The sequence below is a fragment of the Antechinus flavipes genome, chromosome 1 (assembly GCF_016432865.1).
Source record: "Antechinus flavipes isolate AdamAnt ecotype Samford, QLD, Australia chromosome 1, AdamAnt_v2, whole genome shotgun sequence".
NCBI lineage: Eukaryota > Metazoa > Chordata > Mammalia > Dasyuromorphia > Dasyuridae > Antechinus > Antechinus flavipes.
In genome coordinates, this window is record NC_067398.1 from 26,380,836 (window position 1) to 26,957,551 (window position 576,716).

General features: G+C 39.0%; 2 protein-coding genes and 1 long non-coding RNA gene across 6 annotated transcripts; 2 read left to right on the forward strand and 1 right to left on the reverse strand.

The window, feature by feature from the left end:
- Positions 1-69,564: 69,564 nt before the first annotated feature.
- Positions 69,565-209,720, forward strand: SLC25A26 (solute carrier family 25 member 26). 4 transcript variants are annotated; one of them, XM_051980437.1, is made up of 10 exons: positions 69,566-69,738; positions 79,007-79,163; positions 82,186-82,295; positions 97,174-97,278; positions 98,728-98,775; positions 171,680-171,724; positions 194,579-194,648; positions 200,473-200,537; positions 201,996-202,069; positions 208,579-209,720. In XM_051980437.1, exons 1-10 carry the CDS (start codon positions 69,694-69,696, stop codon positions 208,673-208,675), a joined length of 816 nt encoding a protein of 271 aa, XP_051836397.1. In that variant the 5' UTR covers positions 69,566-69,693; the 3' UTR covers positions 208,676-209,720. The 4 variants fall into 4 exon arrangements, with proteins under 4 accessions (XP_051836407.1, XP_051836397.1, XP_051836416.1 ...); XM_051980447.1 differs by lacking the exon at positions 98,728-98,775 and having other exon boundaries at positions 69,565-69,738; XM_051980465.1 differs by lacking the exon at positions 79,007-79,163 and having other exon boundaries at positions 69,570-69,738.
- Positions 209,589-340,061, reverse strand: LRIG1 (leucine rich repeats and immunoglobulin like domains 1). Its single transcript, XM_051980425.1, has 19 exons — positions 338,819-340,061; positions 288,955-289,026; positions 280,308-280,382; positions 243,903-244,040; positions 240,640-240,783; positions 238,760-238,903; positions 237,735-237,878; positions 232,221-232,364; positions 229,805-229,885; positions 224,083-224,154; positions 223,175-223,246; positions 218,893-219,056; positions 216,837-217,157; positions 216,005-216,286; positions 215,366-215,785; positions 214,559-214,684; positions 213,263-213,400; positions 212,003-212,272; positions 209,589-211,835 (listed from the first exon to the last, which is right to left on the reverse strand). The coding sequence occupies exons 1-19, from the start codon at positions 339,031-339,033 to the stop codon at positions 211,564-211,566; spliced, it is 3,294 nt and encodes a 1,097-aa protein (XP_051836385.1). The 5' UTR covers positions 339,034-340,061; the 3' UTR covers positions 209,589-211,563.
- Positions 340,062-529,468: 189,407 nt separating this feature from the next.
- On the forward strand, positions 529,469-544,854 carry LOC127547868 (uncharacterized). Its single transcript, XR_007950286.1, has 3 exons — positions 529,469-529,630; positions 530,952-531,042; positions 542,197-544,854. It is a non-coding gene; the product is annotated as an uncharacterized LOC127547868 (long non-coding RNA).
- Positions 544,855-576,716: the final 31,862 nt, after the last annotated feature.

The window sequence follows — 576,716 nt, forward strand, 5'->3', positions numbered from 1 at the left end:
AGAATTGAATTCAGAAGGTATAAATAATCCGGGAAGAAAAACAAAAATGCAAGCAGTTTATATTCATCTCCCAGTGTTCTTTCTTTGAGTGTAGCTGCTTCTGCCCATCTTTGATCAATTGAAACTGAATTAGCTCTCTTTATTGAAGAGATCCACTTCCATCAGAATACATCCTCAAACAGTATCATTGTTGAGGTATATAATGATCTCCTGGTTCTGCTCATTTCACTTAGCATCAGTTCATGTAAGTCTCTCCAGTCCTCTCTGTATTCATCCCGCTGGTCATTCCTTACAGAATGTAATATTCTATAACGTTCATATACCACAATATACTCAACCATTCTCCAATTGATGGGCATCCATTCACTTTCCAGCTTTTAGCCACTACAAACAGGGCTGCCACAAACATTTTGGCACATACAGGTCCCTTTCCCTTCTTTAGTATCTCTTTGGGGTATAAGCCCAGTAGAAACACTGCTGGATCAAAGGGTATGCACAGTTTGATAACTTTTTGAGCATAGTTCCAAATTGCTCTCCAGAATGGCTGGATGTGTTCACAATTCCACCAACAATGTATCAGTGTCCCTGTTTTCCCACATTCCCTCCAACATTCCGCATTATCTTTCCCTGTCACTCTAGCCAATCTGACAGGTATGTAGTGGTATCTCAGAGTTGTCTTAATTTGCATTTCTCTGATTAATAATGATTTGGAGCATATTTTCATATGTCTATAAATAGTTTCAATTTCTTCATCTGAGAATTGTCTGTTCATATCCTTTGACCATTTATCAACTGGAGAATGGTTTGATTTCTTATAAATTAGAGTCAATTCTCTATATATTTTGGAAATGAGGCCTTTATCAGAACCTTTGATTGTAAAAATGTTTTCCCAGTTTATTGTTTCCCTTCTAATCTTGTCTGCATTTGTTTTGTTTGTACAAAAACTTTTCAATTTGATATAATCAAAATTTTCTATTTTGTGGTCAATAGTGATCTCTAGTTCTTCTTTGGTCATAAATTCCTCCCTCTTCCACAGGTCCGAGAGGTAAACTATCCTATGCTCTTCTAATTTATTTATAATCTCATTCTTTATACCTAGGTCATGAACCCATTTTGACCTTATCTTGGTGTACGGTGTTAAGTGTGGGTCAATGTCTAGTTTCTGCCATATTAATTATGAATTCTTTTTTGAACAAATGACCATTTAATGTTACTGTTTGGAAGTAGGAGAGACTTTTTAAATATTTTTCTCTGAAGATGGACCCTGGTATTCCCTATTCCCATGATAACTTTCTACAGTTGAGTTCTTTCTCCTTTGCTTGATCATTTATTTTTTTATTTATAAGAGATGGTTGATTTAATCTAGTCCTGGGGTTTGGGAGATGGTAGCTCCAACCTGAGGTCCTGCTCCAGTTGTTCTCTCTGGTTCAGAACCCAAAACCAAGAACTCTATCCTCCTGTGCCCTCCTGTAAGTGCCTGCAACTGGTAGCATCCTGCCCCACTGCTTCTGCACTAACCAGCTGGGTTTTAGTTCCTTCTTACCCAGGAACACATCTCAGCAACCAATATAAGCCTGGTGTTCCTTATCAACAGAGGTTCCTTTAATCTTCCTGGACTCAGACTGGAAGGTGAAAATTTCTGTGGTTTGGGGCCCAGGCTACTTCCCAACCCAGATAGCGCTAGGGCTTGCAATGGAACTAGTCTGGAGTTATTTACACTTCAACCTACATCTTACTATCTTTCTTTGGATCTTCTCAGGTTGTCCTAGGATAGCACTGTTCTGACTCAACTCTTGTTTTTACCACTCTTCATTTGCCCTGAAATGCAAATTTATCTTGTTTGTGGGGAAAATCTGGAGAACTTGGAAGGGCTTACTCTGCCATCTTTCCAGAATTTTCTACCTGCCTGTCACTTTCAACAAAACTCCATTTTAATTCCTGTTCTGCTCACTTCACTCAGCATCAGTTCATCATTCTACTGATTATTTCTTATAAAACAATAATATTTCATTACATTCATATTTCATAACTCATTCAGCCATTCCCAACTGATAGGTATCCACTCACTTTCCAGTTCCTTGCCACTACAGGGCTGCTACAAACATTTTTGCACATGTGGGTCCTTTCCCCTTTTTTGTGATGTTTTTGAGATACAGACCAAGTAGAGACACTGCTGGATCAAAGAGTGTGCACAGTTTGATAGCCCTTTGGCTGTAGTTCCAAATTGTTCTTCAGAATGGTTGAATCAATTCACAACTCCACTAACAATGTATTAATGTCCCAGTTTATCCACATCCCCTCCAATATTTACATTCTCCTGTCATCTTAGCCAATCTGACAGATATGCAATGGATATATCAGAGTTTTCTTAATTTGCATTACTCTAATCAACTGTGAATTAGAGCCTCTTTTCATATGACTAAAAATGGTTTTAATTTCTTCATCTGAAAATTCTGTACAATCTTTAAAAGAAGATGTCTTAATGAGATGATTCAGGCCAGTTCCAATGGTCTTGTAATGAAGAGAAACATCTGCACCCAGGGAAAGGACTGTGGGAACTTTGTGTGCATCCCAACATCGTATTTTGGTCATTGTTTGCTTGCATTTTATTTTCTTTCTCATTTTTCTGTTTTGATCTGATTTTTCTCGTGCGGTATGACATTTGTGCGAATATGTATAGAAGAAATGCACGTGTTTAACATGTATTGGATTACTTGCTGTCTAGGGGAGGGAATGAAAGGAAGGGAAGGAAAAAAATTGGAACACAAGGTTGCAAGAGTGAATGTTGAAAATTATCTTTGCATGAATTTTGAAAATAAAAAGCTTTAATTAAAAAAAGGTGTCTGGTTTCAGGTTGTCAGGATAGATGAACAGATAGGACAGATAGATAGACAGATGATAAATATGATAGATAAATGATAGACAAATGGATGAATGGATAGACAGATAGATATATATGCATGTGTGTGTACTGAAACAGCCCATTGACCTGTGTCTTATAGTAAACATAATCAGCCAACTTCTCAGTTAAGTAATTGATTTTGATGAACCTTCTACCACTATTTGGTAAGTCTACTACAGCAGGGAATTCTTTTGGGGGGATGGGTTCATATTAAGCAGCCTCCCTTACAACCCTCCAATTCTGGAATTCTCTGATTCTGATCAGCTGAATCCACATTCATGGCTGATTCAGAGAGCAAAGGAATGGTTTGTGATGGGTATGTGCTCACCATTATAATTTTTCTTTATTTGTGAATGCCTTTGGACTGTTCTTCGGATTGTCAGGATCCCAGGGAACATTTTGAGAAATATTCTTTTAAATAATGAGGTCCCAAATGGATTAGCAGTAAGATTCAATAGCTAAGCAACCTTTTGGACAAAGCCCAAGATGTGTAGGAGTCACGTCTTAAACCAAGGGACTAATTAATGGTGGGTACTGTAGAACAGAGGTGTCAAACTCAGATAGAAGCAGGATTCCTGCAGGCTACATATTGATCTAGAAAACAAAAATTAATATCATCTGTGACATATTATATTTTTGTTTATTTTGTTAAACTTTCTTAAATTACATTTTAAGCTGTTTGGGGAGTTCTTGGGCTTTGAGTTTAATACTTTTTCTGTACTCTACTTAGTCTATACCTAATGTGCAATGTTTAGATCAGAGGAGCCTTTCCAATCCTACATATAGAAATGTTTAGCCATGTGTCCAACAACGGGTAGGGAATGTAAGAATCATAGATTCGGATTTTAAAGTTTTCTTAGAAATCACGTCATCCATTCCCTTCATTTTAAAAATAAGCTATTCTTTGCTGAAGGGCCCGGAATTGCAATTTGTCTCATTCGGGCACATAGAGACAGTGCTATATAATAGCTAGAGGACAATCCTTGGAATCAGGATGGCCTGGGTCCCACAATAAGCATTTGAGTCACCCCTTTGGCTTAACCTCCTGGTACCTGAAGTATTTCTAAACCTCCAAGTTGCATCAGTAGAAAAAATTCTCATTTAAAAGTTCTCTCTACCATTGAAATCACAGGTCACCTCCCTATCCCTCATTTATGCCTTGAATTGTTAACCTCTGAAGGCAAAGTTCACAGAATTTCTATCTTGAAAATCTCCTTGGTTCCTCAAAAAATGCTGGGCACACTTACTGTGCTCACTACGATCTATTGAAATGCTATTGACTCATAGTCTGGATCCAGAAAAGAAGGATCCAAACACTCCAGTCATTCTTTCCCATAAGAGTGTGTTATGGAAAACAAAGTGGGACTGTATACAAGTCACTTATTTTTAAGCTTGTTGATGGATTGGACTTCTGGGAAGCAGTGAATAGCTTGGACATCCACTGGTTGTCATAGGAACCAAATCCAATCTACTTTACTCTAAGGAGATTTTTCTGAGTTTCCATCTAGACACCATTTAAAAGCAAGTTTTTTATTGGTACAAATGCCTTTAAATACAAAAGCTAGGAAGCTCCAAGGAACATTATGGATCTTCAGGAGTTTAATGTTACCTCCATTGCTGACCTGAGGGGTTTCATTCTGTCTGAAACATGATGATGACTTTGTTTCTGATTTTTAAAATAAGGTTTTAATAAACTATCAAGTTGACATTCATGAAAGTTAATTGTTTTATTTTGATTTTTTTTCCAGTGTACCATTTAGGAAGGTGAGGCTCTAGAAATGTCTATGAGTCTCTAGGATCCATTGCTAAATGATGCTAGGGGCTGGTATATAAAGACATTCATAGATTAAAGGGAGGAAAGGAACCCCTAGATCCAGCTTGAGCAACCATAACTAAGCCCTATATTCTGTGAAGGTTATAATGAATGGAGGAGGCCCGGTGCAGTAGATAGACTGCTGTTTAAAAGAGGTCTGGGATCCAATCTATCCTCTGACACACATGTGACCCTGAGAAAGTCATTTAAACTCAAAGTACCATTCCCACAACTCCCTACAACACAGCAACTGAGCAACAGGTGGATTGTTATCTGTATATTGGTAGGGGGAGTTTCTATATTGGGAATGGAAAATGTTGACAAAATCTCAAATCCTTTTTGCATCCTATGCATTTAGACTTTAAAAAATCACGATTTAAAAAATCATTTTGAGGACAGATTTACCTAGATTTGACATTTACCTTGGACAAATTAAATACAGATTCCTGAAACATGGCTCAAGGTAAAGGGAGGGGAAATCTGTCTACAGTGAACTCATGAAGTAGCACTTTGGTTATTGCTTTTATCACTTTTCCTCCTCTCCCCCAACTCTGAAAATACATTCCAAGACAAAAGTCCTCTAATCCTGAGTTCTGCTCAAGAGAGTGGAATAATATCAGGAAATTCCAAAGTCACTGCTAAATCTTCCTTTGACCCTATGCCATAGAGAGCTAGAGAGGGAAGAAGTAAAATAAATCCAGACCATTTGAGAAAGAAAAACATTTTTTACCTAAATTATCTGGTGTTATGGATTAACTCTTCACCCAGAAAAATGAAATGGTTGAAGAATGTCTTATTACTTGGATAAGATATTCAGTAAAAATTACTGTCTCTGTCCTATGTTTCTCTCTGTCTCTGTTTGTCTCTCTCCTTCTCTGTCCATTTGTATATCTAGCTATCGTGGAGTTATATTTCTATTTTTGACAAATACTGCACATAGACAGTGAATTGGCCCCAGAAATGAATGACCTTTGAGAATATGTAGAGTTCTTTCAGTGATCTCCAATTATAAATTCCCTCTGTAACAAAGTTCTATTTGTTAAATTCTACTCTTCTCAGTAATAATGAGATGAGGGAAGACTCAAACATGTTTGATGAACTTCCTATGTTGTGCCTTGTGTTGTACACGGTAATCATCCCCAGAGTTCTCCGTCTCCCTATAAGGGCAGTAGATTCAGCCAGGCTCCTGAGCTTCAAATGTTCTCTCTCCGGAGTTGGGAAATGGGATTGCTTTGATTCAGAAAAACATTGTTGGGTTTTTCCTTCAGAAGCAAATATGTTGTGGTATTTCGATTATTAATGGCTCAAAACAACTTTGTGTTTCCATTCATCTCTTTGAAGGCCATCATGTTTTAGGAAACTAGTTTCTGAAAAAGGAGGGAGGGAACCTTTTATTAAAAACAAGCTCAGTCACTGATGCCTGCTGGCCTCCCTGATGCAAAATGAGGCAATTATGTTGATAAATTTAGAGGTAGCTTCAGAGCTCAGCTCCACACCATGAATCTCTGTTTCTATTTCCTTCCCACTTGTATGTGTAGAATCTTTTCTGATGTATGTGGGACTGGTGTGATGGATTATGCTCATTGGAAGAAGAATTAGTGTCAAAATGTTACTGATGTTGCAAGGTGGATACAGCGCTAGGACTGGAATCTAGAAGACCTGAGTTCAAATCCAAGCTCCGACACTTGACACTTATTAGTTGTGTGATCCAGGGCAAAAAAATTACTGAAACTTAAAAAAATTACTTATGGCTTAAAAAATTACTGAGACTATTTCTTCTAGGTCGGGCATAGGATGGATACAACTCCTCATATAGGTCTGAGGACATGGACTAGGAGTCAATAAATATAATAGCAGGAATTTAGATAGCACTCTAAGGCTGAGAAAGTACTTTGTGTAGATTATCTCATTTATTTCTCATGATCATCTTGGGAGATAAGTGCTCTTACTGTTGATGTTTTTCAGGCATTTTTACTCATGTCCAATTCTGTATGGTCCCATTTGGGTTTTGTTGGGGTGGGGGGTTGGTTGGGTGGGAGGTTTTTTGACAAAGATATTGAAGTGATTTTCCATTTCCTTCTCCAGTTCATTTTATAGATGAGGAAACTGAAGTAAACAATGTAGAGTGATTTGTCCTGAAGTGTCTGAGGCTGGAACTAAACTCAGTACTTCCTTACTCCAGACCCAACATGCTATCTACTGCACCACTTAGCTGCCTTATTACACCATTTCAGTAAAACCTGAAAAGACTTGTATATACTGATGTAGTGTGAAATGATCAGGACCAGGAGAATATTTTCTATAATATCAACCACAATGAAAAGATTTCAGAATTCTGACCAATGCAATGACCATCCATGTCTCCAGAGGAATAAGGATAAAGCATGTCACCTACCTCCTAAAAGAAGGGAGAGGGGCCCAAGGTGCAGAATGAGGCAAACATTTTTGGAATGGAAAATGTATGAGAGGGATGAGCCAAGATGGCAAAGTGATAGGAAGCAGGGAGGTGACTTTCTCTCCACCAACTCCTCCAACCAGATCTAGAAAATTAACCAGATCGAATTCTGGTGGGAAATCTGGAAGAAATCAGAAGCACATGAAGAGGGAAACACAAACAGGACATCTTTGCAAATAACATGTTGAATATATTACATTTGAAAAAAATCAAACTCTAGATAAGAGAATCACATTTTCATCAATCTCCTTTTTTCTGTTCTACTTCCCTCTCCCCCTCTGCCTTTTTCTCTGTCTCTGTCTGCATTCATCTATCTTTATCTCTCTGTCTGTCTTTCTCTCATTTGTTACGTTCAGAATCAAAAGAATAATTTCTTGAATCCATTGGGACTGCTGTTCATTACTATCTTTGGTGACCCCCTGGCCCTATGAGAGAGGGAGGTGGTCTCTGCCATCTCTTCTCCCATCCACTCTTTGAACATTTTCTTTCCCTGACTTTCGTCATTTCTGCACAGTAAAAGAGTTTCTAAATATGTGTTCAATTTGAGATGCTTAATGGCCTCTTACACACACACACACACACACACACACACACACACACACACACCTACCTATAGGGGAAAAAAGTCTTCATTTAATGAAATAATCAAATAACTCTTGCAATAGTGTTTGTAGAGATGAGGAATGTTGATTCTTGAAAATACTGACTCTTCTCCAGCCTATGAAATAGAAGACAGTATTAACAAAGTGAGAAACACCTTACATTTGTATAACTTTCTCTCAGTGATCCCCAGAGGATAGAAATAGGAGCAAGGGATGGAAGCTACAAAGTGGTGAACTTAGGCTTAATGTGAGGAAAACTTCCTAGCAATTAGCACTTTCTCAAAATTCTAGTTGGGATTCCTATGCGGTTTAGCTTCAGCTCAAAGGCTGCTGAGTCCTTTCTGACTTTCAAATTCTGCTATTCCCTGAAAATAGATTGTGTGGGAGGTCACTGGATGCTCCACACTGGGAGTCTTTGAGACTCTTTTGAGAGGTTGTATGACCAGTTAGTTATCAAGTATGTTGTAAAGTATGTTCTCTCTCTCTCCCTCCCTTTCTCTCCCTCTCCCTTCTCTCCTCCCTCTCTCTGTCTGTCTTTCTCTGTCTCTCCCTTTCTCCCCCTTTTCCCTCTCCCTCCCTCTTTCCCTCTCCCTCCTTCCTTCCCATCCTTTTCCTCTCTTTCCCTCTTTTTCTCCCTCTCCCTCTATCTTTCTCTATCTCTCTCTTCTCCTTCCCCCTTTGTCTCTCTTCTTCTTCATTCTTCTCCTCCTTCTCTCTCTATGTTATGATATATATATATGTTCACACACACACATACACACACACACACACACACACCTGAATGACCTCTGAAAACTCTTTCAAAGCTGATATTCTGTGATTCTATGAAAAGTGTGATATGACCTCCAAATAAGTCAATGTGACTTGGGGCTTAATTAAGAGAGTTATTGTAAGAAAGTAATGGCCCTCTGTATTCTGACCATTACCCATTTTCCTATTATTCTTCATGTGAAGATGGGGTTTCCTTGAAGGCAAAAACAATTTCATTTTTTTCTTCGTACTAGCATCTGACACATGGTAAGATCATAAAATCATAGATCATAAATTTTAAAACTGGAAGGGACTTTAGAATCCATTGAATCCAATCCCCTTATTATACAGATGAGGAAACTGAGGCATGTAGAGATTAAGTGACTTGGCTAGTAGACTCTTAATAAATCTTTCTTTACTTGACTAATGATGAAGAAACTGAGTTTAGAAATACTTATTAGAACTAATCATTCTAATAACAGCTACTATTCAAAACAGCCCTGATTTCTTACCTCCCATTATTAGTACCCTCTCCCATGAAATTATACGTATTTTCCATTTACTAATGTACCCCCTTGCTGCTTGTTCTTCCTATAAATAAAACATAAGCTCATTGAAAACAAAGAATTTTTCTTAGTATTCCTAGAACCTAGCACAGAATCTTGTACATAGTAGGTGCTTAATAAATGCTTATTTAATGAATAAGTGAATGGTTTTCTGTTACAGTATTTTGATCCTATCTTCTCCATACTCTCAGCAAACTCTGGGAGGTAGATATTAATATCTGTCTTTTACAGAAGAGGAGACAAAGCCTTGAGCAACGAAGTGGCTGCCCCGGGTTCCCCCAGCAGATTCAGTTGCTCTAAGCCTCCAACCTCATTGTTTTTCTCACCATACCTGTACGCAAGTGGAGAAGGCTGGGCTCTTCCACCTCCTGCCCCACCATCTCTTCAAGTTCCTTCCCTCCTGCAGTCACTTGGGGTAGAGCATGCATTAGACCCCAGGTCCAGTCCCATTTTCTTGCCCACAGACCACAGCGCAAAGAGTATGAGCAAGACTTCTTCTTGCCACAAGTTGCTATCCCGAGCATCTGCAACATCAATAAATGTCAGGGGGAAATGACCACCTGTGGGAAGAAAACCCAGATGAATCTCATTAGCTGGTTTAGAGAAACCTTGCAAGGGCAGGCTAGAAGCGACTTTCATTCTCATCCCATAGCTCACTGCATGTTGTTTCATGCCGCTTGTTTGAAGATTAAGCAAGAGAAAGGAAAAGGATGAAAACTGCATTCAGGCCTCCAGTGGAATGTCATCTGCTTTGATGTAATTCATAGACACCGTGGCAGACAGATGGTTGTCATGTACACATGCACATACAAACACAAGCACATAAATTCACCCACCCAGATATGTTATATTTCTGGCGCTTTGCACAGTGCCTGGCACACAGTAGGTGCTTCTTTTTGCTCAGTTTGCTCAATTGTACCCAACCCCATTTGGGATTTTCTTGGAAAAGATGCTAGAGTGTTTTGTCATTTCCTTTTCCAGTTCATTTTACAGAGGAGGAAACTGAGGCAAACAGGATTAAGTGATTTGTCCAGTGTTTGAGACTACATTTGAACTCAGATCTTCCTGATTCCAGGACCAACTCTCTATCCGCTGTGCTACCTAGCTCCCCATAATAGGGGAGAGCTAAATTATTGACTGATGTGTTCATTTATAGATATAGAAAACACTCTCCATATATGTGTATATTTGAATATATATATATATTCTATACACATATATTATTTGTTACACACAGTATATATGTGTACATACATATATATATGGTGTGTGTGTGTGTGTTTGTGTGTAGGGGAAAAAACAGTAAAGCAATATTGAGAACATTGCAAAGCTGCCATTAGATATTTCAAGATGAGGTGGCAGGGGGGAAAGTGTGGAAACTCCCAGCATGCAGGAAGAATGTGGTAAGCTCACCATCTAGTGGCGAAAAGCAATATCAGGGAGACGGTTTTACCTGCTGTGAGACCTAGAATTAGAAAGTAACCCCAGAGATTCTAACCCAATCTTACAATTAAGGAAGCTGGCCTTTGGGCATGCAAAGGGACCATGGCCCAAAGTCACTGGGATAGGAAGCACCAGGATTTGAACCCAGGACTCTTAGCTCTAGTTCAACACACTTTTTTCAGCTACACAAACTGTGCCATATTACTTTGTTTTAGATTTTTTTTTCCATTTGAAGTAATATTGAGTAGGTAGCATAATGGATAGAGCACCAGGTCTGAGTCAGAAAGACCTGATAAAGATGCTTATTAGCTGCGTGACCTCAAACAAATCACTTGATCATGTTTGCCTCAGTTTCCTCCCCTGTAAAATGACTTAGAGAAGGAAATGGCAAACCCAAGAAAACTCCAAATAGGATCACAGTCAGATATGACTGAACAATAGCAAAAATAAATTTGCTACTCTTAGAAGCAGTTCCCTAGAGTATATTTGCTAACTTATACATGGATTATTGGTGGAAGAACAACAGACGTTTCTTTTCTTTGGTCTTTCACTTATTGGGATATAGAATAAGTCTTAATTTCTCAAGACCTCTGCCCTTTGGTTTGTAAAGAACATGGGTAGAAATTCCTAGAATCGAAGAAGGATGCATGGATCACCGAGGAAATGATGATGATGATGATAATGACAAATACTATTCCAGAATCTACATCTGAAAAAGACCTCATTCTGCTCTCCCCACTTTATTATCCAGACATGGAAGCTGAGATCCAGAGATAAAATAACCAGGATCATATAACAAATGAACACCTGACACATGATTGGAAGTCAGTGTTCGAGACCATGATACCCCTCAAGATCCAGTGTGTCAACAATAGGATATTCTCTGTTTCCAAAACCTGAACTCTTTTCATCATATACACAGCTTTCTTGAGCTCCCGAGGTCCCTGGAATGAGCATGGTGGGCATTTGAGCTAAGTGGGCATTTGAGCTAAGCGACCATTGTTCTTCTCCTCTTTAGTCAACAAGCATTTATTAAGCAGATCATTGAAGGAAATATGCATTCTCTTCTTCCTATCCAATTTTCTTGTGTCTTTGTAGACTTTCTGTGACCCCATTTGGGATTCTCTTGGCACAGATACTGGAGTGGCTTGCATTTTCTTTCTCCAGCTCATTTTACAGATAAGGAAATTGAGGCAAACAGGATTAAGGGACTTGCCCAGGATCACAGAACTAATAAATGCCTGAGGCAAGATTTGAACTCAGCGTCCTGATTTTAAGCTACCCATGCAATTCTAAGTCTAGCTCATTATCCATTTGTAGCACCTAAGATATAATAATATTCAGTTTATCTTTTTCTTATCTTAGTCTTTTAATTTGATATAAAATTAGACCTTTGAGCTAAACAGTGCCTAACCTGGTGACCAGCATAGTAGCTGCTTAATAAATGTTTCTTGATTGACTAATAGGTTCATATAAAAACTGGCACAATGGAATTATCCATCCAATTGTATGTTGCAGATTGAGTATTAGATGGTTTTCATCCATTTCAGTTTTCCAGTATAGACAATTACACCTATATAATTGTTTGTGAAAATTTATATATAGATAGATATAAAATAGCATTTGTATAATAGCATTTGGAGAATTTAAGCAACCACTAGTTTTTGCTTTGTCTTCCCATCACCAGGACAAGTACAATGCCTCCTTGCATGTAGTAGGAGTTTAATAAATGCTTGTTGCATTGCTAACTCATGACCATATCTATTATAGAATTTCATATGATTTTAGTATATATTTAGCCTTAAGAGGTTCCTTGACCTCATCAATGACTTGTTCTGTACCCATGCATGTGACTTGCCCCAATTAAGTGCAGAGAAAATTTTACTCTTAATGAGAAGGGTTAAGCTCTAATATTCCAGTGCATTACATTTCCAATTTCTTTTTCTTTGGAAATGATTTTTATTTACTGGCTCAATAAGTTGTGGTTCAAACCTAGAGTTTTTTCCAAAAGATATGGGGAGAAATCACAATGAAAGTATTTGTGTTCTCCCCCAACCCCTACCCACCAAGACAACCAAGAAGAAAACAAGTTGGTCTATGTATCTTATTTCTAATCTCCATAAACAAGTACTCAATCTACAATTGAAGCAGGTATTGCACAGGTAATTTATTCCTATATATTTAACACAAGTTATGCTATCCGTTAAAATAAAAGTTTCCAGTAATAGATTGGAATTCAGTAACTTAATGTATAACTACCATTACATTCTGCCAAGGGGCTGATACTTTAGACTTTTCAGAATATAAATCATTGTTCAAGATTGCTCTTTGAGGCATTTTACATTTCACCTCAGAACTACCTTATCCAAAACACCACCATTACATGCTGCTGGCAAAATGTTGGAGCTTGGACCTGTTCTCCTATGGGCAATTGTTCTCTCTAATGTTGAAGTTTCCCCTGATACTACTAGCTGCAACCAGAAAGGACCAGGAGCTCCAGACCTCTAAAGCACAAAAGCCACTTTCAATCCTGGACACATCCATCTCAGGAAGGGTTCTCCTAGGCCTCAGATCTGGAAAGAATACATACAAATTAAGACTTAGTCTTGCAAAGGCAGGATTTATGCTCTAATTGCCATATGCCAGTAGTAGTAGGGAATAGGACCTCCTGCTCCTTCTCTCCCCAGCTCTATGGAAACAGAATAGAGTTTTGCATGATTTTTAGCCAGAAAGGAAGAGAGAACTAAGAGGGTAAGTCACTCCTTTCCACCGTCCACTAAGCCATCAACTTCCCCAGTTCCACAGGCAATAAGAGCACTTTTCATCATCTTATAATAGGAGCACCTCAGTTATAAGTGATAGAGCCTTCTCCCCTACTAAGGTTTCCTCATGTTCTCCCAGACCCCCACTGGTGACTGAGTATATTCCATGTAGAAACATGGACCCAATCTATAAATGTATGGAAGACATAATTTTGATTAAGCCTTAATGGCTTAATATTGTTTTAAACTATCCAATTTTTTTTAAATCAACAAAAAATAAACTAGGCAAAATCTTATATTTTCTGTACCTCCTAGCCAATTTTATTGACTTTGAAAGAGACTGCTAAATAAAATCAGCTGTGAAACCCTCTATCATTCTCCTTGATGATATTTATAAATAACATTTAAGGCAGTGTAACCTTTGACTTCCATAGATCTTCACCTGGGAAAGAGAATACATTTTCATTAGATAGGTAGATTCTAAGCTATCTCAATGTGGTAACTGTTTGGGATCAAATCACTTTTTTCTAAGAAATCCTGATGGTTTGTATTTTATCCATTTCTCACTTTTCAAAGTCAATTGCTAGTTTAAATAGATTGACTAAAACTATTATAGCATCACATGCATTAATTATCTTTATTCTTCTAACTGGATTTTTTTTAGCACTTTACACTGACAAATAAGTACTTCTGATTTCACAGAGAGAAAACAAATTCTGAAACATTTTCTTATTGTAACGAATCATATCCTATATCATTGAATTTCTTTTTCTTTTTCTGCACTAAATTTCTGATTTCCTTGGCATAGAAAATACTCAATGAGGAAAATGTCTCTACCAGGGCAGATAATCACTTAGAGGCTAAAGGATATATGACCATATGTATCCGAGACAGAACTTGAACACAGAACGTTTTGCTCTAAAGCTGGTTTTCTATCTCCTATGCCATTACTACTTCTTTTCTGTCTGTTAAGATAGATAGATAGATAGAAAAAATATAGAGTAATATAACTACAGATAATGTATTTTGATTTTATATATTTATAAAATACATTATATATTTTATATCCACATCAATCTCTATATCTATATGTATATACACCAGCATTATCTATGTAAACAAAATATATATATATACTTATGTGCTATGTATATTATTAAACCAAATCTATTCAAATTCTCTTCTTTTTCATATCACTTACCTTTCCCAGTGTACCCATTCCAGAGAATAATACCTTTTAACAAAAAAGTGGGAAAAAATTTTGCAAAATGGATGAACCTATCAAAAAGTCTGTCACTATATGTTTTTTTGTCACTATATGAAAGTTCCCTGTTTCTGCAAAGAATCAAAGAGAAATGCCTTTGAATATCATTTCTTTGGGGATAAGTTTTGTCATGACAATTTTACAACATTCATTTTCTAATATATTGTTTTTCTTGTTGTTGACATTATTGTGGTCATCAAGTATGTTATTTTCTTATTTTTGCTTTCTTCCTTTTGCATCAGTTCATTTAAGTTTTTCCATGATTCTATGGGTTCATCATATTTATCATTTCTTACTACACAGTTATATGCCATTACATCATGTGTCATAATTTATTAACCATTCCCAATAAGTTGGCATCTACTTTGTTTCTAGTTCTTTATTGCTACAAAAAGTGCTGCTATAAATATTGTGGTATACGTGGGGTCAATTTCCCTTCTTGATGACATTATTTGTCATGTGCACATGTAAGATTTCTGATCAAGGAACAAACCTTTTTAGCATCTTTTATTTCTTGATCCCAAAATACTTTTACTGTTTACTAAAAACTCTGGTGTGAGATTAAACATCTGAGGTTCTTAGGCACAATTTACATTTAAATCTGCTAATTTCCATGCATAATACTATTTCTCTTTCTAAGGTCCCATTAGAATTCATTGTCCCTTTGTTCTCATGTATTTTTTCCTCATATGACTAAAGTAACTATATATTCCATTCTTAGGGTTTTGTTTTTATCATGTCCATTGTTTTATAAAGATCATTCCAGATTTTTTTTATTTCTCATATGATATTAATTGCATTATAGAATTTTATTACATTAAATCACTGCAATGTATTGATCTACTTCATTATTTTTGAACATTTATATTGTTTCCAGGGTTGGGGTTTTTTGTTTTGCTTTGCTTTAAAAATTGCCTAAAATTCTGCTATAAAGATCTTTGAACAAATGGCTCTTTTTCTTGTTTTTTTTTCTTGTTACCAGTTTTAGGGTATATTCCCAAAATGGAATTATTCTGCTGAACTTTATTTTCAGCAAGAAAAAAAACTGAAAAAGAAACTAACATGCAAAGAAATACTAAATTTGGGCATTGACAATTCTGACTATGAAGTGAAGAACTGCTCCTCCCAATCATTGGCCACCCAACCAGAACAAGTCATAATATGACCCTAGATGCTCCAAGGCGCTTCTTTTCCATGGCATCACAATTCTTTCTGAAACAATTTTCTGTTTTCTCCATGTGGAGTAATTGTATCAGCTGAGCAGGTTGGTAGTATGAGTACATGTACCAGATGCTGATTATACATTTATTTTATACTAATTTATACACAGTTTGTTCTCCACTACCCCCAACTTCCCCAAATGGAAGCCTCTTGAAGGCAAAGACTAATTGATTTCTATCTTTCTACCCCAATACCTAGAATATAGTAGGCACTTAATAAATACATGTTAAATTAAATCCATAAAATGATCAAATTGGATTAGAAGATATATAAGATTCCTTCCATCTCCAATTCTATGATCCTCTGACCTCTAATCTTTGAATGGGCTCTCTCTCCTTGGATCTCCCTATATACCGAAACTACCTATTCTTCAGGGCCAAATATAAGTGTGAGCTCATCTCTGAAGTTCTCATCCACTACTCTCGTCCATATTGATATCTTGCTCTGTTCAGATCTCCTATAATTCCTGTGCTCAGTCCTAGAGGCAATGTGCTATCATGGATGTTCACTGTCATTATTCAGTCATGTCTGATATTTTGGGGCACCACATACCATTCTGTCCATGGAGTTTTCTCAGTAAAGATACTGGAGTGGTTTCCATTTCCTTCTCCAACTCATTTTACAGATGTAGAAACTGAGGCAAACAAAATTAAGTGACTTGTCCAGGATTGCACAGTTGGTATCTGAAGTTAGACTTGAACTCAGGTCCAGATCCAACACTATTCATTGAGCCACTATGTGTCACCGATGCTAGAAGAAGAAGTTCATATACTACCTCTGATTCTTCCTAATTTTGGACAAACCACTAAACCTCTGTCAGCCTCACTTTTCTGAAATGTAAAATGAGGATAGAGGTGTAGTCCAGATCAAATGAGATAATATATTTAAACCATATAATAGGTGCTTAATAGATGCTTACATTCCTATTCCCTTTAGCAAGTCTTTTTATTTCCCTTAGTTTCAATTTTTTCATATGTAAAATGTTGGAGTTAGATGGCCCCTAAGGTCCCTTCTATATGTACATCTATGGTCTATGTCTTATATTATTTCAAAGTTTCATATATTTGGATTGTAGAATTCTAGAGGGTAGGACCATATATTATTCTTCCTTAGTGTCACTCACAGGGCCAGGAACATAGTAGGGGCTTAATAATTCCTTCTTGAATTGATTATTCAATCTGTTACTGAACATGGTATCGACTAAAGGCATTAAATAGAGAAAATGAAATAGCTCACAATAAGATTAAAATTGAAGCGAAGGGGGAAGGAGGGAAGATGGAAAGGATAATAGAAATGGCTTCTTGAAAACAAGTTATAATTGAAGATAGTAAGTGCCTCTGAAAGAAAACTCTTTCCCAAAGGGCAAATAATGAAAAGCAGGAATGCATAAAAATGAAAATGAAAGAGAACATTTCTTAAGACTACTGAAAAGTGAACTGAGTTTTTTTTTAAAAACCTCAATCTATTAATGCTTTTATATCTTACAGGATGGGGGCAGAAGGGAAGGGGGGGAGCAAGTGGGGAAAATTGCAAAAATTAAAGGAGAAATAGAAAAACTTGAAACCAGAAAACCAAAAATAATGAAACTCGAGTGCTGATATTTAAAGACTAATGAATAAAATTCATATACTTTCATTCTAATTAAAAAGAAGGCAAAAATTCAGATCAACAAAATAACAAATGAGCAAGTTGAAATCAAAACTAGAAAAACTAAAGAATAATCAGAACCTATTCTGTATGCTGCTAAATGCTAACAAAACAGAGAAAACAAAAGATAAAGAGGAATATTTTCAAAGATATAAAATGCCCAGATTTACAGATTATATAGAGAATTTAAAACGTCAGAAAAGGAAGTAGAATTATATAAAATTTGGAAAAACAATTGGTATTTGTGCTGTACAAATTATTCTAAAAAATTGAGAATGAAAGCATTCTATTAGATTCCTTTTATGAGACAAACATAATTGTAATACCTAAACCAGGGAAGGATAAAGCACAGGGGAAGAACTATAGGCTAATAAGTGTAGATGAACATTTTTTCAATAAAATCTTGTCAAACTAAATGCAGGGATGATTCAGTATTAGAAAAACAATGGAAAACAAAACCATAGAGCCTCATAATTTTCTCACTGGATAAAGAAAGTCTTAGTAAAAGTACAATACTTATTCTTGCTTAAAACCCCATCAATTACAGACATAGATGGGCCTTTTTTTATTTTTGCAATTTCCCCTTTTGTACATAGTTTAGGTTTATTTGTTGGCTAATTTGAAAATGCACATTCAATTCATTAATCTTCATTTTTTTCCAATTTGTTGACGTATGCCTGTATGATATGATCCTTCCAAAGGACTACTTTAGTTGCATCCCAGCTATTTTAGTATTATTTTTCACTTAACAAAACTCTTTTTGTTGTTTCTATGATCAGTTCTTTGGCCCACTCATAATTAAGTATTTTATGGTTAAGTCTCAATTTAGATGTCTTTTTTGTTTGTACTCCCTAAATTGATTATTTTCATTCTATTATAATTTATAAATGATTCTTTGTCTTCCTATATAATTTTTTGCAATATTTATGTGCCCTAAAACATGGCAATTTTTTGAAAAATTCCATGTATTGTTGAGAATACATACAGTCTTGGGCAGTCTTTTTAAAAGCCACAAGTCTTTTGGCTATAGCTTCTCCAACAATTTATTTAGTGCTATATTTTCCTTTTTTATTTATTTTCCTGTTAGACTTATCCATCACTGAGAAGTACAAATTATTGGTTACTATTTATTATGTCTTTGTATGCCAGTAGTTCAGTTAGATGGCTTCATTAAGGATTTAGATGCTACGGCATTTGAACACGTGGTGTTTTGGGGTTTTTTGTTGTTGTTTTTATATTTATGGAGTAAAATAGCATTTCTTCTTATTTTTAGTTTTTCACTAGAATTTGTTTGCAGCCTCCCATTCAAAGCAAAAAATGATTCATCTGGGGGTGTTGTAAGGTTTAGTCAATGCTGGTTCAGGCCTATCTATTTATCTCCCATCACTTCCATGAGAGATATGTTTTCATCCTTTTCTCCTCAAACATTTCTTGATGGTTTGTTGTTGTGGTTATTGTCCTTGCTTGTTTATCCATCTTGTATTTCTCTTCTCCAGGATGCTGAGATGCAAAAAATTTCATCATGCCTGATTTTCTTTTTTAGAAATGTTTTGAATGTCTTTTTTCAACCGAACATCCATTTTTCATTTCTGATCAAGCTCAGATTTTCAGAGTGTGACATACAGAGCTACATCTTGAGATCCTCCGAGCTTTAGAATGTTTTGTTTCTTCCCACAGCATCAGGCGAGTTCAAAATTGTCTTTATATTATTTGAATTTTCTTTTCTTTATATCCGATGGTCTTTCTCTGATTGCTTGAAGGACATAGAGTTGCTCAGTAGAAATATTAAATTTAAACATTATGTCTCTTGATGTGGAGCGTGTAATTTCACAAGTGGTTTGTGCATTCTTTCAACTGGCACTTTCTTTGGATCTGGCTGTTTTCTTGAATTATGGTGTTCAGGGTTTCTGACTTACTTTGTTCTGGTTGATATCAAAGATCTTTAAGTTGTCTCTATATAGCATGTCTTTCAAGATCAATATGGCTTGCTTATATGGAGATTAAGCTTTCTTTTAAATCAGTGCTTTTTGCTTCTTTTCTTCCAGATCGTGCATGTAAATATACAGAAATGAAGGGCAATCAATTATCCCCCTATTTTGTTTATCACTTCTAATGTGAAGGCTAGAAATTATGCTTTATAATTCTTATTCTTTTAAGCAATTCAGGAACATCTTCCTATGATTTCCTGAATCCTCTGTCACACCACAGGTTGATTCATTGTACTTTTTCTTATAATCCACATTCACAGATGTGTGAAATTTTTGCTTTATTTAGAAACCATATTTCCTTCTGCCATTCAATCTTGTCTATTGGTTTACTTGCATATGCTAAAGATTGTATAATTAAATTGTCTTCTTCCTAAAATTTTTGGTCAATTTAAAACTTTTTTTTTATCACTTCCCCCTGTGGTTCACTTTTCTGATAGTTTCCATGGGAGGCTAGATCTCACAAGTAATAACTTAAGGTTTACCAGCTTTATAATCTGCCTCAAGTGAGTTCTGTGGAGACAGAATTAGCCCCAAATGGATGCTGGGTCTTTCCCATTAGTTTAATGAAATGACATATAGCCATACATGTGCCTTGCCTTCTTTCCTCTAGTCATGCTTCTATCACTATCTGGGCACATTTCTGTAGTTTGGATATCTGCAGCATGAGGATGCAGAGTTGAAATCTTTTACAAACTGTGCATTGTCTTGTCTAGCTCTATGATAGTGGGTGGTAAGAGAGTGGCCATTGAAAAAGCATTGTAGGAGGTTAAGAAGTCTTTTATTATTAGCTATCAATTTTCTACCTATGAGTTCTTGGTAGCCCGGAGAAAGTGGAAACTGCTTTATCTCTTGCACTTAATTCTTATTTTGGAGAGGTCGAGAAAAGCAAAGAAAATGCCTAGTTTTCCATTTTGTTGGATATGTGATTTGGGGCATGATTTACATTTTAGAAAGCCATCTCTTACCCTTCTTTAAATACTCCTTTGACTTCTCCTTTCCGGGAATTCCATGAAAACTAGCAATGTATACCCCTTCGATGACATTTAATCATATACTGCTTTGTATTATATTGTTCAACTTTTCATGAATTATGCATTAGGTAGCCAAAAATCTAAATGAACGAAAAAGCCAGAGCATGTTAAATCAAAACTATCTACCTAGCTGTAATCAGTACTATATCATGCCTGCCCCCCCATCCAATACCCTAATCCCTAAACTAAATATATCAGCAACCAGTCTTTTCATCCCAACAACTCAATTTCAGACATTTGTACTAAATGCTAGGTACTAAAAGTATAAAGAGAAAAATGACAATTATCCATGATTGCAAGAGACTTGCATTCTCTATAGGGAGTTGGGTGATTAGAAAGTAGAAGAAAATACCCATTATAAAGAGGTGTGTGTGTGTGTGTGTGTGTGTGTGTGTGTGTGTGTGTGTGTGTGAGAGAGAGAGAGAGAGAGAGAGAGAAACAGACAAAGAGAGAGAGACAGAGACAGAGGACGGAAGAGAGGGAGGGAGGGAGTGGGGGGGAGAGGGGGAGCAAGCGGGAGGGAGGGAAGAGCAGGAGAGGGAGGGAGAGAGAGGGGGAGAGGGAGGGAGAGATAGACGGAGGGAGGGACAGAGGGAGAGAGGGAGAGAAGGAGGAAGGGAGGGAGGAACAGAGAGAGAGGAAGGGAGAGAAAGAAGGGGAGAAGGAGGGACAAAGAGAGGGAGAGAGGGGGAGAAAAAGAGAGGAAGAGAGGAAGGGAGGGAGAGAGAGACGGAGGGAGAGAGAGAGGGAGACGGAGGGAGAGAGAGAGGGAGACAGGAAGAGAGAGAGGGAAGGAGGGAGGAAGCAAGAAAGGGAGCGTGCGGAGGAGCGAGCGGGAGCGTGCGGAGGAGCGAGCGGGAGCACGAAGGGAAGTGAGCAGGAGCTACGCAAGAGAGAGGCGGGGAGTGAGGGAGGGCACACTCCCTTCCCTGCTCCCTCCCTCACTCTCTCCCTCATTCCCTTCCTTGATAACCCCCCTCTCTCCGTCATTCCATCCCTTGATCCCTCTTTCTCTCCCTCCCTCGCTCTCTTCCTTGCTCTTTCCCTTGCTCTCTCCCTCCCTCTCTCGCTCACTCCCTCCCTCGCTCTCTCCCTTATTCTCTTGTTCCCTCCCTTGTTCCCTCTCTCCCTTCCTCCCTCTCTTGCTCGGTCCCTCACTCTCTCCATCGCTCCCTCCCTTGCTCTTTCCCTTGTTCTCACTCTCTCTCCCTCGTTCCCTCCTGGCCTCCCTCCCTCATTTGCTCGATCCCTTGCTCTTTGCCTTGCTCTCTCCCTCCCTTCCTCTCTCCTCAGCGTGCTCTGGTTTGCTCCCCTCACACTTCTGCTCACTTCCCCACACGCTTCTGCTTGCTTCCTTGTGCGCTCCTGCTCACTCCCCTGCACGCTCCCTTCCCTGCCTTTTCCCTCCTTCTCTCCCTCTCTCCCTTCCTCCATCACTCTCTCCCTTGCTCCCTCCCCAGCTCCCTCCCTTGTTCTCTCCTTCGCTCCCTCTTGCTTTCTCTCTTGCTCCCCGTTTCTCCTTCCCTCCCTCCCTCCCTCTTGCTTGCTCCCTTGCTCTCCCCCTCGCTCTTTCTCTTGCTCTCTCCCTCGCTCTCTATGTCACTCGCTCGCTCCATCCCTTCCTCTCTCCCCAGCACACTCTTGTTTGCTCCCCGTGTGCTGCCACTCGCTTACCTGTGCACTTCTGCTTGCTTCCCCACACGCTTCTGCTCGCTTCCCCGCATGCTCCCCTGCACACTCTTTTCCCTGTTCTTTCCCTCCTTCTCTCCCTCTCTCCCTCCCTCAAACTCTCCCTGGCTCTTTCCCTTGTTCTCTCCCTTGCTCCCTTCCCTTGTTCTCTCCTTCACTCCCTCTCTTGCTTTCTCTCTTGCTCCCTGTTTCTCCCTCCATCCCTCCTTCTTGCTTGTTCCCTTGCTCTCTCCCTCACTCTTTCCCTTGCTCTCTCCCTCACTCACTCCCTTGCTCCTTCCCTTGTTCTCTCCCTTGCTCTCTCCCTCACTCTTTCCTTTGCTTTCTCCCTCGCTTCCTCCCTTGCTCCCTCCCTTGTTCTCTCCATCACTCTCACCCTGGTTCCCCTCCCTTACTCCCTCTCTTGCTTTCTCCTTGCTCCTCCTTTCTCCTTCCCTCTCTCTTTCCCTCCCTCCACCTTTTCCTCACTTCCTTGCTCTCTCCCTCACTTTTTGTTGTTCTCTTCCTCACTCTCTACCTCGCTCCCTCCATTGCTCCCTCGCTTGTTCTCTCCCTCCCTCCCTCCCTCTCTTGCTCTGTCCTTTGCTCTCTCCTTCTCTCTTTCCTTTGTTCTTTCCATCGCTCCCTCCCTCGTTCCCTCCCTCACTCCCTCTCGCTTTCTCCCTCGCTCCCTTTCTCTCCCTCCCTTCCTCCTCTCTCTTCTCTCTCCCTCTCTCCTTCTCTCCCTCTCTCCCACACTCCATCTCTCTTTCTTCCTCCCTTCCTCCATCTCTCCCTCCCTCCCTACCTCTTTTGCTCACTCCCCAACTCTTTTGCTCACTCCCTTGCTCTCTCCTTCCCTCTCTCACTTGCTCTCTTCCTCGCTCTCTCCATCCCTCCCTCCCTCACTCTCTCTGTCCCTTCCTCTATCCCCAGTGCACTCTTACTCACTCCCCCACACATTTCTGCTTGCTTCCCCATGCACTCCCGCTTGCTCCCCTGCACGCTCCTTTCCCTGCTCCCTCCTTCCTTCTCTCCCTCTCACCTTCTCTTCCTCTCTCTCTCCCTCAGTCTCTCTCTCACTCCCTTTTTCCATCTCTCCTTCGCTTGCTCCCTTGATCTCTCCCTTGTTCTCTCCCTCATTCCCTCCCTCGCTCCCTCCCTCCTCTTTTTCCCTCACTCCACCTCTTTCCCTCCTTCCCTCTTTTGCTTGGTCCCTTGCTATCTCCCTCGCTCTTTCCCTTGCTCTCTCCCTTGCTCTCTCCCTCGCTTCCTCCCCCGTTCCCTCCCTTGCTCCCTCCCTCGCTTTCTCCCTGGCTCCCCCCTTTTCCCTCCCTCCCTTCCTCTCTGTCTTCTTCTCTTCTCTCCCTCTTTCCCTCAGTCCTTCTCTCTCTCTCACTCCCTCATTCCCTCTCACTCTCCCTCCCTTTTTCTCCCTCCCTTCCTCCATCTCTCGCTTTCTCCCTCGTGTCCTCCCTTGCTCGCTCCTTCCCTCGCTGCCTCTTTCGTTCCCTCCCTTCCTCACCCCTCTCTCTGTCTCCCTCTTCCCCTCCCTCCCTCCCTCTTTTGCTCACTCTCTTGCTCTCTCTCTCCCTCTTTCCCTTGCTCTCTCCCTCACTCCCTCCCTTGTTCTCTCCCTTGCTCTCTCCCTCATTCCTCCTTCACTCCCTCTCTCACTCCCTCTTTTGCTCCCTCCATCACTTTCTCCCTGTCTCTCCCTCCCTCCGTCTCTCTCTCTCTCTCTCCATAGTTCCCTCCCTCCCTCCGTCTTTCTCTCCCTCCCTCACTCTCTCCCTCGCTCTTTCCCTTACTCCCTTCCTCTTTCTTTCTCTCCCCCCTCACTCTCTCCCTCACTCTTTCTCTTGCTCTCTCCCTCGCTCCCTCCCTTGCTTCCTCCTTCTCTCCCTCTCTCGCTCCCTCCCTTGTTCCCTCCCTTGCTCCCTCCATCACTTTCTCCCTCTCTCTCCCTCCCTCCCTCCCTCCTTCTTTCGCTCGCTCCCTTGCTCTCTCCCTTGCTCTTTCCTTTGCTCTCTCCCTTGCTTTCTCCCTTGCTCTCTCTCCCTCGCTCCCTCCCTCCTTCCTGTCTTCTCAGTGTGCTCCCCTGCACACTTCCGCTTGCTTCCCTACGTGCTCCCACTCGCTTCCCTGTGTGCTCCCTTGCACTCGTGCACTCCCACTTGCTCCCTTGCACACTCCTTTCCCTGCTCCCTCCCTCTTTCTCTCCCTCTCTCCTCTCTCTCCCTTCCTCCCTCGCTCCCTCCCTCCCTTCTCTCCCTCCCTTGTTCCCTCCTTCACTCCCTCCCTCAATCCCTCTTTCACTCCCTCCATCACTTTCTCCCTGTCTCTCCCTCCCTACGTCTCTCTCTCTCCTCCTCCCTCCATCTCTCTCTCTCCCTTGCTCCCTCACTCCCTCCCTTCCTCTCTCCCTCTCTCCCTCACTCTGTCTCTCTCTCTCTACTTCCCGCTCTCCCTCTCTCCCTTCCTCTGTCTCTCTCTCTCTCTCTCTCCCTCCCTCCATTCTTCCCTCTCTCTCCTCTCTCTCCCTCTTTCTCTCTCTCTCTCTCTCTCTCTCTCCCTCCCTCCCTGTCCTTCTCTATCCCTCTCTTCCTCCATCTTTCTCCTCTCTCTCCCTCTTCTCCTCCATCTCTCTCTCCCTCCCTCCCTCCCTGTCCTTCTCTGTCCCTCTCTTCCTCCTTCCATCTCTCTCTTCCTCCCTCTGTCCCTGTCTCCCTTCCTCCGTCTCTCCCTCCCTCCCTCCGTCTATCTCTCCCTCCCTCTCTCCTCTCTCTCTCCCTCCCTCCATCTCTCCCTCCCTCCCTCCATCTCTCCTTCCCTCCCTCCATCTCTCTCTCCCTCCCTTCCTCCATCTCTCTTGCTCCCTCCCTCATGCCCTCCCTTGCTCCCTCCCTCTCTTCCTCTCTCCCTCCCTCCCTCCTTTTCTCTCCCCCTCCTTCCCTTCCTCTGTCTCTCTCTTCCTCCATTCCTCCATCTCTCCCTCACTCCCTCCCTTGCTCCCTCCCTCACTCTTTCCCTTGTTCCCTCCCTCGGTCCCCGCCCCCTCTTCTCCCCCTCCCCCCATCTCTCTCCCTCTCCCGCAGGGGAATGATCAGGAGTGGGCGGGGGAGTGAGCGGGAGAGAGGGTGGGAGGGAGAGAGGGACAAAGAGAGGGAGAGGGAGAGAGGGTGGGAGGAAGAGAGGGACAGAGAGAGGGAGAGGGAGAAAGGGAGACAGGGAGAGAAGGAGATGGGGGAGAGGGGGAGAGGGGAAGATAAGGAGGTTGCGAGGGAGGGAGTGAGGGAGGGAATGAGGGAGAGTGCAAGGGAGGGAGAGAAAGAGGGAGGAAGGGAGGCAGTGAGGGAGGGAGTAAGTGAGGGAGGGAGAGAGAGAGAGAGGGAGGAAGAGAAAGAGGGAGGGAGGGAGGAAGGGAGAGAGATAGAGGGAGGCAGAGAGGGAGAGAGAAGGAGAGCAAGAGAGGAGGAGAGGGGGAAAGGGGGCGAGGGGAAAGAGGGAGGGAGCAAGGAGGGAGCAAATGAGCAAGGAGGGAGCAAATGAGCGAGGGAGAGAATTATGGCCACAAAAAAAAGATAACTTCCAACCTCAAAGAGTTTATATACTTATGAAGGAAGACAATATTTAAGAAGTAGATGAAAGAAGGAATAAAAAGGAGGGTTAAGCTTCTGGGCAGGAGATAGAAAAGTTCAAAGAGTGCTAGTAAAACTACATAAATATATACATACATCAATGGATACCTAGGTAGATAGATACATGCATAGATAAATGGATACATAAATACATAGGTAGTTATATGGATGAAAGGATAGACAGATACATATATAGATACAGAGGTAGACAGATAGATACTTAGATAGATGGATACATATGTAGGTAGATACATCTATATGTACATAGATGGATAGTTAGAGATATGTGGGTAGATAGATATAAATGCAGAGATACAGAAATTGGTAGGTAGGTATGTAGGTAGGTAGATGGATGGATAGATAGATTAGATACATAGATAGATGGATATGTAGATACAGATATCGAGGTGTATCGAGATAAATACACAGATAGCTGGATATAGAGTTCCATAGATAGATAGTTGTTAAGGACCATGCCTAAGTGAAGAGACAGGTCAATTCTCCAAGGACCTTCACATCTGTGAATCATTACACTTGAAGGAGCTGCAAAGCAGCCTTTGATGCAGCTGTTCCTTGTGGATTGAGAATGAAATAAATTGGAGGGGAAGGGAAGAGGAGAGAGGTCAGAGAACACAAGTCTCCTTGTATCATCATCATCCTCTCACATGAAGAGATCCATTCTACAGGTCTGAGTTAGACTTCCAACAGCCACTGGCAGGTGGCTCCTGTATCACAACAGATAGTTACGTAGATTAGATAGACACAGACAGAGAGATGGATAGATACACAGATACGCAGATACATAGTTGGATACATAGATGGATGGATAGATAGATAAATGAATACATACATACATACATACATACAATATTTCTTAAGCAATTAATATGTACCAGGCACCATGCTGAGCTCTGGGGATACAAATAAAAGAAAACATTTACAGATGAGAAAACTGAGGCAGTAGAGGTTAAGTGACTTACCCAGAGTCACAAAGATAATAAGCATTCCAGACAGGTGTTGATATGGCTCCTAGTTTCCTATTGAATATTGAATTCATGAGTGACACAGTCAGATCTGAGTTTATAGGAAATCATTTTGGAAACCATGAGGAAGGTGGGTTAAAGTGGGGAGAGATTTGATCCAGAGAGAGACACATTAAGAGGCCTTTCCAATAGTCCAGGGCACAAATGATGAAGGCTTGAACCTTTGTAAAATTGGATCAATCAAAAGATAGGCTCAAACATGGAAAATGTTGTGAAGCTTGCTGCCCTCAATGAGCTTACAATCAAATAGCTGTTGTTGTTCAGTTGTTCAACCACGTCTGACCACCTGACTCCATGGACATTGTCCATAAGGCTTTCTTGACAAAGATAGTAATGCCGTTTGCCATATCCTTCTCCAGCGTTCCATTTTACAAATGGGGAACTGAGGTGAGCAGGGTTAATTGCTCAGTCACACAGCTAGTAAATATCTGGATCCAATTGGAACTCAGATCTTTCTAGCTCCAGGCCTGATACTCTATCCACTGAACTACCTAGCTTTCTCTTACAATCAAATGGAGGAAGACGAACATAAAAGAGGATCCAGAGAATAGGGGATAAAGGTACTCAAAATGAAGGTAAAGCTGTTGGTGAGGAAACATCAGTCCAGAGAATGAGTTGAGCTTGAGCGTGAGTGGGGACCCAGGTGAAATGACCTCTTAGCAACTCAAACCTAAATCTGCCTGGTCCACTTCAAACCACTGCTAGCTCCACCCTTCAATTATAAGAAGAGCCAATGGGAACTTTCTTCTGTGGAACATCCCTTCAGATGCTTGAAGACAGTTGGGCTTGCTTTTACCACTAAATATTTTCTTCGTTGGCATAAGTATTCTGAATTCCTTCTTTCCAATGGCTCTAGTTCCCATCGCTGATTCCCTATTGGATATTTCAAGCTGAATTCCCTAGAGACTTCTTAGACTCACTATATCAAAAACAGAAAAGCCTCCCCACTGAACTTTGCCATTTCATTAAAAGCACCACCATCCTTCCAATCTTCTGGATTCACAATCTTAGCATCATCTTCGACTCCTCACCTTCACAACATTTCTCATGTCTTCCCCTATCTTTTGACTAATTCAGCAACCATTTGGGTTCAGGCCTTCATCATCTGTCCCCCAGTTTATTGCAAAGGCCTTCTAATGGGTCTCCCTGGATCAAATCTCTCCCCACTTTAACCCAACCTCCTCACAGTTCCCAAAATGATTTCCCATAAGCCCAGATCTGACTGTGTTACTTCCCAACTCAACAGGCAGCTAGAAGTCATAGCAGACACAGACTGGGAGTTAGCAAGATGAGTCTGGAACACTTATTAGCTATGTGACTCTGGTTAAATCAGTTAACTCCTTAAAGCCTCAGTTTCCTCATCTGTAAAAAGAGATAATAATACTACCTATCATTGGTTACTGTGAAGATCAATAGTCAACCAAGGTTAACCAAGCGCCTGCTATGTGCCGAACATTGTGTAAGTGTAGAGTACAAGATGAGATAGCTCCCACTTCAAAGAGCTTACAGTTTAATGGGGAAATCAATATCCCAAAGGAAAAAAGGAGTGAGGGCACCCCAGAGGGTCCCAGTATGAGAACATGATGTCAATGGAGATGAAGCTTAGCAGAGCAGCTGATGGTAAAGGAAGTTATCTGGGAAAGTCGGTGACTCCTATAGAGGGAAGCCTTGGGATGAGTTCACTCCTCTCCTCCCCAACTTTCAAATCAAAGAGAAGCAACCAAGTGTCTGAGGAGATGTGAATATTAAAGCTGAATTTGTCTCCAAGATGATGAGAGTTCACAAGATAAGCTTATCCTGCAGGAGATAGGATATTGTGGAGCCCTGCAGCTGATGGGACATGAAGGTGATCCAAAGAGATAATATATGTAAAATGCTTTGCTATCTTAAAGCCCTCCATAAATGTTAACTACTATTAGGAGTATTATACAACTATAATATTACATTGGCATATTACAATATGAGCCACATGGCTTCTGTTGACTCCAGGATGAAATATAACTCCTCTATTTGACTTTTAAAGCCCTTCACAACTTGGATCCAATCTAGCTTTCCAAATTAATTACTTTCCAATCTATCATCTTCCCAAGCTAATCTTTCCCTGCTTCCCATACTCTATGGTCTAGCCATCTGGACTTCTCTCTGTCTCTCACAAACTCCCACCTCAGTGTCTCTCCATTGGCCATCCCTATGCGTTCAGTACCCAGACTATGACTGCTTCTAGACCTTCTACTACCCTTCAAGATCACAGATTAATATAAGAAGCCCTTCTTGGTCCTTACTCTTGGATCCTTTTTGTACTCTCTCATCAACATGCAAATATTTGTCTTGTCTTATGTGTGTGTATAAGAATATGTTATTATATATATGTTGTATATTATGTTGTATAATATATGTTGTTATATGTTCTAATATATATTACACACACACACACACACACACACACACACACACACACACTCATTCTTATATAAGTCCCTGTGGTCTGCTACTCCAAGAGAATGCAAACTCCACTCAAGCAGGACTGTTCCAATGTTTTCTTTGTACCTGTGTCCTAGCACCTGGCACCATGTTGGAATATGGAAGGCACAAAGTCAAATTGTATGTGATCAATTGGCAGAGTATGAGAAAAGAACTGAATTTCTGAATTGAAGAAGCTTCTTTAGAACAGGGACAGGTGTTTTTACCCTTATGTCTTCCGCTGCTGGTAGGAGAGCCTAAGACATCCTGAGGCAGGGGAAGGTAGAATAGACATATAATACAAAGTAAACACAAGGTAATTTTGAGGGATGGAAAGCATTCTCGGATGGAGTGGGAAGGGAAGCTGGGAAAGGCATCATGTAGGAGATGATAACTGAGTGAGCCTTGAATGAAATTAGAAATTCCCAGAGGGGGGGAGGGAAGTGGCAGGAAGTATCTGTCCTAAAGTACCCAGTAGGAAGGAGATACATCATGTAAAAGTGATAGTAAGTATAATAATTTGAAAGGAACATCAAGAGTATGAGAGAAGCTGAAGGGATGCTGAATAGAGTGAACTAGAAGTTCAGAGTTTGAGAGCTATTGCAGACTTTACCAGGTATAACCTGGAGAGGAGGAGGAGGTGGGTTGGACTAGATGACTTACAAATTAATTACAAAATTAATGTAATATATATTAGTCCATCCCAACTCTAAATTTATGATCCTGAAAGTGAAATAAATCCAGATGGGTAACATAGGATCAAATTGGAAAGGATTTGCAATGCCAAACACTGGGGTTTGTGCATTATCCTACAGACAATAGGGAGCCATTACTTAACTTCTTGAGCAGGAGACTGACAAGGTCAGATGTGTTGGAGAAAGATTATTTGAGCATTTATATGGAGGGTGCATTAGAGAATCTGGGCAGAGAAAATAAGAGAAGGCAACAGTGGCTGTATAAGTGGAGAGACAGATAGATTTAAATGATATTGTAGAGACAAAATCAACAAATTTCAGACATAAAATGGCATAAAGTTGGCAATAAGCCCTTATTCTGAGCCAAGTTTTTCCCTGCTAAGGACTAACATCACTTAGAATCGCAAATCAACATGATCACCCCTCTATGATTCCATTTGTGCCCCACGTATCACTCCAAATTGGATAATGAGAAGCATAATGAGAGGAAAATTCAGCAGACATCATGGTAGATATCACTATTATAATTTTCATGATTTTCATTTTAACAGAGCTGCAGTATTTGTTGAGATCACTAGATGGCAGTCTAATTCCAGAAAAATAAATGCCAGTGGCCTTGGGCTAAGAGAGCTTTGGTCAATTTACAATTCTACTTAGAAGGTCTAACTATAAAATACTTTAAAGTTGACAAAATTAATCCATTTTTATAGACATGCCATTCCAAATAGAAAAAGTTGGGGAAATTTAATAAATGGTTGGTATTTTTATTATTTTTAATGGCAAAGGAAATTTATGATATTTTCCATTCTGAAGACTTTAAACAAAAGGAAAGGTGAAAGTTTGGGGTTGGAAGTGTACAATACTTTCCAGAAGACAATGGGATGGACTAAGTCAAAGGTTCTACTTTGGGGGAGAAAAGAGATGGCTGTAGCCAAAATTTTCTGACCATCAACCTTCACTTCACTTTAACTTTCCAAGCTTCAGTTTCCTTATCTTTAAAATGAAATTGGGCTAAATAACTTAATCCCCTCCCCCCCTCACCATTTCTAAAATTCTCTGTTCCTTTGAAATCAGATAATAAATGCACCACAAGCTCATATCCAGATATATATATCTAGAGTCTAGTCCTTTAAGTGTCATATTCTTAAACTATAATGAAAATTCTATATTGTTATACTTATTCAACACATTTGTTAAGCAATATATTGGGTTAGGTTCCAGAGATAGAAAGAAAAATTGGGAAATAGCCATGAGAAGACAGAAGAAAAAGAAAAAAAATAAGATGAGAACGAGAGGACAAAATATGAACGAGGGAAACAAAAGAGAAGAGAAAAGAACTGACTTTTCCTGCCTGTGCATTTGAATGGAAATTAACCAAATCGGTTCAATGCGATTGAACAAATACAGATGTGCCTAAAGCACTGGGTCAGGTCCCAAATGTACAAAGATGAGCTCTGACACACCAGTGAGAAGGCAGAAGAAAAAGGGAAAAATGAAAAGAAAGAGAAAATTTTGCTTTCTGAAGCAGAGGAGCCTCAGCATGATACTAGATTCAGGAAGACATGGCTTCGGTACCTGCTCAAACATCACTTAGGGGCAGCAGAAAATCCTGTTCATCCCTCCCAACCTTTGTTTCTTCATCTATAAAGTCAGGATAATAATATTTCTATTATGTCCCATTTAAGTACTTTGTGAGACTTAAAAAGCAATTTGTCAATGTCACTTAGTATTATTTTCTTACCCACTCATTCAACCACACACCTTTGCTAATTGCCTACTCTATGCCAGACACTACTCTATCCACTGACATGGAAACTAATTAAATTCTCTTAATCCTTCCCTTGGTTTTGTCATAGAATCGTTGACTTAAAGCTGGTGGTGAAACTTAGAAAAGACATAAATTCAATGCTTTTCAAAGCTTAAAGTATTGTATAAATGCTAGTGATAATAAAGATAAACAGTGATATCCAGTACCCTCTTTTACACTTTAGGAAACTCACTCCTTTCCTTCCTTCTTCCCTCCATCCCTCCTTCTCTCCTTCCTTCCTTCCTTCCTTCCTTCCTTCTTCCTTCCTTCCTTCCTTCCTTCCTTCCTTCCTTCCTTCCTTCCTTCCTTCCTTCCTTCCTTCCTTCCGTCCTTTCTTCATTCCTTCCTCCCTCCCTTCCTTCCCTCCCTCCTAGAGAAAATTACAGATATCCTCCGTAATCTCAAAAGTTTATGATTTCACAGAGAACTTCTTAATCTAATTATGGATACAGAACTGAAAGAGTCCAAAGAGGTCAACCTGGAGGTTGAATGGATACTGTATAGTGAATGGGGGAACAGCTTGAGAGTGAGGAAGATGCAATTTTAAGTCCTGCCTCTGGCCCATGTTAGCTGTCAATCATGGATAAATCACCCAACTCTCAGGTATCCTGGGCAACTTTCTAAGCCCATAAGTTAATCATAGTTTCCAATCTGAAAGGTATTTCTACACTAGAAATTCCCTAAACCAATGAAATTGTAGATCTGGACCAAAAAAAATAAAACTTTAACATGTGTAGACTTAATCTGAGATTTTTAATAACTCACTGAAGAAGCACATCAACATCACAGGTTCCATTGGCCTGCAGCAAAGCATCTTGGGAACCCCATGCAAAAGGAAGCTGGGAATATATTAGCAGCAACCTGCCTATTTCACAGTTTCAACAAATTGCAAACTAGTATTGATTTCTATACATAAGCTGAGAAAAAAGAATTACTAAACTTTTCAGAAGACTGAGGAGCCGATATCGACCAAACTGGAATGACATTTAGGAGAGCGATGCTTAGCTGATGAAAATAAATAGCAGTAAAATAGCCTCTCACTTGTAATTTTTATCTAATATTGTATCAGCTCTGTAACCCTTTGCGAGTGTCATCCAATGCATCACTGCTGCCTGCAGAAACATGTGTAGAATTAATAGGGGATGGAGGAATGTGGACGGGACACCTGAGCAGCAGGCGCGCAAAAGAAAGCCATCAGTTTGATATATGATTTCATTTGGCTGAGTGCTGATGAAAGTGTAAAAAGTTATGGTGGTTTCAAGAAATGAATCTTATTTCAGAGTCTTAAAGCCACATTCCTGCTTTCATCCTTGTTTCTGGCTTCTGGCTTTCCTGAAAATATAAAATTTCCAATTTCCTAAATTTTGACACATTGATATAATATGAATCCCCTCCTCCCCCAATAGCCCTGGAGACCTTCTGATTATTGCCACTGGTCACAGTCCAGTGGGACATCTTTTAGGTTCCAGCAACAGGGAGTCCAGGTCCAATAGGAAGAATACTCAGGCTCTTTTCCAATAAATGATTCTCACCTCCATCCCTGTCTTATCTGAGCTATGATTGGGCTACTTTTCTAGGAAGCCAAGATTTTTCTGATGCAGGGACCAGTTGAGAGCAAAAATATCAGCTTGGAGGGAGAGACAAAGGAGGGAACTCAATTGTCACTGACGATATTAAGAGGAAAAGAGAATTTTCAGTATTTTTAAAGCATACAGGTATTAATCAAGGAATATTTTTTTTTTAAAAAGAGTTGTCATAGGGAAAATTACAGATATCCTCCATAATCTCAAAAATTTATGATTTCACAGAGAGCTTCTTAATCTAATCATATTTACAGAGCTGAAAGAGTCCACAGAGGTCATCAATTCCAACCCCCTCAATTCATCAATATAAGAACCACAAAGGCGAGAGGGGAAGTAATTTATCTAAAGTCATATGGAGGTAAGGGATAAAGTCAGGATCTGAATTTCAGTTCTTTGATGCCAAGGCCCCTCTCTCTTCTTTTTCTTCCTTCCTCCCTCCCTCCCTTCCTTCTTTCCTTCCTTCCTTCCTTCCTTCGTTCCTCCCTCACACTCTCTTTCTTTCTTTTTCTTTCTTTCTTCCTTCCTTCCTTCCTTCCTTCCTTCCTTCCTTCCTTCCTTCCTTCCTTCCTTCCTTCCTTCCTTCCTTCCTTCCTTCCCTCCTTTCTCCCTCCCTTTCTCTTTCTTTTTCTTTCTTTCTATATTTCTTTCTTTCTTTCTTTCCTTCTTTCCTGCCTTCTTTTTCTTCTCTTTTTCCCTTTCTTTCTTTTCTTTCCTTCAATTAATTAATTTTATTTTTATACATTACTTCACAGATTAACCCCACTCTCCGTGAAGTCTCTTATAACAAGTAAAACAATTAGCAAAACTAACAACACAATAACCTAATGTGAACTTCCATGGGATATACAATAACTGTTGCATCTTCAACCCTTTATTAATAATAATGATTAACAGAAATTTATTTTCTCTCCCTCCTGTCCCTCACATCGTTGACAAGAGAAGAAAAAATGGGGCAGGACCAAAATGGGGGAGAGTAGACATGTCTTTGTCTGAGTTCTTTCTGGCTTCCCTTTAATCAATACTAGATCAAGCCTCTGAACTGGTTTTGAAGTGACAGAACACACAAGTATTTGGAATGAATAAATTTCCTGAAGAAGATATTTTGGAAGAACTTCAGAAAAGACCTGTCTCAATGAGAGAGGATGGCCTAGCACAAAAGCACAGGCATTTGGGGCTGTATGGCATCTATGCTTCAAGGGAATCTACTGGGAGGCTCTTAGCCAAAATACAGCAGTGTTGGCTACTCTGTCCTGGTCCAGAAGCCACTGGATCAGCAAACTAGCTATGAGACATCCAATACAACTACAAAAGCCAAATAGTGATCCCCTGAACCCCAGAATAACTCAGGATTTGGCCATGATTACCCAATAGAGGAAGGAAGCATCGGCCCAAGGGCAGCGTGAAGCTGCTGTCACCTGTAGAGGAAGCTTGAGAAGATCTTCCCTTCACCTCAACCTTTAAAAATGAGCACAAAAAAAAAAAAAAAAACAAAAAACAAAAAACAACTCTGACCATAAATAACTTTTATGGAGACAGAGAAGAACAGATTTCAAACCCTGAGGATATTAAAGGCAAAACATTTCTAGATAAAGCTTTAAAGGATGATGTAAGTTTGATCTCCATCTCATGGAAGAATTCAAAAAGGATCTTTAAAGAGAGTTAAAAGAAAAATGAAGAAAAGAAATGAGAACTTTGCAGGAGAGTTTGGGAAAAGGAATCACATAAATTTTCTGAAGAAAACTCCTTTCCTGGAAAAGGCATGTAAGTCCTTACAAAATAGATTTGATGAAATGGAAAAAGAAAACAACTCCTTGAAAAAACAGAATTAATGAAATGGGAAAAAACCCATTGAACAGAACAACTCATTTAAAAGTTGAATTGGCCAAATGCAAAAGGAAATTTAAAAAGCTAACTGAAGAAAATAATTCACTAAAAATTAGAATTGAACAAATGGAAATGAATGACTCAATGAGACATCAAGAATCAAACAAAATCAAAAAATGAAAAAATAGAAGACAAAAAGAAAACCATTTTAAAAAATTATTTATAACAAATAATAGTCAAGCAAAACAATTTCCCTCATTCTTAAAAATATATATGTACATATATGCATTTATATATATACATATGTATATGTAACATATGCATATATATATGTATAAACACATTTTAATTTTATACTCTGATTCTATCACCTCTCTGTCAAAAGGAGGACAACATGTTTCATCATCAGTCCACTGAAATCACATGTAGTCATGGTATTAATCCTAGCAATCCTGCAGCTTTCAAAACTATTTATCTTTACAAATATCATTGTTCCTTATAGAAATTGTTCTCCTGGTTCCATTCCCTTCATTCTCCATCAGTTCATATAAGTCGTTCATGTCTCTGAAATCACCTGCAGCCTCTTTTCTAATGGCACAGTTCATTCACATACCACAACTTATTCAGCCATTCTTGCCTCTGTTTGGGGCTGTTGTAGAATATTGATTAGGTGCTAAGCTTTTGATGTAAAGGTACCATAGCACAATGGAGAGAGGGCAGATCTTAGAGTCAGGAATTAAACTGAATTAAATTCAACAAGCATTTAATAAATGCCTACTGTGGTGCCAGGAACTATGCTAGGGCTGAGGATACAAGGCAAAAAACAATAATTCCTGCCCTCAACATGTTTATTTTCTGCTGGGAGGAAACAATACACATAAAGATCTGAGTTCTGTATCACATAAGCAAATTACTTAACTTATCAATGTCCTAGAGAACTGGCTTAGAAAGTGATTCTTACTTTGTTTTATGGGGTCTTTTAGCAATCTGATGAAGCCTAAGGACTTGTAGCAGAAGCAATATCCTAATCCCTTCCCTGTGCAAGTTAGGCTAGTTTTTTCTTAAAAGATACTGAGACATTATTTGTGACTTGGTTGGCTCAGGGGGCTGTTGACATCACTCATTATCTCAGTACAAAGCAGCCAGATCAGCTCAAGGGATACTCTGATGCTTGGTTGGTGGACCCTGAAGGGCAAAACAGCTTTACTCAGCTCAATCAGCTTGAAGTGTTCTCAGTGCCTCCTCTTACTAAGAGTATTCTGCTACGGTTAAGTAAATCTTTTTGTGGACTGTTGAATGGCCTACACAAGTCTCATTTTGTTCAGAACTATCCAGGAATTAGCCTGAGTCAGGCCCGGCTCAGAATAGAACTCTTCCTCCAAATCATATTTTTAAATGTGTATAAAACACATCAAGTTATGAAGTAAACCAATTATTTTGAAACACACAGCTATAATTTTTTTTTTAAAAGCAAGGTTAACCCTAGGTTCAGAACCCCTCACTTTAAGATCATAAGTTACAAGCACATTTCTGCTCAACATTATTAAAAGAGTTTACACAATTGGAGTCCCCGATGCTGACAGAATTGCTGGAGCAAAAAATATTCTAAAACTCACTTGGTTGCCCATGGTAGCAGAGCTTAACAAATCAGTAATGGGTATTAGTTAAGTGCCCACGAGAGTGAACATTCACTTCATGGACTAGCACATTAAGGCTAAACTCTTACCCCAATCTCCTTCAGCCCCAAATGACAATTTTGATTTTGGAACGAAATATTTTGCTTAATTATTTGCTTCAGATTCATGATGTAAACCTGGATGCAATCACTAAGACAACTTGTGAAATATTTACTGTGTGCTAGGTACTGTGTTAAGTGTTTGGGGGATACAAAGAAAGGCAAAAACAGTACATGTCTTCAAGGTGCTCACCTTTGAATCATATTTGTGGACATGATACTCCAGTAGCATACGATTAAGTACAAAGATCATTCTGTTTGGAGCAAGGGTTGAGTTCAAATCCCATTTTTACCTATATCATATTGGACAAACCTCTAAATAACTTTAGATCTCTTTTTCCTCATCTGTAAACTAGAGGTTGGACAATCTGTACAATCTTTTAAATCTATGATGTTAGATTTCACCTCAGATATCTGGCTGAAGTATAATGCTTAGAAAAAATTTTGCTTCAGTTTCTCCAAATTTTGATTTCTTTAGACATCTAATATCTTTCAACTTTTCCCTTGTTTTCCTTCCTTATTTTTTCCCTCCCTCCCTCTTTCTTTCCTTCCTCTCCTCCCTACTTTTTTCCATTACTCCTTCCAAGATGCTCAAACACTTAAAATGACAAAATCTTTCAAAGAAGGTCTCCAAAGACCAAATGCCTATTTGTAGATGAGTGGTACAGAGGGAATTCTTGTATGGATGGGACTATGTGGTCCCTGAAGTCTCTTCCAACTCTGAAATTCTGTGTTTCTTTCTTTAAAGCAATTCAAGACTTCATTTCCTCAGAGTTGACTGTGTTTGACCTCATAGTCCTTCCACTGATTAGCATCTGTCTTCCCCTCTGCTGCTAATAGAGTTTGATGCATCTGGTTCATTTGTATAACTGGCAATTACCCATTGCTCTCCTCCTTGCTCATTAGCAAATGGCATGGTGAGAAAGTGGCCAAGAGGGACGGCCATACTTGGTAACCAGACACAGGGAAAACTGGATCACTCCCCTTCTTCCTTTGCAGGTGTTAGAGAGTAGAATTTGTCTTTCTCATCAACTGCTCTGGCCCAGGCCCACCTAGTAGGATTTAATGACCTCAATGGAAGCAGGGAAGAGACCCAAAAGGCCTTGTGTTTGCCAGGCACCAGCTGTGATTGTGAATCAGGCTCTCTTCCCAGGACTGGCATTTGGTGCACCTCATTGCAGTGGCAAGAGGGCCATCTACTTTGAGCATATCACATCAGTGGAATCAAAATTCACTTACTATTCTCATTCGAGTGGAAAGTTTAAAGTTGTGTGTAGATGGGCAAAGGGAAGTAAAGAATTTAAGTAGATTATTTAAACTTGGAAAAAACTAAAGCACTTTTGCCTCAGTGATGTGGTTACATTAGGGAAAAGTGGATATGAGGCTTGATTGATCTGAATATTAATCTCAAAGCTTGATGTTTCACTTTATTTTTATATCACAATAATTTCATCTTAAGTTTGAATGTATTCCCCTCCCCCGTACATACATAGCAATTAAATTCTTTTTTGTGTAGAGAAGATGTTTCAACTTTTCTCTGATTTCCCAATTTTCTTCCCTAGAAACTTAGGGGAATTTCCTTTCTCACTTGAGATGAGCCATCACACTCCCAGTAGGAGAGCTCATTCATTCTGTGTATTATCTGCTATGTTCTAATTTGTGTAACTTCTCTAATTCCTTTTTAGTATCTGTTTGCCTAAATGAGTTTGCTCACAATTCACTCTTTCTGATGTTGTTTGTAAAAACTAGCATTTAATGGGAAGGAGGTCAAATCTTCAAATATATGTTATACCCTTTCCTCTTTAAAGAATAGTAATTGGGAAAGCAGTTTGAAACTAAAAATCACTCCCACTAGACTAATAATCTTGGGGAGGGGTGGCTCAGAGAGATAGAATTCTAGTCTAGTAGCCCACTCTAAAGGAGACATTGATTTTTGTCTGAGGAGAGGAGGGCAACTCCTTTATGTGTAGGGATTTCTCCGATGACTTCCCCTAAGAATTCTGGGAGTGCCCCCTGGGAATGAGCATCAGGAATGCTCTTCCCAGATTTCTCCCTGATCAATATATATGTTCTCTCAAAGCCAAAAGCAAAAAGGTCTCTCTTCTCCAAAGCTCTTGTTCCATCTGCTATTCACACAGACATTCATCCTCAAAATAATCATTCTTTCCACCATTGAGAAGACTCCTATGTAAATGTATTGGACTTGAACTCCAGGTTATACTTATAATGATGAAAAACATTTGGCCAAAGCAATCTACATGGCAATTGCTTCTGACAGGATAAATATGGGCATTCCGTATCCTAACCCCTCATCTCTCCATTTGGAATATGGAAGCATGTTTCAGTAGCAATTCTCTAGGAATGAAACAATAAAAATTTAAACCTGGGCAAGTGTAATTCAAGCCCCTCCTTCTGATGGTACCTTTCTCTCAAAAGTCATCTGTTTAATGTATATTCTGCTTATGCTCTCATATGTCTTTTGAATCTCCACTATTTGCACGTACCATCCATTCCATCAGATGGTAAGCTCCCTCAGAGAGCAGAGACTATTTCACCTTTGTCCTTGTGTCCTCAGCACTTAAATAATTTTTTGATTAATAGAGAGCATGAGAGAAGAATGGAATTTTTTCGGATAGAAAATGTAAACTTTCTTTGAAGAAGGGATTCATTTTGCTTATATCTCTGTGTCTCTAGCAGGTAGAACAGTGATACGCCTCCTCTCCCTGACTTTTTTTTCTTTGCAAAATTTATGAGATTTGGAAAGAAAAAAGAAGACATTTATCTACCAAAACATACCAGTATTTCCTCTGTGACTTATAGACTTAAGAGAGTTACAGAAGTGTCCAAGTTCACCCAGACAGTATGAGTCAGAGGTGGAATTTAAATCCAGATCTTCCAGACTCTAGGTCAGCTTTCTAATAGCACAATCAAAAAAAAAAAAGCATTTATTAAATGCTTACTATGTATCAGGCACTATAATAAGTGTTAGAGATGCAAAAAAAAAAAGGCTAAAATCTTTGATTTCAAGAAGTTTGCATTCTCATTGGGGATATCTCATGTAAATAACTAACATATAAGATATCCACAGAGCAGATAGGAGGAACATTGGAATATTATAGCAGCTGCTACTTTTTGTAGTAGGTAAGAATTGAGTTAAATGTTGAGGGAAGTCATCACGTATACCGTATACATTGTTTATTTATTTTTTGTTTTTGTTTTTGCTGAGGTAATTGGGATCGAGTGACTTGCCCAGGATCACACAGCTAGGAAGCATAAAGTGTCTAAGGCCAGATTTGAACTCAGGTCCTCCTAACTTCAGGGCTGGTGCTCTATCCACTGTGCCATCTATCTGTCCCTATACCATATACATTCTTGTAGTAAGTAAGCACATAGTAAATACTTAATATTTAAATGCAAGTTGAATTGAATTGAAAGATAATAATTAGGTAGGATCACAGGATCTTAGAGGTCAAATTAGTCCAAACTTCTTTTGTTTTATAAATGAGGAAAGAGAAACCCTTTGAGAGAAAATATCTTACTGAAGGTTACTCAGTATGTGGCAGATATGAGCCCTCTGACGTGATACCCAGCATGCTTTCTGCTGCAGAAAGCTGTCTGCCACTTTGAACTCTATCCTTCAAAAGCAAGTCAAACTGTGGTGCATTAACTCTTTCCTATCTGGTGGTCACCACCATAAATTCTAATCTGAGTTCTGTTTCTTTAACATAAATTATATGTTAGTGGAAGGTTGTGATTTGATTGGGAGCTTCCACATGGCTTTGCTTTCATTCTGACAAATTAGCATCGCCCTAGAGTGATACAAGTGCCCCTTGTGAGATTTTTGGGTAAACACTGTACAATTTGGAAAGTGTTTATCATTTCTTTTTACAATAAAACTTAAACTGTGCACTGTTCAATATCAGCGAGTAATTTGAGCAGCTACTGAGGCATGTAATTGAGTTTGTCAGCATAATTGTATTTTGGAATTGAGGGCTCTTTCTGTGAAGCCACGAGTGACTCCTGTATTTAGGGTGCTGATTAATTCCATTAGAGCAGCTAATTAGATAGGCTGAGAAAGGGGAGAGATTAGATGGGGCTTCCTTCAAGGCCTTCTATCTAACTCCTACCAGGGCATCTTCTAAACACAGAAAGGAACCAAAGACAGTCATGGTAGAAAGCCTCAAGGACCCAAGGAGTTTCTTTTAAGAGTCTCTGAGATGCCATAACAATGATAATGGATGGAAAACTTAAAATTGAAAATGATGTTCATATGGAGATTTTAGAAAGATAAAATCTCAGAGGAAGAAAGGCGCTCAGGTACCAACTAGTCCATTAGTGCTTACCATAGGGTTACAGTACTACAACATACCCAGCAAGTCATTTTCCAAGCATTGCCTGACATTTTTAGCAAGATGGAATCTATTCTACTGGTGGCAATTCTCTGACAATAGTGGTAGGGCAGTATGGTGTATGGAACTGTTCAGCCACTGCTATTCACCATCCTCCATACTACTGATTCATTGCCTTCCTGGTTTAAATATCTTTTCTCTGCTCTGGAAAGGTGAAGCAAAAGGAATTTATAATTATGTCTTTTTTTGTTCTGAGCTCCCAGGCAGAGACAGCGCTCTGGCAAAAACTTCTTTTTTCTCTATTTTTCTCCTGGGATGTTCCCCATAAACCTCAGCACTGTTTATCAAGACAGAATAAACATTTAAGCCAAAGAATCACAGATTCCCTGTGCCCAGAAAAAATAATAACTAATAATAACAGGTTATATTTATATAGCTCTTAGTAGGTACTGAGTACTGTGCTAAGTATTTCTACAGATATTATGTCTTTTGATTCTCATAAAAATCTGGGAGATAAGTGCTATGATTATTGCCATTTTACAGCTGAGGAAACTGATACTGACTTACCTAGGATAGTACAATTAGAGTGTCTGAAGCTGGATCTGAATTTAGATCTTCCTGATTCCCTGTTCAAAGCTCTATCAGCATCACCTGGCTGCCTCAAAATGTTTCAGGGCTTATGAAGAAAAGCCTAGGGGGGTAAAGCAAACTAGAGGGAAGACATTTCAGAAACACAGAGTCTCCTAACAGTCCTCAAGCCTAATGGGGCCGCAAGCCAATATCCTGGTAGATTCACAAGAACTGACCTCTCCAACTGTTCCACTCTATTCTAAGGGTCTTTTGGGGAAAATGACCCATGATTTCTCATCCCATGTAGTTAAGACATTTGTGTTACCCCTTGATAATTCACTAAAGAAACTTGGAAAATGGGATCTCTCCTCCAATGTTACCTTGATTTAATGAGAATTTCTAATTCACTGACTCTGAATATTAGGCAGAATAAAGTGAGCCTATCACCAAGGGTGAAAATGGATCTGCAAGCATTTACACTTATCCTTCCACATTGTGGGTGGTAGAGATACGATGCCCCTTCCCCTCCACAACATGGAAAATTAACATAAAACTCTCTGTGTACCAAAGAAGAAGTCTGATTTTTTTTCTTTTTCTTTTATTTACTTTATTGTAAAATTTGGGTTAAATATTTAGCCTAAATTCTATGGCATATCTATCTGCAGCTTCTGCAAAACTCCCCCAAAAATCCCACTCAAAAAAAACATGCATGATTATGCATTTATTTCATATAATTTGTTACAGACTTTTGTCACATTTGTCTGTGTTGTCTCGCCCATTAATGTAAACTCTTTCCGGATTTGGAATCAGAAATTTTTGTTGTTGTTCACTTGCTTCAATTTCACTCTTCATGACCCCATTTAGGGTTTTCTTGGCAAAGATATTGGAGCATCTTGTCACTTTATTCTCCAAAATCATTTTACAGAAACTCGGGCAAATACAAATAAGTGACTTGCCCAGGGTCACACAACTAAGAAGTGTCTGAGGCCATATATGTACTTAGGAGAATGAGGCCATTTATGAACTTAGGAGGATGAATCTAAGAATCTAAGAGCCCTGGTTCTCTTTCCACTATACCACCTACCTACCCAGAATCAGGAATATCTTAATTCAAATCCCACTTTGTACCCCATTGGCTGTGTGACCCCTGGAAAGTTAACATAATTGGATCTCAGTTTTCCTAATTGGTCAAAATGAGAGTTTAGACCAATATCTTTTCTAGTTCTAAATCTATGATCTTATGAGTGCTAAAAGCAAGAATTATATGAGTTTTATCCCTTTTTTTTTTTTTTACCAGTGGCTATCTCAGTATCCAGCACATAGTAAGTGCTTCACAAGTGTTCATCAATGGATTCTTTGACATGTAATATAGTTTAAGAATATAATATTAAAGAAACTGAACAAGATAATTATGTGGAGAACTAACTTCAAGGATCTGGTGCCAGCATCCACAGATGCTGTTGGATGCCCTTGTCCCACACTCATATCTGAGTAGATATGTTGTTATGTAGGAAATAGATTCTCATAGCTAGAAGAAATTTCAAAGATCTAGTTCAATCTCCCCATTTTTAGGCCTGTCTGAAGTTGGCTAGAATAGTCTTCCTATGCCAGGAAGAAACAGCAGAGCGGGGATCAAGGGGATCCCAGAAGTCACACAGTGCACTCATACTTATTTTGTGAGAGAAAAAAAAAAAACAACTCAAGTCTAAGAAAGCTAAGTAGTTTGTTCAAAGTCCAGAAATAAACGTCAGAGGTAGAATATGATTGACCCTTGGCCAGAGCTTTTTCCTCTGTACCACACAAATCAAGAGATACCTAGATAGTGAGCTAGAAAGAAGAATGAACTTGGAGTCAGGAAAATTTGGATTCAAATTCAACCTCTGCTCCTAGGCAAGTCATTTAGCCTGTCTACCTCGGTTTCCTCAACTGTATAATGGAAATAATAGCTCCTGCTTCACAAGGAAGATCCAATGAGATAAGAGAAGTTTGCTCAGGTACAAAAGAAGCCTCAGAGGTAGAATCTGAACACTGGCAAGTTTTTAAGTGCTATATATCAATGCTAGTATTAATATCATTATTATTACTTTGTGGAGAACAGATTAAAAGAAAGAAATATTTTGGTTCTGTGCTTGGTTTCTTTTTTCATCAGCAAAGGGAAGGTTAAGTCCCACGGTAGGAACGTATTTTAAAATTTCACTCCCTGAGTGGAGTTAGTGATGTGGAGCTGAAGGGTATTCATGTTGATTTGTTGGGATTGTGCATCCACTGTGTTAATTTCACACTCATTGGTCATGTATCCCTTCTTGAATTTGAGAGAAAAGAGACAGCAGCTCTTAGGGCTCCGAGATAAAGGAATGATTTTTGAAGAACAAAGAATGGATTTGAGGATCTCTTTCACTTGAGATGTATATCTTTCTCTGCTTAAGAAATAGATTCACTTGTAAGCATAGCCATTGTTCAGAAGGGACATTGTTCTCTTTGTCAAACATTGTCGTTGGCTTTATCTGTGAGCTGGCAAAGACAGCAGAAAGACAAGAGTTTGGAAGAGAAGAGAAAAGAGATTTTATAGTATTGACACCGAGGGATGGGGGTTCACTCTTTAAATTGAGAGGTAAATCCATCTCAATTACTATGCAGGACAAATGTTCTCTTATATTTTGAACCTGAACCACAGCCTCTCAGACTCATAAAATTGGAAAGGTGCTTGAAGGCCATTTGTACTGTCCCATCCTTGAGGAATCCTTTCTGCATCCCCGTACTTGACAAAAGTGAGCATCCAGCCTCGGCTCCATGATCTGTTCTTCCCCATGCAGCCCTTCCTCCTGAGGAGAGTTCTACTTGCTTGGAAGTATGTCCTTACCTTAAGGTTAAACATGCCTTTCTGGCATTTTCACCTAGTTCTGCTACTTATCACAACAAGATACTACATGGTCAGGACAGAGTTATCACTAATTCTGAGCTCACATCATCACCCATTCTGTTTGTGGAAGAATAACTCACATATTTTCTCTGCAAATCACCCTGCTTATTATATAGAATATTGCCTAGAGTTGGGGGTGGGATTAAAGAATAATCCCATAAAATCATGGGGAAATCATGAAAACAGACTTCTCCTGGCCCTTGAGGTAGATTTGTCCTTGGATCTTCCACACATATGTATCTTCTTAATACTTTCAGAACAAAGAAGGACAGCCTTTCTACTGTCTCAAAGCCACTCTAATTTGAGTCTTCTAGAATCAGAAAATGCTCATGAGCAGGATGTTAGGAGAAAACCATCATGCCTTGGATATCCCAACATTAAAGTCATGCTAGCTGTGTAGTAAGGAAAGCATCTGGGAATTTCCAGATGCCAATTAAACTCGGAACTACAAACTCTTTGTTGCCCCAAAGACAAAGAAAATGCAAGACCTTCTTCAACATGGAGCTTATCTCCCTGTCTCTCACTCTGGTCAATCACCTAGTCCTTTCCCTTCATATATTGTGTTTGTTTGTTTTCCTGAGGCAATTGGGGCTCAGTGACTTGCCTAGGTCCACACAGCTAAGAAGTGTTGAGATCAGATTTGAACTCAGATCCTCCTGACTGCAGGGCTGATATTCTATCCACTGCTCCACCTGGCTGCCCCTCCCTTCAGACATTGTAAAAAGTTCTCTGATCTGTTCCTTGCTTTTTATTCCCTCTCAACTCTGCCATCCTAAAATATTGCCAAAGCCCTAGATCATTATAATAGGTCTTCATGGAGATCTTCCTTCGTCCAATCTTTCTTAACAATCACATGTATCCATAATCAGATTATTCCTCTGTTCAGAAGTAGTCAGTGGCTCTCCACACCTAGCAAACCCCTCCTCCTGCCATCCAAAGCCCTTTACAGGGTGGCACAAACCCACCTCTTTCTTATCTTATTCCTCTTTATCTAAACTAGACTTTTCACCTGCCCCCAAATGGAGCCTATACTTCCCCACCTCCATGGATTTGATCAGTTTCTTTTGGGTTACCTTGTATTTTAAATCTCATTCATGTTCAATGAATCTCATTTATTCCATGAAGATTTCTATGATCCTACAGATATCAATAATGAAGCTTCTCTTTTGAATATCTCACATTGTTCCTTATTTATACTTCTCCTGTATGCTTTTCAGAAATCATGTTGTAATATGGTAATCTATAGATTTATCATATCATTCTTCTAAATGGCAAGTTCCATGTGAGCAGAGATTAGATCTTATTTAATTTGTAGTATTCACTGGGGCAATGAGGTGGTACAGATAGTCAGCCCAGCCTAGTCAGGAATATCTGATTTCAACTCCAGCCTTGGACTACTTACTTACTAGCTGTGTGACCCTGGATACTTCACTTTACTTCTGTCTTCCTGAGTATCCTCTTCTGCAAAATGGGGATAATAATAGCATCTACCTCCCAGGATAAGGACCAAATGGGATAATAATTGTAAATTATTTAGCACAATGGCATTAGTTGGTATTAGTAGGCACTGTATAAATGTTAACTATTTCATTTCTCCAGCATGTAGTCATAATATATGTTGATTTGCTCAAGCTCCTTAGTGTTGGAATACACAGGAACCACCTGCCAGTGGCTGCTGGAGATCCAACCCAGACCTACAGAATGGATCTCCTCTTGTGAGAGGATGATACAAGGAGACTGAGAGGCAGTTGCTGTTCTCTGACTTCTCTAACTGAGAAACCGTTGCATCATCTGACCTCCCTCCTCTTCCCTCTGTCTCCAATTTATCTCATTCCCAGTCCACAACACCTGTGTCAGCAAAGGCTGCCTACAACTGCCTCAGTATTTATGATCCACAGCTGTGGAGGCTCTCGGAGAACTGACCTGTCCCTTAACACCTTAGCATGCTTGGAATTCACTCCCCACTCATCCAAGCCTCTTGGAATCCCCAGCCTCCTTCAAGGCTCCATAGCGGTCACCATTCCAGAAGCCCTTTCTGGTCCCCTTAGCAGTTAGTGTCCTCTCTCCTCAAATTATCTTCTATTCATCTATCAACAACAACAACCTTCAGAGACAATGCTCAGTCAACATTGTTATCACTTGTGTTTCTGGGATATAGCAGATACTTACAACACACTTCTAATATTAATCAATATTCTGAGGAATGAACAATATTGAGAGATATAATGGCGTACTTACTGGATCGGCTGTCAAATCATGAATCTGCCACTTTCTACTTGGGTGATCTTAGGTAAATCATTTACATTTCTGGTTCTCATTTTCCTCCTCTGTAAAAAGAGGGGTGGAGACTCCTCCATTTCTAAACTTATAATCCTATGATTTAAAAAAAAGAATTTTAACACCATTAGACTTAATTTATTAAATACATAGTATATCTGAATGCACCTAGACTTATAAACTCCTTGAAAGCAAGAAGTAACCTTAACATGCTTGGAATTCACTCCCCACTCATCCAAGCCTCTTGGATCTTTTACTTTTCTTTGCTTCCCCAGCACTTAGCCTGACAGAGCCTGACACATAGGAAGTGTTTAATAAATATTTGACTGACTATTGGAATTTTTTTTTTAAAACACCTTGTTGAGAACACTCAAATATATGGGGCTTGTATATTTGGTGAAAGGATACAAGATTGTGAAGGCTCTCTGAATTTTTGTCTTGAGCAGAAATTAGACCTCATTGTCAATCTATTTTGAATGTCTATTGGAGATTGAGAAGCATGAGTGGAGGCAAATCTATGATGACTAAGTTGTTTGTACAATTTCTAAATGAAGGGAAGAACCCTTATTTCTACCACAATGGAGGCTTCTTTTTTGGAAATTTCATCTCCTAGTTGCTTCAGCTTCTAACAAGAAACTCCCTACCCTAAGAAAGCTCGCATTGCAAAGTTAATTTGAATGGCCGAGATTGGCAGAACTTGAATTTTTTTTTTAATCAGCAAACAGAAATTATATCTTCATTAATCATTTTTCCATAATAAATATTGAGACAGGTGTTTCTACTGTTAAGTACTCTGAGGAGTTATTAAATATTTGGCTCACTGTTTTCTCCATCTGTTCCAGTGAAATTTACTGCAATTAGCATTTCAGCCAAATTTTTCAAAACTTGCCAAATCCCTTTTAAGGGAGGAAGTTATTGTAAACAGTATGGTGAAACTTATGGAGCTTGACTGTCATCACGCATTCCGATGTTCTGGGAATGGACGGAGGGAAAAGGCTCATGTTTAACAGAAGATTATTAGGAATTATTCAATCCAAGATGAAGATATGTGAGTGACAGGGCTTGAGACCCAGAATCAGACAAGAGAAAGCAGCTAGTTTTTGTAGTCTATATTTCTAGTACATATATTTCTTTTCAGTTAGGGAACTTTGTTGTTATTGTTGGTAGCAGTGGTGGTGTGTGTATTTAATTTAGTCTTTGATTTTTGAAATAATAATAGCTATTTTAACATATTTAACATGTATTGGACTACCTGCCAGCTAGGGGAAGAGGTGGGAAGAAGGAGGGGATAATTTGGAACAGAAGTCTTTGCAAAGGTCAATGTTGAAAAATTACCCATCCATCTGTTTTGTAAATAAAAAAAAACTTTAATTAAAAAAAAGAAGGAATAATAGCCAACATTTATACTTTATATACATTTATTCCTTTGGGATTCCCAACTGAAAGTATAGGTATTGGCATTCTTATATGAGGAACCTGGGGCTCTCTTAATAGTTATTTGACAAACACGTATTATGTGCTGGGCACTGCATGCTAAGGATACAAATAAAATTTAATTGTCTTGTTTTGCAGAAACAGAATTATTAACTGTCATAGGTGGAATTTGAATCTTTACAAAGAATATCTTTACAAAAATTAGAACTCAATCCTTCAGTTCAGGATGGAGACAGGAACTAGGCCCATCTTCTCATAATCTCGGCAGCACGAATAGCAAGATATTGCTCTTTTTAGTATGGTAGGCTAGAGAGATTTAGGAAGCTAGCATTCCATCAATAAATATTTATGAAAATGGTGCATTTGGATGACTTGTTTGAGTACAAAAACAAGCCTAGTTAACTACAGAAAGATACATGAGTGGAAGCTTGCAGGGCAACTCAAGAAAACAAGTTCAGGGGGTGCCTCCACAGCCACTAGTTATGGGGGGGATTTGACCACAGAACCCATGGAATAGATATTGGTACAAATGAACCTAGTTCTGTGATGGTAAGCAGTGTCAAGAAAAGGAGAGAAAGATTTTAGGATGTAGATTCAGTAGTACCACTACAAAAAATAATTTCAACTTAATTTTAATCAACCATTTAATTTATTTAATTTTAAAAACTGTTGATTTTCCAAATGACAAATGATTGAAAAAGCATTTATTAAGCACTTAGTATGTATAAAATACTGTGCTAAGTGCTGAGAATGCAAAGTAAAGCAAAGAAAATCTCTAGAAGAAAAAAATAAGTATCTATCAAAAGTGCCTACTATGTGTCAGGCACTATACTAATCGCATTTGATCATCACATCAATCCTGGGAAGTAAGTACTATCATTATCCCCTTTTTATAGTTGAAGAAACTGAAACAGAAAGTGATTAAGTGACTTACACAGAGTATTTGAAGCTATATTTGAATCCCAGTTTTCCTGGTTCCTCACCTAGTTTCTCCTCTTGAGGAGCCCACATTCTAATGGAGGAGATAATACATTTTGAAGTCCTCAGTTGTGAGTTAAATGGAAAGGTTCCATGATCCTCAGATTATATAATTATAGATTTCTTTATAATGATGTTTCAATTGATTAAATTATATCTGTTGTTACAAATTAAGCAAAACCAGGAAAATCATGCACAGAATGATTGTAAACCTGAAAACAAAAAAATAGCAACAACCAACCAATGTTCTGATGTGGAGCCATTTGAAAATGCCAAGGAGTTTGGTCTTAAGAACATTCTTTCTTGTCTCCTCAGTAGCTATGACTCTGCTGAAGAAGTTGTGGCTCCATCACTTGGTAGCAGCCATTGTATTTCCAAGATAATAGATAGCTTCAAGGAGTTGACTAGATACAGGACTATGGTCTAGATTTAACAGGGATCCTCAAACTATGGCCGTGGGCCAGATGCAGCAGCTGAAGATGTTTATCCCCCTCACCCAGGGCTTTGAAGTGTCTTTATTTAAGGGCCCACAAAACAAACTTTTTGTTTCTACTGTGGTCCGGCTCTCCCACAGTCTCAGGGACAGTGAACTGGCCCCCTTTTTAAAAAAGTTTGAGTACCCCTGGAAAAGATAAAGCCCAGATCTCTTGGCTTTATCTTGGAAAGTCAATCAGTGGTTGGTGTTTGTAATAGGAAGGATGGTGGCTCCTTCTTCACAAGGATTTTTTTCCTCAGTGATAATGGTATAGATCAAGGGGTCAGGCTGGAAGTAAGGCTGGTGATCTTAAATATACTTCTATTCCCAGAACTTTTGTTTTCAGAGTGCTAAGCTGTCTCTATCAAGATAAGAGAGAAGGCGATGGCCAAGATGAACAATCTTTATCGAGTAACCAATGAGATGAAATAATAATGTAGGAAGTAAATTAATTTCATACTGAAATCTTTTACAAATTCAACCAGAAGATGTAAAAAACTTGAAGCTAAATAGAAGGATGACTTTAAAGGTTCTCCTCCAAGAATTTAATAAATAGAGAATTATTGTTATTGCACACTGAAAGGCTTTAATATTTCATGGAAATTGAGTCTCTCATCTCTCTTTCTAATGCCCATAGTGAGAAGAAACTGATCACAGTGAAAATAAATACAGCTTGTGTGACAACATTCATTGCAAAGAATGAAATAGAGAAACCCCAAAGGAAAAAAGAATATTGAAGCTTTTTATTTTGAAAATATATGCAAGGATAATTTTTCACCATTGACCCTTGCAAAACCTTGTGTTCCAATTTCCCCCCTTCACCCACACCCTCTTCTAGATGGCAAGTAGTCCAATATATAGTAAAAATATATGTAAATCCAATATAGGCATATCTATTTATACAATTATCTTGCTGCACAAGAAGAATCAGATCAAAAAGAAAAAAATGAGAAAGAAAATAAAATTAAAGCAAACAACAAAAGATGTGAAAATGTTATGTTGCGATTCACACTCAGTTCCCACAGTGTCTCTCTGGATGTAGATGATTCTCATCATCACAAGATCATTGGAACCGGCCCCAAACCTTCTCATTATTGAGAAAAGTCACATCTATCAGAATTGATCATCGTATAATCTTGCCATTGCCATTTACAATGAAATCCTGGTTCCGCTCATTTCACTCAGCATCAGTTCATGTAATTCTCTCCAGGCCTCTTTAAAATAATCCTGCCCCCAAAGAAAAACTTGACAAGATCTTCCAGATTAAGTCAATATTTACTTTGATAATTGATAATTTTGATAGAAATGTGAACATAAGATTGGATAAAGAAAATTAGAAAAAGTTATCTGTCATTAAGAAATAAAAGACAAATTAAATTGACTACATTTTAACACAAAAAATAGCTTTGTGAGTGTGAGACTCATCTTGAAATCTGTGAACTGCATGTAGTCAGAGCAATAACTGATTAAAGATCAGAACTGATAAATGCTTTAAAAAGAAAGAAAAACAGATAAAAAGACATTGCCTACAATTACTCCCCTTTAACCCATCACATTTAAATTAATCATTCAATTCTAAAAATTAAAAAAATGGGAAACGAACAAAATTAAAAACATTGACTCTATCATCATTTCCTGGAAGTTTAAAAGATAAAAAAGTGTGACTACATCACAAAGGCAAAAGAGCTCAAGGAAAAAATACATTTGGAAATGAAGGTAATATAAAAATGAAAGATATTGATTTTAAAAAATTTAAATGATAGGGAGAATGGGAAACAAAGTAAATGTCCATTAATTGGTAGTTTCAAAAAGTTGTAGTAATAAAATATTATTAAAAAAAACAATGAATATGATGACCAGCAAGCAGCAAAAGATAGAAATTCCATATAAAATAACTGTAGATAAAATATTTGGGTATCTATCATCTGCCCAAATAAATCCAGGAACTATATGAACACAATTACAAAACACTTTTCACATGCAAGTCAGATCTAAATAACTGGAAAACTATCAATTGCTCATGGGTAGACTGAGCTAACATAATAAAATTGACAATTCTACCTAAATTGATCTACTTGTTCAGGGCTATGACATTCTAACTGCCAAACTTTTATATAATAGAGCTAGAAAAAAGTAACAAAATTCATCTGGAAGAACAAAAGATCAAGGACATCAAGAAAATTAATAGAAAAAAATACAAAGGACAGCAGTAACAGACCTAAAACTCTATTATAAAGCAGCACTCATCAAAAACATATGGTACTAGTAAGAAACAGTGGTGGGTTAGTGGAATAGGTCAGATGCACAGGGTACAATAATCAATGACTCTCATCGAGTATTTGATAAAGCACAGAACTAAAGCTTCTGGGATAAGAACTCACTGTCTCACAGAAATTGCTGAAAAAAACTTGATGATAACATCAGAAACTAGGTATAGACCTATATCTCAAAGCCCATATCAAAATAAGGTCAAAATTTGTACATGATTTTGGTGTAAAGGGTGATATTATAAGCACATTAGGGGAGCAAGGAATAATTTAGCTGATCAGATCTTTGGAGAATAGAGACATGTATGGCCAAAGAAGAACTAGAGATCATTATGAAATACAAAATTGATAATGATGATGACATTAAATTAAGAAGATTTTGTACAAACAAACCCAAAACAGCCAAGATTAGAAGGGAATCACAAAGCTGGATAAGAAATCAGTATTTCTGATAAAAGCTCATTTTAAAAATATATAAAGCGCTATATCAAATTCATAAGAAAACAAGTCATTCCCCAATTGATAAATGATCATATGAACAGACAATTTTCAGATGAAGAAATTAAAGTTATCTATAGTCATATGAAAAAATTCTCTAAAGCACTATTGATCAGAGAAATGCAAATTAAGACAACTTGGAGGTACTACTACACATCTCTCAGATTGGCTAAGAAGACAAGAAAACATTATAAATGTTGGAGGGGATGTGGAAAAGTGGAACACTAATACATTACTGACAGAATTGTGAACTGATTCAACCATTCTGGAGAGCAATATAGTACTATGCCCAAAGGGCTATCAAACTGTGCCCTTTGATCCATTTGTGTTACTACTGGGTTTGTCACCCAATGACATTATAACAGAAAAAATTCAGATTATACACATACACACACACACACACACACACACACACATACATTCACTCTTCTTTATAGTATATCCTACCACAGTCACATAGCACAATTTTCCAGTCATTTTCCATTCAATGGACACTAAGTTCATTTTCAACTTTTTGCCATTGCACATAGTGAAGAAGTCATTTGAATGGCGAATAGTCTGTTAAACTTGTAGTCAAGCAGACTTGGATTTGATTCCCACCTCGAATACTTCTGAGCTGTTTTCTCATCTGGGAATAACATTAGTGCTCATCTAACATGTAAGAAAGAAAGACAATGTATGTAAAGTACTTTGTGAACCTTAAAATGAGCTGTTATTATTTCAGGGATCATTGAATAAAGTTGAGTCAAGGACATGTACATTTGCAGTGTTATTTCCACACTGAGGGGACCACAGATTCTCTATGAAAAGAACCATATGGGCTGAAGGAACTGATTGCTAATCTACAGCGAAAATTGAACAGATATCTACTTGGTATTCATGTATGTATAATAGTTTCTTGTTATTCTCCTCCTCCTCCCCCCAAAAAAGAAACTTCATGGTCTTCAAGAAATATTAAAGGGCCAGCATCAGGTTCCAGAACACTGGGGGCTTTACCTATTGAGTATTGCTGAAAGACACAGACAAGAATCATGAATATTGAAAGGGCATTGATGGGTCACAATTTCTCCTGGTTGAGGGAACATCACTGATGAAATCACAGATCCATTGCAGGCCTAAAGTAGAGATTCAAATCAATATAGTCATTTAGTCAAAATAAGGATGTGTCTGGAAGGAAAAAATGTAAGAGGTAACCAAGCAAAACTCAAATTGAGTGCTGAGATTTGGGATGATTAATGTAGATTGCAATTGGGGTACACCTGTGCTCCAAACCAGTGTCTTGGAAAGCTTTTAAATGCAATCTCTTTGAGGATGCCTCAGTGGATAGCATTGGTATGATTGGTTACAAAGACTCCACTTTAACATGTTCACTTTGAGAGTTATGTTTTTTGTTACTGTCTGCATTTGGTAAGAAGCTATTTTGGACCATTTTTTATATCACCTTAAAAAAAAAAAAAAAAAAAAAAAAGAACAGGCAGTCTCCTTCCATTGTCTATCCAGGAAGTTGGCGCCAATTTCCCATTTGCAAGTCGAGGTAGCAGCACTTGTGGGAAGTGACCTTGCCTTGGAGATAGAGCAAATAAGATCATTCTGACTCTGCTCCTTATGTGACTCACTGAGCCTCAGTCTCCTTATCTTGCAAAAAGAGAGTAGGTGACCTCCCAGTTCTAGATCCTATTATCCGAAATATATTACATTAATGTAGGGGTTCTTTACCAATATGTGTGTGTGTGTGTGTGAGTGATGGAGCCCTCAGGCAATCTGCTGAAGCTTCTTTACCCCTTCTCAGAAGAATCTTTTTAAATAATTGAAGGCAATGTCAAAGTTTAGTTAGAGCTTAATGAAAATAAAGATATTTCCCGCATCTATCCACAGGCTGCCTCCCCTCCAAGAAAACCTATCCTAATGTATCAAGAAAAAAAAAGCAAATGGAATATATTTTGAAGCAAGTATAAAAAGTATACACACACACACACACAGAGAGAGAGAGAGAGAGAGAGAGAGAGAGAGAGAGAGAGAGAGAGAGAGAGAGAGAGAGAGAGAGAGAGACAGAGAGAGAGATTCAGATATTTCCCAAACATCTTCTTTTCTGTGGTTGCTGAGCCCATTATGCAGAATCCCCTCATGTTACTGTGATGTTGCACTAGCCCCCTACCACTGCACTTATTCCCTGCTGCTGTTGAATCTCCATGGAGTTTTCGTGGCCTCTTCTCTCAGCTGATTTTCTCTTGGAGATCTTTAGGAGTTTCCTTATTCTTTATAGTTCAATTTCATTCCATTCCATTCAGTTCAACAGGCATGTGTGAATTATTGACTATATGCTAGAGACTCAAAGACAAATAGTTCCCATCCTCCACCAATTTACTTCCCACTGGTAGGAGAATATGATTATGAATACAGGCAAATAGAAAGTTTATACTAAGCAATTTCAAATGGGAGGCAATACTTAATACTGAAAGACGAGGAAAAGTCTTGTGTTGGAAGGACATGGCATCTGAGTGGTACTTTGAAGGGTAGCACCTGGGAGCGTGTTCCAAATCACATCTCAGTATCTTTAGACAAGACGATCCTAGATTGAGGATTACCATGGATTTTCATCAACCCAAACCATAGCTAATGAGCTTCTATCAATGTGTTAACATAACTAAGCAACACTTATTTCAAATTAAAAGCATTAAAAGCATTTAATGAGACAGAAATAGCATAGTAAGTACGAATAATTTCCCCCATAACCCTAGTCATGCTTTCCCACAAATACACACATCATCGGGGGGAGGAAGAAACATAGGGAACAAATTTGGAGGAACACACGTGGGCAGAGACTATGAATGGGCAATACGTACCTCTGACCCTGCAGGTCTGTGGATGTCACTATGTTTCACTAGTCTCATACAATGTGCAGTCTTTGCCAAGGTACAGTTTCACCAGCCATGTGAATTGCTATTGTTTGCTGTTGGTCTCACAGGGTACTGCTCAGCATTGCTCTAACGGTCAAATGGTTGCTGCTGATTACCAGGTATGGGTCCATTGGGCATGAGGAGATCAGATCTGCTTCTAGCTCCCTTAGTCATGTGGGAGAATGATGGATGGCTGTTAGAAAGCCCATGTCTTCCATTGGCTTCTTTTTGAGACTAAGAAAAAAGGAGAAAAGCTTCAGAATATGTTGGTTGTTCTCTCTATGGATTCCATGAAGGAGTGCTAGATAGGATGGAAGGGTTGCTATGTGCATCATCAGAAACCTTACCAATGCCACATGGTTAGGCTTGGAGTTAGAAATACCTGAGTTCAAATCCACCATTAGAAATTTACTATCTGGGTGACCCATAACAAGTCATTGAAGCTCTATCTGCCTTACTTTCCCAATGTAAAACATGTTGGTGAGGCACATTGCCTGGCTCTTAGTGTTTCATAAATGCTTGTGCCCTTACCTCATCAATGAGATTAAAAATCCTCTAAGGGCATTGATTAATATTTGCAGCATGCTAGCACTTACAAAGCACTTTCATCATAACAACCCTGCAAAATAGGTCAAGTAAATTTCATTATCCTCATTTACAAATGAGGAAACAGAGGATCATGGCAATTAAATGACTGTTCAAGGTCATACAACTAGTAAATGCCAAAAGTGGCATTGAAAGTTCTAGTTCTCTAATACCTCTCTGGGAGCCTAGAAGTTTATCTCACAGGCTCATAGAAACTTATAGTAGTAGACATTTTATTTAACTCATCCCTGAATAGGAATCTGTTCTACAAGATCTATGACAAGTGGCTTTCTAGCTTCCACGGGAAAAGCTCTCATGACTACCATTGCCTGGAGAGTCAGTATAGCTTATTTATAAGAATTTCCAGTTCTTTTAAAAATCTTGTTTATTTGCTATCTATACTCTTATGAGTATTTTGTCTCCAGGTAGAGATTAGCTGATTTTTTTTTTTTTTACATTCTGAATAAATATTTTCTAGAAAGGATGTACACATAGAAAGGAAAAGGATAAGAGGTAATTTGTAAGACCAACTGCTTTAGCCCGTAAAGTCCCTCTCATATCAAATGAGATGTTTATAAAGTGCTTAGCATAAGATACCATACAAATGCTTATTCCCTTTCCTTCCCTTTCCTGTTCCACACAAAGAGAGGATTTGGCTACATATGATTTAAAAGTAATGACCTTTCCAAATCCATTTTTAATAGCATGCCCTTGACTGACTTTCTCTGAGATAAGTAGGGATTTGAACTTATTTTAGAAATGGTTGGTAATAGTGCTTAAATGTGTCACCCCAGAAATATTAAATAGAATAATGAAAATATTTTATAAATTTGGTTTGATAGCCTGAAACAGAGATGAAAGTCCAGGATATGATCACTTTCTTCAAGAAGGAAAGAAAAATATTTTATATGAAATATGATAATCCAAATCATATAGAGGTCATGTATCTAATACCTGTGGAGGCAATGTGCTTCAGTATAACACCTGATCCTCAGGCCCTTTCATAGTTATGGGATTTGAATCAATATATTCTTGATCCCTACATAAAGAATAAGGATTTGGTGGGAAACACAATTACATGCAGAAAGAACTCATTGTTACAATCAATGAAGGCTGGCTCACCTATGTGAAATAAGTAAGGAGCTATCCAGAGCTCTCTTCTGTACAGGGGACATATCTCTATTGAGCATGGTCTGCAGAAGGATCAGGATGTTGCCAGCATGAACTACTTCAGCCAGGTTTTTCTGGATGTGAGTTGCACAGCAGACTTCAATGACAAGAACTGCTGAGAATTTGGTTTAGGATTATGTTCTCTGCAGATCTAATAAAACCAAATATGGCTGTGGGATTGAACTTGACATTTCCAAGGTGTTGTCAGTTTCTCCCTGTAATGTGGAAAAATACAGTTGAAATGAAGGTTTAAGAAGTAAAAAAAAAAAAAAGAGGGGGGGGGAATGGAAATGATGATTACTTCATTAATGAAGAGGATGAAGAAGATACTGAGTCTTAGATCATATTATTTCTCCAAATAGTCAAACTAAGGTTTCTCTTTATTGCTCATTAAGTTAACTCTAAACTCCTTTTGCTGACATAGAGTCCTTCAGTGAAACATCACTTGACCTTTGCAGTAGAAATAATAATCTACCATGTAGACTAGTTTTTTATTTTTTTCTTTAAAAGAGGAGTAAAACTATCCTGAAGATTTAATTTGTCCAGAGGACCAAAGCTCTGGTCATTGATAGAATTTGCTGGTAATAGTACAAAGCCAACCCATATGGAAACATTGATGGATTTTCCTCAGGCTTAGGTAATGACCAGCAAGGTCAACTCAGAGGGAGTGAAATTAAATTAAATGGAATCCATGCAGTATCTCTTGCTAAATAGACTTTCCACACTATAACTAAGCAAGCCTATTTTTGCTGACTCTTATAGTCAGGGAGGTTCTCATTTAGTTCTGCTTCTGAACCCAAAGCACCAGTTTGGCCTGAATCATATGGAGATATTAATACTTGATATTTTAAAATGTATAATAAGAAGAATGAATCACACCATGGAATAAAGCCTGAGAATATAATAAAAGATTCAACAACTATGACTCTAATAATTTAGTGGTCATTATTCACTTATAATTTATTTCCATCCAATGTATTACCTGGTTTCTGTGAAGGAAATTAAAAGATAGCAATTGGTAATCAGAATAAAATTTATTTTACCTTTCATATACATTAAATCAAAGGAAATTTATCAAATTGACAAAATAATTTCAGAAATTCAGAAGCCCAGCAAAAATAAAATTTATATTTTCTAAATAATAGAGTCAGAGGAAGATAGATGGCATAACGGAAATAGTGCTATTTGAGTATCAAGTAGATCTGAATTCAAATCCTACTGTAGACATATAATTATCATATATTTCTAGGCAAATCATTTAATATCTTTTACTCTATATCAAATGGACATAATATTAGCACTTATATTATAGTCTTTTTTGATAGCCATATGAAAAAACATAAGAAAAGTAGTCTATACTGGTATCTAGTTTTAATCACTGAATGGATGCAGCCTTAGTCAAACTGAGAGCTATTGAAGATTTTAGTTTAAAAAGGCCAATATCCCATTTCATCCTGGGCCATCTCCAGTCGTCATGATATATATCTTGCCACTGCACCCATGGGAAAGTGAGGCAGGTGACTTTGCACAGCCTCCCTCACTTAAATCCAACTCACTAGCATGTCATGGAATTATTTCCCTGATGGCATGGTGCTCTTTGAGAACAAATGGCAAACAACAAAAACAACAGCTATTGTTATTAGATAATTTGACTTCCAGCAAGTTGGAGAAGTGAGTCATCATGCTTATTATCAGTCCCCTTTCCTCTCTTCAGAATGATAAGAAATGAAACAAAAAGGTAAAAAGAACAACATCCTCAGGAAGGAAAAGGAAAGAAATCCTCATAAGATCACCCTCATAGAAAAATATAGAGATTGAATGAAATGAGTAAACAAAAAAAGAAGTCTTCAGATAATGAATAAGTATCCCAGGAGAGGAAAAGGAAAAGGAATAAAGAGGAGGAAGAGAAGGAGGAAAACATCCAGAAGAATGGAATACTACTGATATTACTATTACTAATACATCCCCATCATCCTCTACAGTGAGAACAGAACAACTATAAAATGGGATGGAAGCTTAATAAAACAATTAAAGAAGAATCCAAGAAGGGAAATTAGGCTATTTACAAAAGAATTCAAAAAGGCAAACAGTATAACTAATCTTTGAGAATAGAAAGTGGAAAAATGTAATAAGTAGCACACTCTCTGGAATGATGACAACAGAACACAAAAACCCAGAGACGAGATGACAAATATTGAAGCAAAATTATGTCATTTGAATTAGTTTCCAATTTATATTCCAATCTAATGACCAAATAAAACTAAGCTTTTTAAAACTTTGAATATTCAGACTTCTTCAATTTAACTTTTACTAAGACAACATATTTTAAAGAAGAAAATTTACCAGAAAATCAGACATTTCCATATCAACAAAATAATTCTGTTAAAATAACAATGTATTCAATGCCAATTTGTTATCCTGTGAGACTTTCTTGATAGATATGGAGTTAAATCCCACTTCTTATCACTTCACCCATATGGCCTAAGATAAGTTTTTCTCTATCTCAGTTTTCTCATCTATAAAATGTGAGGATAGGACTAGGTGACATATGAGATCCTTTCCAGCTCAAAATCTATGATCTTATGATCATATAATATCCTCAACTAGGATTCCAGAGTTCTCATGCTGAAACATGCTACCCACCTCCTGAGAGGTGATAGGCTCAGAATACAGATTAAAACACATATGGGGAGTGGGATATGGTCTGTATGGGAATTTGTTCTACTTGCCTGAATATTTGTTGCAAAGATTTTGTTTTTCTTTGTTTTGATGAAGAGCTTATAGAAAGTGATGAAAAAGAAAGAAAATGGATTTTCCATCATTAAAAAGTAAAATAAAATTTCAAAATAAAAAGAAACAAAATTATATGAGGATAATAAAATTATTAATGAATATATATATATATATATTAGCTAGAATATTCTGGAAGGATTAGACAAAATAACTTTTCATATTTCTTCAGACTTTTACATCTTCTTTCTCCCCTCTCTTCAATCCTTCCTTCATTTTCTCTTTTCTTTCCTTCTTCCTCCTCTTTCCTTCCATACTTTCACCTTTTCTCCTATCCCTTCTTTTTATCCTTCCTTCATTTTAATTTCTTTTTCTTTTTTTCTTTTAATCTAAAAATATCTATTCCCTTTGACTTCTGAGTTATTTCTGTGAGTAACTCTGAATTCTCACTAATTACACTTTTGGAGAACAAGGCACCAGCCTATTGTAACATACCGAAAGTATTCTAACCAATTATTATTAGCCACATCCTATGCTTGCTTGACTAGAGCAGAACCAATTTCTCACTTGCCCTCCATATGGTGTAGCTATGTCTCCCAGAGAAGAATTCCTTTCTTTGGATAGAGCTTTTGGCAATTTCGAGGTAACAGACATTGGGAGAACAAGGGAATGGACCAATCCACGAATGAGATTTGACTGTTGATTGCTCTGCAAATTTTATATAATCCCTTGGCAGGAGTAGATATTACAAAGAGCCATTTTCTGTTCAAAGTTGAGAAAGTATATCTTCCTGAGAAAGAAAAGTGGTTAGATTCCAATGACTCTAATAAATATGGGCTGCATTATCAGTAGGCTCTGAAGTTCATTCTAGCCTTGGCTATATGTATACAATGGCACTAAAACTTTGTTGAAGATTTTGGGCACAGCATAGAAATAGAGAGATATTAGTCTGAGGATGATCTAAGAGAAATGGAGAAATAGCCTGGAGACAAGGATCTGAGGATCTGAGTAGTTATTAAAACAAGGGAACTTGGTCTTTGTTTCCTCCCTACCACCTGAAGGTGGTACATCCTCTGCATCATTTCCATTGCCCCTTTCCCCTTCTGGTTGAAATTGTTTCTCTACCACATTCCCCACCTACATGCCATGAAGGAAATGGAGGACCAGAAAGTGAGAAGGGCTTAAAATGCAACTGGAGTAAAAGATGCCAAGTGGACTCCTTGGTTTCAACGGAATGTTAAATTACTTAAAGGCAGGCCTTGAGATCATCAGGCGAATTCCCTATAGAGAAATGAAGAAAGGATCCAGATAAAAAGAATATAGGATTAAAAGGTATAAAGGGGTTTTGCTCTGTCCCAGTATGAATGCTTATATTGATGAAATGATGGCTCCCCTGAAGCATCACTGAAAGGATCGTGTTATTGTGCAAAATCCTCTGAAATTCCTCATGATTACAATTTTGCTTTCATTTTTCAGATGGGAAAATCCAAATACTAAGAAGTAAATTGATGTGCCCCCTCCCTGAAAAAAGTAAATTATTGAATGAAAAATGAGTTTCTGGTGGTTCAGTACGTGAGGATTGATAGCTAACTCTGCTTAGCATGATGGTGGACAGGTTCTCTAGTTAGCAAAGACATCATTGACTCTTCTCCATTTAAATGACAACTGTGTTATTCAGAGTCGAGAGGCTCTTTTTTTTTCCTAGTTGGCATGGATTCTCTAGAGATAAACTTGAAATAAATAATCAAACTAATAAATAAATAAGACAGGATTGTCATTTTAAAAGATATCACTCATTTTAATAATGATCCATACTGTAAAAACAGCTCCCTTTTCTTTTTCTGAAACTCAAAAATATCAAATAACATTTAATTAATAACAAATAACATTGTTAAATGTGTTTTTATCCCCACCAAGCTTGATTTGTGAAAGCAAGGGCAATCAATTGATGGGGGAGGAAGGTTGCCAATAATCTTGATAAGGTCAGCAGCTTCTCTTTTCCTCTGAGGCTTCCTGCAATGGTCTATGAAAGCAGAGCTAAACCAGGATTCTGAGCCTGCCTTCTTAAACTGGCCCTTACATCTCACTTGACTGTATTAATGGGAGGAAAAACAATATAATCAAAAGAAATCTGTGTGACAACAAATGGTGGCTCTGGGGATCCTAGTTGACAGAGTGACTTTCCGTATGCTTACACAGGCCCGTTCCATTACCTTGGTGCTTTTCATCCCATTTGTTATTTCAGGTGACAAAAGCTTAAACAGCCAACAGTCATGCTTTGATAGAGTTTGTCCTTTCTTTCAGTATGCTTAATACCCAGCAGATTCGGAGTCTGAATGGATGAACAGGTAATGGCCAGAGTTTTGAAAGTAGCAAGAGTAGAGGAAAAGGGACAGAGGGACTACTATGAGCTGTCCCTATCCACTGGAGAAGATGGGTTGTAATCTTGCTTATATATACAAAATGCCAGAGAAAAGTGGAGAGTGGGGGAGGTTGATGGGAAGTTTTATCCTCAATCTTTAAGCCATGGAAATCAGTACAGCAAAAAGTAACAACACATGGCTGGAAAACTGAAGGGCCCTATATGGTGGATAGAATCCTGGACCTGGAATCAGGAAGACCCAAAGTTAATTCTAGTGTCAGAGACTAGTTATATGATTTTATCTTTGTTTGCATCAGTTTTATCACCTGTAAAATGGGAATAATAATACCTCCCTCCTGAGATTCTTGTGAGGACCAAATGAGATCATACTTGTAAAGTGTTTAGCATAGTGCTTGGCACATAGTAAGCACTATAAAAACATTAGCAGCAACAATGATAATAATACCTTTTTGTTATTAATATTATTATTATATCACAATTCTATCCACTTCACCAGTTAGCTACCCCCTCACTGTAACTACATACATATATGTATATCTATGGGTAAGATATAAATAGTTATATACACCAAACCTATACATATTTACACATATATATATGTGATATATATAGATAAGTACCAAAAACATGTAGATATATATGTATGTAGATGTATGTGTCGGTGCATGTACATGCCAAACCAGATATAATGGAAAGTAGCTACAATGACTATATAACTATAGAGAATTATCTATATCCATATACACATTTATCTATTTATTTGCATGCAATTTTCTGTCTCCTCCTGACATTTTTAGTATGAGGTCATTTTGATTATATGTAAAAGATTATATTTAAAAATATAAATTTAAAAATCAATGATTATATTTTAAAGATCGCAGGAAAACACATTTATACCTGCCTATGTTATGGTCATTCAATTGTGTCCAAGGAGCTTTCATATCTCTTTTTAAAAATGTCTTTTAGGTCCCCTTCTCAGGAACCTTCCTTTTCATTAGGAGTTCATTTCCCAAATTAATTCTTTCTTTTCTGCATCAGTGGGATTGCAATATACACCTTCAATGGGCAATAAGGAGAAAAACACTACTTATAGTCCTGTCTCTTTCTTAATCATTGGTGAAGCCTTTTTTTTCCTTTTGAAAGAAGAGATTTAGAGGAGGGCTGATCTTGAAGACAGAGATCTGGATTCAAGTCCCAACTTCCACAGCCTCCTAGCTGTGTTACCCCAAGCAAGTCCCCTCACCAAAATGACCAAGGTAATTAACTCTAAAACTCTAAGTTCAAGCTAGATTGCTGACTTACATCAGTGAAGGAAGTTTCCATATCACTAGTTTTCCACATTGATGAAAATCTGTAACATACCTGTAGCTATAGCTACATTTGTAACTAGATCTATGTTTGTATCTATGTAGAGAATTCCTAGTGAGGAAAGCTATTCTATTAACATGTTTTTATATATCTATATGTGGATTTATATGTAAATCTGTCTTTCTGTTGATAGATAGATAGAGGGATAGATATAGCTAACTAGCTAACTATTAAAAAATAAAGATATATTTATATAGATATAGTATCTACAGCAATGTATAGATTGATATAGATATAGATATGGATATGAATTGGATATGAACAGAAACTTAGATAGACATCTTTGCCATAATTGTTCTCTGCCATCATAGTGTCTGACAATGGACAATTGTAGGTCACCTCTTGCTTGACATAAAAAATTGGAGCAAATAATTGTTCTTAGCCTCAGACTATTGTTCCATCCAAGGGCAATGAATGAAAGTTTTTGTTTGTTTTCCTCACAACATAAGAAATGATAGAAATGTGGATGTGGTTAGTGATATTACTATTATAGAAAATAAAAAAAACAGAAATGCATATCTATCCATAGATGTATCTATATTTATCTGAGATAGAAACATTTATAGCTATAGACCAAAGTATAGATATACATATACATACGTATTTGTATATGTATTCCAATTTTCTGTAGTAGTAAGATCACTGTGTCCCTGGGAAGAATAGAAACATGGAAATATTTAGTTATTTTACCATTACAGAAAATTGAAACTCGTACGAATATCTATGTATCTGTCTGTCTGTCTATCCATTCCTCTATTTCTCTCTCTTTGTACGTATCTAGATATATCCCTCTATTTTTATATGTAAACATCCATTTATATCTACAGCTAGATCAATAAATGTACATGCAGATTTATTTTGTCTGTTTCATTTTTCTGTAATAGTACAATCACTAACCATATCCACGTTTTCTTCCATCTCCTCCATGTTACAAGAAAACAAACCTACAAAAACCTTCCGTCATTGCCCTTGGATATAACAATGGTCTACGGCTAAGAACAATCATTTGCCACAGTCATTTATGTTGAGTAAGTGTCACAGAGGTGACCTATAATTATCCTTTGCCAGTCACTCTGACCAAGGGGAGCAATTATAGCAAGGCTACCTTTAGGTCGTACTTCAATGTGACAGTTCTGTTGACTTGTCTGACTGGTAAGACAAAGGTATAGAGCTCTTACTTTGGAATAATTTTCAGATCCCTCAAAAGGAAAATTTTCTTCAGAGTAATTGAGCACTGAATGACTGAATGCCCTTCCATTTCTTTTTTATTCAAATTTAGTTCTAAGTCCTAGCCAGGTGTCATATTTAGATCAAAATAGAAATCATGTATCTCTCTAAAGATTTAACTTAATTTGTTATTTACTTAAAAAAAAAAAAAAGAAAGAAACCAAGTGAGTCTGATTGGATAGCGGAGAGACAGTTTTAGAGTTCCATGATATTTTTTCAACTTGGGGAAATCCTCGATTCAGTCTTTAAGAATAGGATCATCAAAAGGACCTAGTTTTGTTCAGCCTTCTGATTTACAGATGAAGAATTTGTGCCTGGGCCTAGGGAAGGGACCTGCTCTGAATCACACTTGTAGATTCCTGCCAAAGTCAGGACTCAAGCTCTGCCTCCAAATCTAATGGCCTTCCAACCATATGATACTGATTTGCTTGATATATAATTTAATAGAGGGTTCTTTGGCATCTGGAGAATAAATGCCTTCATAAGGGTTGCATGGCTATTAAATTCGAGAAAGGATTTGAATACAGATCTTCTTGATTCCAAGCCTAGTATTCTATTCATTATACCTCTTAGAATTTTATGAAGCTTATTGTAAAAGATTTAAGTGATTATTAATATTATTGTAGTAATAGTAATAACTTCTCACATTTGTACAGTATTTTATACTTTTAATAATTTTTTATTCTTAGTTATCTCTCATTTTCTCATCAGTTAATTTCTAAGTATCTCCCTTTCCCTTTTTATATCTAAAAATTCATTCCTTGTAACCGAAAAAAGAGGAGGAGGGAAAGCGCTTTAACAAAAATAATCAATATATTGACTGTGGCTCCAATGAGATAATGTGTATGAAAGCAGTTCCATACACAGAATGTGACACACAATAAGGAAGGAAAATGGATCAGCATCAAACCTATGGATGAATGAATAAACAATGAATGAAAAAATTTATTAAGAACTTCCCATGTGCAAAGTACTCTGCTGAGTTCAGAGGATAGAAATACGAAGACAAAGAAGTAGAATGAGTGTTAGTGTCATATTTAAAGTAACTGAGGAAGAAAGAATATTAATAATAATATTGTTTGCAAACTATTAACAAGTAAGTCAAGACATACAATTCCACACATTTGGCTGTGAATTCTTGGGGAGTTTATGAAAATGTATATTGAACACTGGAGTACGAATTTAGGAGTTTGGGGAGTTTAGAAAGAGTTGAATGGGTGGAAGCTGGCAAGAGCCTTGAGACTGAACACATCTTTAGTACTAATGGCCAATCCCTTCAGAGTTATTCTAGCCTTTAGGAGCTGGGCTGACTAGGTCCTACCATGTATAGTTATTGAATGGTGCAGTTATAAATTCCTAGTGCATGGGAAAAGAGAATCTAGAGAAAAATTCTCAATCCAGAGCTGATGAAGGACAAAATTCTTCTAAGAATATAGAAGTGCATTTATTTTCATTGTGGTCCAGAGAAATGAGATTTTATTATTATTATTTTTAATCTGGGAACTCAGGAGGTGGGAGAAAGGAAAATAAAGATCCCTAGTTAAATAACTGGCAAAGGGACAGAAGCAACCCAAGAGGTAGAAGAAAGGTGATAGCAGAGAGACACTGCCCTCATTCTCTGCCACCCCCATACCCACTGTTTGGTAAAAGTAAACCTGACCTCAGGCTAGAGAACCTTGGAAAGGAAACGGCTCCTCTGGCAGGATGGTTTTAATGAGGAAACTGTGGCAAAGGGAAGAATTGCTTGCCAAAGACCACACAACAAATCACTAATGCTACCTTAAATTGAACCCAGATTACCTAAATCTTGTTTGTGAACATGTTTCTATTTAAATATAATATTGCTTGAGAGGAGATGAGGGAAGAAAGAGTGGGATGCAGGAAAGAGAAATTGAGAGAAAGAAAAAGAGGAGGTACTTTAATCCAGTCCAATACAGTATTTATGAAGTGTCTGTGTGCCAGGTACTGTGCTTGCTGAATACTGGGATACAGAAGTGAAAATTAAAGTGATCCTGCACTCAAGAATCTTAATTCTGGGAAGGGGAATGGGTGGGAAATCCAACATATTAGCAAATTAGAATTAGCATGCTATTGGAGGAGGAAGGGAACATTAACAATTAGAATTCCTGTAATTTTAAGGATTCCCATATACATGGTAATTTACAAAAAAAAAGTCGCTCTGGTTGTGTTTCTCCACAGGAGTGTTCTCTAGATTTCACCTTTTAAAGCACCTCTAGTGTTTTGTTTTAAATTATATGATAGGGATTTGGATTAATGAAAGAAAGTCACAGGTAAACAGTCACCTTGATAAGTGCCTCTGGCCAAACTCATTTTGGAGATGTCTTGACACTGAACAACTGCAGGAAAAAGCAGCGCCTGAGTCTGAGGCCCATGGGAAACAAGACAACCATTGCTCTTTCTTTTTCCTTTTTTTTTTTTTTTTTTTTTGCAAGGAAGTTTCCCTTGAAGACTAAAAATGTTTTTGTAAGGCTCAGCTTCTCTCATGAGCTAGTTAGGGGTGAGAAATAGGAGTTTGGAGGCACTTTTTTTTTTTTTTTTAAGGACAAAATTCTCTTTTAACTGTGTTTTTTTTTCCCTCCCTCCCTTCCTTCCTTCCTTCCTTCCTTCCTTCCTTCCTTCCTTCCTTCCTTCCTTCCTTCCTTCCTTCCTTCCTTCCTTCCTTCCTTTTTTCCTTCCCTCCTTCCTTCCTTTCTTCCTTACCCCCCCCCCTTTTTACAGATATGGTAACTCAGAGCATCCAAAGAGGTTAGGTGATTTACCCCCAACTCATAGACTCCTTAATTGATAGTTTAGATCTGCAAGGGAGCTTAGGTTCATCTTATTCAAACTCATTTTACAGAAAAGGGAAATTGAGGCCCATGATCTCACAAAATCACACAGGTAGAAATGGCAACTAGGCTCAGACTACTCTGCTTGTTAATCATAAAGCATTTTGATGTACATCTGTAGAAAAAGAAAAACAAAAAAAACCCAAAATATTTTATTCTCCAACCGATTTATTCCCTGACTGAGCATGAAAGAGAATCTAATCACAATGTCTTTGCAGTATGGTACAAATCAGCATCTTTCCTATTACTAAATCTTTTCAACTTAAATCAAGGCACAGCAAGCTGCTCTCTATGCACATGGCATGGTGCTTCATCAGATGGCTCCATCTGAAAAGGTCCCACAAGTAATCCCATCCCCTGTTACAGCAATTCACACATGTAGAACCTAGGCCAGGGCTGCAACATTTGTATTTCCCAAGAGGCTTTTGGAGGTGGTTAGAAATGAGTGGGAATGCTTTTTTTTCCCCTTTGGAATTAAAGAGATTGGGATTTTTCTGCTTGCTTCTGACACGAATTAGGGAGAAGCACCTTGCACCTGAGAAATCAAAGTTATAATCTTGGTTATTCAGAAAAAATAAAATACAATTCTTTTTTTTAACCAAATAAGAGCAGAATGTTCAAGTTTGGAAAACAGGGTGTGGATGCTTAACATTGTTCAGGTAATTTAATTCAAAGGAATATTTCAAGTTAGCTTTTCACATATTTCTAAAAATCAGGGTGCAATCATGCTTCAGATAATGGGGTGCTAGTATTACTGCTTCTCAGGACATTTGTAAATTAAATGCTAGACCCAGACAATGATTCCTGTGTGTGTCTAGGTCTCTAGATTACTTATTTGTAGTAGAAAGAATACTGGATGTAGAGCTAGGAAGACCTGGATAGACATACTGCCTTAGAAGCTTACTAGCTATGTGACCACGGACAGGTAATTTTTCTCATTCTCAATTTCCTCATCTGTAAAAATGAGAAAAATAATACTAACCTCATAGTCTATTATGATGCATTGGATGATATTTCATATATAAATATATATGTAATTTTGAAATTTGTAAAATTTGTTTCAGAGCTTTTAAAAGACAGAATTAAAAAAAAAGTTTAGCAAAAATAACCAATGAGTCAATTCTGTTTGACAACAGATGCATTATTTTATGCCCATAGTCTTCCACCTCTGCAGACATTTTCTCAAGTCTTTTTTGGGTCCAAGCTTGATGTTCATAATTACGAAGTATTCTGTTTCATTATTTTTATTTTTTCCATTTATATTGTTGTAGTCACAGCACAACAATTTATAAGAGAAGTAATATCATATTCTAAACCACCTTTTTTCAGGATAGTTTGGGCAAAGACCAGTGAAATGGATATTTTTAGCCTTTAGTAGGACAATAATTTCCCCCAACTCCTTTTCACTTAGTACGGTGATAAAATAGAAAACAGCGTTTAGCGAGTGCAGTTTGGGGGTGATTGTGACTCCGCCCCCAGATTCATCGGACGCAGGAGTTAGAACGGAGAGAGGAGCTCCCCAGCCTCCTCGGGTGCTACTGAGGGAGGGGATGCGAAGTAAAAAGGAGGCGGGAGGGGGCGGCCTACCTAAATCTCGCGACAATTGTCAGGATCACTCCGAGCTTCAGCCCTCCCTTCTAGGCTTTCGCACGTGGAATTGTTATGACAGTGACGTCAGACGGCCCGGAAGTATTGTGTGCCGGTAGGAAAGGTCATTAAAATGGCGGCGCCCAGGTGGCCAGTGAAAGGCGTGGCGTCACGTTGATCTTGGACTCGCACTCTCTCGGGTGTGACTGAGGCGTCTCGGGCTGAAGCGATGGCCTTTCCCGCGGACCAGCCGGGCTTCGGCGCGTCCCTCCTGGTGAGTTCAAGCCCACAGCCCTTTTCTTCCGAGCCCGCCTCCTTCTCTCTTCAGCCTCTAGCTTCCGGCGCTTAGCGCTCCTCCTCCTCCGAGCTTCTTGGACAGACCCTCCACTCTCCTTGCTCTCTCTCCCCAACACCCCAATGCCAGAGCCGAGCCGCAAGTGACCACTAGCCAGACTTCCCATTTTACATATGGGGAAACTGAGGCACGGACCGGGTAAATGGACTTCCCCACGCGAGGTTTAAGCGATTCACCCCTGAAGAAGCTCGGAGCCTGCCCAGTATGGGGGCGGTTCTGGCATTTTCAGCCCCATCTGAACTCCGAGATCCCAAGCGGGGTTTTCTTAGTGGAGGTACTGGAATGGTTTTTGTCGTTCCCTTCTTCAGCTCCTTTTACAGAGGAGGAAACTGAGGCAGGCAGCTAGGAAGCCACTGAGGCCCTCGGGTCCCCAGCGTGCAGGTCATTTAGTCTAAAACTCAGCTAGAATAGATGAGGAAATTGAGGAAGAGAAGGGGCTCGTCAAGGTCACTCGCGCCCTTTAACTAGGACCCTGAGCTTTTCCGGTGGTGTAAGGGAGGAGGAAGAGGGTCCTAGCAAAGTACGTGGGGGGAGGGGAGGCTTGGGCCCGCAGCCCCCTGCCCAAAGACGACTGAGTCTTGGGGGGGAAATGGGCTGGGAGGGGAGAATGATGTCAGCGGCACCAGCTGGGGGAACCGGCTCAGGCCTGGAGACATATCCCCCCACCCCACAGCCCCGTCCTGGCAGCTGCCCCCTGTGCCTTCCCCGGGGGGTCACCCAGAGAGATCGTCATGGTCTGCGGCTGTCCCGATGCCGCCCTGCGTTATTGGTCACGGAGCAGTCACGGAGAAGGGCCGCGCTGCTCCCGTGTCCAGGCCCCTGGACCCCAGAGCCGGGTGAGGGTGGCAAGCATGGGCATGGAGAGCACTTGGCGGTCAGCCTTTCTTGGGTCATCAGGCCAGGGAGGAGGAAAAGGGAGGAAGTACCCTACGCTCTCTCTCCTGTAAAAAACACTCAGGACTAATTACCCTGGGCAGAGGCGGAAAGCCCCAGAGCACGCTGCCCTTGCAGGTGTAGACAGCGGGCACCAGGGCTGCACTGTAATACAGAAGGCCCCCAGGCGGGACCCCCTGCTGTCCCGTTCCCATGGAAAGCCCTCCAAGGCCTATCCTAGGTGGTTTCCCTTCAAGCCCTGAGTGGTCCAGCCAAGTGAGCGGTAGGCGGGGCCTTCTATCAATCACCTCCTTTTAGGGGTCCTCAAACTACGACCCCCAGGCCAGATGCAGCAGCTGAAGATGATTATCCCCCTCACCCAGGGCTATGAAGTTTTTGTTTTTACTATAGTCCAGCTCTCCAACAGTCTGAGGGACGGGGAACTGGCCCCCTATTTTAAAAGTTTGAGGACCCCTGGCCCCTTCTTCCATACTAGGAAAGTCTTCACCTTAGAGCAAGGATTGAGCTGAGGAAGACCTGCGTTTAAATCAGAGCAGACTCTCTTGCCACTGAACAAAGCCACATAATCACAGCGTGCCTCAGTTTTCTTGGTTGAAAAATGGGGATAATAGTAACTATTTCCCAGTTTTCTTGTCAAGATCAAACAAGATGATATTTGTAAAGCACTTAGACCAGCGCCCAACACATAGTAGACACTTAATAAATCCTTCCTTTCTTTCCCTTCCTTCCTTCTCTCCCTTCTTTTCTTCCTTTTCTCTCCCTTTTCTCTCTCCTATCTTATCTCTCCCTCTTCTTCTTCTCTCTCCCTCTACGTCATAGAAACCCTCACTTCCTAGATGAGATTCAAGTCTGTCTTCTTTGTAAAAAGCTCTTAAAGTCCTAGTTTCTTCTGAAGCTCATCTCATATGCCATCTCTTAAATGAGGCCTCTCTTAATCCCTTGAAACTCTCCTCTCAAACGGCCTTCTCTTTTGCCTATACTTTTGTGTGTTTGTTCCTTTTCTCTCCTAATGGCTCTAAGCTGCTTAAGGATAGGGACGGTTTCATTCTGGCCTTTGTCATCTCCGTGCCTGGCACATAATGGCTAATAAATGCATTTTGTTTGATTAAAGATTTATCCCTAAGCATGAGGGAGGTCTGAGGAGGAAAGTTTGAGGAGCATTTCCTCTTGGAGGTGGCTTTGGAAGTGAAAGGTTGGAGAGGGGCATTCCAGGCACAGAATCCTAACATGTTGGCCATGTTAGGGAAACAGACTGGAGCAGTTTGGTCAGAGGGTATGAAGTATGGAGGCTAGTAATATGAGATGAGGCTGCAGAGCGGGAGGGTGGCGCATAGTCGAGGCCTTGAATGGCAAGCAAAGTAATCTGAACTTTGCTCAGTAGACATTAGAGAGCCATGGAGAAGTTTTAGGCTGAGTCATGAGTGACTTTTCTACGTGTAAGAGAGATTTTGGAGGAAGCCGTGGTAGCAGAGCTGGCTGATGAAGAGGGCGGCCTGAGGTGGTGGCTGGGGGCAAAAAGCCAAAGGGATGGACAGCAGAGCCTTGGTGAGCTCTTGGGAAGAACTGAATACTGAGAGGGTGAAGGCTAGAGACTGGGCAGGAGAGAAGCCCGAGGAGGAGCCAATCAGGGGGACATGATCAGCCGGGCTTCAGGACTTTTCCCTCCTCACTCCTTTTCTGGCTGGACCTCTCTACACAAGGTCTGTCCTGATCCGCCTGAGTTTTTAGCACTTCTCACACCTTACCCCCAAAACTTTATTTACTTTTCTAATTTTTGCTTTTACTTTTATGAAGAGGAGGGGAAAAAGAATAAGTACTATCTGATCTGTGCAGTACCCCAAAGAGGCACATTCTATAATTATCTCCTGCAAGGAAACTGAGGCAGGCAAAAGTGACTTGGCCAGACATCTAATAAGTGTCTGGAGCCATATTTGTATTTGAGTCCCCCTGACTCTAGGAGCAGCTCTTCCCTGCCTTGTGAAATGAAAGCCCTCTTAGAGGAAGAGCTATTTTCATCTTTATATGTACAGCACCTAGTATAGTGCCTAGCACATAGTGGGTACTCAATAAACTTTTGTTGAATTAGATTATTGCAGTCTAAATGATTGATCAGTAATTTAATTTTCAGCTGTCACATGTGGTGGAAAAAAGAGTGGTATTTTATGCTTTCCCCTGATATCTAAATTTCCATTTCTTAACATGATAATTTATGTTCTCTTGCTTGGCATTCAGTAGCTGTACTAACTTAAAATTACAGTAAAACTTTTGGAACATCCTATATGCTAATATACTCTAGAGGGATACCCACTCTTAGTTGTTCTTTTTAAAATTTAAAATTATTCATAATAAATTACTATTAATATTTGTCATTCTTCATATAGTAAGATATGACTGAAGATAATTGGATTAAAGGTAGAAAGATTTATAATAAGCGTGTGTTTAAATCTAAAGCCAAAGATGAATGATTTTTAAATGATTTCTTTCTTATTTCTCCTTCTTCCCTTTCGTAGTACTGATAACTGGTTTATTTATTAAGATTGTTATTTGTGCTGCTGTGTCTGTGGCCTCATCCCTGTGATGCAGCTGCCAGTGTAAGCATACCTCTCTTTTACACTTTCATATGTCTGACGCCCATGATTTCCCAAGAAGCACCTCTTTGGAGCTCTTTTCCTTGTGCTGAAATCCTTCCTCTTACCTCACAGAATCACTGACTTTTAGAGTTGGAAGCCATCTAAATAGCCCTTGGGCCCAATCCATGTCAGGAAGTAGTTCCTTCTCTAATATATTTGACATCATCCAGGTTATCCAGTTCTTCTTGAAGACCCCAAGGAGGGGAACCATCCAGCTTCCGAGGCAGCCCATTGCAGTTTGACTAATCTTTTAGCTTTTTAACATTGTGTGGGTAACAGTGCAGGTGCTCCGCTACCCTTGTTCTTCTACTAGGCCGTTAATAAAGACTTTTTGATTCATTGACTGCTCTATATTTTTTCCCTGATTGTACCTTTCCTGGGTCCTATCTTTTATATGACTTTTTGTTCTATTTATTCAGAAAATGGTACATCCTGTTGATGACCTTCATATCACAGGTCCATTAATCTTCCATTAATCTCTGCAATTTGAAGCCACATAGCATTCCTAAAATAATACTGAGATTTAAAAAATATCCTTTATGGGTATTTTTAAAATACTCCTCACTTTCCAAATCCAATCCAGTTTCCTTTCTCTGTCATCTTCAGTTTGGGGCCCAACTTATCAACTATCTGCAGTTCCAAACCTAAGTGTTTGCATTGATAGACTGACTCCTTGAATTGCCAGCTACTTGTTATAGTTTGAACCAAAGACACTTTTCATCCATTTCATTGTTCCTATATAGAACATTAGACTTTAGAAGCATGATATAATGTGTGGGGAAATCATTGGAGGGAGAAGAGGCTGGCCCACCAGCAGAGAAGCCATTATACCGACTGGTCTGAGGAGAAGGTGATGAAGACTTGAAGAATGTGGTAGCCAGTGAGATGGAGAGAAAGGAAAGGATGTTTTGAAGACTGAATCAAGAATCAAGATTGGATAGGGATGGGGGAGGGGAGAAGAATTGAGGATAATTCTGAGGTTGCAGAGCTGGAGAATCATTAGGAGGATGGTCCCCTAGGCAGAAGTGAGGAATTTGGGAGGGAAGGGGAAAGACATTGACTGTGAGTCGCCCATGGAACATCCATTTGGTGACTTGGGAAAGATGAGGGTTGGACCTCTGATGCTGGGAGTCACCTGTGTGGAAATGATCTTGGAAGTGGTGGATGTGCTTGCCAGAAAGAGGATAGAGAAAAAGAGCCCGTGTGGTAAAGAAGCTGTGTCTGAGGGTCAGCCAGTCAGTAGGAAAAGAATCTAGGAGCAGCTTCCCGACAGACAGGGAGGAGAGCATCCAGAGGAAGGAGGTGTCAGACATTGCAAACGGAGAAAGAGGATGGAATCCACCAATGAAGTCTGAGGTTTTATGTTGTGTAAATGAAGCAATTGACCTTGGGCAGCCTGCAGATCCCAGGTGCCCATCACTAGCTTCAGGATAAAAGCAGGGGGTGGCAGATTCTTGGGGTGGCTGCAGGAGCCTTCGGAAGATGAGTTCTGTGCTCCTGGGAAAAGGAGCATCACCCCCAGACACCTTCCCCAGCCTGTCCAGGCTTGGGCCACTCGTGAGCATTTTCTGTCCTAGCAAAGTGACCAGTCTTTCTGAATTAGCATGAAAGAGGGCCTGGATTAGCTGGTGCCAGCTCTGACCAGGAGGTCAGAGAGAGAAAACCACAGGAAAAGGACTGAATCAGGTCGTGGAGAGGAGAGCTCGGAGATGTGTTCATCTGCCCGCTTGATTTAGGCACTGCCATGTTATTTTTTCCTCATTATAAAGCAAGCATTCAGCCTTCCCCTTTCTTACTTTTTCTGGATATTATTGTGCCAGCTTTTCCTCTCAAGAAAAAGAAAAGATTTTATGGGTACAATCCTATCCTATGTTAGCTTTTTAATGTAAAAAAGGTGCTAATTAGACACATAAGAATGTCACGACTGTTCTAATTTGAGAATTTAAGTCTACACGGAGTTCTGTCTGTGAAGGCCGAGTTGTCATCAAGCTGTTCCCATGTCTAGTTGCTGTCCCTACACAGTTAATCTGGTGCTTAGCAACTTCACTTATCGTCAATGGGTGCTATAAATCCTGAAAGTAATGATTTGCCTGAGAGCCCCTATGCTAATTAATTGTCCATGAACAAAGCAAACTCTTTAGAGGAAATATGATTTTCTGTGATTTGACAGTTTATATAAATGTTTGACATGATTTTTAAAATTCATTTTATATAAACATCAGTTAACATTTTGGCTTGCTATTTTAAATGAAAAATTTATGTATTTCACCCAACTATTTGAGCCATTTTAAAGAAAAGTATGAGATATTGATTTCTTGGTTGTAGATATAAATTCCACGAGTACATTACTGCATGTGAATTTTCCCAAACCCCTCCTGCAGCACCACTGATGGGGTAAGAACTCCCCAGAGATTTCTTATCTCCAATTCAGAGCTAGGGGGAGGGGAAGGGGAAGGGGAATGATGTGGTAGATAGAGAGGTATTCTTGCTGTCCTGCAGCATCTGAGCTAGCTGATTTCTCTAGCTTCATGAATTTAAATGACATTTATATTATAGAAGTTTGAAATCCACAGAAGCAATTAGTAACTTTTGATTCATGTTTTACCAGATAGCTAGATTAAATCTGATCAATTTTATGCTGAGAAGATAAGAATTCTGATGAAAGGAGAGTTAGAAAAATCAATGCATGCAAAGTAGCCAAATAGATTAAAAGAGTAATTAACTTATTGATTAAAACTTTAGGAATAGATAGCGAACACCTCTCTGAACCCTCTTCTAAGATTAAAGAGAAAATTAGAATTAAGTGCTGCATTTTTTTTAAAGGCTCCCAGCCTTGCGAGCTTGCTTTTGTTTGTTTGGTTTTTTTTCCCCCTCTCCTTGCTAGTTTATTGATATTAAAAGCAGATATCTTTATTTTGTGGGAAAATTAAGAAACAGAAAGAATAGGTTTGATTTTTTTTTTTAATTCTATACAGTCAATAATAGTCGTTTCAGAAGAGAAGAATTAGGAAATACTTTTACTACTTTCAGACATTTTCGTCAAGTTTTTTGGTGATCAAAAAAGGCTGGTCTAGTACAGAAATTATACATTTGACATACTCAATGGCTCCTCCTTGTTGGCTACCGTGATTCACACTGTAGGTAGTTAATGGTGGTCTCTTCTCTGACATGATGGTGGTTTGGGGAGTTTTGTCTGAGGACAAGGGATCTTTGCCTTGGTTTCTTGTTGTTTCCAGTCCATCAATGGACTCTCCTGGTGTGACTTGAGCATTCACTTAGGCTGGCACTCCAGTGATTTCTCATCAGAGAAGTATCCTTTGCCCAGTGGTCCCCTGGGTAATCTATCACACTAGAATGATTCCCAAAGTAGGAGAAGGATGAGGACCACTGAGGGACCCATCTTTGCTCAGATGATGGCCCTGCTGTTTCTCTAGGATGGGCAAATCTATTGAGTGCTCACCGGGTTACTGCATCTTCACCACAACCTCATGAAAGGTATTCCAGTTAGGAACTCCAGATGTTCCTAATTTCCTAATTCCCTTTTACTGATGAGGAAACGGAATCTCTGAGAAGTCAAGTGGTTAACTCCAGAGCTCTGAGTTGGTGTGTGATAGATAGTGACCTGATTCCAGCCATCTTCCTAGTACCAAACTCAGCCCTCTTTCCCTTCCACCCCTCTGGTCTTGGCTGTAATTCTTATTCACGTTTGACAAATCTGATTTGGGAGCTTCCTGTCTAGAAACTGTCTTAGTCACCAGATCCATTGTTTGAAATGCCATCACCTGATATAATTTGATTTTTTGTATTTCTTCAAAATGACGCCTGGAATTTTTATACTGGCATGTCTTGGACACCCACCATTTGTTCATCTAACTTTTAAGTTATTTCTAGTTTGACTGTATGATGATGTAGTCTGAAGATCTGAGATTTTTCTATTTAGTCTAAGTGTGATTATACACTTTGATTTAATTGTATGTGCATTAGGAAATAGCAAAAGTTGTAAGGTTTGTATCAGTATTTTTCAAAGCATGGTCTGTACTCTGAAATGGAGTGTTTCCAACCATACCTTCAAATTAAGAAAGATTGCTATCTCTGGTGAAATATATTAAAACATATATGTTTTAATTATTATTATTAATGTTATTCATCAGGGCCAAACTCCTCATCATGTATTTAGTGTTGTTTGCCATTTTCTTCTGCTCTCGCTGCCATTGGAGTGCCAGGAGTACCAGAGGTATGCTATCCACTTCTTCTTGGCTAAGGGCTCTAGTAAGGGTCAGAGTCACCAAGAACTTGAAGCCTTGGCAGTGTCAGCTGCTGCAATTATCTAAGCATATCCATGTTGGGAAAGCTATGAGGTGTGAGAATTTGCCTCCCATAATTCTTGAGCCTTTTAAGTAGACCCTGAAATTCAGTTTTAGAAAGGGTAGGAACTTCCTGGCTGCTGGGAGGGAGGTTGCTGCTAAAAAGTATCGAATACTTACATACCCTTCCTTTCCCAAAAGTACTGGCAGATAGGGCTGGGGTTGTGACTGACTCCAGCTGTTTCACCTCTGCAATCTACTCATCCTCATCCATTCTGATATTGAACCCTCATTTGATGCTTAGTCTGTAAAGTGGTTCTTGAATTTGTGGTCTCCAGACTTTTTCTTAAAAGTTATTGAGGTCTCCAAAGAGCTTTTATTTATGAGACTTATATTGATCAACAACTTATTATATTAGAAATGAAAATAGATTTTAAAAAGTTATTTAAAAACAACAATAATAAGCCTTTTGCATATTGAATTAATTAACATTTTTACAAAATATAACATTTTGCCAAAACAAAGCAAACAATTAGAAGAGTGAGAGAGAAGGGATAAGCATTTATATAGTTCTTACTTATTTCCAGGCACTGGGTTAAGTGCTTTACAAATTTTTTATTTGATTTGAAGAGCAGCATTGTTTTATATATTTTTGCAAATCTCTTTAATGTCTGACTTAATAGAAGACAGCTGGATTTTCATATCTGCTTCCATATTCAGTCTCTTGCAATATATTGCCTTGATTAGAGTATATTAAGAAAATCCAGCTTCACAGATATATAATTGGAAAAGAGAGGAGCATTTTAAAAGGCAAATAATATTTTAGAATTATGCTGAATATAGTTTTGCCCTCCTAGATCTCCTAAAAGGGCCTTGGCAATGCCAGCTGCTTCAAGTGTCCAAACACACCCACATTTGGGAAAGCTATGAGGTATGAGGATTTGCCTCCAGGGCACACTTTGGAGTATCAGTGGATTAGAGATTGGTGAATATGGAACATAGACTCAGCTTCCCATATTTATTTATGACATAGAGGAAGAAATAGTTCTTCAGGTTGTTCTGCCTTTTGTGAGGGGAACTTCTATAGGAAATGGAGACTATAAGGAGAAATGATGTCCTTTAGCATCTTTAGATAAATTGATTATATGTAGATTATATGTTGTCAGGGAAGAATGCCTAAACATTTGTCCTGGAAATGGTTTTTCAAGCATAAAAAGAAAGTATTAAAAACAAACAAAACAAAAGTGTTAACCACTGCAAAGTTTAGACTGATCTAGCATCTTCTCCTCTACCCTTGCAACCTCAAATCTACTTGTAGCTTATTTTTTTTTTACCATTTTTTTTTCTTTTGTCTTTAAGGCTGGAGGGGTAGCAGGTGTCTCTGTTGACTTGATATTATTTCCTTTGGATACCATAAAAACTAGACTCCAGAGTCCCCAAGGATTTACTAAGGCTGGTGGTTTCCGTGGAATCTACGCTGGTGTTCCTTCTGCGGCTATTGGATCCTTTCCTAATGGTAAAAGTTAAATTGGCATTCAAGCTGCTTTAAGCCTGAGATAATGGAATTTGTTTTCAGAGTGGCGGGTGGTCTGGCCCCACATAAGATAACCTATCAGAGTAATTTGTTGTATGGGTTGGCTCTTTACTCACCACCTCATTATTTTTGAATCAGTCAGTGCCATAGAAGCATTATTTTTATAATGCAAGAAATATGGATGATATTTTGTGTGTGTGTGTGTGTGTGTGTGTGTGTTTATTTATTTGATTTCCACAGAGAACTTCAGAATTTATTATGTCCTAGGATTGTTCTGAGAATCAAATGATATATGAATTAGAACTTATTTAGCGTAGTGCCTGGTACGTAGTGGATGCTATGTTAGTGTTAGCTATTATTATTGTTATATCATTATTATTATTATTATTATATTGACCACCATTTTTTATTCCTTAATGTATCCAAGAGACATTAAAGCCTTCAATGTTAAATTCAGTAATCACAATTAAATTGGCCTGAGGTGCTACAACCACTTTCCTGCAAACTTTCTCCCGGATCATCTTTATAGTCTCTTGATTTCATCTTGGGTAGAAAATCTCTATTGTGTTATTTTGTGTAGTCTTTAAACTCTGATCAATATCACCTATTTCATTCCAGCCACTTGTTAATAATACCACTTTTCCAACTTTTAATTGCTTAGTGATCTTTCCAGGGATACCAAAATCTTAGGCCAGATTCTCAAGTGCTATTTGATGCTCCCCCCTTTTGCTTTAATAAGTTCAGATTAATTTCATGTTTCTAATATCTACAGCTAGATTTTATAGCTGTATAAAAGTTTTATAGCTGACTATTTAAAGATACACATTAAAGAGGGATTTCTTTTGTGATTCACCATATAATTTTCTGTATTAGTCATGATTTAGGTAGTGTTGTCAAAAGACCTATTCTCTTCCCACTGTGGTCGTACAAACTGAGATATTTGAAAAGATCAAATAAATGCATGTGTATGTGTGTATAAATATATATACACAAATATATAAAGAGATATTTTATTAATTTTAATTTGTAATATGATAAATATCAATAGAAATAACCTACTTAAACTTGTTTGGGGCCTTTAATTTGTGTGTGTGTGTGTGTGTGTGTGTGTGTGTGTGTGTGTGTGTGTGTGCATGGTAGTCTTAATGATATAGCTTTATATAAGGCTTCCCCAATAAAGGAGGGGAAAACTAAACATGGGTATCCTCTGCTCAGCATAACTTTTGAATACTATAAGCAGTTTCCCTGGGACTCACATCATGAAACATTTATCTGGTGCTTGTTCTGCAGGTGTATTGGATGAATCCCTGCCTTCCAAAAGGCTTTGATTTAGTAGGAGGAGCTCTTGTGAAATTTTAGAGCTATGGACCTTGGAGTCATCCTTTTATTTTTCTGATTAGGAAACTGTGACTCCCAGAGATAGGTGCCTTGCCCACAGTCATTCAGGCTCCTATTTCCCATAGCTTGAAATACCTTCATAAATCCTTGTTCCACTCCATTCACTGGCTTTATTATTTGAAGTTCTGAAAGGACATTTAGGGAGTCCCTAGAAGATACTCCTTAAATTGCCCTCAAAATAAGTCTCTTGGATATGTGGAGAGTTGTTTTAAACAAGTAAAGAATACTTAAGAGCCTGTCAGTGTTTTGTCATCTCCCTCTGTTTTACCAAAGAAAAATGGGTCAGTGGTGCCACATTTCACCCAGAGAGAGTTAAAAGCTAGACTGTGTATGGTCTGTAAACTTCGCTTGGTTCAGTGAGTGAAGAAAGTAGAATGGGAGCATTAACATCTGGGAAACCATTTGAATTTGGATTTGTGTAGTATTTGTCACTGGGGTTAACGTCTTAGCAGCAGGTTTGGGTCTTCCTTGCAGTATGTGGCCTCTAGAAAAGCATCATTGACTAGTTCCAGGCTCAGGTACCATTTAGAAATGAGAACTCTGTGATTCTTTTTTTGTGATTGAAATTGATCAGCATCTCATGTTGACTTCTATCTCCCAGAACCCTCCTAGGCCAGAATTGTAAGAGGGATTTTCAGTTTCAAGATCAGATAGATAATTTTTTTCCACAGTTTAAACTCAACTTTTAACTATAGTTATAATTAATTTGAAAAATCAGCACTCTAACACTTGACAATAGATTTTATTCTTAATTAATACAGAAAATTTCTTTTTTGGGATTCTTGCATTATCAGCAAATCTTTTTTTTTTTTAAATACTGACAGTAATAGGTCACATCTGTCAAATTATTGAAGGAAAGAGGCCTTATGGTTGTCTCAATTCCTTCAAGGTCCACTTGGATGTTCAGAGCAGGTTGGGCTCAGCTCCCAGCTGAGTTTACTTGAAAAGTCCTAGATTTGGGCAGATCACTTAATTTTCTTGCCTTGGATTCTCTATCCCAAAAATAAGGGTGCTGGACGAAAGAATACTTGACGTCCTACTATCTCTAACACCTTATACCATCACTCTTTTAATTAGCTACATTTTTATCCTTAGTCATTGAGTTTTCACATGGCTCATAGTGCACTGGGAAAGAGAATGAAAAAAGAATAAGCATTTCTGTAATATTGTCTACTTTATTTCAGACATTGTGCTAAGTACTTTTTTTTACAAAGCTTCTGAGGTATTATTTGAACTCATGTTTTCCTAATAATAATAATACTTCTCATAATAGTTAATATTTATGTAACTCCTACTGTGCGCCACACACTGTCCTAAATGCTTTATAGATATTTTGTCTGATCTTCAAAACAGTTCCAGGAGGTGTGTGATATTATTTTACAGTTGAAGAAACCGAGGCAAACAGAGATGAAATGGCTAGCCCAAGTCACACAGCTAGTAAGTGAGGTGGAATTTGAACTCAGGTCTTTGACTCCAGATTCAGGGCTCTGTATACAGTATTTGGGCTGCTAATGGCAGTGCACATTGTTTTATTTCTTGATGATGGGAATAAATGCAGAACTTGGCATCAAGACAAGTGTGGTCACTGGGCTGTTTTGTCTTTCAGCTGCTGCGTTTTTTATCACCTACGAGTATACCAAATTTTTATTGAGAACCGATTCCTCATCATACTTGGTCCCAGTTACTCATATGTTGGCTGCCTCTGCTGGAGAAGTAGTAAGTATCCCATCCCCCTGGGTCAGGGCTCCCTGGGCAGGGGAGGCTTGAGAAGCATCTCCACTCAGCAGAAGTCACTACTGAGTGCTTAGTGCACCACCGAGAATAAGGGAGAGGCAGGAGTATCCTGGACACAAAACTCACCCAGAAGTGCTCAGAGCCTTTTCTACCTGATAAGAATTATGCATTCTTTTTTTTTTTTTTTTTTTTTTTTTTACCTTAGACTTTGAGGTATAAAATGGCAGATTACTCACAGTGCAAGAGTGTTAAAGGTTGTTATGGAAATGGTCAGTGGAGATGACAGTATCAGAGGAATGAGGTGCCATAAATGAGAGATAGATGGAAAGACAGCTCTAGGAGAGTGCATTGGGAATCAGAGGATCTGGGTTCAGATCCTGACCCTTATATTGTTGTTGTGTGACCTTGGCAAGTCTGCTCTCTTCAGTTTCCTTACTTATAAAGTTGAAAGTTTAGATTGAATAATTTCTAGGTTCCATGATCTCTTTAGAAAATTAGTGGGGAATTAATAAGGAGAAAAGCCTGCCTGAAAAGAATGGTGAAAATAGATATAAAATTTGGTATAACAGTTTTCTTAGTTTTAAGATAAGAAAGGTCACCCAGGAGGGCAGGGAATATCTGAGAAGAAGTTTTGAGGGGTTCTCATTTTTATTTTTATTTTTTTTAATTATTTAAAAAATTAAATTATTTTTTAATTGTTTTTAAAAATTATCTTATTTTTATAACTAAATTATTGTGTAAATTTATTTTTTTTCCTTTTTTCATTTTTCCCTTGGCCCTAGAGATGGCCACCATTAGATAGAAATATATGTATGTGTATACATATATATACATACATACATACATATATATATACAATTTATCAGTTTTTTCCCTATGCAAATAGCTTCTTCCTTCATTCTTCCTTTATAGTTATTTGGATATTTGTAATATTCAAAGTAACTGCTCAAAGTTGTTTTTGAAACAATATTGCTGTTACTGAATACAATGTTCTCTTGGTTTTGCTTACTTCCCTCTTCATCATTTTGTGCAAATCTTTCCATGTTTTTCTCAGATCATTGAACTCATCATTTCTTATAGCCCAGTAGTATTCCGTCACAATCATATACCAAGTGATGAGCATCTCTGAAAATGTCCAGTTCTTTGCCACCACAAAGAGAGCTGCCATACACTTTTTGGAACATATAGGTTACTTATTTAAACAAAACATATGGCTAGAAATATAGGGCAAAGCTGTTGATGTTAGGTGATGTTTTAGATGAAAAGATGCCAGAACATGAAACCATTCGAAGGGAGGAAGAGAGAAGCTGGCCAGAGAAACATCTTGATGCCTCCCATCCCCTTCATTTTCGTTTCCACTGTGGTGGTCCCAATGATACAAGGCACAAGTGGAACTTTCCCCACTCTGGGGAATCATACATTTTGCTGGGGTTGCAGCTGGTGTACAAAGCAAGCAACAAATGAGTAATTAAGAGAGGAAGAGCATACTAAGGACCGCAGGGCAAAGGGATGCTCACATCTTCCACCAGGCCTCTCACCCAGGAGGCACCAGGTGCTCGCCGAGCTGGCTTGAGCTCCACCTCAAAGGAAGATAATGCTTCCCACAGGGAGAAGCAGGTGCCTGTGTTTTTCAGTTACAGGATTCATGGCCCTGGGGGAGACAAAAAGGTGGCAGATGGAAAGCCTGCAGAGATGCAAGGAGAGGAGTTGTGTGATGGCGAGCAGTAAGAATTAAGGCTGGAAATGTAGGTTGGAACTGAATTGTGGGCTTTAAAAGATCAGGCAGAAGAAATTATTTGCTCATGGACATAGTATGGAGTCTCTAAAGGCTTTGGAGTAGAGTCTGGTGACATAGTAAATCTGTGCTAAATGAAAGTGGCTGCCTGCCTTGGTTGGGTACACAGGTGAGATTAGACTAGCTGATAAAGAAGGAGGCTGAGATCTGGCAGAAAGTCTTTGTGACATTTCAGCATTTTGTCTGTTTTTCACATTTCTTGGAAATATAAAATTTTATAGATTCATTACCATAAAATAGAATTTTTGATTGAAGAAATCACCTCTAGAGTTACTTGAGAGAAATGTCTGAACAAATTTACCTCAGAGACATTAAATATAAAGGTCTTTTGCCATGGTGTTTGGGAGAAAACTTCTTCCTCTTGACATCAGTTATAAGATGACTTTGCAAAAGCCCAAGTTGGCTTGTCACAGAACTGTGGAATTTCTAAAATAAATTGTCTTCATAGTGACTTCAGGAGTAAAAGTGAAAAAAAAAAATTGTTTTTTAGAGTAGCAAACAACAAAACACATCATTGGCAAAGAGATGTTTTTCTATGAGAAGCTGCCAAAATAATTACATGCTTGAATATGAAATTCTGCTAAATTATAATTTGCAGATCTGGCAGAATCTGCCTAAATTATAATTTGCAAACTCATTCAAATTCAATTTAAAAGCAATTTTTGCTTTACCTTTTCCCTGATTATCTTAGGTTTATGTTCTGTTTATGTTTTTCTTTTAATTAGTCGTTCACTGAACTTTTTTGGGGGGGAGAGGATATGGGGTACATATTAAAATAGTGTACATCTTGTGTTTTTAACATGTTATGGTCTTAATGGTTCAGTTTTTGAAATTTCTGTCCTAACAGACTTTTTTCTATTTCTTGAAAGTTCATGTTGCATTGCCTCCTTTTATGTGAACTGTCATAATAAACTGACTATTTTTTGAATGTTTGGTTGAAGCTCATCTCAGTGTTGTGGCAAAAAGCAAGTGAAGTATTTTTTTTTTCCATTTCCCCCCTCTATTTACTACAGTGATCATCCTCCCTGAAAGCTAGTTTGTCACATTGAAGGAAAGGCTTTCTTGCATTCATAAACCTCTGTCTCTGAGGACTTGCCAGGAAATTCAGAGTGACATGCCGAGGGAGGGCATGTGGCAGCTCTTTAACATCTCATGTCAAATGAGGTGTGCGTGCATTTTGGTTAAAGGAGAAATGCTACCTCTTTCTTCTCTAACTGATGTATTTCCTATGAACCTTTATAACATAATCTTGAGGGAGTTTGTGTATATGCTAAATATATGGAGACTGGGGCGAGTGGTGGGGAAAGAGTCAAAGCCTGGGATTATTTAGCTTTAGGAAAAACTTATTCCCCCCTCTGCTACCTGGGCTGCCATAGGGCCCGAGTTAAGATTAAAGGAGGGGAACAGATATTCCCTTGTACCTGCTATTCAATATTTCTTAGGTATCAAGAAAAATTAAAGCAGGCCAGGTTAGTGATGACAGTAATTTTAGATTCTATTTATTCGACCTCTGGTACATCCTATTTCATTTAAAATGAGCTGAAACATTTTATAAATTCAAGAAATTGGATTGATTTCAGTTCTGAAATCCTTGAACCACCACGGTTTTTCCTCCCAAATCTCCTTGCAAGTACGTTAGGTCAAATGCTATGAAAAAAACTCATTACCATGTAGCTGGAAATCTGTACAAAGAAATGGATTGGTTTTTGCCCAGTAACTATCATTATTTGCTTTTGTGTTTTCTTCCTACATGTGTTGCTTCTATGTGTGCACAAGTTGAGTAAATAAGTTCAGGAAGCATTAGTTACTACATTGTTTTAATTCTGGCTTTGGGACCATCAATTTTGTGTTCTAGTTTTATAAGAATATGAATGAAGAAAAGCAGAAAAGGCTTAATTTTTTTATAAGATAACTTAAGAATTTTCATGGGGAAAATATAATAAAATAAAAGCAAATATATTCATAATTCTTGACTGTACCAGTAACACAAAAGGCAGGTAAATGACAGAAAAAATAACTCATACAAAATGCTGTCAAAAACATGACTTGTGATGGAATGACAATGCTGTTAAGGTGCTGCCTTAGAACTGTGATTTGTGGTGGTTGTTATTATTGACTCTACCTATAGTTACTTTGTGGCACAAGCTCAAGCCTATGAAGGAAAAGTCCTAGAAAGAGAAAAGAATAGGGACAAAATAATAACTATTCCCTATGGCAATTGCTTGATTAAAACTTAATGAGTAATCAATAAAACTATAATTACAGAAGTCTACCTTATGTTTGTAATTTGGAATACAGTAAAATCGATCAAGTAAGATTTAATATGTGACAACAGCCAAAAAAAAAAAAAAAAAAAAAAAAGGGAAAAAAAAGATCTAGTTTGTGCCATTTTTATGAGGAGGTTTACTATACCAAATCTCTAAATCCCCACCTCAATTATTTTACAGCTCAGTTTTCATCACGCGTGCACACACACACACACACACACACTCATACACACACACAAAACTTGTGGAAAGTGTAATTAGATCAGAAGTGTTGGGGCATGCCTGCTGTGACTCTGTAAATGGCTGATGCATCCAGGGCTTTTGGTGGGATTTCTTTTTTTTAAGGTACAAAGACATATCTTACATCTTTACTGTAGACTACTTTCAGTGAAAGATACAGAGAGTCCACACTAGTTTTGGTACTAGAGTGTTGCCAAATACCTCAAAATGATTGACTCTCACTCTCTCCACATGGGGTAGCATTGGATTTTGGGTAATTGTGATTTGTTGTTATCTTTATCTTGAGCCCAAGAAGGTGAGTGCGTTGCATACTATGTCAATAACAGAAATTAAAAAAAAAATTAGCAGAAAATTCTCACATTAGAAATGGTTAATTCAACAAGATCATCGTAACAAACAAAAACATTTTTTTATTATAAATGGTGCTGAATTTGTGAAAGAGTAAAGTTAATTGTTTTAAAGCAATTCATACAATCAAATATAGTCTTTCTTGTATACAAACTTCTTTTTTCTTCTTTTCTGGATACCTTGATTCCAAGGACTTTGAGTGATTCTGAAACTATTGTACAACATGGAATAGAAAGTCATGAATATTATATTTATCTCTTGTTAACATTTCCTCTGCCATTGGCATTACTCTCTTCAGACATTCCTTGGGAATTTCCAAAAAGCATGCAGTACCATAAGGTTTCAGCTAATTGAGCCCAATTTCTAAAAGATAGCTATCTGTAACACTTTTTTCCCCCTGATATTCAGTTTTATTTATAAATAACTAGTAGCTATATCTTATATTTTATATCATTTTTAGACAGCTGTAAAATTAAGCTGCATACTGTTTTGCAAATAGATTCTACTTTTTCCTCCTAAAAAATAATGGCTTAAATTTGGGGCATTAAATCACATTATAATCTGCTGATATTCACATACAAGCTCCAAGCCATGAGAAACTTGATGGTGAGGAGGAAGAGAAGAGAGGGAAAATGGTAGTAAGTAATGATGAAGATGATGATGATGATGATGATGATAGTGGTAATGGTGGTGGTGGTAGTGGTGGTGGTGAGTGTAAGAGAAGATGCTAATTCTGATGCTGGCTGACATTTTATACTTTCCTTTCAGATTTGTGAAAAACCCCAGATTTGTAAAAATCCCCAACATCATGTCATTTGGTTTTTATGTAAATCTACATGTTATAAAACATACATACGTGTGTATGTGTGTGTGTATGTATGTGTGTACATACACATAACTGCAATCAATTTATGAGGCTTTGGGTAGGGTTCAAAGTGAACTCATCTTATACCAAGTTCCTCTTTATGGCCCAGTCTTAATTGGGAAATGCTTATTCCCTTATTCCTGAGTACATTTACCAAAGTGAGCATTAGAAGTATCATAGTATTAATATCACTATTTGCATCTTAAAATACCAAGTTTTCTTTTGCTTATCATTGGCCTTAATAAGAAGAATCAGTGACCCAAGTAATTTGGGGAAGACTGACCAATATAGACATGTTTTAAAATTAATCATGCTAAGCTTTGAAATATTCATAAATTAATCCAGGTTAGCTCTGATCTGCAGAGTGTTAGTATTTTGCCAAGTCCTTATTCGGAAATATAATTGAGCTGTGGGCAAAAGGTTGTTGAGAAAATGAGATTGCTGCCATTAGGACCTACTGGAGAACGCAGAGCAGTGTAGTTAGATCAGACGGAAATTCAAATTAAAACTGCAGCTGGAAATTGCTTGTAAATAAAGATGAATGAAGGCAGAAGTCTACAGACACTGCCAAGAAATTCATCATACAATTAGAAGCTGAAACAGTAAATTAAGAACTGTCAAGCACCTAACCACCCACATGCAAGCACTTTTTATACAACCTGAATACCCATATATTGGAAGTTGGAGTTGTACCTTATTCTCATCTCTTGCTTATTTTCTCATCTCTTATTGACCTGGTTTTCCTTCAGGCAATGACTTGGTAGTTATTTTTTTCTTAGAAATCCTCCAGTATAAAAGCATCTACCAAAAATGGCCACAGAACCTGAGAAATGTCTTGTCTTTTGTTTCCTTTTACTCTTCCTCATCTCTACTTTCCCAGACCATTCCCTTAATTCCGTCCTGTGGCCCATACCCATTTACTGCATTTATCTTGGCTCTTCTTGGAGTTCCTTACTATGTAATGCCAGAATTAGGTTGTCCTTCAACTGACTGGAAAGATTGGGAGCTTGATTTGTCAGGATGTAAAGAGCCTCCTCCTTTGGACTGTGTTAAATGGTGGCCCTTCTCTGCTTGGCAGAGGGACGCTGTAAGTCCGGGCATGTGTGAAATGTCCCATGTTGGAAGTCCACTATACTGTTTATGGATTTCTCAGCCACAGAATCATAGGGAAGAGTAAGGAAGGAAACAGGTTGATTGGAGAAGGACAGAGGAAAGTCTGGAAGCAGCAGGAAGCCAAGGACAATACAATGGCTGGTCAGACCAGCAGAAATCCTGAGCTGCTTTGACTTGCATGGAACTCTGGCTTTGAGGCCTTGTCTTGATGTGGGCCCATTGTGACAGTCAAAGGAGTATAGTTTGAGAAGGCGCCATAAATGCCCATTAGTCCAACATGCTCCTCTTACACAGGAGGAAACACCGACAGACCAAGAGAAGGGGTTTCCCTAATGTCACACAAATCACTCACTCATCTGAGCTGGAATTGGGATCCATGGCTTCTGATTCCACTGCCCCACATTAGCACTTAAAACAGAATTTTCTTCTTTGAATGAGGAGTGTCATGAAGGGAAATACTATTTTCCTAAAAGAGGAGAAAAATTTGAAATTAAAATTCATACATCTTCCCAGAAAACTCAGTTTTTTTCTTTACATACACTTTTGAAGAGGCAAGGAGATCCCTAACTTATTCCTGAATTAATTTTCCATTTTATGACAGTTGTTTTTGTTTTTGGTCACAGCATGTGCTATTAGTTTAGATTATAGGAATTAAATCAGTTAACTGAAGTAGTACATTTCAGCACTTTATATTATTTAGTCTATAAACAAGGGAAAAAAATCTGTTTTTTAGGAGCAAAAGGAATGAAGTTATTTTTAAATTATAAATTAATATCCATAAATAAGACAGAAATAGCATATATATGTGCCTATGTGTATATATTACATATACACACATCTACTGGACCATAATTTTGACCAAACAGGTTCAAACCAGTTAATAGACCACAAGCCGCCCTATGTCTGAAGTTCTGTTGCCTTGGGCATTGTTCTGTTTCTTCCTGTCTGTGTAATGAGTATGCTCCTCATTTGGGATCTTCTGATCGCAGTTTGAGGCCCTTCCTGTAAAACAGGGGTCAGTTTGTTGATTGGATTTAATGTAGTCTCACAGAAACAGAAGATGTCCATCTCTCTGTGGGAAGGTAAAGCTAAGTCATGTGCTGTATGACATTAGGGTATCCCTTGATAAACTGTTGCCAGAAAATATTAAATGGAAAAGGTCAGTGTTATTCTCAAAGCCCCAGAGTAATGGTCAGGATCTTGGGGATGATATGAAGCTGCTGGCACTTTGGATCTTGTAGCCATGGTCTGTAATGAAGCCCTGGGAAAGATTTCACTGGGATCCTCATACTTTTTAAGCCCTTATGGAGCTGTGACAGGGGCTTGACACTGGTCTCTACTTAGTTGGTATCAGAGAAGTGGAAGAGATTGGTAAGGCATCTTTCACCTCAAGGGGATTCCCCAATGAGAGAATTGCTGCCTGTCTACAGGAGAAAAAACATGGAGAACAACTACAAGGCAGTATAGAAGGAAGTATGAATAGCTCTTCAGCTACCCCGGTAACCCTCCGGTGCTGTGCGTCTCTGATCCAGTGCTCAGAGATGGAATTCCCCGTAACAGTGAAATCCCAGTACGCATTACAATGTGGGGACAATGACACTCGCATTCTCCTGAGATAGGGGTGAAGAATCAGTGGATCAGTTGAGCCTCCATAGGTATTGATTATTAAGTGTGGTTGGTGCTGGACATGGGAAGACATTGGTGAGCTGACTCCTGCTCTTGAGTTGCTCAGATTGGGGGTATAAGAGGTGAGATGAAGACTTGGGATTATGGGTGACCTCTGTCATCATCAGATCATGAGCAAAGAAAGAACCTTTAGCCATCTTAGGTCCTATAAATGTGGAGGCTCTTCACTTCTCTTACTGCAAGGGTGGAAATTAGGGGTTTTGTGGAATTCATTGAGTTAATATAGTGTCATGCTCTGAAACTAGAGGACCTGGATTCAGATCCTCTTTCTGACCCTTACTATCTGTGTGGCAAATTATACTGGGCCTCAGTTTTCTTATCTGTATCTAAAATGAAGGGAGTGTACTGGCCTTTGAGATCTCTTCCACTCTCAAGTCTGACATCCTACAATCTTGCTATCCAGTACAGGGCTTCCCAAATGTGCACATTATTGGTTTTATTCATCAGGTGACTGTATATATATCTGTTTTGTTTTAGTTTAGTTTATATTTTACTTTAAAAAATTTTTATATTCCTCAATTACATGTAGCAACTTTTTTTATACATGTACATTCTTTTTCACATATTTCCTTATGAATCATATTGAGAGAAAAAAACAGAACAAAGGGGGAAAACCACAAGAGAGAAAAAAAGGAAGAAAAAGGGAGCATAGCATGTATTGATTTACATTCAATCTCCATAGTTCTCTCTCTGGATGCAGATGGTGTTTTCCAACTAAAGTTTATTGGGATTGCCTTGGATCACTGAACTGATGACAAGTCTATCAGTTGATCATCAAATAATGTTGCTGTTACTGTGTACAATGTTTTCTTGGTTCGACTTGTTTTCACTCAGCATCAGTTCATGTAAATCTCTGCAAGCCTTTCTAAAATTGGCCTGTTCATTATTTTTTATAGAACAATAATATTCTATTATTTCATATCCCATAACTTATTCATTCTCCAGTTGGGCTTCTGCTTGTTTTCCACTTCTTTGCTCCCACAAAAAGAGGGATCACATGTATCTGCAGAAGGTGAGTTTGGGTTAGTCAAAACAGTCATTCCACCACAATTCAATTGGTTTCTTTCTAATCTCCTGAAATAAGGGAACCAAAAGCTTGATTGTCTACAGATAGAGACATGAATAACAGTATGAATAACATGAATAACATGAGGTTTACCTGATATTCCAACATTGATTATCAGGAATATAGCACATATGCCTCCATGAATTGTATGGCTTAGGTAGATTTAAATGTGTTACATTTTTAGATAAGATTGCTTTGGGAAAAAAAAATACGGATAGTACATGTGAGAATAGAATGAAACACTGAATCTTTTTTGCCACAAGATGGCAATCTTGCCACACATCTATACCATGTAACTACTGCACACAGGTTTTGGTTTACTTTAAACATTGATTGAAAAAGTGAGAGTTTTTTTTTTTTTTTTTTTTTAACTATTATTAATTTGGAAATCTGCCCTCAAAATCAATTACATGAGGACGAATGTTGCGGAAACTTCAGAAGCAGTATACAAAGAATAATTGATACAGAATACTAAATGACTGAAATAGAATACAAAACTACCTTTTCTAACATCTATTTATAGCCTGCTGTTAAGACAGTTGTCTATTCCTTGAGGCTTATTCTACAAAAGATAAAGCATTTTATACTCCTAATCAGATTACTTTTTTATTGAATGTACAAAATATAATTACTAAAAATGATCCTGTTGAAATCTTGGATTCTTTTTTTTTTTTTTTTTTTTTTTTTTTTTTAGCCTGGATCTGTAATTAAATTGTTATAGAAGACTCCTACCTAGTAAATCTCCTGCCCTGCAACTTTGTTTTAGAGAGTTGTTTGGTACATTGAAAATCTTAAGTGTCCTCCCCAGTGTCACACTGCTGGTATGGGATTTGGAGCCAGGTCTTCTAGACCTCAGAGTCAGCTCTCTATTCGCTGTACCATGCTTCCAGGGAAGAAACTTTTATCCTAATGTTATATGTATATACAATAATATTATATATACTATACATATTACATAATACATAATAATATATGTTATTACATATATATACACACACATACCCATACACATACACATATATATCTGGATAGTTATCCTATATAGTGAGAAAGGATAGGTGTCTTTGTATAGAATATGCCCGTAATGAAAAAAACCCCAGAAGGAATCTAATTTCTTTTTATTTTGGGTTCTTACATAAGAGCAAGAGTGATCTTGGGCAAGTCATTGAATCTCTTGGTGTTCCAGATCATTGTGACAGGATCAGCTCTCCAGAGGGATAGTTTAGAGGCAAATCATACTTGAGTTATCACAGTGGTAGTTGCAAGGAATCCATGGCAGATATAATTAATCTAGAGTTTAATCAACCTTTTGCCATAAGCATTCCTCCCATATTCCTATCCAAAAAAATGGGAGCTAGACAGTTGTAGAGGCAGGTGGATTGGGAATTAGTTGAATGTTTGGATGCAAAAAGTAGTCATTAATAGTGTGATACTAATTTAGTAAGAGGTTCTGGAGTTGAGGTTTCCAGGGTTCTGTGCTTGGCCCTGTGATCTTCATCATTTTGATGATTGGTTTAGATAAAGGCATAAATGACATACTTATTTTATTTGCAGATGAAACAAAATTAGGATGGCAGATTGAGCAGTAAAATCAGGGTCAAGAAGGATTGACTGGCTAGAATATTGCTCCAAATCTAATTCAATAAATTTGAATAGGGTTGGGTTTTTAAAAATCATCTTCCTGAGTAAATTTAAAAATTGAGAGAATTTTGCCTGCAAAAGATTTGGAGGCTTTAGGAAACTGAAACTTAAAGTGAGTGAACTGTGCTAGATGGGGGCTCCAATGTCAATGCCATTTTAAGCTCCTGGTTAAGTCTAGAGAGCCCTTAGATGCTCAGTGCTCTAGTTGGATCCCATGGGTAACACTAGGATTATCTCAGTCTTTTAGAGAGGATGTTGATAAACTGGGAGGATGGCCAACAGAAAGTGACCAGGACAGTGAAGGACCTCAAGATCATGCTATCTCACTAATGGTTGAAGAAAGGATGTTTGGAGCCCAGAGAAAAGAAGTTCAGAGAATCTCAGTGGAGATTGTGGATAGACTCAATGTCTTCTGGCATTTCCAGTGTCTGAAGGATTGTCCTGGGGGAGAGGGATTAGAACTGGGGGCCGTGGGTGGAAGTTGACCTTGGAAAAACTTCCCACCAGTTAAATGCCATGCAAAGCTACCATGAACTGCTATTGTGAATGCCCCCAGCCTTTGGTGCACCTTCTAGAGGGCCTTGAGTCAAGGTTGGATCACTTGTCTGCTACCTTGTAGAATGGATGCATTTTCTTTCAGAGACAAGTTGCCAGATGTCTTTTTATTCTCCCTTTCAACCTTGGGATCCAATTGTGATTCTGATTCTTTAGGGAAATGTCATCAAAAGTATGGGATATTTTTGCAAATTACTCTAAATTCTTTGGAAAAAAAGATAAAGCATTCATTTACCATTTGAAATTCCCTGGAGATAAGCACATTTCATAGCAATGGGAAACTTTGTTGGCAGTGCACCTCTAAACTTGATGGTGAAGAAGTTGACAATTTCAGTTCTGTTCTTTAATTCATTTGTTCTCATCTGAGAAAGTTTGCTTTCCAGGATTTTTCCCTGTTTTTGTAATCCTTAGTTTCTTGTGAATTATTATCTGATTAGCAGTTTATTTTATTATTTACCTTATCTTAAATTTGCAAAGAAAAACTTGGCACATTCAATAAATCACAGTGAATTCTCCTAGTTTTTGAAAATGTTTATACCAAAATACATAAAATTCTTTGTATCATTTTTGTTATTTACCAATATTTCAAATCTAAAATTGCATCATTGTATAACTAGTAAGAGTAATCCTGACAAAAGAAAATAAAGATTGATTCCATGATAAGCAGCTAAGGATGCTTGTTTTTCTCTTTAGAAAATTGTAAGTTTCTTTTATTTTTATAGAATTTAACATAGAATAAGGTCTCTGTATAGTGGTATTTTCATCAGCCCCATATGGATGCTTCCCACAGTGGAGCCCAGATCTTTTGAGGGAAGAGTGCTCTGAAGAATGCATTTACAGATAGACCTGCAGATGACATTACCATTACTCCCTTTCATAGAACTATAGTGCTATAACATGTTTTTGTTCTTGTGCAGTGAAATATTCTTTTGTAGCTCAAATTCAAATCTAAGAAAGATCAGAGTTAATAGAAAACAAAATGGAAGGCGCTGAAGGTATCTGGAGAAAATAGATAGATGTATTACTTTGTAGCTTCTCTCTTAGGCCAGAATTGCAGCACCATAGAAGTCAGGAAGCCATGCTGGGTGCTTTATACCCCTTTGCTTGGTTATATTGTTTTTCATCTGAGAACCTTTTTAAAGTTTTCCTTCCGCCTCTGTATTTTTAAAGAATAAAAACCTAATGTAAGGACGTGGAAGGTTATGAAGCATGAAGTTCTATAAATATTTATGCCAGACCACTAACATCGACAATTCCTATTTTCTTGACATATTGGGGTCATTCGTCACTTTTGACCCTTAGAATTGAAAAGTACGTGGTGGTGTAGCTTTTTGAGAATGGATTTTAGTTATCAGGAGCTGCCTTGTTAGGTTCAAAGGAATTTCAGCAGACTTGATTTCCTATTGCAGTTATAAATAGGAGCCTTAAAGTTTATAGGATGTTATCCAAAGTAAGGTCGTCATGAGCTTGTCTGGTCATTCCTACTCACTTCAGGCCCTCTTGTGATGAGCTAGTTCATCTAATTCTGTCATCTTTCTTTGCTTCTCCAAATATTTTCACTGAAAATTTCTTTTTTGAATCTGTTCTTTAGCACTAACCCCATCCTCTTGTTCCATCTCAATTAAGATGGCTTGTTCTTAAGTGGTTGCTACCATTCTTTAAATACTGTTTGATTATATCACTTTTAAGAATTTTGGATGACCACTTAAATCATTTTTGTAGATTCTCTAAACACCAGTACATTTAGGCCTTTCTTTTTTTTTTCTTTTCTAAGATAAAAAGGAACCATTTTGTTGTATTTTAATCAGACTTTTGTCAGTTCATCACTGTGATTTGTTACATATATGAGTGCTTGTTGTTTGTCCTTGTTTTGAATTTTATTTCAGTGAGGCAGAGCTCTTCAGTGACATCAAAGTCTGCTATTTACATAGGATCATAAGATGATAGTTTTAGATCCGAAAGAGACTTTGGAGGCCATCTGGTCTCAGCTCCTTGTTTTACAGATGAGCAGAGGAAATGCTTAATCACTTTTTGAATGAATGAATGAAATTCAGATTATAATGCTTTAAAATAAAGTGGGGATAAAGAAGGCAAATGGTAAAATAGCATCATTTTATTATAAGTAATGGTATTGTTCCCCTTAACTAGTGTAACTCTCTATAACATTCTAGTTGTACAGTAAGCATCAATCTATTAAAATGCTGTACTCTGCTACTCCCAACAACATTCATGTATCATGGAACAAATAAGACTTGGAATATCATTTTTTTAAAAAGTTGATCTTGAAGGTTAGAAAGAGAAGTGCTGTTGGAATTATGTGTTTGGAGAGAGAACTCCAAAATATGGAGTACTTTGAGTTTGCATTTTAAAATATAATTTTGTGTGTGTGTGTATGGAGGTGCTATGCTAACATGTCCCTGTACCGTTTCAATTTAGTAATAAATGATCAAAGTTATGTGAGGTATTTATTATGTGTCAGTTACGATGATAAGTGTTACACACTCAAAGAAAAAGCAAAAATTTGTACTGTCCTCAGGGAGCTTCTAATGGAAGAGATAGCATGTACATAAACGGATATACATAAACAGAAATAAAGGGAAGATAAGTTTCTGTTTCCAACATGAAGCTGTTTTATTTTATAGAGCTTCTGTCCATTTTCCCTAACAAATTGCTGTGGTCTAACTCCTAAAAACAATAATATGCCTTTGTGATCTTCAAAGTCCAATATTATAGATTTAGCCTTTGTTTTATTCATGGGCATAGGGAATGAAACTGATATCATTGATATAGGGGGATAGTGGTTGAGGAGTCTCTCAACAATACATGTTGGCACTTACTCCAGAACATACCAACTTAGAGAGTTCCTCAGAGCAGAGGTATCAAGCTGGTACTTTGTGGTGGCCCAACTTCCGGGCGGGAATGCAGTTGGGAAATGTTTAACGAAATAAATTTAAAAATAGTACAACATAATGTTAATTTGTGGTTTTCTAAATCAGTGACTTCAGTTAATATCTGAGTTTAACCCCATTGGTCTTAGAGGAGTGAAAGGTTAAATTCCTTGCCCATGGTCACCATCAGTCTGTCAGAGATGGGACTGGAATCTCACCCCTTAGCTGACTCAGAGACCAGCCCTCTTTCCATTGTGACATGTGAAGCATTCAGTAAATACTTGTTGAATGAATGAATTTTTATTGAAATGTTATCTTTTTGTGGTAGCTTCATTTTTTAATGGTTAAAAGAAGTTTCTTAAGATAAGATTTACACAAGTGCATAATTTATTTTAGGTGGCCTGTTTGATCCGTGTTCCTTCAGAAGTCGTGAAACAGAGGGCCCAGGTCTCTGCTGCTTCTGGGACATTTCACATTTTTTCCAACATCTTGTATCAAGAGGTAAGATCTGCTTTATGATTTTTTTTTTTTTTTTTTTTTGCGAGGGGGGAGTGTGAGGTAATCGTGGTTAAATGACTTTTCCAATGTCACATAGCTAGTAAGGACCAGTGTCTGAGGATGGCTTTGAACCCAGCTCCTCATGACTGAGGTTGGTGCTCCTTTTCCTGAACTACTTTGCTGCCCCTGTGATCTTTTCTAAATGCAGTGTATCCTTGGGGTTTGACGAATCTTGATGACCCACACATTCCCTGCAGAGCATTTCTCTACACCTTTAGTAGGTTCTACCATCATGAAATCTTAAGCCTCCTGGTTAGTGGCTGGTTAGTCCCATGACAGCCTGGGAAAGGGCAAGATCCCCAGAGAACTGGTCTCAGTATGCACACGAGGAAGGTGTTTGTGCAGCACACCTCTGCTTCCAGGTAGTGCCCAGCCTTAAGTTAGACGTTCTTTTTTTAAAAAAATGTCAGTGCCTTTGGTTTTTACCCCCAAATCAGTTCTTAATCTGTGGCCACCCCACCACTGAGTTTCTTCTTTTAATAAAAGGAAATTGTTAAGTGGAATAAACTAGCAAAATGGCCTCGTCTGATAGGATATGCAGGATTCTGTTCCTGTACCATTCCACCCCTGTTGTGAGGAGAGGAAATACTGACTGGGGGATATTTAGTAAATGGAATTACATTTAAAAGCACCTGCATATGTATAACAAGTATAACAATCTTGCCATGCTGGGATGATCCTCTGCAGTTTTTCTGGAAATTTACAAAAATAGCTCTTAAAAGACAATTGAAGTGGAAGTTTCTAGGAGTCCCCAAAATGCTATTTTTTAATTGAACTTCTATGGGAATTACTTAGAAAAAAAGTGATCCTTAGCATATCTTCTCACCTAAAAAAGGGATTGTGAAGTTTTTAATCACCGAAATAAAAGATATCTGTTGGAGAGTTTGTGCTAATTCCCTTAGATGACTGACGAGGAAAATCAGGAGTCCTCCGGGAAGGCCTATAGTTAATCATGACATTAAAGGGAGATTATTAAGTCATGCATTCGTGTGCCATCTTCTGTTTCAAACTGTGCCAGGGTATAATTTCATTTTTATATGAATGAAAAATTGCAATTCTGTGAGTTTACATTTGGAAATGTTTCCATTTTAAATTTCTCAAGTGCTCCTTCCAGCAGTTATCCACAGAGAAGAGGAAATGTAAAATGTCAGAAAGGAGAGGGTTTATGTGTCCACAATATTACCAGAAAAACTCCCTCTTTCATGGGAGTTCACTCAGTCTCTGGAAGGAGGAGTCACCCATGCACTTACCTTCTAGGATGCCTCACTTTTATAGGTTCTAGAGCTTACCTCTTGGCTTGGGTAAAACTACAGGACATGGAACATCATTTGAAAATTGCCTTTGCTGATAGAATTTTCTTTTAGTGAAAGACTCTCAATGTCTTTGTTACAGGGCATCCAGGGATTATATCGCGGTTATAAAAGCACTGTTTTAAGAGAGGTAAACTACTTATTTTTTTTCTATTTTAAAGTACAATTAGAGGCCATAATCATTTTAAAGACAAAAATCTGATGAGACTTTGTTTAGTCAAACTACAAATCACAACAGAAATATGGATTTTTTGATAGTTGAAAACTAATCTTTCTGCCAACGTGTAGTCTTGTTCCTGGAACAATTTTGTCTTCTATGACTATGATGATGATGATGATGATAACCTTTACTATAACTTTCTCATTTGTTCTTTAGAACAACCTATAAGATAGGCAAGTTAGATGTTATGATTATTCTTCATTTGATAGACAAGCTTGAGGGTCAAGAAAGTTGTGATTTTCCCAGAGTTGGACAACTATTTAATTAGTGATAGATAGATCTGTTCTTGGAATTTAGATCTTTTGGTTTCTGACTCTTTGTCAGTTTTCAGTTATTCTTTCTCATTTGGTGCTCACATCAATCCCATTAGGAAGGTATTAGAAGAAAATAGTTTTTAGAGAAAATTAACCTGTCCAAAGTCACGTAGAGAATGATAAAATTTGGACTTGAATGGAAGACTTTTGAGTCAACCCCCTGAAGTTTTTCCAGAAGTCTAGGTTAGAGATGAAAGATCATCTGATAATTAATTAGGGGCAAGATGTCAGGTAATAGAAATAGTAGAATCTAGTGTATATACTCAGCTTTGAATCAAAGGAGAACAAAATCTGGATCTCATCCATGTGACTTGCTGGGGACAAATCACTGGATTTCTATGGACTAGATAGGATAATGTGAGTGCGTCTTTCCATCTCTAAATTTAATTTATTACCACAGTTACCATCAAAAACAAGTTTTACACCTAATTAACAATTTAAAGTAACGTACCAATGTCTTTCTGCATGACAGTTTATACATACTTTTCCTTTTAAATGAAAGAAAGGTAAAGCATTACAACTTATCAATAAATATAGCAGCAATTTTCATGTCACAGACGAGCCCATTTTAAAGATTAAGAATTCAGTTTCAAGTCATGGCAATAGGCAGATGCCTTCTAGGTGCCACAGTCTAGGGACTGTGCTTGAGTCTCTGTCTTTGTGGTGCTTACATTCTGATAGCAGAAACAACATGTACACAGAAAAGTAACTACAACAGGTAATGGAGGAAACACAAAATAATTGGAGGGGCAGGAGAGGAACACTTAACAGCTGAGTAGATCAAGGAAGGCTTCTTGGATGAGTAATATCTTGCTTTGAAGGTCATGCTTTGAAGGATGGCTAGGGATTCTGGGAGGGTGGGAGAAGACGGATAGGATTCCAGAATTGATGAGCAGGTTTTGCCAAAGTTCAGGGCTTTGGAAAGATGGAAGGTTGTGCATGAGGATCAGCAAGAAGGCCTAGATGCCTGGGACAGATTGTCCGTTAGTGTGAAGTCAGTCAGGAAAGAAAGAGCAGAGCTGAATCACAAGGTACTTTAAATGCCAAAGCCAGGCCTTTGAATTGGAGCCGAGGAGCTAGAGTTTGGCGAGCAGGGCCCTGACTCTGTCGGAACTGCTCCAGGGATGTCATTTGGGCGATAGCATGAGGGGCAGATGTGTAAGGGAAAGCCTAGGGGCAGGGAGGCAAGGGATAAGGAGGCCAGTGCAGGGCCAACTGACTGAGCAGGTCAGAGAAGAGGAGGTGTCTAGAGCCAAGGCCTCTGGGAGCGTGAAGGCCAGCAGAGGGGCTCTCAATCCCAGAACCCTCTGGGTTCTGCCCTCTGCATCTTGTTATTGAGAAGTGTCTGTCTTAAAGCACAGGAAGTTCTCTTTGTCAGTGAGTAGTTGGGGCTCTTTCTAAGGAAACTAGAAAATCTGAAGAGCTGAGATTGTCAGATCACTGAATTTGAGATGCCTCTGGCAGATACGCGATTGCCCCTCAAGAAACGGGGGGCTCGAGGCATCTGCGCAGAGATGATCATTGAACCCACGGGAGCTGAGAAGGCCCAGGAGAGAGACAGGCTCAGTGAAGGAGTGATCCCAGAGAAGGGGACTGAGCAGAAATGGTCAGATGAGCGGTAAGAATACCTGGAGGAGCAGTGCTCACAGGGAAGGGAAACTGAGCACAAGTTTGGGTGTCACAGTCTGGTGATGAAGAAGCCCAGCAGTGAACGGGGCATGAGGCAATGAGGCAGAGGCCGTTGGCTGAGAAAGGGAGACCAGACACAAAAAAGAAGTAGGAGGGCTGAGGGAAGAATAGTGGAGGAAAAAATGACTGGGGAAGTAGGGGCAGGAATAAGAAATTATTTGAATATGAGCTTGTTCTACTTGTTAGTTCAACTACTTTAATATTTTAATTTTAACAGTTTTGAGGCTATTCAATTTCTTTCCTGTTTAGCTTTCATTTAGCACATGTGGCTAGTTATTATATATCACTTCTTGAATACATAATTTGCCAGTGGCTACTATTTTAAGGACTCCTCCCCCACATAAGAATGTAAGCTTTCATTTTAGAAAGATCTGCTCTGTAACCCTGGTTATTTTTTATTTAGGATTGCTTTGAGATAGAAACATTTTTATTTCTAGATTATATCTATCATTGATCTAAATGAAAACTATTTTTATGTATTTACAGAAGAAAATTTACTTGTATAAAAGCAGAACACTTAGATTCTGGGAGGGCTTTTGTTTTGTTTGGTCACAAAGCGTTGTCTTCTTCATAATATGTAAAAATATTTTGCCTGTCATTTTAAAAGAGTTTTTGAGAGCATTGCGTTAGAAACAATATTCAATTAACTAGTGAAGGCAAAGGCCTTTGAAGAACTGAAAGGAAAATGAATGCCTCAAAACTAGTTATTTAGGGGGGAAATGACACCTGCCTTTTAGAAACATAACTCCCACCATAGCTTCATTCTATACTCGTTTTCTGGCTCACTAAACATGTGTTATTTACTCAGATTTCATCTTGATGCAGGGAAAAGAGGGCAACGAGTCTTTTTTTTATTTCTTTGAGAGGTTCTGAATAAATGAATACATTTACATGCCACCAAATGCTGATTTTGCATACAAACAAATAGACAAAACACATGGTTACAACTGAATGCTATTCTCTTTAAAATTTGTTGTGACATATGTCAAACTAGTAATTAATTTCTAGGCTGCTATCCTAGCACACTCTCTGACCCTATTGAGATAACTTTGTTTACTCAAAATGGCAGGGCTTTGTTGGGAATTTAATTGGGGTCTTCTGCGTTATGTGTATTCATAAAAGAACCTTCAGAACTGATTTCTGTTGAAATATTGCCTTCCTAGAGGCGCTTTCTGATAGAGTCAGAAGCGAATTATTGCTGAATGAAATGTAGTTTCTTTTTCCAAATGAAGAAAATCAGAAGTGATGTGTCTGTTTTAAACAAATATCTTTGCATTGCAACTGGTTTCACTTTTGACATTTTATTGACACCAGCAACCCCCTTTCCCCCCTTATAGAAAAGTTTGGAAACTGTTGGAAAATTTGCACATTTGTTTAGATATGTTTTTCCCCTTTAAAATGTCGACTTTACCTCCCAGGAAGCCTTTAGCTTGAGACTTGTATTAGTGAATGTATTCTAGATGTTCAGGAACCTTTGAAATGATTGTTCCCCAGAGTATGCTTAGAACCACCTTCTTTATTTGGCTTTGGTGGAAATCATTCGGTTTATTAACTGAATTTGAGAAAAGTTCAAGTATAGCTGGCACATCATGCTGTTCTTGCTAAATTTTAAGCCCATCATTCTTATTTACATTGCTGCAGATCTTTAGTATAATTGACATAAAGAGATGGGGGAAGGCCTCCAGCTGGAATTGAGGGTGAGGGAAGCCACTGTTGTGCAGATGCTTTTGCCTTTATGGGCAGTGATGAGTGAGATAGGATGCCCTCTAGTGAGCTTCAAGTCAGCATCTTTAAAATGATAGAAGAGAAATCTGAAGTTTGTTTTAGTATAATGGCAGTATCTAGAAACATTTGGAAAGCAGGGAAATTTTAGTTTATATAGGCCCAGGGATGAGATATTTCAGGCCCCCAGATTCATATTTCTCTGGATTTCTATTGCATCCCAGAGTGTATTTCTAACCTGGTGGGCTTCTGCAGATGTCTCATTCAATCAACTTCTGGGGGTTTTTTGAAAAGAACAATTGAAGAGCTATAGAACAGGTAATTAGCATTTCAAAGGGCAGTGATAAGGGGTTGCTGACCCTCTGAAGGCCTTTAGTTGGGAAATCTGGGTTGGACGAGAATACATTAACTAATGTAATCGGTTTTTAGTACCCTGCTCCCCTCCTTCTAGCCTACTTTCCCTGCCCAACTCTCATCCTTTTAGTTCTCATCACTTTCTTTTCTTCATAATTGTCTGTAATGTATGAATTTGAAGCATATTTAAAAAAAACTTAGGTCTGTTAAATATTAGTTTATCTGATTGTGATTTAAAAATCAGAAAAGCATAGTAGTTTATTTGTCTCAACAAAAAAGAAAGCTACATTAATTCCTTTTTATATTTTGTGTGGTCCACTCTCATTCAGGCCCTCATGCCTTTTTGCCCTTGCTATTGCAGTAAGCTCCTAATTGGATTTCATCTTCTTTTCCCATCCATTCTAGTCACAACTGCCCTACAAAATCTTCTTGTCATAAATCTGACCATGATACTCCCTGTCCCTAAGCTTTAGTTGTATATTTTTAACTCTAGAAGAAAAGGCAAGCTTCTCAGCCTGCTGTCTGAGGCCCTCCAATCTTGGTCCCAGTCTGGCTTTCCAGATTGATTTCCCTGGCTTCTATTTGGGCTCTTCATGTTCCAGCCAATTGTTCAAGTGAATTTAGAGCTGACTGAAAGCTCAGTATCTAGACTGTGCAATCTAGAGGGAAGTACTAGATCATGGTTCTCTATGATCCAGTAGGCTTAGCCTTTGTCTTCTGCTTCTTTATATTCTGGGATGAAACCATACATAACTGTTCTTGACAGATGTGCATGTGACAAGGAGCTGGGGAGAGATGCTAACAAACTGATCGACAGTCACGATCCAGAACTTCAGTAAACTAGGAAATGGGCCAAATTCAGTAGGATGAATGATATTTATGGGGCTGTTTAATCCTGTACCTGTGTTAAAAAAGAAAAAAAAATCAACTGCACAAGTACAGATCAGGAAGATCTGACCAGATGTGAAAAGATCGTCAGTTTTAGTGGACTTCAGGGTTACCATCAATTGGTGTGTTATGGCTGCCACAAAAATCCATTGGGAGCTGAGACTGCGTTTGGGGACAAGCAGCGTCCGGAACGAGGGCGGTGACATTACTGGGAGACTCTCTGAGGCCAAGCGTGCCTTCACCTCCAGGAACTGTGTTTGAACAAACAGAAAGATGAGTGGAGAGCAACCCGAGCAGGCTGACTGTGCCCGTTGGCGGAAGGAATGGAGGCCCCCAAATGCAAGAGTCCTTAGAAAAGACTAAGCTTTCTCCATGGCTCCCACAGAGGGAGAGAGGTCACATTTAAAGTGAGAAGGGCCAAAGGAGAAAAAGGCTGAGGGAAGGAGCTCCTCTCTGGTAGGGAAGGAAAAATAATACACCCCTCTCTTAGCAAATTTGTAAAGATTTTATGGTTTGTTGGTTTTTTTAACTGAAGTATAGAATTTTACCTTTATCCTTAAGTGCTTAGAGCCATGTCTGAACTCACACAGCAGTTTTATCTGTTTAACACTGATCATTGCACACATGCTAAGGCTCTGGATCTCTTAAGTTCTTGCCTGTCCTGGATATCATCTCCAAACCACCCTGTATTGACTAAGAGTCTCTTGGGTGCCAGGCCTTGTGCAGAGTCCCAGCACATAAGCAGTTCCTCTTTGAGGGGAGCTAAGATCCTGGGCTTTGCATGCAGAGAGTAGCACTTGAAAGATTTTGTGCTGTACTGAGATGCCGAGATACAAGAGACTTAATTCCTAGTTAATAGATAGAGCCAACAGTAACCATAATAATTAAGGGTCACATTTGTATGCCGCTCAGGTTTATGACCTCACTCTGTGAGGTCAGCCATGACTTTATGGTCCTTAGGGAAGGAGGCCGGAGGTCTCCAGCTCTTCTGGCAGTCAGGCTCCCAGGATAAGATTTGTCTGGAACAGTTAGGGTTAACCCCATGGGGAAAGCAATTCGAAGGGATTTTTTCACTTGGAGAGTGATCTGAAATTGCTGAAACCAAGGAGTTTGGAAACAGATCTATGAGCCCAAGGGCTGCTCTGGTCACCTGGCCTCAGCCCGCTCCAGGAAAAGGCTAACATTGTGTGGGGCCGAGGAACCCCCTGCTAGGGCAGGGGCTGAAAGGTTAGTAGTAGCCTTGCTCGAGCAGAAAGTACCTCAGGTCACCTGAGAAACTGCTGGCTACCGAGGGACGTTACCAGAGGACACTGCAGGGAAGCAATGAGCAGCGCTGGGCACAAAGCTTTGTAGGCCTCTCCCTTGTGACTAAGCTGCCGTGTCTATATGGGCTTCTTGATCATGCCTGTTGCTTGGTTCCATGTGTGCCTATTCTATAGGGGACTCTGCCTACAGGGATCCCTGTGTGTCTTCTTGGCCCCCATGGGGCACTACTGTGTGGGAAATTGTACCTCCCAGGATATGGGGATGGAGAGCTTTGTTTTTTAATAATTTTTCCTCCAATTTTATGTAAAAACAATTTTTAAGATTTGTTATTTAAAATTTTTGAATTCCAATTTTCTTCCTTTCTCCCATTCCTAGTTTTATATAGATTATACATGTAGAGCCATGTGAAACATATTTCTGTATTAGGAATGGGAGAGAACACAGACCTTAAAAAAAAAAAAACCTGGGAAAAATTGTATATTTCAGTCTGTATTCATACTCTACCCATTCTTGCTTTGGAGATGGAGAGCATTTTTCATTAGGCGTCCTTTGGAATTATCTTGGATCACTGTATTGCCAAGAATAGCTAAGTTCTTCACAGTTCTTCAGTGTACAATATTACTGTGATTGTGTATAGTCTTCTGGTTCCAATAATTTCCCTTTGCATCAGTTCATATAAGTTTTTCTAGGTTTTTCTGAAGTCACCCTGTTGGTCATCTTTTATAGCAGCTCATATTCTGTTTCTTCTGTGCCAAAGGTAGTGTTGTTTAGTGGATAGAGCACTGAACCTAGAATCCAGCAGCTCCATACTTTCTTGATATCTCTTGCATCCCTCGTCTTCTGCTCACACAGTTAGGGTGAGTGCTCACACTAGTTTGTGTTCATCACTCCCCTCCTGGACTGTGACCGACTTCCTAATTAATTTCCCAGCCTCCAGCCTCTCCTCCAATCCCCACACTGGAGCCCCCTCTGCTTCCTTTAGTCTTTTGTTCTCCCTCATTAGAATGTAAGCTTTTGAGGCAAAGTGCCTGGCTCAGAGTGAGCATTTAATAAATAATTATCACCTGGCTTTGCCTGATTGTTCTCCACACATCTGGCCATTGATCTTATTAAAGCACAGATTTGTTTATGTTCCTTTCTTGCTAAAGAAACTCATTTGTGGGGCCCCTCATCCATACCTAGGATAAAATATCCTGATTTGACAGGTAAGTTCTTTCTAATCCAATTTGTCTGCCTATCCAGTTCATCCCACATTATTTCTCATCATGCATTATAATTTTTGAAAGACAAACAAGTTACAGGCTGTATGCTGCTCCTCGTACATCCAATTCCATTTTACCATCTCATCTCATTTGTATAGACCATCCCTGGTGTTAGAATGCCCTTTCTCTCTATATCTCTCACAATCCTGAGCTTCCTTAATAACCTGTGTGAAGGCTAGTGACCTCCTGTCTCATCACAATTCCCCCCATATTCATTTTATGTAAGTTTGTATTTTCTTACTTGATAAATGTAAATTCAGCTCAAACCCTGGATTACCCCCCTGTTACCCTCCACTTTCTCCATTCTGATCAGACGCTTGTGAGTGGAGCTGGGAGAAGTCCCACATCTTCTCTGGGATAACTGAATTTGCTCAGAATCTGTATCATCTGCTCTCAAATGAGCCCTTGTTAAAGCATGGTGGCAGTTATTCTTCCTTGATTCCTCTCTATCCCGGTCTATTTCACCAACTGCTCCAAACCTCTTCCCTCCCTCTCCATCTCCATGACTGAGAACTCCCTCTGGTACTTTTCCAAGAAAACAGAAGCCATCAGCCATGAGCTTCCTCTTCCCCACCTTCACTATATCTCCCAACTGTCCAACATTCTTCCCTCCTCCATTTTCATCAGAGGATCAAGGAGTGGCCCATTTCCTTGCCAAGGCTGACACCTCTACAGATGTTCTTGATCCCATCTCTCCTTTTCCCAGCAAAGTGCCCATATAGTCTTACTTTTTACTTTTCTTTAATCTTTTCCCATCTTTTTTCTTTTTTTCTTTTTTTCTTTTTTTTTACAGATACATTCTAGTCTCCTCCCTCCTTACAAGATATTCTCCAATGAGATCCTTCCATCTAGGAACCAAACTCCTAGAAAAAAACTATCTTCCCTATTTTTCTTCTTTCTCAGGTCTTTGGGTTCTGACTTCTGACCTCATGCTCAACCAAAACTGCTCTCCAGAGTTAGAAGTGATTTTTTAATTGCCATATGTAATGGCCTCTTCTTCATCCTCTTCCCTCTTGACCCTCCATGCAGCATTTGCTGCCACCGGTTACCCTCCCATGGATCCTCTCTAGGTCTTCGTGACACTGACTTGCTTTCCCTCCATTCTCTTCTTTGCTATATCCACCACTTCTTTTTAGTCCTTTCTGCTTGTTCAATATCTATCTCCTGTCCCCTACCTGCTGGGCTACCTTAAGGCTCTGCCCTTTCTATTTTTGTCATAATGACCTCATAGGTTTAATTAATATTTCCAGGCTAAAGACTGAGGTGATGTGTATGTGTACATATGGTCATATTTAGCATGTCATTCTTCCTCCTGAGTTCTAACCCTGCCTCATGCACTGACTTGCCCATAGGACCCATAACCTGTATATCTCCTAGACACTCTGCACGCCCCATGTCCAAAACTAACTTCATTTTCTTTTGCCCACATCTGCTTTTCTCCCAAACTCACCTGTGTCTGTCCAGGACATACCATTATGCTCCTGACCGCTCAGCCCACCCCCATGTCATTCTCACACATCCAATCACCTGCTTGTCTCATCCCTTCTGCCTCTACTCCCCTGAGTCACAACGTTACCGCTTCTGGATGAGCCACTGTGGCAACCTCCTAAATGCTCTTCTTGCCCCATGTTGCTCCCCACCCCAATCCATCTTGTACAGTGATTTTCCTAAAGTGTGGGTCAGACAATGTCACCCTCCTACTCACTAAACTCAGCTTCTTTTTGGCATTTAAAGCCCGGGTTATGGCCCCTTCACACAGGTGACCATGTTTATCTGTTCTTTCTATATAGCACTCCGTCTCCCATCCCCCTCTTCCTCCTCTCTGCCACTTAGAAGCTCTGCTTTCCTCCCAAGCTCAGCCTGAATATCTTGTCCGTGAAGCCTCATCTCCAGAATGATGATATCTCCCGTGTTTACCTTCTGGCTCCCAACAGGAAGAAGCTTCTATAGGACAGAGGAACAGTTTTACTTCTTTCTATTTCCAGGGTCATGGTTCTTTGTAATGACCGCGTATTTAAAATCAGCCGGAGTCAGGAATTCAGGTTAAGGGGAAAATCTTCAATATTTATTGAAGTGAAGAGGTGAATAAAGATTGCAATAGCAAATATAGGCAAGAAAGATTGCGATAGCAAATATAGACAGTTGCAACAGGAAGCCAGCTAAGAGAGAGAGCAACGCGAGCCAACCGTGGCAATGACAAAAGTCTCTCCTCCCCTTCCTTTTCCACTCCCCTGCCTCCACCCACCAAAATCGTCATTTCCTATACAACACATCAGGACTTGCACAAAGAGCGGTTGGGGGCCATTCTTTCTCCAAGCTTATATATTAATAGAGTATGGCCTCATGTGCTTGGGACCTCAGTGCATCAACTCAAGCCTCAGCCCATTACAGTTCTTAGTCCCTAGCAAGCACTTAATAAATGCTTATTTAGTAGATGAATAGAAGTGTGATCCAGGCAAGTCATTGGGCCTCAGTTTCCCTATCTGTAAGATAAAGGTAAAAATAATATCTGCTGACACAGCATTGTTGTGAATGAATGAGGTTGCATGTATAAAGTGTCCTGCAAACCTTCTAGTGATAGATACAATGCATACCATCTCACACTTCCATTCTACCTCTTTCCACCTGTACAAACTCCCCTCCTGATAATTCTGGAGTGGGGATGAAGACGGAGTGGGCAGGATTTACACAGCTGAGGAAACACTAAGGAGAAGGGGACTATAGTCATTTCTGCAAACTCTTGGTGTGAGTGACTGTCGGGGAAAAAAAGACTTTTTTGTCACTACTACATTCCTTTATAAGCTTCAAAAATTGTTTTTTTCACATTAGAAAAGTGGCAAAGCACCATATGGTCTTTTTTACAACTCATTAATTCTACTGGTGGGGTGGGAGGGTCATTGTAAATCTCCATATTTTTTAATGTGAAGTTGATTTTACGTTAAAATCTAACACAAATATGTTGAGCTTCATTTAATTCGTATATAATTCATTTTATTAACTATGACCAAATAGAACATCTGTTAGAATTCCATAATGTTAACTTCATGGGAAAAAAAAAAGTTTGGTTTTGGAATTTTTCCATTGTTTTAATGTTTCAGACTTTGAACAGATGTCTTCAGGGGACATTTTAATTAATGGAAATATTATACAAATGAAAATAAAATTTCTTTTAATCGCAAAAGCTTATCACAAAATAAATTACTTAATAACCTCTGCATATATTATATTCACCCAAGTGATATTGCTATATAAGATTAAAATATCATTTAAATGCAAAAGTTCTAAAATCATCACTGTTCCAAATGTGAATTTTGGCCCTCAATTGCACATTTTTATATAATCTAAAAGAAACTCTTTTTTTGAAAGTATGATACAGTTAAAATAATTTGTTATGAACAAAAACAACTTTTTAGTTTTTTGTTTTTTTTTTTTTTGGTGCATTTTTTCTTGTTTGATTTACTTGAAGCCAGCCTTCATTTATTTTTCTTAATTTTTGCAAAAGTTTTTTTTTTTCTTTTTTGAAGCATTAAATGTCACATTTTCCTGATTGCCTTCCTGATGACCACATGATGCTCAGAATACATTAACACTCCTACCCAGAATAACTTGGACTACAGGGTATTGACTTACTCTAATTATCTCTTTTTTTCCTGTTTTTTTGAGTGTCGATCTTCTTGGGGAAAAAAAGTAATAAAATTGGGGCAGAGTTCATATGCTCATTTCAGTTAGAATAGGCTGGCCGTTGGATGACAAACATAGTGCGTTTTCAGGTCCATGTTTGACATCTTGATGTAGGACCTCTCAGAGCTTGGGTGGTCCCCACCTTGATGAATCACTATAGGCTTCCAAGTGTTGGAACCTCATCATGAACTTGGTGAGGTCATTCTGACTCCTTGACTACAAAACATGTTTGGTTCTATTATCAGGGAAGTAGAGGTGGGTAAAGGGCTACAATTCCATTCCATTTTTCCTCTTTGCTTTCTAAGAAACAGGTTGAAACATGGAATCAAGCTTTTTTGAAGATGTGTCATTTTCTCTATTCAGTCTGACCTTTATTTTGTTTTTCCTTCTCAGTTAAATGAACAATTACAATATTTACATGTAACTATCCGGCAATGCACATTGTCTGATGAAATACTAATACTGCAGTGTTTACTACATAAAGATGTTTTCATTTTTAATGAAATAATGAATAATTCATTTTATTTTAATAGTTAAAAAGAGGAAAGTTGAACACTCTTGGTCTTTAATATAAAAATAGATTTGAAGGAAGAGAATATTTTATTCAGATGTTTGTTCAATTTTCATGTAATATTGATAATTTTTATACATGTATTTTTGTTTTTATTAAAGCTAGCCTTTTGGGAAGTGTAAGTTTTCTCAAGGAAGAATTCTGCTTATATGTATTGGAACATGGAAATTTAATTTTTCAGAAGATGTGAACCAAAAGTGATGTTTTTGGAGTATCTGAATATTATAATAATCATAACAGTGATAATAGCTACTATTTTCATAGTATATACTATGTGCCATGCATTGAACTAAGCACTGTTCTCTCATGTAATCTTCACAGCAACCCTGGGAAGTAGGTACCATCTGAATCTCTGAATTTCTGCTTTGATATTTCTCTCAAAGCATCCGAAATGCTATCTTAGCACCCTAAATCCCAATCTAGAGAGGACCATGGACTCTATTAAGTCCAACCACCACATTTTGCAAGTTAAGAACCTCAGGCTTGTGGAGGCTGAGGCATAGTAAGAAGTGTCAGAAGGAGAATTGAAGCCTGTTCTCTGGCTCCTGCCTCCTTTCTGGTATTGCTTAAACATTCCAAAGGATTGCCAAAACTAAAGAGGAAAAAAAAAAAAGTTGACTAAGTATCATTAATAAATGTATGCCTTTATTTTTGCGCTTATATTTCTGTATTTTTGTGACTTTTTAGTGACATATTGATTATAAGCATTCCAGAGGACCCTCTTGACTCTTGAGATGTAAAGCAGAGAACTAAAAGAGAAAGTTTCAAAAATAGACATTTTATTTAGCACAATAAATATTTGTTTATTTGAAGAAAAGCTAAAAGTAAATATGAGTATTCCTTCTTTTTGTAGCAGTATAACAGATGGAGATATGGTTGTACCTGACCAAAATTCAGAGTATGAAAGTTGAAAATAGATATAGACTAGAGATTATATAATTTTTATAATGGAAATACTATTTTCTCCCCACAATTTTCCTATTCCTCTGTCCCAGAACTTAGATTCCTTCTTGGATGTGCCAGGCAGAGGACTCTTGCCTCACATCCTGTCTGTGGCGCATGACGAAAGGGGGTGCTGATGGTATCAGGTCCACAAACACCCTGGCTCTCCACTTCTGCCTTCTCAGCTGTTTTGTAGGTACCTCCCAGACCCACTCCTGCTCTGCCTCAGGGGCAGGAGATGCTTTTGTCCTCGACTTTCTGCCATTTTGCTGTTGACCCTGTTCTAACAATCCAAGTCTTCTCTAGCATCCTCATTGCCATCAGAGCAGGGATTCAAGCAACTCACTGTGGCGTTCTGTTGGAATGTGTTTTAAAATGTATTGTGAAGCATCCGGTTGGCATTTTGTACTTAGTGGGCTTACTTTTTGTTGGAGATGTTATCATGGGTGTCCATGTTTCTTGTCATGACCATCGCCATATCCCCCATGGGTTTATCATTCAGACAGTCTTGATTCCGCTACCTTGCTTGTGGCAGCCCATGACTATCAGATGTTTGTGTCCCTCCTCCTTACCAGTCAGCCCTTGCTGGATACTAATCAGGTGGTACCTTTACCTTTATGACTTTGTTTCTCAAAACAAAGTATAAAACTTCTTAAATCTAAGTATATCCATAATGGAGACCACAGACAAAGAAGCTGTCTGCTTCTAATTGTTTTCTCAGGTATTGGAGGGTTGTTATTCAATTCTCTTGTGGCATATGACATTGTCAGCCAAATTTACATCTCTTATCCCATTGAAATAGAATTTCCTTCATTCTATTTGTTATATGTTTCCTGATATTCAGGTGCTCTCCAAGAACAAATGCTATATTAATTAAACGGATCTTGACTAAAATTATTCCTATATATTTTTTTCCAATGCAAAAAAGAATTTTAAATGTACTAAAGACTAATAGTTGTCAGAAGAAAAAGTTTCTCCCAAGGTGAGCCCAAGTTGTGACTCACATCTCCATTCTAGATTAAGAAAGAATTCAAAGACTCCACTTTGGATACCAGAAGAGCCAGATTTTAGGAGGACATCTAGGCTCATTTCTGAAATAAAGAAACCAGAAAGCCTTTGGTACTTGGCCAAAAATTACTTAAGGATTGCATTCTACAGAAAAATTGTGATTGCCCTCTCAAGAATTAGTTCCATAAGACAGAAGGAAAATAAGTTTTTTCTTGACTTTTAGAAGATTGAAGGTACTCTCTAAGCACAACGGAAAAACAAAAATTCTGACTTGGAGAGGAGAGGGTACCAGTGGTCAGAAAAGGCGTTGCAGCAAAAGCCTAGCGGCCTCAGGTAGAAGATCTCCCCTCCTCGTGAAATCTTCCCTTGATAAAAAAGTGGGGTGCAATGTCTGTGCCTTAGGTTACAGGCACCTTTCCTATAAGCAGGAGGGCGGCCTGGAAGAAAGCTTGAAATAGAAGGAGGGCCAGCCAGGAGCAGGTGCACTGTCCCTTGTGTTCCCCACCAACTGCTCCACTGGCTGCTTTGGCAGAAGTGCTGGAAAATGGAAATAATCAAGGCAGTGATGGCACAAATTAGGTCATCTAGCCTTAGTGCCATCATGACAAGGAAGACAGGAGATTTAGTAAAAATGCAAGAGGGATGTTAAATATATTTGTCACTGTAAGAAGGGGCCTGTTTTTTTTTTTTTTCCTAACGTTTTTACACTCAGTTGAGCAGCTGTCTTAAGACAGGACGCTAGAGAGCGCTCCAAGCCTGTGCCTTTTTAGTGTTTTTGAAGCGAGCCATGATCCTGAGCATCTTCAGCAATTTTGAGTTTCAGCCTCCTATGCCCAATATTGTTTGATTGTGTCATATATTTTAGAAACGTTTCTTAGGATCATTGAGGTAATCATTTAATACTCTCTGTGCAGAGCACATGCTTAATCAAAAAAGAGAGCAAGGTTTGAGGTTGGATTATTGAACAAATGAGTTGCGTGCCTCTGAGATTTTTGGAATATTCTTGGGGATAAAACTATTCTCAACTGAAACAGCAAATCTGGATTGTTTCATTTAAAAGTTGCATCTTTAAATGAATGAACTTTTATGAGATCTTCTCATATAGTGACTTAAATTGCACCAATATCAAGTCTCATCCTTGAATGTGTATACTCAGTCCTTTTTCTCTATAAATAATATTTATATTTGATGATTACAAAATATGCAAATTGTTTTTATCTTTTTCTTTCTAACTTTGACTAGATATGTTTGAGTTTGTTGAGAGCATTATTATTGTTGTTATTGGTATTTTTAAAATTATAGGGCAGCTACTTTTTTCCCTTAACTCTGTTAACTTCTCTTTTGATCTTTGGAACTGTTAATCAAAACACCACACCCAGTGATTTTTAAAGGTTTTGCCACAAATTTCACTAGATGTGCCATGTAATTTTGGGTTTTAAGTTATTGCAAATAAAAGAAACTTTGTGATTTATTTTGTTGAGTATAGATTGTACTTACCTAACCTCTCTGTAAGGAAAGTATAGAGTTTTTAAAGTCAACCGACCTCCCAATAATATGAAGATTGATCTCAGAATAAGACAACTATTGTAAGGATTTTAATAAAAAATGAATCATCATAATTGAAGGGAAACTGCACATGTATCAATCTTCTAACTTGTTCATAATGTTTCCAATTTAAAAGTTTGCTGTTGTGCAATTCTTTGTGGCAAAGAGTATTGTGCCAGAAGCAAAAAAAAAAAATAAATAAATAAAAATAAAAATTTAGAGCTGCATTATTCCTAGAGACATTTATTTCCATATACAGAAATTATTATGATAATTTGTCTATTTGGATAGAGTCTGCTATTCATCTTTCTCCATATCTAGACTCTTTAAAGTGCTTCTGTTATTTTCTAAATATTGATATTATTTTAAAATGCATTTCTCCTTACCCTAACTTAAATCTTTTTTGAAAAACATGTCATTTTGAAAATATTCCAGTGCTTTACTATTTGCCTTCTTTTTGTCCCCTGACTATTGACTACATCATCACCAAATTTATCTTTACATTCTTTGCAGTCCTCCTCCCCAAAGTATATGTTAAAATAAATGTTAATCTCTCAAGGAAAATTCTATGTGTCTGTTCGGATTTCTGACTCATTTCTTTGCACTTCAAGTTATCTTTGTCAATCTGCCCTTGATTTTGGTTTGGTTTTGTTTTTATCCAACCTGGTTTTATTTTGGACCAGAATTATCTTTATAAATTTCCTATAGAAAATGTCAGGGCAACTAGGTGGCGCAGTGGATAGAGCATCAGCCCTGAAGTCAGGAGTTCAAATCTGGTCTCAGACATTTAATCCTTCCTAACTGTGTGACCCCAGGCAAGTCACTTAACCCCAATTGCCTCAGCAAAAAAAGAAAACTAAAATAACATGTTTTATTTTGCCTCCTCTACAAGACTTCTGCTACTTCCTAGAGTGATTCCTAGAGTGACTTCCTAGAGTGGTTTGAAAAAACCAATTATTAAAACTTTTCTTTCCATCATTCTCAAAGCTTCCTCTCTCTCCTCCTTTTATTCTTTGTTTCTAACTGTGACCCCTGGGCTAAAAGGAACATTAGCCTCTTCTGTAGGACAGTACTTGGCACATAGTAGGCATCTTATCAAATGCTTACTGAATTGCATCCCTGTCTTTCAGGTACTTGAAAACAGCACTTTGGGTCTTCCTCGCCTTTTCTTCTGGCAGAAGAAGGGATCTTTGTAAATCCATTTATGATCTGCATATATATATATATAAACTTTTGGATATTTTTCACATGATAAGTTGTTCATCTTTCTTCTTATAATTGACACATTTGGTGGGTTTTTTTTGGAACATATAAGACTTTAGAACTTCTTACTATTATTAAATTTAGCCTTTTGTTCCATTCTTTTGTAAAATTTTTTAATCCTGACTCTATTAGTTAGTATTTTAGCCATACTTTCTATCTTTGGGTCATCTAAAAATCTGGTAAGCAAGTCCATCTCTTCCTTCATACTAACTGGAAAAATTGAATTACTAGTTAATAGACAAAAAGAATTGAATAAAAATATTAAACCGTGTAGGGCCAAAAGCAAATTCCTAGTGATTCCACTGGATGCTACTTTTCAATTTAGCAGTGATTGATAAATCATTATATTTTAAGCCTGATCATTCAGCCATATCTGAATTCAAGTTCAGTTCAGTAAATATTTAAGAAGCCCTTGCTGTGTTTTAGGCACTGTACTGAACACTGGGTTTATAGAAAGAGGGAAAGACATACCTTATAGAATGACTTATCCATGATGAAACTGCTTTTAGTTGTCACTGCTTCCTCTTCTGAATGCTCACATACTATCTATTTAATAAAATCCTCTAAGATTATGCTGGTGATTTAAGGCCAACTCATAAGCTCATATGATTAAAAAAATTCATCTTTTGTCTTTTCAAGTGTGGATATTGGTTTTTCTCCAGTCCCTCAATATTTCTCTCATTCTCTATGATCTTTTAAAAACCAGTGACAAGGTCTCTAAATCTTCTAGACCAAGCAAGTAGGATTAACCTAGAGTAGCTAGATGTCTTCTCACTGTCTCTTTGGGTTTCAGCCATCTGTTAACCATTTTTGTTTTATTGTCACCAGTTTGAAAATTATTCTTTTTGATAGGAAAAATAGAAGGAAGTATAGAACCACTCGCTTTGCCTTTATTCTTTCATTATTTTTATTATTACTATGATTTTTTGGTCAGTAGTCCATTCCATCCATATTTCTATCACTTGATGATCTTTCTGTTGTACTCCCATATAACTTTAAAAAACAAATATTTTTTAGTTTCCCTTGGTATTTATTACTACTTTCGGCTCATTCTGAATATTATTGCTCTTAACTGTTTTTATTACGACTATGCCAAACACTTGTAGTGATAATGAATTACCAGTCCTAATTTCTAATTACTTTATGTGACTTAAAATTCCAAATTGGTCAGTGAATACCCTATGCACCTAAATTTTTCTCTATAGACAGCTTTCCTTTTTTTTTTTAATTTGTTTTTAGAATTGCTTAAGTTTATATCATCCAGATTTAATTCTTAAGAGCATCCTTTACTTCTTAGTGTAATGTCCTTTGTGAATTTTAGAATTTTGGGAAAAGATAAAGATGGAGAATGGGGGCGGGGGTATAGGTAGGGAATTTAGTCTTATCCCATTATTTTATGACCATGAGGGCTTTTTCCCTGTAGGAGCATGGTTAATAGTTTAGGATTATTACCATTAGCATACCTAGATTTTATATCCAAATGATTTTATTCAACATTTAACAACCTAAATGTGGATTATAAAAGCGCAACACAATGGGAAGGGCATTCTACAGGGCTAAAGAGTGGAAATTCTATCATGTTGGAAGCTTTACATTGTCCAGTAGAATCACCTTCCTCTTCTTCAGAGCTGTAGAACCTTCCCCCTCTTGGTCTAATAGGATCTCTTATTTTTCTTGGTCTGATAAAATGCCATCTCTTCTCCTTTTATCTTCTTTTCTTCTTGTTGTCCTTTCATGCTTCCCACCAATTAAAGGATAAAGTGGTTCCCCAAGAATAAAAGGAGAACACAATTATTATTGGGAATAATGTTATTGGAGTGGGGCATGACATTAAATTAAAGTTTCATATTAAGTGGATTGTTGTAAAGTGACTATTTGGTGCAGGTCTCTATTCTGTACTGTCTGTAGTAATATTCAATTTAAATAGATGTTTGTGAACTGTCCAAGAACCCTACTACAATGTGTAATAGAATCTTTCCCAAGTGTAAGATGGGCTCCATGACTCTATATAAAAAGGATAGTCAGCATGAAAAATTGTGGTGACTCTTAAGCAGAGCTTGGGACATCCTCCAAGTTTGAGGGAACTCAGAGTCAAAAGGGTAAGTTTTCACATTGCATTAAGTAGATAGGAAGCTGGGTTAGTATGACCTGAAGCTTCTAGAGAGTTGTAGCAGCAACACCTTTGGGACAACTTCCTTGGCTTTTTGGGAAATAATTAGACCATCCTGCATGAGGTGGGATGTAAGTGGTAAAAAAGAAATCTGGTCTATCACAACCTGTTTAAAGACAGCTATAAAGTTAGAATTTCTATGCTTATTAGGCTACCAAAGTGCCAAAAGATTTCTTCATAGAACTGGATAAAAATTGTAATGAAATTTATATGAAAAAAATGAACGAGAATATCAAGAAACCTGTTGAGGGGATACTCATGAAGGTGATCTTGTGTTAGATTTTAATGCAGATTGTAAATTGATTATCATCAAAACTAGGATAAATATTGATAACTAGAACATTTGTTAGAAGTACTCAATTTCCATCAAATATAATATCTAAAATTTTAATTTACTAATTACTTAGCAAATATATATGGAGGAAATTGGATTTATACTCATGTTTCATGTCTTATACTTCTTAGTGTTAAATATAAACATAAAAATTCACTACAGAAAGTTAAAAGAAAACGGGCTAATGTATTTATCTTCATTGTGGAGGATAGATGCCTTTTTCTATTAAACAAATGGAAGAATTATTAGAAACAAACTGGTTGGTTGTTTATATTAAATTATTTTTGTACATCAATTTTTTCCTTAAGTATTATTGGCATATGTTTGTTTTTACATTATAAACATTTAGATATTGTCCCCTCTTCATGACAGATCTCTTGTAACAAAGTAAAACAATTAAGCAAAACTAACAATACAGTTTATTTAAGAACTCCTTGTTTGACTGAAACTTTTGGAAAAATTGGATGACTATGGAAGAAATTAGATTCACCTCAAATATTTTAAGATAAGCTACAATAAAAGTTAATAAAAATATTTATGACACATGACAGATAAAACTTGACATTCAAAATACTGTATATAAAGAACTATAAAAACTTTACAAAACTCTATTATGTCCCTAATAGATAAAAGGTTGGGAAGTAACAACAGTGTACAAAAAAGGAAACAGATTGTTCATAAATGTTTAAAAAGCGCTTAAATTCTCTTACATTAAAAAAGGGACAAATTGAAACAATTTTGAATTGCCACACACACACACACACACATCAAAGTGGCAAAAATAATTAAGAGCTACAGAATTCACTGCTGGCAAGGGCTTGTGGAGGAAGTAAGTAACTGATGTCCACTTGTTCCATGGTTCCCACTGGTTTTGTTCTGCAGAACTCTTTCAACACAACAACCCTTTAAATGTGCTGTGATTTTCCTAGTATAGTTTAATGAACTATTCATAATATTCTTTGAGGTTTATTCATTGATTGCATATAATATTAGTGATAACCTTTGCTTCCAAAATAAAATTTATATTATGCAATTATAAAATATAAAATTTTATTCTACCTATGATTATAAAAAACTACAAATGTAAAGTTATAAAGGTCTAATTGTAAGATAATTATGAATATTTTGTGACATTCTACAAGAATGAAAAGAAATAATCCAGCAAGACCTTATATTTATTACTTTCTGTAAAAATTAACCTTAAAATTTTTATTTTACAAATTTTATTAAATACAAATAGCATTTTAAATGAAATACATTACAACTTAGATGTTTAATATAACATAGTCACATACATAATTTCATTGTTGGACTTTTTTACTTGAACAAATTTTGTAATATTTGACTCTATAAATATGATCTTTAATCTCTTTCCACATCAAGTGGCAAATTCTGTCTTAAACGATAAATATATTAAGGTGTTATATTTTTAATTTTGATAGTGTTTATATATAAAGTCACCTTTACAAAGAAACAATCTCTTCAAATGTGATTATTAAACTCTCACAGAAACTACTAAAGAACTCACCAGTGTTGTGTACCAGTCCATTTGAAAAACTCTCAAAGAATAAGTGGATAATAATCTTCTTAAGTGGAAGATAAGTTTAAATTGGAATAGGACCTTAATTTTGTAGGGAGAGGCAACAATATAGAAAACTTAGGTTGATCTGTTGTGGTTTCAAGTTGTAATATAATGTAACTTATATACAAGGACCATGTTTTCAGATATCATGGCATTTGCCTTGCAAGAACAAATGTGTATAACATCTTGAGCGCAGGATTGTACAAATGATAAGGCACAAGGAAGGTGTTACTCTGGTACACTACTCAGAGATTGCTCGTGAAGCTGACTATCTATTAGGGACTCTTTTGCATCAAAATGTCAAACCCTTTTTAGCATTTTGGAAACAATTTGATGATGAGAAACTGCAAGAACACGGTATGCTTCATCAGAAGTGGTCAGAGTTTAATGCCATCATCTCTGCATGAGCAACAATAATGAACACCAATAATCAATGTGCACAGGATCATGCAGTTTCCCTGCAGAAACAAATCTACAATACTTTGAAATGAGCACATGCCTGTTGTTACAGAAGAAAGATGTAACATAACTGGGCAGTTATTTACGTCTTTAGAAGTAAATAAAAAAATTTTGGGATATCATTTGGATCATGAACCCTCAAGAGTTTGATGTGAATCACTAGAGGATCATTATTCTAATGAAACTGCAAACCTGAAAAGTCTTTGTAAGAACAATCTGACAATTTTCAGGAAAAATTATAAAAATTATCACACATAGTAACACAGTAATGCTTTTATTGTAAATATTCACTGAGAGGAACTATTATACACTTTTTTCTTTAAAAAAAAAAAGCAATCTATTCAAAGTATTCAAAGACTTTTATGGCAACGTTTCTGTAATTGTGAAAATCAAAGAGCAATCATAATGCCCAACAATTAGGGTCTTAAAATTAAGGCTGGAAGGGACTTTTGACTCATCTAATTCAACCTCTTTATTTTATGGACAAGAAAAATGAGAGTCACTCTAAGAGGATAAGTGATTTCACACCATCACCATAGAACCGGAAGATACCTCTGAGTTCAGCTAGTTGTTCAATATTAATTTTTTAATACACATTGCACTAATAATACTATGTGGTAGATAATATCCAACTATTGTTTACAAAAATGGGAATGATAAATTGTGCATTATTTTAAATGCTTACAGTGTATGAGCACTGACTGCAAATACAATTACAAGCAAAAGAAAGACAGTACTGTCCTTTAACAAGCTTAAATTCTAAAGAGGAAAGACAAAATATAAAAGGAATTTGAAAAAGGAGGTGAGAGAAATAGAGGTACCAACCTTATGGGACAAAGTTCATATTTGATCCTGGAAAAGAATAAATACAAGGTTGGCCTGAATAGCCTTTTTAAAGTGAGGTTCTGGGAAAAACCGTGCAGTCAAAAAGAGACCACAGGGATGCAGTATTTTCAGTGGATGAATTCCAGGGCTGTGTGACTCCTGAAATATTGAGATTCCTAAAGCATGGTAGAGAAATTGAGTGGAGAATGGCTTTATAAAAAGAAAAATAAATGGTGCTGAGTGAACAGAAAGAACCTATGGTTGGTTCATCATGGGTAAAAATGGAAAATAGCTCAATCAAGGATTGTTTGAAAGAAAAAAACTAGAAGAATTAGTTACCCTAAAGTGGAAAGGATGGCCTTAGGAAAAAAGTTGTTTCCTTTAAGACTTCAAGTAAAGACTGTATGACCACTTTGGCATTTTGTAGGGAATTCTGGTTCAGGTATGTGTTGGTCAAAATCATTTCCATGGTCCTTTGAATTCCAAGATTCAGTGAATGATGATGGAGGATTAGCTGATGGACTGAAGTTTTAGCATCTTATGCATTCAAACTCACCTATTTTAAAATATAGTTGCAAAGCAATATAATTGGTTGCATTTGTTAGTATTATACTAACTTTATTATTAATACTAACATTAATTAGTATTAAATTTATAATTAGGGATAGAAGTTGTCCCTGTGATTTCATTGGTTTGAAAATTCTCGAATGAGGAAGTTCTTTCTAATGCTGTTAAGTGGCTTACCTAAGGTTATTTAGTTGCTGTGTATTAGAACCTGGGTCTTCCTTAATAAGTTAGAAATATTCCGAATGATACTTGCTTCTATTAAAAACTATTTGCCTTTCTATAAAGAACATTGTACAATTCCCTGTACTTTAGAGGGTAGGATCTTCGTAATTTTTAATTGTAAAATTTCATATGGAACCAGTAGGATCTAGGATTGTTGTTATTGATGATTTGTCTTTTTTTTTTTTTTTAACAGATAATTTAACATTTTGACAAGTTTTACTCATGTTATGGGATTTTCTGAAGGATAAACATTTGTGACTGTTTTTTTTTTTTAAACATAATTCTGTTTCTTGCAATAAAGAATTGCAGCCATCAAAATTGGCAAGCGTTAAGAATGATAATTAGTTCACCATACTGACCAATTCTGTGAATTACAAGTTCAAAGAAGCCTGTGGACAGGGATGAAATCAGATTTGGGCATTTTTCACTCCACTTGTTTTAGGATGCTCAGCATTCCTTTGATCTGTAAATAACTGATGGCTTTTCTTGCCTAGGTCCAGATACATCAAAAGTCTTCATGACTTTTGTCTTTAGATTTAGAACTGTCTTGTAAGACCTGAATTGAATGAATAAAATTGTGACTCTGGAGCTACTTATGGAAAAATAGACATGTCCTTTTCAATTCTAGCAATTTTATTTTTCACAACTTCTCTTCTTTTGTACTCTTCTGCCCCCTGAAAGCAAAGGGACATTTTTGCTATTTTTTTTTTTTTAATAAAGAGATGTATAAGACCTTAGCAAAATGAAATCACAAGGGTAGACTTCATAAGCAACTATGCCATGTTTTAGCTTAGTGATGGTGATTCTAAAAGGCCTAGGCAGCCAACAAGGTGAAAGTAGTCCTTAAGGAAAATTCAAACTTAGATCTATATTTGCAGTTTTGCTTTACTTTTATAAGTTCTGTTTATCATGTAATGAATTAAATTTCAAATCGGCATAATAAAAATATCTTGAACTAAGAATGCTGGCAGAAACATGTCTAGAACAGTTTTGGAAATCTGTTGCCTCCTCTGGGCTTCACTGGAAAGATCTACAGTATCCTCTGAGCAAAAGAATCTAGAGATTCCAAAAGGCAGGGATGGTGGGGGGAAAGGCCAGAGAGAAACAGAAGACAGTGAAAGGGAGCCCTCATCTCTCCCATTTGTATGCCAGTGAAAAAAGAAAATAGGCAAAGACCTCTAATCTCTCTTTTTTCAATTTAATTTACTTTATTTTTTAGCTTTTTATTTCCAAGACACATGCATAGTTTTCAACATACACCTTTGCAAAATCTTGCGTTACAAATTTTTTCTCCCTCCCTTCTCTCACCCACTCCCTTAGATGGCAAATAATCCAATATATGTTAAACATGTGCAATTCTTGTATACATATTTCCACAATTGCCATGCTGCACGAGAAAAATCAGATTAAAAAAGAAAAAATGAGAAAGAAAACAAAAACCAAGCAAACAACAAAAAAGGTGAAAACATGTTATGATCCACACTCAGTCCCCCAGAGCCCTCTTTCCGGATGCAGATGGCTCTCTCCATCACAAGTCTATTGGAATTGGCCTGAATCACCTCACTGTTGAAAAGAGCCATGAAAGACCCTTAATCTTCACCAGCTCAGCACTGTGATAGGCAAACTTGATAAAGGCCGGAATACTTCAGCCTTTCTTGAAATCCAGCGCTGTTTGTATGGAAAAAGAGACTCCTGTCCTACATGTCGCTCACAAGTGAAAATTTGTATTTTGACAATTTAAAATCAAATAAATCACTTCTAACTTGTATCATTAGTAACAGTTACTCCAGCTATTCAGTTATATGAAGTGTGGAAATCCCCTAAAGCTCTGCCCTTGGCTCTCTTCTCTTTAAATAGTTTTACATGAAACCTTTCTGACCTATCTAGTATTAGCAGTTCTTCCCTCTTGTAATTATTTTGTATGTAGTTTTAAAGAAATTTCTCATGTGTGTAGTAGTCTTCCAGTAGAAAATAAACTTGAAGACGATGTTTACCTTTGTTTCTTATGAACCCTACACAGTTTCTTGTACATAGGCAGATACTTTATGAATGTTAATTGAATTGAATATAGCATCTTTATTCTCTGTACTAGATTTCCTATGGGATTGCCAGAACTAAATTTCTCATTTTGCCTAATGGGCAGGCACTTTAGCATTAAAATCACCAACTCCTAGCAAATAGTAGACATTGAATAAATGCTTGTTCATTGATTGATTGAAGATATATTCAAGTCAGTAAATCACCAAGAATCAGAGGTTATTTGGTCCAAATACTATCTAACTAAGGTTCTTTTAACCTTTTTATTGAAGATCTCCATCGATGGGGAAGTCTACCTCTCCAAGGTTCGTGAAATTTTATTTTTTAGATCTAATTGTTAAAAAATTTTATATTATCGAAAGCCAAAATTTACAATTTCCATCTATTCATTGCTTGTTAGCCAACCTGATCAAATCGAATCCCTTGCCAGCTTTGAAACACTACAGTCATACATTGATACTCAAAGGGACATCTGTGCTCTTCTAGTTTCAGCTCCTTCATTTTATAGTTGGAAAAAAACTGAGATTTATAAGTGCTAAGTGACTTGTCCAAGGTCCTGTAGGTGACAGCTGGGGTTTGAACCCATGTCTTTACCCCTGAATCCAAGGCTCTCTTCCATGGTACCATATTACTATAATAATTAGAATTTCTAGAGCACTTTACCAAAAGTGATTTGCATTATTTTTATCATCTTCTATCCTCATAACTTTGGGAAGTAACTACTATTATAAGCTCCATTTTGCAGAGAAAGAAACTGAATTATGCCTCAGGTCTAAAAGGAAATGCAAACTTGCCCTTTAGACTTAATGTCCTATATTTTAATGAATTTAACATATATTGGACTACCTGCCATCTAAGGGAGAGGGTGGGGGGAAGAAAGGAAAAATTAGGAACAGAAAGTTTTGCAAGGATCAGTGTTGAAAAATTACCCATGTATGTGTTTTGTAAATAAAAAGCTTTAATTAAAAAAAAAAATAGACTTCATGTCCTACACTCGCTCCATTGTCAGAATTGCTGGCATACTGTATCTCACCCATTCCTCCAGCCTCCTCGCTTTCCTTTTCTTTCCATTTCTTTCCATTTCTTGTCTGACATGTACTGAAGATCCCCCTATCCACCTTGGCAGACCTCCTCTAGATCTTCTCCAGTCCATCACTGCCCTTCCTGAAATGTGGCGCACAGAACTAGACAAATACAGGAGATCATTTCCAAACTCTAACTTTACCTACTTTTGGGGAAGGCAATTTGTTGTTTTTTGTTGTTCTAAAACTACTTTAATTATCCTTGGCTTCTCTATCCCATTTGTCTCATAGAGACAGTATTTTGGTTTTCATTGCCTTGCTTTTTGAGCTTATAATTTACGAAAATCTTGCTGCCTTTTTTTTGGTCAGAAGTGTTATAATTGATGAAAAATACCAAATCATCTATGAGACATCATACTTCCAATTAAGTGAGGAAAATATTTTTAATTTATCTGTGCTACCATTCACTGTGCTCCATAGAATATTTTTGTAACTGGAAAATTGTGATAGAACTTCTTAATCAATATAGAATTTATCATCAATCATGATTAAAAATGTTTTGGATTCTGAGAGATGTCTGAAAGATTTAATACTGTTTTAGCTCTAGCATGATATTTTAAATTATAAAAGAAGTGGGAAAATATATAAAGAGTTTTTGGGGGAAATACTCATCTTTTAGGATTCTTCTAGAAGTTGCAATTTGAAATGCAGTTCTACTCAAGAAGCATTTCCTAAGTATCGTCTGTGTACAAAAGGGAAGGGGAGAGCCTCAGAGATACAAAACCCAACAAATTATACATTGTTTAAATGTTAAGAATTTACTTCTGTAAGAGTAAAAAGATATTAGAAACTTAAGTATTGTTTTAGGAATAGATTTTTTTTTAATTTTTCTAAATAAGTGACTATAGTAACAGGAAACAACAGATTGCCTGTAGAAATTGTTGAGGAGTTAAGAGAGTGGGAAAAGATGAGTTATCTTGTATCCTTTTGTTAGTTCTGTATGATAAGTTCATATTTTTCTCAATATTCACAGAACATAGAATTAAGAATTTCATGATTACATCATTTCTTTATTACAAGGAACTTAAGCAGTGCTTTCTTTAAATCTAATAGAAAAAGAGTTAAGTGTGCTAAGAAAGCAATTTGAATGAGTTTTTACTTGATGATTATTTCATATTTGAAATGCCTCACACCTACTTCATTAGACAACAGAATCATGAAATTTAGTCTTCTTCATTTAAAAACAATCAAGATATATGTAGACACTACATGGAACAAAGAAAAATCTCTTTGTAGTTAAAAACATCTGATGTGTCATAAAATTCAGAAAATAAAGAGAAATAAGTTCAGTTTGCTGTGGAATGGGCACTGAATTTTGATTGAATTAAATATTGCATCTTTATTCTTTGTACTAGATTTCCTTTGGGACTGCCAACTTAGAATTTGTAATAAATTGGGATTAAAAATATCTTGGATTCGAGGAAATTGAGATATTTACTCTTTTGCAGAACAATATTATGAAAGTCTGTGAAGGTTACCTTTTTTTTTTTTTTTCAGAGAAATGGATTTGGTTGTTTTTTTTTTCCTTCTTTCAGGGGGACATTTCAGTTATAATTTAATTCTTTTTCCCAGGCATATTGCTTGAGAGTTTTTTGCTGTTTGTGTTCCATAGAGGAATGCCCACTTGTTTCACTGTTCATGAGAAATGGAAGCTATTTCTCAAGTTCTACACATGATGTGTTCGCCTGTCCCTGGGCAACTGCCAGTTTTAAAATAAGAGTGTTTAATATTTTTAAAATTACAAGACTCTCTTAGCCATCTGGATCTTTATTTCCTTTACACGCAGTATTTGGATTTCAGCTGTTAGCATTTCTTCTTTGCTCTGGGAAGGGTCAATTACTTTTAAAGTCTTTGATGCTCCCTGGGTCAGCTTTTTTCATATTTTCAATACATCCATGTAAAAAGGCTTTTCATCCATTCATGCTGATAATTCTTTTGAACTTGAGAGTTGAATCAAGCTAACCAAATTTAATTATAGCTCGAATCCTGTTAGAATGGACTCCAAGTGGCCAGTCCAAATTCTTTGTTATATCGGAATTAATCTGCGTCTAATGGTACTCTTAAGTAAGAGCTCAATCATCTTTGTTTGGTGCTCAGATTTTTGTCTTAATGATTTTGATAATGCTGGGGGCCTCAGTTTCCTCATCCATGAAATAAGAAGGGATAATGAGCTGAGGGGTCTCCCATCTCTAGGTCTGTGAGTCTATAAAAGTATATTATTTTCCTAAAGGAAAATCTAAATTGTCTTCTTTTCCAACATTTCACTCCTTGTCCGTAGTGAGATGATCTTTTTCAGGATAATTTTCTATGAATTTCAGTAGAGTTCAGGTTTTATACTTACCTTCTCTTACTATAATTCTAGGGGGAAATGATATCTAAAATGCAGTACTCAGTGGAGTTTTAAAATAAGTGCTCATGTGGAGAACTGGAGACAGGTGTGAATTATGGCTATTTAAATGTTGATTGAAGAGAAAATCTGAGTTTTGTTTCTTTTTTATCCCATTGAAGGGAAAATAAATTTTAAAATGTGCTTCTCATTGTGTATTCTTTTTGATTGCAGAACGTATGAATGAAAATGAAGTAATGTATATTTTACTAAATTAGGAAATTGACATCAGGGGAAGGGCTTGTCAAAAAATTCTATAGTACATTGAAATTCTTTTGCCATTTTAAATATGTTTAATATGTTTTTGAATCTTGATCTTAATGTGTTTTTATTTGAATTTGTTTCTTAAGCCCAATTGAGAATTCTTCCTTTGAAAAGATTTGATTCTAAGCAAATGAGAAGTAAATATATTTTGAATGCCTGGCAATAGATTGTTTTTTTTTTTAAATCCATAACTAAAATCTCTAAATTGTTATATGAATGAACCATCTTTAAACATTTGCAGAGGTTTAAAAATCATATAGAAATCATTTTTTCCTGAGCTTTTATATTTGAGATAGAAAAAATATATATTTTGGGGAAATTATTTATGTAGCTCATTAGGTTACAATGTCAATTTATTGAAAGTTTGAGTTTCTCTATAAAAAGTTATAAATTGAATTTTATAACTAAAACTCGCTTATTTCCCTGAATTTTTTGTAGCAAGAATTTTTTTTTCAGAAAGTTGCATCTGAGTTTAATTTGAAAGTATAATTGTAATTCTTCTTCCTTGAATTTATGGCATTCACAAATTCAGAACTCAGAGATATTTATGTGATAGTATTAGACATGTTCTTCTTTGGGCTTTTAACTTATATTTTTTAATGAACCAGCTTTGTGACAAACATGAAGTCAAGCAAAATCTATTCCTGTCATGGCCAAAAAATGCATGTCTCATTCTGCATCTTGAGTCTATCACCTTTCTTTTAAAAAGCAAATTGAATGGTTTTCCAGAGAAATGATTGGTCACTTCATTAATCAGAGTTCTTCAAGATTTCAAAATTGTTTGTCTTTACAATATGATTACCATATAAATTGTTTTTTCTTGTTTTTTTTTTTTGTTTGTTATGAATTATACAGGTCTTCCCTTCTTTCTCTGAAACTGTCCATTTCATAATTTCTTGTGGCACAAATTTGTTTAGATGTTCCACAAGTGATGGGCAGCCTGTAGTTTCCAATTTTTACTTCTACAAAAAGAGCCGCTATAAACATTTTTGAAATGTATGTATATTTTTGTGCATAGGTAGGTCCTTTTCCTCCTTCTTTTATCTTTTTGGGGTAGTGACATAGTAGTGATATCAGATTAAAGAGCATGTACAGTTTTGTGAACTTTGAAGTATAGTTCTAATTTGCTTTCCAGAAATGCTGAAACAGTTTACAACTCCAATAATAGTACATTAATGAGCCATTTTTTCTTGCAGCTCCACAGCAGTTGCTATTCTTTTCTTGTCATTTTTGCTAATCTATGGGTATGAGGTCAAACACCAATGTTAGTTTAATTTGCATTTCTTTTTAAATTTTTTCATAGCATTTAAGTTTTCCAAATACATGTAAAATATTTTTAGCATACATTTTTGTGATATTTTGTATTCTTCCTCCCTCCCTTACTTTTCTCTTCCCCAAAACAGCAGACAATATAATAAAGATTTAATATATGTAGACTTTTAAAACATGTTTCCATATTTGTCATGTTGTACAAGAAAAATCAGATAAAAAGAAAAAGCCCACAAAAAAGAAAACAGTCAAAAAGGTGAAAATATTGTTTCAATTCACATTCAGTCTCCATAATACTTTCTTTGGATGTGATGAGCATTTTCTATTTTGACTCTGTTGGAACTGCCTTGAATCACTGCATTGTTGACAAGAACCAAGTCCCATCACAGTAGATCATCACATGATCTTGTTACTGTGTACAGTGTTCTCCTGGTTCTGCTCACTTCAGTGAGCATCAGTTCATGTAGGTCTTTCCAGGTTTTTCTGAAATCAGCCTGCTCATCCTTTCTTATAGAACAATAATAGTTCCATTACCTTCATATACCATAACTTATTCAGCCATTCCCTATCTGATGAGCATCCACTTAATCTCCAAATCCTTGCCACTACAGAAAGGGCTGCTACAAACATTTTTGTACGTATTAGTCTTTTTTCCTCTTTTATGATTTCTTTTGGAGATAGACTCAGTAGTGATACTGCTGGATCAAAGAATATGCAATTTTGTAGCCCGTTGGGCACAGTTCCAGATTGCTTTCCATCACTTGGATCATTTCACAACTTCACCAACAATGTATTAGTATTCCAGTTTTTCCACATTCCTTCCAACATTTATCATTATCTTTTCATGTCATCTTAGCCACTCCAAGAGGTATGAGGTGGTACCTCAGAGTTATCTTAATTTGCACCTCCTCTAATCAATAATGATTTAGAGCATTTTTTATATGATTAGAAGTGGCTTTAATTTCTTCAGCTGAAAATTGTCTTTTCATATCTTTTGATCATTGTTTCAACTGAGGAATGGCTTGTATTCTTTTTTTTTATGAGTTCAATTTCATTTTTTAAACTTTAGATTTTTTTAAAGATCATGCCCCTTATCTACATGGCATTAGGAAGAAGAGATGATTTTGCAGATCTCTACTATTGTGATGTTCAATCCTAATCCACTTCCTTATTCAAATATAGTTTTTTCACATGAATGTAGAAGTAAGAAAGTCAGATTCAAAATGCAAAAGCTGAGTTACCCCATTCCTTTTCTATCCTATGATTTATTTTTTATAAAGCTCTTTATTTTCAAAACATATGCACAGATAACTTGACAACATTGTCTGTTGCATAAACTTATTTTTCAGATTTTTTCCTTCCCCCAACCTCCTCCCCTAGATGGCAAGCAATCCAATATATGTTAAACGTGTTAAAAATATATGTTAAATCCAATATGTATAAACATATTTATAAATTTCTTTTGCTGCGCACGCACGCGCGCACACACACACACACACACACACACACATTACATAAAAAAAGAAAGTAAATGAGTAAGAAAACAAAATGCAAGCGAGCAACAACAAAAAGAGTGAGAATGTTATGTATGCTCAGTTCCCACAGCCCTCTCTCTGGGTGTAGATGGCTGTCTTTATCACAAGATCATTGGAACTGGCATCAATCATCTTATTGTTGGAAAGAGTCACGTACATCAGAATTGATTCTTGTATATTATTGATGTTGCCATGTACAATGATCTCCTGCTCCTGCTCATTTCACTTAGCATCGGTTTATCTAAGTCTTCCAAGCCTTTCTGAAATCATCCTCCTAATCATTTCTATAGAACAATAATATTCCATAACATTCATGTACCGTAAGTTATTCAGCCATTCTCCAATTGATGGTCATCCATTCAGTTTCCAATTTCTTGACACTACAAAGAGGGCTGCCACAAACATTCTTGCACATATGGGTCCCTTTCCCTCCTTTAAGACCTCTTTGGTATATAAGCCCAGTAGAAACACTGCCGAATTAAAGAATATGCACAGTTTGATAACTTTTTGAACATAGTTCCAAATTGCTCTCCAGAATGGCTGGATCTGTTCACAGTTCCACCAACAATGTATTAGATGACTTGTATTCTTATAAATTTGAATCAGTTCTCTATATATTTTAGAAATGAGGCCTTAATATGTATTAGTCTACCTGCCATCTGGGGAGGGGGTGGGAGGAAGGAGGGGGAAAGTTGGAACAGAAGGTTTTGCTAGGGTCAGTTCTGAAAAATTACCCATGTATATATCTTGTAAATAAAAAGCTTTAATAATAATAATAATAATAATAATAAAAATGAAGCCTTTATCAGAAATACTGGCTATAAAATTTCCCCTATCCTCCCCCCAGCTTTTTGTTTTCCTTTTAATCTTGGCTGCATTGGCTTTGTTTGTGCAAAACCTTTTTAATTTAATGTGATCAAAATTATCCATTTTGCATTTCATGTATTTTTCCTTGTCCATAAGTTCCTCCCTTTTCCAGGTCTGACAGATAAACTATCCCTTGCTTTCCTAATTAGCTTATAGTATCACCCTTTATAAAATCTAAATCATGAACCCATTTCAACATTTATCTTGGTATAGGATGTTAGATATTGGTCAATGTCTAGTTTCTGTCATAGTATTTTCCAATTTTCCCAGCAATTTTTTGTCAAATAATGAGTTCTTATCAGACACATTTACTATAGTCTGACTTGTGTCTTATATACCTAATCTATTCCACTGATGCACTACTCTATTTCTTAGCCAATACCAAATGGTTTTGATGACTGCTGCTTTATAATATAGTTTTAGTTCTGGTACGATTACCCCCATTTTCTCTTAATTTGCATTTCTTTAGGATTTGCAACATTTTTCTCTCATGTGGCAGTTAATACCTGGATTTCTTCCTTTGAAAACTGCCTGTTCATATCTTTTTTAAAAGTTTTTGATGAGAAATGGATCTTATTTGCATACATTTGAATCAATTCCTGATCTTTCATCAATGAAAGAGTTTAAGATCTAACTTTTTCACTAAGCATTGCTTTGTACTTATTTCAAAATTTAGCTTTGTTGGTGGTGGTTAGGAGAGCTGGGAAATTTTTTAATTAAAGGTCCAATAATTTTGCCAAGTAAGTCATTCTTGATTGTGATCCTATATTTTTTGTCTTTTTGATATTATATTCCAAGTGTTTCTCCCATTTATATAAGTACCAAATTTTGTGTGATTCTTATTGTTTCCTTGATATTTGAATTTTTTTTCATGCTTTAGAGTATTTCTGTTTAGCCTGGAAGTTCTAAATTTTGACCACAGCATTTCTGAGAGTCTATATTTTAGGATTTATTTTAAGATATGACCAGTGAATTCTATTTATTCTATTTTGGTTCTAATAAGTTTGGACAATTTTTATTTGTGATTGCTTAAAATGTGATTTCTGGTTCTAATAAGTCTGTACAGTTTTCATTCATGATTGCTTAAAATATAATTTCTGGGTTTGTTTGTTAATCATCTCTTTCAAGTAGGTCTTAGGGTTTATTTATTTGTTTTAAGCCCTTCACCTGTTTTCCAGGATGGTTATGAAGTTATTTGTTTGTTTTGCTTTTGGAAACTACCAGTATTTTCTCTTTGAGACTCTTTCCAATTTATTCCAGATATATCTGTTAGAATATATGCTTGTTGAGGGCAGGAATTTTTTTGTCTTTCTTTTTGTCCCCAGCACTGAACATAATGCTTGGAACATAGTAAGTAATAAGTGTTTGCTGTTCTTGATATGAATTATCTTATTTTTTGATTTATTGTTTTTATTCTTTTTGACTTTGTTTTTATATTATTGTTTTTTTCACAAGAGAATTAATTTCTATGACAGCCATTCTAATTTTGGGGGAGTTTGTTACTTGAGTAGGATTTTGTACATCTTATATTAAGCTATTAATTCTCCTTTCAAGTCTTTCCTCTAGTGCTCTTATTTTCTTTCCAATTCTTTTCTCAAAATTTCTTGTTCCATTTATATAATTTAAACACAAAATAAAACAAACAAACAAAAATCACCTTTCACTTCGTTTCTTACAGAATACTGGTTAAACTTCTCATATTATTTTGATTTGAGACTTTGCTTGTTGATGTGATCATTTTGTCCAAGCTTGTTACCCAAACCCAGATCTGGGATCTTTGTATTGTTGGTGTCTTTTTTCTAAAGTTTACCATCTACTTTCCTACTTTCTTGATCAGTGTACAATATATCTGATTTTTTTTTTTTTTTTTTTTGCCCTGCTATCAGTTACTGGAGAGGGGCTCTCCATGCAAATGTGGAAGACATAGGGTATAGCATTGAGGAAATGCTGCTTTAGCCTCAGTCTTAGAACCTGCTTTCTTGACAACCAGCTTTCCTCCTTGGCCCTTTGCCTTTTTCACATAAAGTAAGAGTCCAGCAAATGCAGCTGCATAGTCTCGTGGGATGCCTTTCAGCAAAACTAACAAGCACATCAAAAACTTCTCTCAAGTGGTTTTTGCTCTCCAAAAATCACTGTCATCTGCACCGTCATTTTGACTGTTTTTTGACTTGTCAGCATTATCAAAACAGGATCTGTGATTTCTAGATCACTAGAGTCCCGAACCACATCTGCCTTCCTGAGAACAACTTTGACCTCACATTTGCATTATTTGTCGACAAGTTATGAGGGAGGGTTGTGCTAGACTCTTTTAGGAATTTAGATATAAAAAGGTATATTCCCAAATCTGGAATGTCTTCATACCCAGAATTTAGGTGACTATTTCCATAGTTCTCAAAACTTCTGAGCATTATCACTCTTTCTTCTTTCTGTCTCAACTTAGGAAACATCCTATTTTTCACTAAGGTTATTTCCTTTGTGTTGGTTCCTTCTGTCTCTTCTAGGACCTTGTTTCGGCATTCACGCTTTCTCTTTTTCATGCATCTTCTTCACCTTTGATTTCTCCATTAATTCTTTTCCATCTCTCTACAATGAAATTTGGCCCTCCGTGCTAACAAAAAGTCTTACTTGGACTTTTATTCCATCCAGTCAGCCAGCTAGGTTTTATTAAACATCTAAGCCAGACATTGTGTTTAAAAGATAGGTAAATGGGGATAAAGAGAAAGTAAAAAAGGACTGAGTCTAATGAATGAGACAAGATGCAGACACCATGGGCAGACAAGCTACAGACAGGCTCTGAGGGAAGACACTAAGACTGGGGAGGCCTCTTGCCAAAGATTTCAGCGGAGACTTGAAGGAAGTCTAGAAGCCAAGATGAGACACCTGGCATGGCGGAGAGGTGGTGAAAGTGCCTGGAGTCAGAGATGGAGGGTGGGCTGCAAGGAGCTGTAGAGAGGCTCAGTTAGGCCCCGGCTGCAGGGCCACTGAGCACAGCTAAGCAGAGAAGCTGTAAGACTGCAGTGGTGGCAGGAGCCAGATGAAGGGAACAGGGAGTCACTAGAAGTGATTGAAAAGGGAGGTGAGGCAGTCATCTTTGTGGTGTGGGATGGTCAGGGAGATCAACCCCCAAGCTCATCAGGAGCCCTGGACTGAGGGGAGGAGGACTGCCAACCTGGGGGCGTTTCGAGAGATGTTTCAGAGAGAGAAATGATAAGGTTACGGCTGATTGTACGAGATGTGAGAGATGGTGACAGCAAGTTTGCCAAGCCAGGTTAACTGGGAGTTAACAGTAGTGGGGAAATGTAGCCGAGGGGCAGATTTGGGGAAATAGATAACGAGTTCAGTTTTGGACATTTGAGTTTAAAATATCTATGGGACACCTGGTTTGAGATATCCAAAAGCTAGTTGGAGATGTAAGCCTGGAGGTCAGCAGAGAGCTTAGGGCTCTATGAGTAAATTGAGAATCATCAGCATAGAGATAATTGAATCCTTGTGAGCTGATGTACTTTTAGATGAAAAAGTCCCATAAGGAACAGGTGGAAGAGGGACAATAGAGGAGGGGAGGAGGTTAGAGAAGGACGTCCTCAGCTGTGACAAATTGCTAATTCAGCTAAGCCTTGAAAGAAACTGGTGATTTTCAGAGGAAGAAGTAAGGAGAGAAAGCCTGCTGTCTGCAAGGGAATAGTCACAGAAGACTGAGGAGGGAGCGCGGGAATCGAGAAAAGTTTAGAATATGTAAAGGGAGAAATCAAAGATTTCTGGAAGGGTCAGTGGGAGCCAGATTTGAAGGGTCAGAATTAGAAGTTTCTGTTTTATCCTGGAGGAATCTTTCTCAGCTGATAACGTGTCATTTGAGTTTAATATGTGTAAAGTTTTCAATGGCTATCAAGGAAAGATAGAGAATGAAGGCTTTGAGCTTGAATTGGAAAGTAACATTGAATCAGTGGCTGAAGGCATTCCCTGTAAATGTCTTGGTTTCCCCAAGACAAGATTCATTGAGAATAACCATGTCAAAGAGAAGGCAGTGGCTCTGTATCTTATGGAACTTAATAGCATCCTGAAATCATCACTGAATGGGAAGAATATGTTTAAAACAGTTGTCCCCTCTGCAGTGCCAGCTTCAGGAGACACTTCCAGAATCAGAATGGATCATAAGAGATTTGGAAAGCAGCTCCACAAAATCCCAAGTAATGGGAACAGAACACAGGCAGCTGTGGAAAGAGTCGTGCTTCCTCCCAGAAGAGGGAAGAAATCTATGTCTTCCCATGAGGTTTTGGTTCCTTTGTCCCACCGCCGCACGCTTTGCGCAGCTTGGACTTGATTCACTTCCAGCATTTCCACCTTCGCTCCTGCCCAATGCAGAGTGATGATGGGAAAACACCATCCTGATGGGTCCTTCCCTGCCCCCTTCTCTCAGCTGAGGGCCTTGCCTCATTGCAGGGCAAAAGCCCAAACTATGCCCTGGATGGTCCTGTGCTCTCCCTCCCTTGCTGCCGGCCTTCCTCTGCCATTGTCACCCCTTCCCCATGGTAAAGCCCCTTCTCACCCCCTCAACAGGGGGTCCCCTTGCATTTGCAGGAACCTTGGCCCTCTGGAAGGCCACTTAGTGGGTCTTTGCCCCTTCCGGTTCAGCTTCTGACTTTGTTATTGTACTGAAAGGGTGCATGCCGCTGAATCCCGTGATCTCTCTCCCGGAGCCCTCTGGGGCCTGTGGACATGTGGATCCTCCTTTCTCTCTGAGGCCCTTCTGTCCAGGAGACTGCTGTCTCCTGGTTCCCTTCCTGTTTCTCCGACTTTTGCCGTATCCTCCTCCAGATTATCACAGGTTCTGGCCTGGGCTCTCTTCCCCTCTTTTTCTAGTCTATTTCATCAGCACTGTTGCATTTAATTATCATCTTTGTGTTAGAGATTCTTAGCTTTACCCATTCTGCTTATCTCCAGTATTCTGTCTCTAACTGCCCTTCAGACTTCTCAAACTGGAATCCATTTAACATCTTAAACTCAGTGTCCAAAACTGAACTCATTATTTCTCCTCCTACCTTCCCTATGACAAAAGAGGGACATAGTAGCAACAAGAAGATTATACGATGATCGATTCTGACGGACATGGCTCTTTTCAACAGCAAGGTGATTCAGACCAGTTCCAATGGCCTTATGATAGAGAGAGTCATCAGCACCCAGAGAGAAGCTGTGGGGACTGACTGTGGATCACAATATAGTGTTTTCACTTTCGTTGTTGTGGTTTGCTTGCTTGTTTTTTTCTTTCTCATTTTTCTTTTTTTTTGATCCAATTTTTCTCGTGTAGCATAATTGTGGAAATATGCATAGAAAAATTGCCTATATTTAACATATATTGGATTATTGGCCATCTCGGGGAAAAGTTGGAGAAAAGGGAAGGAGAAAAAAATAATTTGGCACACAAAGTTTTGCAAGGATGAATGTTGAAAACTATGCATGTGTTTTGGAAATAAAAAGCTTTATTTTAAAAAAAAAAAAGAGGGTCAGAGTGTATGGGACTAGTACCTCTGTTGTGAGGGCTTGCTGAGCCTTTTTCAGGGCTCACCCCCCACTAGTGTCTACTTGGCACTCAGCTCTCACCAGTAGTTCCAAGAAACTGTACCTGTGCAGTGCCCACACCTGGCAAACCACCCCAGTAAACAGACTAAGCCAGATGGAGGGGAGCCCATCAATGAAATGGGGGGTGCTTGTGAAGACTTCCCCAGTGAAATGGGTGAGTGAGAGCAGTTTGTTTCAGCTTCCACGCAGGGGGCTGAAGCAGGGGCCCTAAGGTCCCCCATCGTCAGTCACCCTGACTTGTCCTGTCACTGAGTTTCCATGACTGGCAGAGAAAGGGAAGCTGATGACTTTGTGCAGCTCTGCCTTGCTTAAGGCCCGTTCCCCACGAGTCAGGGCATTGCACCTAGCATCATGAGCCTCCTCAAAAAACAGGACAAACAGCAGAGAGTAGAACCTTTTTCTTGGGCTCCTAGCCCAGAAGTCACTCTGGCCTCCCTTCTGTCCAAGCTCTCCTTAAGATCTCTTGAGGCCTTTATCATTGGCTCTGGAGCCATCTCCCAGAGACCCCGCTTTGTATAAGCCCTCATCATCTTCCCAGACTATAACATTAGCCTGCTGGGAGATCTTCTCTCCTCAAGTCCCCTCTCTAAGCCAATAGTATCTGAAGTTGGATTTGAATTCAGATCTCCCAGACCCCAGGCTCTTTGTAATTGTGTCTTCCTAGCCTGGCCACTTCCTTCCTTTCCAGTGCCCTTATATTTTAGTCCTGGACCCCATTTTTTTCTCTGCAGCAGATTCTCTGGGCTATGTGGCCATCCATGTCCCTTAGGAATAGCTCTCTCTTCTCACTCCTGCCACTTGGAACCCTGGCTACCACCAGGCTCAGCACCTGCTCCCCTTCTGAAGGAGGCTCCCTGCTGAGATTGTGCCCTTTGTGCCATGTCTCTGCCCACTGCAGACTGTGAGTTCCTAGTGGGCAGGAGAGGTTGTGGGGCTTTTTGTTTGCTTTTTGTCTGCTTTGCCTTCCTTTCAGCATTTGGTACATGGCATGCTCTTGTTTAAAGCTCTTGGACTTGTTGACTCACTAAAAAATATTATCTTCATAAAAACTCTTCTCAGACTGTTTCTCATTCCTCATGGACGAAAAGGAGTGGGGGGAAGGGATAAAGTAATTATTTCGGAATAAGATGACAACAATTTTCAATGACCAAAAAAAGAAAAGAAAGCCAGTCATCTGATCCTGCACCATAGGCTGCCAAGCCCTAAACAAAAAACAATAAGTTATTCTAGGACTTTTAAAATCTGAATTCCATGGAATAAATCAATGAATCCAAACAAGTATTTATTAAATGCTTCCTTTGCTCCAGATCCTGTGATTTGACCCTAGAGGTGAAAGGGATGTCTCAGAAATTATGAAATAGGGGGCTAACATGGTCATACTTGCACTTGAGGAAAATCCTTTTAGCACTTGCATGGGTGATGCAATTAGGAGCCTGCAGAAGTAATCAAAGTGAAAGGTGATGAGAACCTGAGGGTGGCCATCTGCTTCAAGAGAAAGGAGTCTCAGTTTTTGGGAAGATAGACGTGACAAGATTTGGCTCCTAATTCGGTGTATGAGGTGAATAAGAATGAGGTTTTGAGTTTGTGTACCTGGGTTCCTGGAAGGAGGGTTCTGCCCTTGGCAGGAATAAATATAAATGAGAAGGATCAAAAAACAAAAAAACCAAGTCATCTTAATAATAACTTCCCCAAGAGCTACCTGGGAAAAGACTGCTCAGGGACAACTTTGAAGTACAACCAAAGTGCCATCATGTCAGGTGTATGGTTACTCTTTCCATTGAGAGCTGTTGCAAACACAACACGTCTTGGTAGAGAAATTTTAGCTATTACTGTTGCCAAAATAAAAAGTGGAGGGATAGAAAGACCAATTTAATTTTTAAAGCATATTAAATGTTAGTGTGCATGAGCCAGACAAGAATTCTCTGCTTCACTTGGCTTTTAATAACATCTTTTGATCCTTTCCACCTTTAAAAGAATATAGAAAAATGGGAGAAAGTTCAGGGATGAATGATAATAAAGATGATTGAAGGGGTGGAAATTGGTCCTTATACAAATGTATTAAGATAATTGGGACTGTTGCCCAGGTTCTTCCTCTTTTTTAGTGTGTATGGAGATGTATGTGAAGGGGATGCTAATCATTTGTTCTGACCATCTAGAAGTCACCGAAGAAGAGGAAATGGGCTTAAATTAAAGTCATAAAAAATTGTAGTGAATTTAAAGAATATGATTAGGTAACAACACACCAAAACAGACTTTGCTTCAAGAGAGTTTTTAGGAGCTTATTAAAAAGGAAAAAGGAACTTTGAACTTGGTTGATCTGAAGGTTAGTTTTGCTGAGCTAGGGGATTTTTGTTTCTTTTTTTTATTCTTTTAAAACAAGATAGCCCTCTGAGAAGGAGGAAGGCTTTGTTGGGGAATGTTAATGAGAAAAGGAGAAAATAATTTTGATTTTAATGGGATTATAAGAAACTGATTTGAGTAACTGTAAATTACAATGGGAATTATCAGAGAAATGATTTCTAACTTATACTATAATTTTTGTCTGATTTGCTGTAAATATACTAAATTTTAGCCCCATAATGTTTAGAAACATGAAGGATATTACCATAAAAAGAACATATCTTATGGTTTTCATAACATAGAAGTATCGGTTGTTAGAATCCTGGGATTCTTTAGGCTGCTAACAATTTTTTTAGAAGCTAAAATTTCACACTTGCAGCTGCCAGAAGCCACAGCTGTTCTGAACTGCTCTCCACCCCCAATACGAAGGCACAGTTGGAGGAGGGGGGAAAGGGGAGTCAGATACTTGATGGTTTCATTTTGTTAGAGCTTCTAACCATCCATTTTCTTTGGTGAAAACAGAGTAGAGAACAGAGTAAGGGATTCATCTGTTTAATTGATCGTTTGATTCCTACTGCTTCTATATTAAGTCTGACAGAAAACAAGGATTTTTTTTTTTCTAGTTTGGGTGTGTATATTTTACTTTATATCCAAATAACTTGGAAATTTTCAGGGCCCTACCATCTTTCCTCCCAGAGCCACATGACTAGAACTGGATAATTAAATCAAGCACCATGAGGAAATGGAGCACAGTACATTTCACTGATCTAAAAGCAGCAATTCTTGGCCTGGTTATGATTTAGTAAAATAATGTCAACTAAAACGTTTTGATTTTTGGAAAAAAAAATAGAATCTTAAATTTCATACTTTTTTTTGAAATGTTATTTATAAGCTTTGTTTGTTACTGTTTTAAATTTTCAAAAGGACCAGAATGACTAATAGAAAGGAAAAATAAAGTAAGTGATTGGGATAAAAATTATAAAAGTGGAAGCTCAGTGGCACAGTGAATAGAGTGCTGGGTCTAGAGTCAGGAAGATTCTTCTTCTCGAGTGCAGATGTGGCCTCTGGCACATATTAACTGTGTGATCTTGGGCAAGTCATTTAACCCTGGTTGCCCCAGTTTCCTCATCTGTAAAATGAGCTGGAGTAGGAAGTGACACACCATTCCTTCTCTGCCGAGAAAACTTCAAATGGGTCACAAAAAGTTGGAAGTGACTGAAACCACCAAACAAAAAAGGAAGCTCTATATTTAGGCAAAGTTTATTAAGAATTTTATTTACACTCTGGACTAAAAAAAGGAATCTAAAATATTTTAGAAAATTTCGATGGTTATAGAGTTGTGAAAAGTTTTGGCTGGGGGGGCAGAAATGAAGAAGGCCTGAGTGTATTTGCTACTTTTGTAACATAAGCATTAAAACTTTCATTGTGATTAGAGTTGATAATGTACATAATACTATTTTCTCCTAATCCCCAAAATTAATAGAGATTTTCAGAAGTTAATTTTCTCTCTTCTTTGGAGAAGAGAAAATTAGATATTTCTTTCTGAAATCAAGAGATTGATGGGGATTTGCATTCACATTCTTTCTTTCTAGTTCTTATGGTTTGTGACAATTATGTCTGTATTACAGCAATATCTTTTAAATCTACTCAACAAACAATATTATCTTGCCTGAATTCAGTCGAAATTATTACCTTAGAGATGTATTTCCTGTGTTCTTTTATATACACAGTTTATACTGACTTTTCTTTAGAAATAAATGCATTTTATGAATAGGTGAGTATTTTAAATAAAATAAAATAAAATCTTTGTAACTTGAATACCTAACCATATCAAAATTGGAGGAGTAAGGACAGTTTTTTATATTTGTGGTGGATTCTTAGAATAAATGGTTAGGGCTTAAATCATTTGAATGGCTTTTAAGATGAATGTAAGAGCATTTGTTTAGAAAACATTTGATATCTGTTATAAAAATGTACCAGATCTTTGAAAATGCATATCTTATTATGGATAGTTTTATTATGTTTTATATGCCTATTATTATCAAATTAGAATGTCTTCATATAATCATTTTATATACATATATATAGTGTATATATTTCTAGAAGAAAATAAAACATGAACTGTATGCATAAAATACCTTAAGCTTAATTTTCAAATGCTATTCCAATGGTTTTCTAGTTGTTTTGGAACCATTGACTATTTTTAACATGACGAATGAATTTTTTACAGAGTGTAGAGCAAAGAAATTAGTGCTATTGGGTTTGAATTATAAATTAAGTATACCAAAACTCTATTATTAAGTTTCTAGGAGACATGAAATAACACCTGTGTTTTTTGTGCTGTAGTGAGAAATACTGACTGTGTAAACAAGAAGTATCATCGGATCTTCCACGTAACTGAATCTTTGGCGATGTGAGATGTTTTATATCAGCATTTTTTATTTTTGATCATACTGAGTACTTTGTATTCCAGCTTGAAGTTCTTGCAATAACACCATTTGCTATGGAGTAGAATTCATTGCACCATGTTTCTGACCAAAGTACCAAGAGACATATTGGTTTTAAGTATGGTTCTTTTCCCCACAAGATTGCTTCTATGGACCATGAGAAGGGTAGTGATATAGTGAGATTTAACTGTTTTATTGTAAGTTTTGTGCATAATCTAAAAAAGCCCCTAGAGTCCACTCCCATCCTTCCCCACCACAAACAAGTCAGAAACAAAAACAAACATGCACATGATTTTATAAACAAAAATTTCATTTTAAAGTACATTGGCAAAATGTACATTTTAAAATTCTAGATCTGTGAAAATTGGGAAAAAATACTTTAAATTTTTGACATTGCATCAGTTGATTCAGATTGCTTGTTTGCTACATCCTTTTGACTGTATTTTAAGCAAGAATCCCAGCAAATAACTTTTATGTCTATTATTCATTGAACATTTCATTTAAAAGTTATGAGTACTCATTTTCTCATTAAATTCATAATAGAGTACACATTTTCTTATGTCTAGGATAAGAATCATCCTTTGGACAATGGTTGGTCAACTCTTGTACTAATGGCTGTGTTGTGGTGGTTTTCTTATTAAGGCAAACCTCTTTTTAACCGCAAATAGAATTTTCTAGCTTAGGCTTCATAAAACCTCATAACTGAGGTTGGTTTGCTATGGAGCGTCTTGCCTTTTATAGACTTTTCAGCCTGTATTTGTTTCCCACAATTTTCTGCATGTTTGTCTCAAATGAACCATAAAATGATTCAGTGCCAACATGTGGTTTTAATAGCAAATGAACATGGGCGAATGAATGTTGAATATTAGAATTTGGAGTTTCCAGAATATACCAGGAGTTCAACTTCTTAGTCAATTTGTGGCTCAACACTTGGTCATACTTATCAGTTACTACATGAAGTATTTCATTCAATCCATGAATAATTTTGAGTGACAGTGATTGAGAATTACATTCAATTCATTGGTAAAGAGCACAGGAAACTTTCTCCAAGTTTTCATAGTGCCTTTCTAGCTAAGTTTTGTGGTAACTTTTAAAAAAAAAAAAAAAGACCAGTTTTTACCAGATTACTTGTGTGTGTGTGTGTGTGTGTGTGTGTGTGCATTTCATATTGGGGGGGAAAATTTACATTTCAGGATACCAACATGCTAGAAACTGCCTTAAAACTATAACTTTCCATTGAAAATTTCCTTTAATACTATGAGGTCCTAAAGTACAAACTAAAATGCTACATCTGATGCTGAAATAGTCAGAAATAGAGAGCTTGCCAAGCTGAGTTCAGAGGTTGTTGGCTGTATTAATAAACACATTTTCTTTTCTTTTTTTCCTTTCTTTTTTTCTTTCTTTCTTTTTTTCTTTTGGTTTTTATTTTTAAGAGTTTTGAAAAAACGTTAAATAAATATTAATTTTCTACTCCAAAAAATAAAACGTGTTTTAAAGTTCTATAAGATTGGGAGTGTATATAACATGTTTCAAGTGAGTGTATGTAACATGTTTCAAGTAACTAGTGGGTCCATGTAGCTTTTTCAGTTCATCAAAACATCACTTCTGAATAGACATTACCACGAACTGGGTAATGACAGAAATGTAGCTGAGGCTCCAGTGATGATGGTCGTGTCTTAATTCTGTTGCCAAATTTCAAAAACTAAACTTCAGCTTCACTTCAGACACTCCATGGTATTGTGCTCTAGTTATTTGAACAGAATGTTAAACAATTGAGTTAAGGAATAAAGATGCTAATATGAAGAGAAGTGGTAACTGATAAAGCAACATTTATATATTTATACAATATAGCAAATAAGAAACTTAAGAATAAAGAAACAAATGTTGTTTGGGTATGATGTGATACTTTTCATATTACTTCATTGGCATCTGACTCACCATCTTATTTTGGTTCTTGATCTCTCACAATCTCTTGATCTTTAGGAATTTTAATATTTCTGTTAGTGAAAATCTTGACATACAATGAAATTCCTCAACCTCTTTAATAAATTGACATTTATTGGTATTATCATAACTAATTAGCAGGTATTTTTATGCCTCCTACTATGTGCTGAATAAGGGCAGCCAAAATCACAAGGAAACAGTTACGTTCTTTCAGATAAGAAAATATTTACAAATAAGTATATACAGAAACATGATACATGCAAATAATCAATACATGTAATTAAGATGCTGAGAGTGTCTAAAAAGGCTTCCTTTAAATGTGGTCCTTCAATTGAATATTGAAGAAAGCAAGCGAGTATCATAAGGGCTCATTGCAACTCATGCATCTGAGGTCCCATGCTAGTATAGTACGAAGCAAGTCAGAGCCTTCCCTGTATCACCTTGCCCAGTTTCTTCTCTCAGATCCTGAGGGAGACAGCCTAGGACCCTGAGCTCCAAAGCCTTGGTAATAGCAAAGCACCAGAAATACTTTCAGGACAATTCCTTTAGCCATCTTGGAGAGGAGAATTTATTGTGGAGAGGGGGTCACCTTCTTTCTCATCACTGATAACAACTGTTGACTTTACTGCCATCTACGGCCAGGTAGTTACAAGAACTCTGCAGGTAGCCACGTCCCCTGCCTCTTCCCAGACCAGCCCTTTTAGCCTCCACCCAGGCAATACTTCCCATGGAGAAGGTCCCCTACCAATTAGGCAAGGGAGACAAGGTGGTGGAATAGCAGGAAGCAATACAGGGAGCTCCTCTGCAAAACTTCTCCTGACAGTTCCAGAAAACATATTAGACCAAATTTTGATGGAAGAATCCAAGAAAAAGTCCTACTAGCCTAGGTTTTAGACATCAAAGGGCCTGCGGTTATCTCTTTGAAGCCTCCCAGGTGTCTGATAATGGCAGAAACCAGCAGAAGTACTGTTGCTCAGACTCAACCCCAGGTGAGGGATGTGCAGACTTTAGACCAGGGGACTTTGCCTTGGATTAGTCTGCTTTAAGAGCATTGAAAGCTTTCAGTCCCCAGCCTGAGCTGACCCTGAGAGCTTGGCAGAGAATAAGCCTCAACCCTTGACAAGAAAGAAGTAACAAGACCAGCCCAGACCTTCCCTCCAAAAATACACGGAGCCTGGCCCTGACATAGAGCCCAGAGTTTAAAAAAAAAAAAATTGGTTGGAAGGATGACCAGACAAAAAAAAGAAACCTACCATAAAAAACTATTATGGTGACAGGGATAATCAGGACACAGACCTAGAAGAGAATGATTCTAAAACATCTACAAGCAAAACTGCAAAGGAAAACACAAGTTAGGCACAAATTCAACAGTATTCCTGGAAGAGATGAAGCAAGAGTTTAAAAAAGAGTTTTTAAAAATATTTTTACAAATGAAATGAGAATTCTAGAGAAAAGCATTGGAAAATAAATGAGAGCTATGAAGGAAGAATTGGAAAGGGGATTAACAGCTTGGCAAAAGAGATACAAAACATTGCCCGAGAAACAAACTTCCTGAAGCCAGTGGCTCCATAAGACAAAAGGAAATATCAAAAGACTAGCAATATCAAAAAAGATTTTTTAAAAGAAAATACATTTTAAGGTATTTCATAGCAAAAACAATCTGGCAAACAGATCAAAGAGAAAAAAGTTTAATATCATCGAACTACCTAAACATTCTGCCAAAACAAAAATCTAAACATATTTTTAAACTTTTAAAAGAAAATCACCTAGCTCTCTTAGAACCAGAGGACAATGTGGAAATAGAAGGAATCTTCTAGTCACCTTCCAGAAACATAGCTACAATCCAAAATCTCTAGATCAAAGAAAAAATACTCCATACAGGCTTAAAGAAAAGTAGTAGTTGTTGTTTATCCTTCATTCTTGAAGAGGACCATGACATCAGGGAAGTAACACTAAGACATGTAAGTGAGAGAATTCAAATATCAAGAAGTTTCAGGATCCAGGATCACTGAAGACCAGATGCAGTGGATAGAGGGCTAGGTCTGGAATCAAGAAGATTCATCTTTTCTGAGTTCAGTCTGGCCTCTGATACTTGCTAGCTGTGTGACCTTAGGCAAGTCACTTAACTGTTTGCCTCAGTTTCCTCATCTGTGAAATGAACTAGAGAAAGAAATAGCAAACCAGTTCAGTGTCTTTGCCAAGAAAACTCCAAATGGGATCACGAAGAATTAGACATGACTGAAACAATTCAACAAATTAAAACTGTTAAAATAATGTTTCATTTTTTCCTCGTTTACTTGTTAAAATAAATTTCAAGCATTTTTTAAAAGTTTGAAGTTTCAAATTATTCCTCCTTCCCTAAAACTGAAGCAGTCTTACATATTATAAATATGCAATTGTGTAAAACATTTCCATATTAGTCAAATAAGAAGATGTAAATAAAAAGGAAGGAGGGAGGAAGGGAAGGAAGGAAGGAAAAAGAAAGAAAGAGGGAGAGTGTAAGGAAGAAAGGAAAAAGAAAAGAAGGAAGAAAGAAAGAAAAAAAGGAAGGAAAGGAGGGAAGGAGAAAGAGAGGGAGGAGGGCATCCTCTTAAACCATAACAACTTTAAAGTAGCAGAGAACTTGAAATATGATATTCCAGGAGGCAAAGGATACAGACTTGACAGCCAGGATTAAGTTAGCCAGCAAGATTGAGTATAGTCCTACAGGGAAGCAATGGATCTTTAATGAAATTGAGGACTGCTAAGCTTTTCTAATAAAAAACTGGAGCTGTTTAGAAATTTTAAACTTCAGATATAGGAGTAGAGAAACAGATATAACTCCAGATATAACTCGATACAAACATGGGAAGAGAGAAAATTGTCTCATTGTCAGGGTGCACAAGTAGACAGCTATACAAATAAGGAGGAAGGAGTAGCAGTTAAACCTCCCATTTTGGTAAACTTGTAAAAGTGGGGAAGAACCACCTCTGCCCATAGACACAAAGATACAGCTAACCATTGGATAACACTTCTGACAAAGAGACATGGTTAAGCAAAGCAAATTCCTCCATTGACCATGTCCAGCAAGGATTGCCTTCTTCAGGTTAAGAACGTTCTCTCACCTTCAGGCCTCTGGACTCAAGATGTTTTCTTCACTGGCCATAACCTTAAACTTTTCCAGTTATTTTTTCTTTATCTTTAGTGTTGTTGCCATATTATAAATTGTCATCCTGGTTCTGGTCACTTCACTGTTCATTCTGTCCTTCCAGTTTCCTCAAAAACTTCATCTCGCCATACATTTACATTCCATCATTTATTCAGCCTCCCCAGTAGTGGGCACCCTCCTATCTTTAGTTTTGGGCTCCTTTGAAAGAAGCTGCTGTAAATTTCTTATTTTGTTTCTGTGGACACTGATGCTCTTCCTTTTCTTTGAACTCAGTGGGGAATGTGCCTAGTGGTGGTAGAGCTGGACCCACAGGTGTGTGGCTTAGTGGCTGCTCATCATTTCAGAATGCTTTCCAGAAAGACAAGGCCAGTTCTCAGCTTCCGTCGCTTTGTTGCATCTCAACTTCACAGACTTCATTGTGTCCACAAACAAGGCAGAATATGAGCAGAGTGATCAACAACAAATCTCAACAAAAGTAGGATTTCAGGGAGACCAGAAGGACCTCTGGTTCCCGGAGATACATTTAAATTGGATGGTCAGAGTTCAGCTTGCCTGCCATGTGACTGAAATTTTTCCCGTCAGAGTCAGTCATAGCATTTTGGAGTTTGAATGACCCTTGAAAACCACCTAGTCTGATCTGATCTCCTTTTATAGAGGAACACACTCTGTCCAGAGAGAATTGGATGGAGCAGAACTAAACAGCAAATCAATAACTGCTATGACTCAATTACCTCATCTATAAAGTCTGGGTTTGTTACTAGGCCTGAAGAAAACCTTTGTAAAACTTAACAGTGTTATTGCTATAAATATAGAAAGTGATATGTTATATATGACATATATATGCTCTCTCTATATGTGATATTTATGATCATATTCCATATATGATATATATATGCACTCAAATGACAATAGAGAATATATATATATACACACTCTAATTTACAATGTATTTTTATAGGATTATGTCTTACCCTCTCACAATTAAGTCAATACTTTGGCTACAAATAAATTAGTTGTTTATTTAAAGGTTTGGTTAATGATCATTCTGGGAAATCTGTATGGATCCACAATTTATAAGAACTAATAGATGGTAGGTAATTTAATGAAGAAGGGATTGATTTGAAAACTCCATTCTTTTAGACTTTGGACAGCTTTTTTAAAAGAAGTAAAAGCTTAATGTTGTTTGGTGCTTCTTTGCTACAGAAGAATATTAAAAAAGTATGAAAAAATATTTTAGAGTGAATAAAGTGACAAAATTAAGCTCTGTGGAATGCAGCTGGAGGCCAAGGCCAAGTTCCTTAATTGAGCATGCCCTAGTTTGCTTGAAATATTGTTATCCATAACAGGTATCCATTTTTCTCTCCAGGACAATCTTAGCAAACTGGGACAGAAGTGACTAACTTATGACATACACTGAAATACTGCTAATTCAGCCTATGTAAATTCTACATGTGAGATCAGGTGGCATTTTATTGAGGTTTTATTTTAATGATTTGACATGGTCAGGGCCCCTTTAATATATTTTATTGGGTTATGGTGTTTACAAAGCTAAAAATATGTTTCCTTTATATGCCTTTCAGGAAATAAAAACTAAAATATTATTCTATTGTCTTCTCAACTTTACAAGACATGTCCATTTTTATTCATAATCTTGATTCCCATAGTGCCACAGAAACTATATGGTCATCAGAGTGAAAAGGTCATGAATTAATTATAGGTTGTGTTTGAATTCATAGAAAGTCCTGACACAGCTGGATGTAATTGTTTAGAAAATCACACTGCTAAATAAGGAGTTTGGAGTTACTGTTCTTAAAAACAAAACAACATCCAAATTGTAGTAAGGAATGCCCCTAAAGCATTGTAATTTGTTGGGAGCAGATGAAGGACCTGGGGGATGTTGAGCCTGGGGTTAGGGAGGGTCCGAGTTATCGATTTCCACATCTTAGAAAGGCCAGAGTGACAGGGTTTGCCTTGTTCTGCCCAGCCCCGATGGCTGACTTAAGTAAGAGCAGTTGGAGGAAGTTTCAGAGAGGCAGTTGCAGGGGGAAATCCAATACTCATAGATGTGAGAAAGTGGAACAGGATTTTGGAAAGACAACAGCCCCTTGATGCCTTCTTTGTGTCTTTAAGCAAAGGCTGAAGGACCACTTGTTAGTTAGAAGGGACGCTGATTCTGGTATGAAGATCTCTTCTTGAGGTCCCTTCCCATACTTGAGTCCTGTCATTCTCCTTTATTTATTAAAGTGAAAGCCAGCAAGCCCAGGACTTAGACCTTTTAGAGCTTTTATCTACATGGAAACTCAAGCTCAGAATCAGAAGCCGTTTAGACAACATGACCTCAGCTGGTGACCCCAGCTAGCTTACATTTGGCTAGGGAGTTGTATTTGATCAAGGGTCTTAACCTGAGGTCTCTGAGCCCCTTTTCTAAATATTTTGTAAGTTTATTTCAATATAATTGGTTTCTTTTGTGATCAGGTGTATTTTAATTTATGCATTTAAAAACATGAAAAGGAACTCGTAGTACCTTAGTAGGTTACCAAAGGGGCCCACCACACAAAAAGAGTTAAGAACCATTCCAGTTTAATTTTAAAGTCCCTTCCCATCCCTAAATCCCTTTTAGTTTGGGGATCAATTTAAGATGTAAAATGTGTTTTTAAAATGGTAGAATTTCACTCTGGTATTATCATTTTATTTAATTTATAAATAAATTTATAAGCTGTCCTTAAGTTCAGTAGGCTTTTCACTCCTTAATTTAACTTAATTTACTTAATTGAGACCTGTGTGTCCAAAATCTAAACAAAGGTCTAAAAATGATCCATAGAAGATATAGGAGGTCCAGTTATGGAAATCAAACTAACAAGTCTTGACAAACAGAAAATTTCATTTTAAAACAAAAACCAAAGGAAAGCACTGATATTGATTCAGATTCACCTATTTAACTCCTCCCCTGTTTCATACATGGAACTGTAAGAAGTTGGTTCCACAGATTTATATTGTGGAGAATAGTATTGTATGTTTTGACTCTAAGAATCATACAGGGCCAGAGCAAAAGTTGGAATGAAAATTCTGCAAGAAAAATAAAAGCAATCAATAAAAACTTTAATAAAGGAGAGGAATGAGCCCTTTCTTTACCTGATAATCAGGCCACTTTGAGTAATAGTGGTTTGACCAAAAGATCAAATGTTCCTTCTTGTTTCCAACCCCTCATAAATCCACATGTTCCCCCAAACTTTGCCCCAAAGTTCCAGGATTTCTTGCGATTGCTTTTAGAAATTCTAAAAATGTTCATAGTAATTTTCAAATACCAGTTTCAATTAACTGTACCCTTCTCTGCTTTTACTGTTAATTAAATTTTTACATAATAGCAGGTAAGGGAAAAGTGGGTAGAGTAAATTTTAAACCACTTTAGTATATTGAACTATCCATAAATAAGTTAAAATTAAAGTATTTTGAGACACCTGTGACCCAAGAGATATATAGTGTGATTAATATATAGTATATGCCCTTTTGACAAATTTGGTTTTGCTTTAAACTTGCTTATAAATATTTTGAATTATATATAGTACTATAAATCTGTTTAAGATTTCTGATAACTATGGAGACATTTGCATGTGTATTTATTTTACTAAGCAGTATATGGCATCTTGTTCCCTCCTACAATTTTGACATTGTGGCTGAATCCTAAGGGGCAAGAGCAAGAGATGAAAAGTGGTTTGAGTCAGGAGCAACCTGGAGACCCTGGGAGAAGAAGTGGAACTTAGCCCTGGCCACTGGGGATTGATTTTTTTTTTTGAGGCTGTTCCATTTATGTGTCTCTCCCACAGTTGTGGTGCAGCCAATATTGACTCAGGTTTGCTATACTCAATGCTTCGGGCCGCACCTCTTGGTAGTAGCATGGCTCATTGTAACTCCCATTGAGATGACTTTTTAAAAAATCATATTTGTGGCAATCCAGTTTCCTAATTCAGTAGACAGAGAGGATGTTGGACCAGAACTGAGACTCTGAGGTGAAGCTTATGGACTCTCTGCCATCTCCAAAAAGCCAAACCAAAACACTCCTGTCCCCCAATGCTGGGCATCTTCTCTGACTTTTTCCCTATGCCTGGAATGTTCACCCTCCTTATCTCTGACTGGCTTCTTCAAGTTCCACTTAAAATCCTTCCTTCTCCTGGAGGCCCTTCCTGACCACTCATAGTTCTAGTACCTTACCTCAGTCAGTTATGCTGGTATATTCTCTGTATAATCTGTTTGAATATAGCCATTTGCATGTTGGTTCCCTGTTAGACGTGAGCTTTAAGAACAGAGACTGTCTTTTGTCTTTTTTTGTAAATCTAATACTTAGCACAGTACCTGGCTCAAAGCAATTGCTTAATAAATGTTCATTTACTTTACTGAGTTCTTATATCTAATTTATCAGTACAATATTTTCCTAGTTCTGCTCGTATTGCTTAGGATCAGTTCATGTAAATCTTTCCAGGCCTTTTTAAATTCAGCTTGTTCATCATTCTTTATAGAACAATAATATACCACAACTTGTTCACCCATTCCCCAATTGATGGGCATCTACTAATTTTCCAATTCTTTGCCACCACAAAAAGAACTGTTACAAACATTTTGCATGTGGGTCCTTTTTCCTCCTTTAAGATTTCGTTGGGATACAAATCCAGAGATGGCACTTCTGGGTCAAAGGGTATGCACAGTTTTATAGCTTTTGGGGCATAGTTCCAAATTGTTCTCTAGAATGGTTGGATCATTTCACAATTCCACTAACAATGCATTAATGTCCCAGTTTTCCCACATCCTCTCCAATATTTCTCATTATCTTTTCCTGTCATGTTAGCCAATCTGAAAGGTATGAGATGGTACCTTAGAGTTGTTTTAATTTGTATTTCTCTAATCAATAGTGATTTAGAACATTTTTTTCATATGACTATAGATGCTTTTAATTTGAAAATCTGAGAATACCCTTTACCATTTATCAACTGGGTAGTGACTTGTATTGACACAATTCTTTATATATTTTAGTAATGAGGACTTGAGAAACACTAGCTGTAAAAAAAAAAATTCTGCAGATTTGTACTTCCCTTTTAATCTTGTTTGCAATGGTTTTGTTTGTACAAAAAAAATAATTTAATGTAATCAAAGTTCTCCATTTTGTATTTCATTATGTTCTCTAATTTTTTTTTTTTTTTAATCACAATTCCTCTCTTCTCCAAAAATCTGATAGGTAAACTATCCCTTGCTCTCCTAACTTGCTTATGGTATCACCTTTTACAAATCATGTGTCCATTTTGACCTTTTCTTCATGTGGGATGGGAAATGCAGGTCTATGCCAAGTTTTTCCCAGCAATTTTTTGTGAAACATTGAATTCTTAGACCAGAAACTAGAGTTTGGGGGGGTTATCAAATACTATTATTATAGACATTGATTATTGTGTCATGTCCAACCTATTCCACTGATCCACCACTGTATTTCTTAGCCAGTATCAAGTGTTTTTGATGACTGCTGCTTTGTAATAAAATTCATCACTATCCTTGATGAAGAGACAGTGCGTTAAAATTTTTCCCAAAAAACTTTTCCATTTTTCTTTGGTAATCCTGTCATTTTCATCCTCTGCTACCCTTGGGATGATTTTGCTTAGATAGATATCTTGCTGAGCATTGTTTAAACTACTTTTGCCATCTGTTGCTTCTCTTTCGTAATTCCACTGACAAATTTAGATTCTAGGTTATTGCTGCTTTGGGCAGCTATTTCCATTTATCAGACAAATCTTTTGGTTTAAAAATCAAAAGATTTGTTTGTCAGATCTGCCACCAACTAGCCTTGTGATCTGGAATAAACCACATAATTAACTTTGGGTCTATTTCCTCACTGATAAAATAAGGCAAAATAAATAATAAAATTAAATAACTTGAATTTTATTTAATTTAACAAATTAATTTGATTAATTTCAATAAATTAAGCCAATTAATAAATTTAAAAATCAAATTAAACAAATACATGAATTTAATAAAGTGAATTAATAAAATTAAATGACTTTTAAAATTAAAACTATATGATCCCTCTCTCTTTCAATTATATTAGACTATTATGCTTTAGTTTTATAATAGGACTTGGAGAGGCTATGAATTTTATAAATATATTTTTAAAGATTATAGAAGTTATAAATTATATTTCAAATATATAGAATTTCAGATGATGGGATAGTTCATTATAGAGGTTTTTTTCCCTGAAATTTTGTTCTGTACTTGAAGCTTTTGCTTAGGAGGATTTTTTTCATATGAACCAAGAATAGACCTTCATGTTCTAAATTCAATGCATGTGTATGTCTTAAAGGCATTACCCACCAATAAATAGGAGATTAGCTTTGGCTTATATGTTTCCCAATCAGTTCACATTTTTCAGATGGTTCATTGTTACCCTGTTTTCTTTGACTATGGGATACTCTAATGAGTTTGCCATCTGACACATCTGTTTCCTGTTAAATAATACCATCATTCTTCTTGGGTTGCTAAACTCATCTATTGTCCAACAGTATTACCATTTGAAAAATTCATTGTTCTTGAAATATTAATATAGGTAACTTTATTAGAATTTTGAAAATTCAATTTGAAGGACTCATTTTATCTTGGGATGTAAATGTTATAAAACTGTCTTTCCTCATTTTCTCTAAGAATATGTGCATTCTTTAGCCAGTACATTCTATCTATTTTCTAGCTAGCACTGAAATACTTTTTAAGAGCTCTAAGTTATGGTTCATTATGTGACTATTTGAGTTTACTTTATATACTTATTATATAATTTCACATTTTTATCCTAAGTAAATTTATTATATATCTTAAGATTTGATATATTTTTAAAAATACTATCTCTTCATTTGTTTTTATAAATTTTTGTTCTTTCTCCTTTGCACTCAGATCAAAACTGTCTTTTGAAGTCGATTTTCTTTATGATGTTGTCATTGTATAAATTGTTTTCCTTCTGTTCACTTCACTCTATAAGAGTTCAAAGATGTATTCCCAGTTTCCTCTGAAACTGGCAATCCCATCATTTCTTGTGGCAGAATAATAGTTCCTTATATTACTATATAATAATTTACTTAGCCATTCCTCAATAGCTCCATGCACCTTTAACTTGCAGTTTGGGATTCTGAAAAGTACTTTTCCTTTTTTTTTTTTTTTTTTTTTTGATTTCTGTAGTTTATAGGCTACTAGTAGTATCATTGAGTCAAAAGATATGTGTAAATTAGTAACTTTGGGGACATGATTCCAAATTGTCTTCCAGAGTGGCTGTATCAATTATCAGCTACACCAACAATTAATAGCAATATTAGCTATTATTAGCTACACCAATTGACTAGTGTATCTGTTGTTCCACAGCCCTCCCGTATTTGTCATTTTTCTCTTTATCATCTTTGCCAATATGAAGTAGAAACTTAGAGTTCTTTAATTCATATTTTTCTAATATCTGGAGCATTTCTTCATGTGGTTGTTAGTAACTTGAGTTTCTTCCTTTCCTAGGAAAAGTCTTCCTTTTCCTAGTTAAACAGTTTGTCTACTGGGGAATGGCTCCTACTTTTATAAATTTGAATCAAAGTCTTATCCATCTTGAATATGAAACCTTTATCAGATTAACTTGATGAAAAGATTTTTTGTCCTCAGTTACACATTTCCCTTCTCATTTTAATTACATTTGACTTGTTTGTATATAACATTTTGTTTTTATATCATTAAGGTTGTTCAGTTTACCTTCTGGGATATCCTCTTTTATCTTTTGTTTAGTCATGAACTCTTCCCATTCTTAGGATTGGGAAAGTAATTTCCTCCTAATTCTTTTAATTTGATCATGATATTACCTTTTATGTATAAGCCATCTATTCATTACTTTATCTTGGCATATGGTATAAGATATTAGCCTATACCAAATTAATGCAAAATTGAATTTATTTTTAAAAGATGATGAAATAATGTATTTATAATTTTTAAAAATATCCTGTACAAGAGTGATTTTAGATTACTTTTTCCTTTTGTATAAAAGTATTAATCATTTTAGATGTTGAAATATGAAGTTGCTTATTCAGCTATTATGGCATTACTAATTTTGTGGGAGTGACAGAAGGCAAAGACTCGTATTTATATTTGAGTACAAATCATAAATCTTTTAGCTACCAATTTCATTGACGACTCTTGAGTTGTTCAATTTGATGAAATTGTGATTTCCTATAAAGCTCCCTCAAAGCTATTTTCTTATATTTAAACTGCCCTCCCCATTGGAATTTTCTGTAGGTTTTCTGGATAAAGCAGCCATCTTCCTGGTAAACAGATTCTTAGCCTACACCTTCAAAAGCCATACTTCCTTTCTACAATTCAGTAGTACCTAAGTTGAAAACAAGTCCCACCCCATAAATCCCACCTGTCATCACTCCTCTCCCCATAGCGCAAATGCTCACATGCATTTCTTTTAACCTGTAATCTGTTGCAACAATGAAGTTCTAATATTCTTTTTATCTCGAGGCAAAAGAAGATGCCAAAAATGAATACTTGCCATCAGATTTTAACACTTTTTAGACAAATAAAAAATCAACTTCAGGATTCAGGCCCCTAGTGTGGTACTTAGTAAACACACAGATCCATGTTAAACAAATAGTAGGCAAATTCCTCTTTTTATTGTTAATATAAAATGACTTCAGATACTTTAAAAATTGATTTTAATTACTTTATTTTGCGTTAAATTTTATTTACAGTTAAATAGCAGATACTTAGTTTAAAAAAAAAAAAACTTCTCAAATATAAGATCATCAAAATTTGCTAAAGAACCAGTTTCTCTGAAGAAGAACTGGGAGTAGATCACAAATTCAGCATCAGCATTAGATACAAGTTCAATATCCGACAATAGTATAAAGAGCCAATTCTATTTTTAGACCATATTAAGAAAAACATAGTATTCAATATAAAGGAGATGGTAATCTCACTTATCTCTGGCCACTCCATCTGAAACACTGGGTCCCGTTCTAGGCACTGAATTTTGGACAGATTAAGGTAGAAGTGTTCCAGAAGAGGGTGATGGAATAGTAAAGGACCTGGATATCATGCAATATGAGGAGAAAGTGTGAACATTGAGGCTGGAGAGATCATTGTCTTAATTTATTTGAGAAACTTAAGCCAGAAGAGCGATGAGACTTATTTTCCTTGGTTGTTAGAGCCCTGGAGACAAGCTCCCCCGTGAAGGCTGTGGGGGTCCCAAGGAGGAGTGGGTGGCTCTCCGAGGGCATGGGCCCTCTTCCCGGAGGTTTTCACCCAAAGGTTGGGCGACTGCTTGTGAGGCGTGTCCTATGGCAGAGCAGATTCTTGTCCAAGTACAGGTCCTGGGAATGGTCTCTTCTGATTCTGGGATTCATTCACAGGCTCAGGGAAAAACCTGCTTGGTCATGGAAACCCCTCCTAGGTAATCATGTGAATGTTTGTTGGATTTGGTGTTTGCTTCTAAATATCTTCAAGGAAAGGCTAAAACGAAAATTTGGCCTTCTATTTAAAAGGAAAAAATTAGGAATTTCTACAGAATTTAGACAAAAGTTTCCAGTAAATAAATCCTCTGCTTTATGTAGTCATGAGTATTAGTTTGGTTAGATAATTTTCCTTATAAGCCTGTGGTTATTTATTTATTTTTGATTTTTTTTTTTAAGGCAAAAGCTGATACGCTCCTTTCATCACTAATGCAGGTGTGTGTGTGTGTGTGTGTGTGTGTGTGTGTGTGTGTGTGTGTGTGTGTGTATACAGTATGCATTCACTTTGAATTTTAGTACATATTGCCCAGCTGATGACCTGAATACATAAAACACTGACTACAACTGATTGCTTGCTCACAAATAGGTTATTCTGTTACTTGGAACATTCTTCTTTAGTACTTGTTCCCATCTATTAAAAGGGGCAGGGGGGATGTTTTTCCTAATAATCACCCAGAGGGCAGTTTTAGATCAGAAATTGCCTTTTGAATTATAGAAAGATTTGTTAAATGTGTATCACACTCTAACTATTAAAAATGGCTAATCTGATCACGCGGATCGTTTTCCAGGCCAACTTTGTATTCCTGAGTTTAGTATTTCATGCCACACTGTAAATCTTCGCTAGAGAGGCTTCTCATCTGAGTTCTCCCCCATTTCCCCTGCCCTACCAAAATTACTGCCCTCACGCAGGTTTCTTTGTAGTTTCACTGTGTTCAGCAGGGCAGTGTGGTCTAATAGGTAGAGAGTATCAGGTCCTTCTCAGACACAAGCTATGGCTGAGTCTCAAACTCTCGGCGTCCTGGGACCCACAGGTAATGGTGGGATTGTCTCCTTTCGAAACCACAAGTTCAGTGTTCAGCAAGCATTTATTATTCTATGCAAGATAATAGGCTAAAATGTTGGGAATACATGATGTAAAAAAAAAAAAGAAAGAAAGAAAGCTATATTATCTCTGGCCTAAACAGCTTACATTCTATTCTAGCCTCACAATTTTATATAGGTGAGGAAAAACAAAAGCATTTCAGTAAGTGTCCCAGCTAACATATAAGTATCATATAAAGTGTCATAGAAGAGGCAGGAGGACAGAGTTAGGAGTGAGTGCATTCCGGGCCCAGGGAAGGGGAGCCAGACACTTGGGACTCTTGTGGAGCCATGCTGAGAAATTTGATTAGAATCCCATCCTTTGGAGTCTGAAGCTGGGGACCATCTGACCTGGTGCTGGCCTCCTTCCCCACAGAACCACCAGCCCATCGTCTAAAATAGGGAGATGGTGGGGCTCAAGTGCGTATATTTTTTTGCTGGCTCTCAAACAAGATCTCCTTGACTAATGTTTATTTTGAGTAGGATCTGTGTGAGACTGTTTGAATATGAAAACATCCTAGAATTATGATATTTTGTTCTAGAAATGGTGTGACTTTACAGGCTCTTTAGAAACACTTCAATTTTATTTTCAGCTGAGAGAACCATTTTGCTTTAAGTTGCTTTGACCGAATCTGCTAGAAAAACAAAATTTCCATCCCATTTAGTAGACCTTTCCCTTTGAACATTGCTGTTTTTTAGTTTTTTTCTAGTGACTTTGTTAATTACTTTTGGTGACATCCAGGATTTCCCACTTGTTTATCATTTTTCTGGTTCTGATACTTAACAGCCATATTCAGGATGAGGGGAAAAGTGAAATTACTTAATATGATTGTTACTACATTCACAGAATAAAATGGAATCATTGCCTAATGTAAAGGCTTACTTAGGGAAGTAGAGAATGGGGACAAGGGCAAATTGTGCAAGAAAGGGATGGATTCCAAAATTCTGAAGTTTTTCACTTATTTGGGAGATTTATTTGGGGAGATAGTAGATTGTACTTTATAAGTGCAGTAAAAGTTATTTTCATTATCTGATTTTGAGTTTTAAAGGTCTGCTTTGAGGAACTCAGACTTCATTAGGGGATGTGAATGTGAGAAAACTATCTTATGAGTATATCCACATCCTTTAAATAATAAAGATTGTATACTTTGCTCATTTTCTAAGCAGTGGTTTAAAAAAAATAATATCTGTAAGAAGTTCCTTTTTAGAACATTTTCTAATATAAGCATTTATATTTTAAAATGCAATATACATATTTATAATTGCTCATTTCAGTCCTAAATAGTCACTAGTTTTTAATTTAGATAGTTTTAAAGTTTAAAATTTTTATGGTTAATCTACGTTTTATGATTAGCAGAAAACAAAAGTAAATTATGGCATTTTTCTATGTAGGCCTTTTGAGAATTTTAGTTCAAAGGTTTTTCCACATGCAAATAATTGCTTTTAAAAATCCATTTTAATTAATAATAGTCCTTCCCACTTCATTAATTTGCCATTTCCGGCATCCAAAGGGCATTTTGAAGTTACTATCAAATTGCCATTTAAGAAAAATGATAACAGAAATAATAATAATAATCCCCCTTGAAAAGTTGTTGATCTTGCTGAGACTAAATTTTCTGCACTATAGAGAGACTGTAATCTTTTCATATTATACATTCTTTAACTATATTTTCCTCAAAGAATACAAGGAACTTATATCATGTCAAAAAAAAACCATCATATTTTGAACCTTGTTATGTCTTTTAGATATTTGACTGAAAATTTAGGAATTTTGTTCATTAAAAAGCTTTTCTCTCTTCCAGTGGGTATCACTTCCATTTTTCTAAAACACAGGGCTGCTGTGCTGTAATGATAATTATAATTACTGTCACTTAATATTTTAAGGGTTAAGTGGTAGAGGCACATTCTCTCATTGGACCCTCATCACAGTCTACGGGAGGCTAAATTACTGTGGAGTTTAGAAGTGTTTGAGGGCTCTAGGACACACACCCAGAGTTGGAGAACTCTGCCATGGACCACTTCATACTAGATAGGAAAGCGTGCTCAGTAAGTGGTCAGCTAGTCTTTGCTAAAAGATTTCATAGGGAACCTCTTGCCTGCTGGGGCACCACTTTGAACTTTTTGGTAATTAATAATTAGCAAGTTTTTCCTTGTAGTTTGCGTCTTCCTACTTCTACCTCTTTTTCTGGTCTCCTTCTCTAGGACCAGGAAGAATACATCGAACCCCTGTTTGCTATCAGTCCTCCAAATACTTACAGATGGCTCTGTGGTCCAGCCGACGTCTCATCTTCTCCGAGTCCCTTCGGGAAATAAGAACATTAACTTGAGATCCTTTATCCTTCCGGTTGACAGCCTCAGGCCCCTCTCAGTATCCCCCCCAAATATGGCATAAGAACTGAGCTCCCACCCCATATGTAGAAAGGTAAGGCAGGTGACAGCTGAGATAGCACTTTTCACAATCCCGCCAGGACCTGAGGCATCGTGGGACGTAGTCTGAGACTGGACGCGCTATTCGGACTGCGAGGTCCCTCAGAATTCCCCAGCTCCTTTCTGGGCAGATTGTGGAGGACTTGCTGCACGTTCTCCACGTGTTTTTGTCCTAGACGAAAGAGCTCCTTTGCTGCCTGCTAACTTTCAACGTCATTTATTTTGTCTCCTCTTTTCATGCTCTTTGGTGCTCTGAATCTCTGGATCAGGAATCTAAGACTTCAGGATAATTTCAGGCCATCCAGTGGCTTCTCTGTACATTTAAGTCGTCTGGGCGATAGAGCTGGCTTAGTTAACCCTCTGGCCAGAGCTGTGCAGTCTGAAGTGAAGATGCATCAGGAGTGCCCTCCAGTCCAGCCTCAGACGCTCCCATGGCACTGGATCTCAATCTTCTCCATTGTAAAATGGGGATGATAATAGTACTTATCTCACAGGGCTCTTGTGAGGATCAAATAAGATAATATTTATGAAGCATTTAGTTTAGCATCTGGCATATGGTAAGACCTATATAAATGTTCAATCTCCTCCTGTGCAAACATCCTATAGCCTGATCAAGATGTTTTTCTTCCTCTTCCTCCTGTTTCCCTAGGTCACCTTGTCTAGCCCATCCAAATGCTTTCATCACATCATACTTGCCCCCTATTTACTTATGTATATCATTTCACCATCTGTGAAGACTGTAATCTCTTTGCAGACAGGGACCATCATTTTTTCAGTAATATCCTCAATACTTTTAATGAAGATTTGTGTTTATTAAATCTTGTTGAATTATTTAAAAATGAATCTACTTTTCTATAAGAAATAAATACACACCAATAGGCATATATATATATATATATTTTTTTTTTAGAAATTCACAGATCTTTATTTTTTTCTTTTGGTACCACATAAATGGTTTTCTTAGTTTAAGGTTGTAGACTTATAGGTTTATTACCTAGAAATGCCCATCATATTTAACCTTAAAATTAGAGACCTGATTTTTCTCATTAATCTTCTTTTATTAAAGACCATAGTCTTTATTAAAGGTTCAATTCTCACTTGGCTGCATGATATGAGTTGGCTAATTAACCAAACCAAAATAATAAATTGAATAAGGCCCTGATTATTTTTAGAAAAATGCTTTTGGCTCTTGAGATCTGTGAATTTTGAGGAAATGTCACTGGACCATAGTAGGAAGAGTTACTTCTCAGGGAACTGGCAGGAGCTTTTCATGGCTGTTTGTGGCCCCCAAGCCAGTGCCAGTTGGCCACAGCTCAGATGCCTGCTAACAAGTTTTCTTGCTGTGGTTAATTGGGCCGCCTCTCTGACTCCTGAGCTGCTGATTCACAGATTCAGAGGCTCTATACTCAACCATTTTCTATTTGTCCAAAGGTCTTCAGATGGTTCTTGCTGATGGTATGTATGGCATATGGCTTTCTGACCTTTGGGCTTCAGAGATCTTTGGTCTCTGTGATCAAGCTTGAGAGTAGAATACATTTGCATTTTATTCACATAATTATTTCTGTTTATTCATTTTTATTTAATTTAATAGTTTAATAATTTAATTTTTCCAAATACTTGTGAAGAAGTATTCACCTTTGCAAAACCTCGTGTTCCAAATTTTTCTCCCTTTCCTCCATCCTTTCCCCTCTCTTGCTATATTGAATAGCAAGCAACCCAATATAGATTAAACATGTACAATTCTTCCAAACATATTTCCATATTTGTCATGCTGTGAAAAAAAAATTAGCTCAAAAGGGGGGGAAAAAACAAAAAAACAAGTGAACAACAACAGAAGGTGAAAATACTGTGCTCTGCTCCACATTCTGTCTTCAAAGTTTTCTCTCTGGATGTGGATGGCACTTTGTATCACAAGTCCATTTGAACTGCCCTGACCTATCTCATTGTTGAAAAGAGCCACGTTCCTCAGTTAGTCATTACATGTACAATGTTCTCCCGGTTCTATTCACTTCTCTCAGCATCAATTCATCTTAGTCTTTCCAGGCCTTTCTGAAATCAATCTGCTCATCATTTCCTGCAAAAGAAGAATATTTCATTACTTTTGTACACCACAACTTATTTTGTCATTTTCCAACCAAGGGGCATCCATTCATTTCCCAGTTCATTACCATTACAAAATAGACTGCCAGAAACATTTTTATTCACATACTTATCACTTTTAATCTTGTAATTTAGTGACACAAAATGTCTATTAGTGATTGTTTCCTCGGGTAAGTCCGAAGCAACTATCCAGAATCAGTGTGACTCTGTCCTGGGCTCCCCGTGTTAGTCCCGATTGGTCTTTGAGGCTGTGCCTTGGAAAGTGTGTGCTTACTCTAGAGTAAGGAAATCTCTAGTTCTAGCTTTAGCACAAATGACCTCAGAGGCACATCTCTCCTGCTCTGGGTCTTAGTTTCCTTCATCTGTAAAATTAGGGTAGGAGCCTGAATCATCTCTCATTTTGGGTCTGGGGCTACAATTCAGTGCTTTCTGCTCTGGAAGCCCTGCCACCCACAGCCACACTTGTTTTTTCTGTTTCCATCCTTGTCTCATCTGACAGTGTCTTCATCTGTTTTTCTCTCTTTTTTCCCTCTTCTATTCTTTAATCGTTCATCATCCTGTCCCTTCCCTCATGTAGAGTTGCTGCTGTTCCCCCGGGTGATGCTTCTAGTAACAAGATCACTGACTCCTTGTCACAACCTTGAGTGATGTTCTGTAAATAGCATGACTCCTCATTTCACATACCTTTGCAGTGGAATAATCTTTACAAATGTTGTGAGAATTGGATGAGAAGGGCTTTTTATTCCTGGTCAGTCATTTATACTTTTTTTTTTTTTTCTGTTCATTCAGGGAATTATTACTAGAAAAAGAGATTGCTTAAGAAACTGAAAAATCAAGAAAAATAAGCCTGTCTCAGAGGCTATTCATATTAGCTGGGTCAAAAGTAGAATATTTTAGCATATATTTGGGGGCTCAAGGAAGATAAACTTTTTCTGGCCTTTTTTTCTGTTAAATGAAAACTTTAGAAGGTAATGTATAGAAGAGGAAGATTTGGGGAACATGGACTAAGGCAAGAAATACTTGGCTCTCCAGATTTCTCCCACCAAGATAGAACATCACTTCAAAATGAACTTTGAGTGGCAGAAATAATTAGAAGTCAAGGTAAAAAAAAAAATGCCCTCATAAGACAATTTAGAAGTTTGTATTTATCTCCATAATATAGTTTTCATAGTCATGTTTTAAAGACAGTTTTACATTTTCAGGTAATATTTATCTAGGTGCTAGAGTTCAATAATTCAGTAATTCTTATAAAGCAGCAATTATCAGAGCTATCTGGTATGGGCTAAGAAATAGAAAGGTAGATCAGTGGAACAGAGTTAGACATGCAATGCACAGTCACTCTTGATTATAATAATTTTGTGTTTGATAAATGTAAAAATTGAGATTTGGGGATAAAAATCATTAATTGGTATGAAATTGTTGGGAAAGCTAGAAAGTAGTCTGGAGGAAATTGGGCAGAGACTAATCTTACATCATTTACCGAGATAAGATCAAAATAGACATGACTGAGATATAAAGGGAAATATCATGAGAAAATTGCATATTATCTATAAGACTTAAGGATAGGAGAACAATTTATAAATAAAGATAGATTGTGAGGTATAAAATATTTCAGTTGTATTAAATTAAAAGGAGTCCCTACAAATGAAGCCAATATAGCCAAAATTAAAAGGAAAATAGAAAATTGGGAGAAAACTTTTGTACATGGATAAATGTCATATATCTCATATACATATAAAGAACTGTCAAATTTATGAGAATATGAGCCATTCTTCAATTGATAGTCAAAGGATATAAGCAGGCAGTTTTTCAATAAAGAAATCAAAATCACACATTATGAAAAAATGCTTTAAATCACTATTGATTAGAGAATTTCACATTAAAACAATTTTGAGATATCATCTTATATCTATCATATTGACTGAAATGATTGAAGGGGAAAGTGACAGATGTTGGAAGTGATGTGGAAAAATTGGGACACTCATTCACTGTTGGTGGAACTATGAACTGATTCAACCATTTTGGAGAGCAATCTGGAATTATGCCTAGAGAGTTATAAAATTGTATGCCCTTTGACACAGTAATACCATGATTAGGTCTGTTTCCTAAGATATTTAGAGAAAAAAAAAGGAAAAGAACTTATATTTTCTATTATATGTAGAGCAACTCTTTGTGGTGGCAAAGAACTAGATATTTAAGGGATGCCTGTCAATTGAGGAATGGCTAAACTACTTGTGTTATGTGATTGTGATGTGATATTATTGCACTATAATAAATGAATAGATGATTGATTTTAGAAAAACATGAAAAGACTTAACATGAAATAATAATGAGGAGTAAAATTAGGAGAACCAAGAAAATGTTTATTTTAATTTTAATCAACTCAGTCACTTTGAGTATTGTTAATACATCAAATCAACTACAAAGGACCCATGCAGGAAGATCCTATCTGTTTTTTTCTTTTAATAACTTTTTATTGATAGAACCCATGCCAGGATAATTTTTTACAGCATTATCCCTTGCATTCACTTCTGTTCCGATTTTTCCTCTCCCTCCCTCCACCCCCTCCCCCAGATGGCAAGCAGTCCTTTATATGTTGAATAGGTTACAGTACATCCTAGATACAATATATGTGTGCAGAACCGAACAGTTCTCTCATTGCACAGGGAGAATTGGATTCAGAAGGTATAAATAACCCGGGAAGAAAAACAAAAATGCAAGCAGCTTATATTCATTTCCCAGTGTTCTTTCTTTGGGTGTAGCTGCTTCTGTCCATCCTTGATCAATTGAAACTGAATTAGCTCTCTTTATCGAAGAGATCCACTTCCATCAGAATACTCCTCAAACAGTATCATTGTTGAAGTATATAATGATCTCCTGGTTCTGCTCATTTCACTTAGCATCAGTTCATGTAAGTCTTTGCCAGTCCTCTCTGTATTCAATCTGCTGGTCATTCCTTACAGAACAATAATATTCCATAACGTTCATATACCACAATTTACTCAACCGTTCTCCAACTGATGAGCATCCATTCATTTTCCAGCTTCTAGCCACTACAAACAGGGCTGCCACAAACATTTTGGCACATACAGGTCCCTTTCCCTTCTTTAGTATCTCTTTGGGGTATTAGCCCAGTAGAAACACTGCTAGATCAAAGGGTATGCACAGTTTGATAACTTTTTGAGCATAGAGGAAGATCCTATCTGCATCCAGAGGAAGAACTGATAAATAGAAATATGTATAGTATGGTTTTATATATATGCACACATTTGTGTCGGGAGGGAAAGAGGGGAAAAAAAGTTCATAGGAGGGAGCATAAAAACCCAACAACTAGGGTAGCACAGAAAAGCAAGGTAATTTTGAAAAAGATGCATAATATTGTTACATAATTGTTGTTTTTTTTTAAAGTAAACAGTATGAAATGGAAATTCATGATTTTGTATTGAATCCTCTTTTTATGTTATACATGGAAATGTCCTTTGTTTTTTCTCTTTGTAGTCAAGAGAGAAATGAATAAAAAGTTAAGGTACTGAATAAGAAGGAAAAAGGAAATTGTGAGTAGAAAAGAATGCTGTTAATGTCTTAACTCCTAATCAGGTGTAAGAGGGACAGAAGTCCCGTACAAACTCCATGCTGGATCATCTTTTGCATTTATGAATGAGGAAATTATAGTTTGTTGTTAATTAAAATTTCCAGGAAGCAGCTTCTTTGCAGTTGTTTCATGACTATCTTGATTTGACAACTGTATTTGAATAGAGCTTTCTATGCTCTGTTTTCCTTGTATATAAGATAACATGGTCTCTTGGACAGAGACTAGATTAGAATCAGTGGACCTGGATTTTAATCCTGATGTAACCCATGACCAGTCACTTACTGGCCTCTCTGGATCTCTAGCCACTTTGATCTTGAAATCTCCAGATCTGTAATAACCAGATCCTCAGGCAGAGTAGTGGAGAGTGAGGAGCAAATGGGCAGCCTTAGCCTGCCATGGATTGCAGAGATGGCTGATCATGAGCATTTGGCTCAGAAGGGGGATCTTGCAGCAGAGCTAGAGTGCTGTGGATCTTTAGCCCAATCTCAGAAGCAGACAGAACTGGAGTGGAGGACTGGCTTCGTGTCCTTGGAGGACCTTTTTCCCACCATGCCAGCAACCACCGGGAGTATTTCCCAGGATTTTGTCCACCTCTCCCTTCACATTCTCTTTGCCTCCCATAGCTGCACCTCTAGCAGTCTTTCTCCAAATCTCCATTCCCACTGTAACCCCTCCCCAGAGCTGTGGATCCTTATCAGACTGACTCACTGGAATACCATTGGCGTCCAGAACTCGGTGCTGCTTCCTCCGAGCTCCATGATTTTGGAGAGCTGTCTCACTTTTCTTGCCCCTCATCTTTCACACTTGCTGCCAGCGGGACCTCTTGTTTCTGCCTCTACAGCATCCGTCTCATCTGCCCTTCTCTCCAGCCTCTTGCTAGCTAAAGCCCTCACCTCTCTCCTATGATCTGTGAGTCAGTTAGCAAGCACTTACTAAGTACTGACTGCCTTCCAGATTCTAGAGATTGGCAGGGAGTGGAATAATCAGAAAAACTCTTTAAGAGCTGGCTGGATTTCAGCTGAGCCTTGATGCTGTAGAATCAAAGAGACAAAGCTTCTTTGAAGGACAATGCTAGGAAATGAGACTAGAAGGTAGATTGTAAAGGGCTTTACAAACCAGTCAGGGGCTTCTCATTTCATCTTGGAGCAATAGAGAGCTACCGACAAACCATAAGGAGGGAGGGAGAGGACTCAATCAGATGTTTGTTTTATGGATTACAGAGAGAGGAAAGGGGAGCAGGCAGGGAGAGTTAACTTTAGAAGGAGCTGCCAGTTATTGTAGCCTTTAAAGTGTGTGAATGTTGACAGAGCCTTCTGGTCTGCACATAAAGCACTTCATGACCTGGGTCCTTCTGTCCCTCTGTGATCCAGCCAGCCTGGTACTTTATGTCCATCTTCCAGATCGGAGTCTCCCCTGCCTAGAAGCTTCATCTGCCTCTTAAGTTTTTTCTCCAACTATTAGTAAATTCTTCTTTGACATTTTCTCCCATCTACTCTGTACAATAACATTTCAGTCACAGAATGTTATTTACATTAGAATTAAAATGTAAGCCTCTTGAAGGCAAGGATTGTTTTTACCTTTTCTTGTATGATACAGTACCTGGCACAGAATATGTGCTTAATAAATGTTTTTTGACTGCTTAATTCCACGGAAGATTCTAATAAAATGAGTAAAATATTTTATATTGAGCTTTTTCTGTAAAATGTAATATGAAGTCATTGTCTTATTATCATATGTTCAGCACAATTACTTTGTACCTGATCAGACTTAACTGTTGGCAGCTACATCGATCGGAAAGCAGTCTTGCACCAGAAGAATATGTCTCTTTATAAATAGATTCTGTGCAAATTGTAGCAGAGGAATTTTTTTTTTCAGGTAGCTTTGAGATACTTGGGCTGCTGAGCTCAATGTTCCTTCACTTATTATTTGTGCTCTGGGTTTTAACAACTTCATTTAAACAAACCACCTTAAATCATGGCAGGAAAGAGGTTGGAAAACAGAGAGGTTATTTGGAGCATCTGTCGCAGTAAAACGGGTATGTCGTGCTTCAGAATGTAAGACCTCAGGCCAACGATTTGATATCTCCATCTATAAAACATCTTAGAGTAACTACTTACATGTGCTTGGGGGGCATAAAATCTGGCACTTGGGAGAAGCAGGACTGTTATATAACCTTGAAGCCGACATGGGAAGAGAACTATCCAACTGGTCTCTGGTCTTGGAGAGCGAGATGAAGGATTTGTTTTAGCTGTAGGACTCTCTTTGCTGGCAGAACATTTTCTCCATATGCCTGACACATTTCCATTGTTGTCTCTTCATCCTGCAAGCACGGCCAAACAAACCTAGGATCCTGTGCTGATGGGAATTCGATTTCAGGAATTGTTAGAGATCAGAAATTTCTCTTGGCTTCAGAAAAAGAATGTCTTTTCATCCTAGAAATTAAAATGTTAGATTTTTTTTGGACCATCAATTAATTTGCTATTGGAGAAAGGAGCTTATTTTGTGTGCAGTCCTCTCAATTCTCGTGTGTGATTGAAAACTGTCCTTAAACTGAGGGTGGGAAAAGGAGAATAGAAGAGTTGATATCTGCATCCTCCAAGACATGCTGAAAGGAAATTGGAGGATGGAGAGAAGGTAATTACTCTTCTCACCATTTCTCACCATCTTGCCTAAAATGAAAATACAACTGACTTTATAGTCTCCAGATCCAGCTTGAAATCCTATTCCTGCCATTTACTTCTTGTGCAAACTTGTGTGGCTCTCGTGTTTCCTCATCTTTAAATTGAAGGAGCTAGGCTAAATGACATGGGAGATCCTGGCTGTAAGTCTTCTGAGTTTGGTCGCCAAATTTTCTTAAAAGGGACTGTATGAAATAATATCATCCCTCTGAATTCCATGAAAATGTTTCTTTTTTGGGTACTGGAAGAAGAGGAATTTACAAGAGCCTTTTCTACAGGTTAGAAATCTAGTTTTATTTATTCTTATGCCCCACCCTAATGTAGAGGCGACCCTGACTTCTTAAAGGCCACCCAGAAGAACACAAGTCCTTAGAGGTTTCACCAAGTTGGAAATACTTTAAGTACACACTCAGCAACAGGTGTCTGTTATTTCAGGTAGAGCCTAACTAAAATCAGAGAGCTTTATCAATCAGAAGGTTGATTACCAGGAAACTAATGTTTGATAACAACTCAAAAATATTCTGATGATGTACAAAGCACATCATTGATCTTTGGAAGGATGGGTTAGTGGGTGGGGAATGACAAACCTAGTTCATAACTGCTTAGAAAAGGTTTGGCAGGTCTGTGAAATATTTTAAATAATATCTTCTGAACTTTTTTGATCAAGAAAACAGGAGATTATGTGATTTATTTTATGGTTTGTATAATTTTGATTTAAAAAGTATGCTAGCATGAATTTATTATTTAAATATAATTTTAACATATATTTTCTTGGTATTGATGATTATTATATCATCTACATTTCTCAGTTTATCTGTCGTTTTTCCCCTTCCCAGAAAACAACCCTTATGTCAAATAGAGGAGAAGAAAAACACATCAGCAAAAGTAGCAAAATATTGAAAAAGTCTGACATTAAATACAGTATTCCGTACATAACATCCCTCTTTGCAAAGACTTAGGAGAAAGTAACCTTCTAAAGTGTCTCTTTTGGAGACAAGCTTAGTCATTACCATTCTGCATCATCCAGTTCGATTGTTTTGTTGACCTTTACATTTTTATTATGATAGTCTTGAGTGTTTTTATCATTTCTTTATGTCTCTCTATGTCTGTTCACAGAAGTCTTACTATGCTTTTCTATATTACATCATATTCATCATTTCTTATAGCACAGTAATATTTGGTGCATTAGATACCACAATTTGTTGTTAAACCATTCTTCACAGTGGGAATTCTAAATGTTTTTGTGTATAAGGTGCTTTTTTGGTCATTAACTTCCTTGGAATTTTTAAATCAAAATGTATGGATATTTGTTACTTCATTTACATAATTCTAATTTGCTTTCCAGAGTGGTTGACCAATATTGATAGGTTTTCTAATTATATTATAGTGTACCATATTTCCATAGTCCTTCCAACATTGACTATTTCCATATTCTGTCATTCTGTCAGTTTGTTGACTGAGATAATTTTCATTTCAGTTTTATAGCAATAGTTTATGTAGGTAATCTCTGAATGCAAAGTAATAGAGTTCTAAGAAATTTTGTGGGAAAATCTGTTTTTGAATGAGTAATGATTTTTATATTTTCTGTTGTTCTCCCTTAGAATGAAAATTGGTATATTTTTCATTTGGCATTTCACACAAGGTCCTTTTGAGCTATGCAGATTCTCTACACCCATTAGCTAAGACTAAAATTGGAGTGACAATTTGTTGATGGTGGTGATCTCTATTTTATTCATTCAGTTGATTAAATATTTGTTGGTACCGCAAAGGGCAGCTGCTATAGATATTCTTACAGAATTTTATTTCATTTGTCAATGAAATAGCTTTTCGTTACCCCAAATTGGAAAAGAAATATGATCACTGCTCTTTAGTTACAAGGGCCTGATAACAAAGGAGTGTGTTTGACCTTTTTTATGGGGCTCAGAGATGCCTCATGGGATGCAGTATATTGTTCCAGATGACAAATGTCCTCTGGGATTTCAGTTTGTCAGTTTAGTATAAGGGGAATTGATTTCTTCTCACTCCCACTTCCTATCCTACCAGGATTGGTGACACAGTTTCTGTGGCAGGTGCCTGTCAAGCTCAGTTTTGTTTGTCAGGCTAATTGAGAGATTCATATATTAGTCATTACTCACAGCAAAGTAGGCAAATAATACCCAAAGCTTTGGATTTAGAGAAAATATGAATATTAGAGTAACTCCCAAATGTTTTAAAGTGATTCATCTACCAAAAATTACTAGTATGCATTCATATGCGTATTAGTCACTTCCAGAATATTCCCAGTTCAGTTTTCCACAGTGATTTCTCTTCATCAGAATCCTTTGAACAAATCCTGTCATTGAATTTAAGGTAGAAATTTATTGCCTGTATTTTAGAAATATCAGCTCTAGTATTTACTTCTGCAGGAGAAATTTTCTGCTCTTCCCAACAGCTAATGTCTGCCCTCCAGAGATAATTTCTAACTCTTGGTATATATTGTATATGTACTGATTTATGTATGTATTCTCTCTGTATGTAAGCTTTTTGAAAGTAAGGATTGTCTGTATATCCATCTGTCTGACTTATATTTATATTTCATTTTAAATTTTGTGAAGCACTTGGTTCACGATATTGTAAAGTAAGTAGTTCAGGCAGTATTATCTCCATTTTTCAGATGAAGAAGCTAAGATCTGCAGCTTGCAGTGGCTAACCTCTGTCATTTAGATAAGTGAAGGAGCCAGAATTCAAATCCAGGTCTCCTGATTCATAAATCATTCCCCCTATGCCACACTGCCTATCTAGTGATGTTATTCCATTTTCCATAATTTATAAGATTTTCACTTTTTTTTTTAAACCAAGGATGGGAATAATGCACAAAAATCATGGGAAAGAAAGTTTAATTTAGAGGAGAGTAATTTGACCTGACAAAGAAATAATTTTACTTGCAGCAAAATAGAGACTAAAGCATTAAGGTCATGGGATCATAATTTTCTAGCTGGAAGGGGCATTAGTCCACTCCTTTCATTTTGTAGTTGAGGAAACTGAGCTCTAGGTAACAGAAGTAGCTCACCAAAATTAATGGAAGTGTACCAGCTGGCATAGCTGGATCAAACCTAGTATTTTTTCTACTGGACCATAAATAAATGTTTTTTTCTTCCACTTAAAGTTGAGTTTCTCCAGCCTTTAACCTAGTCAGCTGCCCTTTTATAAATATATCCCATACAACAGCTTCCTTTCACTATCCAAAACCTATTCTGGCTCAGGCTCACAAAGTAGTATGGGTGCTGTGGGAGATACACAGGTGAATAAATCATTATTTCTGTCCTCAAGGAGTTTCCTGTCTAACAGAGAAGCTAAACCTGTTTCACTAAATATAATCTGAGGTAAAATGTGACACATTCTCTGGGGTAAGGAATTCAGCTTCCTTTGACTGAGGGAGACAGATTCAGAGTGGGATGAATCATCAGATTTCAAATTTAAGACTCAAAAAAATTGTAGAGACCTTTAAAAATAATCTCTTTTGTATCTTCGTGAACTTCGTCTATATGTAAACCAACATAGAGATTTTTGTTGTTCAGTCATTTCACTCATTTCACACTCTTCTTGACCCCATTTGGGATTTTTTTAGCAAAGATGTTGAATTTGCCACTCATTTTACAGATAAGGAACTGAGGCAAACAGAGTGAATTGACTTGCCCAGAGTCACATAGTTAATAAGTGTCTGAGACCAGATTTGAACACAGGAAGATGAAGCTTCTTGACTTCAGGCTTGATGTTCTATCCACTGGGTCACTTTGATGCCACAACATAATTATAAATATGTTTAAGTTAAATTTAATAGTGGTAATAAACTGCAGGATAATCCTCTCTATCCTTCCATTTTCCCCCATCCTATAGAACTGGCACAAAGTAGATAGTTCTTTTCATTTCCCTGCCTCAAGTTATTATCTATTTAGAAAATGAGCTTAATGGAATTTGCTTTGCAGCATATATTCGTATTTGTTTATAAGTGATAATTTACAGTTTACTTGCTAAACCATAATGCTTCTTCATTTATGCACTCTATTAGTTCTGCCAGCCTAATTTGTTTGTTTCATATGTTTTTGTCTCTTCATAGATTCCTTTTTCTCTCGTGCAGTTTCCACTGTGGGAGGCCTTAAAAGTAAGTTGTTAGATAATCCATTCTTAAGTTGTTTTATTATTATAAAAAGTGATTCTTGTTATTATGAATGTATTGGATTCCTATGAGAAATGCTCTTGAATTATCACAAACATTCCTGATTTCATATAACTTGTGCATTTGTGCATGTTAAAATATTTCTATACCAAACTATGAAGAGAGAGTTGAGTTCTTATTCATTAAAAATGTCTTCCTAAGCATGGTATGTACATTATAATACTCAGCCTCTTGCAAACTCTCTCTCTGTGGCACTAGGAAATAAGACTAGTATGCAAAACCAATTCATAAGTGTTCCCCAAATCACATGATGGGTAATGATTTTAAGTACTTTTTAAAAATCCATAATTTCTCCCTTTTTTTTTTCCATACTCAGAGTTACATAGAAAACAGAGAGGGAAAAGGAAACACAGCAAGCCCCCCAAAATTGCCAGTTGACACTACTTATACAATTTTCCTTTGTGTCTGAAGGGATGGCCAAGGTCTAGTTGTTAAGGCAAGACTGTTGGGTTCCTTTCTCTTCAGTTCACCAAGGTCAGTGATAGAAACAGCCAGTAGGATGGAAGTGGCAGGGTATATTGGAGAATAAGACATCTTACCACAGTAAGGGTCATCCCTTGTCACAAGACTTGTAGTTTCTTCTCAACTAAGGAAATGACTTCTTGTGACCATGTAGAATCTAGTATGTTTTACATAATCTGCTAAGAATTAAATAGATACTCATCTCTAAGTGATTCGATACAATTGAAAGCGATAGAATATAACTCAAAAAAAAAAAAAAGATTACCAAAAGATTTTTTAAATTGAGATTATGTTAGGAGAATAAGTAGAAAATTATTTAGTTTTTCAATTTTTCTCATTGAATATTCAGAAATATTTCCCTTACGTTATATGTAGAATTTGAGTGTGTCATTTGTTCAATGGGGTTGGCAGTTTTTGGCCATTTTTCTAGGTGATGCATTGTGAAAACAGCTTTCCAAAACAGTGTCTTTAGGCATGATGTAATTACTAGCCAGTGAAGTCACATTCCATTAGCATAACGGCAACAATTTTTTTTTTTTTCCCTGAAAAAAGAACAATGGAACCAACAGCTGTTCAGCAAAGAAGACTCATTTTGTTTGTGTCTCAATAACCAGCAGTCACAGAGACTGAAAACAACCTAGTATTCTCACACATCATCTTGTGTGAGATATTGAAGAGAAAAACCATAAGGTTTGTGACTTTTTCCACATTATTGATGTTTATGAGATTCTGGTTACTTATAAAATGTTACACATTGCCTAGAATAATGAGAATATTCCATAATTTCCATTTATTTTCCTTGAGAAGAAATCATTTGATGTCTTCACCAGTTTTTTAATCTCCTGAAAGCTGATTACTTAACACAATTTGATTAATTACATTGTTTTTTATCTTTTTATTGTTATGTGTTTATAGCCTAGCACTTTTAAACAAAACTTTTCTCAAGCCAAGAAGGAGTAAATGATGTCAGAGGAGGATTTTTCCATTATTTTCATATGGTTGTAGTCCTCAGAAAATGGCTTTCTTAACCTTACTCTTTTTTATTCTCGTATCTTCATATTGTCATATTGTCATAAAATGGTGTTGACATTATCGCTTTATAGTTTATTGAACATAAAGCAAAATAATCAACGCCCTCCTTCCCTGACAGTCTTCCATTTCTTGACTTTTCTTGTCTCATGTTAAGGTGTTCATTCACCACCATTTTCTCTATCTTAAAGCCTCCTGTTCCTTTCTGACTTCTGGTAAATCCACTCATCCACTTCCTCAATCTTTCATTCTTTCATAAGACTGTTCTCATTTCTTTATTCATTCACATTCAGCCAACATTAAGTATTTGCTCAGTGTTTGCTATTGTAGCTACTAACAGAAATACCAAGTGGAGCTAAGGTACAATTCCTATGCTCATTTACTCTCTAGTAAAAGAATTCTTTGCTTGGTACATGAATTTGGTTGTTTGGGTTTTTTAAGCATTTCAATAACTATTTTAGTCTATTGTTTCATTAGATCATTCTATATATTATAGTTGTGATTTTAAAAACACTGTTCAGAAAAGGGATCCATTAGTTTCATTGAATTGCATAGGGGTCATGATACAGAAAATAATGTCAAAAACCCTTTTTCTAGTAGGAGGGTGACAGAACATGTTAGAAAATTACAAAATCAAGTGTTCTGAAATTAGAGTGTGGTCATTTGATACTGTCAGAGGAATTAGGCATTAGGGAAGAGGTAGTGTTTGGGTTGAACTTTTAACATGAGGAGTTCAGAAGGCAAGAAGAAGGAGGACATTCCAGGAACAAAGGACAGAGCATTTAGGAAGGACAAAGAATTGTTCAGTTTACTGTGCCTTAAAGAAAAGCATTCTGGTGGCATTATGACAAACGAATTGGCAATGAGACAGAGTCAGTACAGAAAGACCTTTTCTTTTAAGTGGACTATTGCAGTAGCTATCCATGTGAGGTAATGAGGACAATCACAATGAAAATAGGGTACAGATTGAGAGAAAACAGATATGATAATCAATTCAGAGATAGAATTCACATCGATTTGATTACTGGTTGAACAAGAGTCAAAGGTAACACCAAGGGGGAAGTTGAGTGAAGACAGCAAAGAAAAGCCAGGAACTTGCCTGAACATCCCCAGTTTTCCTTAAAGCGTTAAATTAAATCTCTAAATGGATTTTGGAGTGACAGAATCTACAAAATTGAGAGGAAAACAATTGTCCAGTTCATGTATAATATAAGCTTAGAATCTCTTGAGGAAAAGTGTCTCACTTGGGTAAAAGAAGAAGCACAGTTCTGTGCAGACAGTGTTCACACAAGTCAGCAGGAAATTTTTAGCCACAGCAGAGATCAGCAGCAAGGCCCCTTGGTCCTGGCTCATCAGGCTAGTAGTAAGCTAGCTGTGAAGGCTCCAGTTCCATCATGGAAGGCCAACTGCCACCCTGGAAACCCCAACATAGCTGGGACACTCCGATGCTGTGCATAATCCACTAGCACTCAAGATCCTGGCACAGAAAGCCAGTGACAGTCCCCAGCCCCTGTCCAGAAAACTTAAGACAGTACTCCCTGGGCTCTAAAAGCAAAGTTCAAATTTAAAAGTCATTAAATAGGCCAAAAATATATTAAAAAATAGAAAAGTGACAACAGGGAAGATCAAAACACAAACTCAGAAGACAACAGTGTCAGAATGCCTACATGCAAAGCCTTAAAGTGAAAAATGACTATCTGTCTCAAGGCCAAATAGTCTTCTTTAAAAGAGGTCAAAAAGTATTTTAAAAATCAAATAAGAGAAATACAAGAAAAATTGGGGAAAGAAATAAGTGTACAAGGGAGAGCCAAGACCATGGAAAAGGATGGATAAAAATCAACTGAAAAAAGCAGTTCCTTAAAAATACAATTGGCCAAATGTTTTTTTTAAAAAAGATACACTGAAGAAAACAACTCCTTAAAAAGTAGAATTGCCAAATGGAAGAGGTAAGAAAGCTAAGTGAAAGAAGCAATTCCTTAAAAAGTAGAATTGGGCAAGTAGAAGCTAATCAATCTGTGAGACATTATGAATTGGTCAAATAAAATCAAAAAAGTGAAAAAGTAGAAGAAAATGTAAAATAACCTTATTGGAAAAACAACTCACCTAGAAAATAAATCCAGAAGAGACAATTTAAGAATTATTGGAGTATATGAAGGCCATTATCCAAAAAAGAAACCTGAAAAGCATCTTTCAAGAAATTATTAAGGAAAAGAGCCCTGCTACCCTAGAACTAGAGGATAAAATAGCTGTTGAAAGAATATACTGATCACCTCGTGAAAGAGAGTCCCAAATAAAAACTCTAAGGAATATTGTAATCAAAATCCAGAATTTTCAGGTCAAGAAGCAAATACTGCAAGCAGCCAGAAAAAAACAATTCAAATATTAAGGAACATAGTCCAGATTACACAGGATTTAGTCACTTTAACATTAAAGGATCAGAGAGCCTTTCAGAGTAGAAGAAAAATTGGGAAAAGACACAAGAAGTATGCAAGAAAGAATCAACAGCTTGTAAAAAGAAGGACAAAAATTGACCAAAGAAAATAATTGACTAGAAAAATACAATTTGTCAAATGAAAGGGGGGAAAAAATCCACTGAATAAAACAACTATTTAAAGGTAGATTGGAAAAAATCGTTAAAAACTAGAACCAGATAAATGGAAACTACTGACTCTATAAGACATCAAAAATCAGTCAAAAAAATTTTTTTAAATGAAAAACTGGAAGAAAATGTTAATACCTCATTGGAAAAACAGCTGACCTATAAAATAGATCCAAGAGAGACAATTTTAATCTTATTGGAGTACCTGAAGTCCACAATCCCAAAAAACCCCAACAAATAACAACCACCATCACAAAAAAAAAAAAAAAAAAAAACCTGGATAGAATTCTTCAAGAGGTCACCAAAGAAAACTGCTCTTTATGAACCAGAAGGCAAAATAGTCATTGAAAGACTCCATCATCACCTCTGGAAAGAGATCCTACAAGGAAAACCCAAAAAAAATTGCAAAACTCCCAAACTATAATCTCAAGGAAAAAAATACTGCAGGTTGCCAGGAAAAAAGAAAACAATTTACATATTGAGGAGCCACGGTCAGGATTATCCAGGATTTGGCAGCATCTACAATAAAGGATCAGAGGCCCTGGATTACCTTATTCCAGAAGGCAAAGGACCTTGGATTACAACCAAAAATCAACTACTCAGTGAGACTAAGCATTACCTTTCAGAGGAGCAGATGGATCTTTAATGAAGTAGGGGACTTTTAATCACTTCTATTGAAAAAACTATAAACAGAAAATTTGATCTACAAACACAGAACTCAAAGAAGCATAAAAAATAAACAAGAAAGAAGAAAAAAGCATTATTTCAAGGTTAAATTGTTTATGCTTCTACATGGGAAAATAATACTTGTAACTCTTGAGAACTGTATCTTTTATTAGGGCAGTTAGAGGGAGTATACACAGACATAGAGGTTGAAAATATTAAGGAAAAAAAGACATTAAGGAATGGAAAAATGATTGTACTAGGAGAAGAGGAAAGAGAAGGTAAATAGAGTAAATTAGATCACATGAAGAGACAATTATAGTACAAGGAAAGAAGAGAGGATGGTGAGCATTGCCTGAAGCTTAATCTCATCATTTTTGGCTCAAAGAAGGAATAACATTCACTCATTTGGGTATAGAAATTTACATTACTCTATAGGGAAGTAAGAGGAGAAAGGGGAAAGAAAACGGAGTGCTGGATAGAGAGGAGGAAAAACACAAAGAGATAGGGATAAGAGAAGGGAGGAGGGAATGATAAAAAGAAGAGCAGACTTGAGGGAGAACTTGGTCAGAAACAAAACACACACACAAAAAAAGGACGGGGTGGAAAGAGAGAACAAACTTATAAATTGAAGAAAATAGGATGGATGGAAATACATAGCTGGTAAATCATAACTGTGAATGGGAACGGGACGAACTCTCCCATAAAACGGAAGTAGATAGCATACTAAATTAAAAACCAGAATCCTACACTGTTGTATACAAGAAACATGTTTGAAACAGAAATACATTCAGAGTAAGAGTAAAAGGCTGGAGCAGAATTTATTTGTCACTGGACCAAAAAAAGTAGGAGTAGCAATTCTGATCTCAGACAAAGAAAAAGCAAAAACAGATTTAATTAAAAGAGATAAAGAAGGAAGCTATACTGTTTTCAGATCAAGAAGCAAATACTCCAAACAGCCAGAAAGAAACAATTCAAATATTAAGGAACCATAGTCCAGATTACACAGGATTTAGTCACTTCAATATTAAGGAATCAGAGAGCCTTTAAGAGTAGAAGAAATGAGAGGTATTCAAGAGACAGTCAACAGCTTGGAAAAGGAAGGACAAAAACTGACCAAAGAAAAGAATTGACTAGAAAAATACAATTGGTCAAATGAAAAAAAAAATTCACTGAATAAAACAATTACTTGAAGAATACCATAGACAATGAAGTGTTATCAATACAAAACATCGTTAGTTAGAAGTTAAGCCAGTTACAGAAAGAAATAAATAGCAAAATTATATTAATGGGGGATCTCAACCTCCCCCTCAAAATTAAATAAATCTAACCACAGAATAAACAAGAAATAAATTAAGGAAGTTGATAGGATCTTAGAAAACTTAGATATGATAGACCACTGTAGAAAACTAAACGTAAATAGAAAGGAATATACCATTTTTTCAGCAGTACATAGTATCCACACAAAAATTGACCATGTATTAGGGCATTAAAACATCATAATCAAATGCAGAAAGGCAGAAATAGTAAGTGCATACTTTTCATATCATGGTGCAATAAAAATTACATTCAATAAAGGGCAAGGAAATGATAGATTAAAAATCAATGAGAAATTAAATAATCTAATCCTAAGGAATGAGTGGGCCAAACAACAATTCATAGAAACAATAATTTCATCCAAGAGAATGACAATAATGAGACAACATTGCAAAATTTATGGGTTGCAACCGAAGCAGTAGAGTAAATTTTATGTCTCTAAATACTTACATAAATGAAATTGAAAAAGAGGAGATTAATAAATTGGGCATTCAATTTAAAAAGCTAGAAGAACAACAAATTTTAAATCCCCAATTAAATACCAAATTAGAAAGTCTGAAAATCAGAAGAGAGATTAGTAAAATTGAAAGTAAGAAAAATATTGAACTAATAAATAAAATTAAGAGCTAGTTTTATTGAGTAGAAAAGGGAGACAATGGAATAGACAAACCTTTGGTTAATTTGATTTTTAAAAAGAAAGAAGAAAATCAAATGACTAGTATCTAAAATGGAAGGGGTGAATTCACCACCAGTGAAGAGGAAATTAATGCAATAATTAGGATCTATTTTGCCCACCTGTATGTCAATAAATCTGACAAGCTAAGTGTAATAGGTGAATATTTACAAAAATAAAAATTACTCAGATCAACAGAAGAGGAAATAAAATACTTAACCCTATTTCAGAAAAAAGAAATTGAACAAGCCATCAATGAACTTCCTAAGAAAAAATCTCCTGGGCACGATGGATTTACAAGTGAATTCTACCAAATATCTAAAAAAAAGTTAATTTCAATTAGACAAAGAGTCATAACAAATTCCTTTTATGACACAGATATGGTACTAACACCTAAACCAGAAAGAGCCAAAATAGGGAAAGCAAATTACAGATAAATTTTTCTAATGCATGTTGATACAAAAAAAATTTATTTTTTTATTGAAGCTTTTTATTTTCAAGACATATGCTTAGATAATTTTCAGTATTCACCCTTACAAAACCTTGTGTTCCAAATTATTTTTTTCTCCATCCCTCCCCCTAGATGGCAAATGATTCAATATATGTTAAACATGTATAATTCTTCTATACGTATTTCTACAATTATCATGCTGTACAAGAAAAATCAGATCAAAAAGGAAAAAATGAGAAAATAAAATGTAAGCAAACAACAAAAAATGTGAAAATACTATGCTATGATCCACACTCAGTCCCCACAGTCCTCTCTCTGGGTACAGATGACTCTCTCCATCAAAAGATCATTGGAATTGGCCTGAATTACTTCGCTATTAAAAAGATCCATATCCATCAGAATTGATCGTCACATTATTTTTGTTGCTGGGTAATTCTTCTACTTCTCTTGTTACACAAGCAACACTTGTTTCTGTGTAAATGGTTCTGCTTACTTCATTTAACATCAGTTCATGTAAGTCTCTCCTGGTCTCTCTGAAATCATCCTGCAGGTTATTTCTTATAGAACAAAAATATTTCATAACATTCATATTCCATAACTTATTCAGCCATTTTCCAACTGGTGGTCATCCATTCAGTTTCCAGTTTCTTGCCAGTACAAAAAGGGCTGCTACAAATATTTTTGCACATATAGGTCCTTTTCCTTTTTGGATGATCTCTTTGGGATACAGGTCCAGTAGAGACACTTGTGGATTAAAGAGTATGCACAATTTGATAACTTTAAGCGTAGTTCCAAATTGTTCTCCAGAATGGTTGGATCCATTCACAACTCCACCAACTATGTGTTAGTGCCCAGTTTTCCCACATCCCTTCCAGCATTCATCATTATCTTTTTCTGTCATCTTAGCTAGTTAGAGAGGTATGTAGTAGTACCTCAGAGGTTGCAAAAATTTTAAATAAAATATTAGCAAAGAGATCACAGCAATTTATCATGAAAATAATATGCAATAATTAAGTGAAATTTTTGGCAAGAATTCAGGATTTATTCAGTATTAGGAAAACTATCAGCATGATTGATCAAATCAATAACAAAGCTAAAAGAAATCATATGATTATATCAAAAGATGTAGAAAAAGCTTTTAACAAAATACAGAACCCATTCCTTTAAAAAAAAAAAACCCACTAGACATTTCTTAAACATGTCTTAAAATGACAAGTAGTATCTATCTAAAATCATCAGCTTGTATTAAATGTAATGAAAATAAGATATAAGCTTTCCCAGTGAGAACAGAGGTAAAACAAGGATGCCCATTATCACCACTATTATTTAATATTTTACTTGAAATGTTAGCTTTATCAATAAGAGAAGAAAAAGAAATTGAAGGAATTAGAATAAGCAGTGAGGAAATGTACCTTACTCTTGGCAAACTATATGCTGGTGTGCTTAGAAAATCCTAAAGAATCAGTTAAAAAATTACTTGAAATAATTAGTCATTTCAACCAAGTCGCAGAATATAAAATAAATCCACATTATTCATTAGCATTTCTATATATTACCAAAAAAGCCCACCAGCAAGAGATAAAGAAATTCTATTCAAAACAACTGGAAATGATATAAAATATTTGGAAGTCTACCTATTTATACAAACCCAGGAACTATATAGACACAATTACAAAATAGTCTTCACAGAAAATCAGATCTAAATAACTAAAAAAAAATATCAATTGCTTATTAGTAGGCTGAGATAATATAATAAAAATGAAAATTCTACCTAAATTAATTTACTTATCCAGTGTCATACCAGTCAGACTAAAAACAAAACAAAAACAGACTAGAAACTAAAAAAAAAAAAAAACAAAAAGTCAAGAATATCAAGTGAATTGATGGCAAAAAAAAAAAAATGCAAAGGAAAGTGGTCGAGCCATGTCATATCTAAAATTATATTATAAAGCAGCAATCATCAAAACTGTTTGGTCCTGGCTAAGAAATGGAGTGTTGGCTATATATGTTGGAGGTAAGGGAAAAATGGAACACTGATGTATCGTGAGTGGAGTTGGGAACTGATCCAACCATTCTGGAGTAATCTAGAATTATGTCCAAAGGACTATAAAATTGTGTATAGTTTTTAATTTAGCTATACCACTATTAGATCTGTATCCCAAAAAGATCTTAAAATTGGGAAAAAAAAAACACCCACATGTACAAAAATATTTATAGCAGCTCTTTTTGTGGTGGCAAAGCATTGGAAATTGAGGGGATACTCCTCAATTAGGGAATGGCTGAACAATTGTGGTTTATGAATGTAATTGAATACTATTCTATAAGGAATGTTGAGCAGGCGAATTTCAGAAAAACCTGAAAGGACTTAAACAAATTGATGCTTAGTGAAGTGAGCAGAACCAAGGGAACATTGCACACAATAATAGCAATATTGTACAGATGATCAACTTTGATGAACTTTGCTCTGCTCAACAATACAGTGATCCAAGACAGTTCCAAAAGACTCATGATGGAAAATGTTTACCACACTCAGAGAAAGAACTATGATGTCTGAATGCAGATTGAAGCATGATGTTTTCCCAATTTTTTTGTTTTTTCTTCTTATTTTTCCCTTTTGTTCTGATCCTTCTTTCACAACATGATTAATGTGGAAATATGTTTAACATGATTCTACATGTATAACCTATATCAGATTGCTTGCAGTTTTAGAAAGAGGAGAGGAGAGGAAAAAAAATTTGGAATTCAAAATCTTATAAAAATGAATGTTGAAAAATAAAATACTATTAAATGAGGAAAGAAAAATAATATCATGGTTTCAAAAATGGAAGACCTATGTTATAAGGAGGCAGAGGTTTGGGGGGAAAATGATAAACTCAGGTTTATACTGATGCTGAGTTGGAAGTAGCAATAGGATCTCCAAGGAAAGATGTCTTGAAGGCAGCTGGTAGAATTGTAGAAGTCATCTTTGGAGTGGTAATAGTTAATTGAAGTAATGAGGGTGAGTTTCTTTGACAGGACATATTTGAATCCAAGGGAGAAGATTGCAGCCCCTTGAATGAGATGATCAACAATATCTTCTATGCCAAAAAGATCCTGAGGTGGTAGGGGGTGTGGTGTGGTGTGAGTAGTAACAAAAAGGACCATTGAATTTTATGTTGAGGAATTATTTTATGTGTGAAAGAGCAGTTTCAAGAGAATAGTAATAGTGGTTAATAGCCAGATTACAAGAGTTTGTGGAAAGATGAATATAGAAAAAGATATCTGTGGAATTCTTTTTTAAATATAATTCCTTTTTTTATTATGATCCTAACACTCATCAACATTCATGAATATTTCATTATACAAAGAACATCAACAAAAAAGAATTGCCCATGAAACTGGTTTTTCTTTTGTGTGCTGTTTATTTTAAAACGAAATATATATTAAACTCAATATGGTAGTAATAAATGACTATATTTGTGTACCTTTTTACAGTAAACAAAAGTCAAACTTCTTTTTCCAACTGCTCTAGCATAGCTTTAATTTCTATTGCCTTTGATCATCCAGAAATCAGTCCATTTTATCTGAAGTGGGATCAACTTGGTTTAAAGCAGTTACTTGGGGAAATATTTTTTAAATATCTGGATCACACACATTTTCTAGCTGTAAACTCTCACAAGCTTAAATACCTTGCAAGTATTTGTGGGTAAATATGAATTGAACTCACAAGATCAAACTTTAAGTGCCTTCTCTAAGCAAAGTACTCTGCTAGGTCCTAGGAGAGATCCAGAATTTAGAAAAAGCATGTAACTGATAGTCTCATTGGAAGACATGATTTTATATAATTATAATACAAAATAATACTTGGTAAATGCAAAAGGAGTTGACATCTCAGGAAAGTAAAAAGCATCAAAGTCCCCAGGTGATGGAAGTTTGAGTGATACAGGATGGGTAGGAATTCTGCTTAGGGAAGGAAGGACAGAGAATATTCTAAAGGCAAAAAAAAATGCAGTACCTCTATGAGCACAAGGAATCCTCTTGTGTGGCCAGAATGTCATGAACATGAAGAAGAGAATGGTACCTGGTCCACCCAGGAGGGTGGCAAGCTGGTTAAGGAGGCTGACACTTGGAGTGATGAATTTGAGCCCCAGGAGGGAAGGACTCAGTTCTGGCACTTGTCAAGGGTCTGCTCTATGGGGCAGTGGCATCTCTAGGGGTTCAGGAAGCATCAAATCCTATTGGGGGGGGTGTGTATAGTTCTGGGTCACTCGTGCCTCCTCCTTCCTCATCAGATTGTTGGCTCGCTGCTTTCATTCTTGTGATAGTTGAGCCTCCCCCATCTTCAGGATTGATGAATGTAATAGAAAGTTGTCAAAAACAAGCCTTCTTAACATTTTCTTTTGTTCTGGGTCCCTATAGCAGTCTGATGTAAGTCTATGGACCCTTTCCCACTCTTACATTTTGAAATGCAGAAAATGAAATATAAACAACTTAAAGGAAACCAATTATGCTGAAATGGAATTATCAAAACTTTTTTTTGAATACTCACAAGTTCACAGATCCTCAAATTAATATTTCCCTGATCAAAAGTAAGATCAATTCTGTTTTGTGTGAAGGCCCTAATGGCTGGATAAATTTTGTTTCATGACCTTCGAAGCTGATTTTAGTCTGCCCCCTCCAACAGACCCAAAGATTGGCTCAGTAAATTTTATCCTTTGGTTTTGTTTTCTAGATGAGAATCACTAGATCACAGAAATTCAGATTTAGAAGGGTTATCAATAGTCTGCTTAATTTTATCTACTTTAAACTATCAAACATTTGGTCTTCCAGCCTGTGCTTGAATAGTCTTGCCATGTGCCCTATTTTACAAGAGCAGAAAAGAATCTAGAGCTGGTATAGATCTAGCTCAACATTCCCACCCACTCCCCACCATTTTGCATCCAATTAGTAAATGGTCTCTAAAGCCTTAATATAACAGAAGTGATGACTAGATCATGTTTTTTACTTGTATTCATGGCATTTTAAAGCACCAGTTCTGATCTGACCATCCTTTTGTCACTTAATATCACTTACACACTTGTTAACCTGGCAGAGGTAAGTGATTCTTTGCCATTTTCATTATATGACTCAGGTATTCCTTCCACTAGTACTGATAAAAAATGTTGAAAACTGAATGTTGATAGAGTTATGGGAAACCATAAGGAAAGAAATGAGCACCTATTATATACCAGGCACTGTGCTAAGTACTTTTTCAAATATCTCATTTGATCCTCACAAAAACTCTTCAAAGTTGGTGCTATTATTATTCCTATTTTATAATTAGAGAAACAAAACTGGAGTCACACTAGTGTGGATTTCAACTCAAGTCTCCTGTCATCCAGATCCAGGGTTCTATCCACAGCAGCCCCTAGCCTAACCTAGAATGTTTCTGCATTATTAGCAGCACAGTTCTTGGAAGAGTTCATTGCTTGCCTATAATGGTTATGAAAGTGTTCATGACTTTTTGCTGAGTGTTTTCTTTGTGGAGGGTAACTCACAGAGGTGTCCTAAGATGTGCATAGCAGTATATTTATGATAAGTCATTGTAAACAACCCAAGGCATAATTATAAAAAAATGATTAATTAAATTGTAAACTTGATAGGGTTCTGTATCACTTTTTTAAACAATGCATTTACGCATCTGTTATATTGATGTAGAGGAAAGTTTTACATGAAATATTGACTGAAATAGAACTACACACAAACTATGCCTGCAAAAAGATTTAAAAGTATTTGGAGTTTAATACCTATTAGGGATGGGGGGGGGGCGGTTTTCTACAGTTGCTTAGATTGATAATTTTTTAAAAAGAAAACTTCTTATAATTTTTAGTAGTTTAAAGTTTTTAGAAACTTTTAAGCTCACTTAAGTAAGTTACAGGTAGCAGTTGGTTTTCAAAATAAAACTATATATTTTTGCAACATAAGGAATATTGAACAATAATAATCAATCTGGATGTTGGAGAGATGCATGCAGTAGAACAGTTTTATTAATTTAATGCCTTCTCTGGGTCATGAAATTTCTGGAATAAACATAGACTGCACTAAGACTAAACATAGATGATGTCATCAATAGCAAGGTTAGTTTGTTATGATTTGAAAATTACATTTACTACCATCAAAATTATAGATTATCTGATGTTATGGATTTCTGAATCAGATACTGTATATGGTTTTCCACACATGTATGTTTTTATATACAAGTATTATATGTACATAATATGCTGTTTTCATATCATATATTTAAAGGATAACATATTTGCGATGGGGACAATTGAAGACAGCCCAGATTGTTTAAGTTTTCATGCACTTGAGCCAAAAAAACTTATTTCCAGTTTGTTATAAGGCAAGAGTGAGTGGGGCTGTGTCTTTTGAAGTAGAAAACAAAGTCTTCTATTCAGTCTTCATTTTAATAGACTACACATGACTAAGAGTTGGTATCTTTGAGTGTTCTGTAATATTGGGTTTGGCATTGTTTTCTTTTCCAATCATGTGAACATTGGTGGGAAATGATGTTACCCTTTAAAAAAAAAAGTAAGCTAATTATTTCATGCTGCCTTTCATATGGCAATCAGTGGAGAATCACTTGGTGTAAAATAGGATGACCAGATTGTTATTTACAGAATAAAACCACCAAATATTCAGAACACACTGTAATATTATGATAAACAATAAAAAAATCATTCCAAAGGAAAATTAGGTAATCTTAGAAAAGAAGATACAATTTAAAATGTTTTTAATGGGGGGAGGATAAAGAGAGAAAGGAGGGGTAGGTGTAAATGTGTGTGTGTATGTTTACCTTTTCTCTCCTATACAGCTATAAAAGAAGTATTAAAAATGTTTATCTGGCTACTAATCTAACTATTTAAAAAACTTGAAGTAAAATAGATTATTATTTTTAAAAACCCATTAACTAGTCTATTCATCGAATTAATAACCATTTGAAAATTTACCCTTTGCTATTATTGGAGAAGGAAAAGTATTCAAATAAACAATTATAATTGAAAGCCACCATCTACCCTTTTCCATTCTTACCAAGTTTGCTTGCAGACCCCATTTCTCTGGTCTTGGCTTCTCTCCTCCACTTATTTTTATATTTGTATTTGGAAGCCAATTTATGGATATGCCTCGAAATGGATTATTATCTTTATCTTTATCATACTTCTGAAATCAGATTGAGGTTTTCCACAGGACATTTTAAAATTTCTTTCTTGTTTTGAATTATTTAAATGACATAAGTTGTAATATTCTTCTCTAAAATATAATGTTCTCTAGGAGCAGGTTTCTTGGGGAGCTTCTGGAGGCAAACCTTAGTGTTTCAGTTCAGTAGAGAGCTTAAGCTGCCTTCTCTGGCTTGTGAATCTCCTCGACTGACTCCTGGCTTCTGAATCTCTCAGAGTCCAAAGGTTTCTGCTTCAGTCTCCAGCCCACACAAAGGTGGACAGTGGAATGAATCTGTCTCCTCCTCTGAGACCTTCTAGTGGGCTTCTGTTCTAGTGAGCTTGTCCTCTAGTGGGCTTTTCCTTTAGTGGGCTTCTCCCTCCTAGCCCTGAGACCTCATCCTTATATATCCCACACTGAGTATACACCAATCACTCAGAAACCGTTATTTGTTGTAGGATTAAATCAATTCTAAAGCAAATTTAACCATTGTCTCCTCAATTCCACTTAGTACCTTGTTTCAAGTTCTGGCCCATAACATCTCCTTATAGGATTAGATCAATCATACTGAACCATGCTAAATTAGATAATTATTGTCTATCAATTCCACTGTCTTAGCACCTTGTAAGAATCCTAACAATAAGTAATAGAATTTCCACTTCCTCTGAGCAACTATTCCTCCATCTGTCCTATTGCAGTCAAGCGTTGCTGTTTATCCCAAAAGACCAGTGAATATTCTCCTTCATGGCTATTTACAGCTTGTATGCCGGCTGTTAGCTTCTTCAATATACCTGTGTTGGCCAGCTTTAAATCACTGGGCAAAAAGCACACATCTCTTTAGGTTTAAGGGAGCCATTACCATCCCATTGTCTCATTATATATAGCATCAGTCTTACTATATTTGTTAAATCAATGTTTTACTGTTTAAATATCTCCAAGGGAGAAGAAAAAGGAACTTGTCTATTCTCTGCACCACCAAATGCCCCAATTAGACTATCAGAACGTGTCAATGCTAATGACCCTGTGGATATGGTCCAAGTCACTAACACCTGAGTTCAAGTCCTTCCTCAGACACTTCCTGGCTGTGACCTTGGACAAGGCACTTCACCTCTGTTTGCCTTAGTTTCCTCATCGGTACAATAAAGATAATTTTTATTACAACAGCTTCCCAGGGTAGTTGTGAGGATCCAATGAAATATTTGTAAAGTGCTATGCAGACCTTAAAAAGCTGTGTAAATACTGACCATTATTAAACAGTTTGGTCCCTTGGATTTATTTTTTATCTCCAGCAAAAATTAAGAGCTATGTATGGATAACAAAGTGATTACAATAATTTTCTTTTCTTTTAAAAAAAAAAGATTGATTATTTTTGTTTGTAACATCACATTAATTACCAAATATACCCCTTTCCCTCCTTCACAAGCTGTTCTTTGTCTTAAGGAAACAAATGGAAAAAAAAAAAAAAACAACCCAACAAAGAATTCAGCAGTCAATCAGCCCTTTACCAGTGTCCGACCACCTAACATACACAGTGTTGCACACCCAGAGTCTCCTACTTATCCAGTAAAAGGAGGGAAGTGCCTTTTCTCATCTCTTCTTTGCATCAAAGAGTTGGTCATGTAGTTATACAGAATTGTCTTTTTTATGTGTTACTGTTTGCATTATTATTGTTGTTATATGTGTGTGTGTGTGTATTCTTAGGTTCTCCTTACTTCAGTATGAATCAGGTCTGATTCTTCCTTTTCTTTATGTCTTTCAGGCACAGTAACATCCCATTATATTCATGTTCTTCTCTCTATTAACCACATCCCAAACAAGAGGCACATAATTTGTTTTAATTGTTTTCTGCCAACAAAAAATGATGCTGTGGATATTTTAGCATCAAAAAGGGCCTTTCCTTCTGTCTTTAACCTCTTTGCTGTATGTGTCAGATCCCCAGAGGGATCTCTGATTCAGAGAAAGTGATCATTTGTCACTTTTTTAGCCTAACTCCAAATTGCTTCCCATAACAGAACTCCTGCTCCACAAACAGTCCCTCCTAAAGGAACTTTTTCTTACTTTTTTCCCTTCTTGAGGTGTGAGGTGAAACCTCAGAATTCTCTTGGTTTACATTTCTATTAGTAGTGAGTTAGAGCTATTTTTCCCATATTAGCGCTATGTGTGGATACTATTCCATTTATAAATAAAGTCCTAATGTAAGCAGTAGTTCAGGTCAATTCAGATCTCCTGGCTGTGTGATATTTTCTTGGAATAGGAGGGTGCTGTTGTCATTATGGCTGGAGCAAGACACCTAATCTGTCTAAACTTCAGACAATTCTCTGTGATTCATCTGATAAATCATGGAGAGCTTCCAGCCTGAATTAGTGGAGGGAATTACCTAATTGATGAAATCACAGGTGTTTGACATATATGTATATTTTCTCTTGAAGCATCAATGGAATTAAATTTTAGCTTATCCAAATCAGAGTACTTGAAATACACACACACACACACACACACACACACACACACACACACACACACACACAAGACCTGGGTTCAAGTTCTCTTTCTGAACTATACTAACAGTATAATTCTACACAAATCACTTAACTTCTCAACATTCTATACAGTGATGATGATGATGACTATTACTTATTATCACTTTAAGGTTTCTTTATCACAATAGATCTATGATGGTTAAAATCCCCATTTTAACAGTGAGAAAATTAAGGCTGGGGGAAGTTCTATGACTTGTCCAACATCACATAGGTAGGCCATGTAAGGCAAGCTCTAAACTTGGGTCCAGAGCTCTGTCCTCCACACCACCTAGCTGCCTCTAAGGTTGTTGGAGAATAATGTCAGACCTGCATGGGAAGGGAGAATCTTCTCAGGAACAGTCGGGAGTCAGAACTGCAAGAGGCCTTGGAGCCAAATTAGCCCAGCCTACATCTCAGTGGGAATTCTCCCTGTAACGTAACTAGTAGGATATGATAGGGTAAATAATTTTACTCTGTGCGTGAAGACTCCCAGTTAGGAGGCCCCTAGGAATCGCTGAAGCTCTTGAGAATAGTTTTGTTAGGAAAGTTCTCATTCTGTTAAGCTGAATTCGTGTCTCTGTATGGCTTCCATGGGGTGCTCTAGTTCTGGTTTTGACCACTAGAAAATAAAATTGAACAAATCAGCATTGACTGGCTGGAGAACTTACCTGAGGGAGGAGGGTGAGTACCAGGGATCAGGACACAGACAGCCTTAAGACTTTGCATTACTAGGAACAGGAGGGTGAGTACCAGGGATCAGGACACAGACAGCCTTAAGACTTTGCATTACTAGGAACAGTTGAACTAACTTGGGATGTTTAGTCTAAAGAAGAGAAGATTCGGAGGGAGGGCCTGTCTTAGCAATAATTATAGTCAAAACTGCCATTTATTTAGTGCTTTTAGGTTTGCAAAGGGCTCACATATGTTATCTCATTTGATCCCACTGTGGTCAGATATTTCAAAGTCTGTCAAAAGGAGAAAAGATTAGACTTAACTCTGGAACTAGAAGGCAGAAGCAGGAATATTAGAGTACAAAAATGCAGATTTTGCCTGAATGTAAGGAAAAGCTCCTTACCAATTGAGTTGTTCAGAAGTAGAATGGGCTGCCTTGGGAGGTATTGGATCACCCTGACTAGAGGCTTGTTCGGGATGTGAAATTGATTTTCTGTTCATGGATCCCTATTGAATTTCACCTTATTAGGTTCAGCATGGTGCTCTCACTTATCAAGGTCTTTTTGGATGCTAATTGATAAAATTCCCGGTTAGGTGTGGTGTGAACTGAAAAGCTCTGAGGTTCTTCCAGCTCTGAGATCTAAAACCCCTCTTGCACACGGCAGTCTGTTGCCCACATACCTGAAGACAATCCTCCTGTCCACCTTTCTTCAGGTCAGAAGCACTGTATTCCATCTCCAGATGCCCAGTCTGGTTTCCAGACTCCCTCATGCCATCCTGGGTATTCTCTGCTCATGCACCAGCTTTTCTTTCTCCTTCCTGAAGGGCAGCTCCCAGGACTGAACCCATGGCCCACCTGGTCCAGGACTCGGCGCTGTGATTGCCACCTTCTCTCCGGACACTCTCTTCCTCCTGGGGCCTCACCATACACTTTTTAGAGAACTCTTTTGTTGCCTGCTCTATCAGAGCCCGAAGTTCACAGAGAGCTGAGGTCAATAAGGAAAGAGATGGATTGAAGTCTATTGGAAGAAGATAATCCCAGAAAGGGCCATGGCTTGTCCAGGACTAGCAGGGATGGTAACAGCTGGGGATGGAGAGAAGGCAGAGCTGCTTCTGCTTCTGTTTTCTCTGCCAAGGAGAAGGCCTTCTGCTTTGGAAATGGCTGGTGGGGAGTGCTTCCCAAGATAAGTAGGATGAAAGAGAGAAAGCACTAGTTAACCATGGCAGGTCTAAGTCCCCTCCTACAAATGGACTGTCCTCAGGCAGGGAGCGATCTGGCGGCTCCCAGAGTCTGGGGTCCAAGATCCCAGCAGGGCTCAAACACGGGTCCTCTGGCCCCAGATCTGATGCTTTTTCTTTCTCCTTCTGCTTTCCCACAAAGGTTATGAGATTATCCATTTAACAAACAGCACAACACTGTGTGGTGGCATTTTGTTGATTCTGAGTCCAAGCTGATGTCTTGACTTGCAAGTGAATTGGATATGTAAGTGGGGCTGAGCTGCGTAAATTCATCAGCCCTGGTCTTTCCTCCAGAATCATCAGAGTCCAGTGAAGAAATGGGTCAAGACCACTGGTGATGGCCCTGCATGCAGCGGGAGCCCTTAGCCTTTTTCCTGAATGTTGTATTTAAAAATGTCACTGCTTAAAACGTCAGGTTCCTCAGCGATGCTGGGTAAATTAGATTCTTCCTTTCTATGATGACCGCACTAGCACCCAGGACACCCCAGAATCAGCCGGAGTCAGGATAAGCAAAAGTCCTTAGTCTTTATTCTTGGTCTTTAGACTCAGGATTGAACAGGATGGAGGCAGAATCTCCACTACTGCCTTCTCCGTCCACCGCCAAAGAATGACCCTGGCTCATCTTACTCCACCCCCTAGTCCCTCCTACAATCCTCTGTATATCCAATCATTGAGCCAGCACAGGATAGTGGAAAGGACCATTTTCCAAGTATATGCTTATAGAGTATTGTCCAATCAGTAATTAGCCTCAAGTGCTCGGCAGTCCTGACCTCAGTGCATCAACTCAATAGTTTCAGCCCTCTACACCTTTCGGCCTGGCCCTCTTTTTTGTTCCGTCACACTATAGATCTTTTAAGCCTGTGAACCTTGGGAAGTGATAGCATGGTTTCACTCTTCATAGATAGCATCTTTTAAAAATGGACTCCAAATAGGCATTTTGAGAGACCTAGAGGCTCATTCTGAAGGTGTTTTTGTAACTACATAGCCATCATAAGTCTTCGTTTGCCACATTGGAGCCATATCTGTAACTGCTCAGGAAACGTTTTTATAACAACAGAGAATATGGTATCAGTCCCACCTTTGCTGTCCCCTTTTCTGTATTAGAATTTTTCATTCTTTAAAGTGGCATGGGGCACATTTCTTTTATTGACATAGCCACTAAGACCCTTTTTTTTTTTTTTTAAAGCTTGTGGTTTACTTTTCTCTTTCATGTGTACTTGTAAATGAATATTAATTTCAGTGAATAAAAAAAGACATACACCAGTTTTTGTCCAGCTGTCTTAGAAGAGACTTGTGTGTTCTCCATTTGGCCTGAATTGAATGAAAAGCTTTGTGCTGACTTTGCATAAATTATTCATGAAGAGCATCTTAAGATTTTGCAGAGGATGAATGCCTCATGTTGAAGAGAAGTGAAAGAGTCTCCTTGTCTGAATAATGGCAGTTTCCTCCGGATACTAAAAATCTAATGTATAATGATTTTTAAAAATTAGGTTCAGCAAACATTTATTGTATACCTACTATGTATAAGGAAAGCATTATGCTAGACACTGAGATAAAAAAATAAGACATTATTCTCCATTCTATACCCTTTCTTTAATTACTCTAGCTCTGTATTGCCCCTATCAAAACCATACTTCTTTTTGCCTCCATGTCATTTGGTCCATGTCAGTCCCCTCACCTAGAACATTGTTGTCTTTTCTTTTAATTAAGCTTTGATTGCCTGAAAAATGCAGTCCAAATTGAAATTCTTTAGCCTGCTCTTCAAGAGTTCTTCATACTTAAAATCCCAATCTGCCTTTTTCAGTCAAAACTCTCATTACCCTTCAGTGTATCATCTTAGGGCTTAAAGGAACTTCACAGGTCTCAGTTGACCATGACCAATACAAACTGTGGACATCCCACAACATCCTTTGATGTGATCATCTAGCTTCTCTCTATCTAAAGCTTGAGACCACACTGCACTGTGTTCTGACTGGGGCCAAGGAGAGCAGGTATATTCCCTCCCTTACTCTGGGCCCTGTGTTTTCATTAATGAGATCTAGGTCACTTTAGTTCTTTTAGCTGCTAATCACTGCTAACTCACTTGAGCCACTTTCTGCCCATATCATCTATACTCTATACTTGTGTAGGTAATTTTTTTTTTCAACTCAGCTGCCAGAAGATGAGATGAGATGAGGAGGGAGAGAAACCCAAGCCTGAAGCACAGCCAGTAAAAATGCCAAGGGTCATGAGAGAGCATCATATAGGGAACAGCAGAGAGGCCAGTTGTCACTGAATAGCAGAGGCTGTGGATTGAGGTAGAAGGCCTGGTGAGGAGGCCAGAAGAACTTTGAATACCAAACAGTTGATTTTGTATTTGATCTTAAAGGTGATAGGGAGGCACTGGAATTTTTTAAATGTGTGTGGAAGGGAGGAAGGACAGAGCTTGGAGGGTGTCATGGTTAGATTTGTGTTTTTAGAGGTTGTATTTGACAGTTGAGTTGAGAGTGAATTGGATCAGGGAGAGACCAAGTTGCAAGAATTGCAATAATCCCAGCATGAGGTGATAAGAGCCTATATTCTGAGATTGTGCTGTGGTGGAGCAGAGAAGGGGACATAAAGGGGAGACATTTGAAGGCATAATGGACAGGATTTGGCTATAGACTGGATATTGTTGTGTGCTTTCTGGAATCTCCATGCTGGGGTGTCCAATATACCATCCGGACCAGCTCTCTGGAGGATCTCGGGTCCAGCCTGAGTACTTGGTCTTAGTGGAGGAGTAATGAGGCAAGACTCCCGTGGATGGCCAAACATGGAGTCCATTTATTCCAAATTCTCTCACGCTTATGTATCCTAATATCTTTATGTAGCTATAGCAACACTGCACATGAGCTAACTATATATTGTGCATGCAGGACCACATGAACAACTTGCTATTGTGTATAGATGACTCTTTGCCATCTGGTATCCCTCTGCTTCACTCACAGCACAGGTTGTCACTCCCCCTGACTTCTCAGGAAGGCCGAGAGCCCTTAGGGATTATGGGGAGCCGAACCAGACATTGTCAGCAGGTTCCCTTTGGGCTGAAGGGTCTTGTCCCTCACCCAGAGTTCCCCCACTGTCTGTGGCCCTCTACAGAATGTGGTAGAGTGAGAGTGAGGAAGCAAGGATGATACTAAGTAGGAACCTTGAAAAACTGGCAGGATGCTGTGCCCTGGATAATAATAGGAGATATAAGAATAAAGGAGTTCTAGAGGAAAGGTAGGTAAGTTCAGTTCTGGACATGTTGAATTTAAGATATATATGAGACATTCAGTTTGAGCTAATCTATCTAATTGATTGATTTGATCTTTCTAATAGGCAGTTGGACATATGAGTGGGGAGGTTAGGAAAGATATTAGGGCTTGATAGGTAGATCGGAAAGTCATCAACATAGAGATGATAATTGAATCTGGGAGCTGATGAGATCATAGAGCGAAATAACCTTGGAAAAGTGAAGGGTGTTCAGGACTCTGTCCTGGGTCACCTATGATGAGTGAGGTAGGAGTGATGGAAATTGTTTTGTCATCATTAACAACCCTGTCATCCAGTTAGGTCGATGAGAAAGGACTTCCACGTGATCTAATAAAAGAATCCCAAGAGACTTTTCCCAGTCCCTGTCTCAGTGCATATGTGGTTTCATTTATTTTTATTAGGGTCATTTGGACCATATCTAGAAAATAGTTTTAAATGTTTCCCTGTATTGAGGTTAACAAATATAATTTTTAAAAATCTAGTTTCTGAAATTGGTTTGTTTCATGTACAGTAGAGACATATTTCCCACTCCTTATTGTTTTGGTAAATGGTTAAGTCCTTGGGAAAAGCACTTATGACATCACTAAAGAATGCTACAAAAATAGCTTCTCACTTAAGTTCCCATCCTCAGAGTTAACCCACAGGAGGTGGCTCAGCTCGAGTCGTCGACATAATGACTGGTGTTTTCCTTTCTCTTTCAATCTAGGCTCTCTGGTCACGGAAGCAGGACCATGTGGTCGACTCTTGGCAGTCAGCAGTTTGTGGAGCTTTTGCAGGTGCAAAGGATTATATTATACTGGGAAGGGCTGAAGAGGGGGAAAAATGTGAATTCATAAGATTAACTGTGCAAAAACATTCTTTAGAATTTCCAGTTTGTTTAGAAGAAGACCATTCCAGTGGTTTGGTTTTTTTTTTTTTTTTTTTGTTTTTTGTTTTTTGTTTTTTTTTTTGAGAGGAGAAATTTCCTGAGGAAAGGGGGGGGGTGAAAACCATTGGAAAAGTGTCTGTTCGAAAGACAGCCAATTTGTTTTCGACAAATTTCTGTGGGTTTTTTGGTTTTGGTTTTGGTTTGTGTATATAAGTGTGGATTTTTTACTAAATTGGAGGTTGGGGGAGGAAAGGTCTGTCGCTTGGGATCTTGCAGTTATCAAAAAAATAATTTGTCAAATCTTCTGTGAGGACAGACTTCCAATGAATACAAGGCTGTGCAGCTGCCTGCCTGCCCAAAGCATTCACTGGGGCTTTAGCAATGTCTGTAGTGCAGAAGGCCATGATTCACGGTTCGGGTGACGACTTGACAGGCAGCAAGAAAGCAGAGGATCGATCTCTCCACCGGAAGGCAAAAAACATTCTCCAGAGGAGAAACGAGGAGCCAGACATCTGGGCCGTCTCTAGGCCTGTACCCACACTAAAGTGACTCCAAGGAATATGTACTGTGATACTTGCTACTCACTGTATCAGCACACAGATTGGGAGGGCAAAGAGACAGTTTTAATGGGAATGCAGATGCTTAAAAGATCACACTATTATAGTGGGGATTTATTAAGTGACAGATTTGGCCACACATTTTAAATTATGCCAAAGAAAGTCAAATTAGAATCAAAGCAGAAATTAAATTGGACTGAAATTTACCACTCTATCCCTGCAGGGGAAAAAAATTATAAACTGCCAGGATAGATGGAAAAATCAATATTCTGTTATGCATGCAGACTCAGCCTATCCATCTCGTTTGTTCTAATGTGTCTTTCGGGGTGTTGTTGGGGGGAGTCAGAGAATTACCTGGAATTGATAACAAAATCCTAAGGCTTTTGCCTCAAGGTTTGAATCCAGTCTGACTTGCTTATAAGGGATAATTGTTTCCACATGACACTTAGTTGCTGAGCTAAATGAGTTGGTGGTCTTGCTTCAGTTCCCAAGTCCTCCAAACCACTAGTGGAATTCTCATCTTCGTTGGAGGCCTCTTCATAGGCTCCAGGGACAGAGTTGACCTCAAGTACCTTTATTCTTTAGATTCCTCCCAGAACCAAAACTGCCCTGAGAAGCATCCACCTGCTTGAGATTTAAATCTCTTTGCAATGTCTTTAGAAGTTAAAGGCAATAACTCTCCACCCTGAACAAAACCTGCATTTGAAAAATACCTTCTGGCTATTGCTTTATGATTGTTACAACCAGAAAGAAATAGCTAACCAGTGACACAGTTTGTACATATATTTCACATCATTATATTGCCTTTTTAAAAAAAAAAAAAGAAGAAGAAGAAGAATTTTGCCCAGGAGAGTGCACATTTTGGTGAAATGGCCTTAGTTTGGAAAACCCGAGTTCCCATTCTGCCTCTGACAATTCTTGGTAGTATGATCTTGGACATGTCACTTACACTTTCAGCACGCTCAGGGAACCCTCTGAAGAGTGCGTTGAAAGGATTTTGAGTTGTATTTGTGGTGGGAGTCTCCTTCCCCGGCATTGCCTGAACCAAAGCCTAAGTGTGGATTTTGACAAGTCTCCAGGTAATCTTTTTCTGTTTAACTTTCTGGAGAGAACTACACTTAGACAAATCACTCTCGCTGAGTTTTCTGCAAAAAGGCAGTAGATTTAGAAGGTCTTCTCTGGCTTTGGAAGTCTTTGGGCTTGTGATCACAGCTGGATCCCTTTAACTCTGGTTTGATGTTAGACACCAAAGAGCAAATACTTGAAATGAGTGCCCTTCTTGGTCAGCCCATCCATTGGGCTAAAAGTCAAAGAGTGCACTGAGGAGGGAAATCTTACCCTAGCAAGATACGGAGTAACCTGGGACCATTTTGAAGTTCCCTTTAATCTGAAAATGTTCCGTATTATGAATAACTGCTATTCTAGAGCACTGTAGGAATTACAAAGGCTAGGGAAATGAACAATGACTAGCCATCTTTGGAGAACCCCTTTGAGATCTGACATGTTTATACACTCTGCCTTCAGCCACTACCCATAAATGGTCAGAAAGACAGTGGAGAAACCTGCCTTTGGATCAGAATCCCGACTTTTCCTGTCTATGTGTGTGCTTCCAAATTTAAATTGGCTTAAATCATTGCAGATGAATTGCTCTCTCAATGCTCAATGCACTCTTTCTTCACCATGCTTCCACTATGAAATGTTTGACCACAGATCTAAAAGTCTCTTTTTGAGATTTAGAGACGTTAAAGACAAAGTATTATCTTCCAGATTGACCAACAACTAAGAGCTAATGCTCCAACTTAGCATTAAAAACATAAAATTGTAATATGGTTTTACAAAACTTTTGCCCTTCTCAGGTTTTTGCCCTAAACTGGTAAAGATAACACCAGCTTAGATTCCCTGGTTATCTGAGAGACAGCGTCAACGTAAGTGCTTCTGTACTTTGAAATTCTAGAAGCAGGTAAATGTCCAACTTGTTTGAATAAACAAATACCAATTTAAATAGAAGATATTCCAGGCCTGAACATCTGTTGAATGGCCATGTAAAGAAGATGGATGAAGATGTTCTTTTATCATTTATTTATTTTTGACATTCCTTTCTTTTCAAAATTTAAGTTCCTGATTTTCTATTCAGTCTTTAAAATTGGAATTGGTAGTGAGAGGAGGAGACTGAAAGTAGCGGGCATACTTAAGAAAAGATGGGAAGAGATCTCTCTATGATTGAGATTTCAGAAGATCTTCCTCCACTACTGTAAAATTTTGTTTTATCTGGAAACCAAGTGGATGCCCATCAGTTGGAGAATGGCTGAATAAATTATGGTATATGAATGTTATAGAAGATTATTGTTGTATCAGAAACGATCAGCAGGATGATTTCAGAGAGGCCTGGAAAGACTTGCGTGAACTGATGCTGAGTAAAGTGAGTAGAACCAAGAGAACACCGTACATGGCAACAACAAGATTATACAATGATCAATTCTGATGGACGTGGCTCTTCTCAACAATGAGACGATTCAGGCCGGTCCCAATGGTTTTGTGATGAAGAGAGCCATCTACACCCAAAGAGAGGACTGAGTATAGATCACAATATAGTATTTTCACTTCTTTTGTTGCTGTTTGCTTGAATTTTATTTTCTTTCTCGTTTTTTTTTCCTTTTTGCTCTGATTTTTCTTGTGCAGCAAGATAAATGCCTATATTGGATTTACATATATATTTATCATGTTTAACATATGTTGGATTACTTGCCATGTAGGGGAGGAGGTGGGGGATGGGGGGGATGGGAATTGGAACACAAGGTTTTGCATGGGTCAGTAGTGGAAAATTATCCTTGCATATGTTTTGAAAATAAAAAGCTTCAATAAAATAAAATAAAATTTTGTTTTATGGATAGGAAATTCCAGCTTTGGTGGAAAAGGGAGAAAGGTTGCTTTTTGTAGGGCAGTACTTCTCAAACATTTTGATTTCATGACCTCATTACATTCCTAAGAATTATTAAGGATTCCAGAAAACTTTTGTTTATGTGAGTTATATCTATTGATATTTGCCATGTTTAAAATTAAATTTTCATAATAATACTAAAATTAAAATACATTTGTATTATTATGAAAAGAGTTTTAACCTTGCAGACCATCTGAAAGGGATGGATAACACTAATGCTAGCTCTTGAGCCATACTTTGACAGTTATTGGTGTGTGGAGCAATCAAGCATCTGTGCTTCCATGACTACTAAGAATCAGTGGGGGACAAAGTTACATTTTAACATCTCACTTCTCCAGACTTGGCCTTTTTAAGTAGTCTTCTTAATATTTACTTAAATTTGACTTTAGCAAATGAATGAAGAAAATATGTTTTTTGTGTGATTTGAAAATTCTAGTGAGATTTGTAATTTCTAACCCAAATTTTTAAGAATTCCCTGTTTTAAACAGTAACCAAAATGTTAACATGTGACTTTTCATTTTAGTATAGTATACTTGATTAATAGAATACAGACTATTATAACTAATATAAAACTCCTGCAAAAATTCTATGTAGAAGTTTTGTTATGGTTTGGATATATTCCTTGAGGACTTGGAGGAGAGCTTGATTCTACCAAGCTAGAAGAATTCATATGGGAGCCCAGCAATAGTGTTATCCAGTCAAGCATTTGCTCTTGAGACATTCTTCATTTCTCTCTTATCCTTCAAGACTTTTGTTGTTGTTGTTGGGGTTTTTTGGTTTGTTTGTTTTTTGGCAAAGGTACTGGAATGGTTTGCCATTTCCTTGTCCAGTTCATTTTACAGATGAGGAAATAGGGTGAAGTGGCTTACCCGGAGTCACACAGCAAGGAAGGATCTAAGGACAGATTTGAACTTGGGAAAATGTGTTTTCCTGACTTTAAGCCCTGCATTTCATACGCTGTAGTGCCATCTAGTTGCCCTTCCAGTCAGGCATATTGAAAGTTAATCACCAGGAAAGGCTGAGGTTATTTTGGCTTTAATAAGAAAAGGGTGGTTAGATGGATGGATGGAGAGAAAGACAGAGAAACAGACAGGATAGATGGATAGAATGAATGGATAGATAGAAAGAAAGAATAGATAAACAGGATAGATAGATAAGAAACAGATAAGGGGTGTATGGATGGAGAGAGAAAGGGGGGGGTGGAGAGAGAGCACAGAGAGAAAGAGAGAGCTCATGTACCACCATTTGTTGTAGAAGGTAAATGTTCATTGAAGAAATTAGCCAAATAACAGGGTCATAGAGACTTGGATCTAGCAGAGACCTTCTGAGCCCAATCCTCTCACTTTTGTAATGACTTGCCTGAGGTCATACAGTAGCATCCCAGGCTCTTGAACTTCAGGATCAGTGCTTTTTCCTCTGGACTACATTCCTCAGTATCAGATTTCCCAAAGAATTTCAGTTTGGATCACAAGACTTGACATTTCTGTGTAAAAATAGGTATAGAAGATGTCCAAAAATGCACCATAAAATATGGTTGAAGATAAAGAAATAGAGACCAGAAGTTTCTAGATTAATTAGAAGCATCACACATAGACATCATGATGGATTTAAAAGTACAGGATATAGGAGCTTCTAAAATAACATCATTAAAAATAAAATTCACAGTATTTTTTATACTATCAATAGTAGCTGATATTAACATTATAATTTTGTTTGCAAAGCATTTTATAGATCTTATTTAATCCTCAAAAATGGTAATAGGTACTAGCACCAATTTGTAGATGAGGAAACTGGGAGGTGAAGTGATTTGCCTCGTGTGCCAGAACTAGTAAATATCTGTGATGAAATTTAAACCCCATTTCTACAAATAAAAAGTCACCATATCTAGAAGACTGTCCTCACGTACCCATATGGTATTTTATAGTTTTTCATACATATTACTTTAGAGTCCCCATCATAGCCTTGTAAACGGGTCAGGTGTCCTTATCTTACAGAGGAGAAAATGGACCCAGTCACCTGATAAAGGAGTTCTGGAGCTGGGCCTCATCTTCTGACTTTGGTCCAGTTCTCTGTCCAGTACCTATAAGCAAGATCTCTGATATGATTCCAGATAATCAAATTATTTTGGTTGGAAAAAAAAAAAGAAAATTTAAAAATAAATAAATGAAACTATGTATTTTGGGGAATCAGGAAGTAGGGGAAGGGAATGTAATCAGTAAACCATCTCTCTCTTTCAGGTGGATTTGCAGCAGCCGTCACCACACCCCTTGATGTGGCAAAGACAAGGATTATGTTGGCAAAGGTAAGAAGTGGAAGAATGTAATTTTGAAATGACACGTGCATAGACTCTGATGATTAATGACTTAAAAGCATTTTTTTCATATGGTAGTTGATAACTTGGAATTCTTCCTTTGAAACTTTCCTGTTCACATCTTCTGACCATTTATTTATCTCTTAAAGAATGACTTTTACCAATTTGAATCTGGTTCCCACCATACAGCTTGGATATGAGACTTTTATCAGAGAAACTTGCTACTAAGTGTTTTTTTTCCCCTCAGTTATCTGTTTCCCTTATAATTTTTACTACATTAGATTTGTTTGAATAATTTTTTTTCATTTTAGATAATCAAAATTATGCATTTTATCCTGATTCTTTCTCTCTTGTTTTGTCACAAACTCTTCGTCTCCATAGAAGCAAAAGGAAATGTCTTCTGTGTCCCTTACATTTGTTTATGATGTCCCCTTTTATAGTTGTCGTATATTCATTAGGAACCCAAACACTGCCACCAGGAACTACATGCCACTTTTCCTGAGCCCCCAACTGTAGGTGCCCACCTTTGTTTGTATTTATTCCATGTTTCCTTATTATTCACATATGTGTTGTCTTCCTCATTAGCCTGTAAGCTCCTTAAGAGTGGATTAAGAGGATTATTTCTTTTCATGTGTGTATTGTATCTCTAATACATGATCCCATATTTGGCACATGGTAAAAAACCATTAAATGTTTGTCAATTGACTCACTGGGCCCTCATCCTGTGTCTTTTCCTTATTGAAGGAGAAGTGAAACCAACCTGTGCTTTTTGCCAGGGGAAGCCCTCACCTGCGAGGGGGCCAGGGTCAGTTGTGTGACCTGGAAAAAATCGGCTAAACTCTCTCAGCCTCAGGCACCTCTTCTTTAAATTAAGAAAGCTTACAGCTTATGATTAGTCCATGTATAAGAATCCTTTATTGAAAATTCCTTAAAATTTTTAAAAATTTGTTACTCATTAAAAATTGAATGTAATATCATTGTGTGCCATTCCCCTTAATTACAGCATTTCAAAACTCATAAATAAAAGTAATTATTTAAAGTTAGCAAGTTGTTTTTTTGAACCGAGTATGTTGTGTTTGTCAGTGAAATCGATTTCAACCTATTTAATACATTATGTTTCTTCATTTTTGAAAAAATTTTATGTTCCAAATAACCTGGGATTTCCTTAAGATGTTTGCTTACTATTTAATATTTCCCTATCAAGGCTCTTCCAACCTGTAGAGTCCTTTTCGTAACTTCCTGTTCTAAAAACCAAATAGAGACAAATAAGTTGGTGTATGTCTGTGTGGTATGTATAGGCTCATGACTCTAACCTGGTGTCTTCTTGGACCACCACACTGTTTGAGGAAGCATTCTCCTTAATCCGGTCTGACTTTGTTTGCAGGAGTTCTGTAGTGAGGAAGATATATAAAGCATTGAACTTGGGGGGTTTGTGTTTTTGAAATGCAGGTGGGTTCTCATACTGCCAGTGGAAATGTTCTGTCTGCCCTGCTCGAGGTCTGGAAGACACAAGGGATCTCTGGGTAAGGATGCCGCTGCGAACATTGCTCTTGTCCACACTGGAGATATTCCTTTCCTCCTGCCTGCTGTAATTTCCCATCTCTCCCTCGATAGTGTTCTCCTCCTTTCCCACATTTGGATTCTGTTTATTTGGCAAGGCTTAAATTGACATTGGCCTGCCCTAGAAGGATTATGGTGTGCCATGTGGATAATTTTTAGGGCTAACTGGTTCTCTTTTTCTCCCTCTGTTCCTGCCTTTCTCCTTTCCATTCCATTCTTCCCCGTTTCTTTCCTTCCCTCTCTTTCCCCCACACTCCCTACTTTCTGTAGAGAGCACGATCATCCTTCCAGACATCCTGCTTCTCAGCTGTAGAATAATCCTTGGATATGAGACTTTTATCAGAGAAACTTGCTATATATACTCCCTCTCTTCTTCAGCCCCAAGATCCAGACCATTGCCAAGTTTTGTTGATTCTACCCCAATATCTCCTTAATCTGCTGTTGTCTTCTTTACTCACCTGCCTCCCTGTCACCTGGACTATCCTGTAAACGCATCCTTTTCAAGTCCCTTCTCTCTTCCCATTCCTGCCGTGGCTCATACCTAATTGTTCTCAAAGGGACTTTCTCACTTTATTTCATAGATTCTGCACTAGAGCCCAACTGTTCTGTGAATGGTTCCCCAAACACAACCCAACTTGGTCTTCCTCTCCTGCTCTGTTTTTCCTTCACTAACCCTTCCTTGGGGTTGCTTTTAATGATCTTTACCTTCCTTCCAGGGGAGGGGCTTCCTGGGAAAGCTTCCTTGATCCCTCCATGCAGGTTTTAGTCCTACAGTGGAACATGGGCTCGCTGAGAGCAGGGAACGTGGTGTTTTTGTCTTTGTAACCATGGCCCTTCCTAGTTCTAACTTATGGAGGCTCAGTCAGTGTGTGCTGAAGTGAAGAGACTTCCAAATCTCTGTTTTCAGCATTGAGTTCTAGATGCACACACACCTCCAACAATAGCCCCCACAGCCTGCAACTGAGCCAGTGTCTGTTCCTTCTTGTGACTCCGCATTCTTCCATTCTCCCATTTTGAAGGCTTGAGCATTCTCTTTGGCCCTTCTTCCCATTCTCTGACCTCTCACATCCAAGTATTTCCCATGTTTATTGACTCCAGTTTCTATTATGTGTCTTAACTTTCTCTTAATTCCCATTTCCTTTTCCTACCACAGTCCTTGCTTTCCACCAGTTGGGCCTGTTAGAACAGACTTCTAACAGATCTTTCAGGGTGGGTAGAGCCAATTGTCCCACACCTTGGTCTAAAACCCTCGGCAGTTTTGGGAGAGATCTGGCTCTTCTCCGTGTGTTATATGCCAGCTGCGCGCTAATTCTGGGAATATACCTAAAGGCAAAGAGCGCCTGCCCTCAAGGAGCTCGCCATGTCAGGGAGGAGCTGACAAACAAGCAGGTATAAAGCCGGCTCTGTGGAGTGATTCAAAAAGGAATGTGGCCAGGGAGGGCTTCCTGGAGCAGAAGGAACTCTTCTTAGGACGTTTAGGCCCTCCGCAATCCCCTCCTTTCCAGTCTCACCAAACCCTGCTCCCTTCCTCGTATTGTCTCTTCCTTTTGTGTGTGTCCTTCCTGTCCTGCTTCTGTGCAGCTGTTACATCAGAATCTTCCTCCCTTTCTCTCTCCCAGCCATTCTTTAATATTCAACCTGGTCCTTAGAGCCATTCCAAATCTGCCTCAGTGGTAATCATCTTTCTCTTTGGACCTCATGATTTTGCCTTTTTAATGAATTTTCCCTCTTTTACTTGATATTATAGTGATTTGTCAATAATATTATAGTGATTATAGTGCATCATCCCATATTTAACTGGACTTTGATCCAGTGACACCGGCCTCCTTGTTTTTCCCCCAACCAGACCCTCCATCCCTTGACTCTGAGCATTCTTTGTGGTTGTCCCCCAAGTCTGGCGTGCTCTTCCCTCCTCTGCCATAATTGCCGACTTCTCTGGCTTCCTTTAAGTCCCAGCTAAGACCCTTCCTTCTAAGGGAGTCGTTCCCAATCTCTCTTGATTCCAGTGCCTTCTCTCTCTTCATCATTTCTTATTTGTAGCTTGTTTGTATTTGTTCGGCTAGCTTGTTGTTTCCCCCATCAGATTGCATTCTGTTTGAGGGCCTTTCTGTATTCCCCACACTTAGCACGGTGCCTGGCACATAGAGGTGCCGAATAAACACTTGACGGAAACTCAAGGGTTCTGTCCTAAATGAACTTTGAATCTCCCCAAGCCCCTCACTCATTGTTCTGCCTACAGAACACGCTTAATGAATGTTTGGTGAATTAAGCTGGACAACCCAGCACGTTGTCTGAATACATATGTCGGTCCGTGTCTCTGGATTATAACCAATCACAAACAGATGAATTTTATTGCCCCATTTGCTTGTGTGGTAAAACTATGCATGACAATGGTCAAATCCTAAGCAGTCTTTTTGCTTATTGAGTCCATGTTTCCTGAAAAAAACTGAGCTGTCAAGTATTTCTATTCAGCCAAGCGGGGCTGATCTCTGAGCCTCTGAGGAGAGGAGATATGTGGGGGCAATGCGATCATCCGAGGCCCAGCTCTCAGAAGTCTGAGGAAGAGAAAGGGGGACTCTCCAATTCATAACCAGAAGTGCTGTAAATTGGGATGGCCAGAGAGGGACAGAAAAAGCCCTTTCCAACAGAAGAGCTCTTTTCTACATTGGCACTTTGCGTATCAGCCTTCTCGATCAGGAGGACGAATAGCCAGCTAGCTGGTCAGCTCCTGCCCATCAGTCCTGGACCCCTCCTCACGGTGGCCGGCCTTTGGTCCCAGTCTGCTGGGCAGGAAGCGCAGGTTCTCCAGCAGTCAGAGTCCAGAAGGGAGAAGGCCTGAGAGCAGCATCCTCTCCTGAGCCCAGACCCAGAAACGTAACTTCTTGGTCTCTTCTGCATCCACCAGAGAGGGACAACAGATTGGCCAGAATCGGCAGCAGAAAACAGACCATAACAATGGTCTGAGACAAGAGTTGGGAAGAGTAAAGCTAAAACAGATGTTGGGGAAGGAAACTGGGGTAGCGAAAAGTGCCTGGGAGCCTGCCGTGTGACGGTGGGATTCAGGAGGCCTCCAAGACCAAGCTTAGCCCCGACTTGCTGTGAGAACCTCAGGCCTCAATGTCCTTCTCTCTACAATTAGGGGGGGGAGGCCTCAAGGAGTTCTCAGATCTCTCCTGGCCTTGGGTGAATTAATTTGCTCGGCCATGTTTCCAATTATCATTCAGATACTCCGAGCCAGATAAAGTTTCAGGCCGCTCCAGGAGAGGGACCTTGGAGATCAGCTCCATGTGACGCGCTCGGTGAGTGCTGGTACCAGTCTTCAGTTCCAGACTGTTCACAAGTATGGTCCAAGTATGAGCAGCCCCCGGCACTCCAGCTGGACAAGTGTTTCTGCCCATTCCCAGTGGAAGACGTGGTCCTTGGCACGCCTGCTTAATGGCGAGCGGAAGGAGTTCTGGTGTTGGAGTCTGGAGGGGCGTGAAACCCCTAGCCCCGCGCATCCCTCACTCCGTGACCCGGCCTCTCTGGGCCTCTGAGAGCACAGCAGTTAGGGCGGGAGGAGCTGCCCGTCTTCACCGGGATCACCTTCTGTTTGTCCTGAGAAGCAAAGAGCCCATGGTTGCTTTCTTGTTGAGGGGCTGTTGGAGGGTGTGGTGGATAGACCCCCACCCTGAGTCAGGAGGACTTGAGCTCAAATCCAGCCTCAGACACTTGCACTTCCTAGCTGGGTGAGCCTGGGCAAGGGCTCTGAAAAAAAATAAAAAGAGACCGTGTGGCAAAGCAGATTGGTCAGGGTTCCAGTCTCTTCCTCTTCCTCTCCAGATGACCTCAGACCAGTCATGAAACCTCTCTGAGGCTCCTCAGTGTTCTCATCTCTAAAATGGAGATAATGGTAATGGTGATGGAGATCTAGGGGGAGGTGGGCCTTACCATGGTGGTCTACTCTCTGGTTCCTTAGGTTCTTTAAGCACCATAAATTGGTAGAAAGGTCATTGGCCTAGGGGCCCAGGACCGGCCCTGCCCCCTCCCCACATTAGGGCTTTGGACAGCTCCCGGAGCCTTGCTGCATCGGTCAGACCGACACAAATACCTGCTGGCCCTCCCCAGGTGTGGTTCCCTACAGGTAAAAGCCCTTCCCAAACTGACACATCCTCTTCAGATGGTGGGTCCCAGCCCTGAGGGCACACCTGGGTCTGTAGCTGGAAGTGTGGCATCACGTGACCTGGGATGGCTCCTGTGAAGTCCAGTCTGCCACAGGAACTCCCCCATAGTTTGTCTTCTTCACCTGGACAGAGCAGGACCCAGGACGGGCCCAGTGTGAGCCTGGCTCATCTTCAGCAGAGTCTAGTCCAGAGCTCTGCCAGGATTCTGGAGACCAGGACTTCAGCCGTTCTTCCCTCCCCGCCTCCTGGCCCAATTGTCATCACTTAAAGTCTGTTCCCCGATCTCTGACACCGATCCGCCTCCATGTGACAGGACACCGTGCCGTAAAGACGGGGAGAGGGATCTGCCCTCAATGAGTATTTGTGCTGGCGCCCTTCAGCCAGATGTTAAACTTCAGCTTCTTCTTGGAGGGAGCAGGTTATTACAGCAATTTTTTCAGCCTCTTGACACCTTTTTTGTGAGTTGTTAACAAGCATTTATTAAGCGCTTGCTGTGTGTCAGGCACTGTGCTAAACCCCAGGGATACAAAGAAAGGCAAAAGCTGGGGCCTTAGCTCAAGGGGCTCTCCTTCCTGGGGTGGGTGGGGAGGGGGACAGCAGGCAGAGCGCCATGTCCCTAGGAGATGACTGGGGTGGGGGAGGCACCTCGGAGGGAAGGCCCTGATGCTGCAGGCCTGCCCCGGCAGCTCCACCAGGCTGCGGCACGGGGCCCCCTTGGAGAGCTGGCCTGGGACATGCCGCGTACAAATTATTCCAACTTTAAGGCTGTAATTATGATAATAGACCCAATTGTCATCTAGCGAAGCCATAAAACGTTTCCATCTGTGGGTCTGCCAGGCAGGGCCCAGAGCAGCAGACGTCCTTACCACCAGCCCCAAAAGAGGCCGCGGAGAGCCTGCCGACCTCCCCACGGACTTGCCCACAGGCCGCAGGAGAGAGCCCAGCAACCCTTATAGAAAGCAACAGCCCGGGCGGCCGGCTCAGAGCCGGGCCTTCCATCGGATCCCAGAAAAGGGAGCAGCACCTGATGCAGGGCTCCCCTGCCTCCCTGTGAGGAGGCTGCTTCGGCCTCTAGAGTAGGGCCTTCCCCGCTGCTCCCCCCCACCGCAGAGCTGTACTCCTTCAGCAGACCTGAGGGATAACTGTTCCTTGAACCTCCTCCTCTCAGGCTTCCCTGGTGCGGGTCTGTTGCTTCCCCTGCCATTCTTTGGGTGACTTCAGGACCTATGAGATCAGGTGCAGTTTTGTTCTGCTCACCGGCTTCCACTTTTTCCCATTCAGTCTCTATACTCATTGCCAAGTCTATTTTATATTTGGCCCCTAAGACCTAAACTTACCTGGCGAGCCACCAGGAGTGCCGTGTATTTATTTAAAATATAGAGGCACCATGCCCCAGAATTTAGTGGGGAATGAGAGGGTGGGGAGAAGGGTAAGGGTCTTAGAATGGCCTGGAGGAATGGAGCCAGGAGTCAGAAGGGCACAGACAGGAGGCACTGGGGAAGCGGGACTGACCCAGAGCCCTCCCTGGCCATTTTAAGGAAAACCAAATGTTCTGTTTAAGCCGGGCTTGGTTCTCAGCCACATCCCTGCACCTAAGAGCTGAACCAGGAGCAGAGTAAGGATGTGCCGTCCAACACTGTCTCCAGTTATTTCTAGCGAGGATGGTGAGTGTTGGGCAGCCCGGTACATCTGCATCTGTTAATTAGCTAAAAAAACAGCTGACTTGCAGAACAGGATTAGACCTTCAGATGGGAGGGCAGCATGTGAGCAGTTCAGTTTGAGGGAGCTATAGGAACCAGACCCAGTGCTTGGGGTCAAGAGGTTGGAAGGAGGGAAAAATAGCAAAAACAAAAAAACAAAAAAACCCTGTTTGCCATCAGAGGAGTGGCAGAATACGGCTGGAAAAAAGATGGCAGCGTCCCGATCCTGACTGTGCGGGCTCCCAGTTCGGCCCGGTCTAGGCCTCTGGGCTGGTCTTGGACCCTGTTGTCTCTTCAGCCTACGAGCAGCTGCCATGGGGAGCTTGGCTGATCAGCCAAAAAATGAGTATCTAAGGACCCTTATGCACACAGGGAGGCTCCTGAGTCAGTTGGCTGGGCTGAGGCTTCACCCCCAGGGCCAGGATCCAGCTGAAGTAACTCCTGGTGCCATCCAACCCTCAAGTGGACCAAGGGTCTGGCCTCTAACATCCCTGCTCCGGGGTCCTCAGTAGGCTGGGCCTAGGAGATTTAGGAAGTCTGGTGGGTGCCATCTGTCCCACAAGTGCCACTTACCACCCCTTTTTGTCTCTCCCCCACCCCATTTTTCAGATTATTTGCCGGCGTTATCCCACGAATGGCAGCAATCAGCTTGGGGGGTTTCATCTTTCTTGGCGCTTACGACCAGACACGCAGTTTGCTGTTTTAACTTGGCGAAGCAAGCCCGTGAATCATCTCCAAAGGCCGAGCCACCCTTCTTTCCAGAAGACACGTGTCTCCCACATCCCCTCTGCTCCCCTGCACCTCCCCTCCTTTGTGTGAAGCTGAGGCTGGAGCCTTGCAGCAAATTTTCTAGGATCTGGAAATCCAGTCTTGATAAAATTACATTGAAATGTCCTGTCCATGGAGTAGGCTGAACCAAAGCTTTCTGAGGGGATCCTCAGCCTTATCCTCCACCCCGCTACTAGTGAACAAATCATGACCCGGAAGATTTTTCACTTCCTGCCACCTGAGTCTCCAGACACAAAGAAAGTCCATTTGTTTGGGGTTTGATTCATTTTGTGAAAGTTTATAGCTTTGTTTAGACTCACAGGTGCAGAACAGACATTCTTGCTCGGCAATCAGGTCCGTGGCTTTAATTGCCTTCAGTTTTCACTTATAAACATGCAGTTGCTCTCTCACCTCCAGGTTGAATGGCCAGCCAAGCCAGCCAGCCTTTAGGGTGCGGGATCAGCTCTGACTATGGGGGGGAGGAAGTCTGCTCAACTGGAGTTCAGAAGTGTCGGGTCGGTCTAGGGGGTCTGCGTCTAACCACCGCCGCAAACCAGTGAAGACGAAAGTGCTAGAATCATCCAACTGAACAAATCTCATGGTACCATAGAGCGACGAACACACTCACTTGGGTCAGTCACAGAAATGAGACCCTCTAAGCGGGAAAGGCCTGTGCCAGGTATGGAACTTCTCGTTCTGTCTGGCAACTGCGGCTGCAGCTCAGATCTTAGCCTCTTCTGCGCCATCACCACTGCATGGAAAATCCTGCTTCCTCCACCGAGAGGGAGAAAAGGCCTTCCCACCTGTTCCCACTCTTCTCCCCAAGAAAAGTTCAAATCAGTCCAGGAAAATTAATATTTATAAATGAACCTTTATTAAAAGACACTTCAATGCCATTTGTTAGACACGTCAATATTTTACATGTTTTTCAACGTACAACATTGTACCAAATTTTCTATAAATAAATAACTTTGTACACAAAAGCCATACTTCCTCTTTCACATTGCCTCTCAGAAGCAGCAAATTCACATATTTTGTGGAAGTAACATGAGACAGTTAACTGTCAGAAGATAAAAAAGAAAAGATTCTTAATGTGACACATGTGCTGACATTTTGCAACTGTGATCAGGCATTCAAAAGCACAATGAAAAGTGTTCTATTCGTAACATTGATGCCCTGCTTTGACCTAACGTTTATTCCAGGGTTTTTCATTGTTAGTGGAGTTTTGATGAAATTCGACATATTACATGTTGGCACTCAACATAGGGAGCCACCTGTCTCAAAAGTGCAAAGAGAACCTAGAAGCCAGTAGACAGGCAGCTGGCAAGGTTACGGCCCACACCCCGGCCTGGTGTTGGTCCAACTGAGGCCGTGTACACACGTGGGTGTGCACTCGCTAGGAAGCAACTAAGTTCTTTTTGTTAAGACCCTGAGGAGAAATGAATTCTCCTTCCTTCCTATTTCCCCCCTAGTCCTATCCCTCCTATTCCTATCTCCCCCTACCCCCCTCAAAAAACAAAAAAAAACAAAAAAACGTTTTTCACCAGGGCCAATATTTTGCAGTTTGTATTGTTCAGTCTTTCAGTTGTGTCCAACTCTTTGTGACCCCCCCCCCCGCTTTTGGGGGTTTTCCTGGCAGAGATACTGGAGTGGTTTGCCATTTCCTTCTCCAGCTCATTTGACAGACGAGGAAACTGAGGCAGACAGGGGTAAAGTGACTTGCCCAGGGTCACACTGCTAGGAAGTGTCTGAGGCCAGATCTGAAGTCAGGAAGATGAATCTTCCTGACTCCAGGCCCAGCACTCTATCCACTGTGCCACCTAGCTGCCCGATCTTATATTAGCAAAACTAAAAATAGTGAAAAATCATCCACAGGTACCAACACCAATCGAAGCAGCTTTTATATAAATTAAAAAAAAAAAAAAAAGAAAAGGATTCATATCGAAATTATAAGATACTGATCTATTACACCACATTTGTTTTATTTAGAGTGAATTTGGAGACCAAACTGCCCACTTACTCAGGGGGATCTATTTGCCAGTGGCAGATTTGGGGCACGTGGGATTAAAATGAAGGGCAGGGCCAGTTTACTGAAGGACTTGGGATTTTAGTGTGTGTAAGCAGAAAAGTGATTCCCTTCATTATTTTACACCCCGTGCCACGTTTACCCATTTATGTTTAAGGTGGATTTTAAGATGGGCTACAGCATTTAAAGACAGTCATAAAATGGCCTCTACCCCCAAAAATGCCATTTCTGAACAGAATGAAATCGGTCTTGTGCGGTGAGTCCCGGGGCAGCTCCCGGCCCCACTGGCTCATTTACTCAAGACTTGTCATTTCCGTTGACCCTCTGACGTGCAATACAAGATAAGGGAGGTTGGCGCTCAATGATCCAATCAATACTTTGAAACAAATGTGGTTTTCATTGATGCACATTTCATTCATGCATTAAGGCACCAGGATCATTTTCCTCAAAAATTTGAACAGCAACCTGGTATGGAAAACAGTATCGCCCAAACTGTAAGATTTCACTCCTTTAACCATCATGCACTAAAGATTAAAATAGCCTCTGGAAAAGATAGATTTATATATATAATATATAATATATATATATTTATATATATGAAAACTCTTATGTACACTTGTATCAAATACTTTGTCTTCCTTTTGTACATAATAGTCTTTTGCATGTGTGCTTCAGACACAAGTCTGCTTTCCAACTCCCGACTGCCCGTGGAAAGTACAATTCCGTACAATTTCAGGGATGTGGGTCTCTCTTTTCCTGTGCAAGACTGATGAGGGTTCCCGAGTTGAGGTAGCCAGAACCTAGATATTTGGTACAAAAAGTAATGGCACATTTCTCTGTACATGGAAGTTTCCTTGTGGTGCTGCAGGCTCACGACTAGAGTCACAGGACTTGGACAGGTGTCCGTTGGGAAGAGAAGTCTTGGCTTGGGCTTCATTGCCAGGGAGTTCTGGGAAGCTGGAGGAGGCGCTGGAAACTCCCGCGAGGGCCGCCCCTCTCGTCCTCAAAGGCAAAGGGTTTAAGACTACAGACTCAGACTCAGAAGATTTTCCTAAATCGTTTAAAGAGCCTCCTATGGAGAAAAAAAAAGAGATCACATCAAGTTATGTTCCCGTCCATCCCAGTTATGAAAACACCTCCAAATTCCTGGCACATCGTCATGATTTACAGGGAATGGAGTATGATCAATCCTTTCTTCAGGGAGACGGATGAATAGGAGAGAAAAAGCGAAACGCCTACCATTGTGGTCAAGAGGCTTCTGGACACCAGAGCCCGGCATTCTGTCGTGGTTACTGGGGTAGAGAGAGTTTCCACTGCCCTCTGGGTGCGAGCCAGCAAGAGCGCCGTTGCTCTGGGGCGAGACCGCCTCATGCAACAGGGGGTGTTCTTCTTCACTCTTACTGGGTTCTTGGCTACCCCGGGTAGTATGCAGAGGATAGGAGTCTCTGTTCTTGGAATAACTGGGGGCGTTATCCCCCAAGTCACTGCATACAACCGGCGTGCCGTACTCTGAGGAGGAGAAGGAAAAACGTCAAGTTACTACAGGGGAAAAGGATCATTTTGTTTAACATCCTCATTAAGAAACCATTTGGCACTGCCCCACTAAATGCAACCTAAAATGGTGGAGAGCAAATCCATTGGAGTCTACAGAGATGAAGAAAAAGAGGAGCTTTATTCTAATTCCCAGGATTCAATCTTCAGTAACTACAAATTCCTCATCCACATCAAAGGAAGTTTGATATTGAAACAATAACCAAAAGCATAGAGAAGTCGGACACATCAAAAAAAATCCTGAATTTGGACCCTTGATCTTTACACAAGAAGAGAGTGGGCTATATACTAGATTAAAGGCAACTCCTGAATGAGACAACACTAAAAGCAAGTGAAGAGCCTTGGAGGGCTGTTTGGGGCCCTGGATCACACAGCCAGGGTGGCAGAGGTGAGATCTGAATTCAGGTCTTGGCTTGGAGGCTGGCTGGCTACCTACCCTGCCCTGCCTTAGAAACTGTATCCTAGTCATTTAGGAACGCTGCTATAGAATCACAAAAGCAGAATGCACCATGTGCGTTATTTCAAAAAACATAAGCAGAAAACCTGCCATTACATTAATCTGAAGAACTCCCCCCATCAATGTCAGTGACCACAGCTGAAAGTTATTTTTTAATATAGTTGATAGCTAATTTGTTACTAAGCCTCAAGGAGCTAAATGGAGAATTAAGTGACTTGCCCAGGAGCATATGTGTCAAAGGCAGGACAACGCAAGATAATCAGCATCCATTAAGTGCCTATTCTGTGCCGGCTGTGGCTAAGGATCAGGGCTCCAAAAAGAAGGAAAGCACAGACCCTGCCCTCGAGGAACAATTCCCGGCTCAGCGCCATCCACTATCCCACTGTGGACTCTCGCCTTTGTAGTCTATAGAGACCTACACTTGTCATGAAAAAGAAATGGTCACCATATGCCTTCACCTGATTTATTTCTGTATTAGAAATGTAATCTACCTGTTTTATCCGGATTAAACGCGCCATCAGCTGTTTTCCACGCCTCTTTGTTATGTCCTATACATAGCTTTGGCTGCCTGTAAGCAGGCCCATGGAGGTCAACATCTGGATTCAGTCCTGCATCACGCTGACAGACACCTGCAACAACAACCACCGACAGTATCAACAGCACGGTCCTTTATGTGCTACGTCGAAAACCTCTATTTTAAGAGTTTAATGGAGACATCAAAGCAGGTAAAATGACTGCAAATGGAAGTTAATAACAGAAGAGAACAAAAAAATAAGAAAGGCTTTAGAATGGGCGAGGAAAAGGAAACGTGGGAGGTTTAAGTAAGAAAGCCATTTGTTTTCATTATTAAGCTCAAAAGATCACGAAAAACAAGTATTCAAAGTCCTGGTGGCTTTTGAAAATGAATGGAAAAAAATGGAATGGGGAACTATGAGTATATAACATTGAAGTATTTCCTATTATTAATTTTTATCAAAGAGATGGTTCTCTGTGTGGAAGAGAGCAACCCAAAGTAAAGGAACGAGGATACCAAGGATACGGACACTCATCTCAGTAATGAGCACTATGGGAATAAATGGTAGACCCACAATCAAGAGATTTGAGTTCTGAATTCACAGGGCTGTGTGGTTCTGGTGAAGTCACTGTATTACTGGACCTCTCTCTCCCACTCTCAATTCTATGTTTAGATACAGATTTACTTTTCAGATACTACCTTCCTAAGTCCACAGTGCAGACACATTGCACATCAGGCCCTGCATATATGAAATGGTTTGGGCTTTGTAAGGGACTTTGTAAGCACTAATCTCTCCATCTCCGGGAGCCTCTAGATAGACACATTTAAGTTATCACCTTCCATAAACTGACTCCTCCAGTTTATAGAGTATGTATTAATAATTTATGGCATCTCGAATTGTACAGGAGAATGTAACCTCCTTGATAGAAGAAACCCTTTCACTTTTGTATCTTCTATGTTGGTATCCAGCAGGTGTTCAATAAGTGCCTGTTGCATTTGTCCACCAAAGTAGGGTTTTGTGTGGGAGTCAGACTGCCAAGCCAATAGGAAAGCTCATGGCCCTGATGGACTCTAGAACCCGAAGATTCCCTTGAGATAAAAGGTGCTGAGTAGATGCCTATCTGGTTCCCTCCTAAGGCCACGTTTTAAGATGGACATCATCACTGACACTCCTTGGGAACGGCTGCCAGAAGGCGTGAGATGGCTCTCCCCCTCAGAGAACCCCTAGGGGGACTCGTAGCCCGGAGTACCAGATCCCAGACAAGGGCCGTACCGTTACTTTCTAGGTGTCCGTTGGCCTGATGGCCCCCCTCGGTTCTGACCGCTGCTTCTTGTCTGTCTGAGAGCGTCCCCTGAGAAGACAGGTAACTTGGTACGTCAGGGGGAACGATGGTTTCATCTGGAGAGAGAACAGAAAATTACAAACTAAAACTCCCCAATACTACCGTAAACAGCTCCTGTAGCCAACTCGGGCTTCACTCTGAAAAAAGGGCTACCCCAAAGGGAAGGGGAATGACCGAGCGGAGGAATCATAGTGATCTTAAGCACCGTATTCTGAGTCCTCCATTCTTGCTCAGTCATGTTTGAATTATGTCATTCCCCAACCCACAACAGCAGCAGCAGCAGAGGCTGCAAGACCATCATGGCAGTCGGGATGGACTGAAGGCAGCCACGAGGCTGAAAAAGAGCTCTCCAGGCGAGCAGTCACAAAGCAGAAGGAAGTCCAGCACAAAAGGCTTGTCCTCCCATCGAAAGGACAGACCTCGTCCTGGGAATCCCAAGGCTCCACTAAGCTTAACCCGGAGCCTGGCGCTGAATACAAAAGGGGAATAAGACTCATCCAACCGAAGTACGGGTCTCCTGCTATTCCAAAACCCAGAAACTGTCTAAAATTGAAACTTCCCGGCTGGCCAAAAACTACATTTGGGCCCTTTTGGAGATTTGAGAATTGGCAAGAGTCCGGACCTGCTCACGTTTGTAAACATATGTGAGAAGAGGCGTTTACGAAGCCTCCAGCCTCAGTGCCCAGAGTTAGGTCCACCCCCGCGTGCCGCCAACCTGAAAGCCCAGGACCACTGACCTGTGTTGGTGACGCTGTATTCCTCGCTCTTCTTCCTGGTCTGGTAGATGATGCAGACCCAGACCAGCGAGGTCAGCACGATGCTGCACACCACGGCAATGGTGAAGATGCCCACGGTGGTGCCGTCCTTCCTGCAGCCCGGCGTGGGCAAGACGCTCAGCTGGCTGTGGGCCCGCTCCGTGCCCAGGGCGTTGGACATCTCGCACGTGTACCTGTCGGCGTCCTCTGGCACCACGCTCTGGATTATCAACAGCTGGTTTCCGGGAGTGAAGTGGTGGCGGTCCGAGACGCTCACTTGCTGATCCCCCTTCAGCCAGGTGATCCGGGGCGGGGGGCTCCCACCGGCCTTGCACTGAAGAGCCACCGTTTCTCCGACAGCTGCCACACGGTCTTCTAAGGGGATCACTAAGGACGGGGTTTCTAAAAAAGAGATTTTGTGCAGTCAGCTCAAAGTCATAACTGATTCACCCTCATAACTCCAGAACCACAAAGTATCAGAGAAGCTAATAAATACAGCCCCCTCATTGTACAGAAGAGGACCTGGGGGGGGGGGGAGCGTGAGCGTCTGGAGCGAGCACCCCCAGGGACCGTACCATGCTGCCCACCTCCCCCAGAGCCTGCTCGCGCGGGCAGCCTCACCTAACACTGTGAGCGTGGCGTTGGCCGAGATGGAGCCGGCGGAATTCTGGGCCGTGCAGCTGTAAACGCCCATGTCGTCGATCTTCACGTCGGTGATGAAGAAGACCACGTCGTCCGGCATGACGAGCATGCGCCGCTCACGGGCGGCGGGGAAGTCGGTGCCCCCGTCCTTCTGCCAGGCGATCTGGGGGTTGGGGTGGCCATTGGCGGCGCACTCCAGGCGGGCGGTGGTGCCCGTGCGGATGGCGATGTCGTGGGGCATCTTGGTGAACGAGGGGAGCACTGCCAAGCAGACACAGAGGGTCAGTCTCCCAGAGACGCCGGCAGAGGCCCCGGGAAAGCCTTCACAACTAACACTTACATTGCACTGTTCACATAGTTAAAAAAAAAACCCTGGTGCATCACCCAAGCTTAGCTACCTAATCTGCAAGATATTCTACTCCGAAAGCCCTGAGACCCCTGCCCACCTTCTTCCTTCAGGTGTGCCCCCAATCAGGGGCACACACCATCTTTCCTCATCATCCCTCTAGGACTATCAATGGTCCCTGGCACAGGGAAGGGGAAGCTTTCCAGCTGTTTCCTTTAACCCTCACACAAGTCCCCATTTCACAGATGGAGAAAAATGAGGCAGGTAGAGATTGAGTGATCCAAAATTGGGAGATTCTCAGAAGGGATCCCCTTTCACTAACAGGGACACGGAGAGCTGGACGATCACATGTGTGTTATCAAGTGGCAGATCCAAGGTTTAGACCTGGGCTCTCTGACCCCAATCTCCCCAGCCCACCGTGGGCCCCAAGAGCTGGGAGGATGTGAAGGCAGGGTCCCCCCTCACCGTTCACCGTGAGCCGGGCCTTGTGAGAATAAGTGGAGCCGAAGTGGTTGGTGATCACGCACTGGTAGCGGCCCTCGTGGCGGAAGGAGACCTGGCGGAGGTGCAGGATGGTCGTGTACTCCATGAGCTCCCCGACCTGGGCCCGGACGTGGGCGAAGTTCTCGATGTCGGCGTTGGGGAGGACCTCGTTGTCCTTCTTCCAGGCAAAAGTCATGGGCGAGCTGCTGCTGCTGGCGGCGGAGCACGTGAAGCGGATGTCCTTGCCCGCCACCGCCATGGTCGTCTCCGGCTGGGTGATGATCTGGGGCTTTGGAAAATCATCTGCCAAGAGACAGCGACCAGCTCAGCCCCGTGAGCAAGCGAGGGCGATAAAAAAAAAAGCCAAATGACGCGGACTTGGACAGGAGACAGTCCTTCCCCAAAGCCCCCTCAGAATCCTTCCCCAAACCCGCCCCCGAGTCCTTCCCCAAACCCCTCAAACAGCTTTTGCTCAAGGAAGGAGAAAATCCTCCACCTCCCACGCCATCCTTCTGCCCACTTCTGCAGGTTTTACTCCGTATCAGGGCTCAATTTCCACTTTTACCCAATACTTCTGATATAGCCCTAGGGGGAAACAACAAATGGAATGTAATGAAGTAATGAGTCCAGGACTTAGTCTTGTATCCAATGTCTTTAATGACCTCCCCTTTATGAAGCTCAGTATCCTCATTTGTCAAATGATGCACCATGTTCCTTTCAGGGACTACATTTAGCCCTCTGTGAGCCTCTGAAATTAGGGATCATGTTCCTCCAAGACTCTGCTCCTTCCAACGCTATCAAAGGGCACAGACTCGAGATCCTCCACCATCCGGTAGCCCTTCACCCCAGCTCATCACCATCCCTACTAAAAGTGTGGGAACCAGAACAGAACCCGAAACGTGGATGTGAAGGAAAGCTCCGTGGAGCCTGAAGGGAAGGGAAGTTTGATGGGGAGCAGAACTGTGACTACAACCCAACTCTTGGATTCCAACCCAGAGCACTATCCACTGCACCACACCGTCTCCCCTACCCGATTTCAAACTGGTCAAAATTATGAAGGACAAATTCTGTTGATAAAGTACTAAGAAGCACCACTCTGGGCAGGAGGGGCAGCCTTTGCTGTGGGCCCCAAGGGGGCCAAGACTCATCTCTTTTTGTGCTACAAGACTTGCACCTTCTGGACTGGAGCATTTGAGTCAGAATTGTCCCCTAGCAAAAACAAAGAGGCTCAAGCCATGGCCGCCAGGAAGGGCCTGGGGGCACCGATTCAGCCTGGGATCACCCAACGGCAGAAGCTCTGGAAGGGGTGGCCCCATCCCACCCCAAAAAGGACTCCAGCTCTGTTGGGAACTGGCTCTGGTCAAAGAGGGGCACCCGAGCCAAGTGTCCCCTCTGGGGGCTGCCAACCACGAAAATTCGGCTCCTCCTTTCCTAAATTTCCTAACCGCGAGGCTTTATTATCTGCGCTTAAAAGCAGACGCGTGTTCGGCTGTTTCGGATTCTCTACGCTCCTCTGCAACCCTACGTGGCCACAGCCACCCCGAGACAAAAGGGGGGCAAGAAATACACGCCAAAAACGAGAAGAAACCAGGGAAAAACCGTAAAGCTGCAAATGCAAAGCTCAGTCTGCAACAGTTCTGGGAACAGTGAGGGCTTGGGAATACAGAAAGAGGAGGTTTCTCTTTTTCTACACATTTTGAGACGCGTTCTCTGGAGATTTCATCTTCCTGTATTTAACCTTTGGTCCTCCAGGGTCAGCAAAGCCTCCCCTAAGCACCCCGTACCCCATGAGGCAGATTCCACCAAGACCGTGCACACAATAACCCAGATCTCCTTAAAGAGCCCGTCGGAAGGACACCGTGTGCAGCAAACACTGCATGTGGTTTCAGTGGGAAACAGATCACATCCAGCAACCAGCTTCCGACCACGGCCCGGGGTCTGCTGCCATCCCCCAAGGCTCTCCGGGAAGGGAGGACCTTCTCCCCGGCACCTCGGACCGAAAGAACTCAGGCGGAGCGAGCCCCCAGGATGTTCTTACCGCACACAAAACTCTCCGGCGGCACGGAGAAAATGCTCTGGCCCTTGAGGGACTCGGGGTGGGCACACGTGGCCACGACCATGGCTTGCAGGCCTCTCCCCATTAACCACTGCGGCACCCACTTCAACTGGCAGTCGCACAGGAAACTGTCACTGTTGATGTGGCTGAAAGAAAAAATCACACCATGGTTAGGCGGCAGCTCTGGGGGAGAGAATCAACTCATGTAAACGTTTCCAACCATCTGCCCACAATCCTTCCCAAAACATGAACAGCCCCCGGAGAGCAGGTGGGGGAGTTTCACACTGTTTAGAAAAGGGTAGCAAGGAGCTTCTGGATGGCATAATGGAGAGCACCGGCCCTGAAGTCAGGGGGACCCGAGTTCAAATCTGGTCTCAAATGCTTAGCATTCCAGCTGTGTGACCCTGGGCAAGTCACTTTAACCCCAATTGCTTCAGCAAAAACAGAAAGAAAGAAAGAAAATCGAAAGATTAAAAACTAGGAAATGGTAATGACCCGAATTCTAATTTAAAGACACTCTCCACCCTGGTCCGTTGCAGTGCCCGCATGGAATCTGTGCTCTGCCATTTCCTAACTTTATGACCTCTGACAAGAAACCTTCTCTTCCCTCTGTCTCAGTTTCCTCCAAAAAGACAGGGCAGAACGAAGTGATTCCTGGAGTGCCTCTTTAAATGATCCTTGGATGGCAACTATAATACAGTATATGTGTTCCACTCCCTACATTTTCAAAGGATGCATGGAATCCTGAAGTCATGGGTGCTCCAAATGAAGCAGAGGAGAAATGACCCCCCCCAAAAAAAATTGGGGAGAACTAATCTCAAACTTGGCCAACAGAAGGAGGAAAGCAGTTCCTGGAAGGTCTATTTTCTGTCTCTGCCTCCAGCTGTTATTCTCTAGTTGGCAAAGACGAATGTTTTAGTATTTCGAAATGGAGCCGTGGCCAGTGTGCCCCCCTCCCCGTACCCCCGCATCATTCTGGAGGTCCGTGGGATTCGGGCTCAGCTCTTTGTAAACAGCGCCCGTCAGTTGCCACTGCGATGGGAGCATGAGAATGCAAAGCCTCGGTTTCGTATGGATCCAATCAAAACAGTGACTGTTTTCTTTCTTCATTTCTCAGCAACCGAGAAGGGGATTTTTCAGCCGAAATCAGAATGGCCATCTAAGCGGACATTCCTTCGCACAGAGTCACTTGACCAGAAGTCAGCCTGAGGGCCCGGGTGAATCGGCTTGCCGTGGGCCCCGGAAGCCCTCGGTGCTGCTCGTGGGCAGTGGGGTGGGGAGGCCACCAGATGGGCCCTGGGAAAACCTCCACCCTGGCCTGTGGGCAGTGGACAGGGAGGACACTGATGTCAGGCCTTAAGAAGCCCTCCATGCTGGCCCACGGGCACTAGTGAGGACACAGGAGATGGGCCCTCGAAGTCCTACAAGCACTAGTGAGGACATTGGAGAACGGACCCAGGAAAGCCCTCTGTGCTGCAAACGGGCAGTGGACAGGGAGGACACTGGAGATGGGCCCTCAGAAGCCCTCTGCTGCTCGTGAGCAGTGGGACGGGGAGGATGCCGGATGGGCGCCGGGAAGCCCTCACGCTCGATTGTGGGCAGTAGGAAGCTACCAGTGAGGACACTGGAGATGGGCTGGGCTGAGAAAGAGCGAACTGGTTTTCCAACTCTAGTCCCAGCTCACCTTCCCACAGCCCATGAGAAACAAAGGCGCGAATAACTGAGATCCACGTTAACTAAACTCATGTCAAGCAAACCACGTTTTACCTTATCTGGCCCCCATTAAAAGTGACTCAGCCAGGGTGGGAGACCTACACTGTCAAACTGGGCAGCAAGAAGCCTTAAAAGTCCCTTCCACCTGGCTGAGCTCTCCTGCTCTACTCCCTTGTCATCAGATTAAATGCCTTTACAAGTTGGTTCATTTGGTGACTGAGATCAAAATTTACAATTTGATTTTAAAAACAAATGTTACGGGCAGCTAGGTAGTGCAGTGGATAGAACACCAGCCCTGAAGTCAGGAAGAACTGAGTTCAAATCTGGTCTTAGACACTTAAGATTTCCTGGCTGTGTGACCCCAATGACCTCAGCAAAATAAAATAAAATCAGTTAAGAGAATATTATAAAGGCTAATGTGTTCTAGGACTGGCTTGTATTAAATCTAATGGATCACAACTTGTAAAGAGCTTTTAAAGGATTATTCTGAGGGGACTGACTCTCCTCGGCCAGACTGGACAGCCAAGAGTGGGACTCGGTTCTCCAGAAAGCATCTTTGTGGATTCAAACAACAGAACTGGAGACTGACCAGCCCCACCTCCCCTGTCCCCCACACTATAAGGGGTATAGTTTAACTGCCTTTCCCAAGTGGTCAAGGAGATCCCAGGCACAGCCAAAATAATTTATGCTACCATCCTGAGGAGTCTTAAGCTCCTCATCTGAGGAGGAAACTATTTTTAATTCTAGGACTTACAGGAACAGGCTTCTCAGTCTGGGAAAAATAAACAAAATGAGTATGAAGAGAGACAAGATGAAGCCCTTGCCGCCAGTGCAATGTTAGCTTGGTTCATTGGTACACGATTACCCCTCCACCCCGATGTGGATTCCTCCCTGCCTCAGGAAGAAATGGCGATCTGGAAAGAGGCTACAGTCAGGTTGGGGAATTAAGAACTTCAGATAAGAGATGCTCTGGTAGGAGGGGAAACGTGACCGAGCGGGAAGGCACCAGTCACCAAGTTAGGACCGAAACGTCCCTTACCGAGCGATGAGAGGGACCGATGGAGACTGAAAACCCATGGGGAGAAGGAAGAGACTGTGTGCCCCAAAACCAGCCCCGACTCCTTCCCTCCTATCACCGAAAGTGAAAAGGCAGCCCCACCAGCCAGGGCAAAGAGAGGCTGCCTGGAAATGTCTGCCCTCCAGCTATTCCAATACTGCACTGGCTGGAGTCGTACATTTTCCTGATTCCAACTCGAAGTGTGTTTCCAATCATCGTTTGTGGAAATTTACCCAGAGGATGACTAAGCGGGCAGAACAACCTGCCTGCAACGAGAAGGGGGGGAAAAGCAAGCAAGGAGAATTTGTGGCTAAATCCCCACCAGAAGGCTGGTTCCAGGCCAGTCAGCACAAGCTGGGGATGCGCAGGGGCTGAGTGGAATCACAGACTAAGAACTCAAGGGTCCAGAATAAGGTCAAAACATGGCTGGTGGTTCCTCCTGCTGGAGAGGTCCAAGTTGAGAAGAACGTGAAACGGACCAAAAATACCAAATCACAGGAACTTGAGCGGCCTCTGCTCTGACCCCACCCCCCCCTTCCACTTTACAAACTTGAGAACAGAGGTCCAGAGAGGTTCGATGGCCCTCAAGTCCTCCTAGAGCAAATCCAACACTCAACTCTGCTGACACAGCTGTCTTTGCCCGTTTCGGCAAGGAAAGGAGGAAGGAAGAGTCTTGGGGAACCACCACGACTAGCTAGGGGATCAATTTTCCCTCCCAAGTTCTTGTGGCAGGGTTCAGATGCATTTAGAAGATCTAATAGGCAAAAGGCAAGCTAACTCTACTCTACTCAGGCTACATTGGCAAGAACCCGAGTCACTCCTTCACTAAACAGAACTGGTTTTGCTCTGTGGAATTTGGATGGTCCTGCCATATATGTGGTGAATTCACTCAGAGACCGGCCACAGGATGAATCTGTTTTAAGTAGCTGCGACTCCATTGGTAACATACTGAGAAAATCAGGGCTGTTTGCAAGTATCTAAAAAGAAGGCCGAAAGGAGAAATAAAAGTTGGAGCAAGTGCCAAAGAAGGCTGCTCTGTCCACAAATGGGACGGCAGCCACATCTGGACCCTGCTTACTCTTGTACTAAGAAACAGAAAAGCAGAATTAGGATCTTGGGGTCTTCACTGTGTAGGGAAGCAAACTTTTCAATCTATGACGAAAGATAAATATGAGACTGATTACTGGAACCGGGTGATTCCAAATGGGAATCACTTAAATAAACTACTTGATTGGTAAAAACACAGAAGAAGAAACCAGAGGTTATTAATGGGGAGGGAGACCCGCCCTTGGCTATCTGGAAAAACCTAGAACCCCTCGTAGAATCAAATGCATAGGAATTCGAAGGAAATTTGACTATTGAATTGAAATACGATTAATTTTAACTTATGTGATTACTATCTCTCCCTATATCTGTCTTTGTCCTTCTGCCCAACCCCAACAAGGGGACATTCCCCTCGTTCCCCATTCACATACACTATTCCAAATCACTTACAGCTCTTTAAGGTTCTTCATCTTAGCAAAAGCATCAAACTGGATGGATCTTATTGCATTTTCTCCAAGGTTCCTGAAAAAGACAAGAAAAAACAGGTGATATTGGCTTAAAGAAAGACCAGCTCTTTTCAGCTATTTTCCTTGGCCAGACTAACATCATCTTAAATTAGGGGGAAGTATGATCCAATGGAGGTGCTTACTAAACTCTCATGGGGTCTGTAAAAATAGCCTCGGGTCACCCACAGGTCTTTTCCAGAGCTGGATCATTTCTCTGCAAAATACCTCCTGTGGTACAAGGCACTGAATGTACAGAGCCTGAAACCAAAACCCAGTCCCTGCCCTCAGGGGGCTTGTATTCTACTGGAAAAGAAAGGCTTCCTGGTGGAATCATTAGCTAAGCCTTCCCAGAACAACTCTAGTTGTTCTTAGTTACAAAAAGGAAATAGGTGGCCAAAAGGCCCTAGCAACTAGGATAACGTCTCTGCTTTGTTTTAATTTCTTGAGGGCAGAAGGAAGACGGGTGGACCAAGAGAGAAGCTTTGGGGTTTTTTTTTATTGTAAGGCTCTCAGTTCTAGGACCGGATTATCAGGGAGAGCCAGCAGTGCAGCCCGGGCCTGGGGAGGAGCCCCGTGTGACCCTGGGGCTAGGAAGGGAGAAGATTATGTATTCCAATACCCATCCCATTAATTGAGAACACCCTAATTGGCCATATGTTCTCAAGCTCCTTTGCTGGCACCCACGGAATAAAGGGCAAAGTTGAAGCTGCCTTCTAATGAGAAGGAAGCAGCTGGCCTCTCCCCACAGCCTGGCTTCTCAGTTTACAAAGACACTATTAAATTGCTAGCAGACTTCTCAGGCAGCCCTGCTTGGCAGGCCCCTGGCCCCAGCAAGGCATGGCGGGTACTCACAGGTGCTCCAGGCCCTCCAGTCCCGAGAACGCTCTCTTGGCCACGGATTTGATCTTGTTTCCAAACAGAGTCCTGCAGTTTCCAAACAGACAGTAGGAAGATGAACAAAGGGAAAACTACCCTCCAAAAACAAAAACAACCCTAGCGGAGGAGCGTGGAAAGAGAAAAAGACAAAACTCCGTCAGGGGCAAGCTCGGAGCCTGCACTGAGACAAGGAGCTGACAGCACAGAGCTCCTCCAGCAGCCTCCAGTGTCTGGAAATGCGAGTCTTATTTCTTTCTTAGAATGTACTCGTGATGCTGAAAATCACCGCCTTGTCCTGCCCCATGAGGTCATTTTCGAGACCCTCGGGGGCAAAGCTGAGGACAGGGAAGGAGAAAGAAACTCTCCATTCTGGTTCACTTCTGGCCCCTTCTCTGCTGGGGGGCAGAGAAAATTGATGGGGTGCAGCATCTAGGGGAGATATAGCAGTGACCCTAAGGCCTCCTGGCCTTGACAGTACCGGAGCTCCACAGAGCACGGCGGCTGCCAGATAATAATCTGCTGGTCCGTGATAACAGGGTCTCTGAGACGAATGGCAAGACGCATACGAGACCACTCCTCAATTCTGCCTCTAGGCCATAAAATCAGCGTCTCAGTGACTCCAAGCATCAGATCTCTGTCTTTTCCTTTTAAATGTATCTTCTTGCTCCTGTTTCTTTGCTAGATCTTGTTGGAACTTAGTCCACTTCAACTGGAGTTACAGTTATAATAAACTTTGCCCTCTGACTTGGAGATGGGTTCAAGCCCGCAAATTCTTTGGAGACATGGCCCGACACCAGTCTGAGACCCCAACCTTTTGGGGTTTTCTTTGAACCTCAACAGAAATCACAACCTCCTATAAATATGGCTGGTAATGGAGATTCTCAGGGACTACTAGAAGGAAGACTTGGTACTCACTTTAAGAGAAAAACAACGAAGAGCAGCAACCTAGAGAAGGCAAAGGTTTCCTAAAGGGAATCATCTAAGTCTTCACTTTTTGAGGAAAGATTGAAGAATTTTCTTACAGGAGACCAAGTATGAAAAAACCTAGTTTTGCTTCTCCTAACAATTTTATGAGAAAGCAGTAGCAGCATACACCTAGATATTGTCTTACAGCTTTAGAGAAACACTTCCTATGAGATTCAAAGTGAAAGTATTATGAACCCATTTTACAGATGGAAAGCCTGAGGCTCAGAGATGAAATGGTTTGGCCACCATTGTGTGACCAGTAAATGGAAGAACCGGGGCTTGAACCCATCTGACTTCTGATTTAGGATCCAGGCCACTTCCTTACATCACAGGATCCTCACTCATCCTCCCTAAATGCTTAAAAATTAGTTCCCAGGGGACAGTCAATACAGATCATCTAATCTCACCAGGATTAAGCTGGGGTTTACTTCATTTGCTTAAATGTTCCTTCCTACTTTATCCCGCAGGGACACAACAAATACATTCCCAATGCCAAAAGGAGTAGTTCTGTTCTAGACCTGAGCAAACGTAAGCAAATCACTTATACCCCAGGCAGCCTTTCCATTGGTGGGGTCCACTCAGCAGAGACTCTTCTAAGGCTGATGTAATCACAGATTTGGGCCCCTTCCCATTATCTGGGTATTGGTCAGTCAGAGCCCTATTTTTTCCCTGACTTTATAGGGTACTGAGCATTAATGTCTCCACCAGGAAGTAAAACGGGGAAGGGAAAGAAATAACCAGAGTTTAAATAACAACAACCAGTTGGGTCCTCCCTGTGTCCACTACTCCAGTTAAAGGCTCAACTGGTAAGACGGCTGAAACCCTAGGCCATGCCGTGGTTTGGGGGATTATGTGGATTTTGGCTGTCCGCACCCTTCTCTCCCCCATTCGTGATGGATAATTTGGCTGGATCCGAGTCTTCCAAGAGCTTCCAAGCCACCCCAAGATATCTGAGAGAGAAGATTGACAGCTTCACAACTAAGGAAATGGATATCCAAGGAAGCCGTTAGAACTTGTCGGCCTTGGTGAAATGTCATTTACACATATTTTATGTGCTAAAAGCAGCTTGAACTCCCCATCCATCAAATACTCCCACCATCCAAAATGCAAACTCAAGAACCCAATCCCCAGCGGTGGGACTGACCCAAGCATCGGGTCCCCAAAGTCTCAGCTTTAGCTAAATCCCATCTTTGCCAGTTACTGGGTAGATACAATGGCGGGCCCCTAAGCTCCCTGCTGGGAAGCTGATTTGCAATGTCTCCTGTTCTCTTGCCTATGGACACTGACCAGGGGGTCCCTCCTTTATAGGGAAAGCCTATAAATCCAGACAATCCTATTGAGATGAAGAGGAAAAGATTGCTTTATGATTGGATTCTAGACTGGCAGTGCACCCCCCCCTCACTCTTGGACCCCTTTCCTCCTCTCCCCAAACCCCTCCTCCCTACAACTTACTACTTGTAACTCGATATCCCTCCCTTTCCTGGAATGGGACCCCGTAAGATGTCATTGCCATCGGTATACGAGTGACTAATTGCCCTCTTACTGTAAGGAGAGCTCGGGGGTAGTTATTTTGGTGTCCAAACCGTTCTCCTTTCCCTCCCCACATACTGTGTGTTCCTGTGGAATGATCAGGCCGTGAGCAGGTGTTCAAAAAGAGACCGTCATGGGACACAGAAGCATTGCCGTGGGCATCCCAGCAGGAGCGAGCAAAGAGCTCCCCCACAGCGTGAGAGCCTTCACCTAGTGAGGACCTTCCGGCAGACCTTGTTCAGCAGGAGCAAAAGTCGGGATTTTCCTTCGGTGTCTTTATTTAGACCTTTTAGGGTGTTCCCTTTCTGAGAATATTGAAAATGGTGGCTAGACCCACTATGGACCGGGCTTGGACTGGGAAGAACCCAGTGTCCTTCAATAAAGTCAGGGAAGTCTGACCAGGGAGTGACTGGATTCTTCCCACCTCTTTTAGTCTCATCTGATACTCAAGATTTCCAAAGATAAATCATCTCCTATCTTTGTTCATTCATCTAAAGGTTCTCTTCAAAAGTGACCCCATTTTCCATCCTAAAATGCTCCCAAACCTTCAGCGTTCAGTACTGAGACTGACATCAGGGTTATTTGGTAATATAGTTTGTTGCCATATATTAGGGGGGATGGCAACAGCGAGAGTGTAAAAATGAGTAAAATGAGACTCTAGTAATTCTAGTAGCAACAGGATTTAGAGACAGCCAGGTGGCAGAAAAGGCTAGATCTGGAGGCAGGAAGACCTGAAATTGAGTCCACTTCACATAATGACTGTGTGATACCAGGCACATGTGTGTGCCTCAGGGTCCTCATCTGTAAAATGGGGATAAGAATGGCATGCTACCTCCCAGGGGTGTTGTGAGAATCAGATGAGATAATGCTTGCAAAATGCTTTACAGACCTAAAAAGTATGCCCTGCCATTGCTATTATAACATATCATTACCAAGAAAAGAAATTAAGGGGCCCTAGCAGGTGGGGGGAAGAAATGGTGGAAGAATGGAAATGTAATTATTTGCATTAATGGGAGAGCAGAAAGTATGTCGGACTTCGAGTCAGGACACCTGGGCCCGCAGGATTACTAGTGGTGTAATCATGAGCAAATTGCTTTACCTCCAAGCACTTTCTTCATCTGCAAAATATATAGTGGGCCCTTGTGGGGAAAACCAGCCTTTGTGTATTCTTAGATGTGTTATTCCCCCTTGGACTCACTAAAAAGAGCAAAAAGACTAGAGAAAAAAAAAAAAAAAAAGTCCAAATGATCTCATCCTAAAGCAATCCAGGTGAGTCCACTTTAAGCAATTCAAATGTGGGGCAATTAAGTCTCACAATACAAGGGATAGAAACCCCAGAGAGCTTTCTAAAGGAGTGCATTTAAATTCAACAAATGAGTGACAAAGTTCTAATTTACAAAGGCACTGACTCAACCATTAATTTAAAGAGCCTCCAAAGCTGGAGAGGACCAGAAAGGCCTCCAGTCCGATGGATGCCCAGGCAGCCAAGCCAACAAAATCACCCAGCCTTAGGAGGCCATTAGCTGCTTCAGTAAATTAGAATGCCGGGCTTGGAGGCAGGAAGGTTCATCTTCCTCAGTTCAAATCTGGACCCAGACGTCGCTGCTGCTGTTTGCGCTTAGTTCTCGAAGAGGACCAGGACATAGGGGAGGTGATTCCGTGATGGCAAGCGAACTGGACTGAACGAGGGAGGGCTGGACCTTCCCCTCCAGAGCCCTCTGGCCCAGTGGACAGATATGCATCAGATGCCTGGGGATGCGGTGGGAGACCTGGGCCTTTTTAAGCTAACAGATCTCAGTCTGACTGAAGCTGCAGCCATTCAGTGATGAAGGCTGGGGAGCAACTGAGTCCACCTGGTCTAAAAAGATCTAAAATAATGACTCTGCGAGAGGAAGATCCTCAGGGTTCTGGCCAAAGCAGAAAAGACTGGTATTTCTGTTCCATCTGAGTCGAGGAGGACCCAAACGATGACCAAATGGGGCTTGGTCTGGGACTTGGTGGTGGCCAATGAGAATCAGACTGGTTTTGGTTTAAGGGACCAGTCTAGCTGTGTAACCCTGAGCAAGTCACCTCGCCCTGTCTGCTTCAGTTTCCTCGTGTAAATTAACTGGAGAAGGCGATGGCAAACTAATCCAGTATCTCAGCCAAGAAAGCCCCAAGACTGTAAACAACCGACTAGGGGAAGGGAGTACTCCAACACCAAAACACCCCCTGGCCAGGGGAAAATCTTTCCTTCTCAAGGGTAAATTTGCCCCTGTGCCCCTCATTACTTCTAACTCGTTGAAAGAGCATGCAAATGAACCTTTCTTGATCTTCAAAAATCATAAGTAAATTCACACCCAGCTACTGCCCAAACGAGTCCAATCCTTGTGGATTTCCCTTTCAAACATCTTTGTCAGAACTGGTGACAAGGAGCAAATAAAACTTTCTCCTTATTTCCCCAGTTTGCCCTCTTTTGTCAAGCAGATATTAACAAATAAATTAAGTATACTAATAATCAATAGATAATAAATGGCATTTAGTCAGAGGAAGCCAAGACTGAGGATGGGAAGGAGACAAGCAGGCCCTCCCACCCTGCCCCCAATTAGCCTCTAGACCAGGGGTCTTCAAACTAGGGCCCTCAGGCCAGATGTGACAGCTGAGGACGTTTATCCCCCTCCCCCAGGGCTATGAAGTTTCTTTATTTAAAGGCCCACAAAACAAAGGTTTTGTTTTTACTATAGTCCGGCCCTCCAGCAGTCTGAGGGGCAGTGAACTGGCCCCCTATTTAAAAAGTTTGTGGACCCCTGCCCTAGACAGTGATCCAAGATTTAATGCCCTGTCGTCAGACTCCCACACAGATCTATAAACTGAGGCTGGAGCCAAGAGAAATCCTCTGAAGAAATCTGGGGATCAAGACTAACAAGAGCCGTTTATAGCCTGAGGTCCTGAGACCCCCTTCATGAATTCAGGGCTAGAGAATACATGCTATCTCCCAAAGCGAGGGCCCTCGGTCTCGGTGCAATAAACACAGGCTCCTCTTAAAGGCCACTGGCCGAGCCAGCAGATGCGGGCCTCTGTTTCTCCTCCACTTCTCCCCCACAAAGGAAGATCTATGTGGAGGCCCGCGTTCTCCCCCAGAACAAAGGCAGATCCCAGGGGAGCGGAGGGACTTCTCCCCGGAGGAGGGGACGGCCAGGACTTCAAACGCGGAGATACTCACAGCTTGTTCAGGCTGTCTAGTCCCGTAAAGGCCCCGCTGGTGTCTTCTATTGTGCCCGAGATCTCGTTATGGTTCAGATCCCTGGGGAGAAGACAAAAGAAAGCTCACAATCAATTTCTCGGGCCTGAATCCATCATTCCCAAGGGACAGAAAAGGGATTGAAAGGATTGGGAAGGGGCTGAAAGAGCATTTCCCCTGTGCAAACCGAAACACATACATACAAATGGGACCAGAGAGCGTGAAAACATGGCTGAGGCTTATGGAGGGCCCCTCGAGCCCCTGCCAGCTCCCCAAGCTTCAGGAGTCCGTAAAACACAGAAGAGGGCATCCCGGAAGTCTGGGTGCACAAACATGAAGCTGCACCCCGAGTCGGGGGACACTGTGCCCTGGGAGCCCTGCTTCAAACTACCGGCTTTCATTTCTTTTCCAAACTAGATGGCTTCCAAAGAAATAAAAAAGGAAGCAGATGACAAATTAAGGACTGTTTGTATTCACATTCAGTGAGCTCTGCCGATCACGCCAAGAAAAATGGTAGCACGGCACACAGCAGGGACACTTGGGAGCTACAGGAACCGGGTTCAAATCCCAGATCTGCTACTGGGGGGCCCTTCTCTGGACCTCTGCTTCCCCATCTGCAAATTCCAGGGGATTGAAGGGACTCCCCAGGGTTTCCTTTCCGGCTCCAATCCAGGGTCCCATGAGCCAAGAACTCTCTCTTTCCTTTTCCTGATTTTGACCAAGACTAGCCCCGTTCCCACGGCCCCCCTCTTTTCCATCTCCTTTCATGTCAAGGGAGTCTGCAGACACTGGTCCAGAGCACGAGAGACTGAAGCCAGGTTCTTCTGAGTGGGCCAATGGAGGCTTTCTCCGGAGGCCCGAATCGGGGTGATCTTTGTCCTGCTACAAGGAGCCGAGACATCTTGCCGCTGGAAGGGAGAGCTCCTTTTAGTCCCCGGCACCCCCTATTCTCTGCCCTGAAAAGCTGGCCCTCTTGACCAGCCCTGCCTTTGTGCTCCCTTCTTTGGCACCCCCGGCCCGGCTGCCAATTTCCTATTTTTTCTGGCCTGCTGAGCCTGAATGCAGCTGCCTTGCTAATCACCTCCCTGTGTTACAAGGGGTCCCGGGCTTGACCTCTGTGTAAAAGGTTCAGCATTTCAGCAGTTTCACCCTCACCAAAGGCCCTCCTCACAATAGGCCATCATTAAAGCAGGCTGGAGGTTTTTTCACTAGGTGCCCGACCAATAGGCCCAAGAGGGTCCCTCCAACTCCCCCTCCCACCCCCACACACTTGTTTCCTCTTCTCTTTGCTGGAACTCCCTGGGGGCGCCCGGGCCCAAGCAAGGGGGCTGCAAATTCCACAGCCCAGTTTCTTTGGAACTCTCCAAATGCTCACATTGGCAGCTGTCTGGGAAGAGCGGACCCCTGAATGCCGGCGATTGAAAGGCTTTGGGAAAGGCCCCAGAAAAACCTCACAGTGACTTCCTCCCAGCCAAATACAATGGAAGGGCGCAAAGCGGCATCTCCAAGTCCGGGAACCCAGGAAGGAGACGCCATGCCCGCTCTCCTTTTGTCTGTCTGCTCTTAATGAAGGAGGCCCCGTGAATTGGAGAGAGCACCCCCTCCACCACCTTGGCCAGTTCCCCACACAAGTGGCCAGAAATCCAGTGTGGACCACAGGGGTTTCCCACCAATTCAGAGCACCGGGCTGCTCTGGAAAGGTCAGGGAGAGAAGCACACAAAGGAACCCCAGTACGCTGGGGGCTGAATGAAAATTCTCCAGGTCTTAGAAACCAAATGAAACAAACGGGGGAGTCCTGGGAGCGGGAAGAGCCGAAGGCTCGCTTCACTCAGGCCAGCTTATTCATCCGGCTGATGGAAGAGATCCATGGCCGGAACCTGAAGGTTGCCTCTGCAAGAGCCCACCATGGCAAGCCAACGGGACTCTGGGAACTACAATCGACTCCAGAGTCATCAGCGGGGCCGACGGCTCTCGGGAAAGGGACAGCCATTGCCGACTGGACTTTCTAATGTGTCTGTGGACAGGAGGACCTGGGTTATCACTCCTGGCCTTGCGATGGAGGACCGCTTAATAAGCATCCACAACACCTGAGAAACGCTGCTAGACATCAGGAATACGGAGAAAAGCGGAACCGATCCCTGGCCTGGGTTTTCACCCCAGTACTCTGTGCCAGGAACTGAGGCAGGTGGGGAGAAGAGAGGAAATTGTCCCTGCCCTGAAGTAGCTTCCATTCTATCCGGGACAACAAAATAAATACAAATAAGAAATGGAGAAATCAGCAAAGGGCAAGGAGGCTCTAGGAGCTGGGGGATCAAGAAAGGGCCCACATTCGGCCTTCAACAGGCGCTGGCCTCTTGGGCACTTAAGAGACGACTCAGATGTCAAAAAAGCTCTTACAAGATCCGCAGGTTTCTGAGTCCCTTGAAGGCACCTTCTGCAATGTGGCTGATAGCATTGTGGCTCAGACGCAGGATCTGTAAGCTGCTCAGGTCCGCCAGGCTCTCCTCATCAAGGCGGGTGAGGTTGTTGAAGGACAGTATCCTGGGAAAACAAAATGGCGGGCGGGATCGGGGAGGGGGGAGGAAGCCCATCAGACCAGTTCTCTTCTCTTCCATATCCCTCCCACGGAGCAGCACCGGCCCTAGGGAGGAACGGTGCCCTCGGGACCCCCTCCACACCCCAAACAAACAGGGCCATCCAGCTGACATTGCACCAAACCTCTAAGTTCATGGCCAGCATGGAGGGGATCCCCCTCCTCCTGGGCTCAGTGACTTAGGGCCAGATCCACCGGCCGGGGGCTGTGAGATCTGGGGTAGAACCCCCTAATAGCCAACCCTGCTCCAGGCGGCGTGGGGTGCCCGTCAGCCTGCCCCCTCCTTCACCAGGCTCCCGCACGGAGCGAGGGGATCGGGAGCGCCGACTACGCAAAGGGAGAGATGCCCCCTGTCGCACCCAGGGACCCTAAGCGGCCTTTTACAAGCATAAAGGACCTACTATGTGCCGGGCACTGCGTTAAGCCTTGGAGACACAGAAAGGTAAAGCGCCAGCCTTTCCCTCAGGGAGCCCGAGAGGAAAATTCTGACCAAGCAAGCTGCAGACGAGCATAAAGGGGGGCCAAAGACAAAGAGCCCACTCGTGGGACCGGCCTTCCAGGACAGTCTGGAAGCCGAGCAGACCCAAGGCTCCCGGAGGCAGCCAGCAGAGGGCGCCAAGGTTTATGCCACCAGCCATCACCTGGGCAAACCCCTATCCTACCTGAGCCAGGTAGCTCATGTCTGAGGAGAGTCACCCATGGCAACAATCCTCCCCCCTCTCCCCCCATGAAGTGAGATTTCACCAATGTACATTCCTACACAGCAAGTGCTGTTTACTTGATAAACTGATTGTTTATTTTGTTCTTAAGCTGTGTGAGAGAGACAGAGACACAGAAAAAAAGATACAGAGACAGAGAGAAAGAGGAAGACAGAGACACAGAAAGAGATGCAGAGACAGAGAGAAAGAAAGAGGAAAATAGAGACAGAGACACAGAAAGAGATGCAGAGACAGAGAGAAAGAAAGAGGAAAATAGAGACAGAGACACAGAAAGAGATGCAGAGACAGAAAGAAAGAGGAAGACAGAAACAGAGAAAAAGAGCGAGACAGAAAGATAGAGACAGAGAAAAAGAAAGAGGAAGGCAGAGACAGACACAGAAAGAGGAAGAGAGACAGAGAGAAAGAAAGAGAAAGATAGAGACAGAGACACAGAAAGAGATGCAGAGACAGAGAGAAAGAAAGAGGAAGACAGAGACAGAGAAAAAGAGCAAGACAGAAAGAGATACAGAGACAGAGAAAAGAGAGACAGACACAGCGAGAGAGTGTGTGCGCATGTGCACGCCTGCTGCTGGGAAGGGGGAGGAGGGAGAACTCGGGCAAGATTAACGTGTTTAAAGGAATCAGAGCCACATTCTTTCGCTCCTAGAGAAGTTCTAGCATCGAGTTCTACAGACCTGGCAGACGACCAAACCCACGTCCTCACCTACGATGAAAGAATCAGGCTTGAAGGAAGCCTGTTGAGCGCTCTGACACTGCAAAGGGGTCCCTCTCACACGAGCATCCAATCCGACGCTCTCCAGGGCGGGGGATGGCAACCTTTTGAGCATCTACCTGTCACCTCTAGCCCGAGGTCTCGCACCGGACCCTGGCCAATCTGGAGAGCTCCCAGACGGCCCCACCCCCCAGGGGAGGCAGGGGTGGTCTTGGAGACACACGCCACCTGCCCCCAACCTTCTTCCCAGTCCCAAGAGTTCAGACATAAAACACTCCAAAACCATCCTGCCCAAGCCCCTCATTTTCAGGCTAAAGGAACAGAGAGCCCAAGAGGTGGAGGAGGGGCTTGGGGTCTTGTTACCCAGAAGTAAAGAGCCAAGATTCTCAATGTTCCACGTTTTCAAAGGCACCATGCAGCAAGCTTCCTAGTAACTTAACTCCTACGGCATGGGGGTATTTTCATAGTCTCTTTCAAAGATTAAGCGGCCATATATGTGTGGCTGTATACATACGGGTGTGTATGAATGTGTACATGCATCCATAGAGATATACACACAGAAAGTAATCTGGGACTATCGGAAAGACAAAAATATACATAAACAGAAAGTTTTATCCCAGGTGGAATAACCAATTGAGTGGGAAGAGATGGGGGGAAGAGCATAACTAACGATTTTTGCATTAGATAATGATGCACATGATGAAATACAAATAATCTGATCCAGAAATAAGTCCACACAATGATGTCCCCTTTAATCTCACTCCTCCAAGAATTAAAAACTAAAAATCGCGTCTATTTTCCTTTCAGTCAATCACAAAGATGAAGAAGTGGGCCTCCATCTTTGGAGGGTATGTCATTGATAAGGATATTGCTAGAGTGTTGAGGGACAAAAAGCCTTTGATAGAGTTCCCACTGAGAGGGGAAAATCAGGCTGTGTCTGAGATGAAGCCTGGGGAGACCTCCAGGGGAAAGATAGTCATCACAAGGACTTCTCAGCCAGAAAGCGAGTAGGAAAGGTTGGCTAAGATTCTATGGGGGAACTCACTCCTTCACCCAGGCAGAGTCCAGATAAAGAGATGGTTATAAAAGGCTGGTTTATCATTAGTACAAATGAGAAGGAGTGTGTAGACAGCCAGAAATCACAACCAAAGGCCAGGAGGTACATTAAGAAAATGGACAGTGTGATTGAACAGGAAAATACTCTCCAGAGTCACAGCTTCTAAGGTCACCTTCCACCAACCCTGTATCCTGCATGCTGGCTCTCCTATTAGAAGGTGAGGTCCTTGGGGACAAGGATTCTGGTTTTGCCTTTCTTTGTATTCCTGTTCCTTAAAGAACAGCTCCTTGTACAAGAGTAGCAGCTTAATCAATGCTTGCTGCTTGCTACTGTTTCCTCGTCATCTCCTCCATTACAATGTAAATGCTGGAAGAACGGGGAACATGTTTGCTTTGAGTCCCCAGTGTTCAGCATAATGCCTGGCACAGACTAAGCAATGCTTGCAGAATGACTAATTTAATCTAAAGGATCCCCCAAGGACCCCCATTACAACAAGCCCAGTAAATTGAGAAGTCTGGATCCTAGATTCCACTAAAACATAATCTGCATTATTGTGGTGACAAAGAACTGAAAATTGAGTGGATGTCCATCAACTGGGAAACTGCTGAGTAAAATAGAGTAGCTGAGTATCATGGAACACTAATTTTCTTTAAGAAATGACCAGTAGGCTGGCTTCAGAAAAGCCTGAAATGACTTACAGAAACTGATGCTGAGGGAAGTGAGCAGAGCCAGAACGCTGCTCACAGTAACATCAAGGCTGTGTGATGACCAACTAGGACAGACTTAGCTCTTCTCAGCAATACACTGACCCAAGACCATTCCATAGTCTCTTTCAAAGGTTAAGCAGCCATATATGTGTGGCTGTATACATGTGTGTGTGCATATGTACACACGCATACATACATGCATGGATGGAAAATGCCATCTGCATCCAATGAAAGAACTGTGGAGACTGAATATGGTTCGAAGCATACTATTCTCACCTAGTTTGTTTTTTTTTTTTTCTCATGACTTTTCCATTTTTTTCTGAATTCTCTTTCACAAAATGACTAAAATGGAAATGTGTTTAAGATGATTGTACATATATATCAGATTGCTTGCTGCCTTGGGAATGAGAGAGAGAAGGAAGGGAGAAAAAATTGGAACTCAAAAATTTTTTCAAAGTTGAAAATGATTTTACATGTAATTGAAAAAATAAAATCCTATTAAGTGAAAAATTTATTAAGAAAATAATGTAATCTATTTGAAGGCAAGACTATTTCATTTATAACTTTATGTCCCAATGGCCATGCCTAACAATATCTAAAACACCCTTGGTGGGTGTCTTAACAATTATATAAAAGACCTAGTCTCAGTGCTGTCTTTGGGTAGGATCTTGGTCAAGCTGCTAAGTCTCAATTTCCTTATTGATAAAAAGGATCAACTGGGCTAAAAGATCCTTTAGTGTTCCTTTCTGTGTTAATAATATTCTGTGATTCGCGAGACATCTCCAGAAAACATTCCCAAGACTACTAAGGGATAGAATATTCTGCATCATAAGTAAATGAAACTAGAAAGCTGGAAAACCACTTACTTTATATTCTTCTAAGAAGAAAAATGTTTTAAAAACAAGGAACATTTAAATAGAATGGAAGCCGCAAAGAAGGGTACCGTCTGGTACTTTATTCTGGGTTTGCAATACAAGTGATGGCTGTTCGTGATTTCTAGTGGGCCTTCATGTGCACATACACCCTAGGCTATCAAACAACTCCTGCAAGGTCGGGTCTTATCTGTGTCTCTCCCTTCGGTGTTACCACAGAAAAGAGGGAAGGAGGCACCTTAAGAAAAGCTCACATTAATATAACGCTTTACAAAAGTCATCTCATTTGATAGATGCCAGAATCCTGGGAGATACATTTGATGGGTATTAATATTATTCCCATTTTTCCAAGGCAATCCCAATAAACTTTGGATAGATAGCTAGGGAGATAGTTTTTGGATAAAAAATACCATCTGCATCCAGAAAAAAGAACTATGGAAATTGAATGTAAATCAACACCTGCTTTGTTCACTTCTTTTTTCTGTCCCCCCGCCATAGTTTTTCCCTTTTGGTCTGATTTTTCTCTCCTAATGTGATTCATAAAGCAATGTATATAAAAAATCAAATTTAACTTAAAAATATGATTCCCATTCTACATATCTTCTGATCTCTGAAATTAGAGGTTAAGTAAATATGCATTTTTATGGAAAGATTTGAACCCTCCTTCTCAATTTAAGGAAGACCCTGCCGTCTACTTTAAAACCCAACTACAAAACAGGAGAACCCTATTGGAAATGGAGGAGGCTATCCAATTAGCAACAGGTGTGGAGGAAGAAATGCAAGTATTCCAAGTTCTATTTCAAGGCTACACTCGAGCATTTTCACTCCAGGAATCCAGGCTCCCCAGTGTATTCTCTTCCCCTGGACTTGGGAACTGAATCAACCCCCATTACACAGCCAGATTCTCTCCCCATTAAGCAGCAGCAGCAGAGCAAACCCTTGGGCCCAGAGAGCTGTTCCCTAAGGCTTTTACAATGTCACATCCTCCCCAAAATTGAGTGGGGAAAGCAGCTCACAAGGACCACAACTTCTGGAGCATCATGGCACAGGTGAGACAGGAGCCTAATTTCCTAATCAGACTCCTGTGGGACTGAGATCCTGACAAACTTGCCAAGATCTGGGAAAGATCTCTTTCCTCCTTTCCCAAGCAGGAAACCCCCTCCACTAGACCCTGTATGATCTGAATGATGACCATGTTCCCTAACACAGTTTGAAGCCCTGTCTCCCCAACAGCCAGCGCCGAGCACTTACAGTTCATGTAACTTCTGACAGAAGCTCCAGCCATCGCGATTAATCCGAGATATCGAGTTGTTGCTCAGGTGAAGCTGGTGCAAGGCCGTAAGGCCGTAGAGCGAGCCGCTGTTCACTTCTGTCAGGCTGTTGTACTCCAGATGCCTACAGCCAAGAGCAGAGATAATCAGAGCAGCACCCACCACGCAAAACCCTTCCTTTTACACTGGGAGCTGGGGAACACCCTCACCCAGAGATTGGTTTGGGAGGAGCTGGCTTTCCCTTTGTCTCCTGCTCAGGCAAAAGCACCACCAGTATTTAGGTTTATTTGTTTATTGGACTGCAAGCTCCCTGAGGACAAGGATTGTCTTTTTGTGTCCTCCGTGCTTAACGCAGTGCCTAGCACATAGTAGGTACATAATTAATGTGTTTAAGTCAAAGTGGATGAAATTTTTGTTTTTCATTTAGCGTATTTCTTCCTTTGTTACTTTTTGAAAAATAAATCAAGAAAAAATTCCAGAGGTAAAACATCTGGTAAAGGACAAAGCTCCTCTGATGAAAGACATCTGCAATGACTAAAGAGAGCCATTATTAACAAAGAAGATGTATGACATAAATAAATCTCTCAAAATAAACTCTCCATTTCAAGCCCACCTGGAGACAAAGAATAACTCTAAAACTCTAAAAGCACATCTGGCTGGAGGGTGTGAGGAAGTTCAGGGAGAGGATGTGAGAAGGAGGGAGGTAACTTTTCTTGATTCCATCTTATAGGCAACAGAAATATGGGCATGAGATAGGGAAGGGGTAGAGGAATCCGTGGAGAGGAGCAGGGCTACTTAAGCTCCCCAAATTTATCAATCTTAAACATTGGTCCAACTGAGTTTTCTCCAGAGTTTGGAAACAGATTGTTTGCCAGGTTTGGGGCAAGCCTCCTTCTACCCAAATTCCCATGGGTGGAGAACGGTGACCCCTAAGTTGAAGGCCCACATCGGTCAAGAGAAAGGACCTCCTAGCGAAAGGGAATCCACGTGCCCTCTACTACTTACAACACTTGCATCTTGGACAGACCCCAGAAAGCCCCATCCGTCAGCTTGCTAATGTTATTGCGCTGCAGCTTCAACACATCCAAGTTATCGAGCCCTTGGAACGTCAGCCCCTCGATCAGACGGATCCGGTTCCGATTCAGCTCCCTGGCAGGGGAGACCAAGAGAACACATGAGGAGCAGTGGGGGTTTGTGTGCAAGGAGAGGGTGAAAACTTGGGGAGAGTGAAGTCCCACTGGATCCCAAGGAAACCTGGCATCAGAGGGAATGACACTGAAGAGGGACCATTAGTGATGAATGAAGCAATAATGCAGAGATGCTCTCTGCTGATAAGGCCCCGATCAACCATTTCCCCCCGGCCCCTGAATGAGTTCAGCTCTCACATTTCATCCGCTAAATTTCAGAGGCGCCATTCATGACAATGAATGAAGAGGGGGTTCCGACTGTGGTCAGAAGGCTTTCCTCTAAGGATGCTCTAATTCAGCAGGATGAACTCGACCCTGGTGTTTGTTTTGTTCACGACTGAAGCTGAAGAAAATGGGTCCCGAAGCAATAATCCACCTTGCATCCTGACCTTGCCACCCACCCACATGAAGGGAAGGGACGCCAAAGCCCCAATCACAATTCCCCTTGTAAATGAAGAAGAAAATTATGTTTAGAGAAGCTCTTCGTAGCAGACTGGTCAGAGCCTTGGGTGGAATCGTGCACCATTCTTGGGCTGGCCAATTTTTCAGCCTGTGTCCTCGGGGAACGAGGGTCTTTTCGATGGGTGTCAAGTTTGGAACAGATGATATCTATGAGACCTTTCAGCTTTTTAAGCTTACAGTCCTTGATTTTGTCAGCGTGGCTTTTTAATAAAAACTAATAAAACCTCAACTAAACTAAAAGCCAATGTTTCAATTAACTTTGTGCATTGGAAAGGTTATTGAACCAATCTTTGTGAAGCCCAAATCATCCTTAAATAGAGATTTCTGTACGCCAGCCTCATATAATCTATTGAAAGTGTGTGTGTGTGTGTGTGTGTGTGTGTGTGTGTGTGTGTGTGTGTGTGTGTAAGTAAAACTAAAGTGGAGTGTGAGCATAACAGCAGCCCAGAGCTCTGAGGAAAGACCTGAAAATCAAATGAAATGTACTTTGAAAACTTTAAAGTGTTTTTTATATAAACAGGCTTCTTGTACCCAGTATATATTCTGTCTCACACAAGGCTGGTGCTTTGACAAAAAGGTTTCTTTCTTTCAACAGCCACATCCAAGATTAAATACTTCAAAATAAAATAAACCTCCTGCAACTGTCACGATTCCATACGCTTCAACCCAGGTCATGTTTTTCTAGGACTAAGTTTAGCCCAACTGGGTCTAAGTGACGATCGAACCCCAGCCATCCCAGCCCTCTGCTGGCCTGGAACGTCTCCCCAGACACTGCCGCTCGCTGCTACCCTCGTTACATTTTATGGCCCTTTAAAAGGGAACTGTGTGGCCCAGTAGATATTAAAATGAAAGAAACAGAGAGCTGTTCCCACTACCAGCTCCACACCCCCAACCCCGCAAAGCAAACACAATGGAGACCAATCTGCCCCCAGCCAGAGCCCACAGAGCACTTAGACTCGCAGCTCTAGCTTTCGTCTCAGAAAATACCCCAAGAACGCCCGTCGCACATGGGACCGCGCTTTCTCTTGTCGGCCTCGAGCTGCCAACACATCCCAGCCTAAACTCCTCGTCTGTTTTTATTAGGTGTCACCGCGGGCCCGTTAATAAGAGTTTACATGAAGTCTGAGAGGTGCCCGGGGAGGGCGGGGCGTGCAAGGGAGCAACAGGTCTTGGGGGAGAAATTCTGTCTCTGGGAGAGCTGGCGAACCCTCACTCAAGTGCCCGGTGACTACTCACAGTTGGGTTAGGCGGGGCAACTTGAACGCTTTGACAGGAAGCTGGGTGATCCTGTTTTTGCTCAGGCGGAGGGTTAGCAGGGACCGTGAGAGGCTGTCGAATGCTCCCGGCTCCAGAGTACTGATGCGGTTGCTCCCCAGGTGGCTGCAATAATTCATAACAGCAGAGTGAGTGGCAGGATCAGTCCCATTGTGAGTGACCCAGCAATAAGGCAAAGAACAAAAAAACAGGAAATATTCTGGCCTTCAAGGCCCTTCACAACGTGTCCTCCTACCACTTTTCCCATCTTCTTTCACCTCTTCCACGCGGTGACCTCCTTGACATTCCCATCCCCAATTTTCAATGGCAGTCTCCCAACCCTAGAACACCTCCCTCCTTACCCCCACCTCCTGGCTTCCTTCAAATCCCTGCTAAAGCATCCCCTCTAATCCGACTCCTAATTAATTCTAGTACCTTCTCCCTGCGGATTATCTTCGATTTTTCTTGGACAGTGTCGTCCATCTTCCTCCCTCTCCCCCCCCCCCCCTTGGACTGGGAGCTCCCTGAGAACAAGGCTCGTGGAGAACTTCTCACAGTGTCTGGCACATAACAGGCATCGGTGCCCTGAGCTGGACTTGATTAGTTATCTGCACACATGAATGGACTCTTTCTGAACTGGCTGGGGTCTGTTTACACAGCTTTTCAACTGTTTTCTGTCCCCTGCAGAGAGAACCCTACAAGTTCTAGCACATTGGAACCTTCCAAAACATAATCCAATCAGAAAAGGTTTGTTTTCAGCCTTTTTGTGAGACAAATTACGGTCAGAATAACTGCAGAAGCCAGAACCCCCCAACTCCCTATCACTGGGTTGAGCTCTAAGTCATGGCCCCCCCCCCCAAATCACCTGCAGACTCAAGAGGCTCAGGAGATATCAATCCCTTCCTTGTAAGGAGGGCTAAGGTAGAAGGCCGGCTCAGGGATTTCCTGAGAAAACCCAAAACAGGAAGTGAATTCTAAACCAGTGGGTTCCATCAGGAATCCAGAATCTGGGGAAATGGACTTCTCCAAGAAAGGGGAGGACTGATTTATCCTACATGAGGAATAGGTTCCAGCAGTAATGAGGGGGTAGAACTGGTAGCAACTGAATCATTTATATATTTGTTTGTTTGTTTTTTGCTGGCACAACTGGGGTTAAGTGACTTGCCCAATATCACACAACCAGGTGGTTACGTATCTGAGGCCAGATTTGACAAGTCCTCCTGACTTCAGGACTGGTGCTCTATCCACTGTACCACCTAGCTGCCCCTAAATCCTATTTTTAAATGCAAGGAAGAAGCATCCTTTTTAAAAGGAATCAGACTCTTTACTCTGTAAAGTTAAAAACAAACAAACCCACCAAAAAAAAAAAAAAAAAAAAAAACCACCCTTTCAGTAACAAGGAAAGTCCCATTCCTGTGGTAGATTACATCTGTGCTTCCCAGGTATTTTCCTATGGATCCAGAGAAGCAGAGAGAGAGTGTCACAGAGTGTAGGAAAATGGCTTTCTTTATCCCTGACTGTGCACAAATGCTAACTTTCTGGGCAAAAACAAAAAGGAATAAGGTTGTAGGGTGAACATGGGAGGAAAAACCAACTCTCTTCTATATGACACAGAGTTAAAAAGATGGCACACGGGGACTCCTTGCAAATTTTGCTGAACTATTTGTTCCCAACACCTCAGATTAAATAGGGCAGCCTGATAAAAATGTACTGGCTGCTCTGGCCCAGAATAGAAAGGCCTCCTCTGCTGCCAACACTGGAGAGTCTGGACTCTTAATATATAATAGTTCCACCATAACAAATCATAAAGATGATGAAGATGGTGATAACAGCAATAACAACATCAGTAATAGTACTTTATATATATTATCTCATTTAACCCGCAAACTCCTCTGTGAGATATGGAGGTAGAGGGGTATGGCCATGCCCTTTTTCCTTCTGTCATTGTCTATACTGTAAATGAAATTAGCAGCACCCCCACCCACCCAAATCTGTCCCATCGGGCTTACAAAGACCCAGGGTTACAAACCATCCACATTTACTTATTGTCCCTAAGCCTCACCTGGACATTTGTAAAGCGCCATTGAGGATCCTGGAAGGGCTAGGTAATGGATTCCTATCCAAACACTTTCACCACAAATGGCTATATAGAGTTGACTAAAATGACCACAAGTTCTTAGCTATATCTTGTGGAGAACATTTATGTCCACGCTATAGAAGCACTGAGGCCTTTTTCTAAGACTTGTGTCCCCAGTGGCGAGTGCCTTTCTACTTCCCAAAATTACCCTGGTTTTATTTTATATAAATTATGTACAAATGTTGTCTCTCTCCCAATAGAATAGAAGCCTTTTGAGGACAGGGACTATTTTTTTTTTCGTATGCCCAGTGCAAAGAATGCTGTGGGCACTCAGTATTTTATAACTGAGTAAAATTCAAAGAGCTCTTTTTTACCAATAAGTTTTCTCTCTACTCCTCCCCCCAACCTTTTGTTGAAAACAAGCTAGGAAAGGGGCTTCCAGAGGGGAGAATCTGGAGCTCAAGATTTAGATTGGATGTATAGGAACGCCTTCCCAGAGTGCAATGAATTCCCTAAAGAATAGTGAGGTGATCACAAGTCCTACGCTATCTTGTGGAGAGCAGCCATGTTCATGCGTGAGCTGGACTGGATACCACTGGAACACTTTCCAATCTGGACATTCTATGACTCCATCCCTTGGGCCAACACATCTCACACCCAGAGAACTGTGCTTAATGAATATTGGCTGAAATTCCCTCTTCTCCAAATCATCTGAAGGCTTAGTGATCACCACCGCCCCCTCTCTGACAGATGAACACCCATGCTGGATGATCTAATGATCATCTATCCAACCTGATGGACGAGTAACAAATAAGGCGCGCTAAAGACTCAGAACCCTTGAAACTGTCCTAAAGAAGTCTTCCTTTTTTGAGGAGGGGACAGGCAAATTTCTTTTATCCTTTTATCCATCCATCCATCCATCCATCCATCCATCCATCATCTGATCTATCTTATCTGTTTAATATTTTCCTCCTCCACCAACTTTCCTAAAAAGAACTGCCACCGTTTGCCATGAGGTAGAAGGAATTATTCCTAAGTCACTTGGCAATGCCCTGAAGGAAGGGAAGTTGAAATCAAAGCTGCAAAAGCTCAGGGGTAGCAAGGTCCAAGAAGAGCTTTTTGCTCCCCAAACTGCAGAGAAAATGTCATTGGGGCAGAGGAAACTTACAGTTCCTTTATGTGCAGTCCATGAGGAAAACAAGTGCTGCGAACTTCAGTGATGTTATTAGAACTCAGGTCCAGGATTTGCAAGGAAACATAAGCTTTCAGCTGGCTCCCGTCCACACTGCGGATCTTATTGTGCTGCCTAAGAGAGAACGAGAGCACGAATAAAGTTTGTTTTTTCAGAGTAAATATGAAACCCATCTTTCCCCCACATCGATGCTCTGCAGGCAGATCCTTCCTTGAGCCTTTCAGAAAAAATGTACTTTCTAACAAGTCATTTACTTACATGGTACCTTATTTGTTTCATCATCATCTTAACCAAGTTTTGGCTGAATGCCAAACATTCAGTAAAATAGGCCACAGAGTATCACAATGTTATTTAACATGCAGAATGTTTTATAATGTGTCTAAAGTATAAAGTGAGTTAGACTGGAAGCATCAAGTTCAAATACCAGCTGAGCTGTTTATTACGGCCCTCAGTTTCTTCATCTGTAAAAAGGGGAGTTTAGAATGACCTGGAAGCCTTTGTAAATTCTAAATTTATGATCCTCTCTCTGTCTCTGTCTCTCTCTCTCTTTCCTCTCTCTCTCCCCCCCTCTCTTTCCTTCTCCCTCCCCCTCCTTCTCTCTCACTTGCTAACAGTTATGATGTTACCAATGAATGGTAACAATATGTCCTTGTCTCAACTATACCCCAAAACATAGTTCCTGATAAAAACCTTGATCTATTCTTAGAAGCCCACAACTCAATTAACTCATTGTGCAATTACCAAGAAGTGGATGGAGACTTGATGAAAAGACTGTGACTAATAATTCACAACATACTTAGTTGAGAAAATGGAGAGGGTCAAAAGATCCACCTCTCCCTCCAGAGCACAGAGGAGGCCACAGGTAATAAGAAAGATGCTAAAGTAACAGAATTTCAGCATAGACTAAGAAAATTAAAAATCTGCACCTTCCTAGGAGAGGGGTCACCTGCTCCAGAAGTATCACCTCAATGCCTATGGGAGACGTTAATCTGGGCCACATAAAAGAGATTTAAATTTTCATATGTAATATTATCCAGATTTTATTGTATTTTTCTTTGTTAATTATTTCCCATATTTTTCTCTGTTAATTATTTCCCAATTACATTTTGAAGCTAGTTCATAGGGCCTCTGATCCAGGCCCAGAAATGAGACATGACCATCTAAGATTGCATAGATACTAAGTAGAGGAGCAAAGAATTGAACCCACATCATCTAGTTCCAGTTCCAGTGCCCTTTCCACCGAAATTCATGATGGATGAGTATGTACGGAGGATAACGCCAAAGTGCAGTGCAGGTTTGAGGGGCAGGGGAAAATCATACAGAAATGGAATATACACTTTGGTGATAATTTAAGCAATTTATGAAACTGGAGACAAATACTAAACAGATAGGATAGATAAGATGATGGGCGGATGGATGGATGTATGAATGCATAAAAGAAATTTGTCTGTCCCCCCAAAAAAAGTTACAAGGGACTTCTAGGCAGATGTGGGGCAGAAGAGGCAGTATCAGAGAATATTTCTGATTCTAATTCTGTCACGCCAGGCTTGAAGTCAGAAAGACTCACCTTCCTGAGTTCAAATCTGGTCTGAGAAATTTACTAGTTGTGTGATCCTGGGCATGTTACTTAAGCCTTTTGCCTCAGTTTTCTCATCTGTCAAATGAGCTGAAGAAGAAAATAGCAAATCATTCTAAACCCCAAACAAGTGGGAGGGAAAAAACCTTAAATGACTGAATTACATTACCAATGGAGGAGAATTTTTTTAAGTCTATGGCAATGAGATTTTCAGAGCAAACAATAAAGAATCTAGCCATTAGAGAACAAAACCTACTACTACATACTGGCTGTAAGATGTGTCCAATTTGGCAAATAGAACACAGAAGTTTGGAAAAGGTGGAGACTAATGCTGGTTAGAATAACTGAGACACAGAAGTGCTGGAGAAAGGGGGGGGCAAGGGAGTTCCAAATGAGTCTTGGAAAGAGAAGAAAGATTGAGGGGTTTATAGCATAGCGTAAAGGCAAGAATACCCTGACAAGCACAAAGGATATATGACAATAAATAAGAAGAGGGTGGTGAGAAGAGAGATGTGCTGGGAAATAAATTAGAAAGGGCAAAGTGAGGTCAGATGATGGAGGATTTCAATGGGCCAGCAAGAGATTTAGACCTGATGAAATGGATCCCCCCGCCCAAATACTCTTGAGTACTAATAATTTAAATAACTTACCCACAAAAAGTAGCATTAAAAAAACCTTACCCAAGAAACTTTAGATGAGAAAACGAAGTAGTGAGGGGAGGAGGGAAGGATAACAAATAGTTTGGGTTTTGTGTTAGTATCCAGGAAATGTTAAAGGATAAAAAGGGAGCAGCTAGATGGTACAGTGAATAGAGCACCGACACTGGATTCAGGAGGTATCTGAGTTCAAATCCAACCTCGGATACTTAACATTTACAAGTGACCCCCTAGGCAAGTCACTTAACTTCAATTACCTTACCAAGTCCAAAAGGAATATCTCTTGTAAGCTAGGCAGCTATGAAATAGCTATGGATGAGTAGACTTAAGAATCAATTTCAATGAACATTTATTTATTCAGCACATACTATACACAGAGCATTGGGGAAACACAAGAACGAGTAAAGTTGAATTAAAAAATAAGTGACTTGTGCAGGGTCACAATATTCCAACATGCCTGAGGCAGAGTTAGAACTTGGTACTTCCCGTGACTCCAAAACCAGCATTGTGCCAATTAGCTATCTTTAAGGTTGCATCCTGGGAAAACCTGGGACCTAGGGTAGAAGGGATTTTGGAGAGAGGACACCAGTCAGGACAAGGTAACGGGTTATAGCTCTAGCCCTGGGGAATTATGAAGAGAACCGACAATTCAACTCTTCCTGCCTGTTACACAACTCATGGATTAACTCATCAATTCAATCAACACTTACAAGGCACCTACTACATGCCAGACACTGCCATGTTTATTTGAATTTATAATTCAAAGTCAAAAGACTTGGATGACATTTTTGACAAGTGTCTCTGTAAGCTCTCTGGGGGCAATATTTATAAATTTTAAATTGTGATTCTGACCCTCAGAGAGACAAGGACCAGTTGATTGATGAAAACGATGACTCTCTATTCCCAGAACTTCGCACATTTTAACACATGTGATTAAACTGAATTTCTCACCTAAGACAAAAGCCAAGAGGAGGATTTGGGATCACCGTTAAACCATGTGACTAGTTTTCCCTATGAAAAAAGCCCGAAATAGCCTCACTTTGCTTTCACTCGGTTTATTCCAACTTCCAGGCCACAGCAGAAAGTGTTTGCCCCTCTAAGAGCTTGTTTTCCCACAAAAGATTTGCTTGCTTTTTTAATCCCTTTTTCTGGCAAACTCGCAGGGTTCATAACCACCAAGTCCTGGCTAGGGAGAAGAAAAACAGATGCTTCAGGAGGCCAGTGAGTGGTCCTGCTCCCTAGTTTTGCTGGCTGGGGCCCACGGGCCCCCCTCACTCTCAAGCCAGTTCTGGACACTTGAGAACCTGCGGAATAACGAAAGTGACTGCGTCCAGGGGGGTCCAAGCTGCTCAATGGGGAGTTTCTGAGTAAATAGTGTCAGAGTCCCCGGCCAATCAAAGCATTCTTGAGCCCAGAACAAGGAACCTAGGCCGCCTCTTACAAAGTGGCATTTCATTTAAACAAACACTTGAACAAATCAGATCCAACAGGGATAAACAAGTTCCTTCTTTCCCAGAAGTTCTGGGTCTTCTCTTCCTCACCTCGTGTTTTTTCACAAGTCTCCCAGGGCCTAGAACTCAAAACCCATGGAGGAAGAGAGCCTGTTCCACATATCTTGGGGGAAAGGACCATGTGGGCAAAGGTCCCATTTCCCCCTTTTTCTCCCTTTCCCCTTTATAACATGTCCTCTCTCTCACCCAATGGGGGCCAATCATTTTTCCCTTGAGTTGGAAAACTATTTCTAGTTCTTTTACAAGAAATTCTCTGTGTGTGAGTGGAGTGAGGTATGAATATTCTAAAGCATTTGAGTTAAGCACACTGCCTGGCACAGTAGACACAGTAATTGTTGACTCGGTGAATTATTAATTAATTAAAGGGGGGGGTGTCTAGGTTAGAAGCCCAGTTCTGGCCCCAGTGAGCTGCTTAATTATGTGCACAACACAACCGCTCTCAGCTGTAGGTTTCTAACCTATAAACTGAAGGCAGTCTGCCTGCCATTCCCTTTCAGGGACCCGTAAAGAACATCATTTCCCAAAGATTCTTAATCAAGGTGATTCTCTATAGCTGCTGAGCCTGCTCATCACAGGAGTGGGGATAAGGGAAGGTGGGTAAAAGAGAGAATATGGGAGCAAAACAATGCTTCCACACCATATACAAGATGGTAAACAACTGGGAGCATTCCAACATTCTCCATCAGAGGGGAATTCAAGTCACTTATTCTTGTCTACACACGTCATATCGTGTTTCCCTGATAATAAGACACTGTCTTATTATTTTTTTGGACAGAAAAAAAAAACCGCCAGAGGGCTTATTTTAATGCTCTCAATGGCACCAGCAAGCAAATCACTGGGGAAGAACAGGATGATGCGCTCACTGCTGCAGCTCTGATTGGATGCAGCTCGGAGCACGGCGTGCGTTTCACCCGGGGCGGGGGGAGGGAGGGGGACGGACGGTGCATACAGAGGGTACCGTAATATAGCGTGTAGCGCAGGGGATCACCTTCACTACAGTAGCAATCTCAATAGGGCTTATTTTCCGGGGAGGGCTTATTTTAGAGGAATCTTGCACAGTATGAGGAGGGCTTATTTTCGGGATAGGTCTTATTATCGGGGAAACACAGTAGGTAAGGGTGGGATCCACCTTCATTATCCTGGGAAAGTGACAATTTCACTAGGTCTCAGTTTCCACATCTGTAAAAGTTGGACTAGATCATTGGAGTCCATGAAATTTTCTTTTAAATAATGATTGAACTTAATTTTATCATAGTTGGATTTCATGCTAATTCTGTCTTTTACCTAATAAAGGGAATTTGTATACTTTTATAAGACTGCCAAAAGGATCCATGACACAAAAAAGGTTAGCGACCCCTAGACCAAATGGACAAAGGTTGTTTCTAGCTATAATTTTATGCTATCCCCAAAAGCACATAACCCTTACTCCAGCTGCATCCTCTGAGGAAGAGGTGGTCCTTAGTTGGTCTTACTGTGTCTATCCCAGCTCTTTCAGAGTACAGACATGCTCTGGTCTCCCCCAACCAAAACCAAAGCAAGGCCCGCCTTTCCTGGTCTCCTTCCATTATCTGTTCCTCTTCTCTCACTTTCCCAGCAAATATCTACACTCTTCAACTCATTGGAATCTGGCTTGAGTTGACGATAATCCATAGAGACAGCATTCCCATGACCCAATGGAGGCAGTGCCCAAAGAGAATAGTTAATTCCTTGATGACGGCAAAGTTTAAGATGACAAATTTTTACTAGGGAAAAAATTCATATTTTCAAGGAACCTTTCATAGTTCTGGTGAGATGTTTCAAGTAGTTCCAAGTCCTTTTCCCACACAGGCATCTTCGCCACCATTTGCTAATTAGCCCAGACTATTTGGTTCTACTCCTCTCCCAAATCTAGCAGCTCTTTGCTTCTAAAACTGATATGAAATGTTTTCAATGGCCCAAAGTCAACGGCCTTGTTCTTTCCCTGTTATTTTCTGATCCTTTTTTCTTTAACCTATGTTACTGTAATAACTTTCTAACTGGGCACTCTATCTCATTCTAGGTTATCCCTTTTAACCAAATCTCCAAGTAATTTTACTCCTCATTCACAGATCTGATCATTCTATCTCCTATTTAAAAAGCTTCAATCCCATCTACTGACTAATAAAATATAAATTCATGATCCTAGCGCCATCCTATCTCTCCCAATTTTATATGCTATTGATCCACTTTTCATGACTTTGTTGAACACTCTGTCTTCTGAAGGAACCAAAGAACAAACCATTTTCTCTCACAGACCTGATGTTCACCAAGAAAGATGATTTGTAAGGGATCTTAGAGATTACCCAGTGTAACTGCCTTATTTAATAGGTAAAGAAATAGGGAAATAGAAGACCTAGTGACGTTAAGTGATTTGGCCCTTCTAGTAAAAACTGGGATCTCTCCCTCCAAATTCAACCTTCTTTCCACTGACCCATGTGGCCCAACACAGTCAAACCGACACTGAAGAGGGTAAACCAACACATGGACAATTCTGTTGGTTCCATCCAAAGGAGAACATCTTAGACAAACTTTTTATCATTCACCAAGCCACTTTTGTGGCACCAGCAAGCCACTAATATATTCTCCTCCTCCCTTTGGTATCCCCCCAAACATACAGAATCAGACCCAGCTCTCAGCAGATTCCAACCATAACTCTTAGGTCTCATCACCAAAGCCAACTGGTTCCAGCTGGAGAGTGTCAAAACTGCTCACTTCCAGAGCTGCGCCGTCTCAGAGAATTGAACTTCAAAACAAAACCTTGCCAAGTGACTTCTCCTATACACAGCATGGGATATAAATACGATTTATTCCAAACCCCAACCGGCTTGATTACATTCTCCGTTTCATTCCTTCCTTAAAGGGGTTTTCATTTAGACAACGCAGACTCTGATTAACCCTTCCTGTTAGATGGAACCCTTCAACTTTGCACCTGACCATCCCTTTGGCTTCCCCCCAAAATGCAAACTCTTAGAACATTTTGATGTATATTTTCCAATTAAGAAAAGCTGACTTCTACTAGTAAAATGAGTATATTATTCTTAAATTTTTTCTCAGGGGTGTTGTGGAAAAGATTCTTTGGTCAATAAGGGGATTGGACTAGCTGACCTCTGTGGATCCTCCTACTCCACAAGCCTTGATCTATTGACAGGTCAATGGGCTGATGAATGGAATCAGTTTCATGCTTTTTAAAGACTACAAATTTGACAAAGCCCAACTTTGAGGGGTCTGAGAAATTTAATCAATGTAAAATAAATGTTTATAACTGCTGGATAATAACATAGCCCTCTCCTTTTCTTGAGAATCTCAGCGGGTGAACATTGCAGCACTAAATCTGTGATTGCCCTAAGATCATAACCATTATGTTACTCATATTTTTAAAAGACTCTTCCTAGGAGGCTTAGAAGTTAAGAGACTTAGTAATGTTTGCACAACCGGTTCATAAAATCAGGCCTCCGTGACTCAATACTGGCCATCTATCTATTGGACCTCAGTGCTTCTGTATGAATCCCAAAGATTTCAAATTGTTCTCTGACCTCCTTTTGCGGAGCACTTAACAGACAGCAAAGGAAGGGTCGCTCCCAGAATGCACCAACCTTCTTGCCACATTTGCCCAAATGCAGACTTCTTGTCTTTAGGGAAGACCCTAAAAAGCTCAATGAGTCTAGACCTATAAAGTTCATCCTATTCATTCTGACTTAAGAATTTTTATACTCATCCAGACTCAAAATCAAAGCAAAGTCGAGATAAATGAAGCTAAGTTCTTATGAACTTATACACAGAAGTTGGCCAGCAGGGCGGTAAAGCTGTTTACAGAGGAATAGGGGGTGAATCCAAGCTCAGTCACTTATCGCCTGTTCTAATTTTGGGCAATTCGCAGAATATGAGCATCCACAGAGAGCTTGACCCCCCATCCTCTACTTCTCATCTTCCTTTTCCTGATAACAGTTTCTATTGCCCTCCCCAACAAAAATCGCCTTATCTGTCTCCCTAGGACTAAGCACACAGAGTCCTACTTAGATACTTTAAAATGCTAGTTGACTGACTCTTTGGGAGGTGGATTCTGGGCTTTTTTCTGGCTGTGACTCCTGTTTCTACTACACTTCTGGCACAGGAAGAATAAAATTATTGTTGTTAACAAGCTGTAAGGGCGTTCATAAAAAGATGGACCATATAAATCTGTTGTTGTTATTTTATTTCAAGACCACTGGTAGGTCCAAACCTGCTTCTCCATCCCCCCATGATTTCCTCACTGTGGGTGACTCCCCACTCTCTCGAACCAGTCCCATCATACCCCAATCCCCCTCTGCTCCAGCAGCCAGCCCTCATAAGCTGTTATGGCTAAAGATAGAAAAAAGCCGATTTGCCGCAGGTCGGGTCTCTGGTTCCCCACACCTCGGAACTGCTCAGGCCGGCTCCTCAAACAACAGCTACGCGAGCTGTCCGCCGGCCAGACTTCAATCACAGCCTTTCTTAGCTGGGTCCAAAACACGGAGGCGGGAGGGGCCGTAAGGGCTCGTGTTGGTTCCCATCAACATCTCTGGGTCACCTCCGCAGGCCCACGGAGACCCTGGAATGGGACTTTAGAAGATGACTCAATCCCATATTTAAGGGAAAGCCGGCCCCAAGGGAACAGGGTGCAAGGCAGGGTTTGGAAGTTATTTCTTGCTGGCAGGAGTCAAAGGAACATTTCTGCAGTCCCCGACTGCCAAATTGCTATCGCCTGGTGGGTTCTACAGTTGGGGTGTTAATGAAGAAAGTTGGAGGGGGGGGTCACATGGTTCTCCTTCATCCGTGGTATCAATTTACAATGTTAGCCATGGTGGGGAGGGGAGAAAGGGGGAGAACTTCACACAGCAAAACTCTATTAAACCAGCACCTGTTACAGACATCAAAAATAAAATCTGGCTTCAAAGGCAGGGAGAGCATGCAAGAGAAGCTCTCCCACTTGGCTACATTTTCTAAGTCGATGTTAAATTAGACAGTAAGACAGATGGAGGCATTTGAAACCAGCAGTTTAAAATGCTACACCCCCCACCCCCCAGCAGGGCCAGCTTAAGAAGGGGGCCCTTCAGGAGTGGACATGATCTGGGCGGCACAGAAAAAGGCCATAGAGAAAGGATTCGCTTAGGGATGGATTTATTTTTTTTTTAAAGACAGAATAAAAGTCATCGGGGGCCCAAAGTAGATCAGAGAGAAAAGAACCAGTCCCCTAAAATTGTAGTGCTTGATTGTAACAGGGCTGGAGCCCCAGGTTGGGATCCAAAAAGTAGAGAGGACTGCTCCCGGTTCCCACTCACCTCTGGGATCATCTCAGCTTGTATATCAGAAACAGCACAGAAAGGTCCCCTTCTCTGTGCACCTCACATAGATGTAGGGGCAGCTAGACAGTGCAGTGAATAGCCAGGAAGACCCGAGTTCAAATCCAGCATTAAACTTGCTAGCTATCTGATCCTGGGCAAGTCACCTGGACTTATGGCCTCAGTTTCCTATCTATTAAATAGGGATAATAATCACACCCACGTTCCCAGGGATGTTGTGGAAACATTATCATTTATTATTTTTGTTGTTGTTGTCATTATTAAATAAGCTTTAAGAGTTTTCATTAAAAGACTGACTACACAATTTATTATAAGCCTCCACTTTCCTTAAATGGGTCAATCAACACTGAAAAGCAAATCTAGCTGCATCATAAAGAACATAAACCAGATTTCCCCATTCTTTTCATCTCTGCCCAAATCATCTGAACAAAAATCAAAATATACCCACACCAAGAGCTCAGAGCAGACTACTTTCCTTTCCAGCTCAACTCAAGCTTCTTCTCCACAAAGCTGTCCCCAAGCTTCCACAATCCTCCCTCCCAAAGCCACCATTTTATACAGAATATTTCAAAAGTCCTGGCTACCCTGCTCAAGGATATTACTTACACACACACACACACACAAACAAACAAAATTGTTCTTGTTGTCTCCGGGCTAGCCTCCTAGAAAACAAGAACTTTTCACTGGTCTTTGTAGGCAATAAATGCAGATGCTCTGAGGAGAAAGCCAGGGTTCAAATTAAGAGGGTGTCCACCCATTTGGGAATGAACTGCCGAATAAATCATGTGACGTTTGAATATAATGGTACAACATTATTGGGCTGTAAGAAATGACCAAAGAAAAAAGCTAGAAAGACTTTTAGAAACCGATGGACACTGAAGTGAGCTGAGTCCCAAGAACAATTTACACAATAACAACACCACCATAAAGATTATGAATTCTGATTGAGCTAGGAAGCTGACGAGCTACCTCTTGAGGGAGATGCCATATCGACTCAGGGTACAGATGGAGACATACTTTGTTTTCTGATGGAATTAATTTTGTTTGCCTACGCATGTTGATTACAGGAGTTTGAGTTTTTTATTCCCCCATGAGGCAACGTGGAGTCAGGACAATCCAAGTTCAAATCCAGTCACAAACATTAATGTCATCAAATCTGGTCTCAGTGTCCTCAAACTCCAAAACAGGGATAACAGGGGATGGGGATAAAGCCTGGAAGAGTTATTGTGAGGATGAAATGAGATGTTGCTAAAATGCTTACCACGGTGCTGGACACATAGTAGGTACTTTTTTCCTCTCCTTCCCTAAAAACTTAGGAAGGATGGAAGGGGAAAGAGATCTTTTTTCTTTTTAAGTCAAAAATGGCTTAGATTTTCAAATCTAGTTCTGTTCACCTTAGACCACCTTATCCCTGAGCTGTTTTCCTAAGAAGGATGGGTGGATTTTTCTCCTCATTTCACCCATCTTCTTTCACCAAGTCCCAAGATGACTCATGGGTTTAGGAACACAATGTGTGTGCGACTGATCCCAGCGAGGGTAACCGGTCCTCGTTGGGCATCTGTCCACGGCTCTGGCCTTCTTAGGACACCAGTGCGGCCAGCTGAGCTAGCCAAGGTACAAAGAGCTACTCTCTGAACCCACAACCCAAAGGCCAAACTTGATGGTGTGAATAGAAATGCCGATCCAATGAGGGTGGGGGGAGGTATTTTGGTTGTCTCAAGAGTGCCCACTGTGAAAGAAATAGACTGTACAAGGAAAGAAAACGCTTGAGAGAAGTGAGAAAAGTGGCAAAGAAGCCAGCTTTCAAGAGCTTTTCTAGGTCTGGCTGGTCAACAGATTTTTCCTTCCTGACTGAAAACTCCATCACCACCTCAGAGTAAGCTTTGTGTTCTCTAACCAGGAGATGGATGGAGTGGGGGGCTCCTCTACTTAAAGGAAACTACCTTTAAAGAAAGAAACGATCCAGTCACTTCCTGGGCAGGAAGTGCATTATCTGGACCAGAAGGTCGGTCTGTCTCCTGCTCTCTCTTTCCCCTGCTGGTGAATCACCAGTTCTCTGGGGAATTTTGGCAGATTCTCAGGCTGGTGGCCCATGATGTTCTGCTCATGTTTATTCAGGTGGGGATGGGATAGAAAACAAGAGCCGAGCAGTGGTCAGATAGAGAGGTCTTGGGAGCCAGGGGCACAGTAAGCCTGGGTCAGCCCCGCAGAGGGACAAAGGGCAGCCTATCAAGCTGGACAATTGTTTCCCCATGTGCACTGCAGAGGAACTTACTCAACACCACCCCCTCCAATGACAGATGGGTAAAATGTGACCCAGAGAAACTGGGGGACTTCCCCCACATCACACGGGCAGTGGAAAGCAAAGAATAAAGAGCTGAACCCAGATAGACCGGCTGTGCACCAATCAATGAAGAAGGATTTATTAGGCACTTGCTCCAATGCCAAGTAGGCAACAGGCTAAACATGATGGATCCTATGACCAAAAAATAATAATAATCCCTTTTATATTTTTATGTTAACAATCATCTTAGGAAGCACAAGGATATCAAGGACTTAGTTTTAAAAAAATAAAATCTTAGGTTAAATAGATGTGCTGGGCTAATATCAAGGTGCTTCCCAATAAAGGTAAGGGAAGAAAGATCCCCATTTGGGTCAATAAGCAATTCTATTTAGTGTTTGTTTTCCTCAGTAAGACAAAAAGGGGATTTTCTCATTTTGAGAGATTTCCAGCACTGTATTTTCTAATTAATAGCCCCCCCCCAAAAAAAATAAAGGATTCTAGAGGATCAACACAGGTCCAGTTTAAATCAACCATGCTAAGTGAAGTGAGCAAACCAAGAGAACACTGTACACAGCAACAACAAGATTATGTGATGATCCATTATAATGGACATGGCTCTTTTCAACAATAAGGTGATTCAGGCCAGTTCCAAGACTTGTGATGGAGAGACTGTGAAGACTGAGTGTGGATCACAACTAGTGTTTACACTTTTTTGTTGTTTGCTTGTTTTTTTTTTTTCCTCTCTCATTTTTCCCTTTTTGATCTGATTTTTCTCTTGTAGCATGATAAATGTGGAAATACATATCGAGAAATTGCACATGTTTAATATTTATTGGATTGCTCACTATTTAGGGAAGGGGTGGGAGGAATAAAGGGAGGGAAAAAGGGTGAATGTTGAAAATTATATTTGCATGTATTTTGAAAATAAAAAGCTATTATTTAAAAGAAATAAATCAAACTTGCTGAAAGAAAGAATTTTTTGGGTTTCCATCTGGTTTGCCTTCAACATTGAGACTCTCAGCTACCCCCACCCATCATGTTCCCCCACCCCTCCCTGACCCCCCAAAATCAGACACATTGGCCAGGCCAGAGACTGTGGGAGTGAACTCTTTATCCACCCAAGGTTTTCTAAGGCATCTGACAAGTGGGTAGCTTCTCACCAGCGTCTGCTGCCTTCAGCATCAACTTGGAAGTCCCCTTCCGCATTTAAGGCCTTTCCCAAGCCAGGTCCTCCATGTCTGCAGTCTTATTTACCTCCCTTCTGCTGCTGTGATCCAGAGACACAGGGATTCATCCCTCTGCTCCTCTCCACCATCTAGTTATCCCGACTTCCTCCCAGATGCACAAACCCCATCTCTGCCTCAATCTTTCTTCCCCCTCTACTCTCAAACTGCTTTGGCTTTTCCCCAAGGGCAAGGGCAAGGGAGGCTTTTAATCACCAAGCCCTGGGGTGAGAACTTCAAAAATTCTGGGTGACTTGTTTTCTCCCTTCAGCCACACTTCTTTCACCATATCGAACTTCCTTGTCCTTAAATGGGGTGAGAGAGAAAGGGTCCTAACCTGCAGGTGGGTGCCAAGGAGAAAAAAAATTGGATATAACAGCTTTATAAACTGCCAACCCACAGGGCTAACAACAGTAACAGCAACCACGGATGTTATAGATTGCTTTAAGCTTTGCAAAGCGCACTTCACAAAAGTGATCTCCAACCACCTTATTAGGTAGGTATTATCATTATCCCCATTCTGCAGATGAGGAAACAAAAAGCAACAAACTTGGAGGCAGGAAATATATTCTCATTCATTCTCATTCTCTCTTTCTCTTTGCATCTCTCTGTAGCTATCTCTCTCTGTCCATCTCTGTCCCCCCTTTTTTGTTTTTGCAATATGTGTAATTATTATTATCAAGTTACTAGATATATCTAGACTTCAGTTTCTTCATCTATAAAGTGGGAATAAGTGAAATTATCTCCCGTGCTTGCCTATAAGGATTTGTGAGACTAAAATGTATGGAAAGGGCTTTGGAAATCTGAAAGCCAGGCTGTGAACGTCAGCTAGTATTAAGGTCAAACAAGCATCTCCCTCTGACCCGATAATTCCACTGTTGACAATACGTTCCCTAAGTATTATTCAAAGCCAAACAAAAATCAGCTACCAGTTCAAAGACTTTCACAGGAGCAGAATGAGCAGTGGCAAAACTGGAAACAACCTGAATGAGCAGCAGTGAGGGAAGCACTAGATCAACTTTGGCACACTGAGGCACGAGGAGTCTGGAGAGCTTAAAGGAGACTGACAAGCATGAGGAATCCCTTTTCCAAGGAAATCTGGAAAGTCCTTTAGGAAATAACATAAAGTGACCACAGAACTGAAATAAGGGGGTACAAGCAAACTGGAATCAGAAGTCAATGAAAATTAACAACATTAATTAATAATAATAATTTTAATTGTTGTTAACAATAATCCTAGCATTTATACAATGCTATATGGTTAACAAAAATATTTACTTATTTTATCTCATTTGATCCTTACAATGTCCCTCATGTAGGGTTTAATATATATCATTTTCAGATAAGTAAACTGAGGCAGAAATTAAGTCACTTGCCCAGAATCACACGGCTAGTATTATCATCATTTTTACTCATAGATAACTACATATAAAAGTCATCTATATATCTATATATAAATTTCTTATATATAGCTTTAATGTTTGTAGAGCACTTCCATATGTTGATCCTCACAGCTCCATAATATGGGTGCCATTTTTGCCCCCATTCACAGATGACAAAACTAAGTTGAAAGGTCAAGTGAGACTTACCTAATGTCAAACAGTATCTAAGGCAGAATTTGTCCTCTTTACACTGTTTATACTGCAGCCTCGATCTGCTAGGAAGCCTGGGCAAAAGTATTCTAATGGGGAGGAAGTGGAGCTGTGACAGTTTCTCTTCTGCAAGTTCATCTGAATTGCCATTCAATGCTATTTTTGATAAAACCTCTCAGTGCCTGAGAAAAAACTACTTATTCTCCATCACGCCCTCATACACCAGTCAGTGGTCTCCCCGTCCCCGTCACTCACTCAGACACATTTCATCACACATTCGTTGTACCCTACAACAGACAGGGTTTGTGTCTGAGTGTCGATATATTGCACCATCTACATGGATTGCATCATTACCTCAACCACTGTCAGCCACCAATTATATCATGGAAACCCAGAGGGCCACCCTGGCTTGTGCCCTAATTATATTCCCTTGACACACACACGTCTGTGTGTGTGTGATTGTGTGTACACATGCTCCCTCCTAAGACTCCATCACTACTAGCAAATTAGAAAATCTCAATGAGTCACAGTCGCTATCTGCCTCCTGGGCAGGGGAAATATACCCAACAAAAATGGACGTGGGCAACATGGAAGCCCTTCTAGCATCTCCATCTGACACAGGTGGGAGGAGTCTCACTTCCGTTGCACTGATATGACTTGGTAGGATGCCCCATGAGGGAAGGTACCATCCTCCTCCTCCATCTGCTACCCTGGTTTGGAAATGAGTTCTCCTTAGAGAACTCCCTGGAGAAGTCAAGCATTCAAAGGAGGGGGAGAAAAGTTATGAAAGTCAGAGCAAACATGGGGGCAGCCGGCTTTCTAGAGAATCAGCGACATTCCAGGAACCCAGAGGCAGCCTTTGCAGTTCCACGGGAGAATCACTACCTGACTGTTGCTATTAATAGGAGAGAAGCTGCTCAGGTCCTTAGAGTGCCCCGAGAAGTCACCAGACCTGGTATCCCAGGGATGACGCAGGTAGTCTTGGGAATGAATCCCAAAGCTGCAAAATGGTACTCGAGTCCCAAAGTTTCTACTTTCCGTTAGAGAATCCCAGGTCACACTGAAGAGAATCAAATCCACACCCAGCATTTACTCAACATTTGTGAGCCGATCCCTACATCAAACACGTATCAAAAATATCTGGGCAAACATGGTCCTGGCCCTCAGGGAGCTGGCTTCCTACTAGGACCAGGGATGTATGAAAGGCAGGAGGTGCGCTTCCCTTGCAAAGAATGTCATTTTTTGTTTATCTGGGGAAAGTATCCTGACACCTTCCCCCTGCCACCTCATCCTGCCCTTACTCACAAGGGAAGTGGAAATGCAGGTATTAGGGACATCAGGTTGGCTTTAAGTGATTGGTCCAAGCCTTCCTTTACTGCTCAAGATTCTGCTGAAGAATTGCAGAAGTCAAAAAGTATCTAGATTCTCCTGCCCAGCTACCTGTCTGGCCTTCGGAGCCTCACTCACATATTTTTTTCTCTTTAAAAATTGACTTATTTTTAATGCACATTGCTTTATGAATCGTGTTGGGAGAGAAAAATCAGAGCAAAAGGGAAAAACCATGGGAGAGGGAGAAAAAAGAAAGTGAACATAGTATATATCGATTCACATTCAATCTCCTTAGTTCTTTCTCTGATTGCAGATGGCATTTTCTGTCTAAAGTCTATTGTTATTGCTTTGGATCACTGAACCTCTGAGAAGAACCAAGTCTTTCATAGCCGATCATCGCACATTCTTGTTGTTACTGTGTACCATGTATTTCTGATTCAACTTTTTTCTCTCAGCACCAGTTCATGCAAATCTTTCCAGGTCTTTCTGAAATCAGCTTGTTCATCTTTTTAAATAAAATAATAATATTTCATTACCTTCATATGCCACAGTTTGTTCAGCCATTCCACAATTAATGAGCATCCCCTCATTTTCCAATTCTTTGCTACCACAAAAAGAGCCGCTACAAACGTTTTTACACATCCTATTAGCCTATTAAGTACTATTTTAAAATTTCTCAATCACCTGGCCTGAGCAGCAGTTTAGGGTTCATGGACTGAGAAGAAAAGAGAGAGAAAGAGGAAAAGACAAGGAGAGAGAGACAGAGACAAAGAGACAGTGGCAGAGAGACAGAGACAGAAGGACGCCTCAGATTTGGCCACAAGCTCAGAGATGAGTTTTTCCCCCACTCTGAATTCAGAACTCCAGCCTACTTTCTCACCTAAGCTTTTGGACCCAGTCAGCCTGGGATGTCATTTATTATATACAATATCCCAAGCCTCCAACCTGGGACATGACGAGAGCTGAGGATGTGATGAGCAGGATTGGGGACTTGGTCAAGGATAAATCTGTCATAACAACAAAGCACATCACACCGGCAGCTGCTCAGCCAGTCAGAATCGTTTTCTTGTATTATTCCTCATTCTACAACGCATTGTGCAGAGCAAAACACTTGCTCCCTTTTTTCCGGGCATGGATTCTTTGGTTGTTTTAAAAATCTTGAAGTACGTCATACTCAAGGTGGGCTAATTCCCTTTTTGGTCCTGAGCTTCTCTCCTCCAAGTTAAACAAAAGCTTACAAACTTGCCAAACTCCAATCATTTTGGGGTTACGGTCTGAGACCACTAATAAGCTCTGGGGTTTCTTTGAGTCTCTGTTGGGGATATGAGTGGATCATTTAATGAATTTTGCTTTCAAGTACCACAAAGTAACTTCTGGGAAATGAGGTGGAGAAAGGAAGGAAGGGAGAGAGAGAAGAAGAGCGAGGGGAGGAGGAGAATGGGAAGGACAATATATTGTATACACATGCATGAATGAACCCAAATGCTTTGGGGAGAAGCATAATTGTTTGGCCTGGTCAAGAATGACATTTTGGGAAAATAACTCTCTGTGTCCCTGTCTCTCTCCCTCTCTCATCTCTGGTCTCTCTCTCTCCCTCCGTGTGTGTGTCTGTGTCTGTCTCTCTCCCTCCCTTTCTCCCTTTATTTTCCCTCTCCTTGTCTCCTTATCACTCCCTCATTACACACATAATTCAAAATCTTTCACCGTCAGGGCCAGAGTTGGCAGCTCATCTCCAGTACCAACTACAAACAAATGAATTACGGTGACAATCTCCTCATTGACTTCTCCTCCAATCTCAATGCCTCAGGTGATAGGACACTCAAAGTATGGTGATTTTGAAAGAATCATCTGCCTCTGGACCTCAGTTTCCCCATATGTACAATGTGAGGACTGGAAGAGATGGAATAGTTTCTAAGCTCCCTTCCCGCTCTGGAGCTACCAAGAGGTACTCAAGTATACTCTATGATGATATTGTCAGAGAACACTCTCCCTGTAAGAAATCTCTCTTTCTACCCCTTTGCCTCCAGGATGTGCCCCACAAAATGTGTAGTTAAGAGAGCCTACTCTCTTCAGGAACTTTGTATGTGGAAGGATAATGAGCCTCCAGGTTTGGGACGAATGACCTTATCACACTTTACCAATAAATCTCATTGGGAGCACAGTAGATAAAAGTATATGATTTGGAGTTGGGAAAGCAGAATTCAAATCCAGCCTCAAACACTCCCTATTTATATGACTTTTAACCTCTTCCCAGCCTTAATTTCCTCATCTATAAAATGGGGAGAATAATAATAATACCTGCCTCTCAAGGTTACTGTGAAGATCAAAAAGCACAGAATGTGGAAAGTATTTTTCAAAGCATTCTATAAATTTTAATTATTGTTTTTATGATAAATATGAACTCTTTCGCTATATAAATGAGAAAGTTTCTAAAAAACCATTCCAAGTCAGAATTGAGTCAAGATTCAAATCCAGGAAAACAGCCTCAAAACCCAAGGCCCATCCCATGAATGTGCTTATAATATATTTTTGACTTCACATCTTGCTTCACTTACATGTGAACCAATTATGTAATCTTCCAGGAAGAGAGACGTACAGACACAGAGAGACAGACACAGAGAGAAAACAATTAAACTGTTCCTTATTCTGGAACATTTGTCCAATATCAACCAAGTCAAGTTTCCTGTTAACACCAGTCACACGACGGAGGAGCCGAGAGGAAAGATGAGTTTTTCCTAAAAGGAAACCCAATCTTCTCGTGCTGAAAAGATATGTCATCATTTTCAGCCAAGACAGTGGGACAAGAAACATCCAGTCACAAGACTACGTGTCCTCATGAGCTGTTTTTCCTTTCCAAGAGACCAAAATCCCACTGGGTCAGCAAGTGTCATGACAGACACCAAAGACTTCAGAAGAGTCTCTAAGGAAGTTTTCACAAACCTCTCAAATCCAGAAAAAGATCTTTCTCTTTTCCTTGCCCTGAATTCCCAGATTTTCCCCCACATATCCACCCACCATCATCACCAGTCTATGGCAACATTTTCAAGGACTCAAACTTTTCCAAGGAGCTAAATCTAAGATGATGCTCTATGAAGACAAGTATGATGTGGAACATTGTAAAGAAGGCTGGATTAAGAGTCAAAGATCCTGGGCTTGAATGCTGCTTTAGCTCCCTGATTACCCCTCTGGCTTGGGTTTCTTCCTCTGTAAAACAAGCACATTTTAGAGTGATGGCCGTCTTTAGGTTTAAGATAGTCCTTAGAGCCATGAATTTATGATTTGTCAAAATTTCTGACTCTGTCAGTTTGAACTCCACCAAATAAGATGCTCCTCCCCAGGTAAGCTGATCACCTGAAATCTCATCACCATCCTCAGCTCTACACCTTCCCAGCTTCTCAGCCTCTCTCCTGTGACTGGAGGGCTGGAGGGTGGAGCTCTAACTCCTCCCAAAGCTTTCCTCTCCAAAGGATGGCTCTGGACTCTGGCTCATTCTCCCCTTTCATCTATAGCCCTGCTCAGGAAACATGACTGTTCCTACACCCGGGTCCTTCCCACCTTTCCAGCTTCCTTTTGTGGGAGTTTTCTCATTAGACAGACTATAAGCTCCTTGAGCACAAAGACTGCCCATCTTTTTTTTTTATTCATACCCTCAGCACATGGTAGACACAATGTTTACTGAATTAAAATATTTATTCTCAATATAAGTAGAAAGAACTCCAAAATGACAAAAAATATCATAAATTCTTTTTTTAAAAAAACAAGATTGACTCCAACAAAGAGATATAGATAACATCCATCATCTTTGAACAGCTGGAGGAGGGCCTTAGGTATAAAAAGATGTACATAATGACAGGTTTTTTTTAACTGTATTGATGAATCCCACTGATTTTTTTTCTTCTTCCTTTTAATTTTTTTTCCTTAATAGAATGACAAAGTGGGTAACAAAGGCTACAGAGGGCATCCAGGGTTTGCAGAAACAAAAGATAAACAATGCTATCTGTTAGGAGAAGGGGAGAATCTTTACCTTATTTTTTATGGTTTATCACACAGTAAATATCTAAAAGCCAAATTCCCCTAAAATGTTAAAAAAATTTACCAAATTACTATAGAAAAGGGTAAGCAAGCCCTAATTCTACCATTTGTGGAAATAGAAAATGCTTGCCAATTCTTCCTCCAAAATATACAACTATATCCCATGCATCTCTACCCTCGTTTTCTCCATTAAAATCAAATCATTTATTCTAATAATACAAGTTGGCAAATGTTGCTTAAGTGCTCAAACTTTAGCACTGGTAGAAAAAATGCAAAATGTCCGCCATCAACCTTTGCTTGTTTACCCTACGCCCAGCTATTAGGATGGGATCTCTTTATACTTAGGTCTAACCACCGGGTCAATAATTTGAGGTTCTACAATTAATTGTCAAGGAACTGAGTAAAGAGATTTCATTACCCTCCATTATTCAATCTGCAGGTTATCCAGGCTCTTTGCTTTTCCTAACCAATCAAATTTTATTGCCTATAGCTACATTAATAAAGAGCAAAAGAGGAAGAGATGAGAATCTAGTTTTATTATTTGGTTGTGATTAAGTTATTATTAGTTGATTAAAGGATTTGAAGGGAAGGAAAAGGAAATCAACACCTTGAACATGAGGTTTGGGAAGAGTTAAATAGAGGGGGAGAGGTTAAATGAGTTTTAAACCAAAAAAAATGAGAATGCTGCTGGACTTTGAGAAGATGCAAGGAGAAAGAGAGAACCTCAAACTCTGGAAATGGCCAAACTGCCCATGCTCCTCCTCCTCCCCCCAGACAAAAGGCTAACATCTCCACACTGGCTACAAAAGGAATTAAGGACAAGAAAGACGCAGGCATTGGCTGTCTGGGGCTGTTCCTGCTCTGAACATCCCCAAATGATGAACGGCTTCCGAGCACATGCAGCCAGGCGGTTCCAGAACAGGCATTTTTTGGTCCAAACCAACAACCACAAAAAAGAAAGCCGTCCCTGGGCCGGTCCGAGCGGGGCCTTCTTCCCCTGCTGTTCAGCAGGCGTAAGTGCTCAAGTTTCTCTCCAAAGTCAGAGAGAACTCCCCTCCCCTAGCCCCGGCCCCCCAGAGTTCCACTGGAAAGCACAAATTGGCACCTTTATCTCGGCGGCTGCAGGAAGGAGACGGATGAGATTTCTCCTCGGAGGGATGTTTTAGAGCGGAGGGTCTCCAACATCAGCATCTGCCAGCTGGACTCTGCCACGAGCTCCTCTCTGTGCCCCGAATGACTGACCCAAGGAGTCCACTGCTCAGGCCAAGGGACCCCGGAATGATTTATGGTAGGGGGAAAGGCCATCCGACTTTTTTTTACTTTCAGTTATTTACACAAGACACCCTGGGGTCTCTTTTGTAAAGAAAACCAACTCCTCCAATAAAACTCAGCCAGGCTAGAAGCCAAAGATGGGTCACACGGCTAACTGGGGAGTTCTGTTCTCCTCCTTAGACTGTAAGCTCCCTAAGGGAAGGGATTTCCTGTGCCTCTTTTTGCATCCCCAGCATTTAGTACTGTGCCTGGCACACAATAGGCTCTTAATACATTTTTATTAAAATTATCAAATGGCAAAAGTTTCAAGTGTTCCATCTTGTTTCAAACATAATCTCCCTCTCCACCACTGATTTTCAATTTCTGTTTTAAAACAAAGGTGGTATTCTCAATGACCAATGGTCTCATATGTTCCACTAAAAAAAAAGTTTATTCACTGACTATTGATTTTGTAAAGTTTAAATGATGCCATCAGCAGAGCATCAGGCCTTAGTAGGAATTCAGTAATTCCAGGGATCCCCCATCCCAAAATGCTGAACTCTTTGGATCCCAGTAAACCTCTCCTGGAAGAAGGAAGGAAAGGGAGAAAGAGTGAGAGCAAGAATGAGAGAGACAGAGAGACACAGAGAGAAAGGGAGAGAAGAAAGGAGGGAGGGAGACAGGTAGACAGAAAGACGGGGAGAGAGAGGGAGAGAGGGACAGGGGGAGAGGGGAAGAAGGGGAGGGGGAAAGGGAGGGTGAAAAAGAGAGGGAGAGGGAGAAAGTGAAGGAGAGGGAGGGGAAAAAAGAAAGAGAGAGGGAGAGGGAGGAGGAGGGGGAAAAAGGAAAGGGAGAAGGAGAGGGAGGAGGAGGGGGAAAAGGAGAGGGAGAGGGAGAGAATGTTTGTGTTCTCCACCATCAAATACCATTCATTCCCCAGGATAAACTAAGCTCCTTTGAAATGATCATGTGTTTATGTTATTTATATATATGCATACATATATGTATGTGTGTGTGTATACATATATATATATATGTATACACACACACACACACACACACACACACACACTCTCAGCTTTTTCTAGAGATGCTCCTCACAGGGGCAAGACAACTTGGTGAGGTAAGGGATGCATCAGTAGAATCCAAAGGCCCACTATTTGGACCTAGAGAAAAGTCAGTATTCCCACCTCTGAAGTAAGTGGCTTACCAGCCATTATCTGGATCAGTATCAAGAGGGAGATTTGAAACCAAGTTTATGCTTTCTCTCCAGAACCACGTGGCTTCCTGAGAGAGTTCTATGGGTGCTTGTTAACAAGTTCTTTGAAGACATAGTTCTTCACAAACAGCATCTGGAGTCGGAGGTCCTCCCTTTTAATTCTCGCTCTGCTGCTTTCTCATCTTTTCAGACGATGGCTCCAGGGAAGCCATCTCACCTGTCTAGATCCTGCTTCTTTTTTCTATACACAGAGAATGGGAGGTGACCTTCATGTTCTCTTCCAACACTAGATTGTTCTGGGAACACTCTCAAATGTCCCGTTCCCTTATTCCTGGGGCACTTTCCCCTATCTTTAGCTTCTGACAGGCCACATTCTCCCGGGAGTGGGGACATCTTTTGTCACTCTATTCCCGGCACCTAGTAAGCACTTAATACTTGCTTGATTGACTGGCTCCCCACCCACCATCCTTCTGTGTCTCTTTCCCTGGCTAATCATCATCTGTGAGGATAGTCTTCAAAGGGGCTGCCTAGCGCCTTTTCTCCCTCCATTAATGCTCTCCCTGTTTTTCTTCCAAAATAGACGTGATTCCTACTGTCCGAAGCTCTACAGACCAAGCGTCCAGCTGACTGAGCCGTCTCCTCATCTTACCCTGGTTCCTATAAATTACATGAACCCAAGGGGATGACTGGATACTACTACAGGGTGATCCATGGAAAGTTTGGAATAAACTAGGGGCGGCACAGGGGATTGAGCACTAGGCCTAGAATAAGGAATTCACGAACTCAATCTGGCTTCAGACACTTACTAGCTGTGAAACCCTGGGCAAATAACTTAACCCTATTTGCCTCAGTATCCCCATCTCTCAAATGAGTTGGAAAAGGAAATGGCAAACCATTCTAGTACCTGCCAAGAAAGCCCCAAATGGGGTCATGAAGAATGGGACATGACTGAAAAAAAAAACTGAATAGTGTTATTATAGAAGAATATATCTATATTTTATTTATATATATGTATATATATATATTTACATACACACAAATAATACCTATATTATGTTAATATAGAATAAAGGAATCTATACTTTATAGTTAGATTTATAGAAATAAAAGTTATATTATAATGATAGAAAATATAGGAATGTATCTATATTATATAGGGATGTGTGTATGTACATATATATTATACATATGGGGAGATAACACGTATATTATATCAATAGAGAATACAGAAATAAATTTACTTTATGTGGATATAATTATATGTGGGAATATATAGGATTAATGCCTACTTTAATAATACTTATTTTAAAACCACTACACAAGATCCAGGAAAAGAAAATTGTTCTATTAGGCTTGAAATGAAATATAAAATAGGTTATCATCATCATCTCCCAGCAACCCACAGTGAGCTATGAATCCAGGAGCGGTCAACAAATGTTGACTAAACATGTCCTACCATAGATCGCTCCCTTTACACACCAGTGTGCTGACGGAAATAGCCAGAGCGCGCCATCTAAATGCTTTGATCCCCATTATACTGCATCAAGTATCTGTTTAAAAGGCACGAGCTTCCCTGGAACAGCCATCCAACGAGAGGGCCAAGGCTTGGGTGTTGCCCTCTCCCCTTCAGGTCTAGAACTGTATTTAAAACCTCGAGTTTTTGTCAGAAAAAAGCTCCAATAAGATTGAAAGACAAGGAGCCATGTGGCTCCTGAGATCCCCACAGAAATGAGCAAAGTAAAGGGAGAATGGCAGAGCTGTAGTCCACTGGGTCTCCTTCTTTCTCCATTTCATCCCTCCTACAGCTGGTGTTCTCTTCACTTTCTCAGTAAACAACTTGCAGATGTGTTCCTTTTCCTTTCTCCCCACCCCCTCTTTCCCTACCCCATCCCCCAAAAAAGGAAAGAAAATGGCAAGTCATTACTCTGTGTAATTTGGCAGAAGCAGGATTCTGGCTGGATCGCTCGGAGGGGTTCAGAAATCCTGCATGCATTGCAAAAATCACAAAGAGTTCCAGGGAAAGTAAGTGGTTTTTCCTTCCTAACTGGGATGTTGAAAAGCGCGTCTTCCTGGCTATCGCCTTCTGTGACTCATCTGTGCATACATACGAATCTGATGAGACTGCAATCTGAATAAACTCGGCTCCCCGACAGCACCGTCCCAGATGTGCCCCTGGCATTTAACCTTAGCGAGTTTTCCCACAACAAGCAAAAAGAAAACTTGGAAGAATGTTTTCCTTACTGAAGTCGGGCCCGTATCCCATGTGTGACCATCCACCTCGGTCACGCGTGACCTCATCCTCTCCCAGATTCCCAGATTGTTGGGATGGGAGGGGGATTAGTCCAAACCACTCAGGTACAGGGGAAGAACACAGAAGCCCAGGCTTTGAAGTCAGGCTTTTTTGTCTCCAAACCCAATCCCAATACACCACCTGGGGAACCCACATGTCAACAGGAAGTCACAGCTAAGCAAAATCCACAATCCACACTTCATGCAAACCAGCTCTCACCTCGCTAAGAACTGCTAACGAGGGCCCACAATGGCTTGGATTTCAACTTCCTCTGCCCACCGCTCGGAAGGGAAGCAAGAAAGATGCTTCTACCCTTGGACGATGCAATTCCCGCATGGGACGGGCCCAAATCTGGCCGCAGACATTTACTACCTGTGTGACCCTGGACAAGCCATTTCCCCTTGTTTACCTCAGTTTCCTCCTCCACAAAATGAGCTGAGAATGGCAAACCACTCTAGTGTGTCTGCCAAGAAAACGCCAACTGGGGTCACGAAGGAGTAGGACATGACTAAAATGACTGAATCACAACCCAACTCCACTTTGGCAGTGCAGGTTATTTTGATTTTGCTTTCTCGATGGGAGTCTGAGAATTCCCTGCTCTCCTGACAATTTGCCGTTACTTCTCCCTTCCACAAAAAGGGGGCATTCACGTTTCAGCTTGAGGGGAAAGAGTTCTCTGATCATTGGAAGTGGTAACATAATCCACACTAAAACATGGAGCACTGATTTAGTTCTTCTGCCTATTTAAAATGGTAATCAGACCCCAATTAATACCCAGTACTCTGCAGATAACAGCCAGGAACACTAAAAACGGCATTCGATGGGAAATTTTCCCGATGATAGCTGATGGCGGTTCATGTGGAAACAAAACCACCATTGATAGATAATTGTAAATTAAGCAAACAAATTTACAACGGCAATAAACCGTAAGCTTCCAAATCTGAGGTCCAAGGGCTGCAATTTATGGCCAAATGTGTTAAGTGTGAACATTTACTGTTCTTTTATTTCAAGGAGAAAGTTTTGCAAAAAGAACCAACAAATAAGACAACTCCCGCACCACCACCACTACCAAATGCAAGTTCACTATAGTTTTAGAATTTTCTGATGCAAATAATTAATTTAAATACCCAAACACATGGGATTTTATGTTTCACGGTGTACGTGTAGATTGTTTTCATGGATATATTTTGTTTTTACAATACTTTCCCATCCCCATCCAATAGCCAAGCTAGCAAAGCATCCCTGATAACAAAAAAAAAAAAAAAAAAAAAAAAAATGAAGAGGGGAGGAAAATAGTTCCCTTAAACAAATAGAGTCCATTAGGATATACAACGTTCCAAATCCACTCCTTTCCAAAAAAGTGTTTGTGGCAGTGCATTTCTAATTTCTCTTCAGGACAAAAAACTTAGAAATTATTTAGATTTTTTTTAGAAAGTATTCACCATCCTTGCCCTCATTCTTTCCATTTACATTACTGTATCATGGTGGATATTGTTTTCTTGGTTCTGCTTACTTCACACTTGCAGCTGTTCGTATCTCCCATGCTTTTCTAAACTAGTAACGGATCTCATTTCTCACAAAGAGTAATATTCACTATGTTCAGGTACCACAACTCATTTGGCTGTTTCCCAAGCAATGGGCATCTACTTGGTTTCCAGTTCAAAAAAAAAGAGGGAAAGAGATGCCCAACCAACTCATCTGGGGACTTCAAAAAGAAGCCTGTCAATCTGATAGATAATGCTAATTTATTCCACTTGCCTAAAGATATAATTAATTTGATGTTCATTTCAAAATATAAAATTAAAGACCATAGAAACAGCAAGCACCATCGATTTTTAAATCTTTTTATTTTGGAAAGAAGGGAAGAAAACGTGATTTTACCAGTATGGAGTAACTCCCAGGATAGAAACTCCTTCCACCAAAGAGAGCGTGTGATTTAACTCTTCAGGGTTAAATTTCTGTACTACAGAACAACTTTGAATCCATCCACACCATGTTGTTTCTCAATGGAGCTCAAGATGAATCTAATGCTTGTTAATTATCTTATAATTATTAAAATTATAAAAGAATCAGCCTGAAAAGCATTGCATCACTTTCACGTGCAATGTAACTTCAAAGATGTTTCCATATAAATTTTTCTACACACTCCTATAATTGTGTAATTACAACTTACAAAACACAATAGGAATGGGTTTCTAGTAAGTTGGTTAAGGGTCAGTCTATCAGGAACACAATATATGTCAAGGGTCTTGGCAAAAAAACTCTGTTTCAAAAGAGTAATGCTCTCTCCCACCCCAACCAGGACCAGAGATAAAGCCTGAAAAGAGAAGCCTAGAGCACAATCAACCCTTCCATTATAGTCAGGATAGTCAGGACCCTTGGGGGTCACGGAAATTACAATGCAGATTCAAGCTTATTCTTTCTTAGGGATCCGAGTTGCTGAGGTCCAGTATTTTCACAGACCAGAACTCCCTGATCTCTGCTGTTCTTCAGGTGAAACTACACCTGTGCTGGAGGATATCCTCATTCATCTTCTGCCTATATTCCCCATCCCCTCAAAGAAAGCAAAAAATTAAGGCTCACTTTTATTAGAGATTACTATGAATTACCCTCTTCAACAAAGAGTCTGTGCAGATAACTAAATCTGTCCTTGGGGGAAGGGGAAAGAAAAGAGTTTTCTGCACAGTTTAACAGGTAAGTAGTGTTATTGATTTTATTTCATGAGCAAATACAGCTTAGAAACGCTGTGGGGGTCTTTTATAGGAACTGGTTAATCCTATTTTCCACTCCATGCTCCTAAAATCCCATCTATTCCCCTTCCCCCCAACTTCTCACACTTAAACATACTCAGAAAGGAAGCATAAGTCAGGTGGATGACAAGAGATGAACAGTCATCGAGAACTCTATCCTGGGTTTTTTTTTTTCCTTTCTGTGTTTGTTTTGTGGAGTTGCAAAAGGGATTTTCAAAACACAAGGGTCACCTATTTCCTTTTTCAGATTTGAGTAAAACCAACAAGTGATTACATTAACTGAAGGAGATAAGCCTTGAGAGAAAACACTGTGGCTCCCTAAGAGTGAGGAAGACTAGGGCCTTCTTCCCTTAGCTGATTATCTCAAATTCATCCCGTGTGTTTTATTTGTACATTTGGTCAGAGCACATGCTATCAGACACTGGGCTTCTTGAGAACAAGGGCTATCTTGTGCTTTTCTTTGTCTGCCCAGTGCTAAGCACACATTGTAATAAATATTTGTTTGTTTGTTTGTTTTAACTGAGGGATCTATTTTTGAATCACACTTCAAAGATCTATTAGCTAATTTCTCTATTGTTCAGTTTCTTCATCTATAAAATGAGGAAAATGCTATCTGAAACACTTCGCAGGATTTTTTTAAACTAGATTTTGTAAAGCACCTACTATGTGCCAGATGTCATAATAAGCACTTGGGAAACCAAGAAAAGCAAGAGTCTGGGCTCTTCACAATTTAATAATGGAGACAACAAACCACATACAACTAAATACATATAGGGATAAACTGGACAGGGAATTAAGGGGGAATCTCAAAGGGAAGGCAGATTGGGAAAGGCTTCTTGCAGACAATGGGACTTTCTGCTGGAAGGGGGCCAAGGAAGATAGGAGGTGAGGAGGGAGCGCTGAAGCCAGTCAATGAAAACATGAGAGAACTCACATAAAGCAATCTGGAAAACTGAAATCACTATTAATGTCACATAACTGGGCTCTTGATTCTGACAAAACTTGAGGGATATGTAGATGTAAGTACATCCATACCTACCCGTACAATAAGATCAAGGTTTTCCCTTTTGTCTGATCCTACCATTTCATCTGCAATGTCAATTCCCTGGTCCAAATTGGTACTTTTCTGACTTCATACAGACTAAGCTGCCTGGGGCACTGAAAGGCTAAGTGATGTGACTAGAGTCACACAGGCATTTAGTATCAGAAGCCAGACCTTTCATTATCCCTCCCCCAATCTCTAGAAAGAAAATACTTTCAGAAAGAAATCAGTGTCCCTAATGTGAGTGGTAATCTGGGACCGCCCGCTCTTCAGGAAAGGACGGTTAAGAAATCAGCTCCTTTTAATTTTCTTGGGGAGTACCCAGGGGGGTAGTATTTGGGGGTTTTTCCCCCCTGGCTTGAGGAAAGTACCTTGAGAATCTAAGTGGCTGAGTCAGTGCGCCAAGCAAGAAGGAATGAACAGAGTGAGTTAACCCATCACAACGGGAGACTATAAAACAATGATGTTTAGTGCATCTGGCCCAGCCGTCTAATGAAGGCACTTGCTTTAAGCAGAGGAAATTAAAAACAAAGCCAATGAGGTCAATATTACAGCAGTGCTTCCCCCCCTCCCCTTTTTTAAACACCCACGACTCAGGAAATTCAAAGTTTGGATTTCCACAGAAACCAACCCTGCCCCCAATTCTGTGCAGACACACTCCAGGGAAAAAGCCCAAGTGAAAACAAAATTACAGGCACTGAATTTCATGTATAAAACTCGACTCTAAAGCTACCAGCTGGTTTCCTCCCCACTGAAAAGACATTTCTTTTTTTCCCCTTCTTTTTTTTTTTTTCCTGAACACATAATTCAGGGACACCAGCCTCCCACACACGGGACTCAGAACAAAGTGGGGAAAAGGCTAAGAACCTATAAAAAAGCTTGCTGTTAAAGAGTATATATATAAAAATATATGCCTCTGCCATTATTTTCAAATCAAGGTGCTCTTACAAATAGTTTAATTGAAATAAAGTCTAGAAGAACGACTGTCAAATTTCCAGTATTAGGAGCAGCTTAAGATAAAGTTTAGAGCCAGCCTTTCAATGCCATGAGCAAAACAAACTTCCCCATCCCCCACAAGGGACCACCAAAAGAAGAATTAGACAGTCAGTTGGGTGATAAAGGCCCCTGGAGATTAAAACGAGTGGTTTTCGTACTAAATACATGTCTGATGTTTGGACATTACAACTTTTGTGGGTGTTCACTTTCATTGAACCCATTTGGGATTTTCTTGTCAGAAACAGGAGTCGTTTGGCCATTTCCTTCTCCAGTTCATTTGACACGTTTGGAAACTGAGGCAAACTGGGTTAAGTGACTTGCCCAGGGTCTCACAGATGTTAAGTTTCTGAAGCCAAATTTGAACTCAAACCCTCCTGACTCTGGGTCCAACGGTCTATACACTGTGGTACTTAACTGCCCCATCACATAACATACACGCTCTCCCCCAAAGCAAACGCTTACAACTTGATTGATCAAAGTCTATGAGAAGTAAAAGGTAAGGAAGAAAGAAAAGTGACCCAAGAGACCAAAATTAGTTATTAACAGGCTAACTCTCCAAATAAGCAATCTAGATCATAGATCTGCAGACAGAAGGGACCTTAGAGACATCTGGACTGAACCCATGGTCCTCTCCCTGGCCATTCTGCAAATGAGACAACTGAGGCTCTAAGAGAAGGGACTTCAAAGTAGCAAAGGCGGGCCCAGAACCGATGGATGTCTCCCAAGCCAGGGCTATGGCACATTATTTTGTAGCTTATTTCCCATAGCAAGAGAGTCAGAAGGGATGGGAAAGAGCACACAATGGGATGTGGATTCAAACTCTGCCTTTCATCCTTGTAAAATGAAAGAATAGACGGAGGCATTTCCCATTCTCTAGAGAGCAGGGACCCAGACCCTGCCCCTGCCCCTGCCCCTACCCTTCCAGGATAGGAAATCTCCAGAGGGTCATTCCTCTCCGGCTCTCTCAGCTTCTCCCGCTATCAGGGCCAACGAGCAGGGTTTAGCAGTGAGAGTCCCTGGATACTCATCTTCTCTGAACAGGATACAAGTCTGGGAGAAAATCCCCAGCAATGTTGAAAGCCCAGTGGGAAGCTGTCTGGGATGTCAGAGGGAAGGATCTCTTGGTGAGAACAAAGCTGACATTCCGGAGCGAAATCTTGCCATTACATCATTCATTCTGATGAGCAGCAACAAGGCCCAAGAGCAGCATCGTGGCCCAAATGACAGTCGGCCCGACTCCCCAAAGTGAAGGACTTCCTTAGAGATGCAGAGAGGGAGAAATCCTCACGGTGATGGGCTGCGGCATTAGGCACTGCCATCTCATGCGATGGGCCTATCCTGCCTTGGCAAAAGCCGACTCCTCTGCTTTGCTGACCCTCAGGTTTTCAGAGGAAATACATTTCTGGTTTCCAATCATCCTTCCCCACTCTGGAGTGGGTTTCCATCCCACTCAATCCATGGGCTCTGGTTTACGGGCCACGTACTGAGACACTGTCCTATGAGATCACTCCCCTACCAAGTGGAGAAGGAGAAAATTGAGGCGTCATCAATCAGTACTTCAGGAGCCATAGGAAAAAAGCCAACTGTTCCTAAATCCAACTTAGCCTCCAGCCTGGGAAGTCCAAAACACCAAAGTTACGTGACGCTCCCACGGCCACCCAATTTACAAGGATCAGAGATGAGACGCTGACCCCGGGGTCCCACGTTCCGTCCGTCCTGACACCTCTACTCTTGCCTCTTTTCAATTAAAGGAAGCTTTTCTTTCTTCCCTGTAACTTTTTCCACCGCTCAAATATCTGCTTCTTGCCAGCTGGGAAGGATGACTGGGCTGTTTCATCCCAAAGCTGGGACTGGTCATTTCCCTGTTACCCCGTTCCCCCATTAGGTCAGGCTGAAATCTTCTAACCAGCCCTCAGTTTTTCCATCTCTAAAATGTGTATTGTTAACAAACCTGAGTCTTTCCACTGGCAGCTCAGTGAGAATCGAGGTAACTTTAACAGTGCTCTCAGCTTCCAGGGTATTAAGTCATTATTTATTAATCTAACTATTCCCCACAGGGCCTTATACCCAGAAAGCCATCCATAAATATTTGGTGAACTGGATTGTTGGACTAACATGAGGAATGTGATTAGGCCTCAGGCTGTGGTTCTTTCTTGAAGGATAATTATCTCCTAGGGAAGCAATGAATAAATTATTTTAAGCAGTCCCACCAAGCTAAAAAGAATTCAATTCTGGGCCTAGCTAAGGAAAAAACTAAAATTGGGAGATCAATTATAATAATAACAGTAATAATAATATAATAATAGTAATAGTAATAAAATAAAAACACAATTGAGAGATCAATCCTGGGATGATCTCAAAGATGATCAGCCTTTTTGTTCATTGATACTCAAAGGCTCTTGGATTTTTATATAGAATAATTCTTATTCCGTGTACTTTTTTTTAAAATCTTTTTTGTTTTACTCAGTTTCAATACAACTGGTTTCTTTTGTGCACTGAGAAACAGTCTTCAGGATTTCAGGCAGCCAAAGGGGTCCAGAACACAAAAAAGGTTAAGACTCCCTGAATGGTTCTCTCTGGGGGCTGAACTCAGCCCCTTCACTACCCTGAGAGCTCATCCCAAACAGAAAAGGAAGTCAGAGCTCTTAAGTTCAGTTCTTTTCTCACCTCCTCCTCCCTCTCAAACATTTCAAAAGAATAATTTATCAAATAAGACATAAATTAGATCCACACCCAAGACAGAGCGGCGGCTGCCAACATTCACCTGCCTTTTCCAAGAAGAATTCAAAGTGAAGGCAGTTCAAGTTTGAGCTTTCTTTTCTCTTCTTTTTTTTTTTTTCCCTCCCTAACTTTACATATTTTAACACTGCCTAATGGAACAGCAGGAATAAAGCCAACCTGTCCCACACTGCCCTGCACTGGGTTAAAGTTTAGGAGAAGAAATGTATTTTTAGTCAGTCAGAGGAGGCTGTTTCAAAGCTGTATAAGCCCCACAGGGGATTGTCTCCAGGCCCAAATCACAGAGAACAGCCACCTTTTCTTCTCCAGGGAAAACTGTGAAGGGAAGGAGACCAGGAGAATGGGGCCAGAGGGGCAGGAGGGCAGGAAGGGAAATAGCAGGTGATGTTTTGCTACCACATTAATTGATAGATACACATTGATTAAATACCAGGTGGCCTAAATGAGGGAAAGGGACCCACCATGGTCTCTCCTTTCCTCCCCGAGATGAAGGAAACATCAGAGAGTAGAGTAGAGAAGCCCATTTAAAAAGTCAGGGCGATGGAGTGAGGTTACCCTGGAGAACAAAGTACCCGTTTTCTTTTAAGAACTATGAGATCCAAAGCTGGCTGCTAGCTTTTTTTTCCCTCTTCCCCTGGGTTTTACTGGAATTTAATTCAACTCACTGACAAAAGGCATTTATTTATGTACATATCACTCTTCTGGGCCAGACCCTTTGCAAGGAGCTAGTGGAATAATGTCAAGAAGGATACGGAGACCCTGCCTTCAAGAAGCTTACGCTCTAATGAAAAATGATAAACCAGAAGAAACTGTGGTGATCTCAGCCCTTTTAATTCACTGAGACCTTGACTCTTTGCCAGAGTCTCACACTACCAGCCGCTCGCTCTAAGGGCATGAGAAGGCAATCACAGGCTGAGCTCTGGTGGGAATCTGGGAGCAGTGAGTCCAATCCTCTCACTTGTTACTTAAGTCAAGTTACCTAACAAATTACTTAAATAACTTAAGTCCCTCCCGTCTGTGAAGGGGAGACTCCGGAAATCTGAGGGACCTTGACCAGGACCAACCCAAACACTTAACTGAAAAGGAAACTAAAATCCCAGAAGTCCTGAGACAGAATCAGGATTCAAATGTAGCTGTCAGGACTTCATGTTAGCAATCTCTCCATTTGTGAACACAAGGTTTACAAGGTCCTGCTTAATCATTAGCTTAATTAACTGATTAAGTTAGTTTATTAATTAAACCTGCCAGCCAGGCAAATTGGCTACTATCCCCATTTCACAGATGGGGAAACTGAAAGAGTAATTTACATTGGGTCATCCCAGGTGTCTACAACTATCTAAGGCTGGGTTTAAATCTGCCATCTTCCTCGGCCTCAGTCCAGTGCCCTAGCTCCAGTGCCACAAATACAGGAGCTGGGGAAGATGGAGACAGCCCCCAGCTACCTCCCCTACTGGCTGAGCTACTGACCTGAAAAAGGGTTAAGCTGACGCAAGGCAGAGCTGGCAAGAACGTGGCACCTCCTGAACACAGGGCCCGCTGCCAGCCCAAATCGGAGCGCTGCAAACTACACCAACAATCTTATTAACAGCCGGCTCCTGCCAAGTCCCTCCACACTGCCCGCTGAGCCCCGATTTCACAGAAAGACGCCCACAGGTGAACAAACGGGTTATAAAGCGCACCACTTTATCTTTTTTCTTAATTAAAGCTTTTTATTGACAAAGCCTATGCATGGGTAATTTTTCAACACTGAGCCTTGCAAAACCTTCTGTTCCAAATTATCCCTTCCTTCCCCCCATATCTCCGCCCCTAAATGGCAGGGAGTCTAATACATGTTAAATATGTTAAAGTATATTATGTTAAATCCAATACATGTATACATATTTATACAGTTGTCTTGCTGCACAAGAAAAGTCGGATCAAGAAAGTAAAAAAAAAAACAGGGAAAGAAAACAAAATGCAAGCAAACAACAGAAAGAGTGAGAATCCTATGGTGTCACATTATCTTTGAGAAAAAATAAAGATTGGGAGGGGGGAGGGAGAGAACAGCAGGCAGGAATTCCCTCCTCCTATTGGCTATCAAAGAGCCTCCCGGATTCATTATTGGTTTGGAAGAATAAATCTCTGGGAGAGACTTTTTCAAACAGGCCACCATGTCCACAAGAATAGCCTTCCTCTGCAGGATTTGAGGAAAGTGTCTGATTTAAAACTTCAATCAATCAGGATCTTCATTGCGGGGAAGAGAGGAAGCACACCACCATTTGCTTTCTTTCTTTTTTAGCTTAAGTGGGATGTAAAATTTTTCATACTATATTTTATTTGCAGAGCACCTTTTTTAACCTCCTGAAGGCAGGGAAAAGAACAAGTTCCGTGACTCTGGATACATCTCTGAGCTTCCCGTTCTCTTGGGCCTGGGTCTCCTCTCCCACGCTAAGCATCTAGCCACATTATCCACTCCACTGGCTCTCTGCAGACCCCAGGACAAGCTCCCTACCACACAAAAATAAACTGACTCTGCTGCCGCTGGAACCCACCTGGATGTCCCAGACTTCCTGCCTTCCACAACCAAAGGGGAGACTCAGCGGGTTCTCAGGAGACTCCTGCTCAGCACGGGCACTATTTAGGGGTGGCCCATGGCAGAGCCAACAATAGCATTCAAAAGGACTGAATGGATTGCCCTCCTGTCCCAAGGAAGACAATGTAGTTTATAAAATAATATTTTTAAGGACTGCCAGAATGCCCGAGAGTCCTACAACCCCCCCCCCAATTAATTTGTATGCACTTTATGCAATTTCAGGCTTATATATTGTTTCTCCTAAAAAAATTCCCTGAGGACAAGGACTAAGTTCAGTTGTGTTTCTGTCCCTGGAACTTACAGAGCTGTCAATAAAGAGACTGTTTTACTGATTATCGCTGACTAAACATTTATTAATCCCCTACTATTCACCAGGCACTGTGCTGAACGCCTAGCATACAAAAACTAAAATGAAGCACCCTCTTCCCTCACGAAGCTTACATGCTATCAAATGAATAAGCAGGCCTCTATCCTGGGCACCCACATTGGAGATACTCAGGAAGGGGCTTCTAAACAAAATTAAAATGTAAATGAAAATCCTTAATACAGCTCAAGTGTCCAAGGGCACAGAATTGGGCTTCTATCCTCACTGTGCCAGGTAGCAATCACACACATTTATTATTTCACAATAATTTTAAATTTATATTAAGTACCTATTCTGTGTGCCGGGAACTGAGAGCAGGTAGCAAAAGCACCAGACTAGAGCCAAATAGAAGTCTAATTCCAACACTACCACTCTTTAGCTGCAGGAACCCAGTCTATCCCACTGGCAAAGTGGATGAGAAGGTCCATTCAGTGCCTTAGAACAGCCACGTGCTGAGAAGAGCCTGGGACATGGAAGTCAGGGGAAACTGAGGTAAGGGGCATCGGAAGTGAAATGAGGTCACGTCTATCTGTAAAAATAAGAAGCTCGGGGCTTCTTAAACTTTTTCTACCCGTGATCCTTCCTTTTTGTCTGAGAAATTTTTACATGCTGCCAGGCAAATAGGTACATAAATCAAATACTGACTGCTAATAAACCATAACTTGAAAACCTCACATTCAGTTAGGAGATCCCATATAAGGTCTCAACCCATAGTTTAAGAAGCTGGGGGGCTACATCAGTTGGTGAATGGCTGAATAAGTTATGGCATATGAATGTAATGGAATATTATTGTTCGATAAGAAAGGATGAGCAGGATGATTTCAGAAAAGCTGGAAAGACTTACATGAACTGATGCTGAGTGAAGTGAGCAGAACCAAGATAATGCTGTACACAGAAACAACAAGATCACATGATAATCAACTGTGATGGATGTGGCTCTTTTCAGCAATGAGGTGATTCAAGGCAATTCCAATAGTGATGGAAAGAGCCATAAGCATCCAGAGAGAGAACTATGGAGAATGAAGGTGGATCGAATCATAATGTTTTCACCTTTTTGCTCTTTTTTTTTTCCTTTCTCTTGATTTCCTCCCCCCCCCCCCTTTTTGGTCTAATTTTTCATGCACAACATGACAAATATAGAAATATGTTTAAAAGGATTGTATATGTATAATCTGTATCAGATTGTTTGCTGCCTTGGGGAGGTAAGGAAAAAAGGGGGGGGGGGAATGGAACACAGTCTTACAAAAATGAATGCTAAAAACTATCTTTACATATATTTGTAAAAATAAAATACTATTACAAGTTTAAAAAGAAGCAGCAGCGGCCAGGGACTAAGTAACCATCAAGTTTTCTTATTCTGCAAAGGTCCATTCTGACTGTGACACTCCATGACCTGTACTTCTCTACAAAGTCCCCTGCAGATCTCTTCATCTCTGTTTCTAAGAGATCCCCTCCCCCAAAATTCTCAAGTGAAAACTTTACAATCCAATCAGGCAACCTAACAAGACTGGTGGATTTGCATGTTAGCTTAAAAAAAAAAAATCAAATGATTTAGCCATTATGTAAAACTGTCAGCATCCTACCCCTAAATCCAAAGCTGGTAGTATGTGTTCACTTACAGATAGAGAGAAGAGATTCGAGGGGAGGCAGCACCCAGGGAAGGGATGATTGTCAGCTCATTGTTATTCAGATGCCTGTAAAAAGAAAAAAGAAAAAAAGTAGTTAAATATGCAATCTAAAATCACACATGCTCTCAAGAGAAAGCCCTTCTTTGTCCATCCCATAAATACAGCCAGCTAATCATGGGGCACCAGCTTCCTGGATTAGCTAAAACACAAATTTTTCCACCTATTAGGTTTTTAAAGGAGAGATCTGAAACAAAAAAATTGTGCAACCAAAGGCTTCTCAGGACCCTTCAGGGCCCTCCCTGGTGCTCTTGCCTTTCTTGTGAGGAGAGAGAAGATTTCATTCTCAGGATTTTTCCTCACTGAAAACATCCTAAACCTGGACAACCTAAAAGGTCTGTGGTACCAGTTAACAAAATTCAAAGAAAGGTTATAGGTCAACGTGGGATGGGATGTATTAGGAAAAGCCTCATGAGGAAAAAAGTTTCACTACTTTACCTAATTTTAATAAATATGCACAGTTTTTAAAGACAAATTTTATTCCTTTACCTAATTTTAGGAAATAATTTTATATATTTATATGAATTTAACTTATAATAATTAACTTAATAGATGTGTCCAGTTTTCATAGGCCTACATTTCGTTATTTAGGTAATTTTGATAAATAATTTAATTAAATTAATGTCCAATTCCCATAAAACTGCAGAGGACTTCAGAGACTTTCTACTCTTCTAACGTCTTTATTTTAAGGAAGGAAACAAAAGCTCTCACATATTAGTGGTTGGCTCATATCTTGCAGCATCTGAACCTAGGTGTTTTGAGCTGCCATTCTGTATTTCTCCCAAAATATGAGGTAGGAGGCAGCAGCACGGGGGTCATGGAGGGAACCTGGATGCCTGCGTTAGGGTCCGAACGCCAGTGGTATGACTGGGTCACCGCTTCCATCTCTCTGATCTCAGATTCTTCAGGAAGTCTAAGAATGATCTGAATTCCATTTTTATGATTTTTTGATGGAGAACAACACTATATGTCTGACACACAGTAGGCACTTAATACGTTTTTATTGGATTACTGGCTTGGATTGGAATGAGGGGACCTTGACTAAATGACAAAAATGCAGATTGCCAGATCTCTCTTTCCCACGGAGAAATGAATTTCTACCTTCATGGAAGAGAATCGGCACATGTCAAGCTACCTCCGACGTAACTTACACCCGGTTTTTAAAAAGGGGGACGGGATAAATCCCTGAAAATCACATTTTTAGCCTCTGCAAGGCAGGCAAGCTGACTGTAGCTGTGTCCGGCAGACTGGGTTGGCTCTGCTGAAGCAATCCTGCCATTTGGACACACACTCTCTCCAATTTTTCTTCCACCCTCCCCAAGCCAAGCCCATTAAGGAGAAGGAGTTTCAGCAAAGCCTGGTCTCCGAAACATCTGGAAGAATGAAAATGAGGTTTTATTTAGGTGTTGAATTAGGCCCTTAATTACTCCAACAGGAGCTCGTCTAAGGGCTCCCCCAGATAAGGAGCTGTTTTCCTCCCTCCCTCTCTTCCCCCCATCCTGGTGTTCCAGCCAAAAAGGGTGGGCTTTTCTCTGGAATTTAAGCATTACCTGCTCCCCGCTAATGAGCTTTTGTCATTAAGTGCCAATTTATTTGTTGTAAAAATGGAATCCTCCCAATTCATTAGAGGAAAGTAGAAAACCAGAGGTGAGAGGTCAGATCAGCCATGCAGTGGGCCCAGAGTTCTCAGGCTTTCAAAAAAGGCCAAAAAAAGGCAGGGGAGGGGAGGAATGTCAGTGCACAGGAGCATGGAGGCAAGAGAGCAGCTCCAACCAGGTAGCAAACAGCTCTGGGCCAAGGGAACTTTGGGATGCAGCAGGCCTGAGGGGAAGAAAAGGGAAAGGGATCCATAGTCCCAGAAACTAGACAGAGGGGCTGCCAAGGGCCCCCTCATACCAGCCAACCCCCAGGGACCAAGGAAGGAGGCAAGGAGAGGGGGCACTCACTAAGCTGCTCCCTAAGAAAAGCAAAGTGAAGGCGACTAATGCTGGACCAATTGCTGGACGAGCAAAGAAAAACGTGACCTGAACAAATGAAAATTCCCAAATCCTGGAAGACAGCTCTATCAAGGGCAATTCTAGTTGGCTCCAAGAGGAGCCACCCAGTTTTACAAACACACACCCCTTACCATGTTTCCAACCACCCTCATCCATGTAGGGGAAAGACACCGGGAAACCAAGTTTCCTCTGAAACCTCATTCCTTGGTTACAATCGGGGGAAGCAGAAAAGGAGGAGTTGGTTAATTAGGGAGATTAGCTGCAAGAGAAGTCCCAGCATAAGTTGGGGATCTGTCTGTCTGTCCCCAAGCCCCTCCAGCCGAGGGAAGCATGGCACCCTGGGGCTACAGGGAAATATGGAATGCCCAGGTGCCAAACTGAAAAGGAGAGCTGGTCAAAAAAAAGTACGGCTTTTCCAGTAAAAACACTGGGAAAGTGCTCAGAGATCCAGGATCCAAAAGAACCAGGAAAGCAGAGCAACTTGACTGATAAGGCCCCTGAAGAACCTACAAAGTCCTTCCTGTATCTTAACTGCAGTCACACTACAGCACTGTTAAGAAAAGACAGTATTTATATCCATTTTCTGATACTTATATTGAAGCACAGGTTAAGTGACAGATGAAGTAATGGAAAAGCATATGAAGGAAGGAGGGAGGGAAAGGAAAGGAATGAGTGACAAAGGGAAGGAGAAAAAGAGGAGGAGGAAGGAGGGAAGGAGAGAGAAAGGAAGGAAGAAAGGGAAAAGGAAAGGAAAGGAAAGGAGGGGGGAGATTGTTACAATTTGGAAATTTGATCTTCTTGACTGCACGTTATTTGTTAAAAGTATTTTATTTTTCATTATTTTCCTCTTTGGAGGAGAAAGAAAAGTTTTATTCACTGGGGAAAAATGAGATTTAATTTTTAAAAATACAAACAGAAAAGTTAGATGAGCAGTCCAGCGTCTCACAGAACTATATGTTGAGATGGTTGAGGAGTTCATTATCTGAGGTGATCAAGCAAAACCCCTTCTGTCATTCCCACCCGGGGTTATTGAAATGAGTTACTAACATAAACCCCTTTGGGCTGCATGCTGTCTCTCCTGGCTCCCGTTAGCATTGGGACCATGAACAGAAGTCACATCCCCAGCAATGTTCTTGAGGCACAGGGTCTCAGGAAGGGGACTCGGTTGTGGTCTCTACTCCAAAATTTACTTTTTGAAAAAAATAAATACAGGGTCTTGTTTCCTTGTCATCTGCTTTTCTGTGATAAAGGGAAAGGACAATAAATTGGGCTAGACAAATGAGGTTTTGCTTGTAAAACAAGCAACATGTTCAAAGTCTCTCACTGCCAAGCTCTCTTCAAACACCATCCAGAGTTACAATGCACAAAGGAAAATATTAGTCCCAGGAACGGCCCTTTTTTTGCATGTATTTTATATTAAAAGGAACATACTCTATTTCATCGTCCTAAAAACTAGGTCATCGGGCCCCCAGAGCACATCCAAAGGATGATGTATGACTTGTAAGCCTGGTCCGTCACGCTTCCTGCCAGAGAGCCGGGAATCCCACCTACTCTTACAGGAATAATCACTCCCATCTTGAAAATGATCCCTCACTCACAGTCTTCCAGTCTCAATCCCTAAAAATAGCAGGGAAGGAGGTGGGTGGGCCCTGGGCTGGGTCACATGGAATGTCCCCAGCTCTGACCACCTGTGGGGGGTGGGATCTTTTTAGCATTTGTAGTTACAGGGGGGAGGTGGGGAGAATTTAAAAAAAAAAAAAAACCTGGCCTCCTTTTAAAGTTTGTTTTTAAAGAAATGTTTCCTCCCTCTCTGCCTCCAAAATAAGATAAAGTGAGTCCCTACAACTCCATTTAGACAAACAATTCTTAAAATAAAACAGCATTCCCTTAAATCCATGGAATACTGTTGAAAAATGAACACTTAACAGTATCTTCCCTTCCAAAAAGATTCAAAGTGAAATTAGGTATTAAAAATGTAATATGGGGAAACCCTGGAGTCAAAAAGAGTTCCCCTGTTTGGCCGTGTACTCCCCACTCCCATCCCACCTCCCCAATTACTGCTCATTCTCAGCAGCATTCTCAAGATAATGTGGGCCAGTGGACAATCAGGGCCACGTAGGCCTTGGACAAATCCAAGCCAGGTAGAACCCACCCAGGCAGCCTTGGTGTAGAGAGTGCAATTCCCCAACTGGAGCACCCAGATTTGAAAGCCCATTGAATCTAATCCCTTCATTTTACAGATGAGCAAGCTACTGCCCTGCATTTGAAACTGGGTGAAGAGACTCCAATTCCAAGCTGTCTTTCCGTGACAAAATCCTGAGTCTGGTTCTTTCCCCTGCTCCCCAAGTATATCCCTTCCCCCAAAAAAACTAAACAAAACAAAACAAAAGCATTTCAAAAAAATAAAACCTTCAACACAGTGAGACACTGGGGGGACACAGAGCTCACTCAAAGAGAGCCCTGCTCTCAAAGAGAAATAAGCACAAAGCATTTGGGGGAAGAGGACAAGAGAAGACACTGCCCATGACAGCAGGAGAGAGAGAAGCCTTTGTATAGGAGAAGGAAGCATTTTATAGGGGCTTTAATATCTTTCAAGCTTCAGTCTTCTAAAATCAAATTAGCTTGAGAAATCTACCTTAATATTTAACATAGATGGCTTCTCTTCAATTGAATAAACTCAACTCTGTCCTCCAGCCCAAGAAGAGCAAAACGAATGAGTCAGTCCTTCTATAGTGACTTAAGGTTTGCAAAGGTCTTCAGTGGATCCTCCTGACTGCCTTGAAAGGCAAGTGCTATTAATATTCCCATTTCACAGACCAAGAAACTGAAGCACATAGTGCAGACTTGCCTAGTATCACAGAGCTAACAATTACTATACCTGTATGTGAACTGTGTCCAAGTTCAGGGTGCCATTTTGAGATCTGGAGCATTTTGTGGGCCCAAGATTTTTTTGGGGGGGGTGCTCTTGTTATGTAGCATCTCTTACTCAAGAAAAGCTCTGTGGCCCTCCCTTCTCCTCTGCCACATGCCATGTATTTATGTATTCAAGTGCCCAGGGCTATGATGCCTTCTGTCCCTCATTACTCCTGACCCTCTGGCCTTTTCCAACTCCTCCCCAGGAGCACTGCCCACCTCACCTCCTCCAATTCTGACTTCCTACTAGATCCCCTTTCCCGTTAGAGCATAAGCTCCTTGAGCATCCAGAACACTTAGCTGGCTTGTAGGGTCTTCCCATCACTTCCCAGAACTACAGTGCTGGGCACATAGTAATGGCCACACAAATGCTCCAAATGCTCCATAGATACCTTATCTATCTAGATAAGGGCTGTATAACCTAGAGGCTTATTTATGGCCTGCTCATTTTATAAGGAAACATCTTAGGTCACTCACTACCCCAGTGAAAGCACACGCCACTCACATCACCCATTTGAAAGGGAATGCAGCAGTAATATGAGCCAAATGCAGAAAAAAGGAATATATAAATAACCCTCATATTAATAGATTAGCCCTTCCTGGCCACCATTCCATATTAATGTCCACGCCTTCATAATGGGAGTTACTGGGAGTCTTGGGGGGAAAGGGGGAGGGGAGGGATGAGTTATTTTTAAATGGACTGTGGCTTGGCTGGGGCTCCAAGACTCTTCCAAAGGCTGACCAGGACGAGAGCAATGACAGCCTGAAATGAGGATCATTCAATCTCCCTTCAGTCGTCCCGATGGGCTGTGTGGCTGCCTTGCTCAGCTGTGGTTCTCCACCTCCATCCCCGTTTCCAACATCTGATGGTTTTATGGAGAACCGTCAGCTCTCCAGAAACATTAAAACCCACTTCATTTGTCAGCTCCCACTCATTCGCCCCACTTGACCCTTATTCCCTCTTCATCATTCGCTCTAGCTCCCTCTGTGAGAACAACAGGTCTTTACCGTCGGGAGTCCTATTTGATTTGGAGAACACCATCTTCTCTCCCTTCTTCCCTCCAATGCAAGATAATACATCCATCAGATTCCTGGGGTGGTGTTCTGAGTATTTTTCTACACCCGGGACCTTTCTCTTTGACCCCCTTGGGGATATTTCTCTACCAATGGGTCAAAGGGTAGGTAACAGTATAATAAAATTTCTTAAGGTCAAATTAGTTTCCAAGACAACTGGACTTAACTAACGCTAAGACATGATCCTCTGTCCTCAAGGAGCTTATACTCTTTACTAGGAAGAGAATATTCAAAGGACACGAGGCAGGCCATGACCCAGAAGCTAGTCAAGAAAGACTCACTGTGTTTGAACTGGTCTTGGAGAACCATTCATTCAACAGGTATCTTTAAAAAAAAAAAATTCCCAATCCTTATGCAACTGAAATTCTAACTAGGGAAAAATATGTACACAGAAAATTAAATTCAAACAATCTACACAGTGATTCCCTAGCTTCTAAGGAGATCAGGATGGATTTTCTATAGGAGATGGCCTCTGAGTTGAATTCTGAAGAAAGCCAACCTCACTAAGTGAAGGCAGAGTTGAGGCAAGAATGTATCCAATGCACAGGAGACAATGTATATATAAAGGTCTGGACAAAATACAGAATAACACAGTAGACTTAACATTTCACAGAACTGCACATCAGTCTGTTCCAAGGGACCATGTTCATCTTTTCTCTATGGTTCTTATTTCAGGATCTGTTTGCTGCCAAATCACAGAGTTAAAAGGGACATGAGTATTATTCGGAACAGAAAATAAAGAAATAACAACACAAAACACTCAAGAAGCCTCATTCTCTCCTTCCTAGAATTTCTTCAAACGAGGAGGAGGAAACAACTAAATGTCTTGTCTTTCCCTGGTCTGAGGCTTTCTGAGGCATTGCACAAATAATTCATCATCAAGAGGGAAGAGAAATGGTCCCAGAGAAAAGTGGAAACTCCTTAAGAGCAGCAACTATTTTCTTCTCTTTTTTGGGTCTCTGTATTCCCATCATCTAGCACTCCTACGGGCAAGGATCACTTAGGGTCAACTAATGAGGATTTAGGAAGCCAGGGAGAAGGTGAGACATACCCACAGCCAGGGAGCACTGGACAGATAAATCAGACTGGTAGTCCTACCTGGGACCTATCCTGGCTGAATAACTCTGGGCCAAACATTCTCAGTGTTCTGGGCCACTGGTGTCCACTAAACCATACAGATGATCACATAATGACCCACAGATTAGGATTACCTAAATTTTATTGCATTTTTATTTATTTTGATAAATGTTTCCCACTTATATTTTAATCTGGCTGTTCAAGCCCACTAACTAAGAAGGTTTGGGGATATATATGTGTGTGTGTGTGTGTGTGTGTGTGTGTGTGTGTGTGTGTGTATACAAACATACATATATATAAAAACATACATATACATACATACATATATATATATATATAAACACTTTGCACTAGTAAAGTTGCAGAAAAGATTATCAATCTGCATTAGGTTTTGACCTTTTTTTCACCTGGAAATCTCAAATCCACTTCAACGCAAAGTGGGAGCATCATCCTGAAGTTTTGGTCTGCTCCTCCCTCCTGAAAAAAGCTTGACACAAGTAATTAAGCCTTCAAAATAAAGGCTCCACAAAGTTAACTCCCTACTGTTGGAAATCTGAGCCCTTTCTATTTTAAAAATCCTCCTTTCCCCCCAAAAAGGTCCTGAAATTATATAAATCAAACCAAGACAAGAACCCCACATACTCCTGGACTTAGAAATGAGTAAAATACTTTAAAAAAAATCTTTCAACAGGTTTCTTTACAAGGCATAAATAAGGAGCTTAAAAATTGCTGGTAATCACAATATACGCCCTGATGTGGGAAGTTTTAACAACACACTGTTCCAGGTTCAAGGCTGGCTTCTTTTAAGAGCCTAGCAGATTGCCACTTCCAAAGGCATTATTATTAACATTGTTTTGAGGCGGAGAAGGCCTAGTTAAGCCCCTCTGGTGCATTACACTACACCTTTGTTTCCTGGGAGATAAGGGGTGGGCTGGCATCAAATATCACCTGAGAGTGCACCCTTCTACCTCCACGTGAGCAAGGAAACTTCCATGGCCAGGTGTGTTAACTGAATTATTCCCACAGAGCTTTGCATGGGGCTGAGGGGAGGGGGAAGAGCAAAGGAGAACCCTCCCTCTCTCTTTCCATCTCCAGGAAGGCTTCCACTAAATTGAATTGCAATGCTGTGAGATGCTGTAGTCTTTGCCTAGGTGAGAATAGATGGCAAAAGAATAGGAAAGAAATAAATGGTTTTTTACTACAAGTACCAAGAAATCACACTTAAGGGGAAAAGGGATGGGAATTGATCCAAGTCAAGAGGATTGGGCAAATTCTGCCAGAGTATCATGGCTTACCAATAGGCCAAGAGTCCTGGGGTCCACGAACTTGTTTTTTAAAGCTCTTTGACAACTTTATGTCATTATAATTGGTTTTCACTTTTTAATTCCAAGTATTTTTATTTTACCCATTTATAAATATCATTCTGAAAAGGGATTCAGAAGTTTCACTCATCTATTAAGGGGTGCAGGACAGAAAAAAAAGGTTATAGGGTATTACTTCAATACCCCCAAGTCACTCACACTTCCTGTAGATTCACCAAGTTCTCAAAAGCAGCAGGATCGATCTCAGTCAGTTTGTTGTTGCTCAAGTTTCTATAAAGAGAAAGGGAAAAATGGCATTAGAATTAATTACAACTGACTTCAACCTCTTTCTTTTTTTTTTTTTTTTGTTCTAAATCTAATTCAATTTCTCCTTCTTAAAAAAAAAAGTCCCCCCTTTTTAAATAAAGCTAACAAGTTATTTTGACATATTTTTTTAATGTGAAGAGGTACTGATATAAACCAGCTTTTGATTGGCTCATGTCACCCCGCCCAAGTCCTTGACTGCCTAATCTCAGATGGAGCATCCAGACCCCTCAGCAATTCATCCTCTCTGATAAGCCCAAACCTATCTCAAGCACTATTTCATCATTTATACTCCTTACAAAATTCCTTGAGGATGGTACTGACTGCAAACTTCAATCCAATTTGAAGATATTTTGACTAGATTGTTTATTTTATCAAGTCCATGGCCTAATTAATGCAAAGTCTTCAGTTCAAAAACATCACAGTAGGATCATCCAGGATAACGGGAAGGGTCGAGTATCAGAAAAATGGTTTAGGAGCTGGCCACATTAAGAAGAACAGATGTATTAAATCTCAGACTAAAGAAAGCTTGCTATCTTACAGAATGATCAGTTTTTTCGTATGGAATCTTAGACCTACATTAATAAATACCGAAGGTAATAATTACAGAATAAAAAGGGGGAAATTCGTCAATATGCCAGTAGATCAGAGTGCTGGATTGGGAGTCAGAAGTGGGGTTTAGTTACACCCTAGCTCTGCCTGTGTGACCCCTGACCCTGGCTTCTTCATCAGTAAAATGAGAGGATTAGTTTAGATTACTCCCAAGATCCCTTCCACCATTTGGGGTCTGGATAGAGGCTGTTTTTCCTAAAAATGTCATGCAGCCAGACAACTATTTATAAGTGATTTATCTCTTTTCTAAATTACTAACTTCTACAAGCAGATTGTGTCAGAAGCAGGAATTGAAGCCAGGGTTTTCCTGACACCAGAGCTCAGCTCTTCTCCCCTGGTGTACAGCTGCATGACTCAATGGATTTGGCCATACTGATTGGAGGGGGAAAAACCCAGCAACACAAAGTCACCCCATCACTGCCTTTATAACCAATGTTGTTGTTTGTCCTTCATTCTCAAAGAAGAACAGGATATCAGGTAAGGATGACATGACACACAAGTGAATTAGATTAGTGAGGGAGGGTTATGCAAGGTCACCTGACTCACTTTCCCCTCCAGAGCCAGCTGGGTCCAGTGGCAAGATATTGATCCCAAAGCCAAAAGATGGCCCTGGATACAGTGGGAGATCTTGGCCTTTTTAAGCAAAGGTTTTTAACATACCCCATTAATCAAAGGGTTAACAGGATGGCAGCAGATATAGGTAAATTACTTTGTAACCCTGAATTCAATTCAACAAACATTTATAAAGTGCCTACTAAGTGCCCACATTGTAATAACTAGTTAGGGTTTTTCTTTTAATTATCTACAAAACTTGGAAATGTCTAAGTTTGTATAAGTCCAATGATGCTAGCAAGGGGAAATCTTGATGGGGAAGGGAAGGAATCTTGATTTTCTCAAGATCACACAAGAAGTGCAGCCCCTAGGATTTAAATTCCGGTCATTCATGTGATTTCAAATCCAAGGTCTATTCTTTGACAGCACACTGACCCCATGGTCATTCCACCCTGCACCCCTCAACAGAAACCCAAATCCTTCCTCAATACCTGTCCAGATACATACAAATGGACAGCCTGATCCAAGTTAAAACTCCTGCCCCACTTCAGGTCAAGCCCTTACTTGTCAAGATCACCACCAAAAGGTCAGGTTTGACTTTTCCTCCTCCTCCTCCAATCTCACCTTTTTTCTACTATTGCTTCTCCTTTCAAAAGAGAATCTTAGATTTCACTTAATGTGTGCCAAGGGTCCTCAAACTTTTTAAATAGGGGGCCAGTTCACTGTCCCTCAGACTGTAGGAGGGCCAGACTATAATAAAAACAAAAACTTTGTTTTGTGGGCCTTTAAATAAAGAAACTTCATAGCCCTGGGTGAGGGGGATAAACGTCCTCAGCTGCCGAATCTGGCTCGCAGACCGTACTTTGAGGACCCCTGTAAAATCACACTGACTCATCTGGCCACTGCTCCCACTACCGACTACCAGTGGCAATGTGGAAAATAATGTCAAGATTTCCAGCTTTATGAATAATTTTCCTCATTAGTTGTGTGTGTCCTTCCATATAAATATCTAGCTCTTGAAAAGTATAGCCCGCTGGAGTTCCCTACTTTTAACTGCACTCCAGAGGCTTCTGAAATCAATACTGGCCTCCAGCAGTTATCTATTCCACTACAACTCAAAGACATTCATCTAAATAAAAGTCACCCTTGCATTTTAAGCTAGCAGTACATTTTAAAAGCCAAGTCCATGTTCACAGCACAATTAGAATTAAAGCACAAATTTGTCTGGAGATTATATTACTATAAGACTGCTTTTGTTGGGGGCAGGGTGGAAGGGGAAAGCTATGTTTTTGTTTTTTTGTTTTTAATCGCAGAGTAAAAGTCAGGTTTGAGCTTGTCTAAAGCTCAGGGCTCTTATTAAAGGGTCCCAGAACGCAACAGAGGTTGTGTTTATGAAAGAAAATCCCAACACAGTATGAGTCAACCCAAAGCAAACAGAGAAAGCAAATGCATCAAGACAGTGTGCTTTATCAGTCCCAGAAAAGTCACTCCAAGAACAGAAAGCAGGTTACTTCTTTGCCTGGATCTATGCTATGACAAGACTTAGCAATCTTGTAAGATTGTCAAGGATGAGAGAAAGGTGCTTAAGAAATAAAGGGAAATGGAGAGGTTTGGTTTTTTTTGTTTGTTTGTTTTAAGTGTGAGAATATGAAAACTGGATCCAGAAGCTTTGCTACAATTCCTGGCCAAATTCTAAGTTCTATTATTAAAGGGAAGGGTTACTGACAGATAGAAAGGCAAGCAGTGATCCTTTTTTTTTTTTTTTTTAAGGCTTCATCAAGAACAGGACATACTGCCCTCACTTCTCTTTGTAGCAGGACTACTAGACCAGTTAACCAGGAGATAAAGTAAACAGAGTTCACCAGGAAAGTATCTGGCAAAGTTTCTGAGAGATATGAACTGGAGAAGCTGGCAATAAGACAGGCCGGCTATGTGACTGGTAAAATGAGCAGCTTCCCCCAAACTCATTTATTAATAACAGTAGTCAAGAAGACTAATGAAATCTCAGGAAAAGGAGGTAATAGTCTGGCTGGTGGTCTATCCGTCTCAGATCGCCTTTGTAATATTGTATTTCTTGAATACATTTTAGAGAGGAGAAGGATATTCTGGCCATAATCCAGAAAGTGCAAGTAGAGTGTTGCCAACATTTTAAATAACAATCAGATGAGGGATTGAAGGTGCTTTGCCTAGAGAAGAGAGAAGGATGACATGATTATTGTTTTTCTTTATTGTTCAACGAATTATCAAAGGGAAGAAGTGTAAGACTAGTAAAGTACCAATGGAGAGAGAAAACGAGCACAAGTAGTAGAAAGGCAGATCTAAAGAAATGTGATGGGATAACTCAAGAGGAAATGGGTTCCCTCCCCAGGTCTCCAAGCAAAGGAGGTGTGACCACTTGTGAGAGACACTGCAAGATTAGGTCTGGATGATTCTTCCCAGTTGAGAATCCCAACAGCCTAACACTCCTATAAATCATGTTTAAAATGGTCAGCAGAAGCTAGAAGCAAAGGACAGGTGGGCTATATTGCTTATGCTAAATGCTAAAAGACCAATTAAAGACCAATTATGGTCTTTTTTTTTTTTTAAAGCTTCAGTGGAACACCACCATTTCTCTTAGGAAATTATGAATGTGAAGAGTAGAGAATCACTTTTAAAGACCCTTATGAACTGATACAAAGTAGGCAGAATGGAGAAAATAAGATACAAAATGACAATAACAACATTTATAGCACAAAAACACAATCAAAACTGAATGCTAGAAAATTATAATGTCCAAGTATGGGTGCAAAGAATAGAAGTGAGAAGATCCTATCCCAGGAAGTTATAAAATACAACATATATGTCAAGCCTTTATTTTTTTTTTCTTTTTGCTTTTTATGTTAGTTCTGGAGAACATTTTTTCCTTCCTTCCTTCTTTTTATAAAGAATGACTCTCCGAGAAAAGTAATTGAAAGAAGACTACTTAGATGAAAGATTATCACCAAAAATCTATTCTTAAATAAAAGGATGGTTGGGAAGTTCTCTGTAAAGTGAAAAAAAATTAAAAGAGAAGATTCAGCCTTAAAAAAAAATCCAATAAGAATTCTACTACTTAAGCTATAGGGCAGAGGTGTCAAACATTCCAACTACAGAATGCTTGAGTGCAGCACAAGCAGATTAAACTGTAATTGGGAAATATATAACAAAATAAATGGAAATAAACTAGAGCACCGATAACGTGAACTCGTGGGTTTCTAAGTCAAAATAAGTCAAAACTCTACTTGAGTTTGAAAGGACTTAGGTAAGATTAAAGACCTGGAGTTGGAAAATATCTGAGATCATCTAGTTGCAAAGCCTTATATTGCAGATGTGGAAACTGAGGCCCACAAATGGAAACAACATCAAAACAATTCCAAATCGAGGCCTCCTCCTCCTGGTACCAAGCTGCCTCTCAGGCCACAGCTATTAAAAACTTATTTCCTGAAATGGAAAACCACAAGCAGAGAGATCAGGGTGACTGGGGGAGGGACAGAGAAGGAAGGGGTTACCCTGACAATTTTAAAGGATTCCTATTTCAAGTAGCAAGACAAACACCTGGAGAAAAAAAAAAATCTTTCAAGTACGTTATTTTTTTTTTTTTTCCTATACACACACACCAAGTTTCCCCTCTCCAGGTTCAATAGCTAAATTTTTGTTCAGTTGCAGGTTTCAGATTCTCCTGTCAAAACAATTTATCTGTCAGCAGGGCAAACTTTGTCAGAAGCATTTCTGAACCTTTCAGCAACCAGGAGAAAGGCCCAAGCAAGAGTCTGGGAATTCAGTTACTGCCAAGCCTGCTTTCATTAAACATTTTGTCAGCCACTGTCATAACACACATCGGAAGGGTCGGGCCACAAAGGGTGGGCAGAGCCCTGAACAATCGGTCCTGCCATAGAAATCCTTCTGGCTAATCTGGCCAGAGGTAAGCGCAGAACACACAGCGAGCTGGAGAGGGCTGAGGGAGGCGGGCAGGGTGCCATGCTTGCTCCAGCCTGGACACGCCACCCCCAGCATCATTTTTTAAAAAAGAAAATTATCTACTGTGAGTTCTATGCCTGCATGTGTTTTAACTCATCCTCACTAGAGAAGCCATGTTTTAATGGATTTCCAGCTTTATAAAACATTTTTGGATTTGAAAATTTGAGTTTTCTCCAGAATTCAAGGTTTGAATTTTAATTGTTTAAAGAAATATATTGGTCCTAGGGAAGGTTGTATCCTGACCCATACATTAATTGTATGTTGCTTCTCTCAGGGTTCCAAGCGCACCGTATGTATTTCTAACTCAATTCCTATTCCTATAAAATGTCTTCTAGTTTAAATCTACTTTTTTATCTTTGATCTAGGTTACAGAAGAGTCTGGAGTCTGAATAGGTGAAGGGGAACATCCATTGTGAGAATCCGCAGGTCCCAGCCACATCTATCTCAAAAGCTGTGAAAATACACAAACCTCTCTGACCTTGCATGATTTTTTTATGTCTTTGTTTTTTACTGGGACCAAATTTTCAATCTGATTCCCATCTATCTGGTAACCATAAAGCCCTCCTCCTCTCAACATACATGCACACACCAGGAAATGCCAGCCCTTTTTACTTCCCCTCCAGGTCTATAATTCTATAAACTTTATCAGCATGTACATAATACACCCAACACCTTCCTGGATTACAGAGGAAAACATACTTTCGTTGAGTTTGATGTTGACAATGTACAATTTGTGTCGTCCCTAGAAATCACTTCAACTTTCAAAATCTACTCTCTTGTTTTCGAAGTAGCTTCCTTGGAGCAAGAGAAAATATATTTTGGGATTCAAGTCACCACAAGTTATCTGATGTCCCTTCACCTTCACCATTACAGTAATTTCCAATAGATTTTCCCATCAGAAACTTGTTTCTCAATGCATTGGCCTGGGTACTAGAGAACATTAAATCTAGATGGGCAATCTCTTGTTCCGAAGAAGGGAATGGAGGGAGAAAGGGAGGTTCACTTTGCAAAGCTTATTTATCAAGGCCTTTAAAAAAAAAAAACCCTAAATCCAGGTCTTTCATCACACAACAGGTTCTAGCACATTTACTGGATTCTATGGGAAGGCTTCAAGGTATGTCCTTCCTTTATATCTTCCACCTGACCACAACCCTTCTCCCCCATCTTCTCAACGATGGCCTCCCACTACTATGTAGAATCTTGCATCAAGAGCTGGAAGAGATCATGGGCCACCAAGGCCTTAGAGAAAAAACAGACCCAGAAAAGTAGATGTATTTACCCAAGGTTAAGGGGACAGAGCTGGGATTCAAACCTGAGACTAAAGCTGACCTGAAGCTGTTAGAGATGCTTCGGAGGCCAAGATACCAGTGGGATTTTTTTTTTTTTGGTTCACATTTAAAGCACGTGGAAAAATCACTCATCACCTAAATTCCCCAGAATTAATAATTAGTCCTTATTCCAAACTCTCCAGTTTTAAAAAGAAGAAACTCATCCTAGAAAAAAGGTAGGAAACAGAATCATTCACTCAATGTATTTTCCTCTCTCGTTTTGACAAAGTAATTACCAGCCTCTAGAGAGCCTGCAATTAATTACTAGAAAGCATCATGTTACATTAAGTACATTTCTTCTCTTTTCCAGAAATGATGCTACTACCCAAGGCAAGGGATGGGAGAACCACTATGGAGACCAGGAACCGCTAAATTAGAACAAAGTGAGAATTTGGGGCCTTATTCCTCAGCAGGATATAGAAAACTCAAGTGGTCACTGATGCTCTGTAATAGCAGGGAACTACTGATAAAGCACTACGCTTCCCTGCCCTGAAGTGGGACCAACAAAATGGACCGTTTTCATTTCATTCATCCAAGACCACAGATTTGGAGCCAGGAAGGAATTTATATTAAGAGTTCACTGAGATTAACCCTCCCATTTTTACATATGAGAATTAAGAACTCATCTACTCCAATCTTCCCATTTTATAGATGAGAAAGTTAAGGACTAGAGAGGTGATGGGAGTTTGCCAAAACACCTCCCCAAAATAATCATGATCAGAATTTGAACCCAGGTCCCTCAATATGAACTTTCCACTCTTATCACCACCAGGTCAGAGAGTTCCTATTTGGAAGAAAAGAAAAATGGGATTTGAACTGGTTAGCCAGAAACAGGCAGAAACAAGTTAGAAAGAGAAAGGCATTCCATAGAGAAAATACCAGAAAGAAAAATGTATTATGACAGAAGTTCATATTTCTCTGCAATTTTCCCCCTATGCACCCCCCCAAGCACCATTAATCCTATTTTTGTTATTGTTCAGTCATTTCTGACTCTTTATGGCCCCATTTGGGGTTTTCTTGGCACTTTGCCATTTCTTTCTTCAGCTCATTTTACAGATGAAGAAACTGAGGTAAGTTGATTTTTCCAGGCTCACACAACTACTAAGTGTCTGAAGCCAGCAGACTGAGACTCAGGAAGGTAGTTCTCAACTCCAGACCCAACACTCCATCCCTTCTCTAGCTCCCCTGAAAGAAAGATTACAGATGGGACAATGACTTACTGACCAGAACTCACCTCCTCTCCCTTGAATTCCCAAATCCCACCCTCCTCCGCACAAAGAATTAAAAAAGAGAAATTTTAAATGAGACGGGATGGCACCTCATTTGGACAATGAGAGCACTGGCCTGGGATTCCTCCATCTCAAGATCCAGGACACTCAGTGCTCTCAGGAGGAGACATCGACACAGTACCTGGCTCAGGCCGTGCTGGGAGACAGCCCAGGTCTGCCCTGGCCTGGGTTCACATAAGGGAAAGGAGTGAGAAAGGGCCAGGGAGGCCGAGTGTGGCCACATGTCTGTGACCTGCCCCACTGCACGTCTGGCATTTACCCTGGAAGCAACAGGGAGACACTGAAGGAAGGTTTCTGAGTAGAAAACAACTGCGATGAATAAATTACGTGTTATCTGAGAGCAAATCCGAGCATTTCCCCAGAGCATGGGTTCTTACCCGGGAGTCCATGGCTTGGTTTTTTGTTGTTTTTATTTTAAATATTCTGTTAATGGCAGTTCAATAGAATTGGTTTCCTTTGTCATCTGCTGTATTTTGTTTTATGCACTCACGACCTTCTGGAAGAAGCCCCCAGGCTTCAGCAGACTGCCACGGGGGGCTATAATAAAAAGGTTAAGAACTTCTGCTCCAGAGAGACAGCAGAGCTCAGGGCCTGGCACAGAGTTAAATGCTTAATGAATGTCTCATGACTGACAGGAACGCTAAAGATTTGGCTGGAATCAGGAAGGACCTGATTTTAAATTGCAGCTAGTCATGCAGGCCTAGGTAGGTTCATTACATTTTCTGAGCCTCAGTTCCCCTATGTATGAGAATAAGGAAAGAATATTTGAGCTACTGCTGTCTTTGTGGGGCTCCCCCCCCCCCAGCCTAGCACAAAAAAGGGCTTTTTAAGTACGTTCTGGTTGCTCATCCTGTAGACATCTTTTAGAGGAGCTTCTCCAGGCCCCCCAAATCCCCCAGTTCTGAGTGCACAGAGTGTTGTATCTTTGCACCCTCAAGTTTCCAAAGACTCACTCATCCATCTAGATCAACTGCGCTGAATTTATTCTCGGCAATTACCTTATCAGGGGAGTCTCCAGAACCAATGTTTCTATCAAAAGCTTACAAGCCAAATGGAGAGGGACCACTTAACCTTTACCTGATTGTCAAAATCGTTCAGGTAAATAACTGCTCTCACTTGAAACGCTCTGTGCATCTGGGCATCAGTAATCCAGCATGATACAGTGTTAAAAGTCCAAGGCCTGGGAGTCAGAAGGGATCCGAGTGCCAGTGACTCCATCTTTCAGGAGAGCCTCAGAGCAGAGATTCTCCAGCTTTGTGGCACCCTACAGGGCGACAGCGAGCAACTATGAGCAAAGTGCGGAAATTAAGGAGGAATGAGATAGGCTGGATCTGGGCTGAGACTTAACGGAAGCAGGAGGCAGAGAGGAGGAAGGGGGAAGTTCGGAGCATGGGAGAACAGCCAGTGGAACTGAGGGAGGCTCTTGTGTCAAAAACAGCAAAGGAGCCCAGTGTTTCTGGATGGAAGAGCAGGAGGGAAGCAGTTGGGGGTGGTTAGTGTGAAGAAAACTGGATAATCAGTTAAGAGTTCTGGTTTGGAGTAAGTTTGAATCTGATTACTAGCTCACTTGATCTCAGTGTCTTGATCCGTAAAATGGGTTAACAGCTTTTCCCTCATAGAACTGTTGTACAGACCCAAAGAGAGAACATTCCTAAGTGTTTTATAAACCTCGAAGAAGAGGTTTTGACCAATACAGCTGCAATTACACATGAGGAAATCAATTAAATGTAGCTGCCTCATGTTGGGCAAGTGATTTCTTTTCTGAATCTGTTCTCTCGCCCAAAGTGTTGTCTCATTCATTTGGCCCTTTATAAGCTGCCTAAATGCAAGACAGACTTCTCACCTGATTCTCACAAAAACATAGAAAAAACTTAAGAGACCTTCTAGACCAACTCCCCGCCCACCCTTAACTGAGGCCCAGGTGGTGAAACTACCTGCCCAAGCACAGTTTGAATTTGAACCCAGACCCTCATCCTCCCAGGTTCTGTGTTCTTTCCCTCTCTCACATACAACAGGAAGGGATGCATCAAGCCTGGCATAGCAAGGCAAAACATGAACTTTCTGAACCTGGGTAACATTTTGCTTTTATTACAACATCATTCTCTCTCCCCCATCTTAATAAATGACTGAATCCAGCTCTTACATAGCAGTTTTCAGTCCATCAGATTATCCCTTATTCGCAGACCATTTTGAGAGAAATTAAACCATGCAGTTAGCCAACCAGACCAGCATTTACCCCCAGGGTGCTTTCCAAATCCTTCAAAAATTGTTATTCCTCAATTGAGTGGTTTTACCTGGCAGCCGATGGCACACCACGAAATCCAGAGCACATAAATCTGTTGGCCCAGCAATCAGGGGGAAGCTGGGTTAGGAGAGAATGAAAGAAAACTGTCCCCATCTATCTTTTTACACAGGTCAGCCCAGGATCTCCCCGGCCCTCCATCCTCCGAAAGGACTCATCATTAATTCTTTTGAGCAGAGGTCAGATTGTACACAATCCTCCCCTCCTTAGCCCCTCACCTCCTTTTTACTTAGGGAGTTTGGGGAAGGGGACCCAAAGCCATCATCCGTACTCTTTTTGGAGCAGGCAGTGAATGGCATAGAAAATTCAAAACACCGTCCTTGTTAAACCAGCCTCCAGCTCTGCTGAGGTCTCTGGGGTCAGGCTCCTTCCTTGATCACCTCCCTCCCTCCCAAACCATTCGCAGGTGCTCACTCAGGTAGGCTAGCCACCTGTGAAACCACGTCTCGGGCTTGCGAAATCCATCTTATCGAATGATACTCATTTATGAAGGCCCTTTTCAAGCCTTAATCCTCGCAGTTTCCGGAAGGGCAGCTCGAAGGCAGCCTTTGCAACCTTCCATCTGGAATCAAAGTTTGCTGCAAGGGGGCTGGGAGGTCACCCAGAAACAAACATCCTCCTCCTTCAGACTTCTGGAGTGCAGCAAACTGAGGCTCAGGACTCATACGCACTCACAGGGCGTGACTGAAGAAACGGGAGAGTCAGCGCAAAAGTCCTTTCTCTCACTAGCCTTAAATTAAGATGGAAACCAAAGCACAGGCAGGTTTCCAGGTCCTCTTGACTACCTAACTGAAGCAGAAGAAAAGGTCTATGGCTTGGTCCAGTTTTCCAGAGCTTCCAATTCAACTAAAAAGTCCATTTGAAAAACAAAACAAAAACAGAGTCCCCCACGTCAACAAAAACTTCTGGAAGAGGAAACAAGAGTGATGAAGGGAAGGACATTCTGATCACAAAAACAAAATGGAAAATAACGGTGAAAGACTTCCCAACGCTGGTCAATGAGGCTATCCACTGGACTAGAGACTGGGATTTTGGGGTCTGGGGTTTCCTGCTTCATGAGAGAGATAGGCTGGACTCAGTGAGGAAGCTGGCTGGGCTGAGCTCCAAGGTCCCCTCCTCTCCCTACTAATGCTATAGGATCCTATATATAACCATTATCATGAAGAGAAATCCTGGATATAATATTGGAGAAATGAGTCCATTTACTATTTGTGTGATATTGGACAAGTTATTTTTAACTTTTTAGATCTCATTTTACCTTCTACTTATTTTATTTATCATGTATTTAACTACTTTATAGATAAATATAAAAGGAGAAGATTAGATCACATAGTTTCTAAGGACCTTTGTAGCTCTATATTCAAGACAGAATATAGGGAAACTGGTTCATTTGACTAAAGTCTAATCACAATGAGCCAATTAAAAGTTAACAGGAGGCATTATTGGTAAACTAATCTCCCTGCTCCCCCCCCACTTTAAATCAAATCTTCTACATGACCCCATTTCTACCATCCTGTGTCAAGATATAAACATAAGCATACTTATATCTTAAGAAATAAAACTTTTTAAAAAACTCATTTGTATCATAAAAGGACTGAAAGTCTATATTTGTGGATTCCTCCAAAGATTATTAAGTACCGGAAAAGCCTACGTTTGCCCCAGAAATTTAAAGATGAAGACTGCTGAGGAATAACAATGAAGACCCTTTGGAATTATAAAGTCAATGGGAGAGGGGAAAAAAGGACATCCAATTTACAGAAATTGAATTTGGCCACAACTTTTCAGGAACATAGCTCTTCTGTCAAGCCAGTTACACCCATAACTGGACGCTGGGGATAAAACACAAATCCAGATTGAAAAGGTCACTATCCTGGCCAGCACAGCCAAGTCCACTTATCGACTAGGGATCTCATCCTGTCAACTTTTCCATTAGTTTTTCTGAAACTTTATATAGAAAATCGCTCATAAAATGCTTCAGAAGCCAACTGAAAAGTAAAGAAAAATCTCTCAACCAACTCAGAAGACACCCATTCCCCTGCATTAAAGGAGGGATTATTGTTGTTGTTGTTGTTGTTTATTTGTTCGTGTCAGGGTTGTTTATATAGTTTGGATGAGGTCTTGACTCCAAGTTTAGGGATTCTTAATTTTTTGTGTGTCATGGACACCCTGGAATATAATCTGGTGCATCTTCAGAACACAAACAAGCGAAATGTATCATTATCTTCCTAGAACCATGTTTTAAACATCAAGAAATAATATACATGTGCATATATATATATATTGCAAAAGAAACCAATTGTATTAGTTATTAAAGTATTTCTAAAACAAATGTACAAACAAGTTCCAGGTTAAGAACTTATGGTATATTTCAGCATTTACTATGTTTGGACAATTCAATTAAAACACCTACTATGTGCTGGGTGCTGGTGCAAGGGCTACAAGACAAAGGAAAGGAAAATGAACCCCTACTCTTAGAGTCTAGAGCAGGGGTCCTCAAACTACAGCCCAGCCCGCGGACCAGATGTGGCAGCTGAGGACATTTATCCCCCTCACCCAGGGCTATGAAGTTTCTTTATTTAAAGGCCCACAAAACAAAGTTTTTGTTTTTACTATAGTCCGGCCCTCCAACAGTCTGAGGGACAGTGAACTGGCCCTTTATTTAAAAAGTTTGAGGACCCCTGGTCTAGAAGTATGGTTTTATAGAATTTTATAAAATTTATAAAATTCTACATAACTTATCTAATCAAAAAGATGAAATATTTGCTGATTTCCACAGGAAAACCAAATGCATGGGATGGAACACTGGGAAAAAAGTCTGAAAATTTGGGATTCAAAGCCTGTGTGACTCCAGTCAAGTAACTTTTGAGTTTCTATATTTCCTTATCGTCGCCTGAGACTGTAAACTTTCTGAGGGCAGAAATTGTTTTTTGGCTTCAACCTTGTATCCCCACAGTACAGTGCCTAGCACATATTATAAGTCTAATAAGTATTTAATTAGAATTTGTCCTTTCCAAGTGTCCATTTCTTTATCTTCCCATCAAACTGTAAGCTCCTTGAGGACAAGATGTCTTTTGCCTTTCTTTGTGCTCCCAGCACAGTGCCTAGAACAAAGTAAATGCTTAATAAATGTTTACTGATTATATATCAAAAATCAGTAATAATAATTATAATATCTTACAGGGATTTGAGGAGATGGACTCACAAATGAAATAATGTATAAAAAAGCAAAGAGCAAACCTTGAAGCCCCAAGTCAGTTATATTCCTTGTCTATTGAGTTTTCTTTCTTTTTGAGAGCAAGGGGATGATTTAAGTGTTCTAGACTAGAGCAGAGATATCAAACTAAACAGATTTGACTTTTTTTTTAAATCACAAATTAAAAAATTGTACCGTACATTTTCAAATCATATTTTAATCTAGTAAAATCTGACACCTCTGAAGCAGTCTGGGAGGGATAGCAGGAGCAGTGAGAAGTTAAAAGATTAAATACAAGATCCAACAACTAAGTGACATCAGAAGCAACCTAAGTACATTGTGGAACTAGCATGCTAGATATCATCATCATCAACAATAGATTTGAAGACAGAACTATCTTTTATTTTTTGTCTTCGTATCTCCAGTGGCCCCTAGCTGAAATTTTACTGAATGTTGATTACTGGACTTATTATAATTAATTTTACCCTGTTACAGTTGTTCACCAAGATCTAAAGGAAAATGACCTAACTCTTCCCAAGTAATTCAAGTTGACCCAACAAGACCCAGTGGATTACACAATATTACCCAAAAAAAAAAAAAAAAGTAACTTCCTGTCTATTAATTACTTGAAATTCCTGCTCTCTTATTGTTTTCTACAGGGTTAAATCCAGCTGGCACATTTTACTTGCTAAAATGTGTTATCTAAATCCCCAAATTGAATATTTAATACTGGGATTTTTCATGTATATGTTTTTAACTGAACAGGAATTGACAAAGGTCACCAAAAATCACAGTCCAAAACCCAAATCCCAATAATAATTATTCTGTTTACAATCCCATTGACCAACCCCGAAGCTCTGAAGGACAAAATAACCAAAAAAGGCTGATGTGACCTTTGGGAAATTCAACTGATAACTGAAATTTCTTTCTTATCCATAAATACTCTATGTCCCACCCTAGTTCTGGAAATAGGCAGGATTTGGGCAAAACACGAGCCAGGCAAGGAAATGATCCAGAACTGGACGGTCCTGCCAACTCAATTCTGTTGGACAGACCAAGAAAAGAGAGAAGGATGTCTACAAAAGCACTTACACTCCACATCTAGCTGGACTGGGGGAAGTTAAAGGAAGTGAGGATGAAGCAGGTGGGGGGGAGAGCACTCAATGCCATGGTTGGTGAAATGGAGACATGCAGAGATACTAACAAGTGCAAATTGTTTCCCTTCAATCCACATATTTATCCCAAGGGCTCTGTTTTTCCCTTCCTCCCTTCCCTGCAATGTTCAGGTGAAAGCAAGAAGTATAGGGTAGCAAAAACATAAAAAATAAATGAGAATCACTGAGGCATCTGTTTTTAAAAACTCACAGATGAGTCCAGAAGGAAGGCCAAAAAAAAGTACAAATGAGCTACGGGTTGAATTTTTTACATATTTTAAAAGAAAAACAAGTTGTGCATAATAAGAGAGCTGAAGTTTCCAGTACAATCCTCAGTTTCTCTTGTGTGTCATTCATCTAGCATTTATGAAGTGCCTACTGTGTGCCAGACACAAAGCACATGTGCTAGAACATCTATGTTTTTTGCAAATGCCATTTTATTTGGTGTTGACAGCCACCAAAATTAAACTGGAAAATTATAATTTGAGAATTATCTGTATAAATTTAATAACAAGCACAGGAACAGAGATCACGGAGGACAAGAAGGAAAGAACTCTGAAGGACGTTCATTTTAAGAGGTAGGAAGAAAACAAGAATCCAGCAAAGGAGGAAAAGGAGAGGCAGGAAAACCAGGGTACCAGGACACTGATGCCTGAGGGGGAAGTGATCAGAAGTGCCCAGGGCTGCAGAGGAGTTGAGGCAAGAGGTGCTGAGGGCTCAGGGACTCCAGCTCTGGGTTAGCATGGGGGGAAAGAACACTTGCATCAAGTGGTCCTCCTTCTCCTGGGATGAAATTAATAAAAAGTTCCTGGAAATCTTGGGTCCAGCTCAGCTTGTCATTCCCCCACCGAGGCAATCTTGGCCAAATCAGCAATGGGCCACCTCATATTACATGGAGAAAGGGCACTCGAGGCCACAGCAGAGGCTCCAATCACTTTTCTCCTACTTTATCTGCCAAAATGTAAAAGTTATAAAGAAGGGCCCGACTTAGGCTTCTAACCACATCTAAACTCACAATATAACCCAACCCTGGGAACTGAGGGGAGAAGTAGAGAATTAGCTGAAGACTGCTCAAATTCCCTTCACTTAAAGTCCAAAGGAGTAAGATCTTCAGGCAATGATTATCCCATTTTGGGGTAGCTAGATGGTGCAATGGATAGAGCTTGAGTTCTATGCTTAATACTTACTAACTCTGTGACCCCCAGCGAATCATTTAACCTCAACTACCTTGCCAAAAAATAAAATAAATAAAAATGTATTTCTATGAAACAGGGAGAGATTTAAGTCACTTTGCTAAGAAGCATCTAAGGAAGACCTCAAATTCAGCAGGCTACCACTGAGTCACCTAGGGCACTGAATTACCTCCAGGGTGCAGCAAAACTAACACAACCCTAACTTTTAGGAGAAGCCACTTGGATGTTCTTGGGCTACATCAGGAGTCGAGCATCCCAGTCCCATCACCGCTCTGGGCTGCAATAGCCACAGCCCAAATGGCTTCCGGGCAGGTGCCATATTTGAGAGAGATACTGATAGGAAACTTGGACAAAGGGCTTGAACCTGGAGATGAGACTCAAGAATTGAGAGGTCTAGTTGTCTTCGAGTACTTGAAGAATTCATGGGGAAGAGGAAGCAACTGATGCTGGAACTACTTCTGCCATCTTGGCTGACGTTCGCTTCTTGGTCTTTCATTTCCTCATCTGTAAAATGGAGGGACTGGACAGAAGGATGTCCAAGGTCCCTTCCAACGGGAAGAACAGTTCTGAACCCAGTCCCAGGATCTAAGTTGGAGAAGTAGCCAAGACAGAGCTGGGTGGATGCACTGATTTTGGGTTAAGTGAGGAAGCTTCCATTACCAATAATAGTAATGGTAAAGTATTAATACTTTAATAAAGTATTTAAAAAGTATTATTAAGTAAGTATTAAAAGACTAAATTACTAAAGTTTCCGCTATACTTTAGCTTAGATTCTTGCTCCCTTCTTTCCTTATCTGTGCCCAAGACACTGAGGCACAGATATATCACATATAATTGGCAAAACCAAACTTAGGGCACCTCCATTTGCTTCTTCCACAGCAGGTTCAAGGGCAACCACGGCCCATAAAAGGGGTGCAGAAAAGAAAACCGGGAGAGAGGAGGGAGTAACAACGTGGAGGGTTCATTCAGTTAAGTTTAAACACAACCACACTAACCTAGCATCAACTCCCCTCCCTTCCTCCCCTAAGAATCACTGTACCAAAAAGAGAAAAAAAAATTCACCTGCACAAACTTGTCAGGGCGTTTCAAAAGGTCGTGAGGGCCACTGAAAAGAGCTTTTCTTCCCAGGGGCATCAGAGAAACGGCAGGCTTGCCCTGATCTCTGGTGTCAATATTTGTCCAAGGCTGTGTGTACAGAGGGTTGCATAAACCAGGCAGTTTTTTCAATTCACCCATTCAAATAATTCCCCACTACAAAGGAGAGAAACAGATATTCCTCGTTACAGCTAGAATTTCTCTCTCTTTCTTTTTCTTTTTACCTCATGAAGAAGGTGGTTGATGAAGGGAGGGGCCTCCTGACCCATGTCATCAATAATCCCCAGGACCTCAGGGGACTTCATAATTGCCAATATCAAATCTCACAGCTCCCAACAGTAAACAAGAGGAGAAAGGGGGAAACAAAGATCTTCTTCAACTCTACTGTACATCCATTTTCTGCACTACAAAAATAATTTTTTTCAAACTTTTTAAGTCTTGCAGTAACTTAAACCTAGGCACGGTGCCCAAATATTTCAATGTGTATGTGTGACTTAGTCATAGTAGGATTAGGAGAGGTAAGCGATATCCAAGACACATGGGATAACTGAAGGAACGTGTAACTGGCTAGCCAAACAACCGGGCTCACCCCATACTCACCAGCCTGCAGCACTGCCTTCCTCCCCCTCCCAAACACAATCTATAAGTGTACCATGCATAACGGTACCACCCCTTACACATCATTTTGTCATTAGATCATAAGTCTAGACCTGGAGAGGACCTTAGAAACCACTTAATTAATCAAGCAAACCAATACAATTTATCAAGTTCCTACTATATACGCCTGCACTGGGGCCAGCTGCCGGGACTACAGACAAAATTGAGGGGAAAAAAAAAAAAGATCCCTACTCTCTTTTTTCTTAAATGTAAGATTTTTTTTCTCCAATTACATGTTAAACCGTTTTTTTTTTCCCCCAAAGATCCTGTAAGTGTAGCAGATAGAGCACAGGCCCTGAAATCAGAAGGCCTTGAGTTCAAATCCTCTGCCTCAGACATTTCACACTTACTAGCTGTGTGACCCCACGCAAGTCATTTAACCCCAATTGGCTCCTTTCCTCCCCCCAAAACACATCAGGTAAAAGATTTAAAAAAAACAAAGTTTTGATTCTATCCTCCATCAATCCCTTTCTCCTTTTCCCCTTTCCTGAGATGATAAGCAATTTCATATAGTTTATCCATGTACAGTCATGTAAAACACTTCCATTATTAGTCACAATGTACAAGACCTCCCCCTACTCTTAATACTAATACTGCCTTTGGACTAGTGAGGAAAAAAGAAGAGAGGACTACATAAAACTCCGTAGCTGGTATTCCAGACCAGATCTGTCATATTCAGCTATGAAGGTATGCACTGAAAGTGAGCCAGTGAGGGCAGTTGTTGGGATATTGAGTTAAAAATATAATAGAACATAGAAAATATGATAGAAAATCATATTCATGAATAAACTGGAAAGCATCCACCTAGGAGACTAAGGAGCAAATTTTATCATTAAGGGTAGTGTAGTTTTAAGAGGGAGCTCTGAAGGCAGATTAGGAGGCCCTGAGTTCAAATCCCAACTCTGATTACTTATTCAATCTTAACAAAGTTGTTTAACCCCTCTACCTCTATAAGCTAAAGAGATTTTTTTAGGGGGAGGAGAAGACACTTTCTTCCCTTTCCCTTCCCCCTTCTTTTTGGAGGTAGAAGACTGCGTGTAGAACACTCATTTTTTTCCATTTTTTGGTTTCTCTGGTTTTTATCCATTGATTATTGGTTTTATCCATTTAGTTACTTTGGTTTTTATCCATTTTTTGGTTACTCGGGCTATATTTCCCTCCCCTCTTCTTTTTTATTATATGAGAGAACCCTCTGAGAGGAGGGATAAAATCAGAATGTAGGCGAAATAAAAACAAACCAAAAACCAGGTGTGCTGGATCCCAGAAGACCTCTGGGGTCTTTCCCAGTTCTAAATTTATGATCCTAGGAACCTTAAATGTAAACAAATTTGAAAGACTTTAGGCCAGACTGAACTGAGTGTGAGAAGTAGCTCTGAAATTTGGAACCACAAGGAGAGAGATTCTGTAGTGACCTATGCAAGATCTTTCAGAAAGAAGGAAGCCTCCTTCACAAGCCCCAGGCAGCCCAAGAACAAAGGGCACTACCTGAGTCAAGGTCAGCCTGGGGAAGGAAGCCCCCATCATTTCCCAAAACCTTTATGGGGAATTCCCCAGCCTGGTGGACATTGCCCAGCTGGTCCTCTGATGAGCAGATCAGCCTGAAATCATCATTATTAGCTTCCCAAAGAAGAAAGGAAGTCCATCCATCAACTCCCCCACTCCAGACTAGGTGTTTCCCCTCAAATGGGACTGTTTTCCTTTCTGATGTGAGTCCTGGTGGTTAAGGTGCTGGACTTGTGAGTTCAAATCCTGCTTGACACTTAGTAGTTGCATGACCCTAAGCATCACTAAATTACCTTTCAGTTCCAGAATCCATCGCTTCTCCACTGAAGGCAGCCATCTTAATGGCAATAGCATGGTCCATGAAGGGAGTTTAAAGTTCAAAACCATAGGGAAGGAGAGAAAACAAATCAGACCTGAATATTCCAAGTGTTTTTCAGGTTTGTTCCCAACATCAGAAAGAAAGGGATGAGATAAGTCTGGGGAGAAGAGAAAACCAAGTTCTTAGGGCAGCATGTAGGCTAAAAAGCCCTCGATTTATTTTAAACAGAAAATAAACTGCATGTATTTTTGAACCACGATAGCTGTGAGAAGACATAAAATGTTCCTATCGCCTTATTTACCGGGTTACACATTAACCATTGTACACCTCAAGGATGACCCTATCACCTCTTATTATCTGCCTATCTTTTTATAACCAACTTCTAGGGAAACGAAACCCAACAACTCCCCAGTGCAGTGCTAGGATCTAACAAGGCTCTCACAAATCCCCAGATTCACCGGTCTGTAGACCTGAGCGAAGAGGGACGCAATTCCTCCATCTAGGAAGTCTTTGCAGACATCAAGCCCACAGTGCCTTTTCCACTGCTTTTTCCTCAAAAAAATATTCCCAGTTCTACACAAGCAATTCCTCCTCAAGTATCCATGTTTGAGGGTCTTGCATCTCCTCGGATCTTCTCCCAGAACAAACATACCTAATTCTTTCCATTTCCATGAGATAATCTCTTGACCATCCTGAATGGACTTCCTCTGGACACCCACCAAGCTGTCAATATTCTTTCTAAGATGTGACCACCCAAGGTTGAGACGAAGATCTTAGATACTAGAGGACAACAGAATCGTAACTTCCCTACTCCAGGCCTGCTCTGGGCTTCTTAAAACAACCTAAAACTGCATTCACGTTCTTGGGGGCCAAATCCAAAGTGGAAGAGAAAGAAAAGAAATGGTTTCTTTTTTTTTTTTAAAGCAATTCTCTCAAGTAACAGACAACCTCCAAAAATACATTTTTAATCAAAGTCAATCCCAACACGGGTAGAGCTTAGCCCAGAAACCTAATAAACAATTTATTCACTCATTCATCCAGTCAATTAAAAACTCATTATACTGATGTCAAGAATAGTGCTTTAGATTAAAAATGACTTTTGTTATATGGTGGGTCATTCAAATTTTCTCTCAACTATAAATTGAGGGATCTGGACCTACTGATAAAGTTTTTTGTTTCTTTTCCCCCCATCGCCACATGTATGATCCAACGCATTCAAAACTAACTCCAACCCCCATTGGAATACTAAGAATCCAGATATGATATGACTATAGCAGAGCAGGACTATGATCTTCCTCTTCCAGGTAAAGGAAGGCCCAACAGATCTCCCTTGCTACAAACCTTTTTTTTTTTTTTTTTTTTTTTAAAGCAGTCAGGTGAAAAATAATAGGTATGGAGCCAACCCCATCTGTTTAGATCTGCCAGGGAGATTTCTGAAAAATCTGTGTGAGACACTCTAGGCAAATCACTGGTGCTCACGGATAACTTAAAAAAGAGAGAGAGAGAAAGCTGTTCTTTCAAAAAAAAAAAAAAAAAAAGGAATGGATCTGCATTGGAAAAAGGAACTCAGGTGTGACCATAAAAGGAAAAATCTGCACTTGGACAACACCACAAGAGAGGAAGCATTCAGAGAAACTTGGAAGACTTAAGTCTGATATGCACTCAATCAGCAAGCAGATTCAAGAGAAAGAGTCACCTAATGACTGCAAAAATGATTTAGGAAAATGGATGAAAGGAAGAGTGGTCACTGTGGGCAGTGAGGGGGGAGCAAAGAATTTCAGTGAAACATGCCTCCCTCCTTTTGTTTGTTTGGGGTTTTTTTATTATCTTTAAATTTAGAAGTGGCAGGCTACAGCTTCTCAATGCAGCATATGATGTCAGACCTGGCTAAGATATTGTTTTATTTTGGTTATAACTGTACTTGTTTGTAATAAAGGAGAACTGAGGGGGGAGGGGGAGTGGGTAAGAAAGGAGGAATCATTTGGACATGATATTATAGAAAGTAAAATTTCATCAATAAAATGATTTTCAAAATAATTCAATTAGAGGAAAAACCTTACAGGGAGAATCTAGATAATAAAAGAGCTGACAATGGATGATTCTCTTTCAATTTTTCTTAAAATTTCCAAATCGAATTCCAACCCACCAAACAAATTCTTTTATCAACAGAAAGAGGTATTAGGATTCTTTTTCAGTTTGGGGTAGTTTTTTTGGGGGAGGGGCAATGCATGAAGCACTAAATTAGTACTAAGTTATTCATGGGGTAATTAATGAGAAAGGATTTCGGAAGACCCCAACTCCCACAGAGCTACAGAGTTTTCTCATTTTAAAATGAATGAGCAAATCCATTCTTCAAGCTTTGGACCCACCACCTCGAGACTTCCCTTTCCATTAAGGCCCACAAGGCAGTTTTCAATTAGTTATCTCTGCAGACTCCTCCAGTGCTCAAGTTCAAGCATCTCTCCTCCCCCCACCCCCCTTTCTCTTCTTCCAGCCCTGTAAGGCTCACACAGTCAACAAGCTCTTCACACCTCCCCATTGTAAACCTGTCCAGAGCAATGACCCAGCCCAGACTTAGAGGGTGCAAAAAGAGAATTTCAATCTAATTTATGGCCCCCGGAGCAGTAACAGCCAACAGCAGCTAACCTAGAGCTAAGAAAATGCAGGGAACTGCTGAAACAACAGACCCACAACTATAAATACTTGGATGCTGGGAGCTGCCCAGCCTGCAACCCAGCAGATTTTGTTATTTCCCTACTAATAGTGAACACTGGGTCATAAAAGTTAACTTTAGAAAGCTACCATGGCTATGAACCACCACAGATATTCGGCTAACTCAAGATTTTCTTTCCTTTGGGGGAGGGGGTGTCAGAGAGGAAAGAAAGGGAAGGCAGTTTTTGCCCTCTCTGTAAACTTACAGGTTCTGACCTAAAAAGAACTCCATTTATTAGAATATTTATGAAGGGCAGAGGTTATCAACTAGATACTAGAAGGGATTTGGGGATTTGAGATTGCACTTGTAGTTTTATTGACATATGTCAAGCCCAGGTAAGGAAACTCCTTCTACCAATATCAGCTGGCATTTTCTTTGTCATTTAGGTTGCATGGATTTCCTGGGGTTACATAGCTATTATGTGTCGTGGTCAGAAGCTGAACCCACATTTTCCTGGCTCCTAGGTAAAGTTCTCTACCCACTAGGCCAGGGATCCTCAAACTTTTTAAAATTGGGGGCCAGTTCATTGTCCCTCAAACTGTTGGAGGGCGGGACAATAGTAAAAACAAAAACTTTGTTTTGTGGGCCTTTAAATAAAGAAACTTCCTAGCCCTGGGTGAGGGGGATAAACATCCTCAGCTGCTGCATCTGGCCCACGGGCCATAGTTTGAGGACCCCTGCTGCTGCTTCTCATACTAGAAAAGATACATAGCGGAATTCATCAATTCCCACTTACTAAAGTTTCCGAACTTTTTTCAAAAAGCTACAGAAAAGATTAATATAAAGGAAAGAGCGGAGGATTTAGAAAGGATATGAATTTAAGTTCTGAATTTTGTATTTACTATTTAGGTAACGTTGGACAAATCCCTAACTAAACACAGTTTCTCTCTGTAAAACATGAAAGGGTTAGATGAAATGACCTTTAAGATCTCCATTCTCTAAACCTTACGATTCTTTTCAGTTCAAACAGAGCTCTCGATGATGACAGGAAAGAGAATATTTGTAAAGTGCGTGCTATGTAAATGCTAGCTGTTATTAAATAAGATAAAATGGTTATTATACAGTATCCCATGTGTTCCTGATCACAAGTTTCTGGAGATAGGTGGTGCAAAGTATTATAATCTTCCTCTTACAGATAAGGAAATTCAATCATAAAGTGAAAGGTCCAGGATCACACAACAGGATCCTCGGTCTCAGCTTCCTCAACTATAAAAAAGAGGCTTGGAGTGAATCATCCAGAAGCTTCCATTTTGCCTCTAAATGAGGGATCTGTTTTAAAGCTGAGTCCTCTGACTCCAACTCTCCTTTCCACAGAATGATGCGCTTTCCCTCTTATTATAAGATTTTTGTTTTTTTCTTTTAAAGGCCATCCTGTAAAACACCCGCCATGGCATCAACTCCATCTGTTTAGCTCTGCCAGGAAAAGTTCTGAAAACTGAAGAATCGAGAAAAGGCCCAAGAAGGAGAAAGAGACAGAGAAGGGGAAGGAGGCAGTCTGCACACTTCAGTTTTTCATTAAAGCTGCTAAAGGTGATCAAAACCAGACTTCCATGTTAAATTCCCATGCTCCCCCAGCCAGCTGGTGCACTAAAGAAAGGGTGTTTGCTCCATACAAAGAAGCGCGCACCAGCTGGAGGCCGGGCAGGCATTATACGGCGGGTCTGTACCCTTTCCAGCGGGGATGTGGTTAATTGGAAAGTCCAAGATTCTAATCATCAGTCAATGGATTTTTATTCCTCCACCAGGGCTGGGATTCAAGCATCAAAGAGATTCCAGGGCTTTACTTGTGCAATAAACTCCTTTCACCCAACATCGTTTCACACGTCCAGAGTGCAAAGTTCACACTGATATTGGTGGCTCTCTCACTTTGCTGCTTTTTGGCAACTGCCCCTTGGCCTGGTTGTTCATTAATATACAATCAGAACATTAAAAGCTTTGTTTCACCTTCCAGGGAGGCTGGGATAAAGCTTGAATTGTCCTAGCAGGTAAAGGAGGGAGGGGGAGAGGGGAAAGGAAGGAGGACTGGGGAGACTATGAGGGGGAGGGGAAGGATAAAAAGGAGTGGGGGAAACCTGCCAACATTGCCATAAACCTAAGGAGTCATATATGCAGTGTGCATGTATACAATATGGAATTATAGATGATTTTAATTTCAATATTATATAGCGTATTGCCAAGAAATTTTTTTAAAAATTAACTTGTTTAAAGTTACAAATAGTGACATGTTATTTTTAACTTGTATAATATCTAATTATTCTCAATTAATTTCACCAATTTTTTAAAATTAAGATCACAGACTTAGGGCTATATGGATTTTTAGAGCCCTAACCCCCTTTATTTTACCCAGAGGGAAACTGAAGCTCCAAAATATTATTTCCCAGTCACAAAAGTGGTCAATCAGTCAAGCAACCATTTATTAAGTACCTACTATGTGCCAAGGTTGAGGATAACATAAAAGGTAAAAGACAGTCCTTTCACTATACCCCCCCCCCAAACTCATTAGAAAGAAAAGTGAAAGCTTTTATCTGTCAAGATGGAAAGTAAACAATGGGATTTTTTTTTTTTTTTGTTGCCCAGACCGGCAGAGTCAGGGGTTTGTTGAATGAATGTTTCAAGTTGGTTTAATTGCTTTTGCTTAAAGCATAATCACAATTCACTAAGAGGTTTTTACTCGGTATTTTTTAAGTCACATTCTAAGTCCTGAGAACAGGGAAGCAGTATGCAGAATGCAGCCTTGTTTACCCTTCCAACTAGGTTTAAGGAAGAAAAAAAAAAAAAACCACATCAATTTGTTTTAAAATAATTTCCATTTGCTGGGAGCAGTTTCTTAAGGGTTCTATCCCACACTAATCTGACCTGATTCCTCCCAGCTGCAGCATTCTAAGCTCTGGAGGGTGTGGAAAGTGGGGGTTGGAAAGGGGAGCTCAGCCTCTTCAAAGTCAATATCACCTCTGAAATACACCTCGTTAATTTCAGCTTCAGCCCTCCGCACATTGGACTCGTTCTGAGCCTTGCTAAGGGAGAAGCTACAAATGGGAAAACCAGCCCTAACACAAGCGCAGGTACCTGTTGCAGTTTTCCCACACCCAGATTAAAAAAATTTCCACCAAAGGCCAAGACATTTTACGAGCATGCAGTGGAGTGAACAATGCTGGCGGGGACCACAAAACGGCGGAGCAGACAGTCCCACAAACCACCCCACCCCTAGCTTAAATTGTCTCAGCTCCACAACAACCGATGCTGAAGAAACTGAAATTATGAGATGCTTAATCCCTAAAAAGCCAACAAAAGAGCTCTGGGAGCCTCGGAGAAGACACTGGCTTCATGAATCTGGAAAAGAAAGAAGAAGGAGCGGGGTGACCACTCACTTTAGTAAGGGTGAGGAAGGACTAGAATTCTAGGAGTCTGACAGCCAAAGGAGGGGAGGATTAGGAAATGCAGGTGACAGGTTAAACTAGAGATTAGGATATAGAGAATGGTATCCATAAAACTCCATATTTAAGGCAGGGTGGCAAAGTGAGGATGCTGCTGGTCTTGGGGTCGAGCAGGACTGGGTTAGTGACTCTGGACAAGTCACAATGTCTCAGCCTTCGAGCCAACCTTTTAAGACCATCTGAAGAGAAAAAGGAGTTTCCTTCTCAGAGAGTTCCCTACGGATGAAATCTCAAGTCCAATCTTTATCCCTATCCCTTCTTTTCCAGCACATCAGTCTGTGATGGGGTGTCTGGAGGGATCTGCCCTAGTACAAATAGACCCTTTTGTAAAATTACATACAGAAGGGGATGAGAAAGTTATTCTGCTGGGATATAAAGAAAAACAAGTGAGAGTACCAACCAATCAGAAACTCCCACAGGCATTGACTTGGCATCCTGAACCGAGTCTCCCTCAGTAAAAGGTGATCCTTCCTTTGGACATAAGCAGAGCCTGAGGCTTGTGTCAACAGCTCCGTAGGGCAAAGAAAGCTTACCAGCTAAATGCAACTCTGAAGATCGGAGGGCTCTCTAGTCCCTTAGCCAGGGGCTGCTAAGGAGGAGACCTTGACCATAAGGCTACCTCAAATATCTCATGGGGAAGGAAAAGGTCAATAGAAAGGGGAAGGGGTGGGGTTTGAATTATTCATTAATGCCAACCCAAACTGTCTCCATAAGGAAGACTCTACTCCCAGGTATATGTAAAAAGGTCCATGTGGGCAAGTAAGTAACATACTGGGCAGAATGCTGGGTCTCTGGTCAGGGAGACTCATCTTCCTGAGTTCCAGTCTGACCTCAGACACCTCCTGGTTTTGTGACTTTGGACAAGACATGTTTGCCTCAGTTTCCTCATATTTAAAATGGGCTGGAGAAGGAAATGACAAACCACTTTCAGTAAGAAAACTCCAAATGGGGTCAAAAAAAAGTCAGACAAGACTGAAAAACAATGGCTAAAAGAAAGCTTAAACAAAACATCCAAAGTATGAAGACAAAAGATAGGAGGTAGAGGAGAATTTGGGTCATGGAACCACATCTCATTTGAATCCTAATGACATCACTTGCCCATGGATATGGATATGATTCAGGGGCAAGTCCAACTGGATAAAACTCCAGTCTTGCCATGATGGGATCCTGATTTTAGAACTGGAAGAGGATCTCAAGTAAATCAAACCTTTTTTTACAAAATTAGGAAACTGAGGCCCAGAAAAGGCAACTTACTGACAATCCTTCAGGCAACAAAGAGCAGAGCTAGGATTTAAAGCAACATTTTTCAATTTAAATCCAAAATTCTCTCCATTATGCCATGCTATAAAGCTCCATAGAGTTCACTTTAAGCAATCCCAATACATAAAAATCTAGATTGAGAAGAGAGAATGGAAAAGGGAGAACAGTATTTGCCCAACAAAAAGATCTGTTACACCTTGTAGATTTCAAAGAGTCTACTTTACAAAACTTGATCATATAAGGTAGAAACCAGAAGTTTGTAGAAGGAAAGAGCCTTGAACAATATAGATTCTAATTCCAGCTCCACCAGCACTTTACTCCCTAAGCCTCAGTTTATTATTTAGTTAAGGGACAGAATTAGATGTTCATATGAAATGAACAAAAACCACACAATTAGGAAAAAGAAACTGAGGAACAAGAAACAAACAAAAAAACTGTGTATAAAGTACTTCCAATTAAAGGTATACAATAAGCACTGAATAAATGCTTTTTCATTCATTCAAGATATATAAGGAAGTCCTAATCTAAGACTAGGAGCCCATTTCCAAGGGATAAGCAAATTACCAACAACAATAAGAAAACACCTAAATTATTAATAATCAGAAAAATATAAATTAATATTTCACCTCTTACACATCAAAGTAGTGAAGATGAATTATTATTGTCTCCCCATGACTCTGCCATCATGACTATAAAATCATGACTACAGGAACATCTTTCCAATTCTTTGGGGGATATGTGGTAAATTTCTCCACCACCTTTCACATTAATATCTTAATCACTTTATTCAATTAAATTCAACAAACATTTATTAAGGCAATTTGCCATCAGTGCAAAACAAAAGATGTATAAAATCAAAAATCTAACAAGAGCTCTTGCCCTCAAACAGTTTATATCCTACCAGGGGAACTCCCATTATACCTCTTCCTTGGTTTTAAGTGTACCAGTTCTGATATTTCAGAAAGATGGGGCAAGAAGGCATCTTGAGCACTCCAAAGGCTATACTGGACACAAAAAAAGACATGAAGATTTAAGTCATGTTCGTGTAAATATGGAGGCTTCTTGATAAAGGTTGAAAGTTATGAACAATCCATATTCCAAAGAAATCATTTACTTGTATAATGGGCATAATACTGCTAGCCTTCTCAATGTGGGGAGTGGGGCTGGAGAGAAGGGGAACCTTTAGAAACAGACATTTAAAAGAAAAATAAGGAGGGGCACCTAATTGGTATAGTGGATAGAGTACCAGCCCTGAAGTCAGGAGGACCTGAGTTCAAATCTGACCTCAGACACTTAACACTTCCTAGCTGTGTGACCCTGGACAAGTCATTTAACCCCAATTGCCTTAGCCAAAAAAAAAAAAAAAGAAAAAAGAAAAAAAGAAAAAGGAATTCTTTTTTAAAAAAATTAATCATGTAAAATAATTGTAATGGTTTACCTTCCCACCTTTACAAATAGGCAATGCTGGTTTAAAACAAAAGGAAAAAAAGTCATTGCTAGATGGAAAGAATGAGGGAATTCAGGAACAACCTCCCAGCTGACTGTTCTTGAGGTCTTTTTAAATTGATTCTTTTTGGAACACTAATGAAATATTAGTGGAGCTGTGAATTCTAACCATTCTACAAAGCCATTGTGCATTATATGGTAAAAATAACCCAATTGTCCATTCTATTAATGGGACATAAATCCCCCTAGAGAGGTGAAATACCATTAAAATCCCTGGATCTACTATATACCAAAATATTCACAGTGGTCCTTTTTATGGTAGCAAAAGCTGGAAACAAAGTGGGTGTCCAGTGATAGGGGAATGTTTTTTTTTTAATTGTGAAACAGGAATACAGTAGAATATTATGATTAAGAAATGAAAAGCATGGAAGCCACAGAGAATAAATATGGAAAGTTAAAATAATATATACTCTGTGTGCGTGTGTGTGTGTGTGTTATTATAAATAAGTATTGCTGAGAGGTTCTTTGCTTGTTTTATTTTGTTTTATTCTTTAGGAGTAAAGGTAAGGATATAATTAATGCATGTTTATTTCAGAGCCAATGGGGGAAAACGGTTCCATAATCACAGCATAGATACACCGTAATCATACCATAATACAAGTAGGATAGTCTTGCTAGTAAAATAAAAAAAAATTAGGAAAAAAAAATCACTAAGATTAATTTTAATGAATAATTGGAAAGCCAGTAATGGCCCCTGGAAAACCACCAATGAAGCATTTCTCCATCCATCCTTCCCTCCTTGTGGCAAAGAGTGGGAGCTTAGTAAAAACAAATGGTATACACACTGTAATGCAAGATCACCATATTAGAAAGGATATTGTTTGATTTTGTTACAAGGGAAGTTTCAATATGAAAAGAACTTCCTTCCCCAAGATTCTCCTTCTCCCCCCCCCCCAAAAAAAAAGACTATGAGGTAAAAATTCTTCAGGATGGTTCTATTAAAATTTCTTAATTACAACTAGAATGTTTACTATTAAAACCCTACATAATTGAAAAAGAAGCAATGAAAAAGATATAACCTGACCCCTCCAAAAGCCTCCTCCATTGAGTTTTACACACTTGTTAACCCCTGTTTCTTAAAGTGAGTTACAAAACTCTACAGAGTCATCTCACTAAGAATTGTGTTGATACCTTATAAAGACTTTGGGCAAGAATGAACTGCGCCAGGGACTACCATGCCCAAATAAATATTCTTTAATTCACAACCCACACACCAGGCAGGGCAAAGTTAACCCCCAATGTTTGATGATCAAGGCTGTTTGCTCTCCTTATTACACAAGGTCATCACATGACCGTCCATCCCAAGAGTGCCATGATCTGCAAAGGCTACATCAGGGAGATTATCGTAAAGCCGCCAAATATACACACATTTGAGAAAAACAACACTTCCCAGCCCCAAGAATACTTTACCATTTATAAATAGTTTACATTTTTTTGATCCCCAAGCATATAATATTCTCAGTTGCTGCAGAAACCAAAGAAATACCGTATGTGAATGCAAACCACAACCTAACAGAAACAATAAACAGCAGATGGTAAGCCATATGCTTTTATAGTTCCAGTACCCCACACCAACGAGGCAGATCCGAGAGATTCTGACACACAACTTCTAGGGAAGAAAGGAGCACTTCACGATAAGCATTTCTTTAGCTTTGCTTTGAGGTCACCCTGGCCAGGGAACTATAGGATACAAAACCTCATACCCTGTCCTCAAGGAGTTTTACTTTGGAGCTGGAAGGGAACAACAGGGATAAAATAACTCTGCCATGAAGTTTGTGAATATTCTCTAAAAAGGAAAACTAAATCATATAATTGTCCCTGCCTGTGGGAGCCAAAGCAACTCATTTTGTTTCTGATTTCTTTGTGAATAATACCTGCATTTCTCTTTAAAGAGCTGTGAGAAGCATGGAAAACTCTGGGAAAACTTTTAAGCATCCTATAGTCTGAATTTTATTATTATTGCTGTTATTATGTTTATAGTTTCATGACTTCTCTGCTCGCCAATGTCTGCCTAGGGTCTTAATTTAACTTACAAAAAAACAAAAGTTGCAATGAATTCAGAACCTAAAAAATGACATTTACTTTTAAGGGATATACTGCCTCAAAATAGAGAAGAAGAGCCTCAAAAAATAAGTGGGGCTGCTGTATTCTGTTGTTGGCAATCTACTTTACAAAAAAGGGGGTGTCTAAAAGGAAAATCCGAACCAATTTTGCCAATTTTGGTTCAGTTAAAACCTGAATTTAAAAATTCAAGCCTGGGAAGAACTTCACAAACACCCGGTCCGGTCTCTTTAAGCTGGGTTTGTCTCTCTAGCTTGCATTTCTGAACTCTGCAAACAGTTACCAGATGTAAGAGAATGTTCGGATGATTCATCTCTCAGGACAAGTGTGTAGACATCAGCTCCAAGTAGAGGACAAACTTGGAATCCCATTCTCCCTCCAGAGCAAAAGCTCAACCTGATCTGCTTTGCTCAACAAAAAAAAAAAAAAAAGTTTGTTTTCAATTAGATTTCCAAATTCTTTTAACAATAACTGCATGGCGTCTGGCACCAACACATCCGACACTTTGAAGTGGTTCTCAACTTAAACAGAGAGTGGAAGGGGAGGGGAGAAGGAAGGAATGGGACTATGGGATGGAGAACAATCAGCAATTTTTATTCTAAGTCAGATTTTTCTACAAATGTAATTTTTTTTTCAGCTTCAAATCCAGATTATGACATGGAAAATCAGGCAATAATGGTCTAAGTGGACCATTATGTCTGTGACTGCATAATGGCGAAAAGAGCACAGAATTTGGAGGCAGAAGATCTCTCTGGGTCTCAGTTTCCTCAGTGGTAAAATTAAAAGGTGCTAGGAATTAATCATCTCTGAGGTCCCTCTTCCGGCTCTACTCAATAGGAGAGGCCTGGCTACAGATGAATCTACTGAATTCTACCCACATCCAACCCCCATAATCAGCTGACTCTGCTGTCAACAGGGTTCACAGGATCATGGATTTAAAGCTGGACAGAGTCCCCACACAGGAGGCTCTCTTGGTCCAAAGTCCAGGGCGAGTAAGGAATGGCCCCCATGACACGGGTTCCTTCCAAGAGGCCGGCCCCACTGCTTCCTGGTTGCCTTGATGAAACATCTGGATCCCAAAAGACTTCTGGTAAAGTAGCCACATACTTACAAATATTTATTGAGTGTTTACTACTATAAGGCCCAGTCTTTCTTTTCTGGAGGGGGTGGGGGGAAGTGGAGGGAGAAGTTATGCAAAGAAGTCTCCTCAGGGACCTGCGACTTACTTCAAGGTTCTTCACTATTTTGGTAATCTGGACCCTTGCCACCTTTGGCAAATCTGGTAAATTCTATGGACTCCTCAGAATAATATATAAAAATGCACGGGATCACAAAGGAAATCAATGAAACTAAAAATTCAATCAAGGATTAGAGGGTCCTGAGCTTGGAGAAATAATTTTCATGTTTCTATTCTTTAAGGGAAGGAATAAATATCAGAGAAAACAATACAAGATGCTACAGAATAGTACATGATCAATCTGAAAGGACTGTGACATTAAGTCACAGGATGGCAGTGACGCAGAAAAGACACTTGGGAGTCAGAGCCCTTCTTTCAAATCTGGGATGGACTTGACTTTGGGGTAAAGTACTTGACTTGAACTAAGGTACTTAACCACTGGGATGTCCTTCTTAAAAATGGAGTGATGATATGACCTGGAAAGAACTGTTCCAGCTCTAACATAAAGTCAGAAAAGATCTCAGTCCAAATCAGGGTTCAGGAAAGATTACTCTAATCTAAGATCTCAAAAGAATAAGATTTCAAAATAGGCTATCAAGCCGGAGCTGGGAGCAGAATAAGGAGAAGGGATTCTAAGGCCAAAGGCCAGGGGCATGGAAAGCACAAGCGCCTGCCCTTCTCTCTGGTAGTACAGGTTAAGGGTTTCTCCAGTCAATGCTTTATGATGCAGTTTCACGAACATAGTGGGCAAAATTGAAAAACAAGTGTATATCCTTAAAATGAACATCTGATTAAAATTCAAGGGGCTACACAAAGCCCCCAAAGCATATTTTCTGATTTTTGCTGGTTTTCAGTGCCGATTCCTTCACTAAAGTCCTACAGCTAACTCCTTGTGTCATGGGGTTGCAAATCTGCCCAGTGACAAGACTACAGGTCTGCCATGTAAGGACCAGCCCACATAAACGGAGAGCTCGTCACTATCAGGTGAATTCTTCAGCCAACATGCCTTCCTCCAGCTCCTGGAAGGATTCCTTGTTAGACTGTAACCTCCTTAAGGACAGGGACTGTCTTTTGCCTCTTTTGGTATCCCAGAACTTAGCACAGTGCCTAGAACTTAATAAATGTTTACTGAATCCAATTGACTGAAACCTAGGAAATCAAAGAGCCTGTGTATATTCAATGGGCTTGTTATAACCTCTCTTTCCATAATGCCCTAACTATTAGAATTTATAAAGAACAGGGTTGGAGACAAGAAATGATGATCTTAAGTATTGATTTTACAGGATCACGAATTCAGAGACAAAAACCACCTTAAAGTTAACTTCACTTTCTCCCTTGCTCCCCCCTCTTCCCCTTCCCCACCCACCTTCCATTTTAGAAAACTGGAGTCCAGAAATGAAGTAGATCCCAGATCTTCTCTCTCTAAATCTGGCATTTCAAATCCAATTCTTTCCTAATTCTGCTTATTCTAACCTATTTTCTTATTACTTGCCTCCTCAGTTCTGCTTTTAATCCATTCCACCCCCCTCCCCCACTCTAGTTTCTAGGAGTTAGAAAGAACTTTAGAAGTTCCAGGTTCAAGAACTGAGTGCTAGAATAAACCTCAGAAATCATATAATACAAACTCCACAATTTACAGATGAAACAACTGAAACCAAGAGGTTGTAAAGGAACTTATCCAAGATTTTTTTTTATTTTTATTTTTAATTGTGGTCCCTTGACACCAGATAAAGTGTCCTCTTTAACTTTATGCTGAGTCACACTCATCTTCATTCTGAAAAAACAATGGAATTCCCAATTCTCTTAAATAATCTTTTATTCCAAATCTAAAAGATTATTTAAACTTTAATCTTGGGGTCCCCTGAGAACAAGTTGCTAAACTCAAATTCTAGGCTATCTTAAAGTAGTTCCTAGTTGTCTTAAAATTCCCAAATTCTCAGAGGTCTGAAATGGCAATGTAGCCACTGGCTGTTCCAGCTGTCAAATTCAGAAAAAACCAATCCTTGTCACCATTTTACAAAGATTTGTAAACCGGGAGTGGAGTAACCCCCCCAAATTTTTCCCCCAACTGCTGCAGCAGCTCCAGTGAATGATACATTGTTTTGTATTATTTTCAAGAGACCCATGAACCAATGACTGGTGAATGAGACATCTCTTCAACAGCACAGTCATGAGGATGACTAGGCTTTTCCAGATCTCCTACAGCCAACAGGAAATCCTGTAATAATGGCAGACTTGGCACTTGCCAAACTGAACCCGAAGTAGACTTACATTTAACTGCATAAGAAAGGATCAAACTTCCAATTTATTTTTCCTTCTTTGACCCACACTCATAAAAAGTTAGAACCAAAGGTCTAGTGTCAAGTCTCCATATGCCCCAGCTGCCTCCTCTAGTCTGACTGCCAAGAGAACTTGCCCCAGCAAGGGAAAAGGTCCTATTTTGTAGGAGGCGTATATGCTGCCCACGAAATAGCAGTCAGAAAGGTCCCCTCCGCATCTGTGCCAAAGCTTCTCAAAGCCACACTTTCTGTGGTCACAAAGAATGGAAAACCACTCGTCTGAATAAATTGTGGCACATGAATGTTATGGGAGATGATCACGATATGAATAATGGCAAATGGTTGAGATTCAGAGAAAAACCGAAAAGACTTCTATGAACTGATACACATAAAATAATCAGAAAGTATATACAACGACTGTAATAATGTCCAAGCAAAGAATTAGAATAAAGCTGAGTGTTGGGTAGAAATTTTCATTTTTATCGTCATATCCCGAGACCAGTAAATGTTTCATGATTCACTGGAATGACTGGTCTTGACAGAGTGAGCAGTAAATCTTCCTATCTATGCCATGAAAGGACTAGTTCTCAAAGGCGTAATACAATAAAGAGTCAAGAAAGCCAATCAACTTCTCCCGCTGACTTAAAAATATCCCAGCAGGGTGAAGTTGCCAGTGTGAGAGGACCGGTGCCCCAGGCTAGAAAAATCCCTTTTCCAAGCTTAACCCAGCAAACCAATTCTTAGTTCAGGCTACATATTCACAAGTAAGTTTGTAAACAAAGCACTAGAGAAACATGGGCTGTTACAGTAATTATTATGGTGGCCACAAATGAAAACTACTTGGTAAGTTCCTACTGCTAACACTGTAATTAGAGTCAAGGGAGAGATCCATGTTTTGCAGAAACCACTTCCATCCCAGCTAGATTTTTATGCAGTGTGTTTTACAACTGTCATCTCACTTGACATTCACAACAGCCCTGGGAAGAAGGTGACATCACTATCCCTATTTAAAAGATGAGAACAGTGAGCCACAAGCAGTTTAGTGGTTTTACTGGGGTCATCCAGCTGATTAATATCCTGGGCAGGATCTGAGTGCATTCTGTGTATGAAATGTGTCCAACTGCTCTGTATGGAAATGTTCTTTTTTCTTACTGACAGTCAAGTTCACCATTTTTTTTAAATGTAAGAAAAATAGCTAAATTTCATATATTGCTTCCAGCTTTGCAAAGCACTTTTACATGTTCTCATTGGATAATATTATTGATAGCATACCTATATAAATGATAATAGTATTTAGTATACACACACATATATATAAATAGCATCTAGTATAGTATATATATGAAGCATGTGTATGTATATATAAATAATATATAGCATAATATATGTTAAAGTACATATAAATAGTATCAGCATGGCATACATTAGTAAATGATATAATAGATAGTATATTATATTATAGTTATATATGTTATATACAGTATATACTTGTGTTATAATGTACATACATAAATAGTAAATGTATATAAACAGTATGAATATATAAATGGTATAACACATATAAATAGGATAGTCGTGTATACATATACAAATACAAAATGTAATATACACATAAATAGTAGATACTGTAGTGTACATATAAAAATGATAGCAATATACATATAAGGCATATATGGTATACACATATAAACAGGATACATATAGTATACCTTAATAATGATATAATATACATTTAAGTAATATTATATATATGGTATAACATACATAAATAGAATATAGTACAGTATTTATATAAAGTTATAATACATATAAATAGTATTATAGTGTATATATATAAATGTTATAGTATATAAATAGGATACAGTATAATATATCATAATAAATGGTATAAGATACATACAAATAATATATAGTAAACATATATAAATATTCGTTGTTGTCAACTTCAGGGAGAACAATAAAAATAGGAGGCAGGTGTGGATTACATCAGCAATTCTCAAACTTTTTGATATCAAGACCCCTATCCATTATTAACAACTGAAGATGCAAAGAGCTTTTGTTTTTGTGGATTAGAAATTAAAAATATTAATTCAGTTAAAAATAACCATAAACTCTTACATGTTTATGTAAACAGCACATTTGTATAAGAAAAAAACCCCAAAATTTCTTTTTTTTCTTTTTTTTTTTAAATGCCTTTACTGTTTGACTTAAAAAACAGCTGAATTCTCTGCTGCTTCATCCTATCTGTTGAGATATAACTAAAACAGCTGAAAAAGACAGTATTTTGCCTGGTAAATCACATCTTAGTATTATTATGAAGATAATCAAGAATGCCCCTGAAGGGGTCTCAGGAACCATACTTTGAAAGTCTATGTGTTAGATGATTCCCAAGGCTCTTCATCACAGAGCCTATCATCCTTCGAAAGGCAGGAAGGGGAAAAGGAATTCTGGTCAATAGGGATTTATCCCAAGTCACTTAAATCAAGTTTGAGTTTGCATTCTCAACTGGGCTCCTGCAAGAATCCCCAAATCTCTTGAGAATTCTGCTTTTTCCCAGGGAAGATTCCTTTCCCAAAACAAGTTTTCTTTAGGTACTTTGGGAAGATAAAAGAATGTAGAAATCAAGCCAGGGAAAAGACTTGGGGAGGTGACTGAACCAGAACCTTTACCATTATTTGGGCTGCATTTTCACTGCCTGTCTCAGCCCACTTTTCAAAAAGCTAGTACACAACACTGGTCAGATCAGCTCAAGACTGGGCCGCTGATGTCCACTGCAACCCAGCATCAACAAATGGATTTCCTGGAAAGAACATCTGGTTGTTTACAAGTTCTTCAAGTTTTGGGAAGAGCATGTGCTGGAAGGCTCCACTCAGGCCAGGAGCCCAACCTACCCCAGGTGGAAAAAATGGCAGAAGGATCAGAAGAAATCAGGAAAATCCAACCCTCCCATGCGAGGAAGGTGACTTCATGCGTCTTGTTAAAGAGACAGCTTTCCTAACCAAGACATCAGAATTAAGCAGGAAATCAGAGTGGAAATAACTGGAACTTAGACAAGCAAACTCCTGTCCTGTTTCTAAGAGAGCTACACCAAATTAAAGCAATCTGGGGATTGTGATAAACTTGACAGACAGAGACAGATGGAAAAGAAGAGATGGAGATAGAGACACAGACATAGAAAGAGACAAACAGAAAAACAGGGACAGAGAAACAAACAAAACAGTTAGGTCAGTTTGCTGCTTAGAAAAGCATTTTCAAAACTTTTTTTTTCCCCAAAAAAAACTTTTCAAAACGTTGAAAGCTCTAAGTCCAGCAGCACTAGTAAGTCCATCTGAAGACCCAGATTCAAATCCCAACTGTCTCTGGGACATTTTGCTTATTTGGGCCTCAGTTTCCCTATCTGTGAAATGAGGGGATTAGACTCAGCAGTCTCTAAAGTCTCTGCCAGCTCTAACTCCATAATGCTAGTTTGTACCTTTTGTTGTTTTTTTTCCAAGTTGTATCTCAACTTCAAAGGTTCCCCAGGTTGTATTTTAATTCCCTTCAAATCTCACTCATCCTGATGAAAGATGAGCAGCAGTTACCTATACTAAGATTTATTCAACTAGGCATTTCTCAAAGCTTCGTTTTTAAAAACTCTAAGTGCATTTATTATTTGCTAATGGATTTTAAACAATTAATAAAGAAACAGAAAAATTCACTGACAGCTGCCCAGAGAGCCAGAAAAGTTTATGGGGGAGTCAAATGTGCAGCAGCAACACAAGAGTAAAAATTGTGGTTTCTGGGGCAGAGAATTTAAACAAAAGGGTGTTGTTTTTCCTACTTGGTTAGGAGGGTTTAATGAACCCCAAGATAATCAAAGCTATTCTGAGGAGTAAGTACTTCATTAAAAATGGATACTTAAAACACAGATCATTCATTTAGATGTTATGGCAAAAGACCAGCATTTAACACCATGTCCTGGAACAGCAGTTGCTCATATGCTTATTCATCTTAGCAAGGAGGATCTTAAAAACCATTTAGGAATTTTTAAAAAGGGCTTTTAGATCTCTACTCATATGACCTGTCATCCCCAAAATTCAGGGCCTTAAAATTGGTAGGCTGTTGTGCTTCAAGAACAAACAAGTGCTTTTGAAAGAGATGAGACTCAGGATATAGAAAATGAAACATTTTAACATATTAACAAATTAAGCAATTTGTTTTATTTTAATATGTTACAGGGGTTTAGTTTTTGCTTTTCTTTTTCTAAGGTGAAAAGGGTAGAAGAGAGTAAAAAATCTTTCTTATATGAAAAAAATCTTTCTTTTAATTTATCAGAACAAAAAAAACCATGATAATTGTGATTTTTCAAACATGGAGAGATCAATTGGATTTTTTTAGCAGAATATTATGTAGCAGTGCACTATAACGTCACTTCTTTGATACCAAGATGGAGGGGACAGCAATCATCTAAGTTCAGTTCAAATATTTATTAGATCATTCATTTATTAAGAATAAAGGCACAGTGCTAGGCCTTGGGGATACAAAAGAAAATAAAAATAGCCCTTTTCCTCATGGAGCTTCCACTACTAAGAAAGACAGAACCATTCAGGGGTAGGTAAATAGCAATATTTTTTTTTAAAGCAATGCAATATAATTAGCCACAGACCATAGATATAGAGGTAAAAGAGATCTGTGCCCCTGATGACTTCCAAAGATCCTTGTAACTCTAAATCGTTTCCCATGAACAGATTGGCCAGAAAGCTACAAACCTTGGCCAGCTTCAGGCAGGGAGCACATGACAAAGACTAGATTCAAACCCAGGACCCTCTGGTTCTAAGTCCTGTATTTTTCCCCCAAAAAATGGTGAGAGATGCCAGTGAAATTTACATTGAAACTAAGGAAATAGACATAGTCCCTAAGTGGCTATTTAGGAATTTAAAAGTACACCAGGAATCATTCCCAAATGCTCAGGGTTGAATGCTTTCGAACAGGTGCTTTTTAAATAGGAGTTTAAAAAGCTTATCCTAGGGATAAAGCTTCTTTTGAGTTCAGCTAATACTGCTTACATGATATAAACTCACTTACTTCATTCATTTCTCCCCAGCATTTTGAGACCTTTAGAAAAACATTCAAAGACTGTAAAAGATTAGATCAGAATACCACAAAAGTCCACTTTCAAAAGTGATAAACAGCAGATATTTACTATGAAGAGATATCACACAGTCTCCTTCCATCTTGAGTCCCCACGCTTGCCAAAACAAGCTATCAGAGAACACTGATTGGCATCTGCATCCTGCCTCAGAGGACAAACATTTATTGTAATGTACCAATCAGTTTGGGCACCCCGGGCTTTGCATCAGTTATGCCAGATTAGAGAGAAAGAGAGAGAGAGAGAGAGAGAGAGAGAGAGAGAGAGAGAGGAGAGAGAGAGAGAGAGAGAGAGAGGAGAGAGAGAGGAGAGAGAGAGAGAGAGAGAGAGAGAGAGAAGAGAAGAGAAGAGGAGAGGGGAGGGGAGAGAGAGATTTAGAGAGTCAGAGAGAGAGACACAGAGAGAGACAGACAGAGAGAGGGAGAGAGAGAGAGAGAAAGAATTACTACCTCAGAACCAGAGTTCCCTCCCATGGTCATTACAAAAAAAAAAAAAAAAAAAAACCAAGCCTAGACAGTAATAAGAGGAAGCATAGGATATTCATCCCTTTAAAAAAGACCCCTCCCCAATCATACTACAACAACATAAAACAATTATTAGTAGCAATACATACAATAAGAGTACACAGTGCTAATTAGCTCATCTCATCAGTCTTACTACTAAGTAGTCCAGTATTTTTTTTTTTTTCACAACTCTATGGTCCTATAATATCTGAAATTAGTACTGCTGGCCAAAGATCACCTCGATTTTTTCCAAAGCCAGTAATAATAGTGTCAAACATCAGTCCACAAGTCTGCTCCTCTCATCCTCCTGTTTTGGGAAGGAGATAGTGGTGCAAGCCGGGAGTGCTTACAGATCACGGGTGCAGCACCCATACATTAATTAGGTGTGTTCACCCAGCACCTAATGTAAAAGGTTCAGAGGAGACAGACAGATATAGCAATGAGAAAGACCTGAATTCCAATCTCCTCCAAGGTCCTCCCCTACCCCTGGTGTAATCACACCTTTCTGAACCTCACTTTTCTCATCTGTAAAATAGAGAGGAGGATTTAGGAAGTGTCCACCAAGTGCCAGGCATTGTGCTGGGCTCTGGGGATTCCAAGACAGGGAAAGAAGCAATCCTAGTTGTGGGAGTTTCCATTGTGATGAGAACATCTCACATGAGTGATGAAAACAAAAACATGGATAGAAAGTAGATAAAAGAGTTTTGCAAACTTTCAAGTACCATACGAGTGATAGTCAACGTCATTGTGCTGTACTATAACAGTCCGTAACTCCTGTGCATTTTGCCAGACTTCCAACAAAGGGCACAGAGAAGTTTGGTTTGGGGTTATTTTTTCCTCTCTTTAGATATTAAATCACTTATGGAAAAAGCCTGCCTGGCTTTCCAGCCCAGAAATTCCCAAGGGAAACAAGTCCTCAATCTTCTAAGAGCTAAACTTTCCCTTTGTCAACAAGTTGAAAACTGCAGATGGGAGACAAATGGCCAGAGAGCAAGACTGTGTGTGATATAGTGGAGTCAGTGGCTCTGGCTTGGAGTCTGCCGTGAAGGACCATGCAGCTTATTTGCCCCCTTACAAGATGCTGTCTCCCCCAAGCCCCAGAGCAGGAGCTCCTCTGACACCCATAGGAAAGGGGTCTCCAAACTTGACACTTTCCCATTTATGTACAAACAAAAAGTCTCACTCTTTATTCATTTCCCAAATGCATTTAACAAAGACGGTGTGAGTCACAAAATCCTCAGCTGGAAGTAAGATCCAAGAGATCACAGAGGACACATGGCCCCAAGATAGGACTTGCCCAAAGGATCACATTGGTCAAGCCCCAATTTGAACCCAAGCGTTGACTTTAGATCATTTTGGTTCCCACAAGTTCACACCAGACTTGAAAGCTATCCTATATGGCTCAACTGATGAAGTAAGCAGAAGGAAAGCAGACATGGGAGGGAAAACAGAAAAGATATGGCCATGAAAGGCAGGGATAAAGAGTACAGAATAGCTCCGAACATAATGACTTTCCCAGAGAGGCAACCTGCTGTCTGAAGTCTCAGGAAAAGACTACAAGATGGGGCAGCTGCTGAATACATCTCTACCCCCTGGGCCTCAGTTTCCCCTTTGCTGAGATAAAATAAAGCTTGGGATTCCAAGTCTAAATGTCTGACCCCAATATCTGGAAATGAGATCCTTTCCTCTCTTCCTTCCTCTTAAGAGCTGTTATGACTTTTCAGAAGATTCTAAACCTTCTCTGGGTCCCCATTTCCCCCACCTTTATGGATGAGAAGATTTTGTTTTACAAGGCAATCAGGATTAATGGACTTGCCCGGGTCACACAGCTAGTAGGTATCAAGCTCTCCTGAAGCTGGATTTGAACTCCCATTCCTCGAACTCCAAGGCCAAAGCTCTATCCACTGTGATATACAATCACTTAGTCAGTGATTAAGGGTACGTAAGAAATAAGGGAGAGTATGGCCTCTTTTACTTAGTCACACACACACACACACACACACTCACACACATATACATACATATATACATATACATATACATATATATATATATATATATATATATCAATGCAGGCACTCCCATACAAATAAAAATCTCAATCTGAGAGGGGAAAACCCTCTGGGTTTCTGGCCAAAACAGAAACAATGGCTATTTACATTCACTCTGAGCCAATCAGGGCCCAAATAATGGCAGAACACAGGAGGTATCCTGAGAGCCAAACCAGGCTCTTAGCTAATCAGATTTTAAGGTCTGCAAAGCACTTTACGATATGCTACCTAATGGGATCCTCAAAACAACCCTAGTAGCCCTATTTTTATATATAAGGAAACTGAGGCTAGAGGTCCTTTGCCTTTCCAGGGTCACACAGCAAATGTCTCATTCTCTTTGTATGAGCAGCAATATCTGAAATTGCAGCCTTCCCAACTGTGCGCCAAGCTTTCTTAGTCACCTGGCTGCCAGCATGGGGGACAGTGCAGGCTTTGAAGTGAGCGGGGTGCAAAGTTTGAATTCTGCTCCCGTGCTTACTAGCTAATCAGCCACTCACTCATACCACACCACCGAATTAGGGATACAAAGAGAAGCCAAAGAAAACTCCAACACCCTACCCCCACCCTCCATCCACACAGTACCTGCCCTCAAGGAGCATACATTCTAGTTAGGTGATTCCCCTGGGCAAGCCACTTAACCAATTAAGCATCAATTAATTTTCTAATCGGTTAGAGTTAATTAGAATTGTACTTCCTACCCCAGGAAGAGGCTGAGATTCATACAAAGAGAATGAGACATAAAGGTACGCATTTTACAAACCTTACAATAAATGTCAGATATTATTATGTTTATGACCATCTAAAATCCAAAGAATTTTAATGGATTGGCAATGAGAACATTTCCATTTCAAAGCCTGACCCTTCAGTGCTGCAGGAGCTGGCTGCCCCAAATTCAGAATCCTGGAGCCCAGGGCTGAAAGCTAGCCAACCCCATTGTACGAGATGAGGCCCTCAGTTAAGGAAACTGCCCCAAATCTTACTGCTGGGACAGCGAGATCTCCAGATTCCTGGGGATTCTTGGGAGTCAGACCCGGGCTTTTGGTTTTCTATAAATGGAAAACAACAACAACAACAATTTATGGAGGTGGCCACCACTAGGGAAAATTTTGCTGGCCAAGGAAAGGTCGGCCAATTGGTACTGTGTCCCAAGCCTTGGGGCATTTCATAATTTTCTCCCAGGCTTACAGAGGATCCAAGAATGTGTGTCATGGGTGCCTTGCACCATCACACACAGCAGAATGACTTCAGAGATACCTACTCAACCCATAAGCAGAGACACCTTGAAAACCGACATGGGCTTTTATCCACTTCTCCAAAATCCTTCAGTTCTTGAAGCTGAGATTTCCCTAAAGTTTGAGAGCATTTCCTCCCCATCCATCCATTGGCGATCATTTCTCAAGTACCCGCTTTTGTGACTCGATACTACAAAGACAAAAATGCAACAGTTCCTGCCCTCCAGAAACTTACATACTACCAGAAGGTCGACATCCATAGGAACTTCGCATATGCAAAATACAAAATAAATGACAGCTGGAGGAGAATGGCGAGGGAAGCTTCGTGAAGAAGGTAGCATTTGAAGAAAAGTGTGAGGCGCAGAGGAGGTGAGAGGGAGAGATCCCTGCAGATGTGGAAGCTGTGCAACTCTGTCCCTTCCCTCATACCCAAGAATGCCCTCCCACCCACCTCTAGAAAACAAAAGGGGAGTCCTTAAGTTTGGAAAGGTAGGTTAGAATCGAGTACTTGAATTTTCTCCTAATTTATTATCCAAATCAAAGTGAGAAACAACGTTTCAAAGTTCTGTCTCCACCAAGCTGGGACTGAAAGTCCCTCAAACCAAGGCTCTGGAAAGCAAAACCTCAAAGGAAAGTTTGGAACAAAGTAGCAATATTCCATTTGCATATAATGTAGCGAGCTGGCTATTTGCACACAATGTAGCATGGAGATTGGCGGTTTCCCGAAACCCGGCCATTCACTCTTTATACACATCCTCTCTCCTGTGAAAGGCTAAAGCCCACTTTGCGCCTTATTGTGACACGGGAGCCACCTGCCAGTGGCTGCTGGGGGTCTAACTCCATAGTTCTAACTATAGAATGGGGAAAAAATGCCATTACTAGAATGGAAACTTTAGGACCAGGCCCATTTTAACTGCTCTCTGAAGAGCAACTGCTGAGAGGGAAGCTTGGATTTTTAAAGGAGGAATCTTCAGGTCTATCCTGGATTCAAATCTGATTACTGTTATCTTCCCATCCTGCTATTCTCTGGGGTGAATAAAGAGTTTCCTCATTCATTCATTAGCAATCCTGCCCCACTAGAGGGATGAGTAGAAAATAAAAGAACAAATCTGTTGTCAGAAGGAGTTCTAATTCAGAGAAGCCACTAAACATTTGCATGACTTTGAGCGAGTCACTCTAGTCTCAGGAGGGCCTCAATTTCCTTGTCATTGAAATGAGGGAGACAAACCACTAGATGGCCCGAGTTTGCTTCCAGCTCCCAATCGATGATTTTATAATATCCCAGCCAAAGAGGGGAAGAAGGCATTTATTTGTTGTTCGCTTGTTTCAATGGCACCCTTCACTTTGTGACCTCATTTTGGGAGGGTTTTTTTTTGCCAGTTGGACAAGAATGGTTTGCCATTTCCTTCTCCAATTCATTTTACAGATGAGTAAACTGAGGCAAGAAGGGTTAAGTAAGTTACCCAGCCAGGGTTGTCGGAAACCAGATCTGAAACTCAGGAAGATGAGGATAGAAACTCTATACACGGGGCCCCCTAGCTGCATTTAAGAACTTTTTTAGATATAAACATTTAGGTTATGACTTTTCTTGTATCTGAATGGACTATTATAACAGGCACACAAGAAGGGTGGATAAAATACACAAATGTTTGCTTCCAAAGTCATCTCCCCAAAGTCAGCATGTGTAGAAACCAGGTCCTTAAGTTCTGCTTTTAATCAGAAACACAAAGTGGGGTTTGCTCAGGACTCCAGCCCCCCCCCCCCCAATCCGGCAAGAGCTCTTCCCATCTGCACCTGGCATATTTAAGTAAAAAGCCTTTGCTCCTCAGAGCTCAGCACTGAAGCTTTATGACCACAGATAATGTTCTAATGTGAATCAGACTTAAGAGTTATTAAATAGCTTTTGAAGTCCTCCTATCAAGCAGCTTCAAAGTGAGTGCTAGAAAGAGCTTTAAGTCCAATTATTCAACAGGCTGAGCAGTTCAGCTGCTTCCTAAGTTCTGAGAAGAAATGTGGCCACTGGCTCCCTGCCCAGGGTCACCGATTGCTTTGGCTGGTAGGTTCCGCCAACCTATCTGAAGGAACAGTACGGGTATGTGTGTGTAAGTGGCCGAAGCATGCTCATTCATTCGACACAAGTTCTTATCGGCATTATTGCTACTCAACTGGTTCTCATCTTTTACCACACACTTCAGGTATCCGGGGGAACAACTTGCTACCTGGCCCTGTTCTTTTCTACTTGACGTGCTGTGCACACAGGTGGGCTAAGTAACTTTTGGTAGCTGGGAAATAGGGAGGTTCACTGAGAGTACCACGCCAGGGCAGCTTGCATAGCAGGCGGAGAGTCAAAGATTCTATATGTCAACAAATTTCCCATTGATGTTGACTATTTTCTAAGCTTTCCATTCCACAGGTTTAGTATCCTTAAATTAAAAAGCAATCACCTAGCATTTATTAGTGGGCCGCTACGTGGCACAGTGGGCACAGGAAAACTCATCTTCCTGAGTTCAAATCTGGCATCTGGCCTCTCATCTCAAACACTTATGAGTAGTGTGACTTTGGGCAAGTCACTTTACTGTTTGCCTCGGTTTCCTCATCTGTAAAATGTGCTGAGAAAGTATCAAAATATTTTTGCCAAGAAAACCCCCATGGGATTATAGAGTCAGAAATGACTGAAAAGTGACAAATCAACAAAAAGCACTTATTAATCACTATCTGCAAGGTTCTCGGTCCTATTATAGTACTATTATTGCGCCGTTAAGTAGTATTAGCTATTAGTATTATTATCAGAGAGATATTCATACCCCCATGTCTAGAAAGCTATCCCAAATCATTAAGGTCTGAGTTCAAATCAAGCTGCTAAAATGATTTTTCAGACAGATGAAAATCAGAAGATGCAGAGAAATATAGAGAACATATAGAGAAAATACAGAGAAATGTAGGGTGTTTCTATTTATTTGCTTTTCTTTCCCACACTTAAATGCCTATAAGTCCTTTTTCATTCATCAAAGTTCCCTCTAAAAAGGAAAGGTGTCCCCTCTGAAATGACTAGGATAAGAGAAAAAGCATTAATAGAAATTATAAGAAAAAACACAAAGTGATTGTTACTAAAAGCTGACATTTATTTAACTCTTTAAGGCTGGCAAAACTCTGTTGGAACCTTACATATGATCCTCACAAGACTATTTATCACTCAGTCCCAAAATATGTTAATGCTGGGTCTACAACCCTGGGCCAAAAGGCCAGCTCTTAGTCAATAAGCCCCTACTGTATGCCAGGCACTGTAACTGCTGGGAATCCAAAGAAAGGTAAAAGATACACTGGAACAGATGAGGAAGCTAAAGCTCAGATCTGCAATGGGTCTTCTGACCTCTAAGAATCAGACATTATTACAAAGGTCACAGGCAATCCTCAGGAAATCTGCAATACATATCTGCAGTTTTCATTATGCCAATTCACACACACACACACACACACACACACACACACACACACACACACACCCCCTTTTGATATCTCATTTTTTTCCATTAGTACAGCAAATTTTATTTTCCTTAAGATTGTAGGGGAATCTTAGAGCCCAATTACAGATTTGGAAACCGAGACCCAGACAGGTTCAAATGACTTGCCCCAGTCATGGTATTAAAATGCAAGAGAACTTGAACTGGGTCCCCAAAGCCCCCTAAATGTCTTCTTCCCTAACATTCAATTTAATGCTTGCCAGGAGGCTGCTTTGTATGTACTAAGCCAGTGCCCTGGGGCTGTTTGCCAGAGCTGCCCTACAACAAATGTCCCAGCCTCTTGGACACCAGGCTTTCAAGGGGGTAAAGGCAGCCCATGGAAAAAAATATTTTATGACATTACAGATAATTCCCATTAGCTGCTGAGGATAATTCATTCTACTGTTTTAATCCCTTCCTAAAACGGAGCTGTCATGAGCCAGCCTAAAAAGCAAGATTTCTAAACCATGCAAGGGATTCCAAGTCCTAAACGAACCAATCTGTGGTTTCAAATGCTATTTATTTTCATCTTTGCAAGTTTCCATAGATATAGCCCACTGGAGAAGGGTCTTGATATTAGTCTACTTATTGAAATATCTACCAAGTGGCTTTAAAAAAAAAAATCCTTCTTCTGAATTTACAGTCTCATCAAGACAAACATTGTAAAAATCCACCTTATTTTAAAAAAAAAAAAAACATTTAAAACTAAAACTTAAGTTTGGAAAATCATGTCTCGGGGACCATGCAACTTTATTAAACTTCGATTTCTTCATGTGTGAAATGACAGTAAACTTGTAATGAAATACCATATAAATGAAGTTTATTGATATTCAATGTGTGGGGAAACTCCCTTCACCGAGGATGATAGCAATCATTTATAATTTAGGAAATGGGGGTAGGTGTCAGTGATTTGAACTTAGAGGAAAATAAAATTTAGATTTCAAAGGGAGTTCTGCTCAGAGGCCATCTAACGGAACCTGCATTTTTATAGATAAGGAAACTGAGGTCAGAAGGACTGAACTGTTGCTCAAAGTCACACAGGAAGAATGAGACAGAGCCAATTTTGAACCCAGAGATCCTCCAAATCAATTTGCACCCTCCAAGATGGCCCATGATCACAAAGCTATTTAAAAAAAAGAAGCATAGGTGTATAATTAAAACCCAGATGTTCTGCTCCAGATTCTCAAGACCAGAACATGGCCACACTGCCCCTAGTTAGCTAAGGGTAAAGATTAGCTCTCAAGAAGGTAACATCAACCAAAGCTCAGAAACTTATAACCAAGAGCAGTGCCCAAGGCACTGAGAAGGGAGCAAGAGGGAGAGAGAGAGAGAGGCCATAGCCAGCTAGCGTCATGGATGGGATTCATGGGCAAGGCAGACCTCTACCCCTATCCCACACGACCAAGCACTGAAACTGAGACTTTAATTAAAATGTTAACAGGTAGTTGTGATATGAATGATACCCCTGACTAGTGAACACAACTGTGGTTTATTCCAAAATTACATGGACAAAGCCATGACCATATTAGGTCTTATGATCATATCATTTTTTTTTAAGCTAATGTCCTCTTGACCCAAGATCAAACAAGTACTTTGCACTATACCAGATGTCAAACTAAGTAAATTGCTATCAATTCTGTTGCCCCAGGGAATTGGACAATAATTTGTCTTAAAGGACTTGAGTTCAGATCCTGGCTTTAATTGTTACCTGTTTCATCTTAGGCAAGTCACTTGTCTCCTGACCTCAGTTTCTGAATCTGTCCCATCCAGTTCTCAGACTGTAAGTGATCCTTGCTCTTTGACCTCCCAAGCCCTTATCTTCCTCCACTATTAGAGAATCAGGTGTTTTGAGTCCTCAGCACCAAAGAATAGCATGCTATACACAGCAAATGATTAATATGTGCTAGTTGGGCTGGCCGGGACCTGGCCAGAGACCAAACTGAGCTAAGGATTCAAGTCATTTGTCCAATGGATGGATGGATGGATGGCTGGCTGCCTGCTACACAACTTCTCATTGGCTACTGAAAGCAAGACCCTGATAAACAACAAGATATTCAATATTAATTATTGAGATGACCTAGACATGGACCTCCATTTGGAGGAAACTAAGGTGCTTCTGACTTTACCTTATTTCAACACAAGCCCAATTTAAGAGTCATTTAAGCATGTTTTAAAGGGCACTGGATCAGGAATCAAAAGCAAGGGCATACAGTGCAAAGGACTGGTCAATTCTGCAAGACTGGGGAAGACCTATTAAGTCCAACTTCTGTGGGGTTTTACCTCTCCTCCATACACTTAAAAACATATTAAAAAAAGAAAAAGACTATAAGAAGGACCTGGATTTAAGTCCTGATTCAAACACTTTATAGATGGTCATTAACTTCTGCCTCAGTTTCCTCTTCTGCGAAATGAGACTGATTTGTCCAATACATCCTAAAGGGTTTTTGTAAACTCTAAAGTTAGACTATCCTTTGTAAGTAAATAAAATGAAGGGAATAAAATTGACAAGATCATATCCTCAGGAGAATTCGGGGAGTTAAAAATTCAAGTACCATTGGGAATAAGAGAGTTCCCCCCAAGACTGAATCTAACTTTTCCAGACGTAACTGGGTGTTCTATCATTTCAGTTCATCTCTAGAAACACATTTTTATTCATTCCCCACATCAAGTACAAAACACCAGAACTTTTTCTCAGGTCGATCTACAGGTGTTAAATCTCCTCTCTCTTTTAAAAATCACCTTTGGGGTTTTCTGGGGGAGGGGGATGTCTTTGAGTTCCTGGCACCGAATTCGTTCTTCAGCCAGAAGCAGCTTAATAAATGAAAGTCTAAACAGATGGGAATTTCTATTAGCACCTCTTTTTATATTCAAGAAAACTTTCGATCCATTCCAGAGAAGAATGGGTAGCTGGCAAGTTAGCCATTATGAAGCAAAGGCCAGCTAATAGCGTCAGTTTACCCAAAGGCTGAAGCATTCAGAGAATAGAGGTAACTATAGAAATGCCAAGTATTGGTGATTAGGGCATCCTTATTCAACCCCAGATGATGGAAGGTTTTTTTTATTATTATTATTATTATTCTTACAGCTGAAATTACTCTTTGCTCCCATTCATATGGATTTTTTTTTTTCATTTTACAGCTATACCCCCTTAAGTTTCAATCGGCCCAGAGGGAGATCATTAACAGGGGTCACGAATCTGCCAGCAGTCTCTCTATAAACTCCCCGCGGCGTCGGGGTACCATCCTGAAAGGAGCAGAGACAACTTTCTTTGCGGGACAACGGACTTAAATTAGCAGAGTCACAGCTGTCCGGGACGGAGCATGAAACTAACCAGCAGGACACCGAAAGGGGGAGACCCACCTTAGGGTGGAGGATCCTAAAGAAGCATCATCCTATCTCCAAGGGGATGACTGAGGGGGGGGCCCAGTCCTGGACAAGGGAAGCTCGCTTGGGACTTGGGCACCTTGATTTGGGACTAGGGGCTGCGTTTCCACTAATCTAAAGAGACTCAGACACGCTCTAATAAATAATGTAAAAGGGAGGTGGGGTGGGCAAGAGTGGGGTGATCCTGATTCATTACCCATTCGCGGCACAAGCTAGGTCGGGTTACAGGAGTCACAGACAAGCGGACACACACACGCACTGCGGCTTGCATGCATGCACGCTTGCATCCCCGTGGACCCCACCCTCAGGGCCCGCTGCTGGGAGCGGGGGACACTTACAGTGTGACAGTCCACGAAGGGAGATCCTCGGGCAGCGCGGTCAGCCCCAGTCCGCTGCAATCCAGCAGGGCCCCGGTGCAAACGCAGTTGGAGGCGCAGGGCGCTTCGGGACCCGGGGCGGCCTCGGCCAACAGCAGCCGCAAGCCGAGGGCCAGCAGCAGGCGGGGGAACGGCCACCGCGGGGCCCCGGGGCCTCCCCAACTGCGCCCCGCCATCTTGGCTTCGGCGCGGTCCGGTCCGGCCCGGCGGGGTAGGGACGGCCGGTGGGAACTTCGGGGGGTTCTCGGGGGAGCGCAGGCACAGGTCTGGAGCGAAAGGCTGGCGGGTCCGCGGCTCGGCCCCTCGGCGTTAGACGCCCAGCATAGCCTCCGGACGCAAGTCTTGTGGCCGGGCCGAAGTGCCCGGAGTCCGAGAGAACAAGCGAGCGAGACTGGACGCGGGGGCGGGATCCGCGCCCTCCTCCTCCTCCTCCTCCTTTTTCTCCGCTGCTTCTTCCTCCCGGGACTGTTTCAGTGGTCCCGCCGCTCAACTAGCCCACCGCCCAGGTTAGGGGGAGGTCCGCGCCCATCCGGGCAGGGTCGCCCCCCGTACGAGCTACTGCAAACCGGGCGAGCGAGCGCCGGTCCTCGTTCTCTTCCCGCGGCCGGCAGGGCCCCCGCACAAGTGGCTCAGTCCCGCAGTTGCCCAGCTGCTACGGGCATCGTCTCGCTCCGCGCGCAAGCCCTCGGCTCCGGCTCGACTGTCGAGCAAGCACCCCTCGCCTCTCTTAGCAGCAGACCTCCGGGCCGGGCTTGGCTCCGCTCTGCACGGCTCAACTCCGCTCCGATCCGCTCGGTGCACGGCGCAGCTTGGCCCCGGGCTGGGCTCTGCACGGCTCAGCTCAGTTCCGCTCCACTCCGGGCACAGCTCGACTTTGCAGCGCTCACGACTTGCCGCTCGCCTCGCGGTGCACGGCTCGGCTTCCTGCACGGCTCTGCACCGCTCCGCTCGGCTCCGCTCCGCTGCGTGCACGGCTCTGCCCGCTCCTGCACGGTTCTGCACCGCTCCGACCTTAGCACCGCTCAGCTCTTGTCCCGCTGCGCCAGCCCCGCGCGCCCAAACAATCGCTCTCCCAACTCTCCCAGGTCACCGCAGCCCCGCCCCCCCGCCGCAAACGCCGCCGCCGCGCGCCCGGGCCGGGCCCACGTTGGATACATTGCAACATGCCCCGGCTCCGCCCCCCAGCTCACTCCCCATTGGAGCGGGGCACAGAGTCCCGGGGCCTCCGAGCCCCGTGGCCGTCCGATTGGTCCGGAAACGGGTGCCGATCCCGCCCCGCCCTTCCCGGGCCCCACCCCCTCCCTTCCCCGCCCTGGGGCTCGGAGCCCCCACTCTCTTTTCCCACCCAAGGTGTGAAAGACTGGGGAATGGGGAGGGACTCTTCCCTCATCCCCACCCCCTGCTTCTTAAAGGAGAATCGCAGGCTCTATTCGGAGACATTGAGGGGGGAGGGGGGATTGGGGCCCAGAGTCTTCCTACAGTTCCCGGAGACCTGCAAAGTTGGGAAAGAAAGTATGCACTACTCTCGCGGCTGGATGCAATCTGTGGGCTTCCTTCCCATCCCCCTCCCCCCCCCTTGCCTTTTCCTCCTTCCCAGAGGAGCAGCTCCTGAAATATGCAATAAGCCTGCCCCCTCCCCACCTTCCAGGTGCCCACCCTGGGGCGGAGGGGGGGGACGAGGCCACGTGCTTTTGGCCTCTTTACCCCGGTTGAGGGCGTCGGGTCCGCTTCCGTTTGTTTCTGAGTTTGTGCTTGTGTGGGGGTGGAGCGCCACATAAATTGCGGATGGTCCCAGAGGCTGGCTTTGTTTCCAACTTGCCAGGCTTTTGAAACCCAATCATATTTCCATGATTTACAAGGGAACTGGATTTGCATAATCAGCGTGTGCTGCAGAAACCAAGTCTAGACCGTGGTTATCCCCCTCCCCCTTCGAAGTCTTCGCTATAGGATATTTCTGCAAACTCTAGTAAAAAAAAAAAAAATCCAGTTCTCGTCCACCAACTCTCGAGAAGACCTAGATAAGTGTTTATAATAGAGAATATATCAAAGAAGAAAGCTCAGTTTCTCCGAGGTGGTTTCTAACTTTGGTACAGATCGAGATGGAAAAGCTATGTGCTACAATAGCAAATTAACAAACACACACACTTTGTTAAGGCACTAACTATAAGGTGTGTGTGTGTGTGTGTGTGTGTGTGTGTGTGTACTATATATTTATATCAATATATATATATATATCATCTCCGCCTCCAGACATTTGGCTTCCTTGAGTGTCTAACACCCATCCCTCGAGGATGCAAGTTTCCAACTTAACTGCACACCTTGTCATAATTTATTGTTTATATATAAATATGAAAAATAAGCAGGTCGTGTCTGTTGAAAAATTTTGCCTCTAAAGAGAGAAGAAGCTCAGCTCTACTGGAAATAAAAAAAAAATCAGTTCTTCTGTGGTTAATTTTCTAGCTTTACCCTCTGAGATTGCTGCAAGGGAACACAAAATTCGCGGAATTCCCCACTGTCATTGGCTTGCCTCTCAGGCTTAACACACATACAGAAAAGGAGAGACACAGAAAGAGAAACAGAGAAGGATAGAGAAAAGACAGAGACAGGGAGAGAGAGACAGAGAGAGAGAGAGAGAGAGAGAGAGAGAGAGAGAGAGAGAGAGAGAGAGAGAGAGAGAGAGAGAGAGAGAGAGAAACTGAGGGAGAAACAGAGACAGAGAGACAGAGACAGAGACAGGGGGAGAGAGACAGAGAGAATTGTTCTTGGTAATCCAAGTAAATCATTTTCTGTCTGTGATATAGTATCAATGGGTTTTGAAATTGCTTTTTATTTAACTGAATACATATAGTAACAGTCGCAATAAACTGCTGAATTCTTGAGGATAGAGACTGTTTGTTTTTGTCCTTGTATGTACATTGGTACCCTACAGTCAATCAAGATGCATATATAATTATAGTTAACAATAGCTAACTTTTATACAATGGTTAGTATGTGCTAGGTGCTATCACATTTGCTTCTCCAGAGTGATTGTTGTCATACCTGCTTCTTTCTCTGAAAGTACCAATGACATCTGGAGGGTAATGACTTGCAAGCTAATTTAAATGGAGAAGGGCTAGATGCTATTATTATGGGCATGAAAAAAATGACAAACATAGGCTGACCAGTCTAGGATCACAAAGGTATTAAATAACTGAGGGGAGATTTGAATTGGGGTCTTTCTGACTTTAGGCCCAGTCAGTATGTGTGCCAGAAACTGCTGAGTACTGAAGTACTGAGATTACAATGAGATCTCTATGGAGAAGTTCAGTTTTCTACTGGGAAAGACAACACATAAATAAAGAAATACCCAGATAAACATATGACAGAATCCCAGAATGAGAAAAGACCTCAGAATCCTAGAACAGGGATCTCCTCTGACAAATATCCAACAGAGCGCCAGCCTACCTTCACCTGACCCAAAGGGAACTCCACCACATCTATTCAGCTTACTCTGACTCTTTTGATAACTATAAAAATGAAAAGTTTGTCCTTAAGCCAAATCTAAATCAGCCTCTCTTGAGCTTTGACTTGTTGCTCCTTATTCTTTTGCATCAAATAGAACATAGATACTTTTCATCATAGCAAGCGCCCTCTAACTCTTCTTCTCTTCTGCAGGATAAATGTTTCCAGTTCCTTGAACAATTCCTCCTATTGCCATTACCTTTCACCAAGATGGTATATGGGGGAAAAAAATGCTGGAGGATTAAGACCAGGCTTCAAATCTCATCCCTGACATTTAATATCTTGGTGACCTTGAACAAGGCACGTGGGTCTTGTTCACCCCATCTGTGAAATGGGGTGGAGATCTGAAATCCTTTTATCTCCCTAGTCCAGTGGTTCTCAAAGTATGGTCTAGGGAATCCTGGGGATCTCTGAAATCCCCTTTTAGAAGGTCTACTTTATTTCCAATATGGTAAATGTCTATAAATATAACCCAGATAAACAAAACCGCTTTGGAGAGATCCTCAATCATTTTTAATAGGATAAAGATACTGAAAACAAAAGTTTGAGAACCACTGTTTTATAAAAAAAATAAGAATGTTGGATTAGAGGATGTCTAAGGTCATCTTCTTGCTCTAAAATTGTGATAACATTAATGTATCTCCTGGTTGCTCCCCCCGGACACTCTCAATCATATTTTAAAAATTAATAGCTGGCATTTACATATCCCTTGAGCTTTTCAAGGGGCCAAGAGCTTTCCATATATTATCTAATTTGATCCTTATCAATGTCCTTCCTAAAACTAGTACCCAGACCTGAGCACAATATTCCTGCTTTGTCCTGATTGGAACAGAGAGAGCTCAGCAGATCAGACACCTCTCATTCTGGACAATTGAACCTCTGCAAATTCTTCAAAGGATCAAAGTTTCTTTCTTAACCAACTTCTTCTACTATGAGTTTCTATTGAGTTTGTAGCCTATTAAGTCAGTGGCTAGCTAGTCTCACCTCTGCCATCTTATCTTTTGACGTTGATTTTTTAAAAATCCATCAATGCAGGAGTTTACATTTATCTCAATTACATTTCATTTCATTAGATTTGGGCTTTTGAAATCTTGCTAGAACCTGATTCTGTCCTCCACCAAGCAATCCCTCCCAGCGCTGCGTCACATGGACATTTGATAAGCAGGCTATCTAAGCCTTCCACTAAGGCATTGATAAATATGTTGAACAGCAAGAGACCAAGGAAGGATTCCTGGGATTTTCTGTTAGAGACCTTCAAGCTGATATCAGAATTTTGATGACTTCTCTTTGTGTCCAATCATTCAATTATTCCCAAGCACACTTAACTATCATTTATGAATAGATGGATGATAGGCAGGTAGATAGGCAGAGAAAGACCGAGAGAGAGATAGAAGTATTAAGTGTTTACCACATACCAGACTTAGGGCAGCTAGGTGGTAGGGTGGATAAAGTGTCCAGGCTGAAGTCAGAAAGACTCATCCTCCTGAGTTCAAAACTGACCTCTGACATTTATTAGCTGTGTGATCCAGGGCAAGTCATTTAATCCTGATTGCCTCAGTTTCCCAATCTGTAAAATGAACTAGAGAAGGAAATGACAGACCAGTCCAGTATCTGGAAAAAAAAAAAAAAAAAAAAAAAAAAGCTCTGATTGGGATCACAAAGAGTTGAACGCCACTGAAATAACTAAATAATAATAATAATATGTCAGATACTAGTAGGTGCTGGGGATACACATACAAGTAAGCTAGACAGTTCTTCTAAAGAGGAAAACACAGATCAAAAAGGGGAACCAGAAAAGGAGTTTTGCCAGATGAGAATTCCAGAGAGTGTCCAGGAATGAGTGACCTTAAGAGAGTTTAAAGATAGCATGACAGACTTTGTCAGATGTTTTGCTGAATCTGGGTATTATCTCTATACCTGAATCACGTATAGAGATACCTGAATTCAATTTTGAGGAGGGTGGAGATTGGATCCATAATTGAATCAGTATCAGGAGCTGCTTTGTGTGGAGATTTCTCCCACTGATACAGGTCAGCAGCTCCTTTATGTCATAGTTTTGGAGAGACTGTTTATTGCCACTAACAGGTTATGTGCCTTGTCTTTGATCACACGGTAAATGTGAAGCTGAATTTGAGCAAGCTTCTTGTAACACCAAGACCACCCCTTTTACCTGTCTAACTATTTTATTTTAAAAAAAAGAAATGAAAAAAGAAAAAGAAAAAAAGAAAATGAGATTAGTCTAGTGCTCTACCAGGTCCTTATTGAACACACACTGGCACTTTGTGACGACTGCTTCATTTCTAGATATTCACAAGCCATCTCTTTAATAGTGGGTTCTAAAACTAGGCCAGAAATCCAAGTTGATCTCCCCATCCTGCAGTTTTCAGGTTCCACATGTTTCTTAAAAAAAAAAGGGGGGGGTTGCGTTTGCCCTTTTTCAATTGTGTAATCCCTCTCTCCCATTCTCCATGATATCTAAGAAACTAATGACAATGGCTCAATCATCACATATGTCCATTTGTTCAAAGTCCTTCAATGTGTTTCATCTAAGACAGGTTACCTGAATTTATCAAACCTAGTTAAATGTTCTCTTCTTACTTCCATTTTTACTCTATCCTTTCCTATCTAAAGATCACTAAGTTGGCAAAGATGCAAAGTTATAGTTGAATATTCAACCTTGTTTCCATCCTCTTGTTAGCATTATACTAGCCACTAGAGCAGTGGTCTTCTTTCTTTACTAATTCCCTTCTTTTTCCCAATATGCCTTTTTAAAAAATGATTCTTATTATTTTAAACCAATCCTGGCTCATTTTGAGCTATTACATTCCATTTATAATTCTTACAAGATAGAATTTTCTGTGTTCATTTTCTATTATCAATTCTCACTTCCCTCTCCTGTTGTTTTGTTTTTTTTTTTTTTTTAAGAAATTGGATTTTTAATTTTAAAAAACACTTCACTGATTCCTTTTCTCTTTTACACAGTTATTTCCTGATTTCTCATGGCCCACTCTTCCCTACCTCTACAAAACCTCTTTTCCTATATCTTTTAATATCTAAGTTGTATGATGAGTTTTGTGTCCAAACTGATCTGATCTGACATTCCTCTTTCTCTCTTATCAAAATGGCTCCTCATGATAGAGAATTTCTCAGGCCACTTGAGCTGAATTCCCTTCTAGAAAGGCTGTCTGTCTGTGGGTGCCTTGAATTCTCTGGCTCTTCATCTCCACCTGGAAGCTTCCCTGGTCTTTCTTCATGAATTACCTAAATTCTTATCGTCTACAAGAAATCTGTCCCCCTCCATCCCTCTTAGTTCAAGTTCTTTCTCTCAACTGATTATTAATTGATTATATTTTAGATATCATAGAATTAAAAAAAGATATATCTCTAAATATGCATATAATACATATATAATATAAGGTATATATCAAAATATATATGTATAAAAGTATATATACGTATGTGTTTATATGTTATGTTTGTACACAGTTGTTTGTATGTCTCTCACATTAAATAGTATTCCTTAAGGATACTTTTGGTTTTTGCCTTTCTTTGTATCCCCAGTATTTACCTGTCACATAGTAGGTGCTTAATAAATGTTTGTTGACTGACTAGAATATGCCATAAATTCCCATCTCCTTTGCTTTTGCAAGTTTCTGTCTGGCAATATATTTATCACCTTGTCCGTGCATCTGAGCCCTGTCTCCCATTAGACTGTAAATTTCTTAATGACAGGAATCCATCTTTCATTTCTTTGTCCTCAGAGAGCATCATCAGTGCCTTTTTAATATATTTACTCATAAAATCATTATAAATTATATATTATAAATTGAGAGTTGGGAGAATCTCAAAGGTCATTTAACCTCCTCTTTTGCAAATAAGGAAATTGAGACCCAAAACAAAAAACCTATTGCCCAACATCATTCATGGAGTAGCAGCAATTAGAATTTGAACCCAGTTCTTCCTATTTGTTAAACTGAATTGAATTGACTCCAATTTCTAGTACAGAAATTCAGGTCTTTTGGTTTTGTGTTTTTCAACAAAAATACCAGACACTTAACAAGTGGAAGAACCCAAATCCATGAAGTCCTTTAGCACGCAGAAATCCTAAACATGAAGACGTACCCACAAACTTAAGTTTAAGTAACTCCTATGATCTTGTTATGGCAAAGCAAGGATATGCTATTGAAAAACAGATCTCTCCCACAACTTTGGGGGTTGGGAAGAAAGGGTTGGGGGGAGGCTTTGGCAGCTCCCCTAGTCTAGAGTATAGCAATGAAGTCATGTCTACTCCTCATACCATCTGTGGATGTTTGCCCACCCACTAACAGCCTATTTCAAACTGAATAGAGTGTATGCTGGGAGAACAGTCATGTCACTACACGGGGAAATGACCTGTAATTGAGCCCAAATGGCAATACCCTAAGAATCAAAGGCTTGGTTGATCCACTTTAGGGGCCAAAGGGACATAGTTAGCAAACAGCAAAGCCCAGGTTTAAATGCCTGAACCTTGAATTCTATGGGCCACTTGGGAGAAAAACCCTCCCTGGATCAACACAGTTGGATTGCTGGGCTCTCTTCTCTGGGACAATGTTTTAACAACTTTAATTGGTTATGAGTTATTCCAGCTAAGTCTGTAGCTGGATCATCATTATTTGCAAGTTCAAATAGGTCCTGATTAATGCCATAAAAATGGTCTCAAATATTCAAATTCACACTGTTCAAAGTTATGATTAGGTAAAACATAGTAATCAGTACCTGGCCAGTGGGAATGAAGTGTGAATTAGAATTAACATGACTACTCCAGGGAATTTATTCTTCTCCTTACCTAGTCTTTGAATGGACAGGAATTAATATGAATGGAATGGGTCTCTTCTTTTCTGTTCTAGCCCATAGAAGGAAATCTAATTCCTCTCCAGAGGGATCTAAGGTCATCTTTTGAATGACATTGTTACAGCACCTAATCATTCCTATCTCATCATGATAAATAGCCAGATATCTAAAACCCAATCAATCATTAAAAAAAAATATGATTTAAATAAAAATGAACAAATGAAAACTAGAAAGCTCAAATAACTAGAATACTTTTTTCCCACCCCATCCCAAACCCCCAGTTCCACCACTGATCTCTCCTTTAAAAAGGAGTCAAAATGATAAATGAGCAACCTGATAGGGCACCTAGATATCAAAGTGGAGAGAGCACCAGACCTGGAGTCAGAAAGACCTAAATTCAAGAACAGGTCAGACATTTGTTAACTGCAATCCTGGGCATATCACCTCTGTTCTAGTTAAGTTTCCTCGACCATAAAATGGAAATAATACTAGCACTAACCCCCTAGGATTGGTGGGCAGACCAAATGAGGTACTATATGTAAAGAGTTTAGCACAGTGCTTAGCACATGATAGATCCTTAATAAATGCTTGTTCCCTTTCTTCCAATGTAGGGGTTTATTTATAAATTGTCTAGGCTATATCCTAGGAGAAACAATGCAGAAAACTGTTGAGTCAGGGATGTACTGGAGCCAATACTTACTAGCTATATGACCATATCTAAGTTTTCCTCTCTAAATTTCTATTTCTTTATCTGTAGAACAGAAATAACAATATGGTACCAACCTCAAGAGATTAAGTTATGGCTGGACAGATCAAAAGAGATAATATAGATGAAATACTTTATAAGCTTTAAAATCCTATATATGTTTCAGGGCTTAGTAGTGGTAGTAATAATAGTAGTAGTAGTAGTAGTAGTAGTAGTAGTAGTCCTAGTTACATAAATAAATGGTCAATTATCTAATGTTCTTTGGTTGCCAAAGGATTTTTTTGAGATCAGAATGCCCCAATTGTGATTATTCCCCAAAGCTCTGTCCCTCCATACAGTCTCTCTCAGTGACCTCTCAGCTCCCTTGAGCTAGATAATAATTATTCCTAACCTATTTAATAAACTCCTTTGGCTTTCTACTACTGAAGGATCAAATATATACTCTTCTATCTGGTATTCATAGACTTTTGTACCCTTGACCCTCTTTCTAGGCTTCTGATAACTTTTTCCCCATCATGAGCTCTGCATTCTAGAGACACCAGTTTCTGATGTTCCTCACACTATCCCCAAATTCCATGCACACTCACTCCCTCTTACTTCTGGGATTCTGTTCTCTTCACATCTCCCTCTTGGCTTTCCTGGCTAATTTCATGTCTTAGCTAACACCTACAAGAAAACCTTTCCAAATTCCCTCTCAATCTAGTCGTGTCCTCCCCTTAGCAAGTCTAATTTGCTCTCTCTCTCTCTCTCTCTCTCTCTCTCTCTCTCTCTCTCTCTCTCTCTCTCTCTGTGTGTGTGTGTGTGTGTGTGTATTTCTATATATTATCTGTACACATAAGGACATCTTGTTTGTACATCATTGTTTTTGTATTGTCTCCCTTATTATCATGTCAAGGCAGGCAGGCCCTTCTTGAGGTCAGGAACTATCTTTTGCCTTTCTTTGTATCCCCATTGGCTTGGCACATTATTGAGTGACTATTCATACAAATGACTCCCAGATTTACCTAGCCCTTGAACTTCAGTCCTCCATCACTGACAGATGTGATGTGACAATTTCCTAACTCAAATTGCCTTTTCCAAAGACATCTCCAACTCAAGGTGTCTAAAACAGAAATCATTATCTTCCCCACAGCCATCTTCCAAATTTCCCTAATTTTTTGGTACCGCCATTTTCCCAGAATAACATAAACATTCTCCACAATTCCTCATTCTCCTTTCTCCCATATGTCCAATAAATCACTTAGTTACTATTTCATCCTCCACAACATCTCTTAAATCTCAAGACAGCTGCCACCTAAGGACAGATGCCTACCACCTCATGCCTGGACTATTTTAAAAACCTCCTAATTGGTCTCCCTGCTTCAAGACTCTTCCCAATCTGGTCACACACAGCTGTCAAAGTGATTTAAGCTCAGATCTGTCCATGTGTCACTCCCCTATTCAATTATTTCCAGTGGTTCCCTATGCCCCTAGGGTCAAATATGAATTCTTCTTTCACTGTTATGAGTGCTCAGATATCACAGTGGATCCATAGTGAATAGCCAGACCTGGAAACAGGAAGACTCATCTTCCTAAGTTCAAATCTGAACTCAAACCACTTACCACCAGTCCAGTGACTCTGGACAAGTCATTTAAACCTGTTTCCCCATCTGTACAATGGGTTGGAGAAGGAAATGGTAAGACACACCAGTATCCCTACCAAGAAAACCCTTGAAGAGTGTCAGGGAAAGTCCAAAACAACTGAACAACAATGGTTTAGATTACAGCCCTCCACAAACTGATCCTAGCCTATACTTCTGGCTTGGTTGTTCACAATTTGCCTTCTTTCACTCTGTAATCCTGTACATCATCCCCTATGTCCCTAACTTGAAACTAGTCATCTATCAAACTTAGAATGTACCTCCATCCCCTTCTCTTCCTTCAAAATGGAACTTAAACATCATCTTCTGGATAAAGCTGTTCTTGATTCCCTCTCAACTACCTTGAATTTAATTTTTGTTTTTCTTCCATTCTACTGCATACACACATATCATATATACATACATGTATATGTATCCATACATGTGATCCCCGTATCTACATTGTACATATACACATGTGTACATTCTGTAAAATTATTATTTTCATACTAATCTCTGTGTGTGTAATTAATACATTAATAATTTCATCATAATAATATTCACAATATAGAGACCAATACAATAAAATTCTGTTAACAATTCCTTGAGAGTAAGAATTGTTCTATTCTTTCTATATGAATCTCCCTATGTCCTAGCACACAGTGTCGGGCATATTACTTAATAAATACTTATTAATCCATTAATATAGAGCACACATTTTTCTGAACTTTTTCAGAATCTTCAAATCATAGATTTAGAAGTGGAAGGGACTTTAGTTCAATTCTTTTATTTTAGAACTAGAGAAACTGAGGCCCAGAGAGCCACACAAGATATAAGTGGTATACTATAGGATTTTAATGCACATATTCTGATTTTCAATCCAATGCTTTTTCCTTTACACTCCCTAGCTCTTTCCACTGATTAAACTGTGCTTGATTTATAGAGTGTGCCAAAAGTTGTTGGGCAGCTTTAAGCTATAAAAATTATAGTTTAATCGTGAAGCAGTTTCAAGCTATAGTTTTTATAGCTTGAAAGTACTCAACCATTTTTAGGACACCATATATTTTTAAATATTGCTTCTATTTTATTGGGTTTGAATTATTTGAAATTTATCTATGGCTGGTATGTGTAGACATTTAGTCAATAGTCAATAGACATTTATTAAGTACCTACTATGTGCCAGTCAGGAATATAGTTTCAAAAAGAAAGACTATGGCAGCCCTTTGGGAGCTTACAATCTTATAATGGAAGACAATACCCAAAAGGAAGCTGAAAAGGAGAGGGAGGCAGGAAATAAACAATTAAACAATCTTTGAATTAATCAGTTCCACCCTTGCCTGGCACATGGCAGGTGCTTAATAATTGTTGATTGATTAGTTGATTGAGAGTTCAGCCTTTAGTCCTCATGGATGGTGCCCAAAAATTGAATTTGCTTTCTGGTCTTTTCCAATGGCTCATAATTGCCTTTCCATCTATCCTCTTATGACTCTTGTTCTGATCACCACCTTACTTTGTGTTTGTGTTGGGTGTTCAATCAAGAAAAATAAAATGGTGTGTACTCATTAGCTAATAATCTTGTCATAAAGAGAGAAATTGGCATGGCAGAGGGAAGCAGCTGGGCCAAGATTTTCTTTTAATGAGAGCATGGGGGGAATAAAAAACAGCATTTAGATGTTCTGGCCCCCACTCTATATTTTCCTTGTTGGAAAAAGAAATGTTCCTTTTCATTCCAGGAATCTGCAGGTATTGATTAGTGAGAACAAAATGGGAAGGTTCGCTAGTTTATTGGCCCAAGATTGTCTAAGCTATCTTTTCTTCACAAAAAAGAAAATTAGAAGGCTCCCTGGACATGATCTGTTATACCCCCATCCACAGCCCCATCATTTTACTGATGATGAATCTGAGATTCAAAGAGCTTTCCCAAGAAGACTCAGAGAACAGGAAGAGAATTCAAATTAAAATCCAAGCTTCTTTATATCAACACAACAGTCAGAATGTTGCCTTGTGTAAATGAGGTATTAAATTTGAAATCAGACTTGTATGTTAGGTAAGTCACTGTGGTAGTTCTGTGGAAGATGGAGTGGAGAAGGGATTTATAGGAGATAGGAAGACCATTTAGAAGGCTAATCTATTAGAACCCTTGGAAAATGATGTCTATGTGAGTAGCGAGAACAGGATGGATGTGACAGATGTGAAGGAAATAACAATACTTTGCCAATGGAAATGTTATTTCTATTTTCATGAATTTTCTGATGACTCCCCAAGCTTTTTGCATCCCACGAACAATCTTTATTTGTTTTATTTTTATATGTGTGTTACCCCAAAGAATGGAAGCCCCCCCTCATTTTGGCCTTTGTTCCCCTGGTACTTACCCTGAAACATTAGGGATTCTTATTAGTTACCTGTTGGTGAAAAATCTACACATCTATGCTGGGAAGACTTGCTCTTCTCTGTATTTACTCCAATTTGAGACATCTTTCCTAAAATGTGGTGCTCAGAATTGAACACAAAACTCATAGAATTGTAGATTTAGATTTAAGTAGAAGGAACCTTAGGTGATCAAATCTGTCCCTCTCATTTTACAAAAGAGGAAACAGACCTAGAAAAATGAAACGATTTACTCAGTTACACAGCTACTAAGTGTCTGAGGCAGGATTCAAGTTCAGGTCCTTCTGATTCCAAGTGGAGAACACTATTTACTATACTAGCTGCCCCAAATGTGACCATGACCTAACCCTAAGTGGGACCTGGGCAGAATAGAGTCAAATCCATAATGTTGGATACCAGGGAAGAGAAAGAAAAGGAATTTACACGTTCCTTTTACAAAGTTTACAAAGCATCTCATTCTCATTTGTTTTTCACCGAAGTCATAGATAGTGATTATGCATCCCATAGGATAGATGAGAAAACTGAGGCTTCGAGGGACTTGCTCAGTCTTGCACTCCCCAAAAATCCCTGAGAGAGGTTTTGAGATCTTCCTGACTCCAGGTCCATCATGATGGTTATTCCAAGCTCACATAGACCTCATCAGCTTTTGCTTTGACTCATATAAGCACTGACTTTCCAAAAGGAGAAAATGAAAGCATTATTTTCCTTTTTCTTTCTTTGTTTCTTTGTTTCTTTTTTTTTTCTTTCTTCTTTCTTTCTTCCTTCCTTCTTCCTTCCTTCCTTCCTTCCTTTCTTCCTTCCTTCCTTCCTTCCTTCTTTCCTTCCTTCCTTCCTTTCTTTCTTTCTTCCTTCTTTCCTTTCTTTCTTCCTTCCTTTCTTTCCTTTCCTCTTTTTTGACAAAAGTGCGTTTTCTTTTCTTTTCTTTTTTTTTTTTAATAAAGGTGATTCTTTTTTTCCCTTTCCTTTCCTTTTTTTTTTCCTTTTTTGATAGAGGCGATTCATTTTTTTCCTTTTTTCTTTCTTCTTTTGATGGAAATGGTTCTATGCACTTTTTCACCACCTCACTAAGTGTCTACTACATAGTCTCCATACATGGAGATGCTGTTTCCAACAGTGCCATGTGGACAGATTCTACCCTATGTCCTCCTCCTGCTTTTTATATGCCTGTGTGGTTTTCTCCCTTTTTTCATATTTTCATAAGCCCTTAATAAAATAATTTCTAAAATAAAGGAAAGCATGTGGTCGGTGTTATTGACCCTAACTGGAGTAGCATTTGAAACATATGTTGCCTAGAAGCAGTGGTTTGCTAAAGCGTCTCAAGACGTGAACTCTCTCTTTCTTTGCGGGGCAGTAAGTCCTAATCAGAAGCATCTGAACATTTTATGGCCAGTTATATTTATTTCCAGAATAACAGTTAAGATGATGACACATGTCATAGATATGTACACCCATCCCTGCCACTCCATGTTATTTTCATATACCATCCATATCCCTTAAAAAGATCCCTCCCAGGATGAAAGACACTTTATGAGCCTCATTCCTCCATGAAATTCCTGGCTTTCCTTTTGGAGTTTTGGAACATAATTCAAGAAAACTTTATGTCTTTGCACACCCTGCCTCTCTCACCTTCGCCTCTCCCTCCCTAAAGGAAGACAAATGCACAGTTGTCTGCAATTTCTTTTTGAAGCTAGCTAGATGGATTGGATTACAAGGAGGCAAATAGGGCAGGAGACAATGTGATAAAACATAAGAGGGAACTTCTTGCAAACACAAAATAAAACAAACTTGTCATTGGGAGTGTAAAAAATTAGCCCCATCATTTGACCCTCTTGACATCAATTAGCCAATGGCTTTGATTCAGTGCAGACCATGGAGTCTCAGGATTGGCTTTAAAGTTCTTCAGGAATGAAGGTTCTGATGAATGTCTGGATGTTGCACTGGAGCTCTCCTCTCCATGAATCTGTGAATTGTGATAATAATTAAAATGGGCATTTCATGGAATAGACTTGACCTGTTTGCAAAGTGTTTTCCAGCCATTCTCTCTTTTGAGCTTTATGACAACCCTGTGAGGTATCTCCTTAGGGGATTATTATCTCACTTTCTAGTTATAGAAAGGAAAGCTAAAGAAAAAGGGGAATGACCTGTTGTCACATAGCCAGGAAATATCAGTGGCAGCATTTGAACCCAGCTCTTTCTGTGTCTAAGTCTTGCATGATATCTACTACCCCATGTACCCAAGAAAGATCATCTAGCATAATTATTGAAAGCTGTGCATTGTGCATGAGCATGTTGGGAAAATATATGCTGATATATATATATATATATATATACATATATATATATATATACATGTATGTATATTTCCATTCAAAATAATCAGCCAATGTAGAAGTGTCCCAAAAGTCTCAATGTCATTTTAAGCTGTAATGCCTTAGATACCTACTAATGTTGTAGTACTAGATCCTATAATGCCTTTGGCTACATTAAGGCTTTTGGGACACCCTCTCTCTCTCTTTCATGTATAGCTTTCAGGATGTTAAGAACCTTACTGTTCATTTACACAATTACAAATGTATTATGAATCCACTATCTGAAGAAGTGGGCTCTATGGCCTGTTAACAAATACAGTAGATTATTAGAATGAAATAATTAAAATGAAAAAATAACTGAAAATTAGACTGTCCAGTAGGCAGATATACTCCCATCATAATAATAAATGTCTGCAGGTCATATATCTCATCTGAATTTTGTTTTCTCTGGACTGATGAGATAGAAGATAAAAGTGTTCTATCAAGTAGAAGATGGAGAAAGGTTTGGAGAATTATTTATGCCATGCTAAATATGACTAAGATGTTAAATTATGGCTTAATTGCAAGTAAAGAGAAAATATTGATATGTCCTAGAGCAATAGACAAGACTGAGGATTTCTTCTTGTATGAGAGCAGCTGCCCAACTGACATGAAGTGCTCCGAGGGCTGAGGAGAAGAAAGAGTCCCCTAGAATTAATGCAGAAGAAGAAAAGGGAACAGGGGGAAGAAGAGTATAGTTATATGGGATCAAACAGTTTCTGAAACATAAAGGCAATATGGCATGGTGTTGAGAACACTTGACCTAAATTCTAGAGACTGGATTCAATTCTTATACCAGCTCTGCCTACTTGCCTTAAAACTAGCCAGAGGCAAGTCACACAATCTGAATCTTTTTTCTGTAAAACAGAGGTGAAAATGCTTGCAATTCATGACTTCTCAGGGTTATTGCAAAGAAAGCTCAGATAAATGTCAGCTATTGTTATTCTTCAGAACCTGTCTCCTTGTGAGAGAACTGACTAACCATGGAAAAAGGGGAAGAGATTTGGCACAGTCCACATATTTCACACACTGTATGCATTCACCTAACCAGTGGTTTCCAAGCCATGTTCCAGGACATTTCATGAGGCAATCTCCAGGGGCTCTTGGGGAAAAAAAAGTATCACAGAATTAAGACTTGGCAAGAATCTCAGTATTCTTCCAGTCCAATCTATGCCCCTAAATAAGTCCCACTACAACATCATTAACAAGTGGTCCTTCCTGTCCTTACTTGAAGGCCAACTGAGAGAGCGAGGGAGTAAAAGCAGGAGAGAGAACTCACTTTCTCCCAGAGCAGCCTTCTTGCACTTTTGGACAATCTTAATGGGTTTTTCTTCTGACTGAAGTATGGAAACAGGAATGGTGTTAGCTGGGAACCATTTTCACCCTTAGCATGACTTACTCCTAAAAGATGGACTACAAAGATGTCCCAATAACACAGATAATTGTCACTCCAACTTCCTCCCTATCTTCCCAATCCCACCTAACATTCCAGTCTGACCTCCTTCATGAAACTTCCATGAGGATTTCTTCCTTCTTTCAACTCCAATATAGGACCAATCATTCTAAAAACAGTTTGGAACTATGCCGAAGAAATTCCTAAATTATGCATATACTTTGGTCTGGTAATGGTACCACCAAATCTGTATCTCCTGACAGATAAAAGAAAAAGAAAGATCCTAAATGTACAAACATATTTATAGCAGTTTTTTTTTTTTTGTAATGGCAAAAGACTGGAAATTAAGGTGGTGCCCATCAATTCAGAAAATGATTGGACAATTCACGGTTTAATGGAATACCATTGGGCTATTAGAAATGATCAAAAAGGATGGTTTCAGAGGAACCTGGAATACTTGTATGAACCGATGCAGAGTAAGGCAAGTAGAATCAGGAGAACGATTGTTATCATAACAACATCGTAAAGATAAATTCTGAAGGACTTAGGCAATGATTCTATCTGGTAATAATTCCAGAGGACTGATACCCAGGTGCTGACAAACAGGTGATGAATGCAGATTGCAGAATGAGATACATGTTTTGTGTAATGACCAGTATGGTTTTCTTGAGTGAGCTTTTTGTGGAAAAAGAGAAAATGCTTATTAATTGAAAAACTAAAAGAAAATAAAAAATACTGAAAGTAGCTCTTTTAGTCATAGCAGATAATTGGAAACTCGGGGCAATGGTTGAGTATGTAGGTATAATGAGATGGCATGTAGATATAACGAAATATTATGGCATTGTAAAAAAAAATAAGAAAAGAATTGTTCTAGAGAAACCTGAGAAGACTGCTATGAACTGACACAGAGGGAAACAAGCAGAATCTCTTGAATAATTTAAACAACAACATCAATGACATTTAAAGGATGCTAAGTGACCTAGAATTATCTTCGCTTACTGTGGCGTAGCAGAAAGAGCTCTAAACTTGGGATCAGGAAAGCATAGGCTGTAATTCCAGTTTCCACATTACTGGCTGTGTCAACCTCTTTTGTACATTAGTTTCCATATGTGAAAAGAGGAAGAAAATATAATTGTATCATCTACTTGACAGGGTCACTATGAAGAAGGTGCTTTATAAACTTCAATATGTTATATAAATATGACTTATAATGCTTCTTATCCTTTCTTCCATGTTAAGTACTCTGTCTTTAAAAAGAAGTCATAGATATTCAGAAAAATCAATCAACAGTCTGACAGTATGTAAACGTACAGGACCTGAGTTCAAATCTGGCCTCAAATATTTAACACTTCCTAGCTGTGTGATCCTGGGCAAGTCACTTAACCTCAACTGTCTCAGCAAAAAAATAAAAAAAAATGAATAGAAAAAAACATGAATAAAAAAAGTTTCAATGTGGGGAAGAAGGAAAAAAAAATGCCTCTGGAGTAAGACTATTTGAGCTCAAATCCTATCTCTGATATATACATATATATGTATGTATGTATCAATGTCAGTGTATGTGTGTGTGTATGTATTGTATCTTTTTATGAAGTAGTCATTTCATGTTCCTGATTTCTTTTTATATAAAATAAAAGACAAGATAGCTATATGTATATATATAAATTTAAAAGCCCTAGAGTGATGATTCCATTTTAAAAAAACTAATGAAATTTGGGGTTTCACTAAGAGAGGCATAGCTTCTAGGAGAAAGGAGGTGATAATTTTGCTGTATTCTTTTCTGGCCAGAACACTCTATTTTCTTTCTGTTCTTTGAAAGATTGTCTTATCAAAAGGAATTTGACTTGCTCTTTTTGCCCCCAGAAAGCAGAACCAGGACAGATGGGAAAATGCTGTGAAGAGGCAAAGTTTGATTCCAGGAAGAACGTCATAATAATTATTAGTAATATGAACTGATGCTAAATGAAATGAGCAGAACCAGGAGCTCGGTATACATGGCAACAACAAGACTATACAATGAGCAATTCTGATGGACATGATTCTCTTCAACAATGAGATGATTCAAACCAGTTCCAATTATTCAGTGATGAAGAGAGCCATCTGCATCCAGAGAGAGCACTGTGAGAACTGAGTGTGGTTCACAACATAGCATTTTCATTCTTTTTGTTGTTGTTTGCTTGTATTTTATTTTGTTTCTCCCTTTTATTTTTTACTGGTTTGATATGATTTTTTTGTGCAGTACGATAATTGTGTAAATATGAATGCATGTATTGGATTTAACATGTATTATATACCGTATTTAACGTGTTTATATACTGTGTTTAACATATGTTGGACTACTTGCCATCTAGGGGAGGATGTGGGGGAAGTGAGGGGAAATTGGAGCACAAGGTTTTTCAAGGGCTACTGTTGAAGAATTGTCTACACATATTTTTTGAAAAATAAAAAATTTTAATAACATAATTATTAGTAAATTGAATGGATTGCCACAGGGAGTAAAAAGTTCTTTCTCATCATAAGTCTCTGAGTGGAGGCTGCATCACCACTGGCAGGTATGCTTGAGGGGGAACTCTTTTTATGTATGGGTCCACCAAAGTCAAAATTTGTGATGTTGTAAAATGAACAGGAGAGAGATCTAATATACTCTTGGATTCTGCTTTGATCTCTCAGGATAATTTGCCCTTCTCCTTACTTATCATTGTCCACTTTGTATTATATGTGCATTTGTATTGTGAACTAGAGTATTGAGTTTCAATAGGTACATCTTATGCCACTGGAGGGGCAGTTCAGCAGTGACTGATTTTACAGTTTGGAAGAGTAGAGTTCTAGTCTTTCCTCTTGATATTCTCTGAGTCTGTTAGAGTGGAGAAGGGGTGATTATTGAGATAGGAGGCAAAAGTCCTTTGGCCTCTCAAGGCTGGAGGCTATTCTCTAATCCTCAAAATTACAGACCAGTTGCTGACTGGTCATGGTGGAGAGATTTTACAGTTAAGAGTTTCCTTTTTACTTACTTATAATCAAAGGATTATAAGGTCCTTGAAGTCAGGGGACATTTTATTTTTCTTGTTATATACTAGACCATAATTTACAGGAAACACCCATGAGCTGCTTGTTTGATTGAATTTATTATTGAAATATTTTCTTGATGTTTAGCAGACTCTGTTCTATATCCCAAGTGCTTAATGCATGCCTGGCACATAGTAGGTATTTAATAAAATGTTTATCGACTGTAAGAAATATCCTCTGCTCTCGAGGACTTTGTAGTATAATAAGTAATAATGACAGCTAACATTTATATAGCACCTACTATGTGCCTGACACTATACTAAACACTGTACAAATATTATCTTATTTAATGTTCACTTCAACCATTGAAGGTAAAAGGAGAATAAGACAAAACCACTACTGGTGATAATTGGCAAAAATCAATCCTTATGATAATAGAAAGTTCAATAAAAGAAGCATAATGTGCTTTGGGAATTCAGAGGATCCGAGCTCCACAACAGACAGAAGCTTAGAGACCAGATCAACCAACGCCCTCATTCTATAGATAAAGAAATGAGAGACTGGGAAAAGTCAGATGACAGCCCTAAGCTCACAGAGATACTAAGTATCAAAGATGGGATTTGAACACATCTTCTGGATGTAGTGTTCTTTTTAAACATTTTTCTTTAATATTGTATTTTTCTCCAATTACAAGTAAAATAATTTTTAACATTTGTTTTTAAAACTTTGAGTTTAGAATTCTCTCCCTTCCTTCCTCCCCACCCCTTCACGTTGAGAAGGCACCATGAAGCTATACAAAGCCTTTCCATAAAAGCCATGTTGCAAAAGAAAACATCTTCCCCTCCCTGGGTCTTCCCACCCACCCAATTTAAAAACCCGTCAAGAAAAATAAAGTAAAAAAAAAAAGGATGCTTCAATCTATATTCAGATACAATCAGTTCATTTTGGGTAGGGACAGTATGTAGTTAGTGTTCTTAAATATTACTTTCTACTGAGGGATCTGGAGGAGCTTCGTGGAGAAGGAGCCACTGAAAAGACAGAGAGCTCCCCATCACTAGAACTGTTCAATCAGAATGGCCACCTGTAGGGATACTATAGAGATAATTAGTGTATGGGATGAAAAGCCAGATGCGATGACCTAAGATGCTCAAATTCTAGGTGAGTATAGTGGGTAGTTCTATATGTACATGAGTCTCCAGTTGGAGAACTGAAGAAAGAAGTAATGTTCTTCCCCCCACCCCCAAACTTCCTCACAGACCTTTCGTGAAACCTAAGGTTTCACCACTAGCTAATTATCCCTTTATATGACAATCTATTGAATATTAAAATACAAATACTTTAAGAAGAGTAAAAAAAATCATTATAAACTTATAATATATACATGTAAATAGTTGCCAAATTGTACATAACTGTTAAGATCATTTTCACAGCATGAATGGATGGAAATAACAAATCCAGACAATGATGAGATGCATCCAAATGAGAGATGATGTGGTTTAGTATTTCAAATAGTGGATCTAGAGTCATGAGACTCAGATGTTGATCCTGCCACATATCTTTACTAGTTCTGTGGCCACGGATAAATAACTCCTCTTACCCTCAGTTTCTTCATCTGTATAATGAGCATAAGATTGCTTTTACTACCTATTTCTCAGTGTTATTGTGAGGAAAGTGAGATGTGAGATGTGTAACTTCCATATGGCCTTGGTAGTTACTTGATCATATTTACCAAAAGGGATCAGGCCCTAAAAAACCCCTTATTCATCCTGGCAATTATTTATTCCATCCTAGCCTACTGAATTCTAGGAGAAGAGGAGTCTTAAGGAAACACCAAATTTTATATGATTCTCAGAAAATTTGTGACATCCTCATTCCCTAGCTCTGCCTCTCATGAGGCAGTTTTGTTGTCTCATTGGTCTAAGGGTATGTAATATGGATTTACATAGTCGATTAGCTCAGAGTCCCCACCTATCAAAACGTCCCTTCACAAAATATACACAAAATCTAATCATGTGATAATGGCATACTGGAATTGGCTTCAATGAGAATAAATGAGTATGTTTGGATTCTATATATAGTATTTTACTCTTTTTATACATATTCGATCAAAGGAATAAAAACTCCTCACAATCAAAAAAAAGATAGCTTTGAATCCAGGAATTCTTGGATCTGTTTAACTCCCCATCACTATGTCTCCTGTGAGTGGGCAAAGGAGTGTATGAGGCACAATATAAGTTCTCAAGTGATTGACTCATAGCACCCAATAAAGACTAGGGCTCTGTGTTTCAGCCTCCTACTTCTTGAAACAAAGGGCAAGGACTTCAGGAGAACCTTCATCATAGGCAGAAACTCTAAGAGTTAACTAAAGTTTTTCTACTCGTTGTCTACTAGGACTCCTGTTGGACTACACGGGAGCCACCTGACAGTGGCTGCTGGAGTTCCAACCTAGAATGGATCTCCTCTTGTGAGAGGATGACATAAGAAGACTGAGAGGCAGTTGTTGTTCTCTGACCTCTCCGACTGAGAGGCTGATGCGTTGTCTGACCTCTCCCCTCTTTCCTCTGCTCCAATTTATCTCATTCGCAATCTGCAACACCTGTGTCAGCAAAGGCTGCCCTGCAGCTCCTTCAGATGTTATGATCCACAGCTGTGGAGGCTCTCCTCCTGTTTTGTCCTGTTCCTAACAGTCTCCCAACTGCCCTCACTGAAACATGTTCATCAGTGGACATGGGCAGACAGAGGTGAAGAGAAATTGGACATTCTGCTTCTCTTGTCTCTCTAAGTAATAACCCTATCATGTGTCTGCAAGGTGTCTGTAGCACCTTCTTTTCAGCTACTGTGTCTGCTTCATCTCCTTAAGCTGTAGGGTTTTGTTTTGGGGACTATTTTTTGTGGAAGGGGATGTTTTGCTTTTGCAGTGTCTCAGGTTTCCTGAAAAATTCTGAAGCTTTATAAACAGTTGAAGCTGAGACATAGAGCCCATACCACATCCACAAATGTAAATCATCATTATAGCTGGTTTGAGGAAAAAATTCCATTTCCCATCCCAGAGAAATGTACTTATCTTCTGGCTACCTTCTGGATAGCTCTGTTTTCGATCTTATCCTGACTCCATTTACCTTCAAAAATGAGAGGACACTTCCAATCTTTCTAGATTGGATTCAGCCAACTATTGTTTCTCTTATAATAACGGTTAAGAGCTTCTTTAAGGATGAGCTAATGAAAAAACTATGAAGAACATTTCTTCTAGAAACCTAATTAAAACTAATTGCAAACCTTAAGAGACATTCAGAAGGCAGGAGGTACGCCAACGAGGAAGACATTTCTTATTATATCAGTGGCTTTATGGATTTGGATTCTGTTCAGAAAAACTCATCCTCCAAAGGTAATTACTGGCAGTGTGCAGGATCCATCAAACTATAATTAACACACGACAATTATTCTAATTGCCTTAAACAACATTTCTGTGTTTTTTATTGTAGAGCAATTTGCCAATAGCATCTTTAATTGGTAATTCATGTTTTATACATAGAAAGGACAATGCTTCTTTATTTCCTTGGTAGCAACTGCTTGCATCGATTGGGAAAAAAAGGGAAAAAAGGTTTTCTTCCTTTTTCTGGGCATCGGACCCAGTCAGAGCCTTCTGATGGCAATACCTTCTGGCCAAGGTGTATTTTCTCTAGGTAACTTAATCCCGACTTCATGTGTAATGTATTTTTCTAACAATTCACTTAGGCTAGAACCTGGTTTCTTTCTAGACAACCAGTGCAGAGCTCCAGTTGACTTCAAAGGGAGATCAATGCAGCAAAGGCAGAATGAGGAAGCCTGCTCTTAATTCACAAAACCTCCAAAAACACTATAAAAACTTCCCAGGGTTTTCCTGCTAGGAGAGGATGAAAGCTAAGACCCAGACCAAAGAAAAGTGAATGTGACTGTCTTTCTTCAGAACCCTACTTTCATTTGCTTATTGGACTGGCAATGGGAGGCAAGAATTGTCTCAAAATAAAGACAAAGGTTGTTTCACAGAGATGTGAGCATGCGCACACTTTCAGACTTAAAAGAAGGGACTCTTGTCCTGGACTCTTCCCTCACCCCACCCCCCAGCTACAAATCCAATGGAGAAGTTTGAAAATGAGTCTGAAGGATGAAGACTCTTCAAAGTCAAGAAGCAAAGAGGTCATCCCCACCCAAATCTGTTCTGAGAACCAAGCAATCATCAAGGTGTATAACTCTAAGCACCTGAGACCAATCCCAGAAGCTCAACTTGTACTCCTAGAAAGTTGGCCACAACAAGGGGCCAAGTCTACACCTGTCCAGTTCAATGAAAAGTGCTCTCATCTAACAAACATACCAAAGCCCCAGTGCTGTGTCTGGAAGCCTGGCTGTCTGGGAACCCTTCTTGTTACCAACTTACAGCATTCAGTATACCATGACTCCTTATGGCAAAGACTATTGTGCTGGTGGCTAAGGAAGCTTGAGATCCACTGCTGGGCATGTTGTCAATCCCCAGGAGAATATAAACTTCTCTTTGGTAGAGATTCAAGTGCCTAGCACAGGCATTGAGTGAGTATTTTTTAATTTTAATAACCATATAATATAAATACAATTTTAAATTTAATTTTAACAAGTAGTATTAGTAGGTATTTAGTAAAAATGTATTGCATTTATGTTTAGCATATCATTTTAATTAGAGTAGGTGATGCAATGGAAAAAGCACTGTGCTTTAGTTCAGAAAGACCTGATTTCAAATCATGTCTCACACATTTATTAGGCAAATTCCTTTTTCTAGTGTTCTGAGTTTGAGTTTTCATTTTCTCTGCGCAAATCACTTAAGCTTTAATTGCCTCAGATAACAATGACACCCACGTATTTATAGTATCAAATGAAATGATATTTATAAAGTATTTTACCTTCTTTAAAGTGCTATATAGATGCTAATTATTTCTCAGCCTTCATTTCCTTGCCTTTGAATTGGAGGGAAATAATGCCCAGTCTTCTGCCTCACAGGGGTTTTGAGGGGCTTAAATGAAAGAGGGGGAGTGAAAATATTTTATAAAGAAATAAAACATTTCACTCAACTAAGAGTAAGTCAAGTGTGCATTTATTAAGCACCCATTAGGTGCCAGGGACTATGCTAAGGGTTGACATACAAAGAAGGGGGAAATACGGGACCTCACAATCTAATGATTTGTTATTATGCTCTTGTTGAAAAAGAAAAGACTCCTAAGTTCAATAACAGAATGACAAAACTGGAAATATCCTCTGAACTCATCCAGTCCAATTAAATAGTGAAACAAAAATTCCTTCTATGCTAGGGATTTTTAACCCATTTTATAGCTTAATGATCTCGTTGACAGTCTGGAATCTTCCAAGTATCTTCTCAAAATGATGTTTTTAAATATACAAAATAAAACGCATAAGAATACAAGAAAACCAATTATATTGTATCAAAGTATTAAAAAAAATTCAGGCTATTAACTCCAAGTTAAGAAGCCCAACCAATAGCATCCCTGAGAAGTAGCCATCCAACATCTACTTGATGCTAGATCCATCCATCCATCTACCCATCCATCCATCCACAAGCATTTTTAGGTATTTACTATTTGCCGCATGTTATGCCGGTGACTGGGAATACAAAGGCAAAGGTAAAAACAGTCCCTATCCTTTAACAAACTACATTGTATTATGAGAACTAACAGCGAACAATGTTTTTCTTTCTTGCAATTAGAGATGCTGTGGAACTATGTATCAAGGGAATAAATATCAACCTCAGCTGGTAGTGGAAAACTTAATGATTTCTAGTTCTGTAACAAATCTTTCTAAAAGATCAGGATTTGTTTATTGTCTATGATAGAACTAAGGTACCTGGAGTGGTTCTGTCATGTGGTGACTTAAAATGATGTGTAATCATAGCTGACTTTTAATTCCTTCCAACCCAAACATTCCCCAACAATCCAGGTAGGGCATTGAACTTAGTTCCCTAGACTGCAAGAAACCAGAATGAAGAATGAATGCGCTGACCACAATAATGTAAAGGAAAACAGTACAATTCTCATCGATGCAGTGACTAATGGCGACTTCAGAGGTCTGATGTTAAAGCTTGCCTCTTGTCAGAGAGGTAGACTATGGGTGCAGAGTGGTGCATACATGGTCAGACATGGTTAATGGGTTGATTTATTTTGTCTAGTAGTCCCCTGTTAGAACCACATTTTCCAAATAGGTGGGATGGTGGAAAAGGGATTAGAGAAATAATAATAAATAGCAATAAATTGTTTTTTCCTTCATAATCACTTCCGTCCATCTACAAGTTAGAAAATTCTTCCTTGCTCCTGACAGCTTAACATATAAGAAAGAATGGAAAAGAGGAAGTTCCTGAGGTTTTGTTTTTTTGTTTTTTTTTTTTTTTGTTTTTTTTAGCTGATGTTTTCTCCGTGCCTTACTAAAAAGAGGGATAATTTGTTTAAATTTCCACTGAAGATGCAGAGAGAGGAAATAAAAGGGAAGTTTAAATTTCGTTAGTGGAGATGCAGGTTAGATGACTGGCCAATGCAGTGGATTCATTAAAAAAGAAATAAATGTTAGACCCGATGCTTAACTTTGCATAGACCTCAAAGCTAGTTGGTTACATGAAATACTCACTTTTCAGCAGGTTGTTTTGGGAAACGTGACCTAGCAGCAAAGAAATTTCTAATTTTGGAATACTAGAGTGTTTAAGGAAGTGGCTGTAGCCTACCCTAAGGATTGGGAAGGGAGAGAGGGAGTACTAAATGTCCTTTGAAAAGCTATTTCAGACTTCGAAGGCAGAAATAAATTGGTGACTATCCATGTAAAAATAACAGTGTTGAAAGAGACTGAACTAACAGATCAAAATTAATAACTTTGTAACTATAACCGAGATTTCTATTTTCCCTCAAATGATACGTTGTAAATATCATGTTAGTTATGTCATGCAAATAATTCATTTTCATGATTTATGCCATATGGAGCAATTTATTGGTTAGTAACTTATTTAGAAATGAAGTTATTTGGAACTGATTTTTGTAGTGTTTTCTCCTTCAGTCCATCTTTAGCCACCATGTTCTCCAAGCTTCTTATATCTGCTTGCTCCTATACCCAGTGATCTCCATTTTGTCAGAATACTTTTTACAACGTGGTCCCCAGAACTGGCCTCAATGCCCCACTGGTTTGAACAGGGCAGCAGAGACCCTGACTATCCCCTCCCTAATCCCCAAAACTATGCTTTCCTTAATGGACCTTAAGGTTGTCAAAGCTTTTCTGGCTGCTGGGTCACATTGTTGACCCATACTGATAGATGTCATCTAATACCTCTAAACATCATGCCCTCCATCTGATTTTGTCTACTTCATGGATTGACCTGGGGCTTACTCTGAACCTTAGAACAGATGGGGTGCCATACCCCCCATTTCCTCTACTTCTACCCTTTCCTGCCTTGTCCATGGCTGTCACTCCCATCCTCAGAACCCTTTGCTTTCATACCCTATCCTGGCATCCTTTCGCCTCCACTGCCCATCTCTGAGTCTTTGATTAAGACAGAATGTCTGGCCTAGGGACTCCCACTATGGGAGATACCCAAGGTTAGCTGCAGGATCGACAATGACACTAACATCCCAGCAGCAGCTATGAGGTTACCATCAGTGAACCCCCTACCCTAATTTTGCCCAACTGAACAGAGAAAAAGCAAGCTATTTATTCTATCAGAGTCACAACAATTTTTGAAAGAAGTGGATGCAAGTGAAGGAAGTGGGCAGAATCAGCTTAAATCTAGTGATGGCCCAAAAGTCAGAGAAGAGATCCACTTAACCTGAACAGCAGACTCATTGTTCTAAATTAAATGAGCATTGTGATCATCAAGTAATTAATTCAATATAATTAAACTAATAAACATACCATGTACTAAAGTAATACTTCCCTTTTCCACTCTCCTTTAAAAGGAAAAGAGAGAAAAGAACAGAATTCCAGATTTGTAGCTGAACATGTTTTCAGGTCATTTAGTCCAGTCCCTGTTTTTTTTTTTTAAATAGATTGGGAAACTATGATCATAGAAGGTTAGCTGCAGCTAGGTGGCACAGGGCATAAAGTCTTGCAGTCACAAAGACTTGAGTTCAAATCTAGCCTTGGACACTTACTAGCTGGACAAGTTACTTAATTTTTCTGGCTGTAAAATAAGGATGCTAATAATAGTACTCATCCCACAGGGGTATAGCATAGGTAAAGCACTCTATAAACCAATAATAATGTCAGTTAGTAAATGACCTTTCCAAGGTCACATGGGTAGAAAGTGTTAAACCTAAGATTCAAGAAGATGCTGTCTTGTGCTAAATTCAGAAAAGATGGTGCTGGCTATATCTGAGAAGGAAAATTGTGTCCTTAAACCAAGGGTTTTAAACATTAAATTTCGATTCCTGGCAACCACAGGACAGAAAGCTGATACAAATCAGCTTACTAGCAAGCACTTCAACATTTGGTTATTATAGATTTTAATTTTAATTGACTCAGCAGAGCAAACTATTAAGTAGCATTGAAAATCAATACCAAATGGGTTTGGGTAGAACACACCCATTCACATGTTGGCTGCTGATGGAAAGCAGGAGCTTCATTGAAATCCAATTAGAAAGACTGGGTTCAATAGAGCCCATAATTGATTACCCATAAGTGATACCATAAATACTACTTAGCCTACCACCCATCCATCTCTGTTCGAAGTAATACAGATATCTAAGCCAGTTTCCAATAGCATTTGTTGCCTTGGGCGGCTGACAGGTCGACTTACTCAAACTAGTTAATGTCAGAGGTGATACCCGAACCCAGGTCGTTCTGATACTAAATCCGTTTCTTCATCAGTAACACTAAGGGGCATTCATAGAACTAATATACTTCATACACACATACACACATCTATCTATATCAATCTGCAGATATAGATCTATAGATCTAGATATGTAAAATTTAAAAAAGAATCTCATAAGTAGACTTTAAATGAATTCTAATCTAAGTTTTCTTCCCACTATACACAAATCACCATTAAAGAAAAAAAAAAAACAATATACTTGAGTTCTGGAAGGTCTTTTAGGGTGTCTAGATAGCCCAGTGGAAAGTGTTCTGATTCTAGAATCGTTGGACCTCATTTTTCGGTGGCAAAACTGAATTTTCAGTTTTATAACCTACTGCCTATGTGACCTTGAGATCCTTTAGATCTATAATATTATAAAATGAGAAGGTGTGAAATTCAGTGGCTTCTAAATTTTCTTCCAGCTCTAAATCTGTGAACCTAGGGTCCTAAGAGATAAAAATCACAATCAGTTAATTACCCAATCAATCAACATTTACTATGTATTGAGTATTGTGCTAATCACTGGAAATAAAAAAAAAAAAGGCTAACACTATTCCTTTCTTCAAGAACCTTAATGTACAACATGTAAATAAATAAGAAAGATACATGCAGAGTGGCTGGAAATATATCTTTTTTTAATGTACTTTTAATTACAAGTAAAACAATTTCAAACATGGTTTTTTAAATGTAATTTTGAGTTCCAAATTCTCTTTTTCCCTTCTTCCTCCATGATAAGATAAATAGTTTGATATATGTGGTTATACATGTGAAATTATGCAAAACATATTTCTATCTTAACTATGTTGTGAAAGAAAACAAACCTTCTTCCAACCCTCTTCCTCAAGAAAAATGAAATATAAAAAAGTATGCTTTAATCCACATTCAGACTCCATCTCTTCTTTCTTAGGAATAGATAGCCTTTTTCATAAGTGATGGAAGAAAATCTTAAGGGAGGAGACAGTAACATTGGGAAGAAATGAGGAAAAGCATTCTGTAGAAGGTAGAATTTACACAGAATCTTGAAGGAAGCCAGGGATTCTGGGAAGTGAAGATGAGGGGGGAGATAGGAAGAATGGTGGATGGAGGAAATGGAAGATGGGGCATTATGTTTGAAGAACTGCAAGTCAGAATGTGTTGGATCACAAATTGGGAAAGAGAATGATTAAAAAAAAAAAAGACTGGACAGATAGAAAGAGAGCAAGCAGTCAGCAACATTTATTTAAACACACATGAAGCATAGAACTCTCCAGTTTGTCCTTTTTTCTTGAAGAGGATCAAGACTTTCAGGAGGTGGGGTGCAGAAAGAAGGGCATGGTCTTTACTTCCTCAAGAGGAAGCAGAATAGAATTACAAAGACTTAGAATAGAAGATGGTTCTTATACATTTAGAAATCTGCTTATAGTATGTGTGTGTGTGGGGGGGGGGAGGAGATGGAACAAATACCTATAAAATATCTGCAGCATAAATATAGTCAATAATACAAGTATATGCAAAATAGGTGAGTATATGCAAAAGAGGTAGTGCTGTGGATAGAATGTCAGGTTTAGCATCAGGAATATTTGAGTTCCAATTCAGCCTTAGTAGCTGTATGATGCTATGTAAGTCAATCCTGACTTGCCTCAGTTTCCTCATCTGTAAAATAAACTGGAGAAGGCAATGGCAAATCACTCTGATGATCTTTGCCAAGAACACTCCAAATGGGATCATGAAGATTTGGATATGACAGAAATGACTGAACATCAATCAAGGAAAGTACAAGATCATCTGAGAGGGAAGTTGGTGGATCAGGAAAGGTTTCAGTGAAAAAGTACCTGAACTTCATCTTAAAGGAAGAGAGGGAGTCTAAGAAACAGCAAGGGGTTAGGAGAGAACTAGAGATAAAGTGCCTTGTGTGAGTCACAGAGAGAAAAGACAATCTGGCTGGATGGAAGGGCGTGGGAGGGGGAGCCATGGACGGAAGCTGGAAAGATAGGTTGGCTGGGACAAACAGAGAAGACAATGGGAAGCCCTTGGAGTTGGTTGAATAGGGAAATCACATGGTCAGATCCATGTCCAAGAAAAATCGCTTTGACAGCCCTATTGGATGGGCTGGAATGGGGAGAGACTAATTAGGAGGCTGCTGCCATAATCTAGGCCATAGGTGATGAGAGCCTGGACTGAGGTAACAGCCATGTGAGTTAGAACAAGGAGAGGAGAAATGGTTATTGCATTGACATCAAGGCTTTAGGGAGTGAATAGGTTCTCTATCTGTGGAGTTTAAGTTTTAAAAGAATATGCCCTTCTCCTGGGGCAATGACTAAGTCTTTTATTCTATAGAATAGAGCCTCAGGGGGAGGATTTGGTTCAAGTTTTGTCTCTGTGTTTCCCCAATATCCAGTAAGCATTGTAGTACATGCTTATGGAGTTGGAATATAAAACCCAATTATCAAAATAATAAATAGGGATTCTTGTGTCAGGAGCCAATTTGGGGAAAGGACGAGTGTTCAGGGGCATAAAGTGACAGTCACGTGTTAAAAGATAGATCACTTTGACTTGTACCCCTGCTGCAGAGATGATGATTCTCTCCCCCCCCCCAAAAAAAAAAATCTTGAAATCAATTAAAGGTGTGTGTGTGTGTGTGTGTGTGTGTGTGTGTGTGTGTGAAAGAGAGAGAGAGAGAGAGAGAGAGAGAGAAGAGAGAGAGAGAGAAGAGAGAGAGAGAGAGAGAGAAGAGAGAGAGAGAGAGAAGAGAAGAGAGAGAGAGAGGGAGGGAGGGAGAGAGAGAGAGAGAGAGAGAGAGAGAGAGAGAGATAGACAGAGAGAGAGAGAAGAGAAGAGAGAGAGAGAGAGAGAGAGAGGTAGAGAGAGCGAGAGAGAGAGAGACAGACAGACAGAGAGACAGAGAGAGACACAGAGACAGAGAGAGATAGACAGAGAGACACAGAGACAGAGAGAGACAGAGAGAGAGAGAGAGAGAGAGAGAGAGAGAGAGGAGAGAGAGAGAAGAGAAGAGAGAGGTAGAGAGAGCGAGAGAGAGAGAGACAGACAGACAGAGAGACAGAGAGAGACACAGAGACAGAGAGAGATAGACAGAGAGACAAAGACAGACAGAGAGAGACAGAGACACAGAGAGAGAGACAGAGACAGAGAGACAGAGAGAGAGACAGAGAGAGGAGAGAGAGAGAGAGAGAGAGAGAGAGAGAGAGAGAGAGAGAGAGAGAGAGAGAGAGAGATTGAGAGAGATTACTCAGGTGTAAGGGACTGATGTAGGAGAAAGTGGTTCTGCAGAGGGGCTCTGTGCTGGAGAACCCACTTTCTCCTAATTTCTGACCACACCATAGAGGTCAGTGGAGTGCTATCCCCTTAAGTCAGGGACTTACAACAGCAGCTCTCGAAGCTTTCAGCCTCTAAGGCCTTTACAATCAGGATCTGACAATTTAGCACTTAATTACATACTGCCTACTATAATAATAACGTTCGTTTCTCCAAAGTGGTATAGTTTACAAAACCACTTTCAAACACATTATCTCATTTGATCCTCATAAAAGCCCTGTGAATTAAGTAGGACTGGTATGATTTATTATTCCTCTTTAACAAATGACTAAACTGAATTTCGGCAAGGTGCTGCCCTGCCTTCCAAATCACATGACTAATAAGTGGCAGAGCAGGTACCTAAATCCATGTCTCCTGAACTACAATAATAACAATAACTAACATTTATATAGTGCTTACTATGAGTTAGGAACTTAATGATTATTTAATTTGAACCTGACAACAGCCTTGGGAGATAGGAGCTGTTATTACCCCCATTTTACAGCTGAAGGAACTGAGGCAGTGATTCTTTCAGGGTCACACAGTAATGGTTAGATTACTCATTCTCCAGCTCTCCCCCTCTCCCCCCAGCAGCAACAACTGATGGGCATCCGTTTTGTTTCAATTTTTAATACTATAGTTTGGAATCTCCTATTCCCTAATTGTTTTTTACCCATTTTTGTCTTGTCTTTACATAGATTATAAACACACTGAATTCAATCGATGTGTTTTATCTATTTTTCTTGTATGCTCTTAAGAGGTTTGAGGCAAGTAGGTGACTCAGTGGATTGAGCTCAAATTCTGCCTCTGGCCCTAATTAGCTGTTATCCCTTGTTTGCCTCAGTTTCCTGAACTTCAAAATGCAGAGGATAATTGCACCTCCCAGGGTTGTTTTGAGGATTAAATGAGGGATGTTTGTAAGCACTTAGAACAAAGGCTAGCGCTAATAAGTGCTTAATAAATGTTTCTTTCCTTCCTTCCTCTGAATTAAGGTCCTGTGGGTAAATAGCTCTTGATTCTGGAAGTCTGAGGCTCCATTGATTAGAAGCTCTTGGATCAGTTAGCTCAGTAAAACCTAGGTTCTAAAAGCTGTTTCAGTGTGAGACTTTGCATGAACAAAATAAACAAATCCCACCACCACCAACTGTGCACTTGAGCACTTAGTGCTTAGCTCAGGACTATGAATGCAAATGTGGCCTTGTCAGGGAACAGCATGACTACAGGACTCAGCAACATTCATCCATCTATTCCCTTCCTGGAATAGGAGCCCAAAGCTCATGGTCTTTGGATATAGATGCAAGAAACTATAAGGGTTGAACCTAGTCCAACCTTCCCATTTTACAGATGAAGAAACTAAGCATCTTAAGATGGAGAGGTTGAAAGGGCCACATTAGTACCTCTCCAAGGTCCCCAAAACTGGAGTTCCTCTTAAACAGTCAAAAGATTTTGTGCTTGAAAAATGAAAACTTAGGTTGGGGGCTACTGGGAAGAGTTATTGGAGTCAGAAGCACCACCCTAGACAGAATGTGTATGAGTAGGATGACTAAAGGGATGTCCTTCTCTAAAGTCAATATCTTTCTCACCAATATGTCATAATGGGAAGAGAAGCCTCTGAAATGTAATGATTTTGCATCCCCCTTAAAAGTATTGACAGGCTTTGTTTTAACCACACTTTCTCTTGTTTTTAAAGTCTCTACTTTTAATATGAAATAGTTATTAATAATGAATGTTTAAATATGGAAAAAAAGTACAGTGAACCGCCTCCTTCTTTTCCCCAGAAGGCTGTTTCCTTTAGTCTGTCCTGGTGCCAGAAATTCTCATATTAGTTATTCTCTTGACTTCAGGCACTGCAAGTCACTTTACAAATCTGAGCCTCAGTTTCTTTATCTTTAATTTAAAAGTGTTGCAGGGAATATCTCCCAAAAAGATCAGAAAAGAAGGAAACATCCCATATTTACAAAATTATTCTCAGCAGCCCTTTTTTTATAATATTAAAAATGGTAAGAAACTGGATGCCCCTCAGCTGCTGCTGCTAGTGGTGTGGGGGATGAGAAATCTAATCATGATATCATGTTTTAAGAAAAGACCATCATGAAAATTCAGGAAGACGTGTATGAACCGATGTGGAACAATGAAGCAAAAAGGAAGAATGGAGCCGGCCCAGAGCTATGTAATTACAATGACTAATTTTGGTGTAAGAAAAGAGATGAAAGAGAGAAATGGACTTTCTTTTTTTCCTTTGGAGGAGGGATTGAGGAGGAGCACATTTTCCTTGATGTTGATTGGGACCTGAAGTTGAATTTGGGCTGTGTTAGTAATTTCCTGTGTGCCTTTCTTTACATAAGTCACTTAACATTCTTGGGCTGAAACATCCTCTTTGGCAAATCTGGTTTCCAGACTAGATCACCTCTGGGGTCCTTTCACCTCTGCATCTGATTCTATGACCCCATGGGCCTGTGTCAATTTGATTTTGCTTAATTGTTTTTCCTTGTTACTGGGGAAGTACCGAGGGGGTATAATTTTAGGAAATGATCGCTCCATACAAACAGAAGTCACAAATAACTCCAATGAATCAACATGAATGAGATAAAAAACAAAACAAAAGAAACTTACTCAATGATGTCTAAGATCTTTCTCTGCTCTAAAAATTCCATGATTCTATGGCTAATAGGGGTTTGAGCAAGCCAAGAGTCTAGAAGCAAGACTCATTCAATATATATATATATTTATTAAGCATTTATTTTGTACAAGTGCTAAGCTAATGATACAAAAAGAACCAAAAGAATGGTTTTGATTCTCAAGGAGCTCACAGAATAATGGAGGAGACAACAAGTAAACCGATATATACAGATAAGCTGCAGAGAGGATAAATTAGAAATAATCAACAAAGTGAAGGCATTAGAATTAAGAGAGATTGGGATAAATGTCCTGTAAAGAATGGGATTTTAACCGAGACTTATGGGTAATCAGAAGGTAGAGAAGAGGAAAGAGAACATCTAAACACAGGGAATGGCCAGAGAGACTGCCCAGTATAGACAAGGAATCTCATGTTTGTGAGTGAGGAGGTCATTGTCACAAAGGGTAGGTAATGGAGGTCATTGTCACAAAGGGTAGGTAATGGCAATTATAAATGTAAGAAGATGGGAAAGATGTTGATGGTGGGAGTAGGTTATGAAGGGCTTTGAGCATCTATCAGAGGATTATTTACTTAATTCTGAGGGAACTAGGGAGCCACTGGAGTTTATTGACCAGGAGGATGTCATGGTGTGACCCATACTTTAGGAAAATCATGTTAGTAGAGGGTGGAATGAGGTAGGGAGAGACTTGAGGCTGGCAGACCCACCAGCTTCTATTTGATAGTCCAGGTGGTGAGATGCTGCACCAAAATGATGGCAATAACAAGAAAGGAGAAAGGGCCACATTTAAGAGATATTGCAAAAGTGAATGTACAGACCTTGATGACAGATTGGATGTGTGTGTGGGGGGGAATAGTGAGAGGATTGACACCTGAATTTAAGGATGTTTTGCCGTCCTTAACAGTAATAGAGAAATTAGGAAGTAGGAAGAGTTTAGGAGGGGAAAGAATGAGTTAAGTTTTAGAACAAGTTGGGCTTAAGATGTAAGAGAAAAGACCACACAATTTATAAATCTTCAAACAAAGAGAGCTTTCATCCACTCCCCATCCAGCAATAAGATTAATGTATTTTTATTATTTTATCTGGGAACAAAAATATTCAATCCAGTTACAATCTATGGAGGAAGAAACAGTCTAATCATTTATCAAGAGCTTCCTATCCAATAGGAAATAGGCTAAACAAACTGATAACAAGGACAAATACTGATCAATAAGCTCTGCGTTCTGGCCAAAGCTGCAGTCTATTGAAAGTTCTGCTAACTTGGTTCCATGCTGAGTAGGTGTTTTGGGAATCCTGAGTCCAAATGCTTCAGTATTTTCAAGGCATTTCTATATTAACTGGACAACGTGATGCAAATGTGCTTTTCAAGGACAAATAATGTAAAAGAGCAAACAAGGAGAAATTACGAGCACAAATTCAGGCACTGGGGGGAAATGTCTAAAGTGGGCGGGAGGCCTGTTTTCTTGCCATTTGTGATAAGATTGGGTAGCTACTGTGGTGCAGTGGATAAAGTGTTGGGCTCGGAGGCAAGAAGACTCTGACTCTTATTAGCGGGATCCTGAGCAAGTCACCCATATTTGCCTCAATTTTCTAATCCATAAAATAAGCTGGAAAAGGAAATGACAGACCACTCCAGGATCTTTGTAAGACAGCTCTGAATGGGGTCCCAAGATTCAGTTATCACTGAAATGACTGTATAGTAACAATGAAGCTATCACGACTTATTGCTCTTTCACAAAGCCTTAGGTATACACACACACACACAGGGAATATATATATATATATATATATTATATATATATATATATATTATTGGTCTATTTTTTTTTTTTTTTTTTGCTGAGACAATTGGGGTTAAGTGATTTGCACAGGGTCACACAACCAGGAAGTGTTAAGTGTCTGAGGTCAAATTTGAACTCATGTCCTCCTGAATTTAGGGCTGGTGCTCTATCCACTGAGCCACCTAGCTGCCCCACCTTAGGTATATTTTCACATAATTTTCAACCTCCGCATCTCAAGTTTTAATATAACTTCTTTAAAAAATTCTCCCAAAATCATGGCAAGAAAGCTGAAACTTTCTTTCTTTCTTTCTTTCTTTCTTTCTTTTTCTTTCTTTCTTTCTTTTTCTTTCTTTCTTTCTTTCTTTCTTCTTTCTTTCTTTCTTTCTTTCTTTCTTTCTTTCTTTCTTTCTTTTTCTTTCTTTTTCTTTCTTTCTTTCTTTCTTTCTTTCTTTCTTTCTTTCTTTCTTTCTTTCTTTTTCTTTCTTTCTTTTTTCTAAGCAAACCTCAAGGGTCAGTCAGTCAACAAATCTTCCCCCTATTTTTCTTTGCTGTTTGATTGATTTGGGCTCTGATAATTTAGACATCTACATGGTGATCATTTCTTTTTCATCTGGTCCATTAAGACCATGGATCATGAGCTCTGCAGAAGGGGCCTTGGCGAAGTCCAAGTCACTGACTGTATGTATTATTTTAGCCATTTTGAGCATTGCAGATGGTTGGTATCATTATGGATTTTATCAATGATATGACAATAATTGACATTCATATAATATATTGAGGCACTCATGATCTCACTTGCTCTTCCCAAGTCCATGAAGGTAAACCCTAGGAGTTTTATATGCCTATGTTACATGTGAGGAATTGAGGTTGAGAGAATTTAAATGATTTTCTTGGGGTTGCACAATTGTCAAGAGAAAGAGCATGGCTGAGAAAAAGAGGCAGTGTGATTGTAGTGAATGGTGAGACTGGATTTGGAACTAGGAAAATCACGTTCCATCTTGTTGCTTTATTGATGAATTGTGTGTGACTCTTCATGAGCCCATTTGGAATTTTCCTGGCAAAAATCCTGGAGTGGTCTTCCCTTTCCTTTTCCAGATGAGGAAACTGAGGCAAACAGAGTTAAGTGACTTGTCCAGGACCACACATTTGCAAAATGTTTGAAGCCACATTTAAATTCAGGTTTTCCTGACTCCAGACTCGATGTTCTATCTATTGTACCACCTAGAACTTTAATAGCTGTGTGACACTTCACCAATCACTTAAGCTCTCTGCTCCTAGATTTTCAGGACCTTGTGGGTGAAATGAAGAGTCAGACTCTGTGACTTGTAAGGTCCCATCCACTTTTAAATGTGTTATCCTAGAAAGGTCTGAGGGAGGATTCAGGCCGAGATCTTTTTCACTCCAATGCCAGCATTTGGAACAAAAAAGACAAAATGAGAGGTAGTGTGGTGTAGTATGGCAAGTGCTGGCTGTTACATCAGAAGACCTATACTAGACTCCTCTGTGACTTGGGCAGATGCTTGATCTCTCTGCCTCTGATTCCAAATCTATAAAATGAAATAGTTGGGCTTGTTCATCTTTAAGTTTCCTTCAAACTCTAAATATAGGATCCTAAGGCCTGGAATTGTTTTCATGAAAGTTGCATTATTGATTCATGAAACCAAAAAAAAAAAAATTAGCCATAAAACAAACAAAAATGATACAACTGTCTTAAAATAGAACAGTATTCCATGAGTTTGTTTTTAAAAACATATTTCCAAATTAGTCATGTTGTGAAAGAAGAAATAGAACAAAAGGGAAAAGTGACAAAAAAAAAGTGAAATCAATAGGTTTCAGTCTGCATTCAGCCTCCATAGTTCTTTCTCTGGATGTGGATGGCATTTTTCATCATAATTTTTTTTTGGAATTGTCTTAGATCATTGTATTGCAGAGAACTAAGTCTATCAAAATCAATCATTATGTAATATTGCTGTTCTCCTGGTTCTGTTCACTTCAGTCAGTTCACATGTAAGTCTTTCCAGGTTTTTCTGAAACCCACCTGCTTATCATTTCTTAGAGAACAATAGTATTTCATTAAGTTTCTATACCACAATTTGTACAGGCCTTAAACAATGGATGGGCGTTCCCTCAGTCTCCAATTCTTCGTCACCACAAAAAAGAACTGCTAGGAATAAACCTGTTTATCTATCTTTTTTTTTTTTTTTTTTTTTTGAAGCAATTGGGATTAAGTGACTTGTCCAGGGTCACACAGCTAAGAAGTGTTAAATGTCTGAGGTCAGATTTGAACTCAGGTCCTCCTGACTTCAGGGCCTGTGCTCTATCTACTGCAACATCTAGGAATATTTTTGAATATGTAGGATCTTTCCCTTTTTCTTATAATTTCTTTGGGATACAGACTTAGTAGCATTGCTGGATTAAAGTGCATACATTTTGATTGTTTTGGGATATAGTTACAAATTTCTCTCCAGAATAGTGGGATCAAATCACAATTCATAGTTTATTTTTTTTTTAAAAAAAAGGCACCAGTGGATCTGGAAAGAGCACTGAACTAGGGGATCAGGAGAGACGGGTTCTCTAAATGTCTGTGTGACCTTGCAAAGATCACTTAATTTTTCTGGGTGGAGTAGAACTAGATGACCTCTCATAACCCTTGAAAAAAAAGTCCCACTATTGTATTCCAGATCCATAAGTATCCCCAATAGAAGAAGTAGTCCCACCATATTGGAATCATTACCCTTAGCTCCAGAGTCTTCCCTGGCATTTAGGTCCCATACTCTCCTATCACCAGAAACTATGTTGGTATCAGGACATCAACACTGATTGCAATGTTTACCTCTCCTAAATCCATTCCTCTCTATCTGCTCCTACAGTATCACCAAGAGAATAGTAGCTGACGTTTGTGGACTTTAGTGTTGTCAAAGCCTTTGATAGACACCATGATCTCATCTGAACCTCACATTAGCCAATGGGTTAGATTAATACTCAGGACTAACAGATGTAGAAACTGAGATTTGGAGAGGTCACTGTGGAGCAAAGGTGAGTTCTTTTTATGACTGGGTCATTGAACTGTAGGGGAATGGTGGAGTGGAAATCGATTGAAGGCCACACAACAATAAATTTGGGCATTTTTTTTTTTTGAAGAATAAAAAAAAAATCAGTTCATTTGATAAAATCAAGAACGATTTGATTCCACAAAATTAAAAACAAAATTCGATTCTGTAAGGGCAACAAATGATACCTCAGTTTGGGTACTAAATGGAAAGAGTGAAAGGGAAGGGGGAGAGTAAGGAAGGGAGGAGGGGATTGAGACGTGAGAGAGTGTGTGTGTGTGTGTGTGTGTGTGTGTGTGTGTGTGTGTGTGTGTGTAGGAGGTAATTAGCTTCAGGGAAAGGCCTCTAGCTGAAAGCAATGCTTGAAGTGAGTCTTAAGGAAAGCCATAGATCCATAGAGGTCACTTGAGGGGGAAGAGCATTCTTGGCTTAGAACCAGCTGGAAGGGGAAGGGGGACAGACACAAACGCAATCAACTACCAACTTCTGCACTTTGAAATGGAGATTACCTGTTTACACTTGGCTCTTGTCTCTCCATTCTCTCTAATTCTTAAACAAAGCCCTTCGAAATCAGATAACGAGCTAAGACTTGGGTGAACAAATTGCAGTAAACACTGACCAGACAAAAGAAGGGATGGAAAGAAGGATGAAATAGTTAGGATCTTGCTTTGTCCCCAAGCCTGGAGGTTTATTATGGTGTGTTTATTCATCTTTTACTGAGTTTGGGTGAATATCAAATGTATACATTACAAGAAGTATTAATTGTCCTTTGTAGGAAATTGTTATTGCTGACCCTCACTTTCTTTATCTGTAAAATGGGGATAATAATCTCAGGATTAATAATAACAATCTCAGGATTATGATGGAATAACATATATGCTAGCTATAATATCAATTTACATAATATTTTTAAAGTTTGCAAAATTTTATAGAACACTCTCACGTGATTTTCACAACATTGTCAGGTATTATTATTATCCTCATTTTAAGTGACCTGTCTAGGATCACATTGCTAGTAAGAGTCTAAAGTCACATCAACCTAGATCTTCTGAACTTTAAGCCTAGAACTCTATCCACCTGCCTGCCTTTAGAATAGAAATAAATGAAATGTCCTTGAAGGCAGGGATACTATCATTTTTCCTCTTTGAATCCCCGGCATCTAACACAATATTCACCTATTTGCTCAAAAACACTATTGTTGAGTTGGCGAAAGAAATGCTTCATTTTTCTATGGTATGAGATCTACAGTTTAGGGATCCCTCTCCCAACCTCTCCTAACTCCAAATTGGAAGAGGATTGGCAACCTAAAAACTGAAGGATCCCCAGAAATCAGGGACCTGGGCTTGGGAATGGCAGTGGTGGGGGGCATCACAAAGCAATGAACAAGGCTGTTGGATGCTGAAAAACTTGTCCCCTTTAATGACAACAGTAGTAAGTCTATTAAAAAAAAATTCCAGCAGTAAGGTGTTTTTTTTTTTTTCCCTCCCCTGAGGCAATTGGGGTTAAGTGACTTGTCCAAGGTCACACAGCTAGGAGGTATTAAGTGTCTGAGGTTAGATTTGAATGCAGGTCCTTCTAACTTCAGGGCTGACTCTCTGTCCACTTCAACAGTAAGTTTTAAAGAAAAAATTTTATATCAAATGAGATAACATTTGTAAATGTCTTAATACAATGTCTAACACATAGCAGGCACTATATAAATGCTGGATATTAAATTTATTTAAATTTTTAAATTTTATTAATATTTTGTGTTTTGCATCTCCCTTGTGTCTGAATGCATTTATCTCTCCTTCCTTCTCAGTGAGCCATTCCTAGTAACAAAGAATAAAAAAAGAACAACGACAAAAATCACTTGAATAAAACCAACTACACATCAACCTACAGGGAGAATATGCCATATTCCATACCACTTTTCCTCAGTCCTTTCCTCACTTTTTTTTTTAAATTCAGGGGCCAAATTTGTTTTTTTTTTTTTTAAAGTTTTTCAAAGAGCAAATGACAGTATAATAACACCAGTTTTAAAGGACTTGGTTATCCAAGTAAAATGTAAACTCCTATATGTTTATTGATTGATTGTATCCCCAAGATATAAAACAATATCTCACCCTTAATAAATGTTTTTGGGTTAAAGTCTTTGTTTTGGCCAATGATGTATAACAAATGCTTGGAATCAACTGGATTCAATTTTTGGATTTAGAATCCAAACATTGGATTCTAAAAATCAGAATTAATGGGACACAATTTACTTTTTGGTAAATGCTGGTCTTTGAAAAAAACAAAATGGAAGCCTTTCAAATAGAGTCATAGCTGAATTAGGAGACAGAGGACTTGGGTGAAACTCCTTTCTCTGTATTTTGCCAATTAAGGTAAGTTGATAAATTTCTCAGGACCTCAGTTTCTTCTTCTGTAAAATCAAAGATGGAGTGGGTTACAAGGTTCCTAAAGTTTCTTTCAGCCCTGAATCTATTATTTTTGGTATTTAATTCTCATTACAAACTCAAAAGAAATGCAAGCATTGATGAATTGCTTTTTGTTGTGATCAGAGGCTTATTTATGTGTCAGAGTTTAAGAAGACTGGGAACAGTACGTCAAGCCAAGAGGCATTTATTAAGCCCTTATTCTGTGCCAGGTCCTGTTCGAAGTGCTGGAGACACAAAGGGGAAAAATCAGGCCCTGCTCTCAAGGAGTCACTGTATAATAAAGGGGAGGTAACAGGCAAATACCTATGGATGCTCTGGCTAGATGGGATATGATGGGGTGGTCTTAAGAGAATGTAGAATGTGAAGTTTGAAGGAAGCCGAGGCACTGAGAGGAAGGGATGAGGTAGGAATTCTGAGCATAGAGGACAGGGAAAATGCTGAAAGTCCAGGGAGAGAAAAGGGGGAGAGAGAGAGAGAGAGAGAGAGAGAGAGAGAGAGAGAGAGAGAGAGAGAGAGAGAGAGAGAGAGAGAGAGAGAGATGAGAGAGACAAATAGAGACAGAGAGACAGAGAAAGAGATAGAGAGATACAGAAACATACAGAGACAGAAAGACACACATATACACACACACTGAGAGACAGACAGACAGAGACAGAGAGACAGACACACACACATAGATAGAGACAGACAGACACAGAAAGAGTCAGAGACAAAGATAGACAGAAATACATACATAAATGCATACACACCCAGACAGATAGAGACAGAGACAGAGAAAGAGATTCAGAGAAAGATAGAGATAGAAAAAGACAGAGAGACAGAGAGTGGTGCAAAAGGAGGGAAAGAATGAGGGAGGGAGGAAGGAATGGGTGAGTAGCATCAAGGAAGTCAATGTGACTTGATTGAAGAGTACACGTTAGAGAGTAAGTTGTAAAAACTGGAAAGAGAGGAACCCCGTTTAGAAGAGTTTTCAAAGACAAGCAGAATTTTCAATCTGAAGGTATAAGGAGCTATTAGAGTTTATTGAATGGGGAGTGACATAGTCATACCTGTGTTTTAGGAAAATCAATTTGATAGTTGAGTCTAGGATAAAGATGGTTGAGGAGAGATCAACAAGCAAAAGGCCATTGTAGTAGCCCAGGTGTGGGATGATAGGGGCCATATCAGAGAAGAAAAGGGAGGCGTGGATGAGAGATGGTACAGAGGTAGAGCTGACACGAAGGGGGTGATGAGAGAGAGTGAAGAGTGGGGGATGTCACCTGAATTGTGAGCCTAGGTGACAGGGAAGAAGGTGGTACCCATAATAAATTCAGTGTGGGGTGTGAGTTTAAGATATCAAGGAGATATTTAATTTACTATGTTTACCAAGCAGTTGTTGATGTGAGTCTGGAGATCAAGTGAGAGGTTAGTGCTTAAAGAATAAATCTAAGAATCATGGGCAGCTGGCGGCACAACGAAAGCCCTGGATCTGCAGTCTGGAACTTATAAGTTCAAATTTGTCTCAGACTCTCACTAGCTGTGTGATTCTGAATGAATTATCTAGCCATTCTGTGCCTTAATTTTCTGATTTGTAAAATGTAGATAATGACAGCATTAACTCCAAGAATTTCTGTGAAGATCAAATGATGATAATGTTTAAAAAGAATTTTATATAACCTTAAATCACTATATAAATGTTAATTATTGTTGCTCTTCTTCTTATTATTATTGTCAGCATACAAATGATCATTGAATCCATGGGAGATGATGAGAAATAGGGTAGAGGGATAGGAGAAGAGGGCCAGGACAGAGCCTTGGGGCATACAGCAAATAATGAAGGAAACAGAAAAAAGTCAAATAGATAGGACAAGAACCAGCAGAGAACAGTGTTACAAAAATTTTAATATTTTTAATTTAATTAAATTCCCATTATTTAATTATACTTATATATAAATATACTACTATACTACTATACTACAATTACTAATCGCATCCATAGAACATTTTAAGATTTGCAGAGCACTTCAATTTTATTTCTACAATTCTGTGAGAAAAATACAATTATTGTTCCCATTTTATAGATGAAGCAATGAGGTCCAGAGAAGTTGTTACTTCTCATGGTTACATAGCTTCTTAGTATCTGAGGCAAGATTTTTTTTTTTTTTTCTGTCGATGAACTTTATTTTGAGATTGTTATTTGAAGGTAGTCGATGTACAATTCATCCTATGCAAGTATAGGAGCAGAACTCAGTAACAGCTCTCAGCTTCAAAATGCAAGAGGATAATTTTGCTATATATTTCATGACTGAACAAAATGCGCATTTAGAGGCTCAAAGGTTTTTTTTTCTCAAATTATCAATCATTATTTTCTCCTTTCCTTCACCCCAATAGAAAAAAGAAAACAAGAGCAAAACTCTTGAGCTAAAAAAACAGTCAAACAAAACAAATTCCCCTATTGGCTTTGCTGCCCCCTCCCCCCCAAAATGCTTCCTTTTGCATAATGGTGTCTTGCTTCCCCAGCAAGAAGTGGACAGAAATCTTCATCATCTGATCGCTGAAATCGAGATAATTATATTATTGAAAATTTTTAATTTTTCAAAATTGTTTATTTTTTCCATTGTTATTATAGTTTACATTGTCATCCTGATTAGATTCACTTCACTCTACATTGGGCCATATAAGTTTTCTGAGGTTTCCTAGAAGAAACGTCATTTTTTTATAGAACAACAATATTCCATTACAGTCTGATAACTATAATTTATTCAGCCACTCTCCAGATGACCATACCCCCTTGTTTTCCACATTTTTCTCTACAACAAAAAAGAACTGCTATAAATATTTTCCTATGTAAAGGATGCTTTCCTTTTTTCTGGATCTCTTTGGAATATGAGACTTTCTTTCCTTCCTTCCTTCCTTCCTTCCTTCCTTCTTTCTTTCCTTCCTTCCTTCCTTCCTTCCTTCCTTCCTCCCTTTCTTTCTTTCTTTCTTTCTTTCTTTCTTTCTTTCTTTCTTTCTTTCTTTCTTTCTTTTTTCTTTCTTTCTTTCTTTCTTTCTTTCTTTCTTTCTTTCCTTCCTTCCTTCTTCCTTCCTTCCTTCCTTCTTCCTTCCTTCCTTCCTTTTTTTCTTCTTCTTCTTCTTTCTTCCTTCCTTTCTCTTTCTTTCTTTATTTTCTTCCTTCCTCTTTCTTTCTTTCTCCTCCTTCCTTCTCCTCCTTCCCTCCTCTTCCTCCCTCCCTCTCTCCTTCCCTCTCTCCCTTCCTTCCTTTCTTCCTTCCTTCCGTCCTTCCTTTCTTTCTTCCTTTTCTTCTTCTTCTTCATCATCTACTTCATCATCTTCTTCTTCTTTTCTTTCTTTCTTTCTTCCTTTTCTTTTCTTTTGTTTTCTTCCTTCCTTCCTTCCTTTCCTTTTCTTTTCTTTTGTTTTCTTCCTTCCTTCCTCTTTCTTTCTTTCCTTCCCTCCTTTCCTCCCTCCCTCCCTTCCTCCTCCCTCCCTCGCTTCTTCCCTCTCTCCCTTCCTTCCTTCCTCTATCCCTCTCTCCTTCTCTCCCTCCCCCCCTCTCCCTCCCTCTCTCTCTTCCTCCCTTCCTTCTTTCCTCCCTCCCTCCCTCCCTCCCTCCCTCCCTCCCTTCCTCCCTTCCTCCCTTCCTCCCTCCCTCCCTTCCTCCCTCCCTTCCTTCCTTCCTTCCTTCCTTCCTTCCTTCCTTCTTCCTTCCTTCCTTCCTTCCTTCCTTCCTTCCTTCCTTCCTTCCTTCCTTCCTTCCTTCCTTCCTTCCTTCCTTCCTTCCTTCCTTTTGCATTTTTGCCAATCTGAATGGTTTTGAACTCAGCTCAAAGTTTAACACTTTCTCCAAAGATTCTTTGAAAAAAACTGAAAACGCCCTAAGGCAGTTTAATCAACTACCAACAGGCATTTATTAAATCTGTTGGCATTTATTAAGGGTCAGATATTGAGGTTAAGGAATTTACCTGGGGTGGGGAGAGGGAAAAAAACAGCTAAGATTCAAATACCTACAGAAGGGCACAAAACGACCTATGAATTATCCTCTTACAGAGGCCTGCCTCTTTCAGAAATCCATGACCCAACTGGTAGCTTAAGAGCGGAACTATTGGTAAATCTTTGGGGGTGAAGGTCACCCGTTGTCTTGGTCCCAGGATCTGGGGAATCTGGGTGAGAATAATGGACAGCTTCTCCATGCAGCTTTGTCACGGAGCTAGGTGCCTTTAGGGAGAGTGGGGCTGGGAGGAGCAACCTTGACTTTGTGCTTATCAGCTCTCTCGCACCCACTGTATGCTAATTGTTGCTTACCTCAATGCTCTTTTGTCCTAAAGGCCAAAGGAGGACGAATTCCTTCACACACAAATAAAGCAAGAGATAGGAGAAACGTGCCTGCACTTCTCAGATTACAAAGTGCTGCTACAAGACAGTTTTGCCCTTAAAAAAAAAAAAAAAAAGCCTCTGACCAGATTATACCAGCTCCAGCCGGTTGTTTCTTTCTTTTAGAAAGCACCGGGTGAGAATAAGAAGCAATTGTCTGATTGATAGAAATGGGAATAAAGACGAAGTGTTTTTTGAGAAGTGACTCAAGGATCAAACACAAAATGCTTTGCTGGGCACTCAAAGTCCTGCCAAATCCAGATTTGCCTCAAATCTAAACTCAAACCAATCCAATCTCAGCTGTCAAACTATTGTTAAGCACTGACCATATCAGTCCCCTATTCATTCAACCTCAACTCATTAATATTTTCAAAGTCAAATATGAAGCTCTTCATCCTTAGTCCTTTCTTTCTCTTTACTTCCCATCAATACTGAGCAATCCGGTGACAGTAAATTTGTTCCTAGCACAAGACACTGAATTTCCTATCTCTACGTATTTTCACCTTCTCCATGCCTGGAATTCTCTCCCCCCTTGTTGGAATCCTTGCAAAGGGTTAAATCATTAGAGTTGATAGAGACAATAATTATCTAATTTAGCATGGTTCAGTATGATTGATCTGATCTTACAAGGAGATGTTATGGGCCAGAGAGAGAGGCCTTTAAGAAACCTAACCAGGCTCTATTGAAGGACACAATAAAAGATCTGAACTTTTAGCATCTGGCTGCATTTGGGTGATTATTACTTTTAGCTGAAACTAAGGCTGCCTCCAGAAAACCTCTCCAAGAAACCGCTCTCAGAGAGAACTAGCATATTTTAAAGAAGAGAACACTACATCCCCTAATCTTCCCTTTCTAGTTTACTTGGGAGCCTCAGATTAAGTCCCAATTCTGGGGAGGGGGGAAGCCTTTCATAGTCTTCTTTAATCTCAGAGCCTCTTCCTCTGAGTTAATCTCCAATTTATTTTACATATATGTCTTTTTTGTACATAGTTGTTTCCATGATGTCTCACTCATTAGACTTTGAGCTCCTTGAGAATAGGGATTGAATTTGTCTTTTTCTGTGTTACCAGCACCTAGCACAATACCTGTCCCAAATTGGGTAGGAGAATTGTGCTGGAGGCATTTGGATTCCCAATCATTAATGTGATCATCTAAACCTCAGAAATCCCAGAGGGATTCAAAGCAAGATTTGATTTATTGTTCTGTTGATTATAAAGACATAAGAAAATAAAGAAGAAAATGTTAGTGCTGATTAAATGCAAATAAGTCCTCCATTTTGAAGGACCTGGTTGTTAAACATTTACCATCATACCCATGGTAGGCACTTAATAAATGCTTATTTACTTGACTTGACTGGATTTACTCAGCTATTTCCCAATGAATGTCATTATTAAAAAAGGAAACTATCTAAAAGGCAGGAGACAATTAGCTACTACAAATTTGGAAATATTTTCCAAGTTAACTATTTATGTACACTCAAATGACCAAGTACTTAAAACAAATTAAATCCAATTTGATTCAACACATATTTATTAAACATTTGCTAAGGATACTGAGACAAAAATAAAATAATTTATTTCTTGAAGGAGCTTTAATTTATCCAAGAGATTGTACCTGAACTAAACAAAAGTAAAGATTAACACCAAATTAGGAGAAAAGATAGAGGGGTAAAGAAACCATAGAGTACTATTATGTTAATTTCATTTTATCCTACCAAATATGAAAAATGGGAAATATATAAAGGAAAATACTCTGTTGCCAATTAATCATGATTCAGAGACAGCCCCAATCAGCAGATCTTGATCATCTTTTAAGCAGCGAGAGATATCAGTCAATAGTAACAAAATTTCGCTAAAATTTGCAGAGAACAGTGACACATTTTTTTCCTCTAATTTTTTTCATTTTAAATTGGACAACTCTGTATTTCTTCTTTTTCTGTTCCAAACTATATTCTATTAAGTTGAAAAAATCTCTCTCTCTCTCTCTCTCTCTCTCACCTTCACTTTTTTTTGACAAGTTTAGATTGATTTCTGTCTCTATTTTTTTCATATTTTTATAAAGATCTACTTGTATACCTAGATTATGTGTGTTAGCAAATTCACTCATCTTTCTTTTGCTTCCTTTAATGTGTCCCTCTCTCTTTCTTTTTTCTTATACATCTTCAAAACATAAATCAAACTGTAAGCCTTCTGTCTCAGTTGACCACTTCTATGGCCCCTTGTGATATTAGGATTCTTAAATTAAAAAAAAGGAAAGGTAGATTTGTAGGTGGGTTAATTAATTTTAACCTACTATTGGAGAGGAAATAGTGAAAAGAAAACTAAAAGGAAATAAAGAAAGAATAAAAATTGAAATAAACAAGGAATATAGAGAAGTGATAGAAAAGAAAAGGTATCAGAATAGTATGGAAGAAAATAATTACCTATCAGAGTTATGAATATAAATCAGATGAACTCACCCACAAAATGAAAGAGAGTAAGCAAAATGGATTTGAAGAGAGGTGTGCAAATTCCTTTGGAGGATTTGCAATGATGATCCAAGAAACTCACGATAAAGATTCCTTAATGGTGTCTTAAGCAGCAAATAATTATATAATATCATACACAGATGATTACTCTGAGGGTTCACAACATATTTTTATTGTTGCTTTTGAAAAGGATTTGCAGAATAAGAAATTGAGAATTATTGGATTAGAAAAGAAAATACAAACAATAGTCACAAAACACATTTAAAAATAAAGATTTACATAGAGTTAGAACAAAGGATCAGAACAATATCATGCCTTAGTTTAACACAAAGGGGTAGTGATTCTAATTTCAAATGAAGCAATAGTAAAAATAGATTTATTGAAAAGAGAAAGGGAAACTACCTTTGTTGAAATGTAACATAGGGAATTGATTTCAATTCTTGTGGTATGTTCACTAAATGACATAACTTTTAAGTACTGAAAAAAGACCCTAAATGAATTATAAAGAGAATAACTAAAACTGTAATAGAGAAGATTTATTTTATCCTTATCAGACCTAGAGGAATTTAACAAAAAAAAAAAAGAAAGAAAAGAAAAAGAAAAAAGAAATCAAAGAGCTGAATAGAATTCTAGAATAATTATAATAATGATAGGATTATTGAATGGAAATATAAAAGTGTACATGGCATTTTCAATCATATGTGGCATTTTACAAAAACTAATCATGAATTAGGACATTAAAACCTTACAAAAATATAGAAAAAAGTAGAAATATATACATACTTAACTACCTACAAAATTATATTAAAGATCTGATGAAAAAAGTATTTAAAAATCAAGTGGAGACAAAATAACTTAATCCTGAAAAATTATTAGTTCAAAGAACAAATTGTATAAATGTAGAAAAATAGATTATTTCATTAAAGACAATGACAGCATTGAGAAAACATGTCAAAATTTTGGAGATGCAGCCAAAGTAGTCCTTTTGGGAAAATTTAACTTTTAATAACAAGGAGAAATAACAGGCCCATGAATTGGGAAGGCAAATAAAAAATACCAGTAATCCCAAGAAATATATATATAAATTCAACTCTAATTAAACATCAAAATAGAAAACCTGAAAATCAAAGAAGAGATAAACAAAATAGAAAACAAAAAATTGATTTAATAATGCCAGTTTTTAAAAAAGATAAACAATTAACTAATTTGATTTTTTAAAAGAGGAAAAGCAGTTACCAGTATCAAAAATAAAAAGGAGAAAAACAAAGAAAAAATGAAATATATTTTGCTTAAGTATATGCCAAGAAAACTAACAATTTAAATAAAATAAATTAATTCTCATAAAAATTCGGAAGAACAAATTGAAAAAACCATGAATGAACTTCCAAAGAAAAATCTCTAGGACCAGATGAATTCATAAGCAAATTCTACCAAACATCCAAAGAGCAATTGATTCTAATATTAAATAGTTTGTAAAAGTACCAAAACAGGAGATTCTTACTGAGTTATTTTCATGAAACAGATATGTTCTTAATACATGAACCAGGGAAAATAAAATAAAGAAAGAAAACTATAGGCCAATATCTTCATTGAATATTAATAAAAAAAACTTTAAAATGAAACATTAGCAAAGAGACTAAAAATAGCATTTGACAAAGAATTGAGATTATGACATGGTTGGATTTATACCAGAAATGAAAGTATGGTTTAATAATAAACTTTACATTAATAACAAAATCCATAAAATCATGATTATACTAATATGTAACACCTTTTTTTTTAACAAAAGATTTTTGTCCTTCCTCATTGTTTGGTGGCTTAGTTCTTTTTAAAAATTAATATTTTCCCCAATTACATGTTAAAACAATTTTTTTAGCATTCTTTTTAGAAATTTTGAGTTCTAAATTCCCTTTTTAGTTCCCCTTGACCTTCCCTATGATGGTAAACAATTAGACATAGTTTATACCTATGCAATCATTCAAAACAAAATTCCTTTCCATAATAGTCATGTTGTGAAAAAAACATAGACACCCCCCCCCAAAAAAAAAAGAAGAGAAAAAGTGAAAAACAGTGTACTTTTATCCAAGTCCAGAAGTTGTCAATTCTTTCTCTGAGGATAGATAGTATTTTTTGTCATGGATCCTTTTCAAATTATTTTGGATAATTGTATTGCTGGGAATCTTAAGTCATTCACAGTAGATCATCGTACAATATTGCTGTGTACAATGTTCTCTTGGTTCTGCTTACTTCACTTTGCATCAGCTCATGTAAGTCTTTCTGGGTTTCAGAGAAAGGTTTTTGGTAAACTATAACACTCATTTCTGCTAAAGACATTAGAAAGCTTTGAAATAAATGATCATTTCCTTTAAAATGATTAATAGTCTATGTCTAAATTTGGTTGTCAGATTTTTATTTATGATCACTTTTGTAAAGGTGTGATATACAGCCATAAAATGGGCCCATGCCTTTATTTCCATTCAATAATTTCCTTTATTTATAGCAGAAATAAAGTATAATTCTAATATAATCAAAAATGAAACAAGGATGTTCATTTTTATCACTTCTATTTGATATTTCTCTAGAAATGCTGGTTATAACATAAGACCCTCCTCTTCCCCCAAAAAAGGAAATGGCTGAAATTGCTATAAATAAAGAAGAAACAAAATGATCACTTTCTGCTGATGATATTATACCATACTTAAAGAACCCCAACCAGGATACTGACTAAAAGTTAGTTGAAACAATGAATAGCTTCAGCTAAAACGAATTGATGTAAATCATTAGCATGTCTATAAAATACTAATAAATCACAGAGATAGAGAAGTTCCATTAAAAAATAGAATGTGTGGAATCCTCGCTGGTAGTGGTGGGGGTATCTGCCTATTAAGATATAGACAAAAACACAAAGATACAACTATTAAACCATTGATTAGAAAAGTAAAGGCAAACAATTGGGAAAGTATTAATTGCTTATGGATAAGATGAACTAATATAGGAAAAAGTAACAATATGCTCTAAATTATTTTGCTAATTCAATGCAAAACCAAACAAAATAGCAAACACTTTATAGCATTAGAAAAAATGATAATAACATATTTATGGAAGTGAGAGCCTCAGGAATTTCAATGGAAAATGAAAAGTTAAAAGGGGAATGAAGAGGCCTATCAGTACTCCATCTCCAACTGTGCAACAAAGCAATAATTCCCAAAACAATTTGGTACTGGTTAAAAAATAGGGAGATAAATCACTGGAAGAGATTAGATATACAACACACAGAAGCAAATTATATTCAATAAATACAAAGACTCCAGCTACTGGAACAACTCACTATTTGACAAAAACTGCTGGGAAAATTGGACAGCAGTATGGAAAAAAAATAGATTCACAACATTACCTCACACCTTTTACCGATATATAAGCTCCAAATGGATATGTAGCCTAGAAATACAAGGTCACATCATAAGCAAGTTACTGAAACATGGAAAAAATTGTCAATTAGATTTATGGGAAGAAGAAATATTTATGACCAAACAATGGATAGAGAGGATCACAAAAATTTTTGGATTATTTAAATTACATTACATTAAATTAAAAAGATTTTGTACAAATAAAACACATGTAGTAAAGGTTAGAAGGAAAGCAGAAAACTAGTGGTAGTGGGGGATTTTATAAGTAGTTTTTCAGATAAAGATCCCGTATCTCAAATATATAAAGAACTTTGTCAAAAGTATAAGAATACAAATTATTCTCCAATTAATAAATAGTCAAAGAATAGAAACAGGCAGTTTCCTGATGAAGAAATCAAAATAATTTATAATCATGCAAAAATGCTCTAAATCATTATTGAATATATCTCTCTATGTATCTATATTTATATTCATCCATCCAATTCCCCCCCCCTCTCTAGTGGTAGCCATCTCTAGGATAGAATGGGGGAGGAAAAAAAAGAAAGTTACATGAGAACTTTATTACATATATAAGCTATACTAGTAGATTTGCTGTTTCATGTGCAATCAATAAAAAAAAAATCCTCCTACATTATGAAAATGCTTGTTTTATTTCATAAATTAAAAATAAAATTCATAAAGAAAAATAAAGGCAATAAATTTAATAGTATAAAATCTAAAAATTTTGAATACAACAAATCCAATATAGCTAAGATTAGCAGAAAAAGAAATAACAAGGAAAAGTTTTTGCAGTAGGTTTTATTGGCAAAGCTTTCATTTCCAAGATCTATAAGATTAAATTTTTAAAAATAGGATTAAAATTTGTAAGAAAAAGAGCCATTCCCCAATTGATCAATAGTTTAAGGATATTAATGATCGATTTTCAAGGGAATAAACACAGGAAATGTATAGCCACATAAAAAAAAAAGCTCCAAATCATTATTAATTAGAGAAATGCAAATTAAAGGAATTCCAAGTTCTATCTCACATTCATAAAATTGGCAAAGATTATAAAAATTTTTTTAAATGATAACTATTGGGGGAGCTGTGAGAAAACAGGCAATTTGATTAACTGTTAGTGGACTTCTCAATGGGATAAAACCATTCTGGAAAGCAATTTGGAATTAAACATAGCTACTTAACAATGCACATTCTTTGATGCTATTATACCACTTCTAAATCTATACATAAGAGAGATCAAATGAATAGGAAAGGATCCTGTATGTACAGAATATTTATAGCTGCTCTTTTTGGGGTGACAAAAAAAGTAGAAACTAGAGGGATGTCCACCAACTTAGGAATGGCTGAAAAAGTTATTGTGTATGAATGTGATGGAATTTGTTATATATAATAAATGAGGCAAGAAGTCATTTCTTTCTTTTTCTTTTTTTTAAAGCTTTTTATTTTCAAAACATATACACGTATAATTTTTCAGCACTGACCCTTGCATAGCCTTGTGTTTCAGATTTTCCCATTCTTCCTTCATTCCCTCTCCTATGTATAAAAATATTTATACAATTTATAAGAGATCATTTCAAAGAGACTTGGAAAGACTTATATGAAATGATACAGAATGAATTGAGCAGAATCAAGAGAATAATTTATATCAAAATATTAATATAATGAAAATGAATACTTTTGAAAACTTTTATGAACTGGTGAAAAATGAAATAAGGAGTATAGGGAGAATAATTTATATAACAATGACAAGGCTGTAAAGGCAAATACATTTGAAAGCTATAAGAATTATGATCAATACAATGATTATCCTTGATTCCAGAGGACTGATAATAAAGCTTGCTATATCCAAGACAGAGAGGTTTTATGATGTGTCAAAAAGTGCCTCATGTAAATCTATAATATTTCATTAGGGAAAACCACACACACTCACACACATTTGCATACAGCCAATGGGGGGAATTTGGTTTGCTTGACTATGCATATGGAATTTGTCTTTCTTTTCTCTTTTTTTTCAGTAGGGTAGGGATTGGGGTGAGAGGGAGAGAAAATAAATTTCTTTTAACTAAAAAACTTTAAAAATAGTGATGTGGGGAATGTTACAGATGTGGAATGTTGCATGTGCTTTCAGATGAGGTTACTGTATTGTTAGTTTTGATTAATTTACTTTGTTTCAAGAGACCTCTCATGAAGTAGCGGTAATCTGGAAATGTTTATAATGTAAAAATAAAACACATCAATAAAACTATAAAAAATAAACTTAAATGACTACCAACAAAAGCAATCATGAGTGAAATTTTAAATAGTATATTTAATGTTTAATAAGATTAGAACCAAATGAATTAAAAGAAAATCTCAATTATCTATAGTTTTGTAGGTGACAACCTATATGTAACTTAGATATTTTAGGTTGGAGTTCTTAACTCCCTATGTCACGGACCATTTTGACAGCCTGGTGAAGCCTATAGACTCATCTCAGAATACTGCAATTATTGAATAGGAAAAAGAACACAAAATGAGAAAGGAAACCAATTAAATTGAAATTAAAAAAAAATTTTCAGATTCTCAGATTAAGAACCCTCATTTTAGGGTATTATCAGAGGTTCAGAAAATTGTTCTTTGTCACATAGGTTTCAAGGATCTGAGGTCAACACTCTCTTAATTCTATGTCTAGCATTTATCTGTTCCTGACAAATGCAAATATGCTTCTGTGATGTTTTTTCTTCCAGGTCAGTCTATAATTCTTCTATCTCTCTTTTCTTTTTTCTTTCTTTTTTTTAATCATTAAATGTCATGGTAGTTGATGTGAATATTTTGGTTTTGCTGATCTCACTTTACATTAATTTATAGAAACCTCTGTGTATTTCCTTGTTAGCTTTATATTTTTCTATTAAAAAAACTAGTGCCACAATATTCTGTTATGTGAATAGATCATAATTTATCTATTCTCCAATATAGAACAAATTGATCATTTTCATATTTCTATTAAAATATAGTAGCCATAAATGTTTTTATATGGATAAAAACTTTTTATCCGTATTAAAAATCACATTTTAGGATAAAAATCCTGGCAAGGAAACAACTGGATTCTAAGGTGTGAGCAGCTTTGTGACTCTTACTGTGTATTTCCACATCACTGTCTAAAATGTTTACGAGAATGGTGGAAGATTATGAAACATCACCTCACAAACCAGTGCAGGGTAAGGGAAAGGGAAACAAGTTTGCTGAAAGCTTGGCAGGAGGCCTAGCTCTGCCAGATAATCCCAAGAGAATGATATACCCATATACAGAAGGTATGCCTAATTCAAGCAGGTGAGGTTTTGTAAAATATTTCCAATAGCAGGCTACCTTTTTAGAGTTGAATAATTTGCTGCAAGGTGTGGAGAAAGCAAGATGCTACTTGTATTTATCAGTTAAAAAAAAAAAAGCATTTGGCTTGGTAAAGCAAAAGCCATAATTAGAATCATGTTATTCCTTGATAGATGAATCCACAGGGACAATTTTATCCCATGATCTTCTGGTTACATTATATAAAGCAGGGGAAGTAGGTATATGTTTCTCAGAGATGTTCACTGTTATGGAAGAAGGAGTCTCTATAGATGCTTGTCTTCCAGGTGCTCTTGTTAATGAAGAGCATTGAGATGATTCTAATAAAGCTAGGAAAACTAAAGGGCCTCATAAGTAATATTCATCATTGTTCAAATAACAATAACAATGATGATAATGAACTCATATAGCATTTTAAGGTTTATAAAGCACTTTACATGTATTAGTTCATCTCATCCTGTAACATATGACCATCATTGCATTTTACAGATGGGAAATGTGAGACAAAGAGAAATTGTTACTTGACCAAGAACTCATAGCTATTAAGTATCCTAGACAAGTTTCAAACTTGGATCTTCTTGAATACAAGGGAAATCTAGATTTAACATTCCATCCAAGAAAAAACCCCAAAGGAATAAAGAATCTCACTGTCCAGAGTGCAATATGATTGGATGGACAACCCACTCAGTTAGACGACTGGTCCAACTTTATAGGCAAGGCACTGCCATTGATCAATAGTTAGGGTGCAGAATTGCATAAGAGGAAGTTAGTTGGTAGATTTGCATTCAGGAAGTTGGATAGTGCTTCCCACCAGCTCAGGCTATTTCCTGACACCCCAAACTATCTTTTAAAAACTAATATTTTTTTAGTGATGCTCTCTTGGCTGAAGATCATCCTAAGTTCATCACCTCTCGGTTAAGAAATGAGTACATATGTATGTAAACTTTAATTTTCTCCGAGGAATTAAAATTGTGATTGGTTGCAAAGGGTAATAAGTAAAAGTAGCCTGTGGCATTTTGCTAATGATGATAACTTGCATAAAAGAAGAGGTATGACAGATATCATTCAGGAAATTGATGATCAGAAAAGTTCAGCCAAGTAGCCCTGATGATTGACAGCAGATGAAAATACTGAGTGCTGTGCTGGTAATCCCAGGATGTTAAAAGTTCAGAGGCATGCTGTTTGAATATTGAACAGATCTGTGGAATATTTATGAAGGCAGCTAGATGGCTCTGTGAGTGGAGAACTGGGCTTGGAGTCAAGAAGTTGGATCCGACCTCAGACACTAGTCATCCAACCTTTTGTTAACCTTAGTTTCCTCACCTGTAAAATTGAGTCAGTAATATCACCTACCTTCCAGGGTTGTTGTGAGAATCAAATGATAAAATATGTGTAAAATTATAAGCACAGTACCTGGAATATAGTAGGTATTCAATAAATGCTTGGACAAGTTACTTCCTTCATTTTTTAGTGTCTTAGACAAGTATTATAATTTGGTGTTGCAGAGTAGATGGTTTGGTAGAAGAAATTTCCTTACTGAAAATTCTCTATACCAAAAAAATTACAGATTTGAGTCTTCCCCTTCAAAGTATAGAATTTACATAAGTAGAAATCCTCTGCCTTACTCCTTGCCTCAGCAGATTCAGATATGGGAGTAGAGTGCCTCTGTGGACAGATTACGAATGAGTTTCTTCCTTCTCAAATTATCATGTATGTGATTATCAGTTTAGATGTTGTCCTCTCTCAAGAAGAATATAAGTTTTTTGAACACAGGGACTTGATTTCATTTTGTCTATGTTTCCCTAAAGATTAGCTCAGCACCTTGCAGATGCTTAATATACATCTACACACCTATTGGATTTGAGTCAGATAATATATCTATATCTATATATCTATATATCTATAGATATATACACACACATACATACACATCTCCATATTTTGAGGTCCAGCATTATTAGACCAAAAATTTTAAACTCAAATCTGCTTGTCTATTAGCAGCCTCAATTCTTCAGATAATGGTTAAGTTTTTGCTTTCCTTGGTATTCTGTGGCTATAACCTTAGAAATCCCTGGAGCTTTTTAAGGTTATGGTAATTCTTGAAAAAAATTCTGAAACATTAATAAATTTTAAGTCCTCTGAAGAAATCACTATCTTTTGTTTTGCTTAATCACCCTTCCCCTAATACAAATCAGGCTAGTGTAAAAGAGGTTGTAAATGAGATGATTGGCAGTTATTATTTTTTTTAAAGGATCACACCTAATACTTTCCAAATGGCTGCTGGGCCCTTTTGAAGGCACTCCACAGTGTCCAGGTGACTAATGCCTTCCAAATGAAGGTTTCAGGGAGAGAGCATAGTTAGTGTAAAGGAACATGTTGGAAAAGTCATTTTTACCCCATTAATCACAACCTTGAGGGCTGCTTAACCTGCACCTGCAGGGGCTGGGCTTGGGAAACAGTCTGCTAAGCCATGTAGGCTGCTCTGACCAAGTGTATATAATCCTTCCCATGACCTCATTCATTCCTAGGGCCCACAGAATAGCATTCCCTGCCACCCAGGAAAGTCTGGTAGAGGCACCAATTCACCTTTTCGTGGATGAAAAAGGGACCACAGAAAGCCAAAATGGCTGGATGGGTCTATTGGAGCAAAGTTGTTAATTAGGAGATAGGAGACACTTTCCTTCCACGAGATTGAATGGAGCTTTACCCTCAGGGTTTGAGGTCACATTTATTCCCTCCCTGGGAAGAGGGCCCAGGTAACTCACATCTGGTGCGCTGGCAAGCTACCCCCAGGGAACCAGTCATCAACCCATTTCTGAGGGCTGGAAATTCTCTAGCAACCCCCGGGCTAGCATCTGATTTCCCCATTGGCTGCTTCTGAATTTTGGAGAAAAATAAATAGATGGGATGATGAAGAGTGACGCAGAGGTGATGACTTTAAGATCCAGCTCAGTTCTTCCTTCCTCTAGGAAATCTCTATTTTTTTCTGACTCACAGAAATCTCTCCTTTCTCTGAATCCCTACATTCTCTGAACTCTTCATTTAACAGTTCTCTGAATGTTATGTGATGTTCCCCTCTGTGATTTAAAAGGTAATGAGGATAGAAGTTAAGAGATTGTACTGACTACAATTTACCAAGTTATTTGGTGATTATTAACTGGGTAGTACTGGTTGACCAAAAGTCAAAATCCACACATTAATTCACCTGCTAGTAATACTATTATTAATGCTATTCAACCAAAGTTTTTATGGAGCACTAACTATGAGCCTGGTCCTGTGGTAGGAGCTTAGATTATAAAGAAAAAAAATAGTGAAAAAGCTCTACCTTCAAAGGGCTTATATCCTATAGGGGAAATGCAACAGATAGATAGATAAATATATGCATAATGTTTATGAAGCAAATACAAAATAATTTGAGCTGGGGAGAATACTAATGGTTGTAGGTCAGGGCTGTGAAGAAAACTTATTGTAACACCAGCCCTGAAGTGAGGAGGACCCGAGTTCAAATATGATCTCAGATATTTAACAGTTTTTGTTGTTGTTGTTGTTGTTGCTTGTTTGTTTTGTTTTTGTTTTTTTTTTTAGCTATGTGACCCTGGGCAAGTAGTTTCCCCAACTACCTCAGAGGGAAAAAAAGAAAGAAACTTATTATTGCTATCATTTTTGCTACTATTGTTCAATCTCTGTTGACACTAAACAGTCAGTAGAAGGTTGTCTTGGCCTTGGTCTTAGTCCTACAGTAACTCCAGAGCTTGAGTTTCCTTCACTCTGGGTGAATATTCTCCCTCCATCACCCTTCTTCCTTTCTCTGCTCAGTATTCTGCTGCCATTCCACATGATTTCAATAGTATCCCAAGACTCCTTTTTCTCTGCTACCATTCTACATATAGTCAATAGTTTCCCATTTTCTCATTTCTCATTGAATAGAATCCATTTTCACTACTTCCCTCTCTGGACCATTCCAAGCTCCCTCACAAATGCACCTGGGCCGGCCAGTATTTTGGGAACTATGGCTTGGTGCTAGGTCTTCTGTCCTTTGAGGACAGTGGGTTACTCCTAGTAGCTTTTAAGATTCAGAGATAGTCCTTAGTCTCACTGAAAAGCCTTCAGATGAGAACTACTCCAAGGACAAAATGACTTCTTCCCCAGTGACTTGGGCTTGGTGGCCTTTTCAGCTGTAGGCAAGTCAGTTCTTCCAGCTGGCCCGACAACATTTTCTGCACACATTCTCTTTATTAGGGGGCTCGGATTTAGCTGTTATATTTGGCAGGCTTTTCTCTGAGCATTTGGTAATGATTCCAGCAAAGCAAAATCCAGAACTGAAAAGCCAACTTGCAAAAATCATCTACTTGGGGGCTGCAGGAATGGAGCAGAGGCAGGACTTCAAACTCCCTGGCTCCCTCCAGCACCTGCACTTAAGCTTTCCCCAGAGCCCAGAGCCCACAGTCCAGGTCCAGTGATGGAGAAAAGCATCCTGCAAAGGTCATAAGCGGAATGACAAGAAGGCTTCTGGAGTTAGTCAGTCTTCCCTTTCTGCTGTACCCAGTTAACTCCATCACCTCAATGATTAGGCTTTGTTCAGGCAGGGGAGTGAGAGGAGGAAAGGACGTTGAAATTGCAATCAATCAAAAACCAATTATCTTCTGGGTGCCTCTAGGGTGCTTGCCTAGCCCTGAGACTAGGAGTGATTCAGGATGAATGAGGTCCTAAGACCCAGTCTCCTAACCACTGTCAGTCACAATTTTCCCAAGGAACAAGACCGGTGGTTACCACTCACCACATCTGGGTGTTCGACCACAACACAATCCAAGGGCAAAAACTGGGTCAGAGGGAAAGATGTTAACCATTTTTTTAGGTCTTCAAGTTCACAGTTTCTTTGCAAGAAAATTCTTGCTTCAAAGGCTTGAGTCACAGGTTGTGTCTTCAGAGGCAAATTAGAAGGGAAAGCTGAATAATTGATTCAGCAATTATTTGAATCATTCAGGCAGCAAAAAGCCAAACCTTTGGGGGGAAAGTGGGTGCAGAAGAATTATAACAAAGGCAAGGTGATTGGAGTTTTGTGCCAAGGCACTAAAAGTTAGCATCCATCAAGACTTAAAATGGTGATTTGGAAATATTATACAACATGGAAATATATTACATTTATATTTTGACATCAATTTCACTCCTTCAGGGGTGAACAAAAAAAAAAAACCCAACACCTAAGCTTAGTACTGACTTAGCAAGAATAATTATAACAGGAAGTTTTGGAGTGTCTGCCTTGTAGGGTGGGGAACCTGGAGCGAAGCCAACTACCATTACTGGGAAAGATGGAGTCTGAACAGGGCTGGTGAAATGGAGCTTCTTTCCAGGAGCACTAGAGAATGGGCTGGTATCTGGCTAGGAAGGAATAGAGGAAGGGGAAATTGAAAGAAAGATTGGAGGTGGGATTTAGAATAGCTTATTCAGGGAATTTTGTGCCAGCTTGGACTGGGTGTCCCCATTTAGCCTGGTAGGGAGTAGAGATTTAATTGCTTAAATATCTACATCTATATACATACATATACATATATAGGAAAAAGAAAAAGAAAATAGCTGCCTAATACAGTTATCTTATTTGACAATGTATATAAAGCATTCTGGTCCTGTAGTTCCCCGTTTGTGGCCAAGAAGTTCTCCACAGCCAATATTGGATTCTATAATTAGTTTCTGCCATTTATTTTACACATGAAGAAACTGAGGTCCAAAGACGTAAAGGGATTTATTTAAAGTTACAGTGATGTGTGGCAAAACTTGGATTTGAAGCCTTGAATCCAAATCAATTGGCAAGCATTTATTAAGAACCTATTAGGTGTCAAGTACTGTGTTAGGCTTTGGGGCTACAAATACAAAGATGAAACAGTCCCTATGCTCATAGAGTTTAAATCCTACTGGGATGATATGATAGAGAAATAGAAGAATAAATACAAGGTACATGCAAAATAAATATAGTCAATTGTCAACTCTCAAGGGGGTAATTTTCCTAGAAAATGGCACCAAAATATAACCTATATCTGATTGCTTACCATCTCAGGGAGGGAGGAGAGAGGGATAGAATTTGGAATTAAAAATTTAAATACAAATATTAAAAAAAATTTAAAAAGAGAAATAAACTGGCACTCAACATAGTATGCAGCTATCTTTTTTATTTTTTTGATTAAAGCTTTTTATTTTCATAATAACATATATATGGATAATTTTCAACAGTCACCCTTGCAAAATCTTATGTTCCAAATTTTTTCCTTCACTTTCCCCTATCCCTTCCCCTAGATGGTAAGAAATCCAATGTTTGTCAAACATATACAATTCTTCTGTACATATTTCCACAATTGTCATGATGCACTAGGAAAATCAGATCAAAAAAGAAAGAAAAATGAGTAAGAAAACAAAATGTAAGCAAACAATGACCAAAAAAATGAAAATACTATGTTGTGCTCCACACTCCGTTCCCACAATCCTCTTTCTGGGTGCAGATGGCTCTCTCCATCACAAGATCATTGGAACTGGACTGAATCCCCTCGATGTTGAAAAGAGCCATGTCCACCAGAATTGATCATTGTACAATATTGGTTTTGCTATATACAATGTTCTCTTGATTTTACTCACTCCACTCAGCATCAGTTCATGTAAGTCTCTCCAGGCCTTTCTGATGTCATCCTGCTGATTGTTTCTTATTGAACAATAACATTCCTAACATTTATATACTATAACTTATTCAGACATTCTCCAACTGATGGGCATCCACTCAGTTTCCAGTTTCTTGCCTCTACAAACAGGGCTGTTACAAACATTTTTGCACTTGTGGGTCCCTTTCCCTCCTTTATGATTTCTTTGGGATATAAGCCCCAGTAAAGACATTGCTGGATCAAAGGGTATGTAGAGTTTAATAGTCACCTGGACATAGTTCCAAATGGCTCTCCAGAATGGTTGAATCAGTTCACGACTCCACCAACAATATATTAGTGTCCCAGTTTTCCCACATCCCCTCCAACATCCATGATTATCTTTTTCTGTCTGAGCCAGTCTGAGAGGTGAGTTGTGGTACCTCAGAGTTGTCTTAATTTGCATTTCTCTGATTAATAATGATGTAGAACAACTTTTCATATGACTAGAAATAGTTTTAATTTCTTTACCTGAAAATTGTCTGTTCATATCCTTTGACCATTTGTCAATTATAGAATGACTCGATTCTTATAAATTTGAGTCAATTTTCTATATATTTTAGAAATGAGGCCTTTATCAGAACCCTTGTGTGTAAAATTCCCCCCTCCCCCACCCAGTATATTGCTTCCCTTCTAATCTTATCTGCATTGGTTTTGTTTGTATAAAAACTTTTAAACAAATCAAAATTATCCATTTTGTATTTAATAATGTACTCCAGTTCTTATTTGACCAACTTCCTTCCTTCTCTACAGATCTAAGAGGTAAACTATCATTTGTTCTTCTAATTTGCTTACACTATCACTCCTTTTTTTATTAAAGCTTTTTATTTTTCAAAACACTTGCATGGATAATTCTTCAACATTAACCCTTGCAAAACCTTGTGTTCCAATTTTCTCCCTTCCCCTACCCTTTCCCCTTGCCTAGATAGCAAGTAGCCCAATATATGTTAAACATGGTAGAAATATATGTTAAATCTAATATATGCATACATATTTATACAATTATCTTGCTATACAAGAAAAAATCAAATAAAACAAGAAAAAAATGAGAAAAATAAAATGCAAGCAAACAACAACAAAAAAAGTGAAAATACTATGTTATGAATCATACTCAGTTCACACAGTCCTCTCTCTGGGTGTAGATGGCTCTCATCATCACAAGATCATTGGAACTGGCCTGAATCGTTTTGTTGTTGAAGAATTATGTCCATCAGAATTGGATCATAGTATAATCTTGTTGCCATGTACAGTGATCTCCTGGTTCTGCTCATTTCACTTAACATCAGTTCAAGTAAGTCTCTCCAGACTTCTCTGAAATCATCCTGCTGATCATTTCTCACAGAACAATAATTATGTTATGACTCTTTATATCTAAATCATGAACTCATTTCAACTTTATTTTGTTATAGGGTGTTAGGTGTGGGCCAATACCAGGTTTCTGCCATACTAATTTCCAATATTCCCAGCAATTTTTGTCAAATAGTGAGTTCTACTCCAAAAGCTGGAGTCTTTGGGCTTGTCAAGCCCTAGATTACTATAGTCATTGACTAATTTTGTCTTGTGAACCTAACCTATTCCACTGATTGACTACATTATTTTTAAATCAATACCAAATGGTTTTAATGACCATTGCTTTATAATATAATTTTAGGTCTGATACAGCTAGGTCACCTTCATTTGCATTTTTCATTAATTCTCTTGAAATTCTTGATCTTTTGTTCTTCCAGATGAACTTTGTTATTATTTTTCCTAGCTCTGTGAAATAATTTATTGGAAGTTTGATTGCTATGGTACTGAATTGTTATAATTAACTCAGCCTACTCATGAGCATTTGATATTTTCCCAGTTGATTGCAGCTATCTCTTTCAAAGTGTACTTGATCAATAAAACTCTTGGCAGATAAAAAAAGTTCCAAAAGTTAAAAAAAGTGAATTCTAATATATTGAACATATGAGAAACAGGGGGTTAAATTCTCATGTTTACCCAAGACTGTGATTTTTCCCTAGACATTGCTGAAAATATGCTTTTTTGAATACAATTTTTTTCCAGTTTTCTTTCTTTCTTTCTTAATAACTTTTATTGACAGAACCCATGCCAGGGTAATTTTTTACAACATTATCCCTTGCCCTCACTTCTGTTCCGATTTTTCCCCTCCCTCCCTCTCGCCCCTCCCCTAGATGGCAAGCAGTCCTATACATGTTAAATAGGTTACAGTATATCCTAGATACAATATATGTGTGCAGAACCGAACAGTTCTCTTGTTGCACAGGGAGAATCGAATTCAGAAGGTAAAAAAAACCTGGGAAGAAAAACAAAAATGCAAGCAGTTTATGTTCATTTCCCAGTGTTCTTTCTTTGGGTGTTGCTGCTTCTGTCCATCCTTGATCAATTGAAACTGAGTTAGAGCTTCTCTTTGTCAAAGAAATCCACTTTCATCAGAATACATCTTCATACAGTATCATTGTTGAGGTATATAATGATCTCTTGGTTCTGCTCATTTCACTTAGCATCAGTTCATGCAAGTCTCTCCAAGCCTCTCTGTATTCATCCTGCTAGTCATTCCTTACAGAACAATAATATTTCATAAGATTCATATACCACAATTTATTCAACCATTCTCCAATTGATGGGCATCCATTCATTTTCCAGCTTCTAGCCACTACAAACAGGGCTGCCACAAACATTTTGGCACATACAGGTCCCTTTCGCTTCTTTAGTATCTCTTTGGGGTATAAGCCCAGTAGAAACACTGCTGGATCAAAGGGTATGCACAGTTTGATAACTTTTTGAGCATAGTTCCAAGTTGCTCTCCAGAATGGCTGGATAATACAATTCTTTATAATGAAATATTAAATTTGATAATCAATTCTTTCTCTAACACAGTGACCCTGAAATAACCTATAAAATGCAAAACACAAAATTGTTAACATGAAAACATTTTTCTCACTAGTAGTTCCCTAGAATTTAGTGACTTTTTGTGCTAACATATCAATTAAAATTTTACTTCAATATTCACTTTTCATAACACATGAAATCTCCATTTCTATAAATATGGTATAGCAAATAAAATTCTCAAAATGAAAACATCTTTTAATCTGAATCTTAGCTATCATTGTATTGGGTGGAGGATGTTGCACTATACTATATGATATGTAGATAGCATACTGATATAAATCTATCTTGATTGTCCTTTGAAAACTAAGAGAAAAGTTGATTTTAGTCACTGCTGCAGAAAGATACCCAAACGGGTGAGCTTCTGACATCACCTCTGACACTGTGAATGACATTGCAGTTTGGGAAGAATGCACTGACTTGAAATAATCCATCAATACCATCTGTGCTGTTTGAAATCCTCAAGTGCATTGGAGTATGGGAGCAGAGCAGAGCAGAGTTGTTGTTTAATCTCTGAGACAGTGATAGATATTGGGATTGACAACCTTGTCATTTATGCTAAGCCACCTTTCAAATTTGGAAACTGTGAGTGGTACGATCTTGGGAGTTTGTTCATTGTCATTATCTTTGTCATCTCCTGTACTGTCCCGAAGACCTTCCTGAGCCAATGAATTCATCAGCAACTGTGATGGTCCAGGGACATCTTCCTCTCCCATGTCATTGAGTCCTTCAACTCCAGTGGTGTGTACCAGAAGCATGGTTGCTGCAACAGCACCATTGAAACCTTCAAAATCCTGAATGCAATATGTCACACTTTTCCCCAGCAGTTGTTTAAAGTAGCCTGGGAAACATTTCCCCAGGCTATAACTTGAAGCACAGTGACAAATTTCCAGAACTCCATCATGGTCCTTTCTAGGTTTGCTTCCAAGTAGTTGCAAGCATGGTGGTCGATTTTCTTGGCAAAATGGGACTTGAAGGCTCTTATGATTCCCCATTTCATAATCTGGATCACAGATTTGGGGTGGGGAAGTATAAAAACAACTTCTACATTTTCACGGGCATTTTCCAGGTGCTCATGAATATGAACTGCCATATTGTCAGGCATTAAAAGAACTTTGGATGTAAGGTTTTTTCCCTGCAGATATCATTTTAGCACTAGAATGAAGCAGTTGTTGAAACAGTCCCACAAAATCTCTATAGTAATCTGTGTTTTTATATTCTAGCACCAGTGCACTGGCATTCTGGCCTTGTTTTTTCCCTTTCTGAGTTCTGGGATTTTGGGCTCAGTAGACAATCAGTGGCTTATACTTGAATTTGTCACTGGTATTGCCTTATAATGGTAGGGTCAAATAATCCTTAAAAGCCTTGAAACCATGAATGTTAGCCATGGCTTTTGGTAAGTGTGTACATTTTCCTACCTGTTTCATAAAGAGAGCAGTCTCATCATGATAAAAAAAATTTATTCTGCTAGGTAATCTCTTCTCTCAAAGTGTGTTCAACATGTTCTGAATCCACAGCATCCACAACATCAGCAGAACTAGTTTTGTCAGAAAAGTTCACATTTTTTAAACTATATCTTAACTTAAATCAATAAGCTCACCCTCAGCTAACTACAAAAGGATCATATTTTCTTAGCCCTTTATTACATGCTTATAAATTTGTTGGACCTTCAAGAGGATAGTTGCTGAATCTAATACACTTTTTTGTTCTTCCATTATTTTATTTACCCACAAATTTAGCCACTTTTCCATTTTCTCAATTCCTTCACGGCATCCTGAGAGCTCACTTTAGCACTTTCTAGAGCAGATTCATGAACACGTTTACAAATTCTCTCCTTTTTTTTTTTTTTTTTTTGCGTATGTTACAAAATATAGATTCATTAACACTGAACTTGTACCCAACAATGGCTGCAGAAATTCTCGCAAGAAGTTTATCTAACATCTTTATTTTCTCATTAAGACACTGACTTTGCATGGTTTGGCTTAGAGCCCAAAGGATTGCACTATACTTTGCATAATTTCAACACAAAACTTAAGTTTTAAAGACAAACTATGGGATACCACTGCTCCACAAACTTGCACACAAAACACTTCTCATTTTTTTCTCTATTGCCCAAATAACTACAAATATACAGCATTGCCAATGAAAGTGAAAATGAGATTTACTTTAGTAAAATCATATGAATGCTGAATTCTTAAAAGTTAAACATGTTAGGAGCAGCTAGGTGGTGCAGTGGATAGAGCATCAGCTCTAAAGTCAGGAAGACCTGAGTTCAAATTTGATCTCACTTAACATTTCCTAGCTATGTGACCCTAGGCAAGTTATTTAACCCCAATTGCCTCAGGAAGAGAGAGAGAGAGAGAGAGAGAGAGAGAGAGAGAGAGAGAGAGAGAGAGAGGAGAGAGAGAGAGAGAGAGAGAGAGAGAGAGAGAGGAAGGAAGAGAGGGAGAGAGGAAGGAGAGAGGAAAGGAGGGAGGGAGGGAGGGAGGGAGGGACAGGGACAGAGACAGAGAAACAGAAAGAGATGAAAGTTGGCTGAATTTAGGAATCATTTCTAAAGATCAGGGTTTTTAAATTTTGTGTCATGGACTCCTTAGGCAGTCTAGGAAAACCTTCTCAGAATCATGTTTCCAAATGGATAAAATAAAATTGTTTTAAGAACCTATACTATAGTAGGCTTTGGGGCTACAAATACAAAGATGAGATAGTCCTTACCCCCCTCGAGTTTGCATTTTATTGTGGTCATGCAACATGTGAATAGATAAGTAAACACAAGGCATATAAAAAATAAATACATAATTGTTTGGGAAAGAGGGTATTGAAATATATCTATCTGTATATACACATATGCATAATACAGATCTACAATAGGTATATATTAAATTATAGACATGTATATGTATATATGTAGATATATGCCATAGATAAGCTATATATATATATATACATACACATATATATGTAAACTATGCATGGAATATATATATATATATATATATATATATATATATATATATATATATATATATATAGCAACTTTATGTATGTATCTTTAGTATACATATAACATGCACAGAGTATGTATCATGTAGATAGACATGTATACTTGCACATGAATACTCATATATATACATGTATTAATAAATGTTTATACTGTATTGTATATATATGCAGTGTATATATGTATATTGCAGATGTCTATGAATATATATGAGTTTCTGTATGTGTGGATATCTGTGTACACCCATAAATTATTGAGCCCTAGGTTAATAGGCTTAATCACAGATATGTGAATGCAGCAGAGTAGAAGAGACTAGTAAGAGAGGATTGTCCAGGAGAGAAGAGGGGATCCAGCCCAGAATGTGCCCTGAGTTAGAACCTCATTTAAGTGTGTGGGACATGGAAAAAAACAATGACAGTGTTGTCTTTAAATCAAGAGGAGAGAAGAATGGCCAGAAGGATGGGATCTCTTGACATTGTCCCCCAGTCCCTTTGGCCTCCGCCCTTTCTCGTTTTACAGCTTGAAAATGCTACTTCTAAACACTGGTAGAATTATTTCTCCTTGGGAGGACATTCCTGCACAGCCACAGTAGCTCCACTTGATAACAATCGCTAACCAAATGCATGACGGGCCCTTTTTGAATTTCTTTTGTTTTTTTCCAGTTTTACTAGGGATGACAAAACTGCACGGAGTGCAGCACACAATGGTATGCCAGGGAAACAAAGAGACGGATCTGATAACATGCCAGGTAATAAAATAAGCTAAATAAAATTAAACTTTTACAGGGTGACTAATATGCCTTTTCCCCAGGGGAATAAGTCAAGCGTTCAGCTGCTCAGAGTTTTCAGCTGTATCCTGGGAACTGGTCAAGGAGATTTGGTCAAATTTTTCTTCTTTACAAAAAGAATTGTGACATTTTCTTTGGGGAGGGAGGGGAAAGCCATCATCTGGGGGAGATGGCACAGTGAGAATAATGGTGGATTTGGAACTAGAGGACTTGAATTCAAATCATGTCTCTCCTACTTCCTGTCTGTGTGACTTAATCTCCTGAAATCTTAGTTTGTTCAATTGTAAAATGAGGTTGTTGGATCATCAGTGGTTCCTAGTTAGTGGTTTGCAAGCCAAGGCTAAGATTCTTTAATAATAGTGTAAGTAGTGGATAAAGTTCAAATATGGCTTCAGATAGATCTGAGCAGGTCATTTCATTTTATTTCCCTCAGTTTCCTCATCTGTAAAATGAGGGGATTAGCTCATCAGTGTAGTTAGTGGTTTGCAAACCAAGGCTAAAATTCTTTAATGGTAGTGTAAGTACTGGATAGAGTTCAAATATGGCAGATCATTTAATTCTGTTTGCCTCAGTTTTCTCATCTTTAAAATGAAATGGAGAAGATGGCAAACCATTCTAGTACCTTTGCCAAGAAAATCAGATAATGAACACATTAAATTAACCTAACAACACAATTTTTCTTTTGGTTGCAAGGGGAACAAAAAGCACTGGGGATGACTTCTGAGGTTCATTCTAGCTTAAAACCTATTACCCATGCACATGGGATCGAAGATTCTTTGACAGCTGCCCTCCTGCTCAATCTCTAGTCCTTAGAATCTCTAGTCTTGATTTAGTTTTATATAGAGAAGCTTTATCACGGTTAATTTGAATTTTTTTCATTAACTCAACCTGACAAGTATTAAGTACCTATTATGTACAAAATTACCATGTAAAATAAAACAAAACAAAATTAGTTTCTGCCCTCAAGAAGATTATATTCCATTGGAAGAGTTAAAAAACATGCAAACATACAAGTTTTGTATGATTATTTGAGAAGGGATTACACAACAGTACCTACTGGGAAAGGCTTCCTAAAGGAGATGACACCTTGAACTGGACTTTGAAGGGAGCTGAGGATTTTGTCATCTCAAACTCAGTGTGACTAAAACAGAACTCACTATTTTCCATAAACTAATTCATCTTCCAACTTTCCCTGTTCAGGACACCACTATCCTTCAATCACCCAGATTTATAGCCCTGGAGTCATCTTCAATTCTTCTTTCCTCAACCCACATATCCAATTGATTGCCAAATCTTGTCATTTCTTTCTCTATATCTCTTGAATATGACTCAATGTCTCTACTTGCACAGGCAATACCCTAGTTCAGGCCCTTGTTATCATACCTAGATCATTGTTATATTCTTCTCACTGGATTTTCTGCCTTCAGGTTCTTCCCATACCAATCCTTTCACCAACAGCTGCTACAATACTTTTTCTAAAGTCCATGTCTGATCATATAAGACTCCTCTCCAATAAACTCGGAGATCAATAAATCAATAAACTACTAAGATCAAATAGAAATTATTGGTTGTGCCTTTAAAGAACTTTATGACCTAGTCCTTTTTTCTATGTTCCAGTTTTTAAACACACCAATGCCCTTCTATTCATTCTATGGTCCAGAATATTGGATTTCTTTCTGTGTCTCCCATTTAATACTGTACCTCTCGATTTCTTGCCTTTGCACTAGCTGAATCCCATACCTATAATGCTTTTCCTCCTATTGACTGTCCTTTTCTTCCTTCAAGGTTCAGCTCAAGCATCTCCTTCAGAAGGAAGTCTTTCCCAGTATCCCCAGATGTTAGTCTTTTCTGCTTCTAAGACTACTTTTCTATGTACTCTATATATATATACCAATTTGGGGATATTAAAATGTAATTCCTCTGAAGGCAGGATGGGCTTTTTTTGTGTGTGTGTCCCTAGTTGTATTCCTTGGTTTATAGTAAGTACCTAATCAACGTTTGAAGATTGCTCCATAGATTGATTAAGGAAGGATATTATTGTTATTCTTTATTCTTTATTTTTGAAGAGGACCAATGGAATTATAAGGTGATGTCTTGACTCATACACAAGTTGGATTTAAGTGAGGCAGAAATGTGCAAAATCAGGGGCTTTATTCTTTCTTTCAGAATCCTCAAAGTTCAATGGCATTCAAAAGTCAGAATGGGATACAGTGGATGTCTTCAATGTCCGATTAGCTCCAAGCATCCCATAGTGCCTGCTTCCGCCACCTTCCTAGCTGTTGGAACACATTATTCCCATTCACTCATTCAGCTGGGAAAAGTCTTCACATGTATGGGGTAGGTATTCCTTTAAATTACTATTGGTCTTTTGGCTACCCTCAACCTGGTTTAGCTCATCTGCAGAGATGATTTTAGCACAGTGTGGTCACTGCACATATTACAGCTTCTTGAGGCCATTGGTGAAAATTGGGTGATGGTTGGACATGAAAAGTGGGTGAGCAGTCCTGAAAAGCGCCTCACTCAGAGGGGCTAATCCACCTGAATATCCCATACACCCCACGCATAAGATAAAGGCTGTAGAAAGACATGGAAGTGGGAGAGGGAACAAAGCCATAAAATGCCACTGAGATCACTGAGAAGATCGCAACTGGTCAATCTAACTGGAAAGCAGAACACATGGATGGGAGTAATAATGTCTGGAAAGGAAGGGTGGAGCCACTGTAGAGCATTTTTAGAAGTATTCTAAGAAGGTAGTGTTTTATCTCAGAGTACATAGAAAGTAGTTTTTCAAGCAGAAAAGACTAACAGCTGGGGATCCTGGGAAAGACCTTTTTTGAAGGAAATGCTTGAGCTAAACCTTGAAGGAAGAAAAGGATTCTAAAGGGCAGCCAATAGGAGGAAAAGCATTACAGGCAGCTAGTGCAAAGGCAAGAAGTCAAGAGGTACAGTATTAAATGGGAGGAACAGAAAGAAATTCAATATCCCAAAAGTTCTGAGCAGAAAGTGAAAGGAAAAGATCTATCCTTTAAGATTATGTCTGTTACTGGATGGAAGGGAAAGTGGAAAGGAGGGAGGTTAGAAGCAGGGAGACCTTTACCTGGCTGTTGTAATAGTTCATGAAGGTCTGAACTCGGCAAGTAAGTGCAGAGAAGGGAGCTGGGGCTAGAAATAGTCTACCTTTGGTTACATTACATGTTGATGCATTTAAGAATTTGATAAATCAATCCATCCTACAAAGTGACTCAGGGCTTGGCAGCAACTATGTCATGTCCCACTACGTGATTATTATTTTTTCAAATAATAGCTTTTTATTTTCAAAATATATGTAAGGATAGTTTTCAATACTTACCCTTGCAAAACCTTGTGTTCCAAAATTTTCTCCCTCTTTTCTCCCTTTAGAAAGGAAGCAATCCAATATAGGTTAAACAGGTACAATTTTTCTATACGTATTGCCACAATTATCATGCTGCACCAGAAAAATCAGATCAAAAAGGAAAATAAAATGATAAAAAAATGCAAACAAACAATAACAAAAAGGTGAAAATACTATGTTGTGATCCATATTCAGGCCCTACAGTCTTGTCTCTGGATGCTCTCCGTAAGTGATTAACTTTCTTAGGTTTAAAGTTAGTGTTTTAATAGTCTGAGTTGTTGCTGATAACTGATTGACTTCCAGATCCCATCCTCTGCTGTTGATTTTGGCTCGAGGCATGTGAATATTACTCTGCTAGCTTGAAGCAGGGGCTTGTTTGCACTCAGTGTTGGGGGGTCATAAATAAGCTGGTGCCAAGCTCTGGACACATTTACACAATCCCAGCAAGCTCGCTGCTTCCTTTGCCTGGAGAGACTCAGCTCATTAAGTTGATTGTCAAGGTTACAGTGATGGTTCCTGGAGTCCACAAATAAACAGGAGACTGGCAGAGTTTTAATATTCATGCCATGGGACAGCCTTGACACTACTCCAGATGTATTTAGAGGGTTCCCTGGGTTAAAACTGGCTGGGAGATCTCAAATTCGTTTTTTTTTTTAAATAAATTCATTTTTTAAAATTGTAGCTTCTTATTTTTCAAAATACATGCAAAGATAGTTTTCAACATTTACACTTGCAAAACCTTGTGTTCCATAATTTTCTCCCTTCCTCTCCACCTTTCTCTTTCCCTATACAACAAGTAATCCAATATAAGTTAAACATGAGATCTCAAATTCACAGGAACACATTCAAACTGGGGCTTTCTATGTCCATATTTGCATCTTCTATCTTCCTGGGGGATATTTATCACCCAAAAGTGTGTTTGTACAAAGTAAATGAAGAATTTGGCTTATTTCCAGCATCATCAAATGGATTGAAACTATGTTAAACCACTGGAATATTTTAAAATTTATTACCAATTAATAAATAAAGGGTCAGTGGTTTAAAATGCTAATCACACTTTACTGAATTTAGATATATTATAAGTTCTGTTTGCAAACAACTGACAGGGCTTTTTGATTGGAACATCTAGAGGAACCCCTCAGTTCAACTAGTGGTGTTCCCAGATAATGCTACCACAAATACAATGTTTGCACTATCTCATACATATACATATGCTCTCAAAATAGCTTATTTTTTTTTTTAGTCAGTCAGTAGATGTAATTAATTCTAAGCAAAAGTATTTAACATGATTGTATTATAGGAAATGTATCGATAAAATAAGTTCCCCATAAACCTCTGGGGCACAATTTCTAATACATGCACATACCATCAGTGGGAAGAAGAGGTTTATTTTGGGAACAAAAGAGGAGGGGCTCATATTCAGAGAATGTTGTGATCGGGAATGTAATTGCGTAAGAGGTCATTTTATCCCTCCAACACTATAAACTTGAGGATGTCATAACCCTACTCCTGGGGTCTCTGCTCTCTGTTAGCTTTGCTTGGTACATTGCTCGGTCCTTCTCTGCTGGGTAAGTAGCCATTGCTGACAGATGTATGTTGTATTATTCTTGCACAATCACTGCTTAGAGGTTGACCGCTAATCTTGAGGTCACTGCCAGGTGTGGCTCCAGTGGGCATGAGTCTGGATTGCCACTTGTTTGGGAAGGATTCTTTTTGCAGATTCTGCTTGGGTTTCCAGGCCTCTGAAGGTTCCTTCCAACGCTGACATGCTGTGATTCTGCGATACAATCTTAGCTGATTTATCTTAGCAAGTTTGTCAGAATAGCAAATGTACGTGACTTTTTCTTAGTGGTTGCTCAATTTAGTCAAAAGCTGACACAAAACAGGATCCTCTGAAATGCCAAATTGAAAAAGCTGGACGCAGGCCTTACTGGTCTGAGAGAATAAGACAGCCGGGGAAAAAGAATTGTTTTTGAAAGACAAAAAGCTAGTCATCCTTCTTCTGAACCATTATACACAAGTATGTCCATTTATCATTTAAGTGGGCAGTGAATAGAGCACTGGACCTAGGGTCAGGAATTCAAATTCAGCCTCAGACACATAATAGCTGTTTGACTATAGCTTAACCTCTTCCAGACTCAGTTTCTCCCCTTGTAAAATGGAAATAATAATATCTTCTACTTTATAGGATGAGGATAAAATAAGATAATATTTGTAAGTTTGCCTAGAACAGTGGTTTGCACATAGTAGGTGCTCTGTAAGAACTTATTTCCTTCCTTCCTTCCTCTTTGCTTTGTTCCCTAGAGGCAAAATGGACTCTTTTCTCTAGCCATCATCTGTCTTGCAAATGAACATTGCCGGTCCCAAAGGGGATTAGGAATGAGTGCAGAGAGATCAACGTAAGTCCATGTCCAGTATTGCCAAGAGATTTCAGAGTGTCTTACTGCCATCTACATGGGCAGAGGGAGACAGTATGGGGGGTCTGTCCAGACCAGGGACAAGGTCTGACAGACAGAGATCCTAATCTCACTTCAAGTGACTTTGAGCAAGGAACTTAACTTATCTAAACCCAGTTTCCTCTTATGTAAAACAGGGATAATAATAGTACCCATATCATAGGTTGTTGTGAGGACTGAGTCAGATAATACATGTAAATACAGTGCCTCAGTATTCAAGAGATTAAAAAGTCAGGAATTGTGGAACTCTTTCATTGGGGTGGGTAGCACATTAAGGATGCTTTAGAAATGTTGGTCAAGGAATATAAGGGCTTTTTCATCTACACAGATGATTAAATTGTTCTAAGTCCAACTACAAGAAGGTTCAACTTTCAGTAAGTACAATAATTTCTTTCTCTCTCCTCCACCTTTAGGAGATTGTTAGGAGTTAGGTGGTTCTGGAGTCAAAGGACCTGAGTTCAAATCCATTCAAACCTTTAGTATCATTGTAATCTTGGCAAATCGCTCAACTTCCTTGAACCTCAATTTCCTCATTTAAAATGAGGCACCCTACTAGATGACATCCAAGGTCCCTTCTAGTACCAGATCTATAATCCTATAGTTGTGTGGTTAGACATTGTTTCTCTCCCTCAGTTTCTCTCATTTCTTCATCTCTGAAAGTTGATTTGAAAAGATTTTCTTTGAGGTCCCTTCTAATTCAAAATTTATGATCTTATGATTGGATGATTCTACTTATTTGGGGATTTCCTATATACTGGAAAGACATCACAATGATTTGTAGTTCAAGCTACATGAATACTATTTCTGAAGAATTGGAAAAGTCCAGTCGATCAACTAATTAATTTAGTATGGAAAAAAATCCCAATAACCATCTTCTCTATTGCATGGCTCATCATCCAGCCTCTCTTCCACAGGATTACACATTGCATTCGTGTAGATTCTTTATGGGTTTTCCAATTTACCTTTAAAGTGGGCATTCATTGAAAGCAGACAAAAAAATATTGCCCGTTGCCCTTCAACTGTCTCTTTCATGATTATAATGTGCTCTCATTCTTCGTCTGCTTCTTCATTTGGATTCCTCCAAGAGTCAGCTCAGATCCCGCCTTCTGCAAGTCACCTTTCTTGATCTCTCCCACCCACTACAAACATGTCCCCCTTTCAGATTATCTTCAACAAATTTTGTATATCTCTTGGGTGTACCTAGTTATTTACATGTTGTCTGCCTGATAAGAATGCAAGCCTTTTGAGGGTAAGGGTTGTTTTTGTTTTTGTATCACTGGTGCAAAATAAATGTTTGTTGACTGATTGATTGATTCCAGGTATCCCAAAGCCATTAACTTGACTAAGAGTTGATTAGGTAGCAACAAATGGATTCAACACAGACAAATTGGGGGGGGGTCATTAAATTTTTTTTTTTTTTAAGAAATTTCCAAGTTCTTTTAGGTTTGAGGCAAGATGAGCAGAAAGCTTCTAAAGAAGAGTCCCGACATTTCAAGAAGAGGGTTATTCAAGTTAAAAGGACTGACTGTCATTCTGTTCATGGTCTTCATCAAAGCTGTTTTATATGTTTTGGTAAATGTGCTTATAAAAAGAAATTTCAATAAGAAAAACAAGATGAGAAATGACTCTAAATCTGGAAACATTTGAAAGAGTGTTATTTTTAATAGGCTCTCACTTATGAAAACACTAATTAAAAACCTACCATGTATATTTTTGTGAGGGGACACTGTTCTTTCTTGGTTTGGAAAAAAAATACCCTCAACCTTCACTTGACATTGAGAGTAAGAGAAAAATGGGAACCCCCAAATTGGAACATATTGGAGGGGAAAATCTAATGGAAGTAAATCTACAATTACCCACACTGCAACTTCAGATCCCAAGGAAGAATTAAAGACCAATTTTAATGAAAAAATAAATCTGTTAGTTTAACTAATTCAAAAAAGACTGGAGGCAGAAAGGCTTCAGGAATGGATTAATTTTCTTCTGCTCAGATACTTTAAAATGATTTAGCAAGACGGTTATAAATACTTCTGCTGTGAGTAACATGAAATTAGCAGCAGATTTGTACAAACTCACAACAGCACGCTTATTTCCAACGGGGAATTCTTTGGAAAGACAACAGTGTTATATGTATGTGAGGTTATGGTTCAGTGGAAAACCCTCTTCCAAATCTGATTTGGGCAGAAGATATCCTATCAAAAGTCCCAAACAAAAACAAAAACTGCCTTCTTCGTGCTTCAACACAAATCTTCTCATCCCCATTGCAAATAATCTAAAAGAAAAAAAATGTTTAAAATATCTGATTTGAGAATAGGGTTGATCACATCTTCTAGAACATAAAAAAGAATAATTAATCCCAGGTGAGTTCTTAATACATTGTTTATTGATAGTGCCCCAAATGGACCCTTTGTTAACTAAGAGAAAGAGAAGGGGAATGTTCCCTTTAATGAAGCTGAAATATAAAGCTAAATGAATGGGAATCATCAGTTGGCCTGATGTTGGAAGAATGTTTGGGAGGATTTATGTACTATGGAAAGAAAAGTAAAGGGATAATCAAGAGACATAAATTAAAATAGCTAAGAGATATTATTCCTATCTACCAAATTGGCAGAAATAATAAAAAATAATGAAACTCAGTAGTAAGAGGTTGTAGAAAAACAGGTACATTCATTCACTGCCCAGTGAATTGTAAACTTTAAAAATCTTTTCTGAAGGTAATCTGGCAGAATGTAGTCATAGCTTCACAAATATTCTCTTTGACTGGATTATTCTGTTTATTAAGAGTACCCTGAAAGTGTCATTAAAAACAAATAACCAAATGAGTAAAAAGATGATCATAGATGTATTATTTGTAACTACAAAAAATCATATTTCCCAGAAACAGAGAAGAGTAATGCAGTTAAGACAGGCAAAAATGATGATTACTAAGTGCTTGTTTAATGAATAAATACATACGAGGAATATTAAGAAACCTAGAAAAGACATTTTGAAATCATACAGAGTTTTATAAAATCCAGAACTAAAGCATAGAATAAACTTCATATAACTATAAAATAAGAAAATGAATGGGAATGAATGAACAAAGAATAGTGATCAAACTTAGAGTGAAATATGTTATTATTTTTTATGGGATGTCATTTAATTGCAAACCATTAAGATAAGTTTAATTGATTAAATTGATATTGAACATTTTTTACTAAAGGAAAGAATGGGGAAGTTTTGATAGGAAAGTGAAAAGAAGATGATGGGAATGAAATGTTGCATATACCATCAAATATTCCTTGGGTTGGTTGGTTGGTTTTGCTCAAATGTTTTTCTTTGTTCCAAGTTGGGTTTATGCTTATGTGTGTGAGTATATCTGGAAATGACTATGATGTAAAAATAAAAAGCCACAATAAAGGGTTGTTTTCTTCTTCTTCTTCTTCTTCTTCTTCTTCTTCTTCTTCTTCTTCTTCTTCTTCTTCTTCTTCTTCTTCGTCTTCTTCGTCTTCTTCGTCTTCTTCGTCTTCTTCGTCTTCGTCTCCGTCTCCTTCTTCTCTTCCTCCTCCTCCTCCTCCTCCTCCTCCTCTCCTCCTCCTCCTCCTCCTCCTCCTCCTTCTTCTAACAGGGCAGGGAGACAAGGAATTTTCTATTTCCCCAGGCCCCACTCTTCAGAGCAGGATAAATGCAGAATTCATTTGGAGCTATTTAGGCAGTCTATAAGAGAGGGAGAAGTTCCAACTCCCCCAAAATGACATAGAATCTTAGAATGACAGAAAATGGATGAGATCTTGGAGATGGTATGGCCCAATTACATCATTTTTTTCTCCTTCTCTTCTTTGTCCTCTTCTTTTTCCTCCTCCTCCTCTTCTTTCTCTTCTGCTACTAAAAGCTTAAAATTGTACTAAGACTTTTAAGACACCCTTTTGAGACATTTACATAGTAATTGCTATGTTACTTACTTGCTACATTCTTAGCACTATGCTAAGCCCTTTACAAATATCTCATTTGATCCTCACACACACACACACACAAACATCCTGGAAGATAGGTGAAAATGTTAACACCATTTTACAGTTAAGAAAACTGAGGCAAACTGAGGTTGAATGAATTGCCCATTGTAACACAGCTAGTGAATTTCTTAGGCTGGAGTCAGCTTCAGACCTACCTTTCTACCCATTATGTAATCTAGCTCCCCAATAATAGATCTATTGTGTACATTGCTTTCATAGTATTATTTCTTTTGATTCTCACAATACTGTGAAGGAAGTAGTAAAAGCACTGCTGAAGAAATCAGGCTCAGAAAGTTGACTTACCCAGTGATCATCCTTGTCGTTGGTCAGCAGACACCAGCATTGTAGTCCTGGAAGACGCCAAGACCAAACTTGGGTCTGTTGAGAGTGGCCAAATAGCAGCGAATGCTACTTTACCTGTTCTGGCCCTCCTGCTTCCAGAATTTATTGCTGCGTTTCCCCTGCTCACTCTGGGATTTAATTTTAATAAAAGACACAATTGAGGAAAAATATCTTAAAGATGAGTGCCTTGCTGGAGGGCTTTCCAAATAACTTAAACTTAGAATTAAATGCTTGAGTTGAAAACATTTGTGGTTTGGGAAACAATCATTGTTGGAGCCTTTAATAAATGGATTTCATCTTTGCCTTCCTTGGAGACCTTCACAGAAGTCAGGGACATTGTGCTCAGAGCAAGCCCTGCAAGGAAGACTCTGAAATCCTTCAAATGGGGATCATGGCCTCTGATCCAGGCATATGACATCCTGGAGAGAGGGTCAGGACTTAAAATCAGGAAAACTTGATCTATAATCTAGCCTCTAATGCTAGCAAGTCTCTAAGCAAGTCCCTTAATTTCTCTCTGCCTCAATTTCCTCAAGGGTAAAACACCAATCTCCCAGGTTGATTGTGAGAATCAAATGAGAAAATATTTGTAAAACCCTTAGAATTACCTGGCACATAGTAGGTGATTGATAAATGCTTCTTCCCTTCCCCTCTTTTCCTTTCCCTATCCTCCTCTGACATTTGGCACACAAATAAGTGGTCAAGGTAGTTGCTCTTCAATTGCCTTCTCTCCAAAGTAAGGGGCTTAGGCTAGACAGATTTTGGGGATCCCCCTCCTCTGATCATCTTTTCAGAATTCCTCAGCTTCCAGTACTCCAAGTTGCAGGAACATGCTTCCATTTGGGGTTTAATAGAATGGCTGAAGATGTCAGATAAAAGACAGTTGTAAAAAAATGGAGCCCTTCTTGCCTCTGCTTTTGGACACCTGGGTGTGGGAATGCAGTGTGACTCACCGACAGCTGTCAGCCTCCATGCCTCATGATGATGGAACCTTTTTTTTCCGTCTTGCCTGGGGGGCACTTGCATGTTTCTGAGACCTGTTCACTGGGTGCCCTTTCCTTGGGAGTGGCTTTACTCAGTTGTTTAGGGAAGAAGCCTTGTATTCTTCCAGCCTGAAGCCAGGATACAGTAATAACTATAATTGTTCAAGGTTACTATTAATAATAACCAGTGATTAAAATGCAAACTAATTAATTCATCTCTCAAAAGAAGCTGAGGATGTACTTATGGAGGAATTAAGGCTTTTGCCCAAAGCTAAAGGTAGGATCAGGCTAAGGAGCCAGCAGTACTTAGGTGAAGGTGAGGAAGGTCAGAGCTTGATGCTTTGCCATCATTTCTGACATCACATGGGGACCGCATCCAGCCAGCTTTGGACTCGAGGCCTCCCAAGGCTATCCATTCCTTTTGGGCTTGCTCTAATTGTTGGGGAGCTTTTTTTTTTAAACTGACCTGAAGTATAACTAAGTCTCCTCCCAAACTCTGAAGATCAAGGAATCCCAAGACTTGCATTTAGAAGGGTCCAGGCCAACTCTTCAATAAACCACAATTCCTTTCCATGGCTATCCCAGCCTTGCTTTTTTTTTTTTTTTAAATTAAAACTTTTTATTTTCAAAACATATGCATATATAATTTTCAATATTCATCCTTGCAAATCTTTGTGTTCCAATTTTTTTTCCCTCCCTTCCCTCCACCACTTCTTCCAGATGGTAAGCAATCCAATATATGTTAAACATGTGCAATTCTTCTATGCATATTTCTACAATTATCATGCTGCACAAGAAAAATCAGATCAAAAACTAAAAAGAACGAGAAGGAAAACAAAAAGTAAGCAAACAACAACAAACAGAGTGAAAATGCTATGTTGTGATCCACACAACTCCCACAGTTCTCTCTCTGGGTACAGATGGTTCTCTTCATCCCAAGATAATTGGAACTAGCCTGAATCATCTCATTATCGAAAAGGGTCCAACAGAATTGATCATCGTATAATCTTATTGTTGCTATGTACAATATTCTCCTGGTTCAATATCAGTTCCTATATGTCTCTCCAGGTCTCTCTGAAATCATCCTGCTGATTGTTTCTTACAGAATAATAATATTCCTAACATTCATATATCATAACTGTTCAGCCATTCTCCAACTGATGGGCATCCACTCAGTTTCCAGTTTTTTGCCTTTACATAAGGGCTGCCATAAACATTTTTGCACATGTGGGTCCCTTTCCCACTTTTATGATCTCTTTGGGATACATCAGTCTTTTCTTAAAGATGTATTCTCAGTATGGGCAGCTTCTTTATGCCTGGAATGTGCCATCCCCTGTTCTTGTTTCACCTTTTAGGGTCAAGGAGAAAAAAAATCTTCCTTTCCCAGGCAACTTTTAATATTTGCTATTACTGATATTCCTAAAGTATCTCTTTATCTCCTGCTTAAAATTTTGTAAATTCCCAGGGTCTTTGGGATAAATAAAATGCAAACTTTTTTCTTTGACATTGTAGGTCTTGATTACAGTTTCTTCAAATAATTTCAATTTTTTCTTTTATTGTGAAATCTACAATTATTAGTTATTTCCTATATCCTCCTTTCCCTTTGGCTTCAGTCTATAAAAAAAAATTGTTGTCTCCTTATTCTCTCCTTTCTCTTCTAAATTCTCTTCAATTTGGTTTCCCCCTTCATCATTTAACTGAAACTTTCCTCTTTAATGTGATCAATGATCTCTTCATGGCCAAATTTAGTGGCCCTTTATCAAGCGTTTTTCTCATTGAACAACTTGACACTGTTGACCATTTACTTTTTCTTTTAATGCTCTCCTTTTGAGTTTTTCTTTATATAGATATCTCCTGGTTTTTCTTCTCCCTCTTTGGCTGTCCCTTCTCAATTTCCTTTATCCATATAGTACCAACTAACCATGAATAGTTCTCAAGACTCTTTCTTGGTTCTTCTTTTTAATCTGTATTATGCTCTCTAGTGATTCCATCAGGTTCAGGAATGACACTCTTGACTGGGATTGAATACTATTGCTCTCATCCTCTCTGTCCCTGTCTCTCTGTCCTAGGGATAACCCTGACATATTTGTACTTACAATGCTATTGCTAAGGGCCTCCAGTGGTGTTCTCTCCACCATCAACCAACCTGTTGACTCCATTAGATTTAGGAAAGGGATTGAATGAGAAGGTATACAAAGAACATTGGGTTCTAAAATATTCCTCTCAGTCCATATTCTCTGCTTGCACACACAAGGTCCCTGGGGAGAATGGGCTCAAACTTAAAGTAAAGTAGTGAATCAGATATGTATAGAATATATGTATATACATAGATAGCTAGATATGTAGATATATGATCAATGGGTATTTACTAACTCTTGGTCATAGAAGTTCATTTCTCAATTAGAGCAATTTTCATGAATATCCCTTTAGTATAATTCTCTGCAAGGGGTGGGAATGAAGCTTCTCTGTTGCTCTGCCAATTTACTTCTGTGCTGAGCCAGGCCCCTCTGCAGCTGCTCTCCCAAACTTCTGCTTGGATCTTAGGGAAGGGGAAGATGACAGCTGTCATTCAGCTGCTGCATTGGCTTCCTTACTAAACTTGGCTACTGCTGTAGTGGGACTGTCATCTGACAATCTCTCGAAACCTTTCAGTGGTCACAAGATTATTTTCTTCAGGTTATTCAGGCACCTTCTGACTCCTGTGGCAATTGTTACTGCCTCTGATGGACTTTTTCTAACTCCAATCAGTAATGGAACCTGATGGGACTTTTGGATCTTCAGAACTCACTAGGTTTCTTTTTTGTTTATTTGTTTCTTCCTTCCCTTTCCCTTCCCCTTTCTTTTTCTCTTTCCCTTCCCCTTCCCTTCCCCTTCCCTTCCCCTTCCCCTACCCTTCCCTTTCCCTTCCCCTCCCTTTCCCCTTCCCTTTCCCCTTCCCCTTCCCCTACCCTTTCCCCTTCCCTTTCCCCTTCCTTTTCCCCTTCTCTTCCCTTCCCTTTCCCTTCCGTTCCCTTCCCTTTCCCCTTTCCCTTCCCTTTCCCTTCCCTTCCCTTTCCCATTCCCTTTCCCTTCCCTTCCCTTTCCCATTCCCTTCCCCTTCCCTTCCTTTCCCTTCCCTTCCCCTTCCCTTCCCTTCCCCTCCCCTTCCCTTTCCCCTTCCCCTCCCTTTCCCCTTCCCTTCCCCTTCCCCTCCCTTTCCCCTTCCCTTCCCCTTCCCCTCCCTTTCCCCTTCCCTTCCTCTTCCCCTCCCTTTCCCCTTCCCTTTCCCCTTCCTTTTCCCCTTCCCTTCCCTTCCCTTCCCTTCCTTTTCCCCTTCCCTTCCCCTTCCCCTTCCCTTCCCCTTCCCCTTCCCTTCCCCTTCCCCTTCCCTTTCCCCTTCCCTTTCCCCTTCCCTTCCCCTTCCCTTCCCTTCCCTCTCCTCTTCCCTTCCCTTCCCCTTCCCTTCCCTTCCCTTCTTTTCCCCTTCCCTTCCCTTCCCTTCCCTTCCCTTCCCTTCCCTTCCCTTCCCTTCCCTTCCCTTCCCTTCCCTTCCCTTCCCCTTCCCTTCCCTTCCCTTCCCTTCCCTTCCCTTCCCTTCCCTTCCCTTCCCTTCCCTTCCCTTCCCTTCCCTTCCTTTTTCATGTTCTTAAATCTTTCTTTTCCTTTTTCTAAATCTTTCTTATTCTTAAATCATAACATAATACCAGCCCCTCACTCATGCAGGGCTAGAAATAGGCTCTCAATTTTCTGCCAGTTGGACTGGAACCAGTAATAGAATAGCCCACTAAGGACAGTAATACAAATGTTCTTCCTCTCTTACAATGGGGATGAAGAATGCAAGCTAGAAATAATGATTCAAAGCTATTGGCTTCTAGACTTTAGCTCAGGGACTTGGTGTCACATTTCCATCAAACCTTCCTCAAGTAGCTATTACGTACCCACTGTCAACTCAGTCCCATGCTAGGTGGTGGGCACATTGTGAAATATAAGAAAATTAATCTTTGACTTAAGATGATTATTGTTTTGCATGTCTGTCCAAACACAGGAAAAACAAATAATGTAAAAAGAGTTCTTGGACCTAGAATTTGAGCACCTGGCTTCAAATCCTATCTCTGTTACTTCCTACCTGTGTGACTGTGGGTATCATTTCACCTATCTTATTTATAAAAGGAGGGGTTTGGAATATATGACCCCTTCTTCTTCTGTTCTGAAATTGTGATCCTATGAGATAAGACAATAATAGTCAATGTATTGAAAGGTGTTATGAGATTCATTCCCAAGAATGGTTCACACAGTAATCATTCTGAAAATCAAAGTGGGCAGAGATTGCTTTGACTGGGTTAGTCAGAAGCGAGAGGAAGGTAGGATTCCAGAGGAAGTGAGATTTACTCTGATTTTTTTCCCCTTTCCATTAGGATAGATGGTGCTGCAGTGGATAGAGTTTCAAGCCTAGAGTCAGGAAGATTTGAGTTCAAATCCAGCCTCAATACTAGCTGTATGACCCTGGCAAGTCACTTAGCTCTGTTGGCCTCTGTTTCCTCATCTGTTAAACGAGGAGAAAGAAATGATAAATGATTCCAGTATCTTTTCTGATTAACCTGTCCTGATTGTCCTTCCCTTAGCATTGTTCCAAGGCAAGCTGATAAATCATCTCCCATAAAGTTAATTGACATTCCTCATTGATTCAACTCTATTGAGAGGTACTTAGGACCTAACCAGGCGGAGAGTTCTGGGAAAGGCACAGCAAGTTGGTGGGAGGAAGTACAACAGCAAAAGTGTAGACTCCACAAAGTATAGGACATGTTAGGGACAAGTTGAATAAAACACTTTGGTTTTAGTACAGGATGGAATGGTAAAATGAATAGACCTGAAGACCTGGGTTCTGAGGGATGGGTCAGAGATGTTTTACACAGCCCACAGCGCTCCCAAGAGCAGCCTGAACCAGGTTAAAATGTAATTGGGAAATATTTAGCAAAATAAATAAAAATACAATAAGATATAGAGATTTATGTTTTGAATCCTTATATATGATTTAATGGCCACTTTTCCTATTGGAGTTTGACACTACTGGACTTGACAATTCTCTAAGACTCTGAGATGTAGAAAAGGTATTGACCTTCCTACATTGGTAGGAATCCCCACCCTTGGGAGTTCCCTAGACCTGTAAAACCATAGATCCTGCTCTTCTCCCTACAGAGTTCATGGAATGTTTTGATGGGAAATAAAGCTGTAAGACAGGATTGAGGACAGACTGTGGAGGTCCTTTGATAGCTGTGGGAAAAACCAGCCTCAAGCCTTAGGATTTTGTGTTTAAGCCAGCTTGGCGTGGGACTTTCAGGCTGGATTTTTCACGTGTTGTGGTTTAGCAGCAGGCTGAGATATTCCATGAACTGAAGCCATTGCAAAAGTAGCCACTGGCATTTGTGCCTTCATGAGATCTCAGAGGACTCTGTCCTCCTCAGAGACTGGGAAGGTTGGCGGCTAGCAGATATCCAGAGAATGTGTGTGGAGGAGTTCATGGTTAATAGGAGACTATTCTCAGAACTGCATCGGTAAACTAGTCATGCTTGGTCAGGAAAGGGCAGTTCTGGGTAACAATGGGCTTTCCAGCAGACTGGTGGTAGGTGGGGGCATTCTTTCTACTGGGAAAGGCTCTTTATGGGGTCTTTTGGATCTCATGACAAGTACATCTTGCCTAGAAGGAAAGCCCAAACTAGAGAGATGAGGTAGTGAAGCCAGATGGGCAAAACAAGTTCATCAAGGACATGACAGAAGATGGGTTTGGGTCCTGAAAAGAAAGAAGACTTGAATTTGAATCCTGACATTCACTGTTGGGCACATCCCTTGACTTCCCTTTTTCGAAGTTTCCTCATCTTTAAGACAAGTGGGATTCCATAAGATAGCTTCTGAAGTCCTTTCTTTTTAAATGTAAGGTCTTTGAGGTCAGGGACAATGTTTTTTCCTCTCTTTGTAACCCCAGGGCTTAACACAGTGCCTGACACATAGCAGTTGTTTAACAAATGCTTGCCTCCCAACTCTAAATCTCAAGTTGCCAAGAGACAACTGCTTCTTTACGGTTTATGAGACATAACTGAAATAATGGCAGATCAAAAGCAGACATGAGAGCAAAGGCATCTCCCTTATTTGAGCTCTTCACCAGGTTTTGATGTGAGATCCTGGATTTGTAGGAAGACTTGGGTTTGAAGTCGTTTACTCTTCTTGTGTCTCAGTTTCCTCATCTGTAAATTAATTAGGGTTGGAATGAATGACTTCTCTGCTCCTTTTCAGTTCTAAATCTATCACCTTATGAGAAGAGATTAGATGACCAATCATATGTGTTGTTGAAGAAATACTCATTTAAATATCAATACAAATATGACTTCTAACTTGTAACTGTGAGATTCTTGATTGTGTGAGAATCAGAGATGAGAACTAATGATATGAGGAAAATCCAAGGCAAACTCTAGACAAGGGGGATTGGAATGGGAAGTCAGCATGGATTCTAGTATACTAATATCCCCAAATTCTAATAGATCTGTATATCCTCAAAGTAGGTATTCCCTTTGAGAGCACAGCTTGAAATCGATCCATTCCTTCCCATTTTATGAAATATTTGTTCATATGTTTGCCTAAGTAGGCATTTAATGTGTTGTAGGATTTTTTCTTGACTTCTTTTGACATCAATGGAGCATGTGGGTTGTTGTTTGCTCCCAGCCCAGATATACAATGAACCTCTTCCAACAATGGTAGTGGGTTTGGACTTTCTCTTGTAGACAACAGAAAATTGTCATTTTCTTAGTGAAGGGATAACATGCTGAAACAAAATTTACTTGGCAACCATACTAGATATATTGATAAGGGACAAAATGGCTTATATACATGAAGCAAAAGAAAACATAAATGAGAATATAATTATCAATTATTATATCAACCAGAATATTGGGAGATGGATGAAGAATTACCTGAATTACCAAAGAAACTTTCTTGAAAGAGGTAGACCTTAAACTGAGCATTGGGTAGGATTTGGAGATACAGAGGGAAGGAGGATAGGCGTTCATATCACAAGATCACTGATTCAGAACTCGAAGATCTCAGTGTCTAACAAGACTAATTTTTCCATTTAACAGATGAGGCATTAAAGCATGGAGAAGGAGAAGGTAAATGCCTTTTCTAAGTTTATAGGTGGTAAGTAATGGATCTCAAATTTGAATCTGGGTCCTCTGATTTCCTTTTCACTGCTCTTTCTATAGTACCAAATTGTCTTCCTTTTTTGCATTTCATTCTTCAGATACCAAGAAATTAGAGCTAGAAGACATATCAGAGAAAAAGGAAGATTGTTATAGTGACTGTCTAGCAAGGAAATCACTGCACTTGAAGGAAGCTAGGAGTGTGCATTCCTTATTTTTCTGTCTTGTGGAGTTCTAATAGGTCATTTCCTAAGATGCTGAGCCTTCAAATGCATTATTTCAGCAATTTTAAAAAAAATAATAGTTTTTTTTAATTTTCAAAATACATGCAAAGATAATTTTCAACATTCATCCTTGCAAAACCTTGTGTTCCAAATTTTTCTCTCTCTTCCTCCTACCCGCCTCTTCTAGAGAGCAAGTAATCCAATATAGATTAAACATGTGCAGTTCTTCTATATAATTTTCCACATGTATCATTCAGCAATTCTCAAAAGTATGATCTGTGAGGGTCCTTTGCGTGATCCAGAAAGTGCTCCAATATTAAAAGTTATAATATGACCATGTCTATATTTTGGATCCTGGTAGAAATTAATAATTTACTCATGATATTTAATAAAAGCCAGGCATTACTTCATTGATAGTTAATCCAAAGCAGCATTCATCTAATTAATTTTAGTGAGGTTGTTTTTTGTGGGTGTGAGAAGGAAAAAGATGAAGGAGTTGGTCCATGGTGTCTGAGCAAAGTGGTCCATGATGTAAAGACATTTGTGAACCATTGAGCTTGGGGAATGATCTTTTCTTTGGATCATTGGAAAGAAACATTTTTGAAATGATATGTCTTGATGGGTGAGTGGTGGTACAGAGGGAGTATAATTAGGCCAGGTAATAGCAGGAGTGACCACTTAGAAAGTGAGATTATATATATATATATATATATATATATATATATACATACATACATATATACATACACACACACACACACACATATATATATATATAATGTTTATTGAATAAACTAATAAGATTATAAACAAAAAAATTCTCTTTTATTCTTTCTACTGTGCTTCTACATAGCTCCTGGTTATTAGAAATTCATATTTTCCTTCATGGAATTCTCATGAAGTTAGTTCCCCTTTGGTGTGACCACCAAGGCTGGTTTCTTTGATGTGTCTAGTTTGCCCTTAGAATGCTTCTCAGCATGTATTGGGGATATCACTACTTACTTTTCCCCTGCGTTTCTCCCTCTACCTACCATTTCTGATAATGGCTTCTCACTTGTAATATGAGATTCTTGATTGTGTGAGAATCAAAGATGAGAATTAATGAAATGAGGAAAACCCAAGGCAAACTCTAGACAAGGGGGATTGGAATGGACTCCAGTATACTAATATCCCCAAATTGTAATAGATCTGTGATGTCCTCAAAGTAGGTATACCTTTGAGAGCACAGCTTGAAATCTATCCATTCCTTCCCATCTTATAAAATATTTGTTCATATGGTTGCATAAGTAGGCATTTAATATGTTATAGGATTTTTCTTGATTTCTTTTGACATCACATGGCTATCAATGGAGCATGTGGGTTCTGATGGTTCTTTTGGATCTCCTAAATATACAAGGTTACCACAGACAGAAGAAAGTCAGAAACTCACCACCACCAAGGGCAATTCCATCTTAGGAAGTCTTCATTAGATTTAGCTATCACTTGACTTGTCTCCTGCTGGAATTCATGATTTTGACATAGTTTGCTATGTTATACATAGAACCATAATGTGTCTGATTCTTTCAATCACTCACAAGACATTTCCTATTTTCATTCAATAATCAAAATACTTGGCTTGACCCAAATTGATTATAAATTTGTTCAAACCTAGTCTACATTTTTAATTGGTTGATTTAGTTAAGAAGTCAAATGAACAAATACTTGTTAAGTACCTGTTATGTGCCAGATACTATATGAGGTATACTCCCATAATACAAATAAAGCGCCCCCACCTCCAAAAAAAAAAAAAAAAAGAAAGAAAAAGAAAGAAGAAATTCCTGTACTCAAGTCTGGAAGTCTAGAGAAGTCTGAACCTTTTATGTTTACATTAATCAGAGTGAGAATGGAAATCTCCATCCTCACACAAATATGCCCTTTTTATCTACTATCATTGAAGCAATTCTAGAAATTTATTTGATAATAATACAGTATAAAGAAATTAAAAGCATAGACATGTGAAAAGAAGTGACAAAATGATCCCTCTTTGCTAACATGATGGTCTACTTAGAAAACCCCAGAGAATCAGCAAGAAAGCAAATTGAGACAATTAGTTTTAGAAAAGCAGTAGTATTCACAACAAATATACAAAAATCCAAAGCATTTATATAACAAAATTCAGGAAGATATAATACAATGGAGAAAATATGCCCCTCATTTGTGAAAATAAAGAACAACAGAGCTCCACCCCATTAAAGTATTGGTCTTTTCTCATCAAAGTTTTTCTTTGAAAACAAGTTCTAGTAGCACTTCACTTCCTCTTTGAGAACTCTGGCAATTTGCCCACATTTGTAATTGTATATAAAAAAATCTAACCAGTAAAGTCAATAGTTGTTGATTTTGGAGTTTCGACTCCCAGGTTCTGGGACTAAAACCACATGTTGGCAACACGATCTTCCTGTTATGCCGTGAGATTAGGAGTCAGTCACTGAATCAACAATGCTTTCCTTCTATAATAAAGCTGTATTTTAAAATTTCACTCTTGACGTTAACTGCAGTCATGCATGAGACAAGAGAATGAGGGTGATGTTCCGTAAGAGCACACATTCAAAATCATTTAAGTCTACTTGGAAGTATGGCATGCAATTAATAACTAGAACAAACATTTCCTTAGACTCAGTGATTAAAAGTTTTTAAAAATTGGACTCCTTTTGCTGTGAAAGTCAATGGAAAAATATTGGCCTTTGTTTAGATAACTGGCCTTGAATACATGCCTATCCCTGTCCACACAGCTCAAAAGTAAAGGGGAAAACTGGCAATTCTACAGTTAATATAACTAATATATTCAATCCAAGAGATTCAGGCTGAAAGAGTGGATAGTTTGGAATCAGAAAGACCAGGGTTTAGCTCCTGCCTTAGTTACATGTCTGCTGATTTTAATGACTGAATGAGCACTTTAAAATTATCCTAAGATAACTCTAGAAGACTTTAAGTTACAGATAAGATGGTGATTTACATCTGTGGATGGAATCTCCACTCTAGAAATTCTCTATGCTAATAAAATCATATGTCTAAACAAGGAAAAAAAAATCAACCAAATGACAGAATCCGTTCCCTTTTATCCATCTCTCCTACAATTATAAATGTTCCCTAAATTAAATAATCTGGCTATCTCTATTGATCATATGAGCCAGATAGCTCAAGTCAACAATTGTTTATTAAGTTCTTACTATGTGAAGCAACTATATGAACCACTATGGTACTGCAGTGGATAGAACTCTGGGCCTGAAGACAGACTCATTTTCCTGAGTTCAAATCTGCCCTTAACAACTCACTAGCTTCGTGACTCTGGGCAAGCCATTTAAATCTGTTTGCCTCAGTTTTCTTATCTGTAAAATAAGATGGAGCAGGAAATGACTAATCATTCCAATATCTTTGCCAGTAAAATCCCAATGGAGTCACAAAGAGTTGGGAACTGAAATGATAGAACAACAACAATATGTAAGGCACTATTCCAGGTATTGGGAGGAATAGATCTAAAGATAAAAATGAAATAACCCCTCTTCTAAGGTCTGAAATAACCCCTATCTTCAAGGTCTATTCCTTTGTTATTTGAATTGGGTAGACAACACTGGATCCTTATCTGGGGTTTTAAAAGAGATACCTATCAAATTGATTACATCTTAAAACTGAGACCACTGAGATCATCTATTCCTACCAATATTTTATAGATGAGAGCCAGAAAGCTCTTGTCCATGATGATTAGAGGCAGAAGAACCAAAGTGAGAAGGAACCCCAGTTTTCTGAGGTCTTATAGACCCATAGGGTCTTATAATTTTAATGACTGAATGAGCACTTTAAAATTATCCTAAGATAACTCTAGAAGACTTTAAGTTACAGATAAGATGGTGATTTACATCTGTGGATGGAATCTCCACTCTAGAAATTCTCTATGCTAATAAAATCATATGTCTAAACAAGGAAAAAAAAAATCAACCAAATGACAGAATCCGTTCCCTTTTATCCATCTCTCCTACAATTATAAATGTTCCCTAAATTAAATAATCTGGCTATCTCTATTGATCATATGAGCCAGATAGCTCAAGTCAACAATTGTTTATTAAGTTCTTACTATGTGAAGCAACTATATGAACCACTATGGTACTGCAGTGGATAGAACTCTGGGCCTGAAGACAGACTCATTTTCCTGAGTTCAAATCTGCCCTTAACAACTCACTAGCTTCGTGACTCTGGGCAAGCCATTTAAATCTGTTTGCCTCAGTTTTCTTATCTGTAAAATAAGATGGAGCAGGAAATGACTAATCACTCCAATATCTTTGCCAGTAAAATCCCAATGGAGTCACAAAGAGTTGGGAACTGAAATGATAGAACAACAACAATATGTAAGGCACTATTCCAGGTATTGGGAGGAATAGATCTAAAGATAAAAATGAAATAACCCCTCTTCTTAAGGTCTGAAATAACCCCTATCTTCAAGGTCTATTCCTTTGTTATTTGAATTGGGTAGACAACACTGGATCCTTATCTGGGGTTTTAAAAGAGATACCTATCAAATTGATCACAGCTTAAAACTGAGACCACTGAGATCATCTATTCCTACCAATATTTTATAGATGAGAGCCAGAAAGCTCTTGTCCATGATGATTAGAGGCAGAAGAACCAAAGTGAGAAGGAACCCCAGTTTTCTGAGGTCTTATAGACCCATAGGGTCTTATAATTTTATAGGTAAAGGAACTGAGAGAGATTAAATGAGTTTCAGGATCTGGATTAAGTTCCCCTTCTCTGATTTCATCTGTTCTTTTGGGGTATGGTTTCTCTAAGAAACTCTATTAAAATGCACATCCCAGAGAAAATCGTATTAACACTTTGGCAGAGATTAGGTGAGAGGAGTCTGGAGGATACCACTCTTAAAATACAAATAGTGTTAGAATTAGCAGCTATAATACCTCATGGGGATTGGTTTATCAGATTGCTTTGTGCCAATGATAAATGCTTGAGGGAAGGGGAAACGGGACTGATCAGATTTAATTGGGTAGGAATAGGGGATGAGAAAAAAAAATAGGAGGAAAGTATAGAAAGCTCCAGGAGGAAGCAGACCTGGTGGTGGGTTTCCTGAACATTCAGGGAATAGCAGAAGGGTGTTAATATTCTGGGTAACAGATGCCAGGGAGGGAGGGACAGGAACAGAAAGAGGAAAGAAAGAGGACAGAAAGAGCCAAAGGCAAACTTGGCTTCCTTCATCATTTTGCTCAAGGCATGTTCCTTAGAATCCAGTGAGTTATCTCCTTAAAAGGACAGAATGAGCAATTGTACAACCCTTTAGTTGTCCTAGCTTCAGTAAAACTAAGCCAATAGCCTGTTTTGTTGCTAAAGAAAAATGGTGAAATGTATTCATAGAATCCACATGACGCATGGGGAAGAAGATTGAATTGAGCATCAGAATCTAAATTCTAGCTGGGATTCCCTACAACTGGGGGGTCTTATCCAAGGCCTTTGCCTTTCCTCAACATCATCTTCTTTTGGATAAACAAAGGCACTGGATTAGTTAACCCTGAAGGTCCTTTTCACATCTAAGATGATCTTATCTTTTCCAATTCAGACATTGTTATTTAAAATAATAATAGTAAATACATGGCATTCATCCCTCCTTATCTCCAACTCACAGAATTCTTCTTTTCCTCCAAGCTTAAACATTACATGAAGCCTTTTTTGATTATCTCAATTCCTTGCGTCTCCAGTTCCTACCAAGATGGCTGGCACAATGTAAGTACTTAATAATTGCTTGTCGATTGATTGGTTCTACATCTGTGATACCATGAATGCCAGAGCTAGAAGGGACCTCATGAACCATGTGTCTACCTGCACAAGATTCCTCTCCTTAGCATCCCAGACATGAGGTCATATAAGTACTTTAAATTAGGGGAAATTTGCTCCTTTCCCAAGCAGCTCATTCTACTCTAGATGGCTCTAACTAGTGGTGTATTGTACTGTCCCACTAGTGGTGCTATTTTAACAACTAGTTTTCAAAAAAAAAAGATACACAGATACATTTTTAAGTTTAATTTGCATTATTTATATTTTCTCCATTTAAAAAATCTAATCAATAAAAAATTCTAAGTTCTGTTTTTTTTTTTTTTTAGTATTTGTTCATTTTCAAGATGTAAATGTTCCCAGTGAAAATTTAATACTTAGATCTCACTTAGCACACACTTAGATGTAACTGTATTCTAGTAACACTCACAAGATGACATGGGATGTAAGTGATTTCTACAATGGAAAAATGAAATGAATCATTTACCTCTGTCATTTCTGAAATGATGCTTTTGAGAACATGGGTTGGCTGCTTTAAGAACCACTTGTGGTCAGATGGCTTGTGGACAGTAGCCACTATTGTGGAATCCCCTTCCAGCAAGGCAGACATGAGTTTAGTTTATCCTAGTGAAAGTCAGTTATTCCCTCTCCTGGTTAACACGTGGCAAAGTAAGAAGCCTGTGGTCAATATGAAGCCTCAAAAAGCATACACATCCCCCGTGTGGAAAACCACAACATGAAATGAAGGTCAATGCTTCTCAACACTGTCCTTGCCCTGGTTCTGGGCAGGGAGAAGGGCAAAATGGCAGGTTTTGTACTTTACGAAAACAGAAAAGTAATTCAGTTAAAAGTCAGTTAAAGTTATCAAGACCTCATAGACTAATTACTGAAGACCTCTAAGTATATGATGAAAAAGTTCAGCTATCCATCATCCCTTTCCATTCTCTCAAAATTTATAGGGCAGAGAAAGGTGCTAGAATGTGGAAACCCTTCCAAAGCCAATTCTCTCAGAATCACTGATAATCTTTGCTGTAAACCCTCTACCATCCAAATGAAAACATCTGAACTTGTGCGATACAGATATGTAAGAGCTGAGTTTTCTGACAATTGTCTCCTAGTTGGGGATAATTGTTATTTTTTAAAAAATCAATTTTCTGGGTAATCTAGGCTGTCAACTATAGTTGATGGCCTTGGAAAAATGTTTGTATACCTGTGAGCAGCTCATGGTGTTGTCATAAGAAGGAAGTCCCAATGGATTGTCCCTGGGAGGAGACAGTATCTCAGATGTCTTTTTTTTTTTCTGATTACATTTCTGCTTTCTCCCCCCCCCCCCAACCCCTCCCCCAAGCTGGCTTCTTTGTTACCTTAAAACAATTTTTTAGAAAATTCAAAAGGATTTACCTCTTTCTTTCTTGACATGCTATGTTTTAAGTTCTGAACATTTTTGCTGTAGAATGAAACAGATTTTTTTTTGGGGGGGTGAGAAAAAAAATAATCATGTTGTTGAAAGAATGTTAGCTGTTCCTGCTATTTGGCTTCAGGAAGGCGTGAATTCTTTCTGCAGATCTGCCGAACAATTAGAACAACTGTGTCTGGTCCTCAGTCTGGAATGCCAGGGCCCTCATTTACTATCCCAGCAATGTTCTGCACACAGAAGGTTTTTGATTGCGATTTAGGGTCAGAGATTTTGGTCATTTGGTCCAGCCCCTTGGTTTTGCAGTTGGGGAAACTAGGACCCAGGGAAAGGATCATATACACATGCAGATAAAAAGCAACAGAGCTGAGATTTGAACCAGGATCTCATTTGAAATTTTGTGCCTTTCCCCCATACCTCACCCTTTTATGTGCCATTAAAGGATCAGAATGAACACAGACAGTTAAATGTTGCCTATGTTTACCCAGACTTCTACCAAACTCCCAAGAATTAATTTCCGACCGGCTGGCTCCATTTACAAAGAGGACCAATGACATTACTGGGCAATGTCTTGACTTGTGAATTAATTGGATTTTAAACAAATTGTCAACTTCATTCTCTCTTCCAGAGTCATCCAAGTTCAGTGGTGAGGAAAAACTCAAGACAACTGGCCTGGGATGCAGCGGACGACTTTGATGTCTTTTATACCTGATTGAGCCCTCAGCACTCTACAGAGCTCTCTTCAAGAGCCTTCATGGTCATTGGAACCAATATCACTTGACAATTCTGCTGAGGGGAGTTTTCACATGCGTGGGATAGACATCACTCCAACTCATCGATGGGTTCGAGGCCCCCAAGTTACCTTTCTTCCCAAGACAGTTTTCCACGGCATGGTTGCTGCTCATATTGTGGCTGACAGATGAGAGTTGGATGGCAGGTGGACACCAAAAGTAGATGAGCAAGTTTGAAAAGGACACAGCAGAAGTGCTAGTCTTCCTTGAACATAGCCAATACCCCTAAGAATATGTATTAAGATACATAAGAGAGGGCAAAGAAAATGACTATTTTTTGTCCTGAATGACAAAATGTCTTTTTTGTTTTTTTTTTAGGTCAAAAGGTAAAGCAACGAGACTGAATCATCCACATTTTCCAGGGGGCAGTGGCCTTGACTTTGAGTATGTTGCCAGTTATAACCAAAGGATTTATTTCTGTTTGACAATTCCATTCTACAAGAAAAGGACTGGGAAGAAAATATGAAAAGTGAGTATTCCAATAACAACAGAGAAGGTAAAGGTTGTTTATTATGCGGATATGAATTCTGAAGAGAAAGACATTTGTAGTTAGGGCTATGATGAAAGAGATATGGCGTGAAGTTTGGGGCCTGGAGCAGTGAATTCCCAGGATGTATCTCCTTGTGCCCATTCCCTCTCCTTCTACCAATTTTTACTCATGCACATGCACACACACGTGCACACAGATGCATACATGCACACCCAACATTTTTGCACAAGTGAAGTCCATCAAAAAAGAGTCTCCAGTGTAGCCTACAAAATGAGTGAGTGAAAGAGAGAGAAATCTCACCTCTTTCTTGGGTGGCCCACGTTTTAGAAGAAGAGGAATAAGAAAAATAAAATTTCACATTGATTTTGGCTTTAGGGGTTGCAAAGGAGTTTATAGACTTTATCTCCCTTGGGACTCTGGGAGGTAGCTATTTTTATTTTTTAAGTGGGGAAATTAAAGATGGCAGAAATTGTGAGTTTTCCAGGATTACTCCTGTTAATAAATGATTTGCACCCAGCTCTTGCTGACTAGTGGTCTCCAGATTTAGAAGGGATTGTATAAGTAAGCTAGGAAACTTCCTCAATTCACAGATGAATAAAGGTCAAATCATCTGTTCAAGGTCACACAGGTAGTGTCAGACCAACACTCCTCTTTGATAAGTGATAATCTTAATAAGAGGCAGTTAGTAAATGCAAAGGCTGAATTTGGAGTCAGGAAGACCTGAATTCAAATGTAATCAATTTGTCATACACTATGGATCCCCCAACTTTTGGGAAAAACTCATTATTTGTTATAGAATTATTTTCATTCTTTGCAAAGGTATAAATATTATAAAGCCCACCCTCATTTAAATCCAACTCATTTGCATGTTATGGTGTCATGATTCTCATTGAGAACAAAGATCAAACAATAACCACAAACCCTTCTCTGTCTCTCTCTCTGTCTCTGTCTCTGTGTTTCTGTCTCTCTCTCTCTCTCTGTGTATAAGAATCATCTTAGTTCTTTATCCTATCATTTAATAAATCTGTGTTTTCCCAAATAAATTCTTTACATTTTACTTTAAAGTCAACTCCATTTTCTTCTCAATAGAGATAACATTTTCCCTATTATAATCTGGAGGAAGTCTTCCTTGGCCATGGAAGTGTAGTCTTTGAATTTTTTAAACCATTAAGGCATCTGACAACCCAGTGGGGCTGAAACAAGTTTCTGGGATGAAGGGTGGAAAAACGTTGTGCAAGAGTGTCGCTCACAAAATTATCCGGAGCGGTTCGGGTGGGTGGGGGAAATACAACACTTGGGTGATTCTTGGAAGCCAAGGGAATCAAGTTATGTGTATGTGAAGAGTGAAAAATGAAGGGGAAAATTCCATCAATCATTCTAACATTTGGCCTACATAACATCCAACACCTGGATATTGGGAAACAACCAGGTGACAGAATCTTTCATTTTTCACACTGTTGTTTTGGCATCTTGTAGAACCGGACAAAGTCTTTTCACTTTCCTATTTAGTTTCACCATTTTGCCCAAGGCTGAATTTAAACAGGCAAAGAGAATAACAGGAATAATAATGATAAAAAAATTGGTGTTAAGGAAGAATTCTATTAATTGCTAGGTAGTTGATGGTGTATTTTTGGTGCTCATATAGAAAAAGAAACTGAAACTCCAAGAAATATTGTCTTGGTATACTCCAGTCGTGCCCTTTAAATCAAAGTCAAAAGACTTAAATTCAAGTTCTAGCTTTTCTGTAAGATGATATATTTAAGGTTGGGCAGTTAGAATAACCTGGAGTTAGTGCTATTTATCTTTATGAGTTCAAATCTGGCCAAGTCATTTAACCTGTTTGTCTCAGTTTACTTATCTGTAAAATGAATTGGAGAAGGAAATGGCAAACCACTCCAGCACCTTTGTCGAGAAAATCCCAAAATGGGGTCACAAAGAGTTGGACATGATTGAAAGATTGAACAACAATAATTTGGCTTCTGCTTCTGCAAAACCTCAAGGATAGACAACTCCTCATATTTCTTCTCTGAGTCTAGGTTTAGTCACTATAATTTTGCAACATACAGTTTTGAATATTTTCATATCAGTGTTTCTATTCTTTTATATTTTGTATAGGTTGATTTCCTTGTTCTATTTTTTTTTTCTTTTATAGGTGAGGAAACAGGATTGTTGAGAGGTAGAATGTTTTTATTCATGATTATAAATGTCAGGGATTAATTTCAAATTTGGGTCCATCCCAAGATCTTGAAATATTTTTAATCACCTAATTATAATCTCTTCAAGATTATAAAGGGAGGAACTGGAAAATAGTCCCAATAGAATTAGCAAATATACTTTCAAGCAATATTAGCTATTATTTTGAGCCACATTTTCTAGATTGAGTGCTATGGATAAGTAGGAGGGAAAAATGCTCACCTGCCATCTTTGAGGTGTTATTCTTTTTTTTTTTTTTTTTTTAACTGAGGTAATTGGGGTTAAGTGACTTGCCCAGGGTCACACAGCTAGAACTCAGGTCTTTTAGATTCCAAGATTGGAGTTCTATCCAAAGGACTATCTAGCTGCCTTTAATTTCTAAATGCTAATAGTTAGACAGTATGGTAACTGGATCTTCCTGGATGAATCTATAGGTACTTACTAGCTATGTGACTATGAACAAATTATTTAAGCATCTCTGAGTCAAAATGGGGATTAATAATATCTGAAAAGCAGCAGCCAGTCAATCAGTAAACATTTATTCAGTGCCTACTATGTGCAGGACATTGTGGTAACTGTTGAGAATACCAAAAGAGGCAAAAAAAAAAAAACAACTGTCTTTATTCTCAAGGAGATTACAATCTGATGAAGGAGATAACTTGCAACATATATATATATATATCACAAATTATAGACAAGACAAATAGGAAATGAATAACAGGGGAAAAGCACTAGAATTAAGAAGAGTTAGGGAATGCTTCCTGTACAAAATGGGTTTTAATTGGGACTTAAAGGAAGTCAGGGAGTTCATTAGTCGAGAAGAGGAAAATGTTGGCTAGAAAAGTGGCATTGGAATCAAATTCTACTTTTGATTGATCTTGATTAGGTAGTACAGTGAATAATAGCTCTGAGTCTAATCAAGAAGAAAAAAAGTTCAAATATGACTTTGGACATTTATCAGCTGTGTGATCCTGGGTAAGTCACTTAAGCTCTGTTTGCCTCACTTTCCTCACCTGTAAAATGGGGAATAATAATAACTCTTGCCTTCCAGAGTTGTTCCCAGGCTTGCTGTGTGGGTCAAATGAGATAAATGAATATAATGTTTTATATAGTGCCTCGTGCATAGTAGGTGCTATATGAAAATTCACTATGTGTGACTGTGGACAGGTCACTTGTACCCTCAGTGCTCCTGACATCCCTTTAAGACTGCACTGTGCAAAATAATAGTAAGTTTTTAATTCCAATTTGGCCCCCATCTCCGAGGATTGTATTAGAGCTCTAGTGTGATAATATGTGGAAAGGTTTTTATCAATCTATAAAGTGAATGGAAACCATCAGAGTAAAAAAAGAAATGATTCTGGGGTTCCAGGAGTTATTCTGCTATTGTAACTTTTGTGCTGAACCAACCCACATCCCCAAACTTTACTGTCTTTCCTGTTCCCAAAGGGGCTACTTTTTCATTTAGTTCTTAGCCTTGAACAGACTTTTTGATTCTCGTAACTCGGGGGGATTCAGGAACTCAGAAGAGAAAGTCCAGGTTTCTTTCTAGTAAATCACATCTTTCCTGTATGTATTTTCATATTTAATTTTGAGACATGGGGAGGTTGGGGAATAAGAAACGATCTGAGGTTGTAGACATGACGAATAGGCTGTATCTCATGCAGCCCTGATGCCAAACATCTGGATCCAAAGGGAAACTGTCCAGGTGTTTGGTGTCAGAGCGGCCTGGAGGGAAAAGCCTTTTGCTTATTGAAAGTCATTGACCTAAGGTGGGGGAGGGGTACTGGAATCAATTAAGAGCCCTAAAAGTAAAATACAAGTTAATTTAGATGGATTTTTTTTTCAAAGAAAAGAATGTAAAACATTCTGCTCATCTGCTCATCAAGTTGTGAAAATGGAACAAAAAGCTAACAAATAAAATGAAAAGTGAAATTCGGTTCTATAGGATGAAGAATCAAGGTGGTGGGGGAGAGATGTCTGAGAGAGAGAACAAGGAGGGCTAGGTAGGTACCCAGAGGGGTACAACCACAGTGGCCTTTGGGAAGAAGTCTAACTCTGACTTTCCCCAGATGCTGGAGGAGGGCCATTGATCAAAGAAGCAAAGAGGAAAGAAAATATTTATTAAGCACTTACTGTGTGCTAGGCCCTCTACGAATTCAAATATTATTTCATTTAGGTGCTATTATGGACGACATTTCACAATAGAGGAAACTAGAGAAAGATTAAGTGATTTACCCAGCAAGTAAGTTTTGTTGTTCAGTCATGTCTGATTCTTCGTAAAATCATTTGGCATTTTCTTGGCAAAGATACTTACTGCTTTGCCCTTTCCTTCTCCATTTTGTTTTACAGATGAGGAAAATGAGGTAAACAGAATTATGCATTTTTAAGTATCTGAAGCCAGAGTTGAACTTGGTCTTTCCTACAGCAGGCCTGGTGTTCTAGCCACTGAACCTTACAGATACTTACCAATATAAGTAACCTAAGGTTAAAATGGAACTCGGGTCCTCTTGAGGCTCTAGACCCAACATTCTATCCAATGTATTACCTAGCTGCCTCTGCAAGATGGTATTAGTAGGAAGTATCCAGATTATTCCCTCCATATCCTACTTTTTGGGACTCTATCAGCTACTCCATGGGATGCCAGTCTGATGCCCTCTGATTCCAGCCACAACTCCTTCCCTCTCCTGGTTATGACTGACACCGTGATATTTTCATAGAAGGTTAGAGATGGACAAGGGAAGTTGATAGGGAGGAAATAAAGATTGAGCTTATATTATTATTATTATTTTTGAGGGGGAAAGCCTGGATAATTGTCCAAGAATGTTGTAAAAAGAACTCTTCCAATTCAGAGATTTTGTGATTCTGAGGTCTCTTCTCTTCCCTTCTCATTTAAAAAGTGGGAAACCTGGGGGTAGCTAGGTGGTGCAGTGAATAGAGCATCAGCCCTGAAGTCAGGAGGATGCTAGCTGTGTGACCTTGGGCAAGTCACTTAACCCCAATTGCCTCAACCAAAAAAAAAAAAGTGGGAAAACTTTGCTCAATTTTATTAGAAATTTTTTTTCACCTGAAGTTTAGAAGCCCAGATGCTTTTGAAAAATTCTCTTTCTTTAAATATTAACTTCTTGTTTTAGAAAGGGAGATTCGTTGCTGTTGTTGAGTTGATTAGTTGGATATGACTCTTTGTGACTCTGGATGCAGTGCTTTGCCATTTCTTTCTCCAGTGGATTAAGGGAAACAGAGGTTAAATGATTTGTTCGGGGTCACATGGCCAGTGAGTGTCTGAGGTTAGATTTTGAATTCTAGTCCTCCTGACTCCAGACTTAGTGCTGTATCCCTGAACCAGAAAGTAAGATACCTCCTTTCTAATTTTACACACGCAAAAAAATTTTGCTTTTCTGGAGTAACATCAATACATCATGTCCTGGTTATATAATTTTGAGGTGATTTATCCTCTCTGCCCTCCGTTTCCTAATCTGTAAAATGAGGGGGCAGGACTAAATGACCTGCGAGTTCCTACCCAGCTTCAAATCTATGAGCTTATTTCTTTTTAGGATATTTTCACCAAAAACTTAAAATTGTGTTTTTGCACTGCAGACACAGATCGACTCCCACTTTGAAACCCACATCATGGGTTTGGAGGAAATGAAGCCGAAGCCCAGATTTGGCCTTTGGGCTCTGAGGTTCTGCGCCCCGGTGGGCAGCACTGAATTCTCCCTTTTCCTTGGAAATGCTGTGGTGTTAGGCAGACAAATCCCAGAATTCAGTCACTTTGAATGGACTGATTGCTTGGATCAGTCAACACGGTCATGTGCATTAGATATGGTCAGCTTCAGTTAAATGAGGTAATTAACCAGAGAGAGTAAAAATTGAGGCATAAAAGTCTTGGATTTTATCCAACGAACCACCTCTGTTCTCCACTTTACTGTGGAGACAGTCACCACCTGAGTAATTTGACCATGACATTTGAAAAATGATTAGGTACTTATCTTCTCATGCTAGAATGGAAAAGCATATCTGTGGCAAGCATTTCGGAGAAGGAAAACATGCAACCTGCAGTGAGTCCTGGAGAATCTAGCACGAAAACAAAAAAGTCACTTTGCTTCTTTAGGGGTCAGTACCATATTTCTAGTGCTTACATCGGATGTTGTCCCAATTCACTCATAAATACGGACACCCAAGTCACTGGCTCATCGTGTACCTGTGCTGTTGGACACGGAATCTTCAGTGGGGACTTCTAAAATCACACGCCCCTTCCAGCTCCATAGAAAAGACAAGCTACGAAGAGGAGAACCTCCAGAAGAAACTACCCATGTGTTCCATAAAGTGGGAATTGTTGTCAAGATCTGCTGAAAACGAGTAAAGTTCATGAGAGCTCGGGATACTGATCTGTAACCAGACACTGACCAAAACATCAGGATTGTCTGAGTACTGGAAAAATAGCTGCAGTTTGTGGGGCTGGGCCAAGAGCTGGGAGGTTTATAGTGCAGATGTTCTGAATGAGAGACGGTCCAATGTGTCTCCTACCATGGGGGAGAGACAGAGACTGTGAGTTAGTGAGAGAGAGGGAGAGAGAAAGAAAGAGTGGGAGGGAGAGAGAGAAAGAGAGGGAAAGAGAGGGGGAGAAAGAGATAGCAAGCTAGCTAGCTAGAGAAAGAGAGAGAGACAGAGATTTTATACATATATATGGAGAGAGAAAGAGAAAGAGAGAGAGAGAGACAGACAGACAGACAGACAGACACATTAACAGAGTTATTGAGAGAGGGAGGGAGAGTGAGAGGGAAAGAGAGGGGGAGAAAGAGATAGCAAGCTAGTTAGCTAGAGAAAGAAAGACAGCGACGATATATATATATATATATATATATATATATATATATATATATATAGAGAGAGAGAGAGAGAGAGAGAGAGAGAGAGAGAGAGAGAGAGAGAGAGAGAGAGAAGAGAGAGAGAGAGAGAGAGAGAGAGAGAGAGAGAGAGAGAGAGAAATGGGGCCTATGAACACATTAAAATCACATCTGGTTAGAACTACTGACTAGTTTGCTGAAGATTATTATGCACATTTCTTGTAAATGCTATTCATCCCACAGTGGATAAATACTTCATACATCTGTGATGCATAAAGCATGAAATGAATATTTTGGCATTAGGCAAATAGCAAATCAAATTCAAAAGAGTGGTGGCTGGACCTGGCTGTTAATCCCTTAAAAGTTTGGAGGTATAGGTCTTCTCTGGAGGCAGTATCTCCCAGATTCAGAGGCTACTTTCAAATGATCTAGCAAGATCCGTTCATTTTTAGATGAAGGAACTAAAGTCCAGTGAGGAGACAAATTCTAAGATATTGGAGGAGTCCTAGTTCCACCGTTTTTGTGGACAGTAGTAACTTCTGTTCATTTGATGATGTAGATAGCTGACTGAGGCTTCCATGCTTCCAGGATCAAGGTTTGCTTCTGTGTAGCTAAATCCTGTAGGATGGCATTGTAGCAGGAGAATGGAACTTACCAGAAGAAACCTAGATTTGACTCTCACCTTGACCTTTACTGCATAATAGTCATGCCCACGCAGATGGGAATTTGTTCCAGGCCTGTCTATACCAATCAGGTGTTCATTCACTAGCATATTATCTTCCTTGTTTAGCTATTCTGCACTGCACCACTTCTGTGCTCCCTTTGTTTTATGGACTTAAGTATCAACTCATATCCGATATGCTCAGAGGGCCCTGGAGACACCAGAAAGTAAAATAAAAAGGAAAAATGGAAGTAGAATCTAGAATATTTCTCTTTTTTGGACACTGTTTGATTTCCTTTGTTTCTTCCTAGACAAAGGGTCTAGTGATGATTTTTCAAGGCTGATGAACCTTAGGCTTAAAAATCCCTGAGAGAAGCAGATTTGACACTCCCCCTTAGTGAATTTAGAGCAAGTAATTTCAATTTTCCAATCCTGGTATCCTCCATCTACCAGCATCTCAACAGTCTTGCCATCATGAAGCTCTTCCATATGTCTAACCTATATTATTCTTGCAATGATCCTGTTTAAAAGTTCTTGTTTAGTCTTTCCTTCATGTCTGATTCTTTGTGACCCCACTGGGGTTTTCTTGGCAAAAATTTTGGAGTAGTTTGCCAGTCTCTTCTCCATCCCCATTTTACATATGAGAAAATTAAGGTTTGAATTCAGGAGGCAAAAATACAGTTCCGCTTTCATGGAGCTCACCGTCTAACAGGGTGACAACATGTAAACAATGATGTAAAAACAAGACAGCCAGGTTAAATTGGAGATAATCTGCATATAATTACATATGTACATGTTATCTTCCTTGTTCGAATATAAACGCAATCAGGGACTGATCCTATTTTGTTGTTGTATCTGAGATCGGGGACTGTCCTATCTTGTTGCTGTATCCCCAGCCCGTACAGAGTAGATGCTTGATGAATGCTTGTTGATTGACTGATTGAATTGAAGAGGCTCCTTCCACCAAACTTCTTAGGCCTTTGTAAATTGACTTATTAGAAAACCTGCACAAAAACCAAAATTGGCTGGACCACTAAGGCCTTTGTTTTTTTTCTCTTTTTATTACTGGGATTGAGGAGACTGGGGAGAAACACAATAACTGTCTTCAAGGATCTGAAAGGTTGTCTTGTGAAAAAGAGATTATCATTATTTGCTTGGCCCTGGAGAGCAGGATTAGCTAGGCACAAGGGTGGAAATTGCCAAGAAATAAATCTAGGTAAATTTAGATGTCTGGTGAAAGAGAGTAACAAACAGAGCTACCTCAAAGTGGAATGTATTACCTTGGAAGGCAGTGAATTCTCCTTCCTTGAAAATAAAAGCTTCATTGACATAGTATTTTAAGTTTTGCAAAATTTACAAGTATCATCTTATCTGATCCTCACAACATTGTGGAAGGTAGGTGCTATTATTACTCTCATATTGTACTGAATATGTGTGGTAGATAGGGGTTGAGTGATTTGCTCAGGGTCATACAGTTATTAAGACTGGGGCTGATTTTTAGTCACATGAAAAAATGCTCAAAATCACTATTGATTAGAGAAATGCAAATTAAGACAACTTAGAGATACCACTTTACACCTGTCAGATTGGCTAAGATGACACGAAAATTTAATGATAAACATTGGAGGGGAAAACTGGGACACTAATACACTGTTGGTGGGATTGTAAACTGATCCAGCCATTGTGGAGAGCAATTTGGAATTATGACCAAAGTGCTATAAAACTATGCATATACTTTGATCAGCAGTGTCTCTCTACTGGGTCTGTATCTCAAAAAGATCATAATAAAGGGAAAAGGACCCACATGTTCAAAAATGTTTGTAGCAGCCCTTCTTGTAGTGGCAAGGAATTGGAAACTAATTGAGTGGATGGCCATCAATCGGGTATTGACTGAATGAGTTATGGTATATAAATGTAATGGAATATTATTGTTCTATGGGAAATGATTAACTGATTGGAAAAGCAGGCGATTTCAGAAAAACCTAGCAAGACTCACAAGAACTGATGCTAAGTGAAGTGAATAGAACCAAGAGAACACTGTACACAGCAACAAGATTATGGGATGATCAATTGTGATGGACATGGTTCTTTTGAACAATGAGGTGATTCAAGGCAATTCCAGTAGACTTGTGATGGAGAGAGCCATCTGCATCCAGAGAGAAGACTGTGGAGACTGAAAATGGATCAAATTATAGTATTTTTACCTTTTGTTATTGTTGTTTTTTGCTTGTTTTGCTTTCTCATTTTTCCCCTTTTGATCTTATTTATTTATTTATTTTTGCGCAGCATAATGAATGAGGAAATATGTTTAGAAGAATTGTACATTTTTATTATATTGGATGACTTGCTGTCTAGGGGAAGGAGGAGGAGGGGAGAAAAATTTGGAACACAAGATTTTGCAAAAGTGAATGTTGAAAACTATCCTTACATGTATTTTGAAAAATAAAAAGCTATTATTATTAACAAAAAAAGGAGAGTCTGGATTTAAATTTAAACTTTAAGCTTCTTGGTCCTGGATCCAGCACTCTACCTAGAGATCCTTGAATAATAGCTGAACAATCTTGTGTTGGGTGTGTATGAGATTATTTAGCATTTTTTGGGGGGGTAGATATTGAGCTCCCCGGCCTCTAAGTTCCTATCTCAGCCTAGAACATGGTCCATTGTCTTTCAAAAAGGATCTTGCCATTTCTTTGTTCTGTCTGGGCCTCCAAATGGTGGCTCATCTTTCATTTCCTTCTTGTGACCAAAGAATACAAGGTAGGGGGAAAAACAATTAAATAAATTGGTCTGGGGTTCAAAACAATAAAGACCAAATTCTAACCTGCTCATACTTTCCTTTGCACAGGAAGCAACGAGTCTATCAGGATCAGCTTGAAAATGCATTTTAATGCTCAGTCAGAACATAGGGACCAGGCTGCAACAGCTGTGTTTTTCAGCCCTGGCCAATCCCAAGCACCGAAGATTTACAATTTTAAGTTCTGTCACTTGGGATGCCAACTGTCCTCCCCTCCAAAACTGCCCAGTTGTCTTTGCGGGGGCCTTGAAGTGGTTTCCAAGCTGTTTGAACTCCCCCAAATGACAATGCTTCCTTAAAGCCCGACTGAGGAATGGAATTCCCTGTTTATATCTGAAGATTCCTCCTCCTCTCCAGCCCCCCAATTCCATATGCTGAGACACTGCTGAAACTGGAACTAGATTAAAAGGAACACTGGCTTTTAAGGCAAGTTCAGAAAAGGGAACGATGCAAAGCAGCTCTAAGTCATTCATCCAACCCCTGAGCCCCTCGCACCCATCCTGTGATTCATTTGCTCCAATCCATCACCGATCCATCATACTCATCCACTAGGACCTTCAAAGCAAAAGCTACATCTGCTTCCCCCATTTACCAATGGGAAATAAAAGGGAAGGGGGGAAAGTAAGGAAAACATATCATCAGGTTCCCCAAGCCCTGTAATGGGTGTGAAAAGAAGGCTGGAGAAAAGCTTATCTAATGAAATCCAGAGCTTCCGAGAATGTGCATCCTTGAACAAAGCAGGGACAGCCTACAGTGTGATGGAAAGGGACCGTGGCATCTAGTCTGTGATCAAGTTTGAGAGGTAGAACAGCTAGATATGTAGCAGCAGGAAAATGAAGAAATGTGGCTATAGCCCATAGTCCTCTTTGTCCCTCTGGCTACTTTGTGACAATGTGTTCTGTGTTACAAGATTTCCTTTTCCCTGAATGGGAAACAAAAATAGGCACTGGGAAATTAGATGTCTCTTTCTTTGCTTCTCCCTCTGTCTCTGTCTTCTCTTTCTTCTCTCCTACCATCTCTCCTACCTCTTTCTCTCCCTTTCCCTCTCTTTCCTCTTTCTCTGTCTTTTTCTCTCTTTTCTCTCTGTCTCTCCTCTCTCCAGCTCTGTCTCTCTTTTTTATTATCATCTTTTACTTAGGAACTGAGCAGCCACTGTATTTCATGCCTCTTGTCAAAATATAAAGATAGATACTTCCACACTTAACTATATTGAGACATGACCTTATCACTTCACATCTTCAGATTGGTTAAGATGATAGGAAAAGATAATGATAAATATTGGAAAAGATGTGGGGGAAATGATATACTAATACATTGCTGGTGGAATTGTAAACTGATCCAACCATTCTGGAGAGCAATATGGAACTATGCCCAAAGGGCTATTAAATGGTGCATATTCTGATCCAACAGTGTCTCTATTGGTTTCTGTCTCCTGAAGACATCATAAAAAAGGGAAAAAGGTTGATATGTTCAAAAATGTTTGTGGCAGCCCTTTTTGTAGTGGCAAGGAACTGGAAACTGAGGGAATGCCCATCTGTTGGAGAACGGCTGGATAAATTATTGTATATGAATGTAATAGAATTTTTAATATGAAATGATCAGCAGGCTGATTTCAGAAAAGCCTGGAAAGATTTAAATGAACTGATGTTGAGCGAAATGAGCAGGACCAAGACAACATTGTATGCAGTAATGAGATTATGTGATGATCAATTGTGATGGACTTGGCTCTTTTGAACAGTGAAATGTTTTGAAGCAATTCCAATAGACTTGTGATGGAAAGAATCATCCATATCCAGAGAGAAAACTATGGAGACTGAATGTGGATTATGCATAGCATATTATCCTTTTTTTTCTTTTTAATTATTATTGTTTGCTTATTTTTTCTTTCTTGTGTTTTTTCCCCTTTTGATCTTTTTTTTTTCACACAGCATGATGAATATGGAAATATGTTTAGAAAAATTACACATTTAACTTATATTGGATTGCTTGCTGTCTGGGGGGGAAAATTTGAAACACAAAGTTTTGCAAGGGTATATGTTGAAAACTACCTTTCCATATATTGGAAAAATAAAAAGCTATTATTATTATTATTATTATAAAAAAGAGACATGGTCCTGTACAAATTTTTTTCTGTGAGCATGAGAGAGGCTCACACATTTAGGGCTTGAAGGAGTTTTGAGAGTACAACTCAATCATTTTAATGATGAGGAAATGGAGGTAGGAAAGTTAAGTGGCATGTCCATTTATGTGATATGTCTGGCAGGATTCCAATTCAGGTTTTTTGGACTTAAGATCCAGCACTCTATCTGCTTTGTCATATCACTGACTTTAGCTAGTAAGGAATAGAATTGGATTCAGAGATTTGAGATAAAAAATACCAAGGGTGTTATGTATGAACCATTTAAAATTAAGGGTTTATGATGACAAGCCATGGAATCAGACTATCAGAGAGAGAAGGGCCCTTGGAGAGCATACAGTCCACTCCATAAGAAGGATTTCCTCTATAAGAAACTACACAAATGATCAGCTAGGTTTGGTTTGAAAACCAAAGCAGACAGACATAAGATGATCACTTATATGTAGGACAATATTAACCTATCAACAAGATAAGAGCGCTGGGCTTAATTTATTCATTATTAACTGTGGCCATTGGGTTTTGGAACAACTTTTATATGTCAGAGACAAGTAGCATTTTTTGGAACGGGAGGCTTTTTGTCTGACCAAGGATTTTAAGAGTCCCTGAGAATGGCAGCCTTGAATTTCCCATGACATGACACATGCTGTGTCTTGCCCAGACAGATGTGAAACTTCTAATGGATTCTGATAAGGATCCAGTAAATTAGGCAGGGCAATGAAGTTTGTGATCTCCTCTATGGATGAGGAAGCTCATGCTTGGGAAAATGAAATGATTGAGTGGGTGGAATGGAAAGAACATTGGATTTGGAGTCAGGAGGCAGCCAAGTTCAAACCCTGCTTCTGGAAACAATTCAGTATATGACCATGGGCACATTGATTAACTTCTGTAAGCCTCCTTTTCTTCCCTTATAAAATGGATAGCTATTTCCTCATGCATTTAGACCTGGATGAGACATTAAATCCATCACGTTCAACCACTTCATTTTACAGATGGGAAAACTAATGTTCCAAAAGTAAGGTGACTTGCTCAGGACAGTTTTTTTCTTTTTTTCCTTTTTCTTTATTTATTTTTAAAATCTTATTTATTTTTATTTTTGCTCAGGACAGTTAATAAGCATCTGAAGCAGGATTTCTTGATACCAATAGGTACTACACCATGGGAAAATTTATGCAAAGAGCTATTTTCAATGTGTGGTTATTATTATTTTCCAGGATTAAACACTTAGAACAGCTCTCTTCTTCATGACAAGGTACAAGTCCTTATTGAACTTTTCACTTCCCTTCACTGATTGGGTAGCTAGGAAGCTATATTTTTTGTAGCTTGCAGAAAGATTTGATCCTTTTATTCTAGTTATTGTTCTGCATAGGCAGTAGTGAGGGACTTCATAGATCAATCTCCTTTTATTTCACATTTTCAGGATAAAACTAAGCCACTTTCATTCACCAAATGTTTATTAAGTGCTTACTGTGTGTTGTCCCTCACATGGGGGATGCAAAGATAGTGAAATAATTCCTGCCTCAAGGAGTTTACCTTCAGATAAATAAAAACCAAATATATACAAATAAAGACAAAAAAATTGGAAGAGAAGGGGAGAGCTGAAAGACACTTTTGTGCTCACTTACTCCAACTCTTTTCTTGCTTTCTTTTATGATCATGACATCCAAAAGCATTCCTAAGACATGCTCATGTAGTCTAATGAAGGAAACTTCACTTCATTTGGTCAATTATTCTCAGAGGTTTTTAGATTTAGATCAAACAAACTTGCAAAGAAGGCTCTGTTTTTACACCTTCATCACATTTGATGTTCCATGTTACTGATAACCTGTGCAGATTTCTTATGGGAAGTCTTTCCTGATCCCCTTGGGTCTTGGTGCTTCTCCTCAAGTCATCATGGTTATGCTAATCTGGATTAGTCAGACAACAAGAATTTTTTTTATTAAAGTTTTTTATTTTTCAAAACATATTCATGGATAATTCTGTGACATTAACCCTTGCAAAACCTTGTGTTCCAATTTTCTCCCCCCTTCACCCACCCCCTCCCCTAGATGGCAAGTAGAAATATATGTTAAATTCAATATATGCATACACATTTATACAATTATTTTGCTGCACAAGAAAAATCAAATCAGAATAAAAAAATGAGAAAGAAAATAAAATGCGAACAAACAACAACAGAAAAAGTGAAAAGGCTATGTTGTGATCCATCCTCAGTTCCCACAGTCCTCTCTCTGAGTGTAGATGGCTCTCATCATCATAAGATCATTGGCACTAGCCTGAATCATCTTATTGAAAAGATTCACTTCCATCAGAATTGATCATCACAACAAGAATTTTTTTTTGGTAACTATATTAATTTTTTTATTATAGCTTTTTATTTACAAGATATATGCAGGGGTAATTTTTCAGCACTGACTTTTGCAAAACCTTCTGTTCCGACTTTTCCCCTCTTTCCCTCCACCCCCTCCCCTAGATGGCAGGTAGTCGAATATATGTTAAATACGCAAGAAGAATTTTTAAAGCATTTACTATGTGCTGAGTATCTAAGAAATGGAGGTACAAAGAAAAGCAAAGAAAAGCTCACATTCTAACTGGGACAAAATATGTACACAGACATTGTATACATATTGTGATTTCTGAGAGAAGGCAGTAGCAGTGGGAGTAGGGGATAGAAGAGATGACTGGGAAAAGCTTTTGGTATTGACCTTATATTTTATCCCCCCAGTACTATAATTGTTCTTTGAGATCAAAGGATGTTTTTCACCTTAGATGAGTGTCCACAGCTTGGTATACAGAGGACACTTAATAAATGCTCATAATAACTAGCTCTGAGAGGAGCATACAGTCTGCAGTATTGAGGTCCCTACTCATTAACATCAGGATGAGCAGAGCCTAATTCATTCTTCAAAGACTCCAAATCTGGCTGCATGTTTCCAGAGCATCCGTTAAAAGTTTTCCTTCCAAGGGAGAGTTTTCTCTGTGCAATCCATGTTCCCAGGGGGATTTAGCTTGAAGAATGAGTCTGTAATTGTGTAGGTCCCCGTGAACCACCAAAATGAAAGCCCTTTAAGTGTGAGAAGCCAAAGGAACAAGGTAATTTTCACACTGGTATTTCTGCCCCAGATGTTGAGCACAATTTCTTTGGCAGGCTTGTAAGAACATAGGAACTTTCGGGGGGAAAACGAAAGAGCCTACACTGCGAAGACTAGGCCAGAGATTGCCAGCTGAGCTTAATACGAGAGTCAGTGAAAAAAAAAAAATCTCAGATCCCACAAAAATTTCACTAGCAGGAAAAATTGGCAGGGGTCCCGTGTATGTTCGGCGAATGCCATTCCGCCCCCTCTCCTAGCTGGGCTGGCCTCCTCCTGTATAGTGGCAAATAGTTGGCATCCAAAAGGAATTCAATTCAATTCAACAAACACTTATTACTTGTCTACTGTGTCTAGAGCAGGGAGGAATACGGGATGGAGAGCTGGCATTGGAACTATCAAGGCCTGGGTTCAAGTGCCACTTCTGACACATATCAATTACATGACTTGAGGGCAGATCATTTGATTTATTGTTTTGTTTTTGTTTTTGTTTTTGTTTTTGTTTTTGTTTTTGTTTTTGATTTGTTTGTCTTGTCTTGTTTTGTTTTGTTTTAGTCAGTCAACAAGCCTTTATTAAGTATTTATTCTGTGCTAAGCACTAGGGATACTAATAATCCAATTGTCTTTTTTTTCTCTTCATTTTTTTTATTAAAACATATCCATGGACAATTCTTTCACATTAGTCCTTGTAAAACCCCGTGTTCTAATTTTCCCTCCTTTCCCCACGCCCTCCCCTAGATGGCAAATAGTCCAATATATGTTAAACATGGTAGAAATATATGTTAAATACAATATATGTATACATATTTATTATACAATTATCGTGCCACACAAGAAAAAAAAAAGAGAAGCAAAATAAATGCAAGCAAACATCAACAGAAAGAGTATAAATGCTATGTTGTGATCCACACTCAGTTCCCACAGTCTGCTCTCTGGGTGCAGACGGCTCTCTCCATCACAAGATCATTGGAACTGGCCTGAATCATCTCATTTTTGGAAAGAGCCACATCCCCCAGAATTGATCATCGTATCATCATGTTGTTGCTGTATATAATGATCTGGTTCTACTCATTTCACTTTGCATCAGTTCATGTAAGTCTCTCTAGGCTTAACTTCTCATTGTTTTAGGCAACTCTCTAGGAGCATATGTTGCAGAGAAGGTGTCAGACTGCTCCTTCTGCCAATATTATTACAGGTTCAGTGATTCCTCCGAGATTACTTTTCATTTAGTCTGTATTGATCTTGATCTAATTTGTATTTTATTTATATAATTTGTAAATATTTATATATTTATGGCTCTAAGGGTAGTACAGTTTTTAGCTAACTAAGACTTCAGGGCCAATCTGTGAGTTATTTCTTCTGTTAGGATGTAATCTCCTTGAGGCCAGTGACAGAATTTTTGTTTTCCTTTGTATCCTCAGTGCTTAGCATAGGACCTTGAAGATAGTAAACATTTAATCAGTGCTTATTGGTTCATTATATAAATTTATGTATTGGTAATTCTCATTTTGGGTCTTGAAGAAGTCAGCCTCTCTGGGTCTCAGTTTGCTTATCTGAAAAATGAAGTATTTGGGTTTGACTTGGGTTGAAATCAAGGCAAATGAGTCTCTTCTTTATGGTTCATCTTCTCCATTCTTGAAAACAGGGGCTCTTTTCTTTGCTTGTATTTGTACCCTTACTATTTAGTTCAATGCCTAGAACATTGGAAAGGCTTAACAAATGCTTTATTGTCTTTCTGTCTGTCCATCCATCCATCCATCCCTCTCTGTCTCCATCTCTGTTACGGAAAACATGTTAAAATTCAGGTTTCTTTCCATCTCTGAATATTTGACTTCATGAATCTATGATTTCCTTGCTATGGGTCTTCTTGGAATTTAAGAAAATCACAACTTTTCTCCAAAGTTAGAGAATTCAGAAAACCCAGAATATATCTTCTTTAGATAAGAATGGCTCAGACTTTGTAAATAAGGACATATTAGCTATTAGATCTCCTTAGCTGTACCTATAAGTCATTTTTCTAGTAGCTGGATAGGTCTCTAGTGCATTCTCATGCTATTCATGTCCTTTGTGACCATGGGCATGCATTTTCAAGATAGGCTGAGCATGAAGGTATAGTCTGTGACCTTGATAGGAAAAAAAACAACTGATTCACATGGGGAAAAATTATGGAATCTTATAATATGAAAGCTGGAGAGAAACTTAAGAGCCAATTGAGCCCAACTCTATTACCTCAGTCTCAGTAGCACAAATTGACAAGGGTTCACTGGCCCTCAGACATTTTCCTTCAATTGATTAGTGAAACAGAAACAAGGATCTAGTATTGTTGAAGAAAGTCATAGAGGAACACAGTGGAGCTTCAGCTCTTCGTGTCTAGAGGAGCAGGCTCTGTGGCCTGGGGTTCTAAGGTTGCAGGATTCACACAGTGTGGAACTGAGGTGATTAATAGACTTGGAGTATAACTGAATCTTTAGACTGGTAAGATCTTAGATTAAAATCTGAGAGAAAAGTCTGTCAACCCTTTATTTCACAGAAGGAGAAACTGAGACTGGGGGGAAGTGATTTGTTTCTGGGTCACACAGCTAGGAAATGTCTATTATAGGATTGTAATCTAGTTCTTCTTGGCTCCAGGTGAGGAACTCTATCCACTGTGCAGAGCATAGGTAGCTTTGAAGTCATTTCCCAATAAAAGTCACTTGTTTATGAAAAAAAAGGATAATAAGTTAGATTTGGAGCTGACAGGGCTTTGGAAAGTTCTTTGGTCCAACTCCTTCGTTTCAATAGATGGGGGAATGGAAGCCCAGAGGGGGTTTTCTCAGGGTTGCATAGCTAGTGAGCACCAGAACCAGTATTTAAGCCCAGCTTCTCTTGCATGGGAGGCATGGAAGATCTGGCTACTTAGTGGGGATTTAGGGAAATGGTCCCATTCAGAAAACCTGGAAAGAAGTGATCAGGCTCTTGAGAGGGAGAGCTTCTAAATTGCTCTCCTTCTCTTCTAGCAGCTCCCTTCATTGGAAGGTCAGAGGATTCCAGATATAGAGCTGGGAGGAACCTCAGAGGCCATCTAGTCCATATCTTTCATTTTACAGAAGGGGAAATTTAGGTCTTTGGACTTGCGCAAAGTCACATAGTTACTAAGTGTCAGCATTAGGATTTCAACTCCTGCCTTCTGACTTGGGTTATTGTTCTTTCCATTGTGTCACACTTTTTGTTGTCTTAGCTGAAGCAACATCTTGTGGCCAGCAGGAATCCATGAAAATTGTGTGTCAGCTGAGGTGTGGCTACTTTATCAGTGCTCTTCCCTTCCCACAATTCATCAGAACCACAAAGCTAACATGATGTGGAGAAGGAGGCACAGCATGGGAACTAGCACATTCTTGTGCCATCTTATTTCCATTCTCTGAACTTACAGGACCATAGAAGACATTGGTATTGAGTCATTTTACATTTTTTCTTCTACTAGTGTTAAAAAAGAATAAGCAGAAGAAGAAAGAGAAGGAGAGGGAGAAGGAGGAGGAAAAAAGGGAGGAAGAGGAAGATGAAGGAGAAGGAAAAGAAGCAGTAGCAGAAAAACAAGAAGATGAAAAAAAAGGAGAAAAGGAAAAAGGAGAAGAAGGAGAAGAAGAATAGGAAGAAAAAAAGGAGGAGGGGGGAGGAAGAGGAAGAAGGAAAAGAAGCAGTAGCAGAAAAACAAGAAGATGAAGAAAAAGAAGAAAAGGAAAAAGAAGGAGAAGAAGGAGGAGAGGAAGAGGAGGAAGAAAAAGAGGAGAGAAGGGGAAGGAGGAAGAGAAAGAGAAGGAGAAGAAGGAAAAAGGAGGAGAAAGAGGAGAAGGAGAAGACAAATAATAATAAGAAAGAAAGAAAATACCAAACCAAATTCTTTTCAAGTACTCTGAAAGTTACTCCATGTTCATAGAGAGTTAAAAGAGAAGACAAATTCATCCCTGACAAATTAAAACAGGAAATGCAGATTGGCTAGGTTTCTTCCTTTCTTTGTAGGAAAGGTGGGGAGCTCTGTCCAAGGCCTAAGTAAACAGCTTAAGCAGACAAAAGGCCAGGTGTTTTCTTTTTCTGAGCACTGGAAATTCAGAAACAACTGACGTCAGGCTTTTTGAGAGGCCCAGGCATTGGAGCAGAAAGATCTTTCTCTTGGAATCTTCTCTCAGCCAATTGCCACCCTGCTTCAGCTGCCCCATGGAACCAGGCCAAACTCGGTGGCCGGATGAAGGAGGTTGTGGTGGTCAGATTGGAAGAGAAGCTCTTGGGCCCAAGAGGATTTGTTTTCCCAGAGGTCTGCCATAACAAAAAAAGCGGCGTCTTAGCCAGTACCATCTTCCCTCTCTCAACTGCTCCAGTGTTCCGAGCCCACAGACAGACGGCGATGGTGCCAGTTTACACAAGGACTCAGGAAGCGTGGAGGTTTCCTCTGTAAAGGGGGAAGAGCGCCCTGAGAAGTTGGGGGGATTTATCTCCCAGCCTCCTGCTTTTAGTGGACAGGTGCATGGGCTGCAGAAAGGAACTGCCATTTGGAAAGGAATCTAAGGGAGGGAGTTTGTCAGAAAATAGCTCGGATGCAAGAAGAAAAACATGATGAAGTTAAGAACATAACACATGGATCAGTAGAACATTATGAACTTTCCTATTCACTTGGAAGGAAATTGTACTAATTTTAGAAATAGGGATCCAAGAAGCAGGCAAAAAATAATTAGTTCTAGAACTGATGACATTAATGAAGGATAGTTAAGAGGCTGGGATGATGCTGACAACACTTCCATTTGACTTTGAAAGCATAATGGAATTTTTTATTTTTTTGATGGATTTTCTTATCTGATTATGTTAAGTATAACAGAGCTTCATGAAACATCTTCTGTATGTGGGGGACGATGCTAGGTGCTGGTGGTATAGCCAAGTTGCTAAAATAATTGTGTCCCCTGAATGTGGGAAGAAGAAGCTGGCAGGTGACACTATTAATAATTATAATAATTCACATTTCTACAATGCTTCTATAATATTGAGGGCCAATATTCTTCTTTTTTTTTTGGATTTTTGGGGGGCTAAGTGATTTGCCCAGGATCACACAGCTAGGACGTGTTAAGTGTCTGAGGACAGATTTGCACTCAGGTCTTCCTGATTTTGGGGCTGATGCTCTATCCATTGCACCACCTAGCTGCCCCTAAATATTATTATTCTTAATTTTTAGATAAGGAAATTAAGGTTCAGTGATTTTAGGTGATTTGATCATGATTCTTAACTATTAAGCATCAAGACCGACTTAGGGATCCACGTCCCCCAAATCCATTTAGGAATTGTGAACCCAAGTTCAGCATTCTGTCTGTGATCCCATGCTGCTTTTGCCTTGGATAAAACTTCATAGAACAAAATATTTATCTTAGAAAATCTGTATGTGGATGATTAATAGTTTAATATAATTTGTTTTGCTTTTTCCCGTTTGTTATTTTAGAATGAGGAAAAATCTTTGCATATGTAATGAATATCTTACTTAATTCTGTAATCATACTGCTACTTGATTTCAGTGAAAGGCTAGTATTTGGCTTCAATCCATTTTTAGAATATTATTTGCCAACAGACCAGACAAAGGAAAAAATAGCAAGGCATTTAATTAGGACATATTATCAAAGCAGATAATGAAAAATCAAGCAGTGGGAGTCAGATTCCCCCTAAACAAATGAATCCAATTTTCCAAAGTCCCCTTGGCTCATGGGGGAAAGGGAATAGTTTAACTGTCTAGGCAAATCATACTCTAAGATGAGAAAGGATCAAATTGTGTTTTTTTTTCTTGATAGTGCTTTATTTTTCCAAATAGCTCTCAACATTCATTTTTGTAAGATTTTGTGCTCCATTTTTTTTCTCCTTCCCTCCCTTACTAGCCCTTTCCCAAGATAGCAAGCAATCTGATGCATAATCTTTTAAAACATATTTCCATATATGTGGAAAGTTTGATCTTTTTAAACATATTTCCATATTTGTCATGATATACAAAAAAAATCAGATCAAAAGGGAAAAAAACACAAGAAAGAAAAAGCAAGCAAATCAACAACAATAACAAAAAGATAAAAATACTTTTCTTCGATAAACATCCAGTCTTCTCTCTGGAGTTTTCTCTTTCTCTCTTTGGATGCAAATAGCACTTTCCATTCCAAGTCTATTGGATTTGTCCTGGATCAGTGCATTGCTGAGAAGAGCTAAATTTATCATACTTGATCATCACATAATCTATTGCTGGGTGATCCTGGTTCTGCTTACTTCACTCATTATCAATTCATGTAAGTGAAAGGATCATATAGAAGTTAAAATCCTTTTCCAGCCTGAGTTCTTAGATTACTGACTCCTGGCAGTCAGCTCTACTTCCTTGGACTTCAGCTTCATATCTCAAAGCTCCCTTTGTACGGTCCCAGAGTTCCCTTGCTGTGGTTGATCCTTTCCATATTGGTATTTCTCATCTGTTCAGGTTCTACTTTTCACCACTCTTCTCACCTCAGCTGTTGTACTGTTCACTGCTTCTCCATTAACTTGTTACTGCTGTTCACTGAAGCTGTGTCTGCTTTTGCTTCATCTGTTTCTGAAGAATGTTATTTTAGAGTGAGCCCAATCTTGGGTCATCCTACTTGGGGACTAAGGGAGACATTTTCAATTCTTTTATTAGACAGGGCAATCACACATCCAACTCACACACAATATTGTCATGTATGTCCCTGTCAAGGACCAACTTGTCTCCTTCATGGAAAGGTCCTCAGCCCTTCCTTCTTATTGGGTTAGGTGAGGGAATTCCTTTCCATTTCTGGCATTCACATGATTCTAGTCTCCTTAATGAGTCTCGCTGAAGTTCAAAATAAACCTATATACTGCTTTTAATTTGTTTTTCCTACTTCCAACTGTTTGCTGAATTGAACTGATTTCCCAACAGGTTCTGTGACAGTGAATACCTGAGTCATGTGAATTGTCTTGTAACTTCTGATAATTCTCCAGAAGACACTTAGGGACTGGAGCTTGTTAAGTCTGCCCTGAGTTACCAGGGCAAAAGTCGTTACCCTATTAATTGTCTAGGGAAGTGCTTGTTTTCTGCTGTTCTCCATATGACGAGACTGAGTGTCTTCCTTCAGTAAGGCATATTATGTTATCCTAAACTTCAGTCTTGAAATAATCAAGAGATTCCCTTGGTAGGCACACACACCAAGAAGGCTGATGACAAAAAGAAAGATGGCACATATGCAAAATGATCACCCTTTTTGTGATAGCAAAGGGAAAAAAGGTAGATGCCTATTAATTGGTGGATCAATGGTTAAACAAATTGTGGCACATAAAAGTAAAGGAATATTACTAACTGTGCTGTAAGAAATGGTGACCATGGTGAAGGGAGAGAAGCATGGAAAGAGACAGCATGAACTGTGAAGTAGAAATATATATACAATGACAACAGCAGTGTAAAAAGAGAGAACCCCAAAATGTTGAGAAGGAATGTTGCAAAAGGATGAAGCACAAGGTTGAACCCAAGAAGAAATATAAGAGGATACATTTCCCCATTCCTTTATGGAAGTGTGTGTGTGTGTGTGTGTGTTAAGGGTTGGGGTGGAGTGGGGATAGAGGATGGGTCTATAGGTATGGAACATTTAATATAACATCAAATTTTTATAATGTATGAATTAGTTTTGTTGAATCTTTACCATTTTCTCCCTTCCTCTTTCCTTCTCTCCCTTCTTCCCTCCTTCCTTTTCTCTTTCTTTCACTCTTTCCCCTTTTTCCCTCTTCTGCTATTCCCTTCCCTCTTTTCCTCTCCTTTCCCTTTCTCTCCTCTTCTTTCCTCTCCTCTCCTCTCCCTCCTTCCATCTTCCCAATCCCCTCTCATGCTTTGTTATAAGGGATGATTTAAGAAAAGAGAGGAAGCAGGGGAGAATTTAGGCAATGTAAAAATAAAATATATCAATATATATTGTTTTTCTAATGGGTTTTTAATTAGAAAACTATTGTGTAGTTTAAAAATTAAAAAGCATCAAAAGTTCTCAAAATATATTCTGCTGAATGTGGCTGGCAGTGAGATTTATTAATGATTTTGTGGTCTGAGTCATAGTATAAAAAGGTTCTCATTAGCATGATTTTCTAAATTTATTCATAATAGTCCCTCTTATTGGACTAAGCTTATCCCATATATCATCCTTAAAGGCTGTTAAGAGCCTTTGCAATTTTACCCCCCCCCCCCCATCCCCACCTCCACTCTGGAATCTTTTTCTTTTTTCTTTTCTTTCTTTCTTTCTTTTTTTTTTTTTTTGTAAATGTCCCATAATGTCAGGGGAGCTGGCTCCAGAACCTACTTGTGCTCCACCTTCTCTGCACTGTAGGAGTTCCATCACCTCCTGTGAATACTATAAGATTAAATAAATAATCATCTATAAAACACTCATATTCTTAGGAGAAAAAAATGGCATTATACATGAAATAAAAAAGGATTCTTAGTGTTCTTTCCAAAATATCAATATCATTTGGAAACAATTCTGGTGAAACAACTCTATACAGCTGGCAGGACTGCATTTGTATAGATACTCAACAAATATTTATTGAGAAGGCAGAAATAAATTGGCATCAAGTGCTTTTGAGCCAAAGAGAAAGCACATTCATTCTGAAAGCCTGGCTGATCCTCATGCCAATAGCAGTATATAAAACATGGAAAATTCAGCTTATATTACATTGTAATAATATATACATACAGATCCATAGACATGCATACATATGTGTTGTACATACATATGTATATGTGTGTGTGTATACATACATACACAGAGAGGAAGAGAGTGAGAAAGAGAGAGAAAAAAGAGAGAAACAGAGATAGAGAATAAGAAAGAGAGAGGAAAAGAGAAAGAGAGGGGGGAAGAGTGAGAAAGAGTGAGGGAAAGAGAGAGAGAAAGTGAGAGACACAGAGGAAAAAATGAGAAAGAGAGAAAGGAGAGAATGAGAAAGAGAGAAAAAAGGAAAGAGAAAGAGAAAAAAGAGAAAGAAAAAGACAGAGAGGAGAAAGAGAGAGGAAAGATGAGAAAGAAAGTGAGAAATAGAGAGAAAAAAGAGGCATAGAGAAAGGAGAGAAAAAAGAGAGAGAAAAGAGAGGGTGGGAAGAGAGAGAGAGAAAGAGAGAAAAAGAAAGGGAGATAGAGAAAGAAGAGAGAGAGATAGAGAGGAAAGAAAGAGAAAGAGAAAGAAGAGAGAAACAAAGAAAGAGACAGAGATGGAGAGAGAAGAAAGAGAGAGAGAGAAAGAGAGAGAGAGAGAGAGAGAGAGAGAGAGAGAAAGAGAGAGAGAGAAAGAGAGAGAGAGAGAAAGAGCAGTGAGAGAGAGAAAGAGAAAAAAGAGAGAAAGAGAGACAAAGATATATAGAGAGAGAGAGAGAGAAAAAAAGAGTGAGAGAGAGGAAGAGAGAGAAGCAGAGAGACAAAGAGGAAAGAGAAAGAGAGAGAGATAGAGATTGAGCATAGAAATCCTCTGATCTTATTCTCTGAGTGTGACTAGTTGCATCTCTTCCCCAGGATTCTACTGTTGACTAGGAGTTGGTATCTTAGTTTTTATTCTAGTCTGGTTTTCCCATTGTTTTCATTGCTATTAGCATTCCAGCTTCATTTAACCATTGATCGTAAATTAGCTTTTCCAAAGGGGTATTTACTTCACAGTCATAGAGAACACACATTTCCCCATCATTTTAGTCCACAAGGACAAAGATAAGACTTACTGCAATTTCTCCATAGCATTGGTCCCACCAAATTCACATTCAAATGTGACATTGCTACTGGGGCTGAGTTCTGAAGGACTGGCTAGCTACAAGTGAACCATGGGTGGACTCCACTTCTAGAACTCTTAGCTTCTCTTCTGATCTTTCAAAGCTCCTGAGGTTGTAACTTCCAATCTTCTTCTCTGAAAATGGAAGAATTAAACATCAAGGCAAGGAAATGAGGCTTGTGTATGGGTCGTTTGCTAGTCTCAGATGGGAGGATCCTTTCTATTCCAGGTTGGTCTAAATAGTTGCTGAGATCCCTTTCAAATATCAAATTGTATGGGGAAGGTAGGTGGTATGGTGGATAGAATACCAGCCCTCAAGCCAGGAGAACCTGAGTTGAAATTTGACCTCAGACGCTTAATACTTATTAACTATGTGACCCATATCAAATATTATAATTCTATGATCTTCTAATTTTGAATAAGCCGTTTTCCCATCCTTGAACCTCAGTTTCCCTCTCTGTAAAACAAAAGTTGACTAGATCATCTCTAAGTTCTTTTCTAATGTGAATATTTCACAATATTCAACTTTTCAAATGGATATATTTTTAGGCAATGGCTTCTTTGATGCAATGGGAAATGGGTTCTTCATGCAATGCAGATAGAAGCTCCTTCATGCCTCCTGATTTTGTCCAACTTGTATCCAAATCCTGCTAAAAGTTTTACAGGGGGGATCTACTCCTCAGGCTAGAGGTTTTCCTTGATCTCTTCTGACATTAGGCAGGTGCCTCTAGAAACTTTGGCTGTTATTCTTCATATTTGTCACATACCATACCAACTTGTCTTTCTATCATGGGGATTCTTGATGACATAATATTTTGCTCCCATTCCAATTTGTAGTTTCTGCTCGGTTCTATGTTGCAGTCTGCTCAGACTCACCGTACACCTTTCCATTATTCTCTGATACTTATTTCCAAATTTTGGAGGCACTTTTATTTAGTGTTTTGCTGCTATATGACAATATGTGACAATATGGGAGAATGTGAGTACTGAAAAAGTGCATTTGTCACTTGATCCATCAAATCTTCCTACCTATAATAGATACATTTGCAGAACACTTTGAGACTGACAAAGTTCTGTTGCTCGTAGCAACCCTGTGAGGTTTCGGTCTTTATTATCACCATTTTCAGATGAGGAAACTGAAACATAGATGAAATGACTTGAAAATATTCATACATCTTATAGGGGTCTTGAACCCAGTTCTTTTGACTCTAAGTGCAGGGGTCTTTCTCCTTTGTCCTTATGTTTTATAATTCCATTTTCCATGTACTTCACACAAAAGTACATCTTTCAAAAAACAAACATCAATATTTTCTAAAAAATACTTTTTGTTTGGAAATCACAGACTACCATAATATCTAGGGAAGCAGACCCGAGAATCACTCCAAGTAGTTGTGATTTTATGGATAATGATTTAATAAATTCTAGGTACTAGGTACATGCAAAGTGACCCAGTTTGGGTGCAAAATTACCGCCATTTTTATTTGTTTCTTTCCTTCTTCTTTTTTTTTTTTTTAAATTTAAATAAAGCCTTCTTGTTTGGTTGCAATAACCTCAGCTGCCTGTCCTTGGCCTTGAGCCCACAAACTCATCTGGAGTCCACCTACACAAATTTTCTTTCACTGCTCCCATCAGATCAGATGTTTAGGCAAGGCCCTTTGGCAAGAAGGGAGCTCCATATGCCACCTCCACCCTTTCTCCAGATGGAGCTGTGAACCTTCCTGTCGTGGTGCCCCACTGGTTGGACTGGCTGTGCCTGGGAAAGGGGAAGCTGGGGAAAACTAAGGGCAAGGGTTCTCATTCTCACAACAGAGCACCCCAGAGGACCTGAACAGGAAATGCACCCCACCTGCCTATTCTTTCAAACTCTTGGCTAACTAGCATCTCTGGGAGGAAGTTATGGATGCATGTCCATGGAGGGTAATTATTTTGTAATGATGAGAGTACTCAGGGGGCTGTCACGACTTTGTTGGAGTAGAATTCATACCCACTAAGATGACTTCTTCTCCCTGCTCACTTGTAAAAGTCTCCCCAAACCTCAAATGTCTCCTCCTCCCAGATCTTAGTTCCCTTAACTTCCAATTAAGGTGAATACCAATGAATTGATCTAAAATTCTCTTATTCCTTGCTGCCTATTAAATAATGCAATAGGACATGTTTCTCAATTTTTTGGATATCTTTTGCTCATACATTACATTCTTATACATTTGCTTGTATATTACATTCTATATCCCTACATTCTTAATATACCACTCTCCATAGAAAGTCATTCCTATAATGGGGTTTTTGTTTTTGTTTTTGTTTTTTGTTTTACAACATGGGCCATTTTGACAGTCTATAGAAGTGGATGCATCCTTTCCCGGAATAATATTTTATTATTCATCATGCATAAAATAAATGCATAGACTTCATGGAGGACTCATAGGAGGTAAGTGCTATTATCCTTATTTTCCAGATGAACAAATTGAGGCAAAACTAGAGTCACATAACTTGAAAGTTTCTGAGGCTGGGATTTGAATTCAGGTCTTCTTGAGTCCAAGTCCCTGCTCCTATCGTGGTATAAAAATGCCTGTGTATTAGGAGAAAATACCACTTGAATGCAAGTTCCTGAAAAGTTATAAGATCCTCAAATTAGATCTATGAAACCTCAGAAGTTTCTAGTCCAGTTAATTTTTTTCTAATCATAACTCTTTTTTTGTCCAGGAAATTTTTACGTGGCCATGCATGTATGTATGTATGTATGTATCTAGATATCTCACTATATTTATATCTATATCTATTTATACAGAGAAATACACATATACATATGTACATATATAAGTATGCAAATGAAACATTCATTGATAATAAATTATAAAGAAATTTATTGTACAGGAATTGATGATGAAAAATAAGAGAAAGGAAGCCTGAGTGCTTCTTTAATTCAATTAAAATTTAAACACAAACTAGAAAAAGAAAAAAAAGACATTGCCCTTTACACAGTGGAATATACAAAAGGATTCAAAATATGTAACAATAAATTTCTATTTGAAGAAAACATATACAATAATAAAACATCATATTCAAAACTTAAAAAAAGAAATTTATTGTAAAACAATTCTTTGATATGCATACAATTTTACCATTTATCAAAAAGGAAAGCAAATTTGCATATTAATGTGACGAGTGGCTTGTTTATTTTTACATAAAGAACTAAATCTTGATGGAATATTTGATACATTTTATTATTGCCAATTAAAAAATATTTATTTTTTATTATTATAGCTATTTATTTACAAGTTATATGCATGGGTAATTTATGCCAAACCTTTTGTTCCAATTTTTCCCCTCCTTCCTCCCATCCCCTCCCCCAGATGGCAGGTTGACCAATACATGTTAATATTTCAAAGTATTAATTAAATACAATATAGGTATACATGTCCAAACAGTTATTTTACTGCCAATTTTTTTGTGATCCCTGTGATGTGACCCAAATGGAGTTGTGATCCAACAGTTTAAGAAGCTGGCTTTATTTTATAGTTAAGAAAATTGATAATGGGGAAGCTTAAAGTTCATACAGATAGTAAGTATCAGAGGAAAGCATTTTAACTCAGGTCCCTGATTCCTTGAGCACTGCCTTTTTCATTATTGTCCCATTGAGCTTGAAAAAATTTGAATATGGTCTGACTGTATTTTGTTATCTAGAGACTAGGTTATCTAATTTGAGACATGTTCATCATTAGGTTGGCTATGGGGTCATTCATTTTCCAGCTATGGTTATTTTTGAAGCCCGCCTACTCATCACCTGTAGGCTCTGTTCTCCAAGGCTTCCATCTCCCAGTCCCAGGTAGCTAGGATCACCACCAAGTCCTTTACTTCCATTCCTCAATCCTGTGAGATGGGAAAAGGACAGGGAGGAGCATAGGATCTTTCTTTCAAAGATGAAAAGCAGTGAGACTGCTTCCCGACAGTCTTTTTCCTTTTGTAGATTGCTAATAGAGAGCAGGATCTGGCTGTGTCTGTTAGCTGAGATGTGCAAACTCTTGTACCAAATCCTTAGTCAGACATTAGGACCTACTCTTGAATCAGAATTCATTTAACTGCTCTGCTTGGAGAAGATGAGACTTCAATCCATTCTGGCAAGATTGGACTTATAATGGCCATTATCTTCTGTCTTTCTTATCCTGTCTTTCATTTTGAAAACTCTTTCCACGAGCATTTGAATGCCCTATGGAGCAGCAACATCAGTTGCTATCCATTGGAGAAGTGAAGAGCATATTAGGAAATGGTTGCACGGGTCCAGGTGGAGCATGATGGGAACCCGGCCCTGAAATGTAGATCTATGTAGCTGAGATCCATATTTCACACTGTGAGTCCTTTCCTGACAATAGTATTAGGAAGTGGTTTAACTGGGGTTCTATGTGCAATAGTGGGGACTTGGAAGCAATATGATTTGAATTCAAATCTCCACTTAGCCAGTTGCTACCTCTATAATTCTCCATATATCACTTAAATTTTGAATCTTGGTTTTATTGTGGTTGTCAAATTGCTTTAATTGTGTCAGATTCTTAGTGAACCCATCTGGGGTTTTCTTGGCAAAGAGACTGGAACTGTCTCTTTCTCATTTTACAGATGAGGAAACTGAGACAAATAGGGTTAAGTGACTTGCCTAGAGTCCCACAACTGTCTGAAGCTGAATTTGGGCTTAGTTTTTTTTTTTTTTTTTCTGATTCCAGGCCTTGCTCTCTATTCACTGTATGCCCTATCTGCCCCCAGCCTCACTTTACTCATCTGTACAGTGTACTCAACTGTAGTATAAACCTCTCAAGGCTGTTGATGAGGACCAGATGAGATAAATGCCTCTCAAATGCTCTGCAAAATTAAAAGTTCATTTCAAATGTTAGTGATGATGGTTAATGATGTAACTGGCTAGAATTTAGAAAGATATAAAACGTAATTTTGAAAATCCCTCTTTGGGTCTGGGAGAGAGAAATGGGGAAATAGGGTTACACTTGGCAGTTGGAATAATCTGAGGCTAAAGTCACCCCAGGTGTGCAGCCTAATGAGGTGTTAATTGGGAACCAGGTGAATAGTAAAAGGAAGCTGGGAGAAGCTGTGAGCTTTTTTCTTATGGTTTTGTATTGAAAGAGCAGGTTAAACACCTCCCCCAGGTTTTCCCTCCATAGAAGTGCTTCTTTGCTGAAAAGTTTAGAGGTTCAGAGATTGCTTTACAGTTGTTTTAATTTTCTGATTGATGATTTGTGAGTTATTAATGAAACATTACAAATTAAAAAGAGTATCTTCATTCTCTCATAAAACTTGCTTTTCACTGTGGCTCTTGGGAGTCAATAGCTTAGCTAGTCTTAGTGTGTGGCGAGGTGGATAGAGTGCAGGACTGGGGCCTGTGAACCTCCATTCATAGCTTCCTCTTCATCCCCTCCCACTGCTGGATAAATCACAGTATTATAGCTCAGAAGGTAAAAATGAGCTCAGAGGCCATATATTGCAACCCCATCATTTATTGCCCTTGGAAATTGAGACTAAGGGAGTTTGGGTGGCTTTCCATAGGTCACAAAAATAGTGAATGTCAGAATTGGGATTTGAACTCAGGCCCTGGAACTGAAGAGAAATGTTCAATGCTCCTAAAAATTCCCTTTGCATTATGAACTTGACCTTCATCAACAATTGTGAACATTCTGATAGAGGAAGGTAGCTGGGCTTTCACGCAAGCCTCAAATGATTTGCATGATGGTATATATGTGGAGACATGACTCTGTATTAGTGGAGAGAATGCTGAGCATGACCTATTATTGCCCAATGGATTGCTGCTCCTTATTAAGTGTAATCCAAAAGGAGTTCCAAGGAAGAAAGAGAAAGAAAGACTTAAGCCAGATCCTCAATGTGTCCCTGATTTTCAGCTTGCTTTCCTAGAGACTTTGGAAAGAGAGTACTTGGATGAGATTGGGATCTGTTTTGTGGTTGAACTGAGATCTCCTCTCAATTCTATCTAATGAATTCATTCACTCTTTTTGTATTTTCTGTCATATTCCAATCTGTATAATTTAATGATTTCCTTCTATTTGCTTGGCTCCATTAGTTTATTTGCTATTTACTATTTATGATTAAAAAAATAACCACAAACTTTCTAATTTGTTGGAAGAAATAAACTGATGAATGTCAGCTGAGGGTTAGTGATTGGGGAAATGACTTTTCTGAACCAGATTTGTAGCCTCTAATTAGCAATATTTTAAGGGGGGGAGTAGAGATAACTGTAGTATGAAACCCCTTTTGTAGGTAGGTGAAGGAAGAACCCAGCACTCAGACATGGATGTCCTGCTCCCTTCAAAGAGAAAACGATAGTCTTTCTTGAAGGGGACTGGGACAGATTCCAGAGTAGTCTATATTCATATATAACCCATGAGGAAGCTGGATTCTTGTTTAAACAACCTACAGAGAAATACATATTTATGTAAGTATGCACACATCGTCTATATAGAACAAAAGTGAATTTTTGAAATGAACATGACTATGAATTTTATAGTATATAAAACTATGCTTTTGTTGCTTCCAGTTTTTTTTTGGGGGGGGGTATATATTAAGCTTGACATGATAATAAGAAAACTATATATTTTTTGTTTCTATTCAATTTTAAGCTTCTTAGTTTATTTTGTGCATCTAAAAAAAGAAGAAGAATTAATATTCTTTCTTCTAAGCCTCAGTTTTCTTATCTACAAAATGGGGGTAATAATAGTTCCTACTTCACCGAGTTACTGAGAAGATTAAAGTAAATAATTTACATAAAGTGATTTGCTACTCTTTTAGTGCTAAACAATGTGAGCTATTATTATTATTATTATTGGATTACCTAAAAATGTCCAGTTGAAAAATCAAGTAAAGAAGTGCAAAATCAAGAATTTCTCATTGAGGTTTTCCTCAATGAGGTCTTCCTTCCCATTAGACAGCATTGCCTCCCCGATCCTAGAATGGCACGGTACCAACCCTGGGTTCTCCTGTGTTTATACCACAGAGTAGGTTTTGACAATTGTGAAACACTGAAATTTAGAATAAACGGAGAGGCATAACCCAGCCCTTGTTTTAAACCCAGTTGTCATAATTTGAAGGCAAGCTCCAACTTTAATAACAAACAGTCAGTGTTATGACATTTTACCTTTTCCAACTATTTATGTAAGCACAAATATTTCGTTTTAACGTTTGAAACACACGGTTAACATAAAACAGCCCATGTATTTAAATAGAGTAAGGTTTTCATTTCAGGAGGTATTGTTTAGCTGAGAAGGTTAATATTGTTCAACAGAATGGAACGTTGTTAAATTACAAAAATAAAAGTGTCTTTTCACTTCAGCCTTTGAAAGAACTGTAATCCTAGACCCAGTGGGGACATACTATTTCTCTTTTAAAGAAATTTGTAATTGATAGATTTTTGTTTTGATTTATGACTCCATGCACAAATGTCCAACAATACAAAGAACAGAGAAAAATGGGTCTTGTGGTGCTGGGTTGCAAACTGAACTTGGAGCTTAGGATCCTAGGCGTGAATATTCACTTTGATACTTACTGTATGAGGCAGGGGAAGTCACAGAACTGTTCTAGGCTTCAGTTCCAGCCTGTCAAATGAAAAGCATGAACTAGATGACCTCTCATTATCCTCCTAGCTTCAGTTCTACAATCCTAGGATCCTAAAGAAACTATTGGTAAATCTAAGAATAAGTACAGGAAATTTTTTAAAAATCCCCCAAGCAAACAAAATAAAAACTTTGAAAGCAATGAAGCAAAGCAACACAAAGGATGTGATGGTGAATGATTGTACGTGTAACTACATTTCTGTTCTTTATCAGTTGTTAAAAATGTAACAGGCGTGCCTTGGCAAGGCTTTTCACCAAGTTTCAGCTGTTGAGACAAGGTTGGAATCGACTGAGGAGAGAAGAAAGGGCAGGGTTGGGTTGGGTTGTGGCCTTTTTTCAAGAAGAAAAGGACTGAACATTAAAAAAAAAAAAGTGGAGATCACAGAATCAATCTTTATCTATGCCTGGGCTTGCCCTTCCCATGATTCCAGAATACAACGGGTTATGGCAATTGCTTCATCAAAGATTGAAGTAGCAAGCTATGAAGTACAGTCATAGCTCCAAACAACTCAATTTATGAATGAGTTGGCCATCTCAGGAAAGAGTTGGGGGCCGGAATCAAAGTCCCCATCAATAAATGATGTGAGTGAGAATATCAATTAAGTGAAAATGGAGTGAAAAAAAGCAGTGGAGAGGTACCCTAGGTTTTGAGTCCCCTAAATGAATAGACATTGAGCCATCAGGGAGTTTGTCTTTGAATGGAATAGCCTTGGAGGCTGTTTGTGGGAGGAAGGGTTCCCAGAGTTCCCTGCTCCTGAACAATATTTCCTTAAACATCTAAGTTTTGAGTGAGAAATGAACTTTTAGATCGGTCTGTGAGTTCCAGAATTGGGAGAAGCTGTGGGTATAATAGCTGCAGGGTGCTTGTCTTTTTTTTTTAAACATATTTCATTTTTATTTCTTGTTATTATGGTTATGAGTCAAAAACTATATACAATAATGCTGGACAAGTGTGATGGGATTTTATTGAAATCTACTAAGGAAGAGAAATCATATTTTTTCCACCTTGGTGAATGGAAGCAGGAATCATAACAGTCTAATTTGATTACTCTACACCCCTTAGATTAGTGAGAAAAGTGCAGCCATCCCCCCATAAGAGGCATCCCCCCAGCTCTATGAGAATCATAGAGTGTTTGCCATTTCCCTTGAATATCCTGTATGGTGGAGTGGGACATGGAACCCATGGTGTTGAGTATGGGGCCTTGACTTGCGACAACAAATTGGGGCAGGTATTTTGGCAGCAGAGGAAAGAAAGGGAGGGAAGCATTTATTAAGCACATACTGTGTTCCAGGCACTGTGCTAAGCATTTTAGAAATAATGTATCATTTGATCCTCACCAGAACTCTTGAGAGCTCCCTGATGTTTTAACTAGCAACATAGTGGCCATATTATCCATTGTATTTAATGTGAATTTTGGGAGTGTTTAATAATGTATCCATTAGTATGACTATAGTCAGTCTATATATTTTTCTTTTGGTTCTTTGTTTTCTTTGTATCACTTAATATGTCTTCCTCTGCTTTGCCATTCTTTATAATACTCTTCCACTATGTTCACATACTACAATTTATTCAGCCAAATCCCAATCATAAGGCACATAATATAATTTTTTTTGTTATGCTATATAAATTATTGTACAAATAATCGTTTTCCTCCTGTCAATTACCTCATTAGGATATAAACTTAATGGTAAGATCACTGGGTAAGATCAAAGGGAAGGGTATGAACATTTTTGTGATTGTCAATTGTGTGATTCCAATTTGTTTTCCCAAAGTTCAATGCATTGCTCCATCCACAGTCAATTAGCAGGCCTATTTTCCCATAGTCCAGACAGCACTGAATTTGTCTTTATTAATTTGATGTCTATGTATAGTACATTAGAGTTGTTCTAGTATGAGCCTATTTAATGATTAGCAATCTGAAACACTTTCAAAATGATTATCGATTATTTTTCTTTCTTTTTTGATAAATTCTTATTTGTATCTTTTGATTACTTATCTTTCAAGGAGTGGTTTTCAATCTCATGTCTACATAGATTTGGATGTAAGACTTTTATCAGAAATGTTTACGGCAAAAGAATCCTTTTCTCTCCCACTATCTCCCTTTTCTCATTTGGGATATATTTTTATTTTCATGAATCCTTTTATTTTATCTAATTAAGATAGGGAACATTTACACAGCATTTTAAGGTTGATAAAGAATTTTTACACATATTATCTAATTTTGTGATTATTTCTACATCACAGATGGTTAAGAATGTTCGCCCTTCTCCATAGTTTTGAAATTTTTCTTTCATTCTTTTTTTCTTATTTGTTTGATGTAACTTTGATACCTAGATTCCTGATTCATTTGAAATTTACTGGAGTTTTGGTGTAAGTTGCCAGTCTAATTTCATTTGCTCCAAACTATTCTCTGGTTTGCTGCATAGTTTTTGTTGGATGAAATATTCCTTCTTGAGTCATTAGTAGATTTACCAAACATGAGATGGTTACTCCATTTGGCTTCACAGCTTAGTTATCTTATCTATTCTATGAATTTATTTTTATCTTTTTATTCAATATGAAATAGTTCAAATTATTTGATTATTCATGTTTTATAAGTTGAGATCTCACAATATCTTTCTCCCTTCTTTCCCTACTCTTCTCACTATCTTGCTTGATATTTAACTTTCAGTTTTGAATTGTGATTGTTTTGTGTAGTTATAAAGTCTCCCTATGGCATTTTGAAAGCTAGATATTAAAACTGTAGATTTCTATGGATAGTGTTAATTATTTTGGTAGCTCTTTCTTCTGCTGTAAAATGGAAATAATAACAGCACCTACCTCCTAAGGTTGTTGTAAAGATCAAATGAAATAATACAGTAACCTCCTTTGAAAACCTTAAAGCAAGTTATATAAAGAAACAACTGGACAAAACTGACTCTTCAGGTAGTTAAAATATAGCCTCAGGCACTTACTGGTTCTACGACCCTATAGATGTAATGACCCTTGTGTCATTTTCCTCATCTGTAAAATGAGCTGGAGCAGGAAATGACAAACCACTCCAATAAAATCCCAAATTGGGTCATGAAGAGTCAGACACAATTGAAGCAACTCAACAACAACAAAAATTCCCAATTTCCAAATTGAAGCAATTGTCTTAGGTGGTAGGTTGGCCACTATTTAGGATGCTGCCATTAGAAGAAGACCTGAGATTGAATCCTAGCTAGATAAATCACTTAGTTTCTATCAGCCTCATTTTTCTCTTCTACAAAATGGGGATAAGAATACCACTTAGCTCAGAAGGTCACTGAGATGATCCAGTGGGATAATAAAATCAGAGATTTACAAGTGGAGGCTATCTCTGCCAACCTTTTGAACTCTGAGGGGTTTGGTGCCTTGTCCAGGATCATGTAGAGAGTAAATTGCACAGTGTAGACTCAAACTCAAGTTCTGTGACTCTAAGTTGAGTGCTCTTATGACTGTAACATTCCCCTTCCTCTATCCTTAAATGGTGACTAAGGTCTCTTCTAATCTAAATCTATGATGCTTTAATAGAGACTAATAGGATGCTTCATCACTGTATCAGAAGCCTGCTAGATTCATGTGGCCCCATGAGCTCAAATGGAAGAAGATCCAAGTCTTTTCCCCTTTACAATTCTGGCTCTTGTTGGATGATGTGGCTGAAGAAGTCCACCAAGATTCCAAAGCCAACCAGAATGGCCAAGACTCGTGGCCACTGCAGCCGATCAAAGGGCTTCTATTCACCAGGTAATTAGCCAGATTGAGCCAGTTTCAGAATGTCTATGCACACTCCACAGTCTCTTCAAAATGTTCTCTCTCTCTCTCTCTCTCTCTCTCTCTCTCTCTCTCTCTCTCTCTCTCTCGACAGACAGGTGAGATGCCATTAGAGGGATTCTGCTTGTGTGTTCATCTCCGTCACAATCCAAAGATTCTCTTTTTGCCGGTTCTTTTTTTATGCCATCTGGGTTCTCTATATCTTTTCTTATATACCCAGAAGCCCCTTCTCTCCACTTAGAGGCCCACTGGAGAGCTTTCCCAGCTTCCTCTGGAGACAGATTCAACAGAAAAGCTTCCCTCAAATGGAGAATCTGGGACTGAGATTTCAGGGAAGTGAGCCCCAGTTCATTTTCAACAAGGCAATTTCCATACTTAAACCAGCTTAGGCTGTTGAAATACAGACATAAAATTGGTGGAAAAAGTGATGCCCCCTAACATGCCAAAAAGATAATATGTGGGAAGCCAAGGGGCTCAGCATGATTGGCTCTCCATCTCACGCTGAGGCTGGGATTGAATTTTAACAAGAAACGGGATTTGTGGTTTTGGAAAGATGAAATTTTTATTGTCTTCTGGTCATATTTGAAACGCTTGCAGTCATTTAAAAGAGTGTCATGTTATTCTTTCTCAGTCTTCAAAACAAACTCGCAAGCTTTTATAGTCATAACAAGAAGCAACAAAAGGGGAGAGATAGACGTCAGAGAGACAGAGACAGTGACAGAGAGACAATGAGACACACAGAGGGGAGGGGGAGAGAGAGAGAGCGAGAGCGAGAGCGAGAAAGAGAGAGAGAGAGAGAGAGAGAGAGAGAGAGAGAGAGAGAGACAGAGACAGAGACAGACAGGCAGGCAGATAGAGACACAGAGAGACAGACAGAGACAGACAGAGTTAGAGAGACAGAGACAGAGAGATAATGAGACATATGGGGGAGAGAGAGGAAGAGAGAGACAGAGACAGAGAGAAAATATACACATAGAGATAGGCAGGAGAAAAAGAGAAAGAGAGAGAGCTAAAGAGAGAGAAGAGAGAGAGAGAAGAGAGAGGAAAAAGAAGAAGAGAGAGAAGAGAGAGAGAGAGGAAGAAAAAGAAGAAAAAGAGAGAGAGAGAGAAGAGAGAAAGACAGACAGACAGATAGAGACACAGAGAGACAGACAGAGACAGAGTTAGAGAGACAGACAGAGACAGAGAGATAATGAAACATATGGGGGGGAAGAGGAAGAGAGAGACAGAGACAGAGAGAGATAATATACACACATAGGCAGAAGAAGAAGAAGAAGAAGAAGAAGAAGAAGAAGAAGAAGAAGAAGAAGAAGAAGAAGAAGAAGAGGAGGAGGAGGAGGAGAGGAGGAGGAGAGGAGGAGGAGGAGGAAGGAGGAGGAGGAGGAGGAGGAGGAGGAGGAGGAGGAGGAGGAGGAGGAGGAGGAGGAGGAGGAGGAGGAGGAGGAGGAGGAGGAGGAGGAGGAGAGAGATAGAGACAGAGACAGAGACAGAGAGAGAAGTCTTTTTGGAAGTCCCTCTTAACTAGGACCGAGGCTTTAGTTGAGTTAATGCTTTAGGTTCTAAACTGATGTAACAATGGAAAGAACACTGACCCTGGGCCAGAGCACTTCGGCTCAGTTCCCAGTTCTGACCTTTACCAACTCTATGACTTCAGGCTAGTTGCTTAAACTTCTTGAGCTTCAATCACATCATCTATAATTAAGGGGGGGGTTCAGAGTATTTGGTCTCTGAGATTCCCCCCAGATCTAGATGCTCTTGCTGAATATTCTCAAAGCTTCTATCTAACATGAAAAGGAACACTTCCAAGCCCTGGGAAAAATAAATGTATATATACCTCCTTCAGGGTTCTCCCCAAGCACCTGGCTCCCTTTAGCACCTGGCCCCTCTTCCACCTCAGTGTGTCCTTCTGGAGATGCACTACCTGGGCAGTGACTCACTCACAGACTTTCCCTAACCTTTTCTTTTCTCTCATCAGTTTTGTAAAAATCTCCCACCCTTTTGTCCAATTAAATAAAAATCTAACTTCAGAGCTCCTGCTATGTGCAAGTCATTTTGATAAGCCCTGAATATAGAATCAGACTGAATTAGCCTTTCTCTTAACTTAATGCTGATGGGGCAGCTAGGTTGTCTAGTGGGTAGAGCACCAGCCCTGAAGTCATGGAGACCTGAGTTCAAATCCAGCCTCAGTCACTTATTAGCTATATGATCCTGGGTAAGTCATTTAATCTTGTTTGTCTCAATTTTGTCATTTGTGAAATGAGCTAGAGAAGGAAATGGCAAACCACTCCATTATCTCTGCCAAGAAAACTTCAAATGGGGTCACAAAGAGTCAGACCCAAATAAAATGATTAATCAAAATCTCACAGTTATTGACAGTGCTTTGTCAGTCACCAAGAGCTGTGGGTTCACAGGATCATTGCTCTTGGACAGGAAAGACTATTATCTAGACTAATGCCCTCATTTTTGAGATCCAGGGAGTTAAACAATTTGGTGAGTGATTGCTATTCCACTCAAGGACTTAAATAATGGGGAGCGTTCCAGTATCCAATATCCATTAAAAACTCCCCAGAAAGAAGGCAACAAGTATAGATAGAATGGGACAAAGTAGGTGAAGGATTATGGGAATATGATAGAGAAGGGCCGTCTTCAACCAGACCTTTTTAGAATATAATGAAGGGAAAGCATATGACTTAGGTGGTCTTGGGTATATGATGTGACCTTTCTGGGCCTCAGAAGGAAATTGGGCTAGGTAGACTCAAAGGTACTTTTAAAACTCTTCTTTCTACCTATTGTTCTAGCCATTCTTTGTCTGGGTGGGTAGGTCTCTGACAGATTAACACAAAAGGGTCATCTCCACTTCCGCCACCCCAAGTACTTCCTTGTTCAGCCTTCATGTTTGAAGGGGATCAATGATAATTATCATGGTCTATGTCTTCACTGGCCTGTGATTTGGATTTAAGGCAGAGTTGCACAAAGTTGTCAGCTCCCTCTCTTTTCCAGAGTCACTGAGGTCCAGTTGCAAGATAAAAGTCACGGTGACTGGTTAGGGCCTAAGTGCAGTAGGTGATCTTGGGATCTTTGATTTCTGACCAAGCTCTGAGAACTCTACAATACCTGCTAATTTAGTCTCCATCATGGCCATTGGAACAGGCTGTTCTTATCTGCCCGTTCCATTGGGAAAAATCTTCATATGCTTGGAGTAGGCCTCCTCTTAAGTCACTAATGAGTTTGTATCTCATCAATTACCTTCAACCTCATTTAGCCCATCTGCCAAGACAGTTTTACCCATGTGTGGTCCTTACCTGTGCTATAGTTTCTTGAAGCCATAAGTGAGTACTTTCTCTAAACAGAGAAAACACCACTTTTCTTTTCCCTCCAAATCTTTCCTCTTTCCCATTTAAGATGTCATTTTCTCAAATTAGGACTTTTCCCCTCTTTTTTAATTAAAGCTTTTTTTATTTTCTAACATATGCATGTATAATTCTTCAACCTTAACCCTTGCAAAATCTTGTGTTCCAATTTCCTGCTTTCTGCCCCCATCCCCAGATGGCAAGTAATCTAATATACATTAAACATGGTAGAAATATATGCTAAATCCAATATATTCATACATATTTACACAATAATCTTGCTACGCAAGAAAAATCAAATCAAACCAGAAAAAAGTGAGAAAGAAAATAAAATGCAAACAAACAACAACAAAAAGAGTAGAAATGCGATCTTGTGAACCACATATTTCCTATATTCCTCTCTGTGGGTGCAGATTGCTCTCTCTATCATAAGATCATTGGAACCTGTCTGAATCATCTCGTTGTTGAAGAGAGTCACGTCCATCATAGTTGATCATTGTATAATCTTGCTGTTGCTATGTACATCAAATTAAGACTTTAAAGAATAATTTGTTTACTGTTAATTAACCTTGCTACCTAATTCCCCCAATAGCAAAAAATAGAGTTGGAAATAACAGAATCCAGACCATTACCGACACATGGATTCCTCAGGAGGCCGCTGGTCTGTCCCTGAGTGTGGGAGAATTTGTTCAGTGGGAAGACATGAATGCATGCTGCTTCCTGGGGACAAAAGACTAGGAAGAAAAGCTGTTCTCACTGAATGAAGCTCAAAATGGGCTAGAAAAAAGGGGAAACTGACCTTCCCAATGAAAAGCAGAAGCCATCTTTTATCTTTATTCCCTTAATGGGAGGCACGCCTCTAAGGAGAGGTTCTCATAGTACATGACCCCTCGCCACCCTGGTTAGTCTGGGAGAAAAGGCCTCTTGTGGCAGTTAGCATCTGCTGGCTCATTGATTTCCTTTTATCTTAGCACTGAGGTTGGCACACAGATTAAGTTTGTGGGGCCGCTGCCAGATACTTGGTTTTAAAATCTAATATTTGCGAGATGGCATCTGAAAAATGTCAGCTTACATCAAAATTGCCTTCCCTTGTGAGCAGCTGGAAAGCTTCCTTTCCACCCCCCACCCCCCAATACACGCTCAAGGGCAGAGAAATGACCCTGTTTTCAAAATCATGGTAAGCCAGTCTCTGATTAGTGGTGGATATTTACATCAGAGAAATCTTTTACCACTTTGGTTTGAAAATTAAAAACCAGGATCACATAATAATAGGGCCCCATTCTTACCTCATTCAATTCACTTTTTTTTTTTATTAACAAGGATTTAGTCTTTCTCCCATCCTTATTTCCCAATTAAAAAAGAAATCTCTTGTAACAAATGCACATAACCAAGTGAAACACATTCCCATATTGTCCATATCCACAAATTTGTCTCCTTCCTCATTCTGAATTCATCGCCTTTCTTCCAGGGAGCAGATAGTTTGTTTCATCCTAAGTCCTTTGGAATCATTGTTGATCATTGTGTTCATAAGAGAGCTTTATTCTTTAAAGTTGTTTGTCAACTTCTTTTTTAAAATCAATTCACATTTCCAAGAAATGTTTGTTAAATAACCAAGTTCAGATATTTCTTCAGGGAATGATGACTATATTAAAAATAATCAAAAAGTATATATTCAACTAGTTAAGTATATGGGATTTGTAGATCAGAGGAGGAAATGGTGGCAGAGATAATGGCAGTAGGGATAATTTAGCAATGCAGTACAAGTTAATCTTTCAAACAAAGGATCAGAGAGGGACTTTAAAAATCATTTCTCTGTTTCTCTTATCTGTTAGATGGATATTTTGGGACGTGATTAGGGTTTCTATCTATCGAAGTTGTTGTAAGACTGCTAGATACAGTGCTGGACCTCAGATGAAGAAGACATGAGCTCAAATACTGCCTCAGACTTATTGACTGTGATCTTGACAATTCTTTGTATGTTGGCTTTCTCACCTATAAAATGGTTGTCAATAAAGATAATTATGTAAGAAACTTCATAAGACTTAAAATGCTGTGTAAAAAATTGCTATTATTCCCAAGGGAGCATAGAATGCTGGACTTGGTTTCAGATTAGGAAGATCAGATTCTGCCCTACTATCAATGTGATGATGGTCTTGTTGAATTTCATTCTCCTCATCTGTAAAATGGGGACAATAATATCTACATTATTTGCTTCACAAGGTTGTCATGAGGTTCAAATGGGAAAATGTATGTGTAATCTACATTATCAGGAAGATGCTGTTCTAGAATACCCCAGCAAGTAATATTTTCAACTATGATATCTGGAACTGATATTTTGGAAATTTCTGGGAGAAAGGCCTCTGATAAAAGGCCCTACTACTTACTTCTTGGAACAGGCATTTCTAGCCTGGTACAACCATGATTATTATGAATTTTTCTGTATTGGCTTTATCATGCATCCAAAGGTAATAAAAAACCATTTTATAGGATATTTGGTGATTATTTGATGCAAAGAATGAAAAGATAGATAAATTCTGTGAAAATTTGCCAAGACCTTTCACATCAAATCACTATCTATTTTAAATATATTGGTATTGTTTTGGCAGTCCTTCTTTCCCTTAAAATGAATTATTGATGACTTTTGTTTTTAATATCATTGTCATTTTTTGATTGTGCATTAATTATTGGTGACTTTAATGCAAAAATAGTCATGGGTGAGGAAGGCAAAAAAAAATTAGAAAATATGGTTCAGGATCAAGAAATGAAAAAGACCCTAGGCTTGTAGACTATTAATGCCTCTATGGCATTAATATTTTATTCTAAGAGAGAGGTAAAAGATACTAGCTATAATGAGTCCTGAATAACCATGCAAAAATAGAATTGATTATATCGCTACAGATAGGAAATGGCTTATTACCAGTATGAGTCATTTTCGAATTAGCTGTCTGTGTACAGTCAGATCTTTGACTTGTTAGAGCAAAGAGCAAAATGAAAGAACAAAATATATTGCACAATTAAAATAGTTCCAAACTTCCCTAAGAAAACTTCAGACACCATAAATTGGGAAATGTATAAAGGAACAGATATTGACAAAGACTATTACTATTTCCAATGGAAGCAAGTCAATACTATTTAAGAATGAATTTATTTGCAAAATCTTAAGGAATAAGATCAAAGAAGATTATAAATGGGATAGGAAAAAGCAGTGGAGGGAAAAATGAGGAACATAGAACAAAAAGGCTGGAATGGGCTATGTTCTCTTTCCTTAGTGGGAATATTTATATTGATGAGTTCACAGAGCTCATATATATTCCAATTGTTGCTTTATTATAATATTCTACATCACACACTCACATATATACTATAAATACACACACACATATATACAACACACACACACACATATACTCCTTAGAGGTCATCTTGTCCAGTGGTTCTTAACTTAGAAGCTACAATTTTTTTTTAATATTTTCAATAACTATATTTCAATATAGCATCCATTCAAAACTATAATTCATGTGACTCCAACCATGCACTTATTTTGCTAAGACAAGCAAGGATGAAGTACTAGTTTCAAGCAATATAAATTTAATAAAATAGCATTGAAAATTTAGTCATAAGAAGATTTTCCCCTAAGGACAAATGTACATGATTCTACATCTGCATATGTGACAAATGCTACCTTCAATGTTTATAGGGCTGATAATATGCTCCAGTGATATCATTGTGCTGTTCTTCGTAGAGTCATATTTCTGGGAGCACTAAGCCTCTGCTCTCTTTTGTGTTTCACATTTTTTCTTCTGAAAACAGTGTGTATCACATTATTTCTTCTGAATATCACTGTGGTATTTGATGAGTTGCCCTTTGGCATTATCTATTGATTTTCATCTATTTAACCTGTTCTAGTCATTGCTAGGATCATGCAAATGGTAAACATATTCTTTGCATTTAGCCCAAGGCCCAGAATCCAGCAAAGAAGCCATTAAAAGCCAGTAGAATCTCTCCATCTAATTGAGTACCATTCTTTTGATTTTAGAATGCTATTCTCCTCTGAAATCCCTGATTCCAGCCAACTTTCTGATTTAGAGTTAGAACCAAGTTGTTGGTTGCTTACATTCCTTTGAATCTCTTGAGAACTTCAACAAAGAGAATGACAAAAAAGCTATGAGTCCCATGATGCTCCTGGTTGACAGTTACCTGAAGACTGAAATACATAGGTGAAATTTAGAGACTTGCCTATTGGTCTTACCTGAAATTCTTTCATTTGTACCTTTATTATGAATACCCTTCAGCAACAAAATCAGTGGACTTTATTTAGCTTTCTTGAGAGCACCAATTTTATAGGTCACCTTGCATATAATTTTGCATATAGCATAATTTGCAAAATACAATCAAATCTTCCACTGTCGTTTCCTCTTCTCTGCCAACATTTCTTGGCTTTATCTAATCACTTATCTAGCCTATTAAGATATACAGTTTTGTAGAAGATTTAACAACCATTTTTTTTTTTTTTTTTTTGGAAAATAATACAATTCATTTCAATTCAACTCACACAGTGAATAAGTCCTTGGAGATGCAAAGATAAGTAATAATTCTTGCTTTCAAGGGGCTTCCTTTTATTGGATGAGACATAATTGATAGTGAAAGATCAAAGTTCAAATCCCACTTCAGACACTCACTGTGAGACCCTAGTCCAACCACTTTATCTCCTTTGATAGTAGTTTTTCCATCTGTAAAATGGCAATCTGCACAGAGTTGCTGTAAGGATGACAGGAATTAATATATGGGAAATTTGCAGTGTTCTATATAATCACTAGCCATTATTGTAATGGAGGGTATTGTTGGAGGTAGAGACTTTCATTTTTTAAGGATATTATCAGCTTCATTCATCAATAGTTCCCTTCCCTGTGAAAGTATACGTAGCAACTTTGTGAGATGGCTGCTTTTTTTGTTCCTGAAAAGGCGCTCATGTAGCAAGACAGGGACTAATGTAGCTACATTTCTTTTTTGTGTGTTTCTTTTTCTTTTCTTTTCTTTTTTTTTAATTAAACCTTTTTATTTTTCAAAACATATGCATGGACACTTCTTCAACATTAGCCCTTGCAAAATTTTGTGTTCCAATTTCCCCCCTTCCCCTACATCCTCCCCGAGATTTGAGCCTTCATTTCCAAAGAGTTTTTTTCTCACCTTTCAACAAAACCTTCTCAGATTAAAAAAAGAAGCCCACATAAATAGGGGTGTGTGGCAGCAGCCCCCCCACTTACACACCATCCTCCTGATGTCGACCTCAATCAGGGTTTGAAACAAAGGAAGTTCCCTAAATTAGCAATAGGATTCAGTAGTGGAGAGGGCAGAAGTGTGTCCATTTGTTTTTCCAATCTAATGCTCCCCTATGGATCTAACATATGGGTTTTGACCTTCCATATGCTCTTAATGCATGTCACACGTAGATCAGCACTCCAACAGGTTGGAAGCAATAGTTCCAGGTGGTGGTTTTTTCCACTCTCTCTGAAGTCTGCTGGCTCAGAAACTATGTGACCACCAGAGATAGACAAAACAAACTGAATCTGAAATGATCGGCTTCTCAGTGAATTCTGAGAGCGCCTCTGCCAGGAGGAAGGTATCAGCTGGGCAATTCTGGATAGAGAAGAGATGCAGCTGTGGCTGAGCTCATGGGAGGCAGGGGGGTTGTTCTGGAGACAATGTTAAGGATAACCAGGCCCTGTGGATTTTTTTTTAACTCCTCATCCTGAAGTAAATATCACAAAATAAGGAAGTTGGGAGAAGGAGCAGGTTGAGCTGGGCAAAAGAATGAGCTCAGCTTGGGAGCTGGGGAGTTTGAGATGCAGGTGGGCCATCCAGCTTGAGAAATGTCCCAAAAACAACAATTACAAGATTGGGACAGAAATACAAGATTGGGGCTTAGAGAAGGGATTGGAGTTTTCATGGCTTAAAGTAAAACTAAGACTTTTGGAATACTGTATGTGTCAATTTGGGAGTTAGTTACAGAGAGATTAAAAAAATGGAAGCCACAAGTAGAGAGGGTGCTGAACTTGGAATCAGGAAAACCAACTGCAGATACTTACTAGCTATATGACCTTCACATGTCATTAATCTCTATTTGCCTCAATTATAAAAATGGGTATCATAACAGTATCTTCCTCTCAGGGTTATTGTAAGGATCAAATGAGATATTTGTATAACCTTAGCAGGGTGCCTGGAGCACAGTAGGAGCTTAATAAATGCTTATTCCCTTCCCTTTATAGCTTCGTGACCCTATATAAGTCATTCACTTTCTTTGTGCCTCAGTTTCTTCATCAATAAAATAAATAGGTTGGAGTCAGGAGATTTTAAGACTCTTTCTAATCTTTGAACTCTGAATCTGTGATCTTTGGATCAACCAGAGAACTGTAGGGAGGAAGAGGCCCAAGAATAGTTAATGAAGATTTTGCTCCACTTTTAAGTGTGCTTACCTTAATCTTCTTCTATAGAGAAATGCACCAGTACCAGCAAAATCCTCCTCAGCAAGCTCATGCAGTAGTGAAAGTAGCTCAGCTGATCTGGTTTAGGAAGATTAGTCCCAGATGTTTCTGATGGTAATATTTTTAATTGGATGGCTTTAATGTGATGAGAGACAGAATTTTGTCGCCAAGAGAAAATGGAGGCGGGCATTTAATGGAATGAAGACCTAGAGCAGAAATGTTCATAAGCGGGTTTGGGACCACAACCAGACTAGGAGAGGGAAAGATTTTCCTTTTAAATCGAGTGTTGGTTTGAGCATATGGACATCCACATGTTGGGTATGTGCGTATGTGGTTTAATATTCATTTTGGTTGAATTCATCAAGCAGTCATTAAGCTCCTAATGTGTGCCAAGTACTGCACTAGATTTTGGAGATACAAAGACAAGAGTGAAAACAGTTCCTGGCCTTAAAGAACATATATTCTCTTGGTGGAGGGGAGAACATGTAGACAAGTACAACATATAGACCAAAAAAATTGAAAATCTGTTAACTATAAAAGTGACCATGGTCGGCATTCTAGACTTGGAGAGGTTTGTACAGAAATGAAGGAAAGAGATGGGATTTTGTTTCTGGGGAGTGACAAACAGGCAGTTTGGCCTGTACATGAATGTCAATAAGCCAGTGACGATGTATTGTTTTATTTAGTGCTTATTATGTGCCAGATATTTTGCCAACCATTGGGGATATAAAGAAATGAAAAAAAAATCCCTGTCTTCAAGGAGCTTCCAAAGTAATAGAAGAGACAATATGAAAACAAGGGTGTATCTCTCCATCCTTCTTTCTTTTTTGCTTTATCCATTCAGCTATCTTTCTCTCTTTTTTCTTTTTCTCTCTCTTTTTCTTTCTCTCTCTCTTTCTCTCTCTCTTTCTCTCTCTTTCTTTCTTCATCCAACTCTCTTATTTAATTTATCCATTCATTCATCTTTCCATCTTTCTTTCTTCATTTCTTTATCTTCCTTTTTTCATACATCTATCTTTCTCTTCCTTTATCCATGCATGCATGCATCTCTCTTTCTGTCTCTCCATCTATATTTTCTTCCTTCCTTCCTTCCTTCTTTCCTTCCTTCCTCCCTTCCCCCTCCCTTCCTCCCCCTTCTTCCTTCCTTCCTCCTTTCTTTCCTCTTTTCTTTTCTTTCTTTCTTTCTTTCTTTCTTTCTTTCTTTCTTTCTTTCTTTCTTTCTTTCTTTCTTTCTTTTCTTTCTCTCTTTCTTTCTTTTTCTCTTTCTCTCTCTTTCTCTCTCTTTTTTCTTTTTCTCTTTCTTTCTCTCTCTTTTTTCTTTTTCTCTTTCTTTCTCTTTTCTCTCTTTCTTTCTTATTCTCTCTCTCTTTCTTTCTCTCTTTTTTCTTTTTCTCTTTCTTTCTCTCTCTTTTTCTTTTCTCTTTCTTTCTTTTCTCTTTCTCTCTCGTTCATTCTCTCTCTCTTTTTTCTCTTTCTCTTTCTTTCTTTCTCTCTCTTTTTTCTTTTTCTCTTTCTCTCTTTCTTTCTCTCTCTTTTTTCTTTTTCTCTCTTTTTTCTTTCTCTCTCTTTTCTTTTTCTCTTTCTCTCTCTCTTTTTTCTTTTTTCTTTTTCTTTTTCTCTTTCTCTCTTTCTTTCTCTCTTTTTCTTTCTCTCTTTCTTTCTCTCTTCTTTCTTTCTTTCTTTCTCTCTTTTTTCTCTTTCTTTCTTTCTTTCTTTCTTTCTTTCTCTTTCTTTCTTTCTTTCTTTCTTTCTTTCTTTCTTTCTTCTTTTTGTCTTTCAGATGTACTTATCCATATTGTGACTCAGTCCCTTGTTACTCTTCAAGGTGTATTCTCCTTTCCCTAAAAATCTAGATTCTATGTTCAGGAAGTTACATCACTCCTCAGAAGGGTAGGTCTGGGTCCACTTCTCTACTGACCCTAGCTGGTATGTGGTCCTTTCTCTCCTGGGGACATGTGCTTTTCCCTCCATATTCATTTGAAATTGCTCTGCTGATTTCTTTCTCCATGGATCATTTCCTTTGACTCAGGGGAAAACAATTCAGAGATGAAAAGGACAACTATGTCCCTACTGATTGTTAAAAAGGAAGACTTATTGGAGAAGGTAGGCAGGGATATGCTGGAGTCAACTTGAATTGAACCAGTTTGCTAGATTATCAAATTTCAGTTGTTAAAGATTATTGTTTAATAATTCAGTGTGAACATTTAAACCCTGGAAATCAGCAAACTCTGCAAATTGGTGCTTTGTTTATTGTTCTGCTGATTATCTATACTTTAGATAGTGATGAAGAAAATTTAAATAATACAGATGAACCTTAAAAGTTGGACTTCCATTTTCAGAGCGTTGGTTGTTAAATATTTACTAACATATTGCTGATGGTAAGGAATAGATATATCAGTAATGACTGTGATATATGAGCAAAAGGCATCAATAAAACTTCAATGCAATAAAATAAAAATGTGAACTATATTTTTGGCTCAATTAAGCTTGTTATGTTTAGGGAAAATAGCAGTATAATTAGACTTTCTTTCTTCTTGAATTTAGTAATTCCTCAAATTACATCACAAATTGTAAGATGTAGATTCTCTGTTGAAAAGTATGCTTCTGTATAACGAGCAAGAGAGCTCTAATTATTGTCACTTCTTATGAATACAAGCAATATACTATGAATCTTTCCTGCTAACTTTCAAACAGCAATCTTTTGGAAGAGGATGTGTTCTTCAGAGCATAATAGAATAGGTTCTTCAGGCAATCACATGTCCTAGTCTTACTTAGAATTATAGAATTTCAGAACTAGAAATGACTTAAGTACTTGGGAGAACATGGTACCAACTCCTTCATTTTATAGATGGAGACACTGAACTCCAGAGAAGTAGAGGCTTCATGTACTTGAAAGGCTTCATGAGAAGAAGGACTAGACTGATTCTACATGGCCCCAAAGGATCTGAGAGGGAGTATAATGTAAAGCAAAGCTGTGGGATCATATAACTGAATACGAAGGTCATGAAAAATTTGGCCACATTTAAAAAGTATCAGATATTCTGCCAAAATTTAATTCTTTAGGTAAAAACAAACAAGCCTCTCTATCTCATTAGTATACAAATTTGCTTTCCTTTTTAATAAATAATAAAATTATGTGTATACCAAAGCATCGTTTAAAAATATGTTTCTTTTTGATTTATTATCAGCAAATGTGTGATTTGTATATTTATTTTATATACTTATGTACTGGGGATCATGTAAATTTTTTCAGATGAAAAAGAAGATTCATTGGTGAAGAAGGTAGACAAGGGTGTGCTGAAGCCAAATTGCATTGAGCCAGCTTGTGAGGTTGTTAAAACTCTCAGTTGCTAAATATTATTATTAAACATTGTGTATAATATATAAAAATGTTTTAAATATCATGTATAGTGGAAAAAGTTTGAGAAGCTCTGGTGTAATGGATACTGTGTCTGACTTGAAGTAGGGAAGATCTCAGTTCAAATCTCAGTTTTGACATTTAATAGGTGCGTGACCATGGACAAGCAATTTACTTGTTCTAAATCTGTTTCCTCAGTTGTAAATGATGGGGGTTGAGCTGAATACATCACTTAGATATGTCTGATTTCATCCTAAAGAAATTAAGGAGAAGAGTTCATGACCAAGCAAAGTCTAGAGAGGATCTCTGAAGATAAAATCCCCTTTTCATTGGATAAAATCAACACGTTTTTATCTTAACAAAACCAAGGGAATTAAAATTAGAAGGGAGACAATTAATCTGGGAGGGGGGATTACTGCAAAAAAACTTTTCCAAGAAAGGTTTCATATCTAAATTATATAAGGAATACAGAAGAACAGAAGCCATTTCCCAATAGATAGCCACATAGTCACCGATCCAGGACATTTTCATTGCTGTGCTTTCAAAAATAGTCCAGATATCAATTAGCCTGTGCTGCCTGCCCTGGGTATGCTTGCTGTCTTTATAATAAAGAACAGGCTGATTTATATTCTAAATTTCTTCTTTGTCCTGTGAGCCTATGAAACAAACTACAAATAAATAGCATATGAACTCTTGTTTGACCACCATCTTCAACTCAACAAGACTGATTTGCTAATTTAATATGGAGACTATTTAATTTCATGTACTTTTTAATGTTAATGGTAATGCTATAGTACAAGAATCCAATCATTGTATAATCACATCTTGTTTTTTTCAAAGCCAGTTTAACATTTTTGTCAATGACATGGCTGAAGGCACGCTAATCAGATTTGCAGAGGGCAGCAAGCTGGAAGGACTAATGAACACATTTGGAGGATACAGTAGACAAAAAGGATGGGCTGAATCTAATAAGATGAAATTTCCTGAGGAAAAATGGGAAGTTCTCTCCTTGGACAGAAAATAACCAACTTTTTAAATATATGAAGGGATTGAAGGGACGTATTATTAGAAAACAGTCCTGGGATTCTCAGTGAAATGTAGGTTTAATATGTCAACAATGTGATTTGGCAGTAATAAAATGAACCTGAAAGTTTAAGAATGACACCAAAGTGAACACGGGTGACTGGCAGAAGGGTGGTGCTTTCAAAGCGAATGATGGACTAAATGAACTCTGTCTTTGTTTCGAATCTGGGCATTTTCTCTAACCGTCCCCTGTGCCAGAATGCTTTCTCTCCTTGCTCTGAATATTGACATGTATGGCTTCTTTTAAATCCCAACTAAAATCACATCTTCTACAGGAAGCCTTCCTTAACCCCTCTTGATGCCAATGCTTTCCCTCTTTTAATTATTTTCTATTTATCCTATATATAACTTGGTTTTTGTTATTGTTTTTTTTTTTTTAATGTTGTCTGCCTCATTGGGAGTTATGAGTCTTCAAGGATTAGCACCTCTGGTGTGAGAGCTTACTGAGCCCTTTTAAGGTCTGCTCTTCTCCTTGTGCCCCTGTGACTGACACTCAGCTCCCATCTGTGGCTCCAAGAAACTATAGAATGTACAATGGCCACATCCTGGTAAACCAGGGTCGACAGATGGCTAAACTAGGTTGAGATGAGCTGATGGGACGCAGAGCCATTGGTGAGTTATGGAGTTGATTACCCAAGCATGTGAAGATTTCCCCTGAGCAATGGGCAAGTGGGAACAATTTGTTCCGATGGCCACGGAAGTGGCTGAAGCAGGTGCTACAGAGTGACTAGAGCTTTGTCATACATGGATTACTCCAAGATCATCCCCTGCATGCTGGATCATTGCCAGTCATCCTGACTTTTGTCTTGTCATTGAACTTTGAGGATTTTGGGAGAGAGAGTGAGGCTGATGACTCTGTGCAATTCTTCCTCACTTAAATCTCTCTCTCTCTCTCTCTCTCTCTTCTCTCTCTCTCTCTCTCTCTCTCTCTCTTCTCTCTCTCTCTCTCTTTCTCTTTCTCTCTCTCTCTCTCTCTCTCTCACACACACACACACACACACACACACACACACACACAAATCCAAATATCATGCTGTGATATCATTGGTCCTCTTTGGAAACGAAGGACAAACAACAATAATAGCAGTAGATTATAATCTAAATTGAAGGTAAGGAATTTGTTTTGACTCTGTCCTGGAGTAATTTGTCATTCCTTATTGAGTTCATTTTACAGATGAGGAAACTGAGGATGAAGTGACTTGCCCAGCTAGTAAGTGTCAGAGACTGGAATTGAACTCAATTCTTCCTGACTCTGGGCTTGGGGTTCTAGTCACTGTTCCATGTAGATACCCAAGGGAATCTTAGACTCTACTAACAGAAGCATAGTATTGAGAAGAAAACCACAGTTTTGGAGGTTTTATTTTAGGAAGGATATTGCCAAATTTGAACACATCCACAGGAATGAGTCAGTTGGTCAGTGAACATTTATTAAATATTTACAATTATATTTATTTTCTTCCTTCTCACCCACCTGCAAAAAGGGAGTTTATCCTTTTAAGTCTCTTACAATTGATTGCCCATGTTTACCTTTTTATAGTCTCAACTAAGATGATTGTATTTCAAAGTTTCTACCACTGCTCAGAATGTTGGGAAGTCCTCTAATTAAAAGTTCATTAACCACCCCCTTCCCTATTCATTTTCAGTTTTACTGTGTGAATTAATTTTTTTTTTTTTTTGGTAAGGCTATATCTTTTGCTTTCTGGATATCATATTCCAAATTCTTTTCTTGTTATGGTAGTGGTGCTAAATCTTGTGTAATACTGATTGTAGTTTTTGAGTATTTGAATTCTTTCTTTCTGGTTGCTTGTATTTGACCTGGGAGCTCTGGATTTTGGTTAAATGTTCTTCAGAGTTTCCTTCTTTCCCTCCCTCTCTCCCTCCCTCCTTCCTTCACTCCTTCCCTCCTTCCTTCTCTCCCTCCCTCCCTCCCTCCTTCTGTCCCTCCTTACTTCCCTTCCTCCTTCCTTTCTCCCTCCCTCTCTTCTTCCCTCTCTCCCTCTCTTCTTCCCTCTCTTCTTCCCTCTCTCCCTTCCTCCTTCCCTCCTCTTCCCTTCCTTCCTTCCTTCCTTCCTTCCTTCCTTTCTTTCTTTCTTTCTTTCTTTCTTTCTTTCTTTCTTTCTTTCTTTCTTTCTTTCTTTCTTTCTTTCTTTCTTTCTTTCTTTCTTTCTTTCTTTCTTTCTTTCTTTTCTCATGAACTTTCTATTTAAGATTCCATATAAACAGCTATGTATATTGCAGGTATATACCATATAAATGGTAGGTAATCTCAGAGGATGATTTTAGGATGGAAGAGTCCAGGAAAGGTCTGTTGCAGAAAATGAATTTGAATAGAATTTTGGAGGAAGCCAGGGAAGTCAGGAGGGAGAAGTGAGGAGGGCGAACATTCCAGGCATGGAGGACAGCCAGGAAAAAAACAAAACAAAAAAGTGTTTTGGGCTTAAAGATGTGTTTAAATTACCTGTAAAATTCACAGTGTCATAGATTTAGAGGTAAAATGAATCTCAGAGTTTATATAAATCATCTCCTCATTTTAAAAATAGATAAAATAACAGTAATTATGGCTTACATTGCTATAGAACTTACTATGTGTCAGGCAAAACCCTGGGAAGTAGGTACTGTCATTCCCATTTTATAGATGAGGAAACTGAGGCAAACAGAAGATAAGTGATTTATCTATTAAAAACTTTACTGCCCATCATAATTATGGAAATATGTATAGAATAATTGCACTTGTTTAACATAATCCAATATATTGGGTTACTTGCTGTCTAAGGAAGGAGGTGAGGGGAAGGGAAGGAAACATTTTTGGAACACAAGGTTTTGCAAGGGTAAATGTTGAAAATTATCTATGCATATGTTCTGAAAATAAAAAGCTTAACTCCCCCTCAAATAAAATTTAAAAAAAGACTTAGCTGTCCCTAAGATAAAATAATTAAGAAGTAAAGATTAAACAGCTTGTTCAAGGTTACACAGGAGCATGGTGGATAGAGTAGAGATTGGATTTCAAATGTGACCCAGACACTTACTAGCCATGTGACCCTGAACAAGTCATTTCACCCTGTTTGCTTCAGTTTCCTCCTCTGTGAAATAGTTGGAGAAGGAAATGGGACAAATCACCCCAGTGTCTTTGCCAAGAAAACTCCTAATGAGGTCACAGAAAATTGGATGAAACAAAAGACCAAACAAAAACCACCAGTGTCACACAAGAAATAGACAATTAGGTTAGATTTTGAACCTTGTTCTTCTGATACTGTGGAGGAGTTAGATCTTCAATGGTGCCAGATGATTGAAGTCAAACTGTGTCTAGCATTTATACCAAAAGCTTTTGTTCTAAATGTTCAAAGTCATAAAAAACCTTTTAGTGTCAAAAAGAAGGGATCTATACCATTATTTCCGTGATACGTAATAATGCTTGTGTAGCCCTGTCACATTTTCCAGAAAATAAAATTATTGAATCCTTTTTAAAGAAAAATGAAATATTATTTTAAAAAATAAGATTCCCTTTTCCTCTCACTGCTGGTTCAATTTGTGATATCCTTGATCTTTTCAATTAGAAAGTTACTTTCCCCAAATTTTACATGGAAAAGGGAGGAAGGATAGGCAAAAGAAGCAGAAGACCATGGTCAACTATCTAGAGCAATAGTTATACAAGTTTCTCCCCATTCCAGGCCACTCTCCAGTCAGCTGCCAAAATGATTGTTCTAAAATGCAGATCTGATCAAGACATTCTCCACCCCACTAATTTTCAATAGTTCCCTAACACCTCCAGCATCAAATTGAAAATCCTCTACCATTCAAAATCCTTCCTACCTATCCACCATTCCTTCCCCTTGCCCTCACTTATTTTATCTTTTACCTTATACCACAAACTTTTAATCCATTGACCTCTTGGCTATTCTTCCCACAACATGGCCCATTTCCTTCTCATGCTCCTTATCTACTGACTTCCTTTAGTCCCAGAAAAAATCCTATATTCCACAGGAAGCCTATTTCTCTCCCTCAATTCTAGTGCCTTTCTCTGTTGATTATTTCTTATTTATCCTTATTTATTTATGATATTATATCTTATTATATAGCTCTTTTTTTCATACTGTCTCCTTTATTATATTTTGAACACTTAAGAGTGCCTGGCTCTTAGTAGATGCTTAATAAATGTTTATTGACTGACATCTGAGATATCCTACAATGCTTAATACAGTGCCTCACATACAGCAGGCAACTGATAAATGCTTGTTGCTTTGATTTAAAATTAAGCCATGCAATAAGGGGACTAGGGCAGCATTTACTGACCTAGAATCATGTCATGATGAGTAAAGTAGAGAGGTAGGAAGAGGAATTTTTTGCGTGATTTTTATTAAAATTTTTCAAACAATGTAATCTCCTTAGTAATGGGAAACAGTGATCCCCAAATCCATAAATGATTAATTTTTAAAAATCCTTATTGATTGGTGCATTTCTTTTTTTTTTATAAAATTTTATTTAAAAAGTTATTTTCTTTTGAAATTATTTTTAATTTTTATTTTCAGTTCCAAATTCTCTTCCTCCCCACACCCTCTTCCTTAATCATTGAGAAGGCAAGAAATATGATCCTTATTATACATGTATCATAGTTATTTCCAAAACATCCCTCTGCCTTCTCCCCTCCCTTCCTCTCTATTAATTGAATCCTCCCTTACAACAAAGAAAAACAGTTGAGCAAAAACAACTGACATAGGGATTGTCTAACTATATATTCAATATTCTGTTTGAACAGTGTCATCCCATCCCTGATTTTTCCTTTTCTGGAACAAGGAGGTATATCTCATTGACTGGACCATTATTGATTTTTCAGTTACTTCGAGTTTGGCTGCCTTTCATTGATTTTTTTTTTTTCATTTGTATTATTGTACTTTGAGTTCTGCTTATTTTAATCTGCATCAGGTCACAAAATGCTAAAAAAAAATTTGGAGCCAGTCATTAGTGAGCCTAGAGTCAGTGTGAGATGGGAAAAACACCAATGTACAGTCAGAAGAGTTGTAACTAGCTCCAATTCATCGAGATTCAATTTTGTTAAAGTGACAAAGATTGTTTTTAGATTCAAGTCATATCATCCCCAGTGTTCTAAGGTCTGCACCTGGGCCCTCCTATGCTCTTGGTGATCTCATCAGCTCCCATGGGTTTAATTATTATGTCTACACAGATGATTCCCAGATCTTTATATCCAATTCTAGCGTCTCTCCTGAGAGCCAATCCACTGTCACCAAATGTCTATTGGAAATATCCAAAGGATTGTCCTGTAGGCTTCTCCAAATCAACATGTCTAAAAGAGAACTCATTTTCATTTTTCCCAAACTAATCACCTATCATTTGTTAAACATTTACTATGGGCTAGACGCTGTGTTAAGTGATGGGGATATAAAGAAAGGCAAACTTTTTTAGTCTTTTTTCTCAAGGAACTGATATGTAATGCGATGAAGGAGACAACATGTAAAGAACTGTGTGCATAAAGGAAAGGTAAACTGGGGGTAGTTGGAGAGGGAAGGCACTAAGATTAAGTCTTGTATAAGATTTGAAGGAAGTCAGGGAACCAGGAGCTGAAGATGAGAAGGTAAAATACTCATCATAGGGAACAGCCAGAAAAATGCATGGAGTTGAGAGATAGAGTGTCGGCAAGGGCAGCTACCTCATGAAATCCAGTTGTTAAATTTTCAGCAAGAGCATTTACACATCAGAAATCGGCAAACGCTACAAATCCAGGCTTGATTTACTGTTTTATCAATTGTTTAGGCTGAAGAGGGTGATGGAGAAAATGTTAATGCTATAGATTTTTGTAGATATTAGAAAAGACGTCACAGAGGAGATATTTTGAGCTGATCTTTGGAGACTGAAGGAGTGGAGAAGAGGGAATGCTCCCATTAGAGGCATGATAGTGACTTAAGTAAAGGCATGAAGGCAGCAATTGGGCTGCCACAGGGGAGGGATGTCAGTTTGGCTGGACCATCAATTTCATGAAAGGAAGTCATGTACAATAATTGTGGGAAGCCGAGTTGGAGCCAGGTTGTGAAGCATTTTAAATGTCACACAAAGTACTTTATAGACTGATCTAAGAGGTAATAGGGAACTGGTTGGGTTTACTGAGTAGGGAAATGACACGCATAGAAGTGTTCATTAGGAAAATCACTTCAATGGCTTGGTGGAGGATAGATGGGACTTAAGATACGGAGACCAATTAGGAGGCTATGCAACAGTCCGAAGGAAAGATGATGAACGCCTGGCCTGGAGTGTTGTCTGTGTGAGTGGAGAGAAGAGGAAATGTTGTAACGGTGTTGTAGCAGGGGCCACGGTGTTTGCTACCTACAAACACAGAACTCTATACAAATTGCTGTATTTACACAGTCCTCAATTTCCTTAACCAAGTGTTGGCTCATGCGTTTGCCTTTGCCTTGACATACCTGTCAGTCAAGTAGACTAAATCCAGAGAGAGAGTTCATGGTAAGAGAAGGCGGGAAGTCCAGTTCTGGTGGACACCGCACCTCCTCCCTCGCCTCCGTCCAGTAAATGGTCAAACAGATTGAATCCCATGTTCTTAGTAAACATAATAAGGGAGATTCAGTGCCTTTTCAGGTTTTGCTGGTTACATGTATATAATAAAGTGAGGAATGTGGCTAGGCAAGGAGGAGATAAGAAACTTGCCCCTGGGCTTAGCTTTGTCTTTGTACTTCCACATAGACAAACTTTTCTTAGTGGGAGACTGGAAGGGGGTTTGGCAGCAGAGAAAATGGGGACCCTGGACCCCAGAAACCCGGTTATTTTTTGGAAGTTCAGCCTCAAGTGGGGAAGCGGATCAGCCTCCAGAGACAAATAAAGAGGCATAATGAGAGACCCCAGGCCTCGTGACAGGCAGTGCAGAATTCTAAGGGCATTAGCTGTAAAACTTGGAGAGACCCTGCTCTGTGCTTTAAAGTAGCAGGAGTTAGGTAGGATTTGCTGGAGATAAAAGGTCTATTCTAGGCAAGACCTTGGAAGAAATACACAGGTTGCTCCATAAGGAAAAAGCCTTTGAGGAAGGGATTCTTCCCAGGAGACAAATACAATGGCTGAATTAAAGACTGACTCTTTGAAAGAGTTATGGAAAACATTAGTCTGGGCATGGTAACACATGCCTGTAATCCCTAATGCTGCAGGAGGCTGAGGCTGGTAACTGAAGTGAGTTTGAGATTCTCAGGTGCACAGTAGGGCTAAAAGCCAGTCAATAATTCAGCATTAAGATGGCAGCTTCTCAGTAACAGAGGTCCACCAGCATGCTGTCTAAAGAGGGGGAAACTTTGAAACTAGATTTGAATTCAGGTCTTTCTAGATTCCTGTTACAATGCTCTAACCATTGCCAGCTGCCTCTAATCCCCCCCCCCCCAACCTCATATATGTCTCCTTTCACTTTTGATATCTACTTGCCTCCATTTTTTTTTTTTTTTAATGATTGTATTTGTGGAACAGTGTGCTCCAGGTTTATAGGAATGGGATAGGTTATTATTTTTGTCAGACTTTTTTCACTAAATGTTTTTGTATTGGACTAATTGGGTTATCTGGATGACTTAAAGGAGGGGATGGGGAAGAGAATTTGAATGCTGTGCTGGCTTGTCAGAGGCTACAACCCCCTTCTGAAATCTTCTGGACTATTAACTATTAAATTGACTCTTATTCCATGTAAATCCATTTGATTGGACAAGGAGACACTAGGATCTTGAAAATGGACAGTTTGGGGTATGTAGAAAATATTCAAGGGAAGTTACAAAATATTCCTTCCTAAATATGTGTGTGTATGTGTATGTATGTATATATATACATAGTCATACATTTATAGTTATATATGTACAGACATATAGTCATATAAAGTATGCATGTATATACACAATACACATATAAATATTAATAAATAAATAGAAATAATAATTAATTGATAGACAAGATAAAATGGCTATCCGATGCAAGGGAAAGAAGATTGGATTTGGAATTAGAGGGCCTGGGTTCAAATGCTATCTCTGGCAATTATTAACTGTGTGATTTTGGCCAAAACGTCCACCACTCTGGCCCTCAGCTTTCTCCTCTATACATTGAGGCAGTTGAAATGGATGATTTCTAAGCTCTCTTCCAACACTAAATCTCTGATCCTATGACTTAACCTCACATGTTGACTCTTGGAGATCAGTCCAGAGTTTGGGTTTGGGACTACTTGGAGGAAAACGTATGAATTAACACTTTGGGTTCTTCTGTGGGAACCAGGAGAAATGACAAATTGGCCTTAAATTTGACCCATTCTTATTATGCAAGATACCTGCTACTGGATGACTTTTCTAGTGCCTGAAGATTGATCTCACTATGGAGCTTTAGAGACACAAATATCAGGCAAAATCTGTAGAACATGTCATTATTTTTTTCACCTGTAAAACTGAAGTCATGGAAATGGCATTTATTAAACATATATTTGTGCTTGACACTGTGTTACATCTAGAAATTTGTATATAAGCACAGAAGAAGCTTACATTTTAATGGGAAAAGACAAAGTGTGAAAGGATGTTGGAAAGTGGGTAAGTGGGAAGAAGGTAAACATTTTGGGGGAGGGAAGGATGGTGGAGAAAATCTAAGTCCTAAGAGAAGTTCAACAGAATGGCTGACCCGAGGGCTATTCTTAAAATAGAGGTTCTATAGGGAATTGACCAATCAAAAGAAGAGACTCAAGGGCTCAGGGGCAGAGAGTAGCTACTGGAACTGAATTTCCAGAGTAAAGAGGCTGATGAGATATGGTAGAGAAAACCCACAGTCAGAAGCGGAGACCAACTACTACCCAAAAGGGATTTTTTAAAAAAGGAAAAGGACCTATATATACACAAAATATTTATAGCTGCCCTTTTTCTGAAAACAAAGAAATGGAAATTGAGGGGCTACCCCTCAATTGGGGAATGGCTAAATAAATTGTGACATATAATTATGATGGAGTATTGTTGTGTTATAAGAAATGAGTAGGATGCTTTCCAAAAAACTTGGAAAGACTTTCATGATCTGATACAAAGTGAAATGTTCTATGTACAAAGTTACAGCAATGTATTAAGAAGATTAGCTATGAATGATATAACTGTTTTCAACAATACAATGATCTAAGACTACTCTGAAGGACGTATGATGAAAAATGCTATTTATGTCCAGAGAAAGAACTGAGGATGTCTGTATGCAGAATGAAAGATGCTTTTTTGTTTTGTTTTGTTTTGAAAAGTTTTTTTTTTTTTTGATCTAGGTTTTCTTTCACAACATGACTATTATGGGGGAAAAAAATAGAGTCCAGAGCTGGTTAGACCAGGTGGTTTTAAAAGACATTTCCAGAACTAAATGTATAATCTCATGAATTTTTAGGAGTTTTTCCTTCCATCATACCTACATCACCCTATTTGTAGTCCCCATCCATTGTTTCTAATCCTCAAAACTCCTATATCACATAATTCATTACCTGGAGCTTTTCTGGGAATTTCTGGACTATATGGAAACAGCCTCAGTCTTGGACTACTAGTATTTAGAACTTGGTTCTACACATTTTCTTTTATTCCTCCCCTTTCCTTTTCTCCCACCCCACTCCTTTTTTTTTCTTCCTCTCTCCCTCTTATGTCTCTGTCTTTCTCTGTTTCTGTCTGCCTTTCTCTATTTGTCAGTCTGTCTGTGTCTGTCTCTGTTTCTCTGTCTGTCCTTGCCTCTTTGTCTGGCTCTGTCAGTCTCTCTGTATCTGTCTCTGTCTGTCATTTTGTATCTCAGTCTGTTTCTTCTGTCTCTGTGTCTGTCTCTCTGTATGTCTCTTTGTCTCTGTTTCTCTGTATCTCTGTATGTCTGTCTCTGTCTTTTCCTCTCTGTCTGTCTGTCTCTCTATCAGTCTGTTTTTGTTTTTCTGTTTCTGTTTCTGGATCTTTTTCTTTTTTCTTTTTTTTTTTTTTTGAGGTGGGTGGGAGGGAAGACAATGTCAGCGTAAGTTTTTGTAATGATTCCATTCTTCTATGTGGGGAGTATAAAGATGCTTGTTGGTCATAAACCAAAGCAGCTCATTCTCTGGTTTGTTGTCCCAGCACAGAGATCATTTGGTGTATTTTCTCTAATTAGTGTCAGGAGTTGGCTGTGCAACAAGGCAGAGATGGAGAACATCTGAGACTTTGAACCTAAAATATAATTCTATAAACAGATTATATTTGTAGAAATAAGGAGCTTGACATACTTAGAGCAGAGAAACATCATCTTTATTTTGAGCCTCTGAGATCCATTGGAGTCTCGAGTTTTCCAGCACAGGTTGCTTTTTTTCATGTGTTTCCACAAGAGCATATCTTTTGGGACAGGAATTCTTAACCTGGGGTCCACAGATCCCCAGGGAATACATGGATAAATTTCAGGGAGCCCAGACAGTAAGAAAGACTTTAATTCTCTGGATGCTTTGTCCAAGGTTCTTTTCACTGGATCATGTTAATTGTTAACAAAAGAAAATAACCTTAATGTGATGTTCCTTTTATTTTGCTATTAGAAAAATCAAAAGAATGAAAAAGAAAGAGAAAGGAGGGAAGAAGAAAAGAAAGAAGGGAGAAAGGAGATGGAAAAATGAGAGAAAGGTAAAAGAAGGAAAGAAAGGAAAAAGGAAGAAAGGAAGGAAGAAGAAAAATGAGTTCTGTAATAAAAGGAGATATGAGATGCTATCATACATGAAAGACCTAAGTTTTTTAAAAGGTAGTGATGGAGATGTTTTACCACATTACACAACATTTCCTAAGATTAGGCCATTTGTCACCCTTTTAAAAAAATTCTTTATAAAAATCACAATACCATTTCCAGGCAGCAGTACCTGTGAGTTTCTGGACTGTTTGCTAGGCCATTGGCCATCTTAAACAGCTTTGAATATCTTTGCCCATTTGGGGTCTGCCCCTGAAGCGGTATTGAATAATTTCCTTCTTTCCTTGTCTCTTTAATCCTACCTTCCCCCCTCCCCCTCCACGGGCCCCAACATATGTGTTATTTGCAGAGAATGTTTGTGTAAACCAGGTGGTCAGAAGGAAAATGCCGACATCTCTGCCTCATGTAACTGGGTTGGAAGCTTGTTAAGTGAGTCATCCCGGGCTGGGGTGCATCTGGAGCTGTCAGCTTTCCAAGGCCCTATCTCTGTTGTACATGAAAGGAAACTTTTCTCAGTACATTTCCCAGATGGGGAATTGGTCTGTTGGAGCGGTTCTTTGGTAACAGATCATACAGGCCATTACACCCCACTCCAAAAAAAAAAAACCCAAACCAAAACAAAATACTGATCAAAAACAACAACAACAAAAAACCCAAACAAAAAACAAAAACCAAACCAAATCCAGCACCTCTTTTCAGCTCTCTCTGAAATTAAACCTGAATTTACTGCTCAGTCTAAATAATAAATATTATAGTGGGGTTTTTTGATGTTCATTTATCTCTTTAACCTACCCATTGAACAAACATTTTCCAACCAATGACTTATGCAATACATTGTCCTAGGCATTGATGGGGAAAAAATGGTGAAGATGCATGCCCTCTGACTTCCAGGAAAAACCCAAACAGTTTCATATGGAAGACTGCATATGTGCACAAAGAGATAAGTCATTGATCTGAAAAAATAAAACAAAATATAAGTGAGGAGTTTTAGACTAGAAGCTCATATGAGCATAGCTTGAGAGCTTTAAGATCATCCAGTCCAAACCTTTGTTTTATATTATACATCAAGAATCTAAGAACTCAATAAGCTAAAAGGACTTGGCCAAAGATGCAGATGATAGGGAGTCAGCATCCCCGAGTCCAATTCTAATCTTCTTTCTACTGTCTCATGCTGATACCATTATGTGTTAATAAATTCAATATGGTGGCTGAGAAAGGCAGAATGTTGAGCACCAGGATTGTTCTAGTCTCATTATACTCTGTCCTGGTCAAACAAACTTGAAATATTGTGCTCCATTCTGAATGACTCATTTTAGGGAGAAGTACCTATTTCAGAGGACCTTAGCCAGGATAATGAAGGACCTTGAGTTCATGGCACATATGAATTGATTGAAGGAATGGTAAGCTGATAATTGTATTTAAGCATTTTTAATAGTCATAATGGAGTGGAAGGAAGGTTGGTGGTCAGAGATCAGAACTAGGAACAACGTGTGTGTGTGTGTGTGTGTGTGTGTGTGTGTGAGAGAGAGAGAGAGAGAGAGAGAGAGAGAAGAGAGAGAGAGAGAAGAGAGAGAGAGAGAGAGAGTTGGGGGAAGGGGACATTGCCAAAGAAACAGATTTCATGTAAGCCTTCATGTAAGGAGCTCTAATGAAATCCCAAAGTATGACATGGACTTTCTTGGGGGGTTGTGAGTTCTCCCTCACTGGAGGTACCCAAGCAAAGGCTTGTTGCACACTTAGGGATGTGAGGGATTTAATTTTAAAGCACTCTTTGAACTAGAACCTCTGAGGTCTCTTCCCACTAGAAGATTTCAAAATACTTGCCTGAAGTTGGCAATGAATGACTCTTTGAGCTGATAGCTTTGAGGATTACTTTTAAGATGCCATTGTTGTCTAGGTAGGGAGGCACATGGATCTGTTTTTTGCTATTCATTCCCTTTCCCTGAATTTGTTTATAAAGTCAGCTAGACAGGTTGCATGGCAGAGCTATTGGGGCGTGGGGAGTAGAATAAGGAAGATGTGAGCTGGAGTCCTCTCTAACAGGCTCCAGCTCTGTAATCTTAAAAAAGTAACAATATTTCTCAGGATCAGTTTTCTCATCTCTAAAATGGGGACACTCATAATATCTAACTCATAGGATTATTATGGGACTCAAATAAGATATTGAATATAAAAAATAAAATGAAATGACTTTAAACAATTAAGATGATTGATTAGCAAGCAGGATAATATAAACTAGGTCAGTTCTGGTTGGAGCCAGAAGATAGAATGATGCTCATGGAGTGCAACTTGGCCCTAGAGAAAGGGTAGTGGTTGTCCTGACGGCAGATCTCTACTGAGGGGAAGGATTTGAGAGGATACCAGTGTTTTTCTCTCTCACTTAAATGCTTTTTGTTTTTATTTTATTTTTAAAGCTTTTACAATTTTTTTTTAAAATTTTCAAAACATATGCACAGATAATTTTTCAACATTGACCCTTGCATGGGCTTGTGTTTCAGTTTCCCCTCCTTCCCCCACCCCCTCCTTTAGATGTTGAGCCAATCCAATATATGCTATACATGTTAAAATATATGTTAAATCCAATATGTATAAACGGTTATACAATTCTTTTGCTGCACAAGAAAAATCAGATCAAAACTCTCTCCCTTTTTTGGAGACAGACTTTGACATCCCAATTTTGCCCATGGCCGGTCTCTTTCCTGTGTCCTAAATAATCTTGGAACCACAAAGCTGGGCTGTAATTAATTAGATGGAGCAAAACTCATGCTTGCAGCCAATTCAAAGCAGCCTATGGGGCTTACTCTTGTCATGTGCCTTCAAATACTTGTGGCCTGTGATAGCTATCAAGCGGTTTGCACGGCTGGACGAGGTGCTTGGACTAGGAATTAGTTTAATGATTTCACTTACTGGGTAGGGAGATCAAAGTCCCCCAGAATGTGTTCCACATCTGGAATATCTCCTGAACCCCCCTCCACCTCTTACACATATGTAGGAGAATACTTTGGAGCATACCTAACATGGAGGTATCCCAGAGTCCTGTGTTTCCCTTCCCCATAGATTCCTTTGATTGGCTGCTTAGCCAGAATGGGCAACATCTTTAAAACTTTTTTTGTTTCATTTTTTATTCTTATTAAAAAATTTTTTTTGCCATATCCAGAATCTACAGATCAGCTTCATCCACAGCTTAGGTGCCATGAAATGAGCTGAGAGGAGGGATGTTCCCTTGCTCCCTTTTCCCTGAGTTCTTAGAAATGGTCCTGGGGTCTTTATTTTGTCTTGCTTCTCTCTCTCAGTTTTAGGTGCCGGTCCATCACCACCCCCACAAGTCTGAGCCAAGATAACCTTGGGGCCAGGATCACAGGTGGGATATTGTAGCCAGCCTGAGAAGCCAGGGTGCCGAAGGTGGGGCTGTGCTCTAGATGGACTAAATTAATCTCTGAGCCGAGTTGCCTTCTCTCCAGAGACTGAGCTACAAGAGAGAACGGGAAGCATGTTGGGGAAGCAAGTATCTATAATTGTATATATTTTTTCTTTGTCCTATTGAAATTTAATAGTATTTTATTTTTCCAAATTCATGTCAAGATAGTTTTCTACATTTATTTTTTTTTTCCTGAGGCAATTAGGGTTAAATGACTTGCCCATGGTCATACAGCTAGGAAGCGTTAAGTGTCTGAGGCCAGATTTGAACTCATGTCCTCTTGACTTCAGGGCTGCTGCTCTATCCACTGCATCAATAAGCTGCCACCCCACCATGTTCATTTTTGTAACATCTTGTGTTCTAAATGTTTCTACTCCCTCCCTTACTTCCCCCTCCCCATTCAGCAAGCAATCTGATAAAGGTTAAATATGTGCAATCCTTTAAAACACATTGTGTAGTTGTCATGTTGTCCAAGAAAAATCAGACCAAAAGGGGGAAAAACACGAGAAGAAAAACAAACAATCAAAAAGGTAAAAATAGTGTTCTCTGATCCACATTCTGTCTCCATAATTCTCTCTCTGGATACAATTGGCATTTTCCATGTGATTATACCTTTGAAAGGAAAGAGGCCTTTCAAAATGTGGGAAATTGAGGGGCTGCCCATCATATGGCAAATGCTGAACAAGTACGTGAATGTCATGGAATACTGTTGTGCAATAAGAAATGATGAACAGGAAGGTTTCAGGAAATGGGCTGACTGTTAGTGAATAAATGGACCAGACATGCAGAAATCCCCCTCCCCTCCATCCCAAGACTAAAGGAACATGATGGGGGCTGGACTCGTTTGTAGAGAGCCTAAAGATCCTTCATTTTCCTTAAGTGTGCAGAAGCACTTTGGGGAGGGGGGGTCAGGGCAGTCATTGTTACATACATGCAGATGCATATAGATTTGTATAGTCCATATTATTATCTAACACTTATGACCCTTTCTAAGGCCCAGAGAGGCTCAGGGCCTCGTTCGGGGTCCCACAGTAGCCACTGTGTGACAGAAGTGGGGCTGGAGTTCAGGCCTTCCTGACTCTGAGGTCAGTTGTCCACCTACAAGCCCACACTACCTTTTTATATTAAGAAAAGTAGTAGAAAGTAGCGTGGCAGTTTACATAATATCTGAAAGCTTGCTGGATACTTTATATACATCATATTATTGAGTATCCAATACCAACCCTGTGAGTTATATTGTCTCCCTTTTATCTATAAAGCAACTGGGGCTTACGCAGGTTAAATGACTTGTTCAAGATGACAGCTTGTAAATACTAGAATTGTGATTTGAAATCAGCTTTTTCCTGACTCCAGACCCCACGCTTTACCCATTCCACCACACTGCCTCTCGGGTGCACAGAGCATGCTAGATTTGGGGTGCAGACAACTTGAGTTCAAACGCTCCCCCTCTGACCTATTACTTACGGTGGAATGATGCTGAATGTCTCTGCTCGCCTCAGATGCTCTCTTGCAGCCCCATCTACTGATTTGCATAGAGAGGACTTTCTTTCCTGTATTAATCAAGGACTTGTGAAATCCAGCTAGCTATCTATATGGGTGTATATAACTGTGAACACTGGTTTATCATGGGTATATATATTATACATACACAAAATAAGTGTGCGTTTTTGCATTATGTAAATGCATATACATAATGAACTAATATTTGTAGTCCTTTGCAAACTGTGAAGTGCTAGATAAATTCTAGCTAACTTAAATATGTATGTTTATGTATGCATGTAATTTTAATTTTAAATATGCATATATGAGGAGAAATATATATGTGTATATTCATGTATATAACTGTAAACATTGATTCATTATATATATATATACACAATAAGTGTGTTTTTTGCATTATGTATATGCATAAACATAATGAATTAATATTTGCAGTCTTTTGCAAACCATAAAGTGTTAGATAAATTCTAGCTATTTTAAATATGCATATATAAGGAGAAACATATTTTATATGTATGCATATATATATAAAATTCTAGCTATTTTAAATATGCATGAATGGGAGAAATATGTATACATATATATGCATATATATACATTTTAGCTATTTTAAATATGCCTGCATGGGAGAAATAAGTATGTATATGTGTGTGTGTGTGTGTGTGTGTGTGTGTGTATACATATATATATATATATATATATAAAATTCTAGCTATTTTAAATATGTATATGTGAAGAGAAATATGTATGTACATGTATATATGTGTATATATGTATATATACATATAAATTCTACCTATTTTATCTAGCATATGTGAGGAGAACTATGTATGTACATGCATATATGGGTATATATACACACATAAATCTCTATAATAAATTGTCTTTAAATAAGAACTTGTGATTTGCAAAGAATCATAAATGTCATCTCCATTTTATCTTAATGAACCCTGGTAGAGAGAGCTATTATACCCTCATTTTACAGATAAGGAAACTGAGGTACATAAAGGGTAAGAGATTTGTCACAAAGCTAGTAAGTTTTTTGAGGCTGGATTTGAATTTGTTTCAAAAACATGCATAGGGATCACTGTCTCTGTGTGAATATATATAAAGACACTTTTTAAGAGACAGCAATAGAGTCAGGGAGGCTTGGGTTCAAATACCATCTCCAACACATTCTGGCTCATAAGCCACTTAATATTTTAGCTCCTGAGAGTACAAGCTACAGAGAAGATTCTGACCTGAAATGGTAGCGTAAGCATCGAGCCAGGTGAAATCACAGATCCACTCTGATCCCTGTTCCCATCTTCCACCTTCCTGCTAATAAAGGGCATTTGAGGAACCTGATAAAGTGAGGCACTCAGTGATAGAAGGGAGCTTGATCTCTATGATGTCTATGGAAAAGTAGACTTGACATAAGCCAAGAGAGTACTGGGTGATTATTGACTGGGTCTGAGGAACCCATTGAGGTAGCTCTGATTTGCTGAGGTTCCTGTCACTCTTAATGGGTCACACCTTGAAAATCACAGACTAAGGATGGAAGGGTTGTAGAGAGAGTCCAGTCCAAGGGGGTCACTTTGTAGGTGGAGGAATGAAACCAAGAGAGATTAGCTGTTTTGACTGAATTCACCTAGCAAATACAGAAGGAAGGAAGGAAGAGTAAAAGAAAGAACAAATGGGGAGAAAGAAGAAAGACAGGAGTCAAGAAGGAAGGAAATAAAGAGAAATGGAGATTTAAATCTAAGTCTTTTGACTTCATGTCTAGAACTCACTATACCATTTAAAATTGATCTTTGATTTTTAATAAGTAAAACTGGACAAAGGGTCAAATTAGACTGCATCGAAAATGGCAGCTTTTATGAAAAAGGATCAGTTTTGAGTTAAGATTTTCCCTGAATGTTTGATATATCCATCCTCCCCTTAAAAAAAGACCTCGTCCCTAATAGTGCCTTTATACCCTAAAATAGATTGCAGCCGAGATATCTACCTGACACCAACATTTAATTTTTTTTTTTTTAAGAAAAGCCAAGGCTGAGGGTGGCAAGAGGGGCTGGTGAATGATGTCAGTCAGTTGGCACAGATAGCAACTCTGCAATTTATAAAGGAAATGCCAGCTCTCTCTTCCTTTAGGTGGCAGGTTTCATGTCCTGGCAACCCTGTTGGAATTCCAGAGGCCATTTCTAGGGATCTACAGTGGTTATACAGAGGCAACTCTGATGTGTGGGATAGCTTAGTTGGTTGTGTGTGGGTGTTTTCTGGAGATGCATTTAGGTTCAACAAAATGTGTTTTCCCAAGTTCTTTGCCTCTTAATTTTTAAGCCCCTGTTTATTTTAAGTGAAATTGAACCCATATGCTTCTGATTCATTTACACTTAACTCATCAAAATGTTGTTTCACAAAAGCCCTTTGATGTTTAAGAAGACTTTGGAGCTTTCTTTAGTAAGTTCCTTCTTCCTTTCCTTCCCTCTTTCCTCTCTTCTCCTCTCCTCTCCTCTCCTCTCCTCTTCTTTCCTTTCCTCCTTCTTTCCTTTCCTCCCTCTTTTTTCTTCCTTCCTTTTTTCTTTCTTTTCTTTTTTCATTCCCTCCCTTCCTTTCTTCCTTCCTTCCCTTTTTACAAAAACTTCTTTCCTTAGAAATAGAAAATTCCATTTTGTTGGGAATAGACAGCTAATATCTCAAAATATTTAAGTTTAAATTGCTATTCAAAATCTTAGAATCTCGGAGTTCTAAAAACTCAACCGATTAGTCAATCAACAAGGATTTAGCAAAGTTTAGTGCCAGGCACCGTGTTGGCACTGGGAATATCCAGCAGTGAAAGGGACATTGAAGACTGCCTTCTAATTGAGTCTTTCTCTAACCCAGAATCCTTACTTCAAGAACCATAAGACACACAGCCGTCTTGTCTTTGCTTAAGGATCTTCAGTGAGGGGGAAACCACCAGCACCTGCAGCAGCCAGTTTTATTTGGGAATTGTTAATAAATCACCTTCCAGAGTTGGGAAAGCCTGAGTTCAAATTTTGCCTTATGCCATTTTTAGTGCTGTTACCTTTCAATGAAAATAAAATGAGCTCATCTCTAGAAAACATTTTTTTTCTTTTTTAATTAATTTTTTTTTCATAAACCACTTTAAGCCTTACCAATGAACACTGTGAAAGGCATCTGAGAGTATGCAATATTCCATATCCATAGTTCCCCACCTCTATCTTTTCCCAACTCTTTTGAGATTTCCTTCAATGAAAAGAGCAAATTTTCTCACACATATTTTGAGAGTTCTCCCAGAGGGCTTCACCATCTCCCTGGACCAACAAATGTGAACACAGGACCTTTGTCTTTAGGAACATGACTCTGGCCTGTGGGTGACACTGAGTCTTTTGGCTCTCACATGCCCCCCTGTCATTGGGATTGTTGCATACTGAGCTGTCAAGGATTCAGGAACCAGAGGAGAAACCTCTTCACCACACAATGCCAGTGGCCAAGCTCTGCCCTTTCTCACATCCATCTTTCCTGGTGAATAGAGAGAACTGAGTGCTCTGATTCTCGCCATATGGAACAATTGATCCCTTCACTTAACTTCAAAAGTAGTCAGATATTCCTCCTAGTCATAAATTTTAGCCATTTTTTAGGGGTGGGTGGGTGGGTGGGGGCTTGTGGAAAACATGGAGTAACAATGGATGAAGACCATAAAAAAGCACAGCTGCTTGAATAGCAAGTGGCTAGTTATTTATTGGGTCCCTGATGTTGGGGGGGGGGAAGCCTGTGGGATTGGTTTTTACTGGGAAGGGGAGGACCTTCTCCGGAAAGTGACGCTTGTCCTGGCCTCCAGATCCTTCCTTTATCTGAATTTCTGGATGTGGGAGTGGATGAATAAGCTACAAAAGGCCCCCGTATCTCCCTGGAGGGAATTCAAGTCTCAACATCAGCAGAGCCCTGTGGAAAAAAGTGCTAGATTTAGAGCATATGGGACTTAACTTGGTTCTAAGACCTGCTCTTTTTTCCCGATATTGCATTATCTCTGATTCTGGGCCAGTCATAAAATCATGGATATAGAGCTGGGAGGAATCCCAGAGACTACTCAGTCTAAGATCCTTATTTTCCAGATAAGAGGCAAGATTCAGAGCCCTGAAGTGCCTTGTCCACAGAGAGCCCAGTGTAGATTTGAACTCAGGCTCCATACTCTAAAACTCAAGATAGAATGTAAGCTCCCTGAGTTCAGGGGCTGTCTCATTTTCGTTTTTGTGCTCCAAATACTTACACAGTGCCTGGTGCCTAAGAAGTGTTTAATAAATGCTTTTCTTGGACTTTAATTAGATTAAATGAACTGGAAAGTCTCTTGCTTATAAACGGCAAGAAAGATCTATCTCAGCCTCAGTTTCCTTCTTTGTAAAGTGATGATTTATAACAGAAAGTATCTTATGAAATTATTGTAAGAAGTAGCTAGACTAATGTCTCTAAGGGACTTTCAAAACATTAAAACACTAAATAAATGTGACTTATTGTTATATCCTCTCCTCCCCAATACACTTTAACCCAAATGCTCAATAAGATTTTTAAAGTTAGAGGGATCTGGCTTTCCATTTAAACAGTTGAAATAAACCAGAGAAAGACCAAATCTGCCTTGCATTTTATACTCTCAAGATATAGCCAAATTAAAAAAAATACTGCTTGCTCTTATTTGAGAGGTGGTGGACTGGTGGTGTGAAATAAGGCATACACATTGTTTTGCTCAATTCTAGTTGTAACAAAAACCACCATAGTAAGAGTGGTTCTTATTATGTATGGATGTTATCAGGAATTGATACTGATGTGAGAAAGAAGAAGGATCACTGATAACATCTTAGGTCTTCAAGCAGGGGGTTGAATGACCTCTTACTGGGGCTATTAATTTCTTTTTCCAATGAACAACTATCTGTTTTCTCTCTCATTCCCCAAGTCACAAGGGGAAACAAAGAAACAGAAAACTCTTGAAACAAATATGCAGAGACAAAACAAATTCCCACCTGACCCTATCCAATAAATAGATGCACTGGGTTCAAATTCTGCCTCTGCTATTTATTATTTCCCAGACTAAGTCACTGAGCTCCTCTTGGCTTCAATTTTCTCATCTGTAAAATGAGGTGGTTGTATTCCATGACTTCTAAGGCTCCCTTCCAGTTTTACTCTACGAACCTGACCCCTCTGGGCCTCAGTTGCTCATGATATAATCAAGGAAATGGGACTAGGTGATTTTTAATGTCTGTCCAGCTTTTGTGATCATATGGAAGTCATCTTCTTAGCCCTTTCTTCCCCCAACTCCCGTATTGAAAGCTGAAATATATGCTCCAAGAAGCTTATTCTTTTTTAAAGTTGCAATTGACTTTTTTATTTTTATTTAAAACTAAATACAAAATAAGTAAAAGGAAAACAAGAAAGAAAGTAAAATTAATAATAATAATAAAAAAACAAAACATTGTCATGTGCCCAGCAGAATATCAGGAAAGATTCAAAACATGTAACAATAAATTTCAATTTCAAGAAATCATATATAATACTAGAAAAGATTATATATTCATAAGTATCCATCTTTTCTTTATTTCTCTGCTTTTATATTATTATTAAATGTTATTTTTCAAAGTTTTTATTTCAAAGCATAATGCATAATTTTCAAGTTTCACCCTTGCAAAAACTTGTGTTCCACTTTTTTTTCTCCCTCTCTTCCCCTCTGCCCCTTCACTAGAAGCAAGTAATATGTTAAACATGCACAATTCTTCTATACATATTTCCACAATTATCATGCTGCACAAGAAAAATCAGATCAAAAAAGAAAAAAAATGAGAAAGAAAACAAAAAGCATGCAAAGAACAATAAAAAGTGAAAATGTTCATTGGGATCCACACTCAGTCCCCACAGTCCTTGTCCTGGGTACAGATGGCTCTCTCCATCGCCAGACAAGAGGCTGATTCTTAAGAGGTTTATAATTTTTTGGCTGCCCACAGGTCCTACAACAGCTAGGGCCAGTCGCTCCTCTCCAGGGCTCCAGGGCTATGGAACCCACTCACCTTCCATTCCTTGAGGGCTGAAGGACTGGAAATGAAAAAGCAGGTGACTGGGCCATGAAATCACTCGGGTCCTTACAAAGAAAACTCTGAGCTCTTCTCCACATGGGCCTCAGGAAGCACCACCTCCCCCCAGCCAGGCCTAGATTTATGTATTTGTTCTGGGCCCAAGATTTCTGCACACAAGACACAATAGCAAAGGGCTTGACTGAGCCAACTCATTCCCCAAAGCAAACAGCTGCACTGACAATGCTGGGTGCCCCAAGTCACCCGCTCCAGGGAAGCAGGTGCGTGGGCCCCCTACCCGGGGACTAAGGCTCCCCCCAGTCCCCACCCCCTCCCCCAGGGAAGGCCATTCTCTGGTCCTGGCCCTTGGCAGCAACAAATCAAGAAGAGGGCACCCATTTCCCTTCTTGTCTGAGGGGAAGGGCAGGGAAGCTTCCTTGGGAAGCTGCTGATAAACCCATTTCAGCTACAAAGGCTCTTTATCTGGTGGTTTTCCCCCTATTTTTTCTGCTGCAGGCCATGAGGGGTGGAGGCCTTCTGCAAGAGGGAGAATATGAAAAGAAAAACAGAGTGGGGGGGCATTAACTCATAGAGGAGACTCAAAGGCCTTAAATCTCATTCAGAAGGAGGGGAGCAGGGTTGACTTGGCAGGAAAGGTCCCCCAAGGTCTCTCTCAGTCCCTTGGACCTAAGGGATTGTTTACCTTCCTGTAAAAGCTGTGAAACCTAATGGTAAAATCCTTCTTCGAATAATGTTTTCAACTGGTTAAAATCAAAGATAGAGAATTACAAAGGAAGTCAATTTTAGTGAAATACTTATCAAAGGTAAAAAAACAAGGGTTCATGGGTTCTAGGCTGTTATTGCTGTTTTCTCTTAGTTCTGGAAGAGAATCAATGATAGCAGGGAGGGGACACTGTGATGTTTCAGGTGAACTGGATTTAGGTGAGGGTGGGCTGCACAAAGTCACCTGCCTCACTTTCCCTTCCAGATCCAGCTGGGTCCAGGGGCAGGAAATAGATCAGGAGGATGGGAGATGGCTCTGGATGCAATAGGAGACCTTGGTTTTTTTAAGCTAAAGTCTTCAACAGGTCTCAGTGAGACTGAGGTAACATCTTTCAGTGATTAAGGTTAGGGAAGAAATGAGGTAGAAAATGACCTTTTTTATGTGGTGTACACACATATGTACATGTACACAACACAAATACACATGCATACAAATACACACATGTATTTATATACATACAACATATATAAGTATATATAACCATATACACACATATACATACATAAATATAAACATACATGTTTATATTCACACAGCATATATCTAAGTATATATAAAGCATACATATACACACATATATACATACATAAATACACACCTATACATAATACAGAAGTGGGACTTGGCCTGAGACCATTTGATCAATCACTGACAGCCAGAGTGATTTGACTTTAAGGCATGGTACGAACCTGTAATCCCCAAGATAGTTTGTGAGGAACCTGAGTTATTTAGCCTTGGAAAGGACATCAATCTATCAATCAGTTGGCACATGTATTTATTAATCATTGAATATTCTATAGGCTCTATGCTTGGTGCTAGAAATTAAAAAACAAAAAATAAAATGATCTTTGCCTTTGAGTTTGCATTCTTGGAGGAGGCACATGTGGGGAGAGAATTTTTCTAACTTGGGTAGTGATTAGAAGGTAGGATTTGGAATCAGGAAAACCTGAATTCATATCTCTCGTTGAATACATATTAGCTGTGAAATCTCAAAAAGTCACTTATCATCTCTTTCTTCCAGTTTCCTCATCTATCAAATGAGACGATAGGAGGGATAGTCTCCCAATTTCCTTCTAGCTTGAAACTTATGGTCTTACCATTTTAGAAAGTCACTCAATATATTGAGTGACTCAATATACTTATTTTGTGTTGACTTAGATTGAGTTCTCAGAATAAGGATGATAATGGACAGTCCATCTCTTGAACACCCCCTTTTGGTTAATGATAAAATCTCAGTTCTATCAGGAAGATTAATCTGGAAGCATGTCAACAAGCCAGATTAGGAAGAAGCTGGTTGGAGGTTTCCATAGACATGAAATCTGGGTCAGGAATATTACTTGCGTTCATTTTGAAATTTTGTAACTTAAATAAATACTTAATTTGGTTTTGCTATGAATTCACCCAATTACATGATATATGTTATATATATAACACATATATAACATAATTATGCAATAATTCAATAAACATGTATTAAGTGCCTACTACCTGTCTATTACGGAGCAGCTAGATGATGCCATAATGGATAGCGTGCCAGGCTTGGAATCAGGAAGTTTTAACCCCATTTGCCTCAGTTTCCTCATCTGTAAAATGAGCTGGAAAAGGGAATGTCTAACCTCTCCAGTACCTTTAACAAGATAACCCAAATGGTCTGGACATGACAAAAATGATTGAATTATGTGCCAGGCACTATGCTAAGTCCTAGGGACACAAAAAGAGACAGAGGACAGTTCCTGCCCTCAAGGAACTTGTAATCTAAAGCAACATGCAAATAAATATATAAAAAGCAACATATGCACATGGTAAATAGGAGATAATTAATAGAGGGAAGACATTGAAATTTAGAGTGATTGGGTGGTCTTGTGATGGATCTGCATCCAGAACAAGAATTGTGGGAACTGAGTGTGTGGATCAAAACATAGCATTTTCGATTTTTTTTGGTTGTTTTCTTTCTCATTTTTTCCCTTTTTGATCTGATTTTTGTGCAACATGATAATTGATGGAAATATGTATAGAAGAATTGCCCATGTTTAATATATATTGGATTACTTGCCATCTAGGGGAGGGGTTAGGAGGAAGGGAGGGAGAAAAAATTGGAACACAAGGTTTTGCAAAGACGAATGTTGAAAACTTTGCATGTGTTTTGAAAATAAAAAGCTTTATTTTTTTTTAAAGACTGATTGGACACGAATTCCTGTAGAAGGTGATATTTTAGTTGGGATTTAAAGAAATCTAGGGAGCAGAAGAAAGAGAAGGAGGAGAGTCAGACAGTCAGAGAGAATGCCCAGAGCTGAGGCGGAATTTCTTGTTTGTGAGACAACCAGGAAGTGAGTATAATTAGTGTTAGGAATAAGGTATAAGAAGACCAGAAAGATAGGAGAGGGCCAGCTTATGAAAGGTTCTGAATGACAAACAGAGCATTTTGTGTTTGATAGAGCCAGAATTGAAGTCAGAGGATGTAGGTTAAGTCTTAGCTCTGCTATTGCTATCCCATCAGAGACCTACCTCATGTGCTCCTTGATTTAAGGTTGGAAGGAATCATCATGATTATTGTCCTCTATTTCACAGAGAAGGAAACAGATGTCCAGTGACTGTCTCCCAAACTAGGTCCCCTGACTTCAAATCTAGGGCTTTTTTCAGATATATCACATGACTTTTCTCTGTAGGTCTCAGTTTCCTCATCGACAAAATGGATGAACTGGTCCCTTTGGGCTCTGAAGTTTATGATTAGAGAAGAACCTAGAAATTCTTCATTCATTAGCCTATCTTAATACCTGACAAACTTACCTCTTCATTTGGGGAACATAGACACCCGTGGGTTAAAATTCCAGTGTTGTTTGTAAGGGAAGATGTATGAAAACATGATTAGCCATAAATGCCTCAGTTGGTATTCCCTAGAAGACACCTAGGAACTTATGATGTTCGGGATGAGGAGGTTTTCATGGAAGGAGGAATGAGATAAAGGGGTTAAGTTAAAAGGACAACAAAAGACTGGAGATCTTGGACACCGAATGATCAGATTTACTCAGGACAATTTTTATATTTTTGGATACTTTCTGGCCGTTATCATGTGATATTTCCAAAATAAGGCCTTTCTGGATTTTCCTAATGATCCCCTCTACTTCTGAAATTACTTTGTATTTCTTTTGAACATACTTTTTTGTACCAATGGCACTTCTTCCCTACCCCTCCAATGTACGGTCCCAGCTTCTTTTTCATGTTGGCAGTGGGGACAAATTAATAGATGGGAAGAGGGGAGTAGAGGAAGAAGACTGGAAGAGAATATTGGCAGCATGGTATAGAGACTGAGTTTGGACTCAGAAAGACCCAGGTTTGAATCCTATTTCTGATTGTATGATTCTGAGCCAGTCTCAACTCTGAACCTCAGTTCTCTCATTTGTAAACTGGAGGCAAATTTCAACTTCTACTTTATAGGTTTGTTATGATTATGAAAGGAAACACACACATATATATGTATACATCTACATATATATGTCTACCATCTATTTATCTATAATTTATCTAATGATTACTCTATTATCTATCTATCCATTTATAATCTAATCAATCTATCATCTATCAATTTACCATCTATCCATCTATCTATTAGATTTAATGATCTATCATCTATCTGTCTATTTATCTATCTAATGATCAATATATCATCTATCTATCTATCTATATCTTTGTAAACTGTAAAGCACTACATAAATACTATCAATGGTTTTACAATTCTGCCTAGGGTCAACCTTACTGGAATCTACTTTTAAGTTTAGCAATTCAAATGTTAATGAAAATATAGCTTGAAATCCATTTTGAAATTATTTATTGTTAATAATTAATAAACTACTCTTTGAGCAACTATAATAAAAGAGGAAGTATATTTCTAAAATTCACAGGATAGCAAATATCTAACTGGATGATTCAGACTCACATAGGCCATAATGACCTTTCCTTGAATTGCCAGTGAGGGGGGAAATGAGCCTCAAAGTTCAAAAATGACTTAAGAGAAAGGTGCTGAGGTCAGTAAAGCAAACACAGCTCTGAACTGTGCTCTGCTCTCTCTGAAAGAGACCGGCCAAATTGATCAAGGTATCATAAAATATAATAGAAACAAACAGACATCATGATGAAAATGAAAATTATCGTATGGCGGATTGAATTAGGATTAAAACTCTAAGTCGGGTCTCACATGGGCCAGGGGAGTTATGGCCCACAACTCAGTTCTCATATCCAATTGTATCCATGAACCACAGGCAGTCAGTTTGTGGGATCCATTTGAGTTCCCAGCTGCCAAAGGCCAGGATGGAAATTTCAAATCTCAACCCACATCATTTATCACATACAAAAGTTCTCTTGATGTGGAGAGTGAAGAGTCTCATTATGATGCGGGGCCAAGGACCAGGCAACCACAAGTTTGAACCAGCCATTCCAACAATGATTTCAAGGTCTCTCCGAGTCAGACCTGATTCAATTCAATTCAATTCCCAGTCCAATCTAATCTAATCCAAAGCAATCGAGTCCATTCCAACAAAGAATCATTTGCTATGGGCAAAGCCATGTGCTCAGGGCTGAAGATTCAGACTTAATGATAACTCCTCCTTAAGGAGCTTATATTGTGCTCAGGGGAAACATGGCATATAAACAACTATGTTTACATTCAATGATTTTAGGTGGGGAACACAAACTTATAGGGATCAAGAAAAACTTTCAGTAGACAGGAAAAATCTTTTTTACATCCAAGGGTTTTGATAAAGGTCTCATTTCTAAAAATATATGGGGAATCGACTCACAAGCCATTCTCCAATTGACAAATGGTCAAAGGATATGAACAAACGATTTTCAGATGAAATTAAAACCATTTCTAGTCATATGAAAAAAATTCTCTAAATCACTAATGATCAGAGAAATGCAAATTAAGACAACTCTGAGGTACCAGTACATACTTGTCAGATTGCCTAAAATGACAGAAAAAGATAATAATGAATGTTGGAGAGAATGTGGGAAAACCGAGACATTAATACATTATTGGTGGAATTATGAACTGATCCAACCATTCTTGAGAGCAATATGGAATTGTGTGCAAGGAGCTATCAAACTGTGTATACCTTTTGACCGAGGAGGGTCTCTACTGGATCTGTATCCCAAAGAGATCTTAAATGAGGGAAAACATGTACAAAAATGTTTGTGGCAGCCCTTTTTGTAGTGGCAAGAAACTAGAAACTGAGTGGATGCCCATCAGCTGGGGAATGAATGAGTAAGTTATAGTATATGAACGTTATGGAATATCATTGTTCTGTAAGAAATGACCAGCAGGATGATTTTAGAGAGGCCTGGAGATACTTGCATGAACTGATGCTAAGTGAAATGAGCAGAACCAGGCACTGTACAAAGCAACAAGAAGATTATGTGATGATCAGTTCTGATGGAAGTGACTCTTTCCAACAATGAGCTGATTCAGGCCAGTTCCAATGGTTTTGTGATGAAGTTCAGGTTAACCGATAGGGCACAGATCCATTGGTGGGTTAGGGGATGTCAGGGGAAATATGGCATATAAACAACTATGTTTACATTCAATGATTTTAGGTGGGGAACACAAACTTATAGGAATCAAGAAAAACTTTCTCTCAGAAGACAAGAAAAATATTTCTTACATCTAAGGGTTTTGATAAAGGTCTCATTTCTAAAAATATATGGGGAATCGACTCACAAGCCATTCTCTAATTGACAAATGGTCAAAGGATATGAACAGACAGGTGAAGCCTTTTCCCAGTGCAGTGGCTGGATGAGAACCATTTGTTCCAAGGGCCATGATGATGGCCACAGGAGGCACTATGAAGTGCTTAGAGCTTGGACAGATATCAAAGATATCAAAGTCATCCATTGTGTCCCCAGCCATTGCCAACCATCCTGGCTTTTGTCTTGCCGCTGTAAGCTGATGATTCTGTGCAACTCTGTCTTATCTAAATCCAATTCATGCCTGAATCAAGACATCGCCCTGTGATGTCATTAGTCTTCTTCAAAAATCAAGGATAAACAACAATAATGGGATTAAGCAGGGTGGTATATGGGCAAGTAGTTTCAGAGTATGTGCTACAGAGTCCCAAATTAGCACGGTGGCCCTGTGATTGTGGTGAGAGGAGCAGATGCGAGAGACATTGTAGAGAAAGAAATGAAAAAGAAGAAAAGAAAAGAAAATTTGAAAAGTGATTGTTTATGGATTGTCAAGAGTGATTTTGAAATTGCACCCTGGATGACTGGAAGTACAGTGGTACTCTGGAGGGAAACAGCAAACTTTGGAGAAGGAGCAGGTTTAAGAGGGAAGATCATGAGTTGTGTTTTAGATACATTACAGTTAAAATATCTGTGTTATATCCATTGGTGTTCAATGGCCAACTGGAGACTAAAGACTAAAAACTCTGGAGATTTCAGGCCAAGAGTCATCTACCTGGAAGTGATTATTAAGCCCATGAGAGCTGCCTACTGAACTCATCAAATGATCATTAAAGAAAAAAAAGAAAAACCAACTTTCCAATACTTGATTGGACTTTAAATTCAGAATTTGGGAAGCAGCTTGTTCTCAAAATAGGAGATGTGTTTGGAGTTAGGAAAATTAAAACCAGGACAACACTAAGAAATGACTCCATACACAAACACTTCTGTTCAGTCAGGGTGGGGATGGTGGGAAGTTACACAGGGATAACAAATATAATTTGCTGATTAGTTTAACCAGTGAATGCGGTACTCAAATAGAATGTCCTCATGATAAAAAAAAAGTGGACACATTCCAGTAGTTAAATGATGCAGTGTCCAGGTGGGTATTTAATGGCCCATGAAGAATTGGGAATGACAGTACAGACATCGTAAATATCTGCTCTTTAACAGATTAAACACACAACCTTTTATGGAAAGCTGTTGCTCACTTCATGCATGTGGTCACCATATTTTCTGGAGAATTTTTTTCTGGGCATACAATTAAGCTTCTATTTTATACAAGAGAAAAACAATCCATACCCCAGCAAGCTGCCAATATCTTGCGATGATTTTCATTTTCATTTGCATCATTAAAGATGCATCCACTCTTCATGGACCTCTCCCACTTCTATTTATTTGTCTGTTTGATTTAACCCAGTTTACATTTTCAAACTGTCCTAGGTCAGAGTGCATTAAATAAATTATGCAGTTTTTCCACATAAGGAATGAGCAATGATTTGACATATGGGAATAGAACATGGGTTTAGGTGAGTCTTACATTAGTTTGAAAAAAAAAATGAATACATAAAAAATGCAAACCCAGCTGTGGGCCTGTAAAAATATCTACCAGGCTGAAAAATCTGTACCAGTTCCAAATAATCCTACCATCCACATTTTCTTAAGCATTTCTCTCCCATTCTATTTCTCTCCTCTACAACTGAGTTCAGAGAAACATGCAAAATGTATTGTAATTTTTCAATTCTGGGACCCCCAAACTAAAATCTCTCTCTCTCTCTCTCATTCTCTCTCTCTCTCTCTCTCTCTCTCTCTCTCTCTCTCTCTCTCTCTCTCTCTCTTTCACTCTCTCTGTCTCTTTTTCACTCTCTGTCTCTGTCTCTCTCTCTCTCTCTGTCTCTCTGTCTCTGTCTCTGTCTCTCACACACACATACACAGGACAAAAAAGGACAAGCTTATCTTTGAGTTCCTATAAAATAAAGATTTTCAATAGAAGGGGATCTTTTCTTTCCTGGACTTCTCTGCCATGAAAGAGTCAATCATCTAAAAGGATATAAGCTCCTTGAAGGCAGGGACCATCTCTTTTTGTATTTATATTCTTACATAGTTCCTGGTACAAAGTAGGCACTATATAAATGCTTGGTTGATCGGACAATTAATTTTCTATAAGAAAGTAAAACTAAGTTCATGTTTAACTATGGAATCGGATGATTTTCTTTTGTTAGCATTTAAAAAAATAGCCATCCTAATTTCTGCAGAATTATACCCATCTATTCTCCAGTTCATGCAGTTGGGTGAATGTTTTCAAGTCTATATTCTTCATTATACAAGTACTTCAGATGGATCTTCTTGTTAATGCCCTTTCTCAAGTTTTGACTTATGTGTCGAAATTGTGATGTAGAAAAGATTTATTATCAGGCCTTTTAATTCAGTAAGAAATAGAAGGATCTCTATCTATCTAAAATAATCTAATATTAATCTAATCTATAATCTAATAATTAATTTTAAATTCAGTGGAACTGTGGTTCTAGTCATGGAACAATGAAGGGAACAGAATTAGTGGGATTTCTAGCCAGTGGCAGAAAAGAGATTTTGCCCAACTTTTTCAGGGCACCCAGAGAATCTTTCAGAGAGATAAAATGTAAGAGGTTCATCCCTAAGATAGTGTGCTCACAGAAAACCTTGTGCCAAAGTGATGGCTTGAGATCATTAATCCAAGGAAGAAAGTTAGTAAAGGGAATGCATATCACTAGCCTGAGATTACCTGACTATGATTACATTTCCTAGAAGTGAACTAAGGCAAATTAGAACAGATCACTAGCAATGAGAGAAATTATATGGTGGGTTCTGTTAAGCCAATGTGTGACATTACTACTAGTCTCCAGCCATGTTATTTGGAGACCTAATCCAGGATTTAGGTATGTGACCACAGAATTTGTGGTATTCTCTCATTACTCTTTTATATGAAATGTTTGTGTTCCTGCTGATTTTGTTAGTGGGGGATTAGTCCCATCTGTGTGAATTTTGGTTTTGAAAAACTTTATTCTGAAGTTAAATATAAAAAAGAACATTTCTATATATAAACAGTGGAATACAAAAGGGAGATTTTACATGACATGATTAAATCTTCATTTCATGCTATTTTTTTTTTTCCTGAGGCAATTGGGGTTAAATGACTTGCCAGGGGGTCACACAGTCAGAAAGTGTTAAGTGTCTGAGACCAGATTTGAACTCAGATCCTCCTGACTTCAGGGCTGGTGCTCTAACCACTGCATTAACTAGCTGCCCCTGTTTCATGCAATTTAAAAAATTATATGGGAGCAGTTAAATGGTACAGTGAATACTGGCCCTGGAGTCAGGAGGACATTTAATACTTCCTAACTGTGTGACCCTAGGCAAGTCACTTAACCCTAATTGCTTTACCAAAACCCTCCTGAAAACCTAAATTAAAAAAAAAATATGACAATTTGCACATTACTTTCAGAATTGTCCTACCTGCCTGTTTTCTTCTGAATTTTTTTGGTCTCTGTACGTTAAAGAAGATTTTTTTTTTCCATCATTATTGCTAATTCTTTTGTTGTTATTGTTGTTCCTGCCTCATCCAAACCCAAGGGGAAATAACTATAAATACCAAAAAAACCTTGTAATAAATAAATATAATTTAAAAATATACTTGTACAGAAGCAACATTAAAAAATGAATGCCAGAAGGTGGGAGACACAGCTCCTTTGGAGATACAATTGGTTATTGCATTGATAAAAGTTTCTAAATCTTTTATTCTTCTCTATCCCTTTCAGGTGAGAGTGAGGTTCATCTAATGCTCACTTCCCAGGGGTCCTCAAACTTCAGCCCGTGGCCAGATGCAGCATCTGAGGACATTTACCCCCCTCACCCAGAGCTATGAAGTTTATTTAAAGGCTCACAAAACAAAGTTTTTGTTTTTACTATAGTCCGGCCCTCCAACAGTCTGAGGGACAGTGAACTGGCCCCCGATTTAAAAAGTTTGAAGACCCCTGCATACCTTCCTTATGTGAATCTTCTTATATACCACTCACTATCAATCATGAAAAATAGCTAATTCCATTCTCTTCCCTCTTTCTACATTGGTGTATCCCTTTTATTCTCCCTTCTCTTTCCCCTCTTATAGCTTGCAAAAATAAATCTCCTCATTTCAGTTCCTGTCTTTTTGTCTATGAACTCTTGTAACACAGACCCTTTGAAGACATCAAGGCTCTGAAAGGACATTAATTTCTTTTCTCTCTGTTAGGATGCTAGCATTATATCATTATATAGCTTGTTTAAGTCTTCAAATACATTTAGTTTTCTAGGTTTCTCTTGACTCTGATGTTTATATTTTAAAATTACTATTCAATTTTGTTCTTTTCATTAGCAATATTTGAAGTCCTTTATTTCATTCAAGATACATTTTCCCCCATAGGATTATACTCAGCTTTGCAGGATGAGTTACTCTTGGTTACAAGACAGTATCTTTTGCCTTTTATATATTGTACTTTGAGATCCTTTCTCACTTATAGTAGATGTCATCTTAAATGATCCTGATTGCTGTTCATTGGTATTTGAATGGTTACTTTTGGGATATTGAAAGTATGTCTTCTTTCATGTGAAAGTGCTAGATTTTGGCTATGATATTCCTGGGATTTTTACTTTGGGGAATTCTTTTAGGAGATGATTGCTGAATTCTTTCTATTTTCACTTTACCTTCTGGTTTCATTAGATCTAGGTAGTATTTTTGATTGCTTGAAATATAGAATTCAGATTTTTTTCATCATAATTTTTAAGGAGGCCAGTGATTCTTAAGGGGAAGCTAGGTAGTACAGCAGATAACTGACTCTAGGTGGGCCTAAAGTAAAAAAAAAGGATGAGTCTTTCTGAGTTCACTTACTAGCTGTGTGATCCTGGGCAAGTCACTTAACCTTATTTCTGTCAGTTTCATCATCTGTAAAATGAACTGGAGAAGAAAATGGAAACTTCTTCAGTATCTTTGCCAAGATAACCCCAGAGGGGACCATGAAAAATCAGACATAACTAAAATGACTAAACAACCATAAGAAGGATTCTTACATGGTCTCTCCTTGACTTGTTTCCAGATAAGTTGTTTTTTGATATCAGATATTTCACATTTTCTTCTATTTCTATTTTCATTTTATTTTTATATCACTTGCTATCTTATGGAGTCATTGATTTTTGTTTGGCCTTTTTTAATTTCTTGGGTAAGATTTTCTACTCTCTCTTCTAAGTTATTTATTCTTTTTCCAATTATATTCTTCAGAGATTTTATTTAATTAAACAAGTTTCTTGCTCTTTATCTTCTAAGAATACATATGGTCTTCCTTTAGATCTCTGCTTGAAAATGATTTGGAGCTACCCTTTCCTTTTAGGTTGCATCCTTGTAGAGTTCTAAATCCATAAATTTTTGATGCTGGTCAATGTTTCTTGAGTTCCTGTCCTGGGCTTTGAACTAAAGCCAGCATCTATCCCTTGAGTGATTTTGGTGATATGGTGAGCTCTGTTTGTTCTGGGTTTTTGTGCTGGCTACTACCTATATTATTATTCCTGGATCTTTGAGATTCAGAGAACTGGATTTCCAAGGGTCTCTCTGCCATCTCAGAATTAAGTGCTAGGGACCTTTCAACCCTAAGGTAGCAGGGCTGCCTCAGCTTGAGATCTTCCATGTTTCCAAGTTCTCCATTAGGGCTTTCTCTTTTAAGCTTTCCATTCTTGCTTTCTTTGGACATAGAGCCCTGAGGGCCACAGGTGCTTCTGGCTCAAATACAAGCTTATGTGCCTAGGTTGGCACTGGTTTTTCTGGCTGCCTCTTATTCCATTGCCTATGGGCTTCTGGATGCTGTTTTGTGTAATTCTGATTTGGAGTCTCACTTACTGTAATCATTTGTTGCATTTCTTTATCATTATTCAGTCTAATATGAATTTCAGGTTTTTCCTGGAGTAGCTGTGTAAGAGTTGGGCTTCCATTTAAGAAGCCATATTGATCAGAAGCCCTCTTTCAAATTTCTAATAATGCTTTGTCAAGACCTCTCTTTCTGATTTTTCTTTTGATGCCTTATATAGCTGTTATCTGACTGGCTGACTCTTCTCTAACACAGCATTCCAGCTCTTGTCCGTACAAGTCACCCCCGGCTAGAGTTTCTGTATTTCAGAGATGCTCCAGAGTTGTAGAAATAGATTGCTCAAGTCACTTATTGTTGGAGAGCTCTGACTGAAACATCGATTCCACACTGGTTCAGTAGAAAGCACCTGATGAGTCCCTACTGAAAGGGTTTACTCTTTTCCTTATAATCAGAAAACAATTGGGAGAAATGGTAACTTCTCTCTTCTTTTCACCTTTGAACAGCTTCCTTCCTCTCCCCCTTCAACTTCTCAACTCACAGATGCATATCCTTTTGTTTGATTCCTTAAGAGTCTTACTATGTGCTTACATCCATATTTGGAAAGAATTTGATATTTGTATCCATCCCAGTAATGCTTTCTGTTTAAAAGGGGACTTCTAAGTACCCCAAAACCTTTAAGACCTGAAGAAATGAATCTTTAATGGAGGATTTTCAGGCACCATGACAAGCTTGTAGGAGAGAACTTCTGGCATCCCTCATACAGATGACAGAAGACTAGTTAGGGTAAGTAAAACATGGATTAACAAAGCTAAGATAGTAAAAAAAAAAATCTTGACAGGCTGGAGTGATGAGTCAACTGCAATAAGACAGGTGTGTTGTAGCCTGCCTTGGTCAGATCACACCTGTGGTTTTATATTGAGTTCCACATGCTCCATTTTAGGAAGGACACAGATAAATTAGAAAATAGAGTAAGAGTAGATGGCAGTGAGACCAGACAGCACATTATAGGAGGATCAGCTCAAAGGATTGGTATTGATTAGATTAGAAAAGAGAATCCTTAGGGAGAATGTATTATTGAAATTAAGTATTCAAAGGTCTATCACATGGAAGGGGGAATTGGATTTTTTTTCTATTTAGTTTCAGAGGGAGAAACAGAAGGAGCAATGAATAGGATTTACAGAAAAGCAAATGTAAGAACAAGAAAGGTGTGGCAAGATGGCTACATAGTGGATAAGAGTACCGGTTCTAGAGTCAGGAGATTCATCTTCCTGAGTTCAAATTTGGCTCAGACACTTATTAGCTGTGTAACCCTAGGTAAGGCACTTTACGCTGTCTGCCCAAGTTTTCTCATCTGTAAAATGTATTGAAGAAGGACATGGCAACTCATTTCAGTATTTCTATCAAGAAAAGTCCAAATGGGGTCATGAAGTTATTTTCATGACTGAAAATAGCTTATCAAAAATAATAATAAAAAATTATTTCCTATTATCATAATCCAAAGGTATAATGAATTACCTTAGGTTTTCTCTTCAATATAGATCTTTAAACAAGGGTTGGATGAACACTTATTGGGCATGTTGAAGAAAGGATTCTGTTTCAGGTAAGGGGACTGACCTTGGAAGTTTTCATCCACTATTTTTTCAACTTATTTCTTTGTTTTTTTTTTTTTTTTCTTATTTAATATTTTTTCCCAGTTACATGTAAAATCTACCCACTCAGATTCTGTGGTTCTATGAAATCAGAATTTTAATTGTCTTCCTTAACTATTTATAAGGCTAAGATCTGTGGATCCTCAAATAAAGATTAGGAAAAGTTGAACTTCTATTAATAAAATTTAAGAGAATGTGGTCCAATAATATGTATCTAATAGAATGTAAGCTCTTTGAAGGCAAGGACTTTTTCCATCTTGTCTTTATCTTCATGACACTTAACATAGTGCTTAAGACACAGTAAGTAATTAGTAATAGTTATTAAGTTGTATGACCTTAAGGATCATGGGAGATTTCCATTTGATTTGTAACTAAGATCTTCCATATGTGTTGACTCCCCCATTGGAACTTGCTACTTGAGAGCAGGGTTGTCTTGCTTTCCTGTTTGTATCCTCAGTGTTTTGTATACAGTAAGAGCTTAAGTAATGTTTGATTTATTTGTAGTAAGTATCATTTTCAGAAATTTTGATTCCATTGCTAGGAAAAAGTTAAAAATTTAAAGTTAAAACAAAGTTTAGGGAAGTATTAAGGCAGTATAATATAGTGGAAAGAGCACTGAGTATGGGATCAGGAGAAGGATGGAGTCAAATACAGCCTCCTAAACTATGTGTGGAACCATGGACAAATCACTTAATCCTTTAAAGTAAAATGTTTCCTCATGTGTGAAGTAGAGATCAAAGACTCTCACTCATAGGTTCAATTCACAGCCACTATCCTCCGGTCTCACTTAAACAAACCACCTAAGCTTTAGTACATTGACTCTCCATCCCCACTGGTTTCCCAAACTTTTCCCTTTTCACCAGAAACTTTGACCTAAAGGTCCCTCAACAACACTGTCTCCCTAGAGTCTGCTGCCACTGACTTAACATTTAATAAACCTCAGGACTTCAGCTATTCTGAGCTTAGGTGGATTTTATAAAATCAGCTTTGTTTTTAGGAGCTTTGCTGTTATAAAATCTCTCTCCTACTACTAAGTGTACATTTCTTGAAGGCAGGACTATGGAAAAGGACTTCTCCTTTTCCCTAGTGCTTAATACAGTGTTTGGCACTTAGTAAGCACTTAATAAATGCTGGTTGAATGACTGCCCTATTGGCTAACTTTGCTAATTCAGACTTTGCTCAATGTCTTCTATCTAATGTGTCAAATTTCTCAGTTCTTAAAGAGACGTGAAAATATAGTTCTGATGGCTTTTCAATGGATCACAGAATCTTTCCTCATGAATTTTTTCCCCTCTGGAATAGCATTGTTATTATTTTCACTCAATATTACCCAAAGATCTTATTTCAAATTGTGACCAATAAGAGAACAATAAGTGTATTCTTGGAATTTTGTTTCCTGATGGTATTTTCCTAGCAGAATTCCATACCACACATTTTGATATTTTAGCAAGTGGCAATCACATAATACTTCCATTATGCTGGCTAATGGTGGCACATAACTAATGTGTGATAATGGAAACTGATTGACCAGTAAGACTTGGTCTATTTAGTCATACATACTTGGGTGAACTTCTTTTCTGTATTAAAAATGAGTAATTAGTCAATTCAGCCAAAATCTACTAATCAATTTTAAATATGTGTGACAGACATCAAATGCTCACTAATATTCTTCACAGTAATGAAGAAGAAACAATGGATTCATTAACTGCAAAGGAACCTATGTATATTTCTTTTTGAAATTAAAGTTAATCCCTTTTTTGGTTTCATCAAAAAAATATTTGTTATCAAATATGATAATATCTATAAAGTGCCCATCATATACTTGACTCTTAATACATGTTTATTCCTTTTTACTACTTTCCTTTAAGAAAGATATCCTATGTTCCTTAAAGCCATTAATACAACTACCAAGCAATAGATACTTTTTCATCCTTGTAGAATTTTTTTTTTTTTGAGGATGTTCAACACAGATACCATTGTGAAATCATGAAAAGAGAATAGGTTTTTGTGGATGATTTTGTACAGCTGGCCCTATTTTCATTATCCTATGGCTGACACGGAAGTGTAGAGAAAACAAAGCATTTCATTGTGGATAGTGTTTGTCAGTAATAAAAGCTTGTGCAATTCAGTAGGACAGAATTCACTCTCAAAAACTTTTCTTAAAGGATCTACCCACTCAAATAGAAAAATCATATAAGATTCTAAGATAGATGTAACTAGTGGTCTCTGCAGTGTCTACATCAGGCAAGGTCTATCATGAAAATACAGGTTCTCCGGGCATTTGCAAGGTCATGGAGTTTGGTCTGTGCAAAGACCAAATAGAAGAGTGATTCTTTATTGATGTCAAGAGCTATCATATGCTCCTGTCTACACTGGTCAACATCATGCTGATTGCATCAAGTTCCAGAAAGCTACAAGGGTTCTTCAGTAAAATCCATGGTTACTCAAAAGAGATCCATTGACCTACCCACCAACACAGGAAAAACAAAGGATATGAAAACATATATTAACTGGCTGAGTTAATCCAACCTTCCTATGCAGGCACTACTTTCACTGGAGAATTGTCTAAGTCTGAAAGTTGAACAGAAGGAAGGAAGACAAAGGATATCACTTTGGATTTCATTTAGGAAGCTAAACAGTGCTTTAGTTATCCCAAGTTGGTCCTGCTACAAAAGCCTTCTCAAAAAAAAAATATTAAATTGATTTATTATATTATATAAAAATATAAATATATTGTATTTATATAAACACATACATATAAAAATATATTTTTACATAATAATTTTATGTAAAATATATAAAATAAATAAAATATATATTCTATATGTAATATATAAATTAAAAAGTTATAAAATAAATTAAAGCCTTTTATTTTCAAAATATATACATGGATAATTTTTGACACTCACCCCCACAAAATCCTATGTCCTAATTTTTTCCCTCTCTTTCTCCTACCACCTCTCCCAGTTAGCAAGTGATCCAATATACGTTAAACTTCTCTATACATATTTCCACAAATATCATGCTGCATAAGAAAAGTTAGATCAAAAAGAAAAAAAATGAGAAAGAAAATAAAATGCAAGCAAACAACAACAAAAAGGGTGAAAATACTAAATTGTGATCCATATTCAGTTCCCACAGTCCTCTTTCTGGGTGTAGATGGCTTTCTTCATCACAGGATCATTGGAACTGGTCTGAATCATCTCATTGATGAAAGTCACATTGATCAGAATTTATCATCATATAATCTTGCTCTTGTTGTATAACATGATTTTCTGACTCTGCTCATTTCACTCCGTATCAGTTCCTGTAAGTCTCTCCAGACCTCTCTGAAATCATCCTGCTGATTGTTTCTTATAGAACAATAATACTCTATAACATTCACAAAAAGTCCTTTTTAACACCAATATTCTAGCATTACATGACAATGAATCATGGACCACCACTTCGGATGAGATTTACATGGGACTGGAAGGTTTGCAAAACACTTCATATGTTTTTTCTCATTTGAGACTTGCAATTTTGTAGGATAATTGCAAGATATTTCTTTTTAAGAAAAAAATACTTGTAGAAACTAAAACAACGGGCCCACTCTGCATTGAGCACAGTGTTAAGGGATGAGAAAGACAAAAAGTGTAAGTGATAGTAATAATGCTCTTGTTGTAGTTTAGTTGTTCAGAGAGCCTGTGAATCCTAGAACACTTCTATCTTCCACTATCTCTCAAAATCTGTCCAACTTCATGTTCCTTGCTTCCATGCTACGTTCTCTCTATCTCATCCTTTGTCATCCCCTTTTCCTTTTGCTTTTAATCTTTCCCAACATCAGGGTCTTTCCCCGTAAGTCCCGTTTTCTTATTAGGTGACCAAAGTATTTAAGCTTCAACTCCATTATTTGATCTTCCAGTGAACAGCCTGAATTAATTTCTTTGAGTATTGACTGATTTGAATGCTTTGCTGTCCAAGGGATTCTCAAAAGTCATCTCTGACGGCACAATTCAAAATTCAGTTTTCCTTATATTCCAGTTCTTACAGCTATACCTTGCAACTAGAAAAAGTGCATCTTTGACCAGATGGATCTTTGTTGTCTCTGCTTTTTAGTAAGCTGTCCAGGTTTGCCAGAGTTTTCCTTCCAAGGAGTGAATGTCTTCTAATTTCATGGCTGCAGTCACTGCCTTGAGTGATCTTTAGTATTGATTAAATTAAACAAATTTAAGTATATTATGACATAGGTGGTATTATTCCCATTTTACATATGAGGAAACTAAGACTGAGAGAGGTTTAGTGATTTTCCCAGCAGGATTATGATTCAGATCTTGTTGACTCCAAATTTAACACTATGGACTTTTTCAACTATCACAGAAAAATAAAAATGTTAGATAATATAAAGGGCAAATGGAAAGACTAGGGAGGAGGGAAGTCATTTAAGACATGTCCCTAATGATTACTTGTGTCTAAGAAGCAGATGATAAAGTCAAAGCCATGTATGACTAGAAGAGGACTTAGTCCAGTTGTGTGGTGAGAATGAAGGCTAGAACCAAGTATGGCACTGATATCTTGAAATGTTGAAAGAATCAGAGGAAAGTCACTAGAATTCTGAGTGGATAATTAACAAAGACTTTACAAAGGATGATGGGACACTCTTGTGCTAGGTACTTGTGACTCACAGTGGGCTCACAGTTTTATTTAAGTATCAGAAAAACAGAGGATTAAATCTAACTTCTTTTATTTTTCTTTTCATAGTAATGTTTACATTTATTGGTTAAACTTACAATGAGAAAAATAAAATTTAATTGAAATTTAAGAACTGTAAGTTCCATGAAGACAGGGTGAATCAGGGGATGGAATGTTGGCCTTGAAGTCAGGAAGATCTGACTTATAAATGTATCTTAGACAAATTCACTCTCAGACACTAACAGTGGGACCCTGGGCAAATTCCTTAATGTCTTCTCCCAGACTCAGTGTCCTCATCTGTAAAATGGGAATAAATATAGTTCCTACATCACAGGGTTGTTGTGATGGCCAAATGAAATGTTTGTAAAGTGCCTATGACAGTACCTGGCACACAATAAGTACTTATATTTATTTACCTTCTTGTTAAAATATTTTACAAACCTTAAGAGATCTATATAAATACTATTATTGTTATTTAAACTTTTTATTCTTCTTAATAATCATGATCAATCTTTTAGAAAGTTTCTCAAATATTTATTTTTTAAAAATAGATGCAGTTTTTAAAAAATAACTTCCTCCTCAAAGCAAAGGATAGATGCTCAATCATCAGGTTGTTGTAGGGGGAATCTTTTCCAGATAAGGAAATGGCCAAGGAGACCCCTTCTGACTCTGAAATGCTCTTATTCTGAAGCATTCTACAGGTGTGTGTTTATAGCTTATATTAATACAATTACAATATTATATATTATATAATATACAATATGTAACATATAATATTAGTATCATATAATACAATATATATCTGTAAGTATATATATATATAATTTATTGGTTATATGTATATGTGGATGTATACATCTATGTATATATATATATATATACATGTATATGTTATTATATAGATGTACAAAAATTTTAAAAATTTATATTTACATTAACAATATATATTTACATGTGTGAGTATACACCCATCTATCCATCTGTACATAGACAGGATGAACCCCAAATCTTCAGACAGTTTTAAGCTTCAATATCTAAAATTTCAAATAAGCTTTAATAGCTTAAAACACTGAGGCACCCTGTATATCTGCATATATACCTAATTTGCTCCTTGGCTCTTGCCTACATCTCTCTATCCTGTTCCAGAGAATTCCATTTCAGAGTGAGGAGTACTACAAGACATTCGATCTTCACCGAGTACATAGAAGAACAAAGAACTGGCCAGAGAAGGGGCTGGGGATTTGCCTTGGCTGAAGCACGTACTTTCCCTCATAGAATAAAGCAGATGATGAGGGGAAGGGCACGTCTCCATGGGACTCCTGGGATTTCAGGTGTGGGGTATCTTGAAGGAGCAAAGTCATATGGGATGAACAGCTGATCAACAGATGGTTTCTGCTAATTGTATCCCACTGTTTCCGCTCCACTCCTTTTCCTTGGTGGCTGGAAGGTTTCCTGTTCCTGTTGTCAGTCTGTCTGTCTTGTTCTGAAGATTTATGTGGCAAATTTTGCTAGTCTCACGTGGGTGCTAGTCTTGGGCGCAGTTCTTGCTCTCTGTTCTGTAAACAGGGGAGAATGTTTTCTTCTGCAAGGGTCAGAGTCTCCCCATGTCAGAAGCCTGATTTTTACCATACATGAGTTACTAATCCATAGCTCCCAATTCAGTATCATTTCAAGGTAGCTGGCAATGCTGGGAGGTAGGTATTATGAGTACCAATATCCCTTATTCATAGATGAGGAAACTGAGTCTGGAAAGGTCTTAGATACCCTTGAGTCTACCTGTTCCATTATACAAATGATGAAACTGAGGTACAGAACTATCAAGTGTGAGCTAAGAATATACAATTCTGGCTGAATTTGGATCTTCTGCCTACAGAGCCATTGGTACCCTTCCCACCGAACCATACTACCTCCCAGAAAGTTGGTGGAAAGCTTTCCTTGGCTCACTGGCGTTGTTAGCACGCACATATTTGGGTTTCCATGTGCAAAGGGACAGTTGCTCTCCCTGCTGGCTTAAAGGTAGGATTTTCAAAGTTATTATTGTGCTGCTAAGAGAATTTTATAACTGAAGAGAATCCCATCATGGGTCCAAGGCTGTCCCTGGAAGATAAAGAGATACACTAAAACTGACAAACCACCTGTGTCTGCTCCAACCTGTCCCTAGAGTCTTCAACTTAGCTCTACACGACTGTCAATGGACTGAACAATCAACATAACATTATGAATATTTTTTTTAGCCCAGAGAGATCTATTAAACTGAGAATTCATTTCTCATGCTCCATTGAAAAAAATTTCCTTGTAAAATGAGTCATATATTAACAGTAATGACCAGCATTAGCTATAATAAAAGCAGTGATATTTAAGTTGATCAGAGACAGATGTTTAACATATTTTACCTAGGAATTATAGGCAAGGTTTAATTACCAAATCGATCAGATGGTTTTTTAAGCATTGGACAGATGGTATCAAGGGGAAGAACTATATTTCAGACTCCTCAAAGAGTGCATTCTTTCCTTACTTTCTTCATGTAGACCCTCCCCCTTTTTTCATAAGATGGAACTCAGGTGCCATATTTTTTTTTGGAAACCTTTCCTTATTTTCCCTCTAAAGCTACTATACTTTTCCCCCCCTGAGGCAACTGGGGTCAAGTGACTTGCCCAGGATCACACAGCTAAGAAGTTTTAACTGTCTGAGGCCAAATTTGAACTCAGGTCCTCCTGACTTCAGAGCCGGTGCTCTATCCATTGTGCCACCCAGCTGCCCCAACTACTATACTTTTAAAAATCACTTTTATTTAAAATTTTGAGTTCCAAAGTCTTTCCCTTCCTCCCTTTCCCTCTTCCTAAGATGGTAACTTAATCAGATATAGCTTCTACATTTGCAATTATTTAAAAAATTTCCATATTACTCATTTTGTACAAAAAGGTCATTGTACATTTTGTACAAAAAGATTCAAATGAAAGGAAAAGATGAATGAAATAAAGTAAAAATAGCAAGCTTCAGTCTGTATTCAATCAATGTCAATTCTTTCTTTGGAAGCAGATAGTATGCTTCAACATTAGTCCTTTGGGATTGTCTTGGATCATTATATTGCTGAGAATCAAAGCTACCATATATTTAACTACTTTGTATAGATTTTTATTTATTGATTTTATTGATGCTCTATAGACATCTAGGTGATTAATGTCTTCCCCATTAGATTAGATTGTGTAACTGGACTGTATTACATTCTTTATATCTTTATCACCCAGTGCTGGAACAGCACAAGAGCTCAGTAGATGCTTGTTTATTGGCTGATTGATTACTTTAAGAGATTTCAGGTGGAGAAGGGGAAGGAAGTAGGAGAATAGGAAGGAGAATGGGCATTATAAGGCTGAGGTTTGATGCTTGAAGAAACTTCTTAACAGAGCTATCAGAAGTTGTAGAGTTTATTTGATAAAGATTATAATTTGCAGAATTGAACAACACCAGAAGAAAACATTCACAATTGGGTGGTCAAGGAAGGCTTCCTGTGAGTGGGCGCTGGAGTTGGACTTCAAAGCAGAGGTAAGGAGAGAATTCATTCTAGACGTGTGTGTGTGTGTGTGTGTGTGTGTGTGTGTGTGTGTGTGTGTGTGTGTGTGTGTGTGTGTGTGTAATGTTTTGTGTATATGAGAGAGAGAGAGAGAAATATAAAGAGACAGAGATAGAGACACAATAGACAGACTCATGCTCAAAGATATATCAAGAGACAGAAAGACACACAGAGACAGAAAAATAGAGACACAGAGAGACAGAAAGACACACAGAAATAGGGACAAATAGAGAGACAGAAAATACAGAAAGAGACAGACAAACACACAAAGACACAGGGAGACAGAGAGAGAAAAACACCCAGAGAGAAACAGAGGCAGAGAGAAGAAAAACATGGAGATACAAAAAGGAATACTGCATTTAGAGGATGACAAGCATATGAAGGGCAATAAATTAACATATACTCATTCTAGAAAGTTGCGCAGAACCAGACTTTAAATGCAAAGCTATGGCATTTGTATTTTATCCTAGAACTAATAGGGAATTGGTGAAATTCTCCAGCAGAGCAGTGACCTAGTCTTTAAGAAGATTTTCTTTTTGGCTTCTGGATGAATGGATTGGAAAGGGGATGTCGAAAGTCCAATGAGCAGGACTTCTAGATCTACCAGCGGACTGGCCAATGGCTAATGGAAAACTGGTCAATGAGTCTAGTTCTACGAGCATCAGCAGAGTGCAGTTCTCCCTACAGAGAATGGTGGGGAACCTGATTCTGGGGAAGTCACAAGGATATGGAATGGAAGCCCTTTGGAGAGACTTTGTAGCATTTGCAGACAGCCATTACTGGAACTTTTATGATTCTGTTAACCATGTGGTGAACAGCTTCTTTGGTTGTGCCATGTAGCAAAAAATGAAGATGCCTTTACAAGAAGCATGAGTGAGCTTCATCCTTTCTTGCTTCATTTAGCTTCATCTCTCAGTTTGGTCTTCTTCATTTATCTGACTTAGTCCTGGATAATAATGGCAGCTGGCAAAATAGAATGTCTTAAGACAGCAGAGGTAAACTCCAGTAGAAATGGAGGCCACTAAATAATATATAAAGATCCCTGTGAGCTGCACATTGATTTAAAAAACAACATATTAACATTGTCTGTGTTCTATTGTATTTTTTATCATGTTAAATATTTCCCAATTATATTTTAATTGGTTTCTAGCTGCACTGGGAACATTGTGGGCCGTGTGTTTGACATCCCTGTTATAAGACAAAAAATCTTGGATTTTTTCTCTCCAAATTCAACATGTGGTCCATGAACACAGCCCCTAGTATTTTGTTATAATATTTGTTCTTTCATTTTAGATGAAGGAAATTAATCTAGAAGCAAAGAGAAATCTTTGGAACCCAGCCCTGAACTAACTGAGAGGAATTGCTGCATTTGGATGTAAACATGGTAGGTTCCATTCTAAGTAGAAATTCTCTTCAGAGACGAAAGTAATGATTTCTGTTGTTATGTTTTGGAAGTAAATACATCTTTGTAAAAGCTGATTAACATTAATGTGTTAAAAGGAACTTGGATCTTAAATACTGTTTAGTAGCCTCCATTTCTATTGGAGTTAGCTGGGGGCTAATAGCAGAGTTGACAAATCCTGAATGAGGGCTTAAGTCAACAGTATTAAAAAGGGGACACTCTAATCCCACCGGTGTACCCCTAGGTCTCTGAAGGGGTGATACTGTAGCCAACCTTGCTCTGAGAGGGTGAGACCAGAGATATACTTGCTAGGTACTGAATTTCAGAACTGGTAGGAAACTCAATAGTCATTGAGGACTATTATAATAAAGTGTGGGGAAGAGATGATAAAGTTCTGATCTACTGCAGTAGCTGTGTGAGTGGAGAAAAGGGATTGGAACCAAGAAATTTTATGGACATAGAATTTGCAACTGATTGGAGGTGGAAGTGAGGGAGAAACAAATGCTTCTGTAAATGATGCTGTGCTTGAAAAAATACTGACTGAAGAGAGGGTGATGCTCTCAGCAGTCCTAGGAAAGTTTAGGGGAGAGAAGGTTTATGAATACCTTCTGGAGACTGTGCCAATTGATCCTGGCTTCCTCCATCAACCTCTGGGGTTCCTTAGGTAACTTTTAATGAATGGTAAATTCACTTAGCCAGCTCTTAAAAGAATGTGCATTCTGTAATTTGGCCCTGTCCACTGTTACAAGAGCTTTGGGAACCAATCCATGAATTTAATGAAATACTTAAAATAATATCCCAGGAGGCTTTAATCTTGATAATTACATATGCACGATTATACCTCAGATGTATCAAGTGATTGTAAAGTGAAATATTTGCCCAGAATTTTGATTCTTTTACTTAAAAGAAGTCATTGCAATAATGATTGGTTCTAAATCATACTTTCCAGTCTCAGATGACCTGATGGGAGAGAAATCTAATCTAGAAAGACAAAAAGTTCCAATGTTCTATTGAATCTTTCTCTGTTCTGATAAAAAAGAAAACCAACAGCAAACTAATTAATTTCCTGTTTTAGCAAAAGGGCTTGATGGAGATTTATTTTCAAGGCATTGACCAATCTATCGTTAATTCCTCCCAGCTCTCCCCCGAGAGGTGTCTATTGGAGTCCAATTCCACTAAGTATATTATTTCAGTACTTGGAGGGGAGAAGATATTAAAAATCTTTTGGGGAATGTCTTTGTTTTTTACATCGCTATCATTTACAAATATATCCCTTGCTCCTTCCCCATTTAGTAAGCCATTCCTTGTAACAAAGAATAAATGAGACTTTATTTTTTTAAAAAGCACTTAAGCAAATCTAATGAATACATTAATAAAATCTGATTATATATACAATGTTCTGCATCCTATTTCCTTACCTTTTCAAATTAAGGAGAGAGGTGCCTTTTCATATCTCATCTTTAGGGCAAGCTTATCATTATGTAGGGGTCACTTTTTTCTTTTTTTCTTCCTTCCTTTCCTTCCCCTTGCTTCCTTTTTCTTCCTTTCTTTTGTTTTTTTATTTCTTTTCTCCTTTACTTCCTTTCCTTTTTTCTTCCCTTCTTCTTTCTTTTCCTTTTGCCAAGATCTCTCCTCCTTTCTTTTCTTCTTCCCTCCTCTCTCCTTTTTTCTCTTCTCCACTCCTGCCTACATTTTGTGACAAATTCCACATTTCTTTCCTTTACCCTCATTATGATCCAGACCAATTGGCTCATTTGCTGCTCTTCAAACTCATCTCTCACTTCCTTGTCTTTGCACAGCAGTTCCCTATATCTGTTGTACACTGTCTTGTTCACCTTTGCCTCTTTCCGGGTTCAGTTCAGATGCCACTTTTTTAATGAATTTCTTGATCTGATGAGTGTTCTCCCTGCCTCAAATTTTATATTGTAATTATTTCAATAGGAATTTATTTATAATTACATAATGTATTTGTTTAAAATAAATAATTAATTATTGTAATTATCTTAGATGCAATTTATTATATTGTAATTTATATTGTAAATATTACAATAATAATTGTAATAATTACAATTATTATAATTGTAATTATGTAATCAATATCCATGTTGCATTCACCCAGTTTAGGTGGAGCTTCCCCCCAGTCTTTCTAGCACATCCTATTGTATTGTCAGTTATCCTTGAATGCAGTGTCAGTTTTAAATTTTTGTCTTTATATCTCCAGTGCCCAGCAGAGTATTTGTAGATAGTAGATACTCCCATGTCTCCTAAATGATTCCAAAGTATCTATCAGAGACTCCTTGAGAATGTCCTTGCACCCTTTCTTCTGTCCTCCATGTGGGTGCTTGCCTTGTGTGAATTCTTCATTAAATAGTCGTCTGGGAAAACCTATGCTTGGCCCCAGTGGGGCTGCTCCATTGGCGTTGTGCTCTCTGCAGTAGAATTTGAATGCTTGCAAGTTCAGCTTGAGAGAGGATCTCCACGTCTAGTATGTTGTCTCACTAGGTGAACTTCAGAATTTTTCTAAGACATTTCAAACAGTAGCAGCTCAATGTTCTGGTTTGGCGCTGGTAGGCTGACCAGGTTTCATGGGCATACAACAATAAGATCAGTACAATAGACCTACAGATCTTCAGTTGATAGGCAGTCTAATAGCTCTTTTCTCTCACACTTTCCTTCAGTCTCCCAAGCAATGAGCTAGCTCTGGCTATGGGTCAGAGCTTTGTCTATGAGTATCTCCCTGAAAGTCGACTGCCAAGGTTAGTAAACTTATTCACAGCATTAAATATTTCTCCATAATTGATAGTTCTACATAGAGATGGTATAGTGCAGGTTGGTGGAGAACCCATGTTGTCAATTATCAATATTAGTACAGATGGCAGAGAATCAATCCATACTGTGCTGTATCTTAGCTTCAGTATTGAATGCATAATCATCTGTGAACAAAAAATTGCTCATCAGCTCTCTTCCACTTTAATTTTGGCTTGGAGACTTTTCAATTTAATTTATTTATTGAGAGAAGACTAGTACCTCTAGTCTGAGCTTTTCAGGGCTGCTTTTTTGGCATCCATCCGATCCTCCCAACTCTCACCTGTGCTCCAAAAAGGTGTAGCATATTCAACAGACACCATGTCATCCACTGCATCCTGTCAGTCAATCACCTTGACTTTTGTCTCGTCATTGAACTCCAGTGACTTTGGAAGAGCATGTGAGACCAATGACTTCATGCAAGTATCCTCATTTAAACCCAATTAATGCATGAGTCGAAAGATTTCACCCATAAAGTTTTACCATTCTTACCTACTTCAAAGTCCTGTGGCTATAGGCAAGTGATGAAGCAGGTGTGGATACACTGGGAGCTATAGTCAGAATCCTGCCCACAGGTGACACTGGCCATAGGATTGTTTTCTCACCAGATTGAAGAGGCAGTGGGATTAGGCAGCCCCCTATTAATATCTTAATAGTACTTTAAAAGGACCCAATCATTCACTTCCTGACATGAGAAAGGGGCTTGTAAAGATTCCCCAACAATTGTCAACTTTCATCTAACCTAACTCTGGCCTCTTAACGCAGCCGATGGGGTTCCTACATTCTGGTTGAAACACATATTTTGCAGAGATGATTCTACTCTCCATTGGTTCATGAAATGTGTGTACAATGATGGATAAAAGGAAATCCAGTTATACTTGAAAGATGTACAGCTCTGGAGGAAACTCAGCAGGTATGGACAAAGAGCAAACCTGAGTGAAACAAGGCTAACAAATGAGGACCAGATTACTGAAGATAGAAGCACTGGGAATACCAAGAAAGATCAACATGGTCTTTGCCCTCAAGGATCCCACAAAGGACAAAAATGCAAGTAATCAAATTCATTGAAGACATATCCAGAATAGATGAAAGATAGTTATACAATGAACTAAAGCAGGGAGCTTTAATTTTGCTTTCTCTCTCTTCTCTCTCTTCTCTCTCTTCTCTCTCTTCTCTCTCTTCTCTCTCTTCTCTCTCTTCTCTCTCTTCTCTCTCTTCTCTCTCTTCTCTCTCTTCTCTCTCTTCTCTCTCTTCTCTCTCTTCTCTCCTCTCTTCTCTCTCTTCTCTCTCTTCTCTCTCTTCTCTCTCTTCTCTCCTCTCTTCTCTCTCTTCTCTCTCTCTTCTCTCTCTTCTCTCTTTTTTCTTTCTTTCCTCACAGAGCTTGTACTATATCACAACAACTTCCTTTAAGCTTGGAGGTGGATTGTCAGTTCTGACAAAGAAAAAACAGCATAGATACTGAAATTCAGAGCAGATGAATTAAAAACTATTCACTTTTCCTGTTGATTCTAAGCTCCCTCAATTCTGTCTTCCCAAACTGTATAAGTAAAGACCTAAGGTGACTCAGTCTGCAAACCAAATGGTCATGATGACTTCAATATGAGACCATCTCTACATGATGTTGTGGAATCTGGGGTGAAAGAAGCTTCATTGGGAAAGAAAAACATGCAAAACCAGATGTGTGTGTGTGTGTGTGTGTGTGTGTGTGTGTGTGTGTTTAAAGAAATAGTTGGGCATAGTTGGAGATGTAGGAGTGTTTAGGCAATCTGCCATTTTCTGATGTCATCAACTGCAGACTATTATCACAAAGTGCTCTAAGATGACAAAATCACTCAACAGTTCCTAACTCAAACTCATCATCTCAGTTTATAATTATTCACCCTAGCATTCCAAATCCAATTCCAATCAATAGCCAATTTTCTTCTCCTTACACTCCCTTGGGCACTGAAGGTACTGTGTCTCCATGCAGTTCTCATTTTGTCCAACTTCCCATGTTTCTTAGGATCACAGGTTATAGAAAGTCTAGCTTAATTCCACGTGACAAACCATAATCGAGAACTTCTCCAAACTCATGATTAAGTTCTTATGACAGTAGAGTTGTCAAAGCTTATTTCATAGTTCTTTCTTTCATGTCCTGAGAATAGAAAAAAAAACTCTTCATATGACCAGTTTTCCACTGAGAAGACCCCCAAATGCTAATGAATCGTTGATATTTTCATTGTGGATGATCTTCTCCCCATTGGTGCAGATCATCATTAATCTATGTTTTTCATTGTTATTCACATCCAAATCATTCCATAAATTTGCCATGATGAGGCCATATATTAGCAGCCTTCTTTTGTCATCTTGACAATGGAGTATATGTGCTATCTATCAGTTATATTTCATCCATGTCACGTGACCAGTCTATTTTTTTTAAATTTTTACATTTTTTGATGACTTTGTTTCAGTTCTCCTTCATGTTTCTTGGTTTGTTGTATCTAACAATCTGCTCATATCTACTTTGGACCTCCCCTTTGCCCTTTAGGTGACATCCATTTTTAATTTTTTTCAGAGAACGTAATAATCCATGACTGAACCTATTCAACAACATTTGTTCTTGAAGACAATGCTAACAGGCCACCAGATCTGGCAGCTTTTACCCTGAAGTAAACGCCCTTATTAGGAGTCTTAGCAACAAGGTCTGCTTTCCAAAGACCAGCTTAGCTGAGTATAGCAAGGCTCATGACCAGCAGGCTGGTCATTTGGTGATGAATGCTTTGGCCATGGCAACCCAGGAAACAAAAGAAAATACAGAATAGCTAGGTACCACAGTCAATGAGGAAAATCAACATTTGCTTTGTGTGAACTTTCTAGGGGAAACCTCAAACCAACTTTTGTATATCTTTCAGGAACTACAACTCAACTGATTCCTCTTTACCAAAAGAGTTCATTCTCTTACTGGGGCTTAGGAAACTAATTTTTTAAAAAAAATATGGTTAAAGATTGAGTAAACCTTAAGAGAAAACATTCCTTTAAGGCTTTGGCAGGAGCCAGATTTAGAATGCATCTGGAGAGATGGGTTTTCAAGCCATCAGGACTGCAGATGATGTTTAGTTCTTGTGACATTAAAGTTGTCAAAGCTTATTTCATAGTTCTTTCTTTCATGTCCTGAGAATAGAAAAACCTCTTCATATGACCAATTCCTCCCCATCCCATCCTCCATAAATACACACAATCCCAAATCCCATTAAATAACTCTGTGGCTTTGCCTGTTTTGTGGTAAGTATTGTTATACTTGCCAGCTGGGGCGGAGCACCCTAAGCTCTCCAGAGTCTTCACTTCTATCAGAAGATGTTTCTATCAGACAGATTTAGGTGAGTCTTCTCTCTGAGCATCATTTAACCGAATTTGGTGGGTTCCCTGTGCTTTGGCTTTTGGTCTTTACTTTGAAAGCCACAAAGACCAGAACTTCCAGAGTTCCCCATAGCTCATGTTGCCACAGACAACTAAAACATTCCCATCTTTTCAGTATGTCCCATTTTGCTGCTGACTTTCCCAAAGTCATTGCTTGAAATCTGAGGAATGGGAAATGCAAGAAAGCTAGCACTTGAAAAAGGGATAGCCTTGACTATTGGGAGCAGGGAGGTGCAAAGGATCAGAGGACCTTAAATCCAACCCTCTCATTTTATAGATCATTTTACAGACCTAGAATTGGAAGGGACCCCAATGATTATAGTCTAAGTTCTCCTTTTTTAAATCCTAGGATCACAAGTCTAGTACTAGAAGCAATCTCAAAAATCATATCTAGACCAGTGATGAGAACATGAGGAAAATGAGTTTCATGGATGTTAAATATCTTTCCCCAAGTCATCATCAGTGTCAGAAGTGGGATTTAGACCCCAGACTTCTGATTTTAGAATTAGGGATCTTTTTATCACCCCAAGGGGTCTGTATATTTCTCAAAGCTTTTTTTTTTTTTCACCTCTCAAGAACCCTGTTTTCCCGGACACTTAATTCTCTAGTGTGCTTACTCCCTCTCCTTCATCTCCCTCCCACCCTACACTTTCTCAGAAAGTTTCACACAGATCTGGTTGTTTCTTGGTCATTTGCTTTAGGCAAGTTGCCAGTTGGCTGCTCCTGCTGCTACAGAAAACAAATCTCTCCACCATTTCTCATGTGTCACTCACCCAACAAATAAACTACTGTCTTGGGCTTACACCGATTCATGCAAATGACCCTGTCTTCCTCTCAAGATTAAATACTCTTTGGAGGCAGGGTTTTTAAAGATGAAATATGACTGGTTGGCTGCATTGTGGTCTTTGGAATGGGCAAAGGGTATTTTTTAGTGGTTGTTTCTTTGCTAATTAGCAGGGCTTCTATTCCCTGTTGCCTCTTGTTCCTTTAGGCCCTTTGTGGGTAGATGGGGATGGCCCTTGAATTTAAAGTATGTGGCTTGGGAATGTTATTACATTTGCTTAAAGCTCTTCAGTTCTCAGGGATTTTAGAGTAAGTCACGAGATCCTATTGACTTTATACATGGAGAGGTAAAATGAGACGTCATGGCCTAGTGGAGAGAGGGGCCTACGAAGCCCTGGGTTCTACAGGTATGCTTATGACACATATTAGCTGTGATCTCGAGCATTTTCTGAGACAAACTTATTAAACATCTACCAGTATGTCACAGTATTTCATATGCCAGAAGAGATGGAATCTTTGCACAGCTCAATCCCCTGTGCCTAGAATTTAATCCTCTCTCCATTCCTCATAAACTAGCTCTCTTTCAAAGCTCAATTCCAGAGTCACCTTGTGCATAAAAAGCCCACCTTTATTCCTCTAGGCTGTTTTTGTTCTGGATCCCCTTAGCAATTGTTGCTTATTAATTATTTTGTGATTGTGCTGCAATCCCTCTTCCTTCTCCTGCAACCACCCCACCAATGTAAGCTCCTCCAGGACAGGGCTTTGGGACATGGGGCTTTATGTCCTCAGTCTTTAGCAAATACTAGGCCCTTGGTACATTCTGGTTGAATGATTGTTAAATGAATTCATATAGGTTTGGTAGGGAGTGAAAAATGAAGCCCTCCCCTTCACAGGGTATTAATATATACAGTATCATATACTATATAATATATATATAGCAATATATACAATAATATATAATACAAAAGTATTATTAGCATCTTTATTTTATAGAAAAGATGGTGAGCATCTGAAAAACTAAATGGCTTGTTTGGAGTCTCAAAGCTGGATGTTAATTATCCCAATCCAGATTCATGCTCAGATCCAGCCACACTGTCTTTCATGTCAGGCGCTGTGGCTTAGAACATTGTATTCCATCTTCATCTGCTTTCTTTTTTTATTATAGCTTTTTATTTACGAGATATATGCATGAGTGATTTTTCAGCATTGACAATTGCAAGACCTTTTGTTCCAACTTTTCCCCTCCTTCTCCCCACCCCTTCCCCCAGATGGCAGCTTGACCAATACATGTTAAATTTCATCTGCTTTCTTACCAGAATATTAATTATTTCCAAAGATCAACTCCTGTTGTGTCCCAAACTGGGACTATCAGAGATGTTAATCCAGATGACCTGGAAGGTCCCTCCTTTCCTTGTTTAGACATGGACATCCTATTTGAGTGGAAGCTCAATTCTTCTCTTTTGAATTAGGAATAAACCAGGCTCCTTCTTTCCTTCATTCTGACCCAAAACAAGCAGTTTCACCCGGAAAAATCAAGATGGCAGAACTTCATGAGTCGGGAATGTTGCTCATCAAATGCCCTCTACATTCACATTAATTAACTGCAGTTTTGTCTCAGTTGAGACAAGCTTTCATTCCTGGTCAGGAAGAATTTACTCATTTCTGCTTTTATTTAAGCAATGTGCTGACTCATCGCTAGCCTATCTGAAATAGAAATTCTGAGCCTGGCCCTTCCCACAGGTACTGCATAATGTAGAAGTCCAGCTCAGCAGACTTTGTATTTATAGAATGCTTTGAGATCCTAGAGGGGGAAAGATCTCTTGAAATGCAAGAAAACTAGAAGTGTAAATAGTTGTCCAAATTCCTAAGACGCCTTTAAACAAATTTTGCTGAATAATTAGATTGGGTTAATATGGTCCCATGTGGTTGACATGTGACTTTACTAGTTTACAAAGATACTGCTCCACTCCAGAGACATTCCAACTTATTTTTTTGGATCACCCCAGGGCCATGTCTCTCCACACCACAAGTGTTTACATTCTCAAAAGGGAAACTTGGAGGGATATTTTTGAACTGCTTAGGACAGGAGCATTTGAACTATGTGATCCATCAGTTTGGTTCTTCTTCAGAGCTGCAGACGTATCTACTATATCTTTGATACAGCCTGTCTTTCTTAAGATGAGATCCTTGGGAAGACCATGAAAAAGAACCCATTCTGATTATTTTAATTTGCTCACCAAGGCAATGTAGGAGTTCAAAACCAAATGAAGAATTGAAGCCTAAACTATAATAATGAACTATTGTTTATTTATGTGTTTATTTTTCTTGATATCCAAGGAGGGTGATGACAAAAAAACTGGATCTCATACACAATAATTTGCACATAGATTAGAGAATAACTAAATTAAACTAAAACATAGATTAGAGAATAATTAAATGATAGAGATAACTAAATGAATCACCACTTTAAAATGTAACAGGATGCTTTTAACAGTAAGAAATGATGATGGGAAGGAATTTAGAGAAATGATGGAAGACTGGTATGGATTGATACAGACTCAGGAAAAATGAAAACAACCTGAATAGAAACTACAGCATGGATAATTTGTAATATCCAATCTTTATTCCAGAAGACTGACAAGGAAGCTCATTTTCTTCTTGGGAGAAAGATGGGGAAGTATATCTATGGAATATAACTTTCTTAAGAGTAGAGATTTTCACCTTTTTATTTTTTTGGCCTTTATATAACCAGTGCTTACTATAATGCCTCATCTATAAGCTGATGATTAAGAAATGTTTCTTATTAAAGCTTTTCATTTTCAAAACACACACATGGATAATTTTTCAACATTGACCCTTGCAAAACCTTATATTCCAGATTTTCCCCTTCTTCCCCCCACCCTGTCCTCTAGATGGCAAGTAATCCAATATATGTTAAACATGTTAAAATATATGTATACATATTTATACAGTTATCTTACTGCACAAGAAGAATCTGATCAAAAAGGAAAAAAAAAATGAGAAAGAAAACAAAATGCAAGCAAACCACAACAAAAAGAGTGAAAATGGTATGTCATAATCCATATTCAGTTCCTACACTCCTTTCTCTGGATGCAGACAGCTCTCTTCATCCCAAAACCATTGGAACTGGCCTGAATTATCTCATTGTTGACAAAAGCCACATCCATCAGAATTGATCTTCGTAGAATCTTGTTGTTGCCCTGTATAATGATCTCCTGCTTCTGCTCAAAGAAATGCTTTTCAATTGACTGGAGAACAAGAATTAGGGGCTTAACAGTATATTATTGAAATAGGTTTCGAGGTTTATGGGAGCAAACAAAAGCTAGAGGAAGGATCATGGATTAGGAGTTAGGAATCCTTACTCTTAACAGTAGGGATTGCTTTATTTTTTGCCTTTGTTTTCTCAGCACTTATTCTAGTGATCGTCATATAAATGATGCTTAATAACTTCTTGTTGATTTATTAAGTTATTGGAATACTGTGCATTTGTTGAGTTTTTCTTTGCTGTTCCTTTTTAAAGGAGATTCTGTGGGAGGGATATAATGAGAAGATAAACAGCTGTCTGAGATGTAAAACACAAAGCATCTGTGAGACCTTTTTCTCTAAAAATAAGAAGTATTGAGTAAAATATTATTGACATTTGACCAGTTTTCCCCCCTTAGGTCCCAGTCTTAAAGGCAAATAAGAGGTAAGACTTCTATATTTAGGAAAATGTACAAAAATTTTCATTACATTCTATTTCCTCTCAGTGTTCAAGTTTCTTTTAGGAAGGCATTTTTAGTTTCTTAACAACTGATTTCTTCACACTTTCCTATGTCTTCCATCTAATTTTAATCTAACATATTTTGTGTCATTTTCACTGATCATGTAACAGAATCAGAGATACCCTAAAGCATTTTTTTTGGAATATGGGAACTTTTAAAATGCCAAATAATCATCATGGATACATCCCCTTGCTCCCATATGATAGCAGTTGTAGCATTAATGTAGTGGAAGTGGGGGCTAGGTCAAAGTAGAGCATGTTGAACTTCAAATAGACTCTTGAGAAATAACAGGAAGTGGGTGCTGGGAAGACTGTCTTCCCTTCCACCACCTGTTGTAATATTTTTTTTTTTTGTTCTTTATTTCAAGGAATCAGCAGTCATAATTCATGTAAAAGCACACAGCATTGACTTTGACTTGGCTACAAAGACCTGAAAATCTACAGCATTACCCAGGCCAAACATAGAAATGATGAAGATTTTTTCACCCTTTTCACTGGAATAATGCACTTTGGCACCTCCTTCAAACCTAAAGGATAAACATGTCTTAATGCAGCTCTTGGAAGAGGCTATAATACTAACCATACTTCCCCTTTGATCAAGCTGTTCATCTTCATGATTTATACCAAGCAAGATTAGCATGTCATATGAGCTTATGTACTGCATAGTGTGATAGAAAAGTGGGCAGTGGGAAACATCATCACTTAAACATACATGGGATTTGAAAACTTCTCCCTATCATATAAACAGAATCCTCAATTCAATATTAATTTGAAACAATGAATGCTAAGAGACACATAGTTTGATTCTAAAGAAACTCAAGTTGAAAAATTACCCATGCAATGTTTTGTCAATAAAAAGCTAGATAAAAAAAAGCAAGTATCAAAAAAACCCTCAAAGAATCTTCCTACATGCTCATAGCAGAGAAATGAGACCATTTGACAATTTTTAGAAACATCACTCTCTCAGAGAAAAAATAATTTAATGTTTTTACATAATCCCCAGATTTACCCATTTTATGCTTGTACCTAGTCATTTTGCAAAAGGAATTCATAGGGCCATAGAACTATAGATTTAGGGCTGGAAATTTTGTTCAGTCATTTTTTCAGTCACATCCAACTGCCCAGAGTCACATGGCTTAGAAGTAGCCGAAGTTGGATTTGAACTCAGGCTCCAAGTCCTATCCACTTTGCCATTCATCTGCCTTTAGATAAGATAATGGAAATTTGTAGTGGATCTGATTAGTGATTGTGAAAGTTCCTCTGGGCATGGTCAGCAGTATAAATCTAGGAAGAAATTAGGCAGAAGGTGGAGGCAATAGGACAAGGAGATAAGAAAGTAAAGAGGATGTTGTGAAGGAGCCAAGGGAAATCATTTCTTTGGGGGAAGAGATGGAGTGCAGGTGGATGGGAGGCCAAGGTGAAGAGCAACAATACATGAGGAGATGGAAGAATAGAGAGGGGAATTTAGAGTTCTGGATCACAGGGGTAGAATATTCATGATGAGAGCCAAGGGGATGACCATTACTGTGGGTGGCTAAGGGGAGTCAAAGTTCAGATCATGAGAGCTGACCATTAATATCGGGCAAAGCAGAAAACAGGGAGATATCTGCTCCTAAAAAGTCTTCATTGCCCACATGAAAGATGTCAGCACAGAGAACAAATGGAAAAATGATTCCCTAAAGGCGGGAAGGTCTTCCAGCTGCTCCTGTTTGTGGATAGCATTGTGCTGATTTCATCAAATATTGGAACATTGCAGAGCCTCCTAAATGAGATCATAAAAGTCATCATTGTTCTAAATGCAACCCATGGCTCAGATCCCCTCCCTGTACTCCTCTTGCAAAGAATTGGGACCCAAATGGGCCAGGTCTTGTACTGGCAGTGGACTCTTTCCTCTCTTGGCTGGTTGCTGCTATCCACAGTTTTTTCCCAGGAAAATCTTTGAATAAAACTCTTGTCTAGTTAGTTATTTTCTCATTTCTCTAGTTACTTTGCATTCTACTTAAGCTTGATGTATACTCCTGATAGAATATATGCTCCAGGAGAACAGGACCAATGTAATTTTGGCACTGTGTCCTCAGAATTTAGCATGGTAACTTGCATGTAGAAAGTTCATTTTTATTGTAGAGAAACAGAAATTGGAGAAAATATCTATAGGTGATTGTATATCAGGACTGAGAGAAAGAATTCTCTCATTGGGAGGAGAGAGACAAAGACAGGGAGAGAGGGAAAGTGGGAGGGAATGGAGGGGGAGATGGAGAGAAGGACAGACAGAGATAGGGAGAGGCTGAGACAGGAACAGAGAGAGAGACAGAGACATAGAAAAACTGAGAAAAAGAGACAATTTGGAGAATTCTTCTGTGTTATCACAATAGGAAATGAAGAAAAAGAACCTTAAACATAAAATTGGTCCCGCCTGAACTTTTACTTTTGGCTTGCTTTTCATTCTTCAATAAGATAATGACAATAACTGCCAACATGTGGAACCTATTGTGTTGCAAGTGGCAGGATTACTTTGGAGAATTTGAATTTTACAGGAACATGAAGCCACTGTACTAAAAGTATGTCTGAGTTACACACCTGCCAGCAATTAAGTCCCTCAAGTTTGATTTTATCAGTTCTCATGTGATTTGTGCTAATTATTACAGGCAACTACTTTGGGTATAAACTTATTTGATTTTTTTAAAAAAAGTTTTATTTATGTATTTTTTATTTTCCATCATAGTCATTTCCTAATATGCCACCTCATTGAAATTTTGCCTCATATCAAACAAAAGAGTTAAAATCAAGCCAAAAGGCAATTGAATCTGACAGTGTCTCATTTCACACCTATAGATCTCTCTAAGAAAGGGCTAGAAATATATTCACCATTTGTTCTTGGATATCAAGATTTTTAGTTGTAATGAATGTGAATTTGGCTATTATAATTGTTTTTATTTACATTATTATTGTAGTCATTGTGTATTGTTGTCCTGGGTCTGCTTTCTTTGCTGTGTCAGTTCATATAAATCTTCTCATGTTTCTCTGAATTCTCGATATTTCTCAATTTTTATGGAATAGTTATATCTATACCTCACCATTTGTTTAATTATTTCATGGTGAATGTACATCCACTTCCCCTCCTATATTTTTGAAAAAAAATTATTGTTGTTGGCAAAAAAAAAAATCATTGCTACACTTGGATTCTGAAGACCCTTAGGGAATCTTCCTAGATGCTCATGGCAGAGACATGAGACCATTTGACAATTCTCTTATAAATATCGATCTCTCAGAGAAAAATAATTTAATATTTGTATATAATCTTCAGATTTACCAATTTTATGTTTGTACCCAGCCATTTCACAAAAGGAATTCACAAGGCCAGAGAGGTATAGATTTAGGGCTGGGAATGTTTTGTTGTTCGGTCATTTTTCAGTTACATCCAACTCTTTATGACTTTTGGGGTTTTCTTGACTGAGATATTGGAGTATTTCCTTCTCCAGCTCATTCTATAAATGAGGAAATGGAAGCAAACAGGATGAAGTGATTTTACACTCAGAAAACCACAAGTTAACATTATCTATATTATATTGTAGTTTTATTTATTTTGTTAAATATTTTCCAATTTTATTTCAATCTGGTTCAGTTCCAAAGTCAATAGTTTTGCCTTTGACATCCCTGCTCTAGAGCAGTAATTCTTAAACTTTTTCCACTTGCAACCCTTCCTCTTCTCTCCTTCCTTCCCCCCTGCCCCAGAGAAATTTTTATGTGATTACAGGTACATAAAATAGGCACACAAATCAAATTTTTCCAAATAATGAAGAAATGCATTTAAAATAATTCTTTGACATACATATAATTTTAACATTTATTAAAGGCGAGATCAAATTTGCTTATTGGAATGAGATAAATATACTTTTTTATTTTTAACATAAAGAATTAAATCTTGGCAGAATATTTGAGAACCAAGATTGCAGTGAAGTTGCAGGATGCAATATGGCAAGTGCTGCCATAAACACCTGGAATTCAATACACATTTGATTTTGAATTAATTTTTGGTCTGTATGTTTGGAAACCCTTTACTGTTGTCAAATTTTTCTCAATCTCCCACATTTAGTTAAGTGACCAACAATTTTAAAAAAAACTTTGCCCTAGAGAACTTAATTTTGTCAACTTCTGAGCTCCTACCTTGCTCCTACCTTGAGTCTCAGGGACTTCAGGTCAGCACTCTATTTCTAAATATGATTCACTTCATTCTCTTACCTTCTTCTGGCTTGCCACCTTGTTATCTACAGCAGGAGCCATACTTTGCTCTTCTTCTCATTTTCTACTTCTACAGGAATAATTAAGTCAATATTGTCATGACTTAATGGCACTTTGCTGAATCTCAGCTTCAGAGGCTGCACTGAATACACAATCATATGCACCAATTTTCTCTCCACTTTAGTTTTAGCTTTTCAAGTTGAAGAATTTACCATCAGTTTTGTAGCTGACTTTGATTCCATGTTTGTTTCATTGAAGAACTTTGATCATATAACTGAAAACATCATGCTAAAAATTATGGGAACAAGCACACCTTTGTTTCATTCTGGTTACTGGGAAAGCTCAAGAGCATTATCCATTGTCCAGATCCTGGACAAGTGTGCCATCATAAAATAAATGTACTATATTGATGAACTTCTCTGGGCGACTTACCATTTCTATAACTTTGCAAATCAAAATATTATTTTTGTGTATCCCTTTTAGAATGTAGCTCCATTAGTATAAGCAATGTCTTTCCCTTTGTTTTTATACCCCCAGTATTTAGAATAGTGCTTGGCACATAGCAGCAAATAATAGTTGATTTTTCATTCATTCATGAAATCATTGGCTTGCTCTTTCATTCATTTATTCATTTGGAGCCAGACTTATGAACCTGTAGAATCGAGATATTGGAACTAAAACATTTTATAGACTACCCACTCACAATAAAACTACAGATCTTTTTGAAATATGGTAAGTTATTTTAAATATGGATATCAGATCAAAAGACAAGTTAGCTACATTGATGAAATATTAATGTATGTAGAATAGCAATTTTGGTACCTGCAAAATTGTAGGACAAAAGTTACCAGATCCACCTTGACCTTACCCTCTTGCCTAATTAAATGAAATTCTAAAATTATTTTTGTGAACTCAGTGCTAGACGCAGAGCATCACAATTTTTCTATCTTCCCCAAGAAGCAGGAAAACTTGGAAGAAACAAAGGAAGGAGGCTAAGTAAAAGACTTGATCTAAGGCTTTTTTCCTAATGATGGAGGTTGATGAGTTTGACTTGCTTTCAGGGCCATTTCAGGTCTTTTGTATGGGAGAAAAATAATAAGAGCTGTAACCACTTCCTTGAAGGAAAGAGATTATATAGTAGCTAAAATTCAGCAGAGAACCAGCATATGGCAGGACCTGGGCAAAGAATCAGCAAGGGAACATAAATTCCCAGAAGGTCATTTCTCTTTCATCTGAAACTACTTCTCTATCTCCCCCCACTCCAGTCCAAGCACAGTGTCTTTGATGTAAAAGCTAATTAATAAACATTTATTGAATTGAATTAAATTGATGGTACCAGTACCTAAGCAGAGAAATCAGGAAGTAATTAAAAAGAAAGAGAAGGAAATAAGACTAGATGTTTACATCACCATACCAGCAGGTGCCATCATCAGATTTTTGAAAAAGCAGCCAGAAGAAGTTCCAGCTGGGAGCCAGCTATATAACTATGAGTTTTCTTGGCTATTTTGTTCTCAGTCTCCTCTTTCTATATATTTCTCATATGTTCCTTTTTATATGAGAATTTTTAGGAAAGGGTGCATAGGTTTCTTTGCTATGATGTTTTATTAAATGCCTTTTGCTTTGAATTAAGTTGTCCTATGATTTGATCTGGTAAAAGAGAGATACTGGTGGGGTCTCATGAATTGTGTTAACTGACAGAAGTGTACTTTGAACCTGGGTGTAACTTTTAGAATCCTCCATTTGACTGATCCTATATTAACTTAGTATAAAATCAATATCTATCAGGATAGATTACCCTATAAAATCCTTAAAAGTCCAGTCATTTTATCACAGATAATAGTTTTGGATTATATACTTTATTATAACTGTTTAACAGCCAACTCTCTGAAAAAAAAGTACATCAAAATATATTTTAAAATTTTATCTGCATTATTAATATCACCATCATTTTCTTAAGTCTAGACAATTAGCAAAACAATAAATTAAGCTTTGATTTGTAGGCTTGCCAATGAATCCTGAAGAGTAAGTGAACTCTGTAACATAGCTCACACTGAACTTTATAACATAACTTTATATAGATTGTACTTCAAGTGTCTTCCTCTGCAAAATAGAATAACACTAATTAATTTTCCTACCACAGGAGATAATTGTATGGATCAAATGAGAGTGCAGATGGAAAAGCATTTGAAAAGGTTAAAGAGCAATAAAACATTAACTAATAAGACTGACACCTAGCATTTTAAAATTTATAAAGCACTTTTTACACATAATTTATTATGTATATACTGATAATATGATAATTCTATGTATATATGAATTATACATAATATATGTATAAATGTATGTAGGTACATAATATATATAAAGCCTGATCTTTTGAGCTATATATATGCATGTTATGTAAATATACACATGTATATATCATTACATATATGCATATTTATATATGTATACATATATGCACATATACATACACGTATATGTGTATGTGTGTGTATATATAAGAGAAAGAGAGAGAGAAAGAAAGAGGAAGGAGGGAAAGAGGGAAAGGAAGAGAGGGAGAGTCAGAGATAAGACAGGGGTCCTCAAACTTTTTAAATAGGGGGCCAGTTCATTGTCCCTCAGACTGTTGGAGGGCTGGACAAACAAAAACTTTGTTTTGTGGGCCTTTAAATAAAGAAACTTCATAGCCCTGGGTGAGGGGGATAATCGTCCTCAGCTGCCGCATCTGGCCCATGGGCCATAGTTTGAAGACCCCTGGATTAAACCTTAGAGTAATGATGATTATGGTGATGGTGAAAATGATGACTGGGCAATGGAGCCAACTGAAGCTAGTCTTGAAATCTCACTTCCTGGAGAAGACATGCTCACTCTCTACCCCCTGGTCTTCCTTTCTCTCTTGGCTGCTACCCCATTTTAGAATATATGATTTAAACCTCTCAGCCCTTATTCTTGTGAATCATTACACGAACCCAGAACAAATAACACATGAATTTAAAACAACAGACCTCTAATCAAAGAAGAAGAGCATGGTTTTAAAAAAAATGGCCATTTCCTCTTCCATAAAATTGATTTTAGCAGCTGCGGCTGAGGAAAGGCTAATGCCAGGGCCCATTCTTTCTGAAGGTCTCACTGAAGGTCATGCAGCTGCACAAATAGGTGACCTCTGTAATGGGAATGTGGGGAGGGTGTGGATGTTTCCCTTGACATGGATTCCTACCACGTCATCCGATATCTATTATCCTTTGCACAGAGTGTGTAGACACCTAATCAGTCTCTTAATCTCTTCAGTCTGTTCTGCCCCTGGCTGGTCTTCACTCTCAGAGATAGATAGACTGCCACTGCACAGTCACACTCAAGCTTTCTCAGAGTCTTAAGTCCCCTTTTGAAGAGAAATACACTCCTAGCTAACATGTGAGCTCCTCAGCCTCGGTCAACAACTATCCCATTCAGGCAATCAATCACTTAACAATACGCTTAAGCCCCCCAATTGCCACCTGTGGCCCCCAGAAGCTGCAGCCTGTGGACCAACCGTACCCGGTGAAACCATTTCTGGCAGACAGCTAAACCAAGGTGAGAGTGATTGACAGACAGACCTCAAAACCGTTGATGAGGTGGGGGATGTCTGCCCAAGGATGTGAAGGCTTCCCCCAGCAAAATGAGCAGATGAGAACAATTTATTCCCATGGCGTAAAGGTGACTGAAATAGTGCTATGGAATGCTTCGAGCCTGGGCAGATTTTGTCTCGTTGCATTTCTGGAAGAGAGAGTGAAGCTGATGATTTAGTGCAATTCTGCCTCGTTTAAATCCAAGTCAAGACATCATGGAGGTCCCCTTCAAAAACAAACAAAAAAAAATAGTGAAACTGTAGGATTGCTAGATGATAGTTATACAAATAGTCACTCATAAGAAAGATACTTAAATCTCAAGCACTAACCATTTATTTAAAGATGGAAATGAAATAATAATAAGGGAGGCAGCTAGATAGCTCAGGGGATAGTTACGACTCACAGTCAGAAGTTCCTGAGTTCAAATCAGACCTCAGACACTGGCTGCGTGAATCTGGGCAATAACTTAATCATCTCTGTTGGCTTTAATCTATTGGAGAAGGAAATGGCAAACCATTGTAATACCTTTGCTAGCCCCAAGGACACTATAGTCCATGAGGTCATGAAGAGTTGGGTACAGCTGAAAGGGCCAAATAACAAAATAGTAACGAAAATGCATAAATAATGAAAATATAATCTATCCATGAATTTGGGTCATACTCTCACACCAATGTACTCAATGTTATTTTTTACATGTAGAAGAAACGTGTCAGGAAGGCACATGAGGAGGAAAACCCATTTGTTGAGGATAACTTGTGACTCTGGGCTGGTCCAAGTGGACTGAACTAGAAGAAACTATTTCTTTGCTCACTGGATGTCTCCTGGTCCTTATTGTTCTTCAACTGTGTAATCTTCTTCTCCTCTCTGCTTGACTTTAGCACCTTTTTCAGTTTTCACTCATCTTTCAAAGGGTGTTTAGAAAGTATCTACATATCAGTAGCAATCTCCGTTAAGCCAGAGAAGTGGCTTGGTGGAGCTCAGCTAGTGAGTTATTAACTCATCCAGATACTGCTTTATTCAATCAGAGAGATGCTAGGGTCAGCCAACAAATTCTCTCTACATTTCTTGCTCAAACTAGAAGTGGAAGAAGGCCATCACAAGCCCTTAAGATGTCTAAGGAGGTATCAAAGGGCAGTAGCACTTCTGAATCAATGAAATCACTTAGCTGAGTTTTTAGGGGCAACATTTATCTGCCATACTTCCAATAGATCAATATTTCATCCTTCCTTGCCTTCTTCCCTCTCCTCAGGATCCTAAATCAGGTGATTATATCAGATTCTTCTCTTGGGTATCTTTTTCCTGGTTCCTATCCTTTCGATGGCTTAAATAAAAGCCTTCTGACTCAATATTCACCTTTCACTTAAAAGTTGGGCATTGAGGACACTGAACATAGAGTGAGGAATACCAGAGTTCAAATCCAACCTTGACACTTACTAGCTGTGTAACCTTGGGCAAGCCAATCAGCATCTAATTGCCTCATTTGTAAAATGGGGATGAAAGCACCTGCCGTTATTGTAAGGATCATTTGAGATAATTGTAAAGAGACTGGCATGTGGTAAGCACTATATAAATGGTAACTACTATTATTATTATCAAGTCCCAAACTCTTCCTTATGAAATCGACAGTTTCTTTAAAGTCATACTTCATGATCCAAATGTTTGTAAGATTTCTCATTTTTTGAAGTTCACCCACTTTGGTTATAAAATAGTTACATGAAAATGAACTATTGTATAATAATTCCCTATAACTTTCTTCAATAAAGACCTCTAGTTTCTTTAGTGTATTCAAAGCTATGTTTCTTTATATTTCTGTTTCTTCAGTAATAAAAGAAAAGTACTTCCTTTGCATCTTTAAAATATTGCCCCCCATATAATAAGGCATCATTCTACATTGTTTGCAAGGTTATTTAAGTCTTTATAACAAAGTTCATTTTTTGAATAATATGGTTCAAGTCCTATCTGAAAACTGTCTTTTCATAGACATATTAATAGTGTTTATTTAAACAAAGTTCTTTTCCTATTCATTTTAAGTATAAAATGTTCAATCAAGACAGACATCTTATAGCCCTTGGGAGTTCATAGAAATCATCATCCTTTATATCAAAATTCTTTTTTCTGCACTTTTTTCACTGACCTATTCTGGCCTTAGAAGGACAATATACTTACATCCTTCCCTCTGTGAGTATTTGCATTACCCTACATGTTAAAAATTCAAGATAGGAGGGGTGTGCTACACCACATAATTATCAAAAAGTCAAAGATAAGCATATTTTCTGTCAGATAAATCTAAACTTTCTCATTCCAATATAAATATAAGCAAAAAAAGTTTATCATTACTCAGTGATTAAAAGAATTTTTCCATAATCCTTTGCTTCAGAACATCAAAAATCTCTTGAAGATATACCATCTCTGCCATACTTTCTCCAAACTAATAGCATCTGTTTCTTGTATAAACCTTTGACCCTGACAAATTATCAATTCAGAGGGTTTTTTCAAATTTCACCAAATTCTCATCTTTGCAACTTACCCAATTATTCCAGGCACCATTTTAATAGTTTGTATAATTCCAAATTTAATCATTTTTAGACTCTCTAAGAATCTAACCTCAGGTACTTTTCAGTGATGAAATGCTTCAGTAACATTTCAAACCCCAATTTCCTGTTTACTGCTCAGAGGGACTTTGTTCATTTTATGAGAAAAATCTTATTTTAAGTTTATGAATCCAGTGTGATGTTATATTATACTCTGCAATGCATTCTATTCTATTCTATTAACATTTGTAAATGTTTCTTGTTTCCAATAGCATTTTATTCCAAGTTAATTTTAATTAGAATTCTAATTAGTTAATTCTGTTTCTCCAGATACTCTCTTCTTAATTAATATCATTTCAAACTCTCTTTAGTATTTTTTCCTCTTTTGTGATAGATTCTATAATCTAATTCCACTTCCTGAAAGCCCTATTTTAGGACTTTTAAAATCATCTCCATTATTTGATATTTTACAGAAAACAGATAATGTTTTATTTTCTCTCTGCATGACTTTTAGTTATTATGCTATAATTCCTGACATTCTCAGTAGTGTCTTGAAAATACCTTTAAATAAAAGTCCTCTATGGGGTTCCATCTGTACTGCTCAGTAACAATGTTTTTAAAAATGTTACAACTGAATTACTCTTATTAGTCTCCATGCTTGATATAGATACAGCAAATTAACAGATATTAATACTTCAATAATCAAATTAAATTTCATTAAGTAATCTAGATAATAAAAGAAAAATATGTTGGAATACTAGTTATAAAAAAGATTCATTTTCCCCCTTTAATGAGTTCCTGTGATGCTAAGTATCAAATTAATTTTAGCTAAAGAATATCTCCAATGGCCCTTTTCATACGGAGTACGTTAGTGTTGAAAGGGAAAGAAAAGGGACAATGTCCGTTACATTTGCAAAGATGTGTCTCTAAATGAATTCTCAACATCTACATTAGCTCGACTCTTCTCTCTAGTGTGAAATTTGCCCCGTTTGCCCCATGGGAAGCAGCTCACCTCCTCTCACCTCCTCCACCACCTCCTCCACCTTAACAGTGGGTTAGCATTTCTCAGTTGTGCCCAGGAGACAGGCTTTGTCTGAACAAGCAGCCTTGGTTTTGGCAGGGACCAGCATCCTTCATTGTTTCTCTTGGTGTTGGCTGCTAATCTGCCCTTTCTGTTTATCCCCTCGGGAGCCTAGACACTCATTTCTTTGCCCAGGCTTTGGTGGGGGGTGATGTATACAACTGTCTCGGGTGCTTGGCAGACAGAGAGAAAGAGCAGATGTTACTGGGACTGTCATTGCCATGGGCACCAGGAATGTTTGTGGCGCTGTTATTGATACAGGCGAAGAGATGGCAGGAACTTGGAGTTGGCACAAATAGCCCTGTGGTTCCAGTTACTTAGGTTGCTACCAACAGTTTATAGCTGGATGCCAGCTACCCACATGGGAAACTTCAAAATGACTGGAGGAAGCTTCCCCAAGTGGAGCAGAGAGACAGAGCCAATTGAAACACCTAAAGGGGTTTTTTTCCTTGCTCTGTTCCAAATGTTTCATATCTCTTGTCCCTCTCCCCATTTTTCAGTGAAAAGGGTCACTCCTTTTTGCAAATGGGAAAACAGAGACAAGGAATACTTAATTGAAAGGGTTAGCCCTATCATAATTGGTTGTATAAATAGTCAAGTCATCTTCTCTGGGTCTCAGTTTCTTCAGCTATCCAATAGGAGAATTGAACTCAATGACCTCAAATTCTAACACTCTTAGAGCTTAGGTTCCAAAGGATCTGAGACTTCAAGAATGTCGTGAAGAGGCATGGTGATGTTGAGGAAAGGGTAATGAATTTGGAGTCAGAAGACTTGGGTAGGAAACTTGGCTCCTACTTTTACTCTTTATATGATTTTGGACAACTCATTTTATTTTTGGATGATATAGTTTCCTTATCTGTTAAAACAAACAAACAAACAAACAAACAAAACAACCAGATAAAAATGAAACTTGGACTACATGACTTTTGAAATCTTTTTGAACTCTAGATATAGGAACCTATAATTGTCACAAAGAAAGAGGTGAGATCAGAAAATAGTTCTATTTATTTAATATTTTCTCTTTAATAATGTACTTTTCCAGTCCTAAATTTAACCTAAAAGAAGGTGGTTGAAGACATGTGGAAAACCATGAGATAGAATTTCTTCTAGAAAACAACATTTCAGTGGAGATCCCATTTCATAGGTTCAAAAAAGTATTGGAAAGGACCATAAAGGTTGAGTTCAACCCCAGCATCAATGACCTCAGTCACCCATCCAGTAAGTGGCTGAAATATTCATTCTCAATCAATCAATCAATTTTAACAGCATATCTACTATGTCCCGAGTAGTGTGAAAAATGCAAAGTTGTATCAAACATTTTCTTAGTCATATTTATCTTTGCCATGCAAAGTTAGGGGCCTCTGTACTTTGAATTTGGTAGATTGTTTGTTGGTGTAGTAAGATTTGGTTGAAAGATGGGATTAAAGCTTGACATACAAGTTGAACTAGGTAGCTCTCATCAACATTAGAAAAATCACCTAAGGGAAAATTTAAATTTAGAATAGAAGATATAATCTCATTATCTCTTTATGGCAGAAATATTTCCTGAACCAAGCCACAGATTGCAAATATACAAGATAATCCTGCTCTCCTAAAAGATCAACTTAATTCTTGCCATGTTTTTGTGTATGAAGAGTACTTTGATCAGCTTGTAATGTATAAAGTTTGGAGCGTGGAGAACCTAAGTAACTAACGTGTTGGTCTAAAGGAGAGTAGTTCTCATATTGAATGGGATCCTTTAAAGCCATTCACATTCTTTGATCCATCTATTTCCCTACAAGGTGTATTTGCACAAGGAGGTCAGTGATATTCCATGAAATATTCATATCAATTATCCATGGTAGCCAAAATTTAGAAACAAAATGAATTAATTAATCATTTAGTCAGCAAATGTTTCTTAAGCTCTTGTTATGTGCCCAGGGACTGGAAACGATCGTGAAAACAATGAAACAATTGCTACCTTTAAGGAACTTAAATTGTAGTATATGAATGTGATCGAATATTATTGTTTCTGTAAGAAATGATGAAAAGGACAATTTCAGAGAAATGTGGGAAGACTTACATGAACTGATGCATTAAAGAAAGCAAAACAAAGAGAACAATATAGACCTAAATGAAAATAATGTGAAAAGGCAGCTAAATTCAGATTAATTTCAATGAACAATTCTAGTTTTAAAAATAATTTATACAGAATTCATTCTTTTTCATGGTTAACAAGAAATGGAGGACTAGGAGTGAGAATGTAGCATGTGTTATCAGATTTTTTTGGCTTGAGTAATGGTTTAGCTTGACTCTTTATTAAGATAGAGGGTTCAATGGGGATGAAAAGTCAATTGAGACATGATAGTGATATAAAGTAATCTCAAAAGATAACAATAGAAAGGGATTTCTATGATTTTATTGGTACAGGGAACTCCCAGATGAGCAAATTCCTTTATCCTATTATTTCAGTGTCTTCTCTGAAATTTAGTGTCTCAGAGATTTGTCCAGAGTTAGATGGAGAGCATGAACAGAGATGGATTTTTTTATCCATGCTTTTCTGTCTCCAAGGACTGCTCTGTATCCACAACACCACATTATCTCTATCAATTTTTTTTTAAATGGAAAACCCCACAGAAAACAAAATCCTTAGCTCATATTTGCACACCCATCAGTTGTCAGGGATAGGTTGTCAAGAAATCAACAATATTGTATTAAGAACCCCTAGAAGTTAGCTACTCTTGCACGTTAGCTACTTGGCTACCCGATCTACCACCTTGAAATCACTGAATGTTTAAAAGCTAAACATTTGGATAGACGGAGCTACTCCATTCTCAGCTTGCTTCTGTACTATTCTACTGTACATCGCCTAGAGCAATATTAAAAAGTCTTATCAAATCTGGTGCTCAATTTGACACTAATTTTGGCACCAAACAACCTTATAACTGAAGATTTCCTCACTTAGAACACAGCAACAAGTCTTGAAATGCTTATAAACTTGATGAAACCTGCTTCTCTTGTCTTCTCCCTTTACTTGCTGTTTGTCTGCATTACACAATTTTCAGTTTCTCAATAAAGAAATCAGTAGGTGACTTGTCTTCTTTTTAATTTTCTTTTCTTTTCCTTTGGGGCTTCTTCTCTTTAAAAAAAAAGGAAATCTGTGTTGATTGCAGACATCAGACATAAAATCTGCAACTCTGTGCCTGTTTTCAAAGTAGGCAGTTCTGATTTAAATTCACCACCCAACTAACTTACTAACACGATAAACAAATAAATGAAGTGAGAAAGGAAATATTATCAAAGAGTTTCTTTATTTTCTCCTCCTTCCCTTCTTTCCTCCCTTTCTCCCTTCTTCCTTTCTTCCCTTCCTCCCTTCCTCTTTTCTCTTTCCTTCACTCCCTCCCTTCCTCCATCCTTCTCTTCTTTTCTTCCTCCTTCCCTCCCTCCCTCCTTCCCTCTCTTCCTTTTTCCCTTGTATTTAGTGATGCAGTAGATAGATTAATACATTTGAAATCAAGAAAACTTGAGTTCAAATCTGGCATCAGACACTTAGTAGCTGTAGGACCTTGAGCAAGTCATAACTTTTGTTTGCTTCAGTTTCCTCAACTGTAAAATGGGGATAATAATAATACCCACATCACAGGATTGTTATAAGAATCAAATGAAATAACATTTGTTAAAAGTATCTTGCAGAGAGCCCATAATAGATAATATGAATACTTATTCTTTCCACTTCCAATTTATCATGGATGTTTGTATTCATGTGTCTATATATGTATCACCACTGAAAGACATTTAGATCTAGTCTCTTGATCTCTGTCACTAGGCCTTCCCCCTGTTATTTATAGAAAAACTAACACATGAAGTAAAGGCTCAACTATGATTATTATGCCCTCTAAGCCATGAAAGTATAGCTTCTGCTTTTGGACTAGCTATATCAAGAAATCTTCACTTAAGATCTAAGTTGGATATTTGGACCTTCTATATTATTGCCTGCATTTTGCAAACCTTAAAGCATGATGTAAATTCTTCTTCTTCTTCTCCTTCTCCTTCTCCTTCTTCTCCTTCTCCTTCTTCTTCCTTCTTCTTCCTTCTTCTTCTCCTTCCTTCTTCTTCCTCTCCTTCCTCTTTCTTCTTCTCTTTCTTCTTCCTTCTTCTTCTCCCTCTTCCTTACTATTTCTCCTTTTACTCCTCCTCTTCTTTCTTTTCATCCTTCTTCTTTTTCATCCTTTTCCTTCCTTTCCTCTCCTTTTCCTCTTCCTTTTCATTCTTCCTTGTTGTTGTTGTTGTTTAGAATGCAGGTGAGGGGAGGGGAGGAGGTTGCTTCTGAAGAGTCAGCTTTGGTATAGATTTATGCCATTTGGACTGTACAATGCTTTTGTGGTTTGCTAGCTGATTCATTCAATAAACAGATATTATTAATGATGATGATGATTTTGACAATAGAGCACTTACTGTGTGCCAGACCTGATGCTAGACATTGATTCAGTCTTTCATTAGCATGGAAACAACTCAGTTTAGCACCAGAATATCCAGAATAATTAAAGTAGCAAACTACCAGGGGGCATTTTTCTCTCTCCAGAGACTTCACTCTGACTCAGTTCTGTCTTATCTCTACCCTAAAGGTCACCTCCCCATCAGTGACTTTGGGGGGGTCTCAGAGTTTCTACTATTGCTCCTTTTCTCCTTAGCTGTATTCAGTGTACATTTTGAATCATTTGTCTTGGTTTGAAAAAAAAAAGTTGCCAGCTGCTAAGCTGGCTCTTCCCCTATGACCCTTGTGTTTTGGGAAGAAAGCCAGTAGCAACCTAAAGACATGTTTACTGATTTTTGATCGTTGGTGTCCACCTTCTGACTGAGGCCAGTCAGGTCTCTTCAGTGTGCCAGAGAATAAGCTCAGTGGTTGAAAAAGTGGGCACTTGGAACCACTTTTTTTTTTTTAAGCATCTCTATTGCAAGCATTCTAGACTTTGCAATCAGCAGATATCTCAGAAACTAGAGCATGGCTCCAAGGTACTCATACAAGATGTTGTGAAGTCACAATGTCACTGCTATTCTGTTCCATCTTGACCATCTTCAGGATCATAAGCATTTATAAGGTAGTTTAAGATCAAATCCAATCAACAACAGCAAAAACATCAAATTCTCTGGGGGAATTTCTCTCCTTTATCTTCTTCAGTAGATGTCAGCACATGAACAGGATTTATCTTTCACTTTCTGATCCTCTCCATACCATGAGGCTTTCTCTCTGCCCATCATTCTAATCTCTCTAGGAATCTTGGGTTCCTTTCCTGGTCACTGGAAGGTGGCCTTCTGTCTTGTCTTGCCAGGGTTTAGACTTACATTCTCCTTCTTGGACAACTCTACGTTGTGTCATCCGCTCCAGCTTCCACTGACCCTTTATTTGTAATTTTCCGCATGAGAATGTATGCTTCTTGAGAGCAGAGATTGCTCTACTTCCTTGTATTTGTATTCTAGCACCTTTGCAGTTCTCTCTGTCTCTGTCTCTCTGTCTCACTTTTTCTCCCCTCTCCTCTCCTCTCTCTCTCTCTCTCTTTTTTCTTTTTCTCTCTCCCTCTCTCCTTCCCTCCCTTCTCCCCACCCCATCTCCATAGCATATCTGGAGGAAAGCACCATAAAATATACCTAGAGTCAACATTTGGTATCTGTGGGGATGTATCAGACTATAGAATTCCAAGTTCTATGGGAATACAAAGGATGCTAAGGAAAATGATGCTGGGAATGGGGAGATTCAAGAAAGAGATGAGTTAAATTGGGTTACAATCACTGAAGAATATGTTAAGTACCATCTAATAACTTTTACTTTTAACTGATTATTGCTTCTAATTAGATGCCAAGCTCAGTTATTTTTTTTAACCTGTTGCAGGACTGCAAGTGCCATCAGCACCCTCTGAATTTCAGCAGCCTGAGGCAAATCTTTGGCCATCATGCCTTGGTTATAGCCTTGTTTACATTCATCATGAATGCTACAAGGTGACCAAGTGTTTAATGAAGTGATATTTCTTTGGAAATTAGCTATACCAAGACTGTTATTTGTTTCTTTATGGAAACTTATAAATCATCCTTCCATTTAGTGGTTTTTTTTTTTTTTAACTTCCTTTTATGGCAAGCTTGTTAATGTGGATGTGGTTTGGTTCCTCTGCTTATGCTCATTGCTCATTAGACAAAGAACAATTTATCTGTCCTATAATTAATGTTTTTAGGTGATCTAAACAATTTATTCAACCTCTAGTAATTTGGTTAATTCTTTAACAGACTGGGGTCTAGTGTTTTAAAAAGTATAGTATTTTGATAACTATATTTCATTATAATGAGTTTCCCCTAGAATCTAACATTTTTTATTTTATGCATTTAAAAAACCATTATTCTGAGAAGAGATCCAGAGGGTTCACCAGTCTCCTTAAGAGGGCTAGGGCACTAAGACAGTGAACTGTGTGCATTGTACTGCATCGGGAGTGGGGGCTTCCTCATGTTGGGAGTTCTCTATAGCAAGAAAAATGACAAATCTGCTCCTGTTCCCTATATTCTCCTCAACTGATGGAGAAAACTGAGAATTGTTTATACTGAAAATCTACAACCCTGTAGTTCTTGAGTTCTTGAGACTACAACTTATAGAATCTAATGCTGATGAAACAGTTTCCAAGGACCTGCTTCCTGGGCACTTCCAATTTAGGCCATCTGTCCTCTGGCCATCCTCCCCATTCCTCTCCCATCCTGGGTGCTGATGAGTGAGCTTTGATTGCATTTTGACTGAAACCAGCCCTCCCCATCTCTTCCTGGCTATTTACAAATCACACTGTCTCTTATGGATGCAATCCGCTTCCGGGGTTCCCTATCCACATTAGAATAGAAGCTTCTTGAGGACAAGGAGTATTTTGCTTGCTTTTGTTTGTAACTCTAGTGCTTAGCTTAGCGGGGCATATATTGAGTGTTTAAAAACTGTTTTATGATTATTTATCAGAAAGCAGATACAGTCTATTCCTGGGTCTGTACCTGAAGGCTTTCCCACATGGTAGAAGCTGTCAGAAACTTCACTACTGGAAGTTCATAATCTTAAAGACATTTCCACATCATGATGAGGCTTTAAAGTAGAGTGCAGAAAATGTTTGTAGTGACAAGAAACTGGAAAGTGAGTGGATTCCCCTCAACTGGAGAATGGCTGAATAAATTATGGTATATGAATGTGATGGAATATTATTGTTCTCTAAGAAACGATCAGCAGGGTTATTTTAGAGAAGGCTGGAGAGACTTACATGAACTAATGCTGAGTGAAGTGAGCAGAACCAGGAGTTCATTATACACAGCAACAACAAGATTATATCATGATCAATTCTGATGGACATGGCTCTCTTCCACAATGAGATGATTCAGGCCAGTTCCAATGATCTTGTGATGATGAGAGCCATCTGCACCCAGAGAGAGGACTATGGGAACTGAATGTTCATCATAACATAACATTCTCACTCTTTTTGTTGTTGCTCGCTTGCATTTTGTTTTCTTATTCATTTTCTTTCCTTTTTGATCTGATTTTTCTTGTGCAGCTAGTTAATTGTATAAATGTTTACATATATTGGATTTAACATATTTTTAACATGTATAAAAATAAGAATCATTAAAAAATAGATTATGGGAGAGTGTTTCTTTATACATTTATATCTTCAGTGCCTAGCATAGTGCCTTTCATATAATAAATGCTAAATAAATGCCTACTGATTGATTTTCTAAAATCTCTTCTTGACAGAGCTGATCATGCATTGATTGATTTTTTTTACTCAATATTCCTAGCCTGTTATCAGAACTTTCTATCATGATAATAATATCTCTCGATTCATGACAAGTTACAATGCCCCAAACTAAAGCCTGTATTAACATTAATTGTACCTGTGGCTACTTCTAGATATCTGTTCCATTGTGTCTTCTTGTCTCCTTCAATAGAATTAGAATGGAAACTTCTTTTAAGATGAGATTGTTTCTCTCTCTGACTCAGCCATTGTGACAGGCCCATATTAAAGACTTAAGAAATCTTATTGATTCTTATTATCACTGATCAAGATTACCTCCAAAACATCTCTCCATCACCTTAGAGCTATTTTGTCTATTCTGATACATGGGTGTATTGTTTCTCCGGATGCAAGCTTCTGGATGGCATTGCTTGTTCTTGTATGCTTTGCACCTAGCCCAGTCCTTGGAATACAGCACATGCTTAATAAATGCTTATGGGGGCAGCTAGACAGTGTAATGGATAGAGTGTCGACCCTGAAGTCAGGGGGACTGGTTAAATCTGGCCTCAGATACTTAATACTTTCTAGCTGTGTGGCCCTGGGCAAGTCACTTAAGCCCAATTGCCTCAGCAAAAAAAAAAAAAAAAGTGCTTATGGAAGTCTTAGAGGGGGTCTTTTTTTGCCCTTGGCCCTGATGTTGGAATACAACTTCTTCTTGGACTGATGGCCATCTCTCCATTATTTATTGCACTCAGTACATCTCTGCTTAACCCCTTCCCAGGGCTCAGAGCTGATGTCAGCCCCCTTCCTTTGGTTCTCTATTTTAGGCAACATGACCCATGATGACCAGGCCCACAAACTTAGTCAGATACTGGATGAATAACTCTAACTCTCCACTTACCTTTGCAATTCTAATCCAGCCACAAAAACGGCTTAGAAAATTGGCAATCGGGAAAGTGTTTTAAAGGGAGGAGCCTAAAAGTAAAGCTCTTAGAATTCCAAGTTCACCCTCCATCGATTCACCCAACACAGGAGTCAGTTGGTTCTGGGCCCCCTTCCCACTCTCATAAGGTCCTGCTTGGTGAGTTAACTGTGGGAATGGGAAGGACCACCCAAAGAGCCCAACCATCACATGAGGGACTTGACTAATTGGTTCTGTCTGCTACAGTGTCTGGCTACCAGTTGGCAACTGCAAGCTGTTCATTCAAGCCACGGGGCCAGCCACAAATTCTTGGGCAAAAGAACGCAAAGATTCAACAAGCAATTCCCCGACCACAGGGAGGTGAGGGAGAGGAGGACCCCTTCTACCTTCCTCGGTTCTAAAAATAACCAGCCAATTATCTCAGTGGCCTTTCAAGAAAAAGCACTTCCCTTCACCCAGAGTTCCAGAAAAGTCTCCTTGTTTGTTGATAGGAACTGTCTCCATGCAGGCAGCAGGCTCTGGAGTGTTGGAAACCCAATCAATATTTTTGTTTCATCAAGTTACTATGCTGCTGTCTCATTCTATAGATAGTCTAGTTTGGGGAGTAGGAATTGCTCTTTTAAATACCAAACAAAGTACCTTTTATGAACGGGTCTGATCATACTTGTTTCCCTGCCCTTTTTGTTCTCCCCCCTTTCCTTTCATTTAACCTTGAGCGTGATCATCTCGGCACCAGCATTCGGCACGTTCTCGCGCCATGGCAGAGAGATACCACCTATCAGCACTTTCTTAAATGTCATTTTGGACTTATTTCACCCAGCTTGATCCTTGAGGACAGGCGGTAGAAGAGTAAGCTCTGAAATGAAATCAAGGAGAGGATCCAGGTGGAATTCCAGGAAAGTCTAATCAATTGGACAGCTTGCTTCCTGGGGTTAATCGCCCGCCCCGATGCCTCATTTGCTCTTTTCTTTTTTCATGTTTTAATTTTCAGTCTTGGCAACCCATACAAAAATGCCTCGGGGTTATGAAAAGTATGAAAATATGTTTGTTTCAAATAGTTGGCGAGGGCCCGTTTTTTTTTCAGAGGGAGGCCCGGCACAGGTGTGAATATTTGTTTATAATCCAAACACTACAGAGTAAACAGGCCCATTTTGAACATTTTTTTCCAAGGACTTTGAATATTTTCTTTGTGATGGCCAGTGACTTTGTTTAACTTTTGTTAAATAAAATCTGAATGGAAAAGAGAGAAGTGGAAGCCTAGAACTGTTTGCACAAGGAGCCCGAGTGAGTGATGGATAATGGCGAGCCAAGAACGGATTCCTGACATTTCATCAGCTCCCCACAGTGGTCAGATGGAAGGGCCACAGCTCACCTGTCAGACACTGATGGAAAAACAACTCTACCTCACGTTGCCTTGGAGGCGACACCGGTGACCTCCAGCCCTCTGACCCTCATCGTTTTCCACTGAACGTTACAGGCCTTTGAAACGTTTCCAGCTAAACTCCATGGGGATTTTTTTTTTTTTTAGCAGAGTGGAATTTTAACACCTGTGGCTAATGAGCGTGGAGGGAAGGGACATGTTTCTTTCAGCTGAGGGCTCAATTCTGAATTTTTGCAAGTTTTTTTTTTTCTCTCTTCATTGTTCAAGTGGTTACTCAGGCTTAAGCCTCATCTCTGGTACGGTGCAAAGAATTCTTGATCTCCAGTTAGAGAATCTGGTTTCAAATTTGGACTCAGTCACCTGTGAGAACTTACCTCCGATTCCTCAATTGGAAAATGAAGGAATTGGACTCCATATTGCTGAAGGCCTCTTCTAGCTTTAAATCTGTGATCCCAAAAGATGTTTTCTGGAGATAACACAAATGAAAGTTGAGAAAAATTGTTCTATTGTACTCTTAAAAAAATAAATCAGTCATTTCCAGATACAATCCCTCCTCCTCCTGAAAGTCATATCTTATAACAAGGAAAACCAGTTATACAAAACTAAGAGATGCTGAATACGGCTGGACCCATGTGCAGCACACTGCACTCATGATTCCAGCCATCTCCAAGGAAAGCAAAGAAGCACATTTTGACACTAGATGCTAATTCTTCCCCAAACCTGCTAGGCCTTTTAGGACACAATGAACTTGCTTTCCTTCCATCGGTGGAGGGCTTCCTTGATTTCTCATGTTCTGTACATTCCATTGGCCTGCCTTTGTTTATTCTTTTATAAGAGGCAGCTAGGTGAGGGAGGGAGGGAGAGAGGGAGGGAGGGAGGGAGAGAGAGAGAGAGAAGAGAGAGAGAGAGAAAGAAGGAAGGAGGGAGAGAGAGGGAGAAAAGAGAGAGAAATGAAGAGAAAGAGGGAGAGGGAAGGAAGGGCGAAGGAGATAGAAACAGAGGTAAAAATAGAGACATGGGGAGAGACATCCACCTTCAAATAGAGACAGAGAGACAAAGATAGAGACAGAGATAGAGACAGAAACAGAGAGACAAAAAGACAGAGACAGAGATAGAGATGGAGACAGACACACAGAGAGATAGATACTGAAAGAGAGTGACAGAGATAGTGACAGAGACACATACAGACACACAGACAGACTGCATTTATGGAGATATTTTTGTATATTCAAGTAGGTATGATGCCAGGACTTAGAATTTAGATCTTACTTATATAACTTGTTAAATATATTAACTTCTTCATTCAAATAAAGTGCCAGAAGTTTAAAAAAAAGTGTGGGGAGTAAAAAGTTGAATCAGCCCCAAATCTACAATGCTTCCAAGAAATTCTTGGTGTTAAAGGCCTATACTTTCCATCAACCAAAAAGTCTGCTAAAGGGATGCCATTTTCTGGCATTTATGGGTATGGCCCCACATAATACCCCATAATAGTGGAATAACAACTAATTCAGTCAATTGCAGGAAATAGGCAATGGACTTATTGGAAATGAGGAGGGTGGTGAGAAGCCATAACATTTGGTTCAGTCCAGTCAAAACATTGATTCCTCAATTGTGGGGTCATGGATTTAGGCAATTGGGCAGGTCATTAGAAATCCATTTCTCCCCTCCCCTGCCTTTTTTATAGATGATGAAGACGAGAACCAGAGAGGAAAAAAGGAATCTGAGCCTTTGAACCCCATTTCTTTGCCCCTAACTCCATGCTGCCTCCTGCTTTGGATGGGTTTTACCTTGACTCTCTATTGTCAGTGTTGTTGTCTTACCAGGGTGTGTCCACTTGACATACTATAGCTTCTTGGTGAAGATGAACATGAAGGTTCACCTTGAGCAGCCCTCAGGTCTCTCACACCAGAGGTGGTGGTCCTCCCTGATTACCCACGTAGCCCATACACACCAGACAGCATCCATAACACCTTTCTTAAAGATAAACTCCAATGATTTGTACAGAGTTTTCAGAAATCAGCCCTGTCTTACCAAGAACATGGACATTGCCCTTTCTTTTTTTCATCTTCTGACTTTTTTTTTTAAATCAATAGAATGAAAGATTTGGATGAAAAAGATTTGGATTCAAATCTGGATCCGTCATTTGCTTTCTCTATGATCTTGGCAGGACAATTCACATCTATAATTATTAGTTTTTTCATCTATAAAATAAGAGATTTGGATGTTCCCCATTTCTGGAACACTTTCCCTCCTCCACTTTGACTACTGGTCTCTGTGGCTTCCTCTAGATCTCTATTAAAATCCTACCTTCTAAAGGAAGCCTTCTCAATTCCTCTTATTTCCTGTGCTTTCCCTTTGCTAATTATTCCCTGTTTCTCCTGTATGTAGTTTGCTTTGCATGTATGTGTTTGTCCATTGTCTCCCCTGTTGGATTGTAAGCTCATCGAGAACAGCCATTGTCTTTTGAATCCCTAGCACTCAGGATAGTGCCTGGCACATAGTAGGCATTTAATAAATATTTATTGAATCGAATCTTCCTTCTGGCTTTTGTGGTCTGAACTATTGAGGTTTCGCCAGTTTAACATTCTGTAGTTTCTATTTTCTCATTGTCTGTTCTCCAACTTCTTAAATTGGTTGGCGACTTCATATGGGGTCTCGTAAGTGAATGGGGGTCATGAATTTAAGCCTTATTATTGGTAAATGTTTGATTTGTATACCTATTTTATATACCTATTATATATCTAAAATATATACCTATTATATGTGTGTATATATATATGTATATATATATATATAATATACTTATATATACAAACCTATTTTATATATTCAGGGTCACTTAAAAATTTCTTGGGTGAAAAGATGTTGTATATAGAAGAAGTTTAAGAAACCCTAATATACTCTATACTAAACATCAAAGAAGTTAACTGATTCTGTTCACATGGAGGTCTATAAGAGCAGCATAGAACTACAGCTTTAAAATTAGAAGGAAGCTTAAGAGATCACCTATACCCCTACCTCATTTTATAAGTGAGACAGGTGAGATCCACTGACTAGCCATCTACTCCCCTCCCTCACATCATTATATAGGTGAGACAGGTGAGTCTCCACAGGTAGCAAGTGGAATAGCTGAGCAAGTGGAACGCTTCCTAAAGCCAGTCGTATGATTGGATTAATTAAGTTTGGGTTATTTTCGTTTAGGGGTGAGAAAGGAAGGAATCGAGGCTTTTTTAGGAGGGCAAAGTGGATCACTCGTATGCTGTAAATGGCGGTGAGTATTGTCCTCTAATCAATTCTACCACTCTTTCCACTGCTTCTAGTTTTTATTGTTATTTTTTGGTCACATCTGACTTTGTGGCCCCATTTGGGGGGTTATTGGCAAAGATACTGGAGTAGTTTTCTTTTCCTTCTCCAGCTTATTTTGCAGATGAGGAAAAATTGTGGCAAACAGGGTGAAGTGACTTGGTGAGGATCACACAGCTAGTGTCTGAGGCTGAATTTGAATTCAACTCTTCCTGACTCCAAGTCTCCATTGTGCCACCTAGTGTTGTCCTTCTTGTAATTTAGTTCCTCTTGAAACAAAATGACCAATAAATTCTCAAGTAGAGATTTTGTGGCTCAATAGGTGGAATAATGGACTTGAAGTAAAGAAATTCTGAGTTCAAATTCTGCCTCTGACTCTTGTAAGCTATGTGATCACAAATCGCTTAACTTTTCTATGCTTCAAGTTACTATCTTGGTTGGTGATTTGTGTTGTGGAGGGAATTTTTACTCTGGGAATTGTGTTTTCACTCTGGGAACATAATGGAAATCCCACTATGGGAATTACCTTCAGTGACAAATTCACAGATCTTTTGTACAAGTTTTCAATTGGTTTTATTTTTTTGTTGCTTTCTATAAAATATAGTTCTACAAAATGAATCTTATAAAAAGAATATAAAAATATGTGGTTTTCAGTTCCAATTTTTCAGTGATAAAGAGAGCCATCTACATGGCTCTACATCCAGAGAGGACCATAGAAACTGAGTGTGGACCACAGCATAGCATTCTCACTCTTTCTGTTATTGTTTGGTTGTATTTTGTGTTATTTCTCAGCTTCTTTTTTTCCTTCTTGATTTGATTTTTCTCGTGCAGCAAGATAATGGTATAACTATGTATACATATATTGGATTTAACCTATGTTGTAATATATTTAACATGTATTGGACTACCTGCCAGCTAGGAGAAGGCATGGAGGGAAGGAGGGGAAAATTTGGAGCAAAAGGTTTAGCAAGGGTCAATGTTGAAAAATTACCCATGCATATGTTTTGTAAATAAGAAACTTTAATTTAAAAAATGTGGCTTTACTAGGTACAATCCAGAATTTACAGAATTACAAGTTAATTAAAATTTATGAAATAAAATGGTTAGGACCATTTTTTAAAAGACTATATTTCCCAAGTACTTGTAAATTTTTTAACATTTATTTTTAGATATTTTGAATTCCAAATTCTTTCCCTTCCTTCCTCTCATTTCTCTTCCCATCCTCACAAGAAGTATGACCATTATTAAAACAACAATATAAAGGTAATTATATTCAAGTGTGTAACCATGGCTGACCTGAACTATATCAATACAAGGCTAGGGTATTTAAGTATACTTCCTCCCAAGATGGTATTTTTTCCTCAGGCTGTTTTGACTGTCCACTTGGCTTATGAGGAAATGCAATGAGAAAGCAAACACAGGAGTTGAGTGGGTATATTTGCTTTACAGTCGAAATAAAAGTAAGCCTTTCAGAGGCTAAGTTCAAACAGCAGGTTACTCCAGGCCAGAACTGAAGAGTTTTGACTGGGTAAAGGGAAGGAGGATAAAATGGAAGCTTCTGTATCTAAGTAGGACATTGGAGTCAATTCAAGAATTGATCTAGGAAGGACCATGTTTAAACATCTGGCTAATTCAGCTTGTCCATTTGACATTTCTATAACTCCATTCTCTACCCAACCTTGCCTTGAATGTAGGAATGATGTGGTATAATGGAAATGTTGTTGTGAGAAGGCCTGGGTCACCAGAAATGAGGAGGGGGATTGTGGCTGATATCAGGGACAGCCAGTGAAAATGTTCAAAGTTAGGAAATAGAAGGTTGCAGGTGAGGAGAGGAGGCTTGTCCCTTGATAGCAGTCTACAGGGAAAGAGAAGATAGAAGAATATGGGAAAGGTTTCATATTGAATCCTGGAGATAATAGAGAACCTCTAGAATTGATGCCATAAGGTGGTGGTGACATTGTCAGCTTGTGCCTTAGGGAGGTCTGTTTGCTGGTTGAGGGGAGGGTGTAGGGAGGCGTTTGAGGGAGGGAGACCCACTAGTAGGTTATAACCATATTCCAAGCACAGAATGATGCACCAGACTGGTGATAGGGTTAGAGAAGAAAAGGGGACATAGACGAGAGATTTTGTGAAAGTAGAAATGATAGAACTTGGCAGTTAATTGAACATGGTGGAAGATGCTCAAGAGTTGAGAATGACATTCAGGTTATATAAGCCTGGGGGACTGAGAAGATGTGGTAGCACCCCTTCCATAGAAATGGTTTGATTGATTCTCTCTAATAATATATGTCATATCCCATATGTAACTCATTGTTGCGGGAGCCATAAGGAGGTGGCTGCTTGGAGGTCTAACTCAGACCTGGAGAATGGATCTCTGAATGTGAGAGGACGATGATGATACAAGGAGACTGAGAGGCAGTTGTGTTGTCTGACCTCTCTGAGAAGCTGTTGCGTCTCATATCACAACATTTGGCACCCAAACGTGGGGCATAAGAACCATTCTACAGGTCTGAGTTAGATCTCCCGCAGCCACTGGCAGGTGGCTGCTGTATCACAACAACTCATGTCCGTATCTTTCTAGACATCCAGGTATCCTGGAACTTCTGTGTCTTACAGTTGTTAAGTTATGTGTCTTGGAAAATTTATGTACAACTGTCAGAGGCAAGATTTGAATTTATATCTTTCTGACCTCAAGCCTAGCACTGCACCAGAAAGTAAGTAGAGTTTATGATTCTGTGAAGAAATGATATGAACTATTAATGCACCCAAAATGCTTCTTTCCCTTACTGGTCTTTCAACCTGTTAAGCTGTCTAATCTACCTAACCTGATAGCCTTGGAAAAAGAGGCTGAAAATAAAGCTTTTTTTTTTTTACTCTCAAAACTAAAATTAAATTGGAATTAAAGGAATTTGTTGCAAATCCTTTCATTTTTCCTGTTTAATAATAAGACTCACTCAGTCTGTGCCTAGGGGGTTGAAGTAATGAAGATGTTGACCTAGTTTGGAGGGGGACGCCTTAAAAACTGGAATTATTCTTCCGTAGAGTCGAAATGATGAATTTCCGAAGGTGATTGTGAAGAAAATTGAAAATCTGGATTACTCCCATTTTTGTCCATCTCATCACTTTATAGATGTGTCTAGCGCCCCAGCAACCCCCGGGAACACAATCCCGGTGTTGTTGGGGATGGGGCGGCAGCCTCCTCAGAGGTTCTTTGGAAAATTCCAGTGGTTCCTGGAATTTAAACATAGCCCACCAGGTCACACCCATACATGGACTAGAACAGACAAGATAGTCATACACTGCCTGCCTCTTTAACAAATGAGACATGTGGTATTTGGGCTCAGGAACAGCTACATCTGGTTTGATTCTGGGATGACATAGAAATATTGCTCCATGAAAATGGATTTTTTTTTCCTCTTGACCCTATGAATGTAAGGTATCTGGAAAATTATAAACATTTAGACTTCATTTCTTGTCCCAAATTGGGAGGGGGGGGGAGCCTGTGCTTTTAAAGTTTCCCTAGCCGTGACCTGGAATATTAAACACAAATCTCTCATTGGGTGGGAATAGATATTTTAATATGTTTGTGGTCCGATCATAGTTTAGCTGCAAAACCAACTGAGCCGTAGTTAAAATATAAGGAAGACACTTTTATAAGTCCAGGGTCTGGTCGGTTTCCCATCAGCCTTTTTTGCCAGTGGTGTTTGGAAAATATATGATGACATTTTCCTTTAAATATACTGAGTTATAGGGTGCTCCCTTTGAACCTGCAGTAAAGTGATGATCCCATTGTGTATTTTTAAAGATTAAATATCTGCAGCTTTGGGCCCGCCACTCGCTGGTTAGCTTTGAGCGTTCCTCCCCGGGCAGAGGCCGTCCCGGGAGCTCGGAGGCCTTCTTGCCTGTTTATCCGGCCTTCAACGTGGGCGGCATCCGAAAGACTAATTGCCATTCTTCTCCGGAGTGCCACCCAGCGAAACCTTTGGCAAGTCTGAGTCGGAGAGGAGACTGTCTGGAAAGTTCAGCAGGCTGATCTGATGGGCCAAGACGGGCAGCGTCCTCGGCTGGGGCACAACAGGGCACTGGACAGCAGGCACCCAAGCCCTCCTGGGGTCTGGGGGGTATATCTCGGGGTACCCTGGGAGGGCCTCTGGCAGGGTAAATGTTGGACATCTCTGTGTGTGTGTGTGTGTGTGTGTGTGTGTGTGTGTGTGTGTGTATGAGAGAGAGAGACACACACACACACACACACAGAGATGGAGACAGAGACAGAGACACATACATATGCACACATAGAGAGACAGACAGACAGAGATAGAGAGAGACAGAGAGATGACAAAGAGACAGAGAAAGAGAGAGAGAAATACATACACACAAACACATACACACAGCTGGGGTGGGGGGAGAGAGATAGACAAACAGATAGACATATATAGAGAGACAGAGATAGAGAGAGACAGACAGACAGACAGATGGGGCAGGAAGGAAGGAGAGAGAGACAGGAGCGGGGAGAGAGAGAGAGATGGAAAGAATGAGAAAGACAGAAATAGAACAGAACAATTCAGGAAATTTCTTAAGAGCCTTGGTCCTCATCTGTAAAATGGAAATGACAACAATAATTATCTCACAGGGTTATGGTAAGGCACATGACTTATTGTATGCAAATCCCATTAACAAACCTTGAAACATTATTCACATGTATAATAATAATAGCCAGCTTTTTCATAGGTTTTGTAAAGCACTTCACAAATATCTCATTGGATCATTACAACTCCAGAAGGTAGATGCTATTATTATACCCATTTTACCATTGAGAAAACTGAGGCAAAGAGAGATGGCATGATTTGCTTAGGATGACACCCAACTAGAAAGCATCTGAATCCCAATCTGAACTCAGTTCTCCCTGACTTCAGTCCAGTGGTCTGGTGCCCCCAGCTGCCTAATATCTTATTGTTTCATTCTTATTTTTATTCTCATTAGAAGCATCAATTAGTAGAAAGGTCCTGCACTAGGAATCAAAAGACAGGGCTCTAATATGGGTATTTGCTTACTATCCTTGGTTCTGGCAAACCCCTTGGTTTCCTTGAGACTCAGTCTCCCCCTCTGTAAACTAGGGGAAACAAACTCTTGTTGTGGAAGATTAAATGAGATAATCCATGTAAAGTGTTTTATCCACCATAAATGAAGGCATAAATGTGAGTTAGCATGAAGCAGCTCGTTGGAGTAAAGCAGGCGTTTTGCTCAGTTCCGGGGATACAAGGAAAATGGAGCAGAATTCTGCCTCTCCCACTTACCAGTTATTGAGACATTGGGCAAGTCATATAATCTCTAAGTGGCCCAAGCATCTCCTTAAGACTTTGGGTTACAGATGCGTCACCAATCCACACCAATGGAGGAAGTTGCCAGTTAGTCAATTACTATTTCTTAAACACCTACCATAGACAAAGAGAGAGACAAAGAAAGACCATGAATAGTCCCTGCTCTGTAGGAACCCACAACAATTAAATGAGATTAAATTTGATCTCTTTAATGGGAGTTCTTCACAGTCTCAAATCTCTCTCCCACTCAAAAAAGGACTATTCAATTCAGTAAACATTTATTAAGCACCTACTATGTGCCGAGTACTATCCTAAGTACACAGCCATCTTAGTAATAATGATAATAATAATAACAGTCATAATAGCGAACTAATGGTTGAAAAATGATTCTTCTACTAGAAAACGTTGCATGAAGATGACATGGTACAGTGGAAAGATTTCTGGATTTGGAGCCCGAGAACCCAAATTAGAATCCTAGATCTTCCATTTGCAACCCATGTGACTTTGGGTAAATAGTTTAATCTCTCTGGGACTCAGTTTCCTTATCTGTCAAATGAGGGGGTAGGACCAAATAACCTCTGAAGTCCCTTTCACCTGTGGATCTATGCTAGCACTCTATCCACTAACTCCATGGCCTCAAGAGAATCAACCTCACAGGATTCTTTTTGATGGTCCAATGAGATAATCTTTATCTCACTTATAAAGTGCTTTGCAAACCATAAAACCCTGGCTATGGATGTCAGGTGTTATTGTTATAGAGGCAGTGTAACATAGTGAAAAGAACTTTGGACCTAAAGGCTGACATAGATTAGGGTTCAAATCTTTCCTCTGACAGTTATTATCTATGTGTCCTGGTGCACTTAAGTCACACCCTTCTTTGAGGCTCAGTTTCTTTATCTGTAAAAATCAAGATAAAAATACCTGCAGCACTAATCTCAAAGAACTGTCTTAAGCATCAAATGAGCAAACATATGAAGATTCTTTCAAAAATTAATTCACTATTCTGTACTCAGTGTTCCCTCATACCAAAGAAGAGTGGGGCCCATTTCTGGCCAGAAACGTTAAAATGATTCCTTTAGATTCTTCTTTAATAAATTTTCTTTGATATCTGAAAAAAAAATTCACTACATAAATGGCAGTTGCTATTATTATTTGAGTGACTTGGATATCCTGGATCTAAAAAATAGCCTTGATTTTACACACACACACACACACACACACACACACACACACACGATACATGTGTATAGCTACATGAACATGTGCATTTGTTACCATATGCATGTATACCCATGCTCTGATTATATACTTTTTGAGCTTTATATATTTTAAAATTAAATTTGTAGAGAAAAAGCAAGTAGAAAAAGGGGTGACCTCCATTTTATCAGCTTTCTGTCTTTTAGCCAGTTATGAAAGAGGTACTAAATACTGTTCCAAAATATACAGGGAAGATGTATTGCTGTCCATTGGTCAGTCAGATTAAAACATCTCTACAGGTATATGTTTGGCACTGGTAATAAATATCTATTCTGGAAACTCTATTAGGGACCCACTGAGGAAAAGAGGAGAAGAAAAAAAATGTTCTCCTATATTCCTTACTTTTAATTAACAAATTTTAGATATTCTTTCTTAAATATTTGTGTAATAGGGGATGTCAGAAAGAAAGGGCTACATTTCCCACGAAGTTCCAGACCTTCAGGATGACTCTGGTTGACTTTGTCAGTATTTTCTTACAACACGTATTAAGATTATTTCCCAAATTACTAACTAATTATTTCAGCCCTGATTAATCAGTTTATTTTAAAAATGTATATATTTTTGGTATTGTCTCATATTTTGGTAGAACATAAACATTCCCAACCGATTTAGATTGGAGGTTCAAGCCAAACTGAGATTAAGTTATCATTAACTATGCCCCACAATGAACCCAGTGGTCTTTGGGAACTCAGATTTGAAAGGCTTTTGATTTGCATTTTCTACAGTCTTTGACTTGACTCTCAAATAATAAAATTAAAGCTGATCCTTGACATAGATGGAATAATTAAAGGAAATAATATGATTTGAAAGTGCTAGAAATTGCCTGCTTTCTTAAAATATCCCCCCTGAAGACTTATTATTTCAACTAAGTTCCACCATGTATTCCTTGGTTCTTCATTGATCTCATATTAAGATGCAAATAACACATAAGTAATAGATTAAGTTTCTATTAGCAGAAGCTTTTGTGGGTGACTTTTTCCAAGAGTGACAGTTTATTAAGAGTGCAAGGCCCTGGGGCATTGCAATATAATCTAGGAAGGTTGGAGTGATGGGAACTGGCAAGGGTTCCAAGAGGAAGAAGAAGGGAAATCAAGCAAAGAATTCAATCAATTAATTACAAACATTTATTAAGTACTTACTATGTACTGGGAATCTTGCTAAGCTATAGGAGTAAAAAGTCAGGCAGTCAATCAGCCAATAAGTGCTTAATAAGTGTGCATTATCAATCAATCTATCACGTGTCAGATACTATGTTAAATGCTTGAGATAGGAAGAAAGGCTAAAACAGTCCCCTCTCTTAAGGAGCTCATATACTAATGGGGGAGACAATGTGTAAATAATTAGGTGTATGTGATTCACAGAATAATTGGAGGGTAACTTTAGCAGGGAAGAATGTTTGCTACATGCCAGGTGATAGGGACACAGAAGCAAAATGATTTTCCTTCAATTAGGTTACATTCTACCGAATAATTGACATTTGTATGGCATTTTAAGCTTAGAAGAACTCTATAAGACTGATGAAGAAACTGAGGTTTGTGTGTGGCCCTATAGCTCAGTCTTTTAATTCCAGATTCTGGTTCCATGTTCCCTGATCCTTGCAACAATCACAAAAACCTTTCCTTGACGACCCAATTTTGCCCAATGCTTCTTTAGAGAAAATGGTGGAGTTTCCTCCCACACCTATTTTCCTTTCTTTGCTTTTTGCTAAAACTACAGGATGCTGCCCTTGTGCTTCCATAGCAGCCTTTAGGACCCTCTACCCGCCTAGCCTCTTGCATCTGGCCACCAGCTGCTCAGTCTTTGCCCGTAACTTTGAATAGAACAGGTTGTTAGTATTTACTTTCTTCCAGGGACTTGGAGGGGAGGGGATAGAGAGGGCGCACAGCCTTCGGTCTGTATGCCCCATTCTCGTGTAAGTCAGAGAACGGCCATAGATCCGTTTCTCATTGTTGAGTTGGAAGGGCCGAGTTCTCCTTGCTGCCTCTTCACTGTTGCTACGTCCCCCATGCTCCCTTTGGCTGGAACATCACCTCCTTGGTCCTGTCTGCCATTTGAGAAGAAATAGAACATATGGTATTTGTCTGATGTCCCAGGGATGCCATGTGTTTTTCTTGACTTGTGACTCAATTCAAACACTGGGCAAAACTTTGATATTTCAGAAGAATTGGAGGTTGGGGAGAATACACTGCCTTCCTGTGAAAGAAGGCTGGATATTTATAGGTAAATTTAAGCAACTGATCATAAAACTTTTACTAAGTGCCTGTATGTGCCAGGTGCTATGCCAGGCATTGGGAATACAAGGTAGGTTTAAGAAGGGCACTAAACAATAAAGGAAACCCAGGCTCCGTGTCTAATTATAGATTAAAAATAAGCCAAGATGGGCCCAAGAAGCTTCCATTAAGACTATATGAATAGATGTGAAATATTTATTAATATATGCACAGGGGCAACTACATAGTACAATGGATAGACTGTCCCTGGAGTTAGGAGGACCTGAGTTTAAATCTGGTTTCAGACACTTGAGACTTACTACCTGTATGACATGGACAGAGTCCCTTAATCCCCCTTGCCTTGCAACCAAAAAAAAAAAAAAAGAAAAGAAAAGAAAAAAGAAAAAGAAAGAAACAAACATTAGTGGGTAGAACAACAACAATGACGACAAAAGTCAAAACAAAAAACTTATACGGTGATTTTTTTTTTTTCTGACAGGGTTCTGCAAAGCTTAGGAAATCATTCAAACAGATCTTTGATTATCCCTACAAAATACAGAGATAAAAACCTATAGACAAATATTAGTCAATGACATAAAAACCATGCTCACATATATATTTATTATACATTACAATAAATATTTATATATTAATAACTAAATTAATAATTAATAAATATATTTATTAATTTCTAAAGAGGACAAAATGAAATATTATTTGTAAAGTGCTATGTAGATGCTAGCTTCTGTTATACACTTGTCTATTTATATGAACTCTCTCTTTCTATCACCGGTACTGATCAGTCCCTTGTACATTTTCCCCCTTTGTCTCTGCATGAAATTCCCAGATCTGCACAATCCAAAAGAATGTCTTGACTTGAAGTCAGGACTTTCTATGCTAGCTCTCCATCCACTTTTGAAAAACTTTGCACATAGTAGGTACTCTATAAAATATTTGTTGCTTTGGAATAGAATGAACTCCATGTTTGAATAAATTTATTATTATATAGATTTTGATACATAAAGTATCTGCTGATCTGTCTCTGGCAATATAAATTCAGGTATTTCTACTGAGAGGTAGATGACCTTCCATTTATTCCCGTGATGCTATGTCACTGAGATAAGTGAATTGAACTTGACAATGGACAGAAGTGAGCCTGTCTCCAGCCCATCAGTCCCATTCTCCTCTCCCCAAAGATTATGTTTAATCTCACTCTCCCTCCCAGTGCTGCCTCTTGGGACCCCTGTTCAAATTCAGCCTAATTCAAAGGGTTGAGGGACAGCTTGAGCAGAATACAGAGATAGGAGGCAGAATGCC

What these genes read in the sequence shown, in the direction of transcription:
- SLC25A26 (XM_051980437.1), top strand. Translation starts at nt 69,694, where the DNA reads ATGGCCTTTCCCGCGGACCAGCCGGGCTTCGGCGCGTCCCTCCTG. An exon ending in CACTGTGGGAGGCCTTAAAA is followed by an intron (nt 171,725 to 194,578) that starts GTAAGTTGTTAG and finishes CTTTCAATCTAG; the next exon opens with GCTCTCTGGTCACGGAAGCA. An exon ending in CAAGGATTATGTTGGCAAAG is followed by an intron (nt 200,538 to 201,995) that starts GTAAGAAGTGGA and finishes TTTGAAATGCAG; the next exon opens with GTGGGTTCTCATACTGCCAG.
- LRIG1 (XM_051980425.1), bottom strand. Translation starts at nt 339,033, where the DNA reads ATGGCGGGGCGCAGTTGGGGAGGCCCCGGGGCCCCGCGGTGGCCGTTC. An exon ending in TTGCCCCGCCTAACCCAACT is followed by an intron (nt 238,904 to 240,639) that starts GTGAGTAGTCAC and finishes CTCCCCTGCCAG; the next exon opens with GGAGCTGAATCGGAACCGGA. An exon ending in CGGACACCTAGAAAGTAACG is followed by an intron (nt 213,401 to 214,558) that starts GTACGGCCCTTG and finishes TTGTTGTTGCAG; the next exon opens with GTGTCTGTCAGCGTGATGCA.